The sequence below is a fragment of the Neofelis nebulosa genome, chromosome 15, assembly GCF_028018385.1.
Source record: "Neofelis nebulosa isolate mNeoNeb1 chromosome 15, mNeoNeb1.pri, whole genome shotgun sequence".
Taxonomy (NCBI): Eukaryota; Metazoa; Chordata; class Mammalia; order Carnivora; family Felidae; genus Neofelis; species Neofelis nebulosa.
The window spans coordinates 65331995-65908710 of NC_080796.1; the positions used below are offsets into that span (position 1 = coordinate 65331995).

Sequence of the window (576716 nt, forward strand, 5' to 3'; positions counted from 1 at the left end):
GATTTCTTGAAACTTTGTGGGAAATATTTATACTGAAAATTCTCTTCCATGAGCTTTCCGTGTTCTGAATTACTGCTGGACAAGACTGGAAGGCATGGAATGGCTTATCTCCTTACCCTAGGGGTTGAGCAGTCCCTGGGGACAGCGTTCCTAACACCACAGGTGTTATTCTGAACTCAGGGGAGCAAAGTCCTTTTACATCTTTCTGCTCAAGGGAGCCACCTACTGTGTCGCTTTTACATTGTCGGAGTCCACCCTAAGTAAAAACAAGATCTTATTTGGGGGAGAAACTGCATTTTTTAATGATTCAAACATTCTTATGGCTTTTTTCATTCGCAGAGTATAAATGTATTTGTGACTTTAAGAAAGGGGTTCTTTCTACCTGAAGTTCTTTCTACCTGAAATTCTCAGAGGATTTGACTAGATATGTAAAATGTCAGAAGGCACTAGCAATTAAAAATCTAGCCAAGATAAAGAAAGAAAATGTCTTCCCAATGATGGTGTAAGCTAACGACTGGGGAGAAGGCGGATGAAGGACATCTGATGCGTGCCACATCCTTGTATTTCAGAATAGGCTGTACGAACCACATGTGTGACATTTTTCCTGATCTTTGGAAGACGGCATGGGATGTTTGATGAGCACCCTCTGTGCAGTCTAAAATCCCAGACTGGAGGCTCACGTCAAACCAGCCACCCCAAACTACATGACTTTACACAAATCCACTGACTCCTCTGAACCTCATCTAAGCATCTGAAATGTGAGGGCAATAATTAAATCAGAGGGCCAGAACCATTGGTTTCAATAAATACGGCCAGACCCCAAGTATATGAAAAGATATAAAACTGGGGTAAGTAACCCCAGAGCACTCCTGAGGAACCCTAAGAGCTCTGTGGGGCTCGGTTTGCAAACTAAGAGACCAAGTGATTTCTTGGACATTCTCTACCACCAACACTCTATGGTTCTAAATGGAATATGTTAACAACAACAACAACCAGAGCCCTGTGTCTCCATCTATGTAAGGTGCTCATGAAGTTCGGCGCTATGGAAATTGGTCCATGTTGTGTCATTCTAAAGGTGAGAAAAAGAAAGTAGTAAGAAAGAAGAAATAGCTCTGCTCTAATTCAGCATCAAACAGAAAGAAGGTCATTAGTATTTTGGGATTTTTGCCAGAGCTCCAGCCTCCCCTCTGAAGAACTGTCCATGCAGACACTGAGCCCCTTCCTAGGAAAAGAAATGGACTACAACGGAGGACTCACTAACGTAAACGGTCTTCCACTTGAACTCTGTGGGATCGACTTATTTGTTCTATGGGGCATTCTGACACTGGAGAGAAAAATGGCTCAGTATGAACCCTTTATCCTCATAACAGGTTTGTCCTGTTTGTTGCTTTGTGAACTAACATAAATTGAATAGAACGATGCATTCAGACCACACTGGACCAGAGAAAATAAATGAAGGATAGATGGGGAGTAGTGTGCGTGGCTTCATTCCTGCTTTACAAAGCCAACAGATCTTAAGAGCACTGTCATTCCCGAGGCAGGAGTGTCCACAGCCACTCCTCACACTCCCCTAGCTGTGGCTTCTCAGCTCCCTTTCCTTCTCATCACACATCTAGTCCTGGGAAATGCAGGGAATTGCACAGAAGTTCATGGCTTTTGACCATGAAGGGGTTTGGGACGTTTTTAGGGAAGCCTTATCTTTAACCACTCGGGTTCTATCCCTTTGCTTTATTTAGTCTTAACATACAGCTGGTTCCATATTTATGCTTCACATGCCCAATTTCCCTAAATATTCAGGGATACTGCCACCCCTCAGGGATGCCTCTTTGATAATAGTAATATATATTCTGTATTAGCTACTGTTGTGTAACAAATCACTCCAAAACTGAGTGGTTTAACTAATAAGAATATATTATCCCACAGAGTTTCTGTGGATCAGGAATTTGGGAGCTGGGTGATTTGGGCTGCCGTCAAGATGTTGGCCCCGGGGTACAGTCACCTGAAGGCTCATCTGAGACTACAGAACCCGCTTACAAAATGACTTAGTCACCCGGCTTCTGGCAAGAGGCCTAGATTCCTAATTGCTGTTGACAGGAGGTCTTAATTCCTCATCACATGAACCTTTCAATAGTACTGGTTGAGTCTCCTCACAACATGGTAGCTGGTTTCCCCTGGCATGAGTGATCCAAGTAACAGAGATGAAAAAAGGAGGCCATAATACCTTTTATGATCTAGTCTCTTAAGTCACACACCATCACTTCTAGAAAAGTCTGTTTATTAGACATGAGTTGCTAATGCTGAAGCTGTGTCCAAGGGGTGGGGAGGGCGGAGGTGGGGGGAGGAATCAGGCTCCACCTGTCTAAGGGAGGAATAGCAAGGAATATGTGGATATATTTTAAAACTTCCAACCTCTCCTTAGGATAGCCCAAGATAGAAAATGGAAGCTTGGGAAGCAAATTACTACAAGAGTAGCCGTTCAAGTGACAAAAGAATTCTCTGCAGGACTTTGTTAATTGGCAATGGCACCCTACATATAAGTATTGGTTTACACATCATTAATTACTTGAGAACGAGATTGGGAACCAAAGGATCTGTAATTTAAACATCAAAGGTAGAATATATTACAGATATCTTCGTAATGATCTTGTAAACTAATGGAAAATTATTTAATTCATAGAGCTTTTCAGGAACTCACCTGAAGTCTCCAAGATATACATCTTAGAATTTCCTGCTATGATGACGCAGGAAAGTCAAAGGTGTTAATGAGAAGACGCTAATGAAGATATTAATGTTTCTAACATAGCTGATAGTGAAGAAGATAAATTCAAGTGAACACATGGATGGCTGGAGTCATCTCTTCTTTGAAAAAAATTTTTTTTAATTTTTTTTTAACGTTTATTTATTTTTGAGACAGAGAGAGACACAGCATGAACGGGGGAGGGGCAGAGAGAGAGGGAGACACAGAATCAGAAGCAGGCTCCAGGCCCTGAGCTGTCAGCACAGAGCCCGACGCGGGGCTTGAAACCATGGACCGTGAGATCATGACCCGAGTCGAAGTCGGACGCCCAACCGACTGAGCCTCCCAGGTGCCCCTGGAAGAGCCTCGGTTAAAAAGTTGGTTCTCTCATGTTACCTCTGCAGCCCTGCTTTCCCAACCGAGGCCCATGAACTAGAGTGTTCATAATGTGCACTCTCTGGGGCCGCTGCAGACCTGCGGAATCAGAATCAGGGTTTTTTAGGAAGATCCCACAGTGACTCCTACATGTATTTACATTTGGGAAGTAGTGTTCTGTAGAACTCAAACCGTTTCAAACTCAAAAACATTTCCATTCCAGATGAATGAGAAAGCTTTACATGGGGGGGCGGGGCTAGGCCATCAGCTGGTTCCCCCCTTTGGGTCATACTGACTGGACTCAGACTCCAGAATGAAAACAATTACTGGATGCAAATGCTCATGCCTTGGTGGCTCACGTCCAAGGTGGTGGGAACCTGGGCCATCGGACGAGACCACGAGGCCAGGATAGGCCAGTGTCGCAGCTCAGAGCTACCAGCAGCGGCTTCCCAACAAAACCTTTCAGACAGGCTAATCCTGGCTGGAGGGGAAAGCACCCAGCTGTAGCATACACCCAGTGTGTGGAGAAAGAGACCCAGGGCACCTGGGTGGCTCAGTGGGTTAAGCGTCTGACTTTGGCTCAGGTCACGATCTCACGGCTCGTGGGTTCGAGCCCTGTGTCAGGCTCTATGCTGACAAGCCTGGAGCCTGTTTCAGATTCTGTGTCTCCTTCTCTCTCTCCGCCCCTCTCCTGCTCATGTTCTGTCTCTCAAAAATAAATAAAAAACATTAACACATTTTAAAAAGGAATGGGAAAAAGAGACCCAATTCAGACATATCTAGCGCTGTTGGCTTCACTGGATTGCCCCAACTTCCTCTTTCTCCATTGATTTGTACACAAACAGGATGACATCTTCCAGATGTATGCACAAAGGGCCAGTGCTTCTCTGCTGAAGAGGAGAAAAGGCATAGATACTGCCATCCCCAAACCAAAAAGCCCCATTTGGAACTGAATCCAAAGCAGTTATATGCACACATCTGAAAGTCACAAACGCTCCTAACACGGAAATGTTTGAAAAGCCACCATAATTACTCGCTAACAAGAAAAGCATCACACAGATTTCAACCTTTTCTCAGTAGACCTTCAGGCCTTTCCCTTCTTATTCAATATTCGGTGACACCGACAAGGCCTGGGAGGGGATCGTCACCCAAGGCCTGGGAGGGGATCGTCACCCTGTCCATTTCACAGATGAGGAAGGAGGCCCAAGCCTCCCATCGTTACAGCTGTCAAGTGGCAGAAACATAACTAGATCCAGGCTCTGTGATTCCAACACAAGGTCTTTTCCGATATACACGCGGCTTGAGAGATCGCTGAAGGCTCACAGGAGCTACTCGAATGCTTCTAGCCACCCCTCCCCCTGGCAGAATTGCACAGAGATTTGGGAACTGCAGTAAACATAGCCTCCCAGTTGCTACTCAGAAGTGGCTTCCATGCTGAAGTAATTTACAAGTAATCAACCTCGAGAAGGCTCTTCCCCAAACCAACAAAAAATGGAAGACCCAATGTCACACGCTTCCCATTTAAGCTGCAATTTCCTCTTTGGAGCTGGTTTAACTACTCTATTGTCATCCTTTATTCAGGTTTGCAAGCGTGGCTCACGAGATTGTGTGTATTTCTTCAAAGGCAATGAATAAAACCCACCCAAACTCTGGTTTGCTTGAGATTCTCTCCCCGGAGGATACATGATTGCAGGAAAAACTGGAGCTGGGGTGGTCCGCCCTTCCCACGGCTGTCTCCAAAACACACTGGCCAAATGGAATTAGGCAAAGTTCACGGCATAAGACTCCATTAAATTCTACAAACTGGTATTGTGTTCTCAACTATGTCCAGCACAGTGCTGGGCCCTAGGGATACCAAACTGAGTAAGAACATAACCAGAAAATGGCGTAATGCGAGTTGGGTGGTATAATAGATTAAAGCACATGGATACTAGTGGGGAAAGCTGTGAATGGTGATCACTGAAAGTTACACTGCAAGGGTAGGTAAATGGTTGAGCCTTGCAAAGTGAGTAAGGTGTACCAGGCCAAGGGGGGGAAGGGTGTTCTACAATCTATACCAGGACTGACAACTACAGGCAAACCCAATACCATCCCCATCACTGTGCCCAGCACAGACACCATTAAATTACCATAGCCCTCCTTCCTCCTCTGCCAGGACACCGTGGTCTCAGAATCTTATCACTAGTGTTTCAGAGAGCGCTCCCAGTCCATCCAGATGGTAAAGGTCTTTGCCATCCGACTGTGATCCAGAGCATCCTCTTCAGGTGTCTTTGTTTTCAGCAAACCAATCATACAGATTTAGTTCAATGATATTTCAAGAGAGCTTAAAGACACCCAAGTTTGGAGGAACACTTCTCTATTTTTTTTAATTTTTTTTTTTCACATTTGTTTATTATTGAGAGACAGAGTGTGAACAGGGGAGGGGCAGAGAGAAGGAGAGACACAGAATCCGAAGCAGGTTCAAGGCTCTGAGCTGTCGGCACAGAGCCTCACGCGGGGCTCGAACTCACAGACCGCGAGATTGTGACCTGAGCCAAAGTCAGATGCTTAACCGACTGAGCCACCCAGGCGCCCCAACACTTCTCGATTTTTAATGTTTCCTTCCAAGTGGAGAGAACCTCACTCTTGTAAAACTTCTGGTCTCTCTCTGTCAGTTGTATTTTTCTGTCCCAGTGAAGGAGAACTAAATTATGTGATTACTAAATTTGCAAAGAATAAACTAGACACGCTAGCTATCTCCTCCCATTGTTCCTTTTGGAAAGAAGAGTTCTCTGATTCTGTGTGTGTGCCAATTTTTGTCTTGGTAAGGCCTGCCCCATCTAGGTGGAATGCCTGTCAGTGGGGCTAGAGTTACACTACATAGTTACACTAAACCGTATCTTCCAGGAAAACGAGACAGGGAAATAGAGTTACATCTCAGAAGATTATATGTAATATAGAAATAACAGAAAAGTCACAGGGGGGAAGATAGGAAGACAGAGCTCCTTTCTGCATTCTAGAGTCATGTACTTTCATGCCAAAAATCATCATGAAACTGTCAACTCCAGAGAACCACGGCCAGACTAGGGCTAAGTCTGAAAGGTCTGTGTATTTTAAGGAAGGACTAGTCCATCACTCAATCCAGAGCACTCATGTTCCACAGAAGGAACAGAGACAACGTACCTTGAAGGTCAGTTATCGCCTGAGGCTGAGTGTCTCTTGGCTGGGGACATTTGGCTAATGTTTTCTACTGCGGAATTGCCATAATAGGTACATAATTTCCACTAGCTACATACATTAGGGTAGAAATGTGTAGATTGGGTGGGGTGGGTTGCTGAGGGTTGTTTTGTTTTTTGTTTCTTTAATTTCAGAGAGAGGGAGAGAGAGAGAGAGAGAGCATGAGTGGGGGAGAGGGGCAGAGTGGGAGAGAGCTCAGCACAGAGCAAGACACAGGGCTCAATCCCAAGACCCTGAGATCGTGCCCTGAGGCAAAATCAAGAGTTGGACACTCAACTGATTCAGCTACCCAGGTGCCCCCAAAATGTGTAGATTGTCTGCATAATGGCCCCCAATAAATCATGTTTCCCTGTGTCCATGCCTCTTTCATCATGTTTGTCACTGTGCCCATCAAGAAATGGGGTCATTTCCTTACCCTTTGAATTCGACCGAGCAACCTGCTTTGACCAACAGAACGCTGTAGAAGTGATCTGTGTGATATTTGTGATGAGACTTCTGAGGACTTGCGCATTGTTTTTACCCTCTTGGAATTCCCATCGCTAGCCCAAGATAGACTACTGCATGGTGAGAACCATCCAGAAAGAGAGTGAAGGTGACAACCAACATCAAGGTTCCAGATGAGTGACCCATCTTAAACCCTTCAGGCCCAGTAAAGCTGCTAGGTGATTACAACCACATGGGTGACCCCACGTAAAACCAGAAGAAAAACCACTCAGCTGAGCTCAATGACCCAAAGAATCATGAGAAATAATAAATCACTGTTTTAAGCCATTATAATTTGAGATATTCTGTAACACTGCAAAGGCTAACTGGTAAAAGGAGTGTGTTTCCTAAGTTGGCTCAGTCGGTTGAGCATGTGACTCTTGATTCTGGCTTGGGTCATGATGCCAGGGTTGTGGGATCAAGCCCCGTGTTGGGCTCTGTGCTGGGCTTGGGATTCTCTCTCTCTCTCTCTCTCTCTCTCTCTCTCTCTCTCTCTCTCTCTCTCTCTCTCCCCTTTTCTCTCTCTCTCTCTCTCCCTCTCAAAAAAAAGGGGGGAGTGTGTGTTGTGTGTTTCTCTGTGGTTATAAAGGCTTTCTGCAGAATCTGTCCCTCTATCAAACATGGAAGTTCAGTATCTTGATCTTTAGCCCCCAAGAAATGCCACAGACTTCCTCTTTTATCAGACAATTCCTTTTCTTCCCCTCACTTCCCTAGGCTCCTTTACTGGAAACCTACTCAATTTTGCATCAAGAATTTTTAGGAGAAGCTACCATTGACTAAGCTCATTTCCTTTTTTCCCTGTCCTCTTAATTAAAGGCATATCCCCTCTCTGAGATTCATATTCCACCACCTAAAATCTCTTCTATTTTTCCCATATAGTCCAAAGTAACTGAACTGCAATGGAAGAGGACATACATTTCTTACAAGACGAAATGCATTTTTTTAAACAAATTCTTATCTTGCCAATGGCATATGCCACTTTGGCTGTTCCTAGCTAGGCATGGGGGCTAAATATTCTTAATTATAGATAGGCCAGCCTCAGAGGGATTTGACTCAGGTTCCAATTTGCAAATGGGACTTGTGTGTTTGGATGTGGATTTGGATTTAGATTGGACTGAAACTTTCCTTCGCACATTAACTTAAAGCTCTTTTTCTTAAACCCAGCCAAAATGTTGCTCTCCCTCTTATGCATGGGAGCACACACAGCAAAAAAAAAACAACTTTTCAAGTGTAGATAAAGGGTTTGAATGATATCTCCCAGCTGAAGGAAAATTGAAAATTCGTATTTGGAATTACTCTGCCTTCCTAGACCCTTAATAGAACCACACCCATGCTGTTCTGTTTTGTGATGGCCAATGGTCCAACTATATTTTTATGGATTCATTGGATTATTTTGGAAGGCTTACAAACTGATATCAACTGACTATTTTCTGTGTGTATTGCCCATCTAATCCTTAAAACTATCAGAAGAGTAGAGGTATTATCTCTATTTTGCAGTTCAGATATATGAGGAGAGAGAGGTTAAGAACTTAACCATATCATGCTGACACATTATGCTTGATCTTAGTCCCTTAAAAAGCAAACCGTGGCAAGACCAAGTAATAGGTAAAAAGTGCTTCTATCACAAATACTTATATATTAACTACATTATTCTGAAATAAACCACAAATAATTATTAGCTCTACGTTACATAAATCACAACTGAGGCATGAATCCTAGAATCTTAGAGTTTAGAGATCATCTGGTCCAATGCCTTTGTATCACATATAATGAGATTAAAGCTCAGGAAAAAAAAAGAAGTGTGACTAGTTCAAGGTCAGACCAAGATCACTGGAAAACCTGGTTTAGAAGCAGTTGGGGTTTGCACATTAAGGCACATGGTGCACAGCAGTAACGGGGGTTGTCCCTTGGAAAAGGTTGGCTTGATCCCCTGAGAGATTTTCACTAAGAATGGCATGTATCTTGCTGAATACATGTTCATCCATGGCATGGCATCCCATCTTACAGATATGAGATTTATATTTATTTTTTAGCATAGGATAGGGGATCTAGTTCTCAGGGATGGAACCGCATTAGCCAAACCCACAGACTGAAATAACATAAACCAGACTGTGGAGTAATTTACACCAAGAGATACCATTATCCTTCCTCTGCCAAACACACTTCACAAGAGTTAAAATATTAAAATACCTTTCTGAAAGACATAGCCAGGCTCAAAAGCAGGACAAACATATCTGTGAGTGAAAGGTAGAAGAGAATACCCAGAGATAGGTGGAAGGGGATACCATCTACAGGTCTCCAAGACCAGAAACAGGCAGACACAGCTGCGAGGCCACTGCTTCCAGTGTAACACAGAGTTCCTCAACCGCAGCATCACTGACGTTTGAGGCCAGATAATTCTTGGGGCGATGGGGTCCTGTGCATTGTAGGATGTATAGCAGCATTCCTGCTCTTCACCCCCAAGAGCATCCTCCCTCTCTACCTCCCATTGGTCCCACTACATGAGCAAAAATGTCCCTGATTGCCAAAATTTCCCCCACTTGAGAGCACTGACATCATCTAAACACATGTTACAAATGGTGGGGCTCTAGAGCCAGACTCACTTTGTAAAACCACATAGGGTATCCTCACTTAGGAACAGAAGCAACCAAACTGCCATCACTGTCTCTCTGGCCAGCTGTTGTCACATGCACCCAGGGACAGGAAGAACAGGGACAGTCACCTCACCGGAGACCTGGCCAAGTCTTCTGCTGGCACAAAGCACGAGATCAGTGATTTTCTGAGGTCCCTGTGAGCCACTTATGCCTCCAGCTTTTATGAGGGCCCTTATGTCACTTTCATCTCCCATGGATTAACATCAATAACCTTGACTCCAAATCCCAAATCCAATGCTCTCTGCACTATAGCATACTGCCTGAAGTCCACTCAGACATGATCTTAAGGCACAAACTATACCGTATTCATTGCATCAACAGCTCATATGAGAATCTAATACAAACTTGGTGTTGAATAAAACGTTCAGTGAACACACGGACAAAGGGATGAATGGCCTAGTGTAAAGTAAGCCCCTGCTATGTACTAGGTTCTGAGCAAGGTTTGTTAGATCATGAGCGCTGGCATCATACAGACCTGGGTTTAGATCCCTGATACGCTTCTCACTGGCTGTGGAACCTTGGGACTGTTACTTAAATTAAATTGGAACTGTTACTACTTCCATTTCATTTGTAGTAAACAGGAATAACAAGGACCCTTAGCACATTACCTTACACACAGTAGGTTTTTCATTTTATTTTTCTTAACCACTAAAACATATAATGACCATTTGATTCCGACATCCTGTAAACTGAATCCTTCCATTAGTGCATCTATTTCAGATATCGAAGGGAATCAGTGATTTGCCCAAGGGCACGGTGCTACCAGGGCTATCCTCGAAAGGAGCAGGATTCACACTTGACCGTTCAGACTGGCTGCATCCGGGGATTTTCACCATCCTACCTCAGTTAAACTCCTAGAGTCATTTTTGAGGGAGCTAGAGATTGCCCTTGACTGCTAATCATTCGACTCAGGGCACTTTTTATTTACTTTCTGAGAAACGTCCCCATAGTTATTCCATGTCTGGGAGGATGCAGAGACATCATCTCCTCCTTAGGCAGACATGATGCCTCTGAGCTTTACAGCCCAACTGACACCATCAGCGGGGGCCCCCAGGCTCCTAGAGCCAGGATTGGGAGGTGTGGTTTTATTCATTAAAGTCAGGGAGATTTTATTTCTTATTCGTGCAAATTTTTATTTTCATTTTCATAACAGAGTTTCTCTCTATTTTTTTTTAAATGAAATTTGGAGTTAGTTTGGGATTTGGAATTCATGGCACCCAGTCATTTGGATTGACTGAACGGGTCTAGGGTTAACTCCATCTAGCTCCCAGATTCCGGACATCAGCTCCATCGGGACATTAGGAAGCTGGGTGGTTTTCATGTAGCAATAAATTCCAGGACCACCGATGTGGATTTGAATGGCCAGGAAGAGTCAGGATTGAGCAACTGTTAGGATCTGGATTCTTGGCATTATAGTTTCAACACCCTAAATGAGAAAATGTCATTTCACCAAATAAAAAAAAAAGTAACCTAATAATGTTTACATCAAACACAACTCATCCACGATTCCTGGCAAGCTTTTTCATTGGCAAGAGAGCCTAACGATACAGAACTCCTTGGAGTGATGAATCTGCATTTCAGACTCTGCAATAATAAACACCTACGGAGAAACTCATGCCCACGAAGGAGCCCATGATGCTGGCCTCAGCATTTCTTCTTTCTTTCTTTTTTAATGTTTATTTGAGAGAGAGAGAGAGAGAGAGAGAGAGACACTAAGCACAAGTGGGGTAAAGGCAGAGAGAGGGAGACCCAGAATCCGAAGCAGGCTCCAGGCTCTGAGCTGTCAGCACAGAGCCCGTCGCAGGACTTGAACCCATGAACCACGAGATCATGACCTGAGCTAAAGTCAGATGCTTAACTGACTGAGCCACCCAGGCCCCCCACTTAGCATTTCTTTCTTAAGCCCACCACTTCTTCTGATCCAAAAGAAGCATGTAAGCCAGAGGCTCTCTTGTTTCTCTTTCCTAGGACAAAAGTTCCTTATGAATGTCCCCAGTACAATTCCCCATTGTGCTTCTTTTCTAAGACTTGCTGCCCTTCTCCCCACCTTTCCCAGATAATCAGAAGTGATGGAGCCAATGCTTATCTTCCCCAAACCTAGACTCTCCCCAGACTCGAACCTGCCAGGCCCAGTTCATCTTGCTGGGCCCGGCACTGCTACAGAGATACAAGAGAGATCTGGCACGTAAGGCCTCACAAACACGGTTTTTGGGGGCCCTACTAACATGCATTGGAACAAACAAGGCAGATGAACAATATCACCCAGCGGTGATGAGAGTAATCTCCTTCTGAAGACGTATGTTGCTTTTATAAGGGAAGCAAACTCAAATGTTTTTTTCTGATTTGGGCTTTTCTGAATAACTCTGTACTCTGCACGCACTCAAGAGGTGACTCGTACATGGAGAACAATTTGAGAATATGTTTACAAGGCAATATACTGTAGTAATCACCATTCTAGACTTCTCTGGGAGAATGTCTTACCTCTGCTGAGCACATAGGTGATGAGCTTTTCCCTTCGCCAAGACCTTGGTCTTTTGTCACTACCATTGCCTTTATCTGGGTTGGAATGGCCAAGTTCATGGCGGAGGAGATGAGGGGAGACACTCAAATAGCCTTAGGCCTTAAACAGTAAAGTTCAACCTCCTTTCTCATAGCTGTGCTTTTCAGCAAAAGAAAACTCGAGTCTAAAATATTTCTGATGGAAGCTACAATAGACTGAAGTGTGCCCCCTCAAAATTCATATGTTGAAGCCCTGACCTCCAATGTGATGGTATTTAAAGACAATTAGGATTAGGGACACCTGGGTGGCTCAGTCGGTTAAGTGTCCAACTTGTGCTCAGGTTGCGTTCTCGCAGTTTGTGGCTTCGAGCCCCACACTGGGCTCTGTGCTGACAGCTCAGAGCCTGGAGCTTGTTTCCGATCCTGTGTCTCCTCTCTCTCTGTCTCTCTCTCAAAAATAAATAAACATTAAAAAAAATTTTTTTTTAAAGACAAGTAGGGTTGGATGAGGTCCTGAGGGCAGGGCCCCCTGACTGGATTTGTGCCCCTATAAGAAGAGGAAGAGACACCAGGGCTCTCTCTCTCCCTGCTATATGAGGGCACAGTGAGAAAGGGGCTGTCTACAAGCCAGGAAGAGAGGCCTCACCAGAAACCTAGCATGCCGGCACCTTGATCGTGGACTTTTAGCCTGCAGTACTGGGAGAAACAAATTTCTTCTGCTAAAGCCACCAGGCTATGGTATTGCTGCAGCATTCCAAGCAGACTGAGACAGAAGCCAATGGAAATCATCACTGAAGCCAATGTTGTCTTGATTTCCTAATCATAAAATTGCTCTGGAAAATCGGGGGGCTGGGGGGTTGATAAAAAGAAAGGCTAAGCACCCTGAATTCTTTGGGGCCAACTGGTAGGCTCCAGCAGGCCCTGAGCCCAATGAACACTGCTCGTGAGAAGAGCTGCTCAGGGATGGGCAGGGGCGGGGGGCGGGTTCAGGGAAAATGATCAGGAAGGTGGCACTTCAACTCCTTGTGAGTCACTGGACAAAACCGATCTTTTCAATGTACAAAAATACAAGCAGCGGGGTGCCTGGGTGGCTCAGTTGGTTAAGCGTCTGACTCTTGATTTCAGCTCAAGTCATGATCTCATGGTTCCAAAATAAACATGAGAAAACGGTTTATTTATTTATTTCGAGAGAGAAAGAGAGAGAGAGAGCAGAGGAGGGGCAGAGAGAGAGGGAGAGAGAGAGAATCCCAAGTAAGCTCTGCACTATCAGCACAGGGCCCGATGCGGGACTCGAACTCACCATGAACCTCGAGATCATGACCCGAGCTGAAGTTGGATGTTTAACCAACTGAGCCACCCAGGTGCCCCAACATTTTTTTGAACATAAACAAACAAACATAATACAAGCTAACATGTTAAAAACCCCTATCTCATGTTCTGCAGAAAGAACTTCATTTCCTGGGAATTGTTTTCCTGCAGTGGAGGGTTTGTTACATCCAGCAGGAGAAGTGGTTCTGTTTTATCAATAGGCTTTCGCGAGTCTCTTTTGTTGCAAGAAACAGCTACAGAGGCCACCTCAGGTAGTGGGGTTTACTGTAAGGCACAAAGAGCATGAAGGAAGGAAATCAACTTAGGGAAATGGAGAATGGATCCCCTCCTCCCTTGACAGTAAATTTTCCCTGATTTCCCCATTGGGAGGATTCCACCCTCCCAGCTACTTCTGTCCTGGCCTCCATGCACCATCCATCTCATGCTTTAACCTGTCACCTGGCACGTCCTGGCTCCACCTCAATAAATATTTCAGAGTGAATGAATGAATGAGCGAATGAGTGAATTAAATGCTCACCCTTTCTATTCCTTACGATGTGGCTTTATTCACAGCTTCGGCTTTAGAGCCTATTTCACCATCGCGCCTTTGCGATGTGTGCGTGTGTGTGTGTGTGTGTGTGTGAGTTTAGATCCTTCGATTCTTTCTGTCTTCTACTTTCATCTAATTTTCCACATCAAATCCCAGAGACCCAGAGAGAGAAAACGATTGACCTAACAAATCATCATTATCACTGCTTCAGCGGAGATTTTCCACACCAGGTCACCCAGGTCTGGTCAGTTTTTTGGTTGGTTGGTTGGTTTTGTTTGGGTTTGTTTCCAGATGGTGGAGGAAGAAACAATACCCTGGGGTTCAGAAGTTATCTACCCCTTATCGGGGCTGCTCCCCACTGAGGTTTCAAGATTTGGCAAATAAAAATGCACGATGCAATATTTGGGACACACTTACACTGCAAATCACTCACTGTTTATCTGAAACACAAATTTAACCAGCTGTTCGATATTTTTGTCTCCTCTCCACCCAAGCAGTTTGGCTGGGGCAGCTTCACAAAGATGAGATCACCGGGTGCCCTGAGTGGTGTGCCCAGCCCCCAGCCTTTAATGGGAACCTGTCTAAAATACATACATGTCCACTGTGTGAACCGACAAAAGGCATTTCTTGATGATACGGGGTGACTGTTGTGTCAGTTTCCATTCTGTGTTCGAGGGATCCCCTGCACTGGAATTTCCACTCGGGGGCTGTTTTTCCTAGATATAAGCTAGCTATCTCCCGGCTGTCAGCTGTCACCTCTTGCTGCTGGTGGTACGTCTGCCTCTTTTGCTTTCAAATTTATAGGGGCTTTTTTGGTAACTATTACACGCTTTAAACAAGAGTAGATGGAGACTCTGCGTGAGGGCGTTAGGAATTTTACGAGATTCTGTATTAATATGGCACTTCACAATTTCAAAACTTGTGAGTTCTAATACTTGGATTTTATGGCGTTGGCTGTTCAGAAATATACTTGTTACATTTAGAGAAGGAAGAAAGCACGTTTATTTATTATTGCTGAGTGGTGTTCCAGATTCTCTGCGAGACGTGACACACAACTGGGCAGTGAGTTTCAGTTGCATGACATTGAGAAGGCTAAAGTCCTAATAGAAGAGGCTATTACCCTATTTTTTAAATATATTATAACATTATGTAATCCTTGATTCCCCAGGCTGTTCCTGAGTGGGGAAAGACGACCAGGGTTAAAGACACCAATTAAATGCACAATTTTTTTTTTTTTTAATTTCTGAGCTTCCATCATTGTAATTGGTGATACTTCAGAACTGCACCTTCCCAAGCTCCCCACAGGCTGCCCCTCCTGCTATAATCCCCCGTTTGATCTGGTAACACCATCACAGTTGTCCAAGCCGGAAACCTGAAGGTCCTGCCAGACTTCCCTTCTCCCTTCAAATGAGTAAGTCCAGAAGCTAGCCAATCTTGCCCTCTGATTACATTAATCTTTTCATTCTTTCCATCCTTACTCACCTCTCCCTGTCCCTTTTTAAGTCTGCTGGGACTATGGAAATAGTCTCCTATTTCTTTTCCCTCCTTTAATCTCCTGTCTTCTGCCCCACAAATCAATTGTTCACCCTGTCATTGGAATGTTCTCACTACAATACAAACCCACCCAGGTCCCTGCTCTTCCTGTAATTCCCCACTGGCCGTGGGGGCCAGACCTTTCCAAACTTGTGGGCCTCATCCCTTGGCTAGTCTTCTGACCTTGAACTTTACACTCTGAAAACAGTTTGTAACTGTCTCCCCTACAGCACTATTTCACACCTCAGTGGCTTTGCTAATACTGTGTTCTCTGCCAGAAACACTCTTAGCAACTCTACTGCCTAGCCAGCTCCTACTAATGCCTTTTAAAACTCAATTCAATCATTCTCAGCTTCATTCTTTCCTGACCTAAACCTCAAGCTGGGTTGTGTGCTTCTCCTTTGTGTCCCTACAACATCCGAGGTATCTCTTTCTTCTTACACTGCACAACATCAATATTATTCATGTGAACTCATCTTGAACTGGACTATCAGCCTCTTGAGGGTAAGGGTATTCCTCATTCACGCTGTCTTAAGTGCTTAAAACAGCACCTTTCACACAGGAGACAATGAGGGCTGGTGGATCTGACCATGGAGCCTGGAATATCTAACATGTTCTTGAGGAGCCCTTGAGCTCCTCTCCTCCCCTCCCCTCCCCTCTCCTCCCCTCCCCTCTCCTCCCCTCCCCTCCCCTCCCCTCCCCTCTCCTCTCCTCTCCTCTCCTCTCCTCTCCTCTCCTCTCCTCTCCTCTCCTCTCCACATGGATCTCTGCTGCGCCCCTGCTGATGTAATGATATAATGATAGGTCATTGCTTTTGCTCCTTGGATAGACAGAAGTGGATGGATGGATAGTCTCCTTCCCTTCATAGCGTTACATTTCTTACAAGGCCCCCAACCACAGAGGCTCTATATTTCTGTTTTTTATAGTCCCTGCTATATAATAAAATTTATTTTGTTATCATCCCAAACTTAGAAAGTATTCCCCGAGCAATAACTGGAAGAACAACAACGTGAATGGCATCCTCTGGTGCGTACAGAAAACCCTTGTCACCACTGATCAATGCTTGCTCCTTGTGGGTGCCCGTCCTGCCCAGCATGGACAGAACTGACATGACAGAGCTCAGTTTTACATCTTAAGTTATACCAACACTCGTACACTCATACACTATGTGTGAAGTTTGAACCTCACGTTTCTGGGTCCCTCAATACCAGCACCTTTAAAATGCCAACTATGGCTTTTCACTTAGAGCTCTGCTACTTTTTATGCAAATAAGATTTATGTAGACTTGTCTCTTAGGCAGCCCATCTTGTCTCCAGGGGATTGCTGCCCCCCAGCCCCACCCCATCTTCTGACCTCTCACACTTTTACTTAGAAATGGCCTCTTCTACTTGAATAAAGCAACCACCCCTTCAAGGGGGATCAGAACCTCTCCTAACTCTGAGGTTCCTAAGGCATTATTCCCAGCTCTGCTGACAGAATGTGTCAATATTCTCAGTCATTGATCGTTGGATTATAAAATGACTTTAGAGCTTTGCATATAATCTGCGTTTTCCTCACTCATGGGCCATACAAATGTCTGAAGATCTTATATTCCACAGTGAAGTGTAGTTGTATAAGCAAGCTCCCTGATTATTCTGGAAAGCAGAGTTTGAAAACTCACTTAATAACCCACAACTCCCTAAATGTATTCTTCAAGTTAAATGATTACTACGGCAATCCTATATAAGGTTTGGGTTTTGGTTTCACAATGCAATCTTGAACATCTCGCCCTTTGGTGAGTTTTCTCTTCTCACCCTTCTGTGCAACTCCCTTTTTCCTGGAGATAATGCATGTGACATTTATAAGAAATCATCTGTCTCTTCCTTCAAAGTAAGCCACAATGAAGTTCATGGCAGAGAGTTATTCATGGTTAGATTAATTAGAAACTAAATTAAGGAGTCTAGAGTGGTCACTTATCTATTAATGTGTAACAAACTACCTCAACACTTCGTGGCTATTTAATACGACAACCATTTTATTACGTCTCTCAATTTTGTGGGTCAGGAATTCGCACAGGGTTCAGCTGCATAATTCCTGTGTTCTTTATGGCATAAAGTAAGTACACTTGGGGGTTGTCTACTGGCAGATGAGCTGATCTGGAGAGTCAAAGGCAGCTTCATTCACATGTCTGGCACCATGGCAAGGATGCCTGAAAGGCTACACTCAGTTGAGACAGCCAATGCGAATACCTACAACTGGTCTTTCCAGAATGGTCATCCCACAAAATTTGGATTTCCTGTATGGCTGGCTTCCCACAGAGCACCTGTTCTGAAAGACAGGAAGTAGAAGTTCACTGTCCCTTAGGGCAACACAATGTCACTTCCACCATTGCCGATTGGTCAAGCAGTCCCAGAGCTCACCTAGGAGAGGATATAGACCTGACTTCTCAAGGAAAGAAACAGAAGAGAATTTGCAGCCATTTTTTAATGTACCTCCCAGAGTGTCTCCTCAGAAATTGGCAGAGAGAACAGGATGTCATTCATTACCTCGGCAAATACTCATGGGGTGCCCACCTCTGAGCTCAGGATGATATACTGGGTTCTAGAGAAAGACTGCTAACCCGTGGACCGCAGACCTGGACCCCTCTCAGACACGGATGACAGATACACAGTGTTTGTTTTTAAATATTTGAATTAGTTGTCAAGGCTTAAAAATCCAAAGGTTTCACATCAAATCTGAGTTCTCAACTTTCCCGGGGGGGGGGGGGGGGGGTGGGGGGGGGAGTTAATCTTGTCAGCACCTGGCTGGAATTGCCAAAGAGCCACACCCAGCTTGAGGTGACCAGCCCTTCCTCAGCCCTGAAAGGCTCAGGCCAGTCTTGGTCTCCTTGTCTCAGTCTCCATGCCTCCTGCCTCTGTCAATATTGTTCCTTATTGGCTCCCTGTGGGCACTTCAGCTGACCACTCCCCCTCTACCAGCAGAAACCTGGATAAAACCTGGTCTCTGTTTGCTGTCACCAAAGTCACAGCATTTGGAAGAATGTCTGAACTGGACACAGTGGCCATATCCACTTCTAGGCTCATTTATAGCTCATTGCTCAAATGAATTCAAGACTCATTTATAGGCTCATTTACAGTTACTCCATTCTCTAAGACGAAGATTTTATAAGTGAGGTACGGATATCACAAATGGTATGAGAGAGGGTTTTAAATGACATAAAAATATATTTTAATTTTAGCAAGCTTGTTTCAATGTATGTAAAAAATATGTATATATATTATATATATAATATTTTATATATATTATATAAATTATTATTATATAATAAATTATATATATAATATATAATATATAATGTATATAATATATAATTATATAATGTATATAATATATAATAATATATAATAATATATTTTTATGTAAATATATAATTATATTATATATAATATATAATATATATTTATATATAATATTATATTTTATATTATATTTTATATTATTATATTATATTATATTATATATATTCTATATAATATATATTATATTATATTATATTATATTATATTATATATATATTATATATACTATATATAAAATATATTATATTTTATATATAATATTATATATTTTGCCGGCAGCTCAAACCACTGATTTATAATGATATAAATTTCTTATTTTGAAAATCTTGTGAAACGTTTCTTGCATGTAAAAAATATCTACTACATGTAAGATATACAGAATAATATCATAAACATGCACACACTCACTGAACAGCACGGAAACAGAATGTAATGACTAACCCATCGTGCTCCCGTACGTGTTTCCCTGATCGTGTCTTTCCTCTCTTCCTTCAGAAGTAACCAAATTTTAGGTTTTGCAACTGTCCTTCCATTGTTTTCCTTTATAGGTTCACTGTATCTACGAGCATCCTGAAACATGTTTCATTTTGCAAATTTCAGAATTTTTTTTCAATTTTTTTTTAATTTATGTATTTCGAGAGAGAGCTCGAGCAGGGGAGGGGCAGAGAGAGAAAAAGAAAAAGAATCCCAGGCAGGCTCCTTGCTGTCAGTACAGAGCCCGACAAGGGGCTTGAACTCACGAATCGTGACATCATGACCTGAGCTGAAATGAGAGTCAAACTCTTAACTCACTGAGCCACCCAGGCACCCCGCGAATTTCATCATTTATATAAATGGCAATGTTCCATACGTATGTGTGTAAAGACTCGTCCACTTCGAGCCTATAGACATCATTCATTCATTTTACTGTCTCCTGATACATTATAATTCACATAGTTATCCTTCTATTAATGGTCACTGAGATTATTTCTGTAGATTTTGGCTAAAACGAACGTTCTCCAAATGTGCATGAGTGCGGCATATCTTTAGAGCATATGCCTAAAAAGGGAGTCTCTGGATCTTAGAGGATGGTCCCCATCTACAAATATCCCAAGTATGGTATTGCTAAATTGCTTTGCAAAGTGGTTTACATCCCCACCCTCAGCAGTGGATGAAAACCCCTGCTACTCTACATCTTGGTCAACACTCCACATTACTAGACATTTTAGTGTGTTCCTCTCTGGGGTCTACAGTGGTACTGATGTGGGAAACAAAGGCAGAAAGAAATGGCAGATAAAATTGAATTTCCTTATAACCTGCAGCCCATCGACAACTAGACAACTACTTGAGGCCGGCAGAGTAAAACATTTCCCCAGGAACTCCCTACTGTCTTATGCTAATGCTTTGCTGGAGGGAAAGACAACCTTAGCTTGACAATAGGTAGGCCTCCTGTATCCTGTGGGTCTTTTTTAGCATAAGAAAATCTCACTGGAAACTTCCCCTGGACTTTACCTGCCCCCAACTCCATAGTTTATAACCAGTCTCTCCTCATGGTCCCGGAGCAGCTCTTCCTGCCCACAGGTGCTGTCCCTATGCTTTAATAAAATCACCTTTTTACACCAAAGATGTCTTCAAGAATTCTTTCTTGGCGGTCGGTTCTGGACCCCACGAACTTCACTCTCACCCAAAAAACCTCATCAGTACTACACTGTAGTTTTATCTTGTATTTCTTTGATTATCAATAAGTTTAGGCACTTTTTTTTTTTCCTGTTTATTCTAAATTTGTTAAATGCCTTTTCACACCTTTTCTATTGGGATAGTTTTCTTTTTCTTATTGACTTTTAGGAACTCTTCACGTATGAAACACACCAGATACATTGGGGGGGGGGGGTACTTCAAGATCAGTGTGTTTTACTGGAAAAAGAAATTCATCTTAATACAGTTAGACTTATCAAATTTTTCATTTATGTTTTGTAGTTTTTGTCTAATCTATAAACATATCCATAAATATATCAGACAAGATTTTCTGTAAATATTTAAGGTTTTCTTACGCTTAAATCTTTAGTCCTCCTGGAAATTATTTTTAGGTATGGTATAACACAGGTACCCAATTTCACTTCTTTAATATGGAGAGGCAATTTTCCCAGCATCGTGTTCCATTTCCACCCCAACATGTAAGCTTTATCTGACCAAATTTTCATATGTGCAAAGGTAGGTTTCCTAGCTCCTGAATTTATGCTAGTGGTCTATTTTCCTGTCTTTCTTTGTACTTCTGGTACACTGTCTTAATTAATACAGTTTCAAGAACAGCACATAAGGAATATTTCCCCACCCTTTTCTTCTTCAAGATTGGTCATTTGTGCTTCAGTGTGAATGGTACGCCCTTTTTATTTTAATCGCGTTTTCTAAATGCTTATTGCTGGCATATAGAAATCCAATTTTGAAAATACTCATCTTAAATCCAGTAATCTTGCTAAACTTAATTCTAAAAGTTTGTATATAGACCATCTGAGGTTTTTTCTGTAGAGGACAAAAATATTACCTTCAGCTAATACTGGTTATGTTCCAGAAGTATCTTTACCTTGTTTCTGATTTTAAGGGGAATGCTTCTAATCTTTCACCATTAAAAATGATGTTGCTGAAGGTTGCTAGCTTTTATGAGGTTCAGGAATTTTCTTTGTATTCTTAGTTTGCTAAGAGTGTCTTTCCATGAACAAGTGTTAACTTTTATTCAACGTGTTTTCTTCATCTAAAAAGATCAGCATATGGTTTTCACATTATAGCAAACCTGCATTCCTTGGAATAATTCAATACAATTATGATATTATGATATTTGTAGAATTACCTTTTTTGTACACTGTTTGCTGAAATACTTTGCCAAGGATTTCTGCATCCATATTTATGATGTAGATTGGACAGTAATTTTCCCTTCTTATACAGTCATTGTCTGCTTTTAGAATGACAAAATGAGTTGGGGAGTTTCCTGTTTTGCTATTATCTGGAAGAATTTAGGTGTCTCAATCATCTGGAGTGTTAGTAAAATTATCCTGAAATATAATTAAGACAGATTTTGATATTTATTCATTAAATAATTTTGAAGGTTATAGCACTATTCGGGATTTCTGTGTCTGCCTGAGTTAATTTTGGTAATTTACATTTTATGTAATTTGCCCATCGGGAAAGACATCTGGACTAAAGATATATCTATCTTTTTATCTCCTGCATCAAGAGCCAACACCAATTGAATAAAGGTGCTAAAATAAAATGCAATGAACCAGAGATACTGATGCCATTTTCCCGGACATGCTAATTCATGGGCTTCTCGAGGGACATGCCAATGAATACCTAAACACAGCCTTAGTGAGGGCCACGGCCTGCCTTGGTCAGTGGCTCATTTTAAGTCCTTAACGCAGCACCAACATTTTTAATTTGAAACTGAAGCTAATAGTCCTGATAACCTGCTCACTTCATTGTGTCAGATGTGAGGTGATAATACACTCACTGCGTTTGGGAGTAAAATCATTCAAAATTACTAAATGCCGACGAATGAATGTACAGACCGTGTCCCTTTACAAAGGGGTTCGCACGCGCTATGAACGTCTCACAAAATGCAGCCGCTGGTAGGATACCCACGTTAGCTTTCCTCTACTGATCACTGCTTCCTGAAAGGGCGGGCCTACGCAGGCCGACTCCATCTTGTTCTGTGTCCTTCACCTTGACCACACCTCCTCCCCTTGAGTAACCCCCCCCCCCCCTCACCTGCCTAACAGGACTCAGACCCTTCCCCAGCCAATCGGCTGGGGTCATAGCCATTACCGCACCAACTGCCCCTAGGCCCCAGTAAAACCTTTGTCCTTTTGAAACTCGCTCTCTCTCCCTGGTATCTCACCGCTGCATTGGTGCAGGTAGGGGATTGAGCTCAAGCTAGCTCGAATAAAGGCTCTTTTGCTTTTACATCGGACTCGGCTCCCTAGTGGTCTTTGGGGATCATGAATTCTGGGCATAACACTTCCAAGACACAATGTTCTTCAAAGAGCCAGACAGATCATGCAAGATCAGATGCGGTGCTGGCGCATACTTACTGGTGACTCACATGACCGAAGCCATATTCTATGTGGTCGTAGGATTACCCAACAGCCCAGCTGGAGGACAAAGTGCTTGGAATTTGGAGTCCGGAGACCTAGATGCGACTCCAACTCTGCTACTCTTAGCCAAGGGACCATAGACAATTCATGGAGCCGTTCTGAGCCTCCTTCCCTGTAAAAGGAGGATGAAGTCATTGTCTGCACAATGCAAGAAGAGTAGAGATTCTCACCTCCTTGGCAGTATAACCTGAAGACCGAAAGAAATGTTTGCACACGTGTTCTTTTTTTTTTTTTAATTTTTTTTTCAACGTTTTTTATTTATTTTTGGGACAGAGAGAGACAGAGCATGAACGGGGGAGGGGCAGAGAGAGAGGGAGACACAGAATCGGAAACAGGCTCCAGGCTCCGAGCCATCAGCCCAGAGCCTGACGCGGGGCTCGAACTCACGGACCGCGAGATCGTGACCTGGCTGAAGTCGGACGCTTAACCGACTGCGCCACCCAGGCGCCCCGCACACGTGTTCTTAAAAGCGATGCACAACATCAAATAACCTTTTTTGGTTTCACGATAACCTAATAACACGAACGAAAAACAGGATGGTGTAGTGGGAAAAGACTGAATCTTATAAAAAGAAAATAAAAGGTTGACTACGTAGTGCTGCCTCTTTTTAGATGTGCGATCTCGATCAAGGCACTCTTTACTTTGGGAAGGAAGTGTGAGCATACGCATAAAGCTTTGACAGAAACGAGGCACTTCCCAAATGTGATTTTTGTCCCCTCCCGCCACCACTGCCACCTCTGAATTTGATTTAAAAAAAAAAAAATAGTAACGAACATTTTTTTTAACTTGTCCCGTATCATTGGTTCCAAACTGATCCACTTTTGAAAAATCCCAGCCTGATGGAAGAAAAAATACATATGGCTATGGCGTTCTAAGAATGTGTGGGTGAGAACAGTTGACCTCTTTGGACTCATGTTTGAACCCCACGTGTCGGACCTTTGCTCTGTCTACCAGCCAGATCTCTTTGTAAGTTAGAGAAGTTTATCTCCCCAAGATTAGCTAAGGGAGGATGGACTTGGGAAGCGCAGCGATCACATTTCTACCTCGATTCACCTGAGCATGTGCACAATGGCCAGGAAGCCACTGGGGAAACCTCATCCAAAGCTAAAACCCAGATACCTTCCCCTGCGGATTTGTAAATTCACTTAACCGGGGCTGTTAGGGAGAGATTAACTCTTTCAGCCGGTCTCTTGCCCCCCAGCTAGCCACACGCTATCCACACCGAGGAAGAAAAACACAAGCTTCTGAAGACGTTGGTGCTGAGGCGTCAAAATCGGCAACTGGTCTTTAAAGAATTCAACTGAGTAATGTGGAGATGATGGTTGACTAGAGACACTTTATCACTTGCTGACATTTTCGCTAAATCTCCTTTAGAGAAAATGTGGAGTTTCAAGTTTCTTAGCCAAGTCGGCTAATTCGCTGCATTGTATTATCAGCAATTGGAGGCCAGGTCTCCTCATTTATTTTTGACCCCTGGGGTGGAACTGACACACAGAATTGCTGCCTAATAAACATTTCGTGAATGCAATTCTCTCCGAACTAAATCTGCACCGTGTGCTGTGGCTCCGCCCTCCACCTGGCCTCCCATTCTTTTCCCCATTTACTTCCTCCTTTATTTTTAACATGAAACTTACTGTCAAATTGGTTTCCATATAACACCCAGTGCTCGTCCCCACAGGTGCCCTCCTTGAAGCTGCCTTCTTGAAGCTGGGCACTCCATGGAAGAGAAAATGTTCCAATTCATTTGTTTTTCCACTGAACAATTATTTCTTGAATACCTACTACGTGCCCGGAACTCTTCTAGGTACCTGTGCTGTTCCCTCCAGGAGCTTATGTCCTAGCTTCGAAGGTCAGGCCATAAGGGAGTGAGCAAACGGGCAAGGTATATATGGGTAAGGAATGTGTTCATTTCAGAATGATATATATTATCAAGAGTGGTGTGATAGGTCACTATTTAACCCAACATATGTGACTGTCTTTGCTCCCTTTGCTAAGGTCTCCAAATGGGCTCTTCAATTTCTCCTCAAACGATTTCATTTGTGTCACTTTTTCTCCCTGCCATCCTCATGCTCCCCTTCCAGCTCACATCCCCTCACTTATTCCTGACAACAGCACCATAAGGTAGTATCCTGGGTACAACTATTTTGCAGATGGGACATCTGAGGCAGACAAGGTCGTGGCAACTTGCCTAAGGTAGCAAAGCAAGTAAGTGGTGAAGCCAGGATATAAATGCATGTCCTCCAATTCCAGAGCCCCTGGCAAAGCTACTCTGTCGTCTTTTTCCCCATGGCAGAGTTAGTCTTTCCAACAAAAGGAGGCACCAAAACAAAAATCCCCTGCCTCCCCAAAGGCTAGAAGAAGGCTTTGTAGGAGAAGAAGGCTTTGTAGGATTCACAGCCAAGGGATATGAACTAGGCATAGTAAAGAATCTCCAGCCATAAAAACTAAAAACTGCCCAGAGAACTGTAGGAAATGTTTTCCTCTAGAGACTGAGGTTGGCAAACTACTACGCATGGGTGAAATCCAGCTACCTGTTTTCATAAAGAGAGTTTCATTGGCACACAGCCGCAATCCTTCATTTACAAACTGTCCACGGCTGCTTTCACATTACAAGGACGGAATTGAGTAGTTGTGACAGGGACCATATGGCCCACAAAGCCTAACATTTTTATGATCTGGTCCTTTATAGAAAATGGTTGCTGACTTTGATCTAGAATAGCATGCTGGATTTTGCCTGGGTTGGCTTAAGTATGATTCTTTCTAAAGCCAAAGAACGGTCCCGTTGAAACTTTAATGTCCCTTTCGGCTCTGGCACTAAACATGTATTTCTGTGGTCAAAACAGGTCATTCCTAATTGGTAGGACTCTTTTGCACACTTCTCCAGCTACCTCCCAGCTCTGATTGGCTGTACCTTTACGTTGTATTTAAACTATATGTAGCTGACAGGGGTTTCCCAGATTACACTGCGGACTACCAGTAAGCCCAGCCTAACTGCGGTGGGGCTGGACGACACCAGTAATAAACTCCACCCAGTTTGGATTGGGCATGACGGGATGACAGATTTCTGCTGTCCCCATCAACACGGTGATTAATATTCTTGCCCTGATCTCCATTATTGCTAATAAGGATATATCTTGTTTAATTTTACCTTGGGTAAAAGAAAAATTATTTATTAAAAGCATCAAGTATTAAGTGTTAAAGAACTCTTGTTGATAAGATCAGACAAGCAGAACTGAGCCATTTGTGAATTCCTTTGGAAAAATACTACACACACACACACACACATACACACACACCCATGCACACACACATGCACACACACACACACACACACACACACACACACACACACACCCTGGGAAAAACATGCAGTAACTGCAAACATTTTCCATCCCTGCAAACTTCATGAGTATTTTCCCAATTCAGTTCAATATGAAATGACATTCCTATTGTGTTTTTTTTATGCCACCTCTGGGAAACTGGCCTGAGAGCCTACCTTTCACAAGCTGTGTGATCTCGAACAAGTGACTTCACCTCTGCAAGCCCCATTTTCTTCTGTGAGATGTGGCCATCAGAATGGATGCTCTTTTCCTATACACATAGGAACCAGCATGCCTGTGAGCCCTAAAAGTCCCCCATCCGCCCCAGCTGTCTCCCTCCAAGTCAAGTCTCAGCATGGTGTGGTGAAAAGACGTGAACTTGGGAGTTGGCCAGACGTAGGTCCAACCTTGAAAAGCACATTTTTATTTAGCCATTTGAACCTCGTGCCACTCACTGAAACGGCAGACTCTCTGGTGTTGTCCATGCCTTTTCTTCTGCCTAGAACACCTTTTGCTCTGCCTTGTGCACCACATCCCACATCTCCTCTGCACCTTTCCACAATCAAGTCGGCAAATTCATGTTCCTGGTCCCTGTCTTCACCCTCAAGGAAGAGGCATGTATTCCCAGGCATGTATTAGCTGTGTGTCTGTGTAGACTCCTCTCACAGATAGTGACTTCCTTGAGGTCAAGCTCTGTGGGGACTTCCACTCAAAAGCACTCCCTGAGTGAAGCCCATCTACATCTGTCCATCGAACTTGGGCTCAACCTCAAAATCCCAACCATGGCTTCAAGGCTCTGCACAAGTCAGCCTCTGCTGACTTCTCCAACTCCACTGCAGGCCACATGTCTCCCGTCTTTTAGGTTCTCTGGGGTGAGTTCCATCCCCTTGTTTTCTTTGTACATACAATTTCCTCTGCTGGGGAATTTCTCTACACACAGCTCTTAGCAGCCCTTTACCTGGCCCTTTGCAGACTTTAGCTCCAGTTCATTCATTCATTCATTCATTCATTCAACAGTTATTATTGATCACTTTTCTAGGCGCTAGATGAAACTCCGTGTCCACCTAGAGTCTCCATTCTAGTTGGAGTAAATACAAAAATAAACCAATAAATACAGGCTGTGTCAGAGGGTGATACACGCTAAGGAAAAACACAAAGCAAGATGAGAGGGAGCTCCGGGGCAGGGTGCCATTTTATAGGAGGAGGTTGGAAGCAAAATGGAGGTCTTTGGTAGCCATGCCAATGTTATTTCCTCAGAGCGCCAACCTGAATGAATTCCTTCCTCCTACTCTCTCTTTCTCAGCACTGTATCATGTTCCAGGGCACTTCTCAGAGTTTATGATTAAGTATACGGTGTGCGACAGTGTCTTTTTTCTTTGGTGTACTCACCGTATTGACTGTAAGCCCCAAGAGGGCAGGAACAGTGCCACTTTGTTCATCATTCAACACCAAACCCTGCTGACACAGAGTAGGCACACAAATTTTTCACAAAAGAATGAATAAATGAAGTCAAAAGGTAAACGCTTCTGCGTGTCATGCCAACTTCACCTTTCTGTAAATCCTAGAGGCCCATCTCTGCTCTGTCATTAACTAGCTCCTTGGAATTGGGGAGAACTCACTTTTCCCCTCTGGATTTCAGTTTCTTTATCTATTAGCAAAGTGCGTGGGTCAATGGCTTGTGTGACGATCTCTCATCCCATAATTCCATGGCAGGCCTAAGTCAGACCCCTCAATTTCCACACCATAGTGTAATTTCAGTGGCCCCTTTGCCAAAATATTCCCCACTGACCTGGGGCAGCCTCAAACGTTGTCACTAAATTTTCACACTTCGAATGCAATGTGATCGCTCGTGGATACACAAAGCAGCTATCCTCGGTCATTTTTACCGGAGCGTGAGTGCACTTTTCTGGTCCTTTCCTGCTAACAGTTTCTGAGAAAGACCTGTTGAGAAGAAATGGGAATGGAGTGGACTCAGAATGAGGCTTCTGCCTAGGTAGGAGAAGGGTTCAAAAGGAAACCAGCAGAGATAAAGACACACTACTCAAAGGTCTATCTATGTAGGGCAGGTCTACTTTCTGAAACTGAACAGTAGAGGTTCAGTAAAGGTTAACGTGTGCGTGTAAGCAACTCCAAATCCAAACTGAATGCCAGGTGATGCTGTGTAAGTCATTTCGCCAAACTGGGTGTTGATATCAGCTATAAAAATTACGAAGTTGGCCTTGATAATCTAACAATGCCCTGCTGCTCTTAAAACCAAGGCTTCTCTGACTAGGTAGGGCATGGGGAACAGTCCATTTCAGCCAAGTAATGGATAAAGCAAATAGTCACACAGATATGTGGTCAGTCACATCAGCCCCGGAAGTACTAACCATGTGTCTTAGCACCGCAAAAAAAAAATAATTGCCTAAATGTATTCAAGTTCTAACAAGAAATTTCAATAGCTCTCGTTTGCCTCTGGACAAAGCACTGTAAATGTGATCACATGCCCTGTGCTTGTCAAAGGTCATTCTCAGCATTGCCTTGGGCTAAGACTGAATGTACAGAATCGTAATCACTCTAGCCCCCTTGGTGATAACCTCCATTTAACCACCCTGCCGGTATCAATGGGAAAGACTGAGCTACGGGCAATTTTTCCCAGACTGGACTGCTTTGTACTGGACCACGTTTATGTACATGTACAATTTCTATGGCAAGATATTTGTGAGTCCGTGGTTAGGGCAGAGCCTGTGACCTCACACTGGATCTGTGTTCGGTGGAGATTGAGTATAAATAAACAGATAAACACACGAGCAAACATTTACGACCACGAAAGAGACTGAAGTCAACTAGATCATCAGCACAATCCAGCCTGTGTCTCAGCTTCGCTAGCACAGCCCAAGGACGCAGGATGACAAGAGTGAGATAAGAAATCTGAGGATCACCCGCTGTTGCTATCGGAACAGGAGTCCTGGCCACGGGCACCCATGTGAATGTTCCAGGGGATGTGAGCGTGCGCACGCATACGAGTGTCCAAAGTACTTACGGATGGCACACTTAACACAGTGCTTCTCTGTCCAGGAAAACTATATCCCCACCAGAGCCTGAATTATTAAAATCGTGACGTTCCTCACATCTGCTCTGAACTTCGGTTCACTATTTCCACTCGCTACTGGGTGCCATGCTCTGAGTCTGAGGTTACAGGCGTGCCCAAACCCTCCCCACCCCACAGGGCAGTGAGCCGGTGGGACGGTGGGGTGCCACACGAGCACGTGTGTAGGTTGCTTAGGTTTTTCAACACTGGCTAGCCAAGCCTCTCGCCCCAGTGTAACCAGAGCCCTGCAGAGAGAAACCAGCCTGGGGTGGGGGGGGGGGGGGGGGCGGCTCCAGCTGCTGAAAAATTCCTCCCGTGGCCTATTATATCCTAAGTTCCTCTTGTTCAGACCACCACCATTTAGATGGAAACTGAGTTAGGTCCAAACAGGATGAACCAAACTTCTGTTCAGGCAAAAAAGTTGGCCCAGGGCTGCAGAGCTTTAAACGGACCATGAATAATGTTTTATTGCCTCAGCACTGGGGTGAACTCACCCCCCACACTCAGCCTCACCTTTCACGGTGTTATTTTTAGAGATCTCATTACACCCCAGCTTAAACTAAAAATATGTTTCCCAGGAATAGCAGAACCTAGTTTTAATTGTGCACAGTTACACAAATGCCCGTGTGCTCTGATTACTTATGATGTTTCATGTATTTGACACCCGAGTTGGGAGCTAGGGGGGATTGGCACATTTCATTTTTCAAGAAAGACTGGCTTTGGGTGCTGATGGGCGCCATCAGCTTTGTCTGGGCTGGAGTTGTTTCCACCGGCCGATGCTTTGGTTTCACGTGATGGGGTATGACTTATACAAAATCACAGGTTCCGGGAAGCCCTGATCGTGAGAAGCTCACCTCCAAGGTCTCACCTGAACCAGACACATGCTTCCCTCCCCAGTGTCCCAGCGCTTGGACACGGAGGTCAAGCAGGAGACAGGCTTTGGGATCTGACAAATGGGTAGCTGGGTCTCAACCCTGCCTCCCTACCTCTGAGACTTTGAGCAAGTTATTAATTTTCCTGAAGCTAGTTCCTCACTGAAAAATGAGAATCATAAATGTTGTATGGATAAAATGAAATAATTTATGTACACAGCAGAAGTCTCATAAAGTATCACACTTTTTTTTTTCATTTAACTCGCTCAGACACTAGTCAGGTCAGTAGGTATCTTTGTTGAGCACTGACCGAGACCACACAGGGGATACGCGAGGTGGCGATGTCAGACCCTGACAAGATGGCACGCACACCCACGGGCTCTGCGCAGGGCAGCGTGGAAAGCCACACTGGACTTAAGGCACCAGCCTGGATTCCGGGGTTCCCAGCAAGAAACTCTTTATCTCAGGGAAAGAAAGTTTTGTGAACACAAGCTGTCCTGGAAGGATTCCTAGGACAGTAGCTCTCTCTCCACAGGTGTGCCCAGGGATTAAGGACACAGGCTGACCTAAGCTGGACCCCGGCTCTGCCTCTTACTACCAGCACGACCGTGTGTAGGTTGCTTAGGTTTTTCACCTGAGTTTCTGTGCAAGACAATGAAGGGAGTATCATGTCCTCCTTGGACTGAACCACAGAGTATATCGAGAAAAGGCAGGCTCTCGTGTATCCCCACGGAGTTAGTCTTTGCACTCATTTGTGATGTTTTCTAGATTGTCATCAGTGTGCATTCAACCTCTCCCCCTAGTTAATAGGTTCTCTAAAGACAGGAAGTTCCGACATAACCACTCAGGGAAACTCAGCCTTCTGTTCTCAAGGGGATCATGTTCCATTCCACAGGCGACTGTGGTTTCCTCGGTTCATTGACATCACTGGACAATCCCTCACGTCGTGATAAACCTCACAATCACAATTTCATATGCCAGTGTGATCATTCAGTCTGGTGAGGGGGGGAGCAGGTGTGTAAAATTTCCCTCTGAGGAGAAATTCAGAGGTTCCATCTCATTTATGGAAACTCTCAAATCCCAGTGCCTCATCTAGAAAGGAGTTTGTTCAGACTGGACCCGACAGCCACGTTCTACAACATGGCGGCAGGGATGGGCTGAGGGATGTCAAGTCATGGGCAGGCCACAGAGACACAGGGTTGCTGAAAGGGTCAGGATGTGTTTAAAATGGGATCACAGTGAATATGAATACTTTTTATAAGGGATCTGCCATCGCAAGGTACTCTCATGGTTCCTCTCGTCATTTGGGTTCTTTCCAGAGCATTCACTGGTATCTGATACCAGGAGCCTCTTATGTTTCCCTTTTTTTTTTTCCAGAGAGGTTTTGATACATTTACGCAAATAAATACAAGCCCCCATCCCACTGACGTCTGGAGGAAGAACAACTGTTTTGCACGCCGATGTAAACAAAGACCAGGAATAGGTAGTAGGAAAACGAGAAGACAAGGCAACATGCGACCCCACCTCCAGGATTTGAGTATCGTCTCCTTGCGGAGATCTCAGAATCCCCGAGTATTGTTCTCAGGTAATCGTTTTACTCTTGCTCCCCAAATCCAGAAGGACACGTAAGACCCCAAGCAAACCCAGCAATGCCTCCTGAGGGTTGTTTGCCCATAACAGGTCTCCTTCGACCACAGCGTGTCCCTGCCACACTGGCTTTCAGCCCCAGGGCTCTGCCCCCAGCCGCTCACTTGTGAGGGGCAGTGAACCAGGCCACAGGGACAGATTCTCCAAGTACCATGTCACAAACCAACTCTTAGGTTCATCTGAGCAGTTTGGTGGCCCGTGTGCCCTGACATTCTGGGACAGCGCAGGAGTGTCTGAGAATAACAGAGATGACCCAGAGTAGCAGCCAGGCAGCTGAGGCAGAGAAGGGCTCAGCTGCCCTGGTCTCCGCCAGGAGGAGGCCTGCCTCCCAGGAGCAGTCTGGCCGGACAGCTGATCCTTGCTAATCTCCACGCTGTAGAGACAAACTGGTTGATTTTCATATATCTATGACTTCGTGTTGTTCTTTACATCACCTGCTTTATTTTCAAACCTGTCAACAGTCCTCTGAAAAGGTTGCACACATGGGTTGAGGCCTGGGCAGCTCCAGGAAGGACAGAAGCAGACACGGTCAGGGCGGGCGGAAGGGAGGGAGGGTGGGAAGGGCAGTGGCCCCACACCTGGGAGACTGAGTCAGGAATCCACGGGCTTCATGTTTTCGTGAGTTTTCTGTCATCAAAGCAAACATGAGGCACAGGGTTTTATGCTGTGACCTCTTCTGGTAAGGCTTGAAAGCTGGCTATAAATCCAAGATGGACCACACACTGACTGAACTATATTTATCAAGTTTCTTAATAAAGCAAAAAAACTCAGCAGCATTTGAGAGTCAACTTTTTTTTCCCCCGGCAGAGACAGAAGCCAGCAACAAGCAGTTTACTGTTGTTCCTCCGTTGCCAAGTGGGGGATCCAGTGAAAATAGGAGGTGCCTCACATCTGTTTATATGAACCCACAGGGTTGCTATTTGTAAAGGGGCCCTACTTGTCTGACCTGCGTTGTTGCTAAACTTTGTTTTGCAAGGTTGTTCCACAGTATCTAAAAGGAGACTCACGGTTCCCCCACCAAGGGTGACATTTGCTCACAGGCCTGGTCCCCCCTGGTATTGTCGCACTGTCATGACAGATGGCCGGACAGGCTGACGGAGACCGCCTCTGAAGATGGATGTTAGGTCGACTTCTTTTTCTACACTGACCAGTTGATAGTGTCTAACAACTGAGTTCAAGATCATTAGCATCGGAGTGTAATAGTGAAGGGGGCTTCAGGGATTGCCCGGCACTGTTCCCTCATTTTCAGCTGAGGAAAATGAGGACAGAAGAGCTTTTGTGGGGGGGGGGGGGGGGGGGAGGGGGGATGAGCTAGGACTCGAAAGCAGAATTATTACAGCTCTTTCCAGTTTATCACGCAACCTAAGAAGCTATGTGGAATCTTGAGATACAGACTGGTTCGGAAACCTCACGTCTGACCAGCTGAATGTGGAACGCGTTGTGCGAGAGGAAGACCAGGGTGTCCCCAGTGATACGAGTAGCATTTTGGGTCCTGTGTCTGTGGGGTCCTCTTGAAGCTTGGAAGTAGCATCCAGAATTTCTGTCAGCCATAAGTCAAGTGGAGAATTCAGGAAAACTACAAAGGTAAAATACAGCACATAGTCCAAGGACTCGCGACGGATGCAATAACGTCACCTCTCTGGCAAACTCTAAAACACACAAGTCTGTTAGAGTGACAGTATGTCACATTGGAAATAAATTTTAATTGGGCATCAAGACATAAATATCAGACGTTAAACTGTCCAAAAGGCCATCCAACAACCATTTCACATTTCTGTGACCCACTCTTTAGAGAAGGCTGTGCCCTGAATACCACCAGTCCCTCCAACTCTCTTTTAGGAAGCCTCAAGGCAAGAGAGTAGGGAGTTTGTGAGATGATGCCTCATAGTTGGGGGTATAACATGGACCTTTCTCTTAGCCAACAACCCTTAAAACGTGAGGGGCGGCTGGCAGAGGGGAGGGAACAATAGTACACAGCTTGCTCTCCTGGACTTTGGCAGACGGTTTGCAAGGACTAACTGGGGGCCATGTGGGGAAGCTGGCATGGAGAGGGGTCAGCAGAGAAGTCAGCAGCGGACCCTCTGGTCTCCAGGGGCAGATGAGGGGATCCGTGGCCACGGAGCGTTAGAGGGGGAGAATGTCTGCAGCGAGCAGAGAAGGCTTACAAGGGGACTAAGGGAAGCCTTCAGCCCTCAACTCTCCCTAGGCTTGGAGAGCTCAGGGCCAGCTGTCGGCGGCTGGGCTCCCTTGGAGTGGAGCCCACCATGGACATTCTTGTCACGTTACTGAGGAACAGCTGTCAGGGTAAGGAGAGTGGGGGATTGGGATAGGATGGGGGAAGCACAAAACAAGGATATGGTCTCTGGGAGAGGCTAGCTTCTCACTGGCCCCACAGGGAGCTCTGGTGTCTCCTGCGGAAAGAGGCCAGGCTTTACCTGCTTGTCACCTGGTCATTGGCTGCTGCTTGTAACATGGAAAAAGGAGTGAGGGGAGGTTTGGGGAGATACAGGGTCATCACCCAGGGAGGTGGCTTCTATCTGGCCAGGGCAAATCCTTCCAAAAGGGGGAAGGGGACAACTGTGGGCCATTAGCCTCCGATACTACAGCACCTGGGGACTGGTGGTGGGAGGAGCGTCAGCAGCATTCACTCTGCCCACTTTGTGCCCATCACCTCAGAACTTCGTGGTTCTCCTTACTCTTTGCACCGCACCCCCCCCCCCCCAACCAGGGATCAGAAACAGCTAGTAAGTGAGACAGGGGTGAGGGAGACAGAGAGGAATGGACCTTCTCTATACACACACACATACACACACACACGCACACCCAGCCTTCCCTTCCAAAAGGCAAAAGACCCACAGGTAGAGCTGGAGAAGTCATGGGGCTGAACATTTTTAAATGCTTCATCGCAATATGACATACATCTAGAAAAGGGCACAAGCTGACAGCTCAATTTTTCACAGAACACACCTGTATAACAATCCCCAAGGCCAAGAACCAGAATTTCCAGCCATCCAGAGGCTCCCTTCCAGTCCCTGTTCTACTCCTTCTACCACAGGGGTAACACCTAGTGGTGATTTTCCAACCTCAGCGATTCCTTCTGCCATCTTGATGAAACCTGGGATTCTGACCTATCTGGAGCCTGAGTTTATACCAAATATTGTCCCTCGCAAACTGATCTTGAAAATCTAACCTCAATGCCTATCTTCACGGTACTAAGGAGGGTAGTTTTCATAATAAAAACAGACAAGAACCAGATTTTTATCTCCTGGCTTATTGTGAAGAAAGAGAGAGGAGGAAATAAGGGGTTTCTTTTCATGTTTCTTCCCGCCATATCTCCACCTGCCTTCCTAGTCCCCCAAAGGAACACACAAAATATCTCATCTCTTAAGCTCCACTCAAGAGACCAGCCTGGGACAGAGGGTGTAGATTCGGGATGTGCGTAAATCCTCACTTGTAGGAAGCGGCCTACAAGCTGTTGCTAGATGATGTGGGCCTTTGAGATCATTGGTCCCTGGAGGGGCCTCTGGAAGCCAAGCCTTTTGTTGCTTTTTCCCACATTTTTGTCCAGTCAGTTATTTTCCTGAGAGAGTGGGGAATGTTAGGAAGTCGGGTCACTGCGGAAAGCCTTTGTTTAGGGGAATTTTCACCAAACATGTCATTTTCTAATTGGAGCTATTTGCTGTGGCCCTTCTGCCTGACTGTCCGCAATGAGTGAAGGTTATAATTTTAAACAGAGTGGCGACATTTCCATTGAAAGCTCATCATGAGAATTCCCTGACTCATCCTGACAAACCACGAGCCCCTCGAAGTGAAGGGATTTTTTTCCCCCTGAAAAAAGTACTACAGTAATGACCTTACTTGACATTACGGAATGATAAAATGCACTTGTTTAATATTTGAAAATATCACACAAAAAGCGAGGAGAGGTGGAGGCACATGGTGTTTGTCTGTATGCTGTGACTGTGCCTGTTGTATTTACTGGAGACCTTTTTTTTTTTTTTAATTGTGCCAATATTGGATGGCCATGTGGCCCGCCTAAAATCACTCAAATGCCTTCTTCAAAGGAGACTAATTTTCATGCAACTGTAATCTCGCTGCTGGACAAGCTATGAAGAACAAAGAAGACTGAATTAAACAAGAGGATACTTGGATATTTTTGCTTACTTGATATGGGGAAGTGGCAGAAAGAGTTATTCTTGGGGGAGAGAGTAGTTTACCCTGCCTAGCTCGAGTGAAGGTGAAGGATCCCAAAGGTTTCAGAAGGATCCTGTAGCCTTTGTGGTTCTCCTTCCATGTGACTCCCTCAGAGCAGCCGATCTGCACCAGGCCGTTGAGGTGCTGCTGGCTGCCTTCCATTAGTTAAAGATTCCACCACACCCTGGGGGGTAGGAAAGAGACGCACTTTCTACCACTGATGCCCTGGGGACACTCCGAGAAGTCTAGAACTCCTGGCAGGTCAGATTGGAAGAGACCTTGAGAGAGACAACCCCCCCCCCCCAACCTGCCCTGGGCACATTTCAGAGGGAAGGGGGCACTCTTCAGAAGAGAGCATCGGGGTGACAGGGGTAAATGTGGACAAGTCAGGCAAGTCACCTAGTGTCTTTCTAAAAATATTTGCCCCCGGATCTCATCACAGGCTTACTGAGTCAGAATCTGCAGGGTGGGGACAAGACCCCGGAATTCTGATGTGTGTTCACACTGGGAAATGAGTGATTCTACTGGAAAGCCTTCATGTCAGAGTTGAGGATCGTAGGCTTCAGGAGAACGAGTTCCTTGCTGAGTATGGCCAAGTGATTAGTGACAAAAGCGTCTACATGAAATCCTTCGTGATCTCCCATGCTGTGTCCCCAGCACCATATTGCCTTCTGGGAGCTTTTCTTGCATTGGGCCCTTATGTTCAAAAGGCTGCTCTCTCTGTTGTGTGACCCAGAGTCTCACGCCCCTGGCCCTCATTGTCCTCATCTATAAAATAAGGATAAGAACTACCAACGGAGGATTAAAAAAAAGAAAGAAAGAAAAGACAGGGGCACCTGGGCGGCTCAGTTGGCTGAGTGTCGAACTTCAGCTCAGGTCACGATCTGGCGGTTGATGAGCTGGAGCCCCGTGTCGGGCTCTGTGCTGTCAGCTCAGAGCCCGCTCCCAATTCTCTCTGCCCCTCCCCTGCTTGCACACTTTTAAAAATACATAAACATTTTAAAAAATTAAAAATAAATTTAAAAAAGATAAAGAAGGGCTTTGAAAATGATAAAACACAAGATAAATAGAAGATATTGTTCTTATTATTTATACTGTGACACTATCTTGTTTACACAAATTATATAGGAATCCAAGAAAGAGAAGAGCAATTAAAAAAAAAAAGGGAGGGGGGGGGGGGAACCTGGATGGTTCGGTGGGTTAAGCATCCAACTTTGGATTTCAGCTCAGGTCATGATCTCACAGTTCCTGGGATTGAGCCCCGTGTCAGGCTCTGTGCTGGGCACGGAGCCTGTTTAAAGATCCTCTCTCCCTCTCTTTTTGCCCCTCCCCTGCTCAAAAAACAAAACAAAACAAAACAAAAACTATCCTTTAGTGGGCAAGAGGCTTTAAAACATTTACCACTCTCTGGGGCGCCTGGGTGGCTCAGTCAGTTGAGCGTCCCTGCTCATGCTTTCTCTCTCTCTCTCTCAAAAGTAAATAAACATTAAAAAAAAGTTTTAAAACATTCACCACTCTCAAGATGTAACAGGACCAGGACTTCAGCCTTAGACGGGACCACCTCACTTTGTCCTTGAGCTGCTATTCACTGGCTTGTCCTCTCTTACCTCCACCCCCAGACTACTTTGATCTTATCACACATCATTACACATCCACCCGAGTCTCCCCCACTTCATGCATGAGCCCCCCTGGAATGAAGACCACTTTCCAGATTCTTCAGAAAACTACCAGCTCGTCATGTAGTGCCCGCGGGAGGCGGAGGACACACGGACGGTCGCAGAAAGGTGCACGGGACTGGAGGAAAGTCCAGACGCCTATTCATTCTACATTTAACACTATTTATTGAGCACCCACGACATGCCAGTCGCTTCTCGAGGCTCCAGGATTATTGTAGCGAGCAAGAAAAAAAAAAAAGACCCCTGTCCTCTTGATGCTCGGTTTCTATTAGGTAAGAGTAGATCTATAAGTAAGTGTCTGGGCCCAGGCTACTATGACAAAACACCATGGCCTGGGTGGCTTCAACAAGACATTTCTTTCTCACAGTTCTGGAGGCTGGGAGTCCAAGATCAAAGGGCTTCAGATTGGGTTTTTGGTAAGACCCCACTTCCTGGCTCGCGGGGTCCTCACAAAGCCTCCCCTTGGTGCAAGCGTGTGGAGAGAGACAGACAGAAAGAGAGCAGGCACATTGGCCTGCTTTCCTCTTCCTAGAAGGGCATGAATCCCATCACAAGGGCCCAATCATCCAGACCTCTTCTGAACCTAATTACCTTCCAAAGGCCCCACCTCCAAATACCATCACATTGGGGTCAGGGCTCCAGTAAAGGAATGTGCGGGGGGGGGGGGGGGGGGGGGGAGGGGGAGGGGCGGGGGGGGGGGGTGCAAATATTCAGCCCCAAACAGTTAGTAGATCAATAAGTCCGTAAAAAAATGAGGCATTTCCTGGGGCGCCTGGGTGGCTCAGTCCGCTGGGCATCCGACTTCGGCTCAGGTCATGATCTCGCAGTTGGTGGGTTAGAGCCCCAAGTCGGATCCTGTGCTGATAGCTCAGAGCCTAAAGCTTCCTTCAGATTCTGTGTCTCCTCTCTCTGCTCCTCCCGTGCTCATGCTGTGTCTCGCTCTGTCTCTCAATAATAAATAAACGTAATAAAAAAAAAAAAATTTTTAAAGAAATGAGGCATTCCCTCATGCTCAGTGCCATGGGGTTAAGTTCCGCAGGATCAAGGGCCGGGTTGGGGGAAGGGACTGCACGCTCAGGGAGGCACCCCTGCGAAGGAACAGCAGAGGGGGACCCAAGGTGATTCCAGAGTGGGGTGAGGAGGGAGCCCCACTGTGCCTGGGGTAGAATGGTCCAGGCAGAGGGAGCAGAAATGCCACGACCGAAGGACAGAAATGAGCTTGGCACGTGGAGGCCAGGTAGTGGGAGAGGTGGGGCAGAGGGCCCAGGAAACCAGGCAAGGGACCACACAGCCCAAGGTGCCAAGCGGGACTTGTACAGCAGGTGACGCCACAGGAGGGTCTTGAAGTAGGAGGCAGCCCAGGTCTGACTGACGCTTGCACAGAAAATACACCACAGGGGGCACCTGGGTGGCTCAGTCCATTAAGCTGCAGACTCTTGATTTCGGCTCAGGCCATCATCTCAGGATCTGTGGGACAGAGCCTCCTCACCCACCTCCCCACCCGCCCCCTTGAGGCTCTGCGCTGACAGCTGGGATCCTGCTTGGGATTCTCTCTCTACCCCCCTCTCTCTGGCCCTCCTCCACTTGCACTCTCTCTGTCTCAAAATAAATAAATAAACATTAAAAAAAATTTTTTTAAAGAAAGAAAGAAAACACACCATAGAGGGATAAGCATGGAAGCAGAGACTCTGGGGTTTCTGGGGTGTGGGGTGATGGTGGGCAATGGTGGGGGGCAGAGGCCGCAGAGGTGACCCTTGGATTCAGGATGCGCTCAGGGCGCAGCAGAAAGGGGGCATCAAGCGGGTAGGCAGAGTCTCCGGAGTGCAGGGGTGCCGGGGCAAGACAGATCTGACCCCCGGAGCCCGGCATGTTCACAACCCTCCTCTGCACAAGATCATTTGCACCCGTTCCAAGTAAGGTTGCATTTGCCTTTCCCTGGGCACAGAGAGTCACAAAAACTCCACCTACCACCGTGGGCTCACTGTCCAGTTCGAGAAACTGAGTCGGGTGGGGGGAGGGGCCACCCCGGTAAAAGAGACATTGGAGGAAAGGGGAGCCAGGACCTCCGGGCCCTCTCCTTGCTGGGGATGCTCGTGGGGATGCTCGTGGCGACACGGTGTGGATTGTGGCAGGCTCTGCTCAGATGGCCAGAATTACCTCCCCACGGTCACCTGAGGCCAGGCAATAACAGACAAGGGGGGTCGGGGGGGGGGTGCTGTGGAGGCGTGGACAGCACAGCTCCCAGCTGAGGGCAGGCCCACTCCCCAGCTTCCAGCAGGCCTCCCACCAAGAAATACATGCAGGGGTCGCCAAATCTGCCGTTTGTAAGAAAGCCAGAGAAGGCCCCTCCCCTGCAGCGTATTTATATTTTGGTGCAAATTCAAATTCCTTGAAGGAAAGCAAAAGGGGAGGGAGGAGGAGAGGGCAGAGGGTAGGAGGGAAGGAGGAGAGGGGGAAGGGAAGAGAGAGGAAGAAAACCTCTGAGGATCTCTTCACATGCGCACTGGGGCTCCAGGAATTTAGGCCTCTGGGCTGGGGATTAGGCAAACATCCCTGAGGGGGTTGAGCCTTCGGTGCCCACACTGAGGAGCCAGGTCCACCCTTCCTCCCAGGGGCAGTTGAACTTCTCTCCACTTGGAGAAGTTCAGTCTCTTCCAATAGTGGAGAGCTGGAGACCGCGTTCCCTGCCACTGCTAATATTTTGAGCCCCTTCAGGCCAATGCCGGCCATTGGGCTCCAGGCTGGGGGCACGAGACGGATCCCCCTCCTGCCCAGGAAAGAGCTGGCCCTGAGCCTTCTGCCAGTCTTGCCATCCACGGGCCGCACCCACTCTTGTGTTTCTGCTCCGGCTTTCTCGCCGTCGGCTGCAGAGGGAGCTAGCACTGCGGGCACAGCCGGGGAGCAGACAGGCCAAGTTCAAGGGGCCACTCTGGGCTGCCAAGAGCAATTTCCCCCTGTAACCTGTCAGGCGCAGACAAGCTGCGGGAAGCTCATGTAACATTTTCACCATATGCCGTTTGGAAATAACCCTGTTCCACAGGGAACACCTTCAAAAGACTTTTCTTGGTAAACAGACCTAATGATCAAGATACGCTAAGTCCTGAAGCCCAGAGGCTGTCAAGGTTTTACATACTACCAGTTCTGTCTTATCTCCTGGGCACCGTGGACTGGAACATAAGCTACAGCTAAGCACTAAATTTATTAGACATATGTCAGCATCTGTCCGTCAGAAGTGGGAGGGCCTCCCTGCCAGCTGGACCACTCTCTGGTTTAGGGAAAGATTGAAATTGTCCAGAATGTCATCTGAGGATATTAAAAAGGGCTGTGCTGCACGGGTTTTGATTTCTCTGCTTCCACTTAGAAACAAAGCACAGAAGCACAGATATTGATCACCTGAAAAGCATTTAAAAAATAATTTATGCATGCACACGCACGCGCGTGCGCGCACACACACACACACACACACGCACACACACACAAAGTCCAGGTGAATAAACATCAGAATGTTTGCAATAGTTGTCTTCAAGTGGTAGAATAAAGGGTGATTGATTTTATTTAACTTTTGTGTCTGATTTTATATTCTAAATGTTCTATTACAAACACTTAGTCATAATTATCACTCTTATTAATAATTCTTATTAGTCATAAGAAAAAAAATCAATGCTGAAAAAATGAGCTTACACAACGGATTCGTTGGCTAAGGTTGCTGCAACAAAATAATACACACGAGGAGGCTTAAATGTATTCTCTCCCAGTTCTGGAGGCTGTTAGCTTGACATCAAGGTGTCAGAAAGGTTGGTTCCTTCTAGAGCCTCTCAGGGAGAATCTTGGTGCCTCTCTCTTGGCTTCTCCTGGGTGTTTCTTAACTTACAGGCACATCAGCCCAGTCCCTGCCGCTGTCTCCACAAGGCTTGCTCCCTGTGTGCACATCTGTGCCTCCACTTGGCCTCCTTATGAGGACAACAGTCCTTGAGTCTAGGGCCCAGTCTTGGATTTGGGGACACCTACCCTAATCCTAACTGATTATATCACAAAAACCTTATTGGATATTCTGAGGTTCTAGTTGGACATGAGTTTGGGGGAGATGCTATTCAATGTGCAATGAAGTGGATTAATCCACTATTAAGCCTTCACTCCTGGGAAAGGGTGGTTTGGCTACCAGAATGACATGGCGGGCCTCTCCTTCAGCCCGTGTGTGCTAAGGAGTGGAGCCTGCCACACAGTCCAGTAGACAACATCTGCAACCTGTCAGAAACCTCCCCCCCGCCCCACACACACACAATTCCCAGGACCACTGAGCCCTGGAGGGGCCCCTGGTATCAGTGAAAAGCCCAGGAATCGCCCTGTGGCAACATGGGCAGTAGAGTGCTGCATCTACTCAGTGTGTGTTACGCTTCTGTAATGTGTGTGGATGCTATTAGGATTCGTGAATTACAAAGCCCTTTTAAATTATTGCCATCTGGTGCCTGAGTGGCTCAGTCAGTTAAGCATCCGATTTCAGCTCAGGTCATGATCTCACGGTTCATGAGCTTGAGCTCCACATCAGGCTCTACGCCGATGATGCGGTACCTGCTTGAGATTCTCCGTCTTCTCACTCTGCCCCTTCCTCCCTCTTTCTCTCTCTCCAAATAAATTTTAAAAAACTAAAAATCTATGAAATAAAGTATTGCTAGTTATATTTTCTCTGCCCGTGGGTACAGAAAGTAGAGGAGCTGTGGTGTGTGAGTCTGTGAAATATTTGATGACAAAATGATTTCTTGTAACTCGGAAAGGTTGGGAATCCCCACCAGACATTTTCATCTATAACAGACTATCTGTGGGATGAGAGGCTTTACCATGATGTTTTGTGTATCCTGTAGCAGGTATTGGGCAACAGTCTTTCATGACTACTTTTCTCATAATCTTGGAAGCAATCCCAAGGGCAATCATCCCACTTTTCAGATGAGGAAACTGAGGCTCAGAGAGGCTACACAATCATGGATCACACAGCTAGGAAAGGGTAGTGGTGGGATAAGAATTTGGAGGTCAGTGCTCCTGGGGCATAGACAGTAGGGTGTTGTGACTCTTTCAGAAGCTCTGCCGAAGTGTCATTACCGCCCCCTTTAGCAGCGGATAAACCATCAGAAACCTACACCCTGGGACCACTCTGTTGTGGTTCCCCACACACTGCCTCTCCCAGAGGAACATATTAGGGCTGTGGCCTCTGGGAGGGACCCCTTACCAGCCTCAGTAAGGGCATTTCTTTTTACTGAGAAACACAGCCCACCCCATCTCTCTGTGCCTGGTGCACGAAGCCTCGGTGACATTCTTGCAGAGCTAAGTAACAGAGACCTAAGTTGCCTTCCTCTAAAGAGCTGATGTGTTTTCTTCCTACAGATGAGAAGAACGGGGTTTGCCTGGGCTTCCATTTTCTGTATTCACATCTGACCACTCAATCCCGGTAAACTATGATCTACATTTCTGTCATACAGTCCCCCACGCCCACCCCAGACATGGCTGACTTCTCCCATTTATATTGTTTTCTATGTTTATATTGTCTCCACTTCTGTTTTAATTTACAACTTACTCTTGGGTTAGGTATCTTTCTGAAAATCTGCCTTTTATCCAGAAATCTTTTTATCAAACAGGTAGATAATATGTATTTTTTGTAATATTTGTATGGTTCTTTTTTTTATTTATTTGTTTTTTCAATATATGAAGTTTATTGTCACATTGGTTTCCATACAACACCCAGTGCTCATCCCAAAAGGTGCCCTCCTCAATACCCATAATATTTGTATGGTTCTTACACAGGAGGGGAAAGGACTTTGGATCAACCAACCTTTGGTATCTGCTCCCGCTGGCCCCTTTTTCTCGGGTCCCTCCAACAGGCTGAGACCCACATAACCTGCCAGCTGCCCTGGGACCTCACTCTGCTGACTCCAGTCCTCAAACTCCTTGCCTTTCCTTACCCTCCCATCTTGGAGATTCCTCTGGCTTAGGTCTTGCGTTAGATCTCTGTCTTCAAATGAGACATTACCTTTTGCCTTCATTAAACAGGCAAAAAATTTAACTGCCAAATGAATTCATGAGTTATGCCCCACAGGTAACATACATCTCAACTTAAGAAGGAAAACCACTGGGGCGCCTGGGTGGCTCAGTCGGTTGAGCGCCGACTTCGGCTCAGGTCACGATCTCGCGGTGCGTGAGTTCGAGCCCCGCATCGGGCCCCTGTGCTGACAGCTCAGAGCCCGGAGCCTGTTTCAATTCTGTGTCTCCCTCTCTCTGACCCTCCCCCGTTCATGCTCTGTCTCTCTCTGTCTCAAAAATAAATAAACGTTAAAAAAAAAATTTTTAAAAAAAAAAAAAAAGAAGGAAAACCACTGGTTTCAACAAAGACTCAAGCTTTCTTTAAAAATATAGGGGCACTTGGGGGGGCACTCAGTCAGTTAAGCATCTAACTTCAGCTCAGGTCATGATCTCACAGTTCATGAGTTTCAGCCCCACATCGGGCTCTGTGCTGACAGCTCAGAGCCTGGAGCCTGCTTCGGATTCTGTGTCTCCCTCTCTCTCTGCCCCTCCCCTGCTTGTACTCTGTCTCTCTCTCTCAAAACTAAATAAAGGATTTAAAAAAATTTTTAAATAGACCTAATTTGTGGAAGAAAAAGTAGCGCAAGGCTACCAACTTGGTCAACTTAACAATTTGAAACCAAGAGGGCTGAGCCCACTAAGCTCTGCACTTTCTCAAACCTAAGCCAGACTCCCAAGAAGTTGTTAATATACAGTTTTGGTCTTCAATCCAGTAGAAATGCAAACATTCTAAAACGCAAGACCAAATAAAGGTATAGAAAATGTTAAGACCCTGAGTCCAATTCCAATTCAACAATAGTTGTAGTGACCATCTTCCGGGTGGGCTAACGCACTGGAGTGTGAGTTTAGTTAATCCTCTAGCCACTTTGTGACCTTTTTTCCCAAACCTCTTCTGCAACACCAAACCCATCTGGAGTGGAAAAGTGGCAAATGGCCTCTGCTCTGCTCCAGACATGTGACTTTCTGCCCTGGGACCAGAGGGAAGAATCGGTCATGCTTAAACAAACACCCGTGGCACCCCACCACGTGGCCAGATCCCTGGACTGGAACACGGCGCCTCATGTTAGCCTACCCTTTCCGTGTGTCCACACCTGGATCGGCACCATTAGCACTGCCCAGCAAGCAAGCTTCTCAGAAGACAAGAGCTGAGGTCAAAGAGAATGACAAGAACTCAGCAAACCCTTTCCCCCACTCCCACCCCCGGGTAGCTGAGCAGGCATAAGGCAAAATGAACTGCCCAGGTACGACAGTGCCTGGAACCATCAGATAGAGACTCCACGGCTTGGAAATTAGGAAACAGCCAGTCCACCTATGTCTAATGGGCATCTACCCTAACCCATCCTAATGAGGATGGCCCCTACTTTCACGAACATCATTCTCGCCAACTGGTTCCACCAGTGTTTACCCTTCCCAGGAAGGAAAATTGTCACACAAGCCCCTGTAAGGACCTACAAGACAGATACAAACCTCCTGGCATTTGACAGCCTCTACAGCCAGAGTCATTAAGACTCCTATCCCCCCGTACAGAACATAAACTCTCGCACACAACACAAAAGTTGCATGCCATTCACTGGCACGGACATGGCAAAACCATGCAGGGTGCCATCTTGCCACTCCCTGGCTCAACACTGTTTTACAAGGCAAGATTCACACTGCTATCAGAATGCATAAAGCTTTATTCTTGGGTGCTCATAATTTCGGTGAAAACATTAGGAAATGGGGGCAAACAAACATCCATTGGAATAGATTTTGTAAGGTGTGGGAACAAAGATATGACACTACTTTGGATCATTTGGTTGTCGAACTCAGGGGAAATAAGAAGAGTCATTAGAAATTTTTCCGAAGAAAGTATCTTTGTACTTGATTCCAGAATGAAAAGAAACTCCTACAATAGTTTCACCAAAGTGTTGAAGCCTGGACTCCGAGAGCCCTAGAAATCCCATGCATTTGTGTATACGTGCTTTGTTATGGAGACAGAAGCCATATATGTCACCAGAATCTAAAGGGGTTTCCCATTGATCTAGTGCCCAATGCCCTTAGTTTATGGATAAAAACCTGACACCCCAAATGAATCCACATTGCAATAGCTGAAGTTTGGCCAGACCCTAGCCGCTTACTTTACATTGCGGCCTTTCCGTTATTTTCAGGAAGACTTTGAGACTTCTGTGCAAAGTTAGCCAGACCTCTCTAACTGACACTGCCCAGTAAGAATCCGTATAAATCTGCCATCAGCTTGGAACACAGACGGGCTTCGGAAAGCAGGCCTGCCTAACAGGAACGGGCAGCACCATGCCACAAAATTAGTCATTACGTAAGCCTTTAAGTCCAATTCCGCAGTCTCTTGACACTTGGGGAATTCTTCAAAGAGGCTAGAAAATTGGCAGTGCATCCCCTGTCCTCGTGGGCATTTTTATTAAATTATAAGCGGATGCATATTCTTATATTAAAACCAGCGCAAGGAAGCAGCTCTGGACTGCTTGGCTCTCTGTGCAAAACTCACTTCCAATTATCACGATCCGTATTGAATTGTCCCACCTCCCCCCCCCCCCCCGGCATCACAGCTTCTAGGAAACATGAGGCACAAAAAGCAAGAGCGATTATTACACCATCACCCCAAACATAAATCAATAGTCACAAATGATCCCATGTTCTTATGTTGTTGTTCCTGGCCCTTGTCTAGACCATGTGGAGTCAAACTTGGCTTTTCTTCCTTTGTTTTAAAATGTTACTACTGCATAAAAACCATCTTTGTAATTAATTCAGGATCTGGGGTCTCCATTGACACCTGCTAGCATGCACCATGCCCAAGTCCTTCAGGTGATGGGGTCTCCCCAGGAACTCTTTCCAATGCCCTCTCTCTCAGCCAGGCTGACTTCTGAAATATGATCATCTAAATGTGTAGGTCACCACATTGGAATGTTTAACAAGTCCATGATCTTCATGGTAACAAAGACTACGAACATTCATTGTACTGAGCTATACATTAAGAAATGTGCTGAGCACGTTTATAAAAATCTCAGTTAATCCTAATAGTTTACGAAGCAGGTGATTTTTACTTTCCATTTTACATAGGAGGAAACTGACATTTAGAAACTCGAAGATCATAAGCCTGCAGTAGCAGAGTTAGAATTTAAATTGAGCTTTATAAGCCCTTCTCTTCACCACCTTACTACTACCCTATACAATTAATATGAGCTTCTAGGCTAGCAGTTTTATTCAGATGTGGTCCTTGTTGGTAACAGGTTCTCTAATTGGGAGAATAGACAAACACAGATATATTCTGAATTACCAGGATATACAAGAATTTGGCCATCAGCTGCAGGAGAATTTAATTTGTTATTGGCCCACACTGAAACCCACTGTTTATTGAGCATTTACTATGTGCTTAATAAAGCCACTGTGCGAGGTATTTTTGAATTATATACTATCTCCAATACTTTACTTCAAGTATGATTTCATATTTCAGATGAAAGGAAACAAACATAAAAATGTTAAGCGACATGCCCAAGGTCATATAACTCGTGATCCAGGTCAGGATTTGCTAGTTCCCACACTTTCCATATGCCCCCTGTGCCTCATATACATCTGTGAGTTCTCTCATTTTACGTGTGTGAAGTGAGCACCGCTAAGTGCCCACCAGTCTTTATTGGTGGAACACAAGGAGGGGTGGGTCTACATGCACCTGATGCCCTCTGCGGGCAGCATCCATGTTTGGAGCCAGGGACGCTGGGTGTGGAAGGGCAGTCAACACCAAGGTGTTTCACTTTCAGGTAGTTGGTTGTGGTACAAAACCCAGCCACCTAGCCCACTCTAAAGCAAACTCCTGGTCTTACAATGGTACGTGCAATCCAAATGAGCCAACCTGTAGAAACCGAACACTTTCAAGACCACAGTGTTGTTAATCATATGCAAAACCATGGAACAGTGGAAAGAATATGGGCTGTAAATTCATACAAACCTCATGGTGTCCTGGTAAAGGTTTAATAACCAGCTCTCCGGTAGGGAGGAGGTTCTGATTTGTAGCATTGGTCCATTTCTATAGTATAAATACTCCCATCGTGGCTCATTTCAAGATGTCAAGAGAAAGTCGCTGAACACAGAGTTGGTCAAAGATGTTAATAATTGGCTCTCGGGAGCTGATGCTAGCCAGCACCAGCACACCCCAGCTTGTAACCACCCAGTGTAAGGTCTGGGGCAAACCATGGAGCCTTTCTGGGCCTCAATTTCCACTTGTAGATGGTGGGGAAGATAATGCCACTAGACAGGATAGCACAACAGAGAACTATTAGCAGGAGTACAAGATCATCGTTCCCCACTTTCTGAAAGAGCTGCACACACAAAGCATTCTGACAAGAAGAGGCAAAGGAACATTTGATTGTAAACACAACCTATGCTTCTGAACTCAATTAGGAAGAATTTGATAAGATGCGTTGTATCCTGTGGCCAAGGTTAGTATCCTATCCCATCCCATCACATAACATCCCATCCCATCCTATCCTACCCCATTCTATCCTATCCCATCTTATCCCATCCCATCCCATCTCATCCCATCCCTTCCATCCCATCCCATCCCATCCCTTCCATCCCATCCCATCTTATTCCATCTCATCCCTTCCATCTCATCCCATCCCATCCCATCCCATCCCATCCCATCCCATCCATCCCATCCCATCCCATCCCATCTTATTCCATCTCATCCCTTCCATCTTATCCCATCTTATCCCATCCCATCCCATCCCATCCCATGCCATCCCATGCCATCCCATCCCATCTCATCCCATCCCTTCCATCCCATTCCATCCCATCCTATCCCATCTCATCTTATCCCATCCCATCCCATCCCATCCCTTCCATCCCATCCTACCCCATCCTATCCCATCCTATCCCATCCTACCCCATCCCATCCAATGCCACCCCACCCCATCCCATCCCTTCCATCCCTTCCATCCCATCCCACCCCATACATCTCATCCTATCCTGCTATCTTAAGCCCACACCTTAGGATCTGCTCACCCTCTGCCAACCCCATGAAGGAGAGAGAGAGACTGAAAATAAATGAATAGGGCCAAGATGTGTGGCCAGGCCTGCCCTATGCTAGCAAGATGTAGGCCAGCCTGGTAGCATGAGTGCAAGAAAGGAGCAAGAGGACAGCAAGGTAACCAGGCTCCCTTGCTTGGCAAAAAGGAACCAAGCCCTCTACCCTTCCTACTATATAGAAGGGGAAGCACAGGGGCACCCCCACACTCAATAACTTTTAACCCGCAGTGATTCACATACTGGCACTGAGGCCCACTCAGCACTCAGCTCCCTTAGATTAGCACCTGGGAGGATAGACGATCTGCTTGACCTTTGCACTTAGGCTGTGTGGTTGCCAGGAAGATTAAATGACATTAAGTGAAGCACAAGGTTAGGGCCAGAGTGGTGCTGCCCTGTTTCATCACCCAGCTTTTCCTCACCTGAGTGGGTCTGAATGAATTTCTGGCTGTTAAGAATAAAAAGAGGGCACCCAGGTGACTCAGTCTGTTAAGCATCCGACTTTGGTGGCTCAGGTCGTGATCTCACAGTTCATGAGTTCAAGCCCCACATTGGACTCTCTGTGGTCAGCAAAAAGCCTGTTTTGGATCCTCTGCCCCCCTCTTTCTCTGCTTCTCCCCTGCTCATTTTCTCTCCCTCTCCCTCTTTCAAAATAAATAAATAAACTTTTTTTAAAAAGAATAAAAAGAAAAGAAGTTAAGTCTATTTGTGGTTACATATAACCCTTGTAACCAGGACTCCTCCACATTGAACCCACCATCAAATAATGAGGTTGATTTACTATTTTGAAGAATTTTCAAAAGGACGTGTTTACTATGTACTCAGAAGATAGACATAAAAGTGCGCTTAGCAAGGGCGATAGTGTTGAAATGAGCCACTGAGTCCCAAACTGCCCATTCTCAAGGGAAAATGGATTCTGGTGTTTAAGTTCTTACATGGTTGTGTGAAAGTCAGTCACATTACTTAGTACTAATGACTTTTTTTTTTAAGTATGAGTCACATTAGTTCAGAGCAAATGAACCATATTAAATTAAACACGACGTGAAATTACGTTCATTCTGTGTCGAGAAGCCAATGAGTATGGGGATGTTTTTAACTCTGATTTTGCCTTTCACCTTGTCTTTCCAGCACCTGCAATTCCTTACATCTCTGGTCTCCCTGTCATGATCTCCATGATGCAAATGTGTGCTGAGATCCATCAACTGGAAAGGAGCTTTCTGGATTTGTGTGTGTTATCTCTAATTTGCTGGGGCCGGAGGGTGGCAAGTCCCAGTTCTGTTCAACAGAGCTGTGACAGCGTGCCACACTGAAGAGCAAGTGGGGGATCTGACTGACCTCCTTCCATGTTCCCTAAGTCCCGAAGACTTTCTGTCCTTTTAATTTCCACCACAGGTGACAGGGAGGAAAAGATAATCTGCCTGCCTAAAATACATCCAAAAATGTCTAGGCAAGGAACCTAAATAGAATATATCTCCCTTGGCACAAAGAACTAATGTCACAGCCAAAGGAAATGGGATTGTGACCAGGCTGACAAGGGCAGAAAAAGTGGTGAGGTCCCAAGGGGATCCCTGGCAGGGATCCTTTTTCTGTGACGCACCGTCCCATGCCGAGGTGTGCTGTCTCAGAGCCCAGTGAATTTTGGGAGTCTGAAGAATTCTAAGTGAATTGCATGAAAATAATGAATTTAAATAACTGAAAAAAGCCACCCATCTTTTCTGGACTAATATCTTGCATGTGTGCAGACATTAGGGAACTACAAAGAGGGTGGAGTGAGGTCTACACAGCAGACACACTTTCCTACAGCCAGGCCAGGAAGCAAGGTTGCCAGACCGTGAGATCACTCAGGCTCTGGGTCAAGTTTCTAAAGATGCACTGTCCAATATGGTAGTCACTAGCCACATGTGGCCATTTACATTTAAATTTAAATAAATTAAAAGGAAATGAAATGAAAAAATTCAGCCCCTCTGTTGCACTAGCATATTTCCAAGTGCCCAACAACCCCATGAAGCTAGTGGCTACCATCTTGAAGAGCATAGATACAAACATCTTTATCATCACAAAAGTTCTATTGGACAGCACTGGTCTAAAGTACACAAATGTACATAAAAGTCCAAGAACCTTCCAATCCTTTACGGGATGCTGTTTCTAGACTAAAACCCCCTACTCAGGTTTTCAAACAGTTGATCTGAGCAAATAGAGATAAACAGGATTTGTTCTTCTTTTGTGGCCGGCCGAGACGTGTTTTAGGAAATAAAGAAGTTTTAATGTTAATTTCATGCAATTTACTTTTTTTTTCATAGGAAAAGGTAAGGAAACCCACCCATATAAATCCTCAAGCACACAATACTGCAAAAATTTGCCCAGCAACTCCTTTCTCTATAAGCAATGCAAATTTACACATAAATTACCTCAAAGAGGCAAATTTTTAAAAATCTGATTTCAACCACTCTCAAAAGACAATTAAGAAAAAAAGAGCGTTGGGCTAATTGCTTATCGCCGACAAGGGTCCTGGTGGAGTCTTGCTGGGCTACTTAGGCTAGTTTGAGCACAGAATGTACTCAAAAAGTATTATTTCAGGACCGCTTTGTATACGTGTGTGTGTACGGAGATGTGTTGTGTGTGTGCATCAAAGTTCTGCTTTTCAGAAACAGACTGTGCCCTTTTCAGTGGAGTTAGGTTACTTCATGATTCTTTTAGCACTACTTTTCTTCAAGAGGGAGAAGTCGACAGCCGGGCCAGATTTTCTCCTGGAAGGTTCCACAGGGTGGGGCAGCCCTCCTTCTCCAGTGATTGGCATCCTACATCTCTGCTCTGGGCTTCTTAATGATGCCCGGTTGGCTGGAGTCACAAACTATGTAACAACTCTCATGACCGTCTGCCTGGGCTCTCAGTGCCTGGGGGAGACACAGAAGGCCCACCACACCCTATGTGAGGGTAGTGTTGTTGTGACTTGTGGCAGTCTCAGGGCTGCTCACCAAATGTTCTCAGCTCTCTGTCTTCCAGACATATGGATCTCACACCGGGCCCCTTATGACGTGGCGGGACCCGAATCATAAATCGTGTGGCGCTTTCCAACCAGTGACGTGTGAGGAGAGGTGTCATGTGACCACATTGGGCCAGAGCACTTCATGGATTTGTGGGACCCTTCAGAGGTCTGTTTCCCCCCATCGAGCCACAGAGACCATTCATATTTTAGACAGTGACTTTTCTGTCAGCCTGAGCCCTAGAAAGATAGTAAAGCAGAAAAAAACACTTGCTCAATTGCAGTAGACACATAGTATGAATCAAAAATCAACTTCTGTTAAGACACTGAGTTTTTGAGTTGTTACCACTGCGTGATCCAGCCCAACCCCAATGACACATGGGATAAGTAAGAAAGTAAGAGTAAGGGGTGGGAGGTGTAGACGGACACCGTTTCTAACACGGGGTTGTGCAGTGGGTGTTCCCACTCGGCCAACAACAGGCAGGTGTCCACTGCTCAGCAAATGCCACTAGGCCAGTATTGTGGGCGGTCTGGAAGGTGGGTCCTCTTCCCTCCAGGAGCCTGTAATCTAGTATAGAGACAGAAGCCTAAAATAAACTCTATTTTAATGGGATGAATCCTATTCTAGCCATATACACAAAATGCTATAGCAGCTCAGAATAGACTTCAGTAGTTTATCTTACAAAATTCACGGACGGTTGCCACTAGAGGTAGGTTCCCCGAGAAGCAGACTCTGCGACAGAGATCTGTATGCAGGAAGTTTGCTTCAGTAGGGAGCGCTTTGGGGATCAATACCCGTGGGAGAATGGAAGACGATCTACTTATAACGGTACTCCAGTTGGAGAGGAAGATGAAGGAACCACATAACACAGTCACAGCAACCAAGGGAGGGGCAAAGATCAAGAACATGGATGTGACAGATGATGAAGCGTTCATGGAGGGTGGAGGGAGCAACGGTTCTTTGGATTCTGTCATAAGGATGTCATTCCTTTCCATAGGGCAGGGAACGGGTCTAAGAAACAATAGGGCAGTGAGGAAGGGTTCATATGGGTTTCCCAAACCTTCCCACATCATAGCACGTATAGGAAATCTTTATTTTTGTAAGGCACACTGGGGTACATAGACACGGGCCATGCTTGCGGTCAGATATGAAGATCCCAGTGATGAGGGAGCCTAAGGCAAGCTGAGGGCCAGGCACAAGCTAACAATGCCCCCCCTCCCAGGGTGGGATATGTGTGACATTCCTCAGGCACTCCTGGCTGTCCAAGGACAAAGGAAAGGGGAAAACAAATGGTTGACTGATAGAGGTCACAGTCTTGCAGGACCTGAGTCTCCATCACTTTACATATTCTTAGAAAATTACAAGAAAAAGGCAATTTTATCAACAGCCCCATCTCCAGGAACCTATAGATTCAGTTTCCTGGAGCTCTAATGTCACCTTCCCCTCCATACTGATGTGGGAACAAAGGCAAGAAGGAAACGGCAGGTAAAATTAAATTTCCTTATTACCTGCAGCCCATTGACAAATACTTGAGGCAAATACAGACTAGAACATTTCTCCAGGAACCCTCTACTGTCTTCATGTTACTGTCTCACTAGAGGGAAAACAACCTTAGCTTGACAATAGCAAGGCCTCCAGTACCTTAGGAGTCCTCTTTAGCATATGAAAGTCCTTCTGGAGGCCTCCCTTTTGCCATTACCTCCCCCCAACTCCATAGTATAGAACCACTCACTCTTCACAGCTCTTCCTGCCCTGAGCCCTATCCCTGGGCTTTAATAAAGTCACCTTTTTGTATCAAACACATCTCAAGAATTCTTTCTTGGCCATCAGCTCCGGATCCCCACCACTCCAAAGCCCCATCGCCAGGAGCCTCCTGGCCACCTTGAGGGTGAGGGCAGTGGAATTGGGGGCTCCTGGAGCCCTGCCTGGTAAAACACCAGCATGCCAAGGCATACCAGGCAGGCCAGCACCATTGCGTGCCTCATTGGAGGCACTCAAGATCACTCACTGAAGATGACTGGCTGTGGAAGAAAGGCCAGAAGGACAAGGGATAGAGGAGGTGGCAAACTAAACAAAATGATCTTTGTTTTCCCCCAAATTAAGGAGACCACGCACCTACTTGGCAATAGGAAGTGCGGATCCCATAGCAACGGTGGGAGGGCAAAATGTCCGAAGGAACGAAGCCCATCCAGGTTTAAGGAAGAAACAAGGCCCTTTGTAGGCTGGCTGGTTTTTTGTTTTTGTTTTTGTTTTTTTAAGTTTATTTATTTATCAAGAAAGAGGCGGGGAGGGGCAGAGACAGAGCGAGAGAATGCCAAGCAGGCTCTACACGGTCAGTGCAGAAGGCTGGCTATTTTAAAGACAAAGTCTGAAAACTCTTTCTATAAAATTGAATGAAAACATGAGAGATTGGTAATTCAGAGGGAAAAAAGCTTTAATGTGAGAATGAAAGAAAATTAAGGAAGTGCAAGTAACTTGTTGTGAGAGGCGGCTATCTGGGGAGGTTCAACCTAAGACCCAGGTAGCGATCTGTTCACAAATCATGTTGTACGCAGAGCTGAAATAGCCGGGTCCTGGGGGGCAGGAAGGGGAGCCCCAGAAGCACTGCAAGGAGAATTCTGTGGTTAGGTAAGTGTCCTCGTCCGTGGCAACTGCTACAACAACCAAAGTGTGTTTCTCACGGTTCTGGAGACCGGAAGTCCGAGATCACAGTGCCGGCCTGGGCCCTCAGCTGGGTTCCAGACTGCAGTGTTCCCCCCCACCCCCCGCCGTGTCCTCACAGGGCAGAAAGAGGGCTGAAGAGCTCTCCGGGGTCCCTCTAACAAACGCGCTAAGGGCCATTCCTGAGGGCTCCAGCCTTATTACTTCATTACCTCTCAGAGGCCCCACTTCCAAATAACCATCACACTGAGGGGAGGAATTTCAATATATGAACAGTGGGAGGCAGGCACAGACAGCCCACAACACTAAGTCCGGTGAGAAGAGGAGACTCAAGACAAGAGAGACAACACAGAGGACGAACCGTGAGGATGCCAAGTGCCCTCCAAGTGAGAAACAAGAGCCTTAGGCATTGGTGTTGGGAACTGAGGGGACAAGCATGTGTTCAGAAGGAATCTGGCGACATATGAAAGGGCAGACAGCAGAGAGAACGTTGAACTGGCCCACCAACGCCACAGTGTGAACATACTGACCCGGATATACTATACCATAGTAACTATAATATACTATCTCAGGACTATATTAACCCAACAGCATATTACAAGAAAGGTATATACTTCATAGGTTCCAGGATATGTAACTATTGGCAATTCTGAGACTCAGGGGAGATCACAAAGCAACAGGACAAGACCCTGAGGCTCATCCCACAGTCACTGTTTGCACTCCAATTATTCCTTCATTTTCAGATCCTCCTGGATCTCCCTGCTCTTTAAGTTTAACTATTACTGGGGCGCCTGGGTGGCTCAGTCGGTTAAGCGTCCGACTTCGGCTTAGGTCGTGATCTCGCAGTCTGTGAGTTCAAGCCCTGCGTCGGGTTATGTGGTGACAGCTCAGAGCCTGGAGCCTGTTTCAGATTCTGTGTCTCCCTCTCTCTCTCTGACCCTCTCCCATTCATGCTCTGTCTCTCTCTGTCTCAAAAATAAAGGTTAAAAAAAAATTTAAATTTAACTGTTACAATTGATGCATGCCCATGCATACAATTCCTACACAGTCTGTTTCGTGGCTCCAGAAAGAGTGCGCACTTTGTTTGGGTTTTTTGGCTTCTTGGGTTTGGGGTTTTTTTTTTGTTTTTTGTTTTTTGTTTTTACCAAGGGATTCTTTCCAACCAGCAGTCACATTATTAAAAGGGGGGGGGGGGAAGCCATGAGGTTAAAATCCCATTGGTTTTTTTAAAGCAACTGGAAAGAATCCACGTACATCTGCAACCTGTTTCCAAGTGCTCGTGGAAAGCCCTGTTTGGAAATGTCCTGCCGTGACCCAGGCGGTCCTCACAGAAGAAGCTGTTTTGGATCCATGCCTGATAGGAACTTATCACAGACTGAATGAGCAAATGAAAAGGCAGTTGTGTGCCGCCCTTTTGAAGCAGTCAGCTGTGATCCTCAAGGAATAAGTGAGCAGAAGTGGAGACCACAAATTTCTAGGCTGCTCTGATCTGTAGTTTCAAGAGGAAGCCGATGTACGGCTCAGCCCTCCACGCTGTGATTGGTGTGCTTGGCAGGGCTCTTCACGTTAACACTGCATTGATCTTTAGATTAAAGCAAGAGCCACCCATTTCTGTTTCCTTTTCTCCTTGGGACTGCAGAAACTTCAATCACAATGCCTTGTCTCCTCTTCCAAGTTTTTACCAGAATGAGTTGATTAAGCACCGCGTCGCTCCCAGCAAGGAGGGTATTAGAGTTGCAAGATGGCAGGCGTTCCCGCTCAACATGGATGTAGGTGTAAGAAGACAGTTGAACTAACAAAAGCCGCTGGCACTCACAGAACCTCCAGCTGCGCTCAGGACACTTTTCCTATTCCACACAGGCTCCTACCACCTTCCAGGATCAGCCCCGGGGATGGGAGTTCATGGGGGCCACTGGATGCTTAAAACTTACCCAGCACCATTCCTGGCCCAGAGAAGACCCTTAAAATGTACGTATCCCCTTGCCTCTCCCTTTCTGGAAAGAAGGATTAGGCATCAACAGCCAGCGTCTGTCCCCTAAGAAAGTCCATCAACTAAGGCTCCTTACTACCCGGAGCCCAAGACAGACCAGGTTCCAATCACACTCCACTGGATTAGCAAGAGCGGTCCTTACACCACGTCCTTCTCAAAGTCCCTCAGAAATTGTTAGATTCACCGACGTCATCAGCACCATCACCACCCTCACCAACATCACCATCCAAAGGATTTCTATTTTGACCCTTTTATTTCCATAGTTCCGTTGTTAAAACGATCTCAATCCCTTGCAGCTTGCAGATGGAGCCTCAGGAGATGAGATGTAATTTTTGAAATCTTACACTGAATGTAATACAAGGCCACGTTCAGAAATTCCATTCTTATGCACAAGGTAATATATATTTTTGTAAAGGTCTTAAATTTTGCAAAGCATCTTCATGCATGTTGTCTATTTGGTCCTCGCCAAAATCCCCTGAGATATACAGAACACAAAATGCTAATCCCATTTTGCGGGCGAGGAAAGAAAGGCTTGAGAGTTCAAACCTTTGCCCGGATTCACAGAACCCCAACCAGAGCTCAGCTCTGCGGCCACACCTGGCTTCTTTCTGTGGTGCCAGGCTGGAATGGACAGAAAGAGAGAAGAAGGGGTGTCCCACGGCTCCGGACAAATCCACTTGTGCACCCTCACTTCCGTACATATGTAAATGTCCTGGGAACTTTCTACCATCTCCTCCAACCCTCTGTTGCTTGTCCTTCTAGAGCCCAAGAGTACAGCAGCCCTCACCAGGAGACAGATTCCAGTTCCTTCTCTTCCAGCCTCCCAAGTCAATCTCTCATTCTCCATTTCAAAGGGTCCTTTGCAATAAGGCCTTTGAATCTTTTTATTAGGCTGTTCCAAAGCCTCTCTTTACATCTTTTGCTTTCATATTTCCTTAAATGAGAAATTCACTAAGAAGTGAATTCTGGGTCACCCAAAGGTTAGGAGGGAGAGGGGAGGGGTATGATCAGTTCCAAATCCCAGCCTGCAATAAACTAATCAGGTTATACTCATATTCAGAGGGTCCCCCCTCCACTTAATTAAAGATTGGCTATGCAGTACCTAAACGCCCATAGGAACACAGCCCAGTGCTATTGTTGAGAAGCAAAAATAATTATTTAGAAGCAGCAATGAATTCCTTACATCTATCCGAACCCCTGTTGGTTTACAACCATAAGGTAATTTGCTTCAACTAACTTAATTTCTGTTCCCCGCTCAATTCCCTTGTGCCTTTTAACTAATGTTTTAATTCTCTTTTGCACTCTCTGTGCCACCAAATCAAAGCAAAATTTATCTTTCTTTCATTTGCCAAAGCTGAACAAATTTGGAAGGGAAAAAAATTACTAATAAAGGACAAAGGATTTTAAAGAAAATGTATTTTTCATTTCAGTGAATCAGAACAGAGTACAAAGAAGCTTAATCATTATATTAAATCAAAGGAATGTAAATCACATTATTCATATTCATAAATTGCTGACAACATGTGGCCTTTGAAAAGCTTGGGATGAGAAGCCTCTTGGCAGAAGGGGGAGGGAGGGACATACTTTGGAAGTGAGGAACCCTTGTAGCCAGGATTAATTCTTTCTCTCTATTGGGTCCTTTTTCTCACAAGGCAGCCATTTTACAATTAAATTCCAGCCTGGCTTTCAAGCCATTGGCACTGAAGCCTCTCAAGAATGGAAGACGAAAGAGATGGGTTGAGTCCTGAACATCCAGCTGGTCTGGACAGTTCTAATTGTGGGTGACAACCCTGTGTCATCTTGATGGCCAAGCTGCATAGAACATCGTAGTTGCTCTCCATTGCTCAAAGATTTTTTTCATGCCAGTTAATATGAGATGAATTAATAATAATAAGGGTAAACCAAACCTTACACATTTCTAGAGGCTTCCAGAGGCGTCACCTCGCCACACTGGCTCAAGGGTAGGCCATCTGTGCAGAGGTGAAGGCTCTGGAGCCCAACTACCCGTGTACCAGCACTGACTGCCTCCTCCCTCTGCGCTGTGTGACATGAGGTCTGATATGTAACTTCCTCATACTTCGGCATTGTCACCTGTAATATGGGTATGATGGTACCTAACGCATTGTGTTTGCAGTTAAATGAGGAAATGCCCCTAAAGTTCTTAGCACAGTGCTCAATAAAGAGCCATGTTCTAGGAATTCATCACAAAAAGTGAATTCACAAACACTGAACCACTGCTCCTGGGTAGGTTTCTGCCTCTGGTAACGTTTTCATCGATCAGTCAATATACAACCGCTTTTAACAGTATGTCCAGCTAAAGACACTTTCTTTAATAGATATTGTTGATTCATTTACATTGAACTCCCGGCCGTAAGCACTACTCACGCCTGAACGAAGCCTATCTAAGACACCTATTTTGGGGGTGCCTGGCTGGCTCAGTCAGTAGAGCACAGGACTCTTGATCTCAGGGTCATAAGTTCAAATCCCACACTGGGCAGAGAGCCTACTTTAAAAAACATTGTAACACGCCTGTGTTCTCCATCAGTCACATCACAACCTTCTTATGCTTTGGATCACTGAAGAGCACTTCAGCACTACCTTTGGGGACCATATTAAAACTGAAGTCACAAACAAAAAGCACAAAAATTAGAAAAATGTAGGGCTCCTGGGGTGGCTCAGTCGAGCATCCGACTGCTGCTCAGGTCATGATCTCTTGGTTCATGGGTTGGAACCCCACATCGGGCTGGCTGCTGTCAACCTGTCAGCATGAACCTGTGTCAGATCCTCTGTCCCCCTCTCACCTCCCCACCCCCACTTGCGTTCTCCCCCCAAAAAATATTTTTAAAAAACGAGAAAGATGTGGCACTAATTAGACAGCAGAAGGGACACTTGTTTACAGTACGAGCTAAAACAAGAAGGCTCGCTCAGCCTCATCCGGGGGTCATGTGCATCAGGGACTTACGCGTTTCCCTGCTCTGCACATACCCGTGAATGGCCATGAAAGCACAGCAGGTATGGATTTGGAGAGCTACAAGTAATTTTAGTGAGTAGGCAAATTTGCAAACATGGAATCATGAATAAGGTCAGCTGCATTACAATGAACCAATCACCCAATGGAGCAAACAAAGCAGTTAATATTTACTTGTTAAAGTACAGTGTGGTTCTTAGGAAATAGAATATGATTTTTCCTGTGGCCCATATGCTGTGGTGTGGACAAATGATAAATAATAGATCTAATAAGATACGTGAAGGCAATAGAGAAACCTTTGCTTTTTTAATCACCCATAGGAGAGTAGGGGTGGGTCAAGAAGGACTTTCCATCCTAGAGGGATAGAAAATAAATAGCAGATAATAGAGAATATTAAAAACCCCAGGAGAAATGCTGAGTGCTATTTTTAGCCTCCATTTTGATAACGTATTTTAAAAGGTCAACTGTGATATGGAGTTTGCATCATTTATGATGAGAAGGAGAAAAAGCAAATTGGACTGGAGAAGGAAGTATTTCAAAATTGTTTTTTAAAATGATGTGTTCACATCAGCAAAAGGCGATGACACGCACTTTGGGGTGGGCCGCTTGCTTCAAAGCTGGCAGTGAAAGGCACTTCTTTAAAAGAGGTGGCTTATGATTCGCATCTGAGAAATAAAATGAGCCGCTGATACTTTTGATAAAAAGAAATAATGACAAAATCTTAACTGGCAAAAAATATGGCAAGAAAAATAGAAGGTGTAATTAGCATGGCTTTGTCAAGAATAAATGATCAGTCAAATTCTTTTCTTAAATTTTTTTAAATGTTTATTCATTTTTGGGAAACAGAGACAGAGTGTGAGTGGAGGAAGGGCAGAGAGAGAGGGAGACACAGAATCTGAAGCACAGAATCTGAGCCATCAGCACAGAGCCTGATGTAGGGCTCAAACCCACAAACCATGAGATCATGACTTGAGCCGAAGCCAGATACTTAACCCACTGAGCCACCCAGGTGTCCCAATTATCAGTGAACTTCTGGAGAAGATTGCAGAGTAGAGGATCCTGGTCTCACCTGTCCCCTGGACACTCCCCCAAAACACCTACATCATTGTAAATAACCTAGAAAATGACCTGAAGATTGGCAGGCAGCACAGACTCCATAACTAAATGTAGAGAAGAAGTCACATCAAAGAGGGTAGGAAGGGCAGAGACATGGCCAGAAGCCAAATGGACCCACAGTACCGTCCCAGTACTGTCCGTGGGAGGGAGGGACACCATGGGCATGGAGAGGAGAGAGAAGCAGACCCCACACCATGCCACCATAGGGGACCATAACATTTGACTTTGAAAACAAGAGGGCCTTAACTTCACAATTTCTTACAATCAGTGGGTCTTACCACCTAGAACTTTGAAAAATCAGTGGGCTTGGCTCTGGGAGAGCCAGACAGTGACAGGAAGCAGAGTCTCCATCCTTAAAGGGACAGCATGACAAGCAGCCCCACTGAGATACAGCCTAGAAGTAGCAGTTTGAAAAACACCTGCAATACACAGGAGGGAAATTTGTTTACTAATCTCAGAGCATGTGCTGGAGGGGTGGGGATCTTTGGGAGACTTCTCCAAGAACAAAAGGACTGGAGGGTGCCATTTCCCTCTCCCACCACCCCCTTCCCCCCCAGCCTGCCTGCGGGAACCAATACAGCACCAACATTGTCTGCCTAGCTTGCTGGCAGTATGCCCTGCCCCTGCACTCCTCTGTGGACCTGCCCCCTCCAACCTGACCTGGGAGGAGTTTTCCCAGGCAGCCGAAGGTTCCCTACCCCAGCGGGCCACTGCAGAACCTGCTGGCACTGCACACCTCACCTTCACGTGCCCATGCCTTTGGTAGTGATCCATCCAAAGTTGTGCCACATGTGTAGTGGGTAAAGCAGCCCTGACAGGGGTCAGCACCACTCCCAAATGACTTCTGCTCCAAGACAGGGGGATCAGAAGGTCCATTCTGTCTGGTTTTTTTCTTTCCTTTCCTTCTAATGTTAGCAGCCATTGGTATTCAATGACTACAGCCCTCGGTGATATTCTACCATTATTTTCTTCCTTTATTCAATGGAATGACTGTATAATAAAACATTTCTATATGTTATTTGGTTACCACTGTCATATTTCATATCTGAAAAATATGAAAAATACTTTATTCTTTCTCTTGTCAGATTGAAAGGCAATACATTTGTTCATATATTCATATTCATGGACTCATACAGAAGTACATGGTACTTCTGATATATAGTTCACAGGTTTTTGTCTTACCTTTCTATATGTGTCTCCTTTCCTCTATACCAAGACTCCTGGTTTTCAAAGATACAAGACGTGATAGATTTAAAGTAACCCACCATTACTTATGTACTTTACCATATATTGGTTACTGAATAATACCATTCTAATTCTAAGATAGTTAAAACTTCTTTTGCATTTGCTTTCTCCAAACTTCCCCCATTTTATTTATATTTTTTTATATCTACATTATGGGATTATACCTAACATATATAGTCATTGTGTATTATTATATTCTCTCCCATCCTAGTTCACCTTTAGTCTACAGTCTATAAGTAAATATATATTTAAATATTGCCGTCAACTATTACCAGTTATGTGGTCTGTAGTCATTTTTATACTGGAAGTTTGTTTTCTAGCAGATTTCCCAGAAATGCTAGACTACAACATATTCCCTGAGTTCTTACATGTTGGTAGCATTTTTTTCCATGCCCATTGTACTGAAATAAGTTTTTTAATGTTTATTTATTTTTGAGGAGAGAGAGAGAGAAAGTGGGGAAGGGTCAGAAAGAAAGGGAGACAAGAATCTGAAGCAGGCTCCACAGCTGTCAGCACGGAACCCAATGTGGGGCTCAAACTCACAAATCCAGAGATCATGACCTGAGCCAAAGTCAGATGCTTAACTGACTGAGCCACCCAGGCGCCCTTGTACTGAAATAAGTTTTAATTGATATAAATTATTTGGCTCATATTTTATTTCTTTGATTATATTAACTATGTCACTCCATTTTCTTCTAGCAAAAGGTGCTGTTGTTGAAATTCTGATAATAATCTAATTTATTCCTCATAAATCACTTTCTTTTTTTGTCAAGATGTCAAATTGTTGCTTTATTTTTTTATTGTCACCTCAAGCAATTTTAGTAGAATATACCTTGGCATGTGTGTTTCTCTGAGTTGATATTATCAGGTATTATTCAACTGGTTTTTCAATATCTATTTCAAAACTTTTGGGAAGGGGGGGACACCTGGGTGGCTCAGTTGGTTAAGCATCTGACTTCAGCGCAGGTTATGATCTCAGGGTTCACAAGTTCGAGCTCTGTGTCAGTCTCTGTGCTGACAGCTCAGAGCCTGGAACCTGCTTCAGATCTTGTGTCTCCCTCTCTCTACCCCTCCTCCGCTCATTCTCTCTCTCTCTTTCAAAAATAAATAAAAAATCTTAAAAACTTTTTTTTTTAATTTCAGGAAACTTCTTCACTTACAGTTTAACATTTGCTATGTTGCCTCATTTTTGGTTTTCTTTTTCAAGGGCTCTAATTATGTGTATGTTGGACCCTCTTTGCCTATCTTCCATATTTGCCATTTTCATGGAGTCCTTTTCATCTCAATAGCTGTTTCTCTTTCATTTTAAAATTTTTCCTGTTTTTCAATTTCCATTTACCTTAAGGTGTAATCTTTTGTGTTTCTTCTATTCTAGTCTTGTTTACTGACATTATGATTCTTTAGTTTCTAATACTTTGAGTTCTAGCATCATATTCTGAACTCTGGTTCTGATTTGTGTTGTTCTTTCATGTTTTGTATCCATTTGTTAATGTTACTCAGCTTGTTTTGAAACAGTAAGTTACAGTTTTGATCTGTTTTGTAAACATAACTTTCAGCTATGCTTTCATTGTATTTAGAGATGTTATTCTGCTTTTGCCCCTTTTTGCTCATAGCTTTGTTTCAGAATTGATCTTGATATTTCCCTGTTGTTCATTTTTATGTGAGGTTAGTTTCTTGAACTTTAAAAAGATGTGTGGTTTGAGGTAGCTTTTCTAAGTTATAGAGTTTCTTTTTCTGTTGTCATCAGGTAATGTTTAAAAATATAAAGCTTGCTATTTGAGACTTCCTGGTCTATTTCCCCATCCCCCTTTTTATCTGTACATTTCTATTGTTTCTACTGCCCTTATCTCAGCTAAGTTTGATCCCAACCCAGTGATTTCTCCTCCGTATCAGGTGTTGTCCTGAAACAGATGACAAATTTCAAGAATTCATGGAGCCTAGACTCTTCCACCCCTTGGAGACCTCACATGAGCCCACTGCCAGAAGATGACAAAAGTTGTCCAAATTTTTTTTTGCTCTTCTCAAATTAGACTGTGAGCTTTCCAGTGAATACTTATTGGCTATTTGGGGTTTTCTTCTTCTCAGATTTATTAAGTGTTCCATTGCTTTCCTTTGCTTCCTTTGCTTCCTCCTGAACAGACACTAAGTTTGGGACCTTTTGCTAGTTTCTCCCTACCCAGATGAATTTTGGAGTTCAAGAGAACACCCTGTTAGCTTTTTTTGTAAATGTTGTACCTAGGATCTTAGTTTTTTTTATCTATTTTCTCTGTGCTAAAAATGAAATTCAAAACCATGCTGCTGTCTCCATCTTCTCAGAATGCCTTTGATAATGAATACATATCTTGACCTATAGAAAGAATCTAGACCATGACTACAAAGATCCAGGGGATGTAAATTTCAGATGATGTTTACAATTCCCCTACACAGAGACTATTACACATGTAGGTTAAGAAGAGCAACCATGAGGTGCATGAATGTCTACACAGACACAGAAACCACCAATAGTCCCACCATCTTACACCACCAAAGCTCACCCTCTTAAAATTGAGAAAAATCTAGTGCCAATATTGGCACAGATTTCTCAAACACACACACACACACACACACACACACACACACACACACACACACCAATACACATATGCACACATGCATACACATCTGATCTGTTGACTGCTGGTCTAACCGCTGGAGACCATCCATCAAAAAACATACCAGAGAACAATAAAGAGATGATCCAAGTGCATGTTAACAGGTGCCCTTTTAAACATTCTGATTAGTGACAAATGAAAATCAAGGTATTCAACGAAGTGGCAGCATCTCACCTAAATCTGAGTGAATTTTGTTATGTTTTGGTATTAAAAATGTTCAATCTGATATATTAAAAAATTGAACAACTAGAATAGCAAAGTCAAAGATTCATTTAAAAACTGCTGCAAGAGGGGCACCTGGGTGACTCAGTCAAGCTTCTGACTCCTGATTTCGGCTCAGGTTGTGGTCGCACCGTTCATGGGTTCGAGCCCCACATTGGGCTCTGGGTTGACAGCACAGAGCCTGCTTGAGATTCTCTCTCTCCCTCTCTCTCTGCCCCTCCCCTGCTCTCTCTCAAAATAAATAAAGAAACTTAAAAAAAAAAAACAATGAATCAACATTTGTTTTAAAACTTCAAAACAAAAACAAAAGAAAAGAAATTAAAACTTCGACAAGAGAGGCACCTGGGTAGCTCAGTAGGTTAAGCATCTGACTTTAGCTCAGGTCCTGATCTCATGGTTTGTGGGTTTGAACCCCATATCAGGTTGTCCGCTGTCAGCACGGAGCCCACTTCAGATCCTCTGTCTCCCTCTCTCTGCCTCTTCCCTGCTTTCTATCAAAAATAAATCAACATTTAATTAATTATTTAATTAATTAATTAATGCAATCTGCTACAAGAAAACAAGATAAAATGGTATCCCTACAAACTCTCAAATACAAATGATGTGGAGACAAACCACAGATCGCTCCCAGTATCAGCACTTATGTAAGACAAAGTGGAGGGAAGGCAAGCGAGTTCTAAATAGCCCTGAAAACAGAACTCACAGCCACCCACAGGTACTCATTGGAAAACAGAAAGCATGGTGGGCCCATCTGAGAACAGCTGTCAAACTAGAAGTGATTTCTGCAGAATCTAATTCATTATGGAAACTCTACAGCAAAAGCAGCCAGTTTCTTCAACATCAAAGACAAGAAAAAAAAATGAGACAGAGAGGAAATCTATAAAGTAAAAGACATTTAAAGAGCCATATCAACCAATGAGACAGTTGGAACATGTTTTGGAATCCAATTCAAATAAACTAAAACAATTTAAAGATGGCCAGTGAAATATGGGCAATGAATGCATATTTAATTATATTAAAGAACTCGCATTGATTTATTTAGGTGTTGTAGTAATGTTGTGGTTATGCTTTTGAAAGTAGTCCTCATTTTCTGGAAACACATATGAAATATTTACAGATGAAGTGCCATGATATTTGGAATTTACTTCAAAATCATCCTGTTGGTAGGGGATGGGTGGGAGTATAGACGAAGGAAGATTGTCCATGTAATGATCACTTTTTTAAATGTTTATTTACTTATTTTAGAGGCAGAGAGGAGAGGAGGGGCAGAGAGAGAGGAAGACAGATAATCCCAAGCAAAGCTCCATGCTATCAGCACAAAACCCCACACTGGGCTTGAGCTCACGAACCACAAGATCATAACCAGATACATTGGCTTTATTGTAGTAATGTCTCTACTTCTGTATATGTTTGAAATTTTCCATAATGAAAAATCAAAGAAGAGGTTTAACAGAAAAAATATTTTAAATCTACACCTATGATGAAGGCAGCAAAGTAGTACACCAACTGAGGGGGGGGTGTGTCTTCAAAGAAGCAGGAAGACAGTCACAAACACAGGCATCTCATAGAAAGCCATGTGGACCATTCAGGGTCCCTAGGGATGCTAACTCATCTCTTGATCTTGTACAACCTAAGTCTAAAAAGAAAGAAAACTGGATGAAGATTATATTCAAAGAGGCAACTAATTAACTAGTTTTAGACACTATTAGATCCTAGAGACAGGCTCAAAGAGAAATGGAAAAGCACAGTCCAGTCATTCCAATTGGACAGTATTTTTTTTTTTATTTTAGAGAGAAAGAGTGCACGGGGGAGGGCAAAGGGAGAGAAAGAAAGAGAGAGAGAGAGAGAGTCGTAAGCAGGCTCCACACGGAGTGCAGAGTCCAACATGGGGCTCGATCCCATGACCCTGGGATCATAAACTGAGCTAAAACCCGGAGTTAGACACCCAAGTGACTGGGCCACCCAAGTGCCCCTTGTATGTGTTTATTAGCAACATACAAAGTAAGGCAGTTCAAACTGACCCTATTTATGCCAAGAAACTCAATTCAAAAGAAGTATCAGAAAGCACCAGAATTTCCTTTCAAGGCAGGTTTGTCATGGATGAAAATGAGATGGGAACGTTATACGGTACGAATGAACTCCGTGCATCAGTCATGAAAGAGCAGGAAGGAGTAAAGTTAGCCCTCAGACGGGGAGCAGAAGTTCTCATTTGAGTCCTTTCTTTTCCACCTTCTAAGTCTGTATCTTCATTTTTCTGAGCCTGAGTTTCCTGCTCTCCTACGGACGCTGAGTTGGATCCAGGACTCGGTGTAGGGATTTATGGAGGCAAGTGTGCCTTGTCAACTGTGTAGCCAGCACTTTCCATCAACCACAGGGCCTGCAGTGCTGGCACATACGGGTGATTAATAAATTGACACCAGTGCTGGCCGGAGCTCTGGGTCATTAGAGTTTAAAGACAAATATGAGACAAGTTCTGGCATTCTGTATTGCACTTCAAATGCTCCTTCCACACTAAAGACTCAGCAATTTTCGCCAAGCATTGCCAAGGCCAAGAAGAAATCAGGTTATAAATCAGCCTTTGGCCTTTTCTGGTCTTATTTTCACTCTTGTTGGAAAAATTGGTTTAAAAAAGAAAGACCATGTCCCGTAGTCTTAACACCAAAACAGATTAAAATCCCAGCTCCATCATTTCCAAGCTCAATGACCTTGGGCAAATTACCTGACCTCTCTAACCCTTGGCACCTCACCTGAATAACATGGATACCGATATTCCTTTCTTTGGACCGTTGTAAGGATTACATTCAAGAACATTTTGTGAATAGGGGCGCCTGGGGGGCTAAGCATCGGTTAAGCGGCTGACTTGGGCTCAGGTCTTGATTGCACAGTTCACAAGTACAAGCCCCGCCTTGGTCTCTGTGCTGACAGCTCGGAGCCTGGAACTTGCTTCAGATTCTGTGTCTGCCTCTCTCTCTGCCCCTCCCCCGCTCGTGCTCTGTGTGTGTGTGTGTCTCTCTCTCTCAAAAATAAATAAAAACATGAAACATTTTTTTTTTAAAGAAAATTCTGTCAATAAAGCACTTAACCAGTCCTGGAACACAATAAGTAGTTGCAATAATAATAACAATAATAATAATAATAAAGTTAATATGGTGTTACTGTTATTACTATTAACAGCCATGCCAGGCAGTTTATCTGAGCTTTCTTTTCTCAAATTTGTCTCAGTCTTAGGTACACTGTAAATGTTTATAACATATTTTCACAGACAGTAATTATTTGGCCATTTGTAACCTGCCTCTATTCAGGGGTCTTCGTATCTCACTTGCTCACAGCTTGAGAATTAGATACTTAAGATTTACACAGATAACAGCCTGTATATGAACAGAAACGAAGAGATACGTGCCTCTGTTTTCCCAGGCTTGGGATGTAGAAACAGATCACAAGATATTTCTCACACGCTTAAAATTGAGGAAAGCAGTTTGTTTCAATGGAATTTGATATTCAGAAGGAATACCATTTCCTTCTTTTTTTCTAAGCTTTTTTTTTTTAATGTTTCTTTTCTTTTACAAGAGAGAGAGAGCGTAAGCAAGGGAGGGCAGAAACAGAGGGGGCCAGGGGTGCCTGGGTGGCTCAGTCGGTTAAGCACCAGACTTTTGCTGAGGTCACGATCTCACAGTTTGTGGGTTCGAGCCCTGCGTCGGGCTCTGTGCTGACAGCTCAGAGCTCAGAGCCTGGAGCCTGCTCTGGTTTCTGTGTCTCCCTCTTTCTCTCTGCCCCTCTCCCACTTGCACTCTCTCTCTCTCTCTCTCTCTCTCAAAAATAAACATTGAAAACATTTTTTTTTTTAAAAGAGAGAGGGACAGAGGATCTGAAGCAGACTTTGCACTCACAGCAGTGAGCCTGATGCGGGGCTCGAACCCCCAAACCGTGAGATCATGAGCTGAGCCCAAGTGGAAGCTCAATCGACTGAGCCCCCCAGCCTCCCTGAATATCACTTCCTTCTTAATGCTGCGCTAATTCTCCCATAAGGTCTCACCTCCCTCTGCCGCTCTTTATGTGACAGTCATCACAGACTCTGGCTGCTCAAGAACCGAGAACTACATTGAGGCCTCCTCCCCTCATGTTTATGTCCTGACAACACACATCGTCGAAAACTCAGGGCTGGCTTTCAGGGGAGACCCGTAAGACCAAGGCTCTGCCTCGGGGCACACAGCCTCAGATTCTCAAACTCCAAGGTCAGAGTTGGATTGTGAGAAGGAGCTGCTGTCTACCGGCTCTCCAGGGAACCAGTTCAGTTCTGAGGAGGCTGAGGAAGGAGAGCTTGAGGAAGGCCACTTCACCCCTCACTCCTGCAAGGCCCCAATGACCCTGATCACTTTCCTCAGCGCCGCGTTTTCCAGTCTGCGGCCCGGTGTCTCTCTCGTCTCCCCGGAGGGAACCCAAGGCGCAGAACGACTACAGAATAAACGGTGCCATAGAAATGTAATGTGCTTGGTTCACTTATTTATGACAAAACAGAGTAGGGCAAAAGATAGCTCCTTTCTCTTCTGATCATGATATTCTTTCTTCTCGTTTGCAAGCAAACCAACAGGGCTCAGCAAGAATCATCTCCTCACAAATATTCTTCTCCTGAAGTCAGCTTTTGGTGCATGTCCCTAACACCATTCAATTTAGTGGCCTGAAGGGGTCGGGTGGTCCAGGCTTGCCGTTTGATTAAATCATCGGGGTTGGAGCTACGTGACCCCATTTCGTCTAGGCTAAATCACCCGTTCCATCACAAGTGGACGCTCCAGGAGAAAGTCCTATTAGGGAGGGTTGCTGAAGAAACAACAATCGTCTTGCCTCTACTGCTCCAGTGCCTGGTGAGCTCAGATTTGTTTGGGCATGCCAGGCTCTTGAGACACTAGCACTGCATTGCCTCAAGCACAGACTTCGTGCAACGACCGCCAACCACACAGAGGTACTGTTGGGCACAGGGCAGGAAGGTACAGATGGATCCGTTTACCTGAACCCCCTGTGTTGATCTCCCCTACCCAACCCATCCCCAGCCCCAGCACACAAGGAGACAATTCATAATCCCCGCCCTAGTCACCGCTGGATTGTGGATTCCACAGTCCTCTTTCACAGGCCTTGCAGACATAATGTAACTGGCAAACTATTTACCCCTTCTAGACACACGAGGCTGTGGGTGAGGCGAGCCATCTTCTTACGTGGAAGTGAGCACTTCAGCATGACCGCAGCAGACTACGGATGGAGTAAGAGGGACAAGGGATGACTTTATCCTGCAGGCCAGATCCTGACCCAGAGCAAGTTCCTCTCTCCAAGAGAGCTGGTGCCACTTCCTTACCCTTGCAACTTGAGAGCAAACCAAAACGGCCTACACACATGCTCACAAGGCGGCTAATTTGCTAGCAGGCTATGGACAACCTCCAAATACTCCTACTCCAAATACCCTACTCCTACGTAGCCACTTTCACTGAGACAACCATTATTCACGTGGCTGGCCCTTTCATTTCCCGTAAGGAAACGCATCTGCCCTCAACTTAATCAGGACATTCCTGAATTTCATTTTTCAAGTCTACAATTCTGAGAGTGTCAAGAAAGTTAGTGGAAAATAGAGTTGTCATATTGTCATTTTAAAACAGCGTATCAGAAAGGGAGCCTCTCCGAGCTGCTGTTCCGGACTAGAGCCGAGCAAAAAGCTCACGTGACCGATCTCCACTGCTTTACCAAACAAGCCACACTGACCTTGTGCTCTGCTCAGCATATGGACTGACGGCACAAGGCGGTACTGTATGTTACCCATGGATTTCTGGTCCTACAAGTTGAAAAGTCAGCATGTCAAAATCCAGGTGTGCTTGTTCTCACACCTGATTGTGACCCTTGTTCTTACTATAATTATGCAACTTCATTTCGTATTAAGTACAAGTAAGAAACAGGAGTCAAAAAGGAAAGAGTTTCTGTGAAAGCATCACTGAGTGTTTTACAAAGAATCAATAAGCATAGCTCTCTAAAGCAGCACCATTCAAAAAAGGTATAATGCAAAACACATGTAATTTTACATTTGCTACTAGTCACATTTAAGAGAAACAGGTCGACCATAAGAGACCCTTAAATAACAGAGAACAAACTGAGGGTTGCTGGAAGGGAGGTTGGCAGGGGGATGGGCTAGATGGGTGACGGGCATTAAGGAGGGCACTTGGGAAGTGCACTGGGTGTTATATGGAAGTGATGAACCACTAAATTCTACTCCTGAAATCAATATTACACTAAACTTGGATTTAAATAAAATATAAATAAATAAATAAATAAATAAATAAATAAATAAAATTAATAGGTTACAATTAATGATTACTCTGGATATGTTAAGTTTGTAATCTACTTTTTCCTTTTCTATTTGTAGGTTTTTGCCTCTACTGAAATATTTTTTTAGAATAAATTTCTGGGAGTAAAAAAATAAAAAAGAAAAAAGTAAAGAAACAGGTGAAAATAATTATAACATTTTATTTAACCCAAAGTATCCAAGCTGTTATCAGTTGAACCTTTAATGATATAAAATTATTAATGAGATATTTTGTATTTTTTTTTACTGTCTTGGAAATACAATGTACATGTTGTACGTCTGGCACATTGTACTTCTGACTAGCCACACATACAGTGGCCAATAACCACTCATGGCAAATGACTACTGCATTGAACAGCACAACTCTAAAGAATTGCAGCTCAATTAAAAGACAACTACTGGGTGCCTGGGTGGCTCAGTCAGTTAAGCGGCCGACTTGGGCTCAGGTCATGATCTCACCGTTTGTGAGTTTGAGCCCCGCGTCGGGCTCTGTGCTGACAGCTTGGAGCCTGGAGCCTGCTTCAGATTCTGGGTCTCCCTCTCTCTCTCTGCCCCTCCCTGCGCTCTCTCTCTCTCTCTCTCTCAAAAATAAATAAAATAAATAAACTTTAAAAAAAAGAGGCAACTGTAATAGACTGGGAGAAACTTTCCATAGGTAGTTACTGAACTCAGATTAGACTGAGTGTCCGAAGTTCTCCCTCCATATGGAAGACACTAAACTTGGAAATTAAAATTATTACACTATGGGTATTATTCATGCAAGAAAGAAAACCAAGGACTCAAATCAGTGAAAAACATACATATAGCTTTTTTTTCTTTAGTGATTGTCTATGTGAACCTACCTTAAAAAAAAAAATTAAGACTTTTATTAATAGGTGCTTACAGTTGGTTTCGTTGTTGCTTTGGGGGAGGCGGGGGAAGCTAAGTTGTAAATTTTAATTACAAATTAAAAATGAGGTTCTTAAAAATCTCAACTTGGCCAGATATGAAAGAATTTTAAAACTGTTAAAGGCGTATTGAGAGAAATCAGGCTTTTTTGTTTCCCCCCCGCCAAGCACATCTGTCATTCCCAAAAAGAGAAGTTCTTTAGGTGAAAGTAATTTCTAAAACCCCATGCTGCATAGATAGTGCAGCTAGTTCTAGATATCTGATACATGGGTAAAGAGTAAGCATTTAAGGCCTCCCGTGCCAATCTTTCGCTCATCTCTTACTGGGATTTCGTGTTCATTTCTTCCTACCGCATGGCTAAACCGGGCGATATGCAGGAGGCGTGCAGGCTCTAGTCTGCCCGGCCCGCTCTGCCTCGCCGGGTGGAACTCAGCTGGCCTACCGGCTGCTTTGCCTCCTGGGGGTTTTCTGGGCATCTGGGGCGCAATTGCCGGGTACCGACCTAGAGGTGGCTGTAGGCCTTGGGCCTCCTGTCCTTCATTTATCTCCACTGCGCTCCTGCACAGGCCCCTGCGGCCTGGTGGCCTGTAACCGCATACGCATTCCGCCTCACCGGCCCACCTCGCTGCCCTGCGATGGGCCCCCGCATCCCCTCTCCCCGCCCAGGAGGCTGGAAGACTGTGTGGGCAGGTGGGGCTTGGCGCAGGAGTGTCTCCGCACAGGAAGGAAGGCACGGGCCCGTGCCTTTGGGGCCTGGCCTCGGAGAGCTCCCGAACCCCTCCTACTCTCCCACTCTCTGTTCAGGTCCTGCTGCTGGTAACCACGTGAGGCACCTGGCCACCTGCACAGCGTCTAGAAGAGGCCCGGTGGCCTACATGTTGACTGCCTTGCCCTGGAACCCCCCAGAGCCTGACTCACTCGCCCCACTTTTTCCTTCAACCCAACCTCAGGTGTCCCCACCTCCTGTACCGCCAAGGTGCTTCCTGGGGTTGTTCTTCGTGGCAGCCTGGTGCGCCAGTACACCTTCACTGGGGGTGAAAATATATCTGTTTTTTCCTGTTCCCCAAACCCTCCTGTGGCAACCATCTTGTTCCCCCATTGGGGGTGGGGGAGGGTCCCAGCTGCAGCAGCCGTGCCTCTCCCCGCCCCTCACCCAATGACAACTGGGCCCGCCCCCTGCAGCCGCCCAGACTTTCCAGGGTCCACCCACTCCTACTTTTTCCCTTAAGCAAAAAAATACTGGGAGCAATTGCATTGGATAAAGGGCTTCCATGGTACTTGAAGTGCATTCAAACATTCATTTCAACCGAATTCAACAAATATTTACCAAGCATCTATTTGTGAAACTCTTTGTCGCTACTGATCCCAAAGATTACAGAGTAGTAGGAACCATGAGAAAAATAATTGCCACAGAACAAGTAACAAAAATGTCAAAAGATAGATCATGTTGTATTAGAGAATCAGAAAAATACTCCATGAAAAAAATGACATGTGAGCTAAGCCCCAAAGGATGAGATTTTCAATCACAAGGGAAGAAGGAGGTATGCTCATGAACCGAGAATTCAGCATTTTTCTTTCCTTTTTTCTTTAAGTTTATTTATTTACTGAGAGAGAGAGAGAGGGTACATGAGTGGGGAAGGGCAGAGAGAGGGAGAGAGAGAATCCCAAGCAGGCTCCGCACTGTCAGCGAGGAGCCCTATGTGGGGCTCAAACACACAAACCCCAAGATCATGACCTGAGCTGAAACTAGGGGTCTAGGCTTAACCGACTGAGCCACCCAGACGCCCCCTCGGCATTTTTCTGATAGGCAGTTTCCCTCTCAATATTGTCAGCGCTTATGGTCACATGACCAAACAATTTATAAGCTCTCTTGGAAAAGATGTAGGGATTTTAACGGATCACATGTTCAACAAAGGCAAGGAAGGTACGCTGTCCAGGGTAAGAGAAAACCAGTGGCCAATGGTTGGTGTGCACCAGAGGTCTCCGAGGATTTTGAATAAAGAGGCAAAGGGAATTAGCATTCTTACGGGAAGTAGGGGTTTATGGGATGATTGTTGTAGCAGCTGGATGCAAATCAGATCAGAACAAGGAGAGCCTGGGGTGCCTGGGTGGCTCAATCAGTTAACACCGGCTCAGGTCATGCTCTCACAGTTAGTGAGTTCGAGCCCCCCATCGGGCTCTGTGCTGACAGCTAGGAGCCTGGAGCCTGCTTCGGATTCTGTGTCTCCCTCTCCGCCCCTCCCCCACTCACTCTCTGTCTCTCAAAAATGAATAAACATTAAAAAAAAAAAAAAAGAACAAGGAGACGCTAAGATCACAAACACAGGTTGGGAGTGTTGCAGTTGGGCCTTGGGTGCCTAATTTAAGGTTCAGCCCCACTTACTACCACTGTCACCCTGGGCAAATCACTTAACCCTCTGAGCCTCAGTTTCCCATCTCACGGGAGCCTCTATAGGGATTCCATGAGACAAGGTAAGAAAAAGTCCTTAGCCGGCTGTGAACCCCACCTGGATTTTAGGTATGAGATACTGCTTATTATCATCATTACCGTCAGGAAGGTGTTGAATTTATCCCGAGCTTTGCTTTTGCTGGAGAAACGCATGTGGTCTGGTGGGCTAACAGTTATTGTCATTTATCAACTCCTCCTTTCAAGGACAGAAATGACAAATGGAACGCTGCACCACGGTTACTTGTACAGATAAAATATGCTCTAAAAATTGATAGGACGCACACCCACCATTCTCCTCGTGGCCGGCCACCAATGTGTCAACTGTCACCAAGTGATAACAGCCCACAGCCGCCAGAGGCTAGATATTGATTTGTCCTGTAGTCACCAGCTACTGAAGTTGTGTACACACGCATGTGCACACACACACGCAGAGACAGCACCTGAAAGCTGATGGCCAAGTGAATTAAATACGCTTCTCTCAGAAAAAGTATTTTCGTTTGTGAGGCCAAGAGGTTTTCATCCATTAATAAGAAGTAGTTCTTAAATAAAACCTCATTAAATTGCTTATAAGGAGACAGAACCACCCCAACCCCACAGAATAGAAAATCTCATACAGAAAAGAAAATCTAGATTGAAAGAAAATTCTTTCTCATACAGAAAAGAAAATCTAGATCGGCACTGATCATATGGCTTTTCTCAAGTCCTTACGTGCCATGAGCAAGCTAACCTCCAGAGGTAGGACAGGTAAGCCATCCACCGGATGGGAAAGATACCAAGAAACAAACATTATATCCTCTGCACATCCAGTTGTACATACCTTTCAAGGTTGCCCATTGTTTTTAATTATGCTGTCCAACTTTCCTCCATTAGAGTGGATAATGGAGCATGAACTGTATCTGGCAAGATCTATGGTCTAGGAGCAGGCCAGGTCCTAGCAAAATGATGAAGTAGGAAAAGTTATATCTTTAATATCTTGGATCTCTCTTTTGGACGTCTTCCTTCCCTCGCTACCCAACCCTCCCTAACCCCCTGTGATCTCTCTTTCAGATATCCTATCTCCAATGATATCCCACAATCAAGATCATTCTCATCTGATCCTGAGTTATCCACATTAATATATCCTGTACTGTATTCCCTAAAGGACATGGCCTCTGCTTGTGAATGTTAAAAAGCATTTCCTTGGTGGTAATTTAAGGCCTGTGGCTAGCCAAAGAGGTTTGCCATACTCTTCAAATAACACTCAAGGTACTGTGCAAGGAAAACAAAATATATCAGAGTGCTTGGGGAACCACAAACAGCCCCATAAGTCAAAGGAATTATTATTGTCACAATTATCTCTCTGCCTGCCTAAAGGGCCAGAGGTGTTTGGGCTGGCTTGTACTGGCATGCAAGGGAAGATGGGGCAAATCTCTTCATCCAGTTCCATGTTCAGTGACGTCATGTTGGTAGCCTAAAATCAACCATGGTGGGAGTATTTACACCACAGCAACTGGCAAATGCTACGATCGGGCCTTCCCTCTGCACCCCCCCAGAAACCAAGTTACCGGCATTCCCTGCATAACATCAACTGGCCCCCCATGTCTCTCCTGCCCACTGCACCTACATCGCCTGAGATAGAGGATATGAAACACATTAGTTAAATGAGCACACCCCAAGTCTATACATGTGCACACACATGCATGCGGGCACACACACAGACACACACACGTACTCACGCACCTCAATCTGAGTTAACGTGAAAGATATGTACAAAAACAGACTGCAGCAATAAAGGACAATTTTATTTTCTATTTCACAATATTTAGTTGGTTTGCTGCCAAAGGCCTAGAATTCCTGGAAAAGCAAGTATTAACAACTGTCAGGATAAGAAGCTATTTAAGTATTGCAGAAAGGCATATTATGGTACTTTTCACTTGTAATAACCTCTTAGGAAAAAAGCTAAGTTTTGAAATTGCAAGTTGTCCAAACAAGTCCTGTGAAGCTCTCCAGTTGTACCAATAAGGTTAATGGACGCCCTGCCTAACCTTCTCCCACTCCCGCCTCCAAATTGACAATCAATGCCTCTCTTTTCCACCCCTCACATTCAGGCCACTCTTCAGTTGAGCCCCAAAGAAAACATTCTGTGAAAGGTCGCCAATGACCTTCCAAATGGCAATATCCAAGCCATTTCTCAGTCCTTCTATTCCCTCTGTGACATCTGGCACTGCTATCCGTCAGGCTTGGCCTCATCCTGGCTATGCCTACTTCCTGCGGACGCATGGAACACATATGTATTGCATAAATGAACACCTATTCCATAGCCACACATACACACAAGTGCGCGCGCACACACACACATATCAGCACACCCATGTCCCTCCCTAAGGACACACTCCTTAGGGCCCACCCACCGGTAGACTCCCCCTGCCTTCTGGCACCACATCAGACTCTCTTTACTGCGATGCCCCTCTTTGCCTCTAGGAGGCAAGCTGTGCCTCAGTCCCAACTTGATGTTGAAAAACTCCTTCCTAAAATTCTCCCCTCTCCTTAACTGCCATGAGCTGCTCACCTACAGTCCAGGGTATAGACCGACCTCTCCCCTGTGTCTTCCTCTTAAAGGTACAGTTTTGGGCCTTCTGTAGTCTCTCTTCCAGATTTTTCTCATGGAATCCCATGGTGTTGACTTTCATCTCAACATGTGCATAATTCCCAAGTGCAAATCTGGAGACCTGAATTAAATATTTGTAGGTTCTACAGACACCAAAACCTCAGTAAGTCCTACACCACACTTTTTATCTTCTCCCTCAAACGCACTGCACTCCCTGTTAAAAGCACCCACAGTTCTTACTTGCTCCGGTGAAAATTCTTGGAGGCACCTGTGATTCCCATCTCTGCCTCCCACAACTCCATTCCTTCCCTAACTTCTGTCCATTCAAGCTCGGAGAGCTTTCTGCACTTGATTCTCTGCATTGCCACAACCTGCTGCCATAGGTGGAGCGTTTCTCAGGTGAGCCTTCACAATGAATTACTAACTGGCCACCCCACATGGAGACTTTCTTCCTCAGTTCACCTGCCATACTTTGTTAGACTGGTCTTTCTGATGTCACTCTTTGGTATTTCCCATTGCGACGTCCAAAACAGCCATGTCTGCCTAAAGTGATTAGCAGCCTGCCTACATCAGAGTCACCTAGGAAGGGGGCGCCTAGGTGTCTCAGTCGGTTGAGCATCTCGACTCCTGACTTCAGCTCAGGTCATGATCTCACGGTTTGTGAGTTCAAGCCCTGCATCAGGCTCTGTGCTGACAGTGCGGAGCCTGCCTGAGATTCTCTCTCTCTCCCTCTCTCTCTGCCCCGCCCCCACGGCACTCGTGCTCTCTCTCTCTCTCTCTCTCTCTCTCTCAAGATAAATAAACTTGAAAAAAAAAGAATCACCTGGGAAGCTGGCTCATAATAAAGATTCTTGAACCCCACTTCAAACCCACCGAATCAAATCAGTGGGTCCCAGAAAGCTGTATATTCAGCCAGCTCCATGGATGAGCCTTTAACCCAATTAAGTCGGAGAGCCACTGGCTTGCAGCTTCCTCCATAGGATATATAAGGACCCTCACCATCCAGTTCCTGCCCACCTTTTCATCTTTATTTTCACCAGCCCCTCCTTTATTTTCACCATCCCCTTATGCAGGCTGTTCCTTCTGCCTGGAATGTCCTCTGCCCTTTTGCTGGCAAATCCCACTCGCATTTAACCCTACGTTCACCTCTGCCATGGTGTCTGTGATGTGCTGCTTATGACCAATTCCTAGCTCCTCAGGAAGTGCTCCTTCCTGATTATACCTTTATGACAGGGTATAATCTCACTGCATTAAAGTGACATTTTAGGGGTGCCTGGGTGGGTCAGTCGATTGAGTGTCTGACTTCAGCTCAGGTCATGATCTCAGTTTGTGGGTTCGAGCCCCACATCTGGCTTTGCACTGACTGCACAGAGCCTGCTTCATATTCTGTGTCTCCCTCTCTCTCTCTGCCCCTCACCCACTCTCTCTCTCTCTCTCAAACATAAATGAACATTTTTTAAAAAGTAACATTTTAGTACCGATTTCCTTGTTAGACCAAGTACTTCTTAAAGGCAGGAACCAGATTTTACTTACCTTTTACCCCCAGTTTCTGACACATGGTAAGTACTACTCAGTAAAATGAGTTTTGAATAAATGACTGAATAAATAAATCTTGCCTTCCACCACCACAATACAAACATCAGACCCTGCAGACAGCTGCATTTAGGGGGGAAAAAAACCACTTAAATCTAACCATAATGGTGCTGACAGATCCCTGATGAGCCTGAAAGTGTTATACAAGCCATCAGACCAAGAGGATGCCAAGTGTGTTCCTGAAATCCAGAGGATATCACAAGGAGATAGTTATATCTGGATCATTCCACCAATCAAGGGCATGGACATAGATTTAGCCAGTTTGTGTAATAGAGCCAATCAAAAAAAAGGCAATGGCCAGGACCTAATTACCAGACAAGTGAGTAAGTAAAGATATGTCTTAGGGGTGCCTGGGTGCTGAGTCGGTTAAGGGTCTGACTTTGGCTCAGATCATGATCTCATGGTTGGTGAGTTCGAGCCCCGAGTCAGGCTCTGTGCTGACAGCTCAGAGCCTGGAACCTGCTTCAGATTCTCTCTCTTTCCCTAGCTCTGCCCCTCCCTCATGTGCTCTCTCTCTCTCCCTCTCTCTCTCTCAAACTAAATAAATAAACTTAAAAAAAGATGTTTTTAAAAAGTGGATGGCAGGAACATGGCAAGGACACCAAAAAAACAAACAAACAAACAAACAAAAAACCCAAAAAACCCCAATGCTCTAAATGGGCCTGTCATCCATCCAACAATTGATGGCAGTGTTTGAATAACCCCCAAGTTCATGGATTTGTCCCATCCTGGGGATAAGACCAGAGGGGATATGGAGGAAAAAGTCACATGATTTCTCCTTTCCAGGAGTTTCCAGGCTAGATAGAATACCTAAATGTTGCACGTGGCAATAACCCAAGAATAAAAACAAAGTAGCAGGGTGGAAACTGCAAATGCAGCTAATATGAAAACAAAGGCCAGAGCTACAGAGGGAATACGGGGGAAAGGAAGAGGTCAGATTTATTTGAATTCACAGAACGCTGGCCCTGGAAAGGGCCAGGGAGACCAGCAAATGCAGTGCTCTCATTTTACAAATGAAAACGAAATGCAGACTGAACTGACTTTTTTCCAAAACCATTCAAAATAATTTATCCACCCAGGAAAGCTTCCAGGTAAAAGTGAGATAAGCCTGGAAAAAGAGAAGGAGAGCTTTTTTCACAGGGCTACTCGGGAGGAGGAAGTAACAGGTAGGCAGCAAGAAAGAAAGGGGCTTTGATGAAGGACAAGAGACAAATGGGCAGGTCATGGGAGACAAGAGCAAAGTGTCCTGGGCTGAAGGAGAGAAGCGGTAAGAGGTGAATGTGAGTGTCAGGTGGGAGGCAGGACCAGCCCCTACGAATGGTAAGTCTGGGTCAGGGGACCCGACACGCACACGACTGTCCTGTGCGATCAGTTCCTGTGCTATGAGAATCCATCCCCATTGGGTTATAAATTGTTGGAGCTGCAAGCACCTTGGATGACGACCAATGAACTCATCTCACAGAGAATGAGTCCAAGTTAAGAAGAAGGACATTTGGAGACATGCTGATTCTGGTTGCAAAATCCACCTCTGTGTCTTTGAGCCGTTTATTTGAGCCTCCATTTGGTTTCCTATATGATGCAGAAATACTCATCCCAGAGTCCTTCTAAGTACTAGGTTATTATGTATCCCTAGCACTTGGCCCAGTGCTGACCCCATGAAAGGAGCTCAGTGAAAGCTCCTTCCTCCCCGCTTTGCACTTAGAGTAGAACTGACTTGCCCAAGGTCACACGGCGGGTGGGGAACAGACCTGGAGCAGGAACCCTGTGCTCAGACTTGAAAGCTCCTGTCCTAAAGCAGGCTGCCCCTCCCTGGCCAGGCTTCCAGTCAAAGTACTAGAACCCTTTGGAAGAAGGTAGTTCTGGAATTTCCATAGGAGATTCTGAGAATTCACAAGGAGAACTTCCATTTTCCTTTCTTTCTGCAGTTTGTCTCTAGTGGGGTTCCAGCCTTGGCGAGGGAACCCATCCCAAACAAACCAAAAATAATGAAGACAGCAGATCAGAGGCAGGTCCTCCATGAAAGTATGTCAGCGGGGACAGAGGAGGAAAGTTTTTGTTGGGGTTTTGGTTTTTGGTTTTTGGTTTTGTGCCAAATGCAAAAGTTATTTTGACTCCATGATTTCCTAGGGATTTTAGTAATAATGGTCTGGATTACTAACACAATCCACATCTCAATATGCTTAATATTTTTCACAATTTGAGGACCGGGAACAAACTATTCAGAGCCAATCACCCTTAGCCAGGCAAAGGTGCAAGGTAGACACAGAGACTGCTGAGCTCTAGGGTAATGTTGGTAAAATGTATCAACGCTATAGGAAGATCTGGCTTTTGTCAGATATGCTTTGGGGTATTTGGGCCTGGGCACTTAAGTTTAGACAGCATGTAAACAATCAAACTTCCAAATAAAAATTTTAATTGGGGTACTTGAGTGGCTCAGTTGGGTAGGTGCCTGGCTCTCGATTTCAGCTCAGTTCATGTTCTCACAGTTCATGAGTTTGAGCCCCACGTTGGGCTCTGCACTGACAGCATGGAGACTGCTTGGGATTCTCTCTCCGCCCGCCCCCCCTCTCTCTCAAAATAAATATTTTTAAAGAAATAAAATAAGATGACATGACAGTTTAATAGGTACAGCTAATACTTTTATCAATGACCTGGGACAGTGCCATATTTTTTAAATAATGTGCTGCAGTCTGTTCAAATCGATTAAGCATTTCGCATGCTCCAGGGAATATGCTGGCATTAGCACATGACAGAGGTGAATAAGATAGGTCCCAGAGCACCTGGGGGGCTCAGTCGGTTAAGCATCCAACCCTTGATTTAGGCTCAGGTCATGATCTCACTGTTTGTGACATCAAGCCCCACACCAGGCTCCTCACTGAGAGTGAAGCTTGCTTGGGATTCTCGATTTCCCTCTTTCTCTGCCCCTCCCCCACTCACCCTCTCTGCCTCTCTCAAAATAAATTTTAAAAACTTTAAAAAAATAGGTAAATAAATAAAAACCTGAAATCATTAGGATAGTGTGATCACTTTATCACGACTGTAATTGATCCTAATCCTACGTCTGTTTTGAGTGCCTCCAGGTCAGCAAAGCATGGAAACTAACTTCAAGTCAAGCAATGATACATTCAAGACAACCGAACAATTTTACTCTCTGGATCCTTGGCCGACGGACACAGGGATACTCGTCAAGTCGAGTGTCTGTCCTATATTCCACCGAGTCCTGCTACATCCATGTGGCATGCTCCCACGCCGGTGAACCCTCTTGAAAATAAGGGAAGAGGAGTTCTAGCGGTCGGGAGGGACAGCCCCAGTCTCGCAACGGCTAAGGACGCCTTCCATAGCCAGGCAAGAGACCAGAGCCAAGGGAGGCCCACCTGGGAGCCAGCATGACCTTAGCTTCGCCACACAAGAAAATCCCAGCGTGCTATGCCAAGCAGTGGGCAGAGTGAGGGAGAAGGGTTCAGTGTGGGAGGTGATATTTGTGCCGAAGCAACATTTTAAACACCTCCACCCTGTATGGACAAGACAGCCAACACTTTCACATAAGTAGCACCCCCTCCCCAGTAAGTCCAATATGAGCTGACTTACTCCTGCGACCCTGGCACTCCATGCTTTCTCCTCCACCCCCCTATGCCATGGATGCATTTGCACACACATGCTCTCCCCACAGCTCCAGCCTTGCTGCCCTTATCGTCTCTGGGACGTTCCAATTTCAGCGCCTTCTCTTTTAGGCTTTGCCTCTTTTTCTTTTCTCTGACTCAACACATATGCAGATAACCTGTAGGTCAGGTCCTTCTTGGTTTTATCCAGTCCCTAAGATTCTAGGCCTATTCGTTCTTTATACTGCCCAGATCTTGGGGGCAGACCCATTTTCAAGGATCATGGAATCCCTTGTGTACCTAGTGGACACGTAACCTGTCATCAGGGTACATTACAGCATTTCCTGATGCCTATCTCGGCCCATTGCCCCCCAACCAGATGTGTATGTGTATGTGTGTGCATACGTGCATGTGTGTGTGTGTGTGTGTGTGTGTGTGTGTGTGTGTGTGTGTCTGGGGGTGAATCTCAGGGGGTTGAACTGATTATGTCCCTTAGTTCATGACACATTGTCCTCAATTTGGGTCAACCTTCATTTACTTCACTATTCCTTTTTATTTCTGTTCTCCATTACCACCCCTCCATACGCAATCATATCTGTGTGTTTAGTGTTTACCTTTTTATTTGTAAGTGTCTTTGTAAAAACATATTGCTATTTTGTACACCTGTTTTTAAGTCATGTCAATGGTACTGTGTTATATAAATTTCATTTTTTTTCACTCGGCACTATGCTGTTAAGATGCATGTATGTTGGGGCACCGGGGTGGCTCAGTCGGTTGAGCCTCCGACTTTGGCTCAGGTCATGATCTCACGGTTTGTGGGCTCAAGCCCTGAGTCAGGCTCTGTGCTGATAGCTCAGAGCCTGGAACCTGCTTCGGATTCTCTGTCTCCTTCTCTCTCTGCCCCTTGTGCTCTGTCTCTCTCTGTCTCTCAAAAATAAATAAATGTAAAAAAAATTTTCTTTTAAGAGGCATGTATGTTGTCCTGTGCACTTCTAACTCTGTCCTGGTAGGTTTCAAGGAACACCGGAGCTGGACAGAAGAAGCGGAGAATGGGGCGCCTGGGTGGCGCAGTCGGTTAAGCGTCTGACTTCAGCCAGGTCACGATCTCGCGGTCCGTGAGTTCGAGCCCCGCGTCAGGCTCTGGGCCGATGGCTCGGAGCCTGGAGCCTGTTTCCGATTCTGTGTCTCCCTCTCTCTCTGCCCCTCCCCCGTTCATGCTCTGTCTCTCTCTGTCCCAAAAATAAATTAAAAAATGTTGAAAAAAAAAATTTAAAAAAAAAAAAAAAAAAAAAAGAAGAAGCGGAGAAGGAGAATTCTATTCTAGAACTACTGCAGTGGGAGAAGAGAAACCTCAGAACAGAGCTGGGCTCCAGTCCAAACACAACAAGGACAAGTGGGGACTCCTATCCAAGGAGCAGGGTGGAGTCAGGGGATGGAAAATCCCTAAGAGGAAACATCAGAGACAAGGGGATTCTGCTTAAGCCGACTTGATGGGATTCTTGCTGAAGGCAGGCAGGGTGATAAGATACTGCCAGTGAGGGAAGACAAATTTGATCAGATATTGAGGGTAGGGGACCAAGTGGGCCAAAGACAGGGGCGGGGAGTGGGGCTTGGGAGTTTAGAGAAGCCTGACTTGAGTTAGGTCCAGGAGAGTCAGGTCGTAAGCTGCAACATGCCTACACTGCCTGATGCCCTTCGGCCCTCCCATCCTACACTCCCACCCCCAATGTTGTGATAAATGTCATGACATGTATTTCTATATGGATCTGGATGAGATTTTCTTTAGGGACATATTCCCAGGAATGAAACTAGGTCCTATGAGATAGATGATATGGAGATACAGAGATGTATAGATATAGATGATATAGACGTTATAAATGATACAGATGATAGATATGATGGACATGATAGATATAGATATAGATATAGATATAGATATAGATATAGATATAGACATAGATATATAGATATAGACAGATGTATAGGCATAGATGTATAGCTGTAGATATGTAGGTATAAATGTATTGGTGCAGATATGCAAATGTAGATGAGTAGGTATGGGTAGATATAGGCTGCAAATATAAATAGAGATATATTTAATTTACACACTTATTTTGATGAAGAACATGCTACATCAGACCGAACCAACCCCTGCTACCTCCACACCCCTCACAAATTGCTAGCGTTGCATTTGCCAGAGCACCCAGAATGGAAGGCGCCCCTGCTCACACATCTCATACTCAAATCATAACCAGATTTCAAAGTTAAAATAACAACTTCTCTACAAAGTTTCCCTTGAGCCACCACCCCCCCCCACACACACACACACACATACCCTACAGGCTAAAAACATTGTCCGAACTCTCAGTACTTGGTCCCTGAGGTCTGACAACCCAAAACTTTTTCAGGACACCAATCTCCATGACACAAGTTTCCAACCCCCCTCCACACCTCTGAACGCCTCAGCCAGGATTCCGGTCACTTGGTGGTTAGAAACATGGGCTTTGAGGTCCAACAGAACTGAGGTTGCTTCTCTCATTTACAAGTTGTGTGGACTTTAGGCAACGTAGTTAAACTCTTAGCCTTAGCTTCCCCCTGTTGATGCTGCTTGTCTTAAAGGTTTATGGAAGAACTAAGTGAAAAGTTGGAAATAAAACACTTAGCCCAGTGCCTAACACGTAATCCAAGCTAGGTAAATGGTAGTTACCATCACAACTGTTGTTCTCATCATTATCGAGTGCCCGCACATAACATGGCACAGCCCCTTACACAGTGGACACTCAGTAATGTTCAGTGTATAAACGAGCCTCAGAAAGGCCAACCGCCTTGCCCAAGGCCATCTGGCTGGTGTCAAGGCAGCACTTGAACCCAAGCCTTCTCTATGGCTTGCTGGGACTTTGGGGGGAAAAATAGCTATTTATAAGGCTTAAACAGCAAGACAAGAGGGACTGTGGGAATTTTCCCATCACTTTAATTAGAGAAGTAGGAATCACATGGACAGTAAGGGGCTGTGTCAGCCCTCTATCTCCTGACACCCCCTCTTGGTGGTGGAGGTAGTGGTGGTGAGAAAATTCTATAAGACAAAATACACATAAAGTACTTGAATCTGTGTCAATACATACCAAGTATATGAATTTCTGTGGTTATTATCACTCCCTGGGCCCACAGGCACTGAGTTTTGGCGTCTTCCCACGTAAAGGAATCACCTCTTCAGCCTAAAGAAAACCTCAATTTGAATAACTTTCCAACCCCTTCCAAATGAGACCATTCAGATTCAGTAAAACACAATCTTTGTGACCCAAAGAACTTTTGGAAGTTCATTACAATGTTCCAAAGCCTTCATGAACTGATATCAAATGGCTTTTTGCAATCAGTATTTTCATGCTCCGGAGTGGAAGAATTGCAATCAAGATTAAACACACTCTGTTTAAAGAGAGAGAGAGAGGGGCGCCTGGGTGGCGCAGTCGGTTAAGCGTCCGACTTCAGCCAGGTCACGATCTCGCGGTCCGTGAGTTCGAGCCCCGCATCAGGCTCTGAGCTGATGGCTCGGAGCCTGGAGCCTGTTTCCGATTCTGTGTCTCCCTCTCTCTCTGCCCCTCCCCCGTTCATGCTCTGTCTCTCTCTGTCCCAAAAATAATAAATTTAAAAAAAAAAAAAAAAAAAACGTTGAAAAAAAAAAATAAAGAGAGAGAGAGAGAGAGAGAAAGAGAGAGAGAGAGAGAGAGAGAGAGAAAGAAGGAAGGAAGGAAGGAAGGAAGGAAGGAAGGAAGGAAGGAAGGAAGGAAGGAAGGAAGGAAGGAGGGAGGGAGGGAGGGAGGGAGGGAGGGAAGAAGGAAGGAAAGAAATCTGTCTAACTGAATAGGAAGAACAGAGGAGTCAAAGAACATGCATGGGAGTGACCAGGTTCTGCTTCCAAGAAAGGTCCAGCACGCTGGTCAATTCACTGTCCACAGGCCCTGGGCTAAGGGAGAGGCTCCCGGAGACCAGACAGGACCAAGCAGTTTATTTACCCAGAATCACCAGATCATGGATTGCAGTCAAGAAAGGAAGAGAAGTATAATATTCAGAGGAAGTTTGAAAGAGGTATGAATAAAAGCGTGTCTCCAAAATCAAAAGTCTAGGTGACCAGGAATGTGTTGCCACACAAGGCTCAGTGAGGGTCAAGTGATTTGGGAGGAAAGGCCCTGAATGGAGCCCAACAACTGAAGACTACTCTTGAGTGAAAGAAGGCCTACAAGAGAAGCTGGGAACATTTGTACCAACTTCAAGCTCTTCTCAAATCCTTGGAAATACAGGCTCTGTTTTCTTGTGGTGGCCAAGATCCCAAAAACTATCCATCCAGAGCGCCGAAGGCTAGCTAGGAGATATGAACAAGTGACAATGAAGGGGATGCTCAGTGTCCCACTGAGTCGCACAAGGTCAGGACTGTGTTTGACTTGAGAGCGTGGAGCTTCTTGGGGTCCCTACGTCCTGCAGGGTGAGGGCAACAATGACCTGAATTAGTTCACAGCAAGGGCCGGGGGGATGTTCCAGTTGAGGCGGATTGGCTGAAAAGGGGGAAGGTAGAGCATTGCCAGGCAGGCAGGCAGGCAGCACAGATCTAAGAACACTGAGCTGGTGAATTCCAGTCATGAGAAAACAGATCAGAAGCTGTCTATTCCTTGTGCTGTGTTGTTGCAGTTGCCACGGGAGACCCACCAGGACCCACAGGTTCAGGCCACGGCCTCAAGGACATTTTAGCTTCCCCAGCAAAGTCTGCCCCCCAACCATAGCAGATAGACCTGCCTGGACTGACAGAGACCCAAACTGTAACAAAGGCCTATTTTGCATGGGATGGCAAGGCCAGGCCTGGGAGAAGGAGCTCTGAAGAGCTCCATGAAACTGTGCTCATTCTTGCAAAGGCAAACCCTACTGTAATGGGGAGTCCTCACTGGTGCCCTCCCCACTTCTTGTGAGCTGTCACCACCCACTGCAGATGGACCCACTCGCCAGGCGGCGTGGGTCCCGGGCACCAGGGGGTGTGAACAAAGAATCCTGTTTCTCTGCTCCTTTGCCCCATGAATGCCCCGCACATTTTTGTCTCAGAGGCTCCATTCAAGGCAGAACCCTCCAGACCCACCTCCCACGGGGGTGGCATTACCAGCCCATCCATCTTAACACAATGCCTGAAGTCGGGGCACAGAAGGACTTAGATTGCACTTGAGCACCAAGCAATCGATCCAATCGTTGGTGATAAATCCAATTCAGGCATCTTAATGACTGAGAGCAGTTAAAGATACCCAGTGGCATTGCCTAGTCATGGCTATTTTAGTCCCGACTGCCTGCATTTGTGTTCAAGGTGGGGGAGATTCTGGGTCCCACGGCTGACCTATAAGCAGAAAAAAAAAATTTTTTTAACACCAACGGTGGCATTTTGCTCTGTTCCCCAGGTAAATGTTCATCACAGCCTCTTGCTGCCCTCAGACTTTTTGCCTAGATTGGGAGAGTGGTATCCAAAGTAAATACTGAATTTGCCTCGAGCTGGATCGGGAGGCCAGGCTGTGATTTACTGGGTAAAATGTGGGTGGCCCTTCTGAAAAAGCATCAATGCCAGGTATTCTTAGCCTCTATGAAGACCATTGGGAGCTTCATGCCAGATCTGACACCACTAGACCCCTTATGCCCCCATCTGCCTGCTTTGTTCATCCAAAGGATTCAGTGATGCCCAGTGAGTCGTAAGTGGAAGTTGGGGGGAGGAGGAAGTCATCTCACTATAATGGCAGGTGCTTCGGTGATGGCTGCTTCTGCACCAAACGATGACATCACCATCATCCGGGGAGTGAAAGAAAGCACAGCTTCCTCCCTCATCACAGGAACTGTAGTGCACATGCCCAAAGTCCCATTTTCCTCTGGTTCTGGTTCTCGTTCCCCCCACAAAGGGCAGGGTTGTGACCTGCTCTAATCCAGAGCTGATGAGAGGGATGGAGACACCATCCCTCGTAAGCCCACACCCACCCACCCCCAAGCAGAAGGTGTGAAGCCCAGGGAGGGGCTGGCACATGGGATTCACTGCAGACCCACACCTTATTTGCAAGAAACGGGACAATGTGAAGTGAATGGGGACAGGAATAGATCCAGAAACGCCCCAGCCCCGGGAGGCTGGAATCACCAGCAAGAACGATCAGCCACATACCTGAATGGGAGGATCGTACATATGGTCCAGGAAATATGTTAAAGCACCTAATCCAGAGGATCAGGGATGCACCACCTGGGCAGAATCTGCTACAGTCCCGTCCTGCCTTTTGGTCCTTGCTGACCCCAAGCAAGGCACACAGAGTCTGAGCCTTGGTCTCCTCATCTGGAAAACGGGATCCCCTCATTGAGTTATTTGTGAAGTGTTTACGCACTGCCTCCTGGGTGTCATGCATTGGTTATCCGCACACAGCCAGAAGAGACGAAGTCCCAGCCCACCAGTGGCCCACGGTCTACTGGGGAAGTAGATAATAAAGAAAACACACAGATCTGTGTCTGGTAGTGCTATGTTCTCTGAAGAAAGATAAAGCAGTGGTCCGAGTGACTCTCTACAGAGTGTTTCAAGAAGACCTCTCCAAGGGTGCTACGTGGCTATGCAGGGCAAACGCGCTTCAGGGAGAAGGGAAGTCCAGACGCACAGGCACTGAAGACAGAAATGAGGTTGACCGGCTCAGGAATCGAAAGATCAGTAACGCCTTCTTCACTAGGCTGTCCTAGAGGTTGAGTGAGGTTATCGGCGGCATCACTCCCTATGAAAATACGCACGATTTCACTTTTGGCAGCAGCTTGGGCTGACAACTCAAGCCGAGTGCGGAGGAAAGAGAAGACTTCAGAACACGGGCTACAGCCTTCAGAATATCCAGATAAGGTGGGAAACCTGGCGTGAAGAGGTTGGGACGTGATCAGTAACACCCCCCGTTCCGGTTGAGGCTCTGCTACCTCCAGAGATGCGACCTCAGGTAAGTCACAAATTATCTGGATCTCAGTCTGCTCATCTAATAAAATGGAGTGACCACACATACCTTAGGTAATAATGATAACCTTCACAGATTTGTACGCTATTTTGCACTGGAACTATTCATATAGTTCACTCAGTCCTCACAACAGTACCATGAGCTACGTCTCAACTTATAGGTATTGTGAGGCTCCGAACAATGAAGCAAATTTCTCCAGGACGCACCGATGTCTAAAAGGGAAAACAGAATAGTTAAGCTTTATATCCACCCCCACCTCCCAGCAGATCTTGATGCCCAGGCTTTCACGGGCTATGGTTGGAAAACCACTCGTCTGGTTTGATCCTTCATTTGCCACAAAAAAACTGGAGCCCAGGGACACGGTTGCTACAACAGAGCTCCAGAGGTTCCAGAAAAGGAAGGAACAGAGGGAGAAACAAGTTGAATTGGTCACATGATGCGCAAGCAAGAAGAAAGGTTAAAAACCACCCTCCCAGGCTTTCCCACTCATGGGGAAGAATGGGGAGACAAAATGTGTCCAAAGAGCAGAGCTGGGGAGGGTGAGCCATGTGAGGGGGTGAACTTGGCACCTGCCACCTTGCTCTGTCTACCACATTGAAAACATCTTGGTGGGGAGTCGTCCCACTCGAGATCATCGGGCTGGTGGATCTCAATGCAAGGCCAGGCTGAGGAGGAGAGTTCACAGTGAACAAGTAAATGTGTGCCGTTTGTAACCAGGATTTGCCTGCATAGAGCTCTGTGCTGTTTACAAAGCACTTTCATGATCTCATCTGCATTCAGAGGCTTGCTGGGCAGGGTGCCCTGGGCAGGGATGATGCTGCCCTGGAGTAATGTCAAACGTAGTCTGTGAAAGATGCAGTGCACATCCTCAGCAACACCCCAGAACAAGGAATCTGGTCCAGACAGGGTGGGCTTGGGAACACTCACCTGGCTGCAGTGAGGATCCAGTGACTGTGTCCCCTAATTGCCCACCCTTATTCTCGCAGTCCAAGGCTTAGTCCTGGACACCTCCAGCCAGCCTGTTCAAACCTCTGCCCTCTGGGTTTGAACAACAGCGAATTTTATAATCCAAGGAGTTTGAAGTCAGTTGTGTTGCCCTGAAGGAGGCAGGTAGGTGTAGCCATCGGAGTGGAGGGCAGTCTTGCCATGGGCACTGGGACCACTGTCAGGGTCTGGATAAAGGCTCCACTGACTATGAGAGACAAATTCAGGGCACGACTCCAGCCCCAGCAGGGAACAGAAAAGCAAAGAGATGTCACACTCTACAGACCACAGAGTGGACTGACAGGGAGGAGGGGAGGGGCCAGGCAAAGTATACAGGTGGCCTGCCATCTTGGTTCTTTCTGGCCTCACCCTTGATGCTTCTGCTCTCCTTCCTGCCCTGGACAGGGTAGACTGGGGCCAGGGCCAGGGCCAGGGCCAGGGGGAGCCTGCAGTGTCTCCCTGGAGAGGGCAGGGGCAGCGGCCAGTGGCAGGACAAGAATCACTCAGAACTTGGCTTTTGGTCTCTGCCTGTGAGGTTCTCAGACTCCCCGGGTCCAATCACATGGCACCACTGGCCACATCTGCAGTCTCTTCCAGGTGTCCCTGTGCTGGTCCAAGGGCCTCAACTCTATATCTGAAACATGGCTCTAATTGCTTGACTACTCCACAACATCCTTTCCCTTCCTGCTGCTGATTAATTTTGCTCATTTTCCTCCCTTGGCAACTCAGCTGTTGTAAGAATACTCTGGAGCATTCCATCTGTCTCGGGTTTGTGGTAAATAATAGGTTGGCTCTTCAGACATGGTCATCACCCTCTGATCTCAAGGACCTTCCTTTGAATTCCAATGTGGAGTGGAGAAGTGAGGATTTCTCCCAGGGAAACCACGCCCTGGAGTCAAGGTCAGAGCTGCAAGGCCAGTTTACAAGGGAACAGGTGAACTCCTCCCAGTACTGAGGAGCAAAAGTATCTCCCCCCTTCAGGTGGGCAAATCATGAAGCAAAGTGGATCTCAGCCCTGGGTACCCACTAGAATCATCTGGTATGGTTTTTGAAAAACCAGCGTCCAGATCCCATGCCCCTCTTGACTGATTCAATTAGAATGGCTGGGATTTAGGCCTATTTGTTCATACTTAAAAAAAAAAAATTCTCCAGTTAATTTCCAGATAATTATAACAGATAGGTAATTCCACTAATCTCAGCCCATACATTACTTCCTTCCCATCCCTCCATTTATTATTGCACCTTACAATCCCACAGTGCAATACATACGAATGCCACTATCGTGGGATAAAATCGGGTGCTCCTCCATCGCACCTGTGAAGGGGAGGGACTGGGTTGTAGTTGGGCTTAGTTCTACCATCTTGCACAACACCTAGCATGAGATGGGTATTCAAAGCCTATTGAGTAATTCTATAAGACTGTTATATTATAACTTCATTATCACCCTCTTATTATTTATCATCATGATTTCACAGTTGAGAAAGCTGAGGCCAAGAGAAGTGTCCTTGCCCAAGACTGTACAGCCGGTAAGAACAGAGGCCAGGAGCAGAACTGAGGCCTCTGAGTCTGGCATGATTTCCATAGTCAGCCCTCTTCATCTCATCATTCCTTGACCAGGCCTGCCCATGGTCTCCCTTCAGGAGACCTGCTCCTGTCCTTCAGGAATATGAAGGTTTATAAGCTCTGGGCCATAGAGAAGCACTGAGGGCTCCGGCCACAGTTAAGGAGCAAGGCTAGAGAGCCCCAGACAGAACAAAGAGCCTTTGTGTCTGGCCTCCGGGCTGAAATTAGATAGGAAAGAAAGCAGAGTGACCAAATCTGGATCATGTACTTGACCATAAATGGTTGTGGATCACAAGGATTATGGCAGTGATGGTAAGAATGAGGCATTGAAGCACCAACCTTCCATGGATAAATCAAGCTCTCTGTTCTGTGTGGTAAGTGGGGTCACCAACAGGCAAGGTTATGAACAACATCAAAGGAAGCTCCACAGAAGGAGGCTTCTAACTCATGGATCCCCTCATGGGTTCAGTGGTTCCCAATATATGGCTGCTGGACCATAATAGCATCAGTATTACCTGGGAGCTTGTGAGAAATGCACATTCTCCAGCCACCCTAGACCTACTGGTCAGTACTTCTGCTCTGGGGGTGGAGACCAGCAATCTGTGTTTTATCAAGTCTTAAAGCATTATACTGAATGAAATAAAGCAAATACAAAAGACTATGTCATCTATGGCTCCATTTATATGAATTTCTAGAAAAGGCAACTAACTATACCAACAGAAAGAAGATCAGTGGTTTCTTGGGGCCAGGCATGGAGAGGGGAATTAACTCCAAAGACATCCAAAAGATCTTGAGTGAGGAAAGTAGTCCGTATGTTCACTGTTCTGGGGTTTACAAATGGGTATAGGATTCTAAAATTCATCAAATGTACATTTAACATAAGTGAACATTATTATGTATAAGTAATGCATAAGGCATAACACCTAATAGCACAGTAAACATAATGACATAAAAAAATGTAATATTTAAAAAACTGGCCAAATCAGCTCCAGAGGGGAATCTTGATGTGGAAGAAACTGGTGGGGACAAACTGACCAGGACAACCTGTAACCAGGAGCCAAATTCCTAAGCCTGGGCACACATCCTTCTCCTTCCTCCCCAGTTCTGAAAGTTAGTGAATGACAGGAACAAAAGATTTCAAATTTCAATTATGCCAAATCAATGACTATTTGGGGTAGCCCCTGCTGTGTGTGTGTGTGTGTGTGTGTGTGTGTGTGTGTGAATTCTAGCTATTCATCTTTTCTGAATGATCTCCTCATAAGTCTGTGAGTGGGGTGGCTTTAATTCAGAATATTTGATCATTAAGTATTATTGTGCTTTATGTTCAAAGGAGTTACTGTTGGAAATGTTTTTTAAGTATCAGCCAAAGACACTGCAAAAAGGGATCTTGCCTTTTTCACCTTTGCTCTCTCTGCATTCACCAAAGTCTTGATTACTCTGGAGGTTTTCAATAAATGTGTAACAAATAAATAAAGACCAACCTGAATACCTAATGACCCAGGAAAGACAGTTGGGTCTGAAGAAAATCCTGTGCTGGACCTATTTCCAATGCAATCATTCATTCATTCTTCCAGTGAGCCTCCCCGGTAAACAGACGAGGTGCTGAGGTTATACACATAAATAAGACAAGGCCTCCACTCTTACTGAACCCACACTTGGCACCCACATGGGATTCCCCAGGCTGAGTATCCTAACAGAAAGTACAAGGAGAGTGACTCAGTGAATGGGTCCTGAGGAGTCCAACTCTCCAACTACATACTGCCACTGCCTTCCAGAGAGAGCTTTCCAAGCATTTCCTTTTTCTCTCAAAATTAGATTCCTTTCTGAAACTCTTATAAAGCCAATGACTCCAGTAAAGCTGGAGAGAGAGAGAGAGAGAAAGGAAGGAAGGAAGGAAGGAAGGAAGGAAGGAAGGAAGGAAGGAAGGAAGGAAGGAAGGAAAAAGGAAGCAGGAAACGACAAGAAAAGAGGAGCTATCCAAATCAATAATGTTTTTCCCCTCTGAGAATCTAAATGCTTCCCCCATATACTGCAAGGAAACTGTAGGCAATGAAAAAATAGATTCTATGTCTTGGTCTAAGAAATGTCATTCTGGAATCCACTGCCTTGGCGAGATAAGCTCTACATTGGCAAAGGACCGGAGCGTGCCAGGAAATTGAGGACGGGAGGGTATTTTCCCAAGCTGTATTAACACTTCTTCTCATGCTTTGCAGAGATTAGAACTTTTATCACAGGCTCACACGCCTAAAAAAAAATGTATTAAGCTGTAGTTTTTTAGGGCAGAATGGACCCAAATTGTTCCCTTTCTTGGGATGCTGTGAGATGATGCGGATGAACACTGACAGGAAAGCCAAACCCCACTAAACCAAAGCTCTCTCGAGTTACAATGGGGGCACCTTCTCACGATGGGCAAAACTCTGGATGAGGCTGGATTTACAGATATATCCATTTTAAGGAATGGGATCGAGGGGTCCCATTTGCCCTCTGCTGACCTGTCCCTGGGCAGAAGAGAAGCAACAGGCACCGAGACAACGCCAACTGAAAAAGGTAGTCCAGGAAGTCAGGTGAAGAGTGTAATGCTCCAGGAGGTAAGAACTGGACCAAAAATCCCAGCAGGCAGGACACAGGGGTGAGCAGGGGTCAGAGAGGGTACCTGTCAAAAGGTACTAAAGGCCAAGGCCAAGATGCTATGAAACAAGAGCATGGTGAGTTTGACGCAATCCCTCTAACTACAGCCTGGACTCACAGCCATTCTCTTCCCCAGCCCCCCAACCCCCACCCCCACCCCCACCCCCGGACCCCCTCCCCCTTCCCCCCACCTGATAGAGACCATCCATGCTCTGGTGCAAGCAGATGATCAGCCTGAATCTTTGGGCTCTGCGTGATGACACAGCAAGGCTCTCCAGAGCAGGGACGACGTCTTAGTGTATTCTATTTCCCTAGGTCCTGGCCTGCTGGAAAGGAGGGATCCAACTGCCATGTCCAGTGCTCCCAGAATACCCATGCAGGTGAGTGGACAGGTTAAGGAAGCTAGACCACGGGGTTGCCCGCTGGCCCAAGCCATGGCAGCAATGGCAGAGACCTACGACTGCCACTTAGCCCATCTGCTGCCTGATCAAACTCCTATAAATCAGAGACCCTGTTTAGTGCTGGAACAAATGAAGCAGACTTTAACTATCTGTGAAGAACAATTAGGCATCCCAGAACAGCCCCAAGTTTCCAGATCTGATGGGAAAGAGGGGCTACCATCTGTACCTAGGACTAGTGGTTTTCCAAGCAAGAGATTAAAAACAAAAATCACAGTCAGGGTTGGCTCAATCCATGGAAGGATCTCTTATTAAGTGTGGGTCACTATGCCAGGTACGGGGGAGTTAACAAAGGAAAGGACAGGACTCAGGGTTTGTACAGGCTCAGAGTTAGTCCAGAGCGGGGAGAGATCACAACGGGCTGGGGAGTCAAGAGAGTCCCTGGAGAGGGGCGCCTGGGTGGCTCAGTTGGTTGAGTGTCCAACTTCAACTCAGGTCATGATCTTGTGGTTCGAGCCCCGCGTCAGGCTCTGTGCTGACAGCTCAGAGCCTGGAGCCTGCTTCAGATTCTGTGTCTCCCTCTCTCTCTGCCCCTCCCTCTCCAAATAAATAAATACATGAATACATAAATAAATACATAAATAAATACAAATAAACATTGAGAGAGAGAGAGAGAGAGAGAGAGAGAGAGAGAGAGAGAGAGAGAGAGAGTGTGTGTGTGTGTGTGTGTGTGTGTGTGTGTGTATCAGTCCCTGGGGAAAATGAGATCTGGGATGAGCTTTTCAGGATGAGCAGAATTCTGGTCAGTAGACAGGAGGGAAGGGACAATGTCGATGCGGGAAGCCATGAGAGCCAAGGCACACACTGGGGAGCTACAGACAGAAGTTTGGAAGCTGAAGGAATGTCTGGAGCCTGCACATGGCAGCCTTGAAGGTCAGTCTGAGGAATTAGGACCGAGAGTTATGTGCCAGCTAAGACTGAACCAGAAGCACACAAGTCCAACACTGTCACCACCTGCATTTCTGTAAACATTTCTGTCCCTACATCGATAATGTGACAATTTCCAGGTTTCAGAGAACTACTAGAGTCCTTGGTTCTCCGAGCCTAGAAGCTGCATCTCGCATGGTAAAATTCAACCCGGTCCCTTTCTGGAGGGTTCTGAGAGGCATCAGCCACTAGATAAAGCTTCCAGGGAAAACGGTATATTCTTAGAAATAAGTGTGTCTCTGGATAAAATGGAATATAAAAGAAAATGCTACGAAAGGAGAAGAAAGAATCCTGTATCTAGAAGAGGGAAAATAACATTATAAATTCAAATTGCACATAAGAAGATATCTACTGTTCAAAGGCAAAAGGAAGAAAGTATGACCACAGTTGTGTAAAAATTGAAACAGGCCAGGGCTGAAGGGTCCACAGTTGTCAAGAGATAACCTTAGAGGGTGAAAAAAAAAATGTATTAGCTTTCTCTGACGTCCATAATGAATTATCACCGACCTTGTGGTTAAAACAACAGAAGTTTATTCCTTCAGAGTTCTAGAAGCCGGAAGTCCAAAATCAAGGTATCGGCAGGGTCTGTCCCCCTCTGAAGACTATGGAGGTGGGGGGGGGGGATTCTTCCTTGTCATTCCCAGATCAGGGTGACCCCAGGTGCTCCTTGGCCTGTGGCTACAGGACGTCAGTCTCTATCACCACCTTCACATAGGCTTCTCCCTTGGGTCTACGTCTCCCCTTCTGTATCTTTTAAGAACATTGGTCATTGGACTTAAGACCCATCTAGATAACCCAGAATGATCTCATCTCAAGTTCCTTAACTGAATTACCTTGGCAATGACACTTTTTCCAAGTAAGGTCATATTCACAAGTTCTCAGTTCTAGGGGTTAGGATGTAGACATATGGGGGGGGGGGGAGGGCATCATTCAACCCACTACAGAAAATATAATTCAGTGCCTCTCTTTTATTTTCTTGGTTTAACTTAGATTGTACTTGGCTTTGTTTCCATCAACAGAGGAGAAATATTAATGGGAAATATAATATTTTATTGCTGGCAGGCTCCTGATAGCCAGGGCACCTGCTGAAGCCTCTGAACAATATGTTGAAACATGGTTACCCTTCCAGCTCATAGAAATTTCTGGGGTGCCTGGGTGGCTCAGTTGGTTAAGCCTCTGACTTCAGCTCAGGTCATGATCTCACAGTTCTTGGGTTCGAGCTCTGCGTCAGGCTCTGTGCTGACAGCTCGGAGCCTGGAGCCTGCTTCGGATTCTGTGTCTCCCTCTCTCTCTCTCTGCCCCTCCCCTACTCACGCTCGCTCTCTCTCTCTGTCTCTCTCTCTCTCTCTCTCTCTCCCTCTCTCTCAAACTTAAATTTAAGAAAAGAATTTAAAAAAGAAAGAAATTTGTGATTCTTTGTTGCACTCCTGATGTCCAGCAGCATCTCAGGAACTGACTGTTAAACTGTAGGCTTAGCTCAAAGGTTTACAACTGGGATTTCTAGTCTGCTTCTGGCTCCCCTTTACAATATTCTCCCCACCATTCTTTTTGATCCCTCCACCTCTTCCCCCATCCCACCCACTAGAGCCAGTATCAGAAAGGGCAGAAAGGGGGCATGATTGTATTACCCGCCAGGGTTTCTAGTTCCTGCTAACATCCTCAAAAGGCAATCTTTAAACTTTCATCAGCCCCAGTGGCCCCCAGATACCAGTTTACAGAGGAGCTCTGGTGTGGCTTCCTAAGAGTTGCCAGAGAAGCTTGTTAAAAATTCAGATTCTCAAGTCTACTGGAGATTATTACGAAACTGTGGGGTGAGGCCTATGACTACATTTTTAACAACCTCCCCAGGTAGTTTGGATGAGTGCGTCGAGGTTGATGTGTTCCCGCAGTATACAGATGTTACGAAAATCCTACAAAACAAATTGGGGGGTCTCGTGGGCCTCCAGACCTCACTCTCCCCCTTGCCTGTCTTGTTCCAGCCACAGTGCCTCTTAGTGTCTCCATGAACTTCCTCCAGTTCCTTCCTCCTCGCTGTTTCCTCTGTCCAGGACAATCTTACCTGGTTATCTGCATTTATTAACCCCTCACCTATTTCAGACCTCTGCTCCGATGTCACCTCATAAGGGACCCTTCTCTAACTACTCTATATGGCAAGATGCACACACACAAATGTGCACTCGTGACTCCCTAGCCAATTACCCTGCTTTGCTTCTCAGAGCAATAATTAGTACCTGTTGGTTTGTATGTGTATTTATTTATATTTGTCAGTCTCACAAGAAACATAAGTTCTCTGGGAGCAGGGATATTGTTTGCTTATTAGCTTGTTTTTCATTTCTATTTTCATGCAGTTCTGGCGTCTCCAACAGCACCTACAGGGTATGTATTCAAGAAAAATTTGAGGGATTAATGAATAGAAGAAAGCCTCTCTGTCTACCACAAAGAGTTGGTAAAAAGCCCAACTTCTTAAAATATCTTCAGAAATTTAAATAAGATAAAATACTTTAGAAGGCTTCTAGCTTAAGAAATGGGAGGGAGAGAAGAAAGCAAGCTAGTCCTCTGTTTTCTTAACCTTAAGGAGTGGGGTCCTCCAATTCTGGCTGAGTTGTTAAACCTTCATCAGCAGAGTGAAATCGAAGGAACTCAGCTCTGAGATTCTGGAAGTTCTCAGCATATCCTGGGGGCTGTTGCTGTTCGTGGAAGAAGGGCCAGGAATGAGAACCGGAGAACTGGACAAGGCCAACATGTCCATTCTCCCAAACTGACCTCTCTGCCTTCCAGAAGCATCCAGAACCTGTGGGGAAGGAGGCAGTGATATTCAGTCTCGGGATCTGGGGGCCAGTGCCAAGCCTAGAGGAAAGATTGATCTAGCTTTCAAAATGTGGAGCTAAGACGGTCACAAAAGCAACATTCAGGGATGATGGGATGGGGGAATCAAAGAGATGCACAGACCAAGTAAAGTGTAATTCAGAGGGACCAGACAGAGAAGCAAGACCTGACTCTGGGCTGTATGAATAAAGGAATGTCAAGAGAGACCAAGCAGGCTCAAGAGTGTGGAGATGAGTAGGAACCAAAAAGTTCCCCAGGGGCCCTGGCAGGGACCTCTCACAGGTAGGAGGGAGGTTGTTAGAGCACCAAGCAACATTATCCATTGCCAAAATGGAGCCCTGACATGTTGGTAGAGAATAAGGAGCCTTCTACAATAATCTCACCTAGAAAAAAGATTTTTGGAAGCAAAGTGTGACTAAAAATGGAGGAAAAGTTTGCAAAGAAATTTAATTCTAACAATTCTAAAATGGTACATATATGGGGTGCCTGGGTGGCTCAGTCGGTTAAGCGTCCGACTCCGGCTCAGGTCATGATCTCACGGTCCGTGAGTTCAAGCCCCGCGTCAGGCTCTGTGCTGATGGCTCAGAGCCTGGAGCTTGTTTCAGATTCTGTGTCTCCCTCTCTCTCTGACCCTCCCCCGTTCATGCTCTGTCTCTCCCTGTCTCAAAAATAAATAAACGTTAAAAAAAATTTTTTTAAATGGTACATATAAATCCATATACATTGGTACTCACATTAATTGTAAAGGGACTAAATTCTCAAGAGAAATACTGTTGGACTATATTAAAAAAAAATCAGTTATGTGCTATTTATAAGAGACCCACCAAAAAACAGTAAAATTAGAAAGGAAAGGATAGAAGAAGATATTTTAGGATTATTGCAAGCCTAAAGAAAGCTGGGGAACTATTGTCCTGAAGACATAAAACATCATCAGTGGCAAAGTAGGTTACTTCAAAATGAAAAAAATGTTCTATTCATAAAAAAGATAATCCTCTTTCTCCTCCCCAAAGAAGACCAGCTGGAACAAGATTTCGAGGCTAATGGTTATTGAATTTCCCCTAAATTAACTGAATCACTTATTTGCATTTATGTTGACAGAGACTAGAGTATTTTTCTTAAGAAATTGACTGCTTTTGCCAAAAATTTATATATACTCTTACTGTAAACAGAAAATGCTCTTATTATAGATAAAACAATCTGGACCTCTTTCCACCACTAACCTTCTATCTTTAAGAAGCTAAAAACTCGACAATAACAACAACAAAGAAGCTGAAAACTGCTTTCAGACTACACATATTTCCTACTCTAGCTACTGAGTAATTATAAGACAACAGAATCAGCATTTCAAGGCATTACTGTCTCCAGCCCGACAAAAAAGGACGCATTATGTAGACATAAAATATTATTAACACTTCTGTGGATTTTGACAAGCCTATGTGAGAAAAACCAGACACAGTCAAATTCACCAAGACCCAAGAGAACGATTAGATCCAGAGAAATCAATACAGTACGATTTTCTTTTGTGTAGTTTCTTTCATACACACTGCATGAGAGAGGTTTTTACCAAATTAAAATTTCCAAAATAGATGACAGTGTGTAATACAAATTACAAAAAACCGCTGGTGTAATGGAAAGACATTTCATGATAACTAAATTAAACCACTCAATCATGAGGTTGATCATAAAGACAGAGAGGCAAGGCAACGAGGCAGATGGTCAAAAGATAGTTCGATGAGATCTGAAACGAGAGGTGCTTCGTCACACCTCCAGCCAGAGAAGACTTCAGAGGGGCAGGCTCATTTACCGGTGTGCGAGAAGCGTCTAGAGCAACTCTGGCACTTTTCTACGTCCGGCAGAATTTCCAAAGCAGCCGGGATCTGTGGAGTAGCTTGATTTTCAACAGTGGGATTCCTGAGACACAGAACTGAACATGATTTCATTTTTATAGTTTGGGGAGACTCTTTGTTGAACAATTCACAAATCAAAAAAATAAACATAAATAAAATTCAGGCCAACCACAGCATCTGTATTTTATTCAGAAGCTATGGTTATGTTCAATCAGAGTAAACGGTACCAGTGGTGTATCTGTAAACTTAGATCTTTGGATCACTTTCCATACTCCTGTAGAAATGGAACCACTGCATTGTTACAGATTCGCTGGATGTGAAAGTCACACAATTCTCCTATGTTTACCCTGACCTTCAACTATATTATCCAAGGCAACTAAGAGCCAATCCTTTTTTGTTGTTGTTGTTAGTTTTATTTATTTTGAGAGAGATAAAGAGAGACAGAGAGAGAGAGAGAGAGACAGAGAACAAGCAGGGGGAGGGGCATGGAGAGAGGGAGAGAGAGAATCCCAGACAGACTCCACACTGTCAGCACAGAGCTCAATGTGGGGCTCAATCTCACAACCATGAGATCATGACCTGAGGTGAAACCAAGAGTCGGATGCTAAACCAACGGAGTCACCCAGGCGCCCCTTTGTAAGTATGCTTTCCCTGCCAGCAAATATTACCTTGAAAATGTTAGCAACGTATTAGAATTTTTAAACTTTCACTGATGGGAGAGTCTTCCTTGGGTCTAACAAATTTTTAGATTCTCTCTATATAATGGTCGAAAGCAATGGGTTTCCCTGGGTTTACTAAACTCTAGCCATACGTCAGTCCTTGGACAACTTCCCTGAGTCTCAGTTTCCTCAGCTATAGGGAAACAAAGGCAGTGGACGGGGGAGTAACAATAGTCCCCCAACTGAGAACTGAAAGAAGTCATCCACGTAAAATACCCACTGCAGTTCCTACGACAAAAAGTTCTTCATGCATGTCACTATCCATGCTAGCCACGGCCATCAGCAGCACCTCAGCCCTGCACCAAGCTGAGACCACTCCTCTGCATCAAGCCCCTACCGCCCCGTCTTATACAGGTGCACTTGGTGTCTTCTTCTGCAGACTGAACCATAACACCGTCTCTCAAATGTTCTCAAGTAGCTTAGCTCCTCCCCTTCTTGAGTGGCGTCCATTCGTTGTGCATTTTTTTAGAGTTAAAATTGCCATCCTATCTTCTTTTCGTCCAGGCAATGTCAAGCCTGCACTTTCCCTTACATTTTATTTCAGGGCCATCCTTGATCCATAATTCTAGTCGAATCATAAATAAAACATCTTGTATGGGTTATACCTGATGTTAGATGATGTTAGATTATCTCCTGAAAATCTGTGTATAAATTACTCGCTTTTCAAATGGCAGCCATATTTTAAATATACCAGGACACGTGGTATTTAATGTCCCCTATGGTAAATTACTTTGCAAAGCAAAGCGTTCATCTTCGATAGGATCATTCACTCCCTAATCTGTTTTATAAGACTGAATTTTTTATTTATCATACTTGCTTAAAGCATGACCTCTTTGTAGATTTTATCACTTAATCGTATGTTACACCCAGACTGTAAAGCATATTTACTTTTAAATCTCTGCCTTAATGTCTTCTCTCTCCCTTGAGCTATGTTAGATGCCTCCATCTCTGACGAGTAGGGGTACTAGATAGACAACTGAGACCATTGCCATTTCAGATACAAAACCTACAATAGAAATCAGTTGAACAGGTGATTCAAAAGGTTTAGGCTATGTCTCTGTTGCTAAAAGCCAAGCTTTCAAAGAATTCTAATTCAGTCTTCAAAACACATTCCTTGGAGGACAGCCAGCACTATAATTGTGTTTAAGAGTATGCTGATTGTGTCATTTCCATCTGTTTTGCATTAATTTGAATAATGCGTACAAGTGGCCCTAACCTCACATATGTAACAATTAGGGCAATTAATTAGTATAGATGTATTCCGACTCTGTATCCCGGGCAAGACACACATGAAATGTATAACAGGGTATGAAATCTACCAAATAAATTACCTCCCGGATAAGATTCCACAAGGACATACTGTGCGACATTGTCTTTTATTCCTGGACACTGAAGTGCCCCATTAAATGATCTCACACTTCAGACAAGACTACTCTGGCCAGAGGGTTGAGACGTCGAGAGCATGCCCAATGCAGCGGCATCAGACTGGGGGTGCATGTGATTGGGGTAAAGGGGGAGAAGACCGCTGGTTCACGTAGTGGTAAGCGGGTGCTTCAGTGGGGGTGTAGAATCTGCCACTTCCACAAGCCCAAGACTATACAACCTCAGGCCAGCCTGATAAAGGGATCTAACGTGCACTGAGTTCTAACTCTGCCCAAAGCATTTTGTGAAGCGCCAGGCATGCATTATCGTCTCTGCTGATGCTCACAACGCTACCTCAGGAACAGGTGCTATCATCTCCGCCACTCAGAGGGGGAAACTGAGGCTCAGAAAGGTTGGTTCGCCCAATCCCATGCTCCTTCCCTTCCAGCATAGTACCTGGCACGCTGCTGACACTCTGTGACTATTTGTGGGAATGAACTGTCTCAATGCCCAGGTGCCAGATAATCTATTCATTCTTTTGAATTTCAGGTTTAGCCTGTTTGTGAAAAGGTATCCACATTGACCTGAATGAGTGGTCAGCATTTTTCCAGGAGATAGGAAGCCCTTATAAGAGTGAGGAGTGTGCCTTGGAGATGCATCTCGCAAAAGGGCTGAAAACCAGCCTGGGCTCCGAGGCTGTGGGGCCGGTCTGCCGTTTCTTGGTCATGTGGCCTTAGGCAAGTGACTTCTCCACACTTTTTGTCTTATTTTCTTTACTTGTAAATGTGTTCAGTAATAGTGCTTCCTTTACAGGTTTGTTTTGAAGTCAAATAGTCTCAGCAGGAAGCCATCAAAATCCTAGAGGAGAAGACAGACAAAAACCTCTTTGACCTGGGCCGCAGCAACTTCTGACTCAACATGTCTCTGGAGGCGAGGGAAACAAAAGCAAAAAGGAACTATTGAACTATTTTATCAAGATAAAAACTTCTTCATGGCAAAGGAAATAATCAGCAAAACTAAAAGGCAACCGAAGGAACAAGGAACGGGAGAAGATATTTGCAAATGACATATTAGGTAAAGGGTTAGTATCCAAAATCTATAAAGAACTTATCAAACTCAACACCCAAAAAAACAAATAATCCAGTGAAGAAATGGGCAAAAGACATGAATAGACACTTTTACACTTTTCCAAAGAAGACATTCAGATGGCTAACAGACCCATGAAAAAATGCTCAGCGTCACTCATCATCAGGGAAATACAAATGAAAACCACAATGAGATATCACCTCACACCTGTCAGAATGGCTAACATGAACAATTCAGGCAACAACAAATGTTGGCAAAAATGTGAAGAAAGAGGAACACCCTTTTGCACTGCTGGTGGGAATGCAAACTAGTACAGACAATCTGGAAAACAGTATGGAGGTTCCTCAAAAAACTAAAAATAGAACTACCCTGTGACCCAGCAATTGCACTACTAGGTATTTATCCAAAGAATACAGGTGTGCTAATTCAAAGGGACACATGCAACCCAATGTTTATAGCAGCATTTTCAAAAAGCCAAAGTATGGAAAGAGGCCAAATGTCCATCAACAGATGAATGGATAAAGAAGATGTGGTGTATATGTATGATGGAGTATTGCTGGGCAATCAAAAGGAATGAAATCTTGCCTTTGCGACAATGTGAATGGAACTAGAGTGTATTATGCTGAGCAAAATAAGTCAGAGAAACACAAATATCCTATGATTTCACGCATATGTGGAATTTAAGATACAAAACAGATGAACATAAGGGAAGGGAAGTAAAACTAATATAAAAACAGGAGGAGGACCAAACATAAGAGACTTAAATATAGAGAACAAACTGAGGGTTGCTGGAGGGGTTGTGGGAGGGGGATGGGCTAAATGCGCAAGGCCATTAAGGAGGACACTTGTTGGCATGAGCACTGGGTGTTGTACGTAGGGGGATGAATCAATGGATTCTACTCCTGAAATCATTATTGCACTACATGCTAACTAACTTGGATGTCAATCAAAAATAAATACATAAGTGAATAATTCACCAATTAATTAATTAAATAGTCTTCGAACAGTACCCAGTTCATAATACATCTTCAAACAAATATTAAGTATAGTTTTTCCCAAAGAGAAGGTCAAGCTAAAGTTGACTTCCAAAAACATTCTCAATTTCGAATGAAAGTAAAATTTTGATCTTCCAGTGTCTCTTTAGCTGCCAATGGAAACGACTATAATTTACAATTTCACTAGGAAGATGGAAAAGCTGACTGTGAAATGCGGAGAGACGTAGGTGCTGGCGTGGCGGGTGCCCACTCCCCTGCAACGTGCCCCCGCGCTGTCTCCACCGCACTCTCTTACCCCGCTGAGCGGCACTGTAGGTATCTCCTGCATTCACATTCTTGCTGATGTTTCCAGTATCCATCAGGGAGCCCGTTGGGACAGGCTTGCCAACAAGTGTCTTTGAACCTAGCTAGTGTGCATGAGACCCTGGGCTAGGTGTGGAGATTAACACAATGAGTATGGGGACATAATTATACTTATTGAAGGTGTGTCAGGAGACTGGCAGCAAAATAGGATGGCTCTCACCCGCTCCTTCCCCTCTCCTCTTTCAGAGCGTGACTGTCGCATACACACGCACGCCCCACCAACACCACTGCCGCCGCCACCAGGAAGCCTTCCTGGCTTGATGCTAGCTGAAATTAGAAATACGTGTTCATTCATGTGGCTCTCAAATTCTGCAAATCAGAACAGGACGATGACAGGCCTTGAGAAGAACAGCTCGGGGTGTGTCTCCACTGTACCCCCCGACTGAAGCTGTGCCCCTAGGTTTCCTCATTCACCCACAAAGGCAGCTGAACCACTGACAGTGACTCCCTGTTCAACCAAACTTAAGTCAGGTGCCTCTAAGCTCCTCAGCTAGGCCTCATCCTTGGCAAAGTCCTTCTCTTTAACAAAGAGCCCAGCTAAGCACTGAGACTCCCCTCGCCCTGGGCGTCCAATCAAGCTCTTCTTCTTCCACGTTGGATGTCTACGCAACTCACTCTCAACACCTACCCACGTCCCCCTTTGTGATTTTCCATCCACTCCCCTACCCTACCAGCTCAGCCAGATCTCTACTTGTCCTGCTGGGTTCGGAGACAAGCTCACTCTCTGCCCCCAGGGCCAGAGTCTTGAACAGTGTCTTCCTTGGAGTCCGAACCATTTCTCAACATTGTCTTCACTGTGTGTTCCAGGCCCCACGCATGGTCCTGAGCATAGAGAAGGCACAGGGCTCGACTTCACCCTGTGTCTGGAGACCCCCTGGTTGGTCCACCATTTCTTGGTTGTATGGCCTTAGGCCAGTGACCTATCCACACTCTTTGGTCTCATCTCCTGCAGGACGCAGCCTGCCCAGCCTTCACGCTGTGACTTGAGTGGTCAAAGCCAGAAGCCGTGCGCTGGCACCCTGTGCTCTATCTTGGGCCGCTCCACGAGTGAGGGCAGTCTGGAATCACCAGCCCAACACTCTGCTCCAAGTCCCAAGTCGACCCAGTTCCAAGAGAAAATAAGACAATTCAATAGAAGAATCCAGGGTAAGATTTTTCTTACCCTTCATACTTTCACATTGTAACATCAAATGTGCCTGCTTTGACCCAAAAGTCCGAGGTTTGACGGCCGAACTTGCTTTAGGTAGCAGCTGTTAATATCCAAAGTAACTCAACAGAGGTGCTTCATACACTAGGAAACAAGCGATCTTTATCACTTTTATAGTGAATTGCCACCCTATATCCTGTAACAGCCAACTCTCCTGTGTCTTAAAGCCATTTGATTTTTCATATGGAGAAAGCCAAATATCCAAAAATTCACTGCTTTCAGTGACTCTTTTCCCACTTCAAAAATTCGACCAGGGAAGAAGGGGGTGGAGCCTAGACGCAAGAGTCTGGTTGGCAAAAGATGTAGGATCTGTGGTGTGGCTGTCCCTCCCCAGGCCACCACTGTCACTAACTCCGCATGATGAATCCCATTACCTTACGGGGTAAGAATTCAGCTTTACGAAATAGATGTCACATTGGTTCCCATCCATCCCTGCACAGGATGGAGCTTCTGTTATATCCACAGGCCCCAGAGACAGGAGTCAAAGGGAAGGTTCAGGGAAATGTGCATTAGCCCCCAGCCTGAGCCCAGAGGCTCAGGAACTCTGGGGCCTCTGGCTCCTTGGGCAAGGAGAGAGGGGTCCGATTCTTGCATTCATCTGGGTGTAACCTGCAGCCAGGACAGTGAGGGGGGCTGGCAGGAGATGGGACTCTCAAAGGAGTGCCAGACCAGGCCATTCTCCATCAGGTGTCAGACCCCCACATGGCCAGGCATCTGGCCCCCATGACCTTTGCCCTGTTACATCCCCCTTGGCTTCACCCACTCCCACCTCCCAAGAAACTTGAGTCAATGTCCCCTTTGGCTAGACATCAACTACCCTGCTGTGTCCAGGGGGACATCCCCCTGCCTTCTACTCTATTTCCTCTCGGGGGGCGGGTGGGGGGCAAATTTCGACCACAGCCTGTGTCACAGGAAAACACATACTTCATCGACAGAGATTCTGCAGCTGAAAACCCCTACTGTGTACCGTGGTGAGCACCCCCTGGCAGGGTCATCTGGACGCTGAGTGGTCCACCGGGCTCTGTCAGCAGAGGCACTCGGACCCCACCTGCAACACCCCCCCTTTTCTGACACAAGTGCTGGGTCACCCCCACATCACTGCTCGGTCTGTGTGACATAGAGCATTTTATCCAGGAGCTTAGGATCCTCCTCTTGAATCAGAAATTCATTTTCTTATAGGATTTTCCCCCTGACAGTGGTCTATAACCTCATCCCTTTAGAATGTTTGGGCTGTGGCCAGAGTTCAGAGTATCCCGGGGACTGAGCTCTGTGTCTTTGCCCAAAGGGAGGCACCTCCTTGTATACACAAGTCCAGCCTGGTACTCTGGGAATGTCAGAAACTCTCAAAGCCGGTGGAAGTCTGTTTCTGCTTGCTGCTAACGATTCAGCCTTTTTGAGCCTCAGTTTCCGCATCTGTAAGGTGGGGATAATGTCACTTTACAGGGCCGCTTGGTAATCAAAAGCAAGATCACATGGGAAGGCAGCTAGCGTAGTCCAGACGTGCCATAGATATCCAGTAAATGTTACTTGACTCAGAACCCTGTTTCCTGGCCATCAGAGTGTGATTGGAGAGCCCCCAGTGGAGCATGTCGTGGGGACACTGATAGGCTCTCTAGTGCCATCAGCTTACACACAGTAGGCTGTGAGCAGGTTCATAAATTTCCCTGGGACTTTATGTTTCAATCTTTCTGCATCATTCTTGTTTATTTTTAGCCAACGTCACATGTTTAAGAGAAAAGCACTGGGTGAAAATTTTCATTAAATTTATTTCATTATGACCCAGATCAGGAGCATCCCAAGTAGGAAAGGATGGTTTCACTGGAGACTTTGTGACTTTAGGCTCCAACCTGAGTAGTAGCCTTTTTACATATTATCACAGGCACCTTCCATTTACACAGAAAGGCAAGCCCCAAAGGCAACAGAAGCTTTCCTCCATTACCCATGTGCCTCACATATGCACATAAGCACACATTTATTTTTATATCTGTGCTTACAATGTTATGACTTCAGTATGTGTGATTCTCTCATTCAAGATAAAAGTTGCGGGTTTGAAATGGTTTGAAAACCAAGGCGCTTGCTTTCTGAGGGCCCTGTGGCCACACCGGTGGGCGGTGGGCGGGGAGACCATTGGGAGGCTCCACCCCAAGCTGACTCTGCTCCTGGGTCCCCTGGCAGACAGAACCCTGGGGCTCATGCTGGATTTGGGCCATGGGTGATTGATCAGTCCTGGGGGGGGGGGGGGGGGGCTGCACGCCGCACCCTGGGGACCACATTTTCCTGTGCGCTTCACGGTTAAATTCAAACATCAGTGAGATGTGGGCCACTGAGCCAGGAGGTTATCCAAGATCCCCAAGTGAGTTTGCCCACATAGCGGGAGGGGGAGGTCTGAGGGTGGACCCTTTGGGACCAGCTCCTGGGCTTCCTCCCTCCCTTTCCGGAGCCCTCTTGGAAAAGGCTTTTCATAACATGGGGCTTAAAATATGTATAGGATTTGGATTGTTGCAAGGAGCAGGGAAAGCGTTCCATGCTGAGTTTCAAAAGCGCAGTTTGATAATTCAATGCCTGATAATTAATTTACATGTTCACCTTTACTGCCCAACAAAAACCGGGAAAGAGGACCCTAGAGGGGAGAGCAGAGTCTACCTCCTACAAGTCTTCTCTGCTCCCCAAAGCACCCAGCTCAGGGCTGGACACACAGCGAGTTCCTAATAAACATTATCAATTATTGCTTTGCACTTCACCGTGTGGGACACATGTACACACAGAAGATGGGAATTTTGCGATTTTCCATAAAGGGGGCTTAGTTGGGGGCACCTGGGTAGCTCAGCCGGTTGGGCATCTGACTTCGGCTCAGGTCACGATCTCACCATAAGTGAGTTCGAGCCCTACATCGGGCTCGCTGTTGTCAGGGCAGAGCCTGCTTCAGATTCTCTGTCCCCCTCTCTTTCTCTGCCCCTCCCCTGCTTGTGCTCACTCTCTCACTCTCCTTATCTCTCAAAATAAGTAAACATTAAAAAATGGATAATGAGGGGCGCCTGGGTGGCGCAGTCGGTTAAGCGTCCGACTTCAGCCAGGTCACGATCTCGCGGTCCGTGAGTTCGAGCCCCGCGTCAGGCTCTGGGCTGATGGCTCGGAGCCTGGAGCCTGTTTCCGGTTCTGTGTCTCCCTCTCTCTCTGCCCCTCCCCCGTTCATGCTATGTCTCTCTCTGTCCCAAAAATAAATAAAAAACGTTGAAAAAAAAAAAAATTAAAAAAAAAAAAATGGATAATGATTTTTTAAAAAAGAGTGCTTCGTTGTTATATCGAATAAGCAATGTGAACATACTGAAATATAAGGGAATCAAATTATGTCCTGATTGCCGCCTGTTCTCAAATGGAAAACCAGCAAAAAAAGAGGATGACTCATCTTAAATCCACAATCAAAGGCACAACGTTTCTCTATCTTCCAAGCTCCACTCAAGAGTTACAGTCCAGGATGGATGAGTGTATTCAGACGGTGTCAAAACAAAACTGAAGGACATCAGCCACCAAGACCGAGCCTGGTGAACTGTATCTGGAAGAATTTGCTGTTTGGGGTGGTGTGGGGGTGCGGGGGGGCGGGTATCCCATGTTATTAAGGTGGGGGTCGTTTTGCATGGAAATCGGATCACCTAATGTCTTCAGCTTTCAGGTGTTGTCTGGTATGCATTGTCCCTAACACATGGTGCCCCTTCCTCCTTACAATAGTGAGTTTCGAAAATGCTCCACGAATTAATAATAATATCTGCCCACCGTTGAGTACTTGATTCTGTGCCTATCATGATTCTAACATTTTAAGTGCATTTCCTCGTGTAAGCTTTCCGGCAGCCCTCGGAGGCAGATGTCATTAGACCCAGTCTGTAGATTCAGAAACCCAGGCATCGCACAGACAAGCAGTTGCCCCAGTTTTGCCCTTTTGGGGCCCACCTCACCGAGCTCATTCTGCTCTCGGCCCATGTGGACACAGCCGGAGTGCCTGCAAGCCAGTGAAAAAGAGAGAAAAGCCTTCACTGCATCCCCCTGACTTCACTCTTCATTTTCATGAGAATTCAAACAGAAAGTAGGGAGTTTGAGAATTAAGCCTGGCTTAATCCCTCCGCAGGGAGCCGTTAGGTTAACCAGACAGCTTTGAACTTTTCCCGTGTTCGCTGCAGGTTCAGGCTGGACTCTTGCCATTTAGTGCGAAAGTTCTCAAAGTGTGGTCCTGGGGCCGGCAGCAACAGCATCACCTGGGAACTTATTAAAAATGCACATTCCTGGGCCGCCCGGGGGCTCAGTCGGTTGGGCGTCAGAATCTTGATCTCAGCTCAGGACATGATCTCACTCTTTGCGGGTTCAAGCCCCATGTTGTGCTCTTCGCTGACAGCACAGAGCCTGCTTGGGAGTCTCTCTCTCCTCCTCTCTCTCTCTCTCTGCCCCTCCCCCATTCGAGCGCACGTGCTCTCTCTCTCTCTCTCTCTTAAAATAGATAAATAAACTTAAAAAAAATTTCACATTCCTGGGGCCTCCTCAGACCTACTGAATCAGGAGGTAGAGCCCAGCAACCTGGGTTTTTAAAACGCTCCAGGGGATTCTGACCCACGCCAAATTTGCAGAACCTCTGGGTAGCATAATAACACCTTGACCCAGAAAGGAGTTAGCAATGAAGAAAGTGAAAATACTTGTCAATTTCGTATTTGGAACCACAATTTCCTAATATAAAACTGGACAGAGAATTTGGAGGGTTTCTAACTCAAACCACTAGTTTTATACTTGGGAAAACTGAAGCCCAGAGAGGGAGAGCATGCTGTTCCTCGTCACACAGCAAGGTCATGCCAGAGCCTCACGCCCAAACCCAGACCCCCTGCCCCCCGATTCTGAGTCATCTTCCACAATTGAGCTTCCCTTCCAATTTCTAACTACACCGTCCTCAACTGTTCCTTCTCCCAAGTCTGTGTTTAGAGGTTGTCTAATAGTCTATTCATGGAAAATAGAACTTTCTTCTTATTCTTAACATAAATTAAAGTACACTTTCTTTATATTTCTATTCTGCATCAATATTTATATACTCACCATCTTTAAAGCAATTTATCAAACATTTTATTTAAATTGGTATAATAATTTTACTCCCTCTTTTATCTCATGGCTGGGCTAGAATTGAAGGTGTTACATTTTTAGGTTCTTATTATGCATGTGCATAACATTTTCTGAAAAACTCAGAACTGTGTTTCTTCATCCCTCTGACAGATAATCATCTCCAATTGCTCTAATCATGATGTGCTCGGCAACGCTGTTGGACTCTCTTTGCTGAGCTGTGGGAAGCCATTTTTCTAAAACTCTGCATCCTTATAATCAAATCTACTTTTTCCCACTCCCATATAGCAAACCAGATGGCCAAATGAAAATCCAGTCCAAGTCATTGGTTTGAGAAAACAACTAGGTAATTGCCATTCAAGGGAATGGGCAGTTGTCAGAATTTTAATATTTCCACCCAAATATTTGGAATCTCATTGGTGAGCCATTTGCTGAGTTGTTTGTGCTTAGTACCCTTATTTCTCACTTTTCTTGCTAAGTGTTTGAGAAACCAGCCCGTTTAGAGGTCATCTTGACCACAGCCAATGCCCCGGAACACAGAGAGCTGGGCGCCCTCCCACTCAGGCAGGAGACATGGTCATGACTCTTTAGCAAGGACCCTCGAGCTTCATCTCACAGAGGCCACCAGCTTTTCTTTTCAACCTATTTTAAACTGTCTTTATTTCAAAAAAGAAAAAAAGCAATTAAGTACTTGTTACCCAACTTTTTAGGAGGGAATCATGGATAACCACAGAGAGTTAAAATAACGTGTTATGAATTCATGCCATAAGAGCTTGGGATCCAAAACCAGTGGTAACAATATGGACATTAGACCATGCACTGGAACAAGTAATGAAGGAGGAGGTAGGAAAGAAGGCTAACTTCTTCTGCTTGTGGACATTTGGACTTTCAGAGCCCTTGATGGACAGTGGAAGACATGAAGGAGGGAAGGAGAGATGGAAGTAGGATTTGGGAGCTGGAAAGGAAGGACAAGAGGTCCACGCAGGAGCTGAGGTGCCATCAGCCAGACAGCCTCTGGCCCTGTGCCACTGGGCGTCCAGGGATGAGACCAGTGTGAGGACACAGGGGGAGAGGACAAGGATGTGGCCCAGAAAGCTGTTGTACTAAAGCAAGGTTGTTCACTCCTGTTCGTGAGCCTGAGGTTTCCTGACACTGAATTCACATGCCGTCCTTAGGACAAGTAAGAAGAGAAGCAATTCCTAGAACCAGCTCCACTAACACAATGATTAAGAACAATCTGTGAGTTGGGGCTCCTGGGTGGCTCAGTCGGTTAAGCGTAGCATCTGACTCCTGATTTCAGCTCAGGTCATGATCTCACGGTTCATGAGATCAAGCCCCACGTCAGCCTCTGAGCTAACAGCACAGAGCCTGCTTGGGATTCTCTCTCTCTCTCTCTCTCTCTGAAAATAAATAAATAAACTTAAAAAAAAAAAAAAGAGCAATCTGTGAGTTAAAACCCCTAGAATCTTTATGCCAGTTTAAAGCCAGTGAGCTTAAAACCTAGTCTTATGAAGAATACCCAGGGAACTTTTAAAAATACAAAATACTGAGTCCAACACAGACATTCCTGGTCAGGGTTGATTACAAGACCACGTGTTTTAGAAGAAGAGGATGTTTATGGGGCACCCAGGTGGCTCGGTCGGTTGAGCATCCAACTTCGGCTCAGGTCATGATCTCACAGTTTGTGAGTTCGAGCCCCACGTCGGGCTCTGTGCTGACAGCTCGGACCCTGGAGCCTCCTTCAGATCCTGTGTCTCCCTCTCTCTCTGCTCCTCCCCTGCTCACACTCTGTCTCTCTCTCAAAAATAAATAAAGATTAAAAAAAAATTTTTTTTTAAAGAAGAGGATGTTGATGCACATTTAGTGGTCTGTGCCATGCAACTTAAAAAATATATTACAATTTTGAAATTATTGAGGCGCTTTGTCAAAAATAGTGGCAAATTCTGACTCTCCCTCTTCATTAGGTCGGCCACCCTTCTGCCTCCAGGCTTCTCAAAGGCTTTCCATCTACTGGTTAATACAGGAGGAGAAAAGTATGTGTGGAGAAACCCCACACCTCCCCCGACATTGCTACTGAAAAAAAAAGAAAAGAAAAAATACAGCACCAGAAGAGAAACAAAAATGTCTTCATTTCAATGAAGGAAGGATCAAGGATCAGAGCAAATTATTAATAATCAACATGAAAGTCAAGACTTTACCCCCACCAAGGGATTCTAGTGTGGGCCACCAATAGTGCCCTGATCCCCTGCTGAGAGCATTGTTCTGGAAGACGGAGCCATGAATCAAATATATATCAATATCTCTTACGAACCATGCAAGGAATGTCAGGGCAAATGCATCATCCATGCCCAGTGCCCAAAAAGGGCCCTGTCTTCCCTGCTAGCCTGAGCCTGACTCATATCCCACATACTGGGTGGCTGGAGAATTAGGGTTTTGAGAAGTGAGTCAAAGGCTCCAGATGCCCACATATTAATTCCATTGTAAGACAGGACACTCATCATTAGACTATCTTCCAAAAGAACTGGGTTGGTCAGTTGTTCATTTCGGTATCTATGATCTAAATCACAATCATTTTTAGAAAGTGTATAAGCGGCCTATTAAAAAGTCAACCTCCAAAGTCATAATAGATTTAAAACTTCCGGTGTTGAACAGGTGCTCAGAAAATCACTCTATAGCAAGAACAAACGAACTGAAAAAACCATTTTAATCACCCCCAGGCTATTTTTATTCAACACACTGCTGCAATATGACCCCCGGGAGAATGAGGTTTGCTTTTTTCTTTAAAGAAGACAACAGAGGCCAGGAAGAGCAGGCAAAAGGAGGTCACTAAATTATTGGTCATATCGATTATCCATCATCATCAGTGAATGTTGATTACACAGACAGTTGGATTAGCACAGTATGTGGAACTATTCTCTTCTTTCTTAGCCTTATGTGTCTGGGCTTGAGGTCGTGAACCATGGATGACCCTTTTCTACCAGAAAAATGCTCATGAAGCACAGCTCTGATCACCTCTCTTTTGCTCAAAACTCCCCGTTGTTTTCCCCTTGAAGACCAGAACCTCTGTCCTGGTGTGCAAGTTCCTCCATCCTTCCCTAACCCCACTCCACTTTTCTGCTTCGTGCGCTGTGCTCTAGCTTCTTGGCACTCCTTACTGCTGCCCGCACAAGCTCCAGGATTTCTCCCCTGACCCTTTGCCTTTTCTATTTTCTAAGCCTGGGAAGCCTCATGCTCCACCCCTCATAAACCTCACCCACTTCTAATGCCACCTTCTCCACTGTGTCTCCTGTTCCACCCCACTCTGCCTATGCAGACTGAAAACTAAATATTCACATGGTCCCCTGTCTCCTCTTTCTATAGGACACATCCCTTTTCCACTGTATTCTTCTTATCTTGTTTCACTTACTAGACAGTGGTCTGCAGGGGACTGGTTGTGTTGGTTTTGTCTTTGTACCCTGTGTCTTCTGTGCTTCTGGGGGCCTTAGTGCATGTCTAATATGCATTTGTGGGTAGAAGGAAAGGAAGAAGAAAGAGAAGGAAGGAAGGAAGTGTAGAAAGATGACACAAAGGGAAGGGAGGAAGGAATTCAGTTTGTACTAGCACAGCCGGTGTTTAGGAAAGTTGTGTATGTGTCTAGAACTTCCTATAGCTACTGTCTCACATCCTATTTTTTGCCTCAGTCACCTATACCCGAGCTTTCTCCCCACCCCTCCACTGAAATGTTCTTGCTAAAGGCCGTCCACAAAGCCCCTCTTACCAAGTCTGGCACTCACCTCTCAGGCCACCTTACTCAACTAACTTGCGACTTTTAACACCTCCCTCAAGCTTTTCTTGAAAATGTTGGAAATCTACACTTGATTCCTGTGATGCCTTCACTCTTGCTTTTCCCTGTATCTCTTTTACCCCCTTGCATCTCAAGCCCCCGTACTGTATTCATTTCCTCCAGCCATCCTTTAAATACTGGTGATTTCCAGTGTTCTTCATCTTTCCTTTCTGTTTTCATGCTACACACTCTCTGGTTAAACTTATTCATCCCCCTAGCTTCAGATTAGTTCCTCTCTGTTGATAATTCCCAATCTATATTTCTTGGCCTCCCTCCCCTCCTGAATTCCATCCAGAATTATGTGGCCAACCTCCTACTGGACATCTCCCCTCAAGAGCTACCTTAAATTCAACATTTCTGAACCAGAACATTCCATGCCCCCCCCCCAACAGGCTTGTTCTTCATCCTGTATTTTTTTTTTTAATTTTTTTTTCAACGTTTTTTAATTTATTTTTGGGACAGAGAGAGACAGAGCATGAACGGGGAAGGGGCAGAGAGAGAGGGAGACACACAGAATTGGAAACAGGCTCCAGGCTCCGAGCCATCAGCCCAGAGCCTGACGCGGGGCTCGAACTCAGACCGCGAGATCGTGACCTGGCTGAAGTCGGACGCTTAACCGACTGCGCCACCCAGGCGCCCCCTTCATCCTGTATTTTTATGTCAACTAATAATGCCCCACACTTGGGGTACCTGTGTGGTTCAGTTGGCTAAAGGTGTCCAACTTCGGCGCAGGTCATGATCTCACGGCTAGTGAGTTTGAGCCCCACATTAGGCTCTGTGCTGACAGCTCAGAGCCTGGAGCCTGCTTCATACTCTGTGTCTCCCTCTCTCTCTGACCCTCCCCTGCTCGTGCTCTGTCTCTCTCTCTCTCTCAAAAATAAATAAACATTAAAAATTTTTTTAAAAATAATAATACCCCACACTTAACCAGCCCACAAGGCCAGAAAGAAAAGAATCTTTTGAAAGCCACCTCTATTTAGCACATCCAGTCACTGAAGTTCCTTAATGTTTTCCACATCCTCGTATCACCGTCTCCCTTGGTGCAGAACATTATTCCTTCACATCTAGGTCGCCACAAAAACTTCCTGAGAGGTTTACCTGTCTTCGGTCTTTGTCATCCTCTAAACTTCAGCCAACTCAGCTACCTTCCTAAACTGTAAATATGTTCATTTCACACCTTTCTTATAACCCTACAATAGTATACCATTGTCTTCAGGACAAAACCCAAACTCCTTAACTTCATGTGTATAAGTTCATCTTACTTTCTCTTTGCTGGTCCATGCAATGTCCAAGAGCCATGGCATTTCGTGTCGAAATCCCTGTCAGGGAGTGGAGTCAGGGACTGATGATCATCCTAGCTCTCATTCTTGCAGAACTCCCACAAAAAAAAACCTAAGTGGAAGGTGTTATTTTCTCTTTCCTGACAAATAATAAACTACCCATCTCATATGAAGGAAGGCTATTCTACCAGTTATCCCACCTGCCTCATTGTTGACTCTTTTATCTTGGACTTTGGATGCAAACATTTGAGTTCATTGTATTCCCCCAACCTCATAGCCCCTCCCCCTCATGAAACAATAAACCTTGATTTATTATTCTAAGAGCTTGCAACTCTCCTGAGTCTGACCTAAGTCACAAGCCTCATATCACCAGCTGTAAATGGCCCTACGAGTGAATCCCCCCTCTAATTGGTCTCCAACAATTCCACTTTAACTTTACCTCCAGCAGACGGAACGGATGGAAGGTTTGCATTCATTCAACCCAACTACAGGATTTTCACCACCCGGCACCTACCAATTCTCCAGACTCACCTTCCACAACTCCACCCCACGAGGCCCCTGTATTAGAACTACCTGCAGTTTTCCTAAAGCATACCATGTCTACTACTGCCTCTGTGCCTTTGCACATGCCATCATATTCAGCTTGGATGGTCTCCACATGTATCCCTGCCCCTCCCATCCCTATGCCCTCACTCCCTACTCCTTGGATAGCTTGTACTCATTAAATCTTGGAATCTTTTTCAGACTCTGTTTTCCTCTTCCAATTCGCTGGCCTTCCCCTGTATTCTCACACTGACTGAATATAAAAACCTGTCACAGCATTCACATGCCACAGGGCCACTGTGGGATGTTTGTCTAGCTCAGCCATGAGACAGAAAGCTCCTCGAAACGGAGGATAATGCTGTATGTTTCTTTGTAACTTTAGGGTTCTGTAGAGTGTCTGGTTCAGGGCCATTGCTCCTCTGTTTTTGACAGAGGATTGATGGATGATAGATAGATGTTAGATGATAGAAGATAGAAAGATGGATAGATAGATAGATGGATAGATAGAAGAGTGAGCCTCTTTTCAGAAAGAGTAGAATTTCTGTAAACATGTTTGATTTTGTCTCCCATCCAAGTACAGTAGCATATAGCACTAAGAAGCAGTCTCATTCATTGCATGGAGCAGATACTCTCAGGTTTTTTCCTGGCATATTTGCAAATGTGACTCTGAGGAAAATAAAACCCAACAGTTGGGGCAGAGGGGTGTGTGTGTGTGTGTGTGTGTGTGTGTGTGTGTGTGTGTGTGATGTTAGAATGGAAGAGGACAGACGCATGGACCAAGGGGAAGTAAATCTTGAATGAAAAGTGTCAGATGGATGAGAACTTCTATTGGTAAGGGAATAATCTTAACCAGCTAAGTGAATTCCTTTCTCAGATCAAAAAGCACAATAGAATCCATTTGCTTGGCACTTTTGTTATTAGGCATCTCCTTCTAGCTGGCCAGTCCAAGTTTTACCACTTTCTACCCCAGAAGGTAACACCAATATTCTTCCCTCAGCAACCCCCTTAGCTGGATGCTGAGCCAGGAACATAGGTTTCTCTGCAGAAAAAAGAAAAGGACCAAAAAGGAGAGGCAGAGAGCTTTGAATTTCATCTGGACTCTGTGCTTTTCTTTGGACCCAGTATTTGACTTCTTTAGGAATTCTGGTTCAAAGGCTAATTAATGCCTACACTCACAGATGATATAAATAAGTCATCAGAAAAATCAGATTGGATCCATGTGCTGGAACTGAACAGAAATGCTCAATACACTAGAACAGTGACTCCCAAACATGTTTTTTTTTTTTACCAACACACACACACACACACACACACACACACACACACACACACAGAGGCAAACTGAACAACATTTCACAAAGCAAGAGAGAGTGTCCCAAATGTCCTACTACAGTTCTAAGCTGTAATAACCTCAGAAGGTAAGTGCTACCAACTTAGAACAGCATCATGTGACTGTTTATTTAAATTTATTGTATATTTATTTAGTTTGGTGACCTTTGAAAGATACATCTTTAATTTTTTTCAGTCGCTGTTTGCCATCTTCAATCAGAGGTACTGAAACAAAAATTTAAAATTAAAAATGCAGTTTTGAGAATACACCTAAAACCAAACTAAGACAAAAGTCTTAGTGCCCAAAAGGGGCACGATACACTTGTATTACTCTTTGTATTCTCTGGTGTTTTCTGGTCTGTTCAGTTATATTCTCTATTTTATTATTTCTGTACCATTTTATTCTATTTGTCTTTTCTAAGTGCTGATCTCACCCCCAATAAATTAAGTTCATGACCCACTAACAAAAAGCACAGCCGAGTGAAGGAATAGTCAGTCCTTCCTTGATTCAAGAGCTCAGTCAACCTGGGCTTGGGTGACATACAGATCCATTCATTTTCTAGAAGCTGATAAGTGAAAGCCATCGAAGCAAGGGTAGGTTGAGGCGTGTGGAGCTCCTTGGTGAAGAAAACAATCCCCGTCACTACCCAGTGGTGCTGACAGTCCCCCCACAGCTGTGTGTCACTGCAGGAGGTCACCACTTTAACAAGGTCTGAAAGAAATGGATTCCTGGGATGAAATGACTCTGTGACATAATGGAACATTTTCTGCACCCAAGGAACATCTGAAAATATTTTACTTGTTAACAGTGAATCTTGTCCCCTGCCAACCCTCTCTGTTCCCCATTTCTCATCCTCAGTAACAGCATAATGATCTTAATGAAAAACACACAGAGTGAAAATGACAAGCTTTTATGACAGCAGTCACCACGTGTAGAAGCCCAAAACAGAGGAGTAATAAAATCGCATCCTTTGTGACGTAGTCTCAGGATAAAGATGCCTGGTTCTGATCATTACAGTCATTACCAGCCACCCCAGCATACGATACAATAAGGCTACTTATATTTCATTCATACGCAACTATTTATAGCCTTAATTCCTTAGCTCTGGTCACATCTACTTTACTTCTCACTTATATTAAACTGTAAGTATTTCAAGGGTTCTGTCTACTATCTCTTACATGTCTCTCTGTATTTTTAGCTACAAGTAAGCAGATAGCTAAATGATAAATGTCGGCACATTACAAACATCGTTATTATCTCTTGTAGCAGAGTGGATCAATTGACTCAGTGGCACAATGATCTCATCAAGAATCCAAGGGCTTCCATTCCTCTTCTCTGCCTTCCTCAGTATAGAGCTCTTCATCCTGAGTCTTATGGCTTCATGGGCTCAAGATGGCTGCCAATGGCTGCTGCTCCATATATCTCATCCTCACATTAGCACCATCCTGAGTCAAAAGACAGGGAAGGGGTTTTCTTCTCACACGTGTTCTTGAAGCTTCCCAGCAGACTTCTTCTCAGGACCCATTGGCCAGGATTAGATGCCATGCTTATGCATGAGTTATAAGGGAAGCTGAGGCACGTGAGTCTTGGTATTCTCAGTTTTTACAGTGGGAGACAGTCTTGACCAGCAAGGAAGAGATACAGCACTTGGTGTTCTGCACTCAGTATTGCCCACTGCATTTTTAAACTGATCACTCTATGATCGCTCTCTACTCTACGTGGGAGTGAACATGCAGATTTGGTCTCATCGCTATGTGAATAGGTTAACAGCTCTGTCGGAGGGCAATCGACTTCTCTTGCCTGGGGAGGAACCATTTCTCATAATTCTGGTTACTATCCATAGCCAAACCTGCATGGGAGGGTCCGCAGAAGGATCACTCTGAAGCTATTCCCAAGCTGTTGAAACCAGTGATGACAACAGCTCTCTGCTGCTGGGTCAGTTGGCCAACAACTGTTTTTCAACCAATAGTGTAGATTTCCCCATTTCTGTTACCCTCTCTGTTTTGCACGCGAGGACACTAGCAATAGAGAGGTGTCTCTAGACCCCCAACAGTGCATCTGCAATTCGTGCTGCATCTGAGAATCAGAATGACTTTTCTTAAAAAAAACATTTCCGGGGCGCCTAGGTGGCTCAGTCGGTTAAGCGTCCGACTTCGGCTCAGGTCACGATCTCACGGTCCGTGAGTTCGAGCCCCGCGTCGGGCTCTGTGCTGACAGCTCAGAGCCTGGAGCCTGTTTCGGATTCTGTGTCTCCCTCTCTCTCTGACCCTCCCCCATTCATGCTCTGTCTCTTTCTGTCTCAAAAATAAATAAACGTTAAAAAAAAATTAAAAAAAAAAAAAAACATTTCCATCATGAAATCCAATCAGCAAAAACTGCGTTGGAAACTTATTGTACCAAAAGCTCCGTGGCAGGGATGAAGTGGTAGGAGGAAGTGATAGTGTGTGTGTCTGAGTGTCTGTGTGTGTGTGTGCATGCATGAACTCTCGTGTGTGAATGCATGCTAAACTTCTACTTCTCATTTAGCCCCTATCTCTGTCTAGAAGTCCAATGTGCTATCCATTGCACCACAGAGACAGGCATAGCTCCTGATCTCTGAATTTCGATTCCGAATTTTATTTGATGAAATTATCCATTGACATCTATTACTCAATGTTGGCCTAGGTGTGTTGGTTTTATATCTTAGTATAGGAAATATCTATATTTCCATCTTTATACCTTCTCCACCCAGCCTGGCACCTGGCAGCTAACAGATACTTAAAGAATATACTGAGGGGTGCCTGGGTGGCTCCGTCAGTGGGATTTCGGCTCAGGTCATGATCTCACAGTTCATGAGATCAAGCCCCACATTGGGCTCTGTATTGACAGCGTGGAGCCTGTTTGGGACTCTCTCTCTCTCTCTCTCTCTCTCTCTCTCTGTCTGTCTGTCTCTGCTCCTCCCCTGTTTGTGTGCACTTTCTCTCAAAATTAAATAAAAATAAATATTAAAAAAAAGAATATATTGAATGTGTGAGTTCCTTGAGGGCACAGCACATATTATGTTAAGTTTTGATTCTCCTTTAGTTTCTATTCTAGAATAGAAATAAAGCAAAGAAGAAAAGATATGGATAAGAGAAAGCTCCTACCTTCTTGGGAGCAATCTCCAAAAGGTATTCTCCAAAAAAAAATTTTTTTTGAAAATGTATTCGTTTTCTCCAGGCATACGTATTCCATGACGACCATGGAACAGCAAAACACATTCAAATGTCTGGAAGTCTGGCCCAGCCAGATGGGTGGACTTTGAGATGAAAGAGTGGAAGGGAGGCCCTCTTTGCTTTTTCTTTTTCTTTTTTTCCCTCTCCATCTGAATCCCACTCACCCTCCCTCCTTCATGCAAGTGCCAGTGGGTCCTCTTTCCCTCGCCACCTCCCTCTTCCCCATTCTAAACTTCATCCACTGCTTGCATTCTCTCTCTTCAAATAAACCAGACTTCCAGAAGCTCTCTCCGGATATTTTTTTTTTAATCTTTTTTATGTTTATTTTTTTTTATCTTTGAGAGAGAGAAAGAGAGCACGAGCAGGGGAGGGGCAGAGAGAGAGGGAAACACAGAATCTGAAGCAGGCTCCAGGCTCTGAGCTGTCAGCACAGGGCCCGTCGCCGTAGGGCTTGAGCCCACGAACCACGAGATCATGACCTGAGCCAAAGTTGGACGCTCAACCGACTGAGCCGCCCAGGCGCCCCTCCCTCTGGACATTCTAATGGACCACCTGGACTGTCCCATCAGGAACCCAGAGCCACACCTGGTGAACAAGTTTGCACTTTGTCCTAACTTTCTCTCCCACCCCACACTCCATTCGTACCAGGTTTTGCTTAGACTCTGGCATTTCTCCAACAGCTGCTACTGGAATCTTCTTGTGTGACAATCAGGCTTCCTCGCAGCCTTATCAGCTCAAGCATAACAGAGCAGAGGCTGCCGTGTACGAAGCCCCTTTTCACTACTCACAGCCACTTCTCCTAGGGGATCACATGGATTCGTTGCTTGTCAGATCCAACTGGCATTTCTCAGCAGATCACGGATCTTCCCTGGAGCCCCCAGTTGGATTTTGGTGCCTTCTTCGAGGACGCCTCTCCTTGGTTTTCGAATCCTTTGCTTTGGTTCACTTTGCACTACCTGCCCAAGCACGTTACATCGCAGCCATCCCATAAGCTCAACTGTAGAGAGGGTTCTTTCTTTACTTATTACTGAAGTATAATTGACGTACAATGTTATATTTGTTTCAGGTGTACAACGTACTGATTCGACAATTCTATGCATTACGCAAGGCTCGCCACAGTAAGGGTAGTCACTGTCACCAAATGTTATTACCATATTATTGGCTGTATTCCCTAGGCTGCACTTTTCATCTCTGTGACTTATTTATTTTATAACTGGAAGTTTGTGTCTCTCCCTTCCTTTCCCCTATTTTGCCCACTCCTCCTTCTGGACACCACCAGTTTGTTCTCTGTATTTAAGAGCCGGTGTTTTGTTTCTTCGTTCATTTGTTTTGTTTTGTAGATTCCACGTATCAGTGAGATCATATGGTATTTGTCTCAGAAAGTGTTTCTTTTATGCTGGTATTATTGTTGACTTCAAGGTCCCAGGTGTGTATCCATTCTTGCCTTGCCCAAAAGGTGTTCTCATGACAGTGTCACCCTGCCTCTTCTCCTGATATGTACTGATTGTGTACAGACCTGCTTTCACAGCCCAAGCTTCTATTAACTTTGAGCAGCAGGACATAGTTATGGGCATAAATCTACTTATCATAGATGCTTAGTATATTAACCCTTATCTGGTTTTCCATCAAAGGCAACTTGCCAGGAAACATAGCTTTATTTTGAATGTCTTATCCTTATTAATCAAGGTAATACCCTAAGCATCTATTTTGCTGTTGTTATTCAATTATAAGCTCCTGGGGGGGCAGAAAGACAATATAACATTCATAAGTTTATCCCTAGAACACAGCTCAGCATCTGGCATACACATAAAATAAAGTTGTTGAATTTAATTAAATTGAATCAGACTTTGGGGCGCCTGGGTGGCTCAGTCGGTTAAGCGTCTGACTTCAGCTCAGGTCACAATCTCGCAGTCCATGAGTTTCAGCCCCGCGTCGGGCTCTGGGTTGATGGCTCAGAGCCTGGAGCCTGCTTCCGATTCTGTGTCTCCCTCTCTCTCTGGCCCTCCCCCATTCATGCTCTGTCTCTCTCTGTCTCAAAAATAAATAAACGTTAAAAAAAATGCCTTTTATAAATTGAATCAGACTTTAAACTTTTCAAATAACTTTTAATTCAAATCACAAAGGTAACAATTTCCACTTCTGGCAATGGCAGACTGGGTGAAAAGAATTATAGATGTCCTTCTGAAAACAACCATAGGCAACATTGTGAAAAAAATCTCTTTGAAAGCACGTAACAATGGTAAGTGCAGCATGAAATTGTGGGGACACCATCTGGAAGAGGGAAGAGCCGAGAGATGAGTCTCACATTGGCTCCACTTTTCACCTCAGGTGTCTATAAATTGTGAAACTGTGGTTGAAGGACCTAGAAAGGCTTTGAAAAGATCCTGTGGGGACAAATTAGAGTTTATGGTCTTTCAATAAAGAACCCTGGTAAATTTGCAAGATTAGAAGGGGGACCCCAAGAACTGCATCCAAGGAAAAAATTATGAATCAAAAATAGAAAAAGACTTTTGTAGTAGATATCAGCATCCAGGAAGTTTATTCGTAAGTTCCTCCAGACCAATGCCTTCGCGGAATGGAGAGAAGCAGGTTTGAACAGAGCAAGGAGTTGGGCTCCGATGGAATCTCATCAAATGCTTCACCAAATCCCACCGGAGGCTCTGAAGCTTGCGCAGACCTGTAGAGTTTTTCCACATCGAAGGAAGGGAGCCAGACTGAATCGTGCTTCCCAAAAGTCATGTATTGGGATCCTAACCCTTATTACCTCAAAGTGTGATGGTATTCGGAGACAAGACCTTTAAAGTAATTGAATTCAAACTATGTCTAAATAAGATCATGGAAGTGGCCCTAATCCAATATGGCCAATGTCCTTGTAAGAGGAGATTAGGACACAGACACACACCTGGAAGACTAGGTGAGGACACAGAACATGGCCATCTTCAAGCAAGGGAAAAAGAGTTTAGAAGAAACCAACTCTGCCGACACCTCAATCTCAGACTTATAGCCCCTGCAACTGTGACAAAAGAAATTTCTGTTGTTGAAACCACCCAGTCTGTGGTGCTGGGTTATGGCAGCCCTAACAGACTAATGCACTGGTTACAAAGCCTGTGTCTTCTTGCTGACACAAATAAACTACAGAAGGGATTCTTCAGAATCAAAAGAAAGAATCTCCTTTAAGCAAAATGAAGTCAACTTCCTGTCCCCAAGCATAGAGGTTATGGTGCGTCTGAGATGGGCTCACCTGAGACAAAGGGAATGGAGCCTGACTGTCCCCATGCTCCATGTTAATGTAACCCAGCATCCAGAGCCCCCTTGCAGAATCTCCATTCCCTTCTCCCGTGTTCTCAACCCACCTCTTCCGCATGTGGGCGGACCCAAAGACCCAGAGCTGTCATTCCACCTCCACACGCACCCCTCACAGCCTGCTCCTACACCTTGTGCTCACGCACAAGGTTTACACAGCTGACAGCCCCCCTCCAGACACCCATGACGAAATTCATTACTGTTAATAACCTCTGCTGGGAACTTTCATTAGAAAGAAGGAAGAGGGGCACCTGGGCGGCTCAGTCGGTTGAATTTCCCACCCTTGATTTCCGCTCAGGTCGTGATCACACGGTTGGTGGGTTCAAACCCTTCATGGGACTCTGTGCTGACAACACAGAGCCCGCTTGGGATTCTGTCTCCCTCTCTCTCTGCCCCTCCCCTGCTCTCTGTCTCTCTGTCTCTCAAAAATCAATAAATAAGCATTTAAAAAATCAAATAAAACAAAGAAGGAAGGAAGAAAGAATGGAAGGGTAGAAGGAGGAGAGGGAGGGAGGAAGGAGACAGAAAACAGTCCAGCTGAGACAAACATTCAGGTCCTACCACCCCTCTAGACACTTTCTGTTCAAGCAGATATCCCTTCTTTCGTATCTGTCTTTGCTATGAACATTTTCATACATATGTTTTTAAGACATTTTATAAACATACACATAGACATATTAGCCCCAGTTCTCTCACACTTCCCACCCCCGGTGCCAGCTTGGAACCTTGTTCTCTTAACCCTATTGGAATATTGTTTGTCATTATGACTTTTCTGTCAACAGCCTCTTCTCATATTGAGTATCTCATATCTCATCTTCTCATACTGAAAAGTCCTTCAAAAGAGCTGTGGAATGGGTCATTGAGAACTGTCCTCTGTGTGCAGCTAAAAGCCAGAATATAAAGACAATGACCCTTCATGATTAGGGCAGGGCTCTGTGTCACCTAAACATACAGAAGTGAATACAAAGACTGCCTCCTCCAGGGTTTGTGAGAACTTGGAGTTGGAACCACAGATGGACAGTCAGACCGCTTAAGGAACACTGGACTCATGGGCACTCACGCATGCTCAGTGTTACAGAAAGAGGAGCATGTAAGATCCCACCTCAAACTGTGTAACTCGTGATGCACCCATATCTGTGTTGCAACCCTGGTGAATTTTCCTTTTGACTTCAGAATGAGTTCGTGGCCACCTTCTGTATTTATAATTATACATTAGAGAATGTAGCTGCTATTTTAATCCTTGTTTAAAATAAAGCTAGTCGGGATTCGGTAAGCCAGTCGACTCACCGCTATCCCAGATACAAAACACCACGTCTGCAAGCAGTTGTGTGCAAGTTCAAGCTTGGTGCCTGATTGTTAACAGATCATCCTTGCTGTTAAAAACTGACTCAGCTCTTTTTCCCTCAGTGTTTTGTTTTGTTTCATGTTTTTGAAACACACATTGAGAAATTCTCAGAACCAACCTGACAAGGAAAACAAAACATGAAGACATTTCCTAAAGGCACAGTTAACTATAGACTGAGTCAGGTACTGGCCCCAGAGCCCTCTTGCTCCAAACTCTTCACAACTATTGATTGGAATAATAAAGAATAGGCGCCTATACTGTTGGGTTTTTCATATTAGATGCACTTACGTTCTCCAGTTCAAGAATTTCTACTTGATGATATCAAGAGAGAATAATTTTTATGTGTGGCCAAAAATTAATTAATAAACTTGAATTGTGTGTCATTTGAGTCAAAAATGAAAGAACTGGTGATGCCACTATATGGGAAAAGGCAAGGGAATTTATGAATGCTGGTTCATCTGCAAAATGGTGCTTAAGGACATTATAGAAAGAGTGACACTCCCCCCATAAGGGCTTTAATGAGCCTCCCCCTTGCTCTCATTTATGCTTGTTTACCTGTCCAACTCATACACACAGCACCCCATGAATCAGAGTCCAAGTTAATCTGTGACTCTAGAAAGAAGTTCCCAGGGTCACTTAACAGGATTTTTGTCCCTCTCTGTGTCTTTTTAAGACATTTTTACTTAATAGAACCTCTCCTCCAAAGGAAAAAATCCTCCTGAAAAATGAAAAGAAGCCTTTGTAATGCTTGTCCTGGTATGTCTACAACCAAGATTAACAAATATAATTGGGGGATCACAGGAGATGAGGGGGCTTGGCCTGAGGTTTCCTTTGGGCAAAAAAACATTTTTTCAGGGAAAAATGTTTCAAATTAAAAATAATAATAATACAAAAATCTACTTTAATGAAAAACTCTTACCCACATAAAAACAACCTCCAGGGGTTTTCTTGAAAACTGTTAAGATAAAATATATCCCACATCTTACTCTTCACAAAAAAAGCTTATTATGTTCTCCCCCATTAACTTTCTCCTCGGGGTATTTCTGATGTCTGCAAAACATATTACAGCCATTTCCTGCTGAACAGTTTCACAACGTTGTCACTGAATTAAATTCAAGAAACGACTAACACCATGGACAGGCATAGGAGTATTTAAACGAGGGGCCCATTAAATAATAGACGAGGGTAAATAGAAATATCTACCTGGCCCTGCTAAGCGGCAGGCCCCAAACGATCCTGACCACGGAGCCAGGGTGTCTGCAGAGGAATGGCCCGTCTGCCTCCCCAGATCCTACTTGAGCCTCTCGCCGCACCCCTGCATCCTCAGCCATCTTTTCTCAGCCTTCCAACAAACTCCCTTTCTCAAAATGCTGACCATCTCTGCTGTCGAAAAGGCAGGTGCTCCAGGCAAGGGCAGAGAGATCATTGGTGATGATCCCCTCAGCGCTTCCTGTCCCTACGTGAATTCCATCTTCCAGTTTGGCTGGTGAGACCAGGGGTCCTGCCTCCAGGGGAGGAAGGAGGGAGAAGATATGGCTGAGATAATCAACGTGTGGCTATAGGTTCTGTCTCCTCTGCCATGTGTGGTGATTGTCCTGCCCGGGAGTCCTCAACTACACGTTTGAAGAGTCAGTTCTGTGTTGCTTGGCTTCCTTAGAACAGCATGGCTTCCTTAGAACAGCACTTAGAAACAGCATGATCTCAAAAACAGGCCCCCTTTAATTAGGGTTGCAAACCGGGTTCTTTGAAAGGCCATAATTTAAAAGTCACCTTCTGAAAGAAAGAAAGAAAGAAAGAAAGAAAGAAAGAAAGAAAGAAAGAAAGAAAGAAAGAAAGAAAGAAGAAAAAAAGGAAGAAAGAAAAAATGAGAAAGAAAGAAAGAAAGAAAGAAAGAAAGAAAGAAAGAAAGAAAGAAAGAAAGAAAGAAAGAAAGAAAGAAAATGATTTATGAAAGTATTATGATCAAAAGTTGGGAAGAAAAATCAGCCATAATGTCACCACCCAACGATGGAGTCACATAAGGAGGAAAGGTGAAAGCAACAGGGACTCTGGCCTGGCTTCCCTTAGACACTCAGACGGTGCTTCCCGGGGTCCAAGGTCATAACCTGGGACTGCCCAGGGCCAGGCCTGCTTAGTACTCCCGTGTGACCATCTGCTGTTGAGACCGAGTGCACAGCCTCCAGAGGCTGATTCTCAGACAAGACCAATTGACATTTTTTTTCCATTTTTTCAAATGTTTTTTATTGCCCTTAAAATTCACTATAACTGCATTTAAATTGCATTTATACTGTATTTAAAACTCATTTAAGGGATACACAGATATAGAACTTATTTGATCACCTACTAACATATTTGGCCATCTCTTTACTTTTGTACCCAAGAGCTAGTTCATTTTTTCCCCCCATGTTCAACACCTAGCTTTGGTTAAATTTTACCATGTTCCTTCTCACCTGGTTATGCAGCATGAGTAAGTGTTTTCACCCTGTTGGTTTAAGTCACTCTTTCAGTCTTCTCGTGGGTATGTTTTATTGGACTCTGTTGTTTTTCTCTCAACCTCACTGCTTCCATCCCTCATCATCTTCCCATTCTCCCCTCCAGTAAGCAGAGAACAGATACGGGGCAAGTTACTCAGACCGGGGACTGAACGGGGGTCACCTCCAGAGCTCAGAGGCTCCACAGCTCCAGCCTGAATGTCCAGAGAAAGGGGCTGTCACCATAGAGGCCAGGAGAGTGAGACACCAGGACAAAGACCTGTGCTTATGTATCCAAGGTCCCTGGCCTCCCATGTCCATGAACTCATATTCACACTCTCCCCCACACACAACCAGAGGCTCTCTCCACATGGACCAAGGTGAGGGGCAAGAATGTGAGAATGTATCCCAAAGAGATGCAGCCAGGGTAACCAGATGAGAAGACATTGCAATATCCCCTTGACCCACAGGGTAGAGGGGAGGGGGGCATGACAGAAGGAGCTATCACGAAGAAGATTAGGTTAGTTACAGGAAAGAAGAAAAAGAAAGGTACATTTCCTTTGTGCATCAGAATACAGTAAAACCTTGGATTGTGGGTAACTTGTTCTGCGAGTGTTCCGCAAGACAAGCAAACATTTCAATAAATTTTAACTTGATAAACGAGCGACGTCTTGCAATATGAGTACTGCGGGATGCCGAATGTCACATGATCACAACTGAGCCAATGGTTCTTCTCTCTCTCTCTCTCTAACTTCGGGATTGTGGGTGATTGTCTCCTATGCTTGGATGCTCGGTCTCAGGCCATGATGTTTGGCAAGAATCAGTGATTTTTCAGAACGTTGGAAGGGGCCCACTCTGGCACTTGTGTATTTTTTGTCACTTCAAAGCACCTATGGACAGTCCTTTGCTTTTCCATCCAAGAGTAAGCTTAGGAATGCTTTGCTTCATTCTAGGTCAGGCTGCCTGCAGATATAGACCCTTTCCTCTGCTGCCTTATTGCCAGTTACATTAAATACAGAATATGACAAGAGTTTATTAATACTGTACTATAGCCAACATCCATGTGAGCGTATACAATAGCCCCCATGCAGAAAAGGATTCCATTGAGCCAACAGAGAGCAGTGATTCCATTAGTGGCACTGAAAGTCATCCTACACAATAACCCTCCTCTCTCTGGTCTCCATTGCACCAGCCACAAAGATGTTCAAAGGTAAGTGCAGGTTAATTTGTTTATTTTTCTTTATGTTTTGTATTTTCTTCACTATTTTATATTATATTACGGTAATAATTTTTACATGAATATTTTTGGGTTGTGGAACGAATCATCTGAGTTCCCATGATTTCTCAGGGAGAAATTCGCTTTGATATACGAGTGCTGTGGATGAGAAGCATGTTTCCAAAACAAATTATGCTCGCAAACCAAGATTTTACTGTACTTGTAAGTAAATTGTCTACTTCTCTCTGTAATGTTTCAGTGATTGTCCCAGGCATAAAGCTTTTTCCATGTTTTGGGTTCTTTCTTCAGAGAAAATTCCCAGAAGGGCTGTAATTGGGTTGAAAGTTTAAAGTATATTGATATATTCTGCTAGATTGCTTTCCAAAACAAATGCCACCATTCTGGCTGTTGAGGCGATGCGTGTGAGGGTCACTTGTCCTCTTTGTCCTATGTCCCAGGAAGTCCTTTACTTTTCCAGGAGAGCAACTGAACATGAGATGGGCACTAAGGTCGGGAAAACATACCCTGAAGTGCACTGCAGTCTGAGCTCGGAATTGAGCCCTATTTGTAGTGGGGACCTGGGTTCAGATTGACTGGGCTATAGGCCCAGGAAGCCCACCTCCAAGGTGTGTGAACCTAGCAAGTGCTTTTCTTCCTCATCTATTAATGAGGATGGAAAGACCTACTTGAGGGGCATCCGGGTGGCTCAACCAGTTAAGCATCTGACTCTTGACCTCAGCTCAGGTCATGACCTCACAGTTCCTGAGTTCGAGCCCCGCATCAGGCTCTGCACTGACAGCACAGAGCCCGCTTGGGATTCTCTCTCCCTCTCTCTCTCCGCTTCTACCCCACTTGTGCTCTCTCTTTCTCTCTCTTTCTCTCTCTCTCAAAATAAGTAAACTTAAAAATAATTTTTTAAAAAGAAGAAAATACCTACCTCAAGGGTCATTGGCATGATTTAACAAAATACACTTAAAAAGCACACATTAAAAAAAAAGCACATATTATCCAACACCTAGTAAATGCTCAATAATTGTTAGCCATTTTATTTTCAAATTAAAAACTCCTTCATGCTTCATCCCTCTCTGTTCCCTGAGGACTAGTAAAATGTCAAGCCTATGGCAATGTTTAATCAACATCTGTTGAACAAATGCTGAATGAATATATGCACATATTTTCATGCTCAAACACACTTGCTGACAGGGCAGGAAGAGCCCCACAGGCAAATGGTGTGAATCCCATGATGTGAAGCCTTAAGCAGCAAGTGTCGGGAGCCCCTCCATCCTCACGGATGAGACAGAAACCAGTCCCCACAGGACGCTGACAGACCACTGAGTTAGTGTTGCAGAGGAAGACAAGGACAGGAGTGAGAGGGGTACACAGGGTGTCGGGGCAAAAACTCAAGAGATGCACTGCATGGGGAAAAGAAATCAAAAATACAGAAAGGAATTGGGAGAGGGACAGGAGAAAGTACACATGGTTCCGTGGCTGACGTGGACAGAGAGGAGGACGTTTATGCAACCAACTGGCCAGATAGTAATTTGTTCCTGGTAGTCAAGAACCTTAGTGTATGAACGTCCAAACCGCAGGAAGCAGCCTGTCAGAGGCTGAGGATAGAAGTGAGATATCTCCTCAGGAAGCAAGTAGGACCTAAGAGAAGCTTTCACTGAGGAAACCGGGACACGGTTGTTCCAATGGTCACTGTCTTTGTGTGTGTCTTTAGGCATCAGCTTGAGGAAAATAAAAATGCTGTCCTAGAAGAGACACTCAGATCAATGGAACAGAATACAGCACCCAGAAATGGACCCACAGACGTATGGCCAACTAATCTTTGACAAAGGAGGAAAGAATATCCAATGGAATAAAGACAGTCTCTTCAGCAAGTGGTGCTGGGAAAACTGGACAGCAACATGCAGAAGAATGAACCTGGACCACTTTCTTACACCAGACACAAAAACAAACTCAAAATGGATGAAAGACCTAAACATAAGACAGGAAGCCATCAAAATCCTCGAGAAGAAAGCAGGCAAAAATCTCTTTGATATTGGCCACAGCAACTTCTGACTCAACACGTCTCCAGAGGCAAGGGAAACAAAAGGAAAAATGAACTACTGGGACCTCATCAAAGTAAAAAGCTTCTGCACAGCGAAGGAAACAATCAGCAAAACTAAAAGGCAACTGACAGAATGGGAGAAGATATTTGCAAATGATATATCAGATAAAGGGTTAGTATCCAAAATCTATAAAGAACTTATCAAACTCAACACCCAAAAAACAAATAATCCAGTGCAGAAATGGGCAAAAGACATGAATAGACACTTCTCCAAAGAAGACATCCAGATGGCCAACCAACACATGAAAAAATGCTCCACATCACCCATCACCAGGGAAATACAAATCAAAACCACAATGAGATACCACCTCACACCTGTCAGAATGGCTAACATTAACAACTCAGGCAACAACAGATGTTGGCGAGGATGCAGAGAAAGAGGATCTCTTTTGCATTGTTGGTGGGAATGCAAGCTGCTGCAGCCACTCTGGAAAACAGTATGGAGGTTCCTCAAAAAACTAAAAATGGAACTTTCCTACAACCCAGCAATTGCACTGCTAGGCATTTATCCAAGGGATACAGGTATGCTGTTTCAAAGGGACACGTGCACCCCAATGTTTATAGCAGCACTATCAACAATAGCCAAAGTATGGAAAGAGCCCAAATGTCCATCAATGGATGAATGGATAAAGAAGATGTGGTATATATATACACAATGGAGTATTACTCGGCAATCAAAAAGAATGAAATCTTGCCATTTGCAATTACATGAATGGAGCTGGAGGGTATTATGCTAAGTGAAATTAGTCAGTCAGAGAAAGACAACAATCATATGACTTCACTCATATGAGGACTTTAAAAGACAAAAAAAATAAACATAAGGGAAGGGAAACAAAAATAATATGAAAACAGGGAAGGGGACAAAACAGAAGAGACTCATAAATATAGAGAACAAACTGAGGGTTACTGAAGGGGTTGTGGGAGGGGGGGATGGGCTAAATGGGGAAGGGGGACTAAGGAATCTACTCCTGAAATCATTGTTGCACTATATGCTAACTAATTTGGATGTAAATTTTAAAAAACAAAAAATAAAATAAAATAAAAATGCTGTCCTAGGCAGACAGTAATCCGTACTGTGACCAGGTATTGCTGGGCCCTATACCTTTCCCTCCTCAAATGTGTGAACATCTCCACGTGGAGGCATTTGGGGAGATGACTCCCCAGTGCTCATTCTCATTCCACAGGTCTTCTCTGGCCCTTGGGCTATGGGTCTCTCTACTTCTGCCATTAACCCCAAGTGGTACCCACCCATGTCCACCTGACATATACCTTCTTTTCCATCAGAGTCTAGAAGGTCAGTAGTGTTGTGGTAAGAAACAGTTCCTCCCAAAGATCCCCAGGTCCTCATGTCCAAAAGGTGTGAAGGTTACAAGGTAAAAGAGACTTTGCAAATGTGGTAAGTTAAGGATCTTGAGATGGGGAGATTTTCCTGAATTTTCCAGGTGGCCCTAGATATAATCACAAATATCCTTAGAAGAGGGAGGCGGAAGGAGTCTAAACAACGGCAAAGGAGAAGGCCATGTGATGATGGAAACAGAGTCTGGGGTGATGTGGCCACGGCCAAGGCATGTCAACAGCCTCCAGAGGCTAGACAAGGCAGGAACAGCATCTCCCCTGGAGTCTCCAGATTTCTCTGGCCAACAATCTCAACCACAAAAAATAACCCAAGAGACAGGAAGTGGGAAAAAGCACACATTCAGAAGATGCCCAAAAACCAGATGCTTCCAGCTTCAGAAATCTTTCTGTTCCTTCTGGTGAATGCTCAGTGCCAAAGCCAGTAGAGTCTGCATCATTCTGAGCGTTCGAAGGGGCCTCCAGGGATCCTCACAGTAATAAAGCAGAGGCCAAATGAATCTGAGCACAGGCTCCAAACACATCTTCCAGCTCAGGGCTTCCTCCGTGGAGGCATCTCTGCCCCCAGCCTCCGTGTTTCAGCAGAGCTCTGGTCCCAGCCCTGGAACAGAGCTGCTTGGATGGTCACAGCCCAGGGGCGCTAAGGAAATATATTAGTGGTGACGATTTAATTTCACTATGGCTTTCTGTTAAAAGTTTTGTTACTTTGGCATATTAAATATGATATCCTGTGTTTTATTTGGATTTCTATGGTGAACAGCAAATTTGAACATTGTAATAAGCCTTTTCTATTTATTTTGTAAATTGCCTATTCGTAGCCTTTGTAGGTTTTACCACATCGTACACTGTTTTCTTTAGAGTTGTAAAAGTTCTTTACAAATTAAGCACAACACGTCGCCATATTTATCAGGACTTTTCCACTTTACGTTCTATGCATACTGCTTATGATACGCAGAGCTACGAAATTTAATTTCTTATGTCAATTCTATCAAACTTTTCACCTGTGATTTTTCAGTAGTCTTTATGCTGTGGGTTACTTTTTTGCTGTTGTTCTAAGAGAAGATACATATTAATTTATTATTTCTTCTAGATATCTATGGTTACATTTGATACATTATTTCTGGAATTCATCTGGAATTCAAAGTGAAGTATGTAATGAGGTAAATATCTCATTTAATTTTTTCAAATGCTGATTTCCCACACATCCACAGTTATTGAAAAGCTACTCTCCTTCCCCCATTTGTTTCAAAAACTCAACGAATACTTATTTTTTGTTTTTAATTGAAGCATAGTTGACATATAATATTAAATTAGAGTCAGGTGTGCAACATAATGATTTAACAGTTTATACATTACCAAATGCTCACCACAATAAATATATTACAAAAATATTGACTATAAATATGTATTTTTTACTATAAACCAGGTACTGTGCTAGGTGTAGATTATACGAGTTTGAGCAAAATGGACATGGCCATTAGTCTCACAGAGCTGACAGATATTAAGCAAGCAATTATAATTATACTGGAGATATTATGAGGACATCAGCAAGGGGAATCTAATTTATTCCAGATGGTCAGTGAGGGCATCTCAGCAGAAGTGATATTAAATGCTTCTTTCCTTGTATTAAGTATATATATATATATATATATATATATATATATATATATATATAGTATTATACTTCTTTACCAATATAATTATTATAGCTTAATAATACAGGTTAACACCTGACACATCAAGTTCCCTTCCCATTTCAAAGTGTGTTTTATTTTGCTAGTCCTGCCTGCAAAATTTAAATAAATTTTAAAATCACATCTTAGGTTGCCCTAGTAACTGTCACATTATTTTTATTTAGGATTCTGTTAAATATATTCACTTATTTGGGAAAAACATTGTCATCTTTATAACTGGCAGCTTTTCCACCCAGTCGTCTGATATTTCTCTTCATTTATACACATTTTCTTTTTCTTGAGGCACCTGAGTGGCTCAGTTCGTTAAGCATCTGACTCTTAGTTTCAGCTCAGTTCTCAATTTCACTGTTTATGGGTTCAAGCCTCACATTGGGATTTATGCTGACAGCACAGAGTCTCCTTAGGATTCTCTCCCCACCCCACCCCCTTCTCTGCTGGCTCTGTCTCTTTCTCAAAATAAATAAATTAATTAAAAAGAAATTTTTTTTTTCTAAATGTTGGCCACGACATTTTACAGTTGAATTCATACAGACCCACTTACTTCTCATTAGGGTTTTTCCTGTGCATTTTGTTTGGGGTTGCTATTTAAAATGGAAGAGGTGATGTCAAGCTAGAAGGAGTGTTTTAGCACTGGCCAGAGTCTGCTGACTATACGTGCATCTCACACATTGTGAGCTCAGGTATCACAGAAGCATTCCGTGCAATTTGTTCTGCATTGCATTCTTCCATTAGGATAATTCAACATGTTGCAATTACCAAATCTTTAAAAGAACCTGCTGACAAATGGAAGTTCTAACCATCTACTGTAAAATACATGATGGAGATACATGGGGGTTCATAAAGCATTTTCTATATTTAAATATTAATCTTGAAACAATATTTACATATTCGCTTCTGCAGTTGATGAGACTCTGCTGGGGAGAAAAGAGAAACCCTCCCTATGTTTCTAAGCGTTGAAATGTTGACTGATTTCTCAACTGCTCATGTCCATTTGGAAAGTAAGATCGCAGAGCCAAGCCAAGATAACAGAATTGAACAGCCTGCCTCTCCTGCCTACAATGCATACACTTTTTTCTTCACAACTCTCTCTCAGAGGCAGGCTGTCCTTGGAGGAAACCCTTCTTTCCTCCAGGCCTCTCCTGATGCAACTGATTCCCAAATGCACACCCAGTGCTGAGGGTGCCTCCTTGCCGGATTCCAAAGTGTCTCCTCTTCCCCTTGCCAAGAAATGGCATCGCATCAAGCCAATGAACCAGAGCTCAGTGTCCAACTTGACACTGTCTTTTCCTTCAGTCCTTACTTCTGAATGGCCAGCGCTTCCTGTCGGAGGAGACCTAGGAGGGACTCTACGGGGCATCTCCTAATCTCTTCCCGCCACATCCCCACTTGCCAGTTAGTCTCCGGACCTCAGCCTGTCCCTTTCACACTTCAGCAAGAAGGGCGGATTTTTTTCCTATGTGATCATCTTGCTTCTGAAAAGTTTCTGCACTCTTGCCAAAGGATTTAACCTAGTCTTTTTACTTCAACTTGATTACTGGTGGCTTTCTTTTTTTCTTTTTTAATGTCATATGGAACTTTACAAGACTCATCCAGGAAAAATTAGTTTTTCCACCACTGATACTCACTGGCCATCATCACTTCCCATCCTTGCTAGTTATTTTTGGTGTTTACAAAATACCTACATTACTCTCAACATAATTTTTACGTTACTTGATTTTTCAGACTTAGATATTATTGGATTCCTAGAGTGGAAAATAAAGATTTAACTGTCTTCCTAACCACTATCTCCCAAACTCACACACACACACACACACACACACAGACGTCCCTTCCATCAACCTCTGAAACAATTATATTGAAGGTGGGATTGAATTCATAACCAGGGTAACGTGACAAGGACCATGTAAATATCATTCATAGAGAGTCCTGCAGCATACTAAAATTACATTTTCTTCCTTGTATAGTAGTTTTCCTTGACTTAATAATTGTTTCAGTTTTAAGTGCTATGTATGGAAGGCTGAATAACGGCCCTCAAAGATAATCAGGTCCTAATCCCTAATCTACACATAACCCTTTGTGGCAAAAGAAACTTTGCCAACGTGATTAAAGTAAGCATCTTGAGATAAGGAGATTATTCTGGATTAACCAGGTAGGTGCTGAAAGCAATCACAAGTATCTTTCTAAGACAGAGATTCTACTATAGAAAAGAAAAGGCAATGTGACCTCGGCCAAGAGGTTTGAAGATGGTGGAAGGCTCTGTGAGCCAAAGAAAGCAAGAAATGTAGTTGTATCAATTAGAAAATGCAAGATCGATTCTGCCTCAAAGCCTCTGGAGGGAGTGGGGCCCTGCCAATACCTTAGCTTCGTGAAACAGATTTCAGACCACTGGCCTCCAGAATAGTGACAGGATAAGTCTGTGTTGTTTTATGTCACCAGGTTGTGGTAACTTATCACTTGACCCATGAGAAAGTAACAACGCACTTGTTAAATTTTCTGAGTACTGGTTACCCATTTATTTCCAGCTTCTCCACCAGCAAAGGAAATCTAGTCTCAGATCATTCATCAGTTTCACCACTGAGTTCATCTTCTTAGAGACCTTGCTCATAAGCCCTCCTTCACCTTGCTTAGTCCTAACTGCTTCTCTCCAGCTCTGTTGCAGAGCAGACATCCCCAGGGAACCCTTCATCATCCAAGGGGACCTGACCACCTCCTTCCTGTCCTGGACCCTCTGCTTTCTGGATGCCATTTCTCTCTCCCTCACATGGGATTACTCCCACACTCACTCCACTCATTCTCGGAGGAAATAAAACTTCTGAGATCTTGTCTGTCTGAAATGTTGCATTGAAGCCTCCCACTTGATTTATATTTTGTCTGAGTGTAGAATAATAGATTGGGCATCACTGAATTTTGAAGACATTCTTCCTTTGTTTCCCAGCCTTCGTTTTTGCTCTTGAGATGTTGAAAGCCATTTTCGTTTCTGATCTTGCGTATGGGACCTCTTTTCTCCCTAGGGACGGTCTCAGGCTTCTCTCTTTGCCCTCAGGGTTCTGGAATTTCACACTCATGTGCCTTGTAATGGGTTTGTTTGACCCATTGTGCTGGGCACCCAGCAGCCCTTTCAACCTGGAAGCTCATATTCCTTCATTCCAGAAATTTTCTTGAATTAGTTCTTTGACAATTTCTTTTAATTTTCTCTGTCCTAAAATTCATAATCTTAAAAGTTGAACCTCCGAATCTGGCCCTCTAGTCTTCTCACTTTTCTTATTCTATTTTCAACCTCTTTCTTTTTTTTTTTTTCTTCTTGTTCTACTTTCTGGAAGATTTCCAAATCTTCCAAATTTGTCTTCCAAATCTTTTATTGAGTTTTTTTAAGATCTTCTCTATTTTCATTTCAAAGAAATCTTTTTGATCTTAGTGTCCCTTGTTTTGTAGATTTGCCTATCCTTGTTTTACGCATGAAATGTCATTTCTTATTTCGCTAAGAATATGCTTTAAGTATTCTACTTTTCTACACTTTCTCTTTCTTTTTTTTTAATTTTTAATGTTTTTTAATTTTATTATTGAGAGACAGAGACAGAGCACGAGCATGGGAGGGGCAGACAGAGGGGGAGACACAAAATCCGAAGCAGGCTCCAGGCTCTGAGCTGTCAGCACAGAGCCCGACGTGGGGCTCGAACTCACAAACCACGAGATCATGACCTGAGCTGAAGTCGGACTCTCAACCGACTGAGGCACCCAGGCGCCCCCTACATTTTCTCTTTCTTCTGAAGGTTTTCTTCCCCCCTGTCTATTTTGGATTCTGACTTTCATGTCAAAAGCTCCCCTAAAATCTATCTGTTGATGGTTGGTCATGCCTTCATTTTTAAGGAGGCACTAAAAATTTAATTGGAAGTTTGTGCATAGGTATGAGGTTTATCACATAGTTTGCTTCACCGTAATGCAATATGACAGGGGCTGAGCTGTTCCCTTGTAGATCCCTAAAATAGTATTCTTTGTAGTACTTTTCTATCATACAGATATTTTCCAGAAGTAACTTTTTAAATTTCCTGCCAGAAGCTTGGGGGTGTGAGATAAGTGTAAATACAACTGTGACCATTTTGGAAGGCAAGTGGGGGAAAGGGATTGAAGGTATGGATCTCACTGCTCAGAACATCTACCTTAAGTTAATTCCCCCATTTTTATTAAAACCTCCAAACTTTACTGTGCTTTGTGTTCCTAAGTACAGAGTCCCATTGGTTTAACCCTTTCAGAGAGTTAGTTACCAGTCTTACACAGGAGTGTCCTAGTGCTATTTCTAAGAAGATTTTAGTATGGTTCTCTCTCATCACTCTTCGGTGAGTCGTATTGCTATCTGGGGAAAATTCAAGTTACTATGCATGGCCTCCCAATCCGGTCTCTGATCATCTTTTCACCCTTTTCATTATATCACAGCACATTTTCTCCCTTCTCATATCGTCCTATCATTCCATTCCCCCTCCACTCTAGGCTTACTTACTTCAATTGCCTGCCTGGGCCTTGTTCTTCCAGACCTACAGACCTTCTCAATTGCTGTGTCCTCTGCCAATGACCAATATGTTCACCCTTCTTTTAAGTGGCTAACTCCTTCCTATCCATTAGGTGTCAGCCTATATGTCACTTCCTGTGAGGCATTTTCTCTGAGGCAGATAAACTGAGTTAGACACTGCATCATGTGTTTCCCCCAGCCCCCTGTGCCCTTGTCTTCACAGACTTCACCGGCTGTGTTATCTTTACTTACAAGTTTGATCTCCCATTACAGAAAAGTTCTCTGAGTGCAGGGACCCAGCACTGATTACAGCACCCGGTCCATAGATGTGTTTTAATAAATATTAGTTAGATGAAGTAATTAAGAAAGAGAAGGAGGAAGGATGGAAGAAAGGAAGGAGAAAGGAGGAAACCCTTGGGATCCTCTCTTCCATCTTCCCAAGTCCTTATCTGGAATTACAATACGTCTGAAATATTAGAAGCCGTGTATGGTTACTTTTCCCTTACATGTTAAACTAATGCACACGTAAACATGCCATACTGATGTGAAGTATAAAGCTGTGTCTGACTGCATCTCTTTTATTTCAAGTACAGTCGTTCTTTTTTTTTTTTAAGTTTATTTATTTATTTTGAGAGAGACACAGCATGAGCACGGGAGGGGCAGAGAGAGAGGGAGAGAAAGAGAATCCCTAGCAGGCTCTGTTCTGCCAGCTGCAGAGCCCAACGTGGGGCTTGAACTCACGAACTGTGAGATCATGACCTGAGCCCAAACCAAGAGTGGGGTGCTTAACCGACTGAGCCACCCAGGTGCCCCTGCATCTCTTTCCTTTCAAACAAACTGGGCATCAAGTCAGTCTAGCTCCCTGTCTCAGATATACACCAAGGAACACCAGAGATATGGGCGGGAGAATACCTTGGGGAAACCCAGATCCGGTCTCTCCACTATTTGGGGGTAGAAACCCTGTGGCTAACTGACAGTGAATAAATGGCACTATAAATGAAAGATGACATACAATTTAATTTTACAATACACCAATTTGGAAGATAGAAGGAGAAAGAATTTTCTGTATTGCTCTTAAATTCACATTTGGGTTTCCCAACCTATGTGACATGAAGCCTTCAGGGTATCAGCTACTCCTTCCCCTCCTCTATTACCCCCACCCCACCCAGGGCCGAGCACTCACTCACTCCCTCTGCATCTACCACATGCCCCCTTCTGAGTACTCTTCCCCATGTCCCAGAATTTTAATTCATTCCTCACCCAGAGGCCCTTGCAGCAGCTCTTTCCCCCCTAGTCACCATGAACATGTACCTTTCCTCACCAGTTGCATGAAATAGCTTGTAGGCAGGAGGCAGGAGGAACAGGGCAATTTCTAAGTGAAATTTCCAGCTTAATGAGATGGGAGCATAGCCTTCTCAGAGATACACTAGAACGTTGAGCCTGGCCCTGTTCAAACACTGGCAACTGAACTGAGAAGAGCCCTGAACAGATGCAAATTAGATGACCTGATAAGGTCTTTTTCATCTGTAGAACTTCTGATTACAGCATGCCATTTCTATTTCCATTCTGGAGTAGATGCATCACTTTCTAAAGACTGAAAACGCCTGGTTTAGCTGTTTATGAGGGTAGACATATGGAATTTAGAGAAGTTCGGGTGTAATGATACAGTTGGCATACCATGTCTAGGGTCTCCGTAGAAACAAACGTGGCCACGACGTCTGAATGCAGAACATTAACAACTAACTCACACCCTCATGAAGAAACATCCCCACATGGACACTTGCTGTGCAGCTTTGAAATGCTTACGTGTTCTGAGAGTCTCCTAAGAACGCCGCCTTTAAATAGCAACTTTCTCCCCAGTAGGCCAATGAATTTGCAGATATTATCTCAGAAGGGAATTTTTTGCATGACTTTCAAGAGTGTATGTTCAAATGACTTGTCCCATCATGATCAGAGCAAAGACAGGAGCTGTGAGTGATGTGGCCACAGACCAGGAATTCTCGTGGAAGTAGGACAGCATTCTATCCTCTATCAGAGTAGTGTCCTATTGCATCAAGGGCCATTTTGATTTTGAGTCTGTGTCCTCTCAGGAGATGCTAGCTAAACTCCAGAAATCCCATTACTTGATTGCCTATCCTCAGCCTATTTGTACATCAGCGTTTGCCACTCAATCATGTTGCTTATCAGTTGTGCAGAAAAGGGTTACCATAGCAACCCATCCTCAGAAAGACCTTCTTGCAAGGCGGGCCTTTAGCTGGTATCTGGGAACTTGGATTGCAGGAGAGTTCCTACCACGCTGGCTTGTGGCTCACTGTTGCCTATACATACCATCTATTACGAGCAAGATAATGTGTGCCAACACCTGCTGCCATGAAGTCTGGAATTTCGTGTATTCCCTTAACAAAAGGTGCCCATACGATAACCGCCCAATAAAACTCTAGGCACCGAGTCTCTAACGAGCTTCCCAAATGGCTGCATTTCAGACATGTTGTCATGACTTCTGGCTGGTGGGGAGGAAGTGTGCCCTGTGTGATTTCACCAGGAAAGGATTCTTGAAAGCTTGTGCCTGGTTTCCTCTGGACTTCATCCATGCACCTTTTCCCTTTGCTGATTTTGCTTCTGATTCTTTTGGATTTCGCTTCTGATTCTTTTGGTGAAAAAAAAAATTATAGCTGTGAATACAACTGCATGATGAGTCCCGTGGACCCTCACGGAGTTAGAGCTGCCTTGGGGACCCTGACACACCACTGTAGTCACAACATTTCACAACTGGAAGGCAGTATTCTCAATTACATTGTTCTTAACATTGAAGTTGTCCCTTGTTTAAATTACTCAAGAGCAGTTCCCTCAAATGTGTATACTCATTTTTCTCCATTATTCCCAATAGAGACACACTGTAATTCTCCTTACTTTATGATCTTAATGCCACGTGCTATTCTCTCCTGTGGAGCCTACTTCCAGAAGTTACTTGTGTAACCAGAAGCTGAATGCATGACTCACTGGTACCGTGGCAGTACTTAAGATCCATTGCATCCTGGTACTGTCCTTTTCTGGAATATTCTGTTTCCTCACATGGACTGAAAACTCTGTCTTGTTCTTTGGTTTTAACACCAGATGATGCAAACCCTATTTGCTGCTTTCATTTTCGTGTGCAAAACTTGCTTGTGGTTACCCCTGACTGTGCTTTCGTTGACCCCAATCACTTCAAAGGCACTTACTTTTCAAGACAAGATGCTTTGAAGAGAAGATGCTTTGTTTCCTCAGCGGGAGAGTTACAAGTTTCTACTTGTTATGCTAATCTTATTTGACTGGATTTATTTTTAGAAAGTAGAGAAAAAGACATGGGACCTCCAAATTCTAGGGCAAGACCACCCTCTTAGCATTTGACACAAGTCCAGATCCCATTTTAAGAAATGTGATCAGAAGACCTCTGATATACTTCGCTGAGTTGTCAGCCCGCATCACTATTATAAGGCATCATGGATAATCCACAAGTGTCTGGTTTTCTCTGACAGCACATGAAAATTACACCAATAACGTTTTCAGGAATCATTAGCCAATAGTAGAAACCTAAGAATGAAGAACCTGTTGGACCAAAATGATTAGTCCATGTATTCCCTTAAATCTTGTCAGTCAAGTAAACCCCACAGCAAATGGGAGTCAAGATTTAGGTAATTCTTTTTTTTTTAATTTTTTTTAATGTTTATTTATTCTTGAGAGAGACAGAGACAGAGTATGAGTGGGTGAGGGGCAGAGAGAGAGGGAGACACAGAATCCAAAGCAGGCTCCAGGCTCCAAGCTGTCAGCACAGAGCCCAGCGCAGGGCTTGAACTCACGAGCCATGAGATCATGACCTGAGCCAAAGTTGGATGCTCAACCGACTGGGCCACCCAGGTGCCCCAAAATTTAGGAAATTCTAACCTTTCTGCCTAAATCTGCTGACACTTTATGTCAACTCCACGTTGGCAGAACGAGTCTGTCTTTCCAGTAGCCTCCCCAATGACATGCCCAGCTTGGGCACACCATGAACCATTGCTATCCATCATCTGGTCACCGGATTCAAATCCCAAATTGAATACTTAGCAGTGTGACATTGCCTAAGTTAATTATGTACACTGGGCCTCAATTACCTCATCTGTAAAATGCGCGTGATAATAGTATCTACTTTATAATATTGTTATTAAGTTAAATGATTCCACGAATATTTAACATTGAAATCATTGCTTGGCATCTTGAAACCACAATACTCTAATGATTCATTATCATTAATATGATTGTACCCACTTGAGGTCACAGCTTTCTTTCCACAAAAAAAGAAATCCCTTTATCCAAAGTTGGCAAAGGGCTATCACTCTACTGTGGTCGAGCCATTCGAAGAATGAAATATTTGACATTGAACCTTTAAGAAGTGAAAAACAGGAAACAACCCGAGTCAGAGTATAAAGGCAAGAATGATAACTGGGTCACCTGTGGATCTCTCCTTTCTTTCAGTAAGAAAGCAATGAAACTGGAGCATTTTAAAATTTTTATATAACTCTTGAAAGTCTAAGATGTTCTGTGATTATTTTTCCTCACCTCAGGACTCGCCAAGTATAAATTTCCTGGAGGCCTCTTCTTAGTTTTCTTTTGTCACCACACCCCACTCCAATGCCTGGGAATAAGTCAGCATCCAGCCACAGTGGCCATCTTGATGCAATACGTTTACTCACTCAGTTGGGTAATTAAGAAGCCATTAAATCCTGCAAATGTTTTCTTGAGGCCCAGCATGTGGGTATTTGGTAACATCTAGATACTCGGTGTCATGAAAACCCAAACGGGGCTGCCTTTGAGAATATACCAAATGGAACTCAAGTTCCCAAGAGGTTATAAGAAATGGCGAATGCATTTACCAAGGTTTGGGGAGGATTTCTTCTACATGAACTGCAAAATGTTTTGATTATCATTAGATTAGTCACAGGGCTTATTTAAACACATACTTGGGTGCAGTTTACTGTTTTAGCTAGAAGAATTACCTTAGGCTTAGAACATAAATCTCTGAAACTGAACATAGCAGATAATATAAATTTTCTTTATTAGACTGGCAAAAGGCCCACCCTTCACGATTTTTTGTTTGTTTGTTTCTTAAAGACAGACTCTCTTGGATTTTGCTTCAAACTTTTATAGTTTGCTGACATAGTGTTAACTTCAACTCAAAACTCCCTACTTGGATTGAAATTTCCAAAAATCATTTGCAGATGAGAGTCACATTAAGAATTATAACATTCCAGTGACCCATTGACCACTTTTCTCCAAAGAGATTTTTAATGAATTTTTTGAGTAAACATATTTGGGAAAAAAGGAGGAAGGACCTCTAACATGCATTTTGTCGTCTCTTCATTCCCATTAATTTTTCCAGAGATTTTATATTCCTTAGAATCTAAGTGGGAAAAAAAATTATGGGTCCAGATATCTAACAGTCAGATGCATTTCTCTCTTATTGGGTAATTTTATGTGGGGGGGGGGGGGGTTATGTCTAGGTTTTGACACACAAAGGAATAGATGTATTCTATCTTGCATATTTCAGGGAACAAACTGATGCTAAAACAGTCAGCGTGAAGAAATAAGAATATCCTTGCCCTTAAGGTATGTTTAGTCTAGTAAGAAATAGAGTATATAACACAAGCATGTATGCATGCACGAATACACAAGCATACTGGAAAGTATCAAAGATCAGAACTTGAGGACATAAACTGGATTGATGGGCATGACATTAAAAAAGGTAACTAATGGCTACAAAAGGAGGGAAAGATCAGAGAACATAAAAAGGAAGTCACATTTATTGAGCAACTACACAGTGCGATGACTATGGTTTCACATGCATTTCCTCCCATAGTCCTCACACCAGTCCTGCAGGGTCAGTAGTGTTTTAGAGATCAGGAGAGGCATGGACCTCCACCAAGGGCAGCAGACTGCAAAATTCTAGCTTTTACTGAGCATGACCCACTAACTCACCAGACCTCAAACCATTAATTTCCTTTCTTTTTTTTTAATGTTTAATGTTTGTTTATATTTATTTTTGAGAGAGGGAGTGAACGCAAGCAAGGGAGGGGCAGAGAGAGAGAGAGAGGGAGGGAGGGAGGGAGGAAGGGAGGGAGGGAGGGAGGGAGACACAGAATCTGAAGCAGGCTCCAGGCTCCTAGCTGACAGCACAGAGCCCGACGTGGGACTAGAACACACCCACCGTGAGATCACGACCTGGGTTGAAGTCAGACACTTAACCGACTGAGCCACCCAGGCACCCTCCTTTCTTTTGCATGTTGTCCTCTATATTTTGGAGATTTTCTAGTATGTGCACGCATGCATGCTATATACTTTATCCCCTCCCATAAAACATCTTGCAGGCAAAGGTTTTCTCACTCCTTCGTGGTGCCCATTCTAGCTCAGTATTGACTGGCAGAGGCAATCTGCAGGTGACATAAAGAAAAGTAAAATTTTAATCAATCAACCCATTGGAACTGACTTTTATCCCCACTAAAGTGGTTTAACATTAACTGTCTGCTTTGCCCAGTGTAGAGAAAGCAAATAATGAACTGACTAAATAATGAACAAAATCTATGGACACCCTCTGCCAATGAAAATCTAATGTTCGACTTGAATGTATAAAATGAATACAGGGGCGCCTGGGCAGCTCAGTTAAGTGTCCAACTCTTGCTTTTGGCTCAGGTCATGATCTCATGGTTTCATGGGTTCAAGCCCCACGTTGGGCTCTGTGCTGACAGTGTGGAGCTTGCTTGGGATTCTCTCTCTCTCCCTCTCTCTCTCTCTCTCTCTCTCTCTGCCCTTCCTCCCTTCATGCTGCCTCTGTCCCTCTCAAAAATAAATAAACTTCAAAATTTTTTAAAAATAAAAAATAAATACAAATAAATGAAATGAAGTGAAATGAAATGAAATGAAATGAAATGAAATGAAATAAAATGAAATGAATAGAGACAGCACTGTTCTGACAGAAGCAGGGCAGAGCAAACTGTCTCCACCTCAGCTCTGTCCTGAGCACATGACAATCCATGATCTGAACCTCACTTTATCAGAGCAATACTTGCATCATTTGGTCTCAATAGGAAAGACTGTTTTAAAAAACTGCAATATGAGACTAGGTCCCAAACTCTTCCTCAACTGTCTAATAAAAACCACATGGCAGCGCCTGATCTATGCTAGAAGGTTATTCCCAAGGTGATTCCCTAAGAATCTGGAGAACAGGCTCCAGGGAATATTTCCAAGCCACTCAGTATAAGTAGGAATATAAAAACACATCAGATGTTTTTTTTCCTCATCAAAACATTAATCTGGAATATTCCACTTCAAGTGCAATGGAGCAGAATTGAGACCAGGAAGTGAGTTTTGTGATCTGTATAATTATTCTGATTTGGACTTTGCAACCACTTAGAAATCAGAACAGAAGAATGGAAAATGGGAAATTAGGATGGGCTAGAATACAGCCGGCAGGAAGCTTGAAAGCAGTCCACTTTATTCATGTTCTAAGAAATGTACTAAGAACTCAGATCCACAGAAGTAGGGGCCTCCTTGGTGCATGGCTCTGATAGTTTTGAGTAATCTGCAGAAGTTTGCCCACAAGAGATTCAAGGTAAATGAAAACAATTAGGATGCCTCCTGTTCCCCCAAATAATTAATATACTTTTTATCATAATGAAGTCCATGACCCTATCCTTTAAAAAATTTGAAATTCTTAGGTACCTGGGTGGTTCAGTTGGTTGAATGTCCAACTCTTGGTCTCAAGTCAGGTCATGATCTCACGGTTCATAAGCTTGAGCCCCGTGTCAGGCTCTACACTGACATCGTGGAGCCTGCTTGGGATTCTCTCTCTCCCTTTCTCTCTGCCCCTCCCCTGCTTGCTCATAAGCACGTGCACTTGTGCTCTCTCTTTTGCCCTCAAGCTAAATAAATAAACTTCAAAAATTTTTGAAGGGGCGCCTGGGTGGCTCAGTCGGTTGTGCTTCCGACTTCGGCTCAGGTCACGATCTCACAGTCTGTGAGTTCGAGCCCCGCGTCGGGCTCTGTGCTGACAGCTCAGAGCCTGGAGCCTGCTTCGGATTCTGTGTCTGTCTCCCTCTCTCTCTAACCCTCCCCCGCTCATGCTCTGTCTCTCTCTGTCTCAAAAATAAAATAAAACATTAAAAAAAATTTTTTTTTAATTTTTTTTGAAATACTCCATCCTGAGATCAGACACTGAGTTCTCTACATGACAACACGAAATACTAAAGAACAAAAATAGTGACCATCCAAAAGAAAAAAAAAACGGGATAGGATATATGATTAGCTAATATGTCAGGCAATTAAAGAAAGTGAATAAATGGGTTCAAAATCATTAGTAATCAGAGAACTAAAAATTACAACAAAATGGTATCAGCAAAAAAACCTTGAAAGCCGAGCTGTGTCAAGATTTAGGCAGGATGTGGGTCTTATGACCAGCACATCAGGAAGAATGAAACTGCTTTCACCTGAGATGAAGGAGGGTCCTAGATAGAGCAGGTATGTGTGAGAAAAATCTAGAGTTCCATTTTTGGCTTATTAGCTTTGAGATGCTTTTTAGATAACCAAGCAGCAGTGTCAGGTAGGTGGTTATACGAGTCTGGACTTTGGGTGAGGGATTTAGGCAGTAGATATAAACTTGACTGTTAGGAATATTTGGTGGTTATCTAAATCCATGAACCTGGATGAGACTACCAGGGGAGTCAGAGATGACCAAGCATCGGTAGGAAAGAGAATAAGGTCGAGAACCGACCCGAGCTCTTCAGCATTGGTATGAGTAACAAAAAGAGAACCCAGCAAAGGACACTGAGAAGGACTCATCGAGTGCAGAGGACAGAGGAGTGTGGCCATTTCTGAAGATGAGGAGGTGTGGCTAGCCATGTCAATGTCACTAAAGCCCAAGCACTAGGACTAAGAATTGGTCACTGGAAATAGTAACATAGAGGTGGATACCAAAAACTCAGAGGAAGGCTTCTAGGTGGCTAGAGAGTGGACACCGTTGGCAGAATGCCACCAGGTGACTTTCTGATGCATTTTCAATGAATGTATTGCCTGTTCGGATGAGAAACAAGCAAGCAAACACATAAATGTCCTTCGCCCGTTAAGGCCGCTATAACAAATCATCCAAGACTGGGTGACTTACAAATAGCACAAATGTATTGATTGTGGCCCTGGAGGCTGACAGTTTGAGATCCGGTGCCAGCATGACCAGGTGAGGACCTGTTTCTGGGTTATAGACTTCTTGCATCCTCACAAGGTGGAAAGAACTTGAGATCTCTCCGGAGCCTTTTTTATAAGGTGTTACTCCCATTTATGAGGGCTCTGCCCTCATGACCTAAGCACCACCCAAAGACCTCTCTTCCTCATACCATCATTTTGGGGGGTTAGGATTTCAATATATGAATTTGAGAGGGACACAAACATTCAGACCATAGCATAAGTAGAATTTGATTTCTTTCCATCAAAGCATAGAATTAAATAGCAGATTAGGCCAAACTGAAGAAAGAATTAGTAAAACATAATATATACACATCAAAAAATGGCCACATTACAACACAGAAATATGGAAAATGTGAAAAAGAAGTTAGAGATATGTACACTAAGTGAAAAGGTGTATCATGCATTTAAGCAGTGTCTCAGAATAAAAACAATAAAGAAAGTCAGTATTTTAAAATATTGTGGCTTTGAATGTATCTAGCTAATAGATAACACGAATCTACAGACTCAGGAAGTCCAAGATATTCTAGCAGGAAAAAGAAACATCCACACCAGATATATTGTTAAAAAGTTAAAAACAAACAAACAAACAAACACAAAGAGAAGGTTGTTAAAGCAGCCAGAAAAAGGATGGATCACCCAACAAAGAATGACAATAGGAATGACCGTAGACTTCTCAAAATCAAGAGTAGATGTCAGAAGACACTGGAATAGTATCTTTAAGGTGTTGAGATAAAATAATTGTCCTTGGAAACCATTTTAGCCAGCAGAACTGCATCGTGAACAAGACTTAAATGAAGTCATTTACAAATAAAAACTGGGGGTTTATACCAAAAATCTTGTCCTAAAGCAAGTTATCATGGATTACTTCAAATAAAGGAAAATGATTTCAGGATAGCCAATATTAGAAAAGAGGATCCAAGAGGAGGTGCAAGGAAGGTTTCGAAGGTTTTTTTCCCCTGTGTGGTCACCGTGTTCACTTCCCAAGCACATGGTCCTCAGTTTAAAATCAGACAGTGAAACAGGTTCTCGTCCTTGGCTATAGATGACTTTCCACTAGTTGACAGATCAGCTCCTAATCTCCATGGCAAAATAGGTTGGCGTGTTTATCTGTTAACAAAATGTCAGTGGATGAAGTCATTTCAGGACTAGTGCTTGGTAAGCCTTTTCAGACTTTTCCTGTTACTACTTTTTGCTATCTTCCTATTAAAGTAACTCATTTGGTTTCTTATGGTCTCATCTACTTTTCTCTTGTCTGCACCAACCAAGGGCTTTATTTGAGGAGTCGAGGTTGTGGTCACCAAAACTAGGACTGAATCTTGGCCTCACTAAGTCTATTTTCCTCTAAAGCAAAGTCATAAGAAGGCTTTTCCTACAGAATCTATCAACCTTTGCTCCTGGGCGCCATCCAAGACAAAAAACAACTCTCGTTTTCCCCCTCTTTGTTCTATCACTCCCAAGGCAAGTCCTCTGCCCTTGGAGAATCCAATCCCTTGCACACCAAATTTTGGCTTGAGTCAGAGGTAAGATGTTTATTTTTACAAGCTTTTATGCTGTTTAATTGGTTTGGTGTTTGGAAAGAGAGATTGTAGGGTCCAGTTTAAAGCCATTAACTTCACATGGTAAATGGATGCATAAACCAGTAACTTAGAAATACCTGAAGAAGCGATCAGTGCACTGAAACGCAGCATGGAGAGACACATAAGTGAAAAAATGATGGGGCCCCTGGGTGGCTCAGTCATTGAGCATCCAACTCTTGATATCAGCTCAGGTTGTGATCTCACAGTAGTGAGATGGAGCCCCACTTCGGGCTCTGCACTGAGATTGGGATTCTCTCTCTCTCTCTCTCTCTCTCTCTCTCTCTCTCTCTCTCTCTCTTCTCTCTCTCTCTCTCTCAAAAATGAATAAACGTTAACATTTTTTAAATGAAAAAATAAATGAAGAAATGAGAGGTACATAAGTACAGAGGATAGAATGAGAATGTACTTTCCAGAAGAAGAGAATATTAGCTCTAAAGAAGAAAAATTCTTCAAAGAAATAATAATGGCTGCGAAGTTTCCAGAATTGAAGAAAAGAAGAGATGTTGCTAAAGAAGCATACCTAGTGCTTGTATTCTGGCACCTGTGACCCCATATGGTGAATATTGATTTTCTCCTCTCTCTCTCTCCACTCCAACAAGCCCCTTAAGAACAGGAAATCTGTTGGAGTGCCTGGGTGGCTCAGTCAAGTGTCCAACTTCAGCTCAGGTCATGATCTCAGTTTGTGGGTTCAAGCCCCACATCGGGCTCTACGCTGATGGTGCAGAGCCTGCTTGGGATTCTCTGTCTCTCTCCCTTCCTCTCTGCTGCTCCCCCACTCACGCTCTTTCTCTGTCTCTCTCTCAAAATAAATAAACTTAAAAAAAAAAAAACAGGAAATCTATCATATTGACTATTGCGTCACTGGCACCTGTGAAGAGCTTTGTAGCGCTAAACAAACATGTACTGCTTATAGAGAAGAGAAAATGAAAGGTGTTTATGAACCAAATGCTCACTATGCATTTGCAGAATAAAGGGGGCATGCCTATGGGGCAGGACCATTTTTCTAGCCCATGTTGGGGTGACATTGGCTCGTCCCACCCACAGGATGCTGTCACTGGGATTGGGGTGGGGAAGAGAGCCCTCTTCTGAAGGGAAGAGTTTGCCACAGTTTTCGAGATGTGCCCCTCAGCTTCACTTACTCTCTTTGTTTACCCAAACGTAGAATTCCAGTTGTGCATAAAATTGAGCACTGACTTTAACCTGACTCACAGGGACTAAGAACAAAGGCCAAAATCATGTACAAGATAGACAAGAGATACGTTGAAAGGTAACAACAACAACAACAACAACAACAACAACAACAAATAGCTACAAAGAATCAGGAGACGTTGAACCTCAGTGGAATGAAATCTCCAGGACTCCTTCCAGAAAAAAAAAAAATCCTGAAAGCAGAAGTCAACAAACTTAGATTTCCTGAAAATGTCTACTCTGTCTGCTGTTCCACCAAATATCTAGGCTGTGATGCAAGCCGATAACACTTGGCACTCACAGGGGTTTTCCACTTTCATACTCTGGGTAGAGAATCTCAGTAATTGATCCTGACAGCTCAACTCCAAGGGACGCTGGTCAGGAGCCAGGGGAAGTGTCTGTCCACACGCTCATCATGCAAGCTTTGCAGGCACTGGCTTCTCTCCCCCCCCCCCCACCCCGGGTTCTTGGCACCTGCAACTCCCGTTCTCACTGCAGGTTTCAGGAAAAGTCCCACCTCTGACGTGTCCTTCAGGATCACATCGCCCTCAGGGCTCGCTGGCACCAAAGTGACTCAGCTCATTTAAGTGTATCCTGGGTTTTAGTCCAAAACTGAAGATGGAGTGACGAGCCCCAGCCTTTTCTGGTGTGACGAGCACATCCCTTCATGTTTCTGGAATGATGCTGAAAGTTCCTGACTTCCAAGATGTTGCCCACAGAATGAGAGAGAAATAAAACAAAATCAAATATGAGAAAAGGCAATTTCACGACTCCAAAGGAGAGAGAGGAAAGGAAACCCCTCAAAAGAACTGAAGGGGTGCCTGGGTGGCTCGGTTGGTTGGGCATCCGACTTCGGCTCAGGTCACGAGCTCACTGCTTGTGAGTTCAAGCTCCGTGTCAGGCCTTGTGCTGACAGCTAGAGCCTGGAGCCTGCTTCAGATTCCGTGTGTACCTCTCTCTCTGTCCCTCCCCTGCATGTGCTCTGTCTCTCTCTCTCTCTCAAAAATAAACATTTGAAGAAGAAGAAGAAGAAGGAGGAGGAGGAGGAGAAATGAAATACGATTCCCCTTCCTCTGTCCCACCATTCTTTCTAGAAGCTAGCCTCGAATGAGGCGGCCTCATTTGTTAAAGGCTAGACTGTCTCTCCATGTTTGGATGTATGGTAAGTCAAATTTTACACGAGAGCCCGCTGACATGAAGAAAGGATAAATACACATGGACATTAAAAACTACTGGGGTTTTCCCACTAGTAGTATGTTCTGGCTGTGAGAGAAATCAAGCCTGGGATGTGCCACCAGCACTAACATCTAAACCCGAGTCTATGGGACTTGACACCTGGTTTGGAGAAGGCGCTGTGATAAGTCTCCCAGCTGTGACTCATGCTGTCCAATTCCTGATAAATTACTTGGATATTTGGCAGCAGTTAAATGAAGTGTACCCTCCAAAAATATCTTAAAACACCTTTATGAAGATCTAAGAAAAGATGGTCACATACACAACAATGTGCAAAGGTGTGTGGAAAAAACTACCTTCTGAAACATAACAGAAGTCCCATAACACCACAGCATTAAAAATCAAATGTTCACAATTATTCTTGAAAATCATCTGAGTGATTCGACGTCAAACAAATGTAAGGCTAAAAAAGTAAACCCATAAGAGCCAAGATTTTTAATTTAAGTGAAAATCTAAAGAACAGAGCAAGAAAGGGGAAAGAATTACATGGAGCATTTTGACTAAACACTCCAGAAAATCTGATTTTACAACTTCATCCATTCTACAAATATAGCTTCTTGTTAATAGTTTAACCTTAACAGCTCCCAACTGTGGGTTTTAGGGAGCACAGTTAGTGATACATTTACGATGGCTGTGAATCCCTCAAACAAGATACCGACCACTCAACATGTCAGTTACCAACTCTCTGAAGTTTCATCTAATCTTTGAAACATCACTCTCTTGACATTCGCTTATTTCAGTAAGACTTTGGACTCTCTCAAAACCTCAGGCGACTCTTCTCCATGGATAGGGCCTCCTTTAAGCTATCAGATTTTCAAAAGCCTGTGTGCTCCACTCACGTGCACCCCCAATGGTTCCTGATTTGAGTGAGTTTCCATTCCAGCCTTCTCTGGCCTTCGGTTGGCATGAAGGGGAGGATATCATGGGAAGATAAGTCCTAGGAAAACTAAGGGTCAAGGAAAACAAGGACTCCCATGTAAACCCTTCCAAATGACTGGTCAGTGCAGAGATGACTTTAAGTGGCATCCACGTCCTTGCAAAATCCGACCTAATGGAACATAAGTCAGGAGTGGCCAGTATGCCAGCTTCAAGAGAGACAACAGGAAAGGGTTTGTTTTTCAGATGGGGGAAAAAAGATGCTGGTAAGAGTCAGTTGAAATGATAAGATGCTAGTCATCAGGACCAAATTCCAGGGGCAACACGGAGTCCTAATATGAAATTGAAGCTGGGTAAGAAACCAGCGGAAACCCAGTGCTGCAGAATGGTAACCCACAGTCCAGCTTGGGAGAAGGTTACAGCGTCATGAACGGCACTACCCCCGGTTCATCCCAGGCCACCAGGAATGCAGCAAGACAATTGCCATGCTAGAAGGCTGATAGATCAGCCTTACACGAGCCTCCTAAGCCAGCCTGGCAGAAGTCCGAAGCAGACTGTAGGCTTCAGGGAGAAGACGTGAGTATCTCACCTGGAGTGGGCTAGGGCAGGGGATGACACAGAGTTCCCTTCCCCTCATCGAGTCTGTGAGATAAATAACATAGATGAACATCAGGCTTCTCATGTCCTAGGTGCAATTCATGACTGACGCCCGGATGCATCGCCAGCAAACTGCATGCTATGCCTCCTTTCAAATGTACTATTTAAGTCAGTATCTGATGTTTTTAAGAACTTAAAGGAATCTATCCTCTACATTTTAAATACGCTATTTGATTTATTGCAAGACATGAGGTATTTTTCACATTTTAACATCTCTTAAGTCAGGATTCATCTTTTTTTAATGTTTATTTATTCTGAGAAAGAGAGAGAGAGAGAGAGAGCAATCAGGGAGGGGCAGAGAGAGGGAGTCAGAGAATCCCAAGCACTGTCAGCGCAAAGCCACATGGGGGACTCGAACTCAGGAACCGTGAAATCGTGACATGAGCCAAAAATCAAGAGTCGGACACTCAACTGACTAAGCCACCCGGGCGCCCCTAAATCAGCATTCATCTAATAATCAACTGTGTCTCACAGCCACCGTTGGCTACCTGGTCATCATGACAGAGTTGCCATTGCCCACATGCACGTGAACTTGGTTGTTATTCCTGGAACTTGTTTGGACAACTGTAAACCCGAAACATTTCAGTCAATATAGCATTTAAAGACCACTTGAAGAAGCAACATAATTTCTGGTTGCCATTTTCTTGTAAGATCAAAAAAGTGCTTGCTCCAAAACATGCAGAAATGGTATAAGAACACAGAGGAAGACCGAAGAGACACTGCAAAGAACATTTTTAAAGAAAGCTCTTGATGGCACAGAGGACAGCAGAGAATAGAAAACCATGGACACTGATGACAGACCTGAAAAATGATTCAGAAAAATCAGGCTCTCAGTGCAAACAGGCTTTGGGAACACGTTGACCAATTTATTTTGCTTTTATTTTCCTTTCCAAATCGATGCACAAAAGTGATGTATAATTTTATAATTTTTAAAGGCCCAAATAAGTCTAAAAGAATTCTTCTGGTAAGTTTTAAGTGTAAATTCTAAGTGATTAAAAAAAATGGTAGTATAACTACTTAATTCAAAGAAAATTTTCTCTATTACCACTATACAGTGGCTTACAGTCAAGAACTCAATGAAATACAGCAGTTTTTCCTATTTCTTATTTCTCCAGGCTTTATCTTTTTCCTTGATCCTTTCAACAACTTCTTCTTACAACTACCGCTCCATCCACTGTGTTCCAACCAAACCGACCTTCTGAAAGTAACTCACACGCAGCCGAGAATGTTCGTGCTCACTGACACCACTGGTTCTTCCACTTCTCCCAGGGCACACAGCCAGATTACAAATCCCACCACTCCCGAGTAAGTGAGACCACAGGTACGAGCTCTGACCAAGGGAACATTGGTGGCAGTGATTATGCCCCCCTCCAGACCTGGTCTCTGAAGCCACTCACACAATTCCATCTGCACCCACTTTCTGCACCCTGGGTGGAGATGGTCCCATGGCAACCTTGGGAGCCATCGTTAAAACCCGCAGAGCCCTCCCTCAGCCTGGATTCCTGACCGACTAAGTGGAACAGCACTCCCATAGCCACTGATGCCTGCTGGACTCTTCTGGAAATGAAAGACCAGCTGTTATTATATTAAACCACTGAAATATGGTGGATGCTGTTACGACGTTTTCTTATCCTGGCAAGCACATTCACACCTCAGGTGTGTAGACCTGTTGTTTCTTCTTCTCCAAGACATTCATTGGCTCAATCCCTCACTTCATTTAAGTCTACACGCAAATGTCACATCTTCAAAGATGCCATTCCTGACCTTCCTATCTGTTAAATCTATGCTGTTTTATTTTTCTTCGTAACGCTAATCGCTCTATGATACTATAGTATAGGTTTACTTGTTTAACCTATATTATAGGCTTACTTATTTATTAATATTCTACAAGAATATGAAACTCTGTTTTGCTCAGTGGTGTGCCCCCATCCCACCCCCGTGCCTAGAAAAATGCCCAGTACAAAGTAGGGTCTCTATAAATATTTGTTGAATTAATTAATTAATGACTTAATTAACTATAGAAGGGAAGTAAAACAGTTTAAATTATTATGCCCGTTCTAGACAAAGAAACTGAGTCACAAACAGAATGAGTGGCATCCTAGGGTCCGAAGCACTGGCAAAAAAATGAGATTAGGGAACTGCTTGGTGAAGTTCCAGTTAGAGAATCAAGTGGGGCGAAACACAGAGATTACAAATGAGTAACTAAGCATTGTTCAATGACCTTCAAAACTCAAGATGCAAAAATAATTGACCCATATCTCCTATCTCTTCATTCATCCCAGTCAGTTATACTTTCCTGGTATAAGGAGGAAACTCTTCCAGGGCCCCCTCAGCTTGCATTCCAGCAACACATGGACCTCCAGTATTTTCGGCTAGATGATCAGCCCCTCCAGGTTTATTACACCTGCACGGAGACTTTCGATCTCCTCCACTCTACCCTAAATGCACCCAATCCTCATAACTCCGAGAAAACATCTCGCAGAACTCAACTAATAAATAATCTTCCAACAAGTGGACCAAAATCTTAACCCTCACAGAATCCCTAAAGGCTGGGTTTAAAATTTAACATCTCTTTTCTTATGCACAGAGAATAGTGGAGTATCGCCCTCACATACCATATCACTGCATTTTTATTGTAACTTTCATGCTCTAAGTACCAACGCTGGACTCGGGTTTGGGAAAAGTCCTGAAGTTGATAAACAATCATTTTTGTGCCCTTTTTTAACCCCTTCTTCCCTGGTTGAAAAATCCAGAAATTAGAACTGTGCCTCCCTGTGGCCTGCATTCCCAGATAGTATCACATGTGCTAGACCAACATTCCCCAAAATCTGTTCCCCAGAACACTACTTGTGTGCGGCTGTCCATTATAAATAGTTTTACGCTCAGATAAGTTGGGGAAATCCTGTGTCTCATGCACCAACCTCATAGACTCACGTTGCATAAAAGTATATTAAAGGAGAAGCACGCAGGTGTTCAATTTTGTTTAAGCCAGAATTTTCCTGAAATTCTTCGAATAAAGAATCACTTTGTTTTCTCATTGTCTGCTAACTTCCCACTGAATTAGTGTTCCTTGAAAGGCATTCTGAAAAAATGTTGCCCCTGGTCTTTATAATCCTGTTTCACACATATCCTCCTGACCACCACTGCCGCCAAAGCCAAACAATGTTGAAAAAAAAAAAATCAATTTACAATTTTAAGTGATTTACGCTTCTCATCAAACATCTGCACTTGTGTCTCTGGGGCTGCTGCAGTTCTGGCTCAGTCTGGTCCTGGAACTGTCCTTGAAGGCTGTCTCCTCCTGCCCTTCCCCTTGGCATCTGTTCAGTTCCTTTGGCCAGATCCAGCCGTCCTCGCTCAGGAGTCATGTAGCGACTCTGACCCGAAGAGACCCGGCTTTCTGAATTCTTTCATTCTTTTCTCCATGCTTCAACCTTTTTCCCAGGCATTCTTCTCCAGGTTCCAAATGTTCCCTGCCATTTAAACAGTGCTTCGGGAACTAGGATTAATTTGATGATGGGAAGAGTTAAGGGAGATGAGAGGCCAAGAAGGCAATCACTTGTGGCAGTCCAGTCAACCTCAATTACTTCTGTAAGTGAAGGAGAAAGATGATTTGGAGAATCCAAAGCACTCTCCATCTGGAACCTCCAGAACTACATTGGGTAAAATGGCAGACCACTCGCCCCCGCCCTGCCCCCGCTTGTGGCCATTCCAGTCTAAGGGCCATCATGGAATCTCACTGATCTTCAGAGCTTCACCACTCAACCATTTGGGCCGAATGATCTCATAAGAGGAAAGAGAAAAAGTAATAGATAACTTCTCCTTGGCATTGGGGCAAATGTCAACTGGCCGATCCCCACAGGAAGTTTCTGGGGGCTTCTAGATACACAAAAAGACTCTGTGGAATCACAACATAGAAAGAGGAGGAGTCTGGTGTACTGAGTGAGCTCTACCTTCTGACTAAGTGCCAGGCACTCGCCCCAGACCCCATATTCTCTGGGGAATGCCAACTTGGATGACACAAACACAAGCCTCCAAGTTTTAGACCCTGGAAGTAGGCACAGCTACAAGGACGTGAGAGATAAAAGCCACAAGCCCCCAGTTTTGCTGCTGGTTCTATTTCCAATCATTCTGAGGGTGGATCAATATTCATCTTCAACCCCTTTAAGGGTTTGTAACATGGCTGCTTTCAGGATGACTGAGTCACATTTTATGACAGCTTGGAGAATGCTGCGGTGTCTCATACTCTTCCAAGGACACCCTGAGGCTGAAGTTGACAACATAGGTCTGAAGCTAGTTAGACATGGAGGATAGTTAGGTCACAGTGCTTGGCAGCTTCAGAAAGCTTCCCACGTATAGCAAATGGCACTCAAGAAGGTAACTAGGAGGTATGCAAGACACCAGTGAAGAAATAGTTTAAAATGGTAGCTAATAGGGGCACCTGGGTGGCTCAGTCGGTTGAGCATCTGACTTCGGCTTAGGTCATGATCTCGTGGTCCGTGAGTTCGAGCCCCGCATCGGGCTCTGTGCTGACAGCTCGGAGCCTGGAGCCTGCTTCCGATTCTGTGTCTCCCTCTCTCTGCCCCTCCCCACCTCACGCTCTGTCTCTCTCTCTTTCTCAAAAATGAATAAATGCTAAAAAAAAAATTTTTTAAACACTAAAACAAATGGTAGTTAATAGTTAATACAGTAAAGTTTTTGCATGCATAATAAAAAATACAAACTAGTTCACAGAATTTGCAGATCTATGGAAACAATTAACAAATGAGAGGAAGCATGAAAAAGAACCATTACAAACCTTCATTCATCCCTTATTTGCACCCAGCCTTCTGAAACAAAAAGGAGCAAAGGAGTAAGAGAGTTAAGAACCCTTTGAGCATAATCCCTTTCCTCGAATCTGTGTTATCATTTATACCTGACCCTCCAATAAACAAATTCCAATGTTTTAATTGACCAACAGTATTCACTCTCTCAAATAAAAATGGATAGAAATAATTGTGTTTGCTTCCATTTTTAGCTAAAGTTAACTAAAATCCAGGGCGCCTGGGTGGCTCAGTCGGTTAAGCGTCCCACTTCAGCTCAGGTCACGATCTCATGATTTGTGAGTTCGAGCCCCACGTTGGGCTGACAGCTCGGAGCCTGGAGCCTGCTTGGGATTCTGTGTCTCCCTCTCTCTCTATCCTCCCCTGCTCATGCTCTGTCTCTCTCTCTCTCTCTCAAAAATAAATAAATATTTTTAAAAAGTTTTTTAAGTTAACTAAAATCCTCCACCAATCATTTATATCCAGAGCTTGCACTAAAAATCCTTCTACTGAAAATGATTCTTGGGTATTAAAAAAATTCTAGCATGCATTCTCCCCGCTGCCAGCAAAGCTAAATAAACCAGTGAGTGGCCCATGCTTCTCAAGGTCATTTAGTGTCCTTAACACTGTTTCTGCTTCTTCAGATACTCCTTCTCCTTCTCTGCCCCTAGATTCCTTTCTCTAGAACAAAAACGATAGAGAGGGGAGAAATCCAGGAAGAAAAGAGTTTCAAACAGGCTTGAAACGGCAATCTCACTCAATTTGAAATTAATTAAAGGGAAAGTTAAAATTTTTAGAATTTTTACTGCTTTTGAATATTACTGAGTCTTACTCAAAACATGAATGGAGATTCTGTTTGTTAGCTTTTTAAATGTCATTGGATATGACCTTTGGACTCACACGAAAACACTGCAATAATCTATTCGAGAAGTAGCTCGCAACTCAAGTTTTCTCCTGAATAGCATTATGCGTGCGTTTGCCTCCTCCCCAGAGCAAACACATATATTGATATTGATCTGTTGTCAAAAGGTGATTCCTGTACAAAATTAGTCTGCAAATCATCTTGCACCTAACTAGATGTCTTTGAGTCCAAACATGAGGATGATTCATCTTTTGAAAACAGAATCTAACTGGCAAAAACGTTGTATTGCTTTAATTTCGCCTTTGGATTCGGAAGAAGAAAAAAAAAAAAAGCAACTCAGCTCTTGCAGAATGAACTACTTCGTCTTCAACACGGAGTCTGACTTGACCAGGAGGCCACATAAACAGACTGCTTGCTTTAAGAACAGCTGGTCGACTCTCTGATTACAGTCAGCAGATTTTCTAGCTGCGTCAGAGCCTGCTTGAGATCGCAACCAGGGAAGCAAAGATATTTCCTAGGCAGGTGGGACTTCTAAACTCAGCCGACACCTCTGGTAACTCAGAAGTTCAAGTCCCTAGGTGGCCAAAACTCATCATGTAGCCCAGATCAGCCTCTTCTCCTGATTTGAGATTCAGCCACCTGAGAAAATGTAATTAGTTGCCATCGCCAGCGGTATCTTCATCGTCACTGTCATGATCATCACCCAAAAGAATTAATGAAGCTCCCACCTGCATAGGATATAGAACCCAGTGCACGGCACACATGAGGGAAGCAAGCTCTCCTCCCCAGTCTCCCACTGTGTTTCTTTTTGAATCTCATTTGCCACCCTTTTCTGGAATGAATGGTGCAGGTGTGGGCAGGCGTGTACTTCCTCAGCTCGCGAGCCTCTGCACTGGAGACTTACTCATTCTTTTCTGCTTGCCCCACCACCCTGTACTGGGACACATAATCCCAAAGAGGATTCTAGAAGAATTCAGGGGGAACCCAACCAAAATTCAAAATTCATCATCCAAACGTGAAGCCTCAAAATGATCATTTATCAGAAGATACTTTGAGACATTTTGATAACTACACATTTATAAAAATGATGCAGATTAAACATATAAGCAAATCTCTGTTATCTTTGTTAATGAGGGGGGAAAAAGAGCAAAGCAGTCAATCCAAAGCAGAACTTAATCAAGACACTGTGAATATTTGCCTTCGCAATATTATGTGACTTTTTTTTATTAAATGTTTATTTTTAAGAGAGAGAGAGAGAGAGAGAGAGAGAGCGAGCAGGTGCATGCAAGCAGGGAAGGGGCAGAGAGAGAAGGGAGCAGAGGATCTGAGGCAGGCTCGGTGCTGACAGTAGAAAACCTGATGCGGGGCTCAAACTCATGAACCGCAAGATCATGACCTGAGCCTAAGTCTGACACTCAACTGACTGAGCCACCCAGGCACCCTGCTATGTGATTTTTATGCAGTGATTTGATATGTGCTCGGGTCCACTAAAACTAGTTTGCATTCCCTAAGTGCTCTGAGCAAAGCCATACGGAGTATAATTCATCATGTTCGGGGTGGCAAGGGAGAGTCAATGAGAAATGAATTAAACAGGGCCAATGGCCGATAGTATGACAAATTGTGTGTGTGTGTGTGTGTGTGTGTGTGTGTGTGTGTGTGTGTGAGGCAAGATGAGTGTGAGGGTATCTGAACGTAGGCAGGTATATGTTTATCCAGACCTCACTGTATTTACCTTAGGTACAAAGCTGTGGCACAAGTGTGTTCCATAATCATCTTTTAAAAGTAACCCTTTTAGGAGCGCCCCTGGGTGGCTCAGTCAGTTGAGCCTCCGACTTCGCTCAGGTCATGATCTCGTGGTCCATGAGTTTGAGCCCTGCGTCGGGCTCTGTGCTGACCGCTCAGAGCCTGGAGCCGGCTTCGGATTCTGTGTCTCCGTCTCTCTCTCTCTCTCTCTGCCCCTCCCCCTCTCATGCTCTGTCTCAGAAATAAACAAACATTTTAAATAAATAAATAAATAAATAATAAAAGTAACCTTTTCACATGGAACTTATTTAGTTCATTTTATTTATTGATACTTATATATCGGGGCACCTGGGGGGCTCAGCCAGTTAAGTGTCCGACTATTGATTCCAGCTCAGGTCATGATCTCACAGTCGGTGGGTTTGAGCCCCATGTCGGGCTCTGCATTGGCAGTGGACTCTGCTTGGATTCTCTCTCTTTCCCTCTGCCCTGCCCCTACTTCTCTCTCCATCTCTCAAAATAAATAAATAACCTTAAAAAAAAAAAAAAGAAATACTTATATATCACTTCCTACGTGTCAAGTTTTGTTCTAAGTCAGGGGCCAGCAAACTATGGCCAAATCCAAGCCGCTGCCTGTTTTCATAAACGAAGCTTTATTAGAATGCAATCACGTGTTGTGAGATAACGGAAAATACGTATATTGGTCTCTACCCCCAGTTCCTGGCCCAGAGTTCCTAAAACACCTTGTAATTTCCTAAGTGAAAAGAACACCTAAGAGCATCTCCTTTTCTGATATTTGACCTTTGACCCTGTCCCTGACACAGGCTCCCCAAACCCTTATAAATTCCTAAGTGATAAGAGCACCAGAAGTATCTTTTGTTCTAACGTGGTGGCTCCTGGATCAGAGCGGGTCACCAGAAAGACAAGGCCATGAGTAGAAGCATGGAATTTTCGGCCCCTCTCCTCCCACCATGTCCCACTTCTCTGGAGAGGGGAGAAAGGCTGGAAATGGAGTCAATGACCGATCATGCCCAGGTGAGCAAGCCCCCATTAAAATCCCTGTTGCATGGATTTTAGAAGCTTCCAAGCTGGTGAACAGGTGGAGGTGTGGGGAGAGTGGTGTGCCGGAAAGGGTGCAGAGGCCCTGCACCCCATCCCACATACCCTGCCCTACGCATCTCGTCCACCTGAATGTTCACCTGTGTTCTTTTTTTTGTTTTTTTTTAAGTTTGAGAGAGAGAGAGAGAGAGAGAGAGTGGGAGAGGGGCAGAGGGAGAAGAAGAGAGAGAATCCCAAGCAGGCTCTGCACTGTCAGCCAGGAGCCCGACACGGGGCTCGAACTCACAGCCCGTGAGATCATGACCTGACCTGAAGTTGGACACTTCACCGACTGAGCCACCCAGGTGCCCCTCACCTGTGTTCTTTATCATATTTTTTATAATAGACTGGTAAACACGGAGTTAACATTTTCCTGAGTTCTATGACCCCTCTAGCAAATTGATCAAAGCTGAGGAGGGGGTGTCAGAAACACGGGGGACAACAAGAACTTGCCAGGGGCCCCTGAAGTGAAGGGGGCCAGCCCTGTGGGACTGAGTTCCTGCTCTGTGGGATATGACGCTACTCCAAGCAGACAGTGCCAGAACGGAGTTAATTGTAGGACACCCAGCTGCTGTCACTGAGAAGTGCTTCGTGTAGGGGGAAAACCCACACATTTGGTGACCACAAGTATCAGAAGTGAAGTGTTGTGTGTGAGTAGTAAAGGAGACACATACGAAGTGGAAAACCGAAGTTTCCAGATACACACACATTTATTTACATAATGTTTATGGCTGCTTTTCATACTAAAATAGTTGTGACAGAAACCATATGGCCCACAAAGTCTGACAATATTTTACGATCTGGCACTTTACCGAAAAAGTTGGCCAACATCTGTCCTAAACACTTTACAATTACTAACTCACTTAATGTTTACAACAACACTATAAAGTAGATACTATTATTGGAAGAAATCATCCAGTCACACCCAGCAAATTAAAAACCTTCCGTTGAGGGCTTCACTGGCCTTATAAAGGCATGGAATTAGAATAGAGTTGAAGATTCCACAACACCCATGATTTCTGTATCCAAACCACTCTGTGTGGATAACGAACTCAGAAAAGAAATAGAAGGAAAGAAAAACAAAAACATATCAGAAAGGGAGACCAAATTACATGATACTTAAGAGAAGATAGTTTTGAATGAATACTTTGTAAAAAGCCCTGAAGAAAAGACCGAAAGCAACTGTAGGATGAAAATGGGATATGGGGTGCCTGGGTGGCTCAGTCGGTTGAACGTCTGACTTCAGCTCAGGTCATGATCTCACAGCTCTGTGAGTTCGAGCCCCGCATCGGGCTCTGTGCTGACGGCTTGGAGCCTGGAGTCTGCTTCGGATTCTGTGTCTCCCTCTCTCTCTGCCCCAACCCACTCGCATTCTGTCTCTGTCTCTCTCAAAAATAAATAAGCATTAAAAAAAATTTTTTTTTAATAAAATGGGATATGGAAGAAGTATAAATAGGCAAGAGAAAATCACTGAAAAGGAGGTTGAACATTTATTTTATTGATGTTCAGAAAAAGAAATTTACGAAGGAAAGAAAACTAATATTTGACATAATAAGCCAACAACTCTTTCCATACATTAAAAAAAAAAAAAAAAAGACCAGAGTCTACACATTGAAAGGGCCCACCAGATACAAGGAAAATTGATCCAGAATTATCAACTGTGAGACACATATTCATAAAACATTCGACCGGAAGGAGCCTCCTGCCAAAAAAAGGAAATAATTTTCAAGGCAAAAAAAAAAAAAAAAAAAATTTAGATTGGCTTCAAACTTCAGGAAAACAACGTACAAAACAAGACAACAGAAGGACACTATTTTTAGGAAACTTCAAATAAATGTAAACCAAGGACATTATATCCAAACCCCAGCGCCTTTTTCAAGGCCACAGGAAAAGGGTTTCAATGTGCCAGAACCAAGGGACTGCTCCACACACGTGCCTGCTCTAAGGAATGTCGTAGAAGATGAGCTTCAACCCGGGCACCTGGGTGGCTCAGTCAGTTAAGCAGCAGACCTCGGTGCAGGTCATGATCCCACGGTTCGTGAGTGCAAGCCCCCCGTCAGGCTCTGTGCTGCCTCTCTGCCCCTCCCTTGCTTGTGCTCTGTCTCTCTCTCAAAATAAGTAAACATTAAATTAAAAAAATTTTTTTTAAAAATTTCTGACCACCCCTTTATTCTGAGTCTTTTTCAATTATTGCTTGTTAAGTGTATCTCTTGTATATAGTATAGAGTTAGGGTTTGTTTTCTATGCCAATTTAAAAATTGTTTTTCCATTAGTAGGTAATTTAAGCCCATTCACATTTATTGATTGACAATAATGTTTGGTCACAATTCTGCCTTGATGTATTTGCTGTGATTATCATGTGTACTATTCTACATTTACTGTGTCTATTTGTGTTTTTAGTATTTATTTTTAACTTTATTTACTTTGAGAGAGAGAGAGAGAGAGAAAGAGGGAGAGAGAGAGAGAGAGAGAGAGAATCCCCAGCAAGCTCCACACTCAGTATAGAGCCCGATGTAGGGCTTGATCCTATGAACCGTGAGATCATGACCTGACCCTAACCCAAGAGTCGGACACTTAACTGACTGAACCATGCAGGTGCTCCTGTGTGTCTCTATTTGTTTACCCTCTATGATTTTTTTAAAAAAAATTTATTTTGGTTTTAGCAAAGTTTTCATTTTTATTCTAGTGGTTTTATATGAATAAAGTGTCCTTAAATTTTATAGTGTCCTTAAATTCCTTTTATTTTTATTTAATTTTTAATATGTGTCAGTGTTAAGGGGCGAAATTTGACCCCTACCTATTGCCTGCACAACAGTTAATGATCTTATTCTCCTTTCTCCCTTCTCCTGCTTTTTATTTGCCTTCCTTCAACACAGTCAGAACATCTAGGATTTACACGTTGTGACTGAGCCCATGACTCATTCTTGTTTTATTCCCACCTCTACAGTTGAATATGCAGAATGCCCACGGCCAGTCCTTTTGAGAAGTCTGCCCAGTCAGTTCTGGATTAGTTGAAGCTCATCTTCTTTTTACATTTATTTCTTTTTTGAGAGACAGAGCACAAGTTGGGGAGGGGCAGAGAGAGGGAGACACAGAATCTGAAGCACGGTACAGGCTCTGAGCTGTCAGCCCAGAGCCCAATGCGGGGCTCAAACTCACCAGCCATGAGATCATGACCTGAGCTGAAGTCAGACGCTCAACCGACTGAGCCACACAGGTGCCCCAAGGGGTGGCCAGAAATTTTACCAGGCAAAAGAGAGCAGAGGTCACAATTCTGGTAGCAGACAAGGTAGGCTTCAAGACAAAATGGATTCAGTGAGACAAAGAATGCTTTTTTTCTAACACTATAAAAAAAATTTTTTTGAGAGAGAGAAAAACAGAGTACCAGCAGGGGAGGGGCAGAGGGGGAGAGAGAGAGAGAGAGAGAGAGAGAGAGAGAGAGAGAGAGAGAGAGAGAGAGAATCTTAAGCAGGCTCCCCGCTCAGCACAGAGCTCAACTAAAGGCTCAGTCCCACAAACTGTGAGATCATGACCTGAGCCAAAATCAAGAGTCAGATGTTTCACGAACTGAACCACCCACGCGCCCCTCAAAATGTTTTATAATCTCTTATATAATGTTAATGTTTAATCATGTTAAAATGGTATTTGTAATGTCAAAAACCACATTCAACAATGAAAATTTAAACGTTTGAATATCTGGGCACCCAGTAACCTAGCAAGCACCGATATAAAATAAACATTATGCAACTCATTTCTGCAAGGAGAAATAAGTAGGAACACTCTACAAGCCAAATAGATCAAAATGGTAAGGTTATAAAATATGTGAACGGCAGAAGGTGGACCTCACAGACATCTACTGGACACTTTATTTTGGCAACAAAGAATATATCTCATCTCATATGCACATGAAATAAAAGTTGATCATCTGCTTCAGCTCAAGTAAAAATCAGTAGGGCCCACAGAGCAGAAATATTCCAACAGCACTCTCTGGTCACAGTGCAAAAAAAGGTAGACAGTAAAATTCATGCCCACAAAAAAAAGGCCCTGCAATCCGAAAATTAAAAGATCCTCTAGTAAACAATTCTTGGCCAACGAGAAAAATATGAACGGCAATTACAAAATTTCTGGAAAATGGGCACTTGCACAGCTTAGTCAGTGGAGTGTCTCCTCTTGATTTCGGCTCAGGTCAGGATCCCAGAGTCGTGGAACAGAGGGCAAAGTCAGGCTCCGTGCTGGGTGTGCTTAATATTCTCTCTCTCCCTCTTCCCCTCTCCCCCCTCAAAAAATGAAAAAGAATCTCTGAGAAGTGAGGATTATGAAAACATTAGATATCAGAGTAAGGATCCATTTAAAGGAGGGATCAGAGGAAATACAAAGCTCTAAATATCTCTATCCATAAAAAATAAAAGCATAACAATCAGTTAAAACTAGAAAAAGAAAGAATAATTAAGGAAGTAATTTAAAAGCAAAGATTAATGCATTAAATATAGTTAATAGTGAGATATTACAAACAACTTCACACCAAAAAGATAAGAATTTAGATAAACTCCTTTAAAAGTCCAACTCATAAGAACTTACACAAGGGGAAAAAAAAGAAATTTAGTCACACACAACTTTTTTTTAAGTTTATTTCTTTTGCGAGAGAGTGTATATATGTATACAGATGAGAAGGGAAGGTGGGGAGAGAAAATGCCAAGCAGGCTCTGTCCACACTGTCCGCACAGAGCCAGATGCAAGCTCAGTCTCACAAACCATGAGATCATAACCCGATCAAGAGTCAGATGCTGAACCCACTGAGCCACCCAGGCACCCCACACCTCAGCTTTTAAAATGAATCCATAGTTTAAAATCCTCCCTCAAAAAAACCTAGGCCCAGAAGTCTTTACTAATGAATCCATCCAAACATTCAAAAAGAAATAACAGAAATCTTATTAAAAACACTTCAGAGAAATATTTCAGAGAAAAACATGAAAGGACACTCTCTACTCATGAGGCCAGCATAGTGGTAATAACAAAACATAACAAGGATATTTTGAAAGAGAAAAACTAAAGATATATCTTCCGTTGTGCTACTGCAAAACAGATTTACATATAATGTCCCCCAAATGGGCTTGTACAGTAATGTTCCCTTGACGTAAGAGTTCTTTTTCTGGGGAAGGTTTCTCTTAGTTCCCACAACAAGGCAAGAGTCAAACATTTTGAGAGCTACTGATTTAGGTCTCTCACTTGCCAACCATAATTAAATGAATGGAAGCCCCTTGGATTGCTGTATTTCGAAGGACAACGAGGGTCTCTCTCCGGCAAAAAAAAAAAAAAAAAAAAAAGGCACCATGATTAATAAGTGTATCGCTATGCTTAGTTGCAAGTAAAAGAAAACTTGAGCCAACTAGCTTCATCAATATGGAAAATTTATTGTTTCGTCCAAACAGGCAGTGCTAGCTACAGGTGAAACTGATCCAGCAACAACCGCACCACGTCGCCAGTCTTTTTCCGTTTAAATTCTGCCTTCCACTAGGGCCAGCTTCACCCCGATCGGGGCTCCCCTTGTGACCCCAAGATGGCTGCCGGAAGTCCTGGGACGACATGCTTCCAGCAGGTTAAAACCGTATCCTCCTTATCCCCGCGTCTCTTTCTGTAGTCCCCAGATCCACTAGCTTGAACCAGCATAGCTCACATACCCACTGTGCACCAGTGGGATACAATAAAGAATGCTTTAACCTAGGTCACATACTACACACCTGGGTTAGCTCTCCCAGAACCACAGGTAGGGCTGATAAGACGGAGACGTTTGGAGTGGATACTAAAGGGGCAACAACCCGTGTCTTCTCAGCTCAGCAAGGACGCCATACGCATAGCACAGGCAGTGGCGACAGCATAGCAGGCATTTGTCTTCCCTGCTCTAAATGCTTCACCTCAGACCCCAGTGTGAGGGAAAGGAGGCGAGCAAGGGCTGAGGAGAAATCGCTGCCTCCAGGGGGAATGGGGGCAAAGGGGGGACATTTTGTTGGAAAGTCTGACAGCTGGTCCGTCTCCCACCTACCACGGGTAACCGGAACTAAATCACCGTGCGCCAAGGATTTCTCTCCCCTGTGACGGGAACCTGCTGAGTCCCGCTCCACCTCCAAAAGCAGGAGATAGCAGCCATTTTGTCTGAAACAACAAAGAGCAAATGCCTTGCAGACCCGAAGCAGCCTAGCCCGCGCGGGAAGAGCTGCAGTGTCTGGGTGCCCAACAGGTGGCGCCGTGGAGCACGCTAACGTTGCTCTCCAGGGGACAGAATGGGAGGAAGACACAGGGGGAGAAAACAGGGACTGAGAAAGATACAAAGAGACGCAGAAGGGGCATGCAAGCAAGGCGGAGCCAAGGCGTGATGGGTTCTTTACACGGAAGGATACCTCCAGGGGCAAGGAAGCGATGGAGCCCTTCATGAGACCACAAGACAGACATCACTTTCATTGCTTATTCTCCCCGGTTCGTGACCCCTGGAAGGACTCCATAGAAACCACGGAGACCTACAGGGCAGAGATTTCGGTATTTAGCACATTCTTTTCTTCCCCTAACTCTAAGGCAGAGCAGTTCTCCCAGGACAAATTGCAAACGGGGAACCCCCCTGCGTACCCAGGAAACGCATCCAAACAGATTGGGACATTGCTGAGCATTCTGTCTTGTGCCCCGTCATCCAGGGAGGAAATGCTCGTCTGTGACGAAGACTCAATAATGTTCTGCAGGCTCTCTTCCAATTGCCCTCCCTTCCTACCCCTCCCCTGCCTTCTCTCCATCTACTCTTCACCCTCTCCAACCTGCCTTGTGTCCGGGGAGGCTGACTTAATACAGATGGCATCAATAGGCTTTCTGGGGGCGCTTGGGTGGCTCAGTTGGTTAAGTGTTGACTTTGGCTCCAGTCATGATCTCCTGGTTCGTGAGTTCAAGCCCCACTCAGGCTCTGTGCTGACAGCTCAGAGCCTGGAGCCTGCTTCCAATTCTGTGCCCGCCCCCTCTGCCCTTCCCCCACTCATGCTCTGTCTCTCTCAAAAATAAAAATAAACATTTTAAAAAAAGTAGGATTTCTGGCTTCTGATTGAGTCTGGTCAATGGAAACTTTTGCATGGAATGGGAGGGAGGTGGGGACAGACAGGGTCAGTGTGCCCCTGGCCTCCTTCCCTGCGGAGTCCTGACTGATTCTTGAGAAGGAAGTCCCATGTTCAGATCACACAGCCTGTTCCACACAATTCTCTCTCTGGGTTCCAGGAACCCCTCCTCTCCTCATCTCCACAGGTCTCTGCCCACCACCCCCCCCCGCCCCCCCCCCCCCCCGCCCGTGTCCTCCATCACTTCCTCTGAGGAGGTGGCTTTTCATGCCCTGCCTTCTGCTCTGAAAAGAGCTCGTTGATGCAACTTGCCTCAAATACCTGCCGTCCCCTCACATTTGCTATAGAGTTTCTGACTCTACCAGCAAAGAAAACCAACTCTTGGAAAAGAACCGTGATAGCCTGGAGGCCAGGACCATGCTGCAATCAAAGTGCAAGGTCATGACAGTAAGGACATGTCTCTAATCGTCACTCCAGGATATTCCAAATTGGAAAATAAAAAGAAACACTGGTGCCCATCTTTGTTGGACATAGGAAACCGCGACTGAATGTCATCTTATTTCAGTGCAGTATCTGCACGATAAAGGTTGGCATTTCAGAGCATTTTTTCAAACATATTAGGGAAATAACCTTCCTCCCCAACGAGCATTTGAAATCATTAATAAAATCGTGTTTATTTTCTTGTTTATTTTTTTCCTTTGTTTTTTATGTTTTAAGTCATTAAAAAAAAATTATCCCCAGCATGGCTATACTATTAAGGATCAACTCCTCTGCAGGAGTATCCAAGAGGAAAGAAAATGCTTGCCACCGTCCTGTGGTCAGTTTGGCTTTGACCCGAGGTCCAAGAGGGTTCAGATGACATGGTCCAACTCTATCTGCACTCCTTTCTCATTGAAATCCTGATTTCTACGCCCTCCTGAACGTGCCTGCCTCAACTCTCTAAACCAGCATCTCCAACAGGAAACAAGAGGAAAATGTGTAAACCAAATGACTGGCAGCTGCTCGGTCCAATCTAGACTGACCACACACTTTGCATGAAGTGGGAAATTGCTCAGTGTTGGAGTCAGAAGGCCTGGGTTCAAAGTACTAAAAAGTACTGTATCACTTAAATTCTCAGATATTCATATTAGTCATCTGTAAAGGGAGTATAATAACATGTTTTCATCTGCCCAGTGTCATCGTGAAATCAGGTAATTGACATGCAAGCATATAAAGATCGAATACGCCAGGGGCGCCTGGGTGACCCAGTCAGTTAAGTATCCGACTTCAGCTCAGGTCATGATCTCGCAGCTGGTGGGCTTGAGCCCTGCCTGGGTCCTCTGCTGTCACTGCAGAGCTCACTTGGGATCCTCTGTCCCCTCTCCCTGGGTCCCTCCCCCGCTCGAGCTCTCTCTCTCAAAAATAAACATTTAAAAACATTCACGATCTAATATGCCAGGCAAATTTGTTTTTCAAATAATCTCTGATGATGACTACCAGAGGAAAGGTGGGTGGGGGAATGGGGGAAGTGGGTGAAGGGGATTAAGAGTGCACTTATCATGATGAGCACTGAGGAACGTATAGAAATGACACTGGCAATGCTGTATGTTCAGTATACGGGAGTTAAAATTTTTAAAAAAGAAACATGCAGACTTCCAATCAAAGTACACAATTCTATAAAAGCTATCAAACAAGACACAAGTAGGGGCGACTGGGGGGCTCAATCGGTTAAGCGTCGGACTCTTGATTTCAGCTCGGGTCATGATCCCAGGGTCGTGAAATCAAACCCCGCATCACGCTCTGCACGGACAGCATGGAGCCTGCTTGGGATTCTCTCTCTCTCTCTCTCTCTCTCTCTCTCTCTGCCCCTCCCCTGCTTGCACTCGCTCTCTCTCTCTCAAAATAAATAAATAAATATTTGAAAATATTTAAAACAACACAGCACAAGTAAATGAAAACACATGCTGTCGGTAGATAATAAAACTCAGTATCATAAAAAAAAATAATAATCCCTGGAAAAAAATAGTGGAAACTAAGCAATTTTATCCAAAGATTATTCATCCAAATATTAATTAAGGGCTTGGCAGTGATTCAGAAGATGTATACAGCATAGAGTCGACCTCTAGAGTTTGCAACATAACTAGGGAGGTAAGCTGAACACACCTGTAAAATTTTTAGGGGTGCCTGGGTGGCTCAGTCGGTTAAGCGTCCGACTTCGGCTCAGGTCATGATCTCATGGTCCTTGAGTTCGAGCCCCGAGTCGGGCTCTGTGCTGACAGCTCAGAGCCTGGATCCTGCTTCAGATTCTGTCTCCATCTCTCTCACTCTGCCCCTCCCCTGCTCGAGCACTGTCTCTGTCTCAAATATAAACAAACACTTAAAGAATTAAAAAAAAACTACTGAAGAGTGCTAGCAAGTATACTCTGCAATGCTAAGTTGTATCATTAAAAAAATATTAAGTCTTGGGAGCCTGGGCGGCTCAGTTGGTTAAGTACCTGACTTCCGCTCAGGTCCTGATCTCACAGTTTGTGGGTTCGAGCCCCGCGTCGGACTCTGTGCTGACCGCTCAGAGCCTGGAGCCTGCTTTGGATCCTGTGTCTCCCTCTCTCTCTGCCTCTCCCCTGCTCATGCTCTTTGTCTCAAAAATAAATAAACGTTAGAAAAAAATTAATATTAAGTCTTTCATGCTTAGAGTTCAGAGAAGAAAGAGTAATGCAGATTCACTGGTATTACCAGAGAAGTCTTCATAGAGGAACTTTGAGTGTAATAATAGTAGGAGTTAACATTTATTGAGTACTTCCTATGTTCCAGGCATAATTTTATGCTCTCTTTACATATTAACTTGTCGAAGCCTCCTAACAACCACATGCGACAGTGAGTACAATTTTTCCCACTTACAGGGGAGAAAACTAAGATTCACAGAGTTTAAGCAACTTGCTCAGGGTTCACAGGTAAGTGAGAGGAAGAGCTAACATTCAAACCTGGACAGCCTGACCCAGAGCCCCTGCTTAGAACATCTCTATCCTACGGCAGCCACGTGAGGACACCTGCTAACACCAGTGCTCACCCGCCCTGCGTGCACCACGGAGGAATTTGCCGTATGGCCACTTCTATTTCAGCTCCTTCTTTAAAAAAAAAAAAATGTTTATTTATTTTTGAGAGAGCATGAGCGGGGGGGAGGGGCAGAGAGACAGGTGGCCAGGGGATCTGAAGCAGGCTCTGCTGTGACAACAGAGAGCCCATCATGAGGCTCAAGCCCACGAACCCCAAGATCATGATCTGAGCTGAAGTCCGGTGGTCAACCAACTGAGCCACCCAGGTGCCCCACGGCTCCTTCTTCTTCAGAAACTAAGTTCGAATGAGAAGATCTCCTACTCCAGGTCCTCCGCTGACTTGCTGTGGCATCTTGGGAAATCCGATAGGTCCATAGCTCCCTTATGGATAAGGGTGAAAGAATGACACTTTCGCAAATACGCCCCAGCGCCTTACAGGCTATTCAAATTTGTTTTTGATGTGAGAATCAAAGGGAAAGCTCCTTGAAAAATATGAAATACCTACATGGTGAAACTAACTACCATCGTCCTTTTTTTATCTATTATTTTTACTCTTCTTCTACCCAAACCCATGGCCAGGAGGTACCTATGGAACCACAATCTGGGAAGAGAAAGGGGAAGAGGGCAGAGGCATGTGGCTGGTGTCTGGACCAGCATGGCCTGCCAACCTCTGCCAGGTGAGCCCCAGTGACCACGTGTCCTACACTAGTCACTCTGGGAACCGATCTTGTTTCTGGTTGTGTTATTTTACACAGCACTACTCAATGTCTCCTTTTTAAGCTTCTCGGAATATACATTTCTGTGATATGTCCAAGCAGGACACGGGGCTCTTAAATAAAGGAAGAAACGGGAATACGGACAAACAGTACCGGGATGTATTTCTTCCTTCTTTTAAATATATGCTTTTATCCTGGCAGCGGATGGAACCCCTTGAGGGGCATTGAGTAGAATTTTTAAAAGGCACTTCCACTGACTTAGTCAATACTCACCTCATGAGGAAGCCTGAACAAACTGAGATGAATGAGCCCAGAGGTCAGCGACAGAAATCAGTCAGACTCCGCGGCTGCCAAATTCACATGATGATAAAGTCACTGTGTGAGAGGAAGCTAAGACTGGCCCTTGCACCAAGTGTGGGGGCTTTTAAGTTGTGGGGGTTTTTTTAATTTTTTTATTAAACATATTTATTTTGAGGGCAGGGGGGACAGAGAGAGAGAGAGAGAGAGAGAGAGAGAGAGAGAGAGAGAATTCCAAGCAGGCTCCATGCTGACAGCATGGCTCGTATTCCTGGAACTGTCAGATCATGACCTGAGCCGAAATCAAGAGTCAGATGCTTAACCGACTGAGCCACTCGGGTGCCCCCATGTCTGATGAATTAAAGGGAAATTTTACTTGTCTAAAATGAATGCGGGAATAGAACCATAGATGTGACAGAAACGTTGACGAATATTTACACATTTATTATTTCATTCCCTCATAAATCATTCAATGGTTGTCACATAACTGACTACCTGCCAAGTGCTCAAACTCTGGGCGAGGTGCTGTGGACACAAAGATAAAGGAAGCACAGTCCCTAATAAAAGCTCACGATCTACTGGCAGAAGCCCGTATATGTAGATAAATACAACGTGAGGAGTTTAGGTTTAATTATAGAGATGCGCACAAGGCACTATGGGAGCACCTAAGGGGGCACAGGGGTGGGGCGGAGGCTGGCGGATCACTTCCTGGAGAAATGACACCTCAGCTGCCTGCTCATCTACCAGCAAGGGCTGTCCAGGGGAGGGGCAGGAAGATTTCCCACCAGGAGGACCTAGTCGAGCAAACAACGGAAAATGAGCTCAAGAACGGTTTACATATTCTCCGCAGGCAACTGCAGACGACCCCTCATCCCTCTGATGTAAAAATGCAGGGCAGGAAAAAGGGAAGAAGACTGTGGAGAGGTGGGTGGGGACCACAGCCCAGCAAGCTTTCTCAGGACAAGGATCTTATGGCTCCTCTCACTGGCTGGTGGTTCTCAGACATTAGCAAGCTTCAGATTTCCCTGATGAGTTGTTTTGTCTTGTTCTTTTAATGTAGGTTTGGTGGGCTTCACCCCCAGAGTTTCCAGTTCAGGGAGGTTTGGGCTAGGGTCTGAGAGTTTGTGTTTCTAACAGGCCCCCCTGTGATGCTGCTGTCACTGCTCTGAAACCACACACCCTGGACAACCAAAGGGACATACGGGATTTCAAGGGCAGCGGTAAAGTGAGCTGTGTGCTTCGAGCCTCAGGCTCCTGGCACAGGCTGGAGGGAGGGGCACCAGTTAGGAGGCTATGGCAGAGGTGGGGGGGGGGGGCGGAGCGGGCAGGCGGGGAGAAGGAGGTAGACAAACCAAACCATAACTCTGCTTGTTAGCGATTCCATCAATTATTCCCCACAGAATATCATAATGGACAAATCTGTGTATCGTATTTGCGAAGTTCGGCTCCCTTATTTAATTAGGACATCGAGACTAAGCGGCATGTAAAGAGAATATATTCGAGAGAAAAGTGGTAGAACTGGAGATATACACATTTCCAATCCAGAAATGAGTCCTGCTGTTGAAAACCAGAGAAGAGAGGTTACTCTTCTATCTTGGATTCCTAGTCCCTTTGGCTGAGATAGTAAGGGACGTCTCATCATCTCCTTCAGAAAGGAGAGGTCCTACCTTGAAAGAAGAATGAAAATCTAGGGCTTTGGAATTAGAAACCAAGGAGTGAAATGAAAATGGAAACCAGGGTGAGGGTGTCATGAAAGTGGGGTAAGTGAGCGCAGACACAACAGTCTGGCATCCAGCTTATTAAGCCCCCCACCTGTGAAACCACTGGACATTTGCTAGTTGCCTTTCCCCAAGGTGAGCTAATCAGAGTCCCTGCTGCACTCTAAAGATCCATGATAGGGGCGCCTGGGTGGCTCAGTCGGTTAAGCGGCCGACTTCGGCTCAGGTCATGATCTCACGGTCCATGAGTTCGAGCCCCGCGTCGGGCTCTGTGCTGACCGCTCAGAGCCTGGAGCCTGTTTCAGATTCTGTGTCTCCCTCTCTCTAACCCTCCCCTGTTCATGCTCTGTCTCTCCCTGTCTCAAAAATAAATAAAAATGTTAAAAAAAAATTTAAAAAAAAAAAAGATTCATGATAGAGCCACAGAGACTAAAAGATGCTGGAGAAAAGTCATCAGAGCAAAAGTCCTGCTATTGGGGGGGGGGGGGGCGGTGGGGTGCGGCTCCCAGAATCCAGAGTCATCCTGGATTCTTTGCCTGGGTCATTCAGAACACCCTCAGTTTGTGAGTGGCCCAGCATCCCTGGAGGGGTGTTTCCCCAACCACCTGTGGAGAAGAAACTGTTTGTCATTTCCAATCAAACACACACCAGTGCTTTTGTAACTTATGACAAAAATGGATCATTCTAACTCTTATCAGGAGACAGGATCAGTCTTATCACGAGAAAAACATCAGGCAAATCTCAACTGGGGGATGTTCTACAAAAGACCTGATCGGTACTCCTCAGAGTCTCCCAGGTCATCCAAACAAAACAAGGGACATCTGAGAAAGTAACACAGCTAAGAGGAGCCAAAGGAGACACAATAATTAAATGTAACGTGCTGTCCCAGATGACATCCTGGAACAGAAAAAGAACATTAAGAAAAACTATGGAAACCTGATGAATGTATGAACTTTAGTCAATAATAATGAATCAATATTGGTTCGCGACTAGTAATAAATGTACCATAGTAACGTAAGATGTTAGTGTAGGATGTTAGTAATAGGGGAAACTGAGTAGGGTATATGAGAACTCTCTGAACGATCTTTATGACTTTCTATAAACCTAAAAGTGTTCCAAAAAATAAAGTTTACATTTTAAAAAAATCATTGAGGAGCAATAAAATAGAAAAAAATTATAAACAAAATACAAGCTCAAATTTTATTATTATATTCAGCATAGATAAAATTACACTTCAATAAATACAAGAACACATGATCTAAAAAAAAAAAAGAAAAGAATGGCGAAAATTGTGCACTTTATTTACTGCAAGTGTGAGTAGAGGTGAATAAATAATGAGTTGCTGCTACATTCATAACTTGTTTTCATTCCTGTCATTCAGCTGTAACTAAGCAAAGAGGTATATGTATAACAGGGAGTCCCTATATTAAGTACTTAAATGCACGCTTTGAAGGAAGATCATATTTATCAATATCAAAGTTTTTAACATGACAAATGAGCAAGCTTTGCGCTTGTTAATGTATCTAATCTAGTTCAGATTGATTACAGCACTTCTCACTGGTGATAATGTATATCTAAATTGCTTCTGTGCTTTGTTTTAGTAACAAGGACAGTATAGAAACCAGTCTCGCAAACAAATGGAAAGATATTCCATGCTCATGAATTGGAAGAATTAATATCGTCAAAGTGTCCATATTACCCAAAACAGTCTGTAGGTTCAATGCAAACCCTATCAGAACACCAACAGCATTTTTTACAAAACAATTAAATGGAACCACAAGAGACCCTGAATAGCCAAAGCAGTCCTGAGAAAGAAGAAGAAAGCTGGAGATATTACAATTCCAGATTTCAAGATATATTCCAAATCTGTAGTAATCAAAACAGCATGGTATTGGCACAAAAACCAACACATAGATCGATGGACAGAATAGAGACCCCAGAAATAAGCCCACATTTATACGGTTAATTAGTCTATGACAAAGGAAGAAAGAATATACAGTGGGGAAAAGACAGTCTTTTCAATAAATGGTGTTGAGATACTGAACAGTTACATCTAAAAGAATGAAACCAGGCAACTTTCTAACACCGTACAGAAAAACAAACTCAAAATGTGAGACCTAAAACCAAAAAAATCCTAGGAGAGAACACAGGCAGTAATTTCGCTGACATCAGCCATAGCAACATTTTTCTAGATATGTCTCTTAAAACAAGGGAAACAAAAGCAAACATGAACTATTGGGTTCATCAAGATAAAAAGCTTCCTCACAGCAAAGGAAATAATCAACAAAACTAAAAGACAACCTGCAGAATGGGAGAAGATATTTGCAAATGACATGTATGATAAAGGTTTAGTATCCAAAATCTATAAAGAGCTTATCAAACTCAACACCCCCCCCAAAAAAACACACACACACACACACAAATAACCCAGGTAAGAAACGGGCAGAAGACATGAATAGACACTTTTCCAAAGAAGACATTCAGATGGCTAACAAACACATAAAGATATTCAACATCACTCATCATCAGGGAAATAGAAATCAAAACCATGATGAGATACCTCCTCACACCTGTAAGAATGGCTAAAATTAACAACACAAGAAACAACGGGTGTTGGCGAGGATGCGGAGAAAGGGGAAACCTCTTGCACTGTTGGTGGGAATGCAAACTGGTGCAGCCACTCTGGAGAACAGTATGGAGGTTCCTCAAAAAACTAAAAATAAAACTACCTTGCACTATTAGGTATTTACCCAAAGGATACAAAACTACAGATTCAAAGGGGCACATGCACCCCAATGTTTATAGCAGCTCTATCAACAATAGCCAAATTATGGAGAGAGCCCAAATGTCCATCGACTAATGAATGGCTAAAGAAGATGTGCTATATATACACAATGGGATATTCTCAGACATCAACAAGAATGAAATCTTACCATTTGCAATGACATGTACAGAGCTACAGTGTATTATGCTAAGCAAAATAAGTCAATCAGAGAAAGAAAAGTGCCATATGATTTACTCACATGTGGAACTTAAGAAACAAAACAGATGAATATATGGAAGGGATGGAGAGAGGAGAGAGGGAAATAAACTACAAGAGACTCTTAACCATAGAGAACGAACTGAGGGTTGATGGAGGGAGGTGAGTGGGATATGGGCTAGATGGGTGATAAGTATTAAAGAGGGCACTTGTTATGATGAGCACTGGATGTTGTATGTAAGTGATGAATCATCAAATTCTACTCCTGAAACCAATATTGCACTGTATGTTTAACTAAAATTTAAATTAAAAATAAATAAATAAAAACTAAAAAATAAACTATTAGGACTACATCAAAGTAAAGAGCTTTTACCTAGCAAACAAAACAAAAAGACAACCCACTGAATGAGAGAAGATATTTGCCAATGATATATCTGATAAAGGGTTAATATCCAAAATATATAAAGAACTCATACTACTCAACATCAGAAAAACAAGCAATCTGATTAAAAATTGGCAGAGGTCCTGAGTAGACATTTTCCAATAGAAGACACGCAGATGGCCAACAGACACATGAAAAGATGCCCAGCATCATTCATTATTGGGGAAATGCAAATCAAAACCATGATGAGATATCACTTCACTCTTATTAGAATGGCTAAAATCAAGAAGACAAGAAACAACAAGTGTTGGAAGGATATGGAGTAAAAGGAACCTTTATGCACTGTTGGTGGGAATGCAATTTGATACAACCACTGTGAAATAGTATGGCCGTTCCTCAAAAATTAAAAATAGAAATACCTTATGATCCAATAGTTCCATTATTGAGTTTTCACCCAGGGAAAACAAAAACACTAACTCAAAAAGGTATATGCACCCTTATATTTATTGCACCATTATTTACAATAGCCAAGACATGGAAGCAACCTTGTGGCTTTCAACAGGCAAATGGATAAGGAAAATGTATATATGTACAATGGAATATTAGACATCCATTGAAAAGGATGAGATCGTGCCATTTGAGACAACTTGTATGGACCTAGAGGGTATTATGCTAAGTGAAGTAAGTCAGACTGAGAAAGACAAATGCCATATGATTCCGTTCACAAATGGAATCTTTAAAAAAATGAATAAACACACAAAGAGCAGAATAAGAACTAGAAATACAGAGAATAAACTGATAACTGCCAGAGGAAAGGGGGGGGAAGGGGGGGGGGAAAGGGTTGAGAGGAAAGGGAGATGGCCTCCAGTTATGGAATGAATAAGTCATGGGAATAAAAAGCAGAGCATAAGGAATACAGCCAATAGTATAATAGCAATGTAGCAGGACAGATAGTAGCTATACTTGTGGCAAACACAGCATGATGTACAAAGTTGTCAAATTACAAAGTTGTGTATCTAAAGCTAAGGTAACATTGTATGTCAACTATATTCAAGTAAAAACAAAATAAAATCTATTCAATCACTCTTTAAAAAATTAAAAAAAAAAAAAAAAGATGGGACCCATCAGACTTTATATCTTGCAGAAACATTGAGTTTTTACAGCTCAAGCATTCTCAACTTTTCTTTTCTACAATCACTGGACCTCAATATTCAATGAAAGTCCTATTTTGTAATTCATTTTCCATATTATCACATAGTTTGTAAAGAGAATAATCTAAAGTTTATGCATTACACTTCACTTAATTTACAATTTTTGTTATATCACTTGGTGCATTGTTTCTTTTGGCTGACATTTTTTTCATAGCAAGACTTTCTTAGTAAAGAAAGTGGTGCATTGATTTCCATCTGCCCAACCTCTTTGATCTGGGCAAATACTCCAGAAAGTTTCCTTTTCACCGCAACTGTGACATCAGAGCATATTTCTATACTGAAGGAACTCCCAAACACACCTGATAATATTGTAACCTTTCATAGTTTTATACAGCCCAATTATAGTTGCTGACAATGAAGGTGAAAAACATGAATTTTCAAATTACCATCATGTTCTGATTGTGCATATGTAAAGAGAATTGCAAGCTTAACAATATCTGTTGCAAGTTGCAATAAAAGATACATTGCTAGTACACCTCCGTGTACCAAAAATGGTTAATACACCATGACCAGTTGGAAATCAAGACTGGTTTAACATTCTAAAAGCACAGTATAAATAAACTAAGGAAAGGCATATTATTATCTCAATAGATGAATAAAAAGCATTTTATAAATTCCAGCACTAATTCCTGATAAATACTCCCAGCAAGCTAAGAACAGGTGGAAAATGCCAGAACTTGATTAACAGGCAGCTACCAAAACCCGACAGCTAGGGTCATGCTTACTGATGAAACGCTGGATGTTTTCTTCCTGTTGGGGGCTGAATTTCATCCCTCAACATTCATACGTTAAAGTCCTAACCCCTGGTACCTCAGAATATGGCTCTATTTGAAGACAGAACCTTTAAGAGGTAATCAAGGTAAAATGAAATCATGTGAGTGGGCCTTAATCCAATATGACTGCTGTTCTTATGAAAGAAAGAAAGAAAGAAAGAAAGAAAGAAAGAAAGAAAGAAAGAAAGAAAGAAAGAAAGAAAAGAAAGAAGAGAGAAAAGAAAAGAAAAGAAAAGAAAAGAAAAGAAAAGAAAAGAAAAGAAAAGAAAAGAAAAGAAAAGAAAAGAAAAGAAAAGAAAAGGTAATTAGGACACAGACACACAGGCACAGAGGAAAGACCACGTGGTGACACAGCAAGGAGGAGGCCATCTGTAAGCCAGGGCAAGAGGCTTCAGAAGAAACCATACCTGCCAATACCTTGATCTCAGATCTCTAACCTTCAGAAACACATCTCTGTTGTTATAACCACCCTAGCAAACTAATACACTGCCTACCATCAGGAAAAAGGCCAGTGTGCCTTCTCTCATTCCTTCCCTTCGACATTGTCCTAGAGGGTAGAACCAGTTAAAGAAAAAGAAAAAAAAGTTCAGCATGGGAAGGAAAACAATAAAACTATCAATCTGCAGATGACAACATCGTCTACATAGAAAAGTCTGTAAAATTTACAAAAAAAAAAAAATCAGAATTATTTTTAGCGAGGTTGTCATTTACAAAATCGACATACGGAGTTCTGCTCTATCTCTATACACTAGCAACAAAAAAAGGCTGAAATTGAAATTTCAAAGCACTGGGCAGCCTGTAAGCCCCATTCACTTTAGCAACCAGCCAAGCTAAGAGAAAGGGCAACTCTGGCCTCACTTCTCACTCTTTATAGACAACTCCATTCGTCATCAGACCTGGTCTTTGTATTACTTGAGGGGTTATAATAGTGGGTCCCTGGGAGGGAAGACACATGGCTTGGGATTTCCTGTGGGAATTTTTTCTTCTATTACCTTTAAAAAATCTCACAATTAAAGAAACAGGGTAGTTCACCTAAATCCTTCGGTTATCATAAAAACCCCTACGTTGGCCTTGCACAGACTCTAAGGCATCTTCACATCTACCATCACACTTAATTTCACAACAGCCCTATGGGAGAGGCTGTACAGAAGCCATTGTGGCCGCTGAACAGATGGGGAACATGAGAGTTCTGTTGACCCACAAAACTGGAGAATCCAAGGGATGTGTCTGACTAAAAGCACAGCTGAATCCAAGGTTTCAAATTGCATCACTTGGGTGTCCAATATCCATCTCAGAGAAGTTAAATGTTTTGCCCAAAGTCACGCAGTTCATAACCAGTAAGACCAGGACCTGAACAGTGGTCTCCAAACTCCAAATCTAATGCTTTCTCATAGTTTCTTGTGTTGAAAAAAAAGAAAGAGGCCAGAAGTCCTCTGCTCAGGACTAATTATCCCCTGATCTTTATTCCCATACTCCTTTCATGGTTCATGCCACATTGCATTATAGCTATTTGTTAATGTATCTGTCTTCTGTGCTCACGAAGGCAGACACTGTCTCTTTCACCACTCGATAGATGTCTTTTAAATCAAATTATCATCAAAAAATCACTTATTGTTTGTCTCAAAACATACTCTCTCTCTCTCTCTCTCTCTCTCTCTCTCTCTCTCACACACACACACACACACACACACACACACACACACACACAGAATAAATTTGGTGAAGCTTAGAAGAGAAGGCCACAGAATTGGCTTTTGCTAATTGTGGGTTATAGCCTAAGCCAGACAATAAGAGACAGACATGATGGGCACAGTGAAATTTCACAGGATAGACATGAAAAAGACGTGACCAATGAATTAACAAGAGGGTGAGTGAATCAGGATTTTGGCTGCCCATCATTGAGGAAGAAAGCCCAGCAAAAAAAAAAAAAAAAAAAAAATTATACTAGCTCATAGACCTGAAATAACCAAGAGATATATCTGACTAAAGACAAGGCTGAATCCAGAGTTTCAAATTATATCCTTTGAATGTCCAATGACTATCCCAAGCCTGAAAGGTCAAAATCTGAGCTCCTAATCTCCCTCCAAAAATCTGCTAATCCTGTATCTTCTACATCTCAGTAAATGGTACCCTTCAGTGCCCTCCACCATTCATTCAGGCAAAAATCCCCAAAGTCATTCTTGACTCTTCTCTTTCTCTGATCCCTACATTCAATTATTTACGCTGCTGTGGCCCCACCATGAAAATCCATCCTGAGTGCAGCCTTTTTTCTACCTGTCCTAAACCAAATCATCATCATCCCTCATCTAAAGAATTATAACAGCCCTTGCCTTCCTAGGGCCAATTTTCAACACCAAGAGTGATCATATATGATCATATACGACAAGTGAATCATATCATGTCACTCCTCTTCTCAAAACCCTTCAGGGCCTTCTTATCTCTCTCCACAGAAAAGCTAAAACCTTCACAATGCCCTACAAGCCCCTACACAATCTGCTCCCCTTACCCCTCTGACCTCACCTCCACAGTCCCCTCACTTAATCTGCTCCAGCCACACTGGCCTCCCTGCCCTTCTTCAAACACACAGGACATGCACTCACCTCAAGGCCTTTCCATTTACTCCTCCCTTTGCCCAGATGCACTTCCTCCAAATACCCTCATACCCTCCAGATCTGTACACAAACATCATTTTCTCAGAGGGGTCTTTCCAAGATACTCTTGCAAAATTGCAACAATTCCTATCACCACCACCCAATGTTCCCTACTGTCCTTCCTCATTGTTTATCTCCACAGCACTTATCAAAATGCTATACAATTTGCTAAAGTGTATTGTTTAACACCTGCCTCTCCCTACTAGAATGGAAATTCTTTTCTCCACTGGAGGACACCAGTGTGTTCCATGCAGAAATGGTGGACTTTTGTCTCTTCCCCCTTCATCTGCATTGAGCTCTGTTATCTGAACCCCAGTTCTCATAAGGTTCCCCCTCAAAAAAGACCCTTTTAGCTTTCCCCAGTGTTCTCTTTACCACTTAGGATCAGACCTTGTCCTGGAGCCAGACTGCAGAACACGATATGATAGTATCCCCTGTTGGGAAGGCTGAAGACACCCTCTTGCTGTGGGCCACCAGGTGCCCACAGCCAAATTCTTTTCCTCTTCCTTCAGTCAAAATGCAGAAATTCTCAGGCATATCATCTCAGCCAAATAGGCCCAAAAGATACATGTGTGTCATCATGGGCCAGGGTGGGGGTGGAGGGGCAGAAGGAGATGTCAGCCTCCTGGCCTAGCATCAGCTTGGGCTCAGTTGGGACTGGACAACCCAACTGTGAAAAAGACGGCTGGTTGGCCAGTGATATCCATTCTGCTTCCTTTAATAACAGAACTCCTGAGTTTTAGCCACTGTCAGTGGGGTTATGTGGACAAACTCTGACCAACGGCATGTGAGCGGAAGTGATGTGTGACACCTACAGGTCATGTCCCAAAAAAGAAATGTGCATGTAATCTTCCTGACTCTGTTTTTTCTCCCCTCTGGTTAAGGGAAATGACAAGAATTCATCATCTGCTTTGGACTCAGAGCTGGAAGTTCTACACAGAGGACCCCTTTGCTTCCCTACAAGTCCTAGACCATTCCCTCTGAGCTGTCATAGATAAAGTTCTACCACACTTGAGCCACTGTACTTCGGGTTTTCTTTGTTACAGCAGTCTGGCTGATACATTCACTAATACAACGATCCTACCTACAATGTCTTTCTTGCCATAGAGTATTTCTGGATCAAAAGAAAACAACAGAGACTTATGAGAAGAGAATAGAGGGACAATTAAAGACTCGACATTCCAGATCCAGTTCTGCACAGAATGCTGGGGCTTCTGATAGCCTAAAACGTAGAGCTGCTATTTGTATGGGTATAAAGGAATGTCAAGACAAATTGCTTATAGGCTATCACTAGCTAGTTTTTTTTAAAGATTTATATACAGTTGACCCTTGAACAACACGGGTCTGAACCGCCTGGGTCCACTTATATGTGGGCGTTTTACGCTACCGTACTTACTGTCAGTGCATTTTCTCTTTCTTATGATTTTCCCCCCAATTTGTTTTATTCCCACAAGACGGACAGGGGTGGGGGCAGCCTGCCACCATCTGGACAGAGGACCCTCCTCAGGCAGGAGGTGCAGCCCGGGCCCTCTGGTGGCTCCATCAGTGAGCTGGTTTTCAGGCAGGCTGTCATGAGCGCCAGCTGGAAGGCTCCAAGGGCCGGAAGCAGTGGATTCGGGGGCTGGGTGGGGAGCACATTTGTGGAGCTACAGGTGGCTGGGCGAGTCCTTCTCTATTCCCAGGAGCTTCTCCGTGGGACTGTGCCACTTCACCAAATAGCCGTTCTTGTCAAACAGAACTTGGTGAAGTTCCATTTAATGGCATTTCTCAGGATGCCCCATCCCTTGGGCTGGACCTGTTCGTTCCCTTTCACGGTGAGGGGAGTCGTCCCCACTCTCACAGATCTTGCCGCTCTTACCGAATTTGATAGCCAGCCTCAACTCTTTGATTTCCGCATTATTCCCTGGCTGCGGCCTCCTGAACCGGTTGCGAGGGAAGGCCAGGCTCTGTAAACTACTAAGTATATTGCACATGCAGGTCGACGACTTGAATATCGCTCATGTCTATTTTGCCTCGTTGCGAAGCCACTTTGGTGAGGACGCAGATGAAGCCCCAAACGTTATCCCAGGTACGCGTCCAGGTCAACCAGGCACCCTTCCATGTCCTTGACTGGACAACTCGTGCATGTGGTGAGCAAGCGCCAGTCATGGCTCAGGGGGACACGGTGTTTGCTAAGCCGGTGCCCCAGGGCCCTGCACAGCAGCCCTGACTCCCTTCCTTATAATTTTCCTTAATAACCTTTTTTCTCTAGCTTGCTTTATTCTAAGAATACAGTATATAGTATATAAAATACACAAAATGTGTGTTCACGTACTATGTTATCAATGAGACTACCGGTCAACAGTAGGTTATTAAATTTTTGCCAAGTTAAAATTTATATGTGGATTTTCAACTGCACGGGGAGTCAGTGTCCCTAACCTCTGTGTTGTTCAAGGGCTAACTGCATAGGCAAGGTTTACAAGCATAGAATATTTTGGGGGAAATACCAATGAAATTAAGAGCGGCTGGCTCTGGAGATAGGAACTGACAAGGCAGGCGGAGGGCCGGAGGGCAAAGACTTGAATCTGGTGCCTTTCGAAGCTTACCATTTGCCACTATTCAAAAATAATCATATTTAAACCTTAAAAAAAAAAAAAAAAGGTGAACCAATCCAAAATAATGTGCTAGAGATGGCTAGAATTTCAGATATTAACCTCAAAGGAATGAATTTCACCATCTTTGGGTGACATAGCCCACAGTCGGACACTGAGGGGGAAAAAATGCAGTATGTGTTAAAGCTATTGTTATCGACAGATGTGAAAGAGAAGTTGCTTTTGGAGGTACACACCCATAGCTTTCAAATAAGGCGCAAGGAGAAGCAAAGTTTTCCCCAGTGTATTCCATGTCTGTGGCAGTAGAGGCAGGAATTGGCAGGAGTCTAGCATCCCTGAAACTCCTACCCTCGCCCCAGCCCCACCCCCCGCGCACGCACACCATCATTTTGTAAAGGTCGTCCCACAATGAAGGGGTTGTCAACTCAGGGTGGAACGTGCCCAGCCGTGGCCCTCATTACACTGATCCTTGCTGTCTTCCCCCCTCATCAGCCCCGACGTCAATATTTCACCTGGGAACTAAAATTAAGTCATCACCCTTCCTGTGAGCAACACTACTCCTGAAATAAAAATTTTACAACATTAGTTTGGAGGAGGATCACTTAGCATTTGAAAACACTTCCCCTGTGACCTTGAGCTTTTATCGCTTGGGAGCCAAAATGAGAATCTCTGAGGCAAGATTTATGAATAAATAATTAACCACGAAAATAAAATCAGCAGTGAAAAAGACGTGGGTCCTTTCCACTTACGACGGAAGTTCCTCTTGTGGATGTCACACTCCATTTTGTGCACACAGCATTTTTAAGGGACAAAAAAAAAAAATTCCATTCCAAGATGTGTGGGCCTGATCTAACCACAGGAACCATAAAACCACGAGGGCGCGTTCTTCCATGTGTTTTCCTGAACCCTCAGAACGTGCCCAGGTCACCCAGACACGGAGCAGCAAGGACAACACTGTGTTCGCCATTCTGGGAGCCTTCTCCTCCTCGGGGTTGGCTCCTGTCCACCCCGCTCCACCCTTCTCAACGAGAGGGCACAGGGTACTTTCCCAAGGGCCTGCCAACCAGCCCACAGTCCTCCCCGAAGACGGGGTGAGGAGGGAGCGCAGCAGCGGGGAGGTCTTTGGAGAAGCCCTGAGGCTCTACAACGCCACCTCGGAGCGAGGCTCTGTAAGAGCAGCTCACCCAATGAGACACAGTGATGACACGTTCCGGGCAACTTGGAAAAACCATCACCAGGAAAGAGAGCTCCCTCTCTCCTCTAAATGAAAACTCTGTGTTAAGAGAGAGCCAGCCCGTCGCCTTTGGCTCTGATCTTGCCAACAGCTCTTTGAAGATCTACCTGCAAGTGACTCTCCCTCTCCCCTGACGGGCTCACCTCCTAACGAGCCACCCATCCTCATCCTTCTGCAAGCAACCAAAATGTTCCCAGTGTAATGAGAGGAGCCCAAATCGAAGAGTCCCTGCTGTTCCAGGTGAAAGAACAGGGGCACGAGACCTGCTGCAGGGTGGCTCGGAGTCGAGGGACCTCGGGAGCGCTTCCCGGGGCTCCCAGTCCTCGAGGACACATAAAGCTGAAAATCTGCTCCTTGTGTGTTTTTTATTTCCTATCGGTTTTCTTTAACCTGCTGTAATCTGCCTCCCTGCTGATGCATTTTAGTCAGGTATCTCTGAAGAAAGAGAACGGACCAAATGATCCCGAAAGCCAACCAGCTGCCAAGGATCAGAAGAAGGCCCTTCCCAGCTTCCTGCCTGTGCATCAGGCAAGTTCTCCATCCCGGGTTGGGGGTGGGGGTAGGGAGGGAGAGCTGGGTTCTTGCGGAGCAGCCTAGGTCTGGGAAGTTCAACGCGGAAGCCTCCAGGCTGGCGGGGAGCCCCGTTCCTGGGGTTGAAACAGCAGAAGCACTCTTCCCATCAGAGGAATGAAAACCGAGGTTAATGCTCTTCTGTCCCCCAAACTCCCCCTCAGAAGTGAGGCTCATTTGGAGAAGAATTCCTCCAATGGTCGCGCTTGAGAAAACCCTCAGGGGGGTTCTACCTTCAGGACTCCAGGGCTCCATGCCCCCTGCTTTGAGAAGGGGTTTTTGGTGGGTGTGCGTCTGCATGGCATTCCCTTTACACGGAATTTCCACCTGGAAGCATCTTTGGGATACTATTGGCAAAAGCACCCTGTGAACCCTACAGTATGATACTGATGGCAGTTCGTCTGTGCGTTTGACAAACTGCTCACTTTTATTCTTTGATATTCCTGACAGATTTAAACTGTTGACCATCTTTTTTTTTTTTAATTTTATGGGCTTTTTTAATTTTTTTTTTTTATTTTGAGAGAGAGTGTGTGTGAGTGCGGAGGGGCAGAAGAGAGAGGGAGACACAGAATCTGAAACAGGCTCCAGGTTCTGAGCTGTCAGCACAGAGCCCAACGCGGGGCTCAAACTCGTGAACCATGAGATCATGACCTGAGCTGAAGTCAGGAGCTCAACCGCCTAAGCCACCCCGGCGCCCTATGACTATCTTATTCTTAAATCAACTTTTTTATTCTTGCCTTAAATATTTTTAAGCAGCTTTATTGAGGCGTAATTCACACATACTAAACTGCAAATATTCAAATGTACGATCGGGTGAGTTTCAGCAAAAGGAAACACCCCTAAGACCATCCTTCCAATCAAGGTAAGAAATCTATACATCAGCCTCAGAAGTTTCCTCACGCCCGTCTGGAAGCAGCTTAGTAGCAAAATAACACAATTTCTTGCCCAGCTCTGTGAGCGTGGGCCTCTTGGCACATTTTCATTTCCTCACACGTAACTCAGGGGATGGCTCGGGACCCAAGCCTTCCATGAATCTAGTCTTACTAGATTCAATAAGGAGGCTTAAGGAGGCTTACAACCAAACCCATTAAGGATGGGTCTCCTTAATGTGCTTTCATCCTCAAGCTATGACACAACACAAGGCATCATAATATTTAAATTTTTTCTAACAAAATTCCACGAAGCTGCCTCCCTTAACAGCACTGGTTTCATGGACCAATAACCGGTATAGTCACACCGAGTCCCACCCTCAGAAGGACCATGCACTTGGGAGTTTTACGCTCTACAGTCGCCACCTTAAAATTCTTAATAATTTCACCTCTGAATTTGCGCTTAGTAAGTGAAGTCCATGGGACAACGGAGCAGGAGGCTTGGAGCGCTGGGTCCCATGTAATCCTACCTCCCACCATCTCCCCACCTTCCCATTGCTCAGCCGTCTCCTCCCCAGCCTCTGGTACCCTTGGCCCCTTGTTCCTGATCCCGTCCCACAATCACTGCCATCCTCCACCTGGGGTAGAGACCGGGTAGCATGGAGGGGTAGAGGCCTACATTCTGCTGTCGTTCTCTGTGCCAAGCAGGGGTAGGCTTGGGGTGAGACACTCATTCTACGGCATCCTGAGACAGAATAAGACAGCATCCATCCTGCACCCAGCTGGCAGCACCCCTGCACATTTGATGGGCCACGAGGGGTGGGGAATATGGGAGAGTCAACTTCAATCCAGGTGCCGTGCACATCCAGGCACAGGTTAGGGCAGCCAGCATGTGGGAATGGAGATTGACTTCACAACCTCATCTGCCCCCACATTTTTATTTTGCACTGAGACCCTCAAAGTGTGTGCTCTCTAAGACCAGGTTTTATTAATTTAAATTGCCTGATGTAGTATAGGAATCAATAGGACAGTGCTTCATCTCTGCTATGTCAAGAGGTAATACAGGAAATGACATTTCATGGCGCTAAAAGTAACGATTAGTTGATGACCCTCTGCCCGTGGCCATCGTGTCACGCAGGGGCAGACAGAGACAGCTGGCTCAAGGAGCTGCACAAAATGGTGATTTCCAAGCTGGAACTGAACTGTAGCAAACACCAGGCTGAATTATTGTTCCAGATTGCCAGGTATAAGATCTGAGCAGATGGAAGATCTTCCTGGTCTTAGGATGAATCTCCATCCACCCTCCTCCAGATGCCTGTCCCACCACCTCACTGCTGCCTAAGATAGATTTTTAAAACATCTATTACCAGCACCTCATAATAGAAATCTACCCTCTAGCACCTCAGGGGCACCTGCGTGGCTCAGTCGATTAAGCATCCAACTCTTGGTTTCAGCTCAGGCCATGATCTCACAGTTTCTGAGATCAAGCCCGGCATTGAGTTTTGTACTGACAGGACACAACCTGCTTGGGATCCTCTCTCTTCTTTTCTCTCTGCCCCTCCCCCTGCTCTCTCTCTCAGAATAAATCATTTAAACTTAAAAAAAAAAAAAAAGAAAGAAAAAAGAAAAGAAAAGAACACCTCAGTCGTTTTCTAGGGCTGGCGTAGCAAAGTATCATAAACTGGGTGGCTTAGATTGACAAAACATGACCGTCTCACAGTTCCAGCCACTAGAAGTCCAAGATCAAAGTGCCAGCAGAACAAAACAGTATTTCCAAACAAGGTCACATGTTCTTTTTTTCTTATTTTATTTATTCATTAAGGTCACATATTCTGAGATCCTGGGGGTTAGAAATTCAACATGAATTTCAGGGGGCAACACAATTCAGCCCATAACAGCAGCCATGAGTCAACCGTCAGAGACCATGCTTCAACAACAACTACTCCCAAGAGGGGAAGAATATTGACCAGCCCCAAATTCACAGGGAGGGTGAGCAAGTATTGACTAGAAAGGAGAGAGAGAAATCTGAGGCCTTTGGCTCTAGAATGCAGCTGGGGTTTAGGACAGAGGTTTGCAGGGAGGGAGGAGAAGGAGAGAAAATGAAGGATCATCACAGAATAAGGGGACAAAAGAACATAGAAAAGAGGGACAGAGCCAAAGGACTGATTTGCCACCTCCTCACAGAGGCCCAGGCCTACTCCTGGAGCTGGAGGAAGAGCGGCTTTGGTTAAAAGGTTGCCTGTTCTGGGGGCGCCTGGGTGGCTCAGTCGGTTAAGCATCTGACTCTTGGTTTCAGCTCAGGTCATGATCCCATAGTTTGCGGTTCGAGGCCCACACTGGGCTATCAGTGCAGAGCCTGCTTGGGATTCTCTGTCTCTGTCTCTCTCCTCTCTCTGCCCCTCCCCCTGCTTGCTCACTCTCTCTCTCAAAATAAATAAATAAACATTTAAAAAAAAAAAGTTGCCTGTTCTGATCTCCAACTTCACTCTCATTTTCCCAGTTTGGAAACTTAAACACACACACACACACACTACTGTCAAAAAACTGTCAAATAATCTCTAACAAGCTTTCCTTTGTTGCAGGAAGGGCCACTTTCTCTTCCAAAGCAAGTTCTTCCAGGAATGGATCCTGCATCTCCAACTGTGCCCAGGCCTGAGTCAACACTTCTTAACTGTGTTGAGCAAAATTGTGCAGCATCTGCAAGCCTGGATATCAGAAGCCCATGAAAAAAAGAAGAAAAGAAGTTGCAACTGCTTCACCTTCCTGGAAAAAAGCAATCATCTTAACGCTTCTTCAAATACATTCAAGTGTATTATAATGTACATACCAAACGGCAGATGGGTATTTAAAATCTTATTAAGAGCCCCTGCCTTATCACCAGTCAACCTCAGCACCTGTCATCTCCTCTCCAATCCTGCTTTCCTAACAGCATGCGGTGGGTCAGCTAACTGCTTGCACAGCAGAGGAAAGGTAAATGCGTGTTCTCATGAACATGCACTTATTAATGGCCCTAAACGTTCAACAAATTAGCAGATTTTAAAAATTCATTAACACTTGTGTTCCTAATCCATGGATTTGTTCATTTAGTAAACGTGAGCTTATGGTCAGGAGCTATTAGCATTCATAATTGCTCTTTGGGGGGAATCTGGCAAGGTGATGAATTAGATGGGGTTTTACTTTTTTTTGAACCCACATGTGTTGAAATCCTCTGCAATGGGAAATAGCCAAGCCTTGTCCAGGGGTGGAGCCACGTGGTTTTGAAGGGCCCTGGCACACCAGCATAATGATTGGCATTGATTCTCAACTCTTTGAGTTATTCTCAGAGTTTCCAGTTCCTTCCTCCACTTCTAAACTCCAGATTCATAAAAGCTTCTGCATCTTATTCCATGTGCCTTCCTACTTGACAAAGAGATTCTTGGCTTATAATAATTTAGGGTAATTAGAAGCTTTTGAATAGTAGTTACATAATGAATATGGCGGCCCCAAAGTGATACTCCAGGCAAGTCTAAAGTACTCATTTGCTGAGTGTTGCTGGACATTGGTGAACTTCACAGAAACGAGCACTGTCTGTATGCACATACACAAAACACCTTGACCCAAGTCCCAAATAAAAGAGGATGGCCTGGTGGGGAAAAAAAAAAAAAAAAGCAAACCTGTATCAGTCAGCTCAGGCTGCTGTAACAAAAGACCAAAGACTGTGTGGCTTAAACAGCAGAAATTTATGTCTCGCTGTCTGGAGGGGAGAAGCATAAGCGTGGTCAGGTTTTGGTGAAGGCTCTCTTCTCGGCTTGCAGACGACCACCTCCTCATTGTGTCCTCACCGGACAGAGAGTGAGCCACCTCTCTCTCTTCTTATCTAACCCCATCATTAAAGCCCCACCTTCACATCTTCACCTAACCCTCATTACTTCCCAAAGGCCCATCTCTAAAAGCCATCACATTAGGGGTTACAGGTTCACATGTGAACGGGGGTGGGGGGGCAGAAGGAGGGAGACACAGTTCATTCTATAGTATTCTGCCCCTGGATCCCAAAATTCATGTCCATCTGGCATGCAAAATGCATTCACTCTATCCCAACAGCTCCAAATATCTTGTATCATTGCAGCATCCATTCTAAAACCCCATCTAAATCTCATCTAAATCAGATACAATGAGACTTAAGGGTCAATTTAACCTAAGGCAAATGCCACTCCAGCTGTGACCCTGTAAAACCAGCCAAGTTATGTGCTTCCAAAGTACGACAGTGGAATGAGCATAGGATAGACATCCCCATTCCAAAAGGGGGAAATGGAGGTAAAAAAAAAAAAATAAGGGGTCCCAAGCAAGTCCAAAACCCAATAAGGCAAATTCCACTTGATTCTAAGTCTGGAGAACAATCCTCTTTTCTGGACCCACTGGGGCACTGGTTCTACCTCCACAGATCTGTTGGGTAAGGTATCCCAAGGCCCAAGGCCCCAGGCAGCTCCATTCCCAAGGTTCCTCAGCATATCCTAGCCACAGGGCTCTGCAGGACAGGGCAGGCCCAAGTCTTCAGTCAAAGGCCATCTGGCCCGTTGGATCCAAGACAGCGACCCTAATGGTCTTTAAATTGCCTTTAGGCTCCTTCTATTTTCTTGAAGAATACTGAACAATTTTTTAACCAAATAGTTCAATGATCCAGTCCTGTAGGGTCTAAGAATTCCAACAGCCTTCCTTCATTTTATCTCACTGTTTTTATCCCTCGCTGGTATAACCCCAGCTCCATTCCTGGTTCTGTCAAAAAGGCTGGTTAGATCCACTGGTCACCCCATTGTCCGTTTATCAAATGGTTATTGAGCCACACCCTCGAGAACACACCTTGCGTTCTCTTCACAATGACCTTTCTCCCCTTCTGCATACGGATAGGGTGAGGATTTTCTGAACCTTCAAGTTCTGGTTCCTTGTTGCTTAATGATTCCTTCTTCAATTCATGTATCGCCTTTCACGTTCTGCTATAAGCGTTCAGGAAGGGCCAAGCTACTCCTTCAACCCTCTGCTTAGGAATCTCCTCAGCTAAATATCTATATTCATTGCTCACAAGCTCTCCTTCCACAAGACACAAGAACATTGTTCCAAGTTCTTTGCCACTTTATAACAAGAATCAGCTTGCCTCCGGTCTCCAAAAACATATTCCTCATTTCCATCTGGAGTTCACCAGAACTGCTTTTAATGTCCGTATTTCTAGCACACGCTTCAAAACCCTTCCCACTTCTACATATTCCCCAGTTTCAAGGCTGCACCCACATGTGTAGGGACTTGTTACAGCAGCACCCCCACTTCTTGGTACCAAAGTCTGTATTCGTCTGGGTTCTCCAGAGAAATAGAACCAATAGGAGGAGAGGGAGAGATAAGGATAAGGGTAGGGGTGGAGACAGGGATAGAGACAATTAGCTCATGTAATTTTGGATGCTAAGAAGTCCCAAGATCTCCAGTCAGCAAACTAGAAACCTAGGAGAGCCAATGGTATAATTCCAGTCTGAGTCCAAATCCAAAGACAAGAGAAGACTGATATTTCAGGCTGAAGACAAGCAGGAGAGAGAGAGAGAGAGAGAGAGAGAGAGAGAGAGAGAGAGAGAGAAAGTTCTCTCTTACTCCACCTTTTTGTTCTACCCAGACCCTTCCAGAGATTGAATGATGAAGTACACCCACATTAGGGAAGGCAATCTGCTTTACTGAGCCTATGATTCAGATGTTCATCTCATCCAGAAAAATGTTTACCCAAATATCGAGGCACCCTATGACCCAATCAAGTTGACACCTAAAATTAGCCATCACAAGTCCCAAGGAAAATCTGGGCACAGCACTATAACAGAACGTCCTCTGCCTCTCCGCTCTATTCCCTGCCAGCAATTTCTCTCAGGACACTGGCCAAGTGTTATCTTGACTGAACTAAGTGGGGAGAAGTAGGAGGAAAAGGGAAGGAAATGGAGAGAATGGGTGAGTTTGGGGCCCATACACTTTTGGAGTAAAACTCAGTTGGGGTAACCTGCCAGTTTATTGAGGGGAATTTTTAATAACCCCCTTGTATTGGCTTACATCTGTCCTACATTAATACCTTACGAGGAATTACAATAACATATGACTTCCAAGCAAGTAACAAAATCAAGAAGACAATTTTTTTATTTTTGTTTCAATGTTGATTTTTGAGAGAGAGAGACAGACAGAGACAGAGAGTGAGTGGCATAGGGGCAGAGAGAGAAGGAGACACAGAATCCGAAGCAGGCTCCAGGCTCTGAGCCGTCAGCGCAGAGCCCCACATGGGGCTCAAACTCATGATCCATGAGATCATGACCACAGTAGAAGTCAGACACTTAACCGACTGAGCCCCCCTGGCGCCCCAAGAAGACAATTTTTTAAAAAAGGGGTCACTTCGGGGCACCTGGGGGGCTCAGTCGGTTAAGCGGCGACTTCAGCTCCGGTCATGATCTCGCGGTCTGTGAGTTCGAGCCCCGCGTCAGGCTCTGGGCTGATGGCTCGGAGCCTGGATACTGTTTCGGATTCTGTGTCTCCCTCTCTCTGACCCTCCCCCGTTCATGCTCTGTCTCTCTCTGTCTCAAAAATAAATAAACGTTAAAAAAAAAACTTAAAAAGGGGGCGCTTATTAAGCTCCCACCATGTCCCTGACTCTCTCCTTATACCCCAGAAGCCCTTTGAGGTAGGTATTAGTATCCCCACATTACAGATGTGGAAACTGAGGTAAAGACGTGGTCTGCCACAACAGCGGAGCAGGACCTGCCCCCAGGAGCCGTCATGGCTGGTCTGTCATTCTCCACTACCCCACACTCGGCAGGTGACCTGCTGTTCATTAGCACTGATTCCTTTTCTTCCTCCACCTGTGTGCATCTCCAGAGAACGTTTTTCTCTCATTAGTATCAAAAATGAATCAGGGTTTTTAGTGCCCAAGCTCTGTAATCAATTAAGCATTTTAATCAGAGATGAGAGTTACAAGAAGCTGTCAGTAGATGCATTCCCAGGCAAATACTCCTGCCCATGCCTCATCGCTTCTAATAAGACAATAATAACACTTTTAATCCTGCACCCCACAGTTAGTGAGTCGTTCCTAATTACCCACAACTGCAAGAGAAATCTCTTTATTAGGCTCTGAGCTAATGCTGTCCTAGAACCCTTTGTATGATTTCACGAAGTCCCTGGGACAGAGCATGTCAAGGCAAGAGGAAACGGAGAAACAAATTCTTCCCCGTGAAGAAAGCCACACAGAAGACTTCACGTGTCCTACAGCTGGGATACAGCCAGGGGCTATGAGTCGGATTAAAGAGTGCTCGAAGTTTGTTTTTCAATGCATCTACCAGCAAAGAAGGAATCACAGCACATTCTCCACTCCATGGGAAAACAACTGCAGAAAATAGGGTTGTTCTACGCAGTCAGATTTAGCACACCATGGCCCTGTTACTAGTCTGTCCCCATTTTAAGGAAAGCAGACCTGGAGCTTGTGTTCATTGTAACACACCCCATGATTCTGCTAAATAACATTCTAATTGATAGACAATTTCAAACAGCAACCATCTCAATTTGATACGCCTCTTTCCCTAGGACACCAAGGGACACACACTGATGCCCGCACACTTCATCAGTACATTTAATTGGTCAATTACACAGGCCACGAAAGGGACTTCTCTCCCCTGCGCCGGTGTTTGGCTGAGAAAGCCTCTGGGGGAGAGATGGAGGCCTTGAGTTTTGAAAATATAACTGAGCTCTCTGTGACAAACAAGGCAGTAGAGTCTCAGCCCTGAGAGAACCCTCCGAGCGCCACTCCACCCGCCTCCGATCCCGCGAGAATAAATCCCCTTCCCTCCAAAATAGTAGTGAACTCTGCAACACTGTGAACAGCAGTTTGAAATAGTGTAACTCTCGCTGTCACTTTCCAGATAGGCTTAACACCGGATATTAAGCCGAAAGAATACAAATGCGGCCCGAACCACAGAACGCCGCATGCAGTAAGCTCACCGGAGCATCGTGCAGAGATTGTAACTAATTCACACCGCACCGTGCGCACTTCCCGTTCTCTTTTCATTCCACGCCACCGGCTCCTTCGCCACTGACACCATAGCGGGACATCTGGGCCACTGAAATTGTGCCCTCTCCCCTGTGACCTGCCACAGGCAAGCATTTAACACTCATCCCCGAATTAGATGGGACTCACTTAATCTGATGGGGTGCACTGTGCAGCTACACCTGGACGCACTCTGCAAAAGTCTGCATTGCCGTGAGATGCAGACTTGGGAGAATTTCCGGTGGTGGTGTTTTTAGAGCCTCCTCAGACCTGGAAAAGCAGGAAAGCTAGTAAACAGTAGCCCTCTGATGACGCGCATAAGCCGCCAGTAAAAGGAAACCAGGATCTAACACTCCCTGGCTTCCACCTCCCGAGAGTGCTCTCTTCCCTCTACACCATACAAAGTATCCACTCATTTCATAAACATGCTCTGACACTGTGATGGGCTCTGGCACATAATCCTGGGCCTCATCTGGGAGCAGAGAGCCAGGAGAACTGCCTGGACAAGTTCTCCCATTCACAACGCGATTCAAATTTAGGCTTGTGCTCTCTGTATGAAGTCCTCCATCAGTGACAGATAAAGTGAATGGCTGAAGGAAGAAATTCACCACCCAGACTTCACCTCCTACCCAACTGTCAGAATGCACCACGTCTAATGCACCATGAATTGTAATCCAGCTGTAATGAAACCCTGAATGGAAAGAATTATCTTGCGCAAATTTGTTCAATGAAAACATTTAAAATGGACTATGGCACACTGAATTGATTTTTTTTAAAAAAAAAAAAACACCACCCTCAAAATCTTTTTTTTTTTTTTTTGAAGAGGAGGAGGAGGAGGAGGAATGAGAGAGATGGCTGTATGCACTGCTCTGTGATGGACCTACTCCCTCCTAAATAGAGGAATCCGTGTTTCATGTCGTAATTAATATTTAGCCTATCAGCGTCTTAAGGATTATAATAATTATTTTTCTTAGTGAGAGGTTATAGCGAACTTGTGTTTATTACTGTATTACTTACGTGTGTGTTAATGTATGTATTATCATACCTATTTTTGTCTATGGACATCCTGTGTATTTATTCACTATTTTTGTAAAATATTGTCTCAAACGTTTTAAGTATATTCTCAAAACCTAGCAATACTTTCATCTCACTTTTATTTTATTTTTTTATTTTTATCTCACTTGGAAAAACCTTGTAATAGGACAAAGAGCTAAGTCTCATAACGTACTTATTTGCATGCTCTAGTTCCGCCATAGTAGGTACCCATAATTCAGTTGGTGTCTTTCCAAGGCATTCATGTACTACATTCAGCTATGGTGATGCATGCAGTTCCCCTCTAAGGAAGTGTCCTTTAGATACCTGTTTGTCAGTTACTACTAGTGTGATGGAACTATAAAAATAGTCTAGTCCCCACAGAACTACAAGTAAGCTTCTATTTAGATTTCATGAAGTTTGCCTCTCCCAACACCGTGGTAACCACTTGATAAAATATAATACATTTTAAAATTCACGGTTGACTTTGAAAGAAAGAAATTCCAGACATAAAGTAGGGATCCAAGCCAAACAGTCAACGGGAGCTGCACTTTTGGGTCTTCTTCGTGCACCAAACACTGGATAAGCATCTTTATATATAAAGCTTTTCTTTGATTGTGGTGGCCCCCTCACCCTGACTGCCATTCCCAGCTTCTAGGATAGAGTCATTGAAGTAATATTCTTTGTATGTGTGTTTCCTCTGTGTGCATCCTCAATGCTCTGATTATTGGCACCCATTTCTTCTATTGCCATTCAATTTTGACAAACCCATTGCCAAAGCAATCACACAGTACCACAGCAAAAAATTGCTTCTTGTAAGTAGATGACCAAATACCAACATGGCCACCTTTTCCCCCCAACCCGCTTCCCTGCCAGCTCTTGGTATAAACAACAGTGAGCCCACAGCTCTGGGATCCTCTGACTTGGCAAATATCTCATTCTATAGGGACCACATTGACTATATCTCTATAGAGAGGAGGGAGATAGATGATGGGAAGCACATCTACTCCCTCGTGTCCTTGAATTTCTTGGCTGGACCTGTTGGCTGGTCCACTGGTACACCAAAGTGACAGCCACCTTAAACCAAGTCTGAGCCATCTGTACTTCCAGTCTCCAAACCCAGACCATCTTTAGTGATCTGACCTAGCTCACCAACCACCACTTCCCCACCAATAGCTGTGCTCCATACTCTGTGTGGCAGATGGTTTGTCATCAACCCAAGATCTATCTTCCTTCCTTGCTCACTAACAGAACCTCAGCCTTGGAATAACAATGTGCTTGGTCCAGGAATTATGGTTGGTTTAAGCTAATCACAATAATCCCATTGCCCAGTTCCAGCTGCCGCCACTCAGATGCAGATGGATGGGGCTGTGGTTCTGGAAAGGCTTTAGTATTCTTTTTTTTTCTTTTTAATGTTTATTTATTTCTGAGAGAGAGCGACAGAGCATAAGTGGGGAGGGGCAGAGAGAGAGGGAGACGCAGAATCTGGAGCAGCTCTGAGCTGTCAGCACAGAGCCTGACGCGGGGCTCAAAGCCACGAACCGCTGGATGATGACCTGAGCCGAAGTCGGACACTTAACCGACTGAGCCACCCAGGCGCCCCGTAGAGTTAGTATGCTCGACAGAGGAGATAGACACTGCTAACAGTGCCCCTTCCCTTTTCCCAGCCATGAACATGGATGTCATGCCTGGGGCTACAGCAGACAGTTTCAACCAGGAGGAATCACACCAACTAGTTAAGGCAGAGAGGATCAACAGAAGGAGATTATGTCTTTGAGAACATGGCTGAACTGCTGCTTCCACACTACACTGCCAAACTCTAGACATATTTAAGATAATTAAATGTCCTTATTGCTTAAACCACTGTTAGCCGGGCATTCTGGTCAATGCAGCTGAAAGCATTTCTAACTGATATACCATTTTTTTCCCCTGCATTGCACTCAAGGCCCTGAGTAAATTTAAAGACTTAATTGGCTTTATTCAATGATTTATGAATCAGGCATCCCATCTGGCAAACAGAAAGCTCTGAGGAGCTGTGCAAAATGGGAGGCTTTTATAGGCAGAAGGAGGTAGGACACAGATGTTACTGGCAAAGAGTGGACTGTTTCAGGCAAGATCACCTTCCTTTAAGGGACGGGGGGGTCTATGAGAGAGACCACCTCACCAGTGCTCACCAGGAAATTCCAGACTGACTGGTTACGATTACATCTCTGGGAGAGGCTGAAACTGCTGTTAGGTTAGGTATTAAGTCTTGGTTTGGTGACATGGGCTTAGCACAAGCAACTCCGTTTTGAACTCGTCTCTTTTTTAACCCCATCAACACATAAAATAACTTTTAACCATTTTCCTCTGCACATATTTTGCAATAAAATAATATCATATTGTAATATTCTGTAATCTTATTTTTAAACTCAATTTACCAACTATACAAGTATTAAATATCATTTTGGTAGATGCATTAGATTTCTTCTTATGAATATGCTATATTTTAGTAGTTGAATTACATTTCTTCGTATGAATATGCTATATTTTGACTAACGCCCTGTTGTTAGAGATTTGTTTCTAATGTTTCTTGCTTTTGTTGCAATACTAGAATAAACATCCTTGTAGCTAAATCTTTGACACAACTATCGTATCCTTTCCACGGGATAAATACCTAAAAGTAGCATTGCTACACTAAAAATACTCACATTTTAGGATTTTCTTATTTGAATTGCCAAATACACCTCCAAAAAAATAGCAATTTATATTGCAAACTGGAGTAAAAGACTTGGTAGTCACAAACTCTAGCATTATTGTTTGTTACCTTGTATTTAATATTTGTCAATTCAGGAGCCACCTGGGTGGCTCAATCAGTAAAACTTCCAGCTCTTGATTTCAGCTCAGGTCATGATCCCAGGGTCGTGGGGATCATGGAGCTGAGCATGGAGCCTGCTTAGGATTCTCTCTCTCCCTCTGCCCATCTCCCCTGCTCATGCTCTCTCTCTCTCTCTCTAAAATAAAAAATACATACACTAAATAAGTAAAATATTTGTCGATTTGGTGGGCCAAAAATAGTTTCCTAAAGTTATTTTAATTTTGTTTTTTTCATTTCTTTGTGACCAATTATAATGTCTCTTATAAACTGCCTATTCATATCTTTTGTCCATATTTTAATTGATAAAGTCATTTATACTTCTCTGCTGAGTAATTTGAGTTTGTTGTTAAACAAAACTTCCAAGACTTTTTCTGTGAATGATGCTGTTCAGACACAGCTCTCCCATCTAGTATGGGTCCTATAGCTTTGGCAATCAGTATGCTTCATTTACATGTCTCCACATTAAATTTCATTTTGTTGGGGCACCCGGGTGGGTCAGTCATTAAGCATACAGCTCTTTATTCTGGCTTAGGTCATGATCTCACAGTTCGTGAGACTGAGCCCCAGGTCAGGCTCTGTGCTGACAGTGGGGAGGCTGCTTGGGATTCTCTCCCTGCCCCTCTCCTGCTCCAGCGTACATGTGCACACTCTCTTTCTCTCAAAATAAATAAATAAACTTTAAAGAAGTAAACTGAATTTCATTTTGTTAAATTCACTACATTTTTTTCTAACCATTAACATGTCTGTCCTATAATATTTTCTTTCTGTTCTGAGGGTTCCAACTACTCAGGCCATATTCCATCAATGTATGGACTTAGGTCAGGATAAAAGACATCATAGGACAGGCAAGACTTTACATGGAGTCCTGAGATCTCCCTGCAAGGACACATTATTCACCATTTCTTTACCAGTTCCCTTCAGTTACGTCAGACTTTCATTCATTTATTAATGTGTGTCTACCATTGAAGATTCAAAGCATGAGTCAAGTAAGACATGGCCCTAGGTCATAAAGAGCTTATAGACTACTGAGAAAGACAGTCACAAAAACCCATAATTGCTGTAATGACAAGTACAGTAAAGGAGGGACACTCATGGCTATGACGGCCCATCAATTTCAAGAGTCCAATCAAGACATGATTATTTGGTATAAGGCAGAGATGATAGAGAGAAAGAAAAGTAAATAGACTTGAGAAATTTTAGAAAATCAATAAGTCTTACTGGTAAATTGGGCATAGAAAATATAGGAAAATGTTGCCTAAGATGACTTATAGAATTTTGGTTTGCACAAGGTCCATAGATATAACCTCAAAGGTCCCACAGCTGCGTGTGTGTGTGTGTGTGTGTGTGTGTGTGTGTGTGTGTGTTTATTCCCATGCCAAACAAATTATTTTAAGCATATTCTCAATAATCTCTGAGACCACTCTTCAAATTAAACAATTCCACACTCTAGAGCCCATGTCTATGCTTGCATTCAGGATCCTGCTAGCACCAAAGTTCACCTGGGGTAGTAATGTTTAATCATTAGTGGATTGACTAATAAATTCATAGCCATGAGATTGGTGGATCTTCTTGTCAAACTAACTTGCTTTAAGTGTAACATCAAAAATTAAATTCTTTCACCAGTTATACAGATCTTCAGTCAGTTATAAACCAGGTATTTTTTCAATAGTTATAAAGATGAGATTTTGAAGAATGAAAATATTTTTATTTCTTAGTTATTAAGGCTTTGAGTTGTCATTATAAAGTACTTTTTTAATTGTCACAAGCTAATAAGAAAAATCCAGAGGGAACCTGAAAAAAATAAAAAGTTGGTCGCAGGCCAAGGAAAGGACAAATAAGAGGTCACATCAGTCTGTGGAAATGAAGGTCATATATTAGTTTGAATATTAAAAGTGGATGGAGCTTTACTGACCTAATGCGTAATTCAGAAGAAATTTGGGAATAGCAATAAGGACCATATTCACAGTCGTCAGAGTGACTTAACTACAGGAAAAAAATAATATTAAAACAAGTTAGAGTTATAAAGATAATGTACTGGCACAAGTATAAACATAGATCAAAAGAACAGAATTGGGAGCTTAGAAATAAATTCGTTGGCCAAAATGAACAAATCAGGAGACTATAGATGCTGGAGAGGATGTGGAGAAACGGGAACCCTCTTGCACTGTTGGTGGGAATGCAAATTGGTGCAGCCGCTCTGGAAAGCAGGGTGGAGGTTCCTCAGAAAATTAAAAATAGACCTACCCTATGACCCAGCAATAGCACTGCTAGGAATTTACCCAAGGGATACAGGAGTACTGATGCATACGGGCACTTGTACCCCAATGTTTATAGCAGTACTCTCAACAATAGCCAAATTATGGAAAGAGCCTAAATGTCCATCAACTGATGAATGGATAAAGAAATTGTGGTTTATATACACAATGGAATACTACGTGGCAATGAGAAAGAATGAAATATGGCCTTTTGTAGCAACGTGGATGGAACTGGAGAGTGTGATGCTAAGTGAAATAAGCCATACAGAGAAAGACAGATACCATATGGTTTCACTCTTATGTGGATCCTGAGAAACTTAACAGAAGTCCATGGGGGAGGGGAAGGAAAAAAAAAAAAAAAAAGAGAGGTTAGAGTGGGAGAGAGCCAAAGCATAAGAGACTGTTAAAAACTGAGAACAAACTGAGGGTTGATGGGGGGTGGGAGGGAGGGGAGGGTGGGTGATGGGTATTGAGGAGGGCACCTTTTGGGATGAGCACTGGGTGTTGTATGGAAACCAATTTGACAATAAATTTCATATATTAAAAAATAAAATAAAATATAAAAAAAAAGAAATAAACTCGTATTTATGGTCAATCGATTTTTAACAAGGATGTCAAAACAATTCAATAGGAAAAGAATAGTCTTCTCAACTAGTAGTATGGAAACAACTGTATCTCTGCATTCAAAAGAATGCAGCTGGGTCGCTTCCTTATACCATCCACAAAAATAATTCAGTAGGAACCACACACCTAAATATTAGAACCAAAACTATAAAACTCTTGCACATCCATACAGTGGAATACTATTCAGCAATAAAAAGGAATGAAGGATGGATGGATGGATGGATGGATGGATGGATGGATGGATGGATCTTGAAAACATTATGCTAAATGGAAGAGGCCAGGCCCATAAGGTCACATATTGTATGATTCCTTTATGGGAAATGTCCAGAGTAGGCAAATCAGTAGAAGCAGAAAATAGATTCCTTATGCCCAAGGGAGAAGGAGAAGAAGAGGGATCATGGGACAGGAAATAAGAAAGAATGGAAGTGACTGCTAATGGATACAGGGTTTCTTTGGGGGATGATAAAAATATTTTTTAAATGAGGTGAAGTCGGGGTGCCTGGATGGCTCAGTCAGTTAAGCATCCAACTCTTGGTTTCAGTTCAGGTCATGATCTCGCCATTTTGTGAGTTCGAGCCCCACATCCGGCTCTGTGCTGGCAGTGTAGAGCCTGCTTTGGAATCTGTCTCTCTCTCTTTCTGCCCCTTCCCCACTCACGCTGTCTCTGTCTCTCTTAAAATAAATAAATAAACTTAAAAAAAAATGATGTGAAGTTTGCACAGCTCTGTGATTATACTAAAATGCATTCAATTATATACCTTAAATGGGTAGACTATATCACATGTGAATATTTATATAAAATGCACAGATTTTAACTCTGCAGTTCAGTGATATTTGACTGTTGTGTATACCCATGTAACTACTACCCCAAATAAAACACAGAAAATTTCTGTTCCTCCAGAAATGTTCCTCAGGAAAGTATCCCTTTTATTTAATGTACCCTTCCCCCAAAAGGTAACCACTATTCTGATTTCTGATTTCACCATAGCTCCTTGGTTTCACATGAATGGAATCAGACATTATGTATTTTGTGTGTGTGCCTGGCTTCTTTGGCTTAGCACAGTTTTGAGATTCATCCATGTAGTTATATCGGCCCATGGTTGTCTTTGTTTTTGTTTTTGCTGTTGACTAGCCATGCAGCGTAGGAATATAACACAATTATTTTATCAATTCACCTACTAATGGGCATTTGAGTCATTGACTATTTGAGCTTAGTAGAAATAAAAATGCTATGAATATTTTGTTTTTGTTTTAAGATCTTTCTAGTACCAGAGATCACATGTAGCTCCCTCCCCTTGAATTGAGGCAGCTGCTGCTACTGCCTCATGAATTAGGGTTACGGAGGAGCGATGTGGTTTCAGGGCCCAGGGCTTAAGAGACCAGCAGGTTTCACTTCCTATGTCTTGGATGACTCACCTAAGGACCCCTGAGTCCAGCTAACCAGCTGGTGAGATGATATGGAGAGGCCCTAGACAATGTGAAAATGGAGACAGTCAAATGACATCCAGCCTTCCAGCTGTCCCTGTGAAGAAACTCAACACGTGAGAAAGGCTACCCTGGACCATCCAGACTGTACCAGCTACCAGTTGAGTACCAGCAAGTGACTCAAGTCAATTCATATAGAGCAGAAGAGTTGCTAAAATAAACTCTGCCTGAACTTGTGACTCATAAAATAGTGTCCCCACAGAAGCCCTGTCCACTCCGAACCTTAGAATGGGGCCTTATTTGGAAATAGGGTCTTTGCAGGTGTCGTTCAGCTAAGGATTGAAATGTGGTTATACTGGCAGACCCTAAATCCAATGACAATTGCCCTTTTAAGAGACAGAAAGTGATACACAGAGAGCCAGAAACACAGAGGAGAAGACATTGTGAAGACAAAGACAGAGATTGGAGTGATGCAGCTATAAACCAAGGAACACGAAGAACTGCCAGGAGCCACCAGAAGCTAGAAAGAGACAAGGAATATCTTCCCATGAGTCTTTGGATGGAGGATGGCCCTCCTGACATCTGCATTGCAAATGTCTAGCCACTAGAAATGTGAAATAAACGCTTCTTGTTTATGCCACCAAGTCTGGTAATTTGTTACGGCAGGCCCAGTAGACTAGGGGTTCTATTTTGTTTTATCAGTCTATGTGCCGCTCTTAAAAATGTGGCTGGTTTCACCCTCCATGGTGGGGTTGACTACTCCTCCATTTTTATTCCTAGAAGTAAAAGCACCTTGGGTTTCCTCTCCTGGGAAGGGCTTGTTCCTTTCTGGACTTTGGTTCATTTAGATTTCATTTTCAATTCCCTGATGGGTTTTTTTTTCCAACAATTCTTTTTAAGCAGTCCAGGTTTCTCATGGTGTTAGAATAAGATCCACGTTCTGTTGCAACTTTCTGAACGGCTATCTGCAAGCCTGGATATAACTTTTTAATTAGCCATGCTTGCATTTTAACAAAAGCTATTACATAATGAGTTTATAGCTACTTTTTTGTTCTTCCCCTTTTGTGATATTACAATAAGACTAATCTGAGTCAGCACTAGACTCTGAGAGAAGTCTTCTTTTAAATTCTCCTTCTGAAGCTGTCCTCAGGTCTAAAATGAGTCTCTTATAGACAGCAAATAGATGGGTCTTGGTTTTTCAACCATTCTGATATCCCATGTCTTTGATTGGAGCATTTAGTCCACTTACATTCAGTGTTATTATCAAAAAATATGGGTTAGAGTCATTGTGTTTGTCATCTGTAGGTTTCATGCTTGTAGTGGTGTCTCTGGTACTTTGTGGTCCTTGCCACATTTCACTCACAGAGTCCCCCTTAGGATTTCTTGTAGGGCTGGTTTAGTGGTGATGAATTCCTTCAGTTTTTGTTTGTTTGGGAAGACCTTTATCTCTCCTTCTATTCTGAATGACAGGCTTGTTGGATAAAGGATTCTTGGCTGCCTATTTTTCCTGTTCATCAGAAGACCATGGGGGAGGGGAAGGGGGAAAAAAAAAGTTACAGAAAGGGAGGGAGGCAGACCATAAGAGACTCTTAAATACTGAGAATAAACTGAGGGTTGATGGGGGTTGGGGGAGAGGGGAAAGTGGGTGATGGGCATTGAGGAGGGTTCCTGTTGGGACAAGCACTGGGTGTTGTATGGAAACCAATTTGACAATAAATTATATTTAATATAAAAAAAAAGTCTCCTTAAGTATGGGAAGCAGTGAATTAGGTCAGTAAGTTAATTATGAATTTACCCAGTTTTACGCAGTGGAGCCCACAATTCCCATCTCTACATTCCTTGTTCCTGACTGTGCTCCTCATCAAATGTTCCATCCTCCTGTTTCCCTGGCTCCGTCCCCTTTTCCAAACCAAGACAAATATAGGACAGACTCCTATCTGTCCAAAAATCAGACTTTCTAAAGCTGAAAATAAACATGTAAGTAAATGTGTGTCCTAATTTTCTATGATGTTAATGCTTCCTGTACTGGACTTGCTCTCATTTCCTATTATAGTGGAGACTTCTGTGGAAACAAATCTCAGTCCCGTTAGGATTTAACTAAACGGAACTGAATCTGTAGTGTTAAATTGTGTTAGAAATGGGGGGGGGGGGTGTGGATAGCTGGTTATTTTTAAAGAGAAAGGAAAATGTAAGCTACCCTTTCATTAGGAATTGAGCATCTTTTTTTCCAATTCCCTTCCAGGAAGTCCTGTCAACAAACTTGAAATGCACACTGCTTTGCAGATGGCGTCACACTTGTGGTTCACTCCCCAACCTCATCACTAAATGTAGTGAAACATTCCTTTGTCTCTACATCAGACACTAACTGAGGATCCAAGGCCTGGGAGAATATAAATATTTTCATATAAAAAAGAATTATAACCTGATTTTCTGCTCCTTCACCCAGATGTTTGCCTTGCTGGTATTTTTTATCAACTCCACTGCAGACTGATCTTCCAAATGATAAAAGCTACTGAGATGCTTTATTTTCTTTTTCCCATAATGGTATTTTTTTAAAATACCCAGAGCTGATGAAATATCAAGGCATACATCTTTCTAACTAGCTAACCCCAAGGTGATTATGATATCTTACCTTCCTCCTTCCCAGGGAGGTAAAACCAGGCAAGGAGGGCCCATGGCCAAGCAGGCCAAGGTTTGGGCTTGGGTTTGAGTAGACAGATTAATGTCCTAAAAAGAAGGAGGTGGAAAAAAACAGTGAAGTCATACAAACCACATCCAAATAAAAATGCTAAAGGTCAATCCTTGTGTGTCCAAGTACATTGTTAAGACTAAGGACAAGTTCAGGAAGTCAGGAGCCAGAGAGACAGAAGGATAGAGCAGTTGATATGGAGCAAAGCTGGGGCAAGGCCATCTGTCCCAGGACACCTACTGTGAGCAGAGCAGTGTCCTTGTCAGGCACTGATAACACATTGCATGGTGGCTTATATGGGCTGATCTGAGGAAGTGGGGTTCACTAAGGATGGGAGACGACCCCCCATTTCCACACTGGAAGCAGAGGGACCCTCAGATTTCTTCAGTACTAAAAACGCTACATGTTTCATTGGCAGATTCCACTGGATTCAGTGGAATTGAAGGAACGCTTCACTTTTCTCTCAAATGGCAAGAATTTATGTAAAAGAATCCATCTGTTCACCTCCATCCCAACCTCCATTGTACACTTTTATTCTGACTACAGAATGAAACTTTTCAGTTTTAGTTCTCATGTGCCCAGTGTGCCCCACAACTGCCTCTCCCCAGCCTAGATAAAGTCCTTTCCTTTCCTCCAAGGTAGTAGGACCTCTTACCACAGATTTCTGCCACCTTGCTCAAGACCCCAGGCAGAGCACCTAGAATATGGTTGCATATATCTGGACAGATGTTAGGCCTCAGCATTATAGCTTCCATGCAAGCTGTAACACATTCCACTATATTTCCCCTTGACCTGCCCTTCTCTTCATTCTGAAGACAAATATTTCTCATAATTACAGAAGTTGATGTCCAGATCTGGCCTTTCACCCTACTTATAAGCTAAGTTAACCTGTTACTGTTTCACACATGCTAGCAGAAGACATGAATTCATAGATCAGAGACAAAGGACATTATTACTCAGGGCTCAGCAAGCACATGAGTTTCATGTTTCATGTCAGTTCCCTCTGACTCCCTTCCTACAGGGGCAACTCAAAGCATCCCAGGTGGATCTGCATGTGGATGCTACACACATAATGGCTTTGTATCGCACATGAGGAGCCCTGAGTTTGGGGAATCTACCTCCTCTACAGCAGGCCTGCCCTTTGTCCCAAAGCAAGTCATTACCTCATTCTTCCAGGTTGCTCATTTGCAAACATGACCCTGAGAATCGCTTAGGCAAAGAGTGGGTAGGGTCTTCCATTCTTGAAAAACCAAGCAAGAATAAATAGGGACACTCAGTGTCCTTGGAGGATTGCCTCTTTGAACAGTTGCTACCAAAGACCTTGGCATTACGGTTTAAACTACACAGTAATATTGAATTTCAGCTGCAGGAAAGAAATGAGGATTTTTTGGTCTTTATGCACGTAAGCCACACAACTCCCAATGGAAAGGACTGAAATATTTATCATATATGGAGAAAATATATTTTAAAATTAATTTTAGACATAATTTTCTCATTTTCTTTTTACTCATTCTTAACGTTTTTGAATCTTCACTTCCTCCCTCTTTGCAAGAAACCCTCTTAGATCTTTAGCTCACCAACTTACTTCAATAAGCAATCCTCTGGATTTATGCACAGCATCCTCATTCCATCTGAGATCAAGGTGCTTTTATCTTTATCTCCTGAGGGAAAACAATTTCCTTTGGGGACCCACAACTTAGAGGAGAATCTGCAGTTTGCTTGTACATGCCCCAGCTGTCATCTCTAGATGTCTTTTCCATATTTGGCAGAAAGAAAGCCACATGGACCATCTCTATACTGAGGATTATTAGTAAGTTTATTTCTATGTCTTCCTTTTTCCCTTCCTTTTGTCAGTCACGATAAGAACTACCATTTACTGAGTGCCATTCTGGGGTCAGGTAGTGTTCTGAGTCATTTACATGTATTGCTTCATTTAATCCTTACAACCCCACTTTGATATATTTAACACAGATGCTATTAGTATACCCATTTTACAGATGGAAAAACTGAGTTACAGGGGCATGACATACCTTGTCCAAGTCAGCCAGTAACTAAGTGCTAGAACCATATTCAAACATAGACATTTTGACCCCAAAACCCACACTCTTCTGCTCTATATTACATTGCCTCCCCAAATTATTCTAATCCCCCCACCTCCTGCCCACTCTCCTGCAATCAATAACTTATTTGAAGCAATACTTATCCAATTTCTACAAGCATTTGCCTCCAGTAATGGCTTATGCTTATTTAAAACTTTCTCAAAGGAAGCTGAAATAAATACAAGTTATATCAGAATACAACAATACAAAGAACGACGTAGAACATAGCCTTAAACTAGTAACACCACATAAGAAAAGAATTACTGTTTTGCTTGAGGTTCCTTAGATTGCAAAAAACAGAAACAGTGAGCTTAAGTAAGTTTTTAAAATGGAGTTTGTTAAAGAATTCTTAGGTGTGTCAGAGAATTTGGGTGTCTCCAAGGCCCACAAGGAACAGGAGACAGGAGCTGGGAGCTGCCAGGAGCCCAGAGACCTCCCTCTAGTCCCTGCCTCCACTTGTCTTTACTCATCTTTTGTTAAGTGTCTACAAACATCATTTTCTGTTTCTCTGTAGCTACAGGGGTCTCGTTCTACAGCTCAGAGCTCACATCATTCTGCTCATTCTGTTCAAAGGAGCACAGACTCACTACAGTCTCTTACAGCCGGTTCCAAATTCCCATGAGATAAAATCTGATGGGCCCAATTTAGGTCACATGCCCAGATCACTTTCTATCAACTGTGGCCAGAGAATCCACTCTTTAAAAAAGGGGCATTTCTAGAGAAAGTTGGTTACCCTGGCCTGGGTAGACTTCCCAAGGTGTCTACAACATATGCCCTCAGCCAATCGTTTATTTATAGGACAAAAAAAAAAAAAATGCATCTATTAGGACTCAGAATCTGGAAATATAGTTTCCAAAGGGATTATTATGCCTGTCTTCTCAGAACTTAGACATGCTGTGCAGATGACAGTGTGTTGCCATGTAACCTTGTAATCAGTCTTAAAATTTGTTCTGCATATAAAATTTCTTCTCCTGAGAATAAACCTATTGTAGGCAGATCCTGTTATCATTCTCTCTTACATCTCCCCTGTGCAGTACGTAGGGATTTGTTTTGCACCAGATGAAACGCATGGGCAGAAGGATATACAGAAATGAAGACAGAGATGGGGACGGGGAGGGGGGGAGGATGGAGGTAGAAATGGAAAGCGGGAGGGAGAGAGAGAGTGAGAAGTAGTTCCTTGCATCTATTTTGGTCTTCACATCCTCATAGACTAAAAAGCATTGGTCTTTGCTCCTTATCAACCATACGATCCTGGTAGGAGAGGTTTGGGTTCTCATATCCTACACAATATATATGTGGTACCCAAATGGACAGCCTATTGTCTTAAAGCATAGGAAAGGCTGCAGGGGCCCACTGAGCATACAAGAGGTACGGACATCCAAAAGCATGTTAAAATCTAATCATATCCAACTTGCTTGGTTATAGAAATTTCACTTTTTGATTATATAACCAAGGCACGGACCTATCTTCCTTTTTAACAATGAACCTTTACAGACTGAGCTCCCTTCTCTTTTGACGCCTACGTCCTTTCCAGATCCTCTACCATGCCAAGACAGCTGTCTCCTATCTGGCGTGTTTCTTACCATTATCTACTTGCAACTGTACATGGTTTTGCAACTTGCTTTTCCCGTCAACAATATCTCCTGGAGATTTATTTGTATTAGTGCCTATAGATAGGCCTCATTCTTTTCTACATTTTGAATAGTATTTCATAATTGGGATGTACCACAGTTTAATTAAGCGGAATTCCCCTAATCAGTATTAGGTTCAGATGGCAGAGCTTTATCCTTAGTGGCAGATCAAAGTTTCTGTCGTTTAGAACTAGAGGTAAACAGAACCTGACACGCCTCCATGTTGAATTGTAGGTATTTAACCTCTTTAAGAAGTGGACGAACCCATGATCCATGTATTAATTGATGTGAAGAGAACCATGGGACCAGAAAGTGGGCCTTGTTGGTGCTCCAGCCACGAGCCCTCAGACATACTTGTCATCTGTGTGCACACCAGCTCCCGATATGATCTCACCCTCAACCAACTATCCACATCTCTTTTCCAGAGTACTGCCCTCAGGCTGCAGCAACCTGCTTTGCCTTTGTGCAGAGAGCCGGATGTGTCTAGAAGCTGAGATTCCTCGGGTATGGCCCTCAACCAACGTTTGAGGGATGGCGGTATACATGCTTTCACCCGCTTAGCCCTGATGCAGATAGCTCTGAAGTGTGACTTACACTGTTTCCAGAACTCCCCCCGCAGGACTAAGATGTGGTTATCTTCTACACAACTTGGCTTGATACCTTACCCATGTTTGGCCACTCTTTTTTTCTTCCAAGTTTCACTTCCTCACTCCCTACCAGACTTTCTTCTCAATACATCACATTCACATAAATCCTCAGTTTAGGGTGTGCTTTTGGAAACTAAAAAAACTCAGTTCAGAAACGGTCCCTATAAAGCAGACTCCCAGAATAAGATTCTAAAACTGGACCAGTCACCAACCAGATGCCAACAGCGAACCCACCATTGGTGGGAAGAAGAGTGCAGGTATCCACTGGCATCCTGCACCAATGGCTGAGAGTCTTATTGGTGGTGACGGTGGATAGGATACACACGTGGAAGGGGACACACCAGCATGCACAGTACACATATTAGCTGGGAGATATAGAGGACTTGGTAATGAAAAAGAATGTGGAGTTCGCTGTCGCTACTCACTCAATGTGGACTGGAAGAGAATAGTAAGCTCAAGGAAGCCAATTACTAACTCAGAAAAGTATATGAGTTAGAAAGCCTCCATAGCAGTATTTAAAGAAACTGGTAGCTAAATAATGGACTGTGCTGAAATCAGGCCCAGGACTTGTTAGAGAGAGTAGCAGAGTTACAAAGACAGAAAAGTCTGAAGAAATTTCAGTGAGTAAAATCGCTGCTCTTACCGGAGGCATTCCCATCCTGGACGTCATTGACACAAGCACCGAAGTGACTCTGAGATGCAATGAACATAGCTACTATACAAAGTCAACCACCTCCTTTTTGGCGTTGACTTAGAGAGACCCCTTACTCCTTTTACGCCAACCTCCTTTTTGGCGTTGACTTAGAGAGCCCCCTTACTATTACTGCTGTCAACCTCATATTCTTACTGTCACCCTCTTAACAGCATTGTTGTTATAGATGTCCCAGACCATATCAGGTAAGCCTAAAGTGGACATATTTCTGTTCAGAGCTATTTGGAACTGCCTTGTTGCCTAAAAGATGCCCCTAATTCACGTGACAACTGCTGATCCACCTTACCCATCATGGGGGGAATATTCAACTCTCTCTCTCCTTAGTGTTATTGATGGATTTGTACAGAGTCATACATAGTCTCTCCTTCAACATCCTCTTTATCACCAAAAGTACCTACGAGTGCGTTTGCTTATTCATTCAACAAGTATTTATTGAGTGTCTATTGCACATCAGGCACTATGCTAAGTGCTTGCAGAGACAGTATGGGCAGACTTGGTCATACTTTACATAAATATAAGTCCAAGACATATATAAATCTTGGAATAAGACCTACATTAAACAAATAATTATATAAATAAGTATACATGTAAACATAATCACTGTTTTGACAGATGCTACAAAGGAGAATTGCAAGGTGCAGTGAGAGCATACAACTGTAGGACTTACCATCCCTACTGTCTTCTGGGGACTCGGGGGAGGCTTGCTTGAAGAAGGGGTATTTAAACTATAACCCAGAAGATGGAAAAGATTAAGCCTAGCAGGATAGGGGAAGGAGAGATATAGGCCAAGAGCATTCAAAGTAAGCAAACTCTGAAGGTCCTGGGGCAGAAAGGAGAGAGAGAAAACCAGGGAGGATGTAGTATAAATGACCAAGGGTAAGAGTAGTAGGACATGAGGCCAGGGAGGCACAAGGCCAAATGATCCTGTTTTTTGTTGTGATCTTCTTCAATTAGATCTGCCTACATATTGAAGACCATGCGATTAGAGCCAATAGATAATACAAATAAAGATTTTTGTTTGGAAATTCTTCCATGAAATGCATAGAACAGAGAGCAATAGGAGAAATTCACAGGACATTTCCAACTTCTTCGAAATGCCTTAATCTTTTATCCAATGTAGGTGGGATCATCTGTTTTTGTTTTTTTTTCAGTCTTTCAGGCAAGACAAGTTGTAACATCACTCAAAGCACCAAGGCCAGACATATCACAGCTAGAAGAGCTAATGTGGACATTCAGGCAACAAGAAAATGAAAGAATATCTCCCTACTTAGAGTGTTCACTTACTGCTTGCAGACTTATCCAAAATATAGCCGATTTGATTTATGTCTACAGACATTTTTGTTAAATAATAGTGAGGCTTCAGATTAGACTCATTACTTATGGTCCTCGAACTTGATGACAGCATAAAAACCAGGAGGAAGCTTCTGCTATGAGAAATCCAGATGAAATACCTAAAAGGAAAATCTTCTGAAAATTACGGTCTTGAGTGGGAACTATTAGAAATAAAACACTTCTGGGGCGCCAGGGCGGCTCAGTTGGTTAAGCATCCGACCTTGGCTCAGGTCATGATCTCACAGTCAGCAAGCTCAAGCCCTACATCGGGCTCTGTGCTGACAGCTCGGAGCCTGGAGCCTGCTTTGGATTCTGTGTCTCCCTCCCTCTCTCTGCCCCTCCCCTGCTCTCTCTCTCTCTCTCTCACAAAATAAATAAACATTTAAAAAATAAAAAAGAAGAAAAGAAATAAAAGAGAAATCACCAAAAATAAAGAGCATAGTGTGTGCAGCTGTGACTTTGGAGCCAAAGTGACATTAACAAGCATGTGGAGACCAAGGTGCTCTGCTGACTCACCAGTCCCCTCATGCTGCTCACGTGAGACCACGAGAGACTCCCGTGAGCTGCTCCCTGCTGACTCGGGCTTCACCCCATGATTCCTGGGCCATCCCTCTCCTTGCCTTTCTGGAGTCAGAACATTCTTCCCCAGAGGAAGAATGTCACCCACAGGGTAACAGCAAATTTGTGAGGTCCCTGGACAAACAGTATAGAGACGTTCAGCCCTTCTTTGTTCTTTTCCAGACACAGCCCTGAAGTGGGGTGCGGCGGGGAGAAAGAGAGTTCCGAGTGAGTTTTACTTTCCTCCTTTGATGTCCACTGATGGCACCACATCCAGCAAGGGAGGTGGAACCAGCTTCCCTCTTCTCTAATTAGAAACCGATGCCAGCGAGGGACCCACAACTCTGACGCTCGCTTTTTGCTGAATTTACAAGTGGCGACTGCCCACAACCGTGCCCTGTTAACACAGTGAGGTCGTCGATGAGAAGGGGCAAGGTTGTCCCCAATGAAAAATTCCTCTGATTGTATAGTTAGTAAAGATAGTGCTGAGATGATCCCTTTCTCAGGAGACATCCTAAAATTGCAAGCCTGGGATAGCAGATAAACACTGTAGGCAGTGGCCCAGAACATCCCAACTCACTTCCTTAAGTCAGTAGTTTTTCCAGACCAGAACTCAGGAGCAGGAGCTGCGGTGAGATTAGCCCATGGTGTCCAGGCCTGGAGAAAAGGGGGAAACTGCCCCAGACCTGTGCTCGCAGATAGGCTTGGCCCAAAACGCAGGGCGGATAAGGAGGAGTCCTGTGATTTTTAACTTGAGAGCGAACCACCCTATGAATCTGACTGGGACTGAACAGGAACTAAGTATAACAGGTTTGGGTTTGATTTTTTTTCATATGCAAAGAACTGTTTTTCCCCCCCGCTGATTTTCAAAAGGATGCATACTCACTGTGGAGCGTTTAAATAACGCAAAATCTGAAGAAGACAATAAAATCACCCAGAGACCCACCACCCTGTGACAACCACACTCAGTTTGGGGAGAGGGGGGGACATCTTTTCAGACATCTTGCCTCGTGGTTTTAGCCATGCACACCCACATACACACCCTCATACCTGCACATACATACCTACATGTGCAGACAAGCACACACATACACTACACAGCTAAGTACACATATGCACACACACATTCATGCACACATAAACACACACTTCACTTATAAGTGGGCTTATAGTCAGCATGCCATCTTCGAACCTATTTCATCAATATTGTGTGTATGTGTACATTGAGCCCTTAAACCACAAACGTGGGCAGGCATGTACTATACTATATTTAGCCAATTCCTGAACAACGGTAAAGCCAGTTTGGTTATATATATATATATATACATGTATATATATATATACATGTATATATATATATATATTTTATCCATTTATTTTTTTTTTGAGAGAGAGAGCACACACAAGTGGGGGAGAGGCAGAGAGAGAGAGGGAAACACAGAATCCGAAGCAGGCTCTAGGCTCCGAGCTGTCAGCACAGAGCCAACGCGGGGCTCGAACTCACGAGCCGAGCTGTGAGATCATGACCTGGGCCAAAGTCAGATGCTTAACCGACTGAGCCACCCAGGCGCCCCTTTTATATATTTTAAACACTCTTCTTACATACCATGTTTATACATTTATCCGAATATCTTCTTAGGAAAATTCCTAATGGCGAAATTCCTGGATGAAAGGATTTTGTAAAATCTTGGTATCTAGGGACATTTTAAGAAGTCACATCTTATGTCAATAGTGCTGAGGTAGAGAAACCCTGTGTAGATAATGTATTCTCTGTTTTTCGGTTCCATTTACCAGTTTCCCTGAGTTTCAGGGAGAGAAGGCGTAAATCTGCAAACACCTTCTACCTCTCACATTTTCTAAATAAGAGTCTTGCTTTATCATTTCACCCTGCAATGCCTCTCCCACTCTCTGCCGGCTCCTGACTCAGGACCCACAGCCCTCCAGGGCTTCAGAGTTCCGACCTGCCCCTCCACCTGCTTTTCCAAAGTGTGGCCATCCACGAACCCAAACAGCGCTGACAGCAGGCAAGCCTGATTACATGTTTTTTCCTCCTCTGTCCTCTTGTTGGAAGTTAACCCATAGAATCAGCAGAACCTGAAGACCTGCTCCTTTTCCTCTGGGAGGTGATTCATATCCCCTTCTGATCATTTTATTTTTTTTAATTTTTTAATGTTGATTTATTTGTTTTTGAGAGACAGAGAGAGACAGAGCATGAGTGAGGGAGGAGTGGAGAGAGAGAGAGACACAGAATCCGAAGCAGGCCCCAGGCTCTGAGCTGTCAGCACAGAGCCTGACACGGGGCTTGAACCCACGAACCGTGAGATCATGACCTGAGCTGAAGTGAGATGTTTAACTGACTGAGCCACCCAGGCGCCCCTGATCATTTTAATAAGCAGTCACCTTTCTCAGTACAAATCACTCAGTGTTGATGATAAACCCCTTTGGCCTGGAGAGAAAAAGAGTGTTTTCTTTGGGAGGAGAATAGCTCTTCTGTAAATGAGGGTTCCAACATTCCACATGCTGCCCTACTCCCTCCACCACACTTTAGATTTACAACAACAGGATATTAGGCATTTAGAAGCATTCAAGCGGGTTCATGGGACATGCCTCATTGGTTAGATGACTACCTGAGGGGAATCCATATTTTATCTAGACTTGGACCCATTCCAACCCTTCCTTGGGGTCTACCACCTCAGTAAGCACCTAGTGAGTGTTACCAGCTGACCGGAAATGGAGTCCCTCAGAAGAGGAAAGCAATGAGCCGTGAGTGAAAATTCTGAGGTAAACAAAGATGGCTCCTATGATAACAGAGTCTCTGTGATGCTTCCCTGCTGCATTGGGGTGACATTCAGGAACCACTAACAGAGTCTATATTTTTTAGAAAGTAAGTTTACTGCAAAACTAAATCGACTTCACAGCCTACACGTGTGTACACACAGGCGCACACCCCAAACCTGCCCCTGTGGAAAAGCAGCCATGTTTGACTTAGTTCTTTGTCCACCAAAATGATTCATCCACAGCAGATAAAGGAAACAGCCAAGTTCTATCCATTCACAGGACCAGAAACACCTTCTCTCTGCTCGTGCATCGAGATAAAAACCAGTGCTTGTGAACCAAAGCTAAGGACAGCCCTACAGAGCGGCGAAAGCTGGCTGGCCCTGACGTTCTGGGGAAATGCTGGAACCCGTTGCAATTGAAAGCTTTGTCCACGTCTGGAGGGGAAACGCCTCTTGAGAAAAATAACAGCCACAAAGCAGATGGGGTCTTCAGGATGATAAAAGTATACATCTGGAGCCCCTGCAAAACCTAGCCCAGTGATCTGAAACTGGCTCTTAATAAATTATAATCGAACGGATCGCTCACATCGGAAAGCACCGTGTGTCTGCCGTCTCCCAGATCCTTGCTATTCAAAATGTGGTCCAGCAGCAACATCCTGGAGCTTGTTAGAAATGCAGACTCAGGCTCCTCCCTGAACCCACCTCCCGAATCTAAATGTTAACAAGATCCCAGGTGATTCATATGCTCGTAAAAATGTGATAAGCACGGCTGTAAACAAGTCTCCCAACAAAATGTAGGAATTCTGCCTGCAAGATGGCTGAAGGCCTATCCAATCAATCCACGGACAAAACACCGCCAACAGGGTGGCCCCAGCATTATCCGAACACTAAAACATTGGTACAATACAGCATCGGCAGGATGATAGTTTGGCAATATTTTCTCTAGAAGGCACTGAGCACACCACAGAGGGACAAATGAGAGAGAAAATTGGGGTCTTGACAGGATTAGTTTCAAAAGGAGCCCTGCAGGGGCGCCTGGGTGGCGCAGTCGGTTAAGCGTCCGACTTCAGCCAGGTCACGATCTCGCGGTCCGTGAGTTCGAGCCCCGCGTCAGGCTCTGGGCTGATGGCTCGGAGCCTGGAGCCTGTTTCCGATTCTGTGTCTCCCTCTCTCTCTGCCCCTCCCCCGTTCATGCTCTGTCTCTCTCTGTCCCAAAAATAAATAAAAAATGTTGAAAAAGGAGCCCTGGAAGTCCAGAAGTACAGCAAGGATTATTCCTTCAGCTTCTGCAGACCTTTCCAAGGTACTTCTCCCAATAAGTGGGCAGGCAGACCTGAACGAAGATGTGAAATCAGAGATAACGGGAAATAGCCAGCAGTGCATTGGAGTGAAGTGAAAACAGGGGAAGGCACGAGGCAGAGGTCCGTCCCTGGCAATGACTCTGGTAACTAATCTCTGGGCTGCCAGAGACAATCTTCATCAGCAGTCGGGAGCCAGTGAATGAATGGCCTCTGTCGCCATTGTGACTCGAGAGCCTCAGGTATAATTGCCTGTTGAGATTTAGTCTTAAGGTGAAAGAAAGGAGCACCCCGGAGGGAGTAAATCTGTGTCCTCTGGCTTCTGTCTGCGTTCAGCAGTGACTGGAACACAGGAGATGAGGGGAGGGCTGAGATGAGACATCAGGTGTCTCCTCCCTCCCCCCACCACACCACCTCTGCTCCTGCTCAGGCAGGATTATAGCCCTTTATGATGGTGGCTCTCAGCTGGAGACTGAACTGCCCCCTGGGGGACACTTGGCAACTGCAGAGACATTTTGGGTTGTCATGACTAGGTAGGTGGGTGAGTGAACACTACCAGCATGTTGTGAGTAACAGACCTGGTTACTCAACACCAGGTTACGGCTCTTTGCTGCCAAATACCGTACAAAGCATGGGACAGCCCCCATAATACACACTGGATCTGACCCCAAACAACAGCAGTGCTGAGACGGAGACACCCCTCTCCAATGATGGAGGCACTTCCTTCCAGGCCATCTTCAGGCGACAGACTCTGGGCTGTTGTTCCTCCTGTGTGCCTCCACTCACCCTGTGAGTTCCTTTAACCTGCCCTGCCTCTGAAATGAGCACCAATATGAAACTCCCCTCAAATATCCCAGCCAAGTGAACTTTTCGATTGCTTCCCACACCCTGAGTGTTGAGAGTTGAGCTAAGCTACTCCGTGCTGTTGCATCCATTCTGTTCGGCCAAGCGGCCTGCAGGGACCTGAAACTGACACCAGCCCCTTCATACAAGGCAAGCTCTATACAGTACCCACGGTGTTCCAAGCCCTAGAGAGCAGCCACAGCATTACAAGCAAATATAAGTTCCTGACATGGGTGCCGGGGTGGCTCAGTGGTTAAACATCTGCCTTTGGCTCAGGTCATGATCTCACAGTTCCTGAGTTCAAGCCCCACATCAGGTGAGCTCGAGCCCCACTTTGGATGAGCTCCACTTCTCTCTCTCTGGCCCCCCACCTCTCTCTTGCCCCTCTCTCACTTGCACCCCCCCTCTCTCTCTCAAAAAGAGTTCCTGACATGACTCCCCAACAGCCCTTGCAATCAACAGTGCCCCTGCCTCCCAGAGCCTTGTCCTTGTGCGCCCCTTAGTTAAGACCCCGTGGAACTTACCAAAACCCTGCTTTTTTTGGTTTAAACTGACGAATCCAGTCCTAACCTGGGAACCCCAAAGCACTCCAGCCACAGACCCTAATAATGGCATGTTCCCCAGCCTCCGCTCCTCTCTCAGCCTGTACCCTGCCCTGACCTCCCCGCATGGCCCTCAAGGCATTCCTTGTGGTCCCTTGTTGAACCACAGCTTGCCATCTGACACCCCGGAGTTCTACTTAACAAATGTCAATTTAACAAGGTCAGAACACCCTGACTGCTACAAAGAGCAGTGATGAGAAAAATCACACTAAGGTTTGTCCTGGGGCAGAAATTCCTCATTGATGAGAGGGCCAAAGCTGAGGAAGAGAAGAGAGAGGAAGGCCTGGAGGGAGGTGGAGCTCATTACAAGACTATCAGGCTTGATTTCTAATTTTACTGACCACTTCCCCTCCCCCCCCACGTGAGAGCTCAAACTGCACAAATATGTAATACAGGAGCCTTGATTATCAAGGGGTTATGAGTGTATATCCAGAGGCTAGCAATGCGTGGAGTATGAAAGATCCTCAATAAATTAAATGAATGAATCAATGAATGACTGGATCAAAGGATAAATGAACAAATAAGCATAGCCTAGAGTGGTTGGAGAGGCTTCTGGAAGAGGTAAGAAGTCAAAAGACACAAGACAATTTTTTAAAAACCTTGGGGTGGGGGCACCTGGGTGGCTCAGTCGGTTAAGTGCCTGACTCTTGATTTCGGCTCAGGTCATGATCTCACAGTTAGTCTTTTTTTTTCTTTTTTTTTCAACGTTTTTTATTTATTTTTGGGACAGAGAGAGACGGAGCATGAACGGGGGAGGGGCAGAGAGAGAGGGAGACACAGAATCGGAAACAGGCTCCAGGCTCGGAGCCATCAGCCCAGAGCCTGACGCGGGGCTCGAACTCACGGACCCGCGAGATCGTGACCTGGCTGAAGTCGGACGCTTAACCGACTGCGCCACCCAGGCGCCCCTCACAGTTAGTCATTTTGAGCCCCGAGTCAGGCTCTGTACTGACAGTATAGAGCCTACTTGAGATTCTCTCTCTCTCTCTCTCTCTCTCTCTCTCTCTCTGCCCCTGCCCTGCTCATGCTCACTCTCTCTTAAAATAAACATTAAAAAAAAAAAAAAAAAGACACAGCACAAACTCTGGATATGAGCCCACTGTGGAGTGAGTCCAATGAATGCACTGAAGAAGAAAAGCCTTCCAGAAGAGTGAGGGGAGGTTATGCTGGGTAGGAAGGCAGGACCAGATACTGGAAGGCCTTGGAAGCCAGAGTGCATTGACTTGTATGCTATAGATAACAGGAAGTCACTATAGGTTACGGAAGAGGGTAGTGGTGTTTTTCAAAACTGTCTTGACAGTGGAACCCAAATGGATGTCACAGGCAGCAATCAGACCTGAAGAAGCTCAGTAGTAATTCGAGTACATTCCGTGGGCCTGGATTTAGGGTACTGGGAGTATTAAAGCAAAGGCAAGTCTTAAAGGAAAGATTCATGGCAGGACCGATCTCCAATTAATATTAGTGAAAATCTGGAGCGCTTGGGTGGCTCAGCCAGTTGGGTGTCTGACTTCCGCTCAGGTCATGATCTCGCAGTTTGTGGGTTCGAGCCCCGCGTCGGGCTCTGTGCTGACAGCTCAGAGCCTGGAGCCTGCCCGGGATTCCCTGTCTCCTTCTCTCCCTGCCCTTCCCCCACTTGTGCTTTGTCTATCGAAAATGAATAATGTAAAACAATTTTTTTTTAATTACAAAATATATTAATGAAACCCTCCACAGTGTTACAAACTGGTTCCTGGAATCGGCCATGGACAGAAAGCCAGCATCACGTGTCCGAGTTCTCAGACGAGCAGTTTGAGCATACGGACTCTAGGGTTATGTAATACGGCCAAGAAAAAGTTCTCCAGATAATCTTGGTAAAGAAAATAGCCACGGAGCCAGCATCTTGCCCCCTGTCTGTATTCACAGAGTCAGCTGCCGCCTCCGTCATCCTCCGCAGCTGTTCTACAGCATGTGACATCCTGAACGAGCCTCCACCGGAAGCCAGTGGGCGCCGGTGCCCATTTTAGGGCCTGCTGTGCGGCCGCCGAGCAGCACATCCTCCCCGCGCGCGTGCGCAGTGGGTGTTTTCGCCTGCGTGCTCGCTCAGATGCTCCTCCGCCGACCCCTCCGAAGGAACTTCGGGATAATTAATTAAATCAGCGCTTTTCAGTCTTCCTGATTAGGCATTGAACCAGCCCCAGAAGGTTTTCCTCCTCCTGGAGAATCATCCCACTCAATGTTGATTTCGCTTTCTCCCGGTCTTCGGGCAGGAGAAAGTGAGGCCGGCAAGCCAGCAAGAGGATCATTCATAACTTTCGGGAACACAGTCAGGAAATTACTGCTGCTAAATGCATCTGCATTATTTATCCCTCATCCTTACTCTGCAGTTCCGTGCCGCAGAGTCTGTTTGTTACCCACCACCACCCAATTCAAAAGAATTGCAGTGTCCCCGGTGAGCAGGATCCAGGGTCGTTTGTGCTGTGGTTCACCGGGGCCGCCTTCGGCTGGGGAGGACCGAGGCCGCCTCCGGCTGGGGAGGACCGAGGCGAGGCATCACAGTGTCCTCTGGAGGGCTGAATGGTTTTTCGTTGGCGCAGGGTAGTTGGAAGCTGTTCTCCAGATGCCTGATGTTTTCCTCCTCCCTCAGACGAAGCCCTGACTTTTGCAGCCAGTCGGTCAGAAGCACAGTGACAACCGTGGGCATGTGAGAGGAGCTGACGCTGTCCCCAGTAGGTCGTGTCAGAATCGAGTTACATTGCAGGACACCCGCTCAGTGTCAGCTGGGGATTGGAGAATTGCTTGGTGGTGCTCGAAGCGCGCGCGCACACACACACACACACACACACACACACACACACACACCAGGCCTGTGCTTTAAATGTAAAAGGTGTGAGAACATGTCTTTGTAAACGGTTTGTATGTTTAACAAAACTTGATTCACAGCATTTATAAACATGTATTCCTTGACTTACAAAAGCTGTTCTGAAACCAGAGAAAGCTTGTTTCCTGGGTGTGTAAGTTTGCCCTTTCAAGCATTTGATGTATTTAAGAGAATCAGACAAATTTGCATTTTAATGTGCACAAAGATATTTAAAAGATATAAATTAATTAGTTTTGTAAGTGGAGTTAATCATTAGGGGAAATCAATCTGTTAAATTTACTAACTTATTAAACACTATTAATATACACAGAAAGGTAATTATTCTTACTCTTATATAAATATTTAATAAATTGAGATAGAATAACAAAGTTTAGAAGTTGAATTTAAAACCTTAAGTAAAAAATAGGTTTTTAGATTTGTGACCTTAATAAAGTAAGTATTGATTTAAAAAATGCATAACTAAAGGGCGTCTGGATGGCTTAGTTGGTTAAGCGTCCAACCCTTGATTTCAGCTCAGATCATGCTCTCATGATTCGTGAATTCGAGCCCTGCGCTGACAGTGTGGCGCCTGCTTGAGATTCTCTGTCTCCCTCTCTATATCCCTCCCCCTCTTCTTTCTCTCTAAAAATAAATAAACATTTAAAAAAATTAAAAAGTGCATGACTATAAATAATCCTTTCTACACGCATACACACACAGACTCGTGCACACGTGTGATCACTCCTTGGGTAACAACATTAAAGCAACTTTAATGGGGGTCCAGCAACTCTCATCTCATTAGGACATGTTCCCCCCCTGGCCCAGCTCCTTCTCCTGTAGCAAGCACATCAGACGTCCAGGTTGGGTAAGAAGTGTATTTCCTTAGGGGCAATGTCGGTGCCCCCTGTCCCCCTTGACCGTAAACCCCACAAGACGAGAAGCCACGTCTGTTTTGCTCACCATTGTATATCCCCACCATTACCTCTCTAGCAGGGGACCCAACATTCGGAAGTCACTGAAAATATTAAATGAACGAATGAGAATGAGGGCGTGGTGGGTGAACAGCTTGCCTGGGCTTCTGCCCCTGCCCTACCCTATGTCACAGGTTTAATGTCTTGCCCTATGCCTCACTCTCCAGAAACTGAACTCCTACAACTTTAGACTTCTTACCGGATGCGACCCACATTCTTGCCTCATTCTCCAGCCCCAGTGTGTCATTTGGGGACCCCTACCTAAATTGGGAATCCAGTAACTGCTTTACGTACTCGGGACACAATTTTCCAGAGACAGAGACTTTGAGGCAGATGGACGGTTTGCTGATAAGATGCCATATGTTATAAAAATTAATCATTAACTGGCAAAGGAACGTTGGACACTAACTTCTCAGCCAGGAAGGGCATGCTGAAGCAGCAGACTGTCTGTTATGAGGAAACCTAGAAGGACTTCATGAGCATTTACATCAAGGGATGCCGGCAAAAAGATCTCCAGAGCAATGCCTGGCTCCGGTTTTCCTGGTCCAAGATGTCCCTGCCTTCCTAAGTGGTAACAGTGGGGTTTTCCTAATGTCTGTCCCACATCCATGTCTCGCCCCCCTCTCCCCGCCCCCCCGGCCCCAGAGTCCCAGGCCCTCATCCTATCCTCAGGACACATCACAAATGGAGCAGACATTTCCAACGTGATATTCTCTTTTTTGCTTTCTATTTTCTTTGCTTCTCCTAAATTGCTGAACATTTTAGGGCCCAGGAGGGAAAGAAGAGAAATATCAGGAGGAGGGAAAGGTAAAAATGATGAAATTTCATTTCTCGCTTTTCATGCAGCCGAGAGAAATGTACTATGCATACCCTTTAGCCCTAACAAAAACAGAAGACTTTCTGGGTACCCCGCCTTCCCTCAGGATGCCCTTTTCTTTTGGGAGATTTAAGAAAATAGATACAAACACCAATACTGTACCAAAAGATGCCTCATATCTAGTGCTGCAGATTGTCAGCCTCGCTCAGAGGAATTAGATCTTTAATGCTGAAGTTTCTCTAAAAGCTATTAAACGTTAGAGGATTATATGCTGACTTGGTGCTGCTTATGGTTAATCTGAATTTTAAGTCAAACTTTCTTTTATTTTATATTTTAGCAGTGTTTCGGTGACAAATCTGGTCAAAATAAATGGGAAACTTCTTTACGGTAGATGGAACAAGGTCAGCTTCCCAGATAAAGCACTGTCTTTGATTTCTTTTGTCACCAAAAGGACCAATCTCCTCAAAACCCCTTTGCTTGGGCTTTGCTATAAACTGTATGTCTCCAAAACCCTGGAAGGCTTCTGGACAACTCACATTCTACTTGAAGTCTTTGGGCTTTTTCAGGTTTTCAAGGAACACTTGGGTTACCTCAACCAACACAGTGTTTTGCTAAAGATGCAGGGAAGAAATGGACACTGGAAAGTTGTTCAGGACACATCGGCAACTTTTTTTTTTTTTTAACATTTATTTATTTTTGAGAGAGAGAGACAGAGCATGAATGGGGGAGGGTCAGAGAGAGAGGGAGACACAGAATCTGAAACAGGCTCCAGGCTCTGAGCGGTCAGCACAGAGCCCAATGCGGGGCTTGAACTCACGGACCGGACCGTGAGATCATGACCTGAGCTGAAGTCAGACGCTTAACAGACTGAGCCACCCAGGCGCCCCACACGTCGGCAACTTTTATGTCCCAACAGAAGCCCCAATATCTATCTCTTCTTTGAGCTTCCTTTTTTAAGTGTATTTATTTTTGAGAGAGAGAAACAGAGACAGGAGGCGAGCAGCAGCGGGGCAGAGAGAGATGAAGACACACAATCTGAAGCAGGCTTCAGGCTCTGAGCTGACAGCACAGAGCCCAACATGGAGCTCAAACCCACGAACCACAAGATCATGACCTGAGCCGCAGTCGGACACTTAACCAACTGAGCCACCCAGGCGCCCCTTCCTTTGAGCTTCTTTTTCCTTTCACTCCTTTTGCTTCTCTTGAGTCTCTACACTGCCAGCTCCTCGTTCTTCCTGTTTTACGGCGAAATGTTCCCCACCCTCTCTGTGCTCCCAACATGTGCTGCCTGTCTCTGTGGATCATCTGTTTCTCACATATGAATCCCCCGTAGAGACTTGCTTCAGGTCTCTTAGTCACTGTCCAATATGAAACACCCTCACTGCGCCGAATTCTCCCCGGGAGTCACCCAGGCGTCCCTTGAGTAAGGCACCGATGCATGGAGTCCACGCACGAGGGGATACATGGCACAAATCATCTGCAGCAACTTCCCTCTGAGGAGGGTGGTGGGCACGACAGCTCCTCAGCACATCTGAGCCAGTACAATCGGGTTTTTATAGACATACGGTTCCAATTTATTTTTATGGCAACAAAATTAAAGCTAAAGAAGGGTCGCATATTATTACATTAGCATCTTCCCGCATATAACCTTGTACTGCAGACTTATGGGAAATACAATAAGGCAGCTTCTCTGTCTTCATTGAAGCCACTGAGAGAATATCAAGCAGGACAGGGGTGCCTGGGTGGCTCAGACAGTTGAGCCTCTGACTTCTGCTCAGGTCATGATCTCACAGTCCATGGGTTCGAGCCCCGCGTTGGGCTGACAGCTCAGGGCCTGGAGCCTGCTTCAGATTCTGTGTCTCCCTCTCTCTGCCCCTCCCCCACTCATTCTCTCTCTCTCTCTCTCTCTCTCTCCCTCAAAAATAAATAAACATTAAAAAAAAAAAAGAGTATCAAGCAGGACAGAGTCCTCAGGCACATCATGTTCACAACTAGCCTGGTCACAAAACAACATTCTTACAGTACAGCACAGTGTTTCAGCCACTTAGGACTTTATTTGGCTTTGTGATCCTATTTCTCAAACTTAGAAATGAAAAGCAGTATGTCAAAAGCCTAGCTGGCATTAAGCTACCTTGTGGCTTTGGAAAGTTCGGCTTTCCTAATTTTCTCGTTATCCATAAAGCGTGTCATTATTCCCCAGGCCTCAGTCTCGGAAAGTGAGCTGGAATAGCATTACTGGTACTATCTGGTCTGTTCCATTACTCCAGCTGAGCAACTCCTGGCTGAGCTCAGTTTAGAGTGAATCCACTGCTCAAGATAGTTTTTCCTCTCCATTCAAGGGCTGTTCAGCAGAAAATTGAATTGAAGAAAGCACCGATGAGCATTGACCGGTCTATCGGTCCAGTGACCCCATCCCAAAAGGAAGCGAGGTTAGCGTGACAGGTTCTCAGTGGATCAGTGTCCACCCTTCTTCAAAGGGTTCAAACCACCCATCCAACGTGTGACTCCAGCAACCGCAAGGGCCTCAAACTTAGCAGTTTGCTCTTTTCCAACGACCAACCTGTCCTGCTCTTAAGAAAGGCTTTTCATTAACTGAGTTGTAAGTCATTTGCAAGCTTCGGATCCTGTTAAAGGTCCACAAAGTCTTTGCTCCTGATACCAAAACTAACAGAAACAAGAACCTCAGAAAAAGATGACGGTGGTAGGGCTCCCATCGAGAAAGGCCCAAATGTGATAGGAGGTTTTTGCTAACTGGCGCGCCCCCCTCTACTCCGCTTGCAAAATCCAAATGGCATCAGCCTTAGATGCCGCTTTCTGATGTGACCTGAAGGACAACATCTCTCAGACAGGACGTCACTTCCCCGGAGATCTCAGCTTCCCGTTTTCTCCTTGCAAACCTCCTGCAAAGAATCCCATACCACGCAAAGTAGTAGGCTCCTTAGTCTCTGATTAACCGTGCAATCAATCAGTATTTCTTGAGCCTATGCCATGGGCCAGGATCTGACCCAGGTACTAGGGTAAAACAGTGAACAAAACACACAAAGACCTTACTCTCTTGGAACTTACCTTCTAGTGTCTTCATCGTATGCACCTTACACCATGCATTTGGATTCCTATCTTTAGGTCTTTGTTCATACAGTCCCAGCTGCTTGGAATCCCATCCCTCATCATTCCCACTTACTTCTTTTTTTTGTTTGTTTGTTTAATCTGAGAGAGAGAGAGAAAGAGTACACGCGCAAGCAGGGAAGAGGAGCACAGGGAGAAAGAGAGAATCCCAAGCAGGCTCCATGCTCAGTGCAGAGCTCAATGCTGGACTCCAACTCGCGACCTCGGGATCATGACGCTCAACCAACTTAGCCACCCAGGCGCCCCCCCACCTCCGACCACTAAACTAATTTCTAACAACTTCAAAGCCCAGCTCAACTCATATCCCCTCCATGACTCTTCCCCAGATTGCCCTGGGTGAAGACTTCTTCAACTTTCAACCAAACACACCCCTTGATCAATGATTTAGTCCTTAATGTCTTACTTACTATTTATATATGTTTATGAACATAGCCCATCCCCCCAACTCTATTGGAGCCCTTTGAGGCCATAGTATAGATCTTATATTTTTTTGAAGCCCAGCACTAAAAAGAGTTCCCTATATGAAGAAGATACATAATGAATGGTAATAGTTAATGAAAATGATAGGAAATTGAACAGTATTTTTCCTTTAATCTGGAACAAAGAGTCAGAGAATAAATCAGGGATATCTTGGGGAGTAGTATTTTCATTGGTGAAAATTTTATAAAAGAAAACTTTTTATTGATAACCACTAGCAGCCCTGTTTTTTTTTAATTTGGTCTAAAATACAGTTTCAAGGACTATTATGAGATATTTTTGAAACCACTGTCTTTAAAATGTCTTTTTTCAGCACTCAGAGCAGACTGCTCATTGATGCTTGCTTCAGTTTCATTTTCAGGTGAACAGTCTATGAGCAAAAAAAGAAAAAAGCTTTGACTTTCATTCCATTTAAACTGAATTGAGCAAGGAATCATTCAGCAGGTATAATGCAGCAGATTTCATAATGATGACAATAGCAGCATTCCATTTATTTTCAGAGGCGAAGACCCAAGCATTAACAAGACATGTTTTATAGATAAGAGGGAAAAAAAAAAAGCCAAGCTTTTGCCAAACTTGTGACTGTTCTTCGACCAAGCAAGCTTTGCCTGTCGGTGCAAGTCCTAATGTGCAAGCATTATTGCTATTTGGGCTGGATTTTTCATAGGGATTCTAGGAAACACGGGAATGTCAGGGAAGTACAAACAACAGTAAACATTTATATTTGAGTGTCACTCTAAAATTTACATGATGTTTTCATGCACATTATCTCACTGAGTCCTGTCACAAACCCAGAGCAGATATTTTATACCCTTTTTAAGTTTTAGGATAGGGAAACTGAAGCTCAAGCGTTATAATCGTTCTAAGGATTATCCATATTAGGTGGCATTTGCATCAACAAATGCATATCTCCTTGAAGCCTGGGAGAGAGTTCTCCGTATTGAAATGATGGAAAGATGTGAAATCGGATTCGCCCTATGAACAAGGACACAAGCATCATCAATGCAATAGTCAATTACAGTGGGCTTACACTCCATCTTTACTGGGACTTCCCACATATGTGCCCATAAACCCATCCCCTGCTTTCCAGCCTATCATCTTTCACTCTCTGTTTAAAACTAAATAAAATAAAAACAGTGGATTGACTCATTTTGACCCACTCTCTCATTGACATCAACTAGGAAACGCGGACAAAATACTTTGAAATATCTGTCTGAACATACCTGACAACTACAAAGTCACCAAGGACTTGTGAGTGCAATATTCTGCAGAGAAGGGAAACTCAGAGAAATGAATCTGGTATTTAGTGTTGTCTTCCCTCTGAGGGCATTCGTCAATTCAAAAGCAGCAACAGAATTACAGAAACTTAACAGTTTTCCTAAATCTCACAGGCGTGGGATATATAAAAATTGAAGTTCAGGGCCACAAGGAAGACGGGTTGCTAGGAAATATTCCAGGCTGTTGTTTATGACACAGGAAGGAGTACAACCAAGAAAAAGGAGCAAATTTGGTAGAAATAGAGTCACAGGGACTCCAGCCCAGCTTGAACAGCTTGAACATTTCCTGATCGAATTCGGGTGATAATTCAATACCTGAGGTCCTGCCAGAAGCAAAAGTGAATCTTCTTGGGAGGAAGATACCATCCATAACTTCAAATCATCTCTACAATTTTTCAATACAAGGTCCAGCACATGCATAAAAAAAAATAAAACCAGCATACAAAAAGATAAAAATTGACCAAAAAATAAAATAAAAATGACAGTGAAACAGAATAAACTAGAATAGAAGAATAGAGGAGACAGACACAAAAGACCAGAGATTGTAATCACATTGAGTGTGTTCAAGAAAATACATGAGAAGATGAGGAAATTGATGGTTACAGAGAGGTTCAGCTCTTAGCCATGACCATGCAAGTAATTATTAGAGGTAAGACTCAAACCCATGTTGCATTCTAAACTTGTACTTTCCCCCAATACATTGGGGATTCAGGATCTCTTACTCTTAAAAAGTATTAACAAGGGGTACCTGGGTTGCTCAGTCGGTTAAGCTTCCAACTCTTGACTTCAGCTCAGGTCATGATCTCACTGTTGTGAGTTCAAGCCCCACAATGGGCTCTGCACTGACAGCACAGAGCCTCCTTAGGATTCCTTCTTTATCTCTCTGTCTCTCTCCCCCCTTTCCCCACTGGCACATGCTCTCTGTCTCTTTTTTTTTTCACTCTCTCTTTCTCTCAAAATAAATAAATAAACTTTAAAGAAAATAAAAAGTATTAACAATCCCACCTCAAAAAAAGAAAATACATGAGAAGATGAAGAATTTTAGGAGAGAAGTGGAAACTACAAAAAGGAGATAAACAAGAATTCTTAACAAAAATCAAGAGCTCAATGGATTAAAGCAGCTGAAGAGAGAATATAGGTCAGAAAATAATTATAGAGCAAACAAGATGATAGCTATGATTTTTTTTAAGTAAAGAAAAAAAGGGGCGCCTGGGTGTCTCAGTGGCTGAGGGTCCGACTTTGGCTCAGGTCATGTTCTCACAGCTTGTGGGTTCAAGCCCTGCGTGGGACTCTGTACTGACAGCTCAGAGCCTGGAGTCTGCTTGGGATTCTGTGTCTCCCTCTCTCTCTGCCCCTTCCCCACTTGCACTCTGTCTCTCTCTGTCTCTCTCTCTCTCAAAATAAACATAATTTTTAAAAATTTTTTTAATAAAAAAATAAAAGTATAGAAAAACAGATTATAAGGAAATATCTCAAAATGACATCAGTGATTTTGATCACCTTTAGTGAAATTATAAGTAGATTTTTTTGTTTTCATTTTTTTATTACTTAGATTTTTTATGGTAAGTATATATTATCTTTACAATGGTGAAAATGTAAAAAGCCACATCATTAAAATGGAAAACAATATGGGAAGAAACCCATCCAAGTTCCTGCCCTGGCTATGTCCCTTGTCCCTTAGGGCTTTGACTTTGAGCTGGTCTTACAGAGCTCACCACTGTGCCTCATAACTGACATGCCTGTTGCCTTAATTTTGTGTTTTGTATTCTCAGCTAAAATATAGTGGCAAGGCACACTGTAGTCTCTTTTCGGTGTTCTCTTCAACTCTCCCCAGTAGAGAAATCCATGTAAGCCAACTGGAAGGCCTACGTTTCATGGCATGTAATTTTCTAGCAGTGAAATGTTGGAACACATACACACATACAACTGATTAGCTGATAGAACTTGCTGGAAACAAAATATCATATCATCTGAACCATAACATGACCATTGAGCCCAGTTCTCCCTGATGCCTCCATTAGTTGCTGGCATAAGCCAAGTTACTTCGGACACAAATTCATTTTCCTGACCCACTAAGCACTGGTAAATGCATTCATATTGCAGGATCTACCTTTGGGGGGAGACTTTGAAACTTTTATGCATTTCAAAACTTTTATCTTAGTTAAAGCTTGGGGGGTTGAGAAAATGAGGACCATAACCGCAACAACAAAAAAAAAGGCTCAAAAGCTCACTTGTTATTGAGAAGAAATCTGCTGAGAAACTCTATTTCAGAAACTTTTTTTTCCCAGAGAATTCCCATGGAAAAGGCAGAATTAATCTGTTCCAACCATATATGTTTTTGTTTCCTCGTGAGTCATTTCACTGATTCATTCATTCCACAAACAATTCCTGAGTGTGAGGAATTGTTTGAGACACAGTTGTGTGAGACACAGTACCAGGTACTGACATAAAGAAAACAAAAGAAATTTCCCTTGCACTTAATGGGCTCAGAGTCTGGAGCAGAGAACCGATAAGTCAACAAATGCTCAAGCCAGTGGGGTCAGGGCTATGATGGAAATCAACGGTGTGTTAGAGGATTAAAGTGAAGGTAGGCATGTTCATTTCTGCTTTTTTTTTTTACAGAATGATCACTTCCTACTTACGGTGCCATTACATTTCCTCTGAATCAACATTAAACACGTAATAAACACGCTCCTCCAACATCAGTAGCTCAGGGCTACAACTGACGAACCTCTTCACATACTCATCTGATGTCACCAGCATGCTCTGACTCCACAAGCCCTCTTTTAACAGCATAAAAGTTACTATCTATGGAGTATTTACTCTGTGCTCAGCACCAGGGAGCTAAGGGCTCTATGTCCATTCTCTCATTCGATTTTTATAACAATTCTTTAATTTTGTTGGTATCATATGCTTTTCTAAAACAGCTATTTTGAGGTATAATTCACACATAATCAAGTACACATATTTAAAGCATGCAAGTTGATAAGTTTGACATATATATTATACCTGTATGCACAGAGGATAACTAAAGCATAGAGAAATTAAGTAACTTGTCAAAGCACTGAATGTCAAGGTCAAGATACAAATGCAAGTGTGCCAGATTCCAGAACTTGGAACTTTATCTACTGTGTTCTGCTTCTTCACTGACTGTGCTCTTTCTGAGATTTTTACCAACCCCCACAATTCTATTTCTATGAAAACACACATTCCCAATAAGGTGAGAAAAGGAAATAAATGTTATACAGATTGGGAAGGAAGACATAATGCCATCTTTGTCTACAAATGGCATGATTTTCTATGTAGAAAATTCAAAAGTATCAACAACTGAAAAATTGGAACAAATACACAATTACAGTAAGGTTGCAGATAACAAGGTTAATACATAAAAGTCAATTGTTTTCTAATACGCCAACAATTTGGGGGGCACCTGAGTGGCTCAGTTGGTTAAACCAATATGCCAACAATGCATAAATGGAATTTGAAATTAAAAACATAATACTAGGGTACCTGGGTGGCTCAGTTAGTTGAGTGTCCAACTCCTGATTTCAGCTCAGGTCATGATCTCACAATGGTGAAATCCAGCCCCATGTCAAGTTCTGGGCTGAGCTTGGAGCTCGCTTGGGATTCTCTCTCCCTCTCTCTGTCTCTCCCCGACTCGCATACACGTTCTCCCTCTCCAAATAAATAAATAAACATTTAAAAAATAAAAACACGGGGTGCCTGGGCGGCTCAGTCAGTTGAGCGTCCGACTTCGGCTCAGGTCATGATCTCACAGTCTGTGAGTTTGAGCCCCGCGTCAGGCTCTGTGCTGACAGCTCAGAGCCTGGAGCCCGCTTTGGATTCTGTGTCTCCCTCTTTCTCTGCCCCTCCCCCGCTCATGCTCTGTCTCTGTCAAAAATAAACATTAAAAAAAAATTTTAATAAAAACACAATACCATTCACATCAGCGCTCCCAAAAATGAAATGTTTAGGTATATGTCTAACAAACTATACACAAGATTTTTATAAACAAAACTAAAAATTTCTGGTCAACAAAATGAAAGAAGAAATAAATAAATGGAGAGATAGTCTATGTTCATGAATAGGAAGACTCAATATTGTCAAGATATCAGTTCTTCCAAACTTGGTCTATACATTCAACGCAATTCCAATCAAAATTCCAGCAAATTATAAGTGAAATAAGTCAGTCAGAACAGATATCATATGTTTTCACTCATATGTGGAACTTGAGAAACTTAACAGAAGACCAGGGGAGAAAGGGAAGGGAAAAATAGTTTCAAACAGAGAGGGAGGCAAATCATAAGAGTTTGAAATACAGAGAACAAACTGAGAGTTGATGGAGGGGAGGGGTGGGGAGAGGGGAAAATGGGTGATGGGCATTGAGGAGGACGCTTGCTGGGATGAGCACTGGGTGTTGCATGTAAACTATGAACCATGGGAATCTATTCCCAAAGCCAAAAGCACACTGTATACACTGTATGTGAGCCAACCTGACCATAAATTATATTTTTAAAAAATCCCAGCAAGATATTTAGTGGATATCAACAAACAGGTTTTATGGCACAGAAAAAGACCCAAAATAGCCAGCACAATATTGAAGGAGAAGAACAAATTTGGAGGACTTACACCACTTGACTTCTAAACATAGTGTAAAGCTACAGGAATCAAAACAATGTAGTATTGGTAGAAAAATAGGCAAACAGATCAACAAAACAGAACAGGGAGCTTGGAAATAGACCCCCATAAATACAGTCAACTAATATTTGACAAATGAACAAAGGTAATACAATGGAGCAAAGACAGTCTCTTCAACAATCGGTGATGGAACAAGTAGACATCCACATGCAAAAAAAAAAAGAAAGAAAGAATCTAGAAACAGATTTTACATGCTTCACAAAAATTAACCCAAAATGAATTACAGATCTAAATGTAAAATGCAAAACTATACACCTTCTAGAATGTAAATAAGATAGCCTAGATGACCTTTCTATATACATAGATGCCTTTCTATATACATCAAAGAAACAATTCATCAAAGAAATGATTGACAAGCTGGACTTCATTAAAATTCAAAAACTTCTCTCGGTGAAAAACAGTAGCAAGAGAATTAGGTGACAAGCCACAGACTGGGAGAAAATATTTGCAAAATACCTATCTGATAAAGGACTGTTACCCAAAATATATCGGAAAAAAATTCTTAAAGCTCCACGATATGAAAACAAACAATCCAATTTAAAAATGGGCCAACCCAGCACTGTTCAGAACCAAGAGGGAACTTCCCAGCCAAAAAGAGTTCCCCTCACAGGGAGAGTGAGAGCAAAATGAACAACATGCCTTCCCCAGCCGTTCAGGTCACTACATAAAGGACCCGCTTCAGTTTTACCCTACCCAGTATCCAGCAAAGCTGGGACATATACAGATGGCTACGAACACGGAAGAAGAGCAGGGGCCACCAGTATCAGCCATCAGTTACGGTTCCCAGTGACCCGGTCTGCACAGGATCCCAACAGTTTTCACCACTGAAAACAGCAACAGCCAGCCACTGCAGATGTCCTGCAGACTTCACCGGTTTTTGCCCCACAGGTATTCATATTCACAGACACCAGCCACCTGAGTCCCTCCCCATTTTCCCACCATAACCCCCATCCAGAGCCCATGATCCACACTGGCAGCTCCCCAGGTCCCTATAACTGTGCAAGTGCAAGATGCCAGCCTAGGCCCCCTGGCTTTCCCGCACCCACTGATAGATGCACTGATAGATGCCCCTCCAGCTGTGGACCTACCCGCTTCCGGTCTGATCCCCATCACTGGCCTCCATGGCTGCCTTGCATGTAACAAGACCCCATAGCCATGGATGTGCACGTTGACAGACTAGGCTCGCACAGCTGCTTGTGAGGCAGGATTCAGCCCTTGTCTCTTGGCCTTCACCAGGCTCACCTTCAGCTAGCCCTTCTAGCTGTGTCCCTGCACACCCTTAGCCAGACTCCTAACACTGACCTCCATTGCTATGCACCCAGGGCAATAGCCTACAGCCACAATAGTGCATGTCAGGAGCCAAGGCCCCCACAGCTGCTTGTGCCCAGCTCTGGCCATATTTCCTGTCACTGGCCTGTACCACTGGGTCTACCAGCAGCTGGTCCCTCCAGGTGCACAACCCAGCCAGACTCCCTTCACTGGCCTCCACTGTTGTGCACAAAGCCCACAGGGAAACCCTACAGCCACAGAAGTGCAAGCCAACAGCCAGAGCACCTACAAGCTGCCAATGTGCCCAAAATTGGCCCTGGCCCTTGCTGCCGGCTCTGTCTCCCACCACTGTGTGTATGCCCTCATACAGACCTTGTCACTACACGGGCACCTGCAGCTAGCCCCGACCCCTGAGTGTTTGCACACCACTGGCTCTGGGCACCGCTGTTCCCTAGCCAGTTCCTAGTCACTGGAGTAGGAGGTGCCACTGAGGATCCCAACAGCCCTTGCAGCCATGTGAAACCCCCACAGTGCTCACCAAGGACTACACAGTCATTGATGCCCCAGCAGCTTGAGCCAAAGACACATCATGTTCTCACTCCCAGACCTAAAGCTGAATGGGTCTGAAATAAACAAAATGAAAATAAAAAAGAAACTGAGGCTTAATGAGTAACTTGTCCAAGGTCACAAGTTATACAATTGTATAGAAAACTCCGAATACACACACACACACACACACACACACACACACTCTCTCTCTCTCTCTCTCTCTCTCTCTCTCTCTCTCTCTCTCTCTCTCAACCACACAATGGAATCAAGATTCAAAATCAGAGGCATAAGACTCCATACAATATGTTGCCTCACAATGGCATGCTGTTTGAATGCTAATTCCTTTGTGTTTCACTGTGCTGATCTAGGGATCAATTTACCTCCCATCACAGAAGATAAGCAAGCTTTGTGAAGATTTTTGAGTGTAGTTAAAGCTGACAGATATGATTCAGCCTTGAGGTATCTGAATCGGTGTGATGGTGAATGGCATGGAGCCATACGTTCTTTAGGATGTATGGGAATTGCATACATAAACTCTTGCAAAACCTTAGGGAAAAAAGGAATTTAGTAGTCATTGATCATCTGTAATTTCTGCCTCCAAAGTGACAAATATGTGCGCAATAACCTTTATCAATGATTATTCAGTCTTCATTTAAATACAGTTAGTGACTATGAGTACCTTCCAACTCTCCAAAGACTGATATACTGTTAGCACCAGCTGTCCCTTTATAATCCACACCAACCCCCACCCCCACCCAAGCTTTGGTCTGGAGTCTGTTCACCAGAACTGAACTGGGGAATCCCAGAGCAAGCTCTTCTTCCCTGTTGTTCCATTCTAATGATCTCATTTCCATTCCCAACAACCACAGGCAGGATTATGTCTTTAATTTGTACCCTCACTGACTTCAGACATCTCAAGTGGTTACATCAACGACTGCTCCACAGACATCCCCTTGCTCTTAAAGTACCTTCAGAGAGAGAGAAAGACTCTCCCATCTTTCCTACCCCCTCCCATAATCATGTTTAATTAACAATCATGTCATCTTCAGTTGACCCCCATCCTATTCCACACATGAACGATTTCAAAGTGTTTTTAGTAGCTTAACTTTAGGATCCCAAATACCCTTTGCCTCTCTCACTCTCTGGAAAGAATGGGTGCTGCCTGATCTTCTCTTTCTCTCCACCTCAAAATACCTCCATAACTTCGTCTATCATTCCTACCCCCTACAGAGGTAGATGTGCTTCTCTCCATCCTAATCCAAGCATTTCCTGATGCCCTCAGTCCCATTTCCTCCAACGTCCTCCAGAACCTGGCTCCATCAACTGTCTCCTTTCCAGTGTCTTCAGCCTCTTTCTCTCCCTATTTTCCCTTTACCTAAAATATGCACCCACCATCCTAAAACAAACCAAAACAGAACATGCTCTTTGTTCTGTACCCACCTTGAGAACTTCTTTACCTAGTCTCATTCGCTCCCAAACCTGGGAGTCTCCTTCACTCCTGAAGCCAGATTCGTGATACCTACCAGAGCTTCCCCAGTTACTCAGGCTTAGAACCTTGGAGTCATAGAATCAGAAACCTTAGAACTAATCCAAGCCCATTTTTTTAGATGAAAAATACAAGGACCAAAAAGTTTTCATCTTTAAGTTCCCCTTCTCTCTTACTTCTTCTGCTGAAAAAGTTCCTATCAATTCTCCCTACGAATTATTTCCCATGCATCTTTTTTGCTCTGGGCATTGGTACAGACTGTCACCATAGCTCCCCTGATCTATAGCATAGTTTCATAATTTGCCTCACACCTACAGTGTTTGCCACTCATCCTTTCCTAAAGCCATGCTAATTTCATTCAACATTTTTGGTGCGTGCGTGCGTGCGTGTGTGTGTGTGTGTGTGTGTGTGTTGGGAACTGTGTCTAGACCCCTGAGTTTAGACATAAAGACAGCCTCTGCCTTGAAGTGTGGTGCTTAAAAGACCCTTGAATCAGACTGTAATGGCAAAAGAGAGTTGAGGAAGGCCGCTTGCAATAGGGACATATTGACAGGTGAGCTAAATTTTCACGACCAAGAGGACTTAGCCAGACGATGACAGGGAAATGGAATTGAAGAAAGATCATGTAGCAAGACTAAAGACATAGAGAAAATGGTGTATTCATGAAATTGAACACTTCAGTTTGGCTGGAACAAAAACTGAGGTGGTAGGGGCAGGGGAGAGAACCCAACAGAGACCTGGTGAAACTGGATGAGTTTACAAGACCAAAATCACAAAGCAATGGGAGACAGACTTTGAAGAATTTTAAGCAGGATGCAGGACAAGATTAAATTAGCATTTTAGAAAGATCACTTAGTCAACCTGATGAGCAGTAATATAAAAAATCACCAAAACACTATATTGTACACCTGAAACCAATTTCACTCTGCATGTTAACTATAGTGGAATTAAAATAAAAAATTTTAAATGTAGTTTATCTCTTAGATGAATCACTTAGTATAATAGACTGGCTTGAACCAAAAGTATCTGCATCGCACACTTCCAAAATTACCAGTTGCCAAATTATTCCATGGTTAATTAAAATATCATTGGTATGAGGCAGTCATTAATATCTTGAAGAGTTGGTTTTTTAGTAGCATTTTCTTACTGGAAGACACAAATTTAAAGTATTTTTCAGAGGTGCGCCTGGGTGACTCGGTTGGTTGAGCGTCCGACTTCCACTCAGGTCATGATCCCGCGGCCTGTGAGTTCAAGCCCCGCGTCAGGCTCTGTGCTGGCAGCTCAGAGCCTGGAGCCTGCTTCCTATTCTGCGTCTCCCGCTCTCTCTGTGCCCCTCCCCCACTCATGCTCGCGCGCTCTCTCTCTCTCTCTCTCTCCGTCAAAAATAAACATTAAAAAAAGTTTTTAAAGTATTTTTCAGAAACGTACATAGCTGTGCCTGAGCTAACGGTAGGATAGATTTTCTGTGAGCTCAAATAGAAATTTTGGGGATCATTTTCTTCCACTAAATTCATTAGAAACAAGATTTAGTCATTATGGTTTTGTATTTGTAAATCAATCCTCTAGTAAATCATGGTTTCATTTTAGTTTGGGGTTTTTTTCCTTTATTTCTAAATTAAATTTTAGTTAGGTAACATTCAGTGCAATATTGATTTCAGGAGCAGAATTCAGTTTTAATATGACATATGCTACTTATATTTAGCCTAAAATGGCTCATGCAATCCACAGAAACAGGCAAGATATTTTAATGATTCAAAAATATTTATAATTAGGATGTGAACTAGTGAGTTAAAAGTAACACTGTGCTGAGATTCTGAAAACCTAGTTTCCAATTCTTTCACTATGTTAATATGTAGTTATTTTTTAATGATGATAGTTACCACAAGGTTTATTCTGTATATAAAATGAGATCATACAAGCTAAACGCGTAATTATAGTATGTGTTCAATAAATGCTAGTTTCCAACAGAAAGAAAGAAAGATCACTTAAAGTGTGGAGAACAGTTTAGTAGGCAAGACGGAAAATAGACAAACCATTAACTGATGGTCTTAACTAAAAGAATAAAGATACAGAGCAGGAGAGAAAGGAAGCACACAACTGTACCAATCCACTGTTGAGGCTTTTCTGGGTCTTTGAGCACAACGAAATCAAGTAAAGAAATCAAGAATATTGGGAAGACAGTGATTTAAAGAGTCCATAAACTACAGCTCTCAGGCCAAGTTGAGCCAAACCCCTGTGCTTGTATAGACCAAAAGCAAAGAATTGTTTTTGCATTTTTAAATGGTGGAAGAAATTCAAAAGATATGACAGAAAAGTATATGAAAATCAAATGTCAGTGTCCATGAATAAAGTTTTATTGGAACATAGTGATACCCATTTGTTTATACATTCTCTGGAGCTGCTTTCACACCACAATAGCACAACTGAGTAGTTGTGACAAAGAAGCCTGGGAAGCCTGCTTTTTTGCCCATTATTATTATCACGAATCAGAGGCTGGGTAATCCTATGTTGCCCTCCACTCCCCAATCCTACTTGCTGCTGCTTGTAGCTCAGAAGATAAACTAACCAAATCACAGTGCTGTCACTTGCGTATCTCCTATCAAGTTAATTCTTTAAAACATTTTCTAAAAAAAAATCTTTGGGGCGCCTGGGTGGCGCAGTCGGTTAAGCGGCCGACTTCAGCCAGGTCACGATCTCGCGGTCCGTGAGTTCGAGCCCCGCGTCGGGCTCTGTGCTGACAGCTCGGAGCCTGGAGCCTGTTTCGGATTCTGTGTCTCCCTCTCTGTCTGCCCCTCCCCCGTTCATGCTTTGTCTCTCTCTGTCCCAAAAATAAATAAAAAACGTTGAAAAAAAAAAAATTTAAAAAAAAAAAAATAAATAAATAAATAAATAAATAAAAATCTTTTATGTTTTATTCACTTTTGAGAGAGAGAGAGAGACAGCTTGAGCAGGGGAGGGACAGAGAGAGAGGGAGACACAGAATCTGAAGACAAGCTCCAGGCTCTGAGCTAGCTATGAGCACAGAGCCTGATGCAGGGCTCGAACTCATGAACCATGAGATCATGACCTGAGCCAAAGTTGGATGTTTAACCAACTGAGCCACCCAGGTGCCTTTCCTGTCAAGTTAATTCTTGTGTTGCAAATGACATCGTTAACATTGATAGCTTTGAATCACTGGAATGTGTGAATTACATTTAAAACCTTTCAATCTGGGGTGCCTAGCTAGTTTAGTCAGAAGAGCATGTGACTCTTGATCTTGGGGTTGTGAGTTTGAGCCCCACACTGGGGGTACTGATTACTTAAATAAATATTTTCTTAAAAACTCTCAATCCATTTCTTGTGCTGCATCCCACAGTTAAATCCACTTATAAAATCTTCATTAAAATAAGAGAATGAAGATGGGGGGATGGGCTAAATGAGTGATAGGTAGTAAGGAGGGCACTTGTTGGGAGGTGCCTGGGTGGCTCAGTCAGTTAAGCATCTAACTCTTGGTTTCAGCTCAGGTCATGATCTCACAGTTTGTGAGTTCAGAGCCCCATGTTGGGCTCTGTGCTGACAGCATGGAGCCTGCCTGGGATTCTCTCTCCCTCTCTCCGCCCCTCCCCCACTTGCTCTCTCTCTCACTCTCTAAATAAATAAACAAACAAAATTTTTTAAAAAGGAGGGCACTTGTTGGGATGAGCACTGGGTGTCATATGTAAGTGATGAATCACCAAATTCTACTCCTGAAACTATTATTACCCTATATGTTAACTAACTTGCATTTCAATAAATTTGTTTTAAATCTTAAAAATTAAATAAAGTAAAATAAGAGAATGATTCTCCAGGACAATGAAAGTGGGGGGGGGGGGGGTGGCGGGGGGAAGACCCATAACTCTTTAATTCGTTAAAAGTTTTCCCTGTGGCTACAAATAACCCATATTTACTCTGTCTCCCTAACCCCGTTCCAGTGCATAGAAATGGGTCTTAACTGTAATCTCGTCCCCTGGGAGCCGGGATTGCTAGAACCTTTAGGTAGCTCCCATCTCATTCATGTGACCCCCACAGCAACTGGTAGGAAGATCTGTCTGCAGTAGATAAAGTCTGTTCAGGGACTGATTACAGCCTGTGGAACAGGGAGAAAAATACCCCTTCATCTTGGTGCTTTCTGGATTAAAGCAGAATGCCAATTTCCCTCTGAAGTGATCATAACCTCAAGGCAATTTGGCAGCTCAGTGAGGTATTGCTCATCATTCAGCTTTGCATAAAAATCAGCATGGTACCAGGAACAAGGATCAAGGACAAATTGTCCCCTTTCACTCTATGGGCAGAGAAAGGGAAGAGATGATGCCTTGCCACTTGAAGCGTCATCAGTGGAACCCATGGTCAGGGATCTAGTCATCAGCAGCAAATCGAGTTACTAGTCTCAACTACAAAGAATCTGAAGACAATAGAGAATGGGGTTTCCCCACTGAGGTTAAAAGGACTCGTGTTCACACATTTCCCCCAAAATCAGGAAAGGAGCGGCCAGTCCTGGTGCTCAGGAACCCAAATAAGAACCTTCATGGGTTAGAACTGAGTTGTTATTGCATATGCTGCATTTCCAAGGCACAGATGTATAAAATCACCGTCCATTTTGCAAAACACAGAAGAAAAAAGGGCATTTCAAAAAACAGGACAGATCTCACCTCATGGCCTGCAAAGAAGTCACAAGCAAAATGGATCTCTTCGCTCTGTCACGTCCTAGACCCTGATGCACCTCTGACCATGACCTGCCCGTTTGTCTGCTTATTAAGTGCCTTATTCATCACAGAACAAGGCTGCTGAAGTCAAAGGCACAGGGTTCTTTCAGTTCCAGGAGCACCAATTTTCTCCATTAGTTTTCAAATGTTCATGACAGGTCAGAGGTCTCCCAAACCTGTCTGGAATTGAAGAGACCTCCCAGATCCTTCCATCATAGATTCTGGAGGAACCACCAATGAAGGAAAAATACCTTGACATTATAAAACTTAAGGGTATTTCTGAGATAAAGGGAACCACAGCTATGTGAAAACATTTAACCTGCCCGTTGTGGTTCCCTTTGCTTTGCTTTTCTAATAATAACCCTGGGACCTTGAGTTATTTGGTTTTAAATGCCTTTTTTCCTACCACAAATGACTACAAATGCCAAGAGAAAAAATGCACAAGCTTTCCATTTGCCATAGTCTGTGTTTGAAAACGGTCTGATGGCTTGCTTGAAGGTGGGAGTAATTTACAATTGACAATCGGGAAAGTCTCATATTTGTGATTATTTTAATACAACTTTCAAAAAGAACATCATTTTAAAATCCTAGATTAAAGGGGGCCGATAGGCACATGTAGAAGAATTGTTTCCGGGGCACCTTGGTGACTGAGTAGGTTGAGTATCCAACTTCAGCTCAGGTCATGATCTCACAGTTCATGGGTTCAAGCCCCATGTTGGGTTTGGTGCTGAGAGCTCAGAGCCCAGAGCCTGCTTTACATTCTGTGTCTCCCTCTTTCTCTGCCCCTCCCCCACTCATTCCCTCTCTGTGTCTCTCTCTCTGTGTGTGTGTCTCTCTCTCTGTCTCTCAAAAGTGAAGAAAAATATTAAACAAACATTTTTTTTAAAAAAATTGTTTCCCATCTTGCCTTTTGAACTTGGCATTCTTCACCTGTGCCACACCGAAGTTTCCCCTTCTGGTCTGCATATTTGATGCACCTGGCGGGGCCACTGAATAAAACACAGCCGAGATGTTTCCAGTCCAGCTGGCAGTGGTGCTGTCTTTTGGGGTTCAGCAGCTAGAACAATCCCCCAGCCAAAGACTTTGGAGGGCTCCATGATGCCTGCACTTGACTCAAAGAGGCAGCATGGAGACAAGCAGCCTGGTCACACTGGCTGATGAAGAAAAATGCTCTGAGGCCTCAAGTCATACCACTGGTTTAGTGCGTGGTTAAGTTGTAGACTTTGGAATTGCCCACGGGCTTGGTTCAAACTGGATTCACCAAAACTGGCCTGAGAGTCTACATCACAAGACTGTTCATAAAAGTTGGGTTCATCATTATTATCATTGTGATCGTGGTGATGATAAGTCTTTTCCTTTACAATGGCCAGTCAGTCCTTCCGTCGACCCAGTCCACTTCCAACTACCCTCTCGTGACTCTTGTTCCCTATTCAAAATATTCCTGAATGCTAACATTTAACTAGTTTTTACCCAGATCCATTTCCTTAAGGAAAGTGGAAAGGAAAGAGGAAGGACACTGAGTAGGGTAGCCCTGCCTGGTGCTCCAGGCTGGGGCCAAGCATATCTTATCAGGCTATAAACTAGCAGCCTACTGGGTGCCCTCCCTCAGGTGGGACTAGGGAGGATTTGGGAGACATTCTGCCATGGAGAGGGCTTTTCTGTGATGCATATGACCAATTCTCTGTGACAATCAGATGTAGGAACATGGATCTTCAAAAAATCATGCAGCCACACACAAGGAATAAGAAAAATTCAAGAGGGGCGCCTGGGTGGCTCAGCTGGTTGAGCACCCGACTTCGGCTCAGGTCACGATCTCACAGCTCATGAGTTCAAGCCCCGCATCGGGTCCTGTGCTGATGGCTCAGAGCCTGGAGCCTGCTTCTGCTTCTGTGTCTCCCTCTCTCTCTGCCCCTAACCCACTCGCATTCTGTCTCTGTCTCTCTCAAAAATAAATAAACATTTTTTAAAAAATTTTTTTTAAAGAAAAGAAAAATTCAAGAACATGAGCAGAGATAAGGAAAAGGGGAAAAGAAAGCCCCATCCTTGTTAGGCCTGCCTTCCCCAGTTGTAGCAAGAATCCCACTAAGTCAGTTTGGTGACTGACATCTGACCACCCTGGCCTGCCTTCAGCAAGAATCTTCTTATGTTGGTTTAGGAAGAATCCTCCCTCCCCACTAACCCTTGATGCCTCCTCTTAGTAATTTTTCATTCCCTAAATCCCTCACCCTGTTTTTTGGCAATAAATGCCCAGCTGTCTTCACGGGATTTGGAGTTGAACCCCATGTCTCTCCCCTATTGCCATACTGTTGACGCCTACTGATGGAGTCCTGTATAAGGGCTTCTTTACCATTTTAACAAATGTCAGAGTAATGTTTTTCAACACAGGTCACACCCTCTGGAAGGCACACTGTGGGGGGCAGGGGTGGGGGGTGCTTCGTGGGAAGCATGTGATTGGGTAAGTCTAGAGATGTACAGATCTGTGTGAGGATAAGAGCCCAGGTGATACCTCAGTCCTGGGATATGCAGGCTACCTATCTAAGGTAAACAGGGAAGTAAGGCTGGATGCATGTGGTCCTAATGGCTGCTTGGGGGGGACAGATGATCCATTCTGGCTAGACGTCTTTCCTCAGGATCAGTCTCTTTAGGAATTTTACAGTAGTGATATGGGAGTGTTAAGGCTCGAGAAGGGACAGACATGCTAACCTTTGCAGGCCCTCTTTATGGATGTAACGAGTGGTGTCACAGTCGGTGGAAGGTGCGTCCTGCCAAGAAAACAGTTTGGACAGAGTTCGGGTGGGAGCTCCCGTGCAGACCAGAGGGAGGCATCACAGCACTACACAGCAAGGACACTAAAACCCGGTTATGGGGCATCAGGATATCTGAATCTCCTTTGGGCCACCAGGACTGGCTCATTGGCCCAACCTCCTAACATAATTTAAGGCCTTTACGCAGGACAATTCAGCCTTCACCATGTGTCTCTGTCTCCAGCCATGCTATCTCCATGGGCTTCAACTTTCCCACCCAAATCAGTCCATCAGGGTATTCCTCCTCCCTCCCTCCCCAAAGGACTATTTTCTTTCCTGTAGGGAATCTGGCCCAGTAATTAAATACCAGACTTTCTTTTAACATCCTTAGGTAGCCTCTATCAGCCTTGATAAGCCGTGAGGGTGGGGGCTATGCCTTTCCAGCCCCTCACAGCTCATCCAGGACCCAGTACACTGACCAACCTTCATGGGACATTCACCAGAGGTTATTGAATAAACATAAAAATGAACAAGCCTCCTAGGACAGGGGGTGAACAAATCTTCCTAGGAGAGGGGGAGTTTTTTCAACTGCAGGGTCTGAAAAGTAAAAATATCACAAAGTCATTGTATTTCTTTTCTCAGTTCTAATTTCAAAAAGACACCTATGGAGATGGAGAATGTATGAGAAAACTCTATGTTCCACTCATGTCCATAACAGGCTTCTTTACTCTGTTTGGTTGGATTAGACTCAAGTGACTAAGTACTCTGAAAATGTCATTATTTTGTCCTTTCTTGGCTTAAAAGGAAAAAAAAAATGTCTTCAGCATGGGTGACAGGGGGAAAGGATCCAATCTGATCATATGATTCATTTGCAGGTTCAAAATAGATTTGGTCTAGTGGGATTAAACTAACAGACTTAAAACCCACCAGTAAAGGGCAAATGCGCTATTTGTCTTTTAGGAGACAGTAGCTTTCACTGGCCATGAATTAATGAGAAACATCGTTAGATTACTCATTCTGAGGTCCTTTTCTTATTTTTCAAGTAGACTATACCAGTCAGCATGTTTTGACTGACCAGAAAGAGGTACATTTTCTGTCTAAAAAAGCTGTGTCCTTGGGAGGTCTGCTGTTTCTAGGAAGAGAACTTATCAAAAGTTACTCTTTCCCACAAGGGTCTTCAAGAAGGTTTATGGACAAGTTTTAAACTGAAGCCATGAGAAGTGTGCAAGTGTGGTTGTTTGTTTCTGTGTCTGTAGGAAGAATGCTTTCCTCTCAATCACTGATGGTCCAGCTTACTTGGGAGTACAAGGGGGCACTTCCAGAGTCCAATTGCCTGGGTTGAACTTAAATTCTGTCATTTACTGTAGGAACATAAGCAAGTCACTTGGTCTCTCAATGCCTGCTTGCTCCTTTGGAAAGTTGAGGTGATCATGGTACCTCCCTCAAGGAATGACATACACTACATGCATAATGCTTAAATAGTAACTGACATAGTAAATCACTGAGTGAATCACGGCTATTAGTACTAATGCTAATGAAGTACTAATACTATCAGCAAAAAATAAACTGTACATACCCTTTTATACGTCAGTCCTACTAGTAGGAATTTATCCTACCTACAAATATATTCATCTGTGTGAGATATATGCACACAGATATGGATTGTGGCATTGTCTGTCATAGCCAAAGACTGGATAAGGACTAAATTTCAAGAACTCAATAAAAGGGTTGGTTAAACCAGTTCAGGAACTTCTATACTATGAAATATTGTAGATCCTCTAAAAAATACACGACTGCATTATAGGAACCAATATGAACTCTAAGATGTATTGTAACTTTTTTTTAAGCAAGATGTAAAAATAAGAAGTATCTATCACATGCTACCATTTCTATAAGGAAAGATATGCATATATGCTTATATATCCAAAGACAGCCTCTAGAAGGAGATGTAAGAATCTGATTATGCTGATTGCCTCTGGGAAGGGCAACTCAGGGACTGGAAGAAAGCAAGAGAAAAAAAAAGACTTATTTTGGAATATCACCATACGCCATTGTATATATTACCTATTTGAAACATAAAATATGAAAAAAATTACAAAATTTTTAAAAGAAAATGTGAAAGAAAATAATTTTACAGAGCAAGCTTGAAATTACATTGTAAAACCAGAAAACTGTGTGTTTTTAGATTACAACCATGGAGAGGATGACCCAGGAAAGTGCTAAGCTCCAAAAGTAGGTGGATACATGGGCCCCAGATGAAGGTTCAGGCTGAAAGATCTGAGATCTTTCAGGACAAACGACCAAGAGAAAGGGAGGAGTTTTGCTCTCTCAGATTCTGGATCCATTGAGGCTAGAAAGGCCAGACTGTGCTACCCTCCACTTCATTGCTCTGCCCATCCCACCCCTCCCCCACATCTCAAAATGCTCTTTTCTTTGCTACTACTCTCTTCTCTCTTGTCAAGTGAATCTACCCATGTTTACAAATTTTGTGCATTTTGATAATCCTTCACACTAAAATCTAAAAGCCTGGAAGCCCTGATTTTTCTACTGGTCACTCACTCATTTATTTAATTAACAGGTATCCATTGAGCACTTACTATGTGCTAGGAATTATTTCAGATGTCAGGAAAACAAAATGAGTAAGACAGAAAAAAATATCAATTTTTTGAGCATTTCCCATGCACTAGAGGTTCTCAAAAGAAATTTACCGCCTAACCTGTTTGAATGAGCACTGGGTGTTGTATGGAAACCAATTTGACAATAAATTTCATATTTAAGAAAAAAAAAGAAATTTACAGCCTAGCGGTGGTGAAGAAGGCAAATTGCTCAAATGACTGTAATATGGTGCCATATAATACAGGCTGGAAGAGGCCCATGGTCAAAGACTAAAGGAGAAATCAATGAAGGAAGAGAGATTTCCTACAGATCTCATAAGATAGGAGTCAAAAAGAGCCTCTGAGAAAGAGCAGTAGCCTCATTCATACCCCATAATCGTCCAGGGGAGCTATCAGTCCTGTTTGACCTTATTGAATACAAGTAACTTCTCCAAATCTATCATTTCCCTTACTGCTTGGCTGCCTCCCTGTGGTGATTAGCAGTGGAATCTGCAAAAGAAAAATGGCCAATAGCTGTATTCAGAGATGTCAAAGAAGTATTGGGCACAGGGTCCTATTCCATAACTGTTCTTATGGGGAAATAATCCAATGAGACAAATCTACTCAGTAGATGGTGACAGATGCATAGAAAGAGGAAAGCAGGACCTACACAAGGAGGGCTGATCAGAGATGAGAAAGTGGGCTTTGCAACTGCTGATAGCTCACATGGGGCTGGAAGAGGATCCAAGTCAGGAAAATGGAGCCACTAGGAGAAGCCTTAAATGGGCACCATTAGAGGAGAAGTGACTTCATTGGGAGGTAGCACCTGCCAAGTGCTGGGAGCTGGAATAGGTAGGTGCTTTGCTGTACTTTCTCATTTATCTCAGACTTAGAGGGAACAAGCTCAATGAAGTGATCAATCAGGCCTTCCTTGAGGGCTAGGAAAACAGCATTCCTAACAGATAAAGTATTTTGAAGATCTTCCTGAGGGTAGATATTTGAAGAGAGCAAAGCAGACAGAAGCTAAGAGAACAGAGAGAGTTCAGGAGAAGGTCACCATGTTGTTCCTCAAAGGACTGGGAGGCTGGATTCACTGGCATTTGGTTTCAGAGTCAATTACTTGTGGAATAAATCTGCAGTTCTGGGAAGTCTGTGACTTGTTTGGATACAAAGCTGTGTGACTGAGAATCGAGAAAAACATTTGATGTAAGAGAGTATTTACAATTACTTAAACCACATAAAAACTGAAGTAAGAACTCTCATCTCATCTATGAACATCTTAGTCAGGGCTACCAAGACCTGGAATTTCTAACCACAAATGACATCATTTTATGACTTCTGCAATAGAAAACTAGGGACTCCTAACATTAAATGAGCCTAAAAAATCCTCTAGATCAACATTAACTAATCTAGAAGTTGACCAGACTCTACAGTATCTCTGATGTAGTGGCCAAGTCTATACTGAAATACCTGCAGCAGCCAGGAGCTCACTACCTCCCAAAGTAGTCCATCCACTTTAATGTTGTCTTCCACTGAAACAAAGTCTGTCACCCCACAGTATCCAACCTAGACCTAGTTTTAACCATTGGATCCTTGCAGAACAAGTCTAATTTCTTTCTTAGGATCACTCACTCATTTATTCAGCAAATACCTATGGAGCACCCACTCTGTGCTAGGCACTATTCTAAATGCCAGGAAAATAAAAGTGAGTAAGACTCAAGGACATCCAGTCTAATATGGCAAGCAGACATCTATATAGATCAATAAACACACTGTAAATACAAAGACAGAGACAGACACAAGGTATCACAGAAGTGGTTCCCATATGAAGTGCGCAAAACCCCCATCTTGGGTGGGGCTTGAGGAGGTCTTGCCAGAGTAGGTGATGTCTGAGTTGAGATGGACAGGATGCATGGAGCTGGAGAAAGGGGGTGAGGAGGCAGAAAGGCATCCTGGAGAGAAGGAACCTCATGTATTCTGTCCCCAAAAGAGATAGCCCTGCATGTGGAATGCTGGCATGGAGGGTCAGTGGGAAGGTTGTAGAAAGAATAACGAATTATGTCAAGAAAATAACCAAAAACATTAATTTTAACTGTATCTATCTCTGCAGGGAAGAAATTCTAGCAAGTTTTATTTTACCTTTATTTTTCTGCATTTTCCAACGTTTTTCAAATGCCTATACAATGCTTTTACAATCAGAAGCAGCAAAATCATGATGATTCTGAAAACAACACATCCCTCTTGCCTTCCATGACCCTCATCATTGCCAGCCTGAGTCAGTGAGAGCAAAGGGCCTTGGCGGGGGGGGGGGGGGGGGGGGGCAGTTCTGAGGTAAAATGTCCCAACATGTCCACTGTAGAGCTGAATTTCCAAGTCTCCTGCTTTGTTATGACACTTTTCACAGGAGCCTGGATAGCATTTCTCAATGTCTTTGACCACTTTGGCCATATTTAAAATATCAATATGTAAGCATACTTCACTTTAATTTTTCAAGACTTGTTTCCATTACTTGTTTTTATTTTTATTTTATTATATACATCCATCATCACCATGGGTTTGTGTTTTTAAAAGATGCACGAAGAGCTTGGCCTCTCTAGTGGGCAAAGAAATGACATGGTTGGATGAAAAGCTCTGTGTTCTGAACAGATTTTGCCAGAAGAGATACAAGCCTGACAGGGACCAGGGCTACAGACAGAGAAAGGCCTCTGAACAGCAAACTGTAAACTGGGCAGTGGGGGAAGGGGGAGGTGGCAGTGTCTGAATTAAAGCAGTAATTACACTTGACATTGACTGAGCAGTTACCAAGTATCAAACACTTGGGCTTCACATGCGCAGTTTTAATTAATCCTCACAAGGAACCCTGAGAAGTCGATGATGATGATGATGATGATGATGATGGTGCCTGTTGCACAGACAGGGTAACTGTGCCATAGAGAGGCTAAGTGACTTCCCTAAAATCCCAGAAGTAGTAAGTAAAGAAACTGGATTTAAGTCCAAGAGTCATCACTAGTGCAGTGTTGCAGAGAGGGAAACATGAAATCACCTGGGCCATGGATGTCTCTGGCAGGCTGATTCAGACCCACAGACAGAGTTGGAAGGGAGGCAATGCGGAGATAAAGTAGTGTGCTGGTAAGTGCCTCGGACCTGGAGCCCAAAAATCAGCTTCATGGCCAACTTTCTACTTACAGGTTCAAAGACCTCTCTAGGTCTTGGTTTCCTCCTCAAATAATCAGACCTACCTCCCAGGATCATTGGGAAGACCAAATGACCTTATATGTGACAGGCTGCATAAACCGTAAAGTGCCTTCAAATCTAGACTGAATATGCAAAAGCCCCTCCCTGGTGGCCATTGGTGAGTTTCTACAGAATGGCTCTTCCATTTCCCTCTACTCACCTTTGGCTTTGCCTATATGGGAGGCACAAATTTAGCTTTGAGAATAAATTTTGGGGATACCTGGGTGGCTTAGTCGGTTAAGCATCTGACTTCAGTTCAGGTCATGATCTCACCATTCGTGGGTTCGAGCCCCACACTGGGCTCTGTGCTGACAGTTCAGAGCCTGGAGCCTGCTTCAGATTCTATGTCTCCCTCTCTCTCTGACCCTCCCCCACTCACATTCTCTCCCCTTCCCTCTCTCTCCCTCTCTCTCTCTCTCTCTCTCTCTCTCTCTCTCTCTCAAAAGTAAACACTAAAAAAAAATTTTAGGAGAATAAATTTGGCGTAGGATGCTGAGTATCCAGGCAAAGATTATCACCTCTCTCATGAACCATCATGGAGATCCCCTTTGCTGGAGTACGAAAGAGAAGGAACTAAGGCTCTTATTTTGCCAAAATGCATTATTTAGGTCAACTGAATAAGCTCTTGGGAGAAAATTGAAAAGTTTTCATAAGGTGAAATGAATTTACATCTATAAAATAAACAGGATACCCAGACCTAAGCCCAGCTATGTACCTCCTCCCCACACATACATACCTGTGCACACACAAACACATACACACACACCTTACCCGCCCCTTCTTTGCAGTTATTTTTCTCAAATACAAAAGCAGATCGATTTTTCCTACACAATGGTGGGGCGGGATGGTCTCTCTTAAGGAAAGTCCATCAGTGTGCTTTTTAAAAATAAGTTGCCCTTCGTTGAGGACCACTGCTTTAGAGTGACTTGTAAATGTCTTTCAAGTATATTAAGAGTAAATACCAAGACCAGCTTCACCAAGGACAGACTCAGGAAAACTTAATTTGTGAAAGTTCCAAGTTCAGTGTCAGGACATTATTTCCCAACAGTGGACATTGTTATGCACTGGGTTGTGTCTACAGACAAAGTAGTAGAGGCCCCATCTTTGTGATCTGGCTGAGGAGAGGGGGAGGCAGGAAGGACCTTTCTAGGCCCTTCTAGCTCCAGGAGTTTATTATGAATCAGTGAAAACGTAAGAGCAGTCCACTTGGTTAAATATCCTGAAAAGTATTTCCATATCTTAAGAAATTCCAAAAACGGGGCGCCTGGGTGGCACAATCGGTTAAGCGTCCGACTTCAACCAGGTCACGATCTCGCGGTCCGTGAGTTCGAGCCCCGCGTCAGGCTCTGGGTTGATGGCTCGGAGCCTGGAGCCTGTTTCCGATTCTGTGTCTCCCTCTCTCTCTGCCCCTTCCCCGTTCATGCTCTGTCTCTCTCTGTCCCAAAAATAAATAAAAAACGTTGAAAAAAATTTAAAAAAAAAAAAAAAAAGAAAAAGAAATTCCAAAAACGAAGAATAGGAGAAAACAAGAAGCAAGAGAGAGATTAATGAGAACATTCACCAACCCTATGGTGTAGCCCATTTGGAGGGAGTTAGAGGAAGTGACGTATATAAAGGAGAGCATGTGGGAGACTGGCATGATGGACAAGGAGGTGGGCCATTAACCCACCTCAACAAACACGAGTTGTTCTCCATCAAACACTCCACAAGTGCCAGACATCACGGGCCAGGAGGGGCAAGTTCTGCACATTTTGGAGCTCATGCCAAATGTCTAGAGTCCCTTGCTTGTGTGGATTTGGCATAATCTAAAAGATAAAGGGCCAAGTCACTTTTTTCTCTTCATTAGTATATTTCAAGGGAAACCCAGGCCATCTGTTTCTGCCTTGTCAACTCCACAGGCCACAGCATGGCTTTAGGGAGACACAGTTGCTGTCCAGATAAGTGCATGAACATTTTAATGTGCCAATTTAAGATGTTTAAGTCCTTTCAAATTTTTTTCATTTAAATAAAGTCTGGTTTCTCTGGGATAAAGCAATCCAAGTAATCAAAGATAGTAACCGGAGTAGATTCCAAGCCTGGCAAAAGCCTTCTCTAATCTTCTGAATTTCTCACATGAAGGAAATTGGGTAAAACAGTGCTGATGTGCAAGGTCAGTGCCTCAACCACATGCTACCATCTGTCCCACTGACAATATAGAAAGAGCATGGCGGGTAAGTTCCACATTTGTTTTAGTGATCATTGCATCTCTCTGGAAGCAGAAGTATCAAAAGTGGGAACTGTGACTCTGGTCTTCATTTCGATAAAAAGAAGAAACAGGTACAGAATATAGAAATGGCAAGTCATTTGGGAAACATAGATCATAATGGAGGATAATGAGAGAGTATCCAATCCAAACATATCAGTTGGTCTCCACCACCTTCTTGCTCTATGTTCCAGCCATGGTGCTCTTCTCACAGCATCCACACATCATATCATTGCTTGCCCTTATCCACCACCTGGCAGGCCCACTCCCTTCTTGTCCCAGCCCTGCCTTGAACTCAGCTCAAAACCACCCTTTCTCAGAGACCTCCCAGACTGTCCCCACCACAGTGCCAACCTAGAGTTTTCTCTCCCCCTGCTCCCCACCACCAACCTATTATTATAACACATCAGACACATTGTTGGAGAAAGAGAAATAGTTCTCCCCATATTGTCATATTTCATATTTCTGCCCAAGAGCTCCCTCTCCATATGAAGGATTATTAGAAGTAATTTCAGGCACTATCTCTCATGGCTTATCTCCATGAGAAGAAGAGTTAGACTCTGACTGAAGCCTAATGTTCGCCGACCCATGTTTTACTAAGGAAACATGTTGATTATGCCTCGAAATCAGGAACTGGGCCAATTGTTGATGTTGCTGTTGTTTTTCCTGTGGACAGTGACAGTTTCTCCTGCATTTCCTGCCCCCCGTGCAGTATTCACTCATGGGAATAGTCCACTCTTCTCTGTAGTCCTTGGCCATTCAGCTTAATGGTGAGAGCATTTAGAATTACTTGTATAGGTCCAGTCATACTGGTGTAGAAGCAGTGAGTCCCCACCATGACCTCAGATCTCATTCTATTCCTCAGTACAACTCATCAGAAGCAATACTTGGGGTTATTGCCCAGAGTAATAAACCAGTACCTCAGTTCCCATTTACCTAGTGTTGCTTTAATGACTTCTCTAGCCCCTAGGATCCTAAAGAAGGAGAGGTGAGTGGCCATTCAATTCCACCACACTTGGCATTTGCTCTCATTACTGAGCTCTTTCAATGTCTTCAGATGCTTTGCCTCCAAACAAGATTTTATAATTGTTGAAGGCAGAAATGTCTATGCCTCCTTATAACCCCTACAGCGCCCAACACAGTGTCCTGTGGGTAATTGATATTCAATAGGCTACTTGTTAAAAGTATTCTCCACAAGCAAATATAAGCCTGTGAATCACCAGCCATGCCCTGTGCCTCCAACTCCCCAAACCAAGCCCTGCTATCAAACAAGAGCGTTGCAGTGTTTGAGTGAAAAATGAGACTCAAGGGGACACATTTGAATTCCCAGTGTGTTTCATTTGTTTTTCCCAGTGGCATAGGCAAAGAAATTGCTCATCCTGTCTGTGGATCTCAACACTTCAGAAACAATATAGATCTTATCTCTGGTCCATTTAATTGAACATAAAAAGCAAGGTCACTGCAGCCATTTGGTCCCGGTGCCTTCAGAACCACTGCATCAACTCAGAGAGAATATTTAGCTCTCCTGTCACCTACTGCTTAGAAACAAAACAAATGGCATTAACAGGTCTTTAATCTTCTCATTAGGGCAGGCATATGGGCTGGAGTTTGTGAGTCTGAGAAAAATAAGTCTCCATGCTTCTTTCAAATAAGACTTCAGACAGCAAGAGCAGGGCAAATGCCATACTCTTCTTCCCACTACGTATAAAACTACTTTCAGTGAGAGAGGGAAGAAAAAAATATATTCTGGTTATATTTTACTTGATTTCTTTTGCTTTGTGATAAGCCCATTTTTGTTCTCAGTCACCGTCATCCCATAGAGGAAGGATATTTACATGAAAAGAAGAACCAAGACCACTTTGAACCATAAAACAAATGGATTGAGGTCAAATGCATTGCATGGTCCAGCCTGCCCAGGGCACCTTAAGCAACCACACTATTCCTTTCCCAGTGAAGGGTACTTCTATTGAGCTGTCAGTGTGGGAGCAGAGGAAAGGAGCCTGCCTAAGACTCTCCCCACCCTCATCACAGGAAGGAATGTAACCAAGGACACCATCTCTCTCAGGACCTTGCCCTTCACAGAGTCCCATGCAGCTGTTGGACCCGGTCTGTGGGTACAGGGACCAAAGGCCCCACTTCTGGGGCTCAGCGTTCCTCTGACCCCAGCACAGAGAATTCTGCCCTTGTAAAATGTATTTAAAAAAATAACCCAGATTCCTTCTCTGAATGCTTGACTATGCCAGGGGTAAGGCAGATGGAAACTCAAAGGGCAACCACAGAATTTTATTATGGTATCAGGTTGCAGGCCAGGCCAAGTACAGAAATCACCTAAGGGCCTTACCTGAACAACATTGAGGGTAGGAGTGAGCAGAGTTGGAATCTGGGATCCCTTATGGGGCTCTGTAGGGAACATTCTGTTACCCAGAGACTGGTAAGTAGTGATGATCAAACTGGCAGTGATCCTCAGGATTTTGTTAACAAATAATTGGGGAAACGGAAGGTGGGTTTGCAGTGAAATAGAGCCAAGAGAGTTTATCTCTGAAAAAAATAGGTGATAGACAGGGGTGTACACAGGGCAAAAGAGCAAGGTTGAGGGAAGGCATCATGCCTCGTCCCAAGAGGGAAGGTCAGAGTCTCCAAGAAGAGGCAGGGGAAGGGAACGTTCTGAGTAAGCCTCTTTGCCAGCTACAGGGCAACTGACCCCGGTCATACTCCCCTGAAATGATTCTAAGTCATTAGCACCAGTCAGATTCCTTGGAATCTCGCCCATGAGTGGAGCATACCTTTCCAGGCCCCTACCTTCCCCCACAGCTCACATCATCATTCTCCCTTATCTTTCTAGAGCCAGAATCTTGGTAGCACTGTTCTTCATTAATCATTCATCAGCCAGCCCTGGTCTGCAGGGACGCCATTTCCTTCTGTAAGAACCCTCTACCCATGTACAGTCATTACTGGAAATGCACAAATTGCCACACACATTTTCATTTGCTCAAGGCGGTTGTTTTTATGAGCAGTGGTGAAAACAAAATTCCATTACGTCAAAGTTAATTCCTCTGCAGCACATCAATGGATGCTCCTCGGAGGCAATGCATTAGCCCAGCTGCAATCAGTAGCTTAGAGGGCTGACGGATTTGGAGCTTCTGTGATGCATTCGCCACTAGAATTACAGTAATGACCAATCCTTCCACTTACCTGGGGCTGCCTCTTTTGGATAAATCCCAAAATGCGTCACTGGCTACCTATATATCACTCATCCATCAGCTAAAGTAGAGAACCCATTCGGTAATCCCAGCCAGCATACGCATGTCTCCATTTGAGGCCAGAGAAATGTGGCCTGAGGGACAACCCACACAGAGCTAATCAGCTCTGACTCGCCTTCCTCCTGCATATAAATCTGGTCTTCCAGGAATTTGATTTGGTCAGAGATCTCACAGCTGCTTCCCACAGGCAGAGGCAGCTGGCAGGGTCCCACAAGGGAACATTATGGTGCCAAAACCCCAAGGAGGGGAAGGCAGGTGTTGATCAGCTAGTGCCCATCCAAGAGCCTTTGGGCTGCTCCTGTAGCAATGCAGGCATCCTATAAAAACACTTGGGGCTGCTATGGGATTGGCATCAGGAACATCCTGATGAAGCACACACAGCCTTAGGGATGGAGAAGCCCAGTAGTTCAGTGGGTTTGGAAAGGCTGTGGGAAAAGGACAGTGATGAGAAGATCACCCTTAGGGGTGGAATAAAGACATACTGGGGGAACATCGCAATGTCAGGGACTCCAAGAAAGTATTCCTCATCTCCCCAAACAAGCACTTCACTTGCAGGTAATAGAACTCCTTTAACAGGGCACAAGGTCAGTCAGTCCACAGTTAGGACCAAAATCAAAATGCAGGTATCCCTAAGACAGACAGCTCATCATTTGGGTAAATGATTCATATGGGAGCCTTTTCTGATGGGTGAGGAAGGAGAGGAAGGTGTCACTGGGAACCTCACGAGAGGAGAAGAGGGTAACAACATGGAAGGGATAAGGGGCAGCAGAAGGGGGACCACAAACACCTCATCTACTTCACAACTAAATAGAAGTTGGGAGGGCTTCCCTACTTAGAGAACTGAGAGAGTTCCTCAGATGGAGGCTTCCATGAGAGGGTGAGAGAATCCAGAAATTAAAGATTGAGGAGTTAGAAGTATCCCCTGTCATTTTTTTCCATGAATTCATTTTGAAAAAATAATTTTTTAATGTGTATTTATTTTTGAGAGAAAGAGGGTGACAGAGCACAAGTGGGAGAAGGCAGAGAAAGAGGGAGACACAGAATGCAAAGCAGGCTCCAGGCCCCAAACTGTCAGCAAAGAGCCCGATGCGGGGCTTGAAGTTACAACCGCGAGATCATGACATAGCCGAAGTCAGAGGCTCAACCAACTGAGCCACCCAGGCGCTCCTTGACGAAATAATTTTGACCCAGCAACAGCCATGCCTGCCTCTCTTACCACAGCTTAAGGAGATGTCGTGTCACTAATTTATTGTCCTGCCGGGGTAAGTTTTTGATGGCTAATAAAACTATTCAAGGACGAATGACTTAGATCCATCAAAGAAAAACTATGAAGAAGGGAAGATTGCATACTTGTCCAAAATGATCCTGATTAGCTCTCTACATGGGCTAAGGTGACCACATGCCTCTCTTCTCTTTATAAACTTGGGCAGAGTGGTCATTCAGAAAACACCTGTGGCCACTAGGCCTAATGAGACAAGGAACAGTAGAAGGTGGGTCTGATGGCTGAGAGGTCACCACATGTAGGGAACATGCAGTTGTCCAAAGTCAGAGAGAGAGAGTCTTGGGGGCACTGAGATCATTTGAAACCTATCACATAGGCTGTCTGTGACCATCAATATTAAAACATAATTGAGCGTGAATAACTGAAGGTGACCTGAACTCCAAAACCCAACAACAAAAAGAACGTTCCCAAAGGCTGTGGAATTTTAGAAGCCATTTAATTTCTTTGCAATGTTAAGGTTTGAGGTGGATTTTCCATGCCTGAATCACACTTCTCACCCTTTCCTTTGGGGATTCTCAATAGAAGGACGGTACTCACAATGGAGCTCAATGAAGAACAAAATGCAGTTTTATATAACTGCAAAAGAGCCTAGGAGCTCCACAACACAGGACTTTGGGGATAAAGCTGATTTGGAGCGCATGGCTCAGGACAGAAGACCCAAGTGGGGTCACCCACATGCTCTCAGTGCAGAGCTTGACGCCTACCTGTTTAAGCTTGTACTTCAGGAGTAAGAAATACGGTGGAATTTCATAAGAGGTCTGAGGTCTGCTTGAAAAGGGCTGGCCAACTCAAGTGACTCAATCAGTACTCTATGCATTGGCAAGCCTTTCTTGGCAGGGAGTAGATGGGACGCAGAGCTAAGAAGGGGGTAAAGAGACTGTTTAAGAGCATGTCCATACTTTCCCCTATATAAGGAGAGAGATGAGTTTTCTGCCCTCTATGAAGAGATGCTGAAACACAAGGAGAAAACACCAAAGTCATATGAACAGGAATTTGCAAGCAAGTCTATATATCCAGTGATCGCTTTGCTGAGAAATCCTTTCCAATAAGTTAAAAGCCCATATGCCTAGCTAAACAGACAATAAGGGATGAGATTCCTACCTAACTCCACAGAAAACCACCCAGGCGCAAGGTAGAGTAATAACCCACAAGTACAGGAAACAAAGGACAGCCAAAGGGATTTGTTGCCATCCCAGGGCCTTTGAAGACTTTTAGGAAATGTTATAAATGTGCAGGGAAAGGCTATGTCTAGATTGTTTAGCAAATGGGCACTAATCATCAGGACCTAAACAGATTATCCCAGTGTGGATGGTGGAAAGCAGATGTTTAACACACCCATAGCCCATATGCAGCTGGAGAACCTTAGGCCATGGTTTAGTGCTTTGTGCAACTGACTCAGGAGAATATGATGCCCAGAAAAGATGCTGACTGCCTAGAATAGGTTCTAGGGCTTGGCTCATTGACCAGTTGTCTGAGAATGGAGGTGTCCTTGGATTGCATGCTATGCCCTCTCTGTTCTGGACATAACAGAAATAAAGAAGAGTTGAATGACACAAAGACTGATATCTACCGCCTTTTTCTTGTGCCTTTGTTGGAATGAATAACAAAATCAGACTCCTCACGCGTTCTGGGTGCCAAGATGGGAGAATTCCATGAGGTCTTTAGGTGATTTTTTGAAGAGGATAGCTAAAGCATAGACAGTTGACCAAACTAGGGAAGAAGGAAGAAAAGAGAGAGACAACAAAACCCATTTGGCCTAAAAGTTCCATCCTCATTTCCTCAAGGTTTCAAAGGTGTCTCAAGGCACCTTGAGGGATAAGAGGGGTGGATCAGGCAAGGTTTCACACCTACTTCGATCACAGCCATTCAATTTCAGTTTTGTATATTGGAATTTTTGTACCATACTTCATTTGACCAACAGGGAAAGTCTTTTGCCTTAGGAAGGTGAAAATAATTTTTTTTAAGGTTTAATACCACTGCTCTGCTCTAGAAAGGATAAAGAATAGGAATTCCTAAAATAACATGGAACAAAACTCTTGGCCTCTAGTGTATCCAATTATATAAATTGACTGAAGCATAACTGGAATTAAACCTGCCAGCTTCTGGATGATTTATCCTTTCCTCTCCTTCCCATGGTCCAACCATCCCAAGATCCTATAAAGGAAAAGAGCCCTGATCTCAGAAATGAAAGCTGTAAAGTACAGGTGGGCTCTTTTGTTTACTAGAGATGTAACCTGTGCTAATCACCCAGGCTTCAGGCCTCTATTTTCTTGACTGTAAAAAGACATTACGATTCACACCCTCCCTACTTCACAGGGTTGTGGAGATAATTTATGTGAGAGAAACTTTTCCCTTGAAAGAGCATTATGCAAATGTGTGTTTGTTATTTCTGCGTATCTTGAAGCACCAATGCATTTTCCAGTACATATTTCAGTCAATGAATTACTTGTTCATATCAACCCAAACTTCTGCCACCTGCAGACAGGCAAGAGTGGGTAAATGAGTAAGACTCTTAAGTTTGGGTAATAAGTTTCAGGGAAGTCACAGGATAAAGAATTCGGGAATCCCAGGGTGGATGCCACAGCCCCATGTCAGTGAATGCCTTCCACTGGCCCTCTGCTTGGCCTACAGACCACGTCAGTCAGAATTAGAAAAGGAGCCCCCAGCAGCCCTCTGAGGGGACCTGGCCAGGGGATGTGCTCATTGCTGAGTTCTAGATGCAGTAGCCACACTACCACACTCCTGCTTCCTCTTATCACTCTGCTCCAGGTACATGCCCCAGAGTCAATGAGGGTCCCAGCAACTGGCTGCACCCTGTCCATTCTGGCTCACCACCCCATACTTTAACAGAACGGTGGAAAGAAGAGATGATGTGGGTGGGAGGCAGGACAGCCCAGAGGCTATGCTGAGACCATTGGCCATGAGGTTCCAGAAGGAAAACAGATGAATGATTTTAGCTAGGATCAGAAAAGAAAGAAAGAAACCACCATATTGCCATCCTGAATTTTCAAAAGCGAGAATAAAATCCTTACACCGTTCTTACATATGCAAATACCAAGACAGCAGCGATCTGGATTAGCAGACTACAGCAATGCCCCCTTTCAGGCCTCCCAACAATCTCTTAAGCATCAGAAACCCCAGCACCAGGTTAGCAAACCCCCTTGTTCACTAGCGCTACTGATGGCTCCACAATGACTGCAGATTTAACCATGAAGATGCCACAAAATGCTGCAAACAGACTGTTTTTAAACCATAAATTAAACCCAGGCATAAACAAAAAGTGTTACTTCACAATGGAGAAGTACATGTGACATTTTCAAATGCTATGCCCCAGCATCTGTTTATCTTATAAATCACTGTCCTCATCCTAATGAATGACAATGAGAAGTAAACATGTTCACAGAAAGAACCAATCTCAAGATTGTAAAACTGGAACCAGATCACTGAAGAGCAAGCAGGGTAACAATAAAGTAAAAAGAAAAACAATCGGACTGCATAGGAAAGTGCTCTGTTGTGCTTTGCATAGGGAAATGGTCACAGGAAACCATGAAAATTTAAAAACAAATCAGAATGTATTCATAATTATACTTGACCTTTAAAAAATGCCTTGCCATTTTCAAAGCCCCTTCACACAACCTGATCAAATTGGATGCTCACAAAACCCTAGGAAATAGGCAACACAGAGCCCGTTCCTGTCTGACTGATGGCGAACTAAAGTCTAAAGAGGTTAAGGGACTTGTCCACTATCATCCAGCTGGTAAGTAGCAAACCCCAGTTTCCAGATCTCTCTGCTATGTGAAACCTTACAAGAGCTAAGTAACCACAAATAAATATCTCACAGGAAGCATTAGATTGTCCAGCTTCTCAAAATGAAAGATCAGAAATCAACTGGCCTATGTCATGGGTCAAGAAATGCAGCGTCACTATGCGGGGGGGGGGCATCGCCTTAGCATGTCCACATTGCAAGCCCATCTACAGGTCCCTTCTCACTCACCCATTTTTTTCCTACAAACGTACTGAAGCATAAAGATGCGAGAGGATGGGCCCAGGATGAACTAAAAAATTCCACTGCCAGTTCCAGTGCCAACAAACAGCATCACTGAGTGTCTACCAGACATCACAACATTGAGGAGATGGAGGGAGGGTGCACAAAATGAACAGAACATGTGGTCCTGCCCTGGGCAAGCCAGTTGAAACCGCTCCCCCAGTGCAAACATAGTATGCTAACAGAATCAAGGTCATCCTCACTTTCTTTTATGGAATCTGGGAGTGCCATGCCTAGAAGATCCACTTCTCATCGACCATTGCTCAATTTCTTATGAGTCATGGCTCATCCTCGAGCCATTCTTTAACCCACTTCAAGCTTTGCTCAGCGAATGAAGAGGATCCATTTTGAAAACCCCTGTGCCAGTTTTGGGGGTTGCTAGCTCTCAAATCCATGCGAGCTACCTACCATTTTGGCCAGGTCTTTTCTTGTGTGTGTTTTGTGTCTTTGCCTGGATGTACAATGTCATTAAAATATTCATAATCATAGAGGGAGGTAGACCCCACCAAGGACATGTTAAGGGGATGCCTCCCCCCATCGTGACGCTGCACTTCTTGACCCTTGACATAGGCCAAACAAGAAACTTTGCCTTTATTATTTAACTTACTATCCCAGCATACAAGGAAACCAGAGCATAGTGCTGCAAATGCCAAGCTCGTTGATGAAATGGTTTTTACAGCCAAGAGGTGAGTGGGCTATCTAGGCTCAGAGACAATACGTTTGTAGCAATAACACTTTACTAGACAATGAGTCAGCAAACTGCACTGAAGGCTTGTTTCATTTGCTCTGAGAAAGACTGGTCTTCCCACCGCACCACTTTTCTAAGTTACAATCTGGGAGAATGTTTTCTTTTCCAGTTCTCAAAAAATACCACTCTGATTTGGGGTGAAACACAGCCCTAAGCCTTATGAGGAAAATGGAGACTAATAAAATGCAATGTGACATCCTAGAGGAAACTTCAGCCCACCCAGCCAAGTACCGAAAGCCAAAAACTTCTAGCCCAGGCTGGGAAGGGACCCAGGGTCTTGCTCTATGAAAACAATATCAAAATCTATCAACACAGTTCCAGCCAGGACCCCTCACTCCTGAGATGGATCAAGGCTAATTAAGTTGCCAGATGGACTAACCATGTTAAACACTTTAAAAGACTGGTTTTCGGGTGGTGCAGTCGGTTAAGCGTCCGACTTCAGCCAGGTCACGATCTCGCGGTCCGTGAGTTCGAGCCCCGCGTCGGGCTCTGGGCTGATGGCTCGGAGCCTGGAGCCTGTTTCCAATTCTGTGTCTCCCTCTCTCTCTGCCCCTCCCCCGTTCATGCTCTGTCTCTCTCTGTCCCAAAAATAAAATAAAAAACGTTGAAAAAAAAAATTTTTTTAAAAAGACTGGTTTTCACTCACTGAAATAGCCAGCCCTCCCCCTGTTCTGGATACAGGCATAAATGCTCCCAACCTTCCTGGAATGTTCAGCAACTCCCGGAAAGGAAGGGGACAGAATGCTTGCTAAGTATGAGTAGGGAACTAGAGTGTTCTCTTAAGGCAGGGTTTCTCAGCAGTGGCACTGTTGACATCTTGGGTTGTGGGGGCATACTGTTTTTTTAGGTCTGCTGTAAAAAAACTACCATAAACCGCATGGCTTAAAACAACCAAAATTTCTTCTCTCATAGACCTGGAGGCCAGAAGTTCAAAATCAAGGTGTTACAGCGTTGGTTCTTCCTAAGGGCTGTGAAAGAGAATCTGTTCCGTGACTCTCTCCTAGCTTCTGGTGATGACCTGTGATCCCTGGCATTCCTCGGCTTGTTGATGCACAGAAGTGCATCATTCCACTCTCTGCCTCCATCTTCTCAAGTTTCTTCATGTGTCCCTATGTCTTCATAGGGCCATCCTCTTATAAGGACACCAGTCACGCTGGATTAGGGGTTCACCTACTTATCTTAACTACTTACATGGGCAACCACTCTCTTATCAAATACAGTCACATTCTGCGGTACTCAGGGATTAGGACTTCAGTATTCTCTTTGGAAGGACACGGTTCAGCCAATAACAGGAGAGTGTCCTGGGCATTGCAGGATGTCTAGCAGCATCCCTGGCTTCTACCCAGTAGATGACATTAGCACCCTTCCAGTCATGACAATCAAAAATGTCTCCAGACGTTGTCAAATGTCCCCTGGGGGCAAAATTACCTCTGGCTGAGAAACATTCTCCTAGGAATTTGGCTCAAATATAAAAGTTTACATTCTGATGCTGTTTTAATTACTTGTCCTGTGACCTTGAACAATGTGATGAAACTCTCTCTTCACTTTTGTCACTTATCTCATGGAGTTGAGGTGTTGTTGGGGCTTACATGAGATACTGTGTGAAAGCATATGTTGCACAATAGGACCCAATAAGTGACAGCCATTATCTTTCATAGATGAGGGAAGCTCCCTTTGCAAGACCCTCCATAGGTCTCAGGATTTACTACACTGATACTGAACTCTGGCCTCTGTGCCTGAGACCCCGAGAAGGCACAGGAACTTTCCAAGTCTTCTCTACATCTTCTTCTGGGGCCAGACGGTTCCCTTACCACCCAGCCCATTCCCTCCCAGCATCTGTGACTGCAACACTGAAGCTGCAGATAGCCATATATCAGAGCCAGGGAAGGGGAAACTCTGGGTATGATGAGAATGTTAATGTGGCTGCATTGCACCATGGCCAGTATCAGTCCAACTGAATGCTGTAGAAAATCTACTGGAGGAGACAGGGTTGGAGAAGATGAGGAAATCTGACTCTTGGATGTTGGTTATGACATAACTTTGGAGGCCTTACCTCCCTTTCACGAAATTATAATCTGAGATCCCATGCCAGGTGTTGAGGAAAATAATGTATCTTCTTTAAATGTCTATCTCATATCCTCAAAAAAAAAAAGTGCCTGTCACATGCTAGGAGGTCAATAAAAGTGTGTGTTTATTAAACGTGCCTCCTCTGGGTCCCCAAGCTCTTTAGCCTTCAAGATGGCATTTTTCTTTAAAGCTTTAATACAAATAATCCAAGCCCACGTCCCCATGGATTTTGGGGAATCCCTTATTTTTTTCATATTTACTCTCATGAACATTCCCAAAGAATTTTAACGTGTCCCACAGATCCATCCTGGTGGACATGAAACTCTTCCATCCATCATTATCCAGGTTGCCTCTTGCCATCTTTTAATTGGCTTATTGTCCCTCGCTCCATATAATTTCAACTCAAGTGTGAATGCCCACCCCAGCTCCCCAACGCGCTGCTAAGAGCAGGTGGACAGCATGTAAAAGATCCATTAACAAGACTCTGAGAGACCAAGTAACTACACAAGTTGCTTTCATCTGCTGCTCCAGTGTGGATACTCTCAGGGTCCCTGGCCCATACTTGACTCCATATCCCTGCCTATTTCCCCACGGGCTTCTATGTATTGGGATAAGGGGAAGGTGGCACCTTAACCTTCCCATAAGAATCTCTGGGCCTTTTTCTGCCTGAGGACTTGGCCCCATTCGGTTCCACACCAGGGAATGACAGGAAAGTCCTCTCTCCCCGTATCATTTTCCACCCCATGACAACTGACAGTGGAAACATTGTCCCCTTCAGGAACAAGGTGCAATTTGGCCTCTATTGCCCCCCAAAGCAATCACTATATTTATACCAGCAATTTCTAAAATGTGGGTTTATTTGATCTCAAATAAGACCAATGAGGGACATCACTACCACAGCCAGGTAACACTGTGGTAAGCCCAGTCCCCACAATTTGCAAAGTCATTCCTCTGGTCCAGCTTAATAGTCCTCATGGCACAGTCCTGCCCTCAGTGAACAAATCTGGGTGAAAAAGACATCCATATCTCCCAAGAAAAAATGAAAACTTTCCAACACAGCACATATCCACATTTAAGTGGGAAAAATATATACACTCAACGTGTGTACTAGACAGAAGACTTAACTTGTAGCCATTTATATTTGAATTACTTTATTAGTTCAGATCTCCCTCAACACATTGGTAGATTTGTGCCTTATTGTGCCTGATTAAAAGGACTTATTTGTGCCTTATTTGCCTGATTAAAAGGACTTACCCAAAAGAAGTTCCTAAACCATAAAAGTATGTTGAACATTTTATTTGGTTACCGAACAGGATCCAAAACTCCTTCCCAGTTTAGAGGATCCCCCTTGTGCAGGTCCTCAGAAGCGAAATGTGGCTGATTCTCATCCTCTCCACACATTGGCAACCAAACCAAGGACACACACAAGACCAGGGCTGCCACCATGTTTGTTTTTACGCCACTCTGCTCCAGGTGTGCCCTGCATATTGGAGTCATCCTTGATTTGCGTATTTATTATAACAATATTCTGACAGAGGAATTTACATAAAGGTTCCATTTAGGCCAGTGGCAGTCCTGGTCTAGCCCCAACTAATACTTTAGATCATGAGAAAGTGGTACAAAATCCAAAGTTCAGAGAGATTAGCTCTGTGGCGGATGGAGAGTTGGATAGCCCTGGAACCCATATCCAATGGCTAGAGTCATGGTGACAATGTCCACTGGCAGCCATAGGTAGTGGCAACAGCATTGTACATCAGTGACGATGCCCATACCGTGGCCCAAATGTTCATCCTGCTGAGCCTCCATTGATTACTGTCCCTTTCCCACACCTGGTTTTCCAGCCTCCCCATCAATTCTGTGGGTTAGTCAGGACACTTCCAACTCCATGCCTGTACTACACAGCTAGACATAGCTTCAGAAAGAACTCATAAAGTCATGATCATGAAAACTGCCCAGCAATCATAATTTTTCCACAGTAAATTTGTTTCCCCACTTTTTAAGATACCATTTCACACCTTTTTCTCCCTCCTCAATAAGTCTATTATCCCCTCTGATAGCTCCTCTCCCTATCCTCATTTTTTGCTGATAACTTCACACTTCATTTCACCAAAAAAATAGAAGCAAATGAGAAACCTCTGTACACACCTGCTCTCCCTTCCCCCTGTCGAAATGAGTGGACCATTCCTGGTCCTGTCTCAGCAGCCCTTCACTTGTGAGGCAACACTCTTCGCTACTCACCTCCATGAAGGACTCTACTCCTGCAGTCATGGCCTCTCTCTCCCACATCGCCTACAGGGTATCATATGTCAATCAGCAGCATCATAACCTGCTGATGGAAACAATGCTTCCATTAGATTAAAAAAAATTTTTAACGTACCCTTCAGCCCATCAGCAATACCCTACTCCAAATCCTGATGGGGCACTGTACTCCAGAAGGGCAAGATTATAGATATGCTTATATTGGACACCCTCCCATCGTGGAGGGGCTCAATTTGTTCTCACCAAAATAGACACTGACTTGTAAATGTGAATTTGCTTTCTCTGCATCATCCAACATGATTCTGCCAGGAGATCCATCAGTGGACTTACTATATGCCTATACACAATTATATCCCATAGAACATATTTTCTGACCAATGGTTTCACTTTATAGGAAAAGAAGTAAGCCAATCTGGCTGATGTCTGTGGAATTCAATGGTACTATAACACACCCCATCGCCCAAAGACAGCTATGTAATGGTGCAATAGCCCACTAAATCCTCAATTACCATGCTGGCTTGGAAACAAAACTCTGTGATAGGGGTGCAGCCCTGTAGGATGCTGTCTGTACTCTGAACCAGTGATCAATATATAGCCCTCTAATATGTGTATGTTTCCTAACACCACTAAACAATTAACTCAATTCTGACACTCTATGCCTGGAGATAGCATCAGATCCGAAAAATTAAGGACTTAGTCTGATAAGACTGGATTGAAAGTAAAAACTGTTGCCTGGTTTCTGACCCACCAGCTATAGATTGGAGGTTCCCACACCTTCCTTGGGTTTGATTAACTTGCCAGAGCAGCTCACAGAACTCAGGAAAACAACCAGATTACCAGTTTGTTATAAAAGGTTACAACTCAGGAACAGCCAGGTAGAAGGGATGTGTAGCACAAGATATGAAGAAAATACACAGATCTTCCATGCTTTCTGCACGCATCATTCTCCTAGGTGCTCCACGTGTTCACCAACGTGGAAGTTCTCCAAACCTCCTTCTGGAGGCTTCATTACATAGGCATAATTGACTAAACCGTTGGCCACTGATGTTTGATTTGATCTCCAGTTCCTTTCTTCTCTTTAGAGGGAGGGAGTAGGGCTAAATTTCTGAATCTTTAGTCACAGGATTGGGTCCCCTGGCAACCAGCCCCCATCCCTAGGTTACCTAGGGACTGTCCTGAGGGTAGCTCATTTACATAACAAAAGACACTGTTATTGCTTAGGAAACTCCAAGGGTTTTAAGAGCTCTGTGCCAAGAATAGGACAAAAACAGATATATATTTCTTATTATAAATCACAATATCACAAGTCCTATGTCCACTGTAGCCAAATACACAAGGCAATGAACCAGGGTTAGAAGAGGTCCAACAAAAGTGGCTCTGTCCAACAGTAATAGCTCTGTCCAGCAACAGCTGAGTCTAGCAATGGCAGTGATGTCCTGAAGCGATGGTCCCACATCCTGGACTGACTGCTGACAAGCCACTCTTGGTGTCTGCCCATTTTCCAGTCTGAATTCTTCAGCTTTCCCTGTCCATTCTGTGTGCTGATATCCTTCCATTATCCTCCCCCAAAATTCACTTTCAGCCTAAGATATTCAGTCTTGGTTTCTTTTTCTTGAAACCAAAAGCACACAGACTGTCACAGAAGGTGCTGCACAGAGATCATTCAGAAACTGCTTGCAATCCCCAAAACAGTAGTTTCCCGGCTTTAAAAAATTAAACATTCAATCTCCAACAGGCGAATGTGAGAATGAATGAATTTCAGCTCTCAGCTCCCCTGAGTAGGTGACCAGCTGTTGAGAACCCCACTTGGTAAACCTGAGCTCCTAATTTTTTATACTGCTTGACCTGTACATCTCGCCAGCACTAAAATGATTCATGGGACCAATCACTGGCAGAAAAAAAGTAGGGGATTTGGACATATTGGGGTGTTCTATTTGGGGGCTATGGAGCAGATGAATGATGGGGCTGCTCTGGTTCCTAAACCATTTCTTGATTATAAGAAATTCTTAGATGAAAAGTCATATTTTAAAAATTGTGATACAAGTCGATATCATGCCTTTCGATCATACTTGAAACCTTCGGAAGGCTGCTAGGATGAAAGACACAACCATAAAACTTAGCCATCCATTTGCACTTATTATTGGAACTTATTAGTTCTTATTAGAACTTCTTATTGGTTCTTATTAGAACCTCCCCCACCTCCTCACCACCTCCACTGCAAAACAGAAGATAAATTACAACATATCTTCCAAAGAGCATGGGATCCCAAGCCATATTACCTACCGCTGGGCAATCTTTGCAGGATAAATCCCTTTGGGGTGCATTTGGAACAAATGCCAAAGGAAATTTTCGATAGGCATTCTTTGCTCCCTCCCCCCGGAATATCCATGAACATGGCCTTTTCTGGCATTCCTAGCATGCCTCCTACTGTGATATCTTAAATTCACGGCATGTTTTAAAATACAGATTTTATCAGTGCTCAGATATGGTGAGGACCACAGATCAGATTAGAACCAATGAAAAAATAGTTTGTCACTCACAGTTCCCAAGAGGAGGGAGTATACCACACCCTGCAGGGCCATGCATAGAAGCACCAGGGTCAGTCAGGAGGAAGAAAGATCAAGATGAGAATGTGGGTAAGAACCTTCATTGTGGCTTCCACACAAAAAGCAGAGCAGGACAAGGTAAGCGGGTTTAGGACTGGCTACTTTGAATAATTTCAGCAAGCTCTGGAGATAGGGGCTTTCTCTAGTTGTCTGGTACCTGGCTCTGGGATGATTAGGACAGAGGAGTAATGCCTCCTATAAGGTAAGGGCTAGATAGAAGAGGTAGCTTGGAGTATGGGTGTTGGATTGGTTAGTTTTCACATGAGAGGCATGTTCCTGGGTGGGGCGTTTGGTGCCCCTAAGAATTGGCTAGCCCTGGAAAAGGCAGTTTCCCTCAGGCAGTGAGGTCCTCCCCGAGGCTCCCCAGATGCAAGAGCATCAAGAATGCAGAAAATGGGGGCGCCTGGGTGGCTCAGTCGGTTAAGCGTCCGACTTCGGCTCAGGTCATGATCTTGTGGTGCGTGAGTTCGAGCCCCACATCGGGCTCTGTGCTGGCAGCTCAGAGCCTGGAGCCTGTTTCAGATTCTGTGTCTCCCTCTTTCTCTCTGACCCTCCCCCGTTCATCTTCTGTCTCTCTCGGTCTCAAAAGTAAATAAACGTTAAAAAAAATTAAAAAAAAAAAAAAAAGAATGCAGAAAATGAGGGCACATGGATGGCTCAGTCAGTAGAGCATGAAACTCTTGGTTTCAGCTCAGGTCATGATCTTGCAGTTGGTGGGTTTGAGTCCCACATCAGTGCAGATCCTGCTTGGGATTCTCTCTCTCTCTCCCACTCTCTTGCCCCTCCCCTCTTCGTTCATTCTTGCTGTCTCTAAAAATAAATAAATAAACTTTTAAAAAGGCAGAAAACGGAAATACTGCTAATACAGAGAATGACAATGCAAATTCCAGATGAATCATCTAACTGGAGGCAAATCTTATTCACGATCACTTTGGTGATAAGTCCTATGACTTTTAAGATTCCTTCAGTTGCAAGTGACCAAAAAAAAAAAAAAAATCATTCTGGCTCAAACAGGAAAAAGGGATGTGTTGGCTCATATGTCTCAAAATCCAAGGGTATGACTGGCTTTTGCAATTGTTTAATCCAAATATCAGGCTCTGTGCTTTTTCAGGCTATCCTCACTGGGCTTCCCTCACCGTACAGCTCAACCAAACTGCATGGAGCATACATCTTTTGTGGTTACCACTGAATTCAGGGGATGACAGACAAGGCCACTTGCCCAGAAGTTCCAGCACATGTTATCTTGATTCCCATTGGCCATGACTGGACATCCCCATGACTGAACCAATCACTGTGGCCAGGAGATGGCAAATGGCCTGCTGGATTAAGCCAATCAGAGTATAGGCTTGGAGCCAGGGTGGACCCATTCAAAGGAAACCACATAGTTGGGAAAGGAGGAGAGGTGGTTTCCTAAAGGAAATATGAATAGCTGTTTCCAGCAGGAGAGGTAACTGATGATGAATTTCAAACACACAGTCTACCAAAAATATGTGGCTTTGTATTAAAATTCTCAATATTAATTTTCTACACATGCAGTACTATGTAGAAAGAAAAGAAAGAAAGAAAGAAAGAAAGAAAGAAAGAAAGAAAGAAAGAAAGAAAGAAAGAAAGAAAGGGAAAGAAAGAAGGAAAGGGAAAGGCTCATGGGGCACCTGGGTGGCTCAGTCGGTTGAGTGCCCAACTTTGACTCAGGTCATGATCTCACAGTTCGTGAGTTTGAGCCCTGCATCAGACTGTGCTGACAGCTCAGAGCCTGGAGGCTGCTTTGGATTCTCCCTCTCTCTCTACCCTCCTCCGCTTGTGCTCTGCCCCTCTCTCTCTCTCAAAAATAAAATAAACATTAAAAATACATATGTATATTTTAAAAAGCAGAAAGAAATTACCAACAAGAAACTTCCTATCTTAACCATACCCATCCTTGGCCTCACTTTCCTCTTAGCATTGACAATGTTGACTGGCTCTCTTGCTGTATTTTAACAGGAGACTTAAAGTGGTTGTGGGGTAGGGGCGCCTGGGTGGCGCAGTCGGTTAAGCGTCCGACTTCAGCCAGGTCACGATCTCACGGTCCGTGAGTTCGAGCCCCGCGTCAGGCTCTGAGCTGATGGCTCGGAGCCTGGAGCCTGTTTCCGATTCTGTGTCTCCCTCTCTCTCTGTCCCTCCCTTGTTCATGCTCTGTCTCTCTCTGTCCCAAAAATAAATAAACGTTGAAAAAAAAAAATTTAAAGTGGTTGTGGGGTAAAATGATGAAGAGAAAGTCAAGCAAATCTCCCCCTCCTTCAACCAAAAGCGATGACCTACCTCACAACCAGAAGATGTAACAGGGGGCATTCCTGCGGTGCTACTCTTTGCTACCCAGTACACTGCTTCCCCGTCTCCTTCCCTAGCCAGGTCTCCCTAGCCTTGTCCAGAGAGAAGTCTGGCCCCTCATCAAAGCTGGGGATCAGTGTGGGGGGCAGAGGAAGCAGTACATGTGATTTCTTTTACTTATACAGAGTTATTAAATTCATATAAAAAGTAAAGTTAAGTGCATGACTTGACATTGAATGTTATTGGTCTATAGCTATGGCATTGAAACGTTATAAGTCAGAATCACCCAGAGGACTTGCTAAAAAGAGATTAGCACCCACCCCCATGGGTGCTGATCCAGGAGGTTTGGGTTGGGGCCTGAAGATTAGAATCACTAACAAGTTCTCAGGTGCCACTGACGCAGATGTTCAGGGGACCACCCTTTGAGAACCACTGGTACCGATGGCTGATTGTGTTAAAAAAAAAAAAAAAAAAAAAAAACAAGGTTCTAGGGGCACTTGGGTGGCTCAGTCGGTTGAGCATCTGACTTCGGGTCAGGTCATGATCTCACAGTTCATGATTTCAAGCCCCAGGTCGGGCTCTGTGCTGTCAGTGTGGAGCCTGCTTCAGATCCTCTGTCCCCCTCTCTCCCTGTCCCTCCCCCACTTGCGCTCTCTCAAAAATAAATAAACATTTTCAAAAAATAAGGTTCTAAAATGCCATTCTAGCTTATAGAACTTTAAATCTGGCTTTTTGGGTGGTTAAGAAAAGGCTTTACTGTAAAGCAAAACCCATGCTGCTTGGTTTTGAGACAGCAAGAGAGGAGACATAAGAAGTCACTACCTCCCTTTACTCCTAGATGCTGAACCAGGCAAGATCTGTCATGTGATAATGCTTTTAAGACACACAGCATTGAGGGTAAGAGTACAGACATAGATACTGTCTCCCAACATCCCAGGAAATAGGTCAGGGGAAGAGGGTACCTCTCTATCGTTTCCAGGGCAATCAATAAAAGTTAACATGGCTGGCTTTGAACCCAGGGCCTTGAGAGCTCAGATTTACAATTATACTAATGGGAAGGAAACAGAACCTGGTAAAATGTTGAGACTTTCTTCTTTCTTCTTTCTTCTTTCTTTGTGAAACTTCTAAGACCTGTTTTATGCTCTGGCTGACCTGGCTCATTACAGTGCCCAATAGGTCCCTACATGCCATCAGTCTAAAAAGAACTCTTGTTGGAAAAGTCCACAATTCATTCCTGCAATGAATTCCCCCTTTTGCTGGACTTGTGTTGCATGAAAAGTAATCCTCTTCCACTGAGCATCACTGTGTTTCCAATTGAGAAAGTCTCCAAGGAAAAGAACAAGAAATTTTACCATCCATGGGGGAAGAAAAAAGGCAATATGTTTTTGCACACACATATGGTTTCTATAATAGTTTTATAAAAATTGACTTTGACCTAGCTCTCTGATAGAGACAGCCTGATTGAGGATGACAGGCCCAGAGAACCCGCCCCTGTCCGCAGGCAAGGAATGCCTGGGCTTGATTTGTGGCCCTGAATGGGAGCCTGTGCTGTGTGAGGTGATTTTTACACACTTCTGCTTTGCTGACCGACCTCTTCTAAGCTGCTTTCCCTGCACGCCAATCAGCTTCATATGTTTCCAAACAGGATGGTGGACTGGAATCCATAAATAATGAGCATCGCAGGAAAAATCATCTCCCTAAAATAGAACCCAGAAATTTGTGCCCACATAACAGAGCTGTCACAGGGGCCTGTGGTATCTCCTTCTAAAACAACATGGCCGCCATTGAAGCCTCCATGGCCACCGGGCCACACATCAGAACCTAACACACAAATCTCCCTAAAACCAATTTGGAAGAGTTGAGTATACTCTTTCTGTCTCCCATCTCCCTAAGCCTACCAAGCCCAGGGTAGAGACCTGGGCTACGGGAGGAAAGCCTCCATACACTTGAGGGAAGGTGGGTCAAAACCCTGAGCTGGCTTATTTTAGTCCCCCCCATCTCTGCACCTTGGGCCTCCAGGAGACCCTTGAAGGAGACCAGAGCACGCCCAAAAGAGTGAAAGGAATGTTTGGCAAGAGGGAACTTTTCTACCTCAGAAGCCTTCTTCCATTTCTGACCCTGGTTTCTGCACACCACCCAATCTGCCATCTTTCAGACCCTGAAGACACTAAGCCTTGGGGCTTCACTTACTTTTCCCTCGTACCTGAAATGCTCTTTCCTCCAGCTCTGTGCCTGACAGCCTCCTTCTCATTGTCATTCACCTTCCAGAGAGGCTGCCTCTCCACACCATTCTACCCCCAAACCCTGTTCGAGTTCCTTCACAGCACATAACCCTACCCAGAAGTATGTGTTTGCCTGTTTCTTTACCTATATATACATCAACATATGAACTTCCCCTCTAGAAAAAGCTCCACAAAGCAAGGCACCTATGGGCCCTGTTTACCTCTGCACCCCCATGACTAGTATTGCAGGTGTGTGGTAAATATTTGCTGAATAAGTGAATGAACCCTGAAGTGATTTCCAACTTGTGGATGCTATTCCAGTTTCTCTCAAAAAAGTAGATTTGGCAACATTGGGCCTATATTCTCATGGGGCCACTGCTTGCATGGGGTTCAGGAGCAGCTCCCCCATTTATGAGGTAGTTAATGCAGTTTAGTTCAACTAGGGATCAGTAGCCTAATGCAATGCCTGGCACATACTAGGTATCATAACAAGTGAGCTTGTTGGGTGTTGACCATGTTTCTCTGTTCATTAGCACTTTTTCTAAACAAAAACAAAAAAATGGAAAAGACCCTAACAAATCTAGCCACCTCTACAAAGGCTGAGTAAAAATCTAGGAGAAAACAACCTCCTTCACCGAAGGACTCTTTCAAACACGTTTCTTCTGGCCCCAGCTGTGGACGCTATCTTGGATCACCCAAGGATCAAAAGTGGACGGAAGTGGAAAGGAAGAAGGAGGTGCCGGTGCCCCTTCATAGGTAATGTTTGTGGGATTACGCCTCTCAGAATTTACCCCAGCGGGGAGGATCTCAGCAGGACATGTTCAGAATCTAAGGCCAAAATTCTATTCAATTGGGGCAAAGTCACAATACATATGCCACCACTGACTTACCCAACACAGCATTGGACAGATTCTTTCAGGAGTGTCCAACCCGTGAGTTCTTGGGCTGCAGTTTGGGGGAGTCACTGCCCACCCCACCCAACTATCCTCACAGCCCAAGTTGAGTGGGGTCTCTGCACCAGCCTCTTCTCTCCCTGAGGACGTGAGAGCTTTGCTGCTGAGCCTCAGTCTGCTCACCTTTGCCCCCAGGCTGAAACATTTCTTGCGGGCAGGGGCCGGTCCAGCTAGGTTGGACCGAACCCCCATTTCCGGACACCCTGGGATTGGCCCTTTTTTCTGCCCAGGCAGTGTGCTCTGCTTTCTTACTGTGCTCTCATTCTGAGTCTACGTTTTCTCTTTAGTAGTAAACCCCAAATGCTTCCTTCCTCTTCCCTCCTACTAGACCTTCGTTCTTTCTGTCTATTCTACCTCCACCTGCCACTCGTGCCTGCAGGAACAGTCCACTCATTGCTAGAAGGAGACAGACTCTTTCCACACTGTGTACATCAGTAGGGCCTCAATGTCTCCCCCAGACCTGACTCAACAGCCAGATCCATGATTACTATAGAGTTCCTTGTGGTGCCTTTTTTCCATCAAATTCATTTGCAAGGGAAGAGAGGCTGAAATAAGCTTGAAAACTCCTCAGTGGACTTGAGTTATCCATACTGGTCCTCTTCCCCAAATCATGAGGTATCAGGGGTGGTCCATGCTCAATCATCAGCCAGCCTATGGTCCAGTGAGAGCCCCTAGTTTCCATAGACTCCTCCCTCATAATTGACTTTCTTCCCCACTGACCTCTGCCACACCTGATCTCATTCCAACAAAAGCCAGTAAAACTGGATTTCAGCCCAGTGGTTTTACCATCTCCACACATCTGGGGTTTCTTTGGGGCTGGCTAGTGAATTCATTGGTCGTTGGCTGGAAAAGTTTTGTTTTCATTCACAACTTTTCAGGAGACTCTACGGAGAGTTAAACTTGATTCAAGAGCCTTCTCCAGGGTTCTCTTCTGATCACTTCCTCTGGACAGGAAAAGAGGAAATACAGTGTAGTGTCTGAGAAAACAAAGCCCAGTGGCTGACTGACCAAGGCGTAAGGGACTCGGCATTCAGGGATGACCAGAATTCCCAGAATTCCCTCTGACCTCCCCAAAGCAGCAGAGAGCCTACGCCCAGTAAGGGTGAGTAACAGCTCATTCTGACTTTCCAAGGCTACTGCGGAATTGTGCACAGATATATCCGGGAGCGGATCAAACTGGGAGCACATCCTGTCCGACACTCCCCTTCCCTCGGATGACTCCAACCTCTCAAAGCAGGCTGATGACACTCTCGCTTTCCTGAGCACGTGCTTCCCTCTGTGGTCTTGGCTCTTCAGAAATTAAAAGGCCCTTTAATGCTATTAGCTCTGTCCTCCTCTCTGCAGACATACAGATACACAGCACATATTTCAGAAACACATATGCACACATGCATGCCCACACACACAGAGCAAAGATTTACTGCTCTGGAAACGTTGCCTCTTTTACAGATTTACTCTTTGAAAAGTGAGAGATTCCCCTCCTGGGATGGGCCTGGAAGGGGTTGGGAGGGAGAGAGAGAAAGGCCTGTATATTCAGGCAGCCCACCCAGGCTCCAGGCATCTGGCTGAGGTGGGGGGGGGGGGGGGGTCAGTGAGGGAAAGAGGGAGGAGCAAACATAAATCACAAAGATTCGTGGATTGGAACTGCCACTTGTCCTTCGAGAGAGGCGAGGCTCTAGAGCCATCGCAAAGATTCAGATGCTTCAGGGCTTTCTAACATCTGGTCCATCTGGATGAGTGCCGAGGTAGGAAAGCTCTCATTTCCAGAAGCAGAAGCAGCAGAGCAGTGAATTTCAAGGTGGGGACAACGGCTTGGTTAGCGAGCTGGGGAGTTTGCACAACTCCACATGGCCATCTCTGAGAGTCTAGGAGGCATATCAGAATCTCTGGAGTTGGCCTGCATAGCTTTGCATTTCATTAACTCATCACTGCAGAGACTTCCTGATATGGATTTTAACTCCTCCACCCAGTGGCCCCACCGATACGTGAAGGACGGGGGTCGGCCCTGCACTGGGCGATGTCAGGAGGAGCCCAAAGACCTGTGTAGATACCTGGGAAAGAGGACCACAGCTTAGAATCCCCTGCAGAGCTCTAAGACCGCCTGCTACTTATAACCGCGGCCTCTGGACTTGTCAGAAAAACAGATGTCATCAGGGCTACCATCTCTGAGAGGCTAGTGTGGGGACAGAGGGCAGCACAGTTCTGCTACCCTCTCCCCGGTGGACCCCCTCCCACCCCAAGGAAGAAGGCCATGTTCAGTGCTGGGCTGCCTTGTGGAAGAGGGAAGGTGATGGGTTGGAAGTCACGCAGAGGACAGCAGGGAGCACCCTGCAGGTACAGGACGGCTGTCATGGGAGCCAAAGGCAAAAGAGTTCATTCATGAGGAAAGCAGAAGGTTGCGAGGACCAGCATGACGACCTTGAGAGCTCTGAGGGCCATGCCAGGAAAAGAAGGGGCTGCTCCGGGTAAGGGACAAGCGAGAGGAAAGAAAGGGAGGGCACTGCAATGAGCACTGCACAAATAGCCCCCTTCAGTCCTTTCCACACCCCTGTGGGGTGAGTGCTATCATACCCATTTTCCAGGCAGCCAAACTGAGGCTTAAAAAGCTGAATAACTTAGGCGCGCCTGGGTGGCTCAGTCAGTTAAGCATCCGACTCCGGCTCAGGTCATGATCCCGCAGTTCATGGGTTCGAGCCCCTCATCAGGCTCTGTGCCGACAGCTCAGAGCCTGGAGCCTGCTTCGGATTCCGTGTCTCCCTCTCTCTCTGCCCCTCCCCCACTCATATTCGGTCTCTCTCTCTCTCTCTCTCTCTCTCTCTCTCAAAAATAAATAAACATTAAAACAAAATAAACAAATAAATAAATAAGCTGAAGAACTTATCCAAGGTGGCCAGTTTCCAAAGAACGAGAATTAGATTCCAGGCTACATCTATGTGATTCCCAGCCCTGCTCTTTCCATTACTCCATAAAGGAAAGCTTGCCCTGGGAGGAAAGATCACAGGAAGACGACAATGAGTCACTAGAGGAAAGACCTGTGGCAGGCGCTCCCAGTGCCCGGGGCCCAACTACACACGTCAGCTGGCTGACTGACAACAGAGGTACAGCAGGCTGGACCCCTTGCCTGCGGGCAGCATGAGCATCCCAGGGGACCGGACTTCGGCTAGCGGGGACCCCATTGTCACATAGCACCTCCCTGTCCTGCCCACTTTCCTGGGCACGCTCCCCCGCTGGCAGCAGGATCCCCATCTCAGTCCCGCTTCCAGGCAAGCTCTGAGGTGCCTAGCGCCACTGGCCTTGTAGATTCCACAATGCAAGCTGTCCAAAGGGTGTGGGTGTGCAATGAAGAATGAAAAGGATGGGAGACGGTGAAGGGGAAGAACGAGAAAGGAGAATCTGGGGCCCTGCGAGGTCCTGCCCTGCAGAGGTGCGATCTCAAAATGCCCCCCTGCCAGTAGGCTGACAGAATGAGCCACCACCGAGGTCTCGCTCTCATGGCGTGGGGTGACAGATGGTTACAGCGCAACTTTATTTTCAGGTAGAGTTTCTGTTTAGCATTCAGAGGAAGTTCCAACCCCAGGGTCAAAAAAAGAGGAAGATAAAGGGAAGAAACACAAGTAAGTAGCACTATTCCCCGTGAATATAAATATGAGAAACAGTCTGTCCTTCCCTTTCTTCTCTCACACGTGGGCCAACAGAATTTGCTACTGAGCCGAACTCTACGGTCTGAATGTGGAATGAAGGATAGGTGAGCGTGCCTCCCCAACCCCCTTCCGGGAAGGACTTCCTGCCTCAGCCTTCAGCCGTTAGCCTGCTGCAGAGGGCTGCCTCCCCCGGAGTCACACTCTTGTCCTTGTGGTCCACATCCGGTGACTGAGCCATGCCAGAGGATAAAGGTCTGGCCATCTCAGCCCCGCTTGGGACAGCCCTTGTGTTCCCCACCCACTGGGGTTCACGCCTACATGGAATCCCCTCTCCTCCAGTGTGGGCTGGAGCTATCAACTTGCCCCTAACAAAGAGAATATGGCAACAAGAGAATATGGCAAGAATAAGGCTGCCACTTTTGTGACAAACTTATAAAAGACCGTGACTCCCCTCTCGCTAGCTTGCTCGCCCGTTCTCTCTCTCCATCTCTTGCTCGAACGCTCTTTCCCTTCGGTCTGCTAGCTCCCATTGTGAGATGCTCTGTGGAGAGACACACGTGGCAAGGAACAGAGCGGGGCTTCTACCGATAGCTTGTGATGAACTCAGGCTGTTACCTCACAGCCCACGAGGAGCTGAATCCTGCCAACAACCTCATGAGTGGGCTTAGCAGCAGACTGTGTCCAGTCAAGCCTGCAGATGAGACCACAGCCCCACCTGACACCTTGTTTGCAGCCGTGACAGAGTCCCCAAGGCAGTGGACCCAGCTAAGCCATGCCCAGATTCCTAGCCCACAGAGGCTGTGAGATAGTTCTTGGGGTTAATGGTACTAGGTAATAAATAATTAATACAACCCTGAGGAGGTATTCAAGCTCCAGAGCTTCCCAAACATTGGGCTGAGGCTGTTGTTGGACCTTCGTTATAGTCAGACCTCTCATTCTGACCGTCTTCTCTAACCCCTCCCCTCCTCTCCATGGCCATTGATGCCAAGAGTGCTCCTTAAAAAGCAGCCTGTAAGCCAAACTCCATCTCTGACTCTGCTTCCTGGAGACCCCAGCATGTGACAGGGCTCCTCCAATAAACATCTTATGAAATAACTGCACCCTCCAAATGCAATTCTGATTTAGTAATATTTAGGAATATCCCTAAAGACAATATAATTCAATTCAACACGCATTTATCAAGTACAAAAGTGAACATGGCCGACAGATGTGGTCACTGCCTTAGGGGCGAATCACCTGCTAGGGAAGACTGTTGTTAAACAAGTAATTAATGGACTAGAAGCACAAACTTGCAGATTCCTGAGGGAGGGGGATCAAGAGTCAGCGTCTCCTCTTTCCTAACTCTCCTTTTACTTCCGCTTCCTACACAAGGGAGCTGGAGCGGGCACCAATCTATCTACTTCGCCCCAGAGGTTCTTCTCATCTGTGCACACCTAGGAAGCTCACATTCTCCCAGGACGAGGCTGGGATGTCTACCACTGACTGACCCAGAGAGAACCAGCGTGACCTTTGCTGTGCATCTGCGGGAACCCTCCAGAATGCTAAGACTACCCTAGGGGTGAGAAACCTCCAAAGCAAACAGTATCCAATGGATCTTCTGGGCCCCGGGGGCCTGTCAGCCAAAGGTGAACATGTCCCTTCTCCCAAAGGGACACAGGAGAGAAAAGAATGTTGGATAATGTTTCAACTGCAACACCAAAACCTGATCCCCTACCACGATCCTAATCAAAATCGTTACTGTTTGAGGAACTGGGTTTTATTCACTATCTTCTTCATAGCATTTAACATCACATGAATTATAATACACATTTTTTTTCCATTTTTTATCATATGTATCCCCTTCGAGTGAAAGTTTCTGCAGGGCAAGGATTTTGTTCATCCGTTGCAATGCTTCCAGTGGCTAGAACAATCCTAGCTCACAGTACAAGTTCAGCGGGCATTAGCTGAATGAGTAAGTGAGTGAACAAATGACTGAATGAGTGAACGAATGAGTGAATTAACTTAGTGCCAATTTTCACATCCTCAGATATTGCTCACTTTAACAGTATAGAAGCTCTCGAGGTGTGGGGAAGGTAGTACTTTTATGACCTCCATTTTACAGATGAGGAAACTGATAAACAGAAAAGTAAAGAAGCTTCCCCAAAGTCACATAGCCAGCAATCCACGAATTTTAGCTCAAACCTCTCTGACTCCAAAGTCTTAGCCCTTTCTCCTTTTTCTACCCTACGGAAATCGCTATTTACAGACACACAGAGTATAATTTATTTATTTCAACAGATACTTTTTGAGTATCCATGATGTGTCAGAACCGTAGGCTCTTCAAGAACAGGAGTCTGCCTTTACTCACCGCTGATCCCCACCGCTGGAATCATGTCTGGCATAAAGTCAGTGCTCAGTAAATATTTGTTGGATGAAGGAAAAACCCAACTGTGCTAGGTGCTTGGACTTATAAAACAGCCACAGTCATTTTCCCCATGATGCTTGGAATATAGTGGGGCCACAGTCCCATGGAAAGGCTTCGGAAAGGATGAGGATAAGAAACATCTTTGAGCATAAGCTTTGTAGAAGGTGGTCTTCTAAGCACTTTTCATGGATTAATTTATTTAATCCTTTCACAACTCTTTGAGGTCGGGGCTACTATTATCCTTATAGCATAGCCCAGAGAGGTTAAGCAACTTGCTGAAGATCACAAAGTGATGGGCAGAGCCAAGATTTGAATTCAATCAGTATGACTCCAGAGCTTGTGCTGCCACCACTGGACACTATACTGCCTCTGTATGATAAATAAAGACAAGACCACACATGAGTGCCTGCATGCTGAAAATCCCTACTGGCATGGAAAGCTTTAACTGGGAGAGGAGCAGAATGAAACTTGTTTGAGTCAGCTGGGGCCACCATAACAAAATACCGACTGGGGTTTTACACCACAGAGATGTACTTCCTCACAGTGCTAGAAACTGGAAGTCCAAGATCAAGGTCTCAGTGTGTTTGATTTCTCCTGAGGCCTCTACTCCTTGGCTTACCGATGGCTGCCTTCCGACTAAGTCTTCTCACAGTCTTTTCTCGTGGCCCTTGCACATGGCACGCACATCCATGGTGCACCCTTCCTCTTCTTATAAGGACTCCAATCAGATTGAACTAGGGCCCCACCACATGACCTCATTAATCTGAGTTACCTCTCCAAACACAGTCACATTGGGAGTTAGGGCTTCAATATAGGACTTTGGCAGGTTGGTGGGCAGAGGATGGATAATTTGGTGCATGACGACCCTGTTTGAAATACACCACCATCAAAAAAAAAAAAAGAAAGAAAAATAAATACAACACCATCAAAGACACTCTAAACACATGCTTCATCTGTCCCCAGGGAGAGCTGCCATAAACCCTTGTGAGCCACCGGTCAGGAGCAAGGCCATGTCTCTGTCCTTATTTGACCTGTCTTCTCCCCTTCTCCTGAGACTTTCCTACCTGAGGGGCTGGCTACCTGGACCATGTGCCTTCTTGACCCCATCTACAGCCTCACACATAGAGGTCGTGTCTGCCCAGAGCCATGAGTTTGTAAAGAAGAATTACTAATATTCTGTCGGGGCCAGGCAAGGGGTGTCTTAGCTCCCAGGAGCACAGGTGGTCACTCAGGGCAGAAGTCCCTGAGACCCCACCTCCTCCCTTCAGCAGGAGCTTCCCATGTGCCAAAAGGGAAGGACACACATTCATAAGTAGAGATTTGGTCTCGTGTTGATGCTAAACTGATTCTTAAGGGGCTTGAGAGACAATTGACAGGAGGGAGAGCTTCTAAGGCTGATTTGCAGAGAAGTCGGGGCGGGGGGGTTGTGAACTACTTTGCCCTCTCCGGGTTCAGGTATGGAGGAGCAATTCCAGGAAATGGGCATTGAGAGGTTGTCCACTCTGTCCTCCTGCCTTCCAGTGGGATGGCTCCTAAATAATTCCAAAGTGATACAAGCTGCTAGGGTTTGAAAAACGTCCAGAAAAGGAGAGGGAAGAACACACTAACTGGATTTGGGTTTCACGATCAACGCCTCAACTGGTGACCACATCAGTCCCACCCACCTCCCACATGAGCACACCCACCTCCTAAGCTGTCTTCAGGAAGACAGCAGCCACCACAAGGGCAACCACGCAATTGCCTGTGACCTGGAGGACGGGGGAGACCAGGCGGGGAGATGCAAATAACCTTGCTGTGCTTCATGAAATTCAACTTAAACAGAAGGATGCTCACTCACACTCCCCATCCCCCTGTGAAACAACTTTGACTAATTCTGACTGTAGAAGAACAAAGGGAGAATGCGGATGAAAACTAACACCCCCGAAGAGCCAGCCAGGAGCCAGCCCTGCATACGGAGCACTGCGCTGTGTGCCCTGCATGTGATATCACAGCACTGGTGCTTCACTCCGTGTGCTAGGGCAACCATGCTTCTCACGGTGTCTCTGCCTCCATAATCTCCAAAATCAAACACAGCCTAAAAATGAGGTGTTGAAAGGAGAGAGATCTTTAGTGAGTGTGGAGAATGGATGCCAAAGCACAGTCTCTTCTTTAACTGCATTGAAGAGAAGCACGTAATTACAATGATGCATAACTGAAGGTTAATTTGGGGGAAGCACCTTCAATGGGCTGTGTCAGTTTCAGAGGGTCTATGACAGTGGAAGTTTGAGGAGAAATGGGGCTCTGGCTAAAACAATTCCTTCAAATAACAGTAGTGGTTAAGGGGCACCTGGGTGGCTCAGTCGGTTAAGCATCCGACTTCAGCTCAGGTCGTGATCTCGTGCTTCATGAGTGAGCCCCACGTCGGGCTTGGTGCTGACAGCTCAGAGCCTGGAGCCTGCTTTGGATTCTGAGTCTCCCTCTCTCTCTGCCCCTCCGCCCCCAGCTCTGTCTCTCAAAAACAAATAAACATTTTTTTTTTAATTTTTAAAGGAAAAGAAAACAACAGTACTGGTTAAAAAAAAAAAAAAAGGAATAAGGCTGTTCCCTCTTCCAAAGTATGGCTTGTGGGTTGCTTTGTCATTGGCCAACTGTGTGAAAGCTCGAGCTCCATGTCCGTCCAATGAAATGAGCATCATCTTCCTTATTTTTTTTTCCTGAGGGGTAGAATTCACACACCGTCAGCCTATTTCTGAAGGTAACTCAGACATTCCCCGAGTCATCTGACTCCCGATCCAGGTCTTTAGTCTCAGTTCCACATGGTCATTCAGAAAAGTAGGGCAAGGTGTTTGTAAGTCTTTCCCCACCTCACAGAGAACGAACCCACATGGCCAGCCAGAAGATGGCACCCACTGGGAGCCTCTTGCACATTCCCCTGTACTCCTTCCCATTGTACCTCCACCGTGTGTGGAAAACTTGATTTCAACACAGGCACACATGGACACATACAACTCACACAGTACACACACAATAATAGTCAGAGACATGGAAAATGGAGCTAGAAAGATAGTTCACTGGGAGGCTCCCAGCCCTGGCCAACACCATGTCCTGGGGTTTTCTGATCTCTCTCCTCAAAAATCACAGCCCTAGCAAGTGGAACCACAGTTACACACACACAGACATACACACACAAATACACACCCCCTCCCTGGGCTTTCAACATCAGTCCACCTTCCAAAGCCCCCTCCTGAAGTGAGAACTGGCTCCCTCGATGGCCCAGCTCAACTAGGCTCCACATATAGAACACACGTGGATGAAGATCTAGGAAGTAAGTGCCACTCACTCCCACCTCATCAACCACTTAGATCCAACCCTTAGAGCCACTTAGGTTCTTAGTGGGAAAGAGACAGCAATGTGCCACAGGGGCTCAGAACAGAACTTAGGGTCAGACAGAGTTGGATTTACACCTCAGTTCTCCCACTCTCAGAGAGCTCCACGACACCGTCACCTCCAAGAGCAACATTCACAGAGACAACAATGTGAATGATGCTCCCAGAGTGGTCACATGCCGTTGCCCTAGCCACTAGCCGAGAACTAGGAGTATTACTTGACCAAGTGCTTAACTGTCCTGATCCTCAGTTTCCTTTATTTATAAAGTGACTATTTTGATGTCTATGTCTCCAACTTGTTCTAAGGATTCAATTAGGTGATATATGTAATACGCTTAGCACAGCGCCTGAGACATTGAAAGCAGTCATTTATTTTCTTTAAAGTCCCCTTTAAAGGAGATCGTGCCCACACAAGGACTCAGAAGTACTTGTTTTCAGGGCTTCATGCAAGGAAGTCTATGGTGAGCCAAAGGTCTCCCATCCCTACCCATGAGCCTTTCTTGATTTGCCAGCCAATCCCAAATCCAAGTATTTTCACCGCCTAAGTTCTTCACGGAAAGGAGTAAGGTTGAGGAGAACAAAGCCACTATGGGACAGGTGAAGCTTTGGTTAGAATGATAAGGAGCAAAGAGCCCATTCTTCCACACCATGACACACCTGACCTGTCCCCTCAATCCCTAGGGTCACGCCACCTCATACTTAGAATAGGGGTCCCCAAGAGACTCTCACCCCTAATCTCCAGGCAAGGGATTTGGATATAGAACTAACAAAAAGTTAGAGGGGCACCTGGGTGGCTCAGTCAGTTAAGCATCCAACTTTTGCTTTCAGCTCAGGTCATGATCTCATGGTTTGTGAGTCTGAGTCCTGAGTCAGGCTCTGCAGTGAGAGTGCAGAGTCTGCTTAGGATATTCCCTTTCCTTCCTTCCTTCCTTCCTTCCTTCCTTCCTTCCTTCCTTCCTTCCTTCCTTTCTTCCTTTCTTTCTTTCTTTCTTTCTTTCTTTCTCTCTTTCTCTCTTTCTCTCTCTCTCTCTCTCTCTTTCTCTCTCTCTCTCTCTCTTTCTCTCTCTCTCTCTCTTTCTCTCTCTCTCTCTCTCGATCTCTCTCTCTCTCCCCCTCCCCTGCTCACTCACATGTTCTCTGTCTTAAAATAAATAAGTAAATTTTTTAAAAAGAATTAACAAAGAGTTAGGTCCAAAGGAAAGTATTCTGTTATGTTTTTACCACGTCATACACATGATACAGTTTGTTATGCCCTTTGTACATTGGCCCTTCTCATCTAGGATTCTAGAAGAGAGTTATGCTCTGATGCTGAAGGCAGACACTTTCAAACATGCATGCATCCCCATCAGTGACTTGACTTCTCTCCTGCACATGTTACTATCAACGGATCCTTACAAGAATGGAGAAAATCATCACTCAAATCATTTTCTGTGTTCCTTGGTAGGATGAAGAACCCAGGAGGTAGATAAGGCAGACATCAGTATTTCCAACTTACGGATGAGTTAGATGAGTTTATTTTTTTTTTTTTTAATTTTTTTTTTTCAACGCTTTTTATTTATTTTTGGGACAGAGAGAGACAGAGCATGAACGGGGGAGGGGCAGAGAGAGAGGGAGACACAGAATCGGAAACAGGCTCCAGGCTCCGAGCCATCAGCCCAGAGCCTGACGCGGGGCTCGAACTCACGGACCGCGAGATCGTGACCTGGCTGAAGTCGGACGCTTAACCGACTGCGCCACCCAGGCGCCCCAAGTTAGATGAGTTTAGAGAGCTGGAAAACGCACGGTGACAAGATAGGTGAGTGGCAAAGACAGAACTCAGTCTACAAACTCCAAAACAAAAGCTCCCTTGTCACAACAAGTGGACCTAAGAAGTGTCTAAATCCAGCACCTGTAATCCTCACCACACAAGTAGGATCTCAGAGACTTTCAAGGAGGAAGGAACTTCAAGTTCATCTACTGCAATTTTCTCATTTTACAGATGAGAAAACTCATTTTAACAGGTACCATTATCACGTCCACCTCTCTCTAATGAGGTTGTTTCCACATTCACAGTCCATATTAACGTAACTGCTCATTGGACACAGTGGATTCTGCTGAGCACAAAGGACGCAGTGGTAACAGATGAATTCACGAGTCCTGCATTTTTAGTGACTTACCTCTGTCCAGTGCCCCGACTGGCCACAAACTAGCAGCGTGACCTGAGGAAAGTTCTTCAAGTTTCTTCATCTGTATAATGAGATTGGATTAGAGAATTTAACTCCCGTTAAGGTCTGTCCCAACTCTAAAATGCCTTATCTGTGAAAGTGCTTTCAGGGGTCATCTACTCCAGCCACCACGCTCCTTAGAGGTAGTATCTGTATAAACTCTTCTTCCTAAGACCAGTTTTAGTCCCAATTCATCCTTCTGAGGGTCTGCCCTTCCGCAGTTGGCTTTGGTGAAGGCACTCATTTAAATTCCAATGAAATTCCCAGCAAAGTTGACCACCAACAGACAGACCAGCCTTTTAGACATTAGAGAAACAAGAGTTTCCACTTCTCCAGACCCAGCCCTGCAGGCTCCAAGCATTGTGCCAAAGGGAGTAATGTCTACCCTCACATCAGCACAGCCCTCTTCCTTAGACACCTGAGATTTACTGCTCTAACCTGAGGCGGTCCCCTGCTTCTGAGCCTCTCCATCCCCTGGAAAAGAAGTGCGGGTATAAGCCATTCCCAGTATCTCAGTTTTACAGGGCCAAAGTCTTTCTGATGGTTACAATTCCTCTACAAAAGAAAGAATACTGAATGTCCAAAGGGGGCACCCAAGACAAGATGAGGAAGTCACGGTTTGCGGTCAAATACATACAAGATGATCTAAGGAGATAACAGCAGCAAGTAGTAGGTGGGACAAGACAAAATATAATATATTAGAAATGCAGAGCTACACTGACAGCTGAGTTTTTTCTTATTTTATTTGAGGAAGTATAAAAAATACAAAAAAGTTAAAAAAAAAAAAAGAAAAACCTACGTTAACACCTACAGCTTCTTTACTACACTAAAAAAGAGCATTTTGTTATATGTGAGTCCCTAAATGGTAAAGAGAAATAAAACATAGTAAAAGATGAAATACTATTTATAGGTTACCCTCTGGACCTTCCCTTGCCCCAAGACCCCCCTGTACATTCAGACAGATACACACACACATACACACACACACACACACGCACACACACCCCTATGCATATACACATAAGCATGCTTAGTCACAAGGCCATCCTCATGAAGGGTCTAATCTTTCAATCTATTTCACAACTCAGTTTTTGTACATGTTACATTTAGACCGAGTTACTCAAGGGAGCTTGAAACGCAAAGACAATCGGTAATAACTAATCACAATCTCCTGAGTTTTTAATTACTTGTGTTGCCTCATAGGGATTTTTGCACTTAGGATGCCTTTCGCTTATTCTAAAGTGTAGCGGTTTCCATTATACCACTATGTTTGCATTTTCAAGTATATATATATTTTACACACATATGATATAATATGCATCTTTATTCCATTAATGATAAGACACTTTTAATCAGAGTTCCACTCACAAACGCCTGCACCATTTCTCTTAGCAGCTCTTTGGATCCCTGCGTCTACACTCAAGTCCAAATGGGCACAGCTCCAGAGTGCCTACTAAAAAACACTTAGTGCTGGTCTAGCAGAAAAAAGTTATAGTATGAAAGGTTTACAGGGCATCTGGTTTTAATCAGAGAACTCATGTACATAGTCCTGTTTGTCTTCTGACATTTCCTTAAAATAAGAAAAAGTAGTCAGTCCCATTTTATTGAAGGGACCACTAAAACATTAGAGGTTCAATGTGATTATTTTCATAAGTAGAGGAGGGTCAGAGAGGCACCAGGTCCAAAAGTTTAAGGAGTACAGTCTGCTCCTGAACTGCATCGCCAGACAGGCTTGCTACAAAGGTAAACGATCACACAGATTAGTGGAACACTGTCCCTTAAAGTCTCTCCAGGAACGACCTCGGGATCTCTGAGAACTGGCTCCACCTCAGGCTTTACAGCTGAATCATAAAGGACAGAGAAAGTACCCAGTGCTGGGAGGCGTGGTGGGAAGTCAACTTGCAGACATGGGGCACTTGACTTCACAGGTCATTAAGAGGGCAGACCCAGAAAGCTGGGGAATGAGAAGCTGGTTTTAGGCAAAAATCTGAGAGGCAGGACTTTGAATTTCAAAGAAGGTTCCATAAAGCATCAGAGAGCCACCCTACTGTCACATCAGTGACCTGTGGGAACAGGGAGGGCAGGGGGTGCTCCAAAGGCCTAACTCACACCCAACCAATGCGATGCCACCATTATCAGAGCTTCCAGAAAAGAGTTCTGTTTGAGAACCTTTAAATTAAATCATGTGCCAAACCCATCAATAGTGGGTGCCTGCAGCACGGTGTTGAAATAGTGAGAGCCACTCTCAGGCTCTGCAAGAAAGAATTACTGTGATCAAGGGGCACCTGGGTGGCTCAATCGGTTGAGCTGAGGGTAGGACTTGGGCTCAGGTCATGATCTTGTGGTTCGTGAGTTTGAGCCCCACATCAGGCTCACTGCTGTCAGCGCAGAGCCCACTTTAGATCCTCTGTTCCTCTCTCTCTGCCCCTCCCTCGCTTGTGCTCTCCCCAAAATAAGTATTTAAAAAAAAAAGGAATTCGTGTGATCAGTTAGCAATGTCTGCCATTGGCACTGAAAGAAAAACCACTTGTGGACAAATCCTGTATTGAAAGTAACCATCAACAGGGCACCTGGGTGGCTCAGTTGGTTGAGTGCCCCACTTTGGCTCAGGTCATGATCCCATGGTTCACGAGTTCAAGCCCTGCGTCGGGCTCTGTGCTGACAGCTTGGAGCCTGGATCCTGCTTTGGATTCTGTGCCTCCCTCTCTCCCTCTGTCTCTTCCCAGCTCATGCTCTGTCTCTCAAAAACTTTTTTAAATAAACAAAAGCACATTTTTAAAAAATAACTATTAAAATAAAAATGTTACATTCTTGAGATGCCAGAGAGTTTCCTTAGGATACTCCCCTTGAGACTTTCATTTGTATGCTCTCTAAAAGTTTCTTGAAAATTTATATATCCCTTAATGCTTTTTAGTTGACATTTCAGACTTTTCATCATAAGCATAAAGAGTCACAAATGATGTGATTTATGGTTGTCATAAATATCAATATTTTAAAATACATTCTCACATTCCCCTTGCTAAGTATAGGCGATGGAATTTAACATAATTTGATAGCCATGATTATCCGTTTTTTTAAATACACGAGCAATTTTTTATGTCAAAAAATTTACATCACTTCTTTTTCTCCTTAATTTTAGTTTCTCTCCACTTTTCCACAAGACTTTATCCTAATGTAACATTATATTTGCTTAAAAGTCTTTTACTGATCACCCTATCATAATTCTATGCACTAAAATATATTATTCAAATTATTTCTAAATTTTTGGTAGCTATAAGGCTTTAAGTGTACATGAAATTTCTCCAGATTTATGGTTACAATTATTAATAAACAATTGATCAATTTAACATAAATATATAAACATTTTTGCTAAATAACTATTCAACATAAATATAATGTTTTAGAAAAACTTATTTCTTAATGAGAATGGGAGGACTGGGTTTGTTTTTTTTTTTCAGTGAGTTCTATGACAGTTTAGGATCTGTGAGGAAACTCATGAAAGACTGACAGGAGCAAAAGAGATTTTGGATGTTCTTTCAGTGAAAAGCTGGGTGTTGTCTAGAAGGACCACACACCCTCGCCCCCAGGAAAGTTATCTGATTCCGTAGGGGTGTATGCCTTTGGTTGTCTTTGACAGTTTATTTTACAATTCTGCAAATTGAAAGTAATAAAGATGATTCTTGTCCATAGAAATGTAAACTGATTTTGTCCAATAGAGACACATATTTCTGCTCTTCAGAAAACATAATTCCAAACATTAGCTTTCATTGCCCTAGAAGATAATTACCAGTTTGGTATCTATTAACAAATCCATTTCAGCATTTATGACTGTCTGTGTGTGTGTGTGTGTGTGTGTGTGTGTGTGTGTGTGTGTGTACATAGGATTTTTCCTTTTTGAAAATGATGCTGTAATAATCAGTTATATTTTTACTTTATGTTTTTATAGACAAAAGCACTAGGAAACTGTTCACACATGTATGATGATGGGAAAGGAAGGAGTTCTATTACAGCACTGTCCCTCTATCCTTTGCTGTTCTAAGTTATATGTCAAAACTCATACATTGATCTATAATCAAAATTTATTTTAATGAAACTTAGAGCTGAAAACTCTTCCTTTAGTTTTGGAAACAAAGAACTGGAAGACACCTAACCTGTACAAGTTTTCACAACCCAGCCATTAGAGTCATTTGCTTTTTCAGAACCAGTATTTGGAAATCTTTGGAGCCCTAATGGTCTTTATACCTGGGGACAATGCACCATGGGAAGACTCAGAACAGATAAGCGCTATTCATTTCTCTTGTAAAGTGGGAGCAGAGTTATTGTAAATAGGGAGGTAAGCCAGAAGCAGTATGGGCTGATTTTAAGAGAGAAAAATTTTAGGAGAGAATATGTTTATGGGTTGAGGATGTGAAATTGGTACCCTTAAAAGTTGTCTGAGAAGGCTTTGTGAACCTCCATGAACACAGGTCCAAAGCGAAGACTACTCACTCCATTAAGGCAAAGTCACCCCATGCAGAAGCATCGAAATCAAGAGAACCAGCTGGAGAGTCCTTAAGGCTTTAGCTGTGCTTCCCAAATCCCAGGCTTTGACTCCGTTATGATCCACTTGTGCCGTCCACCTTGCTGGACACCAAGTTTCTCCCGGCAACTGCTGTACAAGCCTTGACTGCTTTGCCTCTGGGATATGAACCGACTCCATCTTTGATTCACTCATCCCTTCAACTCACTCTGATCCTTGTTGTTTGTATTTCTAAACAAATTATGCCAGGAAGTGTGTACAAAATGCTTTTTAAGCTTTGCCCTCCACCAAAGCTCAGGAGTAAAAATTTGTGGGAATGGAGTAGAGCCCAGAACACTCCACAGAGAGCTCAAACTTCTTACGTCTCATGCTTTAGTTTAAAATTTCACCTGAACCTTGTGTTCTATTTTACAACTCAACAGCATTCGTCTTAGTTTTCCAAGATACTTGAGATCATTTGCCACTGAATAAAATTGATGCTGGAAGAAGATATGTCAGGACCATCTTGTGACTGCCTTGCATTTCAGCAGAAAGTTGTGTTTAAGAAGTATATCATCAAGCTGTTTAGAAACCATGACATAACACTTAATCTGGTCAGCCTCAGCAGAAAAGCCCTGAGGGGACAAGGCACAAGTTAGGTAAGTTTTGAAGCCGGGAAGAAGATGGGTAAGAAAGTTGGGAACACACAATCCTCCCATTCGGTGGACATTGTAATAGAGTCCTACACAGTTGTGGGAGAAAACATCCTGGAGTGATGGGTGCTCAGGGAAAGAAGGCACTAGAAAGGCACAGAAAGAGGGAAAAGAGGGATGCAATTGAGACATACGAAGGATTACATTAGATTATTCAGAACTTTGCCAGTAGACCACAGGTTGGAGTAAATAGCACGCAATCCAGGGAGGGGGCAGAGTTAAGGCTTTTATTCAGACTTCTAAGCATCGAGACCCAAAAGCTAGCCTCCTTTCAAATGACAGCTTCACTTAAAGAGCACCTGAGTCAGCCGCGCTCAGGCAAGAATATCCCCTTAGAAGGTGGTAAGGGGAACACGGAATCTTCCTCACCAAAAAGGACAATGTCAACCTCTCCTTTTTATCCCAGGCACAGCTAAAACCATATGTTCACTGTTTTCATGGTTTCAGAGGGAGAAATAAAAAACGGCCTATTATTTTCATACCTCATTTGCATAACGGGCAAGAGATAACACATAGCCCAGAGGACAATGGCCATCCTCTTCAGCCCTTAAAGATGACATCATCTGCTATATCTTTGAAGCCCCAGCAAGGTGGGGGGGGGGGGGGGGCGGGGGAAAGGAGGGGACAGACACTTTCCCTTGGGTTCATGTTCAGCAGGCAGCACGACCTTAGCTTGCTTTGTTGAAAATAACTTTGTTGTCTCCCATCGGCCTCTCAATCATGAGGTATCTAAATAAGAATTTACTATAACGAGATGGGCTGATCACCTTTCAAAAGTTCACCAATGATTGATTCAAGGGCTGTGTCGGGACAATCGGCGGAGCTACATAGACACAGAAAGCTCTGCTGCTGCCCGCAAGGAGTCCACTTTCTAACGCACACCAGATAGTCAACAGCCAAGTTCATTAAATACGTATTTAGCGCAGGGGCACCTGGGAGGCTCAGCCCATTAAGCGACTGACTTGGCTCAGGAGTTCGAGCCCCGCGTGGAGCTCTGTGCTGACAGCTCAGAGCCTGGAGCCTGCTTCAGATTCTGTGTCTCCCTCTCTCTCTGCCCCTCCCCCACTCGTGCTCTGCCTCTCTCTCTCAAAAATAAACAGTGAATATATAGTGCATAGACTATCAATCCATCAATACTTATTCATTGTTCATCTACTTCATGCTAGAGAGTATGGAAGACCCAAAGAAACAAAGGATTTGGACTCTGCCTTGAAAATATTCACAAACTGGTTGTGTAAATGGGACTGTTACGACTTCATGAAATTAACATTTGTTAAGTAGGGTCCGGGGTACCAGATGGTGAGCAGTGTTTCAACCACAGACTGCAAGAGGAATTAAATAGAGAAATTTATTACTCACAAGTCCTAGAGAAAGTACACAGCATGCCTTGAGGTGCCACCCAGGGAAGTCAAGACAGGGTGCAGGCAGAAAGAGGGGCAGGACCCAGAGCACATACCTTTAATAGGCTCCATGGGTAAAGTGTTTTGGGGTTCCCAGGCTAAGGCCTGATTGATCAATTCAAACCCAAAAAGAGCAGGGTTTTGGTAAGTTGCATGAGGGTCTTACCTACAGGGCACGCAAGGGGAAGGCCCTGGGAGGCAGGAGAGATTGTTGATTGCAAGGGCTGTTGGGGAGTCACATCAGAAACTTACATTTGCTTGTGATGCTGTGGTTGCTGTATACGGCTTGCCTCGTATGAGGGGGCTAGTGTCAGTTTCAGGTCTCTGTAGTCCAGATTAAGGTCAGGTGGCGTTTGGCTTGACAAGGTAATCAAAAAGAGGTTGAATTCGTTCCTGAGTAAGGAAAGGACATAGAGAAGCAAAGTTTTGGAAAGATTGTCTCAAAATACATGCTTTAATTGACTTAGATATGGGTTTTATATATCTCGAAACCTATTCTGAGGAAAACATTGGAGTGGGGAGGCCCTGAACTCAATTTGCAATGTTTGCCACACTGCGGCATGTATGGTGGTTAGCATTCATTCGGTATTGCATTCAGCAATCATGAAGCACCTACCGTGTTCTAGGCACCGTGGGTGGCACTATAAGTACAACTATAATTAATGAAAGACCGTTCTTTTCCTTGAGTCTACAAGCTTCTCCTCTTGGCTCTGCCCGATTGGATTAGTGGCCACAGTTCTTTATTTCTTAGAGGAAAAGGATGTATCCACATCTTTGCCTCGATCTCAGAGGAGCAGGGTTTATTTCCCAGCCCCACTGACTTTGTCCCTGGCCCTGTGACCTCCTGGGCCAATGGCATATTAGTAAGCACGACACAGGCAGCAGCTTGAATTGTGATTGTGTGGTTGGATAAGCCCTCTTGAGTTTCTGCCATCGCCAGCAGAAGAGCTTCCCCCAGAGAGCCCGTGCCCCATCAGCCTGGGCCCCAGAATGATATAAAGCATGTATAAATCAGAGCTGCCCAGGCAGTCCACAAACCGGAAGCCTGGAGGAGAGCCACATCAGCTGATCAGTGCAATGATGCAATATGCAATGAATGCCTATTGTTACATGCCAGTAAGATTTTTGTGTTTGTTACACAGGAATAGCTGACTGATATACTTGCCTGCAAAGCCCTCCCTAATCAAGCCCCAGGCTACATTTCTAACCTACCTCCCATTTCTCCTCTATACCTGTCTTAGAGTTTACGCAATGTACACTACTCCCTACGCCCTCCACCAACCCTGATTTCCCAACTTCGTGCCCTTATTTGATTCAAATCTCACTACCAATAACACTCTCTCTTTCTCTGTCCATCAATACCCTGCCCATCCTTTTAACTACCATCTCGGGTGCCATCTTCCTCTTTAAATTTTTTCCTAATCCCAACGGTATTCACCTGGACCACCTAGATTTGCTCCTCACTATCTCAGCACCCCCAGCCTTACTTGCTTGCCTTACCTCCAAGCCAGAGTGACCCTAGTGACAGCTCATGTTGTTTCTACCATCATAAAGCCCAAGCCACCAGTGCTGCCACCACAGGCTAAGAGGCACCCACAGGTATGAACTGACCATGGAAGGCTGGATGACAACCCAAAATTGTGAGGGAGTTGGTGTCCATGGAGATTTTGACTAATAACAGAGAGATGAGAGGCAAAAGCCAGCAAATAAATTGTTCCCTCTTCTTTCTCTAGGACATGCAGAGAACTGTTCCTTGCATTCTCTCTGGAGATGGTCCACATGACCGAACAACCACCTGGCTTCCCACAAAGCTGTAATCAGCGTGGCCATGCATCATCTTGCATTTGTTTTCCCTTCTCGACTCACTTCTTTTGCCTCCTTGTTGTCTTCTTAGGATTGTACCCCCAGTAAAGTGCTCCTATGTAAGATTTTGTTTGGGGGCTCTTTTTTCATGGGAATTCAGATGAAATAACAAATGGCCTTCTTCCCGTGACCCCCAAATGGGACTTTTAACATCTCTTATTTATGGTACTTGTTTCATTCTGCTTTGTGTTAAAGCTATTTTTGCTGAACCCATCCACACCAACTGCTATGTACTTTATATGAAGTAGGCACTCAAGAAATACTTTAATTAAGTGGAACTGAATTTTTCTCACTGGATTCAACTCAATAAATAAAACATTCCAGGGGCGCCTGGGTGGCGCAGTCGGTTAAGCGTCCGACTTCAGCCAGGTCACGATCTCGCGGTCCGTGAGTTCGAGCCCCGCGTCAGGCTCTGGGCTGATGGCTCGGAGCCTGGAGCCTGTTTCCGGTTCTGTGTCTCCCTCTCTCTCTGCCCCTCCCCCGTTCATGCTATGTCTCTCTCTGTCCCAAAAATAAATAAAAAACGTTGAAAAAAAAAAAAAAATTTAAAACATTCCAATGATCAAAATACAGTTGTCCCATTGTACCTCCAAAACTCTACTCCAAGTCCTACTTTTCCTGTAAATATTGACACAAAACAGCTTTGTGCTCCATTGTCCTCACTACAAATAGAAATATGAATATTTGCATCAAATCCATGAGAATGCAGAAAGGTAGAGAAAATAGGTGACTAATAATAATTAGATAATATTTCTTTTTTTAAATGTTTTTAATGTTTATTTATTTTTGAGAGACAGAGAGAGAGCGTGAGCATCCGTGGGGGAGGGGCAGAGAGAGATAGAAGGAGACATGGAATCCCAAGCAGATTGTAGGCTCCTAGCTGGGGAGCCTGATGCAGGGCTCAAACTCATGAAGAGCAAGACCATGACCTGAGCAGAAGTCGGAGGCTTAACTGACTGAGCCATCCAAGTGTCCCATATAATTAGATAATATTTCTAAATCCTTAATAGTAGAGTTACCACTCCCCTGCCGCCATCATGACAACTTACTCCTGCCACCTATCTGGAAAGAAGACTTCTAGGACTTTTCAAATTCATCATGTTCCCATAAGTCACAGTGGCATTAACTAAATCTGCTTAGACTCATAATCTATTACTACAATGATAACACAGGAGAAAATAATATAAAACACAATGCATTATTGATGCACTCTGTAATGAATGCCCATTCAGTAATTGCATTCTTTCCTATTAAAAATATGGGAAGGTATATGTTGTACGAATTAAAATGTTTGTTAAAAACTATAAAAATAAATGTGAGGATTTTCTGATTCAAATGCATTGTGGGGATGCATGTAATGCAGTGTCGGGAATATTACCCAAGGATACTTACAAGCATCATTACCCTAATATAAGTAGCAATTCACTAGCTGTTTTTATCTACTTTACATAACCCCCTTCCCATGCCTCCATCAAACCCGGCTTGTGGCCCACCCTCAGCAGAGGATCCCTTCCTAACAGCCAGAGGCTGAGAACATGACAAAGTGAGTAATGACAAGATCAGGGTCTCAAAGGATAAACACAGGGAAGGTTTCTGAAGTGATGCCCATCCGGGGTATAGCTCAGTGGTAGAGCATTTGACTGCAAAGTGCTGCCCATGGCCATGCAGGAAGGAATGTGGATAGAACCATGGCAAGAGAACAGCTAATGGGCAACAGCCCAACTCCCTTGAACTCGCACTTTGGGGCCTCACAGCCCCACCAGAGGAGGAGGTGATCTACATGCAGAAAGGATTCAGTACTCACCATGGCCACAAATCAATCCTAAACAGTTCACCCCACCGAAACATAAGTGCTCCGAGGATTCAGATCTCCCATCCAGACATTATCCCCACCCAGGTGGCCATCTTGTGGCTTCTTTTGCCCTCTGAGTATGGTTCACTTTCATGTGTTTTCTGGAATAATTATTCTGCAAGCAGGACAGCATGTGATACAATGCCCTGGGACTCTGAGAATGGATGGAGGCAGGTATGAGGAGACAGGCCCTGAGAAGGGAAGTTTCGGTTACATGAGAAAATGAAGTACTTTTCTTATTAACAGAGAAACAGGACTTTTGCAAGTTTCCTTTGCAAGTTTTCCCTGCAAGTTTTTCAAACTGACACCTTCTACCATTTACCACTAGAAATGTTTTCTCCCTAGGCTCAAAAAAGCAAGAGTAAAAGGTAATTCCCCATCCTCTGAGCTAATGTCTCTCGAAACAAGGCTGTGCAGGGGACACTGACAACCTGGACCCTGTGAATGGAGATGGACAGGACAAGGAGGAGCCTGGAAGATCTGTTCTATCAAGAACAGTTCAAGGGTCTCAAGTACTGTTGTAGATTGAACTGTGTTGCCCACAAAAGATACAACGAAGTCCCAACCTCCCGTCCCTTACAATGGAAACTTATTTGGAAATAGGGCCGTTGTACTGGAGTAGGTTGGGTACTTAATCCAACTGGTGTCCAACTATGACTGGTGTCTTTACAGGACAAAGAAAGAGACACAGAGGGAAGATGCCCAGATAAAGACCCAGCGATGCAGCGAGAGCGCTATGTGCAAATGGAAGCAAAGACTAGTGATGCAGCTATAAGCTGGGGAACTCCAAGGCTTTCGTGCCATCCCAGAAGCGAGGACAGAAGCATGAAACACACTCTCCATCGGATTCCTCAGATGGCACCAACGCTGCCGATGCCTGGATTTCAGCCTTCCGGATTCCACAGCTACATAAGAACAGATTTGCGTGGTTTTAAGGCACTCAGTTTACAGTGCTTTGTTGCAGCAACTCTAGAAAACCAATAGAGGTGCTTATCATGGGAGTGTTGTCTCCCCACGTGAGAAGGGATGCTACATCCAACAGGGCACACGTGGCTTCTGCGTGGGCCAGTAAGGAGAAACAGAACCCCCAGCTGCAAGAAACATAAAGGAAACGTGTAACAGAGCTGTCCTTCTAACTGAGGGTGAACCACCCAGAAGTCCATGAGAAGTTTCACTGTATTTTGACAGTTCTTACAGAATCTGGATGACTTCTTACAAGGAGGATGGCTGAGGGGGTTCATGAGTAAGGAGATCTTTTCACCTCTAAGATGTTTTTCTAATACTGTGGCGTCTTCACAGGTATGGTTTGCCACTGTCCCCCACCCTGATCCCCTGAGGAGAGTCCTGTGGACAGGTGAGCAATCTGAAAACTGGTACCTATGCGGCCTTGAGGTGCTTGTGTATTACGGAAATTTGCTAACGTGTGCCTTTCTTACTTGGCTCCACCATGCTGGTAGTGGAAAGGGTATGCATGCATTTCCCAAGCATACACCAGTTTATTTTGATGGGAAAATGTCGGAATATGCTGCAAGTGATGGGAGGTGGCAGCTGGTTCGCAGATAGACACTCAAGTTTTAAAAGGTACAAAGAAAAATGTCTGCATCAGGACACAGCAGAGCAAGGGCTCTAATTCCTACAGGACACTGGTTAGTCCATGGTTAGAGCACTTATTATGTCTTCCTCTAACAGTTGCCTAAAACCAGTCGAGACAATTCTTGGCACTTTTTTGGCTGTTCTTCCCAACTTTGAAATAAAATGTTATTTGCATTCCTTCAAAGTCTAAGCGGTGAGGAAGAGTAATGTGTCTCACAATTAATGAGTTACACTGAAACGCTGAGAAGAACTCGTATGTGAGCTCCAAGTCTAATAGACCGGGGAGGTCTTGTAAATGAAATTGCTATTCAGCAGACATATGCCCTTGGCAGAGTCCCTATCTGAGGAAAGTCAGTGGGAAAAAAAGAAAACAAGGAAAACCAATTACTGCGGTTTGTACACCAAGAAGAGCTACATTCGGTCCACGAGGAGAAAATTCCTGGGTATAAATGAAAAAATACACTTAAGTGGTTTCACCGCCATTTTTACAGATGACTTTTCACAAGAATCAAAGGGCAGAGGATGTGAAGAAGCAAGAGGCAAAGGGAATACGGTGACAGGCAGATAATTCCAGATAATTCTCTGGCTTGGGTTACTCTGCCCCATAACAGCTGTAGTAACATGGACTCTCCCATTGACGGGAGAGAGACCTTCCTAATGATTAATTAAACCAGGTAACTGTACTCTGTTTCCACCCCACGTGGGTACACCACAACTCAGTTATGACAAGAGCCACTTAGACTTATCACCAGGCTGTACAGGTTTAAGGGTTCAGCCTCCACAAGACTACCTACCCCTTCTTCAACTTCCAGCCTCAAGATCTAGGGGTCCTTAGTCCACCCACATGTCTGACAAACTGGTTACAAAATGGGGGGTTCCCACGATCCCCCTAGGTGCAATAATTCAGAATGAGTCAGAACTTGGGAAAGTGCTAACTTACAATTACAGGCTATTGTGAAGGATCCACACAGGGCAGGGTCTGGGAGGGAGTGCCAAGTTTCCGTGTGGAAGCAGGCACACCACCCTCCCAGCACATCCATGTTCACCAACCAGGAAGCAATCCTGAGCTTCAGCGTGCAGAGTTTCCATTGACATTTCATTACACAGGCATGGCTGATTAAATCATTACATAGGCATGACTGATTAAATCGTTGACCAAATGACTGAACTCAATCCCTAGCTCCTTCCTTTCCTCAAAAGGTGAGTTGACCCAAAGTTCCAACCTCCTAATCACATGTTTGGTTTTCTAGTGACCCCCATCTTGAAGCTACCTAGAGGCTCTCCATGATCCACCTTGTTGGAATAACAGAGACATTCCAAGGGTTTTTGAAGCTTTGTACTGGGAACCAGGGACAAATACCAGATATATTCTTTATTATACCACACTCTGTTATTCCTCCATCTGATGTAAACATTTTGAAAACGTAGTCCACTTGACCTCCACATCTTCTCCATTACTAAGATACAAAACAGCTGCCATCTGTAGTAGGGAAGGGGAAAGGGCTAGGCAGAATCATTGAGCCTGGGCTCCGTTATCACCTCTTACTTAGGCTCAACCAAGGACAGATCTAGAAGTGAATCCCTGAGGTTTTTCTATTTATAGATGTATGGTGCTGGCAGAACCCACAGGGAAGCAGTTATTCCTCTTTATTAATAACTGTAAAACTAATAACAGCTGACATTTACTGAATATTTATTATGTGCTAGGCATCATCCTTAGCACCTCATATGTATTTAATCATTCAACCCTCTCAACAATCTTACGAGATGTTAACCCATCTCCTCTTGATGGACATATTTAGATTGCTTCCAATGTTTTTCTTAACCAAACAACATTACAATGAAAAACCAAGGGCAATCTCCAATGTTTGAGGAGCATGAACCAAAACTCCACACATTTTTTTTAATTTATTTATTTGAATTCAAGTTAGTTCACATACAGTGTAGTATTGGTTTCAGGAGTAGAACCCAGTGATTCGTCACTTACGTATAACACCCAGTGCTCATCCCAACAAGTGCCCAACCATAAGAGACTCTTAAATACAGAGAACAAACTGAAAGTTGTTGAAGGGGAGGTGGGTGGCGGGAAGGGTTAAATGGGTGGTGGGCATTAGGAGGGCACTTGTTAGGATGTCCACTCATTTATTATATCCTCATTTTATAAATGAAGAAAACCAAAACACAGAGAAAATGAGGAGAATGGTTAAATTTTCAAAAATATAGGAAGACATAAAATTACAAGTTAACATCTCCCTCTCCCTCCAGCCTTCAGGCTGTACATTAGAATTAATGACTATTAAGATTTTCATATGAATCCTTCCTTATTTTAAGAATAACATTTCAGGGGCGCCTGGGTGGCTCAGTCAGTTAAGCGTCCGACTTCGGCTCAGGTCACCATCTCACGGTATGTGAGTTTGAGCCCCGCGTCGGGCTCTGTGCTGACTGCTCAGAGTCTGGAGCCTGTTTCAGATTCTGTGTCTCCCTCTCTCTCTGACCCTCCCCCGTTCGTGCTCTGTCTCTCTCTGTCTCAAAAATAAATAAACGTTAAAAAAAATTTTTTTTAATAAAAAAAAAGAATAACATTTCAGAGTATTTTATTCATCATTAAGGATATTAAGATAGATGATGATGATGATGATGATGAATGATGATGATGATGAATGATGATAGATAGATATCTTCTTTATAAAGACTGGGTGTTATATGATGATTTTTTCTTTATAAAAACTGGGTGTTATATGAACCACTAGGTCCTACTCCTGAAACCAAGACTAATGGTATGTTAACTAGCTTGAATTTAAATAAATAATTTTTAAATGGAATCATAGTAAAATATATACCCCTTTTTTATTTAACTCTATTAATTGGAAATCTCTCCATGTCAACAATACAAATTTACTTTATTCTTTGTAATGACATATAATAATTTATTTAACCCACCCCCTCTCGACATTTAGAATGCTTTCAATTTTGTCTTAATAAAACTACATTACAATGACAGACAAGGGTAAACCCCAGGGTTTGAGTATCACAAACCAGCATCCCATTTACTCCTAATGTCTCACCCAAGGATGTGGTAGAATCACAGACACCTTCACAATATTGACCATGAGATAGGGTTAGAGGCTCTAGCAGTATTTTAAGGATGCTATGCAAGAAGCATCTTGGATCTGTGTTTCTGCCTGGAGCAAGGATCAGACTCCAATCAGGTAGCTGTCCCTACCACAAAAAAAAAAGAAAAAAAAGTAGAAGATAAACCTTTGTAATACTACAGGACAACAGAGAACACATGCAAATAGTGTTTGCAACATGCAAGCAGTTGACCAAAACACAGAATGCTTAAATTGGAGTAAAACCCAAAACCTAACGTGGACTTTATATGAAGGGAGGAGCATCCTTCAGAGAAAGGGTAGGTGTTCCAATGTCAGAATCCATTGCAACTCTGCCTTTTAGCAGTAATCTGGTGTGAACACTAGCTTCATTGTCTGATGTCTAAAAACCAGGAAGGAATGATAATTTGCAACACACACAAGAATAATCCATATGAAAATATTTCATCAAATACTATAAAATACCATCTAGTCATATTTTCTTTTTTTTTAATTTTTTTAACATTTATTCATTTTTGAGAGAGAGAGAGAGACAGAGCATGAACGGGGGAAGGTCAGAGAGAGAGGGAGACACAGAATCTGAAACAGGCTCCAGGCTCCGAGCTGTCAGCACAGAGCCCGACGCAGGGCTCGAACTCACGGACCACGAGATCGTGACCTGAGCCGAAGTTGGACCCCCAACCGACTGAGCCACCCAGGCGCCCCTGTATTTTCCAAATGCCCCTCACACGTGCTCACGCAGCCAGAGATATTTGGACCGTCTTGTCTACGCGACACTTCATTCAAGCACCTCACACCTGCAGTCTGGCTCATCCTCTAATGGAGGGTGAGGTGAGGCAAAATCATCCCCACTTTACGGATGGGAAAAGCAGCGCAAAGTAGAGAAGTATGCGAAGGACATGTGGAGATAATGATAGTTGAAGACACTTGACACAGAAAACCACAATACTGCCAGCTGCCAGCTCAGGGCTCTTCCTAGCTATTTACAAGCTTGTTTCTAAGGTACTGTGGGCATCAGCACGCAGTGGAATGCCACGTTCTACCATCTCTGGTCTGGACTAAAAGATGTAGAAAAATGTACCACCGTTATTATCATCATGCACCCATTCTTTGTGTTATCTATTTTCCCTGTCTCCTGGGGCAGCTTAAAACACCGCTTTCATGCCACTATCATTCACTATGGACACAAGGTCTATGGATTGTAGAGCCACAGCGGAGCAGTCTGACAGATGGTGGTCCTACGTTCTTGCCTCTCCCGGCCAGGGTAGCTCATGGCTCTCTGGGAACCACACCCAAAGCAGCAGGAACCACGCTCCGCATCAGAACGGATGAAGCCCCGTCACCATAATGCAGGGCATGACCGAAGGCTGCTGCTGCGTGTTAACAGGCTGGATCCCCTCTCCGGAAAGGCTGAAGACCGGGGTCAGGAGGTGAAAAGATTAATAATGCTGGATGGTTCCCAGGCACTTAGGATGGTGATTAATCAGCCTTAGAAAGCACTTTAGCGGGACCCTTGCAGTGTTACTCTACACGCTTTCGATGCAGAATGACAGAGCAGCAAAAACACAGACTCAGAATTCCAAGAGCGGCTTTCTCGACCAAGTCCCGCAACCTTGCAGCTGTTGAGACACCAGGCAAGTCTCTTCACTTCTCCGGGCCATAGTTTATTTGTCTGCAAAATGGGGATAAAAGATGTCTGACCCGCCTCTAAGGCTGGTGAGACAATGAAGCAAGATCACTCACGTGACAGTGTTTTGTGAACCTGGAGGTAGGAGGTCGAGGTGGTTTCGGTGACACATCGATGTGACGATCGGTTGCTCCTTCCCAGACAGCACATTCCTCATTACCACGTTCGTTTTCAGTGAACAGGTTAACCATGAGGAGAACTTTGTGAAACACATTTACTCCTCACAGGACTTTCTTCTCTATAGACGAGACTGTGGTTGGTCACCGGCCCACAGTACACTCTCACGGTGGGAAGAAACTGATTTCTGGAATTCCCCATGTTTACAACACCCAGTCAAGAAGCAACGAGAAGTCTGACGCCATGTCCACTTAACTAAAGGTCAACATCCATGAACAACTAGTAAGTTCAGGCGTCTATCTGTGTACCTCTTTCCCAAGCTAAATTTTCAATTAAAAAGACTTGTCATCAGAACCACCAGCTTTGAAACGAGGTTTGTAAAAGCCTGACTCCCTGGCTTGATACGCAATATTCTGCAAATTTAAATGCAATTTGCAGAACTGAAAGTATACTTTTATTTCCTGAAGTCTATAAAGAAGATGAATACCCTTGTTCTAGGAACTAGTTATAGGCACTATGAATTTTCTGATCATTCTTCCCTCAACAGAGACAGTAAACCCAAGGCATTAATGCAACTCTGTCTCTCCTCTGTCAGAGTAGAGCTTTGGAGGACAGGTGCCAGTTGGTCCCAGTTGTCCAGTTCCCGGGCCCAGGGTGGAGCCCGGAGAAAGCAGGAGAGATCAGTGGTGAGGTGAGTGAGTAAATGCAGAGGCTGCAACCTGCCGGAGAGCCAGTTCCAGGCCGAAAATGGATGTCAAGCCGGGCTGTCAATCCTGAAACTTCCGACAGCAATGGAATAAACGCAAAAGGCCAAAAAGTGAGGTCAATCATTGAGGATAAATCCCAGTGTTGATACCTGTGAGAGCATCTTGAAAACTGCCAGCATACAGGATGCCTGGGTGGTTCGGTCGGTTAAGTGTCAGACTTCAGCTCAGGTCATGATCTCATGGTTCATGAGTTAGGGCCCTGCATGGGGCTCTGTGCTGACAGCTCAGAGCCTGGAGCCTGCTTCCGATTCTGTGTCTCCTCCTCTCTCTGCCCCTCCCCTGCTCGTGCTCTGTCTCTCTCTGTCTCCCAATAATAAAATAAATGTTTAAAAAATATTTTTTTAAAAAGAAAAAAACTTCCAGCATTTATTTGCCAATATGAGCCATGTTGGCTTAAGTTAATTAAGATCATGTAATACTTCATAAAGCCCATATACAAAAGAACCACAGCTAATGTCATCCTCAATGGGGAAAAACTGACAGCCTTTTCCTTATGGTCAGGAACAAGACAAGGATGTCCACTCTCACCGTTGTTATTTAACATGGTACTAGAAGTCTCAGCCTCAGCAATCAGACAACAAAAAGAAATAAAAGGCATCCATATCAGCAAGGAAAAAGTCAAACTTTCGCTATTTGTAGACGACATGATACTCTATGCAGAAAACCCAAAAGACCCCACCAAAAAATTGTTAAAACTAATACATGAATTCAGCAAAGTCGCAGGATATAAAATCAGTGTACAGAAATCAGTTGCATTTCTATACACCGATAATGAAGCAGCAGCAGAAGAAATCAAGGAATCGATCCCATTTGCAATTTCACCAAAAACAATTAGATACCTAGGAATAAACCTAACTAAAGAAGCAAAAGATATATACTCTGAAAACTATAGAACACTTATAAGAGAAATCAAAGAGGCTGCAAAGAAGTGAAAAAGCATTCCATGCTCATGGGTTGGAAGAACAAACATTGTTAAAACATCTATACTACCCAAAGCAATCTACACATTTAATGCAATCTCCATCAAAATACCACCAGCATTTTTCACAGAGTTAGAACAAACAATCCTACAACTTGTGTGGAACCACAAAAGACCCCAAAGAGCCAAAGCAATCCTGAAAAAGAAAACCAAAGCTGGAGGCATCTCGGTTCCACAATTCAAGCTATATTATAAAGCTCTAGTCATCAGGACAGTATTGTACTTGCACAAAAAGACACATAGATCAATAGAACAGAATAGAAAACCCAGAAATGGAACCACAACTATATGGTCAACTAATCTTTGACAAAGCAGGAAAGAATATCCAGTGGGAAAAAGACAATCTCTTCAACAAATGGTGTTGGGAAAACTGGACAGCAACATGCAGAAGAATGAAACTGGACCACTTTCTTACACCATATGCAAAAATAAATTCAAAATGGACGAAAGAACTAAATGTGAGACAGTAAACCATCAAAATCCTGGAGGAGAACACAAACAGCAATCTCTTTGACCTCAGCTGAAGCAACTTCTTACTAGACATGTCGCCAAAGGGAAGGGAAACAAAAGCAAAAATGGACTATTAACTTCATCAAGATAAAAGCTTCTGCATAGAAAAGGAAACAATCAACAAAACCAAAAGGCAGCCTACAGAATGGGAGAAGATATGTGCAAATGATATATTTGATAAACGGTTGGTATCCAAAATCTGTAAAGAAGTTAGCAAACTCAACATCTGAAAAACAAATAATCCAGTTAAGAAATGGGCAGAAAAGACAGATACCATATGTTTTCACTCTTATGTGGATCCCGAGAAACTTAACAGAAGTCCATGGGGGAGGGGAAGGAAAAAAAAAAGAGGTTAGAGAGGGAGAGAGCCAAAGCATAAAAGACTCTTAAAAACTGAAAACAAACTGAGGGTTGATGGGAGGGTGGGAGGGAGGGGAGGGTGGGTGATGGGTATTGAGGAGGGCACGTGTTGGGATGAGCACTGGGTGTTGTATGGAAACCAATTTGACAATAAATTTCATTTAAAAAAACCTGAGAACAAACTGAGGGTTGATGGGGGGGTGGGAGGGAGGGGAGGATGGGTGATGGGTATGGAGGAGGGCACCTTTTGGGATGAGCACTGGGTGTTGTATGGAAACCAATTTGACAATAAATTTCATATTAAAAAAGAAAAAGAAAAAGAAATGGGCAGAAGACATGAATAAACACTTTTACAAAGAAGACATCCAGATGGCTAACACACACATGAAAAGATGCTCAGCATCACTTACCATCAGGGAAATACAAATCAAAACCATAATGAGATACCACCTCACACCTGTCAGAATGACTAAAAGTAACAACTCAGAAACAACAGATGTTGGCAAGGATGCAGAGAAACGGGAACTCTCTTGCACTGTTGACAGGAATGCAAACTGGTGCAGCCACGCTGGAGAACAGTATGGAGGTTTCTCAAAAGGTTAAAAATAGAACTGCCCTATGATTGCACTGATTGCACTAACAGGTATTTATCCAAAGGATACAAAAACACAGGTTCAAAGGGGCACATGCCCCCCAATGTTTATAGCAGCATTATCAACAATAGCCAAGCTATGGAGAGAGCCCTATGTCCATCAAATGACGAATGGAGAAAGAAGATGTGTTCCAGAAATACAATGGATTATTATTCAGTCATCAGAAAGAATGAAATCTTGCCATTTGCAACATGTGGATGAAACTAGAGTGTATTATAGTAATGAAATAAGTCAATCAAAGAAAGACAACTACCACATGATTTCACTCATATGTGGAATTCAAGAAACAAAATAGATGAACATAATGGGGCGGGGGGAGAGGGAAACAAACCATGAGAGACCCTTAAAGATAGAGAACAAACTGAGGGTTGATGGAGGGAGATGAGGGGGGGATGGGCCAGACAGGTAAGGGGTACTAAGGAGGGCAGTGCTTTGATGAGCACAGGGTGTTCTATGTAAGTGATGAATCACTGAATTCTACTCTTGAAACCAATATTGCACTATATGTTAACTAACAAGAATTTAAATAAAAATTTGAAGAAAAAAGAAAGACAATGTAATGCTTTCCTAGTTGCATAGCTCCAGAAATATGCTCATCTAAATATTTTTAAATGCCACGAGTACCTGGGTGGCTCAGTCAGTTGAGCCTTCAACTTCGGTTCAGGTCACGATCTCAGGGTTTGTGAGTTCGGGCCCCAGTTCAGGCTCTGTGCTGACAACTCAGAGCCTGGAGCCTGCTTGAGTTTCTGTGTCTCCCTCTTTCTCTGCCCCTCCCCTGCTCGAACTCTGTCTCTCTCTCTCTCTCTCTCAAAAATAAATAAACATTAAAAAAATTAATGAAATAAAAAATAAGTAAACATTTTTTAAAAATATTTTTAAATGCTTTGTTTAAGATGCGCAGCTCTATTCTTTAATATAGCATCAAAATGTATGATTTGGAACTAGCAATTATCTAATCGACCTCCCTGCCTGCAGCCTGGCTTCCTTCATTCATTCCAAGCAGATGAAGGTCCATCCTCGGTATTCCCAGGAAGGCAAACCCACAGCTTTCCCAGGTAACGTTCTTCAAAATTTAACTGTGTTTACGGAAGGAAACTCCCCCTCTGCGTTTGTGCTTCTCTCTTCTAAAATCACCAAGCCAATGTTCGCTTTACCTCCTATATTCTGCCTCAGTCCCTGCTGTATTTTCCTAATGCCCCTTTCCCATGTAGCTCTTCTAATACACCAAATTCGCTTTCTTATTTCCAGTGACATCAAAAAAGAGATTATACACTTAGAAAATCCATTTGCCAGAAGCTATGTAAATGGTCAAGTCTAAACTTGACTTAATTTATTTATCAGGCAGGAAGACAGCAGCTTCCTGGCACCTTGCTCAGGACAGGTGCACAGTTAAAACAGAAAGGGGCACTGTCCTCAGTCCAGCTGGACCCAAGCCATGGCATCAACCAGGAAGGTGAACAATGGAGCCCTTCAAGACCTGTGACACACGGATCTTACAAAGAAGCTCGGCACTGAACCTACCTTTCCACCAGGTCATCCTTCTTATGCCAACCACTCAGATGATGCACCTTCTAGGTGTCCTGCTCAAAGAAAGAGCTGGGGACGTGGCCAAGAGAGAAACTATCTTCCCTTTGACAAATGGATCACAGCAGCATTTGTACACAGCCGCAAGGTTTGGGTTATTTCTCTAAGTCAGCTTAAGAAAATCCCTCTGGCGCTAGAATGCTTCTAGACCGTGTATTTAGAGGAAGGAAGCTGCTGCCAGCCTCCCAGTTGCCTTCCCATCTCCCTGACCTCCTTTCCCCACACACAGACATACACACACACACACACACACACACACACACACACACACACGAAGGTCTCTGGCCTCTGGAGGAAGTTTGATCCTGTCTGCAGAACTGCAAAGGTGCCATTTGCATCTTTGAATTATTTTATCAAGGCAAGAATTGGTTGAGTGTAGCATACACACATAAAATATCCCTTGCAAGCACTTTCTCTATACAGACCTCTATACAGACCAAGCACTTTCTCTGTACAGACCGTGCAGATTCATTTACTGAACAGACCACTAATAGAAGTAGTAATATTAGAAGCAGGAGCAATAGGACTTCCAGCTGATAGCTCCCACTTATGAGCTGCCTCCTATGTATTGCATATTTTCTGAGCACTCCAGAAATATGTGGAATTTCCCAATTCTCACATCCACCCTTTGACTTCAGTTTTTGCTGCTGCTTCTACTGATGCTGAAATGGAGGCGCAGAGAGGCTTGGGCACGTGCTCAAGGGTGCACTGCTCACCAGCAGTGTGACGGAGTCGGGATGCAGAACCAGCTCCATTTTGGTCCAAAGCCTGGGCTCTTCACGCTGTGCCCCATCCGACCCCTCCTCACAGCGAGAACAGGGTGGAAAAGAGAACACAGGTTCCAAGTCCAACGTGTCAGGTAGCTAAATCTCCTTAGATACGATTGATGACCCAAGGTACTTGGTTGAAATAGAGTTGGCTTCTTTTCTGAATTTCTTTTTTCTTTGCAGACATTTTGGCTCTCTTCTCTAAGCGCTTTCACCTTTTGTTGATCTACATTTAGCATGTGAACATTTGCACAGAGTAATAATGGCCTCTCGTTTGCATGTTACGAAGGTACAAGACAAAAGGCTCTTGGGTATATTATGTCTTCCATTGTTTGTTCTCTGCTTTGCCACCTCCATGTCTTTCTTTTCCCCTTTTTTCCCAATGCAGCCGTGCAGCATAAATCATGCACTTGTTCTGTAATTGAAAATTAATCTGCAGACAGAGGGTTAAGTCTTAATGAATGTCAGGAGGACAGGTCCTCAGGAACACTTCATCTCCTTCCTTTCCCATATGTTATGAATGTGACGGTGTGAATTGTAGCCCCCAGAAGTCTGAGTTAAGAAAAAAAATTTTGTAATTAAAAATCACAAAATAAGGGCTACTGTAGGTGGAGAAAATTACCACGCTATAGACTATGTTATTTAATGATAGACTCTGCATCTCCAGATTATCTTTCATTATGAAGCTAAACACTTTATAAAATATTGATCTATTTGGGAGGGAGCCAAGATGGCGGAACAGCATGGAAGTTTTTTGTGGGTCTCGCATCCATGAAATTCAGCCAGACCAACACTAAACCATCCTGCACACCTAGAAAACTGATCTGAGGATTAACACAACAACCTGCACAACTTGAACCACAGAATTCAGCAGGTACACGGTGCAGAGAGGTGAACTTGGGGAGAGAGAAGCCAGAGGGCAGGGAGCTGCTTTTGCGTGTGGAGAGAGGATGGAAACCAGGGGTAGAATACAGGAAAAGCACCCCTCCCCAAAAGCAGCTGGAGAGAAAGTGGAAAATTGGAAACGGCCGCAGGGACTGAACTAACTAAGAAAGGAGAAAGGAGTGGGTTTAAACTCCATTAAGACTGTAAACAAGGGGAGCAAAGAGTCAGCAACTCCGCAGCTCGATACCTGGCGGTGCTCTGATGGGAAGGGCGAATCCCCAGGAGCAGAGTGGAGTCCGGGGGTCTTCAGGCCACAAGGGGAGAGGCGGTTCCCCCGCTGGGAGGACATTTGGTAGAGCCTGTGAGGCTACCTGAGCCCAGCAGACCCCAGAGAACGGCCACATTCGCTGGTGCTGGAACAAGGTCATTAAGGGTGAAGCCTGGTGCCAGATGTGTGTTGTGATTTTCCATAATCCCTGAAATGCTGCTGCTACACTATCTCGTGAACTTTTTCTGGGGCACACTGGCACCTGGCTGCAATCTCTAGGCTTCGGCCGCAGCCCGGTCCCGGGAACTTTTCTGGGTGCAGCCGGCATTCGGCCATTGCTCAGTGAGACCCTCCGCAGAGGGGCGGAACGGGTCAAAGCCACGGTCCCTCAGAAGTAAGGAGCCGGGGAAAACAGCCGCATCTGAATCAAAACTCAGGAGGGAGGTACTACCTGGGGCTTGGTCACGGACAGGGTAAAAGCTGTCCACGGAGTAGACAAAAGCTGAAAACAGGATGGGTGCGTGATTGCTGATTGGAGAGGAAAGAGTTCCCATACTAAAGACTGGGCAGCTAAGTGACGCCATTTTCACTGCTCCTGCGCACATGCATACGCACCTATGAGAGCCAGAACAATCCACCCCAGTGAGCTAAGCAGCGCCATCTAGTGGAGAACGGAGTCATTACACTAAGCCCCACCCAACTGAGCCAACCTCTCGCTCTTCAAGAACACAATTCTCACCACCTGCTTAGGTTATGGACTATAAAGCACTTCATAGTTTGACTTCTAGGGGAAAATGAAGTAATTTCAGTCATATTTCAGTCTGTTAGCAGGTCCAGCTATTCAATTTTCTTTCTTTTTTATCTTTTCTTTTTCATTTCTTTTCTTTTTCTTGAATACAGAAAGAGAAAAAATTCATTTTTATTTTCAATTTTATTAAAAATCTTTTTTCTTTAATTGTTTTTTACTATATTTTTTAGTTTTGTGTAATTTTTTTCAAATTCTATTTTACTTCCCTCATTTCATTTTGGTCTACTTCAGTGTATTCACTTGTTCAAATCTTCAACTGATTTCCTTTTTTTTTTTTCTTTTTTTCCCCTCCCTTTTTTCTCTCATCTATCAAACCACTTTCAACACCCAGAACAAAGCACACCTAGGACCTAGCATCATTTATTCGATTTTGTGTGTGCGTGTTTTTTTAATGTTTTAATTTTAATATTTTTTTAATTTTAATTTGTTCTACCTCATTGATTCCTTTTCTCCCTTCAAAATGATGAAATGAAGGAATTCATCCCAAAAGAAAGAGCAGGAAGAAACAACAGCCAGGGACTTAACCAACACAGATACAAGCAAGATGTCTGAAAAAGAATTTAGAATCACGATAATAAGAATACTACCTGGAGTTGAAAATAGATTAGAATCCCATTATTCAGAGATAAAAGAAGTAAAAACTAGTCGAGATGAAATAAAAAATGCTATAACTGAGCTGCAATCACAGATGGATGCCGTGGCAGCAAAGATGGATGAGGCAGAACAGAGAATCAGTGATATAGAGAACAAACTTATGGAGAATAATGAAGCAGAAAAAAAGAGGGAGATTAAGGCAAAAGAGCATGATTTAAGAATTAGAGAAATCAGTGACTCATTAAAAAGGATCAACATCAGAATCATAGGGATCCCAGAAGAGGAAGAGAGAGAAATAGGGGTAAAAGGGTTATGTGAGCAAATCATAGCGGAAAACTTTCCTAACCTGGGGAAAGGCACAGACATCAAAATCCAGGAAACACAGAGGACCCCCATTAGATTCAACAAAAACCGACCATCAACAAGGCCACAAGTATTTTGTGAACAAATTCACAAAATACTCAGGCAAGGAGAGAATCTTGAAAGCAGCAAGGGAAAAAAAGTCCTTGGGGCGCCTGGGTGGCGCAGTCGGTTGAGCGGCCGACTTCAGCCAGGTCACGATCTCGCGTCTGTGAGTTCGAGCCCCGCGTCGGGCTCTGTGCTGACAGCTCGGAGCCTGGAGCCTGTTTCCAATTCTGTGTCTCACTCTCTCTCTGCCCCTCCCCCGTTCATGCTCTGTGTCTCTCTGTCCCAAAAATAAATAAAAAACATTGAAAAAAAAAAATTAAAAAAAAAAAAAAAAAAGTCCTTAACCTACAAGGGAAGACAGATCAGGTTTGCAGCAGACTTATCCACAGAAACTTGGCAGGCCAGAAAGGAGTGGCAGGATATATTCAATGTGCTGAATCAGAAAAATATGCAGCCAAGAATTCTTTATCCAGCAGGGCTGTCATTCAAAATAGAAGGAGAGATAAAAAGTTTCCCAGACAAACAAAAATTAAAGGAGTTTGTGACTACTAAACCAGCCCTGCAAGAAATTTTAAGGGGGACTCTCTGAGGGGAGAAAAGGTGAAAAAATAAATAAATAAATAAATAAATAAATAAATAAATAAATACCAAAAGCAACAAAGGCTAGAAAGGACCAGAGAACACCACCAGAAACTCCAACTCTACAAGCAACGTAATGGCAATAAATTCAAATCTTTCAGTACTCATTCTAAATGTCAATGGACTCCATGCTTCAATAAAAAGACATAGGGTAACAGAACGGATAAGAAAACAAGATCCATCCACATGCTGTTTACAAGAGACCCAATTTAGACCTAAAGACACCTTCAGATTGAAAATAAGGGGATGGAGAACCATCTATCGTACTAATGGTCAACAAAAGAAAGCTGGAGTAGCCATACTTATATCAGACAATCTAGACTTTAAAATAAAGACTGTATCAAGAGATGCAGAAGGGAATTATATCGTAATCAAGGGTCTATCCACCAAGAAGACCTAACAATTGTAAACATTTATGCGCCAAACGTGGAAGTACCCAAATATATAAATCAATTAATCACAAACATAAAGAAACTCATCGATAGTAATACCATAATAGTAGGAGACTTCAACACCCCACTCACAGCAATGGACAGATCATCTCATCAAAAAATCAACAAGGAAACAATGGCTTTGAATGACACACTGGACCAGATGGACTTAACAGATATATATTCAGAACATTTCATCCTAAAGCAGCAGAATATACATTGTTCTCCAGTGCACATGGAACATTCTCCAGAATACACCACATACTGGGACACAAATCAGCCCTCAGCAAGTACAAAAAGATCAAGATCATACCGTGCATATTTTCAGACCACAATGCTACGAAACCCAAAATCAACCCCAAGAAAAAATGTGGAAAGGTAACAAATACTTGGAGACTTAAGAACATCCTACTAAAAAATGAATGGGCTAACCAAGAAGTTAAAGAGGAAATGAAAAAGTATATGGAAGCCAATGAAAATGATAACACCACAACGCAAAACCTCTGGGACACAGCAAAGGTGGTCACAAGAGGAAAGTATATAGCAATCCAGGCCTTCCCAAAGAATGAAGAAAGATCTCAGGTATACAACCTAACCTTATGCCTTAAAGAGCTGGGAAAAGAACAGCAAATAAAACCCAAAACCAGCAGAAGATAGGAAATAATAAAGATTAGAGCAGAAATTAATGCTATCAAAAAAAAAAATACACAGTAGAACAGATCAATGAAACTAGAAGCTGGTTCTTGAAAGAATTAACGAAATTGATAAACCACTAGCCAGTTTGATCAAAAAGAAAAAGGAAAGAACCCAAATAAAGAAAATCAAGAATTAAAGAGGAGAGATCACAACCAACACAGCAGAAATAAAACAATAATAAGAGAATATTATGAACAATTATATGCCAATAAAATGGGCAATCTGGAAAAAAATGGACAAATTCCTAGAAACATATACACTACCAAAACTGAAACAGGAAGAAATAAAAAATTTGAACAGACCTATAACCAGGAAGGAAATCAATTAGTAATCAAAAATCTCCCAAAAAACAAGAGTCCAGTGTCAGATGGCTTTCCAGGGGAATTCTACCAAACATTTAAGGAAAAGTTAACACCTATTCTCTTGAAGCTGTGTCAAAAAATAGAAATGGAAGGAAAACTTCCAAACTCATTCTGTGAAGCCAGCATTACCTTGATTCCAAAACAAGACAGAGACCCCACTAAAAAGGAGAACTATAGACCATTTCTCTGATGAACAGAGAAATGCAAAAATCCTCAACAAGATATTAGCCAACCAGATCCAACAATACATTAAAAAAAATTATTCACCACGACCAAGTAGAACTTATACCTGGGATGCAGGGCTGGTTGAATATCCACAAAACAATTAATGTGATTCATCACATCAATAAAAGAAAGGACAAGAACCATATGATCCTCTCAATAGATGCAGAGAAATCATTTGACAAAATACAATATCCTTTCTTGATAAAAACCCTCAAGAAAGTAGGGATAGAAGGATCATACCTCGAGATCATAAAAGCCATATATATGAACAATCCAACGTGAATATCATCCTCAATGGGGAAAAACTAAGAGCTTTCCCCCTAAGGTCAGGAACAAGACAGGGATGTCCACTCTCAACACTGTTATTCAACATAGTATTGGAAGTCTTAGCCTCTGCAATCAGACAACACAAAGAAATAAAAGGCATCCAAATCAGCGAGGAGGAAGTCAAACTTTCACTCTTCTCAGATGACATGATACTCTATATAAAAACCCTAAAGATTCCACCAAAAAACTGCTAGAAATGATTCCATGGATTCAGCAAAGTTGCAGGATATAAAATCAATGCACAGAAATCAGTTGCATTCCTATACACCAACAGTGAAGCAACAGAAAGAGAAATCAAAGAATCAATCCCATTTACAATTGCACCAAAAACCATAAAATACCTAGGAATATATCTAACCAAAGAGGTGAAAAATATATACATTGAAAACTATAGAAAGCTTATGAAAGAAATTGAAGAAGACACAAAACAATGGAAAAAGATTTCATGCTCCTGGATAGGAAGAGCAAATATTGTTAAAATGTCAATACTACCCAAAGCAATCTACATATTCAGTACAGTCCCTATCAAAATAACACCAGCATTCTTCACAGAGCTAGAAAAAATAATCCTAAAATGTGTATGGAACCAGAAAAGACCCCAAATAGCCAAAGCAATCTTGAAAATGAAAACCAAAGCAGGAGGCATCACAATCCTGGACTTCAAGCTATACTACAAAGCTGTAATCATCAAGACAGCATGATACTGGCACAAGAACAGACACTCAGATCACCGGAACAAAATAAAGAACCCAGAAATGGACCCACAAATGTATGGCCAACTAATCTTTGACAAAGCAGGAAAGAATATCCAATGGAATAAAGACAGTCTCTTCAGCAAGTGGCACCAGGAAAACTGGACAGTGACATGCAGAATAATGAACCTGGACCACTTTCTTATACCATAAACAAAAATAAACTCAAAATGGATGAAAGACCTCAATGTAAGACAGGAAGCCATCAAAAGTCTCAAGGAGAAAGCAGGCAAAAATCTCTTTGATATTGGCCGCAGCAACTTCTTACTCAATATGTCTCTGGAGGCAAGGGAAACAAAAGCAAAAATGAACTACTAGGACCTCATTAAAATAAAGTGCTTCTGCACAGTGAAGGAAACAATCAGCAAAACTGAAAGGCAACCAACAGAATAGGAGAAGATATTTGCAAATGACATGTCAGATAAAGGGTTAGTATCCAAAATCTATAAAGAACTTACCAAACTCAACACCCAAAAAAAAAAAAAAAAAAAAAAAATCCAGTGAAGAAATGGGCAAAAGACATGAATAGACACTTCTCCAAAGAAGACATCCAGATGGCCAACTGACACATGAAAAAATGCTCCACGTCACTCATCACCAGGGAAATACAAATCAAAACCACAATTAGATACCACCTCACACCTGTCAGAATGGCTAACATTAACAATTCAGGCAACAACAGATGTTGGCGAAGATGTGGAGAGAGGATCTCTTGCATTGATGGTGGGAATGCAAACTGGTGCGGCCACTCTTGAAAACAGTATGGAGGCTCCTCAAAAAACTAAAAATAGAACTACCCTACGACCCAGCAATTGCACTACTAGGTATTTATCCAAGGGATACAAGTGTGCTGTTTCGAAGGGACACATGCACCCCAATGTTTACAGCAGCACTATCAACAATAGCCAAAGTATGGAAAGAGCCCAAATGTCCATCGATGGATGATGGATAAAGAAGATGTGGTATATATACTGTATATATATATATATATATATATACAGTATATATATATATATAATGTATACACACATACACACACTACATATATACAATTGCTGAGTATTACTCAGCAATCAAAAAAGAATGAAATCTTGCCATTTGCAACTACATGGATGGAACTGGAGGGTATTATGCTAAGTGAAATTAGAGAAAGACAAATATCATATGACTTCACTCATGTAAGGACTTTAAGAGACAAAACAGATGAACATAAGGGAAGGGAAACAAAAATAATATAAAAACAGGGAGGGGAAAAAACATAAGAGACTCATAAATATGGAGAACAAACTGAGGGTTACGGGAATGGTTGTGGGAGGGGGGATGGGCTAAATGGGTAAGGGGCACTGAGGAATCTACTCCTGAAATCACTGTTGCACTATATGCTAACTAATTTGGATGTAAATTTTTAAAAAAATAAAATTAAAAAAATATATCGATCTATTTAACATTCTACTTCCCTCTGCGTGGAACAGCCCTACCCTTTTTCCTGCCTTAATTCTCCCTCCCTTAGCTAACCTCATTCATTTCGGGGGGCTAGTGTAACTATCACTTCCCCCAGAAGTCCGTCAGCTCTCCAGGTCTGGGTTAGGAGACCCTCTTATGAGTCCCCAAAGCACTGTATACTTCCCACATCATAGCTCTTTGAGGCCCCATTCATGGTCCTTCCCATTCCTACTTCCACCTAAATCCTAGGAGATAAGCACATCCATGCAGATAAACCACCCATCTGATAATCCCAACAATGTGATCTTGAAGTTCATGGATCTCCCTAACTCTACTCAGTTACTGCCCTGCATTTGGATAACCCATCCTCACAACGCTCTCAGTTTTGTCATCACCCAAAAATCTTAAACTCCAATATTCTACTCTCTGGCCATATTTGCCCACCTTTTCAGTTTTTGCACTTCCTTATTCCATCCATTTTGCTTGATTTCTGGCCTCACAGAATGTTCCAGTTTCTTGCTTCCCCATTTTTTTTCAACAAGCAATGCTTTTTCTTCCCTGACAATCCCACACCCTCAGACAGGTTATCTGAACTCTTCTGTCTGCTAACCTTGATTACCTTACATCTCTCAGTCTCTTCCCATGTTGCTCAGGAAAATCCCAACCTTGAATCAATGCTCCAGTCTTCCTTCTCCATCCCTATACCCACCCATCAGCTGCACACTGCTGACAAAAACCAGGATGTCCTCAGAGTTGGCTCCATTACATATTCATGGCTTCAAAATTTATTTGAACCTCGAGCACCATGCATCAAACCCTTGACTTGTTCTTGGTCAGCACCCTTTTACATTCTCCACAGTAATTATTCCAAGTGTTTACCATTCTGTTTGTATCCCTTAAGTTTCTTTCTTCCCGTGGATGATCTTTCCTCATTTTTCATCAATGAAACTGAGATTATAAAATGGAATCTCCCTCATCTTTGTGCATGCCTATGTATTAATTTGGATACCTTCCCTCCAACCTCAGAAGATGTGGTATCATTCCTCTCATTAATTGTCAACCTTTCACCTGGGACCTTTCTCCTACCTCCCCGAGCACTGTCTCCTCCATAAGTTACTCCCATGCTCTCTCTCTTCCATGGACAGCATGAAAGAAACACAGGCATCATCCCAGCCTTCAAATAATGTAAAATCTGCTAGGAGAAACAAGATTAAGGGACACTGGGCCAAATAATAAATCAGATGGGTAAAATCCTGAACCTAATATAGGTTCTCATGAATCTACCCAATCATAAAATGCCAATACTGGGAGAGATCACAAGGTCATCTGGTACACCTGTCCAAGGCAGGCATCCAACTAAATGGACCAAGAAAGACAGTTGTCTCACCCTCCATTAAAAACCTCCAGGGACTGAAACTCCAACAAGTTTCCACCCCAAATTGGCAGTTATACTGTCTTTAGGAGCATTCAGAAGGGATATATTTTGATGGTGAGCCAACCCTTTCAATTTTCTCCTATTTTATAAAATGCCTCATTCAAAAAGACCACAAGGCAATCAACTAAAATTACTTTCTGGAAATGAATAATGTGAAACTCTGGGAAAGTACAGTCAGCCTCAGAACTATCAGAGTTACAATAGATCAATTTCTTTTTGGAGGATTTAATGGCCTTTGGAAGATAACCTAAAAGAGTGGGGTGACCTTTGCCTGGTAGCTGAGGGTAATCTGAGCATTTCTGGACACACACACGCGTACACACACACACACACACACACACACACACACACACACACACATTGCCCCAAACAGAATCTCTGATGTCCCTCCGTCCCTCAGCTTTTTCATTTCTCCCTAGGAAGCTCAGTCTGAAGCCTTGAAATTTGCCTGGCCTGCTCAGTGGAAGTCATCCAAACCTATCCAGTGACTGACAGAAGCTTTGCAACAAGGGCATAACCCTGGACAGTGAGCCAAACCCAATGCAGGAATCACTAAGCTGATGCTTTCCATTGGCTATGGAGCAACTCCCTTTTCCTGTAACCTACAGCATCACAAATATCCACAGACAGACCCTGGAGCTGCAGAGTAAAGACCACTGCACAGAGGCAGCCAGAATCCCCCAAAGAAGATTCCTTCCAATGAATGTGAGACCTTCTGTAATAGTCATTAGCAGAATAGAGCCATGTTCTACTGTTCCTACTTATAAATATTTTCCTATAATATAGCCAAACTTTATGTCCAAGATATATATCTTCCAGATTTTCCACTCCAAGATATACATCCCCCAGATATTTCTTCTTGGAAGAATTTAGTCACTGAAATATATGAAGGCTTCAAGCTATTAGAAAACAGTGCAGTAGTTTATTATAAAGAACAGGGAACCAAATTAAGGACAGGACTGAGAACCTAGACCTGTCTCTACCACTAATGGTATGATGATGAGCAAGCCCAAGTCATCTGTAACCATGACCACAAAATAGAGAAAAATTAGAGAACTAGGGACACGGCCTAGTTCTATATTATGTGTGTGTGTGTGTGTGTGTGTGTGTGTTATATGGCATTATTAATGTTGCATATTTATAAAATAGACTTTATTTTTAATAAAAAATCTTAATGACAATGTATTCATTTCAAGTCATCAGCTCCTCCCATCAATTTGAGAAACATCATGGCATGGAAGAAAACGGTACTATATGGGGAGTCATTTCACCTCATTTCAGAGAGAAATCCAAGGCCCAGAAAAGCTAAGTGACTTATCCAAGATCTCATAGCTTTCAAATGGCTGGGTCCAAATTCCAACTCAGGTCTTCGATTCAAATAAGGTTCATTCTCTATAAAAGTAAAATGCTACGGACTCTTCATAGCTTATCAGTCAGACTTTCTAGCTATTGTCCCTCTTAGAATATTCGTCCAAATTACAATATCACATGCATCTCATTAGCAAACTCTACCTCAAATTGAAAGCTTCCCTGAAGACCGCCAAGCTCTACCTTCTCTATGGCGTCCACTGTCTCCAGCCTCAGTGCTGAATTTATGTAATTCTGTAAAATCATTTGCATATATGATAGCTATTCAAAGAGAATAAGACAGGGGGACTTGCTGGTATAACAGGCGTAGTTTGGTGATTTTGCTGGTAGCTCAGCAGACTATTAGAAATGTGTACTTTGCATTAGGTATGACTGTTTTAGCATACTCTTCAAGAAAAATGGCCATGTTTCTAGACCATAATGGTTAGATAAAGAGTTCTCCATGGAAAGATCTTCAAACAAAATACTTTTGTACAGATATAAGTCACCAACTTACAAAGCTTACATGAAGTTCTTCGGAATGTAAGGACCTATTAAAAGAATGAGTTAAGGACGCCTGGGTGGCTCAGTCAGTTAAGGGTCCAACTTCAGCTCAGGTCAGGACCTCTCAGTTCATGGGTTCAAGCCCCACATCAGGCTCTGTGCTGACAGCTCAGAACCTGGACCCTGCTTCAGATTCTGTGTCTCCCTCTCTCTCTGCCCCTCTCCCATTCACGTTCTCTCTTTCTCGCTCTCTCTCTCTCTCAAAAATAAACTCTGAAAAAAAAATTTTAATGGGTTAGAGCAGTGTTGTCCAGTACAAACGTAATGCAAGTAATTTTAAATCTCCTGGTAGCCACAATTTTTAAACGTAAAAGGAAATAGGCATATCTGACTGGCTCAGTCGGTAGAGCCTGAGACTCTTGATTTTGGGGTCGTGAATTCAAGCCCATGTTGGAGGTAGAGTTTACTTTAAAAAGAGTAAAAGGAAATAGGTGAAATTGATTTTAGTAATACATGTTACTTAACTCAATGTAGCCAAAATATTGTCATTTCGTTTTTTTAATGTTTGTGTATTTATTTGTTTTTGAAAGAGAGAGAGAGAGAGAACATGCAGTATGTGAGCAGGGAAGGGTCAGAGTCAGAGGGAGGCAGAGGGTCCCAAGCAGGGATTCAACGTGCGGCTCAAACTCACAAATCATGAGATCATGACTAAGCTGAAATCAAGAGTCGGCTGCTTAACCAACTGAGCCATGCGAGTGCTCCAAAAATATTGTCATTTCAACATATAATCGACATAAAAACTATTAACAAGGTGGTTTACATTCTTTTTATATTCATACTAAGCCTTAGAAATCTAGACTAGCCATTTTAAAGTGATCAATAGCCATACATTGCCAATGGCCAGTATATTGAACAGAGCAAGGTTAAAGACATCTACTCATTCAGGCGGATACTCATGGTGTGTGTTTACGGGGGAAATGTACGGTAGAGGATATTAAACAGTAAGAGCTCATGTTTAGGGGAAAAAAGAACCTATACATGTCAGATCTGTTTGTATAGGCTCGGAGGAGTATGAAGAAAGATGTTAAAGAGTGTATACAACAGACTTTTAACACTGGTGATTTCGTAAGAATAGGATTTAAGGAGGCTGTGTCATAGATCAGCTGTTACCAGCTATTTCATACACACCTTTGTATTGTTTCACATACTACAATGATCCTATATTAATTTTGCAATTTTTCTTTAACCTACTAAATAAATGGGCAAACGCTGGGGGGAGAATTTAAGAAGAGGAGAATTTTAGTTGATAGAGCAACCAAGTAGGACACAAGCTTTCAAGAAAAAGGAAAATTGAAGAAAATGTATATTTTACTCAACCCACATAATGACAAAACAGATCTGTTTGGACATTTTGTAGAAAAATAGTAAGTTGTCATTTTAACTTTAGAATCAAAGAATATTAAGGAAGCAGTAGTCACTGCCTCCTCCTGCCCCATCAAAGGAACTCTTTTACCTCACCTTGAAAGGTAGACACTTGGTGTCTTACCAGATACAGCCGATGCTAAAAGGTCACTCCTTAGCCAGGAATCCCATTCCATCCCAACTGCCTATCCTCCTGACCAAGGTTCTGCTCCACATTCAAATGAAAGTTCCACAACTTAAAGAGTCAGTAGCAGGGCAGAAGTACTAAGACACAGCCCTAGTCAGCCCAAGTCTTCTGGATACACTGAGGGATGGGAGGCACACCATAGGGTAGGGTATCAATATAGTTCTGAAGGTAGATGAGGATCACCAAGCCCAAGCCCATCCCAACAGAGAAGGGCCAGGAACAGGTGAGAGAAAGGATTTCAAGGCCATCCCGGGCTAGATCCCCAAGATCACCCTCACCACCACTCCTTGACAATTCTGCTGCCTTTCTTTATAATTCACCAAATTATGGCATAATCTTTGTACAGTGGAAAGTGACATGGAAAACTGTGTCAACAATCCTGAAAATGCTGACAAAAAATCTACCCTACACACACAAAGGATCATTCAGATGATTCCCAGAAACTAACTGGAAACAAGAGCTGTCTAAATAACTGGTTCTTGATGCCACCTGTTTAGGAAACAAGATAGCATCTTAAGAAAAAGACAGCATGTGAACCTTAAACTGCTCTAGAAAAATAAAATCTTAATTTTTACAAAAAGATAGCAGGACAGTGCTTTTTTCACCCTGCTGGAATTCTTTTCCATAGTCCTTTCTAGAGGATGATTCTCCATGTCCTCCTGTAATCAACCAAAGAGACTTCCACTTACAAATCAATTCATCCAGGGGCCATATCAAATGATGAACTAATGTCTTTCACTTTGGCTGACTCTCCTACTAACTCCCACCCTGGTGAACTTGAGACTCAATTTCAGAGTTCAGAAGGAAATAAATCAGTAGACACTGGTGGTTTAAAAAAAAATGTCAGCTGTATGAAACCAAGGTCTAAGGAACAGAAGCAAGGAGAGAGAAATCCAACAGAGGACATATGGGTGAAGAATGACAGGTGGAAATGGGTAGAGAGACAGGTAACAGATCTGTAGTTTGTTGTTTGCAATTAGTCATAGTTCTGTGGCTATAAGTCTCTCCTCCAGAAAAAAGAGAGAAAAATTGTATAGATAAAAACATTATTAGATATATAGTAGATTGTTAGAACAACCACTAGGTGGGAAAGAGCAGTGTCATTGTCATTGGGGGTCTCATGACCCACGTCTTCCAGCATCCCCTTCTGGCAGTGTCATAGAGACAATTTGAATCTTCCATGATGTCAAAACCTGATGATAATGTGATTTATTCCAAATAATTCCTGATTCCCTGAGCAGCCCACTATGAATACATTAATCTGTCCAAGGTCTTGAACATTTCTGTAATCTCAGTCTCATTTTAGAGAATAAAAGTTCCCATAAAATAGACTCTCTAAAGGCTTTGCTTGTATTTATCCTTCAACTGCCTATCTCAGGCTTTGAGGGTTTCGTCTAAATTCTGTTATTGTGAGACTTGTTATCAAGTCCATGTTTGTGCTTTCTTTGTTCCCTTTACAATCTTCTTAACTTCTAAGGTACCAGCCTCAATCTGTATGTTGAGGACAAGCAGAAAACCAGCCAGACTCAACTGTTCTTTTGCCTAAAAGGTTATCACAGTGGATGATCTTCTTTCAGAAAAGAGTTCAAGAGCCTTAACCTCAATTAAGTTTCCATTTCACATCAAGGCATGATGTCCATTTGGAACTTCCAAGAAAGAATAAAAATACAAGAGTGGTTACAAGAAACATAGCATCTATTCAACAAATTGCTCGGTAGACTAAGAGCATAAATCACCTGTCTCTGGCTCTTTATCTTCTTACCTCTGTAGGGAAGGAAAAACAATTTTTTTCTCTACCCTTTTATGTTCTTTTGGCTGGTCTATTAATTAAATTGGCATAAGACAGATTAACAGGAGAAAAACAAACTTAATTACACATGTACAGGAGCCCCATAAAAAATATGAGACCTCAGGACAAGGCAGTCAGTTCAGGGTGAAATGCCATCCTGTGCTAAGGAACAGGATAGGGGCCCGGGTCTTCAAAGGGGACAAGAGTAATTCACAGGACAGTAAGAAGATCAGATGCTTAGCAATGAGCTGTTTGCCCTGCCATACAGAGAGGTCTTTCAGATAAAAATGTCATCTTCGGTAATAGTTCTCTTTCTGGGCCAGGTCTTCTATACAATTTTTTTTTAGGTAGTTAAGGGAAAGTTAAAAGTTTCTCTTGCGTCTGCTGGATCTTGATCGCCTTCAGCTCAAAACAATCTGCATGCCAAAGTGGCACATTTTGGGGTCATGTTTTGCCCCCCCCACTTCCTACCCATCCTCTGGTTTAGATGAGGTGTCACCTCCCCCAGAAAGCCTTCATCCCTGCTCCCAGGTTTAGTTTGTATGCTGTCCTGGACGCCCCTAGCACCTTCTCACTTGCTTTTTCATCCCACGTTATATTATAATTACCTTCCGTTTACCTGTAGCATGTCCCCCAACCCTTGGCAGTCTTGTTCTCAGACACATGCCTGGGACCTAGCACGGCACCCCCGACAGACGGGGCAATAAATACATGAAGAAGGCACGGATAGGCCACTTCAGCATAAATGACAAACTTCTTACCTGCTGCGATGAAACTAGAAAACGTTCATCTTTAGTGGTTCTAGATCAGGGGCATCCCCAGTGGTTCTCTAAGTCACACAGGGTGGCCACACCTCCCATGAAACCTGCATTACGACTTCCACTCCTCTTACAGCACTTTAACACATCCCAGAAAGTGATCCAACTTTATAATTCATCAACACAAATGAATAAACACTCGGTTGCAGATTTCATGGGGAGGAAGGGAAGAAGGTCTATATGCTCACAGCACAGCAAAACTTTCTTCAAAATCCCCTGGATAGGGGCACCTGGCTGGCTCAGTCAGAAGAGCGTGTGACTCTTGACTTTGGGGTCGTGACTTCAAGCCCCACATTGGGTGTAGAGATTACTCCAATAAATTTTTAAAAACTTCAAAAAACTAAAATAAAATCCCCTGGATACGTTTTTTATTCTTTCCCATGAAATCCTCCTAGCACAGCCACTCTGGCTTCTTCTCTCCTCGCAGGCCACCTCTGCAGCCTTGGCAGACCCCTGGACAAGACCCTTTCCTCACCCAGCCCTTCTTCAGCATCCCTTCATCTCCATTTTTAGGTGGAAAAGATTCACTATAATTTGCATCCGTCCCATCACCACCCAGCCCAACACATAAGCACTTCACCTTGGCATCCACCCTCATCAGAAAGCTGAACTACACATAAAACTAAGCATGTTTTCCCTGAATCCTACTTCTGGATTGCAAGTTTATATGGGGTAGAGTGCATGCCCACTTAACTGGCCCAGGCCAATTCCATACCCAAACTACCTTCTCAGCCTCAACTCCTGAGAGATTCACTAAAAGGCCTTTCATTTTATTCTGAGGGTTCTGTGACAATCAGCTGTCCACTCAGAAATGGGAAGGGACAGGGATTTGAGCAGAAACTGTTTTTATTTTTTTATTATTTTTTTAATGCTTATTTTATTTTTGCGAGAGAGAGCGCAAGCAGGGGAGGGGCAGAGAAAGAGGGGGACAGAGGATCTGAAGTGGTCTCCAGGCTGACAGCAGACAGCCCAACACAGGACTCAAATTCACAAACTGTGAGATCATACCCTGAGCTGAAGTTGGACACTCAACTGACTAAGCCACCCGGGTGCCCCAGAAACTGTTTTTAAATCCGTTCCAAGCATCTTGAAATACCTCCTACCAGATGGACATAAAATACTACAAATAATAACTGTCTCAGTAAAGTTCAACCAGAGGAGTAGAACCCATAGAAGCTACATGTATTAAAAGATTTATTACAAGGAATTACCTATGCAATTGTGGGGGCTGGATGAGCCTGCCTGAAGTCCCAAAGGCAGGTAGGGAGTCAGAAAGAAAAGATCTCCTGTGGGCTGAAACTCACAGGCACAGGCTGAAGCTGCCATCCAGGTGATGCGTTCCTGCTTTCCCCTGGGGAAGTCTCAGCCCTGCTTTTAAGGCCTTCTATATGATTCAGTCAGGCCCACCCAAGTGATCCAGCATAATCTTCATTACTTCAAGTCATCAGATTAGGGGCATTAACTATATCTGCAAAATACCTTCGCAGAAAGACCTAGGGGCGCCTGAGTGACTCAGTCGGTTAGCTGTAGACTCTTGATCTCAGCTCAGGTCAGGATCTCACAGTTTGTGAGTTCGAGCCCCGTGTCCAGTTCTGCAATGGCAGCAAATAGCCTGCTTGGGATTCCCTCTCCCTCTGCCCTTCCCCCACTTGTGCAAGTGTGTGTTCTCTCTCTCTCTCTCTCTCTTTCTCAACAATAAAGAAACTTAAAGAGAGAGAGAGAGAGAGAGAGAGAGAGACCTCAATCAATTTTCATTTGTTTGTTAAGTAATGTCTACACCCAACCTGGGACTCAAACTCACAACTCCAAGATCAAGAGTCGCCAGGCACCCCTAGAAAGATCTAGATCAGCATTTCTATAACTGGGGATTAGAGCCTAGACAAGTCAATACATCAAAGAAGCCACCACACCCTACCAAAATGAGAAGAAGGAGCACTCTGGGAGTATTCCATGTAAACACTCCACAAACGTAACTTCCTTGCCCAGGCACAACCATGTGATATTACTGTCTCCGTTTTATGCAAACTGTTCAAGTGATTATGCGTTAAAATGACATTGTAAGGCAGTGTCTTGTACTTCGATTCGTTTTACAGTTATTAGCCAAGTGCTTTATATTAGTACAGAGAGGAACACAAATGACAGAGAGGAAATCCCTCCTCCAGCATCTAGTGGGGTGGACCCAAGGAAGGGCTCTCAGCAGGTGCCTCAATATCCCTCCACTGTCAGTGCACCTCCTTCTAAAAGTGCTCTTACAGGGAGTTCAGAGGCAGAGAATTAGTGCAGAGACTTCCACCGCCATTTCTCAGGAGCTGCAAGATTGACATTTGGGGCCTGAGAACCCTTCGTTGGAGGTTGTCCCGTGTAGGGTAGGATGTTTAGCACTATCCTTGGCCTGTACCCACTAGATGCCAGTAGTGCCCCCCACCCCTCCAGTTGTGACAACCAAAAATGTCTCCAAATGTTGCCAAATGTCTCTGGAGATGGGGGCGGGGGGGGGGGAGCGGGTGGTGAGCGCAGCAAAATCCAGTTGAGAATCACTGGTGTGGACCAAAAGTTCACACAGATGACTCCTGTCAAGAAAGGGGTCAATTCGAAATAGAGGGCAGTAGTCTCTCTCCAGGAGAGCAGTCACCCTTTGGGAATCTAATGCTCTCTTTCTTACCCTCAGTCACCCCTCCTCTTTGCCTAGATAATATCCACTTATCCCTCAGATTCACTGAGCCCCTCAAGTGTGGGAAGCCCCTCCACGTGTCCTCTCTCTGAGGCATTCACTGCTTGGTTTCCTGACCTGTGCCCCCACTAGATGTATTCCTCCCCAGTACGTGCTGTGTCTTACTCAGGACTTCAGATCTTCTATGCCTATAACAGTGCCTAAGACTCATGCTCAACTCATGCTCTCTTTTTACCTAATGCCAACTTCTATATTTTATTGTTTACCCCGTGCCAGGCACAGGGTAATTCTTTCTTAATTGTTAAGAAAAAGTGAAAGGGGTCATTGTAAATGAGAAATGAATGAGTGAATATTGACTGGGAAATGTAACATGAGCTACACATCATCCATCATAGTCACAACCATACTAATTATCTCAATACTGAGAACATTCCTAAATACACTGTAAGGCCTAACAATTCTCAAAGAATGTGTACCATCCTGTGATACTGTGACTGATAATAAATATATAGTTTGGTGTTTGTCTATGGCTCCTTGCTCACAGTTCCCAAAACACTTGGAATTTCCTGAGCAGGAGCAGTGGGACCATATTTTTGTTATAATATTCGGCCTTTTGTCCTCAGGTCTCGAAATCCCTTCAGAGCCGTAAAAGTAAATGGGTATCTTGTTATTCCCAACAAATCCCTTTCCACCATGACCGTGGTGACTTTTGGAACTAAGGATGGGGGTGGTTGCCAGGGGAGCCGATCTGAGAAGGTTAGGACTTTTATTCTCCCCTGCTGATTTCTGGGGAGGGGCAGGGGGGTGGGAGGTTGACTCAATCATCAATGGCCAACAATTTGGTTGTGGAATGAAGCCTCCATAAAACCCCCCAAGAAAGGACAAGGTTCAAAGAGCTTCCAGATTGGTGAACCAGAACGCTTCCATGTGCCGTTGTGCTGGGCCCCAGACTCCACAAGGACAGAGACCATCCGATGTATCTCTTCACCTGGCTGTTCATTCGTATCCTTATGTCCTTGTTAATAAACTGATAATCTAGTGAGTACACAGGTCTCCCGAGTCCCATGAGCCACTTTAGCAAAATCATAGAACCCAAGAGGGGATCAGATGCATAGATGACAACGTGGACCTGAGTCTGGAGTGGACGACTGAGCCTTTAACCTGGGGGGTGTGACACTATCTCCGGGTAGATAATTCCAGAAGTGAGTTGAATTGTAGGACATCCAGCTGATATCTGAGAATTGCTTGTTGGTGTGGGGGAAAAACCCATACCTTGTAACTGTCCCCAGAATTGGACCTATGACATACATTTTACATTAAAACTTCAGTGAACATGATGTAATGATATAAGGAGCTATTTCATGTATTTCCATCGTGAAGGGTCATTATTAGGAATATCAATTACATTTCATTGATGGGGGAAGAATCCATCAATATTCAGTCCTCGTTGATAGAATACCAGGTAAACAGCCTCTTCTGAGGCAAACACATGGCTTCAATACAAACTTAGTCACTTTTGACCCCTTGAACCGAGGGTTCAAGCAACAGGGTCGCTGAATTTTCCCTCCCCCAAGAGTCAGTTCCTAAGGGCCCAAAGAGACATTTTTATTTGGTACTTAGCCTGGGTTTTACACAAGGGACTAAAATGTTTTATTTGAGCCAGATCCATCAAAACTAATGAGGCCTCTGCTCTTTATGGTTCTTCTTCTCCATCATAGGCTATTATCGGTGACCTATGAGTTCTCCCCTTCCGAGAGCTGCCCGGGGGGCTCGGCCACATAACTCGGGCATAACTGCCTCCCGGTCCTGCAAGCAGGCCCTGCATTTCTGTGCAGATGGCCACGCTGAAAATCAATTCATCAGATGGCTCCAAAGAGCTCAATACAATTAAGGATATGCAAACTGGAAAAACCCCAAGCCCAGACAATTTACCCGGCGCTCTCTGTTCTGGCCTTCCTAAAGTAATTGGCTCAGCCCTGTTCCTCCAGTGGTAGGAGGAGTGACCTAGAAGGAGAGGGACAGGCATGTTCCTGTTCAGTACTCAGTAGCCATTTTGAAATTGCAGAAGGAGAGCAGATGGAGAAGTAACCTCAAATGAATATTCATAAAAAGAAAATCAATTATCCACCTTATGTGCCACCTGCCCCATCAACCCAACTTAGCACACAGCTGTGAGAGGCAGGGGGGCATAGACACAAATCACAGGCTTCACCTCAAAGGCATTCACAGAGTCCAAGGGTCCAAAGCCAAACCTGGAATTTTGGCACACCTGACCTGAAAAGATGGAATATTTCGTGTTTGTGACCTTTACGATAGGAACCAAAGCCACAGAAAGACAGCAAAGCGTTCCAAGTCAGACTAGCTCAGGCTCAAATCCCAGCCTCGACCCTTCTTAACTCCTGCCCCTTTGCTCTGATTATACTGGACGGATTCCCCAGACTCAGCCTCTGTCCTCACCTGCACAACAGGAACAGACACCAACCTGGGTCCAGGGAGGGGAGACAGCGCAGAGGGACTGAGAGAGGTAACAAATGGGAAGCATCCAGCCATGGCAAGAAGGAACAACTCTTAGTTCTGGCCGCCCCAAGGGCACCATGACTTAGGGGAGAGACTGGATTTACAAGCATCAAAACCATTAAAATTGACTGTCTAGTGAGAGATGAAGACATGCGATTCCTAGAAGTTCATGACTCCACCATAGGACTTTTTAGGGACCTAAGGCATATCGAAGGATTTGATACTAATATAAAATGTTTCTTGACTATCTTCAGTTGTTATTTTAAGTAATAAAGCTTCCTTACATGGATCCTTCATTCCTGCATCCAGAGCCATTACAAGGACAAGGCCACCAGGATTTACCCAGCATTTAAAAATGTAAAAGAGGGGCGCCTGGGTGGCTCAGTCGGTTGAGCGTCCGACTTCGGCTCAGGTCATGATCTCGCGGTCCGTGAGTTCGAGCCCCGCGTCGGGCTCTGGGCTGACGGCTCGGAGCCTGGAGCCTGCTTCCGATTCTGTGTCTCCCTCTCTCTCTGCCCCTCCCCCGTTCATGCTCTGTCTCTCTCTGTCTCAAAAATAAATAAATGTAAAAAAAAAAAATTAAAAATGTAAAAGACCTCAAGATTATGAACTGTGCTTTCAAAAGCATTTTACAAAATAGAAGAAATGAATGGAGCCAGAGAGCCAAAGTCAAGGGCAGGCACCCCCAGTTGCCCAAGGGCCCCTTCCTGGGCTCAGGGTCTACAGCCCCTCATTCACACCCTTGCCTCCTCCCCCCTCTCCCAGTGAAGCACAAAGAATGGTCTCCATCCCCCCCAAGTGGGTGTTTCCTGGCAATACCCTATTCCTAACCCTGTCATGAAGCCATCGCAAAGCAGACTTGGGCTTCCTACAACGAAAACTCCAGCTTTCAATATAATTCCCTTAATGTGGAAAGTGGGGGCTGGGGAGAGTGGCAGTTAAAAGTCGGTGGCGGTGGGCGGGGGGGGGGGGGGGGGGGGGCGTCCTATGAAGACAATTTCTATTCTTGAGTGCTTATGATTTGCCTCCAGGCCGTATTTTTTTTTTCTTTTGCTCATCTTTTGTTTTCCCAGTTTGTTGATCTGAGTGTGTGTTTGCAAAAGCAGGCGGTGGAAGGAAGAGAAAGGATTTGTATGATTGATCACCACACCAGATAAACGCCCCAACCTGGTAACTCAATGGTGCCAAGAGAGAACTGAATTACTCTGATTCAGGGCTATAGAGCAACCTCCCTTTGCCAAACCATAATGGGGAGCAAGTCGTTGGAGGCACCTGGGCCCCTTCCTGCCTCTCAAACAGCTGGCTACCCTTCCTTCCCTCCAGGTGGGAACAGGTCACCCACAACCCAGAGCCCCCTGTCACCTGGAATTCTGCTGTGACCCCAGCATGTCTCACCTCCCTCACAGGAAGTGAGACAAAAGCCTGAATCAATGTGGCATGCGGGCTTTGCCCTCTCCCAGCCGATCCACGACGGTCACACCCCCACCGAGGGCTGTGACCGCCCCTCAGCTCCCCCCAGACAGAGGTGGACAGCTCACCGCCTCTCCCATGCAGAAGTAGGGAAGCTTTGCCCTGCCTCCATCAGCACCTCTGCCCTGGAACTCACGGAACCCCATGCTTGAGGCTGGGTATGGAGAATGCCATACTCCCCTCCCACCGAAGTCATGCGGGCGTGTTCTGGCATGCAGGGTGGGGGCCGCCTGGAAGGAAAGAGAGGAAAAGAGGAGGAAAAGAAAAGGGCTGGTTCCTAAAGTGCTGCTGTTGCGGATCAAGCCCCAGGAAGCGTCTTCTTTCCATCCTCCTCCAGAGCCTGACCTCTGAGGGCTTTGAGATGGCCCCACAAGGAAAACCCTAACTCCCTCCCTGCACTTGGCTCTCTAAAGCCCTCTCTCTCTCACTTCATCTTGCCGCCCTGAGGCCACACAGCATGGTCTTTGGGCCTCACCCGTGACCTACACGTTCCCCCTCACCCCTGGTCCTCTCTCCGGGCCCCTTGGTACTCAGGACCCTTCCTTTCTCCTGGCTGTTGCTCACAGGTCCGTATGCTTGGTGGGTCTGCCCAGCCGGTCTCTCAACCTGCCTCGCTCCCCAATCCCGTCCACCAGAAACACCTGCCTGGCCCAGCTGGTTCTGCAGAGGCCTCGGTGAACACTCTATCCAGAGCACTAGAAGGAACCCAAGAGGCCGCTGAGCCGGCATGGGTCACCATCACCCCCTGCGCCTCTTCCTTGACATTTCCCCACCGTTATGATTCCCCAGAAACCCCGACGAAAGTCACTGGGGGTGACTGAGACCAACAGGAAAAAGCAGGCCAACTCCTCGTGTGTCCCTTTCCGGGGCTGCATGGGCCCGGGGGCAGCCGGCAGGGCATCTCAGTGACTGGCGGGCTCAGCCCAGTGTTTACCAGCAGAGCCTGGCCCAGCCGGAGCGTCCACGAGAAACTGGACAATTCTATAAGGAGAAGACGGATGTGCCTCCTGTGCGTAGTATGGAGGTCAGTGAGCCGCTGCATCCAGCCTTAAATCTATAAGGTGCAACATCTTGGCAGACGTGGAGATGTCCTTTATTTTCTTTTCGATAGCAACTCTGGACACGCTGCAGCCTGGGTCGCCATATATATTCAGGCCCTGACAGCCCTGTGGGATGCCTTTCCCCACACAACGGGGGCATTCTCCGTTGCAGGCTCGCACCTGAAGCTGGGACAGAGCTGCCATTCAGGCCCCAGCAGGAAGGCCGTCCAACCATGGCTGCGCAAAGGGCCCACCCGACGGCCCCAAAGGTTCAGGAAGAAGTAAGGATCCTGCCATCACCTCCACGCCGCCCACTGGGGATGGTGCACAATCGTCAGGTGCTTAAAGGTTAAGGGTCAGCTTCACACGCCAGCACCGGCTTTGTGAAAGCCGGGACTGGGAGAGAGACCTCATCATCTCTTCCCCGACGGGCACTCCTGGAGAAGAGATAGGGGATGAAACGCTAAACCCCGGGCCCCACGCACAAAACTAAGCCAGTGGTTCTCTCCATACCGTGGAGATTGTCCACACCGTGACTCAGCAGAGCATCCACTACACGGAAGGTATTTGAACACGCTCCTCCCCACCCCTGTACCCTTGAACTGTGCTCTTTCTTTCTCCTCTTTCCCTGCCCTCCCCACCTGCACCCAGGAGCTAGTGCTTTCCTCCCAGGGGACGTTCTTCCCCAACCCTCACCAGCTGTGGAAACCTCCTTTTTCTTTTGCACACGCCATAGCCTCGGCCTGGGGTGCCCTCCCCTCCCTCCCTGCCCTTTGGCCCCAGAGCAAATTCCCACTTGCAAGCTGAGCTGTGGGGCCTTCTCAGCCCCCCAGTCCCGGGCTCGCTGACCACTCCCCGGCCCCCACCTTGTAAGTCCCTCTCCTGAAAGTGCTCTTTTGTGCCATCACGTGTTTACTTGCGCCCTCCCCGGGGGTATTTTACATGTGTTCATCTTTGTCCCTGTGCCCCGGCCGGCACCGATAAGCATCGCAACGGAATCCAACACACTGACCAAGAAGACCATGGTGACGCTGCTTCTCAGAGCAGGGAGGGAAGTCAGGAAGGAGGCACCTCTCTTACTTGAGCTAACCCTCTGGGACAGGCCACATAAAGGAAACCTCTTTAAACCGTGCTACAAGGCCAGGCTTGCTGGCAAAGCCCCTATGTGACAGCAGGAGTGTCCACAACATGCCAGGAGGGAGGCAAAAGAGCAGGGGCCCCCGCACGGCCTGAGCCTGACTGAGCAGCAGTGACCTCCTCGGTTCTCCGGCCACCAGCCTGAGGAGGGTGACCCCGTTGCCGGCTCCACAAGCCCTAGACCAGCCGCTGCCCCCACACCCCCTTAAGCAAAGGCACCTCCCACGTGGGGCATCGGAGGGTGGTGACCACAGACCAGTGGGGCACGATGCCTCCTCTGACATTTTTACCCTACTGGCTTCCGTGGGCAAACTGTTCTTTAACAGAACTTGGGGGCACATTCCACAGCCCACAGAGTTTCAGCAGATGCGACAGGGGGCAACTTGCTGAAAGAATTACTTAAGGGGCACCTCGGCGGCCCAGTCGGTTGAGGGTCCGACTCCGGCTCAGGTCACAATCTCACAGTTGGTGGGCTCGAGCCCCGCATCAGGCTCACTGCTGTCAGCGAGAAGCCCACTTCAGATCCTCTGCCCCTCCCCGCTTGTGCTCTCCCAAAAATAAGTAAATATTTTTTAAAACTATTTAAGAAAAAAAACAGAATTACTTGAAGTGGGAAGGCCATTATAAAGGCAATGGGCCTCCCTGTCCTCCAGGCCTGAGGGGAGATGCCTTTTGTGCACAATAACCCCTATGTTTGTGGGGCCTGGCCACTCTCAGACCTTTCTCTCCGCGGAGATGAACTCCTCCAAGGTGGGAGATCTTGACCGTCTCCATGGGGAATAAAAACAAGCCAAAGGGGCACCTGGGTGGCCCAGTCGGTTAAGCGTCCGACTCTTGATTTCGGCTCGGGTCATGATCTCACGATGGGTCGTGAGATCAAGCCCCCCGTCAGGCTCTGAGCTGAGTCTAGAGTCTGCTTGGGATTCTCTCTCTCTGCCCCTCCCTGACTCATGAGCTTGTGCGTGCATGCTCGCTCACTCGCTCTGTCTGTCTCTGTCTCCCTCTCTCTCTCTCTCTAAATAAAGAAATAAACATTAAAAAAAACTTAAAAGGAAAAACATGCCAAACCTGGACTTGACTGAACCCCCAACTAAGTCCTTCACTGTTTCTACCGCTTCCTGCCTCCTTGGTTAAAAAGGAGAGAGGCGTTATGAAAAGTGACAAGGTGAAAACAGAAGGCCTTCCGGAGTGACAGGGCCCAAATTCCAAAACTTGGCTTCACCACCCGCTAGCCGTGTAACCTGGAGAAAGCGCCTTGGCCTTGCTGGACCTCGGTGTCTTCGTCTGTAAAGTGGAAATGAAAATGTGCAGCTCAGAAGGCTCCTGCATGACTAAATAGATAATGTCTATAAAGCGTCTCGTAGGTTCCCTGCGATGGAGGAAGCTCAGGGAATGCTACTCCCTTCATTTTAATCCAGGTTCCCGAAGTGTAGGTGTTATACGTGTAAAACGGGTTCCATACTCAAGTGTGTGCAGTGCTTGGTTAAACGAATTCAAACCTTTTTCCTCCCTGCAGGACTTCTCAGAGCCTTTAAACTGCCAACATGAGCTGTGAATTGCCAAGAGGCACTGTAGTCTTCAGGCTTCAGGCTGTCACCCCAAAACCCTCTTCATGGAACATCACTCGAGGGCAGTGCTCTTTGGCCTATCAGTTTGGAAATGATGCTTTAAATTAAAGAAAATATAGGGGCGCCTGGGTGGCTCAGTCTGTTAAGCGTCCGACTCTTGGTTTCGGCTTGGGTCATGATCTCACAGTTTCGTGAGTTCGAGCCCCACATCGGGCTCCAAGCTGACAGTGTTAACAGTGTGGAGTCTGCTTGGGATTCTCTGTCTCCCTCTCTGCCCCTCCCCCACTTGTGCTATCTCTTTCTCAAAATAAATAAGCTTAAAAATTTTTTTGAATTAAAAAAAAAAAAAGAAAACACAGCAATTAAATGTCACGCCACACAGATGATCCCTCTTCTGGAGTCTGTGAATGGGCACCGTTTCCCTTCAGGGAAGCCATCACCAAAGAAGAGAATCCAAACTCAGCTTTCTTCCTCCAAACTGCGGCATTAAATGACTGTTTACCCCAACCCTCGCTTTTTCCTAGACATGACCCACTGCCTCAGCCTTCACTGCTCACATGGGTGCTGATGTTCCCCAGCACTCACTTCTCAGGAAGGAACTGGGGCTGAAAGTTTAAGGAGAGGGGTGAATGGGTAGGCATTTTTGGGGATTTTTGTCTGATTTTATGCCTTATATACCAATTGACTCTTTTTTTTTTCCAATTTACTCTGAATAGGGATTTTTGAACCAATTTGTAGCTGCAGAGAAATTTTTATCTGTCTTACCAACTTTGCACACCCTTGTAAAGGAAACGGGCTAAGGACTCCCATGCCCAGTTGGCAGAGTTAGAAACAGCCAGCCAGAGCAGTTAAGCCAGAGAGCAAACCACCATGGGAAAAGGGGACGGCCCCCGCAAGTCCGTGGGTGAGTCCCAAAACCGTATTCTGCGATCACCATCACTTGCACGCATCAGCTATGCATCCTGGCATGTTGTAAAACAAGGCAGCACTACTCAAAAGCGGATTTCATTTTGCAGAGAAAGGGAATTAATATTCACACTCCGTCTTTCCAAACTATCTATCTGGTAGGAAGAGCCACTCTAGACACTCGGGTCCAATAAAGCTCTGCCTGGAGACCTAGGTAATAGCTTTACACTTTAGCTTGTGGATTAGATTCAAGGACAGTTTATCCCGTCATGCAGATGAGAATGTCAGACAGCTCACCTTCACCACTGTCCCCTGAATCCACTGGCACACTTAATCCCGCCAAGTCAAATGCAAAGTTACAATCGTATCAGCTGGGGGAGAGGTAGATGAAGTGGAGAAAAGAAGAACTTGGAAAATAAGGATTCACGTTGTGGAGTTTCAATCTCAAAACCCTCATCTCCCCACACGCCACCCCTGACCCCAGCTGTGTTGTTCCTCACTTAGTAACATCCCCATGTGTGGGACAGTGTCTGGCTCCAGGGAGGCACATGCCTATTTCTGTAGAATAAAGAGCCGTCTGTTGAGCATTTAGGCTGCGAAACTCCGCGTGGGGATCCTATCCTCAAGCCAGCTCGGTGGAATAGACAGTCTTCCCATTTAACAGATGATGACATCAAGACTCAGGAAGGTTAGGCACACCTGGGTGGCTCAATCTGTTGAGCATCCGACTTCAGCTCAGGATCTCACGGCCTGTGGGTTCAAGCCCCGCGTCGGGCTCTGTGCTGACAGCTCACAGCCTGGGGCCTCCTTCAGATTCTGTGTCTCCCTCTTTCTCTCTCTCTCTACCCCTCCCCTGCTCATGCTGTTTCTCTTTCTCAAAAAATGAATAAACATTTTTAAAAAATTTTAAGACTCGGGAAGGTTAAAACATACCCAAAGATGCTCTCACAACATCTAAATGACAGGCAAGGCTAGCAACGAAGAAGGAAATGGACCCCCAACCTCCTGTCGTTAAAGTGCAGGGTGATTGCATCAGTCACTGTTCAGTTGCCATTTTGGACGCTTTGAATCGCCGGGGAAAATGGGAAACGTACCACTACTCCTACTGTAACCTTGCAACAATAATAACTCTCACTTATCACGTGCTTCCTACTGGCCAGGCATTATTCTACACGGCTTATATATGTTACATATCCCATCTTCACATCCCAGTTGACAAGGGATGAGTCTTGTCCCCCATTTTACTGAGGAGGAAACTAAGGTATATAAAGGTCAAATGCCTTTTCTTAAGAGCTGTAATTCAGGGGCGCCTGGGTGGCACAGTCGGTTAAGCATCCGACTTCGGCTCAGGTCATGATCTCACAGTCTGTGGGTTCAAGCCCCGCGTCGGGCTCTGTGCTGACAGCTCAGAGCCTGGAGCCTGCTTCCGATTCTGTGTCTCCCTCTCTCTCTGTCCCTCCCCTGCTCATGCTCTCTCTCTGTCGCAAAAATAAATAAAAACATTAAAAAAAAATTTAAAAAAAAAAAAAAGAGCTATAATTCAAATCCAGACAAGACAGGCTGGCTGCAGGACCCACACAAACTCTAAGCCGTCAGTTTTTACCACGGGCCTGCCTGTGCTTTCACAGCAGCGGAATTCTTCCCCGGTAGACTGATCGCTCCTTCAGTGTCGAAACCAAATTCTAGTCACCTTGTATATATGCGTGTGTATAAACACACACACATGCACCTTAAGCACAATACATGGCACATGATAAGTACTTAAGGAACCTTTAATGTCAACATTAATTAACCCCACTCATTTTTCTCTTATTTTGTTCCCATCTTACAGGTGAGAAACCATGTGTTATGTTGGTCCCATTTTAGAGGCAGGAGGTTACCTCACCTCTGCAAATAGCCTTCAGAACTCATCAAAAAGTAAAAAAGCAAGTTCGCTTGGAACCAAGTGCCGGAAGCTGTATCTGAGAATAAGGTCTTCCTGACCGAACATTTCAAACCCTCAGGAGGAGGCTTAGGGAAAAAATGGAGGAAACCGAGTTGAGACCATCTCATCAATGATTGCCAACGAATTGCCTGCCGAAAGCCCAAGTCCAAGGAGCTTCTCTCCTGCAAGGTTTTGACGAGAACCTGTTTCAAGCCCGAAGCCACTAGAACCACCTGGAAAACATTAAAAATACACTGATTGTATTGGTCCAGGGTAGTCTCTGGGCATCAGTAACTTTCAAATGGTCCCAGGTGGTTCTAACACATAGCCAGAGCTGAGCCCCGATACGCTGCACTCAGAGAAGGAAGGATCTGTTAGCAGAGAGACTGAAAGAACGCTCCTAAACCACATCCCAGAGGACTGAGCCTCACCTGGGAGCAGGGTGTTATGTTCTTATTAAGTCTCTCGGGGCACCTTTGCAAACAGAAGATGTGTTGGTGGGTGGCTGGCATCTGGGCACTGAGAAGGCAGAGAGGTAAGTCCATGGCAGGGAGAAGGCAGCGGCAGGTGAAGACTGTCCGAAAATCGGCGGCTCACCAGCTAGGAGGTCAACCAGGCAGTCGCTGGCCGCCCCACAGGAAGGGCTTCTGCTCCCGGCCCCACTCCCACGTGCCTGGTAGCAGCGTCCCCACGGGACGAACGCCAGGGCACATTCACCAGACAGAGACAACGTCTGCAGTATTCAACGCTGGCTCCCCAGTGCCCACCAGGCACATGGGAGGCTCTCGATGAGCATCTGTCAAATGAGTCAAGAAACTGGAAAGACTTACAGGCGAGGATGGTCAGTGAATCCTCAGAATGTCAATAGGAGGGGAAGAACTCAGACACGGCGGCCACGGATACTCCAAAAGCGCCTGTGACGATTCATTCCAAGCAACAAGCATTTTGTCAGAGCAACGAAGAGCTAACGGCACTGTGCATTGTATTCATGGTGACCACTGTCGTGTAAAATGGTTTTATGCACCATCCAACCTAAGCTTCAGAGTAACCTAAAAAGGCAGAAACTAGGGGCGCCTGGGTGGCTCTGTCGGTGAAGCGTCCGACTTCAGCTCAGGTCGTGATCTCGCGGTTCACGGGTCCAAGCCCCACGTCAGGCTCTGTGCTGACAGCTCGGAGCCTGGAACCTGCTTCAGATTCTGCATCTCCCTCTCTCTCTGCCCCTCCCCTGCTCACGCTCTCTCTCCCAAAAATAAACAAATAAATAAGTAAACAAACATTTTAAAAAATGTTTTAAGGCAGACAAACTAGTACATATTAATTTGAGTTTTGCGGATGAGGAAATTGTAGTTTATAAAGCAACTCGGCCACGGTCAAATAGTGGGTAGGTGGTGGGGCTGCCTGATACAGGGTCTGTGCCCTCCCCACTCCACTGCCCCCTGGGTTTGCCGGATAAGGGACTCACAGCCGCAGGGAGAGTTGGGAGAAAGAGAGCACACACATCCACAGACCAGATCCTCTGCCCGCCCAGGTACGGGGATTTAAAGGCAACAAGATGACCCTGTGGTGATTTGATGGAGCGACTTGTAAGTCCTACGAGCCCTCCCAGATTCGGGAGACCAAGATGAGGTCACTGAGCTCATCTAGTTGATTCTCCCTCTCTACGGAACCCCAAGAACCATTCCAGGGATCAGGGAACCAAGCTCTAAGCAAGACTCTGGGGAGAAGCGTCCCCCACCTTGCTCAGGTCGGCCACCTCTCCACAGGAAGGGTCGACGCCCCTTGATGACACTTGATACTGGTCCTCAGAGCACACCCTCCACTTGTAACCTGTCCCATCCGGCCCCACCCAAATCTTACATGCGTTTCAAGAACTAACTCCTTCCCCACTTTGTCCAGGAGCTTCCACGGACCACTCATGTGTCTCTCCCACAAGCGACACTTCATCTCTTCTTACTGTGCATTTGTGATGCTCGATAATACTCATTAACCTCCGTCCATGTTTGTCTTCCTCCCACACTGTGTTGTAATTCCCCGAGGGCAGGAACCATGGTCCACATGTCCTTGCCTTGCTCAAGGTTACCTAGGACAGCACTCCTTGCAGAAAAGATGCTTAAATAAATATGTGTTGATTAAGGCATAAACTTCACTAGGACAATTCACTGGAAAGCGTTCAGATCTGAGCTCTAAACCCAAGTACATTCTCAAGCTGCCTAATGAGAGACAAGGTCATCCTTGAAGACATTTCCACATCAGAGCTAATTACAGGTATGTTTCAGGTACTTACTAGGTAAATGCATCTAAGGCATCTAATAAGTACCTGAAACATAGTGCGCCCTTAGTAAATGTAAGTTCTCTTGACCAAACCATCCTACCTGAAACTGATGACACCGAATGGCCTGGTAGGGAACAGGCTGAGTTGACAAAAATACTTTACATCCCGAAGCTCAGAGATCCTGCTCCAGGAGGCTCAACTCTTGGGCAAAGTATGAAAAGACAAGGCGATCTCTGACTGTACAGGGTCCTGAAATGAGGTGTGGGAGACAGTGAGATGCTAACAAATCAGAAACAAGAATTCTTTCAAGAACCACTTCCGACCCAAAGGTTTGACCTCAGAAGGGTGCTGGAGACTGTCTATCACTTTGTCACTGCAGGAAGGTGAGTGTTTGACCTTGAAGCATCACGGGCCCAGACAGCCCTGATTTAATATCCCAGGGTTAGGGGTCTGGCCTACTCTAAACCAAATGGGAGAAGACAGGGGCTCACTTGGTGGGGTCTGGACCAACAGGTTCACATCCCCCTTACGTGTTGGCAAATTTCTTAACTGGCCATGAGGAAGGCCACCCAGTAGGACGCCCAATGAGCCCATGGCTATTCATAACGTGATGAATGTGTGCAACTCAGGATAAAAACAAAGCTCTGCATCTATGTGAAGGAGTGTATGTGCGTGTATGTGTGTCCTTGGGAGGATGGTTAATGACTGAACGAGAACTCATTGCATATTCTTTCCAGAGCAGCCTTGAGACGCTTTATAATCTGAGGGAAAAGACAGAAACTCTGCTTCTCCTATGGGGCAGGTGAATCTTCTCCCCACCTGCTTTCTCAGACAGACCTGAGTTGGCCTCCAGACTCTCCTGCCCACCTGTCAGACGACCGTCCACAGTGGCTGGCCTTTGTTTCCTCAGCTGTACCCTGCGTGTGGTAATACGTGCCTGGCAGGTGTTTGCACACATGAAACCAAGTGGCGGCAAATGCCCGCTGCTCCAACCATGGACACCCCTGAGCCACCCCACCCTGGGGTGGCAAGTCTAGGCAGCCACAAGCAAAGGTGAAAAAGAGCTAAAAGTGCTGAAAACGGCATTTGCCCATGTCCCTTTGAGGTCCCTCCTCTGGGTGTAACACTCCCGCCATCACACGGGGCTGTCTGACCCCTTCATTTGCAAGTACTCTCAGATTCCAACTGTCGTGAGCTCATTGGGAGCAGTTTTTGCAAGCTCCCTGTCCCTTTTATCCCTACTTTACAGATGACAGCACCAAGGCTGAAACACAATGACATTTCCAAGGTCAAAGAGCTAGTCGGTGGCAGACCTGGAATTCAACACCATTGGGCCCAAATCCCCCCTTTCACCCCTGTTTTGCTCTGCCCCTTTCTAAAGCGTATCTCGCTCCCCCTGCAACTCCGTGGGCATGGCTCCCGGAACGCGGAGACCACTGGGTGGCTCAGTTGGTTAAGTATCTGACTTCAGTTCAAGTCACGATCTCACGGTTCATGAGTTCAAGCCCCGTGTCAGGCTCTGTGCTGACAGCTCAGGGCCTGGAACCTGCTTCAGATTCTGTGTCTCCCTCTCTCTCTACCCCTCCACTACTTGCACTCTGTCTCTCTCTCAAAAATAAATAAACGTTAAAAAATTTTAAAGAAAGAAAGAAAGAAAGAAAGAAAGAAAGAAAGAAAGAAAGAAAGAAAGAAAGAAAACAGATGCTTGTGAACTTGCATAGGATCCAGTGAGTTCAAATCCAACCCCATCAAGTGAGTGAGAGAGCTCCACGGAGACTGCTCTGGGCCCCCTGAGCAGCTCGATGGCCCCATCACCATGGCAACACCCAGATGGCACCTCCACCTTTTCCCTCCCATCCATTGCCTCCTGTGATCTTCTAACACACGTAAGGAAAGGGAGCCCTGTCCCAACAGGTGAACACTGAGGCCGGGAACAGTGGCACCTAACCGTGGGGCCAGGCCTCTCCTCATTGGGAAAGAGCCAACCACACAATGAAAAGGGTGTCCACATGACAACTGCACATTTACACGACAGTCATTAGAGAGGAACATCGGTGCCAGATCCCAGACCTATGGCTGATCCCAGCTGGTTCTCATTCTCTTCTGAGGCCAGGCCTGCTGCGTGGCTTCATTTAATTGTGTATTTTTATCATTCGGTGTCTGTAGCCGGATGCCTGTGGGCAGTTAATGCCCTTCTCCATCAGTTCGAGCAAGAAAATGTACCTGCCATGGCAGTATTGGCTTCACTGGGCTACTGACTTATTTTAAGTACTAAATCTTTCCTGTTACTATATTTTTCACTGTGGGGTGTGCGCGTTCCAGCACTGACATTAATAACGGGCGTCCGGGGCCCAGCTCTCCTCTGCTGTGAGAACGGAGCGCCACCTAGCGCCCACTCGCTCCACTGCAGCCAAAATCAACAACCGCGATAACCTTGACAGAGCTCTGGGCTCTTACCGAGAATTTTCACACGCATTCTCCTCGCCTCACGTATCAGGGCTCGCCTAGCAGGATGATACTTATCTTATTTTTTAAGATAAATAAGTTAAGACACAAGGCTCCAGCGAGAAAGCTGAGTAAGTTTCCCACTTGCCAGCCCGGTGTCAGACTTTCCAACGTTGGCGGCTGTCGTTTATAAATGATGAGCTATGAGAGAGGAGACCTAATGAAACTCCCAGGTGCCCAGAGCACAACCGTGGAGAAAGACAGCCCTCCCGCGGGACCTGATGCAATCGTCTTGGCGTTATTTAAGCCTTTCATGCCAGCGTCTCTAAGCTTTAGGTGCAAGATTATCCTCATGGCACCTCTCAGGGGCATAATGCCAGGGTTCCTAGCACCTGCAGGTTACCACAGGAACTCGTATGCAAAGAGGTAGAAATCCCATCCTCCGTGGGGACTGAAAGTAGACATGGAGCTGTTTACTCTCCCCGGAACTCGCCACTCCCCTGTCTCATCAGTGCAAGAGCCAAGAATTATCATCCCAATATCACCCCAACAGCTCTGGCCTTCAAACTCCCAATTATTTTCAGTTACCCAGGGCAGGGGTTTTTTGTCCTTGGTACCACTAGGTTGAACAACTCTTTGGGGGCAGGGGAGGGGTGGACCTGCCGTGCACACCGTAAACGTCTAGCGGCATCTCTGACCGATACCCACTGGATGCCAACAGCATCCCTCTCCCTACCCATCGTGACAATCCAAACATCTCTAGACATTGCCAAATGTTCCCTAGGGATGCAAAATCACCCTGCTTGAGAACCACCATTGTAGAAGGCAAGTCCACCAGAATATAAACATCATACTACTAACAAGTCCTATTTCTGCTACCACTTAAAAGGAACAAATGACATTACTCTATTTAACCTTCACAATCAAGAAAACACTCTGTGTTGACTCTCTAAGGAAATATTTACCTTACAGATAAAGAAACTGAAGCTCAGAGAGGTTAAGTGACATGGCCAAGGTCACACAGCTGGTAGTGGAAGAGTTACCACTTAAAACCAGGCTTTTGTGACTCTGGAACCCGAGCTCGTCACCAGACCCTGGCACCATAGATCCCAGAGATTTCCAGAACAGTCTTTGTTCTTGACAGTCCTTCCAGAGTATACTGACACTATTCAAGTAATAAAGTCTAGATTTATGTTTAAAGGCATAAATATGGTAGCCATTCCCCATAAGAACACCAATTCTAAGTGTCAGAGCTGAGGAGATTTTGCTGTAGGGTAATGGCGAGAGCCCTGGGTCCAAGTTCAGACCTTGGGGCCAATAATGACTCCAGGGTCTTTATTTGGGGTCAATTATCTGAGCTCTCAAAGTCTCCGTGTATTCATCTACAAGATAAAAAGGATTGGTGGGGCGCCTGGGTGGCTCAGTCGGTTAAGCCTCCGACTTCAGGTCAGGTCACAATCTCGTGGTCCGTGAGTTCGAGCCCCACGTCAGGCTCTGGGCTGATGGCTCAGAGCGTGGAGCCTCCTTCCGATTCTGTGTCTCCCTCTCTCTCTGCCCCTCCCCCGTTCATGCTCTGTCTCTCTCTGTCTCAAAAATAAATAAACATTTAAAAAAACAAAACAAAACAAAACAAAAAAAAGGATTGGTTAGATCAGGTTCTCAGATGTGGCTGCAGAATTTCTGGGGCTTGGGCAATGCCATTTTTTAAAGCCCCCAGATAACTAATGTGCAGCCAGAATGGAGCCCCACGGGGCTGGAAGAACTGTAAGACTCTGGAGTTGTGTATTTCTGCCCCAGACTGGATGGCTTCTTTTGTCTCTTCCCACCAGGATCAGAGGGACGCACAAGAGCTCTTTGGGGGAAGTTTCTTGGTCCCACAAGACTGTCCCAAAAGCCTTGAACAACCTCCTAAGATGCCTTCAGTGTCTCAACTGGCATCCAGTCTCTGAATGAGCCATTTCCAGTATCATTCTACCCACCAAAAGTACGGACCCGCACCCCACTCTCCTCTGGCTGCTGGGGGTTAGAAACTCCTCCAAAACACCGAGGGGAGCAGGGAAAATGACAGAAGACAGCTGCGGCAATGAAAGACTATCCTCTTCCTGGCCTGGTGGAGCCCTTGCCTTGTCTGGCTTTAATAAGGTTCATTCTAATCCGTGGTCTTTCAAGAGGTGAGAGAATCTCCTGTTTCTGGACATGACTCACCCACTCCTATGTCAGCTCCCAAAGGAGAGTGATAACGTCTCACTCAGCAGGTGCTCTGGCTACAGAAAAGGGGCTCTGGGCCCTACGAACCCCATGCTCTTTATCCCCTAGGTACGACCAGTAAAAAAAGCAATTCATCCCGATTAAGTACCCCCCAGATGCCAGGTGAAGTATTTACACGCATGGTTTCACTCACTCTTCCCACGTGCCCACACGAGATGGTACCATTGTTCACATTATTTTCACCAACCTCTTCCTCGTCCCGTTTTACATGCGAGGAAACCAAGCTGTCTGTATTCGCCGTTCATGCTCCCGGCCGTGGGCCCTGCGCTTCCACTAAAAAGCTGCCCAGCTCGGACTCGGGTGCTCGGGCGCCTGCGGCCGGACCCTCCCCCGCGAGGGGGGCGGGGGCGGCAAGGAAGGTGGGGCCGCAAACAAGGCTGAGAAGCAGCCTCCCGGGAAGTGAGCGGACTCTCAGGAGTGGGGGCCGCGAGGGACACGGCAGAGAGTGTTCGCAGGGGAGAAAGTGGTCAGTGGGGTCAAGACCCCAAGGTCTTGTCTGCCTAGAGTGGGGCGGGCCCAAGACAGAGGGCCAGTTGGGCGAGGAACAGAGGGAACCAGGGCAGACAAACCCCTGCAGCGGAGGGGTTTTCTTTCCTTTCCTCTCACTTTATGGTCTCTGTGGGAGAGACTCCAGTGCGGTAACAGCTGGTGGCAATGAGGGGTGGGCCTGGGTGGCTCAGCCTCTGACTCTTGATCTTGGCTGGGGTCATGACCTCACAGGTTCATAAGGTCGAGCCCTGCCTGTGGCTCCGCCCTGAGGGCGGTGGAGCCTGCTCAGGATTCTCTCTCTGCCCCTCCCCCTCAAAATAAATAAAAAAGGTTTTTTTGTTTTGTTTTTTTTTGGTTTTTTTTTTAAGCTAAAGGGAAGGGGCCAGTGACCCGGATGTTCCAGGGACTAAAGGGCGCAGGCGTGGGGGGGTGGGGCGCGTCTGGGTGGCTCAGTCGGTTGTTTCCGACTTCGGCTCAGGTCATGATTGCCAAGTTCCTGAGTTCGAGCCGTATGGGGCTCTGTGCTGACAGCTCGAAGCCTGGATCCTGCTTCCGATTCTGTGTCTCCCTCTCTCTGCACCTTCCCTGCTCATGCTGTCTTTCTCTGTCTCTCAAAAATGAATAAACGTTAAAAAAAAATTTTTTTTTAAAAACGGCGCAGGGGGATGGCTGGTTGGAAGAGGGCAGAAAGCCGCAGGGATCACTGCCTCTGGAGCCAGGGGTACAGCTCCTCCGCCCCAGTCCGAAGGAAAGCGAGAAAGAAGATGGGGATGGGGACCGCGCAGGTCCTGGTGGGCAGTACCTGAAGGGGAGGCGAGGCCCAGTGCGTCACCGTCTGCCCCCATGACCACCCCAGGCAGCATGACCCTATCGCCCCTCGGTACAGGTGCAGCCTTGGAGGTGCAGTAACTTCGGTGCCGCCAGCAGGGGGCAGAGCTGGGCTGGGAACCTAGTCCCTCCGAGGCTGAAGCCGAAGCACCCACTGCAGTTCGGCGGAGGGCGGCCGGGACCAGGTGTCCCCAGGTGCCCCCGGATTCGAACTGAGGTCTTGCCAGACCCCGAAGCCCAAGATCTTTCCCCTACCCGCCGCCCCCTCGAGTTTGATCTGGAAGGGCTGGGGGCAGCCCACCAAATGGGACTTTGAGCTACTAAATTCGTTCTGCAATCCAGGTATCAAGGTAACGGGAGGCTAGGGGTGCATTTCCTCGATCTTTTTCCTCGGTCTTCGTCCCCCCGCCCCCATCCTTCCACCCAGAACAACCTGAACACCACCAGGAACCCCGTGGCACTGCGAAGTGGCGGAGCCCCTGACGCAAGGCCGTCCCTGAACCGCTGGCGCACATTATCTCCAGACTCAGTCCCTCTCCCCCCACCTCTCTCTCTCAAAATAATAAGTAAACATTAAGGTAATTTTAAAAAAGAAAAGAAACGAAACACGGGGAGAAGCCGGCCATCTCCCAGTGCCAAGGAAAGAGGCTGGGATGGATCCTCCCTCAGAACCTTCCAAAGGAAACAACCCTACCCACACCTTGAGTCGAACCCACAGCCTCCAGAAGCCTGAGACAATACACTTCTATTGCACCCGCGGGTGGTACTTTGTTAGGCAGCCCTAGAAAACTAACACTCTTCAGACCACCTCTGAGACGGGGAATAAGCCAGCTCTGATGCTCTTGGGAAAATGACACGAGGCGCTGAAATCAGGCTCAGATGTTCCACGCGGAAGAAGCCATGTAAAGAGAAACGGAGGTGCCAGCGAGGTTAGCCTGGGGGAGAGGAAAAGGTTGTTTACCAAAAAAAAAAAAAGAAACTGAGGACTTTGGCCTTTATCCTGAGTACAACAGAACGCTCCTGGAGGGTCCTAGAGCGGAGGAAGAGCAAAGGCCACGCATTAGGACAGTGAACCTCAGAGCAAAGGGCAGGGGAAGCAGAACAATAAGAAAAGCAGACGGGCCAAGGAGACACAAGGGTGTTCCCAAAATTCCAGCTGGGAGGGAGAGGCAGTGAAAGTAGAGGGGAGTTGAGAGGCCGTCTCCCCCAAGCACTTGCATGATTTCTCCCGGCTTAGGACCTGAACATAGATGTCGTTCACTCAGCCATTTACTGACCACCTACTACGTGCTACCCACTGGTCTGGGCGTTGGCCGCAAGGAACTGACACGCTAATGGAGAGACAGTAAAGAATAATAGAGTACATTATCTAACAGGAAAGAAGGTTAACACGTTAGGGGGTAAACGGGACAGGATAAGGAGGACAGAGCAGTTTCAACGAGCGGGTCAGGAAGGGTTTGTTGAGTAAGTGAATGTGAGCAGACCCTTGAAGGAGGTAAGGGAGCGAGGCAGGCAGCTCGCTGGGCCAAATGACCTTCATTCCCTCCGTCACGCAGGAATGGGTCATGCTGTGACCATAACTTCATTCCTTCGGTCAATAGTTCATTAAGCAAAAAAGAATGAGGTACAGTTTCAGGATCCCAATCATTAAAGAAACAACAGGAACTGAGCTTTATTTATTCACCCTACCCCCGAAGTCTAGAGGTATGTGAGTACTCAATAGATACTGTTCAATCAATTAATTCATCCATAATCAATAGCTTAATTTATGAGAAGCAAAGACCCCCCCCCCATTTCCCTGTATTAAACTTGATACAATTTGTCATATAAACAATGAATTGGAGGCTTTTTTTTTCACATGTAAAAGAACCACTCCTAATACGATCAGAACATGATTTCATTTTTACATTTTCCCTTCCAGCCCCTGTCTGTATGCTTAACTTACGGAGGTATGATTTCGTGTTTTGTAATCATAAGCCTAGGACTTTGAGATTTTTTTTTAATGTTTGTCATATTGTAGGCATTTTTCTCCAGCAATTCATAGTCTTTATGATTATCACTGATAGTGGATGCACGAAGTCAGTTGTCTTCAGATTGCCAGCAAAAGCAACATTGCTTCCAATGTCCCTAGATTAAAGTAGGACAGGTAACGAGTTGGCTCCATAGCTCAGTGGTTAGAGCACTGGTCTTGTAAACCAGGGGTCGCGAGTTCGATCCTCGCTGGGGCCTCTTGTCAACTTCTACTTTTTTTTTTTTTTAAATCCTCCCCTTCACGGACTAGAAACTCCAAAATGGAAGAGCGGTTTCTGAAAACGTTACTTCTGGAGGATTAAAAATGACTCTTCCTGAAATGCAAATGATGGGCGTCCTTAAGGTGCTTTAGAGGCGACCCGGAAGAGAAAATCCTGGCCCGACACGAAGAGCAGGAAAAAGAAAAAAGAAAAAAAAAAAAAAAAAAGCCGTCCTCGGCGACCCCAGAGCAGGAGACACGAGGCTCCACGGACTCATTTTCAACGCCCCGCAAGCCGAGAACCAGCCGCGCGTTAGGAGAAGCTGGAGGGGGGAGGGGCGGCGGCGGCGGGTTCAAGGGGCCGCGGGCGGGGCGGGGCGGGCCCGGGACGCGGCCTGCGGGCGGGGGCGGGGGCGGAGCCGGAGCCGCGCCCGCGGTGACGCCGAGCGGCCGGCGGGCGGCGCTGCCGCGCCGGTTCCCGCTCGCCTCCCGGGAGACCGGCGAGCGCGCGTCCCGCCGCCCGCCCCGCCCGGCCCGAACGCGGCCAGCGTGGCCGGGGCGCAAGCGCGCGCTGTGGCCGCCACGTGGCAGCCGCGCCCCCGCGCCCGGCCCGGCTCCGCGCGCCTGCCCCCGCGGAGGGAGGGGGAGCGGCTCCCGGAACTAAACCGCCCGGGGCTGCTGGGGGAGCCCGCCTGGGCAGCGGCGGGAGTCCTTCCCGAGTACGCGGAATTTCCCCGCCCCGGCTTTCTGGTCCCATGTTTCCGGGCTGGGGCTGAGATCGGACTAGCTGCAAAGTAGCCGCTAGCCCCCGTGGACGCCGAGGGTCCGAAATGTGGTCGGCGTCGATTGGGTTGTTGAAAGAGTACAGTACACTCGGGTATAGAAAATTTAGTACCAAAAAGAGAACGTAAGTTCTCCCATCAGTTAATTTTTGATTGCTGGCGTGTTGAAACAATACCGGATGAAATAAAATACGTAATTACATTAACTTTACTTATTTTTCTTAACGTGGCTACTAGAAAATTTGTAATTCCCCCCGGTTGCAGCTCCCGTGTGTTTCTGTTAGGTGGTGCAGGTTTAGAGAGCCAGAGTCCTGTGACCTAAAGTTCAAGTGAATTCTTAACCTGCGCTCACACCAGGTAAACCGGTGGCCAGAGTCTCCTTCATCTGTGGGTCTCCCAGAGCCAGCACTGTGTTGGGCGAAAAAGTGAAGAATGGCAGTGGTTGAGGTGGAATTAAGTATCTCCCCAACCTAATGTTAAAGTCCACAAGAGCAAGGGATTGTTTTTTTCTTTTTTTTTTTTAATTTTTGTTTGAGTATAGTTGGCACATGTTGTTCCGTTCAGGTGCACAAGTGATTCACCTTCTCTGTGCTGTGCTCCGCCCAAGAGTAGCTACCATCTGTCACCATACATACAACACTATTACAATATCATGGACTATGTTCCCTATGCTGTGCCTTTTATCCCCGTGATTTATCCATTCCGTAACTGAAAACCTACACCTCCGGTTGCCCCTCACCCATTTTGCCCCATGCACCCTCCTCTCCTCCCCTCTGGCTCCCATCACTTTGTTCTCTGTGTTTACGGATGTGATGCTGCTTTTTGTCTGTTTTTTAGACTCCACGGATGAATGAAATCATACGGAATTTGTCTGAAGAGCATGTATTTCTTCAGTTGAGTTAGCTTTGAAAATAACACAGCTGTTACACTTTCCATCTCGGCTGGCAGGATTTTAGCTCTGGGCAAACACACTCGTGCTTTTGTTGGTTATCGGCCCTTCTGTGGTCGGGGTAGCTGCTGCTAGGGATGCTGCGGAGGTGAGATGCTCAGAGCGCCCTGAGTAAATACGCCCCCACTGGTGCGAAAAAGAAAGTTCCATAATGATCACTTCTAGAAGGGTCAGCTCTTCACTGACACTGAATGCCTTTCTGCAAGGCCATTTCAGATCCTCAAATACTGTAATACCGAGACTGCTTACTTCGAGTTATTTGGTCATCAAGTAACAGAGTTAGTACGGAGAAAGATGCCTTTGAAGCATTCCAGTCCCTTCTCCCTCCAGCATGACCCGTCCTCATGCTTCCTTCCCCTTCCCCCTCCTCCAGCCGGTCTCTAGAAAGAGCAAGCACCTGCATGTATGCCTTTTTCTGAACTTTCCAACACCTTGGCCTCCAAGGAAGCCCAAAACCATTTAGGCTATGACCTAGTGATTGTTCCCTCACGGGGCCAGCCTCTTTGTGACAGCTCACAGGCATTGCCATCTTCCAGAAAATAAAGCCACTTTGCCAGAGAGGAATACGCTGCCTCTCCCCAGCTTCCTGGCATCTCAGGGATACCCATTCAGTTCCCTTCTCTAGACCTGCCAACCCTCCTATTCAAAACCCGTGTTCAGAAGGCCTGGACCCTGAAGGACACGGTCCTTTATTTTGACACAGTTCCCCCAGGGCCCAAAACACTTCCAGGTCAGACCCTATTTTTGCCATATGTCTTTGAAGAAAGATTGTATTTTTTTCCTGTAATGAGGAAAAAAATGAGGCGAGCAAGCTCAAATATTTGTTCCAGAGGTAGGTCCAATCTCCCCGACTGACCCGGGATGTTCAGCCACCTTTCAACAGAACGACCCAGGGTAGAATTCCTCCCACGTTTATGTTGGTGTCTTCATCTAAGAAGACGTAAAAAGTATAAAATACCAGAGCTGGTGAGATCCTGAGGTTTATGTCTATCCTAGAGAGTGTTCATAAGAGTTCCAAAGGTAGGCAGAAGTAAAACAAAAGCCATGGGATAGGGCAAAGGAAGTGGCTAAAAAAAGATCTAAAAATGATCTTCAGAAAATGACCAGTGTTTTGTATCTTTCATAAAGGCCGAACAAGAGAAAAGGAATCAAAAAGAGGCCTGATGTATTTAGATTTGGTTAGGTTAGGTTAGCCTACAAATAAAGATTGCTAAAGGAAAAATAATGGAATCTGTTTCTTTGGATCTAAAACAAATCTATGCAGGTTATGGAAAGCATATCAAACACAGTGGTTACATGGCCTCTGAAAGCCCTCCATAACCCCGGCATTTCACGTTTTTGTTCTCTGTAAGCCAAATTGCCAACACTGTTCTGGATGATTTGCAGGATTTGAAGAACTTCTCAGAGACGGGGATCATTTCCTCCCTTAACTCTTTTATTCCTCAAATACCCGGGTAAGAGCTACCAGCCCTCGCTGAGTGCCCTACAGGGTGGCGGGTGCACAGGGTATTGACAGGGGTGTTGGCTCCTATCCAGCTGAACAGTTCCCCGTCCCCTCCCTGCTGTGGTCTAGGGCAAGTAGCTTAAGCTCACGAAGAGTCACCTTCCTCCTCTTCAACAGAACATTACATGGCAACGCATAGGAAGAAAGGTTTTGAGGTTTCGGATAATGTATATAATCTTGGCACATAATAGGTACTCAAAATGTAGTCACGTTCATTCTGCTATTTGCCAGGGCAAATTAGTAGGTGCCAGAGTTCCAGAACGTAACCTGTCCTTATTCGGTCTGTGAGCTGCAGCCTGGGGCAAAGGACAGGGACAGGCTGGAGGGTTTTTCCTCAGAAATATGTCTTTTCAGGGGCACCTGGGCGGCTCAGTTGGTTAAGCGTCAACTTCAGCTCAGGTCACGATCTCACGGTTCGTGAGTTCAAGCCCCATGTCGGGCTCTGTGCTGAAAGCTCAGAGCCTGGAGCCTGCTTTGGATTCTGTGTCTCCCTCTCTCTCGGCCCCTCCCCCACCCCTGCTCTGTCTCTCAAAAATAAATAAATGTTAAAAAAAGATTTTAGAAAAAGTAATATGTGTCTACAGCCCTCCTCTGGGACCTGGGGTGAGGTCACACTGATGGAGCACACCAGATTTCTTAATGCTAGACAAACATCCAAGAGATCAAAGGATACATGTCTGTCCGAGCAAGTATTGATTTATTACTTTGGGTTGTAGGCATTTGTAAAACAAAAGACATCCAGTGGGAGTCCAAGGAGGCTTACCGACCGGTGCACACAGTTAGCCAGGTGCACTGGCAATGTGGGATCGGGTCTTTCCATAAAAGCAGACAAGGAGCATCCGTTCAGATAGCAAGAGTGGAGAGGACAACCACACCGGCCCTAAGTCAGGCTCCCTCTGCCTGCCCACTTCTGACTCTAGCTCCCGTCCACCTAAAGCCCAAGTTCAATAGCAGGGGCTCCCATGGGGCGAGGTGATTCTCCCCTGGCACGTCCCCCGGCCAGCGACCCTGACAGAAAAGGCCGACGGAGACTTCTGCCGGCTCGGCTCTGCCTGACCCTGCCACTGTGGCTTTTCTGCCTCATCTTCCTCTTGCCCTGGGAGCCTGGGGACCACACTCTGGCTCTCTTCTTTGTCCCAGGTCCTCGAAATGTCTTCCTGCTGCTTGTGGGAGAAGCTGGCTTCCTGGAGGGGCCTTTCAGAGATGAGGTCCCGACTGGCCGAGAGGCTGAGGTTGCATTGGACAATTTTCTAGCAGCTTTCTCCGACTGCTCCTTTAGCAAGTCCAAGACTGTCTCTGGGAAACGAAAATTTATTTAATGAGAAACAGAAGTCCTGGAAAGTGGCTCTAAGGGAAACACCACCCAGGGGGGCCAACATGGCAGAGAAGTAGGGGGATCCGTACTTCCCGCATCTCTCAAACAAAGAAGGGCTGAAGCCAAAGGACTTTGAACCCCAAGAGTTTGGGAGGAAAAGAGACTGAGTCTACCAGGGAAACATCCTCCAGGAAACCTACGACTGCATGAGGGTTCTTCAATATACAGTCTTTAGATGGGCACCTAGCTGGTTCAGTGGTAGAGCATGTGACTCTTGATCTCAGGGCTGTAAGTTCAAGCCCCATGTTGGGTATAGAGACTACTTAAAAGTAAAATCTTTAATATATATATAAATTCTTATATATTTTTAATTCCCTTAACTGGCCTTGATCTAAATATATTACTTTTTTAATAGGGTCACTCCAGTGATTCATGGCTCTGGAATAGTTCCCTTAAGATAGTATGCCTCCTGGGGCACCTGGGTGGCTCAGTCAGTTAAGAGTCCAACTTTGGCTCAGGTCATGATCTCATGGTTCATGAGTCTGAGCCCCACATTGGGCTCTGCGCTGACAGCTTGGAGCCTGGAGCCTGCTTCCGATTCTGTGTCTTCTCTCTCTGCTCCTCCCCTGTTCTCTCTCTCTCTCTCTCTCTCAAAAATAAATAAAAACATCTTAAAAATTAAAAAAAAAGATAGTAGCCCTCCTCTATAAGTCTTTCCAGAATCCCTACTCTACTCACTCTCAGGGTCCCCTCAGTCTCCTGGCCGTTATACCAGAACCTCGATGCTATATTTATTTCTTTATTTGCCTACACTACATTTGCCTGAGCTCCTACAGGTCAGGTTCAATGCTGTAGCCCCAGGGATTAGCACGGTGACTGCCGCAAAGTCAATGCTAAGTGAACGATGCCCAGTGAATGACTGATGAGTGGACAGAGGACAACAGGTCTCCTCAGAAGCAGGTGCCACCCGGTATGCATACTCCAGTATACAGAGATGTATGGACTGAGCCACGAGTTACACTCCTCATCCAGAGCAGAAGCCCTCAGTGGGGAACAGACCTCCCACCCTGGGAAGATTGGAGCATGTTTGCAGAGGGCACTGTGCCTGCATCTCAATGCCAAGGCCTGGGCCTGAGACAAAGACAGACTCACTGGCGAGTGGCCTGAACCGGACCCGCTTACTCCTGGTTTTCACCGGCACTGCCTTGTACTTGCACTTGCCTGGCGGTGCTCGCCTAAAAACAGATAGAAAAAGTGGGGACACAAGATTCTGAAGATGGGACCAGGAAATCAAGGTCACCAGAAGGTATACATTTGCAAGAACTGGATTCAGCGCTCCTTTATCCATGAGGATGGGGCAGATGTAGGAGAAAATACATGATGAGCTCAGATAGACAGGAGAAAGAACAAGGATATCACAGGGACACCATGGGCTCTTGGGACAGAGGGTAGTGAGGGGGTCAGGGGCAAGGGCATGATGACAGATAGAACTGGGTTCAAAACCTGGGGACCATGAGCAAGTAAATCTTGATATGTATCAATTTCCACATCTATAAAATAAAAAAGAAATAGTATCTATCCTCACAGGGAGATCAAATATGAGCTGCGTACTTGGCATACCATCAGTGATTGATGTCACTTTTTTATTTTTTTTATTTTTATTTTATTTTTTTTTAACTTTTTTTTTTTTTTTTTTTTTGAGACAGAGAAAGACAGAGCATGAACGGGGGAGGGGCAGAGAGAGAGGGAGACACAGAATCGGAAGCAGGCTCCAGGCTCTGAGCCATCAGCCCAGAGCCCGACGCGGGGCTCGAACTCACGGACCGCGAGATCGTGACCTGAGCTGAAGTCAGCCGCCCAACCGACTGAGCCACCCAGGGGCCCCACTTTTTTATTTTTTTAACGTTTATTTATTTTTGAGAAACAGAACAGATCATGAGTGGGGGAGGGGCAGAGAGAGAGGGAGACAGAATCCAAAGCAGGCTCCAGGCTCCCAGTTGTCAGCACAGAGCCTGATGTGGGGCTGGAACTCACTGACCTCAAGATCATGACCTGAGCTGAAGTCGGACACTCAAATGACTGAACCACCCAGGCAGCCCAATAAGTAACTTTTTAAAATTATTTTTTAAATTTATTTTGAGAGAGAGATAGAGAGCAAGTTGGGGAGGGGAGAGAGACAGGGAAAGAGAGAATCCCAAGCAAGCTCCACACTGTCAACACAGAGCCTGATGCAGGGCTCAAACTCACAAACTTAGAGATCATGGCCAAAATCAAGAGTTGGTTGTTGGATGCTTAACCGACTGAGCCACCCAGAAGCCCTAAAATTATTTTTTAAGGAGATTTAAAAAGAGAAAAAAAGGATACTTGGAACAGTGCCCAGCACATAACAAGTGCCCCACAGATGATGATCATGATGGTGGTGATGGTGAGGGCTCCTATCCCAGGCCCCCTCCAGCTGGCTGTACCTCCGGCAATGTAACTTACCTGAATACCCTCACAGATGGGAAGCTGTGTTGTGGCTTTTGCCCGATCAGTTGGTTAGTCTCTGAGCCAGGTCGGCAAAAGAGCAGACGTAAACGGTCTTCACCACCAAGTGAATAAATACTGCCAAAAGGGTCAGGTGGACACAAAAGGCACTAAACAACCGGTTTACGACACTTACCTAGGACCTTGAGACCTCCACCAAACCCAGGGGACAGGGCAACAGTACTCACTCAAGTGGTCACAAGTACACACCCAATTGTCAGATGATCCCAGACAGAAGTTTCCAGAAGCATATCAAAAAAAAAAAAAGAAAACAAAACCAGGAGCCATAGGTCTAGACCTGTCATCCCAGAAACGCTTGAGATCTTCGTTTCTAACCACAAAGAGACCATTTCTCAAATATTTCATAAATTCTACCGATACGTCGCCCTACACATTCGTTTGCCGGATCTGCTTTTTATCTACGGCACAGATTTGCTTCATTGATCATTTCTGGTAATTCCTGGGGAGTCAGGACTATTTTTATGATCTGCCATGAAGATAAGGGCTGATAAGAATGCACCGAAGGTGGGCGCTGGGGTGGCTCAGTCGGTTGAGCACCTGACTCTTGACTTTTGGTTCAGGTCACCATCTCGTGGTTCATGGATTCAAGCCCTGCATTGGGCTCTGCGCTGGTGGAGCCTGCTTGGGATTCTCTCTCTCTCTCTCTCTCTCTCTCTCTCTCTGACCCCCCAAAACAAATAAATAAAAATAAATAAAACTTCTAAAAAATGCACCTAAGAAGGAAATGAGACCAAATCTCACCTTGATGGGTCAACAAACTTGTAAATAGATCCGTGTGGTAGGTAGGCACTCGGGTAAGAGGTGGCCAGGAAATAGAGCTCCCCTGAGGACACAGAAACACACAATCAGGAACAGGATGTGAGGCAGTGCTGAGACACAGAGCTGGGTGCACAGGAAACCGTCCACAGGGAGTGGAAGCCCTGAAATGGAGTGAGCCCCAGGAAGGGAACCCCAGAATCCTGTCGCTGGGCCTTCACTGGATTGTGAGCTCCCCAAGGAGAAAGTCCTTCTCTGAGTCCTCAAAGACTAGCTGAGAGTATACCCCAACAGGGGTACATTTCTGTTTACATTCACTGGACCAAAGGTTTCCCCTTATCTCTTGGCTGTCAGAAACTTCACCTTAACCAATCTCCATTTCCTTCCTCATCTATTTACTACTGACAAGGATTCTCTGTGGAACCCCAAAATAGCGATCTCCAGGCTAAGGACCATTTATTAGTCACCTCACACTGCCCCTTCTTGAGTCCACAGGCGCCTCTCCCCACCAGCCCTGCCTCACTTTTCCATTACCACCTTCTTTCCTTGGCCTTTGGGTCCTGCGTTTCCCCGGACCCTCCCACTCTTCAGTCTGTCCTCCTGGCCTTCTCCACAACCCCCAGAAATCACCCCTACCCATGGTCTCCTTCACCTCTTTGAGGAGGAGCCCTTGTCCCTCCCATTTCCTCCAGTGTGAACACTCTCCGCTCACTGTGACTACCTCACTCTGCCTCTTCTCACGCTTACCTGTGAGGGACAGATAGGATAGGGTTGACAAGAACAACAACGTTGGAGTTGCAGCCACCTGACTGAGTTCTGAGAACACCATTTGCTAGACGTTGTCTTGGGAAAACTCTCAACCTGTGTAACCCTCACGTGACCTATTCATTTGTACAATGGGGCTAATGATCCCCCACATGACTCTTAGGTATTCAATTAGAAAGCGATGATCAGCCATTACTCCTTACACCGTAATATTTGTGCCACTGCCCTGGATGGCCCTCTCAACTTCATGGAAGTAAATGTCTACTAAACTGCAAACTGGAAAAGCCTAGAACTTTAGAGAGCTCTGAGTTATTTCGACAACCTTCTTCCTTGAATTTGTGGAGGATGGTGACCAATGTCTGTCTCGTGCCGGATGTGAGGCTTACGGTCTTCACGGAGCACCCCCTACAGCTGCCTAGTGGACTTTGGATTTTGTGTGCTCACAAACTAGTTTATCATCTTGCCCTACAGCCAATTTGCCTCCTCTGATTGGATATCCCGGGCACTTTCCATTAGACAAAGGAGGTGTCTACCAAGGGTCTGCCTGAACACGGGGTGCCCTCATGCAGGAGCCCCTCGCAACCACACCTGCTCTGACTGAAAACCTCACATTGCAGCATAGTCTCTACACAATATGTAAATTGTATGTCCTAAACATGCCGGAAACTCCCCATTGTATTTTTAGGGGAAAACAGTGCTAGAAGCGAATTTCTATAATTTTTTTGAGTTTATTTTGACAGAGAGAGAGAGAGAGAGCACAGGCAAGCAGGGGAGAAAAAGAGCAAAAATCCCAAGCAGGCTCCATGCTGTCATCGCAGAACCCAACTCCGGGCTCGATCCCACAGACCATGAGATGAGCCAAAATCAAGAGTCAGACACTGAACCAACTGATCCACCCAGGTACCCTCCAACTGACGATTTAAAAAATACGTTTTAGGACAGAAAAGAACTAGACACACAAAAAAGCTATAATATGCCACGTAAAACAAAATGCATGTGATGTAAATTTATTGCAAGCATTAGTTCTTCGACCAGCCCTCTTGAGAATGCACTTCAGTGACCGACATTCAGAGATCCAGCCCACGGGGACCCAGCAACGGGGGCGCCCCGTGCCCACCCCGCCCTCCATGGTGGCCAGCTGTCAGCTAGAACATCTGGAAAATACCGCCACAGTGCAGGCAGAGCTCTGGTTCAACCAACAACGACGTGTCTACAGCTGGTGACTGATAACAAAATAATGACATACTCAGATCTAAAAAGATGTCTTTCAGTGGGAAAGGCTATGGCATGAGCAGAAAATCTGAATCACTCCGTACAAAAACACAAGAGCAAGCAACTCTGGAAGAAAATAAACTTGCCTTGAAAACAGCCCTCCTGGCTTCAAGGCCGCCTTGGGCAAAGTCTGGCTTGGGAACACCCTGGCAAGTCCACTCAAGAAAATTCGGCCAAGGACACTTAGTCTTGTTTGCCAGATGTACCGACTGGTGTTCAAACACTGCCTGTTTTTCTCCTGCGAGAAGCTTACAGGCACAGCAAACCAAACCGCCAAAGCCACGGTTTCTGAGGCCTGAAAAGGAGCCAGCCGCAGAAGACAGCAGCCCGGGATGCCAGGGTAGGCCCGCCCCCGGGGCTCTAGCCTCTGGGGAGAGGAAGCTCTGGCCTCGGAGGACTCCAGCCTCGCTGGGGCATCAGCCTCCAGAGGCCCCGCCAGGCCTGTGGCTTTCCCGTCGCCCTCTCTGCACCGAGCACCATCCTGCCGGTCTGTGGTTTCTCTCCTCTTGCGTATGTTTGGACTTCCAATTTGGAACTCACTTTGCTCTATTAAGAATGCTTGAACCCTCTAAAATATCCTCTGCTTCTCTAAAATATTCATCTCAAACTATTTCTCATACGCTAGGAAAAGGTCCAGGAGCTGACTAGATTTCTTAGCGTCTTGCTCAAAGGAAAGTCTTGCACAGGCACCGTAGGGCTCAGAGCGGGAAGAAACCCATTACTGAGGAAACCTGCAAAGCTCTGGTTTTCACTCACAGAGAATCCCAGGTCTGGAAGGGGCCCTGAGAGACCACTTTCTTCTCTTCCCTGACTCCGAGCATGGCTAGAGGCAGTGCCCAATACCAGAAAGGTCACAGGCCCTGTTCTCCTCCCAAAGTTAACATTTTAGCTTTCAAAATGTAACAAAGCATAGGTAAAGCTGAAATTCAAAATCCATTTTCTGATTACAAAATTTGGGGAAATTTAGTACAGCCGAGTCTCTCTCCGTCTTTGTGTCTCATAGGTGCCTACGCGTCTGGCTTTGCTGATGCCCTTAACAAAGACCTGTCTGTCTAGCGAATAGCCTCCCACCTAGCTGTTTACCCTTTCCCCAGGTCTCTCAGGAAAGAGATTCTCCCTTGCACGCTCCCAGCAATTACCCCACAGGCTCCTGGCAGGGTCAGCAAAGAGCACAGCCGGCCGGGGCCCCATCACCACAGGCGCTCTCTCCCAGGCAGCAACAGAAGGACAAATATCAGTGTCCACGTGGTCTGCCCCACGGCTGGCCCTGTCCACCTGCCTGTGACTGCAGATTAGAATGAAATCAGGGAGGGGGACATGAATCTCCTTCATGATCAAAAGACTGGAGTGTAAACCTTGATTTGCTCCCCCCGCAGTCGGTGTGGGCCCCAACCAAGAAGGGGTAGGTTCTGTTGCATATTCGGTCTGTTGCCTCACTGGACAAATAGGGTTAATAATTTCATCATGGTGGCATTGCAATTACTAAGTAACATAAAAAATGCAAAGTGTTTACGATGGTATCCAGTACATTATAAAAGTTGACTCAGTGGTAGTAAAAATAGGCGCGCCTGGGTGGCTCAGTCGGTTGAGCGTCCGACTTCGGCTCGGGTCAGGATCTTGCGGTATGTGAGTTCGAGCCCCGCGTCGGGCTCTGTGCTGACTGCTCAGAGCCTGGAGCCTGTTTCAGATTCTGTGTCGCCCTCTCTCTCTGCCCCTCCCCCGTTCATGCTCTGTCTCTCTCTGTCTCAAAAATATTAAAAAAAAAAAATTAAAAAAAAAAAAGTTGACTCAGTGGTAGTAAAAATAGGGGCACCTGGGTGGCTCAGTCGGTTAAGCATCCAACTTCAGCTCAGGCCATGATCTCACGGTTCGTGAGTTCAAGCCCTGCATCAGGTTCTCTGCTGTCAGCACAGAGCTCGCTTCAGATCTCCTGTCCCCCCCCCCACCCCCGCCCCTTCCCCGAGCGTGCATGTGCGCACTCTCTCTCTCTCTTAAAAATAAATAAACATCTAAAATAAAATAATTTAAAAAAATAAATGGTAGTGAATATAGAAGGGATGGTTGCTACTTAAATGAAAATGATAGTAACCGTAGTAATAATTATTATAATAAATGTTTAGCTCACAATGCCCGTGATGATTTAAGTTCCAGTAAGCAGAAACAGAATAACCCTGTATATTTTTACCTGCTTCATCTTCAGCAAAAGAGATGATAAATTTGCTGTAGGTGCTGATCAGCCCTGGGAAGGCACAGGATTCAGTGCTGCCCAGGCAAATGTCCCGTTTCTTCCATTTCTTGGTTTTCCTATCTTCCTGCAAAGCCATAAGTCGACTAGATGAAAAATAAAACCTTTATTATAGGAATCCATATTTTCACCCTGCAGATATTTTTCCTCCTGGAAACAAAGAATCTCTGAGTACTAGCACTGAGTCACCCATAGGTGATCAACACCTAGCCTCTCCCAAGAATCAAAAAGCTATTTCGAGATACCTTGGTCACCTGCTTGTGCTAGATGGAGAAGCTCATCTTCTATTATAGGAGGAGTCTGGTGCTCAGTAAAGGCTGCATTACTACAAAAGACTAATCTAATTTCTATTAGTTTGCAACCTTTGGCTAGTTGCTCAACTAGCTGAGCCTCAGTTCCCTTATCTGTAAAATGGGGAATGGTAATAGAATTTACCACGGACAAAAGTTGCAAAGGTTAAGATAATATACATGAATATCTCCCCAGTGAGCTTGGCATATAGTAAGTGCTCAAAACTCGTAGCTATTTTCATTGTTATTATGTCTATGGAATAGCAGGTAGATACTTTAATATCCCTCTATCATCTATTTGACCTAAAAGCAGGGTTTTTTTTTTAAAGGAATATGGGTATATCAGGGTTTCACATGAAACATTTTATGGAAACAAGAGATGTTCAACCCCAGGTGATTCTGGTGCATATGCTTCGACTAAGAATCACTGAGTATCAACCAAGTGATATGTAAGCAGACGGAATTATGGGGAAAACACAAAGAACAATTAAATCCCAGAGATCTAACAAGTGACGATAAAAGAACTAACCAATTACTAACTCTACCCAACTTCTGGAACCAAGAATTGCAGTATGACAATATTACCATCCTTCCTAATGAAGATGGGGGTAACAAGGACCAGATTTACCCTCTCATCTTAAACAGTCAAAAACCTAGACAAAATAGAATGACAATTTTTTAAGTTTATTTATTTATTTTGAGAGAGAGACCAGAGGAGGGGCAGAGAGAGGGGGAAAGAAAGAGAATCCCAAGCAGACTCCACACTGTCAGTGCAGAGCCCGACATGGGGCTCAAACCCACAAACTGTGAGACCAAGACCTGAGCCAAAATCAAGAATCAGACACTTAGCCAACTGAGCCACCCACGTGACCCCTAGAATGACAGTTTTTATTTTTTTTTTTTTAAATTTTTTTTTCAACATTTTTTATTTATTTTTGGGACAGAGAGAGACAGAGCATGAACGGGGGAGGGGCAGAGAGAGAGGGAGACACAGAATCGGAAACAGGCTCCAGGCTCCGAGCCATCAGCCCAGAGCCTGACGCGGGGCTCGAACTCACGGACCGCGAGATCGTGACCTGGCTGAAGTCGGACGCTTAACCGACTGCGCCACCCAGGCGCCCCAAGAATGACAGTTTTTAAAAGACACTGGAGGGGCACCTGACTGGCTCATTCAGTAGAGCATGTGACTCTTGATCTCAGGGTCATGAGTTCAAGCCCCATATTGGGCATGGAGCTTACTTTAAATAAATAACTAAATATAAAAGACATTGGAGATCAGACAACAAAGGGCTATGTTCCCTATGAGATGGGAAATAAACAAGGTAAACCCTAAAATTGTCCCAGTCTACTACCTTGAAAAAGTTTCCAGCTTGAGGAAGGAAAACACAGGCAGAGCCAGCAGACTCCTTGAGTTGAAAAGACAGGAAGTTGAAAAGAGTCCAGGAAGACCTATATAGGAAGAGTATGCAGGACAGATATTGGAGAAAAGAGGGAAGCACAGAGAATAGGCTCCTGAGATCTGCAAAGTGTACCCCGCAAGTATTCATCAGTATACTTAACAGCACATACATATGAGGAAACTACTTAAATCAGGGGGGAAAATTAGAAAGAAAAGCACCTGGCTCTTACTCAGGGTCAGGCACAGTGTAAGTATAATTCACAGGGAACTGAAAAGAGTTTGTAGGAAAATCCTGCCTCAATATTGAGGAATAGATAGTTCCAGAATAAGCACCACATTGGTTCTACATAACAAATATTGACAGCAAGACTTGAAAGGATCAAACTATTTCCAAGTAGTTTGTCCCAGAACAAAGCTCAAGAATATTTATGGACATACAAAAAATATTCAGCACCCACAATGTTAAATTTACAATGTCTGGCATCCAATAAAAAATTACTAGGCGGGTAAAGAAGGAGGAAAATACAAACCATAATAAAAAGAAAAGTCAATCAAAACTGACAAAGAATTGCCACAAATGTTAACATTAGCAGAGAAAAACAGTGGTTTTTACTACGATTCCGTATATTCAAAAAGTTGGTAGAGGCATGAGAGATACACAAAACACCCCAATCAAGTTTCTAGAGGTAAAAAATTCCGTCAGTGCAAACACTGGATGGAATGAATGGCAGATTAGACATTGCAGAAGAAAAGATTCATGAAGTGAAGACATAGCAATAGGAACTATCCAAAATTAAACACAAAAAGGAATAAAATTTCAACATGTATAGATCGTCAGTGAGATGTGGGAAAACTTTAAGCAGCCTAATATACACATAATTCAAGAAGAAAATGAGAAGAAAAAACAGGGTGGGGAAACAGAAAAACTATTTGAAATAATTATAACCAAAAATTTTCCAGATCTGATGTAAGCTATAAATTCACAAATCCAAGAAGTTCAACCAAATCTAAGCACAAGAAGAAGAAAACTACATGAACACATATCATAATGAAATTGCACAAAACCAGTGATAAAGAGAAAATCTTAAAAGCAGCCAGAGAAAACATGGCAGATTAAATATGGAGGAACAAATTTAAGGATGACAGCAGATTTCTCATTGGAATTAAGACAAAACAGAAGATAATGAACGATATTTTTAAAGAATTCAAGAAGGGCTCCTGGATGGCTCAGGCATCCCACTCTTGAAGTCAGCTCAGGTCCTGATCTTATGTTCATGGGTTTGAGCCCCACATCTGCAATGAGAGTGCAGAGCCTGCTTGGGATTCTCTCTCTCTTCCTCTCTCTCTGCCCCTCCCCTGCTCTCTCTCTCTCAAAATAAATAATCTTAAAAAAAAAAAAAAAAGAATTAAAGAAAAAATAGGTCAACATAAACTTCTATACCTAGCAAAAATATCTTTAAAAAACAAAGGGGAAAAAAGACACCAAAAGCAGAAAGGATTCATCACCACTGGACTCATTTTTCAAAAGATGTTAAAGGAAGTTCTTCCAGCATTAAAAAAAAAAAAGAAAAGAAAAAAAAAAAAAAGAAAATTACATCTAAAGGAAATATACAGAAAGGAATGAAGAGTATTGGGAATGGTAACTATATTTGTTTCTTGCCACCACTGTCATACATTACCACTACTTGGCCTAAAATAACCCACGTTTATTTTCTTACAGTTTTGGAAGCCAAAATCCTGAAGTGGGTTCCATGGGGGCAAAATCAAGGTGCTGGAGGCTCTAAAGGAGAATCCATTTCCTTGCCTTTTCCAGCTTCCAAAAGCTGTCCTCATGTCTTGACTCACAGTCTCATCATACCACTTCTGTTGTTAACACTGACTTCTATCTCTTCTATCTTCAAATTTCCGTCTACCTCCTTCTTCTAATGATATCTGTGATTACATTTAGGACCCACCTAGATAATCCAGAGTAATCTTGCAAATCATACACAGTTTGTTTGTGACCACAATCAAACTAAATTATAAATCAAACAGCAGAAAGATCTCAGGAAATCTTCAGATATTTGGAAATAAATAACACACTTCAAACTAACTTGTAAGAAAATAAGCCAAGGGGAAATTAGAAAATATATTTAACTGAATGAAAATGAAAACCCAATCTATTGAAATTCATGGGATGCCATTAAAGCAGTACCTGAGGGGAAATTTGTAGCACTAAACATACGTGTTAGAAAAGATGACAGTGTCAAGTCAGTGACCTCAGGTTCCATCCCGAAGTGGTATAATGTTATTTGAGTGTGGACTTGGATTAGTTGTAAATGTATATTGCAAACTCTATGCAACCACTGAAAAAGGAAAAAAAAAAACTATGAGTGATGTGCTATGACAGTGGAGAACCGAAATTATATAGAATCCTCAGTTAAATCCACAAAAGGTAGAAAAAGAGTGAAAAGACAAAAAATAGGAACAAAGAACAAGGGCAACAAATAGAAAGCGGTAATAATTATGGTAGATACTAATCCAACTAAATCCATAACCACTTTGGTTTCTTTTTTTTTAATGTATATTTACTTTTTTTGAGAGAGAGAGAGGGACAGAGTGCAAGTAGAGGAGAGGCAGAGAGAGAGGGAGACACAGAATCTGAAGCAGGCTCCAGGCTCTGAGCTGTCAGCACAGAGCTCGACCTCACGAACTGTGAGATCGTGACCTGAGCTGAAGTCGGACGTCTAACCGACTGAGCCACCCAGAAGCCCCACCACTTTGAATATTAATGGTCCAAATGCACCAACTAAAAGACAGAAGAAATAATAAACAAACAAACAAATAACAGAGATCGCCCGAGTGGATCAAAACCCAAGACCTGACTATACGTTGTCTATAAGAAAACATTAGGCCTGGACAGCTTCACTTGGAAGAAACATGTAAGGAAGAAATAATACCTCTCTTTCACAAACTCATCCAGACAACTGAAGAGGAGGAGACACTCTCCAAATCATTCTATTAAAGCTGGCGTTACCCTGATGCCAAAATCTGGCAAAGATATTCCAAGAAAGAAAAACTATAGCTCACTATCCCTTCATGAACACAGATGCAAAATTTTCAAACAACGGGCTAGCACGTCAAATCCAACAATATGCTGAAAGGATAATACATCATGACCAAGTCGTGTTTCTTCCAGAAATGCAAGAATGCTTCAATGATTTAAAAAAATCCATCAAGGGGCGCCTGGGTGGCTCAGTCGGTTGGGCATCCAACTTCGGCTCAGGTCATGATCTCGCGGTCCGTGAGTTCGAGCCCTGCATCGGGCTCTGGGCTGACAGCTCAGAGCCTGGAGCCTGTTTTGGATTCTGTGTCTCCCTCTCTCTCTGACCCTCCCCTGCTCATGCTCTGTCTCTCTCTGTCTCAAAAATAAATAAATGTTAAAAAAAAAAAAATTTTTTTTTTAAATCCATCAATGCAATCCATTATGTTAATAACTAAAAATGAGAAAACCACATGATTTTCTCGCTAGATGCAAAGATGCATTTGGCAAAACACAACACCCATACCTAATACAAACTCTCAGTGAGCTAAGAACAGACGGGAAACTTCCCCATCTGATAGAGGACATGTATAAACACCTACAACTGACATCATACTCATTGGTGAAAATGGAATGCTTCCCCCACTTCTATCCAATGTTGTACTGAAGGTGTAAGACGAAGCAGTAAGTCAATAATAAAAGGCTTTCGATTCAGGAAAAGAAAAGTATCTATATTCATAGGCAAAATGATCTTCTACATAGAAAACCCAATAGAATCTACACACACAAACACACACACACACACACACACACACACACACACACACAAGCCAAAAGGGCTAATAAGGGTTTGACAAGGTAGCCAGATACAACCCGATACACACACACACACACACACACACACACACACACACATAATATATATAACAAATAGATAATAAACATAAAATAAATATACGGTAAAAAACTGGAAAAGCCAAAAATAGGAGAATAGATGAATAATTTGTGGTATATTCATGCAATTGAATATCACAAAGCAATGAAGGGGAAAAACTACTGACACATGTGACAACAGTGATGAATTTCACCGATATTCTTGAATGACAGAAGCCATACATGTACAAAAAAGAATACATATATATGATTCCACGTGTATTAAGTTCCAGAAGCAAAATTAATGTGTGATGGGAGTGGTTATCTCTGACTGATGTGCTTCTGTGTGTGTGTGAGTGTCAAGGAGAAAGGGGTGGTACTGACAGGCAATAGACAAGAAGGAAATTTCTAGAATGATGGAAACGTTCAGCATCTTGACATAGCTACAAGCGCATAGATTGTAAAACTATCCAACTGTGCTCTTAGAGATTGTATCTTACCACATGTAACTTAAATCCCAGTAAAAATGTTAAAATTTAAAAAAACGAAAGGAGGGGTGCCTGGGTGGCTCAGTCGGTTGAGCGTCCGACTTCAGCTCAGGTCATGATCTCACGGTCTGTGAGTTCAAGCCCCGCATCAGGCTCTGTGCTAACAGCTCGGAGCCTGGAGCCTGCCTCAGATTCTGTGTCTCCCTCTCTCTCTGCCCCTCCCCTGCTCATGCTCTGTCTCAAAAATAAATAAAAATATTAAAAAAAAAAAAAGGAGATATTAATCCTTTCTTACCCACTCATGAAGTCCCCAAAGATGTAGAGGCCATTGAGATTTGGGGATTCACACCCACGGTAGACATATCCTCCGGTGACTGACTTCCCCACTGCATGGCCATAAGCATAGATGGGCAGAATGTCATCTGTCCAGGAACAAAGACAACGTCGTGGCTGACACTTGATAACTTCGAGGAATAAGTTGGGGCTTTCTAATGCAGTTGCCTGACTGAGTGGAGAAAACTTTATCTCTTGGTCTTTGGTAAGGCCAAGAGAATCACATTTATTTTTCTCAACAGACCAGCCACGATATTGGTGAGCTTCCCATGTGACTGGTCTCTGCATGCAGAGAGGAAGCCGAAAATTCCCCCACCTATGAGGCAGTGATCAGGTAATCCACACACCTAAGTTTATCCCCTAGGTTGACATGGCAGATACTCAGGTTTAAGGATTTGAAAAACTTGTCTGTAAAGGGTCTGTAAGACTCCTTTGTAACCTAGAGGGACAAAAAAAGATTAAACACTGGTGAAGCACACACCTTGATTATTGATGTTTAGGGATTGTATATGGAATATAGCACCTGAATGTATCTGGAAGGTGATTTCAGTGGGCTATTCCAATTGGGAAATAAATTAAAAACATACAGCCACCAATTTGCCTCTGTGAGTGGTTCTCAAGATAGTATGCCTGAGAATCATGTGGGTAATTTATTTAAAATCTCGATTCCCAGGTCAATCCTGCTCCTTCAATCCACCCAAGATTCAAATGCTTAGGTTAACAAACATCCAACATGCTCCTGGCCAACACTACATCCTGCAAGACAGAAACAAGGGCACCTGAATGACCCTTCCTGGTACAGCACATTCTCAGGTTCTATTCCCCCACCTCCATGTCCAACCCCCTCAATTCATTCAAGAAATCACCCAGAGGCTTCTCACCCAAAGAGGCATTGTGACAAAGTTTTCGGTCATAACATTCAAACCCTTCCTTTGCCCTCCAGCCATAGTTTCCGCCTTTCACAATGAGGTCAACTTCTTCAAACCTATTCTGTCCCACGTCCCCACAGAACATCCGGCCTCGGCCCCAGCGTGTGATGGGGTCCCCTCGGTCCACGGCACAGCGCCACATGTTTCGGATCCCGTAGGCATAGACAGCAGGGTGGGCCCCTGGCTCAGCAACAAACGGATTGTCGCGGGGGACTCGATACCGCCTGCCATCAGAGCCTGCCCCGTTCACATCGATCCTTAACACTTTCCCCAGCAGGGAACTTCTGAAAGAAAGAGGGCCGGGAAATAGGTGCAGATTAAGTACCCGGAAACCGGACTGCTGGATCATCTGCTGGTATTATTTGTAATGTGTTTGAAGAATCTCCATACTGTTTTCCACAGTAGCTGCACTATTTTTCATTCCCAACAACAGTATGCAAAGTTTTCCATGTCTTCAGCAGCACCTGCTGTCTTTTGGAAGGGCGGGGGTAATAGTCATCCGAATAGATACGAGGTGATATCTCATTGTGGTTTTGATTTGCATTTCCCTGATGATTTGTGACATTGAGCATCTTTCTTTCTTTTTTTTTTTTAATTTTTTTTTTTAATGTTTATTTATTTTTGAGACAGACAGAGACAGAGCATGAGCAGGGGAGGGGCAGAGAGAGAGGGAGACACAGAATCTGAAACAGGCTCCAGGCTCTGTGCTGTCAGCACAGACCCCAACGCGGGGCTCGAACTCACGGACCTTGAGATCATGACCTGGGCCGAAGTCAGACGCCTAACCGACTGAGCCACCCAGGCGCCCTGAGCATCTTTCCATATACCAGTCGAACATTTGTTTACAAGAGGAGAAAGTTCTAGAGATCTGATGTACAACATTGTCCCTACAATTAACAATATTGTATTTACACTTAAAAGAATTTTTAGGGGTGTCTGGGTGGCTCAGTTGGTTAGGTGTCTGACTTCAGCTTGGGTCATATTTCACGGTTCATGACTTTGAGCCTGACATCAGGCTCTCTGCTGTCAGTGTGGAGCCCACTTCAGATCCCTGTTCCCTGCTCCCTCTGTCCCTCCCTTGCTCATTCTCTCTCTCTCTCAATAATAAACATTAAAAAAATAAAATAAAAATTTTCGTTACAGGTAAAATCTTTTAAGAGGGTAGATTTTGTGTTAAGTATTCAAACTTTCAAACTAAATAAAATAATAAAATAGAAAATAAGGTAAAATAAAATGGCACAGGACCAGAGATCGCCCAGGGGGACCTACTGATAGTCAATGCCAAACAACTGCTAGGAGTCACATGGGGAGACATGATTTTATATACACACATGATATTATATGTGTATGTGCATGAACTGATTATATGTGTGTGTATACACACACACACACACACACATATATACATATAGTCATGTCTATATGATATATGTGTATATGCAAAATGTTAAGACTTGACAGGTTTGAGCTCACAGAGAAATACTAGGCAAAAGTTTGATGTGACCCTGGCCCATGTAACCCAGAGCAAGCAAGCTGTAGTTTCCATTTTTAAAATGTTTTTTTTAAACATTTTGAGAGAGATGGAATGGTTTCTCTCAGGTTTGGTTTAACACTATGGATTTTTTTTTAAGTTTATTTATTTAGAAATAGAGACAGTGCCAGTGGGGGAGGGGCAGAGAGAGAGGGAGGGAGAGAATCCCAAGCAGGCTCCACACTGCCAGCACCGAGCCTGATGTGGGGCTCAAACCCACGAAGTCGTGAGATCATGACAGTGGGGCCGAAATCAAGAGTCGGACGCCTAACCGACTGAGCCACCCAGGCGCCCCTGAATTTTTTTTTTAAGATGAAACCTTAACGAACTTGCACTCATCCTTGCCCAGGCGCCATGCTAACCTTCTCTGTAGTTCAATGTACGTGCTGCCGACATGGGCACTAATAGCATGAATTCCTCAAAGGGGCTGGTTCTGTTCTTCCTCATATAGCACTGTGGTCATAGAAAGAGCTTTTAGAGTGGCTCTGAGGGCAACTGTGGTCTCTGGGACTCCATTTCCACATTTGTAGAGCAGGGGAAAGAAACACTAGCTTGCAGTGTGGTTACAATGTAAGGGTTAAGGGAGGTATCTTGCATGGAGCATGTAAGGCAATTCCCCACACGCGGTAAAGGCATTTGACAGATGTTGGCTCTTGATTCTTAGAACTTTAATATTTTACTAGTAGGGAGAATGGGACTCAAGTACTTGCTGGTGCAAAGGATCACATGACTTTTCTCTAGGGCAGCAGGACCCTCATTGGGCTCTCTTGCACCAGATTGTCGGAGTATAAATTCTGGTTCTGCCACTTACTTGCTGTGCGGCCTTGGACAAGCTACTTTACTCATCTCTGCCTCTATTTTCTGGGCTGTGACATGACTATCATAATACCTACACTTCATAGGAACCATCCATCCCGTAAGTATTTCTGAAGTGACCCCCACTCCAGGCACTCTTCTAGGTGATGGGGATACATCAATTAACAAAATAGATAAAAATTCCTGCCCTTGTCGGATGTTAGAATTCCATTCTTTTTTTTTTTTTAATGTTTATTTATTTTTGAGAGAGAGAGAGGAAGAGAGAGTGCAAGCAGGGGAGGGGCAGAGTGAGAGGGGGACAGAGGATCCAAAGTGGGCTCTGTGTTGAGAGCAGAGAACCCCATGTGGGGCTCAAGCCCCCAAAACGCAAGATCATGACCTGCGCCGAATTCGGATGCTCAACCAAGCCACCCAGGTGCCCCTGGAATTATGTTCTTAAATACACACAAGGTATTCAGAACAGTACCTGACACACAGTAAGTATTATGTGTGTCGAATATATATATGAAACATTCTGAACTCGTCTCTGCATAGCATTCTGAGAGTTACATTCTGAGTGCATCCATAATATTACTTACCACAAAGCACGTGTGCCTGAAATTTATAGGACAGAAAACCAATTCTTCCTCCCACTCGCCTCAACAGAGGGGGTTACATCTTGCAGTAGGTGATTTGGATGTGACCCTCTGTAGACTCATCTCAGCAAAAACGTACCAAGGGCTCACCCTAAAGGGGGTGGGAGGACAGATCCAACCAGCTTACTTGTTCTGAGCATTTCCAAACTTGCCGAAGGGATCCCCGGCCTGCCCTCCATCCCCGGTGAAGATGTACAGGTAGCCGTCCACACCGAAAAGAAGTTGTCCACCGTTATGATTTGAGGCTGGTTCTTCCATCTCCAAGATGACTCTGGAAGGAGAAGAAACCATGCATGAGGCTTTGATACAAACTGAAACTGCATCCCCTTGAGAGACCGAGAAATGGCTGGTCCCATCCAGCCAAGACCTGCTTCAGAGTTTCCAATGATCACAAAGCTTGGAGCTCTGAGACACCCCTTGTTTCCCAGTATGACTCCTTCATGGATCATTCTTCTTTCAGATCGTGATTTCATGAGCTGTGGACACAGCCAGGGTAACAATCACTCTTTTGGGGGGCTCGGCCTTCCTCTCTGCTCTACCAGAACTCTTAACCCCTTCCTTTGCACAGCCCAGCAGGGATTAATCAATCAGTTCTCCAGACTCTTTTCGATCCCCCAACCTGGCTATATGGGAAAAGAGAGAGAAGGCAGAAAGGAAAGAAGGACAAAAGGCAGAGTGGTAGAGTGGAAAGACCATGAGCTTGGAGTCAGAATTGAGTGCTTTATCTGATTGGGCATCGATAGATCTATGGCCTTATGCCACAGCTTCCTGTGAAGGTAATTCCCACGTTCAAGCTAAAGGGCCTGGAATCCAACGGCCACACAATAATCAGAGGCCACTATTACGTTTAATATATTGACTTGATCTATAATCATTTCTCAAGCCCCTGTGGCTGCTGGCCATTGCTTACAATTCTGTAAAAACAAGCAAGCATGGTTCTGATTAGGTAACTCTAAGGGATGGCTACACGCCACAAAGACCCTCGACTCAGAAGCCTAACTTGTCTGTCCTTGTTATTCAACAATGACTCCTTTGTCAACATTAGAAGCTAGTGGCTCTGAAACCAGAAAAATGTCCCTCTATCGCCTCAGAGGACAGACTGGCATTATTTTGGGACACAGCCCAAAGTTGCCCATTCTCATGGGCACATCTCACCTTTCTGATTTGGGGTCGGCTTTGTTGGGATCAGCCCGAGAAACCTTCATCTCACTGATCCGGATCTTTTCTACCTTCTTCTTGCCCAGACATGAATAATAAATGTAGAATCTGCGGTTGCGGCGGAATCTGGGATGGAAAGCCAATCCCAAGAAGCCTCTCTCATCCCCTACCCACGGAGTAGTCAGTACGATGTTCTTGAGGTCCAAAAACGGTTGTTCCAGGCGACTCCCGTCAGGCAGATAGACCCATACCACCCCCACCTGCTCGGCCACAAAGAAGCGACGGGTGCCGTCCCCCGCGTGGACCATGGAGACGGGGTTCCTCAGCCCGTTGGCCACCTCGGTCAGGCAGAGCTGGAGGCAGCCCCGGCCGTCCTCAGCCACCACCCCCAGGTTGCGGTTGAGATGGTCATTCCTCAAGACGTTAGGGAAGCAGTAGTCCTTGTCGGGAAGGTTGAGGAGGTGACAGAAGTGGGCACTATCCTTTTCCCGTGTCTCCCGGAGGCGGCGGTCATTGGTCAGTAGGGAGATGGCAGAGTGGCAGTTCGAGTGGAAGGCAGAGCAGTAGTCGGAGCAGAGGCCAGGAAGGTTCCGGAGGGGCGTCCGAGGGTTCTCCGCATCGTAGAGATGGGCTGCGTAGGGTGAGCACTCCTGGAAAGAAACAGAAGCCCAGCTGGTAGTCGGACTGGCCACCGTGGGGCTGGTCCCAATTTGTGAGCAAGCAGAAGGAAAACGGTCTAGGACAGAATCCGGATTCTAGAGTTTCTATTACCAGCTACTGGTAAAGCCCTTTCCTGGGGCCACATTTTCTAGCCAGTTAGTGCTTCTGGAAGGCAAAAAGCGGGGGAAATATTTCTCACCCGCTGTACTGTCTTTAGCATTTTAACTTAGTTCTTGACCCTGAAAGTTTTAGTAAGTGGTGGACTTTTTCTTTCTTTCTTTTTTAAAGAGTACCAAATTTCTTGGAGCCTGGGTGGCTCAGTGGGTTAAGCGGCCGACTTTGGCTCAGGTCATGATCTTGCAGTCCGTGAGTTCGAGCCCCGGGTCGGGCTCTGTGCTGACAGCTCAGAGCCTGGAGCCTGTTTCAGATTCTGTGTCTCCCTCTCTCTGACCCTCCCCTGTTCATGCTCTGTCTCTCCCAGTCTCGAAAATAAATAAAACATTAAGAAAAACATTAAAAATAAATAAAGAGTACCAAATTTCTCCATCTTTCCCTTTAGTATAAATGCTGTATCTGCAAGGTTTTATGTCTTTATCCAAATCTGAAGCAATGTAGCAGAAGTTTCACATTTGTTAATCTGGGTGTTGGTTTTCTGTGCTTTCCTGTGTGGTTGAAATACTTTACAGCTAAAAATGAAATTACCAAAATGGACACACGATGTTATCACTCCCAGAAATTAGGCATCTAGCAATTTCTTCACTTATTTATTCAAAGTCTTGGGGTGCCTGGGTGGCTCAGTCGGTTGGGCGTCCGATTTGGGCTCAGGTCAGGATCTCATGGTTTGTGGGTTCGAGCCCCGCGTCAGGCTCTGTGCTGACAGCTCAGAGTCTGGCACCTGCTTCGGCTTCTGTGTCTCCCTCTCTTTCTGCCCCTCCCCCCCTCAAAAATGAAAACATCTTTAAAAGTTAAAAAAAAAAAATCTTTAAGTGCTGGGTCGCCTGGGTGGCTCAGTCAGTTGAGCATCCAACTCTTGATTTTAGCTCAGGTCATGATCCCAGGGTTGTGGGCTGGAGCCCCAAGTTGGTCTCTCAGCTCTCGGCACAGAGCCTGCTTGGGATCCTCTGTCTCTCTCTCTCTCTCTCTGCTGCTCACAGACTCTCAAAAATAAATAAGCATTTAAAAAATTTATAAATCAGGATGAGAGAGCAGTGAACAAAGCGGGCTGTGAGCCGCTCACCAAGGGACACTCATGCAGAAATTTAGAGTCTGCACAGCTGCTTCTACTCAGTTAGCTCAGGATATGGTTTCTCTATTAAGGAAAATAAGGCCCAGGAAGAGGTCCCCTGGAAGTCTGACACTGCTCTGGGCACTGGGGACAGGGAGCAAGAAACACTGAGGCTTGTTCTAAAGGAACCTCCACCTGCCCCAGGGCAGGAAACCATTAAGGAAATGGCTTGTGTTGTTGTGACTCTGCCTTTGGCAAATACGATCAAAAGGGCAGGAGACTTGGAGCCTCAGCCTCTAGATTTGTGCCCCCAGCCCTGTGTCTGACCTTAAACAAGTTCTTTTAAACTCCGGACTCCTCCAGGCGCCTGGGTGGCTCAGTCTGTTAAGCTTCTGATTCTTGATCTCTGCTTAGGTCATGGTCTCGTGGTTGGTGAGTTCCAGCCTGCTTGGGATTCTCTCTCGCTCGCTCTCTCTCTCTCTCTCTTCCCCTACCCCACTAGTGCTCTCTCTTTCTCTCTCTCTCTCAAAATAAATAAACTTTAAAAAAAACAACACATTAAAAAACCCTCCTGTCTCCTTACCAGTACAATGGGGGTCAGAACAACTTCCCGCAGAAGCCTTTGCTGGGCATACACCGTGTGTGCGGAAAGAGAAGGGGCTGGGGAATTGTAATAAATAGACTCACGTAGGTTATTCTGATTCCTCCAACGCCTAAAGCAGGAGAGCTGCTGAATTTGGCTTTCTGAGACTTCACCCAATAGGGAAAGTGGGAGGATGGGGAGGGGAGGGTGGAGACATCCTTACCAGGGGGTCTCTTGGAAATGAATAGTCTTAATGCGGCTCCTAAGAGCCCGGCTTCTGCCCCAAACGGCTGGAGTTAAATTCTCCTGGAAACAGCGGAGGGGTGGTGCCTGAGGTCGGAGACTGCAGCCCTGGGCGATGCCACCCAGGCTGGCTGCTGTGTCCCCAGCACGGGAGTTGGGGCAGCCGGTGCGCCGGGGAATGGTGGCAGTGGGAGAGCCTGTACCTGCGCTGACATCGCCCGGGAGGGTGTCAGATGTCAGGTCTGCAGGGGGGCTTCCTGCCTCTTTGCCCCCAGCGCATTATTACATCCCCCACCCCCACACCTTTCATCTGCTCTCCAGTGCGACTGTCCCCTGCACCCCGAACACCTCTCTCCAGGGTCGGTGCGTGCTGCCTGCACCGGCAGGGGGGGATGCCCGCCAGGGACGTGCACTCTGGCCCCCGGAGAGCCCGGAGAAGGACTCTGTGAGTCCTTGCCTCCCGGCTCCACGATGCTGGGGAGGGCCCACCACCACCCCACCTCGCCACCTCCATCACCACCCCGAGGCCCCCTGGCACAAAGGACCCAGACGAGGACCCCAGCAGGTGCCTCCACTCCCTCCACCTCCCCCCTCCTCCCCGTAACCACCACCTGTGCATGCTGTGCTCCACTCCCCGAGCAGAGCAGCGCGGAGGGACCCAGACAACGCAGCCCTGAGAGCTCCATGAGGGACACCCACCTCCTCCTCCTGTGTGACAAACCACGAGGGCCAGCAGACCCCAGGGGAGACTCTTGGAGCCCACCCAGCACCCCCTGGCCTCAGTGCACCCACGCAGAGAGGCAGATGTCAGGTGCCCACGGAGCCCTCCACCCAGGACCCACGCCACCAAGCCCAGCACTCCGCACTTCGCTAAGCCTCCCCCCCTCACTGCGCTGAGGGGTTAGGCTCAGGCCCACCTGGCAGAGGATGTCCTTAATATAGCCACCACACAGCTCGTGGCCCTTGAGGTCAAGGTAATCCATGATGACCCTGTACCGGGCAGCAAGGCGGTGGTCCTTGTGCTGGTCACAGCAGCCGAAGGACTCATAGTCTGAGCAAAATTCCAGGTGCAGCAGGGGCTGGAAGGGGGGCCCGTAGTCCAGGCACTGGGGGTGTCCCTGAAGCAAGCCCACCTGGCCCAACAAGAATGTGAGGCAGAGGTGGAAAATGCCAGAAGAGGTGGGGAGGCTGGGGGCCCGAGGAATAGATGTCCTCAGCATTCTGGGCTTGGGAAGTCTCAGGCTGCTGTGTTGGCTCAGGTTGGCTCCCTGCTGTGCACAAGCTCCCTCCCTCTCCCCACCCCCAGGCTGTTTTCTTCCTCCCTCCCCACCTCCCCCCACCAGGTTCCCTGAGGTGGTTTCTGAGCAGTGTCCCTTCTGCGGTCTGGGTGGCCAAGTGTCTCCGTGAAAACAGTGAGAGGTGTCCCTGCCCCTTCCACCCCAGACACGAAGCCGGTGCCACGTTCTGCCCCCTACTGCTGAGTTATTGGGGTGCGTGGCTGCTTAGGAAGAGGCACAATGATGTCCCTGGCAGGCGTGCTGTGATTCATTAAAACTGCTAAGAATTCCTGCAGTGGGGGTCTGGGGGGAGGGCAGGAAATTCACAATTTGTTTACAGTTTCTTCACAAGCTAGAGACCAGCACATATTATGCGGTCCCAGATGTCAGACCGTGAAAGGGCAAGATGCGAGAGAGGTCCTGTAGTGCTGAATGGCACCCACTGGACCTCGGGTGTGGATCTGGGAGGATAGGGGGGTCGGTAGGGGGAGGCAGGGGGAGTTTATGGTTCCTGTGATCCGGACAGCTCTATATTTGCCCTGGCTGGAAGAGAGGACATTCCATGAATCTTGGATCCACAGCAAGGAGTAAGAAGAAAGGAGACAGTGAACGAAGCGGGGAGTATGGCCTGGTACACACAAGGAGTCGGCAAGGGCTGTTGGGACAGTGTCCTAGGGAGGCACACAACACCTGGGGTCTTTATTTTTGCCAAGTCCATAACTGCTCTCAGGGCACACTTCCCCACTTAGTTTATGTTTCAACATTAGCATTTAAGAATGTGTTTTGTTTTATACATGTTCTTGGCACATGACAGGCCTTTGATAAATATTTCTTAAATGACTGAAGGACATGGAGTCCCAAACTCACACGACCCCAAACCCAGACAGAGGCATGAACCAGGGCACAAGCCTGCAGAGGCATTAGGCTCTGAGTTCACTTTCCTTCTGGTACTTTCCACGATTCTCCACTATCCGGAAATTTCCTCACTGGCAAAAAACTGCGCTTTGAAATGCAAATGAAATCAAAGACTTTCCTTGGCCTGGATCCACTTCTAAGGAGGGATCCCACCCACCACTCCAAACAGCCTTTCCAGGATGTCAAGAGGGGATGAGCCTCAGTCTAATGGGTGTGTGTTCACAATGCTGTGGATTGTGAAGGCCCAAAATGGCATTTAAAATAAAAACACACTACATTTCGGGGCACCTGGGTGGCTCAGTTGGTTAAGCATCCAACTTTGGCTCAGGACATGATCTCGAGGTTCATGAGTTCGAGCACCCCGCGTCGGGCTTTGTGCTGACAGCTCGGAGCCTGGAGCCTGCTTCGGATTCTGTGTCTCCCTCTCTGTCTGCCTCTCCCCTGTTCATGCTCTCTTTCTCTCAAAAATAAATAAACATTAAAAAAATAATAATAACAAATAAAATACATAAAAATAAAATACAAACACACGACATCTCTATAAGTAAGGGATAATTCAGGAGGGAGTGGTTAAGAATCATCAACACACCCCTGCTTTCCTGTCTGTACTGTTCAAGAGCATCCCTAGTTGAATGCTGCTTTTTAAAACATAATACAGCATCCATGATTCATTGATGACTGTACTGTTTCCATGGGGTTGTTTGCTGAGAGGTTAGATAATGTCATCCTTCTGGAAGCCTTGGGTGGGAGGAGTAAAAAACACATGGACCGATTTCAGCCAGGGGATTCACACACCATGCCTTCTCAGAAATGGGAGGTAACAGTCTGACCCCACGAGGAGTAGGAATGAGTGCATTCTCTCTTTCCACGTGGGACCTGAGAGTACTTCTGGATCTTTTATTGACATTTATGTCTCAGTTTTCCCTTTGCCACAAAAAAAAAAAAAAAAAAAATACTGAGTTTAAAAGGAATGCCTCCTTCTTGGAAAATAATTCTTTTTAAAAAAAAAAATGTTTGAGAGAGAGAGAGAGAGAGAGAAAGAGATCATGAGTGGGGGAGGGCCAAGAGAGAGGAGACAGAGAATCCCAAGCAGGCTCTGTACTGTCAGCACAGAGCCCAACTCCGAGGTGGAACTCACGAACTGTGAGGTCATGACCTGAGTTGAAATCAAGAGTTGGACACTTAATCACTGAGCCACCCAGGCACCCTGGAAAATAATGCTTAATGGCTGTGTTTACAGAATTATAGCACAGTATTAAAAAAAAACAAACAAACAAAAACAGAAAACACAAAAACAAGGTGCTTGGGTGGCTCAGTCAGTTAAGCATCTGACTTCAGCTCGGGTCATGACTTCATAGTTCGTGAGTTCGAGCCCTGCATGACACTCTGTGCTGACAGCATAGAGCCTGCTTGGGATTCTCTCTCTCCCTCTCTCTGCCCCTCCCCCACTTGCTCATGCTCTCTCAAAATAAACAAACTTATATTTTAAAAAAACAAGAAAACAGGGGCGCCTGGGTGGCTCAGTCAATTAAGCGTCTGACTTCAGCTCAGGTCACGATCTCGCAGTCCGAGAGTTTCGGGCCCCGCGTCGGGCTCTGGGCTGATGGCTCAGAGCCTGGAGCCTGCTTCAGATTCTGTGTCTCCCTCTCTCTGCCCCTCCCCTGTTCATGCTCTGTCTCTCTCTGTCTCAAAAATAAATAAACGTTAAAAAATAAAATAAAATAAAAAAAAAACAAGAAAACAAAAAACCTTGGATATAATAATTCCTATCTACCCAGGACATGTAAATCCAAATCAGATCTTACTGTTTTGGGCAAAGATGGATTTCAAAATTGACAGGGAGAGATTGGCTAGCAGGTCCCATCAGACACAGTGACAGCACAAATTTCTGATTATTAAAAGATGCAACATTTCAGATGGGACTACATAATATTTTATGTAGTGATTATATAACTATACAGTTACTAATTTTACCATAGATATTTATTATCACGCACAAAGCATGATACTGAAAGAGAAACATTTAACGGAAAATGGATGCACGAAATAAACTTTTTCAAGGAGTTTATGCTCTGAGAAGAAAGGCTAAAATAAGAGTCCAAATAATCCTAGGCAGATGATATTCAGACAACAATAAGGAAGGAACAAACTGCCCGTAGGAATCCCAAGGAAGGAGAGGGGGCATCAGACTGGAGTGGCTAAGAAAATCCTAATGAAGATTGAACAGAGTATTCAGATGAAGTCCAGGTGGAGAAGAAGAGAAAACCAAGTTTTGACTGTTAGGTGAGCTTAGGAGAAAAAAATCTAGAACTGCAAGCTGGGACCAGATTGTGTAGCGAAATCACTTTAGCTCCAACCTTGGAAGCAAACAGAACATTTTTAAAAATATTGTTATTCATCAGCTAGGGTTGCTGTAACAAAGTATCACAAACTGGGCGGCCTGAACCACAGAAATGTATTGTCTCACACTTCTGAAGGCTGGAAGATGAGGTCAAGCTGTCAGCAGGGCTGGTTTTTCTCTAGGCTGTGAAGAATTTGTTTACAGGCAATTTTGTACCCTTGGCTCGAGGATACATCACCCCAATTTCTGTCTTTGTGTTCACATGGCATTCTCTGGGTGCATGTCTGTGTCCAAATGTTCCCCTTTTTATGAGGAAACCAGTCATTTTGGATTAGACTTACCCCAACGACCTTATTTTAACTTGATTATCTCTGTAAAGACCCGATCTCCAAATAGGGTCACATTCTGAAGGATTGGGGGTTAGGACTTGGCCATATCCTTTTGGGGATACACGATTCAACCAATAACAGCCACACACACACACACACACACACACACACACACACACACACACACACTTTCATATAGCAAGTGACTTTCTTTTTTTTAAGTTTATTTTTTTAGTAATCTCTACACCCAATGTGAGGCTCAAACTCATGACCCTGAGATCAAGAGCTGCATTTAAAAAAGTCACATTGAGAGGTTCAGGTCTGGTGTTCATTCTAGCATCATGTCATGGAACAGAAAAGAAAAAAATAGAAAAGGAAATGCTCTAGGGGCACCTGGGTGGCTTGGTCGGTTAAGCGTCTGACTCTTGAATTTCGGCTCAGGTTATGATCTCTTTGTGAGTTTGAGCCCTGCATCGGGCTCTGCACTGATGGCACAGAGCCTGCTTGGGATTCTCTCTCTCTCTCTCTCTCTCTCTCTCTGTCTCTCTCTCTCTACCCCTCTCCCGGTTGTCCCCTCTCTCTCTAAAATAAATAAACTTAAAAAAAAAAAAATAGATGTTCTAGCCAGTACCTTCTCATGTAACTTCGTTTTCTCTCGAAGTTTATCTGTCTTCACAGCCACAGCCTAACTGCCTTCTCACTGTACGAAAACGAACAGGTGTGTTTGAGATTAAGGAAAGTATTAATAACTCTTCATTTGTATTATGCATTACAGTTTACAAAGTATTGTCTCCCACTTCATCTCATCTGATCGTCACAAAAATTCTGAGGTAAGCAGGGGAGATACTCTATCACGAACGTATAGACAAGTGAATTAAGTCTCAGAGAGGTTCCATGAAATACTTAAGGTCCTGCTTTGGGTGGAGAGGATGGCAATAAAATTTAGGTGTTGTGAATTACAGCCCAGATCTCGTTCATTCCGTTATGATGATGTATCAAAACATGAAAAGTATAGCAATCACTTTAACTTGTTTTCTTCACTTAGAAAAATCTGTGTCAGACGCAGCCTGCCAATTAAGGAGTATATTGACTGAATGAAGATCCAGGCACGTCGATAAGAATGTGTGAATTCTTGGTATAGGCATAATAGGAGGCAATAAACAACAGACAGTGGTGTCTCTCATCGTGGGGCTGACAAGGCAGAAACAAATTCAAGATCTGCCTCTAGGGGCGCCTGGGTGGCTCAGTCGGTTAAGCGGCCGACTTCGGCTCAGGTCATGATCTTGCGGTCCGTGGGTTCGAGCCCCGTGTCAGGCTCTGTGCTGACAGCTCAGAGCCTGGAGCCTGCTTCAGATTCTGTGTCTCCTTCTCTCTCTGCCTCTCCCCCGTTCTTGCTCTCTCTCTGTCTCAAAAATAAATAAATGTTAAAAAAAAAAAAAAAAAAGATCTGCCTCTATTCACTGAGTTAAAGGCTACATCCATATCTACATGGATCACACACAGACGGGTCTTTGTAGGACTGAATAGGAGTGGACTTTTACCTGGTGCCTGATTGTTTCTTTTGGAGCATGAATCTTGGATGAAGAGTTTCAAATACATTAATTTTTAAAAAATTAACTTATTCAGAGGATACTAGTCCTAGGATTTGCAAGCCACATCCATCAAGGGTCTGCTTATTTCCTTTTGAAATATTTAAAATATATTCCTTTTTGGGGCGCCTGGGTGGCTCAGTCGGTTGAGCGTCTGACTTCGGCTCAGGTCACGATCTCGCGGTCTGTGGGTTTGAGCCCCGTGTCGGGCTCTGTGCTGACAGCCCGGAGCCTGGAGCCTGTTTCAGATTCTGTGTCTCCCTTGCTCTCTCTCTGCCCCTCGCCCGCTCATGCTCTGTCTCTCTCTGTCAAAAATAAATACACATTAAAAGAAACAAAATTTAAAATATATTCCTTTTTATATTTTTATTTATGTATTTTTTTTTACTTTAGAGAGAGTGTATGTGGGGGAGAGGGGTAGAGGAAGAGCGAGAATCTTAAGCAGTCTCCATGCTCAGCTTGGAATCTGATGCAGGGCTTGATCCTATGACCTGAGCCGAAATCAAGAGTTGGGACACTGAACCGACTGAGCCACCCAGGTGCCCCTAAAATATAAATATTCTAATGCAATCCAGCAGATAAAGCCCTTGTGCTATAAATATGGATAAATAACTAGACCCCAAAGGGCCACACTTACCCCTTCATTAAAGAATGGTTAGGGGCACCTGGGTGGCGCAGTCGGTTAAGCGTCCGACTTCAGCCAGGTCACAATCTCGCGGTCCATGAGTTCGAGCCCCGCATCAGGCTCTGGGCTGATGGCTCGGAGCCTGGAGCCTGTTTCCGATTCTGTGTCTCCCTCTCTCTCTGCCCCTCCCCCGTTCATGCTCTGTCTCTCTCTGTCCCAAAAATAAATAAAAAACGTTGAAAAAAAAATTAAAAAAAAAAAAAAAAAGGTTGGCCTGGTTTTGTGTTCATTTTTTAGTTTAATTTCCTTTGTTGTTGTTGTTCATAATAATAAATGTTACCACTTATTGAGAAAACCAGTGCACCAAGACTATGCTAAGCACTTTCTGCCTTTCTCAGATCACCCTGTTTTACAGAATAAACCTGAGGCTCAGTTAGGTGAGGTGCTTGGTTGAATCCAGACCTTTCTGACTCCATAAAGCTAGTTGGTTTTTTGGTTTTGTTTCTTTTTGGTAATAGTGTCACTGATAAAATTCACATGCCATACAATTCACTCGTTCAAAGTGCACAATTAAATGCTTTTTAGTATATTCACAGAGTGAATTCTGCAACCAGGATCCCAAAGGAACCCTGTACCCACCCCTCCAGCTATCACTTCCGGCTATCACTTCCGCCTCATCTTCTCATCCACCCCCCCTTCTCCTCGCCCTAGGCAATCACTAGTCTACTTTCTCCATTTCTGTAGACTTGCTTACTCTGGAGATTTCATATAAATGGAATCAGATATTGTAGGGTCCTTTCCATTTTTTACAGTAGCCCCAAGTGCACAAAATGGGATAAACCACAATCCGTGGCTCATCATGCACTGTCAATATTAGTCCACGGAGAGCCTGCCACTTAATTAAAAAACTAGGCCTTTAACAATAATTTACGTCCCTTAACGATGAGCTTTTCCTCCATCCTTTCCCTCTGCCCTTCCATTCAGAGGTAACCACTCTGCATGGGAGTTTTGTTTATCATTCTCTTGTTTTTTGGTTTTTTTTTTTTAATATATATGTAGCTTCATCACAAGCTACATACATTTATAAGCATTTTAGTCCTTAGTTGCACTTTAGAGTTTGAACTCTATGTAGTCATGAAGTCGTACACAGGGACACGTTTCTTTCACTCAGTATGTTACGGGGTTCCCTCTACATTGGTGTATAAATCTACAGTTTTGTTCATTTTTCCTTGTGCGACTATCACAATTTATCCGCTCTCATGCCACTAAGCATTTGTGGGTTTTTTCTAGTATTCCCAGTCTGTTGGTGCACACGTACAAGCATTTCTCGAGTAAACACTCAAGAATAGTATTGGTAAATGGTACCAAAAAAACCCAACCTATTTCTTGTATTTTATTCCCCATCATCTTAATTTTTGCTAACTGAGTGGGTCTGAACTGGAATTCCACTATGCTCTTGATTTGCATTTCTCGGACTTAGGTGTTTGTGGTCCATGTTTAACTTCTGTGAAATACTTGTTCATGTGTTTTGTCCATTTTTTTCTATTGGGCTCTTTCCCCTGTTCTTATTGATCTGAATTTATTTTAATCCTGTCAGTTTATGTGTTGCAAATACTTTCTTTTTAAGATTTTATTATTTTTTCATTATTCTTTAAATAATTTGTTATGTTTATTTATTTTGAGAGAGAGAGAGAGAGAGAGAGAGAGACAGCACGAGCAAGAGTGGGGAGGGGCAGAGAGAGAAAGAGAGAGAGAGAGAGAGAGAGGATCCCAAGCAGGCTCCATGCTGTCAGCACAGAGCCCAGTGCAGGGCTCGATCTTGAGAACACCCAAACAACTGGGCCACACAGGTACCCCTTTAACATTTTATTTTTCAGTAATCTCTGCACCCAAAGTAGAACTTGAACTCACAACCCCAAGATCAAGAGTCACATACTCTATCAACTGAGCCATCCAGATGCCCCACAAATCTTTTAACAGACTACCTTTAATTTTCTTAAAGGTATCATTTGACAGGCAAAAGGTCCTAATTTTAGTTTAGTTATTTTGCCTGTCATCTAATCTAGATCAACTATATGAGGAACTGTTTCTCAGGCAGTGGACAACAGACAGCACAAGACTGGGATTACCGAAGAAGTGCAACTCATAAACTAAGTTCTACACAGTCTGACTTCTCCACCTTGGAACAACCTCTCCCGAACAGCGCACTGGGCCGGAGTCCCAAGCAAAGCACGGCAGTCCCGCTAAGCCAGTGAGCCGGAGGTCAGAGTTGGGGGCAGCTGAGCAAGGAGGGAACTGTGTGGTGGACTGTGTATCTTCAAAAGTGTGTGAAGCCCTTGAGTCCGTGGTTGATGGCTGCACTGTCCATAGACTGAAAGATGGGTGTATTTTAGCAGAAAGCATGAACTCAACTACTGCACAATTTCTGTATTTCAGAGGCTTTTAAGAGAAAACCAGACTTTAAATTATCTTTAGTTCCTGTTATCTGCTGTCTAAAATCGTCACGATGGGTGTTCACTTAAGATTTGTTAAGTATTGGGGCACCTGGGTGGCTGTCGGTTGAGCTTCCGACTTCAGCTCAGGTCATGATTTCACGGTTTGTGAGTTCGAGCCCCGCGTCGGGCTCTGTGCTAACAGCTCAGAGCCTGGAGCCTGCCTCAGATTCCGTGTCTCCTTCTCTCTCTGCCCCTCCCCTGCTTGTGCTCTGTCTCTCAAAAACCAAAAATAGGGGCGCCTGGGTGGCTCAGTCGGTTAAGCGGCCGACTTCAGCTCAGGTCATGATCTCGCGGTCCGTGAGTTCGAGCCCCGCGTCGGGCTCTGTGCTGACAGCTCAGAGCCTGGAGCTTGTTTCAGATTCTGTGTCTCCCTCTCTCTGACCCTCCCCCGTTCATGCTCTGTCTCTCTCTGTCTCAAAAATAAATAAACGTTAAAAAAAAAAATTTAAAAAAAAAAACCAAAAATAAATTTAAAAAAATAAAAATAAAAGATTTGTTAAGTATTCATTATTATCCTAGGCATTGGTTATATTTTTCATTCTTCGTAGCAATCCAGTGAGAGAAATCCTATCTCTCAACTACAGGTAAAGAAACTATGAAAGCTCAGTAATTTGTCCAAGAAGTCACAGAACTACCTAATGATAAACCCAGAAGTCAAACCTAAGTCTCCCGAGGCCCCTACCCTGGGCACAGGAGCCCCAAGATACTATTTCCTACGCAACGGGCACACTAGGTCAATAGCTTTCATGAATTTCCATTCAGTTCTACTCAATATTTATTTTTTAATGTTTATTTATATTTATTTTCAAGGGTAGGGAGGGGTGGAAACAGAAAGAGAGACCATCCCAAGCAGGCTCTGCACTGTCAGCACAGAGCCCTATGCGGGGCTCAAACTCACAAACCGTGAGATCATGACCTGAGCTGGAATCAAGAATCGAACGCTCAACTGACCGAACCATCCAGGTGCCCCTTCTATCCAATATTTAATGCGCTAGAAATTCTGTTGAGGGTTGCCGATAAAAGATTATTAAGTTCAGATAATGTACTATTAAGAAGGACAGGGACGCCTGGGTGGCTCAGTCGGTTAAACGTCCAACTTTGGCTCAGGTGATGATCTCACAGTTCGTGAGTTCAAGCCCCATGTCGGGCTCTGTGCTGACAGCTCAGAGCCTGGAGCCTGCTTCAGATTCTGTGTCCACCACCCCACCCGGCCTCTCACCCTGTTCGCGCTCTGTCTCTATCTCTCTCTCTCAAAAATTAACTAAATGTTAATAAAAAAAATGTACAAAGATAACATAACAATGTGATGATTTGAGAAGAGGCTGTGAGGGACCAGTGAGGACACAGAGGGGAGACCGACCTACCAAGCCCGGCAGAGGACAGGCTTTGCTGGAGCTGCTAGGCTCTGGGTTGCGAATCCCCTCTACTCTTTTCCTTGCTGCCTAGCTCAGGGCTCTGCGGGTCACAAACACTGACGGAACTGGGAGGCAGTACTCGCAGTACAGATAGAGCGCGTGCTCTCTGGAACCACAGTGGTCAGGTTAGGGTCCTGGTGCCACCATCTATGAGCTGTGACTTTGTGCAAGTCACTTAACCTCTGAGACCCCCCTTCCTTCCTGGGTAAAATGGGAATAACTCGTAAGATTGTGGGGACAGTAAGATATCATGTAATGCCCAAAGTGCTTGATACATTTTAGCCATTATTATTCATGAAACTGACTATAGTGGACCTAAAAATCACAGTAGATTCACACCACTCTTACTGCATCGTGCAATATGATCATTGGGTATGAAAACCCTAGCAAGTTAAGGTGTGTGTGGAAACCAAGAACCAAGTCTACTCATTTCTCTTGCAGTCCCACCTCCATTTGCCAGAGATCATGAGAACCCGTAAATCCTACTTAACAGCTTTTGACTAAAGTTTCAGAGAGGAGATGCCCTGACAATCTCGGCCTGAGCTTTGAGACCTTGCCCATGTCATCCGGGCATTTCATTCCTGTAGGGCTGACCTTCCACAGAAGGGTGGGTCTCCAACCCACTCGCCAGCCCCCAGAAGTAAAGCTGGTCCTACCCACGTGGTTGATTGAACTTGGTTTATGTTGGTCTGTGGGGCACCTACATGTTTCACATGTATATTATAAGGATGAGTATTTATTGAGTCAGCTTACTAAGTATAAAATATTGAACCAAGTTACTGACAAAGGATAATTTGTGCTATTTTCTTGCAGATGGTTTAAATTTTCTTTAAAATTTTTTTTTAATGTTTGTTTTTGTGTGTGTGAGAGAGAGAGAGAGAGGGAGAATGTGGACACACAAGTGGGGGAGGGGCAGGGAGAGCGAGACACAGAATCGATCTGATGCAGGCTCCAGGCTCCGGTCTGTCAGCACAGAGCCTGATGCGGTGCTTGAACTCATGAACCATGAGATCATGACCTGAGCTGAAGTCACACACTTAACTGACTGAGCTACCCAGGAGACACTTGCAGATGGTTTAAAGCCAGTGGGGAAAATGTGAGGTTTGCCATCTAAATACTGGGCTTGTTCTAAAGTTAGTGAGCCTTCACGGAACTCAAATACAAGTTATCTGAACCGTAAATGTGTAAGAGCTGAGACAGTTTCGACGAAGCACTCACTCTACCAGTTACCACAACATATTACATAAAGCGCCAGCTCCTATTCCAGGAACGCTGTTCTTGGCTTCTGAGCCAAGCTTTCCCATTGGGCTGTGTGACCCTGGGATACCATCTCACTGGCAGATTCTTCTCCACTGTCCAGCTGCCTACTGCCACATCCCCGTTTCCAAGAGAAAGGTAAGGGACACAGGAGTTCCAAAGCATGTCCCAGATTGCTGTGCTTGGCAAAACAACAACAGACTAGAGCCCTTTGAAGTCAGGCCAACCCTCTACCCGCTCTGACCCAAATTAGTCTTCTAGAGTCAAAGGTAGCTCTCTTGTCAGAAGGTCACTTAGCCCCAAGCCCCCATGTCTTAATACCCCCAAAACAAAGAGAATTCCTTTCCTAAATCCTTCTCTGTTTCCAAAATTCCTCAAGAGAACTCATGACCAATATATTCCTTATGATGGTAAACCTAATATGGATCGTTTAGAAACTCCAAGAATAGAAATCCACTTAACAACACTACAAGTTATGTTTTATTATACAACAGTCAGAAGGAAATTATCTGCAGACAGCAATAACTGCCATAGACCTGTATTCTCTAATGAAACAAATATATTTCTTATTTGAAGGTTTATTTCTTAATAAATATTATATTTAATGGTACAACAAAGAAAAATATGCTATTTACAAAGAACAAAAGCAGCAAGGCTGTTTCTTTTTTAGCTATAATTACAATAAAAGAAAATACAGAAATATAGAAAATATAGAAAAATATAAAAATATAAACTACATCATAGATATGCCAATTAAATACATTCAGTAACACCTACCGAGCTACTATTCTGTAGCTACTCATCTTAAATAACTAATATTCAGTATCAGAGTCCTGGATTTACAATACTGTGTTTTTTCACAGATTTCCTTATCCGCCTTATTTTTTTCCTTAAGACTGGATGATCTTGTTTGCAAATATACCGAAAGTATCTACAACCTACAATAAAAAAAACACAAACGAAGCAAAATCAACAAAGAGTTTTAATACTTATCAAATTCTTCAAGTATATTTCCACATTTTGAAAATTTTGCTTCAACTCTGGCATACTAACGATTATGAAAATAAGATGGATTTGTATTATCTATACCAAGGTATCCTGAGCACATTCTAAGAGCTATCACCAGTGAAACGCACACTTTCTACATATGAAAACGTTTCTGATTGGTTGCTAATTAAAGCACATACTTTAGCTGGTTCCACCCTGCCTCCCAAGCCCCAGTCAAGGTGATATGCATATTATACATATATTCACATATTAAATGAGACTTCGCCAAAAGCAAATTACTACAAATTCCCTTTCAATGTCAGCTTGTAAAACAGCCGAAGAGGCATCTGTAACAATACAAAGGTTCTCTGTAAGAAAACCTTGATGTGAAGGATTAAAATAAATTCCTCACAGGTCAGAAGAGATGAGAACTTAGCCAGCCGTTCTAGCCATCCAGAGAGCAGCTGGATGGTGATGTGGCAGCTCTGACAAAGGTCTTTTCACAGTCTTACAATGCCATCGGTTCACTGGTCAAGTATTTCAAACATGAATCAAATTTCTATTAAAAAAAACTAGACTGGGTGCGTCTGGATGAACGTCTAAATCTTGATTTCAGCTCAGGTCATGATCCCAGGGTTGTGGGATCGAGCTCCACACTGGGGTGGAGCCTGCTTGGGATTCTTTCATTCTTTCATTCTTTCTTTCTCTCTCTCTCTTTCTTTCTTTCTCTCTCTCTCTCTCTCTCTCTCTCCCTCTTTTTCTCTCTCTCTCTCCCTCTCTCCCTCAGCCCCTCTCCTCGACTCACGCTTTCTCTTCAAAAAAATAAATAAAAATGTAAACTGGGTATTTTAAGAGATTTTTTTAGGGGCACCTGGGTGGCGCATTTGGGTTAAGCGTCTGACTCTTGATCTCGGCTCAGGTCATGACCTCACAGTTCGTGAGTTCAAGACCCGTGTCAGGCTACGCATTGTCAGTGCAGAGCCTGCTTGGTATTCTCTCTCTCCTCTCTCTCTGCCCCTCCCCGACTCCCTTCCTCTCTCTCTCTCTCAAAATAAATAAACCTTGAAGAAGAGAATTTTTTTTATATTTGATGAGTGAGACCATAAATCACATAAGAACTAATTTCATTATAGTCTCACCATACATTCATCTTCTCTGGGAAATTGCTAGGATATATACTGTACCTACAGTAACCATTATTCCTGAAATAGTATGCCAGAATTACTAACGTTTTATTAGCTAGAAAGCAGTGCTGTGATGTTAATGTAATAATCTGTATTTCCAAACACATCTACCACTTTAGCAAAAACAAAATACTTTGTACACAGACTTCTGCTTCCATCTAGAATATAGAAAGATAGAAAGAACTCTGATCTCACCCTAACACAGAGAAAAAGCCAAATAACCTACAAACTCCTTCCTCCGCCAGAAGACATATAGTCGCAAGGACAAAGGGCCTGGCTTGCCTTACCAGAGCATGGAAGGAAGGGCAGCTACCAGACCCTGCTCTCAGCATGAAGTAAAGGCAGATCGTGACCAGAATTTGAATCCTGTGATAGAATGGGGATAACCAGAGCACAGACAAAACCCAGCTCAACTCCTGAACAGACTGACTCAACCTCCACACTAACACCGGAAAAAAGAAATGTACCCATTTTCAGGCATGATTATGCCTGATATTCACAGAGCACTTTTGAATTTATAAAGCACTTTGATGTGACGCTCACTTGATGCTTACAACAATCCCGTAGGCACCATGGACAGGTGTTAGGAAGCCCACTCAGAGAGAGGGTCCCAAAGGTTAACTGTTTGATCTAAGTGACAGGAAAAGGTGACAGACTGGAAAATCAGTCCAGACTTGGCTCAAACACAGACACCTTTAGATATCTGTACTAGATGCCTCTATGCTCATAAGGAAGTAGAAATCTCAGTCTGAATCACATTTCTGTTCCTTGGCATCAGTGTGTTCAGAGAGAAATCTTACAATTGTTTTCCTATTTATTTGTCCTTTTCCTCTTAGGAACCAGCATTTCATTAACCCTTGTAATCATCTGAAACACTCACTGAGAATACTAATTCCAAAATAAAACCAACCATCTCACAACTGAGCTGAAGAATCTCTTTAGGATACCCTGAACTCTCTAGCAACAGACTGCTCACTCATGCACACGGGTGACACTCACTTTTTCTCTGACCTACAGTTTCCCTGCTCCATTGGCACCGAGCGCTCCCTGAGAGTTTTAACAGCCAGCATGTTCCACGAAGAAAAGATCAATTTCCCTTTCTTTAAGAGGATTTTTAAATAAGTTAATAGGAGGTATACTCTTTTTACGGGAGAAATGTTCCCTCCGAACCAGAACAGATAAGTAAGTATAATGAGGAGCTATTATCAAACAGTAAGGTCAACAAAGAATCTTTTTCTATTTCTAATACTGTCAAGTGGACAATGTCAGTAAACTTTCTATGCGGTTGTTGTGGAAACAGTCTGCATCCTCTATCTTAACTGGCCCCTAAAGATACGCAAATTACAGCATAAAAAGCAAGCACCGCAATCAACAAGATGAAATCAGTTTCCAGTCCACGGACAGTCCTTACAAGCAGATCACCTGGCCTCAACTCAACGTTCATTTTTCCATTCACCAGTTATCCTCTTCAGCATCTAATGTCCTTGGGCACTGTACCAAGTAAGCTGTGACACGAATGAATGGTCACACTTTGTAATTTCAAAATCGTCCAAAAGCTACGTCTACGTAAGAAGAAAAAAAACCCCATACCTTTTCCTAACAGTATTCCAGCTACCAAAGCCTTCTCACAAGCCAAAGCTTTATCCTCTTTCCAATCGCTTTTTGCCCAAAAGGAGCTGAAGTGAAAGCTAGGCCACCAGGTTTTCCTGGAGTTCCACTCTTCTTGGACCCAGGCAAGGTGGTTCCTGGAAAAGAAAAATGTCAAAAGAGGTCAGTGATGGAGATGGACCTATACTGGCAGAATATGAACTTAAGAAGAGTCTGTGGAAGGGAGCCTGGGTGGCTCAGTCTGACTTCAGCTCAGGTCATGATCTCATGGCTCGTGGGTTCCAGCCCCGTGTTGGGCTCTGCACTGACAGCATGGCACCTTCTTGGGATTCTCTCTCTTTCTCTCTCTCTGCCCTGCCATGACTTGCACGTGCTCTCTCAAAAATAAATAAATAAACACTTTTTAAAAATGACAAGGGCCACTCCTTCTTTTCTCAAAATGGTATTATGATCAGAGGCATAGTTTTAGATATCCAGCTCACAATGGACTTAACAAACATCTGCTGAATGGATAACTGACGATGATCTTATGAGGCCCTAAAAAGCCCCACAAAAAATTATTGAAAACCAGCTGGGAGAAAAGCAGTTTCCATGTGATCTTACAAGATGATGACACACAGATCACCAAGAGCTTTACAAACAGCCTGGCGGAGAGTGGGGATGACCCCTTTTTGTCATCATTTCCAACTTGAAAATGCACACATTCTTTAGTACTCCAGTGGTAAGGTACAGTACTTACTTGGACACAATAAAAGAAATCTTTTTTTCTTTTAATGTTTATTTTTGAGACACAGAGAGAGAGACAGAGCATGAGTGGGGGAGGGGCAGAGAGAGAGGGAGACACAGAATTCAAAGCAGGCTCCAGGCTCTGAGCCGTTAGCACAGAGCCTGGTGTGGGACTCGAACCCATGAACCATGAGGTCATGACCTGAGCCAAAGTTGGACGCTTAACCGACTGAGCCACCCTGGTGTCCCCATAAAAAAATCTTAATAGAATTTTTGTATGTTTTACCTGTGACCTTATTTCCTTGCTTCTGATGTACCAAGAAGAAACAACTGAAGACACAATTCAAGAAATCAAAAAACATAAGCAAAGAATGATACTTAAACATTGACAGACATCAGCTACAATACTGGGAAATTTTACTGGTGCTGAGCCAGTAATAAACACTGCTCCTCTTACTTACCCCATTAAAGTCTGTCTCAGATATTTTGCCAAATATTTCCAAGCAGTTATATTTTTAGTGCATCCAGCAAAATCTAAGACTCCAAATAATACTTCCAGCCCAAGTTTATGGTGGTCTTTTTTTTCTGCAATGGTCACAACAATTAGAGTTTACACAAGATACTGAAGTGCACAAAGCTAAAAATATATATTCAGTTGATAAAATATTACTGAATTGTAAGCCTTCTAGTTTGGTTAACGGTTTAAAATAATTCATTCTGTTCATACTCTCCTGTGATAAATCTGAAATATTCAATAATTCATTAATTTAGTCTTTGCTAATGAAGTCAGAGTGGTGAGTCTGATTTCTAAATGAGCTATACTTTACTGAGAACATTAAAGTGCCTGCCCTATGTAGACATTTTATATATGTTCTCTTCTAACAGGAGAGGGACTGACACAGTCCCAGTACCTATTGGACTTAAGCTGATTTCCTTCTATGAAGAAGTTATGTTCTGGGGCGCCTGGCTGGCTCAGCTGGTGGACTGCATGACTCTTGATCTCAGGGTCGTGAGGTCAAGCCCCGTGCTGGGCATGGAACCTACTTAAAAAAAAAAATGTTCTTTTCTATACCGAGCTGAAATGCAACAGAGATTAAATGAGGTGAATTATATTGCAGCCATTTCTCTTGTGCTAAATATTGCCTCATATTCTACAGCAGGGGTCAGAAAACTTTTCCTAATAAAGGGACAGTAAATATTTAAGCTTTGTGAATGATACGGTCTATGTCACAGCTACACAGCTCTGCTGTTGTAGTGCAAAAGCAGCCACAGACAACACATAAATGCTCCAAAAGAACCTGATTTATAAAAACAGATTAGGGGTGGATTTGGCCCATGGGCCATAGTTTGCTAGTCTACAGCTTATCTGCACATGGAGATACAAAATAAAAATTATTTACCTGATTTTCTCAGTAATCTATGGAATTCTAACATGAGTTTATGAGATGGTACAATCTGATACAAAATCTGGAAGAAAAAAATAATCTTGTAAATTTTACACGTGATAACAGCATTCCTCAAATTTCAGCTTAGTTTCTTTTTTTTTTTTTTTTTTTTTTTTTTAAATTTTTTTTCAACATTTTTTATTTTATTTTTGGGACAGAGAGAGACAGAGCATGAACAGGGGAGGGGCAGAGAGAGAGGGAGACACAGAATCGGAAACAGGCTCCAGGCTCCGAGCCATCAGCCCAGAGCCTGACGCGGGGCTCGAACTCACGGACCGCGAGATCGTGACCTGGCTGAAGTCGGACGCTTAACCGACTGCGCCACCCAGGCGCCCCTCAGCTTAGTTTCAAATAAGGTCCTTATTGCCTAATATGCCCTCAGTAAATGAATCAAGGATTTAAAACATGTTTTGCTCTTGTCCAGTTTCAATTTGGGTATAGAAAGGTGTTCTATGTAAAGCTATTTTTAAAAATCCCTGTCGGGGCACCTGGGTGGCTCAGGTGGTTAAGCGTCCAACTTCGGCTCAGGTTATGATTTTGCAGTTCGTGAGTTTGAGCCCAGCATTGAGCTCTGCTGACAGCTCAGAGCCTGGAGCCTGTTTCAGATTCTGTGTCTCTCTGTCTGCCCCTCCCCCACTCACGCTCTGTCTCTCTCTCTCTCTCTCTCTCAAAAATAAATACACGTTAAAAAATTTTTTAATAAAAAATTTAAAAAAATAATAAAAATGCATTTAAAATGGTCAATTCTATGTTATATATATTTTACCATTAAAAAAAATTTTTAAGCAATGTCCTATACAGTAACAACCCCAAACACAAAACAGGGATAAATTTAACAAAATATATACAATAAGAACTATAAAACATTTCATAGGGAAACAAAAGACCTAAATGAATGGAAAGACATATGATGTTCACAATTTGGCAACCTCCATACTGTTAAAATGTAAGTTTTCTCAGAATTGATCTATAGATTGGAAATCCCAGCAAGACAATTTCTAGCACTAGACAAGCGGATTTAAAAATGTATATGGAGGGGCGCCTGGGCGGCTCATTTGGTTGAGCATCCGACTCTTGGTCTCGGCTCAGATCATGATCTCACAGTTTGTGGGACTGAGCCCTGTGTTGGGCTCTGCACTGAGGAGCCTGCTTAGGATTCTCGCTCTCTCTCCCTCGCTCTCTCTCTCTCTGCCCCTCCCCTGCTCATGGTATCTATCTCTCTCTCAAAAAAAAAAAAAAAAAAAAAGGCATTAAAAAAATAAAAATAAAAATGTATATGGAAAGGGGAGCCTAGGTGGCTTAGTCAGTTGAGTGTCCGAATCTTGGTTTCAGCTTGTCATGATCCCAGGGTTATGGGATCGAGCCCGTGTTAGGCTCTGTGCTGAGCATGAAACCTGCTTGGAATTCTCTCTCTCTCTCTCTCTCTCTCTCTCTGTCTCTCCCCCCCCCTTCTCTCTCCAACTCATGCTCTCTCTCTCTAAAGAAATAAAAATAAAATACTTAAAAAGAAGTATATGGAAAGTCAAAGAACCTAGAAAAACAATTTTGAGAAAGGACAAATTTATATGACCGTCATGACACAGACTCACATAAAGCAACAGTTATGACATGTGGGGTAGCTATAAGGATGGCAATACATAAACCACTGGAAGACAACAGAGCCCATATATATGGTCAATTGATTTTCAACAATGTTACCAATGTAATTCAAAGGAGGACGAGGAGTCTTTTCACCAAATGGTGCTGGAATAACAACATGGGGGGGAAAATGAACCCTGACCTTGACCTCACACTACACAAAAAAATTAGCTGAAAATCTGTCATAGACCTAAACACAAATTTGTACTACTTCTAGAAAAAAGAAAAAAAAAACATAGAAGAGAATCTTCATTATCTTGGGCTTGGCAAAGATTTCTTGGACAAAAAGTAGTAACTATAAAAGAAAAAATGCATAAACTGTACTTCAAAATTAGAGATTTCTGCTCTTCAAAAGACATTATTAAGAAAAAAAAGGCAAGCCACAGACTGGAAGAAAATATTCTCAGTCCATGTTGTGAATCCTATGTCATATGCCTTAGGTAAGGACAGATTATATAAAACTAACAAATCCATGAAAAGACAAATTACTCTCTAAAAAAAGAGACAAAACATTTGAACAGACACTTCACAAAAGATGATACAGAAGTAGCCAACAGGCATATGAAAAGATACTCAACATCATCAGTCATTAGGAAAATGCAACTTAAAACCACATGAGACACCACTGCATATCCACTAAAATGGCTATTAATTCAAACGATTGACAATACCAAGTGTTAGTGAGGAAGTGAGAAACTGAACCTTCACATACTGACGGCGTGAATGTCAATGGTACGGTCATTTCACAAACCGGTGGGGCAAAAGGCAACAAAAGCAAAAAAAAACAAGTGGGACTACACCAAACTAAAAAGCTTCTGCACAGCAAAGGAAACCATCAACAGAATGAAAAGGCAACCCAGTGAAAGGAGAAAATATTTGCAAATCACCTATCTGGTAAGGGTTTAATATCTAAAATATAAAGAGCTAATACAACTCGAAAGCAAAAAACAAACAAAAAGGTACAAACTTCCAGTTATAAAATAAACCTAAGTCCTGGGGATATAATATAGAACATGGTGACCATAGTTAATACAGTATTGTATATTTGAAGTTTCTGAGAGAATAAATCTTAAAAGTTCCCATCACAAGAAAAGTAAGTTGTAACTGTGTGGTGATAGACGTAATTGTGTGGTGACAGACAGATAGATAGAATTACTGTGGTGATCATTTTGCGATACATACAAATACTGAATCGCTACACTGTTTATCTAAAAATAACATACCATTATACACCAGTTACATCTCAATTAAAAAAAGAAAACAGTTGGACAGTTTCTTATGAGGTTGTTTCAAATTTTCCAGCAATTCCACTCATACAGTTACCCAAGAAAAATGACAACATATATGCACATAAAGCCCTGTACGTGAGTGTTCACCGCAGCATTCATAGCAGGCAAAAAGTGAAAATACACCATCAAGAAGTGTATGTGTAGAAATGGAACACTACACAGCAGTAATAAGGAACAAATTACAGACACCCACAATAACATGGATGACTCTCAAAAACATGAGGGGCAAGACAAGCCACACAATAAAGAGCATATATTGCAGGTTTCACGTGTATGAAATTCTAGAAGAGGTAAAATTAATCTGTCGTGACAGAAAGCAGATCATTATTTGCCTGGGGCCAGAAAAAATGTGGGTAGATAGGCTACAAAAGGGAAATCAAAGATGTTCTGAGAGGACGGAAATGTTCAGCGTCTGGATCATCATGGTAGTTACGTGGATGTATGTCTCTGTTAAAACGCCTTCAAGTGTACACTTAAAATAAGTGTCTTGGGGCGCCTGGGTGGCTCAGTCGGTTAAGTGGCCGACTTCGGCTCAGGTCATGATCTAGCGGTCCGTGAGTTCGAGCCCCGCATCGGGCTCTGTGCTGACAGCTCAGAGCCTGGAGCCTGTTTCGGATTCTGTGTCTCCCTCTCTCTGACCCTCCGCCGTTCATGCTCTCTCTCTCTCTGTCTCAAAAATAAATAAAGGTTAAAAAAAAAATTTTAAATAAAAAAAAAAAATGTGTCTTATTGTGTGTGAAAGGTTCCATAAAGCTGATTTTCAAAAATTATCAAAGCAGAACTTTCCAAGAAGGGTGGCAAAGGGTTTCTGCCCTCAGTCTCACTTGGGCAGGGCGCCGGGGGAACGGACGTGGCAGGATCCCCTCAGGGCAGCACCTCAGGGCGGGATCCCCTCTGTCCACTTCAGGGCACCATCACACAAACAGAGTGACTTGCTAGGAGTGCCAGAATCTGCAAGTTGGAAGGCACGACCTAAGGATGTTTTGAAGTTTCTTTTTTTTAGTAATCTCTTTACCCAACATGGGACTTGAACTCACCACCCTGAGATCGAGAGTCACATGCTCTTCCAACTGAGCCAGCCATACGCCCCTAAGGATGTCTTAAAGTAGATCTCCGACCCTGTTCAGTCATTGAAATAAACATTTTATACCTTCAGCACACTTATCAGTTTCTCTCTTGGTGCCTTCTCCCTCTTTAGAAAGTTGTATAAGTAGACGTGAGCATTTGGATTTGACGGGAACTTTTCATCGTAGGCATAATTGGTGAGTACCTCTCGGGCTCCATCTTGATCCCCATAGAACTCCAGCATCTATATAAAATAAGTCATAATGTCTTCGCTAAATTCTGTAAGACAGCTGAGTGAAAGATAATGCACAACTTGACTTTGTTGATGGGTACAAAAATTCACTAAAACGACAAACAGTACTTCCTGTACAGGGAACGACAGTAATGGCAGTTTTTGCTGTCACCAGCATACGTTACAACCTCTGTGGAACACAGATCACTTACAACAAAGGCCCACATGGGTTCCCATTTCTTCCTGATCACATTTTTGTTACTGAAAAATGCAGCCACTTCAACCTAGGAACTGTTCCTGAAAGAAATGAAGGCCTCAAAGCAGGGCCCACCTACGAGTGAGAAAGACCCCACGAAGCAGCTAAACTCAGTGCCGACATGACTTCAGCCACAGAAGGAGCACATGGGAACTAGGATTCCTTCCTTTTCGTTCCCACCCACACAGGGGAATTCCCAGATGCACTGGCATGTGGTTTCAGAGAGTATCTTTTAACAGCATAATTATCACGTTAGCGTTTACGTAACTTTCAAAAATTCTGAAGATTTATTCCCAGTGCCAAGCCCCCCCACCACCCGCTGTCCTTTCACAGCAACTCTGAGATGACACAGCACCCTGACGAACTTCCTAAAAGCAATTATTCTTCACCCCACATTATGACCTAGTTTCAGATTTTTGTCCCCTGGGCTTCTCTAGCCCACGAAATATAAAATATCTTTCTGCTTGGGAACACCTGGGTGGCTCGCTTGGTTAAGTGTCTGACTCTTGATCTCAACTCAGGTCATGATCTCAGGGTGGTGAGTGCAAGCCCTACGTTGGCTCCGCACTGAGCATAAAGCCTACTTAAAAAAGCAACAACCAACTTTTTGCTTTCCTTCTAAATTCAATAAGAATACTAACGAATTAACATTTACAAATTATATTGCTATTAATTTTATAAATATTCGACCATGACCCATTACTCAGTGGTGAGGGGAACAAAAACAGTAACATTTACAGGATATTAGTAAAACAAAAATGACTCAGACCAAAAAGACATATCATATTCCCTCTTTTAAATTTTTTTAAAAAATTTTTATTTATTTATTTAAAGACTTTATTTTTTTAAGTAGTCTCTATGCCCAACATGGAGTTTAAACCCACAACCCTGAGATGAAGAGTTGCATGCTTCACTGACTGAGCCAGCCAGGTGCCCCTCTCTGTCTTTTTAAAAAAAACAAAACAATTTTGTCCATTTAGTTGCCTTCTGACCAATAAAGATAAGGCTTATAACAAATGAAACGAATAAAACTTTATGAGAAGCCTACTTGCCTCTACATAACTCTTCACAAAAGGGTCCCAAACTCCAGGAGTTTGAATCAAGGCACCAAGGTTTACCGATGTCTTCCAACTGTGGTTGAGCATAGTCTGGGATGCTGTGTTGTAAGCATAATCATCTTCATCTGTTCAGAGATAAAAGATTTTTGAAAGTTATTCACTATCGAGGACACTCCTGATAGTAACGGCAATCAATGAATGAACTATCCACAGGAAAAGTTCAGGCCCTGATGGCTCCGCCAGTAAATCCTAACAAACATTTAAAGAATAATACTACATCTTCACAAACTCTCCCCGCCCACCCCCAACACCCTCCCTCCCTGCCAACACACACGAAAGGAACAAAAGGAAGTGTGGTCAGGAAGGCATACCTGGGGAGCTTTGAGAATGAACCTAGGTGGTAGCTACTTGGATATTTGTTTTAAATTATTCATTTTATCACACATTTGTGTACACACTTTTTCTGCATGTTATATTTCACAGTCTTAAAGGTTTAAAAGGAAAGTTAGTCTAGGGGCACCTGGGTGGCTCAGTCAGTCAAGCGACCGACTTCAGCTCAGGTCACGATCTCACCGTTTGTGGGTTCGAGCCCCGTGTCGGGCTCTGTGCTGCTGGCTCTGAGCCTGGAACCTGCTTCAGATTCTGTGTCTCCCTCTCTCTCTGCCCCTCCCCCACTCGTGCACGCTCGCACTCTCTCTCTCTCCCCCTCTCAAAATAAATATTTTTTAAAAAATTTTAAAAGAAAAGTTAGTCTTTCAAAAGTGACAGCTAACAGAAACAAAATACTTTTTATTTTTGGCCAAAATAACAGCCCTTCCCCTTCCCCAAAATGTATAGGTATTCTCCTCCCAGAGGATCAACTAAATATATATCAATATGGACCAGAATATGAAGTGATAAAGGGAAAATAGATTAAGAAACTATAAAGAATTTTAAAAGGAAAAAAAAAAAGCACACCCCTGAGTCAGTGAAGTGGAGTGTGAATTTACCGTGGAAGGGGGTCTCCAGTCACCAGCGCGTCAAATCCAACCAGGACAGGCCAAGAGCAACAGAGAAAAATCCCAAACCAATACTGAGCATTCGTTCAGGTGTTATGTTCTCATGAGTTCAGTTACACAGAACCAGTCCTAACCTTTCTTTATTAAACAAACATCCAAAGTTAAAGATGATCTAAAAAGCTCCACACATTATGTCATCTTTATGTCTTCTTGGTAGCGAACAAGCCGTCAGATGCAGAAAGGTCCTAAATCATCTACCCGTGGAAGAGACCGTGCAAATGCCATGTTCCTACTGCTTTTATCATCAATGTTTGTTTGACTTCCACCTAACCAGAAAGGTTAGAAAAAGGCAAATACTGACTTTAAAACTCATCTAATCAATTAATATCAATAAGCCTTTTTTAGTTCTTTAGCTTTTATTTATTTTGAGACAGAGAGAGAGAGAGAGCGTGAGCAGGGCAGAAAGGCAGAGGGAGGGAGACAGAATCTTCAGCAGGCTCCACGCTCAGCACAGAGTCCACGCAGGGCTCAATCCCACAACCTGGGATCATGACCTGAGCTGAAATCAAAAGTCGGACACTCAACCGACTGAGCCACCAGGTGTCCCTCAATAAGCCTTCAAAAAAAAAAAAAAGAAAATTATACCAGGCATTATGTCAAGGTTAACCAAAGAAATAAGAGATATGTAACCTCAGAAGACTGATTAGTCTAGAAGAAAGAAGAGATACAACATAAAACAGACATGAAAAAACTTAGGACAATTAAAAAGCAAGAGGTAAAGAGTCAAATGATATAGGTCAGACGTGGAGCTATGAGGTTTATGGTATGAGAATGAGGGGGTCTAACGAGTCATGGAAGGGCAGATGGCCTTCTAGACGGAGAGGAAGCATGAAGACTGGACAAGATTATCACAATGAAGACAGCTTTTCACGAGTGTCTTGGGAGAGATCATACTCAGAAAGAGGGAATGGAATTTTGAGATTAGTGAACCTGCATATCCAAGAGACCAAGGGAATACTACGTACATATAAGTATCATAAGGAACCACTGCTTATACATATTAGCCGATATATACGGGGACTGAGATTTGGATGGAGGATGAGAAAATAAAAAGGGTTAATCCTAGAGAGGCTATGGAGGAAAACTACACAAGAGAAGGAAGATGCAGAGAATTAAACACAAATCCGGGGATGGGAGAGGTAACATCACCACTGGAAGCCAGAGAAAGGGAACTCTGAGAAGTGGGGACATGCAGCCAATTCCTGGTGTGGTCAGTCAAGAAAATCATGACCTTTGTACAGGAACAAAACAACTTTACCTTGCCCTATTCTCTAAGCATATTAGAGAAGAATATGAAGAATATGAATATGAAGAATGACATCGTAAAACAGGGGCACCTGGCTGGCCCAGTCAGAAGGTCGTACAACTCTTGATCTCAGGCTGTAGGTTCAGGCCCCACACTGAATTTAGAGATTACTTAAAAATAAATTTCTTTTTTAAAAAAACGAACATTATAAAACAAACTAAACTCCATTCTAAACACACAGGAAAATGGGGCGCCTGGCTGGCTCAGTCAGTAGAGCACGCAGCTCTTGATCTTGGGGTTGTGGGTTCAAGCCCCATGCTGGGTATAGAAACTGCTTGCATAAATAAACTTTAAAAAAATAAATAAGTAAAAATAAATTTAAAAAACAAATAAATACACAGGAAGAAATGTTTATTATATGCAATAATGTCTACTAAAAAAAAATTTGTAACCTTTCTTGAAAATACTTAAAAAAACAATAAACTGGGGCACTCGGGTGGCTCAATCAGTTGAGTGTCCAACTTCGGCTTAGGTCTGATCTCGTGGTTCATGAGTTCAAGCCCTGCATCAGGGTCTGTGCTGACAGCTTGCTCAGAGCCTGGACCCTACTTCAGATTCTGTGTCTCCTTCTCTCTCTGCCCCTCCCCAGCTCACGCTCTCTGTCTCTCAAAAATAAATAAATGTAAAAAAAAAAAAAAAAAAATTAACAAAACAATAAATCTAACATGATCATGGACTTAATTTATGCATCATCTAATTTATGTCTGAAAAGTATGATATATCAGAAATATTACAAAGGATGATCAAGAATTTTACATCAATAGATATGTCTGTTCTCAGCAGTATCTGGAAAGAGCCAGGCTTCAAAGTAGGGGAATGAGGTTATTCCTTAATATCCTGTTTGTCTAGGGGCACCCAGATGGCTCAGTCAGTTAAGCATCTGACTCTTGATCTTGGCTCAGGTCATGATTTCATGGTTCGTGAGTTCAACCGCCACATCAGGCTCTGCACTGGTGCCGCAGAACCTGCTTGGGATACTGTCTCTGCTTCTCTCTGCCCCTCCCCCACTTGCGTGCACGCTCACGTGCACTGTCTCTCTTTCAAAATAAATAAACTTAAAGGAAAAAAAAAAAAGATCCTGTCTGTCCCTCTGATTCGGTCTCATAGCCATAAAAAGTACACTCATCTTCACTCACCAAGATTAGACAATTCCATCTTCTTTTTAGACCAAGTATAATACTGCAAAAGCCCTTTATAGGCCTGAACAAGGTTGATTAACACTTCCTGGGACGATGACTTTTCACCGTATCTCCATGTCTCTGCACGACTGAGATTTCTGTTTGCATCCTCAAGCATTCCATGATGCAGAAGGTATAATGCGTGTTGTAAGGAGATCTGCAACAATAAAAAGAAAAAGCCCACTGACAAACAGGTCATTAGATATCCGTTCATCCAAAACTTCAGTAAATATATATGCTGGGGCTAAATCCTTGGTAGTACATAAGTGATGTAACAATATTGTCTCTATCATCAAAAACGTCAATTTAGCAAAGAGGAAAGATACATGAAACAATTAACATTATGCAAATGGGAGCTAAATTAGGTAAACTCACAAAAAGAAGGCAGTGTCATTTAGTGAAACAAACAGACGCTTTCAAGACAGATAGTCCTGGCTCAGATGCTACTTAAAACTACGTAAACCTGAGTATGTTACTTGGCCTGAGTCTTCCCTGTTATATGGAACAATTATTATTAACCCTTCAGAAGGATGTTATAAAGATTAGATGAGATAATACCTGCATCCCACCTAGTGCCTAGTTTGGTCCACAGCAGGTGATCAGTACATTATTTTATAGATGTCATAGAAGCTCAGAGAAAACATCTTAAAAAGGACTACTGAAGAATGTCATTGGTTCAAATGGAAAAGTGAATACGTACTATAGAAGCAAGAAGAACAACTACACAAAGAATGAGCATCACAAGTAGGGAGGATATTAAAGAGGGGAATAACGGGAAGCACAGTTAGTCATGTGAGTAGAGTCAGAGTTCAAGGCCTTCGTCACAAACTACTTCAGTAATTTCTCAACTGGTCTCTCTGATCTTGTCCCTCTAAAATCTGCCTTCCATGGGGCTGCCAAAGAAACCCCATCTTGTTACTCATTTGTGTGAAACCTTCAATGGCTCCCACTGCTTACAGAGGAAAAACTAAGCTCCCTGGGGATGGCACAGAGGACCCAGCCGACTTCCCGTGGCTTCTACCCAAGTGACTTTTAGAGTAACTGAAGCACTGGATGCAGGGCTATCAAATTCTCATCAATCCCTGCCTTGCCCGCCCAGCTTTTCCTCTGATCTGCCCAGTGAACACCCACTTGTTTTCTCAGCCTCAGCTGAAGCATCGCTTCTTTCCGTGACCCCCCTATGCATTTAATCCCAGCCCTCTCTGATTCCAGAGCTGACCGTTCCCTCCTTCATCTTCTCACTGTATCTTGCGTTTCTACTCTGGTACCCATAATTGATTCCACATACATGCCCGTCTCCCTCTACTGCAAGGACTATGTCTAGCACATTATCTGGAAAATAGCAGAAAGTGTTTTACAGGAGATGTTTTACTGCCTATCTTAATTATCACCCTCGGACTCTGGAGTGTGAAATACGGTTCCTTTCAGGTTTCTTTACTTCAACTGAATAGATTCTATGGGCTTAAAAGAACCCAACCAATAATTTAGTTAAAATTCGACCCTCCCTCCCTAATCAAATGGCTAACCAGTGTCTTCCTGAAAGAAGAGAGGGGAGCACACACCAAGACAGGCCATTTCTTTTTCCAACCGTTCAGCTGGAAAGTTCTTCCTCAAGCAGAACCATAAGCTGCTTCCGTTTAAATTCCACCCGTAGCATACCTGGGCTACCAGAGAATAAGATCGCGAGAGCGCACCTGGCACGTAAGGAGAACCTCCGGAAATTTTTTCTAATTAAGAAAAGAATCCTAAACTGGGAGAAATCTTTCTTCAAAATAAGAAAGCAGTAAGAATGTAAAATGGTGCAAAGTTAAACGTAAACTTGTATCTTTGTATATTTTATATTTGCTTACATACAGATTTACATACATTTTATATGTATAAAACGTGGCCCAGCAATTCTACTCCTAGGTAATATACCGAAAGGAATTCAAAACAGGAACTCAAAGAGATACTTGTACACCAATGTTCACCACCAACAACGGATGAATGTGTGAACAAAATGTGATAGGTACATATGATAGAATGCTAATGAGTCATAAAAAGCCATAAAAAGTTCTAATACTTGCCACAACATAAATAAGTCTTGAAAACACGATGTTAAGTGAAATAAGCTAGACCCAAAAGAACTAATACTGTTTGATTCCACTTATGTAAAATACCTAGAATAGATCAGGGTGTCTGGTGGCTCAGTCAGTTAAGCATTCGGTTCTCAGTTTCAGCTCAGGTCACAATCAAGTGGGATCAAGTCCCCCGTAGGGCTCTGCCACTGACAGTACAGAGCCTGCTCGGGACTCTCTCTGTCCCTCCCCGAGTGGCGCAAGGGCGTGCACTCTCTCAAAATAAATAAATAAACATTGAAAAAATCTAGAATGTGTAAATCCATAGAACAGCAAACATATTAGAGGTTACCAGGGGCTGGGAAGAGAGAATGGGGAGTAATTCCGTAGCGGGCATAGAGTTCATGTTTGGGATGATGAAAAATGTAAACCACTGGCGATGGCTGTACAACACTGTGAATGTCATTAATGCTATTGAATTGTACACTTAAAATGGTTAAAATAACATATTTTATGGTCTATATATTTTACCACCATAAAAAAATTGGAAAATAGAAAAAGTAAAAACAAAACAAAAAAAGAACCACAGAGTAAATATTTTAGGTTTTGCAGGCCATATGGTCTGTCACAACTACTCAATGCTGTCATTTGTCACACTAAAAGCAGCTGTGGCAATGAAATGAATGGGTATGGCTGTGTTTCAAGAACTTTAGAGATACCGAAAAAAATTAAAAAGCAAAGCATTTTAAAACTTTATTGAAAAAGTACTCTTTTAGTTAAATGTATACCACAGACAGGGAAGTGTCTACCATTTTGGAAACATCGCAATGTTTCTGGATGAGACTCAATGTTTTTGGATGAGGCTTTAATAAAAAAAATCTAGAAAAGGAGCTCTGCCTACACATTAGGACCATTAAAACATTTTTATGAATGGATCGGAGAGTTAATATGCTAAAATGTCCATACCACCCACAGCCATTGGTATTTTTTTCCCTGCACATTCTATAATTTATTTATTTTTTATAATTTACATCCAAGTTAGCACATGGTGCACCAATGATTTCAGGAGTAGATTCCTTAAGCCCCTCACCCATGTAGCCCATCCCCCTCCCACAACCCCTCCAGCAACCCTCTGTTTGTTCTCTACATTTAAGAGTCAGAGCCATCTATAAATTCAATGTAATCCTATCAAAATTCCAGGGTCATTTTTCACAAAAGTAGAAAAAACAATCCTAAAATCTGTATGGAGTCACAAAAGACCCCAAATAGCCAAAGCAATCCTGAGAATGAACGATGCTGGGGCATCACACTTCCTGACTCAACTACATTATAAAGCTACAGTCGTTAAAGCACGCGGTGCCTGCATAAAACAGGCACATAGACCAACGAACGGAATCAATAGCCCAGAAATAAAGCCACACATATATAATCAACCAGTTTTTGACAAGGAAGCCAAGAATACTCAATAAATAGAGAAGAGACAGTCTCTTCAATAAATGCTACTGGCAAAATTAGATACTCTCAAAATAATGAAATTCATCCTCTATTTTCTACTACTTACCAAAACTAACTTAAAATGAATTAAAGACTTAACTACTCAGACACGAAACGATAAAACTCCAAGAAGAAAACATAAGAAAAAAAGGTCCTTGACACTGGTCTTGGCAATGATTTTTGTCACCAAAAGCACAAGCAATAAAAGCAAAAATGAACAAGTAGGACTATATTCACCTAAACTGCTTCTGGACAGCAAGAGCAACCATCAACAAAATGAAAATGCTATGGAATGGGAGAAAACATCTACAAGTCATATATCTGATGGGGTTAATATCCAAAATAAATGAGGAACTCAGACAGTTCCATAGCAAAAACCCCAGCGGTGCCTGGCTTGCATCTCTTGATCTCGGGGTCGGGTTTGAGCCCCACGTTGGGTGTAGAGATAACTTAAATAAATAGAACTTAAAAAATAAAATAACATCTTTTTTTAAAAACCCAATAAAAAGAATGAGTAGAGCGGGAATGCAAACTGGTGCAGCCACTCTGGAAAACAGTATGGAGGTTCCTCAAAAAATTAAAAATAGAACTACCCTAAGACCCAGCAATTACACTAGTAGGTATTTATCCAAGGGATACAGGTGTGCTGTTTTGAAGGGACACATGCACCCCAATGTTTATAGCAGCACTATCAACAATAGCCAAAGTATGGAAAGAGCCCAAACGTCCATCGATGGATGAATGTAAAAAAGATGTGGTATATACCTAAATGGAGTATTACTTGGCAATCAAAAAGAATGAAATCTTGCCATCTGCAACTACGTGGATGGAAGTGGAGGGTATTATGCTAAGTGAAATTAGTCAGAGAAAGACAAATATTGTATGACCTCACCATCTACATGTGGAATCTAAAAACACTGCGCTCACAGAAACAGGGAGTAGAATGGTGGTTGAGGGGGTGGAGGAAATGAAAGATGTAGGTCAAAGGGTACAAACTTGGCGTTGTAAGATGAGTAAGTTCCAGGGATCTAATGTAGAGTAACTATAATTAATCACACTGGACTGTATACTTGAAAGTTGCTATGGGAGTAGAACTTTAATGTTCTCACCACAGCAACAACAACAAGGTGGCAGTGTGAAGGGAAGGATGCGTTAACCAACCTTACGCTGTAAACATTTCACAATATACACGTGTACCGAATTATCACACCGTATGCCTTAGACTCACCCAATGTTATAGGTTGACTATACCTTAATAAAGCCGGGGGGGGGGGGGGGAAGGGGAACCACTTTCACATATTCAAATTCCCAATTTGTTTTAGCTGCTTCCTTTTTCTAAGAGCATTAATTCCTAAAGAACCCAAATGAATTAAGCAAAGAGGTTAGAATTTGGTCCAACGTCATAATAAGGCATAAGTGCCATCTCTTAAGGACTGGTCCTGGCAGCCGGAGATAAACAAAGACAAGGTATTTTGACTCAGAGAACAAGGCAGGCAGCAGGAAATGGAGGAATAAATGGTTTTCACAATACTACTTCCTTTCAGGCTCTTGTATTTATCCTCTTACCCTTTTTCCATGCCTCTTACATCATTACCTACCTCATCACTGAGAAGATTTTTTTAAGAACGAGCACTGTCAATGTCAATTCACAAAGCCTGCGTTCTCTCACCTTCAAGTAATTCATGACACCCATGTTTTTCATCCTGTCAGCAAAGGTATTGAAAGTCTCCATGTTGCTTTTGGGATGATAAAACAGAATTTCACTTCCGAGCTTCCAAATAATCTGTCAAAACAGAAATTACTAATAAAAATGTAAAATCCTTCCCTTAACCAATTTCTGCCTAAGGACCCTATCTTTTTTCTGCTTACAACCTATAATTCGTTTTCCTAGATACCACTACTATCAACATTTTACTATACTTCATTTCACCCAGGAAAACTAAATATTATATCTCATGCGATAAAGTTTTTCCATCCATTAAATAAAAATAGCAGATGGCTGTAATAGTGCCATTTTAAACTTAGTAGTCTAAAGAAGGTACGCAGCTCAGATCCATATTGAAAACAGAATTTCTAATTGGCATAGGGGCAAGAATGTTAAAGTCAGAAAACTTAGTTTCTGTTAACCCTGGCTTTTTCACAATTCTTGGTCTCATCTGCAATATGAGTGCAATGGACTAGATGTTTCCTGAGATCTATAAAGCTCTACAACTGACTATATTTAATCTATATTTAGAACTCCAACTTAAAATTTTTCATCAGCTACAGTCAAATTTTAATAAAGTATTACTTTCTCCCCAGAGCACCAAAACTCTGGGAACAGAAACTGGAGCGCTTCTTGGGGTAAATCTCTATTTCTCTTACCCAGTTAAAATATTTCATTACTGATTTAAAAAAAATTGTTTTTAATGTTTGTTTTTGAGAGAGAGAGAAAGACAGAGACAGAGAGAGAGTAAGTGTGTGGGGGAAGTAGGGGCAGAGAGACAGAGACACAGAATCTGAAACAGGCTCCAGGCTCTGAGCTGTCAGCACAGAGCCCAATGCGGGGCTTGAACTCACCAACCATGAGATCATGACCTGAGCCGAAGCCAGATGCTTAACCGACTGAGCCACCCAGGCACCCCTATTTCATTACTGATCTTAAAGTATATTTAAGAGAATTTTAAATCAGTTCTTTCTGTGAATATATATATTAGTTGTTTGGTATAATCCTAATACTCACCTTTCCAACTCAGAAAGAGGAATCAAGATTTCCTTTGTAGAAAAACCAAATTGTAGTATTTTGGAGCTTATAGAAAATTTGTAGACTGTAACAATTGTTCTTAGACCCAGCTGTGTATAAGAATTACCTGGGACACCTTTTAAAAATAAATATTCTAGGGATTCAGAGTCTGATCAGTATAGGGTAGAGCGCAGGGGTCTGTATTTTCAACAAAAGCCCTAGATAATTCAAAAAGAAGCAGACAAGTGTCTGGAAACCACTGATTCAAATCCTTCATTTTATGATACAAATTCTGGACAAAAAGAACCTATAACTTGTCCAATGTTTTATAGATGAACATAGCTTTGTCCATAAACTAAATTTTCAACCAATAGGTTTTTTCTCTCAGATTTTTTTGGGGCTTTATTAAATATCTACCCAATGCGATGGTTACTATATTAGTAAGAGCTATTTGAGAGCTCCATGTGAAGTTATTTATGGATAAACTATATTTTACTGAACAAATTTAAAAGTATATGCCAGGCCCTGTTCTAGATCCCTCTGCTCAGGAAATTTACATTCTACTGTAGAGAGACAGACAATAACCCAGAAACAGAATTAAATCGGCAAGTATGGTGGGAGAAGAATGGAGCACACTAAGGGGGTCAGGAGTGACAGCTGGAAAGTGGAGGGGGCGGTATGGAATTGCATTTTAAACAGTCACGGTAGGACTCACTGAAAATGAGACTTGACAGATGGCTATAGTGATATCTGAAGAAGGACCTTTTCAAGTAAAAGGAATAGGTACAGCAAAGGCAATCAGGCAAAAGTGCACATGGTCTGTTCAAGCAAGAACCAGGAGATTAGGGAGGCTGGAAGAAGGAAAAAAAAACAGTATTTGAGTAATAGGAAATGAGATCAGAAAGGTCAAGGGGGAAAGGGAATGAGCAGATCATACAGAACTTGCAGGCAATCATTAGGACTTTGGCTTTTACTGAGTGAAATGGGAAGCCATTACAGAGTTTAGCAGAGAAGTGACATGATCGATCCTGTGTTTTAAAAGGATCATGCTGCAGGGGCGCCCAGGTGCCTCAGTCGGTTAAGCGTCTGACTTTAGCTCAGGTCATGATCTTGCAGTTCATGGATTCGAGTGCCGCGTCGGGCTCTGTGCTGACAGCTCAGAGCCTGGAGCCTGCTTCAGATTCTGTGTCTCTGTCACTCTCTGCCCCTCTCCCTCCCACTCACTCACTCTCTCTCTCTCTCTCTCTCAAAAATAAACATTAAAAAAAAAAAATTAAAAAGATCATGCTGCATCATTAGTCACTAGGGAAATACAAATCAAAACCACAACGGGCTACCACCTCACAACCACTAAGGCAGCTACAATCAGAAAGACAGACAGTAACAAAACCTGGCAAGGATGCAGAGAAATTGGAACCTCATAGATTACTGGTGGTGACGTAAAATGGTGCAGGTACTTTGGAAAACAGTCTGGTAGTTCAAGAGGCCAAACACAGTTACTGTATGACCCAGCACTCTGTTCCTTGGTACATACCCAAGAGAGATTTCAACAAACATCCCTAACAAAAACGTGAATGTTCATAGCAGCATTACCCATAATAACTAAAAAGTGCAAATAACGCCCATGTCTAACAACAGACGAAGGGACACACAGAACAGGATGGAATGTCACCTTCTAATACAAAGGAAAGAAGTACTAATAAAAACTGCAACAAGAATAAATGTGAAAACACATTCAGCGAAAGAAGTCATGCACAAAGACCTCATATCATAAAATCCACTTCTCTGAAATGTCCGGAAACAGAAAGTAGATTAGTGGTTGCCAGGGGCTGGGGAGTGGGGGAAGGAGGGACAGGGCAGAGAGTGACTGTGAGTGTATTCTTTTGGGGTGGGGGGAGGAAAAGGTTCAAAATTTAGATTGTGGTAATGGCTGCATATCTCTGCAAATATATGAAAAAACATTGAATTGTACCATTTAAATGTGGGAACTGTATGGTGGTTTATTTATAAGACTATTTTTTAAAAAAGATAACCCTGGTCGCTCGCTATGCTGAAAAGAGACAAGGGGGTGCCGGAGGGCAAGCAGTCATCTACGGGAGATGACAGTGGTTTGGGTTGACGTGCAGTCACGCAGCTAGCGAGAAGTATTCAGACCGAATTCTGAAGGAGAGCCAATAGGATATGGGGTATGAAAGAAAGGGAACTTCAGAGTCGGGCCCCAGCGATTAGATACTTAAAAAACCATCATCTGAGATGAGGAAAATTAGGTTTGATGGTGAAGATCAGAAGGCCCACTTTAGGTACGCTGGTGTGATACAACTGTTAGACACCTGAGTGCTGATGCGGAACAGACAACTGGACAGAGGAACGTGGGCTTGGAGAGATGTCAGGGCCGCAGATACACAACTGGGAATCGTCCGGTATACAGACCAGATTTAAGGCCATTTAAGAAGAGGACTAAGGACTGAGTTCTGGGGAACTCCCAAGTCAAAAGGCCAGGGAGCAGACGAGCAATCACAGGAGGCTGAGGAAGGCCAGTGAGGCAAGAGAGAAAAGTGAGAAACAGTGTCCTGGAAGCCAGATGAAGAAAGCTTATCACAACATAGGAGGCAGCGACCTACTGTCTTCAATACTGCTGACAGGTCAAGTTACTCAAGCGCTGAGAACTGGGCACCAGATTTAGCAACCTAGAGATCACTGCTGACCCTGACAAAGCAACTTGGTAGAAACGGTGATGCTGGTGGGCAGAGGGGCCTAACTGGAGAAGGTTTGGCGAGAACAAGTATGCACATCCTTTCAAGGAGTTTGGCTGAAAGCGGAAGTGGAAAAATGGCACACACCTATGGAGAAAATGGGGGTCAAGAGATGATTTTAAGACGCAAGAAACAACACGTTGGTATGATGATAGGAAACATCCTATGGAGAGGGAAAAATAACAACACATGGAAAGGAGGGAGAATTTAGAAGGAAGGAATGAATAGTGGGGAATCTGAGAATTCAGAGTTCAAAATATTTTTAGTTTCCTTCAAAATCCTAATAAGTAGCCCTTCCTGGGTGGCTCAGTAGGTTAAGCGTCCGACTTCGGCTCGGGTCATGATCTCACGGTTCGTGAGTTTGACCCCCGAGTTGGGCTTTGCACTGACAGTGTGGAGACTGCTTGGGATTTTCTCTCTGCCCTCTCTCTCTCTCTCTCTCTCTTTCTCTCTCTCTCTCTCAAAATAAATAAATAAACTTAAAAGATAAAATAAAATCCTAACAAGTAAAAAGATGTGCAAGAAAAAAATGTCCCAGTATAAATTCTCCACCCAAAACCACTTTCAGTAGCTTTTAGAAAAATCAATTTGCGATCCTTGCAAAAGCTATTCTGGGTGGCGCTCAAGGGGCAGAAACTCTCTCGGGTAGCCGTAATCTCCTCCCACAGGCTCACACTTCACTTACCTCAGGTGCAGCCTGCCTCTTGTGGCTGTCGGAATCTTCCAGGATCTGGAAGTAACTGTGCATGTACCCTGCAGCTTGTGGCCACTGGTGCTTCAGCAAAGCTTCTTGGATACGATTCAAACAAGCACTGGTTGTCTGAGCAAAATCCTTCTCCTTTTTTCCTCCAGTTTCTACAGATTAAAAAGAAGTCTTTACCCACAGTGATCCCAATTCAAGTGTTAAAAAAGTCCTTTCTGATAAGCAGAAATTTTAACAAGCAGGACAGTAATTATTACTCAACCCAGCCCGGCCCTAATATCAAAGCTAGCTTCCCTTGAAACAAACTCTTGTACGCTATTTTTACTAGTCTCAGCAAATGGAAAAGAAAAACCTGACTTGATGTTCATGGGCTACCGGGGTACCAAAGCTTCCAGATCAGATCCAATCATCCTTTCATTTTGCACCAAACAATCTGGGCCCCAAAAGCAAGTCCCAAGTATTTAGAATGGGTAAAAATCATTAGGGTTATCCTAGACAAGCATGTCCTGTATTAACTACCAGTATTCTGAAAACTCTCAGAGGTGGGCTTTCATTATTCAAGGACCGAGTTCCAGTAACTCAATGACATTAAACACAAATGAGATTTAACAGCTGAAGGCATTAGCGTTTATATCTCTAAAGGATCAACAATCCTCACCTTAAGAACATCTGGGCTTAGTTACAACTGTGTTTTAATGTTTATTTTGGAGAGAGAGAAAGAGAGAGAGAGAGGGAGAGAGAGAGAGAGAGAGAGGGAGAGAGAGAGAGGGAGAGGGAGAGAGAGAGAGAGAGAGAGAGAGGGAGAGAGAGAGCGAGCTAGCACACACACGTGTGAGTGGGGCAGAGGCAGACAGAGAGAGACACAGAATCCCAAGCAGGCTCCAGGCTCCAAGCTGTCAGCATAGAACCCAATGCGACGCTCAAACCCACAAACCGTGAGATCACGACCTGAGCTGAAGTCAGAGCTTAATCGACTGAGCCACCCAGGCACCCCACAACCCTGTTTTAGGAGTAACAGGTGGCATACTGACACCTCCTCTTTCCTTCCCACACCACCACAGGACCCCGCTAGGTCAGTGGTCCTCCCGCGGGGTACCCTGACCCCTGGGAATACAGAGAGACTTACAGGTACTGGGCAAAGACAGTTTCAGAGCAATTGACTTGCAGATCTTCAACTTCCTCACATACTCACTCATGCCTAAAATCAATCTCCTAGAGAACCATGCTACAGTCAAGGCTTCACAATCAAAATCAATATATATTACCTGAAGGTGAAAATGTAGGTGTAACTATTGGGACAGTGACTGACTCTAACAAACCCTTTGGCAAGTCAGGTGATTTCCAAGTCTTTGCTTATCAAAAGCGTGGAAGGACTTAAGAATTCTTTATAACAGATCACTACGCAATTTTGTCATGAGTAATTCAAGAATTCAAAGACCTGATACATTGCTACAATTACACTCTATCCAATGCCATCTACTTACTCATGTAACTAAGGTTTCTCAGAATTACATCAATAAAAACAAAATAGAACTGAAGCTAAATCTTTTCTCATTCCAGAAATACATGCTACTCCTTCACGGATATATCAAATCATTGGAAAAAAGTGATAACCTTATTTATTTTATTGAAATAAAGAAGTCATGGGGCACCTGGGTGGCTCAGTCGGTTGAGCGACCGACTGCAGCTCAGGTCATGATCTCATGGTTTGTGAGTTCGAGCCCCGTATCGGGCTCTGTGCTGACAGCTCAGAGCCTGGAGCCTGCTTCGGACTCTGTGTCTCCCTCTCTCTCTGCCCCTCCCCCACTCATGCTCTGTCTCTCTTTCTCTCTGTGAAAAATAAATAAACATTAAAAAAAAAAAAGAAATGAAGTCATAAAAATTTACTTTTAATTAAATTTTAACATTGGGGCGCCTGGGTGGCGCAGTCGGTTGGGCGTCCGACTTCAGCCAGGTCACGATCTCACAGTCCGTGAGTTCGAGCCCCACGTCAGGCTCTGGGCTGATGGCTCAGAGCCTGGAGCCTGTTTCCGATTCTGTGTCTCCCTCTCTCTCTGCCCCTCCCCCGTTCATGCTCTGTCTCTCTCTGTCCCAAAAATAAATAAATGTTGAAAAAAAAAAATTAAAAAAAAAAAAAATTTTAACACAACTTTTTAAGTTTTTTTAAAATGTTTATTTAGTTTTGAGAGAGAGAGACAGAGACAGCACATGAGCAGGGGAGGAGCAGAGAGAAAGGAAGACACGGAATCTGAAGCAGGCTCCAGGCTCTGAGCTGTCAGCACAGAACCCAATGCGGGGCTCGAACCCACGAACCGTGAGATCATGACCTGAGCCGAAATAGGATGCTTAACCAACTGAGCCATCCAGGTGCCCCTAAATTTTAACACAACTTTTAATACTTATGTTGTTAGCATCAGTTTTGTAAAACCATAAATTATGATGTCTCACTCCAGACAAAATCTTAGTACCTAAAGTCCTATAGGATATTAACAAAAAAGAATTAAATGTAGATACACAGTTTTATTGTAAAAACAAAAGTATGAAAAGAAAACAAACAGTATAAAATCTTCATCAATTAAAATCTTTTTCAGGGTGCCAGGGTGGCTCAGTTGGTGGAGTTTCTGACTTTGGCTCAGGCCATGATCTCACAGTTCCTGAGTTCAAACCCCACGTCAGGCTTGCTGCTGTCAGTGCACAGCCCAGAGGGGATCCTCTGTCCCCCTCTCTCTGTCCCTCCCTAGCTTGTGCTTTTGCAAAAATAAACATTAAAAAAATTTTTTTTCATAAATATTTTTAAATGGATGGTGAAAGGCATCACATTCCTATGCTGCTTAGATTCCACTGGATATATTTGTAAAAGTAGTAAACTTAATTTCATTTAAAAATGCCAAAATATGTTGGAAATTAGATCTTTTGCAACTATTCAGCTTACAATAAACACACTTTTTAGATGACACTTTAAAACCATGCAAGGCAGTACATAATTGAAAAGAAAAAAAAAGGGTACTCAAACAAAACAGGTTTCAACACAACGGCTCTACACTAGGGTTTCTCAAACTTTTTAAAAATACTTACAAATCTCGTGGAGATCCTATTGCTTGCTATTCAGTGTGGTCCTGGAAACAAAAGCCTTAGCATCACCAGAGAACTTAACAGAATGCCCACCCAGCTCTCTGAATAAGAAGCTGCATTTAGCAAGATCCAAGCAGCAGCTGGTCCGGGAAACTGACAAAACACCTCTTCCCTAAAACCTCATTTATTTACCTAAAGGAGGACTGACCTCAGGCCAACCCCTCAAGTTTTCACTACTCAGCCTGGAAGTCGGGACTTTAGACTACTGTCCTTAAATTCTTGGAAAATTCCCCTTCTGTCTTGCAATTCAGCCTAGTTACCTCAGGAATACCTCTCATTTCATTCTTTTACGAGCAAAAGATCATCCTATTTGTTGCTGATACACTTTCAAAAATAACTGCCTAGGAAAAGAAATTTTGACATGAAATGAGCTACAATAGAGAACCAGCACCATCAGCCTATCTCTACTGCCCTTGAAAGAATCTGGAAACTGGTCGGTCAACAAATATTTTTTGAGCACTATTTTGTGCCAAGTACTACTCTAGGTACTCGACATAGTTTCTTTTGTTTGTTTTCTAAAATTTTATTTTTAAGTAATCTCTACACCCAGCATGGGGCTTGAACCTACAACCCTGAGAGCAAGAGTTGCACACTTCACCAACAGACAGCCAGGTGTCACGTAACGTATAGTTTTAATTCAGATTGGCCTCTGCCTTCAAAGTTTTTATTCTAAAGGGCATACCCTTCAGAACGCCAATAGATATTTACTAGAATTAAAAAATTAATAATTGCTGGGCAATTTTGTTTTCCTAGTATGGTCATTTATCACTACAATGTCAATATTACCTGAAACTATTGTTCACTGCAGGCATAAAGTATTTTGGGTTTAGCAGGCTATTCATAACTTCTAAAACATTTCTAAGTATGTAAATTCTGGTGTTAAACCTGTCTGCTTTCAGACTGACTCCAGTTCTCTATAGAACCCTGATGACAAAACCTTGCCCAAGTATATCTTAACCAGCAGGAACTTGAGATTACTAGTTCCCTATCAGGCGGGGAAGTAGCATTCACTCTTAAGTACCAACCATTCAAAGCTAGCTTAAACCATGTACGGTCATTAGCAAAATTAAAATGAGAAGAGAGGAAAGAAACTATTATTTTTTCCAACATTCACTATGTATGAGGCTCTGCACTAAGCACTTTACATATAATACCTCATTAATAAAATTATATCTCGGTTATCAAAGTATAAGCTTTGAGATCAGATAGACCTGGTTTAACTCCTGATACCAACATCTAGAGTTTAACTTCTTCAGGATTCATTTCCCTCAACTCTAAAACGCCCAGCAAATGGATTTACTGAGGATTAATTTACTGAGATAACTAAATGAGATAATATTAAAACTAAAAGATAAAGAAACGGGAGCAAATTCCAGGAGCCAAAGAATCTCAGTCAAGGGGAAAGATGGCTAGTCTACGAGAGATGTTTTGAGGGTACTAAGTGCCAGTTCTGATATATTCCCAGAAGTACACCATCCGACAGGTCAATAATATACACATAACTGCTTCTTTTATATATTCTTACAGGGAATATACTCCACAGAAACATTTGCTTATATTTATAGAGAGAAAAGTTCTTTTTTTGGAACCTATTATAGATCAATTATATTAGGAATAATTTCAATGCAAAACAACAGAAATTTCTTGAAAACACTTCCTACATATGTACTCCTCACTGCCAGTGACCATATATTATTCATCTATGTATCCCAATATTTAGCCACTTATAAGTGACTAATAAGTATTACTGGGGGGGGGGGGGGGGGGGGAAGGAATCTACCATAATACAGATTATCTGTTATGTTATTAGTTCAAAGGAAAAGTAGGAAAGGAATCTCTGTTTTAAATGATCATTTTGCTTACGGCCTCAAAACCCGAATAGAGGCACATCTTGCAACTGAACTTACTTATTAATTTTGTGTCCATACTGAATCTTACCATCTCCTTGCATTAAAGTTAAAATGGCTAGATGTTGTTTTACTTACCCACAGTGTCTATATGCTTTTGGAGCCAAGGAAAATACATTCCTGTAGCAGACAATACACATGATTCCTCCTGGTCATCCTCTGTCTTGGACCTTATCAATTCTTCACTGAAATCACTCATACCTGTTCCAAACGGAGAATATCAGTTACCATCTGTACATCTCATTTCCCGGCCTTCTTAGTTATATAAAAAACTGCTACCTTTTTATCTAATAGATAATATTTGATCAGCAAAATTCATTCTACCAGGTAGCTCCTGCGTTTTATTTATTAACTTATTTATTTTTTGAGCAGGCTCTACACCCAATATGGGGCTTGAATTCACGACCCTGAGGTCAAGGCCTTAGCTGAAATCAAAGAGTTGGACACTCAACCGACTGAGCCACCCCGGCACCCCCCAGGTAGCTCCTATAAAGTAAGAAATAAATTTAATTATGTCAACAACAGCCCAAATAAATGATCCATTCAAAAAAAATTTTTTAATCTTTACTACTATATTACAAGAACATACAAAGATAGAGAAGATCCTGCTCCTAATTAAAAAAAAAAAAAACCCACAAAAACAAAAAACACCCAACTCAAGTCCAGAGGAAGATATAGCAAAATGACACATAATAATAAAACGATGCAAGTACATAACAGTATTAGTAATTACCATATATTGATCCTTCTCTATATACCAAGCATATAAACTATCTCCCTTAATCCTTATAAAAATCCTGAGAGAAGGACTATTATTTTATTTCATTTTCATGTTGGAAAAAAAACTGAGGGGCGTAATGAAATTATATAAACTGACCCAACATCATAAAAAGGTGAGGACAATATTCTAGAACTAGAGCATCAAACTACTTGGCACAGAGTCTTGGGTCTGCGTGGAGGACGGGGTCAGAAGACTGAACTGATGGAGGGAAACGAATCTACAAAGACGGCCATATGCCAAGAGAAGAATGGACTTAATCCTCAAGATGCTCAGGGCTCCTGTCCCTCATTCCCCACATCCAATCGATTCTTTGGTCCAGCTGATACTAACGGCTGGAATTTCTCCAATTTTCCCTCTTCTCCGCAATCCTACACCACTACCCCAGTTCAGGACAGGACATCTTCAGACTGTGTCTTGATCACTGAATTAGCTTTCCAACTAGTTACCCCACCTCAAATCCTGCTACTCCAACATTACAGCCAGAGTACATCTTTTAAAATAAAATTCTGCGGTTTAGGCGCCTGGGACTGACATAACATCGAAATTTGCATCCGACGCACACGTACTTTAACGAGCCCTTACAGAAGCAGCTCTCCCAATTTCTCCAAATTCTAAAAAAACTAAGTTGTTGCCATGCAGTTGCCACGGCACCCACAGCTTCTCCACCCCTTTCGCCTTGTGCTCAGAAATACAGGTTTCAGAACATCAGGAGAAAGTAGCAGCAGAACATGGGTTAGTCCTAGCACAGCCCTTCTGGTTCTACTTTGAATGCTTGCCATGATTGATGGACAAAAGAGGCGCCACTTACCCGCCTGAAGCCGACTCTTCCCCGCAACACTAAACGCAGCCTGGCTGCTACTCGTGAACTGCAGGAGCGAACCCCCACCGGAAGCGGAGCTAGAGCCTGCTTCGTGTGAGCATGCGCAAACTCCGCCGCGCTCTCAGATGGCACGCAGACGCGGCTCCGCCCCTAACTCCTTCTGTGGCGGAGGCGTTGCCCTTCGCCGCTCAACCCCGGAAGTGTCCGCGCGCAGCTGTCCTCCCACCGAATTGGCTTTTCGTTTGTGTCTTACTCTGTTCCAGTTGGAAAATGGGAGACTTTAAGTGCAACTGGAGAGTGGGACGAGGGGATGGTGGCTGGTTGAGGTGAGCAATCGAAAAAGCAGAATGCAACATTACCAGAGTAATTCACTGTACTATAATCTTTAAATTAATTAAAAATTTTTTTCTTGGCCCAAGGGCGCACTGCGCAAACCTCAGAGGCGTGGTTAGTGGTCCTGGCCAGGATAAATGTGCATAACCTCTTAATTGCTCCCTTGACATCTTTTTTTCTCTTCTTTTAAAGTTTTATCTTTAAATTTAAGTCATTTGGCACCCTCCCCCAAATTTGAGCAAGAATATCTTTTTCCCTCTCGGCTGAGAGGACTCTGGGGACCCATCTGGGGGCCACTTTTCATGAGGAGCATTGACAAACTTACATGAAAGAGGGACAAAAAGTAAGATGATTAAATGTAAAATGAGGAAAGTTGAGGAGTTCTGGGTAAGATGACCCTGGAGAGGCAGAGACCTATGGGAACACAGTATGTATCTCCACAACTGGGAAGGTTGGTCTGTGAAAGAAGGTGAGACCATTTTTTCAAAGCTTCAGAGAACAGAACTAGGACTAAGGAGGAAAAGTTACAAGGAGTTAGCTTTAATGTCATTACATCAATTTTGTTCATACTTAAGACTGCACAAATAATGGCATAGGAATCTGAGTTTTCTGTACCCTGAAAGCAAACCATCTGAGCAGAATCAATGTTGTAGAATTGATGAAAGGGTGTAGTAAGGGTTTCTATAGGAATTCCTTAAAATGGTAGAAATACTTGATTCTGAATTTTCCTCATAAGCACCGTGCAGTAGCTATGATTTTGCAAGAAAAGTTCCAGGGGCGCCTGGCTGCCTCAGCTGGTAGAGCATGCAACTCTTGATCTCGGGGTGGTGAGCTTAAGCCCCACATTGGGCATACAGATTACTTAAAAAGAAAGAAAAATTCCTACTGCTGCTTCTTGTGCTGTAACTCTTTGCAGTGCTCTGCCTCTGCAGCAAGGCTGACCTAAGTGATGATGTGGTCCAGCAACGCACACAAACAAAATAACACAGCCATAATCTAGTCTCGAGGCTTGGTCGGCTACAGTTCTTCCTTTGCCATGAAGTTGTTGACCTGAAAAGTAAAACAGCTTATTATTTTACCAGCAAAATGTGTTTATTCAGGACTAGCAGAGGAATTGGAATTTGGGACAAGGAAGCTATAGCAAAAAGCCTTAGGCAAGTCCAAAGAACATAGGAAAGGACCACTCTTCTATAGAGGATGGGGGGGAGTTGGGGGAGCTGTTATAAACAACAAGTCCATTGCAGTAAACTGGGACTTTGAAGTATAGTGGCTTCTCATTGGCTGAGTTGTGACAATTTGTCACTGGCTGGGCTGTTGCTGGGCAAAGGGAAAATCCTCCTTTCTCCTACTGGGATAGTGAAGTAGGTTTCTTCCTATTGGGAATGCAAAGTAGTCTGGTCCTATTGGATCTGCAAAGGGTTGCAATGAGTGGTGGGGCTGAGAGCTACCCTTTCTGGCCTCCTGGCTCCATCTTAAATTTCCTTTATTGAGTTCTGCCAAGGTGTAATTTCACCCAAATTCATGCTCTCACAAGATGGAGAAGAAATTTCTTATTTACTTTTATATTCTCATACAGTTTTAGGTAACTGTAGATAAAAGGAAGTTAAGAATGAATCTTTATATACTCTACCTAACCCTTCCCTTTCCCATAGTACAGTTCTGGTATAAAATGTGTTGGTGAAGGACGTAAAATAAAGTGACTGTACTATATCTCATCCAATAACATAAACAAGATTAAAAAAAAGAAATAACATGGTAAAAATGCAAACATAAAATAAAACAAAGCACGCAGAAGGTTCCTAACTCAATCTAGAAAGAAACATATTCTAAGGAACAGAAAGATGTCCTTACAGTTGCCTTACAGGGCTAAAGAGAATTTAATTTGATAATAACATTTTATTTTTTTATTTATTTTATTTATTTATTGTCAAGTTGGCTAACATACAGTGTAGTCTTGGCTTCAAGAGTAGATTCCTGTCATTCATCACTTACATACAACACCCAGTGCTCATCCCAACAGGTGCCCTCCTTATTGCCCATCACCCATTTTTTTGGTTTATTTATTTATTTTGAGAGAGAGAGAGAGAGAGAGAGAGAAAGAATGTGAGTGGGGGAGGGGCAGTGAGAGAAAGGGAGAGAGAGAATCCCAAGCAGACTCCACACTGTCAGTACACAGTCTGATGTGGGGCTCAAACTCACGAAGTGTGAGATCGTGACCTGAGCTGAAATCAAGAGTCAGGTGACTGACTGAGCCACCCAGGCACCGCTGATAATGAATAACATTTTTTTAAATTATATTTTAATTTACATCCAAGTTTTTCAGCATATAGTACAACAATGATTTCAGGAGTAGATTCCTTAATGCCCCTTACCCATTTAGCCCATCCCCCTCCCACAACCCCTCCAGCAACCCTGTTTTTTCTCCATATTTAAGAGTCTCTTATGTTTTGTCCCCCTCCCTGTTTTTATATTATTTTTGCTTCCCTTCCCTAATGTTCATCTGTTCTGTATCTTGAAGTCTTCATATGAGTGAAGTCATATGATTTTTGTCTTTCTCTGACTAATTTCACTTAGCATAATACCCTCTAGTTCCATCTACGTAGTTGCAAATGGCAAGATTTCATTCTTTTTGATTGCTGAGTAATAGTCCATTGTGTGTGTGTGTGTGTGTGTGTGTGTGTGTATACCACATCTTCTTTATCCATTCATCCATCAATGGACATTTGGGCTCTTTCCATACTTTGGCTATTGTTGATAGTGCTGCTATAAACATTGGGGTGCATGTGCCCCTTCGAAACAGCATACCTATATCCCTTGGATAAATACCTACTAGTGCAGTTGCTGGGTCATAGGGTAGTTCTATTTTTAATTTTTTGAGGAGCCTCCGTACTGTTTTCCAGAATGGTTGCACCAGTTTGCATTCCCAGTGAATAACATTTTTAAATGTTTACTTATTTTGATAGCATGCATGCACACATGAGCCAGGGGAGGGGCAGAGAGAGAGGTAGAGAAAGGATCCCAAACAGGGTCTGCATTGCCATTGCAGAGCCCGACTTGCAGCTCAAATCTACGAACCTTGAGACCATGACCCAAGCCAACATCAAGAGTCAGACGCCCAACCAAATGAGTTACCCAGGCACCCCAAAGTCAGGCTTTAGATAACCAAACAGTTGAAGAGACATCATCATAGTCTATACGGTATCATAGCTGGTAATATGAACAAGATAAAAAAGGAATGTGGCAAAAATGAAAGTAAAAAACAAAGATAGCTTACATAACAATATAGAGAAAAATATTCTCTAACTACAAACTCCTCAAAATACATGGACTAGGATCCCACCCCAGGCTCAGAATTGAGAAAAAAAAATTATATCCTCAAAGGCACAGCTTCATTTTTTGCCCATTTGATGCCCTGAGCCACTCATTAAGAAGTTCAGGCAATCTTGGGGCACGTTGATGGCTCAGTCAGTTGAGCATCCACCTGTGGCTCAGGTCATGATCTTACAGTTCATGAGTTCAAGCCCCACCTTGGGCTTTGTGCTGATAGCACGGAATCTGCTTCAGATTCTCACCCTTTCTGCCCCTCCCCCACTCACGCTCTCTCTCAAAAATAAACATTAAAAAAAATTTAAAAACAAAAATGTTCAGGCAATCTTACTGGAAAGAAAGACCACAGGAAGAAAAAGTTTCTGAAAGATGAAACACCACATGGAGAGAGGCCACATGAAGCCACCAGTCTGCATCTTATCCAAACATATGAGGAAGGCCTTCCCAGACCTTGTGACCCAGATCCGCCAACAGCTGAGTTCAACTGCACAAGTGAGTCTAGTTAACAACACATGAAAGAGGTGAGTTGTTCTCACTGAACTCTGTGCAAATTCCTGACTCACAAAAGGTAAGCAATAAAATGGTTCTTGTTTTAAGCCACTACATTCTGGAGTACTTTGTTACACAGCAATAGATACCTAAAACACTGATATTGATCATTTGCATCTTCCATCTCTTTTTCTTCATCTGTCTAGAGATTACCAAATTATTTATGCTGTGATCAGAAAACAAACTTTGTCAGATATCAATATTATAAAAATTGTTGAGACTTATTTTGTCCCCCCAAATGTGGTCTATCTTGGTAAATGTTCCATGGGCAGTGAAAAAGAATGTGTTCTACAGTTGTGGAGCATTGAATTCTATCAATGTCAATGGGGTTAAGGTAGTTGATAGTTTTGTTCAGATCTTCTATATCATTACTGACTTTTTTTATAGTTTCACTATTTAATTACCAAAATAGGGGAGTTAAAATTTCTTACAATGGATTTGTGTATTTCTTTTGTCCTTTAGTATGGTCAGTTTTTCCTTTACATATTTTTATTTTTATTTTTTTATGTGAAATTTATTTTCAAATTGGTTTCCATACAACACCCAGTGCTCATCCCAAAGGTGATGCCCATCACCCACCTTCTCCTCCCTCCCACCCCCCCATCAACCCTCAGTTTATTCTCAGTTTTTAAGAGTCTCTTATGGTTTGGCTCCCTCCCTCTCTAACTTTTTTTTTTCCTTCTCCTCCCCCATGGTCTTCTGTTAAGCTTCTCAGGATCTACATGAGAGTGAAAACATGGTATCTGTCTTTCTCTGTATGACTTATTTCACTTAGCATAACACTGTCCAGTTCCATCCACGTTGCAACAAAAGGCCATATTTCATTCTTTCTCATTGCCAACTAGTATTCCATTGTCCTTTACATATTTTTAAAGTTTTGTTATTTTGAGTACATTAACTGTTGGCTCTTGTGTCTTCCTGATGAAACAAGCATTTTATCATTGTGAAAAATCTTTGTGTCTGATAACACCTCTTAAAGTGAAATTTCTCTTATATTAATATAGTCACTGACACTTTCTCAGCTTACTGTCAGTGTGTTCTATATCCTTCTATCTTTCTACTTTCAACCATGGTTTTTTAAATGTGCTTCCCTTGTAGACAATAATTAGTTGGATCTTCCTATTTTTAATTCAATCTGACAACCTCTACCTATTAATTGGTGCGTTTATCCATTTATATTAATTATAATAATTTATATTATTGAAATTAAGTCTGTCATTTTGATATTTGTTTCTCATTTGTTCCATTAGTTTTGTGTTCCTCTGTTCTTCACTTATTGCCAGTTTTTGGATTAATCAAATGTTTTAGTATTCCACTTGAATTCCTCTGTTGGCTTTCAACTGTATGTTTTTAGGAATTACAGTATGCATTCTTAAGTTATCAATATTCCTAGAGCTAAAATTGTGATACTTCACATAAAATAAAAGAGCCTTACCTTGTATAGTTTTACACCACCACCTACAAATCCTTTATGCTTTGTGGTCTTGTATGTTACATCTACATTCATTATAATTTTTGCTTTAAATGGTCATATGTCCTTTAAAAAATTGAGAAATGTGTATGTTGTCTTTTATATTTATCTATGTTTACTATTTTCAGTACTTTCATTCCTTCTTATAATCTTCAAATAGCTGTCATAAATTCTTTCCATTACCACCCACACATTCATGTTGCTTCTCCCATTTAAACATAGAGTCTAGAGGCGCCTGGGTGGCTCAGTTGGTTAAGTGTCTGACTTCAGATCAGGTCATGATCTCATGGTTCATGAGTTCGAGCCTTGCATCAGGTTCTGTGCTGACATCTCGGAGCCCAGAGCCTGCTTCAGATTCTGTGTCTTCCTCTCTCTCTGCCCTTGCCCTGTTCATGCTCTCTCTCAAAAATAAATAAACATTAAAAAAAAAAAAAAGAGGTGGAGTCTATTTCTTCTTCCCTTGAATCTGGGTGTGTCTTTTGACTTGCTTTGATGAACAAAATATGCCGAAGACTGATGCCATGCCAGTTCTAGATATAAACCTTAAGAAGGTTTACATCTTCTACTTCTGTCTTCTAGAAATCCAGCCAGCATGTAAATAGGTTTGGGTTAGATTATTGAATAATAAAAAAACATTTGGAAAGAGAGAGGCCTATCCCAGCCATTTCAGCTACCACATCCGAGTCACCAAACATGTGAATGAAGCTATTTTGGAAGTTTTAACCCTGGCCAACTTCCCAGCTGAATGCAGCCACATCGGTGAAGTAGGCCAATAACACCCAAATCTGAAGAACCACCCAGTTAAATCTAGCTAAGGCACAGAATAGGAAGAAATAATAAATGATAATCATTTTAAACCACTAAATTCATTACACAGTAAAGGAAATTAAAACATTATAGATCTCAATTTTCATCAGATGAGTCACTGTCTTTAATACTGAAGAAATTTTTAACATTGTTTATGGTATAGGTCTATTGGTGTTGAATTTTCTGTTTTCATTTACCTGAAAATGTCTATTGTGTCTTCTGTTTTAAAGGATACTTTTTCTGGATGTAGAATTCTGAATTGGCGATTTTTGTCTTCCCGTTATTTAAGCCCTTCCATTGTCTTTTTTTAAGTTTATTTATTTAGAGAGCAAGTGAGCAATAGTGGGGGAGGGGCAGAGAGAAAGAAAATCCCAAGCAAGCTCCATGATCAGCTCAGCACCTAATGTGGGGCTCGATCTCACAACTGAGAGCTCATGACCTGAACCAATACCAAGAATTGGATGCTTAATCAGCTGAGTCACCCAGGTGCCCCTCTCTTTATTTTTTTTTTAAAGTAAACTCTACCCTCAATATGGGGTTCGAACTTACAACCCCAAGATCAAGAGTTGCATGCTTTACCAACTGAGCAGCCAAGTGCCCTGTCTTTTGATCTCTTGTTTCTGATGAGAAGTCAGCTATCATTTTTATCATTTTCACTCATGTGTAATGTATCACTTTTCTCTGGCTGCCTTCAAGACTTTTTCTTCCCTATTTGGTTTAATGTCAGTTTGACTATAATGTGTCTAAGTATGGGTTTTGTTTTGTTTTGTAAATATTCTACTTGTTATTCACTGAATTTCGTATATGTGTAAGGTTTTTTCCCCACTAAATTTGGGTTATTTTCAGCCATTATTGCCTCAAATATTTTTTTTTCATGCAATTTTCTCTCTGCTCTCTTTCTGGGATTTCTTTCTTTTTTTTTTTTTTTAAATTTTTTTTTTTCAACGTTTTTTATTTATTTTTGGGACAGAGAGAGACAGAGCATGAACGGGGGAGGGGCAGAGAGAGAGGGAGACATAGAATCAGAAACAGGCTCCAGGCTCCGAGCCGTCAGCCCAGAGCCTGACGCGGGGCTCGAACTCACGGACCGCGAGATCGTGACCTGGCTGAAGTCGGACGCTTAACCGACTGCGCCACCCAGGCGCCCCATCTTTTTTTTTTTTTTTTTTTTTAACGTTTTATTTATTTTTGAGACAGGGAGAGACAGAGCATGAACAGGGGAGGGTCAGAGAGAGGGAGACACAGAATCTGAAACAGGCTCCAGGCTCTGAGCTGTCAGCACAGAGCCCGACGCGGGGCTCGAACTCACTGACCGTGAGATCATGACCTGAGCCGAAGTCGGCCGCTTAACCGACTGAGCCATCCAGGCGCCCCTCTTTCTGGGATTTCAGTTGTATGCATGTAAGTTCTTTTGATGTTGACAAGTTACTGAATCTTTGTTCATTTTTTTCTTTCTGATTTTTAAAGCAGATATTTCTACTGATCTATTTTCAAATTTACTTTTTGTTGTTTTTTCAGTGTTCAATCTGCTGATAAGCCCATTTAGTAAATTTTTCTATTTTAATTACTGTACTTCTTAGTTCTTGGAGTTTTTCTTAAAAAAAAAGTTTCACTTATATGCTGACATCCCTTATCTCTTCATTCATTACAATGATGTCTTCATTTAAGTCCTTGAAAATATTTATGAATGTTACTTAATTTTTTTTTCCTAACCCCAAATCCAGGTCATCTCACAGAAATTTTTTATAGACTACTTTTCTCATATGGTTCACATTTTCCTAAATCTTTGTATGTTTGATAATAATTGTATGTTAGATAATTGTAGATAATACACTATAGGGAGTCTGGCTGATCCTGTCTTCCTTTAAAGAATATTACATCTGTGTGTCATGCAAATTAATCACTGATTGGTCCTTTTGGTTATGTTAGCTTTGGTCTTATTATTTTCATCACATGTTCATTTTGGTTTTATACTTGGCCCTAGCATGTGCTTCTTATTTATTTATTTATTTATTTATTTTATTTTATTTTATTTTATTTTATTTTATTATTATTATTTTTTGCATGGTTCTTTCTCTTAAGGCTTGATTCTGGATTCTCAATTATGTGCCTAAAGTATTAGAGAAGTTGCTGCTCTTGGGCTGGGCTGAAAATCCAATGTCTCAGCACTACATGACTTTTAGGATCGCTCTTCAGCCTTCCTCTTGCAACAGGCAAACTTGCCTGGCACATTTGTGTCCCTCCACCCCACATATGTGCACACATGCACACACACATACACACCGACACTACAGCAGCTCAGGTATTCTAACCCACAAAATTTCAGCCACTTCAATATCTTTGACCCCTGATAATTTTCTCCTCATCTCAGGAAGGCCACTACTTTACTTGAACTTCACCTCCCTAATTATGGAGCTTACCTTGTGTGCTTTGTTCTCAAGTATGACAGTCACATGCTGCTTGTTTATCAGTGCATGAAGATTGTTCTAAGATTGTTAGAACAATCTAAGATGAAGATTGTTCTAAGTAGTTTGTCTAGTTTTATGCTTTTTTGTGGCAGAAAGACAAGTGCAGTACCTGTTACTCTATTACGGTTCAAAGTAGAAGTATTATATTCCTTTTATCCTTGTCCATCATGGTGATAGAGACATTCACTTAGGTCAAACTGCTTAGAAACTTTCTAATATCTCACAGATTCAAAAATATTTCATTGTCCATGGAGTCCAAAATCAACTTAAAAAGTACATTTAAAAATAGGTCTCTGAAGGGGCGCCTGGGTGGCTCAGTCAGTTGAGTGTCCGACTTCAGCTCAGGTCATGATCTCATGGTTTGTGAGTTCGAGCCCCACATCGGGCTCTGTGCTGACAGCTCAGAGCCTGGAGCCTGTTTCAGATTCTGTGTCTCCCTCTCTCTCTGCCCTTCCCTCACTCATATTCTCTCTCTCTCTCTCTCTCTCTCTCTCTCTCTCTCTCTCTCTTTCAAAAATAATAAACACTAAAAAAATTTAAAACAAAATAGGTCTCTGAAAAATGAACTGCCCAAAATTTGCAAGGTAACCATACTGAACTAATCATATATTTTTACTCATGGCTTTATGAGTATAACATCTATAATCAGCAAAAAGAATAAAACTTAATGGATAGACTTATAAAACGTTCTACTACAATCCAATAGACAGCCTTTTATGATACTTTCATATGTTACATGATAGCTGTGAAATTATTACACATAATTAATGAGCAACTCAACTCATGGACTCAGTTTTCAACAATGTTGAAAAACTGTATCAATATCTGTAGCCCCAAAATTAGATCCACCTCAAAATTCTCTAGAAAAGACATTTCTTAAATCTCGGCACAATGAACTTCACCAGGATTCTCCACCTCTGACATGACACATGAAGCTTTGTAGTCCTAAATGCACACTTTTACAAGGAGGAGACATTGGTCCCAGAAACTAACAGTTCCTTGATCTTATTTCATAAACCCATTCCAGCCATAAGAAAGAAAAATTATTTGTGCATATTTTCTCTTGACTTTTAACTTATAATCTACAGCAGTGGTCAGCAACTTTTTCTGTAAAAAGATAATGAATATTTTAGACTTTTCAGTTGATACAGTTTCTATCACCACTATTCCACTCTCCTGTTGCAGCACAAAAGCAGCCACAGATAAATGTAAATGAATGAGAATGTCTGTGTTCTGAATAAAACCTTATTCACAAAAGCAGGTGGCAGACTGGATTTGGCCTGTGGGCCACAGTTTGCCAACAGTTGTACCAGAGTACTAATTCATGTTTAGTCTCACAAAAGAGGTTTGGTTGGAATATATATATATATATACTCACGTAGAATTTTAATTTTTTAAGTTTATTATTTATTTTGAGAGTAAGAGACAGAGTGTGAGAAGGGAAGGGGCAGAGAGAGAAAATCCCAAGCAGGCTCCACACTGTCAGCACAGAGCCCAACATGGGGCTCAATTCCACCAAGCGTGAGATCATGACCTGAGCTGAAATCAAGAGTTAGGTGTGTAACCAACTGAGCCACCCAGGTGCCCCACACATATAATTTTAAAAATACATATCCACCCTGGTGATGATTGTTGCATCCAAACAGAGATCTACGAAAACATAATTACTGATATCATCATACGTCTCAGTCCTTATGATAGTCGCTGACTGTATATTGCTTCACTTGAATCCTCTAACATACAGTTAGTAGATGTTAACGCTAAGAAGTAATTTTATGTTCCATTGTGGAGAAACCTGATTATATTAGGGTAAATGAGATCAGCCATCATGAAAATGATACATATTTATCATAATTATTATCCTAATAATTCCACATACTGCATCTCTACCTATATTCCCCTACATTTTAATTAAGAAAGGTGTTCTTTCATTAAGAAAAAAACCCTCGGGGCGCCTGGGTGGCGCAGTCGGTTGAGCGTCCGACTTCGGCCAGGTCACGATCTCGCGGTCCGTGAGTTCGAGCCCCGCGTCAGGCTCTGGGCCGATGGCTCGGAGCCTGGAGCCTGTTTCCGATTCTGTGTCTCCCTCTCTCTCTGCCCCTCCCCCGTTCATGCTCTGTCTCTCTCTGTCCCAAAAATAAATAAAAAACATTGAAAAAAAAGAAAAAAGAAAAAAACCCTCTCCATTCATTCCAAATAATTCAAAATGTGACTATTAACAATACAATTTATTCAGATCTAAATTTAAGAGGAGACAGTGTGGAAGAGGGAACAAATGTGAGAAAGTGGAAGCAGAACAATATATGACCATTCTTGGAGGAAGAAAAATACAAATTCAGAAGTGTGAGATGTCTAGTAAGGTGGTTTTAACTTTAATGACAAAAACTGTAAAGCAAAATCATTGGAATGTATAGGGACTCTTTTTTTTTTTTTTTTAAGGTTGATATTATAATCTTTTTCTTTTAGCTGACAAAGGGGAATTTGGGAATGCATGGGGGCAATTTTATTCCGTTGCCATGATGAAGATGTACTAACATTTCATGGCCAGGGCCAGAGTTGTTGTATACCCTGCAACTGGTTGGACTGTCCCACCCAAAATGCCAACACACCTCTAGCAAGAAACATTTGCCTAGACAAGTACCATGCTGTGGTCCCTTACCTGCAATTGTGTTTTTCCAGAATTTAGCCTAAAGTGATAAGGGCTCTTGTGCCATATCATTGTGTTATTACCCCTAAAAATGCCATTCTTGGTTTCTTTATGCTTGTCAACAATGATTAACTTGTTTTAAATGATTATAAGAAATAAATAATAAAAGCATGACTCGCGTAGGAACTTAATGATGGCCATAGCTCATGCTTTTTACTAAAGATTTCAGATTCCTCTGAAGAGGCAATGAAATTTATAGATATTCCAACAGAAATCTCAACCTCTAATTGCAAACAAACAAAATTATTGGGGGGTTTGAAATAACTACCACTGTTCTTTCTCTTTCTGCAGAAATTCCAAAAGAGCTTAGCCAAAAATATTTTGTATCCTGTAACAGAATTTTAAGGTTTGCTTTTCTTTAAGTGTGTGTAAATAATGTATAAATATATGGTATGGATCTGGTGTTAATTTTTAATCCCTGCTCTCTAGAGCTGTGCTCTTTTTAAATGTACCTACTCTGAATTGAGATGTGCCATAAGTATAAAATATACACTAGACTTCAAAGATTTCATATGAAGTGAAAAATGTAAAATGTCTGGGGCATCTGGGTGGCTCAGTTGGTTAAACTTCCAACTCTTGATTTCTACCCAGGTCATGATCTCACCATCATGAGATCAAGCCCCATGTCAGGCTCCACGCTTAGCATGTGGAGCCTGCTTAAGATTCTCTCTCTCCCCCTCTCCCTTTGCCCCTCTGCTCCTTGCACACACATATACACACTCTCTCTCAAAATAAACAAATAGATAAATGTAAAATATCTCATTAATAATTTTTATATTGATTACTCATTAAAACGATAATATTTTGGATATACTGGTTTAAATAAAATGTATTATTAAAGCATATTTCATCTGTTTTGCTTTGCCTTTCTAATGTGACTTCTACAAATTTTAAATTATATTTGTAGCTGGCATCATACTGCTATTAGACAACATATTCTAGAGAATTCACAAGAAATAAGGGAACTATCAGATTATGTTTAGATTTTCTATTTAATCATTCTGGTTTAATATCATCCTTTCATCCTCTTATATATTCCATTCCATTTCATATTCCATGTAGATTTAAATGGAATGAGCTTTCATACCTGCAGGGAACTCCTACACTTTCTGTATGCAATTGTTCGGTGTTCACACTTGAATAGTCTTCATAATGGTATTCGTGTTCCTGTTCCTAACTTTGTACTGCATGTATTCATTAAAATGCTGAAGATTCAGGAGATTTGCTTTGTCCTGATGTGTTATCTGTAACCGGTCTGCTGTGACTGCATGTTACCCAGAAGAATAGATTTTCTCCCTCTCAGTTTTTGAAGTCTCCTCCAGGAGGCGCTTTTGAACTGTCAAGCACACCTTGTGGGGGATGTTACCTGCCCTCCTGATTTTTAATAAGGGAAGTTTCTAGGGAAGGTAGTATCAAAAAAGGTCTCCTTTGTGACAGTCACTGATTTACTGAGAATCTTAACCATCCCTGATTAACCATCCCTGTTGGCTAAGAGCCAGATATATTGCTGTTTAATTACTTAAACAACATAATCAGCCTGTTAATATATTATCTCATTTGCTTCTTAAAGAAACACTTGGTTTTAACAGTTGCCCCAATTTTATTGATGAAGAATCTAAGACTCAGAAAAATTGATGGCTTGCCTAGAGTCATGCGACTGGACTTCTCATACCTAGTTTAGTACTTCTGGTTACATTATTCGCCTCTGCTGTTGTCTTCAGTAAGGAAGTAATTCATATCTGAAAACTGTAAATGGAGGAAGCCAAACAGTCTACACTGTGGATATTGGGTTGTATAGGCCCCACCCTGGAATCTGTTCTGCATTTGTTTCAAAGCATCAAATATTTGACTTCTGTGAAAATAGTGCCAAGGTAAATTAGGTGGAACCGGACACAGGAACTTATATGTCTGTATATTAGTGGCAATTTCAGATGTTTGAGTTTCTCTCTTTGTGCAATAGAAATTGGGATAATATTTGTCAGGACTAGACAAATAGCACATGCTGATAGGTATTCTTGCCTTGTATATGACTCACTCTCAGTACAACATACCCTTTGACATAGCTTTGACATGGCTTTTGATTGTGGCGAAGAATTTAGCCCTATTGGCCATGCCCAACACAGAACTCCATTCTCCGTGGCTTTCAGAACAAGATATTTGCTTTAATTCCACTTCAGTCATATGATCACTTAAAGTCTGATAGCTTTCTGCTTTTTACTCTATTAAGTCTAAGTTTTGTGCTTGATTTTCAAGGACTTGAGTAATCTGACCTACTCTGGCCACCAAATTTATCTCCCACTACTCTTCACTAGGATCATTTCACTCTGGTAACGTTAGATCCCCTTACTGTCCTTTAAACATTCTGCTCTCTTTTCTCTTATGTTGCTTTCTTCACTTGCCTTTTCCTTTCTTTTTAAAATCTAAATCCCACCTATTCACCAAGACCTAAGTCAAATTCCACCACTATCATTTATTCTCCTCCTTCATTGAACTCTTTAGTGCTTAGAATTTGTACCTGTTTTGAATGTGAAACTGTGTTTTCATGTTAGCACTTACTGTGTGGCAGGGTTGTGTCTGCCTCCCATCCCCCCCCCAACTTGTTACAAAGAGAGATGATTATTATTAACAAGAAAGATTTGTTTATCTTTTAGGAGTTTCCACTCTGAAGAATATAATAGGATCCAGAGAGTCCTCCCCCACCCTTGAGAATTGGAGCCAAGGTTGGGCTTCCTTGGGCACAGCCGTAACAGGTGGACCCATCTCCTAGACACTGACTACAAAGGATGACACTGGACACAAAAGAAGTCAGAACTCTGGGAAGAGAGAAGATCTCAGGATGCCTAGCAAGAAATGATACTGTGCAGGCTGATCTGAATGAGTAAAACAAAAATGTATTTGTTGCTTTTCTGACTCGCTGTTTTATAAATAATTGCAGGGTTTTCATGTTTAACTAAGACCTTTACTAGGATTTACCTGGTTTATAAATCTTCAGTTACCTTTAAGGATAACAGTATTTTATCTCTCTCGGTGAATTATTACAAATTATTTTTCTCGGTATAATTTTTTGATAACTCTGTTGAGATATAAACGTTTTTTTTTTTTTTTTTTATTTTAGAGAGAGAGAGCATGAGCAGAAGGAGAGAGAGAGACTCTTAAGCAGGCTCCACATTCAGCACAGAGCCCAACACAGGTCTCAGTCCCACAACCCTGGCATGGTGACCTGAACTGAAATCAAGAGTCAGATACTCAACTGACTAAGCCACCCAGGCTCTCTGAGCTATAAATGCTATTTAAAAATGAATGAATGAATGAATGAATGAATGAATACTATTTAAGTATTTAAATTATACAGTTTTCTAAGATCTGACATAGGCGTACACACCTAAGACCATCACACACCCCCAGGTTTCTTTGTGTTCCTTGCCTCCCTGTCCTGTTACCAAGCAACAACTGTCATTATAGATTAGTTTGAATTTCCTAGAATTTTATATAAATAGAATTACAAGTATATATTTTTTGGTCTGGTTTATTTCACTCAGAATCTCCTTACTGTTGCTAGTATCAACAGCTCCTTATTACTGATAAGCAATATTCCAAAATTTAATATCTGTTTATCTGTTGATGGACACCTGGGTTGTTGTTTGGTGCTTTTTGTTTTTGGGGTTTGTTTGTTTGTTTTTACTATTACAAATGAAGCTACTATGAACATTTGTGAACAACTCTTAGTGAGGTCATTCTTTTATTCTTCTTGAATAAATACCTAGGAGTGGAAAGACTGGGTTCATTATGGTGGATGTGGTTTAATTTTATTTTATTTATTTATTTATTTTTTTTTATTTTTTTTTTTCAACATTTTTTATTTATTTTTGGGACAGAGAGAGACAGAGCATGAACGGGGGAGGGGCAAAGAGAGAGGGAGACACAGAATCGAAACAGGCTCCAGGCTCCGAGCCATCAGCCCAGAGCCTGACGCGGGGCTCGAACTCACGGACCGCGAGATCGTGACCTGGCTGAAGTCGGACGCTTAACCGACTGCGCCACCCAGGCGCCCCGGATGTGGTTTAATTTGAAAAGAAACTGCCAAACTGCCAATTATAACCAGCAGTGTCATGAGAAATCCAATTGTCCTCATCCTTGTCAACACTTGTATAAGTAGACTTTTTAACTTTAATAATTTTAGAGGATATGCACTAATATTCATTGTGGCTTTGATTTGCATTTTCCTAATTACTAATGATGTTGAATATCTTTTCATATACCTGTTTTCCATGTGTGTATCTTCTAAGGTGAATTCTCTATTTAAATCTCTGGCCCACTTTTTTGAAATTGGATTGTCTTCTTATTTGTAAGTTGTGAGAGTTATTTATATATATTTCTAGGTTTAATTCTTTCAGATATATGTTTTGCAAAATTTTCTCCTAGTCTGTGGCTTACTTTTCCATTTTAATAACAGTGAATATAGAAATGAGAGCAAAAGGTTTTTTTTTTTTATGAAGTCCAATTTATTGATTTATTTCATTTAGAGTTTTTTGTGTTTTATTTATTTATTTATTTATTTATTTATTTATTAAAACATTTTCTCTAATGTTTATTTATTTTTGAGAGAGAGAGAGAGAGAGACAGAGCAGGAGCAGGAGAAGGATAGAAAGAGAGGGAGACACAAAATCCAAAGCAGGCTCCAGGCTGTCAGCACAGAGCCTAACGCAGGGCTTGACCTCATGAACCATGAGGTCATGACCTGAGCCAAACTTGGACGCTTAGCTGACTGAGCCACCCAGGCACCCCTATTTTTTGTGTGTATTTTAAAGGCTTGCCAAACCCAAGGTCACAAATATTTTCTCTTGTTTTCGTCTAGAAGTTTTATAGCTTTAGTTCTTACATTTATGTCTATGAAGTATTACCAGTCATCTTTTGTATATGTTATGTGGTAAGGGTGGAGGTTAGTGGACTTTGTCCATTTCATCCTAGTTGTATCATTTATTGGCATCAAGTTGTTCATGATATTCTCTTCATATTCTTTTAAAGTCTGTAGGATCTATAGTGATGTCCTCTCTGTTTCATTTCTGGTATTAAGTGTAGTCTTACTTTTTTTTTTCTTCCTACTCAGTCTGACTAGAGATGTATAAGTTTTTTTTTTAATTTATTTATTTTGAGAGAGAGAGCGCGCACACACACACACACACACACACACACACACACACACACACACGTGAGTGGGGGAGGGGCAGAGAGGGAGAGAGAAAATCACAAGCAAGGCTTGATCTCTTGAACTGTGAGATCATGACCTAAGCTGAAATCAGGAGTTGGAAGATTAACCAACTGAGCCACCTAGCTGCCCTGAGGTTTATAAGTTTTACTGAGATTCAGAAATGACTTTTTGGTCTCATTGGTTTTCTATTTTCTTTTTGTTTTCTATTTTGTTGATTCCTGATCTTATCTTTATTATTTCTTTCCTTCTGCTTGGGTTTTAATTTGTTCTTATTTTTCTAGTTTCTTAAGATGGAAACTGAAGTTGTTGATTGGAAACTTTTCTGGTTTTCTAATATAGACATTTAAGCTGTAAGTTTCCCTCTAAGTACTTTCATGGTATCGCACAAATTTTGATATGTTGGGTTTTCACTTTCATTCACTGTGAAATACTTTCAGATTTCCCTTTTGATTTATTCTTTGACTCATGGGTTATTTAAAAGTTTGTTACTTAATTTTCAAGATTTGGAGATGCTCCAGATTTTTTTTGTTATTGATTCCTAATTTAATTTCATGTGGTCAGAAAACATACTTTACCTGTTTTGAAAATTTTTAATGTATTGTTTTATGGCCCATGATCATGGTAAATGTTCCACAAACAGTTGAAAAGAATTCATATTCTGTTGTCAGGTGGAGTGTTCTAGAGACATCAGTTAAGTCAAATTAACTGTGTTTAAGTCTTCTATAACCTTATTGACTTTCTCCTTACTTGTTCTATCAATTATTGAGAAAGTGATATTGAAGTCTCCAAGTATAGTTGTGAATTTGTGCCATATTCCCATCAGATTTGTTTTTGCTTCATGTATTTTGAAGCTTTCTTATTAGGTGTATAAATATTTAAAATTGTTATATTCTCCTGATGAATTGATTTCTGTAAATTTATGAAACATTTTCCTTTACCCTTGGTAATAGTCTTTGTTGTGAAATCTTTCTCTGGAAACAAAACAAATGACCAAAGGAGAAAAAGAGAGAAAGAGAGACAGATCAAGAAACAGATTCAATTATAGAGAACAAACTGATGGTTGGGGTGGGGGGGGTTGCTAAATAGATGATAGGGATCAAGGAGTGCACTTGTGATGAGCACAGGCTGATGTATGGAATTGTTGAATTAATTTATTATACACCTGAAACTAATATAACAACGCATAGTAGCCAACTGGAATTAAAATTGGGTGGCTTAGTCAGTTTAAGTGTCTGACTTCTGATTTTGCCTCAGGTAATGATCTGGTGGTTGTGGGTTTGAGCCCCGCATCAGCCTGGGTGCTGACAGTGCAGAGCCCACTTGGAAGTCTCTCTCTCCACCCCTCCCCTGCTCACTCACATGCACATGCATGCATGCTCTCTCTCAAAATAAATAAATAAAGGGGCGCCTGGGTGGCTCAGTTAAGCATCCGACTTCAGCTCAGGTCATGATCTCATGGTTTGTGAGTTCGAGCCCCACATCGGGCTCTGTGCTGACAGCTCAGAGCCTGGAGCCTGCTTCGGATTCTGTGTCTCCCTCTCTCTCAGACCCTCCCCCACTCGCACTCTGTCTCTCTTTGTCTCTTGAAAATAATTGTTTAAAAAAATTAAAAATGAATAAATTTGAAAAAATAAAAAATTAAGACATTAATTTATTTTGATATATTTTTAAATGTTTACTTCTTTATTTGTGAGAGAGAGAGCAAGGGAGAGGCAGAGATAGGGAGAGAGAGAATCCCAAGCAGGTTCTGCACTGTCAAGCACAGAGCCCAACTTGGGGCTTGATCCCATGAACTGTGAGATCATGACCTGAGCCGAAATCAAGAGTCAGATGCTTGACCACCTGAGCCACCCAGGCGCCCCATACTTTGTGTGATATTAATATGGCTATTCCAGCTTTGTTTTGTGTTAGCTTGGTTTATCTTTTTTATTTAAAGGGTGTTTTCCTTTTTTAATTTTATTTTAGAGAGCAAGCACAGGGGAGAGGGGCAGAGAGAGAGAGAGAGAATCTTTTTTTAAAACTTTAATTTTTTAAATGTACATCCAAGTTAGCATATAGTGCACCAATGATTTCAGGAGTAGATTCCTTAATGCCCCTTACCCATTTAGCCCATCCCCCCTCCCACAACCCCTCCAGTAACCCTCTGTTTGTTCTCCATATTTAAGAGTCTCTTATGTTTTTGTCCCCCTCCCTGCTTTTATATTATTTTTGCTTCCCTTCCCTTCCCTTATGTTCATCTGTTTTGTCTCTTAAAGTCCTCAAATGAGTGAAGTCATATGATATTTGTCTTTCTCTGACTAATTTCACTTAGCAAAATATCCTCTAGTTCCATCCAATCTTGCAATGGCAAGATTTCATTCTTTTTGATTGCTGAATTATACTCCATTATATATATACATATATATATATATATATATACACACACATGTATATATACATATATATATATATATACACACATATATATACACACACCCACACACCACATCTTCTTTATCCATTAATCCATTGGGCTCTTTCCATATTTTGGCTGTTGTTGATAGTGGTGCTATAAACACTGGGGTGCATGTGCCCCTTCAAAACAGTATACCTGTATCCCTTGGATAAATACCTACTAGTGCAATTGCTGGGTCATAGGATTGTTCTATTTTTCATTTTTTGAGGAGTCTCCATACTGTTTTCCAGAGTGGCTGCAACAGTTTGCATTCCCACCATCAATGCAAAAGAGATCCTCTTTCTCCACATCCTCGCCAACATCTGTTGTTGCCTGAGTTGTTAATGTTAGCCATTCTGACAGGTGTGAGGTGGTATCTCATTGTGGTTTTGATTTGTATTTCCCTGATGATGATTGATGTTGAGCATTTTTTCATGTGTTGGTTGGCCATCTGGATGTCTTGAGAGAAACAGAATCTTAAGCAGGTTCCATGTTCAGTGCGGAGTCCAACATGGGGCTTGATCCCATGACCCTGGTATCATGACCTGAGCCGAAATCAAAAGGCAGATGCTTGGGCGACTGCATGACTCAGTCGGTTAAGCATCTGACTTCAGCTAGGTCATGATCTTGCAGTTTGTGAGTTCAAGCCCCACATTGGGCCATTGGGCTCAGTGCTGGCATCTCGGTGCCTGGAGCCTGCTTAAGATTCTGTCTCTCTCTCTTTCTGCCCCTCTCCCACTCGTGCTCTGTCTCTGTCTGTCTCTCTGTCTCAAAAATAAACATTAAAAAGAAAAGGGCAGATACTCAACCAAATGAACTACTCAGCCTCCCTAAACTGTGTTTTCTTGTAGGAAGCATATAGGTGAGTTTTGCTTTTTATAAATTGAATCTGAAAATCTATGCCTTTTAAAGGAGTTTTTAGATAATTTACATTTAATGCAATTAATGATATGATTATGTTTAAATCTGTGGTCTTAGTATTTTTCTTCCTGTTTGTATACTCTATTCTAAGTTCCCCCTTTCCTCTTTTTCTCTCTCTCTTTGGATTAATTAAGCATGTGTTATTTCCTCCTCTGTTGATTTACTAGCTCTGCCTCTCTGTGATTTTGTTGTTGTTTGCATTGCTATAGGGCCGTTAGCTTGTACACACCTTTAGCTTATTATAGTATACCTTCGTGTGATATTTTATCACTTCCCTTATAGCTGTAGGTCTTTACAGCAGTATAGTTCCATTTATCCTCTTCTGCCTTTATCTAATTGTGGCCATACATTTTACCTGTACATATGTTGTGAACCTCACAAGATGTTATTATTTTTGCTTTAAATAATTATTTTTAAGAGATTTTTTTTAAATAAGAAAAAATATTTTCTATTTTATGTGCATTAAATATAAACATATTTCGTATTTACCCACACATACATTTCTTGTATTGTTCTTTTGTTAGACTCAGATTTTCATCTGGTCATTTCTGTCTGCCTAAAGAGCATCAACATTTCTTGCAGTATAGATACGGTAGTAATGAATTCTTTTAGCTTTTGTGTATCTTAAAATATATTCTATCATATTTTTGCTTTGTTTTTTATATTTAGAAATTTGCTTTTATGTGATGGGAAATCTTTTTTTTTGTAATAGTGTTATTGATATATAATTCACGTAACTAAACAATTCATCTATTTGAAGTGTACAATTCAATGGATTTTAGTACATTCACAGAGTTGTGCATCACACAATCAATTTTAGAACATTTTGGTCACACCCCCAGAGAGAAATCCTGTACTCTTTATCTGTCTTCTCCCAATACACCTATCTCTTCAATCCCTAGAAAATCAATAATCTACTTTCTGTCTCTATAGATTCAAATATTTTGGACATTTCATATAAATGGAGCTATATAATATATGGTCTTTGTGGGTGGCTTTTTCACTTAGCACAACATTTTCAAGGGACATTTCTGTTGTAGTATATATAAATATTTCATTCCTTTTTTATTGCTGTTGTCTTGATAGACCACCTTTTACTTATTTTTTTATTTATTAACTTGATGGACATTTGGGTTGTTTCTAGTTTTGGCTATTATAAGTAATGATGCTATGAATATTTGTATATAAAGTTTTGTGTGGATATATTCTTTATTGCTATCAGTTACTTACCTAGGAGTGGAATTAATTAGTTATATGTTAACTCTATGATTAACCTCTTGAGGAATTGCTAGGTTGTTTTCCAAAGTGTTTTCACCTTTTTACACTCCTGGTCATTGTATATTTTCTCTGGAGAAATGTCTATTTGAATTCTTTTCTGTGGGTTTTTTTTAATTAGGTTATTTGTCTTTTTATTACTGAATTTTAAGAGTTCTTTATATATTCTGGGGCACCTGGGTGGCTCAGTTCATTGAGTGTCCAACTTCAGCTCAGGTCATGATCTCATGGTTCATAAGTTCGAGCCCCACACCAGGCTTGCTGCTGTCAGCATAGAGCCCATTTCAGATCTTCTGCCCTCCCCCTCTCTCTCTCTGCCCCTCTCCTGCTCATGCTCTCTCGCTCTCTTTATCTCTCTCTCAAAAATAAATAAAACATTTTAAAAACACATAAAATAAATAGAAGTTGTTTTTTAAGAAAGAGTTCTTCACATTTTCTAGATACAAATATCTTTTTAAAAATTTTTTTAACATTTATTTTTGAGACAGAGACAGAGCATGAATGGGAGAGGGTCAGAGAGAGAGGGAGACACAGAATCCGAAGCAGGTTCCAGGCTCTGAGCTGTCAGCACAGAGCCCGACACGGGGCTCAAACTCATGGACCATGAGATCATGACTTGAGTCGAAGTTGGACGCTTAACCGACTGAGCCACCCAGGTGCCCCCTAGATACAAATATCTTATCATGTATATGAATGTCAAATACTTTCCTCCTTTCTGTGTGTTTATCTTTTCACTCTTTTGATGATACCCTTTGAAGCACAGAAGTTTTGAGTTTGAAAAAATCCAATTTATCCAATTTATTTTTTCTTTGGTTGCTGTGCTTTCAGTGTCATATCTAAGAAATAATTGCATACGCCAAGATTTTTCCCTATGTTTTCTTCTAAGATTTTTATAGTTTTAGCTCTTACATTCAGGTCTATGATCCATTTTTAAGTTAATTTCTGTACGCGGTATAAGGTATGGTTCAATTTCATTCTTTCACATACGAATATCTAGTTGTCCCAGCACCATGTGTTGAAAAGACTTCACCTCATCTTTGAAAAATATTTTTACTTAGTATACAACTCCAGAGTGTCATTCCCCACCCCCAACCTCACCCCCACTTTAAATATGTCAAACAACCATTTGGCTTCTATTTTTCCAATGAGAAGTCTTCTGTCATTTTATCTTTGCTCCTCTGTACATAGTGTGTCTGTTTTCTCTAAATGATTTTCAATTTTGTTTTTTAATTACCACTGGTTTTAAGCAATTTAATATGCTTTGGTGTTCATGTTTCTTGTGCTTGGGGTTTGTTGAGTTTTTTAGATCTGTGAGTTTTCAGCAAATTTGGAATGCTTTTATTATTTCTTCAAACATATTTTCTGCCTCCCATCTCCTTCAGGGACCACAATTATACATATATTGGACTGAAGTGTGTGTACTGATGCTCTGTTCATTTCTTTCCATCTCTTTTCTCTCTGTTTCTTTTTGGAGAGTTTATATTGCCTTGTCTTCAAGTTCAGTAATGTTTTCTTCTGCAGTATCTAATCTGTTATTGATCCCGCCTATTAATATTTTTCATCACAGCCATTGTTTTGTTTACCTAAGTTTAATTTGGATCATTTTTACATCCTCTATGTTTATACTTTGCATGCTTATGCTTTTCTATAGCATAATATGTATATCCAATATACATAATATAACTGTTATATTGTGTAATAATTGTGTCATTTGTGAAAATTTCTATTGATTGATTTTCATTTTCATTATGCGTTGTATTGTCCTGCTTCTTTGTATGCCTCATAATTTTTTATTGGATTCCAGACATTGTGAATTTACCTTGTTGGGTACTGGACATTTTGTATTTTTTAAATATTCTTTAGCTTTGTTCTGGAATGCAGTCAATTTACTTGGAACCATTTTGACATTTTCAAGGTTTGTCTTAAAGCTTTGGTAGAGGAGCTTTTAATTATAGGCTGACATTTTCCCCTTTTCTGAGCAGTCTACCTGACGCCCTGCTTATTATAGGTTTTCACTCTGACTGATGGGAGCACAAACTATTCTCTACAACAGTTATTCTTCCTGTCCTCTCTGGTGGTTCTTTCCCTGGTCTCAGGTAGTTTTTTTACACACAGGTGCTTATCATTACTCAGCTGAAGACTTGAAAGTACCCTCTGCAGATCTCTGGAGCTCTGTTTGTGCAGTTCTCTCTTCTCCATGTAGCTCTCTTCTCTCCTATTCTCTTCCCTGCAAATTCCAGCTGCCTTGACCTCCCCAAACTTTCAAATCTGTCTCTTCAACTCAAGTAGATCACCGGTTTGAGTGCCCTTTCTCTGGTTATGGCCAGGAAACTTCACCCAGAGAGTAAGCTGAAGCAATCATAGCAGTCACCTCATTTGTTCCACTTATCTTAGGGATCATTGTCCTCTTCTGGTTATTGTCCACTGTCTGAAAATTGTTTCATATATTTTGCCCATTTTTTTCAGATATTTAACATGGGGGGGGGTAAATCTGACCCCATCTTGCCTGGAAGATATATAAAGTTACTCCATCTTGCCTGGAAGACATATAAATATGTCAATAAATATTTTACACCATTCTCTGAACTCTGAGTGGTTTCATCATTGGCAATAAACTGGGTTCTTTCTGGAAACTTTAGTATTAGTCCTACTAGAAGTTCCTGGGCAGGCACCATGGGAAGTCTACAATTATATATGTTATTATTCTGCCTTCTATTTGTTTCAGATGTATTTCTCTTGTCTTCTTAAGCAGACTGCAAAATCTTTAAGATCAGGAGCCCTCCATGTCTTATTTTTTATGCCCCCCCCAACATTTTTTTAACTCTTAACCTTTACTCAACCTTTACTCAACCTTTACTCAGCCTTTACTCAATTTTACCTGAAAATTCCATTTGAGGTGTTAATAATACACTTAGGATTAGAATTTATGTTAAGCATCAGGACCACATAATCAAATGCTATTAAAAATGAATGCCTGCAGGAGCACCTGGGTGGCTTAGTCGGTTAAGCATCTGACTTTGGCTCAGGTCATGATCTCACCATCCATGGGTTTGAGACCTGCTCCAGTTCAGAGCCTGGAGCCTGCTTCAGATTCTGTGTCTCCCTCTGTCTCTGCCCCTCTCCTGCTCATGCTCTGTCTCTCTCTCTCAAAAATAAATAAACATTAAAAAATTTTTTTAAAAAATGAATGCTTGGGCTCCTGGTGGCTCAGTTGGTTGTCTGCCTCTTGATTTTGGCTCAGGTCATGATCTCATGGTTCACGGGATCGAGCCCCACATCAGGCTCCAGGCTGACAGCTCAGAGTCTGGTTGGGATTCTCTCACTCTCCCTCTCTCTCTCTGCCCCTCCCCCACATGTACACACCTTCTTTCTCTCTCTCTCAAAATAAATAAATAAACTTAAAAAAATGAATGCTGATTTATCCACTATAATTTATATATATAATTACAGGATAAATATACAGTGGATTATAGTATGTATATATATATATATACATATATATATATATATATATATATATATATATATATATATATACTATATACGGACTACCACCATCACCCTCATTGTGGTCAGATGAGAAATTTTCTCTCCATCTAACTTGTTAATATCTTCTTAAGGCAATAATATAATAATTAAGAATGCAGATAAATGAAAACCTGGAAAATCAACAGACTTAGCAGGCAGTTCTTCACCAACTGAGAGCTCTCATCCTTCATGTAAAAGCATATCTGAATATTTGCCAAAGTAAATATTAGCAAAGTAATATGGAATTAGATCATTTTGGAATTTTGCCCTTTCCACCAATGAATTGTCATTAATTCTACTCTAGATAGAAATTTAAAAAATTAGAATTACTTTTATCTGCCTTATCTATTCTGGTAATACATAGGAAAAAAATACACAGTGATTTCATTCACTCCCTCCACAAGAAATATGCCCTTAATCAACAATAAATGTATTCCAGGTTCTGTTCCATGTGTTGAAGATCCTGCTGAGGGGAAGACACAAAATACCTTGTTCTTATAGCATATTTTCTCTTGGTACTATTTACATATGGAGGCTCCATGTAGGTTAGTGGTGTAATATATTTATCATATGTGAGTTATCATGGGTTCATCTAATGAATCATTTGTTGAGTACCTCATACATTCCAGACATTTTTCTAGACATTTATGTTATAGCAGTGAACAAATTTCTTGCTCCCAAAGAACTTCTATCTGGGGTAGGAGGCAGTCAGATAAACAAATGTAAGGCTGGTAGCAGTGCTCTAAAGAAAAGCAAACCAGGATGATGGGCTAGATAATCATGAAAGGAGCTCTATTTTATATAGAGTGATCAAGAAAGGCTTCTCTAACAAGAAATAGTGTCATTACAGACACTGGATGAAGTGAGGGAACTAGTTAGGTGGACTGTTTGGGGAAACTGTTCTAGGTTGATGCGAAATTGCAAGTACAAATGTTTTGATGTAAGAGCGGACTTTGCGAGTTTGAGTGGAACTAACACAGTAAGAAGAGTGTTAGGAAGTGGGGGTAAAAGGGATGAGCTAGGTCAGATCAAATAATACAGTACAGTCCATCATAAAGTCATTGCATTTTAGTTGGAAATGGAAAGCTGTAGTAAGGTTTCGAGCAGAGGAGAGAGATGACCAAATTTACATTGCGAAATGATCACTGTGGTTGCCGTTGACAGGGTAGACCTTAGGGAGGCAAAGGCAGAGCAGTGAGAAGGCTATTGTAACCTTTCAGGTGAGAGATGATGGTGGCTTGGCCTACAGTGTTAACACAGGAGATGGTGAGAAGTGGTCAGATTCTAGATGTATTTCCAATGCTTTCTCTGAGTGAATAGAGTCAAACAAAAAATGAATATATACTGTATGATTCCATTTATATCACATCCAGCAATTACAAATCAATCTATAGCAACAGAAGGTTGTTTGGAGATAGGCAGAAAAGGGGAGGGAAGATAACAAAGGAGCATGAGGACTCTTATTGGTGATGGATACATGATTTATCTTGATTATAATGATGGTCTCATGGGAATATACATATGTCACAACTTACCAAACTGTCCACTTTAAATGTGGGCAGTTTATCATATGCCAATTACATTCCGGTAAAGTTATTAAAATAAAGAACACCCAGGATTGGCTGATGGGTCGGATTGGGTGTGAGAGAAAGAGTTGTCATGAATGATTTGTAAGTTTTTGACCTGAGCACCAGGAAGATGGGAATTAAAATGGCATTTATTGAGATATGGAAGACTAAAGGAGCAGGGTTTGAGAGAGAAAATAGTTTGGTTTTTAACCAATTAAGTTGAAGATGCCCATTAGATACACCTAAGATTCTAGCGCAAATAAACAGAGTAGAAATGAACCCCTGAGGGCACTATCCTTGGATAGTGCCAGTGACCTTATCCATTGTACATTCTCTCCAGAGAATTATGGGAACTACACTGGACCAATGGAATATCTCATGGCCCCTATAGTCAAACAACTGTGAACATCTATGTGAACATCACATCTTTTTCTTTATTCAACACTATGGATCACATGGACAGGCCACATTCTTTTCTCTTGCTTTTCTGTTTTTTGTTTTGTTTTTTTTTTTTTTCTTCAATTTATTTCTTTTTGAGAGAGAGAGAATCTTAAGCAGACTCCATGTTCAGTTGGAGCCTGATGCAGGGCTCTATCCCACAACCCTGGGACCATGACCCCGGGTTCATGACGGGAGCCAAAAGCAAGAGTCAGATGATCAACTGACTGAATGAGCCATACAGGTGCCCCTTTACTCCTGCTTTTAAAGAATCCAATTAGTTTGGAAAACCAATTGATGGGTTTGGTGTTGAGGTGGATGAATAACCTTAGTAGAGAATACCGCAGTGAGAAACCCCTGGTCACAGTCAAATGCCAAGTGCTCCAACCAAAGGCAGAACATTGTAGCCACTGCAGGCTTATGGCGTTTTTTCCCTTCCCCCATACAGAGAATTCAGTTATATCGTGATTTATAAAAAGATTTTGTGGGGCTCCTGAGGTTGAGCCTCTGACTTTTGCTCAGGTCATGATTTCACCGTCGGTGGGTTTCAGCCCTGCTTCGGGCTCTGTGCTAACAGATCGGAGCCTGGAGCCTGCTTCAGATTCTGTGTCTCCCTCTCTCTCTCCCCTGCTCGCGCTCTCTCTCTCTAAAATAAATAAATTAAATTAAATTAAAAAATTATTTTAAAAAAAGATTTTGCTTCTCCTAGTCAGAAAATACAAAATATTGGGGCGCCTGGGTGGCTCAGTCGGTTAAGCGGCCGACTTCGGCTCAGGTCATGATTTCGCGGTCCGTGAGTTCGAGCCCCGCGTCAGGCTCTGTGCTGACAGCTCAGAGCCTGGAGCCTATTTCGGATTCTGTGTCTCCCTCTCTCTCTGCCCCTCCCCTGTTCATGCTCTGTCTCTCTCTGTCTCAAAAATAAATAAACGTTAAAAAAAAAATTAAAAAAAAAAAGAAAATACAAAATATTGCATGTTGCTTGATGGAGGCTTTACAGAATTGTGATAAAAAGGATATTCCCTGGGTTTGAATCTCAGCTCCATCTCTCACTAGATGTGTAAATGCCCCAATTTACTCATCTCAAAAATGAAGATAGTAATAGCATCCTCTATTGTGAGGGACTATTGTTGTGAATATTAAACAAATTGATACGTTTTAAGACCTTAGGATAACACCTGGGCGTTAAGAAAGAACTCAATAAACATTAGCTGCAATTAATTAGCTTCCCCCCCCCCCCGCCCCCGACCTGATGTTTATTCTCTTTCGCTGTTTTGATGTCATTTAGTTTCCACTAAATTGTGGATTTCTTTTGACAAGGGCCAGATACCTGTCTTTTGACCTACATCTTTCCCCACACCAGTCTAGTGTCTCCAAGGCATGAATGATAGCATAAAATGGAAGCTCAACCCATCTGTGTTGAATTACTTCTTCCCTTCTGAAGACCTCAGCACTGGTATACACAGCCTACCCCTATCCCCCAAGGCTACAAACACAAAAAACAAAAAACAAAAAAAGACCAAGCCGGCCACTAGTCCTAATTTCCATCACCAACCGACCATTCCACTACTCACGCCCCTTCCCAATCTAAGGGGATCATGGATGGGACCCCCCAAGGAGCCCCCGGAAGCCTGAACGAACCCCTGGGAGCCTCAATCCGGAGACTAACAGCGGCAACTCGTGGGTGGGATTTGGTAGTTTGGAAAAGGAGGCACCGAACCAACATTGAGGGGAGTGGGAGGTGGGCTGGTTTGGGCTGGACCAGGAACCAGAAGCTGCCAGAAGGGACCCGCGTTGGGACGGCGGGGTGGGGGTGGGGGTTCCAAGGTCGCAGAGACCGGTGAACGAGGAATACGAAGGAGCGGGCGAGGGAGCGGCGACAGGAGCGCGGGCCGCCGGGGCGGAGACAGCACGGGGTAGCGGGTTCGAGCCCCTCGCCGGGGCCGTGCTGACGTGTCGCCCCGGAACGCCGCTGCCTCCGGCGCCGCCCCGCCCCGCCGCGCGCCCCGCCCGCCGCGCTCCGCCCTCGGCCCCGCCCGCCGGCGCCCGCCCCGCCTCGCCTCCGCCTCCGCGCCGCCGGCTCCCCCGCGGTGACCACAACATGGCTGCGGCGCCGGGGCTGCTCTTCTGGCTGCTCCTGCTCGGGCTGCCCTGGCCGGTGCCGGGCCAGCCGCACGCGGGCACGAGCCGGCGCTTCTCGGAGCACAAGCTGTGCGCGGACGACGAGTGCAGCAGTGAGTGGCGGGAGGGCGGCAACGGCGGCAACGGCGGCGGCGGGGCCGCGCGGGGGTGGGAGCCGGGCACCCCGGCGAGCCGGTCGGGGGCGCAGGCCGGGCGGGCGCGACAACGGGGTGGGCGATCGCCGGGGCCGTGCGCCGTCCCCTCGGTCTTCGGCGCCCGCCGGCCCAGGTCGGGGGGCTGCGCCTCCCACTTGTTGCCAGCGTTTCCTTTCCCTCTGCTGATGCGGCGGGGTCTTAGGGGTGGCGGTGGCCCCCGGTTTCCTCGGGGGCGGCTCGCAGCGCTAGCTCCCGCCCGGTCCCGAGGGGAGTCGGGACACATGGGGTACGCGCCGTGCGCCCTGGGCTCCCCGCGCTGCAGGGAGCGCTCTCCTGCCCCCGCCGCGGGGACTTGGGTGGGTGCAGTCGGGGCGCCCATGCGCCCAGGGCTCGGCGGGTGCTGTCCCCGTGGCGGGTCGGTGGTGGGGCTCGGGAAGTGCGCGCTGGCGCTGCCCCTTCGCCCAGCCGCTTTCTCGGATTTGGGGCTCCTACCGCCTTCTTGACAGGGATTGGAGTTTGGGTTTGGGACGAGCCCGGAGTCCAAGCATGCAGTGTATTCCAAGGTCTCCGCCCCGGCTCTGCCTCAGTCCTGTCATTTCTGTGCTTGGGTGTCTCCTTGCAAACAGCCAGGCAGGGAGGGCACCTTCGGAAGGCCAAAATCTTTCGCTCTCGAAAGAGGCCAAGAATCTGCATTGGCCACCTGGGACCAGCAGCCTCCTCTTCTTTGCGCAGGAAGCGGAATTGTTCCCCAGTCCTAGATTGGGGGTGGGGGATGGACTGTGGGCGGCGAGGAGGCCAGAGATGTCCAGAATCAGATGAGGATTATTAAAGTAATCATAATGCATTCCCCCAAGGGTTTCATAAACGCGATCAGCTTTAGCTTTAGTCACTTGTGTTGTCGGAATCTCTCCCTCTGTGTTTGTGGGACCAGAATCATTCTTACCGTCTCCCGGAGGGTCTTGAATAACCTTGTAACTTAGTGACAACCAATGTTCGTAAATTGTAAACAACACATATAGAAAAAATATTCATGCCGAAGAGGCCGCATGGCTGCAGTTTATTTATATTCAAATCGGTGCTATTCACAAGCAAATTTCATAATTGGAGGAGTTTGTATCCACTGCAACACCGCTCAAGAGGAGGAGGCATCGTGGATTGTGTTAAACTGGTTCCTAGAGGTAACCTAGGGCTGAAGCAACTAAACACCGCAAAAGTGGAGCCGATTTTACAGTTTTTGCCTTCAGTTTCCTCTGAGCAAACCCAGATGATTAGCAAGTGGGGTTGGCTAAGACCGAATGTTTGCTATGCTTTGCTTTCAAGGACTCCCTGACTTGGGTTCCTCAAAACCATAGTTAAGGTGGAGAATCACATCGCTGATGCTTCCTTAGTACAGAGGCATGGTGTTGGAAGGGCCCGTGGTTGTCACTTAAGTTGAGAAATGGCGTGTGTCCAAACAGATGTAACTGAACGACCGGCAGCGGCTGAGCAGGGTCTGGGACCGTGTTGCATAAAGTGTTTGTTTAGTAAGGTGTGCGTGTGTGTGCTGTCCTTGTGTACTTTCCAGACAGTTGTTTCACTGTGTGCATTATGTTGTCATCTAGTTTATTGTTATAGATTCTCCATGATCTCTTCCAAGGGGGAACAAAAGAAACATTACCACTTCCAGTTTTGATAGGACCCCCAATCTGAAATTGCCCATTACATCTTCAACCTGGCCTTTCCCCCAATTCTATCTGGATTTGGATGGCTGGGCATATATTAAAATAACCGGATTTTAGCGTCAAAATTCAAAGAACCGCCTTCAAATCTATCTGTTCACCCCCCCAAGTATGTATTTAAAGATACATTTTAATGTATTTTTTGCTACTTGGCTTTAAGAAAAAGTATTCTTTCCATTCACCCTTCTTTTTCTCTGCTATTTAATTGCGTCTATTGTCCGTTTCATCTTACATCAGAAACTGTGTATTTGGCCACCAAAAAGAAAAATTCTGCTTCTACCAGTTTCTAGATCCAGTGCGATTTATGTCCTGCATTTTAAGACTGAAGGTAACTACTGAACAATTCTCATAGATTTGCTTGTCCCTGCAATATGTGATGCCCACTTGTGATTTTTGTGTATAGACATAAATAAATGAGGGTATTTTCCCTTTGTTTTGAAACCTTTGTAATGTTGGGGACAGTCAACATTACCTACTGTCATAATAATTCCACATTACCCTGTCATGTGATTGGACCCATAATAGGATGTGATATACTTTCCCATTAATTTATCCAGATACTGCACGGGGAGAACAGCGTGGCCTCAAGTGAAGTTGACAATGTTTACTGCTGCTGCATGGTAGCAGTTACAGCCACTTAAAGATCGTGCCTTTTAGTGTTAGTTCAAGTTAATTGACCCCTCGGGGGTTCCTGGGTGCTCTCCCCTGTTCCTTACTACCTCGGCATGCAGTCACGCTTAAGCCAGACAGCATCTGCACTTGAATTTATCCAGTTGCACAGGGAAGCTTTTTAGGATTATGAAACAGCAGAGATTGAGGACAAGAAGGTTAGAGAGTTTCTCTTGAGACCAGCCATGTGTGGCAGTGGACTCCCTGCTTTTCGTTTCCCGGCATTATCCTTAGAGAAAAACAGAGAAAGCGGCCCTCTCCCCTGTCTACTTGTAGGAGATGATATATAATGATAAAGCTCTAAAGATTTTAGTTAATTGGAGCATATGAATCGAAAGCGATTGATTCCAGAGAGTACTGGAGAAACTTGATTGTTATTTGCAGAATAGAAGAAACCTCCTTTCCTGATAAATCAGCGTGGACTCTGAAAGTTGAATCCTGACATCTATTTTTTTTTTCTTCTCTTTTTTTTTCCTGCCTTGTCTTTACCTACAGTGTTAATGTACCGGGGTGAGGCTCTAGAAGATTTCACAGGCCCCGATTGTCGTTTCGTGAGTTTTAAAAAAGGTGACCCCGTATATGTCTACTATAAACTGGCAGGGAGACCGCCTGAAGTTTGGGCTGGAAGTGTAAGTACAAATTTGACACTTTATTTTCTTACTTTTTATTGGCTTCTGTAGGGCTATGGGTTTAAATAACTGTTTTCTTGGGGTCTTTGATGGCATTTACGTGTCCCCTCTGCTGGACTGGGAAAACAGAGGATGGCTGTGTGTCACCAGCAGGCATCAGGCCTGGCCCTAGGTGGGCGTTCTGTTCCTTAAACAGGGCCCAACTGCTTCTGGTTATTGCTGCTCAGCATTAAGTCATGAGCCTTATCAGCTGTGGCTCCTCCGTGCACAGGAAAGGTTGAAGTGGCGAAAACTGAAAATTCTGAACTTCATTGCCGTGAGCATTAGCCCTAATCCTGTAAACTTTGTGCAGGACTGTGTTTCAGGTGTTCATGTTTAAAGTTGATTGTGTGTTTCTTTTTTTCTAAATTATTATTTTTTAATTTTTAAAAAATGTTTATTCATTTTTGAGAGAGAGAGAGAAGGTGGGGGAGAGTCAGAGAGAGAAAGAGACACAGAATCCAAAGCAGGCTCTGAGCTGTCAGCACAGAGCCTGACGCAGGGCTTGAACCCATGAGCCATGAGATCGTGACCTGAGCTGAAGTGAGATGCTTAACCTACTGAGCCACCCAGGTGCCCCTCTTTTTTTTTCTAAATCATTAACATTTGTGAAAGATTGGCAGATCTGGAAATAGGCAGCCTAATCATGTATATTGTTACCGGTCTGTTAAAAGAGCAAAATGCCCTTTTCACTGTGTGTTTTTCTCGTTTCCATGTTTTGTTTGCATCTTCTGGGTCAGGCTGCTGCCCACCCCCGCCCCCCACTCTTCAGACACTTGCTCCTGGAGGGCCCCTAGCTGTTGTCTTCCTGGGCAGTTTTACAGGTGCCCTGATGGCAGATGTGGAAAGCAGTGACTCCATTGTGCTTTAGAATTAAAAAAAAAATTTTTTTAATTCAAGTATAATTAACACACCGGGTTATATTAGTGTCAGGTGTACAATATAGCAGCTCTACAATTTGATATGTTACTCGGTGCTCATCATAATAATTGTGCTCTTTAATCCCCATCACCTATTTCCCCCCGCCCACCCCCCCCCCCACCCCCCACCCCCCCCCCCCCCCCCCCCCCCCGGCACCCAGCTGTTTGTTCTCTGGATTTAAGTGCCTGTTTTTTCGTTTGCCTCTTTTTTTCCTTTGTTTCATCTCTTAAATTCCACCTATGAGTGAAATCATATGGCATTTATCTTTCTTTGCCTGACTTATTTCACTTAGCATTATATACCCCCTAGGTTCATCCATGTTGTTGCAGATGGCAGGATTTCATTCTTTTTTATGTCTGAGTAATATTCCAGTGTGTGTGTGTGTGTGTGTGTGTGTGCACGTGCATGCATGTATGCATACGCTATGTCTTCGTCTGTTCATCTATCGATGGACACTTGGCTGGCTTCCATGTTTCGACTGTTGTAGATAAAACTCGGGCTTTGATGTTTTTAATGAGCAGATTCCCTAGGAGTGACCTGACTGAAAGCCTTATGAGTTATCGTCCTTTCCTTTCTAAGAAGTGTGATGTGTGGACTGCTTCTTTACCAAAAGGAGTGAGAATTCTTCATGTGCTTAGGATTATCCAAATTTCCAGATATCCAGTCCCTGCTGTGGAAACTTTTACTTTCCATAAAATACCAGACAACAGAAAATAAGGCTTGAGAAACCTACATAAGGGGAAAAATAGGTTCATTTTGTTGGTGTTACAGATTCCTTGGGGGCGGGGGGGGGGGGGGATCTTTTTTTTTTTTTTAGTTTTTTTTTTGTTTTTTTTTTTTGACAGAGAGAGAGAGAGTGTGGGGGGGGGGGGGGAGGGGCAGAGAGAGAGGGAGACACAGAATGTGAGGCAGCTCTAGGCTCCAGCCTGTCAGTACAGAGCCTGACATGCGGCTCGAACTCATGGACTGCCAGATGGTGATCTGAGTTGAAGTCGGACACTCAGCTGACTGAGCCGCTCAGGTGCCTCCCTAGGGGTGAATCTTGAGCGACCAACTAGCTGGTTGGGTTCAGCCCTTGTAATTTAGGCAGAGTCCCGGTTGAGTCACTGTGTACAAACAAGGATCTGTTCTGCTTCCTGCAAGTCTGCCGCGTGAGATTTCTTGATAATCTTCACTCTGGGAAAGTTTTTTCCATGTACCTAGGCCTGTTTTATACACGGTGAAGTGGTTGAGTTGGAGCATTTGGTAAGTGAGCTTGACATATATGGCATTTTCCTTTGGCCATATTCACCTGTCATGGTGCCTTCTTAGGGAAGCCCTGCCCTCAGCAGCCCAGCCAGAAGGGATCTTGCTGTCTGTCTGATAACTGTTCAGGTGGCACTTTGTTTGCACTGCTCACGTGGAATCCCCTATATTGCCTTTTTTTTTAAGTTTATATATTTGTTTTGAGAGAGAAAGAGCGCATGCTGGGGCGTGAGTGGAGGAGGGGCAGAGAGACAGGGAGAGGGAGAATCCCAAGCAGGCTCTGCACTGTCAGTGTGGAGCCTGATGTGTGGCTCAATCTCACGAACTGTCCACCCAGGTGCCTCTCAGAATGACTCTTGCTTCTGTTTCTTAGTTTTCATCCTGCAGTCTTTTTTGGTTTCTTAGAGTTTTCAGATTTTAACTGCCAGTGTAGCAGTTTTTAATTACCCTATCTTATCTAATCTTCAAGGCTGTATTCTATCTAGTACTAAGACTGGCTTTCACATATTTGCCAGATAGAACAACAGCACTCCTAATGAGGCTCTTTCGGGAGTTGGTGAGAAGTAAGCCTTTTTTCCCTTGGTGGATTGGATCTGCCGCTCAGCCTCCTTCCCAGTGATCTGCTTTTCCTTCCAGACACAGTCAGTAGAGGACAGTGTGTGCCTCTCAGGAGGATGCCCTGTGTATTTTAGCTGTTAGTGCTATAGATAAACGGGGTTATTTTCTCTAGAGGTTTACTTTGCATGAAACTAAAGCTTCTTGTGTAGAGTAGTATGAATTTTATTTTCTCTGCAAATACTCAAAAATCTAGTTTTTGAAAAAGCTACTACAGCCCGTTATATCAATAAATATTTGTTGTTTTATTGTAGTCATCACTTATTTTAGGAATTTTATATTCTTTTTTTTTTTTTTTTTTTTAAGTGTATTTATTTAAGTAATCTCTACACCCACCATGGGGCTTGAACTCAGAACCCTGAGATCAAGAGGCACACACTTTTCCAACTGAGCCGGTCAGGTGTACCTGATGTGCTCAGTTTTAACCATAAAATATACAAACACTTTCTGTTATGTAGGTCTTTTATTTACTTCAGAAATCTAGCTCTGTGTTTAGAATTAAGTTGCATGATGAAAGGAAACTTCAGTGGTTTTAGAAAAATTGACTTTAAAGTATTCTGTACTTAATTTTCATTGGAATAATAATCCGTGTAATCATCATAGCAATTATCTGTCTCTTGTGGTTATACCTACCTACGTATCTATCTGTGTGTTTCCTCTCACCGCTGAAAAGTCTGTCGTTTGTATTTCTTATACAGAATTTTGATTGGTATGTGTTTCTTTTGCCTGTTTTTTCATATAGGTTGGACGTATTTTTGGATATTTTCCAAAAGATTTAATCCAAGTAGTCCATGAATATACCGAAGAGGAGCTACGGGTTCCCACAGATGTAAGTTATGTTATGGATTTTTAATTTTAATTTTAATTTTTTTGGTTCTCAATTATAAATTGCCTTTCATATTCATCAGTTATAGTCAGTTAATGATTTTTGAAAGTCCTTGTATTTGGGCCAGAAAAAAAACAAGTTAACATTTGTGTGTCAGGTTTTAAATTAGAATCAAGTAACTTTTAAAAATAGAAAAAAAAAAATGTTTGAAAAGAATTTATGGGAGACTGTGTCATTATTTGGTAATTGTCTAATATGTACAGTCATATAGGGTTTCTTTTTGCTGCTTTATATGAGAAAAAATTAAGAATTCAATATCTTTGTACTTAGTTATTAAGTTTAAGAGCTATACCTTTTTATAGGCTAAAGAAGAAGGTATCTCCATTAGAAAACTTTACTCATTGAATAGCTCTTAGACATTTTAAGTGTACAGAAATCAGATTAAATGCTAAACTATGTACTAGGTCAGAAATGCCAATTTACAATAGTTTTCTTTTTTCTTTTTCTTTTTTTAAAGTTTATTGTTAGATTGTGCATGCAAGCGAGGGAGGGGCAGAAAGAGAGGGAGAGACAGAATTCCAAGGAGGCTGTGCATTGTCAGCACAGAGCCCAACACGGGGCTCAAACCCATGAACGATGGGATCACGACCTGAGCCAAAATCAAGAGTCCCATGGTTAGCCGCCCCTACAGTGGTTTTCTTTAGTGATTTAAGGGATTATAGTTACGTTACAGGTTTGGAAAAGGGAACCTAAGAGATTCTGAAAAGGTCTGGTCTCAGATCTGCATGGTACTGACTGTACATCCTATAAAGCATTCATCTGGGTGCATGACATAGCTCTGTGATGGCAAGGATTCTGTGTTCTGGGATCCTTAGTCCTGTGGATCATTTTCTGGCCTTTTTTTTTTTTTTTTTTTTTAATTTATTTAGTTTGAGAGAAAAGGAGAAAGAGAGAGGGGAGAAGGGGCAGAGATGGGGAGAGGGAGAGAGAATCCCAAGCAGGCTCTGTGCTATCAGAGCAGAGCCGGACGCGGGATTTGAACCCACAAATGGTGAGATTGTGACCTGAGCTGAAACCAAGAGTTAGACGCTTAGCCAAGTGAGCCACACAGGCGCCCCTGTTTTCTGGAGTTTTAAAATGTGTGGTAATTGATGCCTACCTTCATTCAGAAATCTTTGAGCAGTTTTTTAAGTTTTTTTTGCAGTGCTACAGATATGTAGGCAGCTGGCCTAGGGCCATCGTTGGATGAGATTGGCAGAATATATGAAGTCTCAGAGCCAGTGCTGTACTTAACACTTCTTTGTAGTCTCAAGGGTCATAAAATCAGCCCCATTACCTGTCTGGCCTCATTCCTAATGAAGAGACTCCCCAGGATATAGGTGTGAGACAGCAGTTCATTGGCCGCGGTGACCTCACTTGTTTGGGAGTCTGCCTTAGTGTACCTCCACAGCACGCTTCCCTCAGTGTTAAGAAAGTGGCTTGGAAACGGATGTGGTGAAAAGAAGAAATTCATCCCTACTGCACTGGTCAGGGCTCCTCAGACTTTGGTGAGAGTTCAGTTAGGAGAATAGAATTACCTGTGTTGGCTTTTAAACTTACTTTCCGTTTATGGCCCCATTTATGTCAAGTTGCTTACTATTGGAGGAAAGGAAGAATGTAGGTTTATGCCTAGTCCTGAAAGCAGACCTTCATGACACCTACCACCCTGATGTAGAATAGAGAATGTTCCTTACTGAATCTTGTTTTCAAGTTGTACTTGAGGTAATAGTTAAGTGGGGAGCCCCCTGACACCCTTATTTGTGCCTTTAAATTTTTATTGCCCATGCACCTATAATTTAATAAGGCTGTATTTAATAAGGCTTCCTAGGCTGATTTATCTTTCCCAGCGCCAAGAAAATATGAGCCAAAAAAAATCTGTGTAGACTTAGAGCCTGACAGCAAGGTGATTCTGCCTGTCTCTAGCTGGTTAAAGAGAGAAGGATAGTCTGGAGGGCACAGTGATGGGGAAGCTGGATCATCTTCCAACTTCTCCTGTGCATATTATTATGACATGAATTCCCAAGACATCAGGCACAGTTCTTGGGAGTTGGGGGACCCAATAAATGACACCCTGTTTTTCTCCACTTGTGCTCAGAACAAATTGAGAGACTCAGGAGTCAGGCACGTGGAGACCAAAGTATCACTATTACTTACTGGTAAAACTTTTTGGTGAACATGGCTTGGGTGTGCAGAAGTAATGGGTTTCCTAACTTTGTCGTGTGGAATAAGACAGACGTACCCAGCCGCAGACAGGGCTAGCTAACAGAGCTAGCTAGCCTCCCCAAGGGGGCGTCTCTATAAAACTTATAGCATGGAGCGGAGAGGATATGTGTTCCCTCTAGCAGGTCCCAAACAGAAAACAGGGATGGTGCAGAGCAAACTCACCAGCCACATGAATCCTCGGGAGGAGACGATGAAGGGAAATCAGGAATATTACTCAGGTAGGAGTCCTTCTCCGTGGAAGCAGGAAACCAAGGAAAAGTGGATACCCGCTTTTATTCCCCTCCCACTACCCAAGAACAGTCATTGCCCAAGGTTGGCACAGAAGCCCCTCTAGATCCAGTTTGAGGTTAGCCTTCATTAGCACGGGTAAGAGTTTGCTCTTGCGACACGTAGTGACACGCTAATGTTTTTCTTTCTCTTACAGGAGACAGATTTTGTTTGTTTTGATGGGGGAAGAGATGATTTTGACAATTACAACGTAGAAGAGCTTTTAGGATTTTTGGAATTGTACAATTCTGCACCTGGAGATTCTGAGAAAGCTACAGAAAAAACTGGGCTTGAGGACACACCTCTTGAAGTACTTGAGGAAAGCGACCTTGCACCTGAATCTGAACTTGAACCTGAACCAGTAGAACTTAACTCAGAGGAGAGAGAAAGTGTGTTCTCAGAAAACTCGAAGGAACTCAGGGAAAGATCTGGGGCTCAGAGGAACCACCCTCACTTAAACAGCCAAGCAGATCATGCTCAGGGAGACCAGCTTGCATTTGAACCTTTTGAGGAAATGCTACAAGATAAACTGAAAGTGCCGGAAAATGAAAACAACAAAACCAGCAATGGGTCTCAGCTCTCGAGTGAACAGGAGAAGATTGATGCTTATAAACTTTTGAAAAAAGAAATGACTCTGGACTTAAAAACCAAATTTGGCTCGACTGCCGATGCCCTTGTCTCTGATGATGAGACAACCAGACTTGTTACTTCATTAGAAGATGATTTTGATGAGGAGCTGGATACTGAGTATTACACAGTTGGCAAGGAAGATGAGGAGGATGAAGAAAACTTGGACGACCTGCCGTTACTGACCTTCACACACGCTGGGGAAGATGTGAAGGTCCCAATGAAGTCTGGAGTTCAGAAATCTCCAACAGATACAGAGCAGAATACAAATGAAAAGGATAAGGTTGAGGTGACTCAGCCCCCTGGCATCAAAAACTATGATCAAAATATACTAACCACCTGGGAGGATACTGTCTTCTCCTTCACAGATGGTGACAGACAAACAGGCTTGGACATAGGGAGTTCTGACCCAGAGGAAGGAAGGGAGGGTGGTGACGCATTCATCCCAGGTAGCAAATGGGGGAAACCACAATCAGCACCAGATTACACCGACCCCCAAAAAGCAGAAGATGGGCTTTTGACTGTAGAGGCCCCTAAAACAAATAATGACAAAGACCCGGAAATTCGCTTTACAGGAAACGGGAGGAAAGTTGAGGAATCTAAGAAGGGCCTGGTGCAGGCTGAGATGGGGCTGGAGGGGAAGCAGGAAGGCATGAAGGCACACGGTCCTACTCAAAGCAGTGACCTCCGCTCTTTGCCAGCTGCTGGAAAGAGTAAAGACATGTCGGAATCAGCTTTTGATAACAAAGAAAATGACCTAGAAGGAGCAGCTGTTCACACGTCAAAAGGAATGCTCCATGAAGAAAAGCCTGCAGAGCGGATTTTGGAGGGTGGCTCAGAGCGTGAAGCGGTACCCAAAGCTGCAGGGAGTCAAGTGACCGAGGAAGGGATGGAGCAAGAATCCGTGGGCATCGCACCAATGCCGGGGGGTAGTCCGCATAATGCATCCAAAGACAACGCGGAAGAAGTGCGTGCTTTAGTAAGTGCACCAAAACCGCACACGCTTTCACTGGAGCCTCCACACGAAGGATTTCAAGGGGAACAGCGTCTTAAGACTGACGGTCAGCCTAGGCCTTCCCCTCCAGATGAAGCTGATTTGCCAAGAGAACCGGAAGAAGAGGGTCCCACTGTGGGAAGAAATCGTTCCTGGCCACAAGGAAAAGAGGTGGCCCACGCACGTGATAGGCAGATGGATGAGAAGTTACAGCTCTCCAAGGAAGTGGTCAAAGAGGACTCCTCAGGGGAAGAAATGGCTCCTTACAAGCCCACGGCGGGCACGCAGGAAGTGGAGACAAGAGGCCAGGTGGATAGCCTGGAAGTGCCAGGTTTCCATCCCGAGACACCAGAAGCAGAAGCTGATTACGGCCCTGAACAACTACTGGAGGATGAAAATGCTCTAAGTGCAAAACAGTCTAAAGAAAAAAGCCCTGAGATTCAAGGTGGGCAGTTAGATGTTCATCCTCAGGCCCCCGCAGGGGCCATGTTAGGCACCGTTAGTACTGATGCAGAAGCAGAAGGAAACAAAGAAGAAACTAGTAATGTCTTGGAAATTGAAAGAGAAAGTGGAACTTTGGGCAAAGGGGTGGACCCAGGGGGCAGGGAAGCGGGTGGTGGGGTGGTGGAAAAAGAAAGCCCTCTTGTGGGTAAGAGAGCACAGAGACCATCTGAAGAAAGTGACTCTCCTGACCAAAAAAATCAGACCCCAGAGTTAGGGGAAGTGTTTGAGAATCAAGATTCTGATCATTTTCAAGACAGCCCTGAGGAATACCTGAAGACCTCCGGGCCCGCTGAGCAGCCCCGGGTGGAAGGACTCTCCAAAGAGGACCAGGAGGACTTGGAGAGGGTGGCGGACACAGAGGGCCAGGGGTCTGCAGTTGAGGAGCACGACGGCGACCTGTGGCACTGGACTGCGCACAGGGCTGTGCAGCCGCCGCACGGGGACCGGGGGAACGACTTGCCTATCCTCAGCAGCTTCTTTAAAGACCAGCAGTCTCTGCAGCGGTTCCAGAAGTACTTTGATGTCCATGAGCTGGAAGCCATGTTCCACGAAATGTCATTAAAGCTGAAGTCCGCGCAGCGGGAGAGCCTGCCCTATAATGTGGAAAAAGTCCTGGACAAGGTCTTCCGTGCGTCTGAGTCCCAGATTCTGAGCATAGCAGAGAAGATGCTGGACGCTCGTGTGACCGAAAACCGAGAGCTGGGCACCAAGGAAAATAACATATTTGAAGAGGCGGCGGTCCTTGACGATGTTCAAGACCTGATCTATTTTGTGAGGTACAAACACTCCACCATGGAGGAGACCACGCCGCTGGCAATGGCTCCACCCACGGAGGACTCGGCTGGCGCCACGGAAGGTAAAGCGCCTGCCTGTGGCCTTGGGGAGTTGGGCTTGAGAGGCAGGTGGGGCACAGAGTGGTTGGGGAAGTGCCTCCTGCCTTCCTGGTAAAGCTCTGTCCACAGTTTGCAGTGTGCCTAAAGGTGAGGGACAGCACTGTGATATCCACATGTCCCTTCCTGCTTTCTTTCTTTTAGGCTGGAGCGTGGGTCAGGATTTCTCATCCTGTTTTCCCCTTAGAACAGTTGAGACTGCTAGCATTTTTTTTCTTTTTATTAAAAAAAATTTTTTTAAGTTTATTTATTTATTTTGAGAGACAGAGCAGGTGGGGGAGGGGCAGAGAGAGAGAGAGAGAGAGAGAGAGAGAGAGAGAGAGAGAATCCCAAGCGGGCTCCGCGCTGTCAGCATGGAGGCTGATGCGGGCCTTGAACTCACAGACTGTTGAGTTCATGACGTGAGCCAAAATCAGGAATCGGGTGCTTAACCAATGGAGCCACCCAGGCACCCCGAGATTGCTAGCATTTTCAAAAGGAACCTTGACAAGCAGGTAAAGAGAAAGCTACAAACAAGAAAATGACGCCCCAAGTAAACCTGTTAAAAAAGTACAAGTTTCATGTAAATTATGAAAGGAATTTTTTTGGTAACTTAAGTAAATTCTTTTGTGTTGTTTTTTTAAGTAAACTCTATGCCTTATGTGGGGCTTGAACTCACAGCACTGAGGTCAGGAGTTGCACATTCTACCTACTGAGCCAGCCACGCACCCTGAGTAAATTTCTTTTTTTTCTTTCTTGATATTTATTTTTGAGAGAGAGAGTGCAAGATGAGCGGGGGAGGGGCAGAGAGCGAGGCGGACAGAGGATCTGAAGCAGGCTCTGTGCTGACAGCAGAGAGCCTGATGCGGGGCTCAAATTCACAAACCAGTGAGATCATAACCTGAGCCAAAGTCAGAGGCTTAACAGACTGAGCCACCTAGTCACCCCCCAACTTTAAAAAAAAAATTTTTTTTTTTAACATTTATTTATTTTTGAGACAGAGAGAGAGCATGAACAGGGGAGGGTCAGAGAAAGAGGGAGACACAGAATCCGAAACAGGCTCCAGGCTCTGAGCTGTCAGCACAGACCCCGACGCAGGGCTCGAACCCACGGACCGCGAGGTCATGACCTGAGCCGAAGTCGGACGCTCAACGGACTGAGCCACCCAGTTGCCCCCCACTTTTTAAAAAAAAAAATTTTTTTTTTTTTAACATTTATTTATTTTTGAGACAGAGAGCATGAACAGGGGAGGGTCAGAGAAAGAGGGAGACACAGAATCTGGAACAGGCTCCAGGCTCTGAGCTGTCAGCACAGAGCCCAACGCGGGGCTCGAACCCACGGACCGCGAGGTCATGACCTGAGCCGAAGTCGGATGCTTAACCGACTGAGCCACCCAGGCGCCCCGCTGCCCCCTCTTTTAAATTACAGTGTAGTTGAAACACAATGTTACATTAGTTTCCGGTGCACAGCGTAGTGACGGGGGCAGGTCTGTGTGTTCTGCTGTAGCCACCATCTGGCAGCCTACAGGCCACTACAGGACCACTGGTTGTATTCCCCACCCTGTACCTTTCACCCCTATAACTTACTCATTCCACAACTGGAAGCCTCCGAAAGAGCTTTCGCGTGAAGTAACTGCTCTCTGACCAAGGATGAGCTGGCATCACATTTCAGGTGATGCCTTGCCTGAGTTTCTTTATCCTCACCCCCCTCAGTTTTCATCTTTTGTGGGTGTCATGTTCTTTCTTGCCTCTTTGGAGCAGTCACTTAGGTTAATGAACTTCTCCTGGGTCCTCGGATTCTTGCATTCAGATGAATTAACCAGGGACATGACCGGGATGCAGGGCTCTCTAACACAGCACTTGACATGTGGAAGCCTTTCAGTAAATACTGATTGAACAGACCCTGAGCCAGTCTCCTAACATAACCTGATTCCTAGTTCCACGCTTTTCAGCCTGAGGTATTTAAACTGTGGCATATGATAGCATACCAGGGGGACATAAAGCTGCAGAATAAATGCTGTCTTCCCAGAGGGCCAGCTTTTCTTGAGAATTTGGGGAGGGGAACATTTTTGCATGTAATCAAAGCAGATCTATTTTCCATTAGAATGCAAAACTGATGAATTTTTAGGGTAAACTGTGATGCTTTAAAGAAATTCATCTTTCGTGTGGGTCACATCGGACTCTGCCTTAAGCCTCTTGGGGAAGGAAATGGGTTCTCACTCTTTTTGACAATTAGAGGTACTCTGAAAATATTTGAAAGCTATTTCAGTAAGCTGCCTTTGGTAACGCTAGCTCTGTGAAACAAACATGCTTGTGAATGAAAGAATTCGTGTTCTTTTTGTGTGGCGTAGATATTTCCTATTTCTGCCCTTGACTGGAATTCTCTTCTGCACATTCACCTGGTTGGACATGTGTTGGGTTTGTCAAGGGGAGTTAGGGTTATTGAACCCCTTACCACAAATGGGTTTACTTATAAAATACTTCGGAATACGGGTTTCTTTGTAAATTGTAGTCATCTGTGAAGTGAGATAAAAGCAACTGAAACTCTTTATTTCCCCACTCAGTCGTGCTTCCTGGGATCCCGGCATGTGGAGGGAGGGCAGTGGGAAGGTGCCCAGGGGGTGACCGGGGAGGGAGAGCTGCCCAGTGGGAGAGGCCGAGTGGGGAGTATCGTCAAGGCTTTGCCAGCCCAGTGCATTCTTCTTCCCTGTAGGAATAGAGCCACCCCTTGAAGATAGTTTCCCACAAGATCACACAGAAGACCTTAGAGCACAGATTCCCAAAGAGCCCAGCCAGTTGGATCAACTTGGGACTGGTGACAAGGGTGGCTCAGAAGTGTCACAGAAGCCGAATACTGAGAAGGACATAGACCCAGGTAAAACTTGCAGATTTTTTCTACAAAGTAGAGGTGTGTCATAAACAAGAGCTTCTAGGACATTTGTTCTTTTCTTTTTTTTTTTTTTTTCCTTTTTTAATTATTTAGGTAATCTCTGCACCCAATGTGGGGCTCGAACTCATGACCCTGAGTCGCGTGCTCTACCAACTGAGCCAGCTAGGTGCCCCTGGACATTTGTTCCTAAAGGCGGGAAATCGAAGGGAGAATGATACAGGCATGAATGAGTGTTAAAAAACAAGAAACCCCAGAATAGAAAGAAAAGCAGTTGAGGCAGATGGATGGAGGTCAGCAGTAGGAAAAAGGCCAGAGACTATAACCAACCAAAATATCAATGTTTGGCTCTCATTACTCACGTAAATAATTTCAATCTAAACTATTATTCTTCAAAGACCTTATGTTCTCAAACAGTAGTTTTCAACCAGACCAGCCGGCATCAGAAACTCTGGGGGTGGAGACCAGCAAGCTGTGTTTAACAAGCCCTCCAGGAAATTCTGATCAGATGAAAGTTTGAGAGGCACTGCTTTATTTATTTATTTTCTTCAGTGTATTTATTTTGAGAGAGAGCACAAGCGGGGAGGAGCAGAGAGAGAGAGAAGACAGAAAGTCTGAAGCAGGTTCCATGTTGACAGCAGAGAGCCCGTAACGGGGCTTGAACTCCTGAACTGTGAGATCATGATCTGAGCCAAAGTTGGAGGCTTAACTGACTGAGCCACCCAGGCGCCCCAAGAGCCACTGCTTTAAAACCCACAAATTCTTCTCCCCCCTCTCCCGCCCCCAGTAGAATACAGTGTGGCTCAGGTCTTGTGTTAATTTGCTACCTGGACATGGCAAAAACCTTCTTAAGAACAATGAAGGGGATATTTACGCCTAGGTGTCTGTACACCGTAGGGAGCAGTACAGAAAGTTGTGCATCGTGTCGTGGTCCCGTGTGGCCTGACACCAGTGTGTCAGCATTAATCACAGAGCGCAGCAAACACTCAGTGGAGAGCGACTCACTTCATTTGGATTGAGGAGACTGTTTAAAAACAAGACGACAGCCCCAATAATGGCATCAACAGGTTGCCACTGAAGAAAGGCTAATTGTGTTATTTTGTGTGTCCGCTGTGGGGGGTGGTGTGTGTGGTACCATTACTGGTCCCGTGTCCTTCGAGGTTGTGGTTTAACCCGGGATAAAGTGCTACCCGTGAGACCTGGTAGCACCGTGTGGGCCTTCAGGAGAAGCCACGGCGTGCGCAGGAATTCTGTAATTGGGGAAGAAATGACCTGTCAGAGGCCTCCCGTGTTCCGAGGACGTTGCATTCATGTATCATCCTCTCTAGTTCTAAAGTCTTTATCTCAAAAAGAGTCAAAAGAGTTTTTTCAGCTTGTTGAAAATGAGTCATACGCCACGATGTCTCGTTAACACTCTTGCTCAGAAACTTTCAAGGCTAGGAAAACCTCTGCTTGCAGAATTAAAAACGGATTTTTTGCCCGGTCCTTCCGAGTTCTGCCACAGGATGACATGAGCTACCCTTACAGGCTCATCTTCCCAAATGTCCCTTCATGCATCTCAGCCGCCCTGACTGTGGACACTTCCCCAGGGGTCACAGTCATAGATCCATCGTGAATGGAGTCTCTGGGTGGGGAGAGAGTCCCCTCCTCCGCCCCTCACTAACCGCTTGCTGAGCTCCTAGCTGTTTACAGAATGGGCCCAGCCTCAACTAATTCAAACTGAGGTCACCTCCCTGCCACCTCCTCTAGTGAAACCCTTTCAGGCTCAGCAGAGCTTCAGGCCAGCCCCGGCTCTGTAAGCAGTTCCCGTTAGCGTCTCTGGGCGTTTACCTTGTTCTCTTTTGTGTAGCTGTCATTCATCTGTGAGGGAGCAGTCACCTGCCAGGGGCCAGACACCGTGCTAAGCACGGGTGCAGTCCACCTGCGGGTCTGCTAGCTGACGCTTTTCTACTCAGCGGTTGCCTGAAGTTTCTAACACAATGCTTCACCGGCACTGAATGAACATCTGGTAAATGCAACTGTGTCCGTGTGGGAAAAAACAAAACAAAACCCACAAGATTTTGCTTTTCTCAATTCCCATGACTAAATACTGTTCAGAGAGCAGTTGTTTTGCCGGAGACATGATGGGAGACCTGGTGAGGGGTAGGGTGTGTTGGAGATACGTTCATTTCATAATGGAAGGGCGTGATGGCTCGAATGGGTGTTCTGAATTTTGTTCTCTCTAGAATTCTTTAAGAGCGTAATTATATAAGTTGTATACGTCTTTATATAAGACCTATAGAAACTGTGTCTTTTTTTTTTTTAGTAAATATGTTTTAATTTTATCTCAAGTTACCTCTATGCCCAACTTGGGGCTCAAACTCATGACCCTGAGATCAAGAGCCACGTGCTCTACTGACTGAGCCAGCCAGGTGCCCCTATAAGTCTGTATACGTCTTTAAGAGAAGCCACTGACTCATACTCGGTGGGCACTCAATAAATATTTTAAACGAAGAGAAACAAGTCTTAGTCTAAAGCATATTATAAAATATTAATTTTCACCCTCAATTTTAGGGATAATTCCAACAGAAAGCAGTCCTGTTGATGCTGTTGATGCAAAAAAGAAACTAGAAACAAATGCTGAAGAGCCAGCAAGTGTCTCACCTTTGGAAAATGCAATTCTTATAATATATTCATTCATAATTTATTTAACTAAGACGGTAAGTTCGACATACATAGCTTCTTCAGATAGAGTTATCGATTAATTATGGTTTTTGAGTTGATCTTGAGCATGAGGTCAAGAACTTAAAATTACTGCTGATCCTTTGACTTTAGCCTCTGAAACGGGCCACCTGTGTATAATTTGATGGGTTCTTAGCTCAGATCTGTGGTGTGTCAGAGCCGGGCATAGACAAACCTGTAAAACATGGCTCTTCCCCAGCAGGACCTTTTAGTCCAGCAGGGAGATAAAGACCTTCACTGGGGACATAATATGATACGGGCAGAGAGGATTTTCCCGATGGGAGAATGATGTGTTGGATACACTGATTTCGTTGTGGTGGGAGGATGGGCAGAGAAGGTCAGAAGTTTCGGCAGGAGCTGAAGGACAAATGGGAGTTTGATATGTGTTGCTGAATAGACGGTGGAGAGGGAGGTAGCATGCGGTTCGACCGAGGAAATAACATGTTCAGAGAGATGGATGGTATTACAAAGAGAAGGCCTTTGGGGGAAGCCAGGGAAGCCTTTTTGGTGTTGAATAGTTGAGGGTGTGGTTGGAGGGCGTCTTTTGGAGGGAGATAGGGAGATCGGTAAAGGAAGTTGTGTGTTGTGACAGGTAGTGCTACGCTCTTTGGGATTGGGATCCTTGGAAGGTTTCAAGCGGAAAGGGATGTGGTTAGATTTGTGTCTTAGAAAGAGTCACTTATGGCAGAGTATTCAGATTTATCTTTCTCAGGGAGTCAGGATTCAAATGAGACATTTAATCTGCCTGGAAGCATATTTAAGCTTTTTAGGACTTAGCTCCCCCTTGTGGTATTTGTTGAAATTGGACATTTTTCGGTAAATTGTGGGAATGAGCAAGCTTTTCAGAAGCTGGAGGCCAAGTTGTCCTTGGACCTGTAAAGAAAAGTATCCTCCCCCATAAAACTATTTTTCCACTACGTTCTGTTATTTCAAGACTTGTGTAGGAAAGAGGATCCCCCCCCCCCGCCCCGTTCCATAAAAATGCATGAGTTTTGAGCCAGGATTATCTGGTTTCAAATCCCAGATTCATCATTGAGAAGCTTCAGCAAATTACTGAGCTCCGTTTAGCTGTCCTACATCTTCCAAATGCTGATAATACCTACTGCAATTGTTGTAAGAATTAAATGACTTGATAACAAAGTGTTCAGTGCAGTGCCTGGCATTTGTAGGATCTCACCACCCTCTGCCTGCTTCTCATTTGGATGGTCAGAGGGAAGCATAAAAACACTGGATACCCAGGGAATTCAGGAGAAAGGCCACCGGGAAGAGTTTTTAGCTTTCTCCATGGTTGTGGTGGTTAGCAGCCCCCCAGGTAAAGGTGTGTATGACCTGTGCAGTTAGAATAATGACATTTTCAGTGATTAAGGCAGTTTCAGAATTCGAATTTTATCATCAGAATGAATCATTGTCACTTCAAAAATTTAACAGCCTCCAGATGTGGAAGGAGTTCTTTATTCATTTTGTTTGTGGATATGCACAGACCCCCTTTCTAGGCCCACTTGGGGGCCACAGATGTGGTATAAAACAGGGTCTCTGCTTGGGGATGGTGGGAGAAGGCACAGACGGGAATGGCCAGGGAAAAGGGCACAATGTTACAAAGTAACATGGACTTCAAAGGCGTTGTCAAGAAAGCATTTCGATGGCCCAGTATGTGCAGAGTGTTGTGCTAGGAATAGAAGATTCTGAGAGGTATAAAGCATGATTCTGATTTTGGAAAGGTTTAAGAAAAGGGCATATCAGATATATGAAAACTGAGAAAATGGAAAATATCTTGAAACAGTTTTTGTGAAATATCAAGTAGTATAGATAATTCTTTGGTAAGGCTGGGGAGTACTGGGGTGCTGACTTGTTCAGGAAAACTGGACCAGAAGTCAGGTTCATGGATCCACCATTGATGGAATCTTGGAGCTGGAAGGGACCTTCGGGGGCAGCTTGTCCAGCTTCACTAATTGCAGAAAAATGTCCTCTTAGTCACCTGGCAGGTAGTTAGGAGATCTGGGTGTCAACAGCTCCTTGTGTGAACAACCTAACCTTACAGGGCCATATGTGGCCCTGTTGGCTCACTCATTCTCTTATTGACTCTAGAGTTTCCTTGCGTGATTCCTTCTTGTAGAATCTAATTCTTTTTCTCTATAGTAACTCCGAATGTTTGAAGTGATGCTTTAATTTTTTAAGTGTTTTATCACAGAAAGTTTCAAACATACAAAACCAGAAGTAATTGTAAAATGAATCCATGGCCTATTCCCAAGTTGACAGTAATTCCTTAATATCATCTAATATTTGGCACATTAAAAATCCCCTTTCCTACTTTTAAAAATTATTTTTGTTCAAATCAGGATCCTGCTGGGGTCCAGATATTATAGAAGGTTGCCATATGTCTTAAATCAACCTTAGATATAAATGACATACAATAAAGGTTACCCATTTTAAGAATACAGCTCAGTGAGTTTTAACAAATGTATTCGCTCATGTTAAAACAATCATAACCAAGACATGGAACATTTCCTTCATTCAGAGAAGTTTCCTCATGTACCTTCTCAGTGTGTCTCCTTTACTGCTGGCTCCCGGCAACACTGAATTTCACTGTAGGTTCTGTTTGCCTGTTGGAGAATTATAAGTATAAAATGGACTCATACCTAGGAGTGAAACTGCCCTGCCACATGGTAAGTTTGTTTTAGCTGGAAAGGAGTGGCCAAACAATGCTCAAGAGTGACTGTCCAGTTTATACTTCCATAGCAATTTATGGGACTTCCATTTGGTCATGTATTTGCTAACATTTGATATTATCGGTCATAAATTTTAGACATTCTAGTAGATATGTCTTTGTGGGTTTTTAAAAAATTTTTTTGTTTATTTTTTTATTTTGAGAGAGAGAAAAAATGCATGAGTGGGGAGGGGCAGAGAGAAGGAGATAGAATCCCACGTGGGGCTTTATCCCATGATGGTGAGATCATGACCTGAGCCAAAATCAAGAGTTGGACGCCTGACTGAGCCATCCAGGCGCCCTTCTTTGTGGGTTTTTTTTTTTTTTTAAAGTTTATTCATCTTTGAGAGATAGAGAGAGACAGAGCATGAGCGGGGAAAGGGGCAGAGAGAGGAAGACACAGAATCCGAAGCAGGCTCCAGGCTCTGAGCTGTCAGCACAGAGCCTGATGTGGGGTCGAACTCACGGAACCGCAAGATCATGACCCGAGCCTAAGTCAGACACTCAACCGACTGAGCCACCCAGGCACCCCCCTTCTTTGTGGTTTTAATTGTATTTCTTGGCGATATATGATGAGTACTTTTTCACATGACCATGTTGTGTGTTCATGTGCGAAATAGCTTTTCAGATCTTTTGTCCCCCTTGTTAAAGTTTATTTATTTAAGTAATCTCTGCACTCAGTGTGGAGCTCAAACTCACAACCCGGAGATCAAGAGTCACATCTCTTCCAACTGAGCCAGCCAGGCGCACCTCTTTTGCCCTTTCTTAAATTATTTTTTTTCCTCATAAATATTAAGATCTAAGAGTTCTTCATGTATTTTGGTTATAACTTCTTTGTCAAATATATATTATGAATAATTTTTTCAGTCTATGGCTTGGCCTTTCAGTTTCTTAACGTTGCTTTTGAAGAGCAAATTTGTAATTTTGGTGAATACGATTTTATTAATTTTTACTTTTATGGTTAGTGCATTTTGTTTCCTGCCTGAGGAATCATAGGCCCTTCCAACGATGCAAATGTTTTCTCATACTTTCTTCTAGAAGTTTTATAGTTATGCCTTTCATGCTCAGGTCTCTGTTCTGTGTTGAGTTAATTTTTGTGAATGGTGTCAAGTTTCATATTTTTCTTCTATGGACATCAGTTGCTCCTGTGGCATTTCTTTTCCCTTCCGATTACCTTGGCACTTGAGTAGAAATCAGCCGACCATATTTGTGTGTCCGTCTGCACTCTGTTCAATTGATCTGTATTTCTATCCTAAGATAACACACTTTTCTGATTGGTATAGCTTTATAGTAGGTCTCGGAATCGGCAGAATTGTTTTTGGCTATTTCAGTTCCTTTGCATTTCCATATAAATTTTAGAACCAACTTCCGGAGATTTTATTTGTTACTATGTTGAATCCGTAGATGTGTTTCGGAAGAATCGATATCAACAAATATTAAGGCAACTAATCCTTGAAGTAAGTTCATCTCCACATTTAGATCTTTTGTTTCTCAGCAGAATTTTGTAGGTCTCAGGTACAGGTTTCACACAGATTTTGTGTGCCTTTGTATTTTATGATTTTTGATGTAAAATTGTGTTTTTCTTACATGTCATTTACCATTGTTTTGTGCTGATACGTAGAAACACAACTGGTTTTGTATATTTGTATCTTCAAACCTTATTGAATTTATTAGTTCTAGGACCTTTTTTTGTAGATTTCATAGGATTCTCTGTGTAGATAGGTGATTACGTCATCTGTGAATAAACACCTTTCAGAAAAGTCAGGTTAATGAAACATAATTACCTTTAGTAAAATTCACTCTTGCTCTGGACAGTTTGATGAGTCTTCACATTATTTCTTTAGATTTTTTGTTTCCCTCCTCTCTTGCCTTTCCTTCTGGGACTCCAATTACACGTAAGTTAGACCACTTCATGTAGTTCCACAGGTCACTGAGGCCCTGTTCTTTTCTGTTGTTTTCCAGCTTTCTAGGTCTTTGCTTCAGTTTAGGTATTCCTATTGCTGTCTTCATGGTCATTGATCTTTAAAAAAAAATTTTTTTTTAATTTTTAAAGTTTATTAGTTTATTCTGAGAGAGAGAGAAAACACGAAAGGAGGGACAGAGAGAGAGAATCCTAAGCAGGCTCAGTGATTAAGCCTGACACGGGACTTGATCCCATGAGAGAGACCATGACCTGAGCCAAAACCAAGAAGAGTGACGCTCAACCGACTGAGCCAGCAGGTGCTGCCTCCTCATTCATCTTTCATAGTATCTAATCTGTGGTTCAGCCCATCAAGTGAATTTTTCATTTCTGGTAGTTTAATTTTCAGCTCTGAATGTTCTACTTGGTTCTGTTTATATCTTCCACCTTTTGTCAGTATGGCCAAGGTCAACTTCAAAATATTCTTTTCAAATTTTTTCAGAAAAAAATAAATTTTTTCAAGCCAATTGTCATCTCTGTTGCAACTTCTTGTTTTGTTTTGTTTTTGTTTCTGTTTTTTTCTTTTTCTTTAGAGAGAGAGAGAGGAAAAAAAAGACCATGAGCAGGGGAGGGGCAGAGAGGGAGAGAGAATCCTAAGCAGGCTCTGTGCTAACAGCACTGACTCAGGGTTCAATCCCATGAATTGTGAGATCCTGACCTGAGCTGAAATCAAGAGTCAGATGCTTAACTGTCTGAGCCACCCAGGGGCCCCTCTTGGTCTGTTTTTATAGATTGATTTGTCTCCTACTCATGGGATATTCCTGTGGGGGTTTTTTTGTTTTTTGTTTTTTGGTTTTTTTTTTTACATGTCGACCTACTTTCCTGCTTTTTTTACACATAGTGATTCCAGTGATTCCTTGTTGTTGCTGGGTGCCAGGTGCTGTGAATGTTACATTGTTGAGTGCCTGGTTTTTAGTGACTTTTTTAAAATGTTGAGGTTTGCTTTGCTAGACAGTTGTTACTTGTGGACCAGCCTGATCCTTTCTAGTCTTATTTTTAAGACTTTTTTAAGATTGTGTATATAGTTGCCTTGACTCTAGAGGTAGTATAGCCCTACTCCTAAGGCGTGATTCTTCTGGAATCTACTGAATGCCAGGCAATGTCAGGTCACTCTAACTGACTGGAGCGCAATTTGCTTCCCATGCCTGTGTAGAACTCTGGGATTTGTTCAGCTTTCAGAATGGTGGCAGCTATTCTTTTCATCTGAGGGTTTTTTTTTTTTTGCCCGTCCTTAGAGAATCTTACCTTAGGCAGATCTGCTTCAGATTCAGCAAAGACTGAAGGAAACCCCCTCACGGATTTCTGGAACTCTTTTTCTCTGTAGCCCCCGTCTTTGTGGTACCTTTCCCTGCACATTTCAGTAACCTCGGTCTCCCTGAACTCTGGCCTTCTCCTCTTCAGGGAGATTGGTGGGCTCTGTGAGGCTTCTCCCTGTGCTGAGGTGAGAATGTGTCTCCAGGCAGGAAGCTGGTTGACCAGCAGGCTCACCTCCTTGTTTTCCCTTCCTTCAGGGGTCACGGTTGTGTGCGGCCTGTTGTTCTCCACCTGAAAATTGTGTTTTTCATGTGTTTTGTCCAGTTTTCTAGTTATTTCAGTGGGAGGGCAAGTATACCCTTTCCTCTGCCTGTAGATTTTCTCCTTTTGTTTGTTGTTGTTGGAATGTATTCATTGAAGAAACGGTTTGTTTGGCCTCTAGGGGCTATATCGTGTTCTGCATTTTGCTAACTACATTCCCCAGTGTAACTGAACATGTTTCTCTGACTCTTTGTATTTGCTGGGAATTGGTAGTCCGATTCAGTTTCAATATTGATTGGCAAGGATACTTAACAGGAGATGTTTGCTTTCAGCAGGAGGCATCTAATGTATAGATGTCCCTCAACTTTTTGTTTTTTAATTTTTTTTAATGTTTATTTTTGAGGGAGAGAGAGAGAGAGACAGACAGACAAAGCATGAGTGGGGGAGGGGCAGAGAGAGAGTGAGACACGGAGTCTGAAGCAGGTCCAGGCTCTGAGCTGTCAGCACAGAGCCCAGCGCAGGGCTTGAACTCACAGACTGCGAGATCATGACCTGAGCCGAAGTTGGAAACTCAACCAACTGAGCCACCGAGGCAACATCCCTGGATGTCCCTCTACTTTTGATGTCACTAGTCATTGGTGACATTGACTAAGTCTGTTAATATATTATGGTGCAAAATGGTGATAGGGGATTGCTTCTCGCCCTTTTGGCTAAGATCAAGTGTAAAATGGTGAGATGGTGATTATATTGTTGCTGCTTCATTTAAAGGCTGGGATATTTCTTCAAAAAGAAACATAGTCAAGTATTGTTTACACTGAGATTTACTTTGTATAGTATAAATATTTGATTCTTTCTATTTAAATAGTTTCCAAAATAATGGCTTGGTTTCCTGGCTTTATCCAGAGATGTCCAGAGGGGTTTTTTGGTGTATTTCTTCTAACTCTATTCTAATGATTATTATGATGTCATGAATTTGAAAATAGTTGGTGTGTTTCAATCCACTGTAGTTCTTATTCTTACCAGTGCTCAATTTCTCCCACTTTTGGCTAGTGGGAGCCTCTTCAGCTTGGCTTCGGAGCCTTTTGGACACCACCCAGTGGTCACTGACACCTTCCTTGCTTTCTAGTGTGACAGCGTGTTCTAATCCTCTACATTTCCTGCCTGCACCTTGAAGGAGTTATTTCTTTAAGGAGCCCCTGATTTCTTTGAATGGGAAATAGTATTTAAAAGCTGCATTCTGGATACGAATGCTTATTTCTTTTGAGTTGGGATTTCTAGGCCTTTTCAGAGGGCAAGGCTAAGAAAGATATGGAGTTTTTTGTGTGTTTCAGTATTCATCTTGGTTCCATATGGATACTCCCAAAATAAAATCAGGATGCTAGAGGGATTTTACTTAACCTCATCTATCTTACACATGTATTTTCTTTCTCCAGTGTCGGAAATCCCAGTTTTCAATGATGTCAACATATTTACTTCATTTTACAGTAGTCACACAACAATATTAAAAACACCAATACCAACACTGCCACCCACGATTTATTATTGAAAATGTTTTCAGGATATTTTTCAGCTATATCCCACTAGTGCATACTTGAAATAATTCCTTTCTGTCATCCTGCCATCAACTTGATACTGTTAGGTTAATTGTTTCATTTTTGCTTTCACTTTTTAGGGATTGCTTTTAAATGTATTTGTTTGTTTTGTTTTACAAGTATCTAACACATTTATAAGATCCAAAGCCAATTTATAAAACAAATGCTCTGGAGAAGTCAAGGTTTTGTCCCAGGTCCACTGAACCTGTTGTTACCCTCCTCTATGGATAATTTTTAAAATTAATTTCATTATCTTATCATTAAAAAATAAGCACAAGGTGGGGGCGGTGTGCCTGGGTGGCTCAGTCGGTTGGGTGGCCGACTACAGTTCAGGTCATAATCTCACAGTCTGTGAGTTCGAGCCCTGCATCGGGCTTTGTGCTGACAGTTCAGAGCCTGGAGCCTGCTTCTGATTTTATGTCTCCCTCTCTCTCTGCCCCTTCCTTGCTTGCTCTCTCTCTCTCTCTTTTTCTCTCTCAAAAATAATAAACATTAAAAAAAATCCAAAAAAATCGCATGATTTCCACATTCAGCCAAGATAGATTTAGAGATACTGGCTTTACCGTCACTGAAACAACTGGAGAGAAAAAAAAATCAGACAAAATTAATGAAGCCATTTTCAAATCACTGGCCTTCAGGTAACAAAGGACAGTGATTCCCAAAAAATCGGGAACAAGTGCCGTGAGCTCTACAATTGTGCCTGCTCACTGCACTGAAAGAGTCCCAGGTTGTGTTTCTCTAGAGAACCTTGACTAATACAACATTCTTGAGCTTTGTTCTGTTTGTTCAGGTAAATAACCAGGAAATAGTTTGATTCTTTGGCGTCTTGGAGTTTCAGGTTTGTTAGGCGAGGTACGAGCAGCATTTAGTCTGAGTCGAGACCCTTCTGCGTACTTCATCCAGGTCTCCTAGAATCATAAGGTACTATTCTTGGCCCTATGTCAGGAACTGTTCCCTGGGAACAATTGGATAGTTTCTCTGATGTTGAGTAATTTTGTCAACCTCATGTGCCGATGAATTCTCAAAGGGGACCTTTCATGGATCCCCTGAGTGTTCGCTCTCACCCCACGCCATGCCTCCTCTTGGTACTCAGCCCTGTGAATTTTAGCTGCCTTGCTTTCCCTGGACTTTCAGCTCTGTCTCCTCAACTCCGGGTTCCTCACTTCTGTGCCACAATAGGGGACACCCACACACAGCCACACACATAGGTAGAAGAGGTTTTTTATAAGGAATTGACAAACGCACAAATGGAGGCTGAGGAGTCCCATAGTCTGCTGTCTACAAACTGGAGACCCAGGAAAGCCAGTGGTGTAATTCAGGTTGAGTCCCAAAGGGAGCTGATGGTGTAGATGCTAGTCAGGTCTGAAGGCCTGAGAACCAGGAGTAGCAAGGGTAGAAGAAGAATGATGTCCTAGCTCAAGCAATCCCAGAGAAAGGGGTGAATTCCTTTTGCATTTTGCTCTTTTCAGGCCCTCAGTGGATTGGATGATGCCTACCCATATTGGGAAGGGCAGTCTACTTTACTGAGTGAATCGATTCAACTGCTAATCTCATCTGGAAACATCCTCAAAAGCACAAAAATTAAGGTTTAATTTGGGTGCCCCATAACCACTCAAGTTGACACATAAAAGTAGCCATCACATTTGTTCATAGTGTGTGGCATCCAGTCAGGGATTACTAGTCATGCAAAGAGGCAAGAAAATAGAAACCATGATGAGGAGAAAAATCAGCCTATCCAACCAAGAACTGCCAGAGATGTTAGAATTAAGCAAGGATATTAAAATAGGTTTTATTACTATATTTTGGATGTTAACAAAGTTAAGTAGAGACATAAAAGATGTTTTTTTTTTTTTAAAAAGACCCAAATCAAACTTCTGGATTTGAAAACTACAGTGACAGAGATGATAAATATACTGGGTGGAAGTTGTGCTAGATCAGACATTGTAGGTGATAAGATTAGTGAACTTGAAGACCTAGCATTAGAAGCTATTCTATATGAAATACATAGGGAAAAAAGACTCAAGAAAACTCATCAGATTACCTGTGAGCTGTGGGACACTTTCAAGCAGCCTAGTAAATGGAACTGGAATCACTGGAGGACAGGATTGAAGAGGTGTTCAGAAACAGATTTAAAGACATAATGGTTGAAAATTTCTAAAATTCATGAAAGCTATAGATCCACATATTCAAGAAGTTCAATGAAACCCAAACATAAGAAGCATGAAGAAAACTGCACTGAGGTATATCATAATCAAATTGCTCAAAAATACCTGATAAACAGCAATCTTAAAAGCAGAGGAAAAAAAAGACACTTTACATAGAGAAGGATTAAGATAAGGTTGACATCAAGATTTCTTATCAGAACGCATGGCAGAATACAGTAGAATAAAATCTCTTAATATACTTGAAGAAAAATATTGTTGACTTATAATATCATACCAAGGAAGATAATTCTGTAAAGCAAAGATTAAATGAAGATTTTTTTTTTCCAATGTACAAGACCTGAATGAATTCACTGGCACACTTGTGCCTTGAGAAATGTTCAAGGAAGACCTTTAGGCATAAGGAAAATGGCAATAGGTGGAAATAGTGGAGCTACACAAAGGAGTGAAGGGTGCCAGAAATGGTAGCCATATAAGTACATATATAAAACCATCATCTTACTATTTAAATGTAACTTCTTGTAGCATAGGGTTTCAAAAATACGCAAAATAAAATACAGGACAACAATAACATGAAGGTCGGGAGATGGAGAAGTGGTAATAACTCTTATAAAGTGGTTACTATACACATGAAGTAGTACAGTATCACTTGAAGGTGGACTGTGATAAGTTATACACTATAAACCCTAAAGCAACCACTAAAACACTAAAATAACAAGAGAAGAGAGAAATTAGAATCATTAAGAAGACTCAATGATCTGAAAGAAGCCAGAATAAGAGCAAAAAGGGAACAAAGAACAGATGGAATAAATAGAAAAAAAGATGCCTAGGCTTAAACTTAATCATATAAGTAATCACATTAGATATAATTTGTCTAAATACCTCAATTCAAAGGCAGACGTGGTTAGATTGGGAAAAGAAGCAGGATCCAAATAGATGCCGTCAGGAATCATACTTTAAAAAGACATAAAAAGGTTAAAACTAAAAAGATTGAAAAAGATATCTCATGCTAATAGTAGTCAAGTGAAAGCTAGAGTGGCTGTATTAATACCAAAGTAGATTCTAGAGCAAAGTATATAACAGGGATAAAGAAAGTTACTTTCTAGGATAAAGTAGTCATTAGTCATAACAATGACTCCTAATAATAGAGCTCTAAAGTACACGAAGCAAAAGTTGATAGAAGTGAATGGAAAAATAGATATATGTGTATAATTGTAATTAGAGATTTCAATATCCTTCTCTAAGTAGTTGATAGAATAGACAATGTGAATAAGGTTTTAGAAGATGTGAACAACATTGTTAACCAACTTGACCTGATGGACATTTATAGAACATCCCAGAAGAGCAGGATATATATGCTTTTTGAGTGCACATGGAGCATCTACCAAGATAAATCATATTCTGGGTCATAAACCGAATCTCAAAAAATAAAAAAGATTCATATCATACAAAGTATGTTTTCTGGACATGGTAAAACTGAGTTAGAAAGCAGTAACAGAAAGATCTCTCGAAAATTTCCAAATATTTGGAAACCAACTGACATAATTCTGAATAACTTCTGGGTTAAAGAAGAGGGAAATCAGTATTTTGAGCAGAATGAAAATGAAAACAGCATATCAAGTTTGTGCAATAACAGTAAAGCATTACTTGGAAATTTATAGCACCATATATTAGAAAAAAAAGAAAGATCTCAGATTAGTGACCTCAGTTTGTACTATAAGAGAGTAGAAAAAGAAGAGCATTTTGATCCTCAAGAAGCAGAAGACAAGAAATAAAGAGCATAACTCAATAGAAAATAAAAGGAAAGCCAATGAAAACAAAAGCTGGTTCTTTGAGATTAATAAAATTGATTAACCACTAGCCAGTGATCAGGGAAATAAAAGAGGAAACACAAACTACCAAGATCTGCAATCACACAGGGACATCACTACGGATTCTACAGAAATTAAAACAGTAAAAGGGAATGTTATGAATAATTTATGTTTATTTGATAGTTTAGATGAGGTGAAGAAATTCCATCTAAGACACAGATTGCAAAAGCCTACTCAAGCCTTAGGGCTATTAAAGAAATTGCATTTAGGGGCGCCTGGGTGGCGCAGTCGGTTAAGCGTCCGACTTCAGCCAGGTCACGATCTCGCGGTCCGTGAGTTCGAGCCCCGCGTCAGGCTCTGGGCTGATGGCTCGGAGCCTGGAGCCTGTTTCCGATTCTGTGTCTCCCTCTCTCTCTGCCCCTCCCCCGTTCATGCTCTGTCTCTCTCTGTCCCAAAAATAAATAAAAAATGTTAAAAAAAAAAAAAAAAAAAAAAAAAAGAAATTGCATTTATTGTTAAAAACCTTTCTGCTAAGAAAACTCCAGGTCCAGATGGCTTCACTGGTGAATTCAGTTAAACATATTAGGAAGAAATTGTATTAATTCTATATAAACTCTTCTAGAGAATTGAAGATGAGAAAATACATCACAGTTCAAACCAGACCAAGATATAACAAAAAAAGAAAACCACAGACCAGTATCTCTCATGAGCATAGGCACAAAAATTCTAAATACAATTGTAGCAAATCAAGCCCAATAATCTATAAAAATGATAATACATAATGGCCAAGTATGGCTTATCCCAAGAATGCAAGGTTCATTTAACACTAGAAAATCAATCAATGTAAGTCACATTTTAACACATTTTAAAAATAACTTCCAAATGTTCTGCTCTACAGTCACAGAAAAAGCATTTGAACAAATCCAGTGTTGATTACAGATATTAAAAAAAAGAAGTAATCAGCAAACTAGGAATAGACAGGGGCTTAAAATAGCCTCTATGAAAAACTCACAACTAACGTCATACTTAATGGTGAATAATTAAATGCTTCCCCTTATGATCAGAAACAAAACAAGGATGTTCACTCTTACCACACCTGTTTAGCATTATAGTGGGCACAGTGAGGCAATGACCAGTGTACTAAAGCAAGAAAAAGAAGTAAAGCATACAGGTTGGGAAGGAAGGAGTAAAATTGTAGCAGACAATTGGAAATTGAAATTGAAAAAACCTTTCAGTGCAAAATAGCATCAAAAAATATGAATTGCTTAAGGATAAATCTGGTAAAACTGTGAGACCTATAGTTGAAAACTATAAAATATTGCTGATATAAATTGAAGACCTGAATGCACGGACAGATAATACATTGTTCAAGAGAAGACTAAATATTGTTATGCTATCATATTGTCACTGCGACAAACGGTATATCAAATATTAAGCTCCCCTGTGTGATCCCCAGAGTCAACATAATCCTGATCAAAGTCTCACCGGGATATATATATATATATATATATATATATATATATATATATATATTTTTTTTTTTTTTTTTTTTTTTTTTTTTTTTTTAGAAAACAAGCTGACTGTACAATTCATATGGAAAATTCAAGGGGCCTAGAACAGCATAAACATGACCCGATTTCAAGACTTAGAATAAAGCTGTGGTAATTAGGAGAGCATGGTATCAGTGTAAAGAGAGACAAAAAGATTATTGGAACAGAGAATAGACAATCCAGAAGCAGATCCCTACCACCTGGCAGTGGGTTTCAGACAAAGGAGGAGAGGCAGAGTGGAGAAAGAGAAGTCTGTTCAGCAAACAGTACTAGAACCATTGTAAATATCCCTGTGCAAAAAACCGAACTATACCTCAGTCAAACCTAAATTAACTCAAAACGCTTCATAGAAGTGAATGTAAAGCCTAAAGCTATACAACGTCTAGAAAAAAAATTAAGCCAAAGATTTCTTAGGTTTGACACAAAAAGCAGGATTCATTCATAAAAGAAACATTTGATAATTTGGATTTCATCAAAATAAAAACTTAACGCTTTCCAAAATAGACTATTAAGTGAATGAAAAGACAAGCCACAGACTAGGAGAGAATCATTGCAAAGCATGTACTTGAACAAGGACTTCTATCTGGAATATATAAAGAACTATCAAAGCTCACTTAATAAGAACTCAGTAAAGTAACACTTCACCAAAGAAGATATGTGCATACGAAAGAAGCACATTTTAAAAATGCACATCATTACTTCTCGGGGAAATGCAGGTTTAAACCACCATGAATTATCACTATATGCTTATTAGATTGACTAAAATTAAAAAGTGATTAAAATTAAAATACTAAGTATGGGAGAAGGTGTGGAGGAGCTGGAAATACACACTGCTGATGGGCAGTGTGTAAAAGGCACATCACCTTGGAAAACCATTTGTCGGCTTCTTAAAAAAGTAGATGTCAAATGATCCAGTCATCCCTCTGCTAAGCATGTACCCCTGATAAATTCTACATCCATAAAAGGACTTGTATATCAATATACATAGCCCCTCTATTTGTAAAAGCCAAAAATTGGCGGGGGTGGGGGGGACCCTCAAACGCAGATCAACAGCTGAATAAATAAGCAAACTGTGATATATGCATACAATGGAATGCTATTGAGCAATAAAAAGCAATGAGAACCTTTTGATGTATGGGAGCAACATGGGTGAATCTCCAGTTAGGCTGAGATAAGCCAGAGAATTAGAATACATGGTGTATTATGTATTCCATATATAAAACTGAATGTGAACTATTATAGAAATCCTGCTTGGGGTGGGGTTGGGCCCAGTCAGCAAGTGGCAGGAGGTAGGATTACCAAGGGGAGGAGAGGACTTGTGGAGGGGAAGGGTACATGCAGTTTGAATGTGATCGGGGTTTCACAGGTGTATTCATATGTCACCATATGAATACCAGACTGCACTTTGTGTAGCTTATTGCATGTGAATTTTATCTCAGAGCCGTAAAAAAAAAAAAAAAAAATATATATATATATATATATATATATTTGTCCCTTGTTACTTTCTAATATAAAAGTAGTATTCTATGTATTTTTCTCCACCCCTTCTTTAAAAAAAAATTCTGGAAATCATACTCTGGCAGTATATAAAATCTATTAATTTTTTTTTCCAGTTTCACAGTTTCCTTTAGTGTATTCAGCAACTCTTCTATTGATGGACATTTTGGTTGTTTCTAGTCTTTTGTTACTGTAAATAATGATGGGATAACATAATTTTGTGCATATTTTCACCATTTGTTGTACACACAGTATCTTTGAGATCTTTGGAAGTGAGATTGTTACATCAAAAGGTAAATACATGAGTAATTTGGGGAGATGTTGCTAAATTCCCTTTCACAGAGGTTGTATCATCTTGTGTAACGATGAGCAATGTATGTGTAGAATATTCTCCTACATTCTCTCACCAGCAGAGTATGTTGTCAGATGTTTAGATCTTGCCAGGATAAGTAAGAAATGGTATCTCAGTGTAGGTTTAATTTGTAGGTCTTTTATTATGTATGAGCATGTTTCCATAGGCTTGTGAGCTATTCCTAGGTCTTTTCCTGAGAACTGTTTGTTCAATTTTTCAGCCCATTTTTCTGTAGGTTTGTTGGCTGCTTTCTTCTCTATCTGTACGGTTTATATTTTAGGAATATTAACCCTTTGTCTCTAATGTTGCAAATATTTTTTCTCAGGTTGTCATCGTCAAACTGCTTGTTTTGCATTTTTTGTATGCAGGGGCTGGACAAATTTTTTTTTTTTTTTAAGTAGTTGTTTGCAAATCTTTTGGATTTTGAGACATAATTGGAAAGGTTTTGTTCATAATACATTGAGAAATTCACCCATGTTTTTCCTAGTACTTGTTTGTTTTCACTTTTTTTACAATCAGGTGTCTGATCATTTGTAACTTATTATGAAAACCAATTTTATCATTTTCCGTATGGTTTATTTAGTTATGCTAATACCGCTTATTAAAAAGGCTTCCCCCCCCCAACTGACGTATTATATACCAAATTTTTAATGCAGTTGGGTCTATTTTTGGATTTTCTATTCTGTTCCATAATCCGGATTCTTGGGTCAGTACCTTACTTACTATTTTAATTGCAGAGCCTGCCTTCCCCTCCCTTTCCACCTCCCCTCCATTGCTCTTCGTTTTCAGAATTTTCCTGATTATTCTTCCGAATTGACGTTATATTAAACTTGAAGATGTACCTTTAAAGATTTGCAAACATCATTTTCCCTCCAGGGTAAATGTCCCCACTTTCTACGACTTTTAGAAGGAGTTTATACATAATCCTCACCCTTTCCCACAAGGCACATCACTGTAAAGTACGGAACCCAGAACTGAACCCTTTCGCATGGTGCGTAATGACGTGGCTCCTTAGAAGCAGCGTTATTACGGGGCATCAGCAAGAGTGTGGGCCGGCCAGCTCGTGGCGTAGGAAGGGGACAAGTTGAGCGGGGCACTGGAGATGCCGGGGAAGGAAGCCTCGCCCAGGGGACCGAGGCGCAGCCCCGGTGCTTACTAGGGGGTGGGAGAGGCTGCTCTCCCGCGTGGGCTGTAGGACAGATGCGTGCGGTTGCGGTCCCGGCACGCAGTGACACAAGACCGGCACTTGTGTGGGGCGTGAGTGGCTGAGGGGCGTGAGTGGCGGGTCTGTCCCCAGCCCCTGCTCCTCCTCATAGCCCCCGGGGCCCTTTAAATCAGGCGGTCTCCCCCAGTTCCTGTGGCAGGTGAGCGTCCATCGGCCACGCCTCCCTCTTCTTCCGCGCAGGTCTGTTCGCTCTTCGCTGCCTCGCTCCGCCATTGGTTTGTGCCGCTGTGGCCCCGCCCACTGCGGGCCGGCCTCCGTAGGCGCCTATACGGCCTCTCACGGGCAGTGTCTGATGACGTGTTTTCCCGGAGGCGTTGGGGAAAGTGCCAGCGGCGAGGGGGGAAGGCGAAGTTCACTCCCAGTGTCCGCCTCCTCAGCCGGCTCCTTTCCGAAGGAGGAAGCGGTGAAAGAGGGGAGGGGGTCCCAGTGCTGTTCACGGGGAAACGTCGCCTCTGCTCGGCCATCCCCACACAATGGATTCAGTTCCTGCCACTGTGCCTTCTGTCACCGCTTCCCCGGGGGACCCGGAACTTCTGGGACCCCTGTCGGTGCTCTACGCAGCCCTCTTAGCCAAGCTACTGGAGGTGACGGTCCCCGCTCCCAGGGAGGGACCCCAGCTCTGGCAGGCGGGTAGACGAGTTCTGAGCGGAGTGGGCGCGCTGACCGGGGAGGGAGAAATGGAGTGGGGTCAGGCCCGAGGCAGGCGAGGCGTTGTAGTGCTGTTTAGAGAGGAAAGGGGGAGTGTGTTTGAGGTTTCGTCACTTGCTCATTTGTTATTGATTACTTAAATTGTACCGGGCATTGTGTTACTTTCTCGTATGCGGTCACGATTTCTTCTGGTCCTTTTCCAGCGATCCCGGCACTGTTGGGGAATGGGGCCGGTATGATAGCTACTTGTGTATTCGTAGAGGGCAGTCAAAGTGTAGAAGCCGGCAGGTGTTTAACAATTGTATTCCAGGAAACATTTAAATGAAAGGCTTTGGGTTATGTAGAAGATGGTTAATCAGAGCAGTCTAGACCAGTTATCAGGAGCTGTCTGAGCTTACTCAGCATTTGTTTTTATATAAGAATAGAAGAGAATTAAGATTGAAAATCTTAGAGGAAAAACATATCATTTGTGTTATTCATTATCATTTTGGTTTTATTTGCAGCCACAAAAGGTGATTATTTCTCTAGGGTGTTCAATTTTTTGTTTCATGTGGCTTTTTAACTCATAAAAATTAGCTAAGAGGAAAGTATGATCCAGAGATTCTAGACAGGTCTTAGACAACATGATGTGGTGAGACCTATTGTAAAGTGGAAATACATGTTAAGCTTAAAGACATTTAGCTTCGTGATATTCAGAAACACTTCATGCCAAACAAGAAATGGGCTGCCAGTATCCCAGCTTTATTGAAGCAGTGGAAGCGACTGAAGATTTTTGATGGAGAAGTTTTCTCATGGAGGTTCATTTAGAATTTCCGTGGATGACTCTGTGACTGCTCTATTGTAAATTTCCTCATGGTTTGCTATTTCTAATATTTCTGTTTCAGTTGGTTGCTACATTGCCTGATGATGTTCAGCCTGGGCCTGATTTTTATGGATTGCCATGGAAGCCTGTACTTATCACAGCCTTCTTGGGAATTGTGTCATTTGCCATTTTCTTCTGGAGAACTGTCCTTGTTGTGAGTAAATTAAACTTATGCCTTGACTCATCAAGACAAAGGATATTTTATAATCACTGGCCCTTTTGTTTTTTTCTTCAGTTACTAACATGAACACAAATGCTTATAATCTAAATTAATCTTGTGAAATAATTCAGTGTAATCTTTGTTAGCAAAGACTTAATGGGAAAACTTCAATTTATGAATCTTAGGTAAAAATCTAAAGGTTAAGTGTATGTATACCTACTTGAGCACTTATATACCTTTTTTTTTTTAAACTTTTTTTTTTAATCTTTATTTTTGAGAGAGAGAGACAGAGTGTGAGTGGGGGGAGGGGCGGAGAGAGAGAGGGAGACACAGAATTGGAAGCAGGCTCCAGGCTCTGAGCTGTCAGCACAGAGCCGGATGCAGGGCTTAACCCCACTAACCGCAAGATCATGACCTGAGCTGAAGTTGGACACTTAACCAGCTAAGCCACCCAGGTGCCCCTGTACATTTCTAATGAATTGGGAACTTTTACAGCTATCTTGAAAAGCACTTAAATACTATATATCAGAATCCTTAACATTTTTATATCCTTTTATTATAATATATTGTCATGTCTTATAATGTATTCTAAGGAAATAACTAGTCATGCATTAAAAATCTTGTGTAAGGGTGTTCAATGGAACACTATTTATTAGAGTGAAAACTTGGTACAAACTAAACGATTCATAGTAGGGGAATTGTTCAATTCTTGTATATCCGTATGATGGGATACTAGGTAACTCTAACTGTATGTATTTCAAAGACACTGGAGCCTAGAAAATGCTCCCAGTTTAATATTAAGTGGAAAAAAGCAGAAATCAAGACCTTAAAGTATAGATAAATGTATATTATATAAATACAGGTACAAACAAAAAATGCTACAAAACAAGAAAATAGTAAAACAAATATTTGTATCTAGGACACTAGGTAATTTTTCAGTCTTTTTCCAATTGTATCTGTTTCACAGATTTTCTGATTTGGTCATGTGTTAATTGTGCCCATAGAATATCTTTTTATTTAGAAATACAGATTATGTTAGTATCCAGAGAAATACTTATTCATTGTTCTCTCGTTGCACAAGTGGTGGTAAAGTCACTTAAAAAGAAAGGTCTTTTGCCTGGATTCCTGTAAAGAGTCTTTTAACCTCACAGGACTTTTCCTCAGATGAGAGGAGAAAGGGAGCATAGAAAGGATGAGTGGAAGGGGGAAAAGATGAAAATTTTTTTTGTTTCCCACTCTTGTTTCTCCCATCTAAAAAATCCTAAAACCTGTTTACATTTTCACAGGGTGAGGTGGGCTTTATGTCCTAACTGCTGCTTCTCAGCCTCTATGTTTGACTTTGGAACCGTGGGCCCTGCTCTTAATTTGCTTGGTTCTTGCTTCTTCCCTGCCTCCTCCTGCCTGCTGATCTGGGTGAAAAAGAAATCCGGTGCAAAAGAAGCTTAGTCTGTCATTAGCAAGGCTGTGACATTAGAGAAACAGCGATTTCTTTCCATGTTGGAACTCGGACTGCATTTTCCTATAATGACATTATTCGAAGTGGTGTTAGATACTCTAATAGTAAGATATCATAGATGATTTATGGACTGATTTGGGTATCTCATTACCATTTTGTAACTTTTGAACGTGGACATAAATTCTGGGTCACAAAGACGTTCGGTGATACAATTTAAAACAAATTGAGTATCGTTTAGATTTTATAACCCTGTACTTCAATGCTGTCTTTAGAGATGAGGTAGAGGTTAGTTGTCATTTCTCTTGTTCATGAATTTTCCTCTAGCAGTCTTCTTTCCCTTTTAGGTTGAGGACCACTGTGTTTAAAGATTTGGGAAAATGAGATGATCTAGTTTATTAGATTTCTAAACTCAGCCAATTGCCAACCTTTTTTTTTTTTTTTTTTTGTAACGTTTATTGATTTTTGAGAGAGAGCACGCAAGTTGGGGAGGGGCAGCGAGAGAGAGGAGGACAGAGGATCTGAAGCGGGCTCTGTGCTGACAGCACAGAGCCAAATGTGGGGCCCAAAGTCATGAACTGTGAGATCATGACCTGAGCCAAAGTTGGACACTCAACTGACTGAGCCACCCAGGTGCCCCATCCAGTTGCCAGCTTTTAATAGGATTTAAGATGTTTTCTGGTGAGAGAAAGAGACGTTATTTTAGTACAAAGATTATGCCTTTAATCTTGTTTCCTGAGAGTCTCTTTGAATGATCATTGTTTCTAGACCTCATTCTGGCTGTTTGGGGTTGTCAGATGAATGATTTCAGGTAAAAGAAGCATTAGTGTATTTAATATGAAAAGACCCATTTCCACTATTAATGTTAAGTGCTTATTTAATAAGATTGGTGCTCTTTTAATAGATAAAAATACCTTTAGTTGCAAAATGAGGTATTCACTTTAGTGCTTTTATTTATCAGAAACTATGAGGTATCACTACCAATTAGATTTGAAATGCTTTTTAACCTTTTGTTACTTTTAATCTTACAGATTATTATTTTGAACCTGTTATTAAATTTTCATTTAGTTATGATTTGACTTGTATATATTATTTCTGTAATATTATATAATACTATAATATTTCTATTAACGTCTTGACATCTAATTTTTTTTTTCTTCTAGGTAAAGAATAGAGTATATCAAGGTAAATATTTAGGCTTCTTTTGTTACTTGTACTCTTCCCCCAGTATTGGTGTTTGATCTGAGTTGATTCTGTATGTAAGCTAGAAGTAGATAACAATGACTTCTGATGTCTGATTGATTTATTCACTCCTGAACATTTTACTAATCCAGGTTGCTAGCTTGGATGACACAGTAGTTGGTGATGCCACCAAATGAAACAGGAGATGAAATGGGACAAATTGTGGGAGTAGGAAGAAGATGACTAGTTAGATTTGGGGCAGACGTGTCAATGTGAACAGTATTCCTGTGCTAACAGTGTAACCAACACTATACATTTACTTAGGAAGGTAATTTGAGGACTAGAGATGTAAATCTACGTGCTTATGTTTATTGTCTCTTTCTTTTTTTTCAACGTTTTTAATTTATTTTTGGGACAGAGAGAGACAGAGCATGAACGGGGGAGGGGCAGAGAGAGAGAGGGAGACACAGAATCGGAAACAGGCTCCAGGCTCTGAGCCATCAGCCCAGAGCCTGACGCGGGGCTCGAACTCACGGACCGCGAGATCGTGACCTGGCTGAAGTCGGACGCTTAACCGACTGCGGCACCCAGGCGCCCCTTATTGTCTCTTTCTTTTTGCAAATGACATGTATCCAAAATGATCACATTTACTAAGAAGAAAGGTACTTCATAAAGGGAAGGATATCAAGCTAAAGTATTTTATTCTACTTCCTATCTTTGAAATAAATTTAAATTGGAGTTTCTCATTGAAATAAAGGTCCTTATCATATTTTTCTTAAATTTTAGTAGTGTTTTTATACCCTTATTGCTGTCAGCTACAGATTGCTTTTTTAAGGGCATAATAGTTACGTTCGGGAGTCCTTTTCCTTCATAGTGCTAGGTAGCATACTGCTGTTACATTGGGTAATTCAGTTTTATTTAGTGATCATAGTAATCTTATGGATTTCCCCTCCCTTCTAGTCACTGAACAGCAGATTTCTGAGAAGTTGAAGAATATCACGAAAGAAAATGCAGAACTTGTACAAAAATTGTCAAATTATGAACAGAAGGTATAATTATTCTTTCAGTATTTATTTCAGTATATTCCCTCATGATTCCAGCTTGGACTATTTCTTCCTGTATCATAGTTCAGTTACTATGGTTATTTTAAAATTTCATTATTTCCTGCAAACCATCCAAATCGGAAGTAGTCATCCTATGTGTAAAGTATTGTTTTCTTCTCTAAGGGGTTACCTACTCAGAGGTATGTTTGGATAGCACTGTGATTTACATTTCTTAATTCTGAGTGCTTTATTTTCTATAGATCAAGGAATCAAAGAAACATGTTCAGGAAACCAAGAAACAGAATATGATTCTGTCTGATGAAGCAGTTAAATTTAAGGTAAAAATCCCTTCTCTTTTTGAGATAACATTCTGAAAACAAAAGAAAAATAGTGAGTAATTACTATTAATGTCTGTTAATAGGATAAAATCAAGAAACTTGAAGAAACGAATGAACTTCTGGATGATACAGCAAAAAATCTGCGTGTTATGTTAGAATCCGAGAGAGAACAGAATGCAAAGAATCAGGACTTGGTAAAGTTTTGCTGCAAAGCATTACTGTGATTTTGCTTTCTAACTGCCATGTAGGGGCGGGTGAATTCAACTCTGCATTTTCCCATGCTTTAACTAAAGGAAGAGTGGGAGTCAGGGAAGTTGAACCCGCACCCATCCGTCTTCATAGAATCTTAAATGCTAGTACCACAAGTTGTTATTTTTATGGCTCTAAGAAGTATTTGTGTTCTTAGCCCTGGATAATTTTCGTATTGCTTGGCTCTGCCCTCTGAAACATATGGAACAACTAAGAAACCGTAGCCCAGTCGAACAGTTCTAGTACTTTTTTTTTGTTTTGCATGATCCTTTTTAAAACAAGCCTTTTAGAACAGTTTTAGAATTTCAGAAAGGTTGCAGTGCTGGTCTAGGGGGTTCCCATACACGGCACACCCAGTCGAGCTTGTGCACCGGGTTGATCCGGTATTTGCCAGCTTTCTCCGCTCTATTCACCGGTTCCCACTCTTGGTGTGCTGTTCTCTTTGGAAGGAAGGGACTGCACGCGGCCCCCAGCCGAGAGCCTGAAGAGTAGGCACCACCTCCTTGAGGAGGCAGTATCTTCACAAATTATTTGGAATTCTATAAGTGAGATTTATTTTTGTATTCTGCCTCAAGGCCAACCATTTTTCAGTTCAGGCAGGAGGATTTTTAATTTTTTTTTTTAAAGTTTATTTTTGAGAGAGAGCGCGCAAGCAGGGGAGGGGCAGAGAGTGAGACACAGAATCCAGCCTGAGCTGTCAGCACAGAGCCCGACGTGGGGCTGAAACTCACGAACTGCGAGATCATGACCTGAGTGGAAGTCGGATGCTTAACCCACTGAGCCACCCAGGTGCCCCAAGAGAATTTTTAAAGTGACCTTGGGGATTTTTTTTCCCCTACCAATAGGAAAAACCATTGATTTGAACTAGATTACGTGAAAGTTTGTCTTTTCTTTCTTTTTTTCTTTCCCCTTTTTGGTCTGGTCATCTACCACGTTATCTCACAGTCAGGAAGGTTGTGGATGGCATGTGATAGAGCTCCGATTATTTGTTTCTTTCCTTACCTCTTTACCTTCTTGACTTTTCTCCTCGGCTGAAAGTGAATCACCTGCTTTTACCTGAGAAGTAGGGGATGGCCCTGGAATGATGTTTCATCTTTTTAGCATATATCCCACTCTTCTACTAAAATTCTACCACATTTTTTGTGTGTGTGTTCTTTTTCCACATGGCAGATTCTGGAAAACAAGAAGTCTATAGAGAAGTTAAAGGATGTTATTTCAGTGAATGCCTCCGAATTTTCAGAGGTAAAGCTGTCTGTAATTTCTGCAGGATTGCGTGCCTTAGTTTTGTTGAGGAGCAGACATTTGATTTTTGTTAGGATATGCAATAAATGAAAACTGTATGATGTCTAATTGAGAAAGTGTAACACCTCCCCACCCCACCTCCCCTTTGGAATTAATTCACTAATAGTGTTTTGCATTAGGTTCAGATTGCTCTTAATGAAGCTAAACTTAGCGAAGAGAAGGTGAAGTCTGAATGCCATCGGGTTCAAGAAGAAAATGCTAGGCTTAAGAAGAAGAAAGAGCAGGTAAAGGAAAGTTTAACATCCTAGATTATGTGAACTAGGGGACCGAGTATCATTACCTCTTGAGTATCTTTTTTCAGATCTTTTTTTAGGGAAATGAAATATGTATGCAGAACTCTATTCTTAGATATGCAAAGTTTAAATTGTGCTCCCAAAATTGAGTTCATGTATATATCCTCCATCTGTTCTGGATTTTCTGTTCTCTACAATTCCTTATAGCTATCAGAGTGTTTAGTCTTTTCCTTGTCAAATACCAACCAGTTACTAACTTGAATAGCCTCAGGGGGATGATGGATTTGCTTCTTGACCAAAGAATTTGGTATTCATAACCCTCCTTTGAGCAATTAACTGCTTCACTGACCAAGGGAAGGTTACATGACCTGCAGTGGACATGGGAGACAGGGAGATGTGCTCCTGGGTTCCTACTGAAGTGAATTATTTGAAGTGGCTGCAGTTTTCTGAAGGGTACAGTAAACTGGATCGACTTCCTTGACAACTCTCATGTTCTCGCTGCAGTTCTGAGGGTAGGAGCCATTGCCCCCTCTCCCTTCACCAAGGCCTCAGTCCATAGTGACAGGCTGAAGAGTAGCATGGGCCCCTGCTTCCCTGTGTCATTCACATGGTCCTGACATGTCCAGTGCAAAAGCCCTAGCCTTTGGAAATTCATGTGTTTTAACATTTCAGTTGCAGCAAGAAATCAAAGATTGGAGTAAATCACATGCTGAGCTCAGTGAACAAATTAAATCATTTGAGAAGTCCCAGAAAAATTTGGAAGTAGCTCTTACTCACAAAGATGATAATATTAACGTAAGTTTATTCTCTTGAATACATGCTTAATTCTCATGAACTCCCACGAAATCTTTTTGAGAGGCTCTTTCTAATACCCCTTTGCTTTTTTTCTAGGCTTTGACTAATTGCATTACACAGTTGAATCGCTTAGATTGTGAATCTGAATCTGAGGGTCAGAATAAAGGAGGAAATGAGATGGATGAATTAGCAAATGGAGAAGTGGGAGGTAAGATGGGTTTCAGGGAGGTTGGACCTCTTTTTGTGTTCCTGTCTTTAAGTACACCACTGCTCTTTTTGGCTGAGTGAACTTCCTCGTAAGTGTTGAAGAGTTGTAGACGCAAGTCACTGGACTTGTGCACACGTTTGTGTGCATTGGGCAGAGGTGGGTGGCGGGGCGTGGTATAGCAGTGGGTATGCTGTGAGCACAGACTCTGCTTTTCCATCTAGAGCAGCATAGTTGTGACTTCCCCTCCAAGTACTGAGCACTGAATAGCAGGAGAAATTTATTTCTCAGTGCCGTGGAGATGACATTTAAATTTAGTGCCCATCATCTGTGTAGCTTTGCGGTTTTAAGGCCTACAACCTATTTATTTATTTATTTATTTATTTATTTATTTATTTATTTATTTATTTTTAACATTTATTTATTTTTGAGACAGAGACAGAGCATGAACGGGGGAGGGTCAGAGAGAGAGGGAGACACAGAAGCTGAAACAGGCTCCAGGCTCTGAGCAGTCAGCACAGAGCCCGACACGGGGCTCAAACCCACGGACCGCGAGATCGTGACCTGAGCCGAAGTCGGCCGCTTAACCGACTGAGCCACCCAGGCGCCCCATGGCCTACAACCAATTTTAGGAGCACTGAGGTGGTGGGAGCCATAGACTACTTGAGACCCAGAGAGTGGAGCTAAAGGGTAGCAGTGTTTACTGATGAGGGACATGTTTCTAGACACTTTTTCAAGTTGGATATTGCTTGCATAGTGGGTGTTTTCAACCACACCTGGTAGCAGATTCAAGGGGAGAACAGGACAGTAAGTCTTTCTAAATAAGATACCTGAGGGGCACCTGGGTGGCTCAGTTGGTTACGTGTCCAACTCTTGATTTCAGCTCAGGTTATGATCTCACAGTTTGTGGGATCGAGGCCTGCGTCAGGCTCTGTGCTGACAGGGAGGAGGGAGCCTGCTTGGGATTCTCTGTCTGCGCTTCCCCTGCCCCGTGACCCCTCCTCCACTCGTGTGTGTGTGTGTGTGTGTGTGTGTGTGTGTGTGTGTGTGTGTCTGCGTGCATGTGCATGCACATGCTCTTTCTCAAAACAAACAAGTAGATTTAAAAAATAAGAATAATAAATAAGATACCTGACCTGAGAGAGAAGAGCCTTCATTCACATATCCCTTCTTGTTTGAGAATGGCACAGATACCATTTTTCTTGTGCAAACTAGGAATTTACTTTTTGAATCTAAGTTTGCAATTCTCTTAAAAGTCATGGAGCCTCATCAGTTGTATTGGTTAATTTGGTCTTCCTTTGAATGTTTGAATACTGTAATTGTTTCCTTTTGGAGAAATCAAGAAAATATAGTTAAAAAGCAAAGGAGGAAAAAGCGATTAAAGCGTTTTGTATTTTAGGTGACCGGAATGAGAAGATGAAAAATCAAATTAAGCAGATGATGGACATTTCTCGGGTATGATCTTTTTTGCGGAGTACCATGAGTGCCTGTGAATTCTCATTGTGCCTCCCTTGTAAGACTATTTCGCTCTTTTGGAATTTTTAGACGCAAACTGCAATATCAGTAGTCGAAGAGGATCTAAAACTTCTACAATTTAAGCTTAGAGCCTCGATGTCTACTAAATGCAACCTGGAAGGTAGGCTCCTTCCTGAGAAGAAGGTGCTGCGTTTCTTACCCCCTCTCGCCTCCCTCCACCCCCAGTTTGCAAGTCCCGTGTACGCACACAGCCCAGCTGTTTTATCCTTCACAGACCAGATAAAGAAATTGGAAGAGGAGCGCAGTTCGCTGCAGTCGGCCAAAGCCGGCCTGGAAGGCGAATGCAAAACCCTGAGGCAGAAGGTGGAGATTCTGAACGAACTGTATCAGCAGAAGGAGATGGCTCTGCAGAAGTAAGATGCTCACGCCTCGCCCTTCGCTGTCGTGTCGTGTCGTGTCGTGTCGTGTGAGCAAACGTGGGACTCCTGGACGGAATTCTGTCTTTTGTGAACATTATTTGTGGGGCTTTGCCATCGTAGTCAGTAGAGCTTGGTCTTTGTCTCTTTTTCGTTTCCCATAACTTGCATTTTTCTTCCATTCCAGTCAGTCATCTGAAATTGTGGCCGGCGCGGTTTCCCGGTGCCGGTGTCACCACTGTGCCTGCCGTGTGGAGACCCACCTGCTCCCTGTCGTGGCTCCACCACGAGCTTCACTTTGTTTTTTTGTGGCATTTAAGTAACTGATCTGTCCTGTGTTTGTTCTACTACTTCTTAATGTATAGACTTTCAGAATCCTGAGTGATTTGTAGGACATGATGTTTAGTAGAATAAATGTTCCAGAAGGAATAGTTATAGGAAGGTGTTCTAAGTTTTGGACTTCATATAGTCAGATGCTCCCATTAAACTTTACACAGTGTAATTGTGGCAAGGACGTTTGGAGTTTTAAATCTCGAAATACCGGACTGGTGTGTAGGTTTAGGTATTAATCTCCTGAAATCTACAGCTCAGATTTGGAGTTAGGTGTGTCTTGTGAAAGACAACTTTTGCGGTTCATTTTACGTTTTCTTCTCCATGAAAATACCCGCGTTCTCTAAAAATAGCTTGTCAGTGGCAGTTGCCATATGGGTTTGCTCCTCTGCTTTACTCTTCGGCATATCCTGGATTTCTGAGAAGGCTTGTCCTGCTAAGCATACTTCCTCTTTTTGAAATTTAAGCTCAAGCTGCTATTGCCTGATGCCATTAAACATGGAAACCATACCACTGATGTTTTCTCTAACTCCTGGCTCACCACACGATCAGGTTAGATTTTCCAAATTTCTTTCAGGCCAGCCCTCTAAATAGCTGGCCTCTTTCAGAGAAATATTTCTCATTACGTTACTTTTGTAAAGAGCACTTCTCTGCCACCAGAAGTAATCTGAATGTCCTAAACGGCAGTTGTTTTCTTGACGATCGTCATCGTGGCACTACTTTATTCCGTTCGTCCGACACGCGCACAGTCACCATGCCTGGCTTGTACCCCGCTCTTCCTCCCCATATCCTCTTCCCTGCCAGTCCCTGACTCATCACCTCTTCCCACTTTCCCTTTCTTGCACCCCCTCCTCCAGGCTCCGATGAATTCTGTCTCAGCCCAGAGTGAGCTTTCTAAAACGTGAGTCTTCGTGTCCTCCTGTGCTTACAGTCTATGAGAAATGCTCCACTCTCTTGTGGATTGGTGCCGGACTGTGTCGCGGGCACGTGGCGCACTGCCCTCAGTTGCGGGAGCTGCCTCTCGGGTGCATGTCTTGTAGCGACGTGGGGCGCGTCCTGCCCTGTGGCCGCTTGGAGCCTGTGTGTGCTGCTTTCTCTGCAGTGAAAGGTCCTTTGGCAGTATTTCCCCCTGGCAGCCTCTGCCTCCCGAAAAGTTCATGTTCCTTCAAATCTTTTCCGACGTGAGTTGCAGCAATAAATAGGTAGGTAGCTGAAGAGACTGGGGGAGTGCCCATCTTTTCTTCTAATGTAACTCCTAAATATATGTTTAGATTTAAATCTGCCTGTTGCTGTTTGCTTTCTATTGATGGCCTGTTCTGTGTTCTTTTGTTTCTTCCTTCTTTCTGTCTTTGGGGTGTTTGAATATTTTCAGTAATTCTGCTTTTCCCCTGTGTACACTGGGTAGTTACAGGTTGCCATTCCCCTCTCCAGCTAATTACCCGAAAGACCACACCATACACGCTGAACTTGTCAAAGTCTGACCTGAATTAATGGATTTACCTCTTTCTGGGCTTTAGCCCCTGCCTTAGATGCTGTCCGAATAATTCTCTAGACACCTACCCTCCACACATGTTTCTCCTGTCTTGTCGCACTGCCTTCTGGCCAGTGTTCCTTCTGTTGATGCACAGATTCATAGTTCCTGTGGTTCTTCGTTGTCTGCACACCTGCAGTCTTTCCTTCGGGGTCGTGTTCATTCTACTTGAAGGACGTCCCTTAGTGGCAGATTCGATCCGTGTGTCTGTGCGAGCGTGTCACTGTAGAAGCAACCAGGTACTTGCCGGTTTTATAGTCTCTGTGAGGAGTCCAGGATCAGGCTTCTTTTCCTTGTTCACACGTCTCACCCCTGCCCTTGTTGCCCTCAGTCATTCTTTCTGACTTTCAGCAGCTTTACCGGGAGGTGCTCAGGTCTCCCTGCTTCCCTGCCCTCCCCCATCTCGTGTGCATTTATGCTGCTTGGGGTCGTAGGCACCTCTTGATTTGGGGGTCCTGTGTATTCTGCCTCATTCTGTCTTCTTTTCAAAGTCCATTTACACTGTTTTTTATGATCTCCCCTGTGTCCCCTACATTCTTACCAGGATTTGCTTCATTCTGGATTGGTTTTTACCTGCCCTGTCTCCCAGTGTGCTAAAATCGCACTTTGCTTGCCAGATCAGCTGCTGAAGTCATTCAGTTCATGTCAGTGACTGTGTTTCAGTTTTATAGTTTCTCTTCTGTTAACATCTGTTAATTGTGACTTTTACTTTCTTGAATATGTAAGGCATAATTATTTTGATGTGTGTGTAATGATTCCCATGTGTGGATACCTGATGGGTCCATCCCTCGTTTTTTAGAATTTGATCTCGATGTCTTGTAGAGTGCCCGGTCAGTGATTGAGAGGCAGAGATTGTGTATTAATTGTAGAGGAAATGAGAGGGGTGATGTGATTTTCCTACAGAAAAGATGGGAGTTTATTTCTAGCACGTGGTCATTTGATTTTTAATATAGTCAGCAATTCAGATCCTTCGGAAATGGCCTCATCCCTTCAAAGGACACTGTATTGCCTGTCTGCATAGCTCTTTCGAGTCTCAACCCAAACCCTAGGGCTTTTACTGGGGGTCCCCGTCATTGGTAACCTTGAACTCCACTTATTTTTCTTAGAACCCAGGGTCCGTTGAAAGCTATGCTCAGTCTCCTTAGGTCTCTGTTGTCTTCAGTGTGTGGGATGAACCTGGGGAAAAGGTGGCTTCAGATACCAGGCTTTCTTGTAATTCTGAGATTCCTCTTCCTCCTGGTACTTGGTCTCATATATTCACTTGTTAGCTAATACATTAGCTCTCTGATGCCTCCAGGCGCATTTTTTATGTTTTTGTCCAGTGTTCTAATCGTTCTCAGTATTCTCAGACCAACTCCTTCATCACTGGAAAAAACATTGACTCATCTTTTCTCACATCTCTTCCTAAGCCAGAGACAGGGATTTTCCTCTTGTTATGTGCATCTTTTACACGGTAAACTGTGAGCTTTGTTAGTGCAGGGAGAGTACTTTGCTCATACTTTTGACTTAGCGTCTTACTAGGTAACCAATATATCATAGCCACTCATACGATATTTTGCTGAGTATTAAGTATAAAAGAATATATAAACCTTTCTTCTCTTTCCTGTTATTAAACCCTTTAACTATAGCTCTTCTCATTTTGCTTCTGATTCATAGAAATTTAAGTTTCAAGTTAAGTGTTTTTTGAATTAGACTTACGGGCAAAGATGTACAAGGGCAACGAGAATAGCATTTTTATTTTTATGTTTTTTGAGAAAGAGAGGGCACAAGTGAGTGAGAGGGAGAGAGACAGACTCTCATGAGGGAAGAGAGGGAGAGAGAAGTGGGGCTCACCTGATGCAGGCCTTGTGCTCACCTGAAGTACGGCTTGAACTCATAAACTGAGATCATGACCTGAGCTGAAGTTCTATGCTTAACTGACTTGAACCCCCCAGGCGCCCTGAGAACAGCATTTTTAAACCTTTAAACATTGCTGCCATTGCAGTCTGTTTTATAGTAGATTAACTTCTTGAGTTTGAAGGTTAATTGGGTTAAAACCAGTTTCCAGTAGGTAATATCCTGATAATGCAACATCTGGGATTCTTTATCTGTTTTATTCACTAGACATTGCCAGTTCTGAGATTGTTCTCAAATCACAATTCCGTTGAAATAGGTAGTAGGTGTTCCATATCTGAAGTGTGGGAATGTTCTGTGGTTAATTGCACAGGTTACAAGACATGTTCTAAAAGGCCTTCTTTGGCTGACTCTCTTATCGTGGTACCCGTCTCAGATTGAGAAGCAGTCCTTCCATGATAGCAGTAAGGAAAGTAACTATAGGTTTCCTGTGGTAGAAATAAGAGAAGTAATGATCGCTTGCTTTACCTGAAGCTTACCTGTGTGAGCTTGAGCAGCCCGGGCCTTCCACAGGGAAGTGGGCTTTCACGGTGTTAAGCACAAGGAACTTGTCCCTGGGCATGTAGAGTTTTTGACATTTCTTTACTGGTGAGTGAAGAATTATGAGACATTAGAAAGTGCAGGTGATTTGCCAACAGGCTAGAGATTGATTTTTTTATCCTTGAATGGCAGGTTTGAGCTCTCTCCTGACTTTGTACGTCTGCTGTGTGTTTTAGAGAGGAGGGGAAGGTGATGTGTGCTTAGAGGCATTCAGGCCGCTGGGAAGACAAACATTTTCGACTGACGACCGATTTTGTCTTAGGAAACTGAGTCAAGAAGAGTATGAGCGGCAAGACCGAGAGCAGCGGCTGTCAGCTGCAGATGAAAAGGCGCTTTTGGCTGCAGAGGAAGTAAAAACGTACAAGTGAGTTCAGCTTCGAAAGAGGGGTCAGCGACTGGGGAAACTACTGTTGGCTTCTTAAAAAACCATGTTACAGTGTGTAGAACAAAGTAGCCCAGAACATAAATAAACGGTCAAAGGGTGTAAGTACAGTTAATTCATGTGAGGGGAAAAAAAAAGTTTAGGTTAACAAAGGAAAAAACGTCACATTAACAGACTTTCTTTATACCCAATACTGGCAAGACCGTAAGGGAACTTGGTTCGTGCCAACGGTTCCGGGGGGTTTTGTGTGTTGGAGTAATTGTTTTCGGAAGGCCGTTTGCTGTAACGATGTAGCAGAAATCATGAAAGCGATTGTGCCATTTGATAGACTCAGGGGTGGCAGCTCTGGGAGATCTTCCGTGGCTATACTTAATGGAGGAGAAAGATATCTTTAGCAGAATTGCTTGAGAACATCGAGGAACAGTCGTAAGATTAGCGTATCAACTCAGAATCTCCAGCCGGTAAATAGTAGGGAAATTAATATTAGTTTCGATCATCTTATGCTCTTCTTATGACCACGAGGCTGTGGATGGAGCCCGGAGCCTGCAGGAGTTCAGGTGTTACAGTCAAGGGGAGTCAAGGGGATGTGGTGAGACTGTTGAAACTATTCTTTAGTTGCACTTTAACTGATAAACGCAAGTGTGATTCTTAGGCGCAGAATTCAAGAAATGGAGGATGAATTACAGAAAACCGAGCGCTCGTTTAAAACCCAGGTAATTACCATACTGCCCTAGAGCTGCAGAATTCTTTGGTAGCTAGTGGACTACTGTAGTGCCTGTTCAACAAGTCCCTAAACACAGCTTTTGATGTGTTGTCTTTTCCAGATTGCTACTCACGAGAAGAAAGCTCACGATAACTGGGTAAGATTTGTTTTTCCTTTCCTTTATTTTGTGTGTGGCCCACCACAACTGATTTGGATCTTGTTTTCTCCAACAGCTCAAGGCTCGTGCTGCAGAAAGAGCTATCGCTGAGGAGAAGAGGGAAGCTGCCAACCTGAGACACAAGTATGGGATACTGAATTGCGTTTTCAGTGCGTTTTAGGGTCATTACACGCTGTGCTTCTGGTTATCGCATGGGGGAGCTTTGTATTTCATATGTGAGTCCGTTTTCCCTCCGCATCCAGGTTACTGGAATTAACCCAGAAGATGGCAGTGCTGCAGGAAGAGCCCGTGATTGTGAAGCCACGGCCGGGAAGACCCAGCGCCCAGAACCCTCCATGGAGAGGTAGCAGCACTTTGAAAGGGCAGCACTCGAGCTTGTGGTCAGAACGTACAGAAATCACATTTTATTTGTGTGTGTCTTAGTTATGACGCCCTAGAAGTAACCCCAAGAACTCAGTAAAGAAAGGTGGCCTCAGAGTGGTAACAGGGCACTGTCATCGTCAGGTCCTCTGAGCCAGAACGGCTCTTTTGGTCCATCTCCTGTGAGTGGGGGGGAGTGCTCCCCTCCCCCGACGGCTGACCCGCCTGCCAGACCGCTCTCTGCTACCCTCAACCGAAGAGACATGCCTAGAAGTGAATTCGGTGAGCATTCACATTTTACCTCACAGTAAACTGTGGCTCCTAGAGGTTTTCCCCCCATCTTTTGAGAATTCTAATGCAAACAACATTTTAGAATTTGGGTCTGCTCGGTATAGAGAAAAAAATTCTTAATTTGTCTTGCTGAATAAATAGTCTGCCGTAAGACCTGCTTTAGAACAGAAAGAGTTTATTATTATTAACGTTAATGTAACACATAAATACATAAAAATATAGACTATGTAACGATAAATATCATTTTTTTGCTTTTGAATTCTTCACTGCAAAGTATAAGCCTTTATCTTTAAATTTCTATGGGGTTCCTCCCTGGAGTATTGTAAAAGTAGCTATAAAAGACTTTATAATTTACAGCCCATTAATATACCATGCTGTACCTATTTCTTACAAATACGTCTGTAATGCTTGGCAAGGTACGGAGGTCAGATTACACACACTGAAAACCGTCAGTGTGTGCCGCTGCGGCAGGCCTGTAGCCCAAAGTCCCTGCCGGTGCTGTTAACGTACGTTTTCTTGCTGTTCTTTCCGTCAGACAGCTCGCCTTAATCCTTTAAGTCTGTTTGTAAGTTTGGGATCTCCCCTCGTGTATTAGGAGACCCGTTTTTAATGTTGCTTTCTAGGTAGAGTTGAACCCTGACCTGTCCACAATTGGTCCGTTTCTTCTGAAAAACCCATACAAGGGCTCTGTTCTTTCTCTCTCAAGGATCAGTGGACGGGCCTCCACCTCGTCCTCGATGGTCATCTGAGGCATCTGGGAAACCCTCTGCCTCTGGTAAGGGATCTGAGTGTGTCGAGAGTCTAAAATCCCAGGGTTTCTTACTCTTCCTCGGGGCGAAGATAAGGCAGGATAAATCTAAGTCCTTTCTCTGGCCTTCAGCAGATCCAGGACCCGGTGCAGCTCCCATGGCGAACAGCAGCTCGAGAAGCTCTTCCCCTACTAAGGTGATGGATGAAGGCAAGGTAAGTTCTGCAGGTGTTCTGAGTCATAACTAGGTATTTCAGCAAACACTGAACTTCTGCAACATCCTCTCTCTGCATCATCCATCTGTGTGCCTGTTACATCTGTAGTATCTCATTTATTTTTTTAAAAAGCAAACTGTTGCCCAAGACCCCGAAGGCCCCTCAGCTCCCAGCATTCCATCTGTGGCTGAGCAGTCGGTAGTAGTAAGTACTTAGAGGTCGAGGACTGAACTGAGCTTGTACTTGGTGTATTTCTGGAAGGGAAGCAGACACTAATCTGCTTGGCTTTAAATTGCATGGCAGTATTGATCTTGTCGTCTTTGACTTGAAAGTGTTGCTGGGTTGCTGAAATCTGACTGGTTGGTTTTCCTCCTTTTTCCTGTTTTGGTTAGGCTGTTCACCTGTTTAGAACATCTCTTGTAATGAACTAAAGAATGTGGAAAGCCCCCACTCCAGCTTTGCATTGTGTGTGCCTCGGCGTTAAGTGTTGTGAGGCGAAGGAAAGTAACTCTATATAGAATTCACCGTCACACCAAGTGTGGCATTTAAGAATATCTCCAGTTGTACGCTAGGCAGACGCTGTCTTGAGTAATCTGAAATTACGGACTGGCAAGGGAAGAATGTTTGCTGCAGGCGAAATCCTCACCGGCGGAGATCTGTCCTTACCTGCCGTGTGGGTTTCCAGCAGTACCCTTCGGTTACGTTCACACGAGCGTGTTCTCTACCAGAGCCACACCGGTCCTCACAGTGCTTCTCTGTGTGGAAATCAGAGTATGCGTGGTAGTCTAGAATTTCCAACCCAGTTTCCCACAGGAAAGGAGGTCAGGGTCTCTAATGAGAAAGCACAGCATTACTGGTGAATGAAGGTAAATATGAGAGCTCCACCTGCCTCCCTGTATGGAGAACATTGCTTCTCTAAGTTTCCGTGCAGGACTCGAGGGACATGCGTCTCTTGAGGTCTTTTTATCCATGGGCATCTTGGACAAGATCTGAAACCCTGGAGTAGACTTCAGAGAGTAGAGGCCCCTTTGTTAGGTTGGGGGAGCAGAAGTGCCGGTAGGCGGGGGAGTCCAGGCAGACATGATCCTGAATGGCAGCCTGGCTGTTTACATGCCGTGTGGCCTTCAGCAAATTAATAATACTTTGTGTCTCTGTTCCTTCATGTTTAAAACAGGATGTTCATACTTGGAGATTGAGAGATCTGCAGATTAAATACATGAAATTGAAGGCACTCTGAATGGTGGCTATTGTCACATGTGTAGAAAGCGGATTTTTCAGCCCCTTGTTCTGTCCATGCTTAGTATGGAAATAGTGCCCTGTTGTGGCAATGGGAAGGACATGGGGGTGAAGGGGTTGCCCTAGGAATGGATTGTGGTGTTTGTGGTAGGATTTCTTAGCAGTCACCTCTGTTAATGTCCTTCAGCAGTCCTCTTGCTTTCTCCACCTTGCGTATTCTAGCAGTAATAGGACAGGGAAGGTGTTAGCTCCTGGGTCATCCCTTTAACCTGCCTGAGCTGCCAGTGGGAAGAGACAGGAGGGGTAAAGCTTTGTCACACTGGTTGTCCTTTGGACAGGTGCCTGACCTCTGCTTCGTTGGGTCTCAGCTTTTATTGGTGTTGGTGCTTGTGTGTGTTTATACCCGAGTCTTCCAGAATTTTAACTGCTTCTGCTCTGCAGGTTCCTATGGCTGCAAAAGGGCCTCCTCCTTTCCCAGGGGTGCCCCTCATGAGCTCGCCCGTGGGAGGCCCTCTACCACCCCCCACTCGATACGGACCGCCACCCCCGCTCTGTGGGCCTTTCGGGCCTCGGCCGCTGCCCCCACCATTTGGTACGGTAATTGAATGGTAGTAATTGACTTGTAGAGTGGAATTCATCTTTTCTCTCTGTTCCTTGTTGAAATTTTAATAGTGGCTTTTACAGGGCCATCTACTAAAAGGGCAAAGCAAGCTGAGTACGCTTTCTTTTGGGCACGTGGGGGGCTGCACAGTCCCCCTATACGGAGATGGGCAGTAGGTATCTCATAGACCAGAGAGATTTCTAGAAAGCCAGAAATACTACTTCTGCAGATGGATAGAACTCCTTCTCCCAGCTCAAGAGTTTACAGTGTCCTCTGGACCACAGACATCGGTCAGGAAACAAAGCTTGTAATCACCACGATGGAAGGATATGCAGGGGATCATAGACGACAGGAGAGAGATTGAACCTTCAGTCCCCACCTTGGGAATCACGCGTAGGGCAGCGTTAGCTCTAAGAGAAGGGAGCATTTAATTGGGGGGTGGCCAGAAGGCCTTTCCCCGGTGGGGCAGGCTCCCGGGTCTGGTGGCGTGTCGGGTGGATGCTGAGCTACTGCCTGAAGTTTTGACACTGCAGCAGACAGGGAGATGGTCCTGTCACACTTCTTTGTTGCAGTAAAGCCCTTATTTCAGTCTGTCTTCTTGCTGTGACACACCGTGCTTTCAAATACAAACCAAGCCCTTGTGAGACAGAGCTGGCAGAACTGTGGGACAGAAAACACACAAGCTAGGTCGAGGCACGTCTAGATCCTGCTTGTGTTGTTTCCTGGCTGGCCGGCCGGCCATCGGCCTAGAACTTCACTTTGCCTCCTGCCTGAAGTGCGGGTGCCGCCACCTGGCTTCTCAAGTTGTGAGAAATTAAAGACTGACGTGCCCACGTGTGTTCGCATGCTTTTACATGACTTATTCTTTCCAGGTCCTGGCTTACGTCCACCACTAGGCTTGAGGGAATACGCGCCGGGCATTCCACCTGGGAAGCGGGACCTGCCTCTCGACCCTCGAGAATTTCTCCCGGGACACACACCTTTTAGACCTTTAGGCTCTCTTGGCCCGAGAGAGTACTTTATTCCCGGTACTCGACCACCACCGCCAACCCATGGCCCCCAGGATTATCCGCCTCCACCTGCTGCAAGAGACTTCCTGCCTTCTGGCTCCAGAGACGAGCCCCCCGCTGCCTCACAGAGCAGCAGCCCGGACTGTTCACAGGCTTTAAAACAGAGCCCGTAACTCTGACCTCTGACGTTCAGTCTGAGAGAAAGTGGGCTGGGCACATTGGTTACGGTAAAGGATTTCATTGGCTTCAGAATCCAGAAGTTTATTTTAAAAGGTATGTTTTTAGAACCAAGCTGCCCTGGCAGTGTGCATTTTTGAGCCAAACAATTGAAAAATATCATTTCCCCCCCCTAAATAAAAACCACCTCATAAGCTAGAGCCTTCTGACAACCTTGAAATGTGCAATAAAGAATACCTGTGTTCTAGTTAACGTAGCGCATAACTGCTCCATGATTTAGAGTCCTGAGAAATATGAACATTTCCTGTGGAAATGCTAGAACATGTATTTCCATTTATTATCCTGTTTTTAGTGTGCACCAGTTGAATACAGAGCAATGGTGTTTATAAGCTTGGTTTTTTAAAATATCTGGTCGCAAAGACTGTTACGCTAAAAATGTTTACTAAAAGATCATTAACTCTCCCTTCTTGCTGAAGTTCTTTGTAGTAATAGTTCATAAAAATTTGGTTATTAGTATTTCCCAAGTGTCTGTCGATTCATTGGATTGCTTTCTCACGAGGACTGTGCCATCTTGGAACTGTGTAAACACGGGCTCCCAGAGCTGGAGTCGTGACCCAGCGGCAAGCTCTCTGCTGCTCACTGGGGGGGGGGGGGGGGGGTGTCAGCCTAACGTCCCCTGGGAACACCACAACCGCGCGTCTCCCTTGACCTTCAGGGAGGCCTGTGGGCCCTTACTGTACGGCATCCGTGTGCTTTCTGGTGACTTTCGTTGCCTGGGTGAGAATGCTCTCCTGAGGATGAGTTTCCATCGGGGAAGAGTCGTCTGACCTGATGTTACCTTTACCATTCTTGCTTTGAGGGTGCAAAACAGAAAACTGAACAGGATGTGTTGTGACCATAAGAAGTAAGGAAATTTCTTTTTAAAAAAGTAGAATGTAGTATTTCTCCCATCCTTTGCCTCTGGTTGTCAAGGAATATGGGGGAAAGGATTGGAAGAGGGCACTACTCTGAGAAAGGGTGGTTTAGGACCTCAGTTCTTCCTGTTGATTACCAACCACTCCCACATCAAGACTGGAATGTTGGCACTTAGATTTGAAAATCGGTAAGCCTACGAATCTGGGATTATGCCATATTTAAAGTCCTAACTATCCCCATTTCTATGCCACGTCTTTGAAACAACGTTTACGATTTAATCAAAATTAGAAAAGGCTGGTATTCACTACTGAGGCTATGCTTTCCCCTTCTCCGAAGTTCTGTGACATCCTGATACTACTGAAACCTAGACCATGACTTGTCGTAAATTTAATGTACTAACAACACGCTATGAAATAAAAACTAAAGCTTAGCTGTGAAACAAAGATTTCTCTTTGTACTAAACTAAGAAATACCACTTTAGGAAGATAACCATTGAAAGAAGACCACTCTTCAAAATTCTTAAGGAATACAGAAGTAGTTCCGCAGGAAGAGAATTCATATGTAGGTCTTCCCATTTCATGTCAAGAGAGGAAACGTAAGAGGAACACCTCCATACTTAATCGCATAGGTTGTTTTTAACTGGGTAAAATACGATTAAGTCCGCAAATGCAACTTTTGAATATGTCGGTCTCTGGACACAAAAATTAGGCAGTTCATACGATGTCTCGTATATAGTGTTAGAATATAGGTCATACCTGCTAGGAGAGAGAAGTAGGAAAGGTGCATTAGACCTATTTTAAAATCAGAGCCAGTCTTTTTTGCCGCGAACTTTTTCCGGGGTCTGTCCTGTATCTCCTATTTCTGCACAGTCCGTGACCTGTAGAGCAACTTGAGTACCTACCGCTCACCTGAGCCGCTGTGAGCCTGCCGTAGTCGGCGCCCAGCCCAGCCTCGGACGGCACCGCCGCCGCAGCAGGGTCCAGGGGAGCCCAGCGCCTGGGGGGTGGAGGTGGGGGAGGGGGTCCCTGGGCTCCAGCCGTTCCAGAAGCCATCACCGGCTAAGCGTGGATCTGGGCTTAGTGGCTAAACCCATCTCGTTTCTGAGGCAGCCGTGTTTCGGCCTGAAAGCACTTCGACCACAGTGACCATTCAGTAGCTGAGTTTTTTCATTGGAAAGTGAAAAGTAGTTGGTGGGAAGCACCGTGTTCTGGGTCTACTGCTTCAAGGTGATCACTTGTTCTGTCATTCCGTTCGGGTCTGAATTAAAGCTCAGCTAATCACAGCATCCATTAAACTTCTTTAATACTGGTGTGAAAGGCAACTGTAGTTCATACAGACCATTTATGTGAATGACAGGAGATGCTCCTTCATATAAGTTATCACTAACATACATGTCTTACGGTCTATGAGAAAAGAGAAAGACCAACGTATCAGTTTTGCTACATTTTAATAGTAGGTACTTCACGGGATTATTTTCTCGGTCTCATCAGCAACATCGAACAGAAGGGACTGCGTGCTCTCCAGGCTACAGCGTGCCGTCAAGCACCTCAGGACGTTTACACGACTTGGAGAAAATGTGGTTCTTGCCCCTTGAGGAGCTGACGGTCTGGGGGCCGACAGCTCCCGCTCTGAGGGTTGAGTGAACAGCAAGGTAATTTATTAAGGCAAATTCTTCCCCTCGAGCTATCTTGGACTGAATCATCTTGGGATTAGTAATCAAAACGAGAGAAAGGATTAATTTGGCTGGGAATTCCTCCAGGCTCACAGTTTATAACCCCCCTCTTGGAACAGAACTGACAGACAACGGAAGGCAAAGACCAGCTCTCGAGAAGCGCTCAAGGGCTAGAACACTTCATTGTGGCTACTTATTTTAAAAAGCAAACGCTGAAGGGATGCCTAGGGTTCTTCGGCTAGTTGAAAAACAGGCCAAGGACTGGCGCTGCATTCCCCTCATGCTAGCACTGGGCATTTAAAATAGTATTAAATATGTGGGTTCTACGTCTGACCCACAGAAAGCCCACCCCAAACCTTACTGTTCTGTGTATCAAATATCTACCTCGGGTGTACTCTGGAAGTTTTATTTACGCCCCATTAAGTCAAAAGTAATGTAAATAGTCAAATTATAATAAGCTCATGACCTGCGTATTTCCCTAGGGATGAAAGTCAGTATATCTAGGAAATAAATGGCGATCCTATCTACCTACGTAAAGAAACCACAGAGGAGCTCCAGGTTTTGCACGCTCCCCACTTGAAGAAGAGGGGTGCAGGCTTTAAGGTTTCACAATCAGTTGTCAGAAAAACAGCAGTTATTCCTGCAGTGTCTCGTCAGCATCGGACTCGGGTTAACACGACTCAGAAGACGTTACGGAGCCGTCCAAACACCTGCAGTTGTTCTGAGACGGTTCCACCGTTAACGCTGGAATCGCCCTCAGAACAGCGGTGTGTGTGACGTAGCGGACCCGCTCATCGACTGGACCACGAATCCGCGCTCTCGAAAGCAATCCGGTCATCTGGAACGCTCCCACAGGGGACACCGATCCGGCCAAGGCACACGATTTCTAAACAGGAGAACTAGAGATCGGGGTGAATTCAGGCCACGTCTGAGGAGCCGCCTATACAATTCCAGACTGACCTCCCTGGGCAGCAAAATCTGGTCCAGTTCCTCTCGGGAAAGTTTCACACCATCCCACCCACATCAGCCCAAAGTCTGGCGTTAACTCAAAAAACCAAAAAAGCATACTGGAGCAGAAGTGAACCGACGTGTACATTCTAGCACAATCTTATTGCTGTATTAGTTTCGAAGGTGAGCACATCCTACGACAGCAGTGTTGTTCCAGGAAGCAGGGCAGGAACAGCGGTAAGTTAGAAGAGAGACTACGAATTGCACAAACACTAGAAAAGTAAAAACAGGTTTCAAAACTACAACAAGCCTGTATCCAAAGGGGTCGTCCGTGTCAGCGGCGTGCGGACTGTGAATTCTGCGGACTCGCTCTGGCCTCCCGGCGTGGGCGCGGCCTGCTTCCTGCCTGGCGGAGGGGGCTGTGCTACACGAGCTAGGATGGTCTCTACTGAGTGGTAGGATTCACAGACGTTCCAGGTCACCCATGTCAGGATCATTCCTTGTGCAAAGTCTGATGTAGGTGAAGATAAAGTGGTTTCTTGGTCAATAACTGCAATTTCTTTCTTTTAAAGTCAGTGGGTTTCTTGTATCTGTAACCACAGTAGAAAGATCATGGTTTAAAACACTTTGAGAGCTGACCTAGTCTTTGGTCACATACCGAGAAGAACTACTAGTCACCGTTAAACTAGCATGAATCCTGTGTGTGCGTCACTTACAGTTCTATTACAATCGGCCCCGCTTTAATTTCATCCATCTCCATGAAAGCAAAGCACTTGGTGCTGGTGAACCTTTTTTTAGGCTTGTAGTGTTTGAATTCAAAGAAGATAGCTGCACCTAAGGGATTAAAACAGACCACATTAGCCACAGACGCAGACTTTCACGTGCCCACACATTTATCTTCTCCGATCAGATCACCCGAAGCACATGGAGAAGCAGCAGGCGGCATAATTTACAAAGTAACCTTTGTCAAACAGTCGCCCTGATGCTAGGACTCTCCTCATCACCCAAAGCTCTTCTCCGTCTGAACGCAGTGACCTCTGTCCACATCCTCCCAGTCCTACGAAGCACAGCAGAACTTCCTGAGCTGGGCGCCCTCAAGATCTCATGCACGTTCCCACACGGGTAGAATCGTAAGCCACTGAAGGACAGAACCTCTTCAATAGCATAGAATGAACACACAGGATGCTTGTGAAGTATTGACATTATCCACAGAAACTCACTAAGTAGCAGAGGCCTGTAAGCGTTCATGAAAAAATTCAAGCTTACGTCATTTCTCCTGCTGAGAGAAAAGCTCAAAAATTCAACTTTTTTGAGTGTCTCAGAGTTCAAACAACATAGATCGTGTGCTGGTTCAGTTTTTAACTGCCATCTACTTCCTAGGACCTTTTAAGAGTGTTCGGAGCACTGTCCTGTTTTTCCCAGAATCCCCTATGTTTGGGTACCGATGGCGTATCGGAAGGCAAAGTCTGGAGAGCGAGCCTATTCCTGCGTCACCCCTTCCCCAATGAGCAGGCAGGGAGGAAAAATTCACACGTTCTGACCTCCCCAAAGATAAGCCCAACGGATCAGCTCTCCCCACAGAAAGCAGCTCAAAACAGAATAAGCTGCCTCGTCAATGTGGGCACGAACAGTTACTTTCTAAAGAGGGCGTGGAAACTAGTTGGGGGGAAGCTGGGGTCTCACTCTCAGCCGGTTACTTTATTCTGCCTGCACCGCAGCGGTGCCAGATCTTGCTTGGCTTTTAAGGACGACATGCATCCGGTACCTAAACCGGTGACAGAACCCACGGGTGACAAGAGGTTTAACGTTCAGAAATGTGTGTGCAGTCCTGGCACCCGGGTCCGCCTGTCCCAGCAGGCAGCGGGACGTGGCTGAGGCAGAGGTGGGCACACTCAACCCTCGACCGCCCGGCACCTGCCCTCCCCAGGAGCGTGACCTTCCGGGTCTACAAAAGGGTCCCTTCTCTTTCCCCTCCGATGGTAGCAAGTGAGGCAAGTTTGGGATTAAAAACCTTAAACAGATTTTTAAGACGGCAGATCACATTTCTTAGTCTCTGCAGCTATGGGCCCATCTGCTTGTCCGCACGCCTGTGTCTGGGGTCTGAATAAATGTGAAAATAAAGTCACACTTGACAACAGGACCGAGGTCCAAATACGATGCCATCCTCTCAAGGAACTTATCCATGTGCATCGTGAGTAGGTAATATATTTCCGGCATCCCTGGTGGGCACTGCTTTGTTCTTCGTGGTATTTAGAAGAAAGAAGAGAATGTGAAAGGGGACTAGTGAATGGAGATGAACGGAAATGCTTGGAAACATGAAAAAAGTTTTCATTTCAGTTGCGACTATAGTAACACTGTCCACCATAAATTCAAAGCTCAAGAAAATGAACGGAATCAAATTCTGAATACAGTTGTACTTTCAGCATCTTGGGAGTCAAGTCCTCAGGAACACAGCCAAAAAACCCGGGGAAGCGAGCCCACGAAATGTTCCCCATCTCTCCGTATCAGAAACGCTTCCCAAAGCAAGGGACTTAAATGCAAATGTTTTCACATTTTCATGCAGAAGGCAGAACTGCGCGCTGAAACGTCTTGGACCTGGGTCCTTAAGCACATCCACCTCTGTATTCTTCTAACAACGATTCGCAAACTTTGGCGCACCTCGGAATCGTGTAGAAGACCCCCAGAACCACAGCGCGCGGCCCAGCCCGGGGTGGGGGTGGGGGGGCGGGACTCAGGAGGGCCTGCCACTCACACCTGGAGCCACTGCACCGACGGACCCCGGGGAAGACCGTCATTCGGGGTGGAGCAGAGGCCATGGCAGCACCGGATCCGAGAAGTAAAATGTCAACTATTTTAGAGGATGGAGCGATCGTTCAAGAGGCTCTTCTGTATCTTGTACGAGCTTCTTGCAAAGCGTGAAAATGTCAACAACCGCCAGGGAATCTGGGGTGAGAAAGGGCCCGAGGCCTTTTCACAGAACACGACGTTCCCCCCCGGGGAAGGCAGCTCGGAGAAGCATTTGGTCCCAGGAGCCATCTGACTTGGAAGCGGAACTTCACCTTTTCCAAACTTTGCTTTTGCTCCTTCCCATCCTCCTCCTGACCAAGCACAAGGTGTGGGGTCCTCCTTCCCAAAAACTGCAGCGGGAAAAACAACTTGTTCTGTCAACTGTCAGCCTCCACTGCCGAGGAGCCTGAGGGAGCCGCTGCCCCCTGTGCCTCTTAGGATGCAGAAAACTTCATTTGGTTCATTGTTCACGATGATGAGGTTTATTATCAAAGACCGTTTTTTGTTGTTTTTTTTTTTTACATTTATTTATTTTTGAGAGACAGAGAAAGAGCATGAGCGGGGGAGGGGCAGAGAGAGAGGGAGACACAGAATCCAAAGGAGGCTCCAGGTTCCAAGCTGTCAGCACAGAGCCCGACGCGGGGCTCGAACCCACAGACCGCAAGATCATGACCTGAGCCGAAGTCGGTCGCTCAACCGACTAAGCCACCCAGGCGCCCCCAAGACCATTTTATTATCTAACGGTTATCTATGACACAACTAGCTAATACAATGCCTAATTCCCACATCTGAAAAATCGATATTGCGTTCAAGTCAATGGAACACCGTATGACATTTACTTCTGCCGACCGCGCTAGGCCACCGGGCACAGAAACACTAACGGGAGGAGAACTCTGGCCACGAGAAGCCAATGCAATGATTTACCATCACGAACCAACCTTTGGTTAATTTTTCAACATGCTTCTGGAGCTCAATGTCCACATTAAAATGAACATAGGTATCTTCTTTTCTTGAAGCCACAGGAGTATCTTGCACAGGAGTTAAATCTATGCCATTCAGATCTAGAGAGGAAAGAAGAGTTTCAAATACAGAGACTCAAAAACTGCAAATGAACCACAGAGCGTTACGTTTCCTCCAGAGGCCTGGCAAAAGCAGAGAGGAGATTCTTGGATAACAGACACTCCCTTTGGCGTGAACGGGTACCTACAGAGCTTCTGGTGTCCGGAGGTGTTGGGGTGGGGGGGGGCAGGGGGCTGGGGACAGGGATGGTGGCGGGGGCGCGGGCTCGGGGCCAAGGGTGAGGAAGCCCTGCCGTGACTGGGTGCAAGTGCAAGTCTGAAGCGACAAAATTTGATCCTTATTAAGAGGTGAAAAGAACTCTTGTCGTCCTTTGGCCACTACCCTGTTGTCTGCAATACAAATTTGGAACGTGAATCCTATTCCACGGTGGGGCCCCTACCCCTATTTTCCAACCCTGATCAAGTGCATGGCGTGGAAAGGCCTCTAATCGAACATGACCAGAATTCCCCTGTTGTACTCAAGTCAGAGCCCAAACAATGGACATGGAAGCTGCCAATGAAACCGTTCCCTAAACGGGTAATTTTTTATACGCATTACCTACATTCTGATTGTATCTGCTATAAAGTAACCTGATTTACAACAACCAGATGGTACACTGTGTGTGGTGTGTGGCTTTAGTTTCCTGCAGCCAGGAATCTGCAGCTTAATCAGATTCAACATGGACTCACTTAACGTCTGGCGTTTCTGTTATGATTCCACAGACTCCTATCTTAGGGAACTTAAAACAATTTCGTACATTCGATTATTTCAGCTCCTAAACACGTTTACCCAAAAACACGTTTCGGTTCAACGTGTACGCAAGAGGAACATCATATCTACCTCCTCATCGTTACGCTTTTCTGTTTTACAGTGTGCAGTCCCACATGAGATATGAGGTTTACGAATGGCCTATCAAATAACGGTGGGTATGAATACTTTCCAGTAGACCAGGGATTTGATAGCTGCTAACAGCAGACGTTCAAGTATTGAGCAGCAGTCGGTGGAGCATGGGGTCCCCACGTCAAGAGTCTTCTCTGTGTCTGAACTCACGTTTCTTTTATGAGATACTACTGAGCCCACGGGACGGAATTTACTTCCACGACTGGTAAAAGTTCCCTCCGTGTAATGTCAGTCCCTGTTTCCTTGGTTTGCCTCAAAGTGCAGACGGACTGAGATTATTTGTGCAGTTACGTCTGAATAAAAGTATGACAACTTCATGTGCAGTCACCCAATGATCATTTCTAGAAGACCAATGGCAGCTTCACAATAAAGTGCTGGATGAAAGGCGTTGACACCAGCAAATGCTTTCAATCGGTGTGCTGTCCATCTTAAACCAAAGACTAAAAAAGCGGTTTTCAAGGAATCACTGGTATGTCCCACTGGACAGGAGAAAAAACAAATCCTCAAGACAATCACCCTTAATAAGAAACACATCACTTTTTAATGCCCCTCAGGATGACGTTCAGATATGGATGTTTATAGACGCGTCCCACTTCCTGTCTCCAGGGATGATGCACCGGAGGCCTGATTCTCACCCACCCCTGCAGGGCTCTTCTGTGCCTCAAGCATTACAGCAGGAAGCAGAGAACCGGGAGGGGAGGGGGGGGTGGCGGGGGGGGGCGGTGGGGGGGGGGGGGCGGGTTGACAGGAGAACATGGGGCTTCGCAAAGAAAACCACACACCCTGAGAAGGTGAGCAGAAGGATCTGCTATTAAAGACAGCGTGTATGTCTAGTCAGTGTCTATGTCCAGATGGAATTTTAAGAATATAGACACATAAGGGGTGCTGGGTGGCTCAGTCAGTTGAGCTCTGGCTCTTGGTTTCGGCTCAGGTCATGATCTCACATTTCGTGAGTTCGAGCCCCACGACGGGCTCTGAGCGGACAGTGTGGAGCCTGCTTGGGATTCTCTCTCTCCCTCCCTCTCCCCTCCCCTGCTCACGCTGTCTCTGTCTCTCCCAAAAAGATAAAAAAAAAGAGATTTACAAAAACACCCTCAAAAGCAACTGTGCATGAAGGTTATAAATAACAAAGTATTTTTAGTAAACCTCTCAGAAATATTCAGTGAAGGAAAGAGGACAGCTTCCCAGGGATTTTACCTCGGTGTAGAATGAACTCAAATGAGTTGTCGCAGAGGTGAGAACCCACCCCCACAGCCCCTCATGTCCCAAACGAGAATAAACATTATAAAATTCACAAGAGGCGAAAATGTACACAGAGTTATTTACCCTTTACACTAACTGTAATATAGGGGTCGATGCACTGCCCCGCATCCTTCAGACCGATTTTCTCAATTCTGATAGTGAGTAACGTCATTCCCGGTTCTGACGGCAGCCTTGGCAATAAAGTACCTGACAACAGAACAGCAAAGAAAGTGAGCCCCACCAGCAAGTTCAGAGTCAGTATTTTAACAACCCAGAGAAGACAGAACCTTGCTCTCACCTGACTCGGTAACCAGCCAGCCCTTAACTGGGGTTTCTGAAACTCCCAAACACTCAACGTTATTCTTTTGGACAAGTATTTAATGTAATGCAAGACACATCTACGCTTCCTTAATTCATGTTCAACACCAAAGTGTAAGTAAGTCCAGTTAAAGATTCAACTCACTAACTTCAGGAAGTCCAATTACAAATTACCACATACTTAATACACTCCTACACACACACACACGTCACCTGTACTTACAAACGTAACATAGATTTCATATCTCTATATGAAGTAGGAGAAAAAACACAGAAAGAGCTTTTCAAACTCTTATATTATCCCAAAGTTTGAGAAACATAACACCAGAGTCAATCAATAGATCTTTTAGTTATTAACGGAGGAAATAACTTACAACGTAGTATTTGTGTATTTAATTAAATAATTTTCTAGTCTGACCTCCCACCCCTTTCTGCACCCTATTCTGTATGACCTGTTCTCTTGGAAGTTAATCCTGCTGAGACGGCACGCACGAGAGGGAGTGCACGCTGGCAATCTCTTGGATGCACGCATCAACTAAGCTTTCTAAAACTGAAAATGCCCTGGACCCACACACACGTTCCCGACCGTGATCTGAAGGAAGACATAACTGTACAGTTTGTTAGCTTATTTCTTATCATTACAGAGAACAGAGGTGGAAAAGTCGATTTGAATCTAATACATATACAGCATCTCAAACTACAGAAGCTAACATTTATCGAGGACTTTCACTGACATTCTCCCAATTTCTATCCAACCACGTGTTATCCTACTTTTAATGATGAAGTATTTGAAATGTGTGAATCGATCCACTTACTGCCTTCAAAAGAGTACATTTAATTAACTGCAAACAGGCTTGAGTGGATTTGGGGGGAGGGAGGAGGTGATAAAAACGCCCTCAAGTCGGATCTATGAAACCACGACAAGATATACAACACTACAGATCAGAAGCCACAGAACTGTACCCTTCAAATGAGTGGATTTTACGCCATGAAAATGACTACAAACGTCCCAGAGTCTTCACTGGTGACACTTGTGAAAACTTCTAGCTAATGAAAAGTCGGAAGTGAGGAGGCCAAAAGGGAACACTGAGAGCAGCATTCCACACCGCTTCAAAGGTGAAATTACGTTACCTTTTCACATGAAACAGATCTTGGCCATCTTGCCATATTTTAACACATTTTCAATAGTCAAACGTTTTCTCATATTAAAGATAAGAGGTCTCTTACTGCATCCACTGTCTCCTTCAAATATGTTAATTGGCGAAAACTGACAAACATCAGAAGAGCAAATGAAACAAGGACGTGGCTTCATGGAAACCGGAAAGCAGGCATCCGGGAACCGTCACTTAGGTCAAAAGATACACACTACCCCAGGGGCTCCCTTCTACCACCACCCAAAGTTCTTCTCATCCTTCACTATCCTGGCTTTCAAAATAATTACCGAAAAGCACAGTGTAATAATGTTCTGCCTGCTTCTGCCGGTAGCTGTAACTTGTTCGCCTGTATGACCGCACGGTACGGGGGTATATGGTACGTGGGGTTTATCAATGTAGCACAGTTTCTGTACTCATTCTTCTGTTGGCAGGCATTAAGAGGGGCTCCAAGTTTGGAAATTGTTTGGACCAATGCGGCTGTAACATCCCTGCGCACATATTCTAACGTATGTGAGCACACATTTGCAAAAGAGAGGGACCACCAAGTCACGCAGGGCATCGCCCCCCTTTTTACCACGTAAAGACAACCTGTGTCCAAAGTGCTTGTGCAGAGGCCCACTTCAGCACTGCACCCACAGCCCCACCCTCCAGGACACCCATCTCTTTGGTCCGTTTAAGATGTGGAGAAACGTTGATCCAGTTTTAATAGGCACTTCTCCAAACACTGACTGAGGTGGAGGCGCTTTTCGTTTCAGAATGAGCATTGCGGGTGCCTGGGTGGCTCAGTCGGTTCAGCGTCCGACTCTTGATTTTGGCTCAGGTCATGATCGCACGGTGGGTGGAATCGAGTCCCGCCTCGGGCTCTGTGCCGACAGCCCGGAGCCTGCTTGGCATTCTCTCTCTCTCTCTCTCTCTCTCTCTCTCTCTCTCTCTCTCTGTCCCTCCCCTGCTTACTCACTTCCTCTCTCTCTCTCAAGATAAATAAACCTAAAAAAAAATTTAGGATGAGCATTTGGATTTCCTCTTTACTGAAGTATCTGTTCGATTATTTTGCACATCTTTTATTGGAATGTTCACCTTTGTCTCATTTGCAAAAGTTCTCTCATGTTTTCACACAAGCTTTTGTTGGATGCGTGTTTTGTAAATAGCTTCTCAGTGACTTACTTTAAAAAGAAACTTTATATTGAAGGATTATATATTAAAAAGTATATAAATTGTGTACAAATTGTTAAGTACAGCTTAATGGATTTTCACAAAGTGAACACACCTGCATAACTGCCACCAGATCCAGGAAAGATCTTCCCAGCACGCCAGGAGCCCTCCTTGTGTCCCCAGCACAACCAAACCACTATCTCCCCTAAGAGATGACAACCATTCTTGACCTCTAACACCAAAGATTAGTTTTATGTGTTTAAAATGCCTTTCTCTGTTAATGGTGTCTTCTAATTACAATACATGCTCAATGTTAATACAATCAATTTCTTTTTAAATTTTTTTTACACTTATTTATTTTTTTTTGAGAGAGAGAGCACAAGTCGGGGAGGGGAAGAGACAGAAGGAGACACAGAATCCGAAGCAGGCTCCAGGCTGTCAGCACAGGGCCTGATGTGGGGCTCGAACTCACAAACTGTGTGATCATGACCTGAGCCAAAGTCGGACGCCTAACTAACTGAGCCACCCAGGAGCCCCTATAATCAATTTCTTAACTCTAAATTCCTTTATACTCACTGCTTTCTGTGTCCTATTCAAGAATCCTTCCCCATTCCAAGATCACGAAGGTATTTTCTTATCTTGTAAGAGCCTTATTGTTTTTCCATCTGCATTTAATTCTACAATCCACTTTGAATACATGTTTGTCTTTGGTGTGTGGAAGGAGCCCAAGCCCATTCTGTCCAACATGGACACCCAACTGTCCCAGAACCACTTATTTAAGAGCCCATCATTTCCCCCATTGATCCACAGGGCACCTCGATCACAAATCAAGCGTGGGCTGTTCTGGGCTTTCCATTCTGCCTCACAGGACCATCTCTTAAACTTGCAAGGCTATGTAGTTTCTTAATGACTGTAACTTTGTAAGAAGCCTTGACATTTGGTAAAGCAAATTCTCCCCTCGACATTACTTTTCAAGGGGCAACTATATTTGGCCCTTTGCATTCCCATGTAAGTTATAAAAACAGATCTCAAGTTCTTTAAAAAAAAAAAAACCTTTGGAATTTCAGTGAAGTTCAGATCGATTTTACAGTCACATCTTTACAAACTGCTTCTTCTAATCCATGAACTGAAATATACCTTTCAACTTATTAAAAAGACAACATCTCTTGATAGTTTTATTATTTTCTTCACAAACATCTTATACTTTTTTAAATTTTAATTTTTTAAATTTGCATCCAAATTAGTTAGCATATAGTGCAACAATGATTTCAGGAGTAGATTCCTTAGTGCCCCTTACCCATTTAGCCCACCCCCCCCACACACACCCCCTCTGGTAACCCTCTGTTTGTTCTCCATATTTATGAGTCTCTTATGTTTTGTCCCCCTCCGTTTTTATATTATTTTTGTTTCCCTTCCCTTATGTTCATATGTTTTGTCTCTTAAAGTCCTCATATGAGTGAAGTCATATGATTTTTGTCTTTCTCTAATTTCACTTAGAGTAATTTCACCCTCCAGTTCCATCCACGTAGTTGCAAATGGCAAGATTTCATTCTTTTTGATTGCCGAGTAATACTCCATTGTATATATACACCACATCTCCTTTATCCATTCATCCGTCGATGGACATTGGGCTCTGTCCATACTTTGGCTATTGTCGATGGTGCTGCTATAAACATCGGGGTGCATGTGTCCCTTCGAAACAGCACACCTGTATCCCTTGGATAAACACGTAGTGGTGCAATTGCTGGGTCGTAGGGTAATTCTATTTTTAGCTTTTTGAGGAAACTCCATACTGTTTTCCAGAGTGGCTGCACCAGTTTGCATTCCCACCAGCAGTGCAAAAGAGTTCCCCTTTTTCCGCATCCTCACCAACATCTGTTGTTGCCTGAGTTGTTAATGTTAGCCATTCTGACAGGTTGAGGTGGTATCTCATTGTGATGATGAGTGATGTTGAGCATTTTTTCATGTGTCGGTTAGCCAGCTGGATATCTTTTTTGGAGAAGTGTCTATTCATGTCTTTTGCCCATTTCTTCACTGGATTATTTGCTTTTTGGGTGTTGAGTTTGATAGTTCTTTATAGATTTTAGATACTAACCCTTTATCTGATATGTCATTTGCGAATATCTTCTCCCATTCTGTCGGTTGCCTTTTAGTTTTTCTGATTGTTTCCTTGGCTGTGCAAAAGCTTTTATTTTGATGAGGTCCCAATAGTTCATTTTTGCTTTTGTCTCCCTTGCCTCCGGAGACGTGCTGAGTAAGAAGTTGCTGCGGCCAAGATCAAAGAGGTTTTTGCCTGCTTTCTCCTTGAGGCTTCTGATGGCTTCCTGTCTTACATTGAGGTCTTTCATCCATTTTGAGTTTCTTTTTGTGACTGGTGTAAGACAGTGGTCCAGGTTCATTCTTCTGCATGTTGCTGTCCAGTTTTCCCAGCACCACTTGCTGAAGAGACCGTCTTTGTTTTATTGGATGTTCTTTCCTGCTTTGTCAAAGATTAGTTGGCCATACGTTTGTGGGTCCATTTCTGGGTCCTCTATTCTGTTCCATCGATCTGAGTGTCTGTTCTTGTGCCAAAAGGTCTTATACTTCTTTTGTTGGATTTATTACTAGGTATTTAACATTCTATGATACTCTAACAAAAGTTATTTCATTTTCTAAGCAATTGTTGCTTGTTTATAGATAGAATCAATTCTTAAGTACAGACTGTTTTTTTCTAACCAAGGAACCATGCATGCTAAACTTTCTTATTAATCCTAATTACTCACCTATTGATTCTTTTACATGTACTATGTATATATTCATCACATCTACAAATAAAGAAAAGGGATTTTCTGCCCCTAATGTTTATCTTTTATTTCTTTTTCTTCTCCTAGCACACTGGCTAGAACTTCCAGAACAACGTTAATAAAAAGACGTAATAGCCGGCACTCTTACTCCCGGCCTTGTTCTCGATCTGAAAAGGAAAGCTTCAATTTTTACCACTAAGTATGATTTTGGCTCTAAGTGTCCCTACAGAAGTGTTTTGTTCTCAGTATGCCAGAATTTTTTAAACTCAAGAATAGATTTAGAATTTAATTTAAACATTTTCTGCACCGACTGAGAAGATGGAGATTTTTCCTCAATCCATTAAGGTGTATCACCTTGGTGTACTTTGTTTATTTCACAATATATTCTCAAAAATCCCTCATTAGTTCATGGAGATTTTCCTACTTATTATCTATAGTGCTCTATGTATCAGAGTTTACTCCACCAATCTACGTATGGTATTTAGGTTGTTCCTAATATTTTACTATTACAAGTAATAGCACAATAAATAACCTGATGTATATGCCAGCCTTTTTTTTGTTCTTTGTTCTCATTTTATTGGAGGTATAACTTCAGAATAAATTATTAGAAGCAGGATTGCTGGACCTAAGAACAAAATGTCTACTTTTGTTGTCATCGATGAATTCCCCTCCAAAGGGGCTGTACCTTTTTGTACTCGCACCAGCCCCACAGCCTCCGCAACAGCAGTTTTAATTTGTATGTCTCTTACTATAAGTTACATATCTTTTCCCATATTTAAGGGCTCTTTGTATGTATTTGTGTGTCTGTATGTGTGTGTAAACTGTCCATGGCCTTTGTGCAATTTTCTAATATGCTTGTGGCCTTTGTTGTCACAAGGTAAAGGTTTCTTATACATTAAGGTTGTTGGGTCCGTATTTGTCTTACTCTGATTATGGCTTTTCTGACAGTCAAAAGGGGACTGCTTATCCAACTTTAAAGCCAATGGTAGAGTCTCCTTTTACGAAAGCCTATGTTTTTCCCAAGTGAATATTAAAATTGTTTCCACATTAAAGAGGTAAATTTCATTCTTTTAGTTTCAAAAATAAAGGCGTACATATATTTAAGCCTACATAAGAGATAAATCAACACATTCAACATAATAATTTTGAAAGAGCTAAGCCTGTATTTGAGCTTCTCACTTAATAGGAAAATGTTTTTTAAAATCTTGAAAATGGTGCCTTGGGCTACTTTTGAATTCATATTGTTTTGGCTTATGATTTAAGTAGCTTTACTATTCAACATTGTCAATACATTTGCTGGACATAAATAACAGGTTGTCAATTTATAACCTTTACTTAGATGAAATCTACCAAGCCTACCTTTAGAACAATTAAATCTCATTTTCGCTTAAGCCAGTTATTCAAAAGAAATTTATTGTTTGCCTGTGAGGTTTTAAATTTTTGAAAAGAGAAAGTAGTGTCAGGAAATTTCAGATTCTTAAGCTTTTTTTTTCTTCAAGAAAGGTTGGCTGAAAGTCATTTTTGATTTTAAATGGGAAAAAACTACTCTGAGTCAATATTGTACCACATATGAAACCTCATTCCTCATCAGCCTTACAGTGGTAGTGGTTACATAACTGTGCATTTGTCAAAACTCATAAGGCTGCGCACTAAAAATGACGAGTTAGATATGTAAATGATACTTCAATAAATCTGACTTTAAAAAGCCACAAAAAACTTACAATTCAAGAAATTATATAAACACAAAAGTGACAAATAAAAAGTCACAATTCCTAGAACCCTCTTGCTACCAAGATGCGGACACTGCCTAGGCATCACTGAAATGTTGGATTCCCTCAAAGTAACAAGGAAAAAACTTTTTGTCTTGCTTTACAATTAAATGTTAAATGCCACCTTCCTATTTCAGTGGTGATTTCAATAGATATAATCTTACAAATTACTTTTTAATAACATTCATATCACAAACTAAATTCAGTTAATTAAACTAAACGTGCTCTTTCTTACTTTTAGGAAAAAGAAATTCAGGGAACAAAAGGTTTGGTAACCTTCCTGTGTCTCTAAAATGAGATATCACAATGCAATACCAGAATACAAAAATTTATTTAGCTTGGGTTTAATCTTACGGAGCAAATGGATTTAATTTATGGTGTTAGTTTCTTTTCAACTCAGCAACCCGAACCCCACAAAGACCTTAATCTGTACCATGGTTCGCATCATCTGCTAAGGATCCCGTTTGCCACAGAAGTGCAGTAAGTGAGCAAACAACCAAATCGGACTGAAATTTACAGCACTGGAAGCTACACCAATTACAACATGTGGTTTGAAAAGAGAATAACGGTTATTCAGTCAGTAAAACAGCAAAATGATTTCTCTCACCCCCTTGAAATTTCCTATGTAAATGACAAAAGTAAGAAAAACACCCCATTCCTCGTCAAGCAAAGCAGGCTGGAAATAATGCCCTGCGACCAAAGAAACATTCCCAAGAACAGCCACCGTTACAGTGCCTGTGATTCCCCCAGTAACCCGGAGCATAGGTACCGCGACCGTCCACTGAAGGGTGGTGAAGGGAAAAGCAACAGTGGTCACCACATACTCAGCATACGACACACACTGTGCTCAAAGCTTCAGACCTAGTGCCGTGCTTAACCTTCACAGTAACCTTATAACTTAGGCACTACTATTATCCCATTCTACAAATGAAGAAATTGAAGTGCAGACTGGTTGAGGAAACAAGGGCAAAGTCCTTCAAGTAGTCCTTGTCAGAGCCTAGTGGAACTCCAGCCCACGTATCTGTTGGTTCAAGCCTATGCTGTTCCTACCCCAGAATGCCTCCCCCCAGGGAGTTCCAAAAATACTGGAATATTACTATACTTTCATTACCAAGAGAGCTATCTGCATGACACACAGACTGTATTTAGATCTGCCGTAAAGCTTCCAGAGTCTATTTTAAAATGCACGATAACCTCATAGCCTATTGCTATCATTCCGAAGTGGACCAGTTTACCACAAAGGAAAACTACGCACTGTGTAAGACCAGAAAAGAGTAAACCAGTGCTTGGGAGAAGCAAGAAACTAATCCAGGGTGCCTGCCTAGGTCACTTACACCAAGGGAAGATCCTCACTGAGATCTTCTGCAAATAAAGAAGGCTTGCCATACATTACTGGCTTTCCTAAATCAGGATGGGAAAAAGGGCATTTGCTCAGCACCCACTCCCCCTGGATCCAGTTTTCTTTTTTCTTTTTATTTTTTATTTATTTATTTTTTTCAACGTTTTTTATTTATTTTTGGGACAGAGAGAGACATAGCATGAACGGGGGAGGGGCAGAGAGAGAGGGAGACACAGAATCAGAAACAGGCTCCAGGCTCCGAGCCATCAGCCCAGAGCCTGACGCGGGGCTCGAACTCACGGACCGCGAGATCGTGACCTGGCTGAAGTCGGACGCTTAACCGACTGCGCCACCCAGGCGCCCCTGGATCCAGTTTTCATGACTACTCGTGATTCATTAAAGAAGTGCTTATGATAGTGTACAGAAAACAGTTAACACAGCAGGCCTGAGACTCATTCCCACAAAGGCCTCCTGGCAAGGGCACCCCTTGGCTAGAACCCAGGAACTTGGATGTGGGGCATGTTCCCACCATTCCCCAGTAAGAGTGGCTACTATCCATAAACTGTGCCAACAATATGGCGTACGCTGAATATGTGCCTTCCTTCTGCGAGTCTGGAATTCCGGCCAGAGCTAAGCAGAGGGTGTCTTTGTGATCAACCCCCATTACAGCTGTGGGCACGGAATCTCTAACTGCTTCCCTCAGAGACAAGATTTCACATGGAGCACAAGGTACGTGACTCACTGGGAGAGGACTCTCAGAGGCCTGCACCTGGTTTCCTCCAGACTTCACCTTTTCCCTTTGCTGACTTTGTTCTGCTCTTTGCTCATTGCAGTAAATCATAGCTGTGAAGACACTATATGTTAAGTCCCGTGAGTCCTCCTAGTGAATCCCTGGACCTCAGGGTGGTCAGGTTATAGGTAGTGAGATACTTCCAGACTATACTTACAAAATGGCTACAGTCAACAACATGGCGGTGAAAATTCATTTTTAAGATTGGCATGAGCTCTGGCATGCTCTGGCATGAGCTCTACTTCCCAGTACCAAGTACCCAAATAAGTTCTCAACACCCTCACACTGGATTCAGTTATGTCCAGTTTGAAATGAGGGATACTCACCGGGCACTCGAGCAGGAAAGGAGTCTGGGGACCCCGCTCCAGCACCGCCCTCTTCTTCTTCATCTTCAAATTCCAGATTCTCTTCTTCACCAGGTGCTAAAATTCTTCTACATGTAGAAGAGCAGATAAAATAGTGAGCTACCTAAACAAATACACTAGAGAGGAATCACAGCCACTCATTTCACAGTTAAGACATTGATGCAAAAATGCTGACAAATATATTGCTGTATTGATATTAAAGATGGTAATGTTGATATAAAAATTTAGAAATATCTGAAAAATAAGTATAAGACAATGAAATGAAAAGACAAATAGTGGTGCTTATTTATTTTACCTTAAGGGGACAGGCTGAACGTCAAATGGAAATTCTTTATTATAGGTAAGAATATTCTTTAGGACTAGAATAAAAACAGAGAGGAGGATACATAAATTCTTCCATGGATCAAAACAAAAAGTTTTATTGGAAATGGCGGATTTTTAATCAGTTTTACTATGCATGTTAATACTTAAAAAAAATTCCCAATCGTAGAATCATTCAGAACCACAATATACTTGTCCGTTGAAGGTCTCAGCAAAATGAAAATATGTAATACACGGCAGGTACCAGTACTTTGTCAGATCTCCAAGGAGAGTTAAGTTCCAGAGTCTCAGAGCCCTCATGGAAAATAAACTCCAAAACAGTTCTTTGTATAAGGTCCCAGTGAGATACGGGGCAGCCGAGAAAGAGAAGACCTCCCTCCCTGCAGTTCTTCATTTAAAAGACCGGTATTAAAGATAACCAATTAGAGGTACACGAGCTCATTCTGGTCTCTGCCCTGATTAGATTTCCCCTCAACTCCATAAAACTGGCAAAACTGGATAAAACTGGTTATAATTTCCACACGTCATTTACAATAGTTTATTGCAGACATATACGTACTTACATACACAGACACACACACAAAGAAGGATTTATCCTCAAGAAGTCTCTCGGTAACATGGCGCCCACCACCTCTGTATTCTAACGTGGCCGATGATTACATTCTGGCAGGTAAACGTAAAGAGATTCTATGATTCTGCCTGCATTTGGGAAGGCACTAGAACTACGGGTACCTTACAGAAGCACTGTTAAGTGTGTAATTCAGTGCTTCGTAGCTGGTGCTATGGGTTTTCAGTAACTACCTGCAATTGTATGAAGGTGAAGTCATGGTGATAACTGAGCAATCCAAAACGTTCCTATGATTTCGTACTCAAGTTATTCAGCCTTGTTCTGGAGTGCTGTAGTCTGAGGATACAATAGCCATGGCATAAATATCGTCCCAAAGTAGGAGACCCCAGGGCACAGACTGTGATCATCCGACTTACTCCAACAGCAGTCGGGGTGCTTACTGGACTTCTCTGTGCACTCTTAGCGAGTCCTTCAGTGAGAGAGAGGCCTGTGCTTGTGTCTACCTTCTCATTCGTTCTTATTCCCTCTCTCCCCCTAGCTCTTACCCTCATCTTTCCTCTCTTTTTCTTCTCAACAAATGTGCACCAAGTGCCCACAATGTTCCGGTCACTGTTTTAGGTGCTAAAGGAATGGCAGTGATCAAGACAGAGGGTTCTTGCTCTCATCTATGGATCTGAGACTCTAGTCGGGAGAAGCAGACAGTAAATAAACCGACAAATTAACAAGACAGTGTTAGACTGTGATTAGCGTTAGAAAGGACAGTCAGGACGAGTGTGTAAGCGGAGTACAGGGTGGACTTTAGCTCAGGTGGACAGGGCAGGCCTCTCAAAACTAACTTGTTGGAAGACATGTGAACCGTAACCTGGAAAGAGGAACTGTCCATAAGTAGCCCCGGGGCAAGGGCTTTCTAAGTATTAAGAAACAGGCTAGAGGGGCGCCTGGCTGGCTCAGTGGGGGCAGCGTGCAACTGTTGATATCGGGATTGTGAGTTTGATCCCCACCAGGGGTAGAGAGATTACTTAAAAATAAAATCTTAAAAAAAAAACCCAACATGCTAGAGCAATCACAAAGGCTCTGAGGCAGGCCCTCGCTCGGCTTGTTCAAGGAAGAAAACAGGCTACATAACTGGAGTTTGGTAGGCCAGAGGGAAGAGGCACAAGATCTGAATCTGATCTTAGCCCTGTAATTATGTCAACTGTCACTGTGTCATTCACGGAACTACTCTGAATCTCAGTTTCCCCAATTCTAAAATGGGAACACTACTTCGGTCACAGACTGTTGAGAGAATTAGTACATATGAAATTGTATGGGAAATTTTAAGTCCCATAGAAGTATAACCCCACATTATTATACAGCTATAATTATTCTATATATACAGAATATATAATTTTACATATATATATATAATAATAATTATATTATTCTCTCCACGGTATTTAATATTTTGGGTCTCACTGAAAAGCATGATTTTTTTTTTTTAATTTTTTTTTTCAACGTTTTTTATTTATTTTTGGGACAGAGAGAGACAGAGCATGAACGGGGGAGGGGCAGAGAGAGAGGGAGACACAGAATCGGAAACAGGCTCCAGGCTCCGAGCCATCAGCCCAGAGCCTGACGCGGGGCTCGAACTCACGGACCGCGAGATCGTGACCTGGCTGAAGTCGGACGCTTAACCGACTGCGCCACCCAGGCGCCCTGAAAAGCATGATTTTTAAAATTATAAAAACATCCTTTCTAAACTTGTGCATGATTGCTCATTGTGAATAAACTATTAGTTTAACTCCAGTATCACAGTATTGTGCTAAATACTAAGAATAGGGAAGTGGGTGACCAAAAACAGACCATGTATCATTCATATCAGAAATGAAAGCTCTGGGGGCGCCTGGGTGGCTCAGTCGGTTAAGCATCTGACTTCGACTCAGGTCATGATCTCACGGTCCGTGGGTTCGAGCCCCGCGTCGGGCTCTGTGCTGACAGCTCGGAGCCTGGAGCCTGTTTCGGATTCTGTGTCTCCCTCTCTCTCTGGCCCTCCCCCGTTCATGCTCTGTCTCTCTCTGTCTCAAAAATAAATAAACGTTTAAAAAAAAAAAAAAAAAAAAAAAAGAAATGAAAGCTCTGAGGGCTGCCTGGGTGGCTCAGTCGGTTAAGTGTCTGACTCTTGATTTCGGCTCAGGTCATGATCTCATGGTTGTGGGACTGAGCCATGCATCAGGTTCCGTGGTTGGGTGGGGAGCCTACTTAAGATTCTCTCTCTTCCTCTCCTCTTCCCCTGCTCGCACGCACGTGCACTCGCTCTCTCCAAAAAAATAAAAAAATAAATAAAATAAAGGAAATGAAAGCACTGAAATGATACTTTAATTATACAAAGGGGAAAAAGAATCCTTACCACATATGTAAAAAAATCAATAAAGAAGTCAAAAATGGTATCAGTTATTAAGAGTATCTCGTGTCTGTACTATAATACAAGCACTGAACAGTATTTCTTCTCTTAGGTATACCACTGCTTTGAAAACGAAATGTTCAATTAGATATTTAATTTGTATGAGTAATTTCAGAAGGAAAATAACCAATCTTTTCTCATTTTCTGTAATTGTAGGACAGGTTTCTATTTTCACCAACTATGGAATAACAGATTCTGATGTCTTTAGACTTTACACAGGACTTTTCTTCCACCAATACCAGTGCTGATATTTTAGGATATTTGGAGAAGAGAAGCAGTTTGTAACTTCCTGGAAGGTGTTCTTGTGAGCACAGAGTCACAGAGTCCATCAAGGCTGGCAGCTGACGGTGCACCCGTGCTGATAAGCATCCGGCACCCCTAGCCCACTGTCACACAGCCTGGCCTGCCACCCGCCACAAGGTCACACTCTGAAGATGACACACAGTTACCAAAACGTGTTCTGCTTGTGCCTAATTCGCTTCATTTTTCTTTTTTTCTTTTCTTTTAATTAAAAAAAAAATTTTTTTTTTAACGTTTATTTATTTTTGAGACAGAGAGAGACAGAGCATGAACGGGGGAGGGTCAGAGAGAGGGAGACACAGAATCTGAAACAGGCTCCAGGCTCTGAGCCATCAGCACAGAGCCCGACGCGGGGCTTGAACTCACGGACCGTGAGATCATGACCTGAGCCGAAGTCGGCCGCTTAACCGACTGAGCCACCCAGGTGCCCCTCGCTTCATTTTTCTGAGGGACAAAATGAATAAGCACTACCTTCCCATCCGAAAAGTTATGTTTTAAATTACAGGGTAAGATTCCCTGAAGACATTCAACCCTATTCCACTTAAAAATGTGCCAAGTCCGTATGATATGCAGAGCGCTACAGTGGACTCTGTGGGGAAAATACACAGGTTATTCACAATCTCCTTGAGGGGAGAAATGAATTAAGAATCATACAGGGTGGACTACGATAACAGATATAAAAAATGCTCCTATGAAAGACAGAAGGTAGGGATGCCTGGGTGGCTCAGCTGGTGAAGTGTCTGACTTTCCGTTTCAGCTCAGGTCACGATCTCATGGTTTTGTGGGTTCAAGCCCCACGTCGGGCTCTGTGCTGACAGCGCGGAGCCTATGTGGGATACTCTTTGTCTCTGCCCCTTCCCCGCTCACACTGTGTCTCTCTCAAAATAGATATATAAACTTATTTAAAAAAAAAAAAAAAAAAAAAAAGGACAGGAGGTAGAGCTTAATTAGGGAGAAAAATCTTTCAGAGAAAGGTGGGATTAATCTGGGGCCTCGAAGGATCAATCAATGGAAGGACTTTACAGGTGACAGGGGCAGGGGGATAGGTTTCAGTAAGAAGTAGTATATTACCAAGGACTAACAAAAGAAAATGAAACAAATAGTACTTTCAAGATCTTAGTTGTAGTACGAATTTCAGACTACACTATCAAGAGATCTCTTTTAAAACTTTAAAGCAAAAATACATTAGCAGAATAAACTGAGTTCTATGTATTAATTTTTCTTTCCTTCTGGCCTTAGAAGATGCAGAAGCTAGCCTGACTCAATCTGAAATATACTCAAATACCAATTTGTAGAAAATGTTTCATTCTGATCAAGTAACTAACTCATAACCAGTGCCTCGCTTTGATAAATGCAAAATTACAGAGCATATCCTGAGATATAACATATACATTTACATTCCTTGAAGACACAACAGCAAATTAAAATCACCCAAAAAGATAATTAAGTACCAAGAAGGTCCAAATGCACTATATAAATTCAAAGTATAGCAAAATAAATCCCAATAGTACTATCTTTGCTTCCCATCCCCACCCCTAATCTTAAAAAAATAAAAACAAGCAAACAAACAGACACAAAAGCAAGAAACAGAGGATTAATGCAGGGTTTAGTCCAATCTTCTACTAACACATGGGTCGCTTGAACTGGAAAACCATAATCTTTAGGGTTGATGTCAATACCGCACCATTACAGATATTAACAACACAATATGGTGGAAGCAACACAGGCTCTGGGGTCACTTAGAAACCTGGTCAAAACCCAGTTCTGACATGTACAAACTGTGAAGTCATGGGCAAGTGTCAGCAAAACACAGCTGAGTGGAGTTATTTGAGTGTTTGGTCCATAGCTGATACTCTAAAAAAACGGTAACTATTAATACCAACAAAAGATCCTATAAGGCAATAGGAGAAATCTGTAAGATTCTAAAATTTTATTTGGAAACAAATTGAAAAACAAACAAAAACCAATGAAAAACAGTGACTAAATAGAAAGTCAAAATCCTAATAATTTTTGTCATGAAAAAAACTGAACATTATAATCTTCTTTAGAACCATTACATAACACAGACATCATAACTGCAGTTGTAATTTTTTATATGTTTATTTTGAGAGAGAGAGAGAGAGAGAGAGAGAGAGAGAGAGAGAGAACACACACAGAGGAGGGACAGAGAGGGAGAGAGTGGGAGACAGAGAATCTGAAGCAGGCTCCACACAGTCAGCAGAGAGGTCGATGCAGGGCTAAAACCCATGAACCATGAGATCATGACCTGAGCTCAAGTCGGACACTCAGCCGACTGAGCCACCCAGGCACCCCGACTGTCATCTTTTTAAAAAGCTATCGATGTGCTTTTCTTAAAATAATCTAATATATAACCATATATGGTATGATTGCATTTATGCAAAATGTCCAGAACACACAAATTCACAAAAACAAAAAGTAGATTAATGGTTGCCTAGGACCAGGAATTGAGGAGCGGGGGAAGCAGATGTGTGCTAACGGGGATGGGGTTTCTTTCTGGGGCGATGGAAATGTTCTAAGGTGGACTGTGGTGATTCTCAATAATTGTGTCTTTGCCTACATTACAGACATTTGCTCCAAGTGAACTTCCATTTGAACCAATAAGAAAACCTTATTTGGCACATCCCAACCACCAAAACATTTGAAGCAACTGTTTACTTCAAAAAAGCTTTCAAGAAGGGAAAGGAAAATGGGAACAAGGAAATACTTCATAAAGCACAGCAAACAGCTGGACTGATTTCAGTGTAGTCTTCAAAGACAGGTAGTATAAATGGGCCGCAATGGCTGTAACTTTTTCCTCTCCAGGAAACTCTACTGTCAATGCTTACCAAAGTAGGTATAGTCTTATTGAAGTGGTTAAAACAAAACAAAGGCTAAAACATATGGATGAGGTACAACCTCGAATCAAATAATTTTTCATATTCTATAATGGTGAACAGAATAATAATTCCTATAATATTTAGGGGTAGTCCTCAATATAACCCCGAGTTAGATACAATCATTTTATAGATGTGAAAACTGAAGAGAGGTTAAGTAACTTGCCCTAGACATCAATATATTCTATACATACAACAGTCATATATCCAACAAACCAATATACTTATTTTAATACCATTTGGCCATATGCTTTAGGTTCTTTTAAAAATGTTTTTTAAAAAGGACTTTGTAGTAACTAAGTGGGATGTATCAATGAGTAAATCTTTAAAAAATTAGTTCTCTCCTTTTCTTTCTCTACTATAAAATCCATTTGAATTGAGGCAGTTAACATTTAAGGTAAAATGTTTAACAACTACGATCCCACTAATAACTTACTTTAAATTTAAGCATTTCTATAACATTTTAGGACGTATAAAAGCACAAAAAAGTCACACATGACTAGACACTAACAGAAATGAATAAGCATCTATGCCAAATAATCCTTATTTTTTATTTTTATTTTTGAGAGAGAGAGAGAGAGAGAATATCTTAAGCAGACTTCACACCGAATGTGCAGCTCCATCCCACGACCCTGGGATCACAACCTGAGCCAAAATCGAGAGTCAGATGCTCAACTGACTGAGCCACCCAGATGCCCTTATGCTAAATAATCTTTGTATCTCTAAGAGATTAAATATCTTTCTAAAGGAGTACCACCAAAAAAATAAAGCAAAACTTACTTGGTTCTAGCTTCTTCAGGTCCTCCAGTTTAAATTCTTCTTGAGACTGTGTGGACTGAATTTAAAACACACATATTACACCTTTTTATTACAAAAGTTTCACTACACCCTATGTTTTTTAAGTGGCAAGAACTAAATATTCAAAAAGTAGCCAAAATAAATGAATCCATTTCTTGCTTTCAAAGTAGAAAATGAAAAGTCCCAAACGGGTTTTTATTGGGTTTTATATTTTGGAACATTCAGGGTAAAAACTGCAAAAGGTGGAAGTTATATCTTTTCTCTATAACTTATTAAATATGAACTAAATCTTTGAATAGGACTTTAACCCATGAATTCTTATTGCTATACATCTCTTCTGACACAATACCGCTTTTAGCATTAACCCCTATGTTTATTAGAACAGTTCAGAATAATTTTCTCTTACATTAGAAAGAAAAAAAAATGCTGTTTACCTGTAAAGCTGCACTTCGTAATTCCAAGCATGTTGCAATTTTGCCTATGGTTTTCTGTAGGAGAAAGAAAAAGGTATAAATACCAAATACACTGTAACTGTTGTCAAAATCATGGAGTTAATTTTTGTTTGTAAACGATCTATAATTTTTTAAAAGTTAAATTCTATTTCTTTTTGGTGTCTTGCAGATTTTAGAGAAGAGAAACAAGAGGCAAAGGGCTAGGACAAGAGAGAGAAGGGGAATGTATATTCTCTCCACACCTAATTGTACTCTGACCAATTTAAAATCCAATTGGCTTTGTTGAAAGCTTTAAGATTTATTTAAACGGCAACGAAAAGAATTCCAACTTCTTCCCTCCCCAGCTTTTCCTTCCTTCTCCTCTATTAAGCCTGAAAGTCCTGAAAAGATTTAAAACTAGAAATACCTGAAAATTAGCAAAATGGGATCATTTAATTTTGACTTAAGTCCAATCTTGACTTGTCTAATTAAATATATAGATAATACCAAGCAAAATCAATAGCTGTAATATGCGGTGGCTAATTTTGCATCCAGGTCTGTTTTAGATGAGCTATAAGACAGATGTAAATGATAGGGTACAGTCCTTGCTTTTCCTAAGCTCAAATTCTATTATGTGGGAGGAGATACTACAAAATCACTGTAATACTAAGAAAAAACACTTAACTCTTATACGCACAGCAAAGTAAGCCATTACGTATGTTCTGAAGAAATAGTGCAAGAATCTGTGTTAGAAATCAAACCTTAGTGACTTGGGAAGGTTTTTAAAACTGAAGAGTTGAGAAAACTGTCACAATTCAGTTGTCCAAAGTCTCAAACTGAAAGCAGAGGGATATAGGTTTGAAAATGTGTGTGTCCTAGGGTGGTCATTCAGAAGGACCTTCAATTGCACAGAAGTTTTTGAACAGAAGAATGACCATCAGATTTGCCCTTTTAAGAAGACTGTTGTGAGAACAGTCCCCATAGGCTAGGGTAGAAAAGGGAAAAGACCAAAGGTAAGAGCAGTCGGGTTACCTCAGCTGTCCACGCAAACGGTAATCAGAACAAGAACGTGAACGACGAGGGTGGAAATGACAATGAGGAAACCCACAGAAGAAACACCTACAAGAGTAGACGGCTGAAGTACGCCCATCAACATTTTTAAGTCCTTGCAAAAAAAGGCATTTCTTCTGTTTTTATTAGAAATAAACCCAGACCATGAAAGTTAAGTATTTACATACATGTGCGCTGCCTTCAGAACGAAACACTGCTTGGAAAAAAATGATGTATCTTCTACATGTACCGATCACTTGCAAAAGTTTAGCAAATTGGCTTTTGTGGTTTTCTCTTTGGCCACTTTCTTTATAAGATAAATGAGGAGCAAAAAGGTGTAATGAGTATTGTGCTGGCCCCTGGCACTTAGGCAAGTGGGCACTACACAATTATCTTACCAACGATAAACAGCTGGTACACAGATTCAACCCGCTACTGAGTGAGACAGGACCCTTGGCCAAGGAACAAAACGCTATTTAACTGTCTCCATGATCTTTAAAACTTCCTTTTAATCCCACTATCTCAGTTTAGAAAATACCCAATTTTATTCTGAAATTTTACGTTTAAAGTAAATGTAGTAACTGCAAAAGGACTCGAGGTAACTCATAGATTTATCCGTTCTCTCAAATAGCTATTGCATATGAAACAGCAATAGTCTTTTCTACATAAAATATGACATCCCCAAATAAGGGTTCAAATATACCATTCAACTCTGACAAAACAAGCAGGTGATTTAAAATGTGTGTGGGTGTGTGTAGTTAGATAGTAATGGCTAACGGCCATTAAACACTCAGGCTCTCCTAAGTGATGTACAAGCATTAATTCATGTAATCTTACTCTAACCCCGAGTTAAGACACAATCCTTCTGTAGACGTGAAGACTGAAGAGAGGTTCAGTAACTTGCCCTAGACATCAAAGTATTCTATACATACAACAGTAATATATCCAACAAAGCAATATACTTATTTTAATATCATTTGGCCATATGCTTTAGGTTCTTTAAAAAATGCTTTTTAAAAAGGGTTTTGTTGTGAGATGTATCAATGAGGAAGTCTTTAAAAATATTGGCTAACTCCCCTTCTTTCTCTACTATAAAATCCATTTGAATTGAGGCGGTTAACATTTAAGGTAAAATGCTCTTTAACAACTACAATCCCACTAATAACCTATTTTAAATTTAAGCATTTCTTCAAGTTAAGCAGAACCGGCCGCTCTGTACACAGAACCTACTGAACTGTGGCAAAATACCAATGAGCATTATTCATAACTACTTTAAGGGACCACACCCAACATCAGCATTAAAAAGGGAGCGAAACACTATCATTTTCAGCTGCAGCAATGACTTTTCAAACATGTAGCATTTACTGATGTCAAAATCAAGTTCTCGCTACTGTAACTGTTCCACCTTTCTTAGAAACAAACTGTTAGGAAGAATGATGAAGTGGCACAAGGTCGCTTGTGTCCAAGCAGAAGTACTATCAACTCGAGTACGTTGAGACTAAGCCCTGAAGGTAAATGAAGACTAATTTTAGAAAGATTTAAATTATTAGCACCTCATTCAAATGAACTGCTCATGCCTAATATGGTATAGCCATGGAAAATGTTCTCATTTTCAGAATATTGGCTATTTTATTTTGTCACTGGTAGGGAAACTAATAACTCTAAAAGAGCAGTTAAGGAAAAGACGGACTAAAAACAAAGAGCTACATTTTAATTTTGCTAAAACATAATTTACATAAGGAAAAAAAGTTTACAAAATACACATAAAGTAACACAGTCTCACTCCAGACGTACTTTTTTAAATTTAAACAGCCGTCATCTACTCTCTGGCTGTGGGAGGGGGTGGGGGGGGAATAGGGGAAAGCAGGAAAGTCAGTGGAAAGGGGGAACCTATAAAACAAGCGTATAGTGCTGGAATTCTCATTACTACCAAATTTGATTCAAAACAGGGAAAAACTTTCTAAGCATCATGAGACAGGATGTTCTATTCTGTCCAGAAACTTACACGAGAAAACCTACTACACCAAAGTAGGGAATTTAATGGAATGAAAGCTCTTGGCAGCTATTTTTTGGCTACTAAACTCAGTTGTTATAATGACAAAACTATTGAGAATTGAAATGAAAGCTAAGTCAACTAATCACGAGGGAGGATCAAATGAGAATCATAAACCTTATTTTCTACCAGAAATCTATGAGAATATAATAGCAAATCTATAGGAAGATATTTTTTAAATCACCAATGAGTAAAGTTTAGAGAGATCAGTAGTTCTGCTTTAGAGTTTAGATTTAAAATAAATATTGTGGGGGCGCCTGGGTGGCTCAGTCAGTTAAACGTCTGACATAGGCTCAGGTCACGATCTCACGGTTCCTGAGTTTGAGCCCCGCATCAGGCTCTGTGCTGTCAGCACAGAGCCTGCTTCGGATTCTGTGTCCCCTTCTCTCTATGCCCCTCCTGCACTCGTTCTCTCTATCTCTCTCTCTCTCAAAATGGATAAACTTAAAAGAAATAAATATTGTGAAGATATTTTTCTCAAAAATTAGGATTTCTCTCTGATCTTAAATACTTATATACGAATAAATATCAATAACCTAAGATCCAACAAAGCATTTATTCATCGAATATTTTTCAAAGCTTATTGTGAGACAGTAAAAAGCTTCATAAAGAAATGTTGCTTTTTAAAAAAATCTTTCAAAGTCCCACAAACTACTGAATGGTTAAGTATAATTCTAAGATTTGATTCTAAGCATAAAAGATATAATTCCAAATAGAAAATACAAAGAACAATTTTGCTTAGAGTAACTGAGGTATATATTCTGCATTTTTCTCTTTTGAGGCAAACACAATTGAGTTTCTTCTCCTTTGGCTTAAGTGCCAGGTCTGGCATTCAATTATTTTTGCAGACCTAACGGTTGGTTTCGAAATCTCCCATATTGTGTTCTTCGGAACACTAGGCCCAATTAAGTGTTCTATAAAGGGAGGAGGGGGCCTTCGAAAAGCAAACACATTTAAGAAACACTCCACTACCCAAAGCCTTTAAAAATTCAACATACACATTAGCATATGAAAAGCCTTGACAAGTCACAAACTCTCTGTTCAAATAACATCTATTAATTTTTTAGAGCCAGTGTTCCCCAGATCATGTCTGGAAAATCTTGGTTTCCTAATCATTAATTTGGAGCTTCTAACTTTTTTCTTTTGTGACATTCAAAAATAAGACGACGTATATGTCACTATGAGATTTTTGGTTGGCTGTGAGTGTTTCGCCTGCATTTTTAAAGAAAATTAAATTTGTAAATGCATACGACTTGCCTTATGTTCCTAATGTAGTACAGAGTGACTTGGGGGGTCCTTCTCCAAGCCCAAGGAACAGGCAGGCAGGAACAAGCTCTCTCTGGAGTCACAACTGGCAGCCACAAATGCCTCCTAGGCAGGTATTATAAATAACAAATACCTCAGAAATCAGGCCTCCAGAAAAGGAGGAGGTACAGAAAACTTCAAAGGCAGAAGGCATTAGAAGATTTAGGGATATCTTTTAAGATCATTTAGGGTTATCTAATCCCTCATTTCATACTTAAGGAAATTAAGGCCCAGGGACAGGGCTGGGATTCAAGACCAAAGCCTTCCAACTCAAGGCCTCAGGCTTTTCCTCAAGGTCATGCTGCCTCCCAGGCCTCATGGAGCAGATCTGTGGGTCTGTGTAAACTGAAAAAAGACAGCATTGGTGGCTACTAAGGAACAGCTATAAATTAAAAAATAAAGAGCATAATCACACATCAGCTTCAGCCCTAAAGAAAATTAAGAAAAAGTTTATTGGTTTTCATTAGTCTAATTATTGTTGTGTAACAAAGCTCACTTCTTGATGGCATTTGAAAAAATTTTTGCTTTTAGGTCAACTCACTTTACATTTGAGGTCACGTTGCTCATAGGTCCTAAATCTGAGCAACAGATGTTGGAGATAAAGCATGTAAGTAACTCAAGGCAAACAGGTGATTACAGAGTAGGAATCATTAAACTTCCAAAAATTTCCCTCAGGTTTCATTTGTTTCCCTATTCATAACACACTTGGTCAGCTGTTAATTCACACACTCAGACACTGGAAACTGTGTTTCAAAGTTAAGGTGTTTTGCCTCTCAATTTTGTCATGCCAGCCAATCACTTCCTAATCATTCCCAGAGTTCACAAATCTTAGAGAGGTGGTAAAGCCTATGAATCGTGTTTGTTCCTTTTCTCAAGCAAACCCATCGTTTCCTCCCTGGTAATTATTTTGCTGGGCTCAAATCTTAAATTTCCTACATCTACTGTGTACATTAACAACCGTAAAGGAATAAAGAAAAAACACATCTGTATATTGTAGTATTGTGTTTTCTTTTTTAGATAAATAGAAAGAGTACATTAGATAATGCAGCTCCTAAATATTTTAAAAATGCAAATATACAAACTTGTGCAAGAAACATAGCTAACCCTCATCTTTTGGGTTTTTTCCCATCCAAACTCCTACAAACAAGAGTCAAAAGAATACAGGCAAAAGAACAAAGATAAATTTGTTCAGGCTTACTTAAAACACGTGCAAAAAACCACTCCCACCCCTTGTACTAAAAAAAAAAAAAAAAAAGATTAATAAAAACAAATTAAGTCACTATAGTTTTTACAACATCTTAAGATAGGAGGGAAAATCTGACGCAGTAATTTTTTTCATTATCTACGAGATTAAAATTTGACTTTAACACTAGACACTCTGAGCCAGGAAAAAATGGGAATTGTTTCTTCCCTTTCTTCTCACTCTATTAAAGTTTCTTTTTTTTTTTTTTTTTTAAACGTTTATTTATTTTTGAGACAGAGAGAGACAGAGCATGAACAGGGGAGGGGCAGAGAGAGAGGGAGACACAGAATTGGAAGCAGGCTCCAGGCTCTGAGCTGTCAGCCCAGAGCCCGATGCAGGGCTCGAACTCACGGACCAAGAGATCGTGACCTGAGCTGAAGTCGGACGCTTAACCGACTGAGCCACCCAGGCGCCCCTAAAGCAAAGTTTCTTAAAGTATCCTGTTTTTTTTTTTTAATCTCTAACAATCCAGGGAATCAACTTGACACATTAAAATTTTAATTCAAGGAGAAAGAGCACCATTGAAACATTTTGTAACCATATGCAGTTACTTGGCTCATGTATTTTTATGCCAAATTCTTGACTTGAACTAATTTTTTTCAGTGGTGGCTTTTGGGGGAGGCTTGTTTTTTGCATATGTGTCTGTTTTGAGAGGAGGGAAGAGGGAGTTAAGAAAATTCAGAGTTAATTAAGTATTGAAGTTGGATGTAATTACTCACAATCAAAATTGAGTCTCTGGAATCTACCTACCCCTCTGCAACCGGAGTGTAGTGGGTCTCCACTAAAGCTAAAGTCTAAATGGCTAAGTGGAGAAATTCATTAAGTGAGAAAGTCACAGAGTAGTAAATCAAGTGTTATCTCTCAGTGATCCCTTCATGTTCCCCAAAGCATAATCAGTGTTATTCTTTGTACTTAAGTGTAACAGTTTCTCTTGTTTGTTTTTGCTTAATGGATTTGAAAGACAGAATCCTTTCCATTTGGAATCTGATACATGTAGAGATTATTTTACAGTACCTTTTGTTCTTCCGTGAATTCAGAATTATTGTGTTGAGCTTGGGCCTCTTTTTGTAGATGTCTTGCTAATCTGTAAGAAGAAAAATAAATATTCTTTAGAATTGAAGGAAAGCAAACAATCTCAAGTGTAACAAGGTGAAATAATTTAAATCTTTTAAAAAACAGACAATGGGGGGGCACCTGGGTGGTTCAGTTGGTTAAGCGTCCAACGTCAGCTAAGGTCATGATCTTGTGGTTCATGGGTTCGAGCCCCGCATCGGACTCTATGCTGACAGCTCAAAGCGTGGAGCCTGCTTCAGATTCTGTGTCTTCCTCTCTCTCTGCCCCTCCCCCGCTCACACTATATGTATGTGTGTGTGTGTGTGTGTGTGTGTGTCCGTCTGTCTCAAAAACAAATAAACATTAAAAGTAAATTTAAAAAAATAAAAAATAAAAAACAGACAATGGGGGTGCTTGGGTAGCTCAGTCAGTTAAGCATCTGACTTCTGCTCAGGTCCTGACCTCGTGGTTTGTGAGTTCAAGCCTGCTCTGCTCTCAGCACAGAGCCAGCTTCAGATCCTCTATCCGCCCCTCTGTCTCTCTGCATCTTCCCCGCCCTTGCACTGTCTCTCTCAAAATAAATATACTTACAAATATTTTTTAAAAAACAATGAAGTAGTGCTGAGATTAGTCAGACAGCCATGACAAAATGATAGCAGCCTATTAAATACTTTTCAAAACATTTTTCACGAAAAAGAAAATCCTCCACCAATCAGACATGAAAATCACTGTTTGCCCAATTATTGTTCTTAAAAATAGCAGCTGAGCCAAGGATGGATCTGTGTTACTAGGTCCAAATTCACCAGTAAGGATCCCAAGCTCTTTCTGAGACCACAAAAGCTAAATGACTGATTCTTACAGCCATACAATAAAAAGACAAATAGCTCAATTTAAAAATGGGAAAAGGATTTGGACATTTTCCCAAAAACGATATAAAACTGGTCAATAAGCCAATAAATATCGTATCATTAGTCATTAGGGAAATACAAATCAAAAGCACAATACGATACCACCTCACACCCACTAGGATGGGTATAATTTCTAAAAAGAGAGAAAAAAAATAACGCTGTTGGCAAGGACATGGAAATTTTGGAACCTTCATGCAGTGTTGGTAGGAATGTAAAATGATGCAGTCACTGTGGAAAACAGTTTGGCAGTCCCTCAAAAGTTAAACATAGAGTTACCATACATAACCCAGCAATTTCAAAATTCTAGGTATAGTCCAAGAACTGAAAACATGCTCCCACAAAAAGACCTGTATATGAATGTTCACAGCAACAACATTAAGCACGACAGCCCAAACTGGAAACACCCAAGGTGTCCATCAACTGCAGAATGGATAAACAAAATGTGGTGCATCCTTTCAATGAAATAGGATTTGATCACAAAGAGGAACGAAGACTGCTGCCACAAGCTACAGCATGAACCTCAGAAACATCATGTGAAATGAAAGACGCCAGATACAAAAAAATCACCTGATCATTTACACAAAATGTCCAGAACGGATAAATCCATAGAGACAGAAAGCAGATTTGTGGTTGACAGGGGCTGGCTAAGGAGGGAATTGGGAGTGACTGACATCAGATATGGGGTTTGAAATATTCTGAAATGAGATTGTGGTGATGGTTGCAGAACACTGTGAATGTACTAGAACCACCAAATTGTACAACTTTACAGTGGGAAATTTTTTTTTAAATTTTAAAAATGATTTATTTTTGAGACAGAGACACAGCATGAGCAGGGAAGGGGCAAAGAGAGAGGGAGACACAGAATCCGAAACAGGCTCCAGGCTCTGGGCTGTCAGCGGGGCTCAAACTCATGGACTGAGATCATGACCTGAGCCGAAGTCGGACACTTAACTGACTGAGCCACCCAGGTGCCCCATTTCTTAATTTTTTTTAATGCTTATTTATTTTGAGAGACAGAGCGTGAGTGGGGGAGGGGCAGAGAGAGAGGGAGACACAGAATCCGAAGCAGGCTCCAGGCTCTGAGCTGTCAGCACGGAGCCCAACGAACGCTCGAACTCACGAACCGCGAGATCATGCCCTGAGCCAAAGTTGAACGCTCGACTGACTGAGCTACCCAGGTGCCTCTACAATGGGAAATTTTATGCTATGTGATATTTATCTCAATTTTTAAAAATCTGTGGGGGGAAAATGACCATCGAAAGGATTCTTTGGTGAAACATTCTGTCACCGGCAAAAGAAATTAAAACCATAATTCTCAAGCATACTATACTCTTCTGGGTGGGGGGTGGAAGCAGGAATGCAAAGGGTAGCAAGCGTTTGATTTCCTACCAAACCAACTGCAAAAGACAGTTCAATGAATTTCAAAAAAAAGTCTTAGATGAGAGTTTTATTCTATGCAATCACACATGTCCTTAAAGACCAGGTGTAAAGCCCATTATATTTGATGGCCTCTCTCCAATCGACGAAAGGTATGCATCTTCCTTATTATAATGTATGAAACTCCTACATAAAATTATTGACATTTGCCAAGAATCACTCCACTATTTTACTTAATCAAACTGTTTGCATCCATTTATTTATTTTACCTCAAAGGTGGAAACCCATAATATTTTCCTATGATGTCATTTACAGACCCACTCTTTGTGGATTCTATACAAGAGAAGGTACAAATAGGAATAGACATTGCCATTATCCTTGTCCTTGTTCTGCACTTAGTTTCTAACTCTTGCTGGACTACCCCTTACATGAAGTTCTCTTTTAGGACTCATAGTCTACATTTCACAATGTCAATTACCTCAGGGAAGTTCTAGTGTGGCACAGTTTCTTTATTTGAACAGTGCTCACATAATACGCTAATAGTGACCGTTAACCTAAGCATGGTCGTTATCAGAAAGAAAGGGGGTAGCTCTCAACTCCTGCTCAAATGTTAATAGTCAGTGGACAAGGATGTTAAATTCAAACAGAACCTTGCTTTTAAAAATTAGGCAACAGACTGGGAGGAAATATTTGCAAATCATATGTCTGATAAAGAACCTATATTCAGAATACACAAAGAACGGTCATAAACTCAATAGGTAGGGGTGCCTGGGTGGCTCAGTCAGTTGACTCTTGATTTTGGCTCAGGTCCCTCTCTCATGGTTCACGAAAGGCAAACTAACCACAGTGAAGTATGCTACCCGTCTACTAGAATGGTTATCATAGAAAAGACAGGCAATACAAATGCCATCAATGTGGGGAAACAGTAACTCCAATACACCGCGGGTAGAAATGTAAAACTGTACAGTCAGTCTGGACAATACAGCAGTTTCCTTCACAAAGTATACATAAACTTCTATTACCCAGAAATTCCACTCTTTGGAATGAAAATGTATGTGCACATGAAGAGTTACCTGTAAACGTTCACAACTGCATTACTGATAATAGTCAAAAAGTAGAAACAACTCAAATGTCCTTTAACTAGTGAACGGATACACAGCGGTGGTATCCATACGATATGATGCTATTCGGCAGTAAAAGGAACAAAGTGCTGACACGTGCCGCCACGGGATGAACCTCAAATACGCTATGCTGAGCGAAAGAAGCCACATACCAAAGATCACACTTCGTATGATTCCGCTTCCATGAAGTGTCCAGAAAAGACAAATCTTTACTATAGACTACAGGTTGCCTGAGGCTGGAACGAGAATATGGAGCGACTGTCAATGGACACAAAGGATCTTTGTTGGGTGATGGAAATGTTATGAAATTTAATTGTAGTGATGGTTGTACAACGTGGTATAAAATTGCTAAAAATTCACTGGACTGTATGTGTAAAATGGATGGATTTCATGGTATAAATATCATACTCTTTTTAAAAACTTTTTAAAGACCTGGATAAAAATTTAATTTTCTGAATCCATAAATGATTGCACTGTTTTAAGACAAAGTGAGATGTGATCTTGCCCACTGAGGGAAAATCCACATGCTTTAGATATCAGATAAGCAGCTAAGACAGTTGACATTCTATTAGAAAAGGTGAGAAACCTCTCAAATATTCTTCTCTCCGGAATAATCTCATCCGAAAAGGATGACTGTAGGGAAAAAAAAAACAAAAAAACAAAACACTGTTCTCAGAGGGAGCTTAAATATAAACACATAAGCAACTGAAAGAAATCCCACAACGATCTATAACAAATTAGTGCTTCTCAAACTATCTGTAGTGAAGGACTAGTTTCTTTCCCCATTTTGCTCTAAGTTAACACTTTAACAAAATATAATAAAAACTACCATGAAGATGTCAAATTGCTAGTTTCTAAATCCTTTTTTAAGAGACGGGGGGGGGGGGGGGGGGCGGGCGGGAGTGCAGGGAGAGAGTGAATCCCAATCAGGCTCCACACTGTCAGCATGAAGCCAGATGTGGGGTTCAAAGTCACAGACCGTGAGATCGTGACCTGAGCCAAAACCAAGAGTCAGCCGCTTGACCAACTGAGCCACCCAAGCATCCCTAAAGTTTCCAAATCTTCAATTTCAATTCCTTGATCTCCTTACCGTAGACCAGCACCGCCACCTGCGGACCCACTTTGAGTAGCGGTGATGTAAGTCATAGTAAAGATGATTAACACCAGGTATTATTCAGTCTTCAAACTCATTCATTTAACAAGTATTTATTGAGCAACACGTGCTAGATTAATACCTCAGCACTGATCCTGTGAAATATCTGATTCTGAGCAACAGAGTCCATATCATTCCATCATAAGTGAGGGGGTCACTGTATCCCCAGATCGCTGAAAGAGCTGGCTGGCCTGCTTCATGAATTACTCTTAATTGGCCATGTATATTTTGGCTAGCAATTCTAGTTTTGACAGAATTCGTGTAAATCTTCCAACAATACTTTAATATCAACTCGGTGCTCCCACAGCACACTTCTGAACCCCTTCATTAAAAGAATACAATATAGAATATCCAAATAAACAGTGATTTAATAATAACCTCGCATCACTAGGACACTAAGTGTAAAGCAGAAAACAAGACAACTCCTCTAACCCTGCCCTCCCAGAGTTTACACTCAAGAAGGGAGAGAGATAATAAACAATCAATACGTAAAATACACTGTAGTTTAGATGGTGATACACACTATGGAAAAAAGTAAACAGGGTGCGTGTGGGGGGGCGGTCAGGATGTGGGAGGCTAAGTTGGAGGGTGTGGGGGTAGGTAACAGGCTTTGCAGTTAGAAACAGGGTAGCCAGACAGGTCCTCATTCAGAAGATAATATCTGAACAAAGACCTGAAGGAGGTGACCATGCAACCCCAGCAGATAATGGAAGAAGAATGTTCCAGAAAAAGTACAAACAGCCCTAAGGCAGAAGCATGCTCGTGGAAACAGCAAGCAGTATGTAGTAGCACATACTCTTTTCATACTTCTGTAACAGCAAGACCCAATCACTCTAAAATGCTCCATTAGACTCTCAGTGCTTTGAGGGTGGGAATCAAATCGTATTCATTTTTGTATCTCCAGCCCTCACTTGTTGAGTGATGAAATTGTTTAAGCTACTGTATTCTTACATTGTGATGGTACAGACATGTTTATTCCCTCCCGAAATATCCCTCCTCCCATAAATTTCACTGTGTTCCATTGCTGCCTACCGAATTAGAAATGCCAGTTATCCTAGACTCTTCCTTCTTCACTCTCAATATGCTGCCCGTTCTTTTCTACATGATTTAGTGACCCTCAAATGGTCTCCTTCTCTGCAACCTTTCCTCCCAAACAGATTAACTGAAATAAAAAAGACAATTTGCCTTCACTTTTGAATATCCTAATTTTCAATCCAACCTCATTTTACATGTAGCCTGAATGTTTACAAAATTTAAGGCAATCATTACTCCTCCGATTCGACACTAGCAGTTTCTATCACTTGAGAACTACTCTGAATCATTACGTTCAAAGGTTAGTATTGAGGTCCAACAATAGATTTCTATGTGGCTATTACTCTCATGGAGAGGTTTCTAGAAATTCCAGCTTAACAGCTTGCATACTCAATTTTCCTTTGTGATTTCAATTGGACATGGTATTCTTCACTTCCCATTGTGAAGTCTGCTGCTGAGTCCCAGCACCGCACAAGCGAAGGCAGCTTTACATTTCAGGGCATGTGATTTCCGCTAACACGCAGAATGAGCACGCACAGGTGCTCGCTAACTGGCTACGGTAAGGTAAAGCTATGAGCTCTGGGAACTCAGTTCACTTACACAAGGCATCTTAAAGTGTCTTAAGCACCATGTAATAGAGCACCCAGGATTTAGTAAAACAACAACAATACCACACCAAAAACCCCCCAAAACCAAAACAACCGAAAACAAACAACCTGGCTTTCAGTGGTATAGTTTTATGACCCCCCGTTAATCTGTTTAACCTGAGAGCTTCAGTTTCCTGTTTTGTAAAACGAGAGTAATGTTCTCACTAAGTAGTTGCAAGAGCAAGTGAAGTCAAGTGAAGATGCAAAGCAAGCGCCAGCGTTGGGGGCACAGGGCTAAACGGCCCAGAGCAGGTTGTTTTCAGGGCTTTTGGAAACTACAAGTCTGTAGGACGGCGTGGAAAACATCTGCACATTTAAATTATCTTAACGGTCAGGTAAAAACAAGTTAACTATTGTAGGGAAAGGAAAAAGAATTTAAAACTTCCCAGTCTCAATTGTATATCCTTTCCAGAAGACACGTGGGGGCGGGGATTTTACTCACACAAGGTTTCGTCCTCGGTTATACCTCAAACAATAACTTGCTTTTGACCAAAGAGTTAATTTAATGGCAACGGCTTGCAAACAATACCATTTTGGCAAGCAGTTCTTATTTTCAGTAAAAGGTGCAAGAAATAAGCAAGATTTTATATACACGTAAATCTTGTCTTTTAGTTTAAAAAAACACCCCCGAAGTTTTTTTTTTGGGGGGGAGGGGCAAAAAGAGAAAGAAATCGGACTTCGGGTCAAAGATCAAAGAGACTGGTACTCACAAAGTACCCAGCGGCTATACATTAGACACAGGACAAGGAGGAGGGACCCGAAGAGGGAGCGGTGGCTCCCGTGCGGGGCCCATTAATTCAGTTTGCTCTCTTCTGTTCACATCCTGCGCGGACTCCACCCAAAGCGACCGAGCGAGGGGGTGGGTGGGACTCACACAGCCCAGCAAATAACAGCTCCAGAAACCGAAACGGAATCGAGGTGAATTGTGAAAACACGGCTCACCAGCAAGAGGGGTGGAGAAGGGGTGCTTAAGGGGACCCTTGGCTGGTGAGGCACCCCTGTCCTCGCTGCTTCCTGGGGCACCCCCTCCCCTCAATCGCCACCAGTTCCCTCCTCTTGTCCTACAAATGGGAGGAGGAAGGCACCGCACAGAGCAAGGCCACTCATCCCTGGAACGTGGGCGGAAAACACACAAGTCTCCCCGAGCGATTCTAAAAGAGAAATTGAGGGGCAGCAACCTGAGAGGCGGGGGAAAGGAGGAAAGGAAACCCACTGCGGGGCGGGGGACGGGCACTAAAAGACGTAGCCTGCTAGGGCGGGCGCCCCAGGAAAGAGGGGCTACCTGTTGAATGGAACCGGCCCCGCGGCGGCGGAGGGGGACAGGGGCGAGGAAGCCCAGTGAGCGGACCGCCGGCTCCGGGGCAGCCCGCCGGGGCCAGTGCGATCCCAGCCCCAGTGCCTGCGGGGCCCCACCCTGGGAAGCCTTGGCTGCAGATACAGAGATGAGAGACACCGACAGAAGAAAGGGGGAGGCGGCCGACTGGAGCCGGGCTGGCCCGCTCCTGCGGTTAGTCACTCACATCTGATACTCGTCTATCGCCTCCACCAGCTGGCCCCAAGAGTCGAAGTCGGCGCCTCTCCTAAAACTGGCGCCCCAGCGCTGCAGCAGACTCCGGGTCACCTCCGACATGGCCGGTGCCCACCCCGTCCCCTCCCGCCCCTACCCCAGCGAGGCTGGGCTCTAGGGCGCCATCCTCCCCGGGCCTGGCCCCGACATTAACAGGGCCAGGAGGAACCGCTACGGCCACCACCGCCACCCGCCGAGGAGCCGCCCAAGCCCATTTGCCGCCACAGCCAAACTTTGCGGCTCCGGAGCGGCCGCCCCGCCGAGGCGCCGCCCCCGAGGCCCCGCCCCGCGTTAGGTTGAGGCCGCCCCGCTCCCCCGAGGGCCGGCATCGCTATTGCGGCCTTCTTCCTCGGGTTTCGAGGCCCGGCCGCCTCCTCTCTTCCTCTCGGGAGAAGAGAACTGCAACTCATGAGGAAAGAGTGGGGAAGAGCAGCTAGGACGGAGCTGAGGAACGGAGAGTTCTGAGGGGGCCGCGACACGCGGCGCCTCCGCCCCTAAGCGGCGAGCACTGCCGCCTCGGTAGCTGTCATGGCGGCCCGGGCCACGTGACTCCGGCTCTGCGCAGGCCTGGTTCGGCAGCCTCAGCTCCCCGCCTCCCTCTGTCTCGTTTTCGGACTCGGACATTGCCTTTCTTCCATCAGGAGGACTGCTGCACAGACTCCCGACGAATCCAGTAAGTTTGTCATGAGAATGGGCGTTTCCCAGAAATACCCCTACCCCTGGCGTTAACCTGGAGTCCCAAGCGATAGGGTCACCTCCCCGCCCTTTACACGCGTTTTGCAGTCTCCATAGACTCCCGGATAGGGATCTAAAAAAGTCTTCTACTGCCTTGAAACAACTGAAAGGGAGAAAATGAATGTTGGCTCTGCGAATCAATCGTATTCGTATTCGACAGTATCGCCGAATCCCTTTGCCCGCGTCTCCACTGGCAACCGAGGACCTTACACACTAAATGGGCTCTTGTTCCGCTGTGGTCCGCCCGCCTGTCCCGGGTGGAGAGCATCGGCTTTCCACAAAAATGCCTGTTCCGATGAGGGACTCCGAGGGTTGGCGCCTGCGCAAGGTCGCCGCAAGCCTCTACGGGACGGGCTGGGGAGGAAGAGGCTGGGTGGTAAACAGGAAGTGGGCGCTCCGAGCTCGCGGGCGGTGCTCAGGTAGGTTCCTCTGGGGGCCCGGGCCTCGCGAGTGGGGGTCCCCTTCCAGTGACCCAAGGCGGTGGCGGTGGCAGCGGCAGCGTCTAACCGGCCGTTTTGCTGGTGGCTCTGAGAGTACCCTTGCACCTGCGGGTGGGCGTGTCCCTGTGCTATCCACCCTCCGAGTTCCTGAAAACAGGAATGGCAGGTCTCCAAAGGGGCAACATGGGGCCGGGCCGAGAATACAGTACTTACCCTCTTCGTTCCTGAAGTAAAGATACACAGAACTACAGACATTTTCATCCAGGCAGTGGAAGGCCGCCTGAAAAGAGTATTACAACAATTTGCTGCCACAAAATCAAGTGTATTGTGTGCCTTTGCCTCCAGAAAGCTTGATTTACATGCACGTACATGCTGTATTCATTTACTTGTAAAGTTGGTATATGGGGCTATTGTTTAGAGGGTTTTATATACATTTTTAAAGGAGCTCGTTAAATGTTTTGAGCAAGGGAACGTGCTCAGTTTTTCATTGAGCATACAATGCACTGAATATCTGGTTTTGTCGTGAATAGGTAAATATTTTAAGGGAGGTGCTCAAGGAGGTATTTCATAATACTGTTCAGCCCACGGAAATTTTTCCCTAGTAAGAAAAGTCAACCAACAACATTGTATAGTGTCTTGCAGTTAATTACACCTTATCAGAATTTCTTGTCTGTTGGTTCCGGTAATCTAATCGCCACATTTAAGTGTTCAGTTAGGCCTTCTGTATTTGCATTATCTACCCAAGGACTTTTAGGCCACTGACGTACTGTTTTTTGTTTGTTCTTGTTTTTTTTGTTTTTGTTTTTGTTTTTTTACCAAAAAGGAGTGAAACTTAATTTTTTTTAATGTTTTATTTTATTTTTGAGAGAGAGCAAGACAGAGCATGAGCGGGGGAGGTGCAGAGAGTGAGAGGGAGACACAGAATCTGAAGCAGGCTCCAGGTTCTGAGCCATCAGCACAGAGCCTGATGCAGGGCTCCAACCCATGAACAACGAGTTTATTCCCTAAGCTGATGTCAGATGCTTAACCGGCTGAGCCACCCAGGTGCCCTGGAACCTCATTTTTTTAAGTTGGCATTTTACTTAGGTAGTTTTTCAAATATTTTGGGTTTTATAGAATGGAAGTTATTGATAGAGTATTGTGGGTTTTCTTTTTTAATGAAAATACAGATGCTTATTAGCTATTTCACGGAAAGGGTATTTATCATAGAGACATGTGCTGTAACTAATTAATTGGCATAAGCAGTACTGTGTTGGAAATAGTTCATTTAAAACCTATTTACTTTAAGTAACCTTAGCAGTCTAAATAAAAATAAAGGTCATTATTTATACCTGTTTTGTAAATTACGGTCTCGTCCTGTGACCTCCTTACTTGCAGCTATCCAACCACATTCCAGTATTTTGCTATTCAAAAGGGTGGTCTGGGGACCAGTAGCATTGGCATCTCAGGTCCTACCCTAGACTGTTGAATTAGAATCAACATTTTAACAAGACCCACCTTCTCCCCATGCTAAGGTGACTTTTATAAAGCACATTAAAATTTAAACATTACTGCTCCAGTATATTTAACATTGGCCGTTATCTGTGGACAAATTTCCAAGTGCTAAGTTTTTACAGGCCTGATCTAAACATAGACTACAATAAATAGGGGGCGCCTGGGTGGCTCAGTTGATTGAGTGTCCCACTCTCGATTTTGGCTCAGGATCCCAGGGTCGGGGGATCGAGCCCCGCATTGGGCTCCATGCTAAGCCCGAAGCCTGCTTAAGAGTCTCTCCCACTACCCCCACTTGCATGCAGTCTCTCTCTCTAAAATATAGAGTACAATAAATAGACATTACAACAAGATTCACTCATGTCAATAAAGCATTTTATTTATATATGCGTATGCTTCATATATATATATATATATATACACTTTAAAAATATATATGTATGTTTTTAGTAAACCTTTAATTATTTTTATACTGTTTACGTTATTAAATGTTTTATGTTTAATTTTTATATACTTCCTTTTTTGTTTATAGGAAACATCTGGAGAAAATGACACATTGGTTTCATAGGAACCCATTAAAAGCCACAGCTCCTGTTGCTTTTAACTACTATGGTGTAGCTGCTGGCCCTCCAGCTTCAAAAATATGCAGGTTAGTTTTAGTTAATCTCAATGACTACTGATTGAGCCACTTTTGGATACAAGGTACTTTTTTAGGTTCTGTATTGAACGGGCAATACAGAAATATGTAATACATTGTCCCTGTCTGTAGACAACTTCTAAACTTATAAACGATGTGTGAAGACTTAAATCACAGATTATTTAAACTTTGGCAGTCATCTAAGCTGCGGTCCGTAATTTTAGATCAGTGAATCCCAGAGAGGCTAAACCAATCACAATGAAGGAGTTAAGCTACATGTTACAGAAGTACAAGAGACTCCACAAAGTTGATGTTAATATATATAGATGTTAATTAGCCAGTAGTAGATTAATTAGCTATCTGGTTAATTAGCCAGATAGTAGATTCATGGAGTTCTGATCAGGGAGAGATCCTGATGACCTAGAATGGGCTTTGGGGTGTTCCTATAGGAGAAAGGGCTTGAGTTGGGGTTTAAATAAATCATATGCCAGTTCATGGGTTGGCAAACTGTCCTGTAGGTTTGTCCCACTGCCTGTTTTATAAATAAAGTTTTATTGGAACAGAGCCATGTCCCCTCGCCCCATTTATTTACATATTATTCTGGCTGCATTTGGCTGCTTTCCTCTACAACAGCAGAGTGGTAATATCAGCAGAGACTTTATGACCCACAAAACATTATAGAAAAGGTTTGCTGATACTTGATTTAGATTGTGAGAAGGGACAAGAGAAAAGCATTTCTGTCAGGAACACTTTTATTCTAGGGATAGTGAGTAGAGCGGTTTGGAACAAAAGAAAGAGATGCGAAAGATACTTCAAAGGAGGAGTAAACTGGCCAGGTATCTGATTTGCTCTGGGAAGTTGAAAAGGATTCTGTCTGTATGAAACACAGAACCTAGACGATCAAGACCTTGATGGCACCAGTAATGGAAAGTTGAGAGTGTTGCTGCTTTTTCTGGAAAGTAATTGGAGCACAAGGTGGGAAAACTGGCTTATTAGTCTAGATCAGAGGTCATCAAACTTTTTCTGTCAAGAGCTAAATAGTAAACATTTTAGGTTTTGTGGGGTCATATATAGCTGCTGTTGCATATTCTTTTTAAAATCTTTTTGTTTTTTATTTTTTTTCTTAAGTAACCTCTCCACCCAAGGTGGGGCTCGAACTCATGACCCCGAGATCAAGAATCGCATACTCTACCAACTGAGCCACCCAGGCTCCCCTGTTGCATATTCTTTGTTGATTTTTGCAAACACAAGTGGTGGGCAGTACAGAAACAAGTTAGAGGCTGTAGTTTGCCAACCCCTGATCCTAGACTCCCAGAGTCTGGTCCCAGCTTACCTGTTTTACCTGTAGCATGAGTCTCTTAACTTCTTTGGGTCTGATTATTCATCTGTAAAATGAACAGCCTAAGTTAGATGTTTATAAGGTACATTTTTCTGAAATTCTATAATTTTAAAGTGAACGTAACTTTACTCAGCTGGGTTGCAAATGATGATTGAGTGCCTGCTTGGAAATAGCTAGCAAACTATTTGAGTCTAGGCCTTAAAAATTCTTTTTTCCCCCCTAGTCTGGGAATTACTCCTGCCTAGCTTCTAGTTAAATAACTCAACAATGACACATTAGTAAGGTAGACCATCCCATCTCTCGTTAGTTGTATATAGTTGTTGGTATATGCTTTCTTGGAATAAGCCTTCATGGAGCTGATACCAAAGAGTAAACATTCCATCTAGACCATTTACGATCAAGTCTGCACTGTCCTCTAAACATCACTGCTACATCATACCTCTTGTAAATCTTAAAATATTTTAAATGTTAGTATTCTTTCACTCAACAGAGAACCTTGAGTACGTGCTTTATCCTAGGCACCTTTTAAGTTCTGGACATACAGTCCCTCGTCTCTCAGTGCTTACAATTTAAGTGTAGTCTTTCATTAGTCATTTATATACAAATGTCTTCGGTCATTGTCCCTTTAATACGATTTCTGAAGCCTCACTAAGCAAGTTACCTTCTGAAATCAGATGTGGAACTGGAACCTGACCAAGCTGCATCTGGTGGATGTAGATCGCCAATCGGATACAAAGTTAAGACCTCAGAGAGAAAAGCAAAAAGCCAAAGACTAAACATTGTTGAAGGTGGGAATAGAAAGGGGACATGTCCGGGGCGCATGGGTGGCTCAGTCGGTTAAGCTTCCTACTCTTGGTTTCAGTTCAGGGTTTTGTGGGTTCGAGCCCCGTGTTGGGCTCTGCGCTGGCTGTGCAGAATCTGCCTGGGATTCTCTCTCCCGCTTTCTCTGCCCCTTCCCCACTTGGGCTGTCTCTTTCAAAATAAATAAGCACTTTAAAAAAAAGGGGGAGGGCGGGGGGACATGTAAAAAAAAAAAAAGTAGAAGGCACTTCTAGAGATAAGAGGAAATCCTGGAATATTTTGTGTTAGTAGAATAAAGGGAGAAGAGATTTCAAGAAGGAAATGGCGTGGAGCTTGAACCCATGAACTGTGAGAGATCATGACCTGAGCCGAAACCAAGAGTTGGGCGCTTAACCTACTGAACCACCCAGGTGCCCCTAGAATGCAATTCAAAAGTAGAGTTTCCTACTTGGGGCGCCTGGGTGGCTTCTGATACCAGCTCAGGTCATGATCTTGCAGTTGTGAGATCAAGCCCTGCATTGGACACCATGCTGAGTGTGAAGCTTGCTTAGGATTCTCTTTCTCCCTCTCTCTGCTCCCCCCACCCCCCCTGCCCAAAGTTAAATAAATAAACTTTTAAAGAAATCGTCCTTTAAAAGAAATAAAAACAGGGTTTCCTACTTAAAGTATATTGAGATCATGTCTAGTTTTGAAACGTAAGGAGATACTAGAATTGCGTAAACATTGTTAAATTTCTATTTTTCAAAACACTTGCATTGTGAACTGGTCTATTTAATTTACTAATTCTTGATTCCTTTCTCCCATCTTAAATGCCTGTGTTTATTTGATGTTTTTAAATTTTTTTTTAACGTTTATTTATTTTTGAGAGAGACAGAGTGAGAGTGGGAAGGGGCAGAGAGGGAGACACAATCTGAAGCAGGCTCCAGGCTCCGAGCTGTCATCACATAGCCTGATAGGGGGCTTGAACTCAAGAACCACAAGATCGTGACCTGAGCTGAAGTCGGATACTTAACCAACTGAGCCACCCAGGCGGTGTTTTTTGATGTTTTTTAATGTTTTATTTATTTTTGACAGAGAGAGAGAGAAAGAGCATGAGCAGGGGAGGGTCAGAGAGAGAGGGAGACACAGAATCCGAAGCAGGCTCCAGGCTCTGAGCCGTCAGCACAGAGCCCGACGCGGGGCTCGAACTCACAGACCGCGAGATCATGACCTGAGCCGAAGTCGGACGATCACCCGACTGAGCCACCCAGGCGCCCCTTTTGATGTTTTTTAAAATATAAAATGTATATTTTTATTACATAATTGTATATATGACTTGCCCCGTGGATTGGACTGAGTTTATTTTAGTACAACTTTTAAAACAATTGTTACCAGAAATTTCACTTACCCCCAGTGTTAGTACTAATTAAATTCATTCCTGTGTACTCTTAGTCATACCTTAGAGGAGGGTGGGTGTGTGTGTGTGTGTGTGTGTGTGTGTGTGTGTGTGGTATTTTAAAGCTTTTACCATTGAAACTTTTAATTCACTTTAACATAGATTCATCATAATTCATGACTTAATTTACTCTTTCTGTCTCTCATAAGTGACTTGAGATCATCCAGAGCACGACTGCTTGAACTCTTCACTGATTTGAGCTGTAATCCAGAAATGATGAAGAACGCAGCAGATTCCTATTTTTCACTTTTACAAGGTTAGTTATTTATAGGAACTTCAAAGTTTTTGAAAAACAACTATGCGGAAGTTCACATTTAATTCTTAGACTTTACAAATCTGAATAGTCTAGTCTTCTAGTCTGTATTCTTTGGTATATTTGAGTTTCAGAAACATGAGAATGTAAGGGCAGTATTGGTCTTTCTAATGTTTTGAAAAGTAAATGTGTACATATTTCATATTATGTTACCTTAGAAGGAGATGTGAGATCTAAAAAGGGAGGGGTGGCAAGGTCTTTTCTACAGGTATCTGGAAAAGTCATTATCTGAAAAAAGTTTCTAAACAGAATACCTGATATTCCTTCTAAAACTAAAAGGCTGTACCTTTTTATAGGTTTCATAAATTCCTTGGATGAATCTACCCAAGAAAGCAAGTTACGATATATTCAAAATTTCAAGTGGACTGATACATTACAAGGACAGGTTCCAAGGTAGGTAGTGCGGACAGTACTAAATGGAAGCCATTTTTGTAACTATTTGGCCAGTGGTTAACCCATTGCCTCTGTATCTGAAGAAATAGAACATAGATCTGATCAGCATTTTCTCCTATCGGGAAGCTGGTTAAAAACGTTTGACCTGAACTCTTAATATACTCAATTGAGTAAAAATCTAAATTATTTCTCCTGGATCAAATCTGTGAGACAATCCATACAAATATTACCCAGAATTCAACAGTCTTAGCTGTATTAATAATATGCAAAGAATGGTTTGGGAATTTGGAATCCGAATCTTTTGCCTACCTTTAAGCAGAGCAGAATTTTGATTTTTATCTAGTTTTCTTTTCTGATGGGTACTTCAGATACCTTTGGTCAATCTCTTTCTTTTTGTCGCGGGTTCTACCCCAGCTCCATACCCTTTTGAGTCATAGTTTTATTTTTTTCCTAATTTTTCTTCACTGTTTCTTCTCTTTTAAAAAATTTCCTCTCAAAACTTTCTCATCACACTCTTGAAACTAATCAGAACAGATCTAGTTATAACAGGAACCAGATCATAATGGTGCTAAATTTTTATTGAACTTTTTTTTTTTTTTTTTTTTTTTTTTAAGCACCATTGTGTTGTTTAAGTGGCCATATTATCTTGATCTCAGTTTGCTGTAGAAAACTGTATAAAGGCAGAAGGGAAGGAAATGGAGATTGCTGAGAGGCCCAGGGCAGCCATGGCAGTGGCAGGAGTGTGGACTCAGGCGCTGTGTCAGGTCTTGTACTGTGTGAATGCCTGCTTCTTCACATCAGATCATGACCTGAGCCAAAATCAAGAGTTGGATGCTTAAGCAACTGAGCCACCCAGGTGCACCTCTCTTATTATTTAAAGGTAAACTAATAAATTAGATATGCCTACTAGATCGCCAGATGTAATTCATTTGAATGTTCTGAATGCTGAAAAGAATAAGGTTTTAAACTATGCATTAAATTTTTTTTCAGTGGGGTAAAACGGTTTTAAGAGTTCATGGAGCGGGGGAGCTGGCTGGCTCATTTGGTAGAGCGTGCAACTCTTGATCTTGGGGTCATGAATTCAAGCCCCACGTTGGGCCTAGAGCTTACTTTAAAAAAAAGAAAATCGGGGCACCTGGGTGGCTCAGTCGGTTAAGCGTCCGACTTCGGCCTGGGTCACGATCTCGCGGTCCGTGAGTTCGAGCCCCGCGTCGGGCTCTGGGCTGATGGCTCAGAGCCTGGAGCCTGCTTCCAATTCTGTCTCCCTCTCTCTCTGCCCCTCCCCCGTTCATGCTCTGTCTCTCTCTGTCTCAAAAATAAATAAACGTTAAAAAAAAAAAATTAAAAGAAAATTATAAATTTTGTTTAGTGCTCACTTCAGCACATATACTGAAATTGGAACAGTACAGAGATCAGCATGGCCCTTGCTCAAGGATGACACACGAATTTGTGAAACATTCCATTAAAAAAAAAAGTGTCAATATTTTGTATGTTATGTTAAACAGGATATCACAAGTTATTTTTGAATGACTAATGTTTTATAACACCCCCCCTTTTTTTTAATCTAAAAAACTTCCCTTTCTCTGTTCCTTTAATGATGGTGGCAACAGTTAAATAGAAAATAACAAAGTGGAATCACAATTCTAGTTTCTTTTTGGCTCATTTTTCTGTATGTTAGTATTATGTGTATAAAATAAGGGTATTACTTCTGTTTTCATCATTTGAGACAGATGAAGAATTTCCAGGGTCTTTTCAGAACAATAGTGATTTAAAAAATTGGCATTACCTTATTTGCTTTAGTAAGCCCTTGTCGTCTTCTTTGTGTCATATTTAGTAGTAGAATCTGAAGGAATATGCTTGTTTTTAAGACCTTTTTCTTTGTGGTGCATGTACTGATAGGCTTGGCATTCAGTGTCTTTACCAGTTTCACTTCTGTTTGGCTTTTTGACCTGCTCTTTGATTTCTTTTTACAAAGCATGTGCTCCATCATGCTAGGTGGCTCACTGCTCTCAGAAAAATGTTGATCCTTCTTGTGCCTTTAATAGCATCATCCCCTCACCTGGGATGTCCTTCTGCTTCCCTTCCCACCATCTTTCAAGGCACAATTCAGAGACTGTCTATACCGTGAAACCTTCTTGAATCATTCTAGCCTGAAGCAGTGTCTCCTCTGAATTCCATTTTTTTAAAAATGTGGTATAAGAACCACCCCCTCCAGAGTCAACTGGTTACTTACTGAAAGTGTAGATTCTGGGCCCCTCTCAGACTTTCTGATTCTCTGGAGTTAAGTCCCCCAAATTTATATTTTTAAAACTACTCTGTGTACAGTAACCTTTGAGAACCTACTATTCACATGTTTACTATCATGAAGTACATAGTGGGCTATTGTTTTTAGTCATTAATCATAAGGACTGTTTTCTTCATTTTTCCAATTAGCATATAGTTTTTATAATTTTGAGTTCAACGTACAATAGGCTTCATATAGAGATGTGTCAGTAATTGACAAGTTAATGAACATGTTTATAATTCTAGTGCCCAGCAGGATGCTGTTTTTGAATTAATATCCATGGGATTTAATGTAGCTTTATGGTATACCAAATATGCTTCAAGACTGGCTGGAAAAGAAAAGTAAGTCTAAAGGGGAGGGTTATATGCATATGTGTTATTTTTTCAAGTATATGGAGTTTCATTATTAAAAAGTCTAAGCTACTGATAAAAAGTACCACTTCTGTTCACTGCAAGGTTGCCTCATAATGTTAGTGTTTTAAGTGTCAGAATTATGGAGCCCAGTGTTGGAAAGAAAAATTAATCTTGTCAGAGGTCTTATCTAAATGAAACCCTATACCAAGAAAAGGAAAAAATTGAATATTGGACTGCATAAAAGTACCATAAATAAAGTTAAAAACAAATGACAGATGGTCAAAAAAATCGTAATGCATGTGACAAATTGTTTTTGTAACGGAAAATAAAGAGGAAAGGAAAGGATCAACAAATCAATTGAAAATAAGTGAAGACATGAACAGGCAGCTCCCAGAAAAAGAAATACAAAGATAAGTATGTGAAAAATGTTTTGAAGGATTAAAGAATTGTGACATGAAGTAAGATGCAGTTTTTATAATAGAAGTGGATGTCAGCAATATGAAACTGGCAACTATGAGCTGTGGTACATGTGAACATGTGTATAATATGCAGCTATTTCAAAATAAAGTTGAATTGTCAGGGCGCGTGGTTGGCTTAGTCAGTAGAGCACGTGACTTTTGATCTCAGGGCTGTGCATTAGAATCCCATGTTGGGTGTAGACATTACTTAAAAATAAAATCTTAAGAAATAAAGTTGAATTGTACGTGCTGTCGTAAAATTATGTCTAAAGTAATTTAGATGATTAAAATGAGCAGAATAGTGAATATTGTGTGTGTGCGTTTTTTTAAGTGTGTGCATGCACCAAGTGTAGAATATTTTGAACTTGTTTAATGCACAGAACATTATCTGGAAGGAAAAACTAGACCTATAGATAGAGTCTTTCTTTTTTTTAATTTGTAGTATCTTCTCTGGATATTTTTCACGTGCATTTGTTCCTTTTTTAATTGTCAAATCAGATTTTTTAAAAGGGAGACTAGTGGTGAAAAACAAATGACTAATTTGGTTTTATGATAATTCACTAGTTGTTGGTTTTAATACAAGAAACAGGATTCATCCTCTAACTGACGTAATCACTGTCTTTAAGCATAACCGAAGATGAAGCAAAAGAAGTCCATCGAAGCCTAAAAATTGCAGCGGGGATTTTTAAACATTTAAAGGTAAAGTAATATGACAGTAAAATGTATTCCTCATGCTTTAATTCTTGATTAAATTTTCTTCCTTTGGGGGCTGGAGGAAAGAATTATTTCACTATGTAAAAAGAATCTACTGTATGTCCTGTTTTTCTTACGTTAAGTACTTTGTTGATGAGTGCAGCCAGTTACAGAATCTCACATGTCTTCATTTCAGAGAGTCATCAGTGAATTTTGTTTTTTATTTTTATTTTTTAAAGTTTTTGTTTGAGTAATCTCAGTACCCAACGTGGGGCTTGAACTCAGGACCGCAAGATCAAGAGTCACATGCTCAGGGCATCTGGGTGGTTCAGTTGGTGGAGTGTCTGACTCTTGATTTTGGTTCAGGTTGTGATCACCGTGTACTGGGATTGAGCCCTGCGTCGAGCTTTGCATTGGACATGGAGCCTGCATGAGCCGCTTTCTTTCTCTCTGTCTCCCTCGCTTGTGCTCTCTCTTGCTAGAGTCACATGTTCTTTTGACTGAGCTAGTCACACACCCTATCAGTGACTTTTACGATTGGAAAACTCAAGCTGTAATCACCTGTCTCTTTGGAAAAGACAGGAGAAAACAAAGTACACACATGATGGTTCTTACCATCTGGGTGCAGCAGTTGCCGGGATAGTCATGGTCCTGCAAAACTGAACTTCTGAATGTATTCTCTGTATCTCAGTGAAAATGTTCAAGGGCAGTCAGCCTGCACTCATTATATTAAATTGCCTGGAGCTGTGATGGAAATTAGAGAAAAGACTAATGTATTTAGTAACCAGGATTACCCCCACTTCATTCTAATTAAACTGATATTTACTGAACGCCTTCCAGAGGCCAGTGATGGGCTCTCTAATGATAAAATAGGATGCAGGGGGCGCCTGGGTGGCTCAGTTGGTTAAGCACCCAGATGTTGATTTCTCTCTTGGTTGTGAGATTGAGCATTGCGTCTACACAGTGCAGAGCTTGCTTGGGATTCATTCTCTCTCTCTCTCTCTCTCTCTCTCTCTCTCTCTCTCTCTCTCTGCCCCCCTCCCTCCCTCCCTCCCTCTCCCTCTCCCTCCCTCCCTCTCCCTCCCCCCTCCCTCCCCCGTCTCCCTCCCCCCTCCCCCCAGCTCATGCTCTCTCAAAATAAATAAACATTAAAAAAAAATGTCTTGGGGCGCCTGGGTGGCGCAGTCGGTTGAGCGTCCGACTTCAGCCAGGTCACGATCTCGCGGTCCGTGAGTTCAAGCCCCGCGTCAGGCTCTGGGCTGATGGCTCAGAGCCTGGAGCCTGTTTCCGATTCTGTGTCTCCCTCTCTCTCTGCCCCTCCCCCATTCATGCTCTGTCTCTCTCTGTCCCAGAAATAAATAAAAAACGTTGAAAAAAAAAAATTAAAAAAAAAATGTCTTTACAGTAATTAAAAACCTGTGATCCTGAGTTATCTATTAAATTATAGACTTCTTTAGACTCTGCTATTATTAATGAGTGAATAATTCTAGCCATCATGCAAAAGAGAACTTTGGTTACTGTTTCAGTTAAACATTTTCTAAGATGAAAATACGACCTGCATATCTAAGCTATGTATTTTGGCCCAAAGTTTGCAGAAGTTTATGAGAAGCTCTAAGTTTTAGTATACAGGAACTTTTATTCTCTATAAGCTTAATATCGCTCCTCTTTACACAATTTTGCTGTCCGGAATTTTTCTTTTTTTTTTTTTTTCCCCCTTTAAGACTTTTATTTTAAACACTGTGGCGCTTGAACTCATAACCCCGAGATCAGGGATCGCATGCTCTACTGACTGAGCCAGCCAGATACCCCCTGAGTTTCTGATAAATCCCCAAATTGAATGTCTAATAACTTCCATTTTGTTTATCTGTAACAATTGGGTTAAAATAAAACTTGGCTTCTTTATTTTTGTTTCTCTTTCTCTCTCAGGAAAGTCATATCCCAAAGCTCATTACACCTGTAGAGAAGGGGAGGGATTTAGAGGCACGGCTCCTGGAAGCTTATGTTGTCCAGTGTCAGGCAGAAGCTCAAGAAGGTATCCTAAATATTGTAAGATTTTGTTTTTTTGTTTTTTTTTTTTTTTTTTGAAGAAATCTCTACTGGCATCTAATTCTTTTTTTTAATCAGAATTAGCTGAATTTGAGTTTCACATCTTGAGAAATTTCTAGTGAGGAATAATTTCACTGTCACCATTTGCCTTCATGCATGGTTTATAGGAAAAGGCCTTGCAGTTTAATGGATCTTTTAAGAAGGATTTTAATTTCATGCCATTTCTGACAGCAACAGATGAATTATGTAGCTCCTCTTTTCCTGATCTCCCTTGCTCATTTCTTTTTCTCTTCCACTGTTTGCCTTGCCTTTCTTCAGCTTTCAGTGGCAGGAAATAAATGAAGACTCCTGTAAAAGCAACAAAGAAACTTTGTAGGCTTTTTGTTTTTCTTTCAAATTCCAGTGCCCTGGAGGGATTCGTTTTCCTTGGACATGCTACTTTGTAGTAGTAGTTTTTTGTGATCTAGTAATTAGCTAGTGATTTAAAGAAATAGTGTCAGAACCAGCAAGCTTATTAGTGTTTTCTGTTTCTGTTTGCACTTTCTGTAACTTACTTTTCATGTTAAAATTCTTGACAAATTGTGTTAAAATGCCAAATAGATTGTTGGGATGGCTTTTGCCATTACCGTTAACTTAATATGAATGCAAGTGAACTTAATTATGCGTTCACTTTGCTGTGCTTTGGTGACAGTAACAATCGCTCGAGCAATTGAACTGAAACACGCGCCCGGCCTAATTGCTGCACTGGCATATGAGACGGCCAACTTCTATCAAAAAGCTGGTGAGTTTATAATTCTCTTGTTGTATTTTTAGTCTTTAGATGTTCAGATTAAGCTCATGGTTTAATAGGGAATAAGCAAAACAAAAAGATTCTCTAGGTTATTTCTTCATTTGCAAAACTGGAATAATGTCTACATTATTTTATTAATCTTGGTCAAAAGAATGAGAGCTGTTCACGGTTAATATGCTGCATAACTGTTAATGGAGAAGCCAGTGTTACAGTTCTTAACCAGTTATATGTAATAATTACACAGGTGTTTTAGTTTTGAAGTTTTTTGGGGTCTTTATAATAACCTTATGGTTGTCATGAAACCAAACTCCAGAGAATTAATATAACTAACCTATAATTTAACTGTTAGCAGGCTGGGAAGTTAGGACTAGAACTCAGGTCTTCTCAGTAGCCTGTTATTCTTTTCATTCACTTATTCAGGAAACATGCATTTATTTTTGTTTATGGGGTGGTTACTACTCTAGTTGCTAGCTATACAAAGATCAGTGTATAAACAGAGTCACATCTAGGGAAGGAAACAAACCTGTAACCACATTATAATAGCATAAGATAAGATGTGACTACAGCAGTGAAATGAAAACCTCAAGGATCCAGGCATGCTAGAGGAGGCTTTCTATGAGAAGGTGGTGTTTGGGCCTTATTTTGAAATATAAATAGAAGTTTTGAGTTTGCTAGGAAGCTTCAGCATATGGGAAAAGTAGAACATTCTATATAGTATGTACAGAGATAAGAAAGAATTTGGCACATTCTGGGACCTTTAAACAGATGCTCTTAGCTGAGGCACAGGATGAGTGATAGGAGAAAAGGTTAGGAAGGTTTGCACGTGTGAGATCATGAATTGGTTTGTAGCCTTAGAAGTTTGGCTTTTATTTGGTAGATCATGGGGACCTGTGAAAAGGTATAAAGCAAATCTGTTTTGATTGGATTTGAATTTAGAAAAGCTCTATAGGGGCACCTGGGTGACACAGTTGGTTGAGCCTCCAACTTCAGCTCAGGTCATGATCTCACAGTTCCTGAGTTCAAGCCCCACATCAGGCTCACTGCTCTCAGCACAGAGCCCGTATTGGATTCTCTGTCCCCCTGTCTCTGCCCCTCCCCCACTTGTACTCTTTCAAAAATAAACAAAATGTTAAAAAAAAAAAAAAGAGGGGCGCCTGGGTGGCTTGGTCGGTTAAGCGTCCGACTTCGGCTCAGGCCATGATCTCACGGTCCATGAGTTCAAGCCCCGCGTTGGGCTCTGTGCTGACAGCTCAGAGCCTGGAGCCTGTTTCAGATTCTGTGTCTCCCTCTCTCTCTGCTCCTCCCTGTTCATGCTCTGTCTCTCTCTGTCTCAAAAATAAATAAAAACGTTAAAAAAAAAAAGATCCCTATAATTGCAGGATGAGAAATGGGCTTGTGAGGTGAAGGCTGACTCCACTTAGTATTAAGGAAGAAGGGATCGTAGTCTGTGGAGGAAGGGACAGAAGCTTTGACAAAACAGAGAAGTAGGGAGCAGAGGAAAAATGGATGAGAGAGAAGTTGGCAGGATGTGAATGTGCATGTTAGGGAAGGTTCAGCCTGGGGTGATGGACCAGGAAGGAGAGTGTCTGCTGCTGACTGGGGTTACCACACTATGCAGTTTGCTATATTATATAATGAAAGGAAAAAGTGTAACAGTGTAATTTATATTTTTCTTAAAGTTCTATTTTTATCACTATTTTAAGCCTAAGTTGCATTACAACTATCAAAGGAGGTGACAGGGTATTCAAACAGTCTTATTATGTAGTTAAAGTGTAGTTATGGGAAAATCACTTTAAAGCAAAGTTTTTTTTAGAAAATATGTAAATGCTTGAGTTTTAGACTTGAATGGCATTCTGCTTTTAGCATCTGAACACATGAACTAAAAATCTTCTAGTGAATCGGGGTGAAATTATATTTTGCTTTTTAAAATGTAACTTTAGATCATGCTTTATCCAGTTTGGAGCCTGCATACTCTGCTAAATGGAGAAAATATCTTCACTTGAAAATGTGTTTCTACACGGCTTATGTAAGTACTGATAACCTGAAAACCAGTGTAAATTTACTGTCTTTCTAGCCCCGTGCTTGCTAGGTCTGTCATTTTGTAAATTAGCATTGCATAAATAATGGAAAGCTGTCCAATGTTTACTGACAGCCAGTGCAACTCTTGTGAGCTGAGGTGGGTAGAAAGAGACAACAGAGAATTGTAGTACTGGGTTATAGTGATGGAATTACTATTTGATTCAAACCCACTTTTTATTATTATTTATTATTATTTCTTTAATTTTTATTTATTTTTGAGAGAGAGAGAGTGTGAGCAGGGGTGGGGCAGAAAGAGAGGGAGACAGAATCGGAAGCAGGCTCCAGGCTCCGAGCTGTCAGCAGAGCCTAACACGGGGCTCGAACTCACAAACTGCAAGATCATGACCTGAACCAAAGTTGAATGCTTAACCAACTAAGGCAGGCCCCCTAAAACCCACTTCTTTTTAAAGTTTATTTATTTTATTTATATATTTATGTGTGTTTATGTAAATATAAAATTAATATATAAATATATATATTTATGTCTATATTTATAAAGTTTACTTTTTTATCTTGAGAGAGAGAGGGAGAAAATAAGTGGGGGAGGGGCAGAGAGAGAGGGAGAGAGAGAACCCCAAGCAGGCTCCATGTGTCAGCACCAAGCCAAACCATGAGATCATGCCCTGAGCTGAGACCAAGAATTGGACGCTTAACCAACTGAAGCACCCAGGTGCCCCTCAAACCCACTTTTAAGCTGGAACCTTCTGTATACTTAATGAGAATTCTCTCCTTTCATCTTGTACATTGAAGAAGATATTTACTGATCCTGATCTTAAGGCATACCACACGACATATCCTCTCAGTCTGTGAAGAAACCTTAATAAGCACTCTTTCAGAAGTTACTTACCAGTTTCTTCCACCCACCAAACAAACTTACTTGTTTGTTGGTTAGAATATCATGTGAGAGATAATCAAACACCTTTTTCAGACCCGGGTAGATACTTTTATTTCTTCTACCTTGGGATCTGTTTTCCGGCATACAGTGTTGGACCATGTGCAATGCTTGGGTTTGATACAGACATTTAGAGTGAGCATGTTCTTTTTCAGGCTAATAACCTTTCTCTTGAAACCTGTTTAGTTATTATTAACCTTAGAATCCTCCCTCCCTGTCCCTCTGCATTAGCACAGTAATTTCCCTCCTTTATCTGCAGTGCCCAAATCTTAAAAACCAATTTCATTATTGAAAAGTACTTTTGGGGCTCCCAGGTGGCTCAATTGGTTGAGAGTCTGATGTTGGCTCAGGTCATGACCTCGTGGTTCGTGAGTTCTAGCCGCGCCTTGGGCTCGCTGCTGTCATGGAAGAGCCCACTTCAGGTCTCCTGTCCCCCTCTTTCTCTGTCCCTTCCCTGCTTGCGCTCTCACTCAAAAATAAATAAATCTTGGGGCGCCTGGGTGGCTCAGTCGGTTGAGTGTCCGACTTCGGCTCAGGGCATGATCTCGCAGCCCGTGAGTTCGAGCCCCGCGTCAGGCTCTCTGCTGACAGCTCAGAGCCTGGAGCCTGTTTCAAATTCTGTGTCTCCCTCTCTCTCTGACCCTCCCCCGTTCATGCTCTGTCTCTCTCTGTCTCAAAAATAAATAAACGTTAAAAAAAAAAAAATTTTTTTTAAATAAATAAATAAATCTTAAAAAAAAAAAAAAAAAGCACAAACACTAAATTTTGCGGGGCGTCTGGGTGGCTCAGTTGGTTAAGCATCGAGCTCTTGATTTTGGCTCAGGTCATGATCCCAGCCCAGGATCCTTGAATCGAGCCCCGCATTGGGCTCCACGCTGAGCACGGAGCCTGCTTGGGATTGGAATTCTCTTTCTATCCCTCTGCTCCTCTCCCCCACTCACGTTCTCTCTCCAAAATAAAAATATACATATGTTAAAATCCTTTTTCCTCTCACCCCATGGTTAGAAGGTTAGTTTGGTTCAAAGCGTGACATAATCCCACTTGTTTTATACTAGCAGAGATTGGGGGAAGCTTATTCAAGTAAAGAAATGTAAGGGATGGCATTGATATTCAAACAGTGGACGAAGGTCCCCTTCATCTGATGCATTTATAAAACAATGATAGCAGAAGGCATCGTTTGGGGAGAGAATGAATAAGAATTTGTTTCTTTATCAGGCTTACTGTTATCATGGTCAGACTTTGTTGGCTAGTGATAAATGTGGCGAAGCAATCCGGTCTCTCCAAGAAGCAGAAAAATGTAAGTATTGCTGCCAGAATATTAACGCCCTTCTTAAACACAAAAGTTTTATCATGAAAGAAATAGGCAGTTAAAAGAGATTTTGGCTGAGTTCATGAAAGAGGATGGGAACTCAAGTGAGGAACTGGAGAGAGAGAAACAACGTTTCAAAAACCAGAAAACATGTAGAAAACAGCCCCCTTCCCTTACTCTATTACTGGTATCGCTGTCACACTAGGTAAGGAGCAGAAAAGTTGCTATCATCTCTGACTTAAAGCTTCCTTAGTATAAACAATAAGCAGATGATTTTATATCCCTTTCACCTGCAGTTTATGCAAAGGCAGAAGTACTGTGCAAAGAATATGGAGAAACCAAGGGACCTGGGCCAACGGTCAGACCCTCAGGACACTTGTTCTTTCGGAAGCTCGGAAATCTTGTGACAAACACCCTAGAGAAGTGTCAGAGAGAGAATGGGTTCATGTGAGTACAGCTTGGTGTTTTGGCAGTACGAATGCTAGTGTGTGTATCTACAGTCACAGCGTTTAAATAGCAATACTGTTGTCACAGGCTCCCAGTTAGTCTCTGCCCCACTTTGTGTCACATTGCACTCAACTTGAATTTTCTCTTTAAATTGGTGGTAAATTTTCTCTTTAAATTGGTCCCTCCTGTTGGACCTCACTTCATCCTGCTTCTGATACATATAAAAGCAGATGTTACGGGGCGCCTGGGTGGCGCAGTCGGTTAAGCGTCCGACTTCAGCCAGGTCACAATCTCGCGGTCCGTGAGTTCGAGCCCCGCGTCAGGCTCTGGGCTGATGGCTCAGAGCCTGGAGCCTGTTTCCGATTCTGTGTCTCCCTCTCTCTCTGCCCCTCCCCCGTTCATGCTCTGTCTCTCTCTGTCCCAAAAATAAATAAAAAATGTTGAAAAAAAAAAAAAAAGATGTTACAATTTTAATGTAGACACTTACAGTGTCTCAGTTTTCTCTTCTTCATTTCCCTGGTGTTTCTTCCCTGCGAGTTATATGGAGCTTCTCTGCTGCTCTCACGTGGGCATCCCGCCCTGCTCACAGCCACCTGTAAAGCAGGGAAATGGGTTTTCTGTCCATCCTGCCTAGTCCTGTCAAGCAGTTTTCCACTGTGAGGTCAGCATTGTTCAAACTGCAGACGACCATCTATGTAGATGGGTAGAATCTGTCTTGTCCCTGTTTTTTCTCTTTACAGTCTGCCCCTTAACATGCCGCACCTGGTCATACCGAGCCCTTTTACTTCGTCAAATATGCCTAGTATAACTTGCCTCACCCGTTTTGGAAAGCATTCCTGAACCGCCCTCTTCCCCCGACAGCATGTTCTCACGGCATGCGATGTCCATCAGAGCTTCTGTTACGTTGCATTGTAGGGGACAGGTTTCCTGACTGTCTCATCTACTCATGCACGCCGCATGAGGCAGGAGAATCTTCTCTGTCCTATCATTAAATGGTCTCTTTCTCGCACAGGGCCTTGAACACAATAGCCGCTCAAGTAGTTAATGAATGAATGAATTGCTGTTTAAATTGCTTTTTGCAGTTACTTTCAAAAAATTCCAACAGAAGCCCCACAGCTGGAACTCAAAGCAAATTACGGTCTCGTAGAGCCTGTACCTTTTGAATTCCCTCCGACAAGTGCACAATGGACACCGGAAACGCTGGCCTCGTTTGATCTCACCAAAAGACCCAAGGATGACAGTGTACGAGACTGGCTTTTTTCTGTTTGTTCACAGAGGTTTAAAAAGAGAATTCAGAGTTAGCATTTTGTTATTTTTCTCTACTTAAGTAGATCTAGATATATACACATATGTATCTTTGTCTAAATGTTAAGTTAGCTAACTGCAGTGTTGGTGTGATGTGTGTTGTTGAATTGTGTCAGAGATTCCATCTCTAGGCCTTAATTATCTTCTGATTTCTTACATAATTGAGGCTGTTTTCAACACATTATCTTGCCTTTTTACAACTTATCAGAGCCTCCTTTAGAAACAGTGTGGGAGAAGAAGTCTAAGGATGGATGGTTTATCCATGTTTATATTGCTATAGCAATATACTGTTTTTGATTTAGCTGCTGCAGGTTATTTGAAGATTTGACCTTATTTCAACGTTCCATGAAATCATCCAGGGGTAAAATAAGGCTGCTTTTATTCATTTATATCTAAGTACATGTTGGTGTACTAAATCAAAGATGAGATTAAGTGGGAAATTTATGGTCTGACTGCCCGAAGAGGAGGGGTCTGTGAAAAATAGGGAATGGGAATTAATTTGCAGCCATAGCTCCTTCCTTGACATTGGGTTTTTATATAATTTCCTACCCATTCTGAAACCATTAGTACTTAAAATGACTGTCTTTTTATCCTGGTCAGCCTCTAAAATAATGCGATAAGAAGTAGCCTGTTACTGTCCTGAGATATTTTCACACTTACGAGTTCCACATGCATAGACTCATCACTCAGTTTCTCCGTCCTCAGAAAGAGTGCAAGCACCATTAGCTTGATGTTTGCCTGCCTAGGTTTTCATCTTCACTGAAGCGTTGCTTTCTGATTACTTCTTAAATTGAATTGATATGTAGCATTTGGAAAAGCTTTGTTAATTTCAGCGTTGGGTAATTTAATACAACATCTTTAAAAAGCCTAAGGTGGGGGCGCCTGGGTGGCTCAGTCAGTCAAGCGTCTGACCATGTCTCGGGTCAGGATCTCACGGTTCGTGAGTTCGAGCCCCGTGTCGGACTCTGTACTGCTGGCTCAGAGCCTGGAGCCTGCCTTGGATTCTGTGTCTCCCCCTCCCCTGCTCACGCTCTGTCTCTGTCTGTCTCTCTCAAAAATAAAATAAACATAAAAAAAATTAAAAGTAAAGATAAATAAAAAGTCTAAGGTGGAAAAGATCTAGTGTTTGTTTTCCAAATCTTAGTTTATTATGTACTTAAAACTGCATTTCTTTTTCCCCCTAGACCAAACCCAAAGCAGAAGAAGCAGTGAAGCCTGTCAGAGAACCAGATACCAGACCTCAGAAGGACACGGGATGTTCCATCTCCTAAAATACACTGATAAAATGTGCACTACGAATTTCTCTATAGTAGATAAGATAAACCCTGGGACTTCAGTCCGTATTTCTTAAAAGGTTTTCTCTGAAGCCCATAGAATGATTTAGTACATTCGGAGGGAATCTGCCTTCAGTTTATTTGTTCTTGATTTTTAATAGAGTAGAGATGTTTCATGCTTTGTTTCCAAACCCTTTTTAATCAGGACAACATGTAAAAGATTTTACTGTGCCCCTGAAGGGCGTATTTGGGGGTTGGGGTTTTTTTTCTTCAAAGTCTGGGTTGTAGTAAGTTTCAGGTTAATATAGGCCAGAATCACGTGGCATCAGGTATGTTTTTCTGTCTTCACACATAAAAAGTTTTATTTTCCTTCCTCTTACCTGATACCAGAAGAATGACAGGAGTTGGTTTTTAACAGTTTTCTTCCTCTTACCATTATTTTGTCACACAGACTTGTTGTGTTCTCTTCAAATCCCTTCCATTTGTAAGAAGCTATAATTTGTTCCAAAAAATCAGTGTTTATAGGTATTTTGAGACCATTTAAGAACTTCTGTTCTGGTAGCCCTGCACTTTATTTCAGCTTCAATAAACCTACAGTGATTTTTACAAGTACTTTTTCTAATGGGTTTTTTACTTCGAGGACAGAACTTTGTGACAGCTCTTCATGTTCCCATGTGAGAGAACACAATGAAACGTTTTTGCAGAAGTCAGGTATTTCACGATGTAAAGAAAAAACATCAAACCTAAGCGAGATAGGTTGTCCTGAATTACACTGCTAACTCTACTTTTTGGTCACAGAAGTTACGGTAAGATGCCTTCGTTACTGAGTTCAGTGTGCGTTATTTCTATATGGTCTTCTAATTTACACATCCTATCAGAATCGTATTGCTTTAGGCCAAAGGCCATAGCAAAAACAAGAGCAAACATATAGTATGAACTTAAAATCAGCTTGTAATATTTGAAACAGTTTAGCGTGTACACAAACTTGGGAAATAGTGGATGCATGCTGCTTTAACAAAAGTCACACGTCTGTAGTATTATCTTTTTTGATTATTCTTCTGGGGCGTTAGCTAATTTTCCTCTTACAAATGACAGATTGGTTCACTTAATAGAAATAGTGTATATTGAGAGCTTACTACGTGCCCGGCACTCTGCTCAACACTTATGTAGGTAAACCATTGACTCCACGTGGTAGCCCTGTGACAGATAAGTGAAATCTGCATAAGGTGTTGAAATAGGAATAAACATTTCATGGTGAAGAATAAAGAGATTATTCCTGTCTGAATCAGTATTGTGTGCAAAGAATTACTTAAGTTGTAGTTTTCACTCTTGAAAACTACAAAGAATCAGTGAGAGTTTTTTTTAATATACGGAAATGCTAATAACTACCGTATACCATTTAATATTTGAAACTGCAGTTTCTAGAATAAGTGGAGTAATAACTGGACTTTTAACTTTATTTTGCTGTCTACAGAAACATACTTTAATGAAATTTCACTGTATATTACGTGACACTACAAAATCGCTCGTCTGGTTGCTGTTTGCCATTTATGGACAAAACTTTAAACTTGTGCCAGCTTGTTATTCTCGGCCTCGTAGGACCGATTTATCTTGGGTACTAGTACTCATTAACCTAGTTGCTAAATTTTCACATTGACACTTGGGGGTTATACTACCATATATGGAATGAAAACATGTCATATGTTCAGCGCTTTTGTAAAACGCAGGAAATACTGGTATTACTTTAAATCAATAATCGGCAACTTCGACATGAGCAAGTAAGAAATATTGTGTTGACTGAGCAAAAGTGACGCTTTGTGACTAACATACCCCATTATATATCTTCTTTGAAGTGGCGTTGGAAATTTGGGAAGTTGACATGTCAAGCAGCTGCATGAAGGTTGTAGAGGGTGTAACTTTGTGTTAAGTGTTGCGTATACTTTCGTCCTTCGTTTAAACTGGATAATGACCGCCAACAAAAGTGTTGTTTGTATAATGCGTTACCTTTTTATTTATGAAAATAAAAGTAATTTTACTTATAATTTCATTGGGATTTTGTTTTTCGATAAACATTTTTACTTATTAAACCAGTTACCATTAATACAATGCAAAAACCCTAATTCTTCACAGTAAAGTTTTAAAATGACACACATTTGTATTGTTTTATGCTACATGAGTTCATTAAATATTCAACGCTCCTCAATCTGTTTGGCTTTTATTTCTGTTTCTTGGTACTTAGCGCCACTGAATGGCAAAGTAGGATCGGAGTTGGCCTGTGTCTCCCTTCCTCAGCACAGTCCAGCACCATGCAGTTGTGGACTGTGGTAGACTCGGCTGGAGAGCCCGTTGTGGCTGTGCTGTGCTCTGTAGAAAGCTGTCCTTTGGAAAGTTGAGGTGGGTTTCCAGTACTGTATAAATGTACTGAGAAATACAACCCCATTCAGAAATGGTGCCTCGTTTTCCAGGGTGTGCTTTACAAAATCACACATTTCCTACCTCTTTTAACATGTGCGTGAAAATAAACTTGGCAATGTCACGTGGGTTACCGTAATTTTGTGTTGACGGACTTGTGATACTTGAGTAATTTGCTCAGCATTTACATTTTTATTTTAAAAAACAGTTTAGTAGCAAACTAAAGGGACTAAAACAAGGGGAGCCTACTCTGAATTGTAGAACGAAAACCCACTTATACAATATAAGGCCAGCGATACTGCGTCAATGCAGTTCAGTGTATCCAATGCCTTTGCTGTGCTTGAGGTGGGTGTAAGTTCATAGTGTCAATCAGACACCCCCCCGCCACCCGCCCCGGAGAAAATGTTCACCAGTGGCTTGAGTTTTATTCCCTAGAGCTTCATAGTAGTTTGCCTCAAGCTACTGGTCTCAGGCTTCTAGGGCCAGCTGGGCAGGGCCTAAGGTGGCCGGAGCTCCCAGGCTGGTCACCTGGGAATTTCAGAGAATTCCCACCATCCATCACCTGCCACGATGTAGAAAAAGTTGAGAAATGCCCTGATGGCAGGGGCACGTCAGTGATGTTCCTCTTTTTTTCTTCTTAATGTTTATTTATTTAGAGCAAGAGAGCGCAAGCAGGGAAGGGGCAGAGAGGGAGGAAGAGAGAGAATCCCAAGCAGGCTCCACACTCAGGCTCAGGGCAGAGCAGAGCCAAACGCGGGGCTCGATCTCACGACTCTGAGATTATGACCTGAGCTGCAATCAAGAGTGCGGCGCTTAACCAACTGAGCCACCCAGGTGCCCCAGTGATGTCACTCTTGTCCACAGTGACTGGGTGCATGCATGCGGTTTAATACTGAAAATAAAGATCTAATAATCCTGCCAGGTAATGTTCTGACAGCACTTCCCCTGGGGAGCAGAGGTCTGCGAATGCGTGCGTTCATTTATTCATATTTCACATCTCTCCTCAGTCCACATAATTCCTCACTCAACCCTGCCCGCTCCCTGGCCAGTTTCCTCAGGTGAACCAGCGTGGAGAAGTTGGTAGAGAAGACTGCTGCCTGCAGGGGGGGGCTTTGGATGCTCCATCCCTGCTTGACCTTCAGAGCACCTCGTGGGGGAGGGGAAGGCGGAAGCTGGGAGCACCCACAGTGGCCCAGTTAGCTGGGTGTGTGTGTGTGTGTGTGTGTGTGTGTGTGTGTGTGTGTGATTCCCGGTGCTGCTGCTTTGCTGCCTTTTAATCTGGTTCATTTGAAAACCTGTTTTCATAAACGAAAACTGAAAGAAATGTAGGAAATTTTAGGTGCGATATCTTTCTGAAGCTCAATGCCAAGATGTAGAACTCGTGTGTGATTTTGCTGGTACGGATTCCAATGCCGTGTGTCAGTGAAGGAGTTGATGAAAATGAAATGAATAATGTGCAAATGTAGTGAGAAAAATGTGAAACAAAAGGCAGCCATTTTAGCATCAGAAATAGAGACAACTACAAGCCTGTTCTCTCCTTAGTTTTCCAATCTATTACATAATACCTTCCCTCACCCATTAAAATGATCTAAACGTATGGTTCATTTATTAAGCAAATACTGAGTGTCAGCCTTGTCTCAGGTAGTGTAGGGGCAGGAGGCACAGCGGGAAACACACAGGTAAAGCCCCTCCCACTCTGGCCAGAGGACAGGCAGGGGAGGGAAGGGAGGGGGGAGACAGGCAAAATCAGAGTTTGTGCAAGGTGTAAGTGCTCAGGAGAAAAACTAGTAGCATGTTGAGTGGTGGTGGTGGTGAAGGGGACAGGAAGGTGCCTTGAGAGAGAAGAGTTCAAAGTCTGTGGGAGGAAGGACTAGTCCTGGGAACCACAGCTACAAGGTCCTTGTAGGGGGAGAGTCTGTGGTCAGGGAACCATAACGTGAAGGCCAGTGTGTTGAGTGTGGTGAGCGGCGGTTGGCACAAAATGTGATCAGAAAAGTATCGAGAGCCAGATGGACAGCCTTGCAGGCTATTGCAGGGACTTGGGCTTCCTCTGTCCCCCACTGCGCCTTCCCACAGGTGCCATATGAACCCCTTGCAGATTCTTTTTTAATGCTTTTTTTTTTAATTTTTATTTATTTTTGAGAGATGGAGAGAGACAGAACGTGAGGGGGGTGGGGCGCACAGAGAGAGACACACATACAGAATCTGAAGCAGGTTCCAGGCTCGGAGCTGTCAGCACAGAGCCCAATGCGGGGCTTGAACTCTGGGACTGTGAGATCATGACCTGAGCTGAAGTCGGCCGCTTAACCGACCGAGCCACCCAGGGACCCCAAACCCCTTGTGGATTTTAAGCAGAGTGACATGATCTGATTCTACAACTCTGGCTGCCTTCTTGAGTATAGACTGTAGGGGGACAGATAGAAGGCCATGGCCACAATCTAGGGGAGAGATGATGGCTTAGACCAGGGTGGAGTGGTCATATGAGGATTCCAGAAATATCCAAGAGGATTTCCTGATGGATTTAATGGGGGGTGTGGCTAAAGGAAAAGAATCAAGAATGATGCCAAGGACTCTGGTTGAACAACTGGAAGAATAGAATTGCCATTTATTGAAATGGAAAGACTGCTGGAGGAGGTACGAGTATGTGTCTGGGGGAGGGGTGTGCAGGAAGAAGGGTGCACTGGAAGTGTGAGCAAAGATTTAGGCACATCAGGACCGAGATGTCTATTAGACACCCAAGAAGCAATGTTGAGTAGACAGTAGGATCTCTGAATTTGAGATTCAAGGAAAAGTCTGACCTGGAGATAAAATTATTGGATATAAATTTACATGTAGGTAGCATTTAAAGCCATAGGACTCAATGAGATAAATATCTATTCATTGATGAATGAATACATAAAAACAGAAGTGATTCCATCACTGAGCCAGGAGGTACTCCAATATTGAAAGGTTGGGGAGATTATATGGCCTTCTAATTATACTATATATACTTAGGCACAATCCTTGATAAACTAGATTTGGGGTTTTTAAGAAACAAAAAGTAGCAGTGTTCATAAGAATTAAACAGAGGGTGGGGAGACTGGATGGCTTAGTGGGTTGAGTGTCTGACTCTTGATTTCGGCTCAGATCATGGTGCCAGGGTCGTGGGATGGAGCCCTGCCTTAGGCTCTGCACTGAGCGTGGAACCTGTTTGGGATTCTCTCTCTCTCTCTTCCTCTGCCCCTCTCCCACTCATGCTCACTCTCTCAAAATAAATAACCTTAAAAAAAAAAAAGAATTAAACAGAGGTAAAAAAACATGCTGTAGGGAATATTCAGCCTTCTGAAAGGTCACTTGCAAAACATCCATGTCTATGTACATGGTGTGAAATTGGCGGTGCTCCCAAGGTTTTTGTAAATAAAAATAAGTAGATTCCACCTTGTTCTGTAATTTTGCATAGCACATCCTAAAGAGTCCAGTAGGTGGCAGAAAAACACTAACTCCATTATAAGTTAGAGTTCTTTCTGACCTTTTTTCCCCTTTTTCTCTCCTCTCTCCTCATGGCTTCCCTTTAGAGCCCCCTGAATTAAAAGATATAAATGCTTACTTAACTGCCAACACTGTTATCATGAAGAAAAGAAACCAGTATTTTCTTTAGAGGGCCAGCAGATATCATTCGTCTGTAATTCAAGTAATGAGGGAGCCAGGTATATGGGGGATGGGGTACTTCATTTGGTTTGGAAATGTATGAACTGGGAGATGGTCTTCAAGAGGAGTGAAGTACAATAAACCACAGTGGGGCTGTTAGGCCATATTCATTTTTTTTCTTTTTAATGTTTATTTGTTTTTGAGATCTGAGAGTATGTGTGGGGGAAGGGGAGGGGCAGAGAGAGAGAGAGACACACAGAGGATCCAAAGCAGGCTCCGTGCTGTCAGCCAAGAGCCCAATGCGAGGCTCGAACCCACAAACCCATGAGATTATGACCTGAGCCGAAGTTGGACACTTAATCGATGGAACCATCCAGGTGCCCCTGTTAGTTCTTAAACTTTTGATATTTAAGCTTTTAAGGTTGCAGCAAGGTTGGTGGGGAGGAAGGGGAGCCTCAGAAGGCAGAAGGCAAAAAAAACAAAAAAAACAAAAAAACCCCCTCTTGAAAAAAAAATAGACGAGATGTCTTGGTACTAGCTTCATGTGCAGCAAATCACTGTATCTTTTCCCACATCCTTAGGGCACTGGTTTCCTTAGGAAACTTGCCTGTACATTGGGGTCACCCGGACAGCTTCAAAAATAACAGATGCCGGGGCACCTGGGTGGCTGTGGGTTAAGCATCAGACTTCGGATTTCAGCTCAGGTCATGATCTCATGATCTGTGGGGTCGACATGTCGTGTTCTTCACGGACAGCGAGGTGTCTGCTTGGGATTCTCTGTCTCTGGGTCAGCCCCTCCCCCGCTGGTGCGTGCACATGTACTCTGTCTCTCTCAAAAATAAATGAACTACAAAACAACAGCAACAACAACGATAACACCTGATGCCATGTCCCACTCATAGAGATGGTGACTTCAGTGGTCTGGGGTGTGGTCTGCCATTTGAATTTTTTAAAAGACCCTTAGAGGATTCTAATCTGCAGACAAGTTTGGTGCCCACTGGGTTCATTCACTGCCGGATGTGTAAATATAACTGACCTTCCCACAACTCAAACACGTTCCGCCCTGTAAACAGCACACAGAGAATGCTTCCACGTTGGCATATCCCAGGGCTCTGTCTGGCCTCAGCCTAGCTTCTCTGATTTATCATCTACCGAACAACTTCTGGCACCGAATTTTGTACTACCTTCAAAGCCAGACATAACGAACAAAAGCAATGAAAGAAAAAGCAGAGGAATAAATGTAGGTGAGTTGCTTTCAAAAATGTTTGTATTTCCTTCTGATTACTGTTGTAGGATGTGTTTTATTTCACATGGTACTGTCTTAAACACCAAATTAAGTTACTGTTTGCTGCTTTTTTGGCATCAGAAACTAAATGGTAACAACTTTTCTATTTCTTGCTGAGGTTCTTTAGTGATACACTGTCACTAAGTCAGTCGGCAAAACCCTGTGTTTTCATTGCTCAAGTCTCCTTAGAGGACCCTATGCTGGGTCGGTCCTCTGTCCTCATATCACTTTGCTGACAAATTTAACCCTTGGCAGGTCTTTTGCAACCCTAACCTTTGACAACGACATAAACTCAGCGTTGTACCAATAAGATTCGGTGATTTATTCACATCCCCTGAAGGGAATGAAAAATTCTTCTCTATGCTCAAGGCCTTCCAGTTGGACTAAGAATTAAATTTACATGAGACTGATTAGCAGGAGAAAAAAAAGTTTTATTACATGTACACAGAGACCCAATAATGAAATTGAGACCCAAAGAAATGACCAAGGCCGGCAGTTTTTACACCTTTTAGACAGAGAGACAATAAATCCGTGAGGAATTGACAAGACAGAGAAATGTTAACTAATTGGAGTTTCAATTAGTGAGGAATTGTAAACAGACTTTGGGCTGGGATAGCAAATTAGTAAAAAGTAACAAGGATTGTTTGTACAGCCTTCTTGGCTCTAAACATCTCATCTCTGGTGATAAGGATGTCTCTTTACCTCCTGGTCCAGGGAGGCTACCTTTCTCATAGATTTCCTGCTTTTAGGGGCCCAGGGGAGGGTCTGAGTGTCCTTCTTTGCATAGGCTTGTCTCTACAGTAACTTTTAGGGGCGCCTGGGTGGCTCAGTTGGCTGAGTCCGACTCCTAACTTCGGCTCAGGTCATGATCTCATGGTTCGTGGGTTCAAGCCCCATGTCCAGCACTAGCCGTGCAGAGCCTGCTTGGGATTCTCTCTCTCTGCCCCTTCCCCACTCGTGCTTTCTCTCTCTCAAAAATAAATAAACTTAAAAAAACCCAAATATTGAAAGTTCATAGCCATTGTGTCTTCAAACATTACCTCCCCTGTCCTTTCCATTCACCTCCTCTGAACTCCCATTCAACACATATTGAACTTTCTCATCCATTCTTCATATCTCAAAGCTTTTCCTTGATGTTAACAGAACATATCTCTCTTTATGCTGGGTTATGAGAGATTGCTTCACTGTTCAATCTACATCCAACATATCTTGTGTTGACTATACATTTCGTTTCTGGAATTTCTGTTCCATTCTTTTTCAAATCACCCTGTTCCTTTGGGATATTATGTCTTGCTTCCTTTATCTCTTTGAATATATTAACCATAATCATTGTAAAGTTCTGTGTTGCTCTATTACTCCCGACTTTTGGGTGACAACTTGGTAACATCCTCAGGAGGGTTGGTTTCTTCCTGGGATTTGTAAGTTTTTGCCATGGCATCCTCAGCAGGGGGTGTTTTTAGTGCAGATCCTGTGTACCTTATCTTCTTGAAGCTTCCCTCTCAGGTGGCTTTGTGCTTGCTTCCGGCAGCTGTGGGTCCCGAAGCTTCACTGCCGGGCCTCACCCCACCTGAGCACTCTGAATCTGGCCGCACCCAGCATTTGATACTAGCCTGGGGTTCCAGTATTTTTCAGTGACTCTTTCTACCCATGTTGCCAGGAGATGACAAATTGTTTTTCCACTTTGATAAGCCAGTAGGCAGTTTTTCCAGTCCATAATTTACAGATTACGATTGTAATTTATTTATCTTAGTTTTACTCAGGTATTTCACTTCGGCTGGCTCCTCATATTCGCAGGGTCTGTGATTTGGGCTCTCCTCTCTGCACCAGTGTTAAACCTTTAGCCCCAAGGTCTGTATCCAGTTCTGAAACCCTCAGGAACCATCCCAGCTTTAGCTCACCCTTAGGATTTTCAGTTTTCCTTCTTTTGCTGATACCTAGGCTTCCTTCCAGTCTCTCTGCCTCTCTTAATCCTCAGTCCAGCTGTTACAGCAAATACTCGGTGCCCAGGAAGAGACCAGCCATGTGCACTCCGGGAATCGGAAAAGGCTGTTCATTGCACACCGGTGCCGGCCCAGCGGAGTCACCTCCAAAGGCTGAGCCCGGAACCTTGCCATGGGACTCCTTTCATGGCTGGGATGGTAGGGGATTGAGAGATCAAAGAAACAGGGGAGGGGGCCTTTACCAGTGATGGTACACAGGTAGTTGGTGCAGGAGGCAGACAAGATTACGGAAGACAAAAGTATGCAAGGGGAGTATCCAGCCTTGGGCACGGATAGTTGTTTTTGCTAGCTTTTCTTCTCACAGCTTGGTTTAATATTTTGTTTAATTTTATCCAGCATTTCTGTGAATCTGGAACAGGAAGAGGACTTTCACATCAACTCAGTCTGCCACATTTGCTGACATAATCTTCAAATATATTAAGTACTCATTAAGACAACAGTGTGCGTACCCACTGTTACGGAAGTGATAGGTACTTAATAATACCTAGCTTTTATTAGACACTTGATATTTGCTAAGAATTGTTCTAACTCCTTGCTGTGTCTTTCCTCGTTTAATTCTCATTTTATAAGGTTGGTACTATATTCAAAGATATGCTCAAACTGTATCATTCTTATTTTAGAGATAAGGAAACCAAGGCCCAGAGATAGTAAGTAATGGGATATTAAACCTAGGCAGGCTGGCTCCCAAACTGGTGAGATTTATTGAGATGTTAACCAGTGTTAACTGATGGGGGAGCAAGAGGCAGGCTGAGGACAAAATACAGGCTGCCCCCCCCCCCCCCCCACCGTGGAATATGTGTGCTATTCCTCTGACCTGCCTGGCTACCCAAGAACAAAGGAAAGCGGTTTAATTGCTTGCCACGGTGATGTGGGAAACTAAGGCAAATGAGAAATGAAATTCCCTTACTGCCTACAGCCCATTGATAAATCCTTGAGACCAGCAGAGTGACCTCCCTCTAGGAGCTCAGAGGCCTCAAGGATGACACTTTGCTAGGGGCAAACGAGAACCTTGGCTTACACCTCCCCCATAAGTCTACTTCCTTTATGTCAACTGCCCCAAGATATATCCTGGCAATCATGCTCCAAGTTTATGGCCCCTGATATGTATCTGAAGGGTCTCAGGACTAAAGTTTTATTAAACAGTGATAAATGGTGTTTCCCTAGCAACAGCTAGCCCCTGAAGGTCCTGGAAACCTTGCTTCCAAAATTCCTTAGAGATTTAATCTATCCCTGACCCCCTCCCAACCTGAGGGTATATAATGAGTTACCCGTCATGGCCCCAGTGCAGCTCTTCCTGCCCATGGGTCCTGTCCCCATACTTTAATAAAATCACCTTTTTGCACCAGAGACATCTTCAAGAATTATTTCTTGGCCATCGGCTCCAGACCCCACAGACCACCCCATCACCCCAAAAGTTCATCATTAAGCGTAGAATTTGATTTGACAAATGTATAGTTGAGTAACCACTGCTACAATCATGATATCTGTTAGAACATTTCTATCGCCCAAGAAAGTTCCCTTTTGTCCCTTTGTAGTTATCTCTCCCCCCATCCTCCCCAGCAAACACTCATCTGTTTTCTACAACTATAATTTTGCCTTTTCTAAAATGTTATATAAATGTAATCATTTAATATACAGTGTCTGGCTTCTTTCACTTAGCGTGATGTTTTGGGGATTCATTCATAGTGTTGCAAATATTAATGTCCAAAGGGGCACTTGGATGGCTCAGTTGGTTAAGCAACTGACTCTTGGTTTCCGCCCAGGTCATGGTCTCATGGTTCGTGGGATGGAACCCTGCATCGAGCCCAGCACTGACAGTGCAGAGCCTGCTTGGGATTCCCAGTCTCCCTCTCTCTCTGCCCCTCCCCTTTTCTCTCTCTCTCAAAATAAATAAATAAAAATATAAGTGTCCAATACTTTAATCACTAAATAGTATTTCATTGAACAAATGTATCACATTTGGTTTATTCATTAATGGACATTTTGATTGTTTTGTTTGGGGCTCTTACAAATAAAGCTGCTATAAATATTCACATACAAGTCTTTAGATGAAAATGTTCTCATTTCTCTTGTGTAAACATCTAGACGTGTGATACTGTGATTTTTAATAACTATATATGTGGTCTTCCCATTTCTAGCCCAGGGCTTCTAAAACCTTTGGAATTTCCTAACTGTTGAGAGGACCAAGTGTCTTTTGTCATGTTAATGAGGTGACTTGCAAGAACCAACCCTGTGATTAGGTGATTTCCTTCCCACTTCCTGACACCCCCCAGGGGCTGGAGGTTGAATTCATCACCAGTGCCCAACGCTAATGATTTAATCAGCCAGACCTCGGTAATGAAGCCTCCAAAACAAACAAACAAACAAACAAACAAACAAACAAACAGGGTGGGAGGAGAGCTCCCAGGTTGGTGGACACGTGGAACTTCAGAGAGCGTGTTGTGCTCAGGGAACACACAGAAGCACTGTGCCCT

General features: G+C 43.5%; 6 protein-coding genes, 3 long non-coding RNA genes, 1 other non-coding gene and 1 pseudogene across 25 annotated transcripts in view; 6 read left to right on the plus strand and 5 right to left on the minus strand.

Moving 5' to 3' along the window:
- Nucleotides 1-75037: 75037 nt before the first annotated feature.
- LOC131495597 (uncharacterized) lies at nucleotides 75038-345049 on the minus strand. 2 transcript variants are annotated; one of them, XR_009254009.1, is made up of 5 exons: nucleotides 344550-345049; nucleotides 293269-293409; nucleotides 266683-266773; nucleotides 196771-196890; nucleotides 75038-75144 (listed from the first exon to the last, which is right to left on the minus strand). It is a non-coding gene; the product is annotated as an uncharacterized LOC131495597 (long non-coding RNA). The 2 variants fall into 2 exon arrangements; XR_009254010.1 differs by lacking the exon at nucleotides 344550-345049 and adding an exon at nucleotides 321501-321572 and having other exon boundaries at nucleotides 266683-266770.
- A 2840-nt stretch (nucleotides 345050-347889) lies between these two features.
- TRNAT-UGU (transfer RNA threonine (anticodon UGU)) lies at nucleotides 347890-347962 on the plus strand. The gene has a single exon. It is a non-coding gene; the product is annotated as a tRNA-Thr (tRNA).
- Nucleotides 347963-351876: 3914 nt separating this feature from the next.
- On the minus strand, nucleotides 351877-375562 carry HHIPL2 (HHIP like 2). 2 transcript variants are annotated; one of them, XM_058702441.1, is made up of 9 exons: nucleotides 375201-375560; nucleotides 371570-372222; nucleotides 370542-370685; nucleotides 367385-367716; nucleotides 366466-366592; nucleotides 360039-360184; nucleotides 355802-355883; nucleotides 353666-353748; nucleotides 351877-352494 (listed from the first exon to the last, which is right to left on the minus strand). In XM_058702441.1, the coding sequence occupies exons 1-9, from the start codon at nucleotides 375501-375503 to the stop codon at nucleotides 352130-352132; spliced, it is 2235 nt and encodes a 744-aa protein (XP_058558424.1). In that variant the 5' UTR covers nucleotides 375504-375560; the 3' UTR covers nucleotides 351877-352129. The 2 variants fall into 2 exon arrangements, with proteins under 2 accessions (XP_058558424.1, XP_058558425.1); XM_058702442.1 differs by lacking the exon at nucleotides 353666-353748 and having other exon boundaries at nucleotides 352338-352494; nucleotides 375201-375562.
- Nucleotides 375563-379779: 4217 nt separating this feature from the next.
- Nucleotides 379780-417979, minus strand: TAF1A (TATA-box binding protein associated factor, RNA polymerase I subunit A). 4 transcript variants are annotated; one of them, XM_058702445.1, is made up of 11 exons: nucleotides 416403-416793; nucleotides 411268-411437; nucleotides 406777-406890; nucleotides 401515-401713; nucleotides 398009-398139; nucleotides 396554-396712; nucleotides 392432-392498; nucleotides 391493-391616; nucleotides 390288-390442; nucleotides 387304-387464; nucleotides 379780-379845 (listed from the first exon to the last, which is right to left on the minus strand). In XM_058702445.1, exons 1-10 carry the CDS (start codon nucleotides 416521-416523, stop codon nucleotides 387352-387354), a joined length of 1353 nt encoding a protein of 450 aa, XP_058558428.1. In that variant the 5' UTR covers nucleotides 416524-416793; the 3' UTR covers nucleotides 379780-379845; nucleotides 387304-387351. The 4 variants fall into 4 exon arrangements, with proteins under 4 accessions (XP_058558428.1, XP_058558426.1, XP_058558429.1 ...); XM_058702443.1 differs by lacking the exon at nucleotides 379780-379845 and adding an exon at nucleotides 417914-417979 and having other exon boundaries at nucleotides 386984-387464; nucleotides 416403-416525; XM_058702446.1 differs by lacking the exons at nucleotides 379780-379845; nucleotides 406777-406890 and having other exon boundaries at nucleotides 386984-387464; nucleotides 416403-416796.
- Nucleotides 417980-418016: 37 nt separating this feature from the next.
- On the plus strand, nucleotides 418017-432485 carry LOC131496641 (uncharacterized). Its single transcript, XR_009254587.1, has 2 exons — nucleotides 418017-418251; nucleotides 432239-432485. It is a non-coding gene; the product is annotated as an uncharacterized LOC131496641 (long non-coding RNA).
- A 14536-nt stretch (nucleotides 432486-447021) lies between these two features.
- On the plus strand, nucleotides 447022-502466 carry MIA3 (MIA SH3 domain ER export factor 3). 9 transcript variants are annotated; one of them, XM_058700527.1, is made up of 29 exons: nucleotides 447023-447191; nucleotides 450116-450249; nucleotides 453812-453898; nucleotides 456582-459405; nucleotides 462131-462292; nucleotides 464858-465003; nucleotides 482926-483057; nucleotides 485680-485701; nucleotides 486659-486747; nucleotides 487002-487079; nucleotides 487163-487273; nucleotides 488499-488570; nucleotides 488750-488854; nucleotides 489536-489658; nucleotides 489755-489866; nucleotides 491263-491318; nucleotides 491409-491499; nucleotides 491614-491752; nucleotides 496312-496413; nucleotides 497084-497144; nucleotides 497256-497291; nucleotides 497368-497435; nucleotides 497555-497655; nucleotides 497817-497954; nucleotides 498670-498738; nucleotides 498844-498926; nucleotides 499059-499130; nucleotides 500604-500754; nucleotides 501636-502466. In XM_058700527.1, exons 1-29 carry the CDS (start codon nucleotides 447059-447061, stop codon nucleotides 501944-501946), a joined length of 5808 nt encoding a protein of 1935 aa, XP_058556510.1. In that variant the 5' UTR covers nucleotides 447023-447058; the 3' UTR covers nucleotides 501947-502466. The 9 variants fall into 9 exon arrangements, with proteins under 9 accessions (XP_058556515.1, XP_058556516.1, XP_058556510.1 ...); XM_058700528.1 differs by having other exon boundaries at nucleotides 498847-498926; XM_058700532.1 differs by lacking the exon at nucleotides 497817-497954 and having other exon boundaries at nucleotides 447022-447191.
- Nucleotides 502467-504295: 1829 nt separating this feature from the next.
- On the minus strand, nucleotides 504296-543636 carry AIDA (axin interactor, dorsalization associated). The gene is made up of 10 exons (XM_058700538.1): nucleotides 543358-543636; nucleotides 535561-535630; nucleotides 528899-528952; nucleotides 528447-528501; nucleotides 521439-521502; nucleotides 521105-521211; nucleotides 511558-511680; nucleotides 509211-509333; nucleotides 506202-506319; nucleotides 504296-506075 (listed from the first exon to the last, which is right to left on the minus strand). Exons 1-10 carry the CDS (start codon nucleotides 543465-543467, stop codon nucleotides 505979-505981), a joined length of 921 nt encoding a protein of 306 aa, XP_058556521.1. The 5' UTR covers nucleotides 543468-543636; the 3' UTR covers nucleotides 504296-505978.
- A 78-nt stretch (nucleotides 543637-543714) lies between these two features.
- On the plus strand, nucleotides 543715-566960 carry BROX (BRO1 domain and CAAX motif containing). Of its 2 annotated transcripts, none has more exons than XM_058700537.1 (13): nucleotides 543715-544077; nucleotides 546603-546719; nucleotides 550432-550538; nucleotides 550892-550988; nucleotides 553518-553613; nucleotides 554710-554782; nucleotides 556703-556808; nucleotides 557514-557603; nucleotides 559553-559638; nucleotides 561799-561880; nucleotides 562189-562339; nucleotides 563422-563581; nucleotides 564829-566960. In XM_058700537.1, exons 2-13 carry the CDS (start codon nucleotides 546619-546621, stop codon nucleotides 564913-564915), a joined length of 1236 nt encoding a protein of 411 aa, XP_058556520.1. In that variant the 5' UTR covers nucleotides 543715-544077; nucleotides 546603-546618; the 3' UTR covers nucleotides 564916-566960. The 2 variants fall into 2 exon arrangements, with proteins under 2 accessions (XP_058556520.1, XP_058556519.1); XM_058700536.1 differs by lacking the exon at nucleotides 543715-544077 and adding an exon at nucleotides 544483-544558.
- LOC131496712 (U6 spliceosomal RNA) lies at nucleotides 552357-552457 on the plus strand (annotated as a pseudogene).
- LOC131495524 (uncharacterized) lies at nucleotides 557014-563423 on the minus strand. Its single transcript, XR_009253998.1, has 2 exons — nucleotides 562827-563423; nucleotides 557014-557170 (listed from the first exon to the last, which is right to left on the minus strand). It is a non-coding gene; the product is annotated as an uncharacterized LOC131495524 (long non-coding RNA).
- A 4903-nt stretch (nucleotides 566961-571863) lies between the features above and the next one.
- Nucleotides 571864-576716, plus strand: part of FAM177B (family with sequence similarity 177 member B) — an 11205-nt gene continuing 6352 nt past the window's right edge. The window contains exon 1 of one of the 2 annotated variants that reach the window (XM_058700539.1): nucleotides 571864-572201. The gene's annotated coding sequence lies outside the window, so the exon portion shown is untranslated. The remainder of the gene's footprint in view (nucleotides 572202-576716) is intronic. The other variant, XM_058700540.1, reaches the window with a different exon arrangement.

What these genes read in the sequence shown, in the direction of transcription:
- TAF1A (XM_058702445.1), bottom strand. Translation starts at nt 416,523, where the DNA reads ATGAGTGATTTCAGTGAAGAATTGATAAGGTCCAAGACAGAGGATGAC. An exon ending in GTGTCATGAATTACTTGAAG is followed by an intron (nt 401,714 to 406,776) that starts GTGAGAGAACGC and finishes TTATTGTTGCAG; the next exon opens with ATCTCCTTACAACACGCATT. An exon ending in CTGAGACAGACTTTAATGGG is followed by an intron (nt 390,443 to 391,492) that starts GTAAGTAAGAGG and finishes TTTCTTTTCCAG; the next exon opens with GAACCACCTTGCCTGGGTCC.
- HHIPL2 (XM_058702441.1), bottom strand. Translation starts at nt 375,503, where the DNA reads ATGCTGAGGACATCTATTCCTCGGGCCCCCAGCCTCCCCACCTCTTCT. An exon ending in TTTGGAAATGCTCAGAACAA is followed by an intron (nt 367,717 to 370,541) that starts GTAAGCTGGTTG and finishes TCTTTCTTTCAG; the next exon opens with AAGTTCCCTGCTGGGGAAAG. An exon ending in CCGGTTCAGGCCACTCGCCA is followed by an intron (nt 352,495 to 353,665) that starts GTGAGTCTGTCT and finishes TTCGTTTCCCAG; the next exon opens with AGACAGTCTTGGACTTGCTA.
- MIA3 (XM_058700527.1), top strand. Translation starts at nt 447,059, where the DNA reads ATGGCTGCGGCGCCGGGGCTGCTCTTCTGGCTGCTCCTGCTCGGGCTG. An exon ending in CTGAAGTTTGGGCTGGAAGT is followed by an intron (nt 450,250 to 453,811) that starts GTAAGTACAAAT and finishes TTTTTCATATAG; the next exon opens with GTTGGACGTATTTTTGGATA. An exon ending in CTCGGCTGGCGCCACGGAAG is followed by an intron (nt 459,406 to 462,130) that starts GTAAAGCGCCTG and finishes TCTTCCCTGTAG; the next exon opens with GAATAGAGCCACCCCTTGAA.
- BROX (XM_058700537.1), top strand. Translation starts at nt 546,619, where the DNA reads ATGACACATTGGTTTCATAGGAACCCATTAAAAGCCACAGCTCCTGTT. An exon ending in CCAGCTTCAAAAATATGCAG is followed by an intron (nt 546,720 to 550,431) that starts GTTAGTTTTAGT and finishes GTCTCTCATAAG; the next exon opens with TGACTTGAGATCATCCAGAG. An exon ending in CAGAGAGAGAATGGGTTCAT is followed by an intron (nt 562,340 to 563,421) that starts GTGAGTACAGCT and finishes TGCTTTTTGCAG; the next exon opens with TTACTTTCAAAAAATTCCAA.
- AIDA (XM_058700538.1), bottom strand. Translation starts at nt 543,467, where the DNA reads ATGTCGGAGGTGACCCGGAGTCTGCTGCAGCGCTGGGGCGCCAGTTTT. An exon ending in TACGAAGTGCAGCTTTACAG is followed by an intron (nt 528,502 to 528,898) that starts GTAAACAGCATT and finishes TTTTAAATTCAG; the next exon opens with TCCACACAGTCTCAAGAAGA. An exon ending in CCTGAAGAAGCTAGAACCAA is followed by an intron (nt 521,503 to 528,446) that starts GTAAGTTTTGCT and finishes TTTTTATTCTAG; the next exon opens with TCCTAAAGAATATTCTTACC.